This window comes from Rhynchophorus ferrugineus, unplaced genomic scaffold (assembly GCF_030347505.1).
Source record: "Rhynchophorus ferrugineus isolate W39M unplaced genomic scaffold, kcgeb_rfMv2 rfM3, whole genome shotgun sequence".
Lineage (NCBI taxonomy): Eukaryota > Metazoa > Arthropoda > Insecta > Coleoptera > Curculionidae > Rhynchophorus > Rhynchophorus ferrugineus.
In genome coordinates, this window is record NW_027472582.1 from 70,121,236 (window position 1) to 70,626,904 (window position 505,669).

Below are 505,669 nucleotides of genomic sequence, written 5' to 3' on the forward strand. Positions count from 1 at the left end.
CATGACATCCTGCTATATCTGAGGCTGAATTTCTGCAATTTCGTGAGGAATATTGTCTTTAAGATATTGGATCGTTTGGAGCTTATTCACATAGACTTTTGATTTTAAAAAACCCTATAAGAAAAAGTCTGGTGCTGTTAAATCCGGAGCTCTCTGGACATGCTAAATCACCACTTCGCGAAATTAGTCTTCGCAGAAAAACGTCATTCAATAATTGAATTGTTGAACGAGCTGTGTGTGCTGTGGCCCCGTCTTGCTGAAACCACATGTCCTCTAGTCGTTGCACCGAAATTTGTCGAATCATGTCTTGGCACCGTTCAGCAGTAACAGTAACTGTACCACCATGTTATTTTCAACAAAATTGGGATCAATGATGTTTCCATCATCAATACCACACCATACAGTTGTTTTTAGTGGATGAAATGAGGTTTCATGAAGTAACTGAGGATTCAGTGTTCCCCAAAACCGACTGTTCTGTTTATTGATGTAGTCACTGGGAAGAAAATGGGCTTCTTCGCTCATTTATCATTCATTTAGACGTTAATTAGATCAATTTAGACGAGAAATCTTCACTTTCACCAGCCAGCCTTAGAATTGCATTAATTGATTGTTGATCAAGATCTCTCGGTAGCAATTTTTGTCAACCAAGTCTCCAAATTGAGGTTTCTGGAGACTCTGCAACACTATCGCGCACCAGAGCCACATTTTCAGCGTTACGAGACGTTCATTGTCTTCCAGAACGAGACCTGTACCGTCGAAAATTCGCATGTAAACGACAAACTGTGGTTTTGTGAGGCACTGAACGATTAGAATATTTTTGACGCAATTTCCGCTGAGTGGCAATAATAGAACGATTATATAATAAATATTGTCACTATTTCTGTTCGTTCTTGTGGCGTATATTTATCCATAATAAAATTTAGACGTCTACACAACATAATTGTTAAACCGAAACTGAACTGAACGTCACATTACCAAGATGGCACGCAATCAAAATGGTAGCGGGACTTTTGCCACACCTGTTACTAAGCATATCTAATTGATGGTATATTTTTTAATTTTTCAGAATTAAATATTCACTTAATAAGTATATCTATATTTAAGCTTTGTTTTTTTTTGTTTCAGATTTTCCGCCATCTAAATCATGGTGGATTTAGGAGGTTATGTAATTATTCTGGTGGAAACCAAAGACAAAAAAATTAAGCTGTACGGTATGTATCTTTATTTTATTAATTATTTATGTTTGGTATTATTATAGTATTTACTAGTACTTACATTATGTCTTGGGTAGATACACCAAAATCATTAGTAAAACGAAGTTACAAATGCTTTTTTAAGGTTGTGGTTTCTGTTCTGTTCTTTATAGTCTGTACTTATACTGTGTTATGTCTTATTAGTTTTTACTGTTTACTGTTAGTACTATTTTGATTCTTTGGTCTATTTGTATATTCAGTATTTTTTTGGTTTTCTTTGTTTGGCACTCTCACACATTTATGTTATTTCGGTTTTCTTTCTTACGTCCTTGGCCCCTTCCTTCCTCTTATCTTCCCTTTTTTCTTCTCTTTACTTTCTCGATCCCTTTCCCCCTTTCATTTTTTTCTCCGCTCCCCACTCCAACTTCCAGCCATACCCGTTGAAAATTAATGTCTTATCTATAAGCATTGCTTGGTGACTATCGATTTCTCCATGAGGAGTCTACCAAGGGATAATTCTGGCTCCAGCAATATCAGCACCCAATTCAATCAATATAAAATTGAGAAATATACTGAACACCTTTTCATCTTCTCGGACGGTTCCAAGAGCAATGACTACGTGAGCGAGCATTTACATCGGTGATGTCGGAAGGACACTTCAGGCTCCCCGTTTAATCGAGTATATTGACGGCTGAACTGTTTACCATGTATAGCGTTCTGATCTCAATACAGGATGTGCAAGATAAACGGTTAGTTATCGTATCCGATTCAATGAGCTCCTTAAAATGCCTCCAACCATATGTACCTCTACAACCGCTAGGAGTACTTATCCGTGAACTAACCTCTAAATTGTTAAGGAGCGGCAAAACTATCATCTTTATGGGATTCCCTTCTCACTCTGGGATCATTGAAAATGAAAGAGCCGATTACTTAGCCAAGAAGAGCACTACTCTACTAGCATCTTTGGACATCTAGACCAACTCAGATGGGATCTAACAGAAAAAAAAAAACAAGCTTTGGGAGGAAAAAGGAGCCAGAGCCTTAACACCACTAACATCAGCATGCGCAGCTAAAGCCAATTTTCGCGCCTCAGAATTGGTCATTGCAAACTGACCCATGAGTTTCTCATTAAGGGAAGAAGTCCACCATTGTGCATCGAATGTGGTACCTTACTGTCTAACAAACACATACTAACCCAATGCCGTAGATACAACTCGCAAAGACGGTTGGACGAGAGTCGATGGACCAGTGTCTTAGGCTGGAGAACCTGGACAAGCTGCTTATTTTTTTAACCGTAACAGGACTGCTACTAGAAATATAATAGTGTGCTTTTATGTAATATCATGCATGTTCGTTTACATCTTTTTGTATCTTGTATCCTTATCACTGACATGGGTTGTGCGACCATTGTACTGTAGCATTCATATATTCATGCATTTGTATGCTTTTACCTATTTTACTTGTTATCTTGCAATATGTATTCTTTATTCTTATACATTTAACTCCAGATTTTATATTCCGACCATGTATTTATATTATTCTTTGCATTCTATACTTATAATAACATTGTATACTTTAACTGATATAAATGTGTTTTATATTGTATATCTGTAAACAGACCCTGAATAGTCCAGGAGACTGATGGGACTATAATATAAAAATAAATAAATATTAGCACTGCTTACCTTCCTTGTCCTTGAATTACTAATAATTAAAAAATGTATGACCAAACTGCAAGGGCTGACAACTAATATATTATTAATTATATTGCTTAAAATATTTTTGAAACTATATTATTTCTGTCATTAGGCGTCATATTATTTCGTTGTAATGTAAATCTATTTCTCAACATGTGAAGATGTCGATGATAATGCTATAATTTAACTGATGAAAAATGTTAATGAAAGCCATCGAGTGGCGTTAAAAATACACACGCTATAATGATAATAACATATGAGCATTTGCTTAAACATTCTGGTAATGGTTTCGATACAGATAAGGAAAAAAGTTTTGATCATCCAAAAACGACCCAAAAGGAGAATTTGAAAGTTCAAAGCGGTGAAATTCACCATGTTAAATTGCTATGATTGTATTTTATGGACTCGAGTTACATATTGAAAGGAAAATGGTTGTTATATGATCAGAATAGCGAAAATTTGATTTTGTAACATAATAATGTTTGTCTATGAGGTTAATGAAAAATTCTACTTGAGCTGTTGTATTCAGCAGACATTACCCCTTCTTATTATTACATATCTGTTTAAGTAGCACATTTTGAAGAGTGAATTTTATGGTGATATGTAGAAAAAAATGAAGATTTTAAGCAATTTCAGTTACCGTTGTGATGTAAAATGCAAATGCTGACAAAATCTTGGAAGAAGTAGTGGTGAATGATGACCAATAATTTTAAAAATAATAATGTATGCAATTCTAGGGAGTAAATTGTTAAATGTACTATAAAATAACTTCGTAGTTCTTTATTTTATTGGTTAAAAGGTCACCCTGTACAGATTAAAGTATTAAAATCATGAGAAAATTAAGAGAAACATCTGGATAATATAAAAATCAATTTATTACTATTTTATCGACTAATTTTATCTTTCATATTCCTTTCTTTTCCAGGATCTCCTGCTGATAACGATAATCTTGAAGTTGGAGACGAAATATTAGAAGTTAATGGTAAAACTCTAGAAGACGCTACACATACCGAAGTTATTAATCATATTCATCAGGTACGTTTTAGCAAATATGCATCAATTAATATATTTCATTAGGGTTACAAATTGAAAACCACCGTTTCGTAATGACGACCGCGAATTGTAACAGTTCAATAGAATAGTCCCCGGCTTGACACATAGATGGTGCTACTAGAATTAAATCCATATGTTTTTAGTTAGCCCTAACCCTCAAAAGATGCGTGTATAAATTTGACATATGTCGGATCATTAGTTTGTGAATTATAGCATTTTGAGTGAAGCACCTTTTGCTATTGTGAGAAAAAATGGATAAAAAAGAATTTCGCGTGTTGATAAAATATTGCTTTTTGAAGGAAAAAATACAGTTGAAGCAAAAACTTGGCTTGATGCCGAGTTTCCACACGCTGCCCCAGAAAAATCAACCATCAAGGATTGGTATGCTAAATTTAGACGTGGTGAAATGAGCACCGAAGACGGTGAACGCAGTGGATGCTCAAAAGAAGTTGTTACTGACGAAAACATCCACAAAATGATTATGAATGAACTCATCATTTTACTCCGAAGTCCAATCGACAGTCATCCGAGAGGACTGCGCACGATGAACTCGCTCCAAAGGGTGGGAAAACGCAACAGTCGACTGGCAAGGTTATGGCGTCTATATTTTGGGATGCGCAAGGAATAATTTTCATTGAACCAATAAATTTCTACCTTGAAAAAGGAAGGACCATCAACAGCGACTATTACATAGCGTTATTGGACCGTTTGAAGGACGAAATCGCCGAAAAACAGGCGCATTTGAAGAAAAAGAAAGTACAGCTTCATCTAGACAATGCGCCGTGTCACAAGTCAGTGAAAATGATGGCAAAAATCCATCCATCCACCGTATTCTCCAGATCTGGCCACCAGCGACTATTTTCTGTTCTCACATCTCAAGAGAATGCTCGCTGGGAAGAAATTTTCGTCGAATGAAGAGGTGATTTCCGAAACTGAGGCCCATTTTGAAGCAAAGGACAAATCGTACTACAAAAATGGTATAGAAAAGTTGCAGGGTCTCTATAATCAGTGTATCACCCTTGAAGGAAATTATGTTGAATAAAAAAAACTAATTTTGCCAAAAAATTTATTTTACTATGGTAGGCCGGGGACTTTTCAGTTGACTTGTTACATGTCAAGTCAAAGCATTTGTCAAAATTTCCTCTTAATTTATATTCTTAATATAACTAGTCAATTTTAATTTTTGTTCCACATATTCTTTTTTATTTTTATATTTAACTTTAGATTTTTTTGATATAATATTCTTATGAATTATGATGACTTCTAATAAAGCTGTTTTTATTTTTTTTAGTTTATAAATAAATTCTACTGGAATATTATTTTATAGTATATACAAAGTCTTTTTGCACATACGTCATCAAGATATTTAATGTATTGCCTGTCGCAAATTGTAAATTCGTTTTAGAATCAGACAATATTTTCCTTCTCATTTTATTCTAGTTAAAAAGAGTCAGAACGCTGATTAGTTCGAAAACGTAAACGAATGAGTCTGTCAAAGTCGTCCAGTTGTCAGACGTATGCAAAATTCTTGAAAGCAATAGCGATAAGAGGTTATAACTCTAACCTATAAATTGTTGTTACTGTATAATTAACTGTATTTGTTAGATGTACTGTAATGTTAAAATGAATTATATTTGGTAAATCAAAGCCCAACTGAACTAAAACTCAGAGTTGATGCGGCAACATTGCGACGATACAAATTTAGATGACGTATGTACAAAATAACTTTGAATAGGCTGTATATGCGATAATTCACGTAAATCCTTTTCGACAATAAAGCCCGCAGTAAAATAGTGCTTTCATTTTTATTCCTGCAATTTATAAGCTGTTTTTATAAGATTTGTTATCGAATAAATCAATATTGGTGTTTTTGTTGCAGTGTATTAGATCTAGAACAATATGTCTTCGAGTCAAAAGAAGAAGTGGAGCACGATTAGGTCTGTATTTGTTGTATATATATGTTGTTGTTATTTAGATATTGCGATACTTAAAATTAGCAGATATGATTTAGATTTTTTGCGAGCACCAGAATTCCGTAATTGTTTTATCAGCCCCTTTAAATGTTCTTTGATATGACTAGTAAAATTGACTTAAGAGTTACTGCCAAACCAGATACGGTAGTTATACCTTATTTTATTTTCACCACATTCACAGGCAATAGAGATAAGATGAAATTCACTCTGGTTCTAATTCTGTTTTTAACTAATGTTACCATCGTCAAAAGGAAATTTTAGTAACTGGTGGATATAATGATGAAAAAATAAATTTGACCAGAAATATAAGATTTGACGAAAGAAAAGTCTTGGAAATACTTTTGTCGTCGAATTTCTGACCAGGAACTCAACAAATACCATCTAACTGTCATTGTATTCACGTAACACGGTTCCCGTTTTACAATGGGGGCTCACTAAAAAACATTTGGACTTAATTCTAGTAGCGCCATCTATGTGTCAGGCCGGGGAATTTTTATTTGACCTGTTAGACGCAAAAATCACGGATGAGCCGGCCTCTTATTAGTCCGGTCTCCTGCCCCTTTTCCCTAATTAGTTTTGGTAAGGTGACTCTATTGATTGGGTCGAATGCGTAAACACATCGCCGCCGCGAACCGGCCTACGTCACTCGCTTTTCGTCGGAGGAAACGCCGACAGCTCGCCGCGACTCGGGCCAGTTCGCCAACGTCCGACCGCCAGCGACTCAGCGAGAGGCAAACGGAAAACAAAGGCGTACACGCTCCGCGCTCGCAGTTTTGCGGGTCATACGTACGTCGCGTCGCGAACCGTAAACAGGCGCGCTCTCGCGGCAGTGCTCGAACATCCGATCCGACCCCGCGTTTCCGAGGCGAATTTGGACGACGTCGTGGCAGGATTTTTCGGCGACGACGACGACGGTGGTGGTGGTGGAGGGTTTCCTGCGACGGTGATCTCCCGTTCGTCCGCGGTGTCGCCGATGGTTTCCCTGGTGTCGTTCTTGATGTGATGGTGATTGTGTCTCGACCGTGCGGATTACGTGCCGCTGCCTCCCAGTCGGATGTAACTGTTCCCTATACTCCATTTAGACGTGCATCGGTGTTGGTTAGGTTCGTTCTTCGCCTGAAACTGGACTGGCAGGTTTGTAGCTTTTGTCGTTCGGAGCGTTCGTAGAAAAATCCACGCGTGTGTGTGAGTGAGTGCGTCCGAACATCTGGGTGAGGTTTTAAATGTCCGTATAGCGCTCTCCCGACTTGACCCAGAATTCAAATTACCGACGGTGGGGCCGAGAGCGGCGACCGTCCGTCATGAAAGTCGGAATTACACCGTAGAATTTTCTCGTTTTTAATTGTTCGACTGCTGTTTGTCGCGAGATGTTGGGAGAATAGCGTGGTAGACGTGCTTTTGTTTGTTTCCACGATGATTCCAATCGGTCACGTGTTTTAGTCCCAGCTCTTCTTTTTTTTATAATAAAAACTGTTGTTTTTATTCGAAAGTCTAAAATACGATGAGAATTAGCGTTTTATATAATTAACTAAATGCTTGAGAAAGATTGGGGCATGGCAGTTTTGAAGCACTTCTGAAGAAGCTTTCTAGACCCTTTGGTAGCAGATCAGCCAAGTTTCCAATTCATATTCTTTCACATTGGTACCAAGGACGTTTTTGATGGTCTTTTGGACCACCAGAAAGATATTGTTCTTCACGAGCAGCTCGAATCGCCTAGCTACCATTTGACAAAACCGTTAATTCGGCTGATGTTGTGACGATAGCATGGCAGACGTGTTTTTGTTGTTTTTATGATGATTCCAATTGGTCACGTGTTTTAGTTCCAGCTCCAGCCAGTTTTTATAGTAACATCTGAATTAAATGAAATCATTGTGCAATCTTGAACTAAGTTAACCAGTTCGTGATGTCATAACACTAGAACCCAAGGGAACAGAGGACTGATTGATATCCCATGAAGGGATAGATATCAGATCTTCTAAAGAAGCTCTCTATTGGAACGGATCAGTGCAATTCCCATTTAAGATTCTTTCCTGTTAATGCTAAGAAAACTGATGCCGTGTGAAGTGTTTGGTGGGCGTGGAAAAGAATTGTGCTTCGCGAACTGCTATAGTCACCACTTAACAAAGCCTTTAATTCTGCTAATGCTGCAGTAAAGTTGAAAGAGTTAAAATTATTTAGTAGGGAAGGGAATAAGGAATCCATCACTGTTGAAGTTACTTGGTGTAATTCATAAAGTAATATGTGGAACGCTGGTTAGCCGCACTGTCCTTGCGCTCATTGCCCGATATACCAACATGAGGAGGAATCTACAGTAAACTTGTCCTGATCCCATTCAGATAGAGGGTACGGATGATTGACAGTAAGTCGGTGACCAGGGGATGGTTGAACTTTTGTTCCAGGAAATATTCGGGAATATTTTGGGAGTCGGCCAGGATTAGCCATTCTTTGAAGGATTGTGTTGTGATGTAGGATAAAGCTTTGAATATCGCGAAGGGTTCAGCATAAAATACTCGAACTATCTTCGGTCATATGGATCGATCTTACTTGTTTTATAATATTACTTGCGAATAGTAAACTATGAATTGTCAACTATGACGTAAACAGCAACGTGAATATCGGTAACGCGAATATTAAACTAAATTTATTGTGAATAAAATCAGCACGTCTTGGTTCTCCCTATTCATGGTGGCTATATCACACCTACTCCATATAGCCAGTTATAAGAGAAAATCTTTGGAAAATCACTTGACATGGCGTTTGTTCTAGAAATATCAGTTTTCAGATTCTCAGACCTATTGAATAGCATAAAAAATTTCATAAAAACGAACATTGTGACATGATAATTTCATATATAGGAAGATTAAACTGTTACTGGATAGGTACTTTTGCACTATTGTAAGTAGACACTCTTCTCATAGGTTACAAAATCAGTGAAAAACGACATAAAAACATTTAAACTGAAGGACTTAAGTTACCAAACACTGTCTCTTCCAATTTTAAAATGTTTTGTTCTACACAATTTGATTGAGCAGAAAAAAGCCAAGTGGATTTTAACTTTGCTGGTACAATTTGTGGAAACCCTCCATGACCTTTTTGTATAAATGTATCTGAATTTCAGTGATGCATCTTTGAATTTCTTCTTCACTACGAGAATTGTGAGACTGCTGTAATTGACCTTTGACTTCAAATAATTTTCTAAAAAGGAACTCACTACAAAGAAACATCTCATAGGGTGATTAAATTTTTTCATGAACTGTATCACCATTTTATCGAAAGATTTGTCCATATCAATCACATTCAAGTTAGGTAAAAGGTACATAATTATTATGTTGCTTTATGGAGAACTCTAATTTTCGTGACCCAAAATTTGTACCAAACAGTGGCACGATATTGATACCTTTGCTTTTCGACAGATCACATGTGGGTTTTCTAAACCGCAAATGTGTTAATTTCTATGATTAGCGATGCCATTAAGATGAAAATAAGCTTCAGTAATTAGATTGATTTTGCTAGAACTTTCATTATATTAGAAATGTTGTTCAAAACACTTCGTTGTCAACCATACAACCACAATAAAAGAACACGAATTAAAATGTTCATACATTTTGGTACACCTGTCACAAATTTGTTATATTGAATCAAACGAATTGAATTATTTATAATTTTATTTCATGTATACATTATGAATATTACTAATTCTTGTTAGAATTTAACTGTTACCTGTTATTGTAAAATTCGAAAATGATGATGAAATATAAATATACCAATAGCAGGATATTAGATGAAATATTTATTGAGGTTTTCTATCAAACCTTCGCTAATTTTCTCAGAAATATTATTCACACTGTCATCCTTCTATGAATCTATCGTGCTATAAAATGGTGCTAATATTAGAATTTCTATAGGTAATTCTCTTATTGATAGTTATATTGTGTTAGTTGTGTTGATATGTCAGAGATGTGATTGATTTTAACTTTTGAATCATTTATTTCAGTGATATCTGTATGGCTGTTAGCTTTTTAAATATTGTGACAGAAATGTACTTTATAACCGAATATGTACATACTTTATACCAGCATTGTTACATATATTAACTGTACCGTAATCTAATGGTGTCATGTCTGGATAAGTGAGCATTATGCATTTTACATTATTTAAATTTCAACGATGGTTATCCGAGCAATTTTTATACGCTGGAGTTGTTTTATATAGTTGATTTTAAATATATTGTTAGGTAATCTAGATCCGATTTGTATTGATTTTTTAAAGGACTGATGGTTGTGCCACTTATAATTATCAAAAAATTCTCTTTCAAAGCTTGAAATGTCTTAATGAGTCTCCATAGAGTGACTGTGATATACGAAACACTTCAACGACCTATTTAATTGCTCCTAAATAAACTTCGGAATAGTTTCTTCTGTTGGTGAAATAAGATAGCTTTCGTTTATTGGGATTCTTTACCTTGGAAGAAAATCACAATTATCAGAACATAATAATATGCTGTTATACAAGCAAGTGTTGAAACCTACATGGAAACTAATATAAACACAATACAAGTTGTCCAGAACAAAGTCCTGCGAAGTATTGTAGAGGCACCCAGATACTACTGAACTGATTACTTACACCGAGACCTTCAGATGTCGACTGTCACTTAGGAAATCAAGAGTATTGCATGGAGATATGAGGATATTCTCATGTCACTGTCGAAGTAATTCAACTCTTGGATAACATTAGCAGGTCACACAATCAATTTGATCTTGTGTAGTGTGGTAAAGTGTATTTAATAGAATACCAGCAGGGTTAATACATAAACATTATTACATCAGAGACTAAGATAGGGCCGATGTGTTAGTTGTGTTGATATGTCAAAGATGTGATTGATTTTAACTTTTGAATCATTTATTTCAGTGATATCTGTATGGCTGTTAGCTTTTTAAATATTGTGACAGAAATATACTTTATAACCGAATATGTACATACTTTATACCAGCATTGTTACATATATTAACTGTACCGTAATCTAATGGTGTCATGTCTGGATAAGTGAGCATTATGCATTTTACATTATTTAAATTTCAACGATGGTTATCCGAGCAATTTTTATACGCTGGAGTTGTTTTATATAGTTGATTTTAAATATATTGTTAGGTAATCTAGATCCGATTTGTATTGATTTTTTAAAGGACTGATGGTTGTGCCACTTATAATTATCAAAAAATTCTCGTTCAAAGCTTGAAATGTCTTAATGGGTCTCCATAGAGTGACTGTGATATACAAAACACTTCAACAACCTATTTAATTGCTCCTGAATAAACTTCTGAATAGTTTCTTCTGTTGGTGAAATAAGATAGCTTTCGTTTATTGGGATTCTTTACCTTGGAAGAAAATCACAATTATCAGAACATAATAATATGCTGTTATACAAGCAAGTGTTGAAACCTACATGGAAACTAATATAAACACAATACAAGTTGTCCAGAACAAAGTCCTGGGAAGTATTGTAGAGGCACCCAGATACTACTGAACTGATTACTTACACCGAGATCTTCAGATGTCGACTGTCACTTAGGAAATCAAGAGTATTGCATGGAGATATGAGGATATTACCATGTCACTGTCGAAGTAATTCAACTCTTGGATAACATTAGCAGGTCACACAATCAATTTGATCTTGTGTAGTGTGGTAAAGTGTATTTAATAGAATACCAGCAGGGTTAATACATAAACATTATTACATCAGAGACTAAGATAGGGCCGATGTGTTAGTTGTGTTGATATGTCAAAGATGTGATTGATTTTAACTTTCGAATCATTTATTTCAGTGATATCTGTATGGCTGTTAGCTTTTTAAATATCGTGACAGAAATATACTTTATAACCGAATATGTACATACTTTATACCAGCATTGTTACATATATTAACTGTACCGTAATCTAATGGTGTCATGTCTGGATAAGTGAGCATTATGCATTTTACATTATTTAAATTTCAACGATGGTTATCCGAGCAATTTTTATACGCTGGAGTTGTTTTATACAGTTGATTTTAAATATATTGTTAGGTAATCTAGATCCGATTTGTATTGATTTTTTAAAGGATTGATGGTTGTGCCACTTATAATTATCAAAAAATTCTGTTTCAAAGCTTGAAATGTCTTAATGAGTCTCCATAGAGTGACTGTGATATACAAAACACTTCAACAACCTATTTAATTGCTCCTAAATAAACTTCGGAATAGTTTCTTCTGTTGGTGAAATAAGATAGCTTTCGTTTATTGGGATTCTTTACCTTGGAAGAAAATCACAATTATCAGAACATAATAATATGCTGTTATACAAGCAAGTGTTGAAACCTACATGGAAACTAATATAAACACAATACAAGTTGTCCAGAACAAAGTCCTGCGAAGTATTGTAGAGGCACCCAGATACTACTGAACTGATTACTTACACCGATACCTTCAGATGTCGACTGTCACTTAGGAAATCAAGAGTATTGCATGGAGATATGAGGATATTCTCATGTCACTGTCGAAGTAATACAACTCTTGGATAACATTAGCAGGTCACACAATCAATTTGATCTTGTGTAGTGTGGTAAAGTGTATTTAATAGAATACCAGCAGGGTTAATACATAAACATCAGAGACTAAGATAGGGCCGATGTGTCCTCCTAGATATATACCTAGTTTTAAGTTGTTATAAAGACACATTATAGGTTAGTCGGTAACGACTAGTAACAATGTAATAAATAAATTAAAAAAGTTTCCGTTTATTGTTAAAGTTTTAGGCCTTTTTTAGTTGGATTAAAAAAGACGTCATATATTTTTTAAATATTTAATAATTGGTATTCGGCTATTGATTGTCGTTTTTGACGTATGGCTTACGGTATATTGATTATGCGAGACAGGCTTCATTAACGGATAATTACGAATTGTTTAAAATACAAATCACACCCGAATTGTTTTTATTATATTTATTATTTATGACTGTTTTTTATTACGTTTGGATTATAATCTAAATTTGGTGCTATATCCACTTTCGGCGATTTTATCTATGAATGCAACAGGCATATTAAATAGATTTGTTGGTAATAATGTGATTTGCACAATATTATATTAACATTGTCTCAAGATGCATCAGTAATTTTATTTCCTTCGAAACAAAAAGTTTGTTTCTTGTGTTCTTGTCTTCTTGTTTTTGTAGTTCAACAAAAATTGTTATATGTTGTTTGAATTTTGTTATGTATTCTACAGGAAGTGAATTTTCGTTGTCGTTCAGGACTTATACCAAAGTTGTGTAAAGTGGCCTTAAGAGTAGTGTAGATTACTATCTATATTTTATTAACATTTATCATCAACATTACTGTATTTACGGTCTCAGGAGTGTGGAATAGCAGTGAATAGAAATCAAATTTACCTTATTAACAGTCTTCAAAAAAGGAGGAGGTTATATGTCCGGCTATATATATATTTTAATCTATCTTCGCCGATTTCTCAGTCTTTTTTTATTCGAAAAAATGCACATACCGAGATGGTCCTATTGGAACCAAGTCAGGATCTGATGGGTAAAGGGGGGAAATCGAGAGAAAACATGAATGTGACGGAAAAACGGAAGTAGTTTGCTTTTTAAGCACTAACCATTTCAAATGAAAACGCAGGCAACTGCTTCCATGGTGTACTGGTTAGAGCGAAAGAACACGCCGGTTTGGTGGCGCAGTGGTAAAGGCGATAGGACGGTCCTCCTACTGTTGCGATAACCGCGGGTTCGAATCCTGCTGGGACATGGTCGTAAATTTATGTTTGTGCTTGTCCTAGGCAAGAGTGTAAAATCCGAGAAGGAAAATGATCCTAGTCACGCCGGTAACCAGGCTGGGTAAGACCGGATGTCTTCTGGGATCATTTCTAAGTTGGTCACTCGCCAGTCAGTAGGCTTAATGCTGAGGACAGTGGTTCGGAGCCCACGTTAAACTGTAGGTCCAGTCCAGATATTGATATAAAAAAAATTACGAACAAATACCAAATACCTGTAGTAGATAGGTTACATAAGGTTTTGTTTATTTTAATTTAGTCATTACAGCGATTATTTCGTACATATTTTATTTTAAAATGTTTTTTTTTTGTGTTAAAAATCCTAGTTTGATTATATTTTACTTATTAGTGACTTCCTTATTTATTTTTTGGAGTCGGTTCAATTTTTGTGTTAAAAATATTTTATATTCAGTGTGGCTTGTCTATAATTCTTTATGGTTTTCGATATTATCTTTGAAATTGTTTGTTTATATTTATCTTAAATAAATACATAAAACTGCCATGGGTGTTAGTTGCTATGAATAGCGATGTAACAGTTGTTCATATTCTTGTGGCGATACTGCCTTCTTGCCTTTTTTAACGGTTTATTTTATTAACGGTATTGTCCTCCATTTTCGCTCAACTATAAAAATTGTTATTATAAATTAGAAATCTGTGTTACAATAATAATAAACAATTATAAAGCAAATAAAGATTTAATTTCGTAGGCTTTTGGAGAATTGTTTCGCAATATCCACTATCCAGATGGCGTTGCAATCGCCTTTCGAGTCATTTTATTGGTTAATTTCATCCTTATGGAGAGTATGATTATTTTGGCCACCATTTTCTCTGTGCATGACATATAGAATAGCATGTTTGTCTTTTATGCGGATTTCTGTTATTAAAATATATGCAAGCACCTAAAAATATTCCATTCGCTCTATAATCCCATATTTATTTCTTTTTTCTCCTTTTCGGGTTTGTCATTATTTTGATTTTCCGGTTTTGTTTGTCACTGGACGCTAATTGTGTGGACATCCCACTAAATCAGTTGAAAATAACTTTGAATATAAACCAAAAAATCTCCAGGTTTCGATGGAATATCGATTACCCAGTTAAAAAAGCTCCCGCATAAGCAGCTCGCAGAACTGGCAAACATCATTAACTCCATCATGAGACTGCAACACTTCCCGGCGTCTTGGAAATACGCACATATAGCGGTTATACCCAAGAAAGGAGCAAAATCATCTCCATCTGATTACAGGCCTATCAGCCTTCTCAGCACCATTTCGAAGCTTGCCGAGAGGGCAATACTCTACGCTCTCAACTCTTTCACAAAGGAAAACAACATCATTCCAGATGAACAATTCGGCTTTCGCGCTCACCACTCATCCGTCCATCAAGCTTCCCGTCTGGCTGCACACATCCATCATGCTCTTGACCAACGTAAAAAGCTTGGAGCAGTTCTTCTGGACCTAACCAAAGCCTTCGACAAGGTCTGGCACGACGGATTGTTCGCAAAGTGCGTGCGGTTAGGCCTCCCAGAAGACCTAACCGCTCTCATCAAGTCCTATCTCTCGGACAGATCTTTCCAGGTCAAGATCAGGGCGTCACTTTCCAGTCGTAAACAAATCGATGCTGGCGTACCTCAAGGTTCCCCGCTGGCCCCAGTCTTATTTAATCTATTTATTTCAGATATGCCGAGAAAAGAGCATATTGACGTCGCCTTTTACGCTGACTACACTGCTTTCTTCACGGCCGCCAGGTTCGAAGTTACAATTCATGAACGTTTACAGAAGCAGCTCGATCATGCGGTCAAGTGGTTCAAATTCTGGAGGTTGCAAATCAACCCCCTGAAAACCCAGGCCATCATTTTCCACAAGAAGCGTTACGCACTGCGCGTCTCGCAACTTAAGATCGACACCGCAATAATTCCATGGCTGGATAACGTCACGTACCTAGGTCTTCACTTCGACCGGCGGTTCGGTTGGCATTCCCAAATCCAGAAAGCAATCCAAAAAGGTTCGGGGATAGCAAACCTGCTATCTTCTCTGATCTGCCCTTCTAGCAGACTTCCCATCTCCATCAAATGCTTATTTTACAAGATGTTAATTCGGTCCGTACTCCTCTACGGATCTAATGTCTACTTCAAGTTTGTTACACCCAACCAGGTCAAACGGCTTCAAGTTTTCCAAAATAAGCTCCTCAGGAGAATATTAAACGCTCAGAAATAATCAAATTCATAGGGAAACTGACACTCCAGAAATCAAGCACTTCATATCTCCATCATTCCACAAACAACAACTCAGCTCAAGTTCTTCTGAAAACGCGCTTGTTCGCGAGCTGGTCGACATGCTGGGAGCTTAGCACCGCGTCACCGCTAAGCTCTCCCCCTTTTCCAGGCTGAAACGACTTCATCTGTCGCTACAGTCATAACTTTTGCCCCCATACAACAGTACCCAGTTGTGTGTTAACTCAGGTTCGCGAATCAATAGAATCGCCGGGCCCTCGTGCCCAATAACGGCTGCCCGATCAGCGGGTGCCATATCCCCAAATTTAATGCAGTAGCAGTAGTGATCCATAGGGGTCAACTGTGAGGCGGTTTCGGTTTAGTGTATTGGTAAGCCCAGAGGCAGTCCCACATAACCCGGTCCAACTTGTCACTTCAGGGCAAGTCTCCGCGACCAGGTATGCGTCATGCATTCCACCGCCTGGTCTTTAGGCCAGAACAAAAAAAAATAACTTTGAATATACATTTTTTCACTCAGTATACCCAAAATGCATTGTCATGGCTATTAAACAGCAACCTTCACTCCTATAACTGTAACCGACATGATTTAGACAAAAATAAAACACAAATAATTTGGGAAACCCTAATATCCTTGACTGATGTTCAATCTGGTCAAGTCTACAATATTGCGTCGAACTGTACAGTTTGACGGTTTTTTAGCAGTAACAGTCGCAGGGGAATTGTAAAATTGCATTTATTTTGTCCGTTTACATAAACATATAATTATCTTTATCAAAAATAATTGAAATTTTGACTAACCTCTATATTCACCAGATATTATTCCTTCTGGTTACGATTTATTTTGGCGAAGACTGCGTAAACTGTATATTCTTAATTACATAAATTTGTGATTAAAACATGTATAAATAATGTGTATAAATTAATATCAATTAATTACTCTATAATATAATTATAATAAAGATACTATGTAATAATATAATTATAATTATAATAATATATAGAAAGTCGCAATTAAAGAGACATAATATAGTGATGTCATTATTTGGGAGGCTTATATCTATACTCAACGATCGAAATATGGTAACATTGACATTTTAGGAAATATTTACAAGTTAATTATTAATATATGTTAAAAAATTCATACATTTCTTCTAAATAGAATTATTTTTGAATAATTTTACTCAATATAACAGCGAAATGTTATCTATATATGTCATATGGGTTTGTATTTTTTTGGGTTGTAATAAATAGTTATATTTCTTCAACAATGTTCACATTATCATACTGAAAGATAGGTTATTAGAAGTATACAGTTACATGTGTTTCTCTTTCTTTTACATCTTTATTAGTTTCTCTAAAATTTATTATTATAATATTAGAATATTTTCTTGGCTTGAGATCAGCATATCTCCTACCTGTTTTGTGTGGTTCTCTTGGCATTTTTTTGATAAATGTGCAAGGAAATTAGCCTTGAATGGTTAAGAGATATGCTTTATAAGAGATATCCTGAGGTTTTTAAATGAACATTAATTATGCTTGCTTCTTTATTCTATATTTGTTCGCTGGTTTTGTTTATTTTATGTACAGTTTGTGTTATTTAGGTTTGCTACTGCTATTGCCCTGTTATATAATTGGGGTTGTCTTTTATATTTCGGGATTTGATATCAAAAACAATTGTTGGCTTATGATAATTGTTTGGGTGCAACAGTCGCTTTTCCAAAATTCGAAAAACGTTGTTAGCGTAATTTATTTTTGATATCCAGGAAAGAAAGTCATAGGTACTAAATTAAGTATTGATTAGACGAAACTGATATTTTTAGTACTGCTTAAACTTAAGTAAATAGTAACACTTACACACTTTACATGTTCCTGTGGTTTAGTTCACTAAAACTAAAACGTTCTGATTTCTTGCGTGTTGTCCAGTACCTCTATTGCTTCCAGGTCGCTGTGATTTAATGACCTCATTTCATGTTTTAAGGCGAAATATTCGTAGATCTTCGTAGATGTATTTGATTTAGAGGCCATTGTACAGTTCTTCGTTGGCATCTTTCGGCTGACCAGTACAGTTTTTTCATATTAAGTCTGATCTGCTCTGCTTTGTATATAACGAGATGTTATCGAAATAATGTTAACAATTTATTAAATATACCTCATTAAAACTCCAGTTTAGTGAATACTCGTTATTCATTTGTTTTGTCGTGTAAATGTTGCTGAGTGAATCAGTTATTATCTGTGACATTAAATAATTCCGATTAAAAAATGAACGTACTATATTTAAAGCGTATGAATCACGATAATACGCGCTCTTAAACTATAATAGCTGCAATAGCTGAGATTAAATTATAGTATCCATTGTTCCTTCCATGTAAATCATGATAAAATGCGATAATGAATTTAATGCCGACCGCTGATCGATTATGGAGGAAGTAATGTCAATTGTATCAACGAAACGACCAAACGTTTAATAGTTTTGAGTTTAATAACATAAAATTTCCACAATACGGAGACAATAAAGCGATTTGCCATTGTCTACGACCGATTAGTCACATAACCATTTAACTAAGCGGCAACACAGCAGGCCATGTATCGGTGACAAAATCTCGATACTTCAAAACAATCGAATCCGCCATTCGTTGGCCGAATCACCAGCGTTGGATTGCCTCTCGAATCCTATGGGTGATATATGTGTGTGGCATGTTCGAATTACGCTATACTTACCGTGGAAACAAATGAGCACGTTCACTTTCACCATTATCAACATACCCGAGATATTTCGAAATTAGCTCGGTATTTCTTCCGCAAAAGCCATTTCACGCATTTACATTTAAATATTGCACGGAATTCGGTTCGGATTCCGCGTTTGAATTATTCCATTTCTCCACATCATGGAATTTAGAAATTTTTATAAATTTATGATGTGTGGAAAAAGCATCGACGTTTTTTAAATTGCGTTTTGTTGAAGGAATTTTCTATGATCTATAGCTTCGTAGCTGTAACGTAAAAGCGATAAAATAGTATATTGAATACTAGCTTATTGTGGAATCTAGGTGTAAAATATGAAGAAAATCCATAATTTCCAAGTAATAATAGAAATAAATTTGAATATACTGATTGCATGTAATATAAATAAAGTAAGTTACTTACTTATTTACTTGTTTTGTTCTGAGAGATGTCATTTGAAGACATGCGTTATATTTACGAATTGCACAAAGAAAATGGATAAGGACATAATTCGAGTGTTCATGGTACGGCTCAATAGGGGAGCTTAACCGCCAGTACAGCATTTATTTTTCTAAATGTTCGTTTTTTTATTTTAAACCACGACACCAAATACAGGGCAGCTGATTTCCTATTACTATTTTATTTTATTCTATTTACAATTTTATGATTTGATTAGTCAATAACTTCTTCGTCGTCTTCTATATAGTTCAGGACGAGTTTGACTATATTTTCTAAGAGCTTCTCTATGTACTATCTATCTCTATGATGATTTTATAAGGTATATCTTCTGGCAAGTTCTCTAGGTTATTTAATGTGATTTTGATAATATTTTGATAATTATTTCTAACTATACCTGACTTAATGTATTACTTTAGTTGCTTATGTTACTATTTTGATTAGAAAACTAATGATAATTTTGTTAACTATCTTCTGTGTCACTCTATTCTTATTATAATATTTGAATGTAAAAGAATTTTCTGTAACCTTCTGTTAATTTTTGTTTGTAAGACGTATCTCTGTCTGCCGTATCTCAGCTGTAGAAAAAGTACAAGTGGCAGTTAATAAGATCTACAAATAAACTAGAGACTGGAAAATAGCAGAGCAGAGCAGATCAAACTGAAAATGAAGCAATTGCACTGGTTAATCAGAACTATTCTCAACTTGGTCGAAAATCATCAAGCCAATTTGGACCTATGGGGTACAAATATGAGGTTGCACCAAAACATCAAACCATTTAATAATCAAACGCACCAAAAACAAAGTTCTACGATTAATTACTAATGATTATTGCTAAGTAACTAACGAAGAGCTGCAAGATGACCTCGAAATCCAACGTATTTACCAAGTTATCCAAAATGTCTCATTAAATCATGAAATAAGGTTAATAAATCACAGCATCGTGAAAGCTATAGAGCTACTGGACAACACGCAGGAAATCAGAAGATTGAAGCGAACCAAACTACACGAACTTGCCTAGTCTATAAGAGTTACTGTTCACTTTAGCTTAAGTAGTTTAGTTTTATTTCAATTTTCGAAACTACATACTGGTGTATTAGAACAATAATAATAAATTAATCTGTAAATTAAGTTTGTACTTGGCATATAACAGGTCAATTGAAAACTCCCCGGCCTGACACACAGATGGCGCTACTCGAATTAAATCCATATGTTTTTTTAGTTAGCCCTAACCCTCAAAAGATGCGTGTATAAATTTGACAGCTGCCATTAGTTTGAGCTTTTTGAGTGAAACAACTTTTGTTATTGTGAAAAAAAAATGGATAAAAGGGAATTTCGCGTGTTGATAAAATATTGCTTTTTGAAGGGAAAAATACAGTTGAAGCAAAAACTTGGCTTGATGCCGAGTTTCTGGATACTGCCTCAGGAAAATCAATCATCAAGGATTGGTATGCTATGTTTAGACGTGGTGAAATGACCACCGAAGACGGTGAACACAGTGGACGCCCAAAACAGGTTGTTACCGATGAAAACGTTTAAAAAATCCATAAAATGATTTTGAATGACCGTAAATTGAAATTGAATGAAGTAGCAGACACTCTAAAGATATAAACTGAACGTGTACATCTATCATTCACGAATATCTGGATATGAGAAAACTCTGTGCAAAAGTGGGTACCGCGCGAGCTCACTTTTAACCAAAAACAACGACGAGTTGATGATTCGGAGCAGTGTTTGAAGATGATCAAGCGTAATTAAACCGAGTTTTTGCATCTATATGTGACAATGGATGAAACATGGCTCCAAAACATTTTCAACCGTCCATTTCACTCCGAAGTCCAATTGACAGTCATCCGAGTGGACTGCACACGATGAACCCGCTCCAAAGCGTGGGAAAACACAACAGTCGGCTGGCAAGTTTATGGCGTCTGAATTTTGGGATGCGCATGGAATAATTTTCACTGACTACCTTGAAAAAGGAAGGACCATCAACAGCGACTTTTACATAGTGTTATTCGACCGTTTGAAGGATGAAATCGCCGAGAAACGGCCGCATTTGAAGAAAAAGAAAGTGATGCTTCACCAAGACAATGCACCGTGTCAAAATTCCATGAATTGGGCTTCGAATTGCTTCTTCATCCACCGTAATCTCCAGATCTGCCCTCCAACGATTATTTCCTGTTCTCAGACTTCAAAAGAATGCTCACTGGGAAGAAATTTTCGTCGAATGAAGAGGTGATCGACGAATCTGACCGTGTATCACCCTTGAAGGGAATTATGTTGAATAAAAGAACTAATTTTGCCAAAAAATATGTTTTACTATGGTAGGCCGGGGACTTTCAATTGACCTGTTATAATGTAAGATGTAATTAATTTTAAAAAAAATTGAAAACAGTAATGTAAACATCCCCAATTCGTAGGGGATGTGTCTGGTGGATACTGCAAATGCCTATGCAAATTAGTTTGGATATTATAACATATGATCAAGTAGTATGATATTGCATAATAATTTTTTGCATTCTTACTTCTATTCTGTATTCAATTGTTTTATTTTTCTAGTGTTCGTTTTGAACCTCTTACCTCGTTTTTTTCGAATTATTTATCACATATATATGTCATTTCGTTGATTGTTCGAATACAGAGTAATAGCAATATTACCGAGAAGGTCGATTCTCGGTAAAGAAAGACCATCATCATCTCTTCAGAAGTCCAACCTCTCGAGTCAAGGCTAACCGGATCAAAAGGCGTCGCATTGTTGCCACGTGTGGGAATTATCGTAAGGTCCGCGTATTGTCCCGCGCAGCTCGGCTCTGCCATTGATGTGACGACGTAGATTTTTAATTCTTCGATAAAGAACGCGATCGAAACTCTTTAATTGCAACGGCCGAAAAAATCTAGCCTTAAATTCGTCTAGTTTTCGGGTTTGCGGCGACAAATTCTGACGATTAAGTCACCTATTAGAAAGTATTCGAGAGGTTTTTGCCGTTTCTGACGTTGATTTTTTTTGTGTGTAAAATGCACCGTGAAATCGTAAAGTTAATAATGATTTAAATACGAAAACATTAAGTAATTGTTTGATTTTAATATGTTTTCTGTAGCACGAGGTGGGTAATTTGATGGTTAATCTTTTAAGTATTTTATTTAATGTTTAACGTTGACAGATAACGTTATAATTGAAGATTCTGTGTAGTTGTGTGAAAATGTTTAATGTAATATCGATATTTATTATAACATCAAGATGATTCAGCTTTAGAAGTAAAATATTTTCATAAAAAATGTTGATAAACATGAGGAAAGAGAAAAATAGATTTGTGGTTGTAAAAATTACTTTGTTTTTCAGTATACTACAATTTCCTAATAGCCCTTCAGTTCCAAAGATCCTCCAGAAGGTTATAAGTCACTTGCACTAAAACATCAAACCAACTAATAAACCAAAGTATCCAAAACAAAGTTCTACGATTAATTACCAATGCTTATCGCTACGTAACCAACGAAGAGTTGCACCATGACCTCGAAATCAAATGGATCTACGAGGTGATCCAAGATTTCTACTTAAAATATGAAATAACATTGCTAAATTACAGCAACGTGGAAGCAACACAGTTACTGGACAACGCGCAGGAAATCAGAAGATTGAAGCGAACGAAACGACACGAAATTGTTTAGTCTATAAGTTCATTTTTAACTTTAGCTTAAGTAGTTCAGTTTTATTTTAATTTGCGAAATATATAATGATGTATTGATCCCGTACTCGCCTTGCTTATGTATTAATGAATGTACAAGAGGATAGTAGTCATAAATTAATTTGTAAATTAAGATTGTACTAAGCATATCTATATGTAAGATATAATTAATAATAAAAAATTAAACAACTCCTATCAACACATCCTTTGTTAATATTTAGAAACTAATACTCTTCGGGGGTGAATAATTGGTCCATATCAGCTTCTAGCTTCTTATTACGATTCAAGATTTTGAACCGAAGTTTCATCCAGCTTATTAATGAAGTGACGAAACAATAGTCAAATATTTTAGATAACATTCAAATTGTTTTATGTAATGTGAGATATACAAAATATTTTGATTCCATTATTCCCCGCATATATAATTTTGAATCTAATATTTCATTTCTCGTAATTCTCAGACGTACTGAATTCCTGTCGTTTAAACGATATTTCAAAACCGTTTTTACGACGATTTCTAGTTTTGTAGTGTTGGATCGTCTTCAAAGCTCTTTTAAAATAATCGGTCTATTTATAATTATTATTTAGCTAACACATTTAATCATTTATTAAGAATCTCTATAGTTTTTAAGATTATTTCGTAATTTAGAAATTAATTTAGTACTATTGTTCTGTTGTACTTGTATCAGTACGGGATGTCCTAGTACGGAATAAATACATCAGCCTGTAGTTCCCAATTCAAAATTAATTTAGACTACCTAAGCTAAAGTGAACAGTAACACTTATACACTAAACAAGTTCGTGTGATTTGGTTCGCTTCAATCTTCTGGTTTCCTGCACGTTATGCAGTAATTGTATTGCTTCCACGTTGCTGCGATTCAGTAACTTTTTTCATGTTTTAAGGCGAAATCTTGGATTACTTTGTAAATCAATTTGTTACATTTATAAAGTCAGTTCAATGTAGCAATGACATGGGAAACGTCGCAATGTTGCCGCAGCTACTCTGAGTTTTAGTACATTTAGACTCTGACATATAACAAAACTTTAATATAAATAAAATAATTAAAAACATATTTTATTAAATAGAATTTCTTTTAACATTATAATACATCTGATACTAATAATAATACAGCCACAATAATTTATAGGTTAGAGTTGTTTAATTGTATTTACATTGAACTTTTTTCACACAAGTATAGGTAGACTTCTAGGCGCGTTTTTTATACAGTGATATATACAGTGTTTTATATGCAGTGTCCCCCAAAGTATTAATCCACCTAATTAGCAATTTTATATCTGAGTAATGTATTTTAGTTTCATTAGAGAGCATATTTATGTTTTATGCTTAGTTCTTGTTTCTTTCGATGTGATGTATCCTGTAATGTCATTATGGTATTACTATATTTCCCTTTAGTTTGTCCTGTTACTATCTGTATACATCTTTTTGATAAAACTACATTTAACCACTGCATTCTCCTGAATGCATTTGCCATATCTGCAAAACAGTTAGTGTTATTTCTGTTCTCATACATGTTAACCAAACCTTCATGTATATTCTGAACAATAACACACATGCTCATAAAGCTTTCACACTATATATTACAATTCCCTACAACTAAAGTATATTAATTGTATACTGACCTTTAGTGGTTTCCTCGTTCATCACCCTGTCTTGGTAATCGTCAGCATTGAATCATAAACCAACATTTATAAGGTATTATTCAATCACTGTCACTTTCAGAAATACTAATCAAGTTAATAACTAAGCTGTTCATTTCCAATCCATCAAAAACTTGTTCAATATTCTACCATTGTCATTTTCTTCTTCAATGTGTCTGATCGAGCTCACACAAACCGAATGTAAAATCTGATTTTCAAACTACTGCAAAAACAAGTTATGGTTCATTTCTTCATGGTAGTCACCCTTGGACTTAGAGAAACACTAATTCTGCACCGGATATAAAACTATTCATGTTTCCAGCATGGAGAACTATTTGTCTGCGATGAATAAATGTTATGACTAACAAAACCTAATCGATAGTTATTCCAACATTTACCTTTTTTCCATCAACTTTTTTTTGCCTTTACACTATATTTATTATCATCTTTCCATGAGCTGTACTGAAATGTTGTACTGCACTTTCAATGTACTGAAAACTGAATCTGAAATTCTGAAATATTCATGTCTCATTTAACTAGATAAATTGATATATTTCTTCCTTGATTTTGTTATATGTTTTTAAAAACCTTCATGGGTTATCTTTACACCACTTAAATCCTATATTATCCAACAATGTATGAGCGGATGTTCTATATCTCTCAAATAGCTGTATACCTTTTGGATTTTTATGGATACTTTCCAGACTAACAATTTTCTCTGAAATAATTGTATTAAATTATGTTTCGATTGAAAAAATTACTTACTATTTTATACATTTCGTACATTTGATCTCTGAAACACCAAGCTGATCTTGATTCGTCACCTGTTTCGCATAAACACGGTTTAATTTTGGCGAATTTAAGATTATATTGTTTTTTATTTTTTGAGATATTTCAGTGATCCGTACTAATATTCAGTGCAGCTGCAACGCGCAAAAAATATTCTCAATAAAAACCGCGGCTATTTCAAATTTACTAAAACAAAGGGTTAAAACAATATTAGCCGGTTATATAATTATAATATTTTGAAGAATTTTCATTTGGCAAACGGACAACTTTTGCAGGCTCATTCCTTTACATATTCGAACTTCTCTACCAGCATTCTATCTCTTTTTAAATAGAATAAAATGACAAGGATGATATTGTCTGACTGTAAAACGAATGCACAACTTTAGACAGACACATATTGACATTCGTGTCACTGCTATTTTGAATTGACTATATATTTTCAAATATATTGGTTTTTTATTTTTATCAGTCGTTGAATGAAATGGCGATTTTTTATTTTTTAAAATAATGGATCAGATAACTATTAATTTGGAAATATTATATCGAAAAATAATTAATTTGGCTTTTAGTTGACTTTTGCATCATTATGATGTACCTATTCACCATTTCATTGCTGGTTCATGATTTTTGAACAGTATAGTGCTGTTGTTCAAAAATCATGCTTCAGTCTCCATATTTGCAAAACATGTCCTCATGTTATTTATTTACGTGTAAGAATTAAAAAGTTAGCTTCAATAATTATATTTCATAATAAGACACCGTTTTTGTCAATTATGTATGGATTTATGTTCTTCCCGTCTAGTTACAGTCTAGTCTACCGTGATTAAAATCGTGCCGCATGTTTCCACGTTAGTAAACTACAGATAATCCGTTAGTTTCTCCTGTAGTGCTGATGGCTAGTGGTAAATCAAGATTCTTTTTTGAAAATATGCGCGCTGTACTGTCTCGAATTAGTCTAGTTTTCGAAAACGCGTTGACTAGAATAATAGTTCTTAATTATTAATATTATCTTTCAGTGTTTGATATATTAGATAGTTTACTAGAATATCAATAGCAGCCGTTAAAAGGGTTTTGGAGTGATATAGCTTTTATTTAATGAAAACTTGTATATAATAAATAAAACAGAGCTGGTAAACTTTTTCTTAATTACTTTTAATAGTTCCACAATTTGCCCGGAGGGCAATAAGTATTGTTATTTTTATATATACTATATACTCCTCTATAAAATACTATTTTAATTAATTAGTCTTATTCTAAAGTCTATATATGTCCAATAATCAGATCAAATGGTGTTAAACGTTTTAGTCTACGCACTTCACTGTCACTTCGCATATTTAGCTGATTAGCGAGTACATGGAGATGCACTGATACTCTTTCGAAGTACTTCACACAAACACGTTGAATTACACCTGTTATTGGTTCTAGATGAATATCGCGTTGTATCACTTCATTTGAAATAGAGTACGGAGCATCGGCAATGGTACTCAACACTTTATTTTGTAACCTTTGTATGAAGGTTAGACTTGCTAGCAGTTCCCTATAATTGGATTCCATCTGACCAAATAGGCTTAAGTATAGATTTATACAATAATATCTTGTTTTCCACATTTGTATTTGATTTAAGTGTTTTTATAGGTTAATTGATGCTATGCCTGAAGGTTAATTATATAATTACAAGAGACTAACATATTCCTGCATCAAAGGACAACACTTTCTTTCTGTTCTTCCTTGTTATTTTCTTTTTATTTTTCTTTATATAATATTTTTCTGTTTTTTTTGGTTTTGTTGAAAATTTAATTCTGGTTTATTCTAATTTTCAAATATAACTTTGAATCGAAAGCTTGTCAGATTTACTTTTTGAATTCTTCATAGCCACTCCTCCTGATCGATAGAATTGATTCTACTAACTAAATCTAATATGGTGCTAGTTATACATTAGTTGGTAGTACATTATTTATAGAATATATTAATAGTTTTAGCATATCAATCTAAAAAATTCAGATCTTTATCTCATAACATTTTGTTAATAGAGAATTTTTTTCTGTTCTTCCAGCTTTGTTTCACAGCTAACAACGTCTGAGAAATATTATAGGTTGGATAAGACACTCTATTTCTTTAATATATTCCCACATTTCTATATACCTACGGAAAATGTTCACAAATTAACATTATATTTGAATATAACTCTGTCATATATAAACTATATTTCAATTTGTTTGCTCTTTATTTTTATAAATTTTATCTTAATTTTTTAAATTTTGAGAAAGTTCTGCGTCTAGTTCTTTTTTGTACAACATGCTTTGTTATTTGTGAACTCCACTGAACTCACAACTTTGATATATCGATTGGCCTGATCCAATATATATATATATATATACAATATATATATATATATATATATATATATATATATATATATATATATACAATATATATATATATATATATATATATATATATATATATATACAATATATATATATATATATATATATATATATATATATATATATATATATATATATACAATATATATATATATATATATATATATATATATATATATATATATATATATATATACAATATATATATATATATATATATATATATATATATATATATATACAATATATATATATATATATATATATATATATATATATATATATATATATATATACTATAATATCCAATATACTATAATACGCTTTATTATTTTTAGTGTTGAGAACTATCGACTGTTTAGTAATTGACTACTTTTTACTGTCGACTGTTTCAGTCGTACTTTTAGTTACTATTTTTGGTTCTACTAGTTTCATTCGACTGATTTTTAACCTTCTGGCTCTGTCGTCCTAGTCCGCGACCTTTACAAAAATGTACCCGATTATATATATATATATATATATATATATATATATATATATATATATATATATATATATATATATATATATATATATAGTTTTATGATTTTTTTGGTATTTTGCTTGTAAATAACAACATATTGTATATTAATATTATAGGCATTTTGGTACGATATATTTCAAGATTGTTAATGTAAAATATTAAAATTGGGAGGATAAATCGTAAAATATTTTGACTGTTTTTATAGCAATAATAGGTAATATTTCGAGTATTTTCGATCTCTCTCGATTTTTGTTAAAAAATATTTCCGTTCAGTAATAAATAAAGCATTTATATCATTTCATTCAGATCATGTTTAATTATGTCATGGTTTTTTTTCTATGATTACTGCCCTAAGCAATTATCTCCGTCCTTTCCTTTCTCACAATTTATACAGGAAAAGATTCGTACATCTTCGTCTGACAATACGAATTGAAAGAAAAAACAGTGGAACCCTGCATCTGATTGAAAATAGTAATTACCATTTTCAGTCGCTAGTTTTTTGACTATGGACTGTTTCGACTGTTTCAGTCGATACTTCCCAAGGCTAATTATTTTGTGTTAAACTTTCCTACTATAAAAGAGCCAATACTAACTGAGATTTTATATAATATTTAATGGGTTTCGATTATACTGAAAAAGTTTGCTAGTTGTTTACATGACACGCTTCATAAATCCAATGAGAAGGTACTTAGAACACCAGCCAGACATTCGATTACGGAAAAAATCGTCGTTTTAGTCTGTTTTGTTAAACCAGGTGTATTCTGTTTTGATCGATGACCTTTCCTCTTTCTTTTTTGGGTATATCTATTGTTTTCTCGTTGTTAAATTTGTACAGGTGCATAGGAATTTAATTATATTTTAGGTTCTGTCATATTTTATCAGTTACTTAAAGATATATGGCGTACAAAATAAGTTTTGAGATTTTTTTAATTAACTTATTGTGTACAAATATTATGATACTCATTTATACATTTATACATACAAATTTTCTTTATATATATATATATATATATATATATATATATCTGCTTTTGACGTACACTTTTCTGCTTTCCTTTATTTCTGTTTTTTTTCTGTATTTATTCGTATTTCTACCAGATTAATCGTTCTAATCAGACTATCTTAAATAATTCAAGCATAAATAACACATATTTGCATTATTGCCTTTGTTAATACAATTTTCAAATAAGTTGTATTTTGAATCTACGTTTTGGTACTTTCTTATTCGATGTTCTACTTATACATACATAACAGGACAATTGAAAACTCCCCGGCCTGAATAACATAGATGGCGCTACTAGAATTAAATCCATATGTTTTTTAGTTAGCCCTAACCCTCAAAAGATGGGTGTATAAATGTGACAGCTCTTAGATCAGTAGTTTGTGAATTATAGTATTTTGAGTGAAGCAACTTTTGTTATTGTGAAAAAATGGATAAAAAGGAATTTCGCGTGTTGATAAAATATTGCTCTTTGAAGGGGAAAAATATAGTTGAAGAAAAAACTTGGATTGATGCCGAGTTTCCGGACACTGCCCCAGGAAAATCAACCATCAACCAACAGTATTGAATTTAAAGGAACTATTTTATCGTTTATAAGCTTCTCTTTCACTCGTCTTATCATAATTATCATAATAAAAGTATTCTACATCAGTTTTAAGTTTGTATTACATTCCAAATAAATGATGTTTTTTCTCTGTTTCTGAATACATATTTTTTAGTGTTTTGTTTCGATTTTGAGAAGCCTTTGTGACATAATTTTTTCACTAGAAAAATAGTTTGCTATGCAAAGAAACGTGCTAATCGTTTGGTGCAGGGTGGGGCATTAGATGGATGCATAAGAGTATTATTTTCTCATCCACCAAAGCAAACAACACTTTATTATTATCACATATAATTTAGTTCTTAGTCTTTTTGGTCGTGTGCTGTCCGAAGTTGAAGACGCAGATTCGTGTGTTTCAAAAGAATCTGTGGAGAAACACATGTTATCATTTTCAGTTCAGTATAATAATCATCCGATCTGACATGGTATTAAAGAACAAACCTTCCAGTACGTATGTAAGAAAAAAAAAGAACAGACTGTCATCAAAGCATATAATTAAAGCTTCCAATAATTCGATAATTAATCAAAACACAGTACTTATTGCAATTTTATTATATTTATATTTTATTATTTATTATAATTTTATTTACAACCTATTGCAATTCTTGCAATAAATAGCGAATACAACACACAAAAAAGGAATAAACTCAACAGCGCATTGTTTATCTTGCTCGTTGTCGACTTATGATTGACATTCTCTCGGTGTGAACCTATATTAAACTCAAAACCGAATACAAAAAAACACTCGAATACGCGTTATGCTTGTCTTCACTCCGTTTTGATACTTTTCATCATTCGTAAACATCTCGGCTCGTTCACGGTTTACTACGACCGTTTACAATGGGCACGTATTAATAACATTTGAAAAAACCCATTAAACGTTAAAAAATAAAATCGTAAACATGTTCCGGTAAGAGCCCACGTCAAGTATTAATAAGGATGGAGCTGTCGGGGTTTATGACTGCGGCTTTAGCGCACCCTCAAAATCTAATAAAACACCCACTACTGTGTATACTGATAAAAAACGAAGTGAGAATTCGGGAACTTGAATGAGTGTGCTTATTATTACTGAGTGGTGATTATTGAATTATTTAATACGCCCTGTCGTTTTTTTGATGACGTTGTTTATGCGACGGTGCGTTGGAGTTGGAGTAATTAATCCTAGTAATTTTTTAAATTTGTTACTGCATTGTTACTAGTCGTTTTCGATTAGTTAACAAGAAGTAGATATTTATCTAGAAGAACTCAGTGATCGTTAATTAATATCTTCCTTCATCTATTAAATACCTCTACTATTTTTCTGTTAAATACGTTGGACTGCACTACAAGATCAAATGGGTTAATTCTTTTGAATATGTGTCTGTTTTAAAGCCCGAGGTTAATGGATGATTTTCTCATGCTAAATAGTGTTAAAGGTACAGGTCTAAGAATATAGAACTTTTTCTTCAATCTTAATTGACTTTTTCAATGAATAATTATTTTGGAAACCAAACTGATGTGCAGCTATTAGTTTCCAGATACTATTTTAACATTTTTAACAGGAGTTTTTCAAATATCTTTACTATTTTACTAGTTTTAATGGGAATTTTGTATTAATAAGTTGATGAGTTTTTAATGCCCTTTCTAGGTAAATTTCCTGTGAACTTTCTGGTTGTTAATTATAAATAAATTGAATGTTTTTTAAATCCTTGACTGACGTGGAGGTTCAATGACATCTCTCATTTAGTTGATTTCCAGTGCTGTTGTCAGTTCATTTCAAGTGATATAATTATGCTTATTCCTGGAGAAGACCTGGAGAATTAAATATTTTCAAAAGACATTAGTTATATTACAAGAACCTTCTTTAAAATAAGTGATTTATTCGATAATTAAATAAACTTAATTAAAAAATCGTTTATAAATAATAACAATTTAATTTGGTATTATCTCTGCATATTTAAAAAATATGTGTTAGTTTTCTGGGAATGTTCTAGAAGATCGATATCTGTATTTCTTTTATTTCAGGGTAATTTCTATTTTAGTTATTATTATTGTTCTTTTAGTCATTTTATATAATTTAAATTGTTTAATCCTTTAAATATTGCTTCTGTTTGCTTTACGACTACAGTAACGTTATAATCATTATCAAAAAATACGTTGTTGATATTGGATATTTTTGAATTAATGTATTTTAATGAGTTTTTGATAGTCATGGATGTTTGTTTGACATTTTGATTCACTCATTATTTTTCTGTGCCACGTAATCTTGAAGGTAAGGTTGATAAAAAGGAAGATATCAAACTAAATCCATTGCGTTACAATTAACATTTTAAGAAACGTGGTGAATGCGCCGTGATTTCTGAAAAACAAGGTCCGTTAGAAAAATATCAGATAAAAAAGTGTTTCTCAAAGACGTGAGTCTACTTCGCCATACTGTCAATGCGGAGAACTTGTCGCCATGGTAATTCAGGCTGCGATAAAATGATTTATTTTGAAAGCAAACATAAAATTAATTTTTTGGAGAGTTAATTTAATTCATTATTCGAATTTTATAAATTATTTTTACATACTCTATTTAATATAAAATATAAATTAAACTTAATTAAATTGTGAAATTTGTTTGATTGTGTTTCCAAAAGAAATCGTAATCCTAATTAGATCGTTAAAAAATTAATTGCATGTCTGTGGAATGTAGGGTATGATGTAATATCGTGGCTATTCAGTGCAAACTACATATTAATATAGTTCTGAGGTAAATTAGGTAACTGGGAATCAATATCTTAGCAACTAATAAGGTCTCAATGCTGTAAAATGGCCATGGCCCTCTTTGATGAATGCGTTCTTCAATTAACTAAATTGTTGTATTGATGTTCTATCATTATATATGTGTGCACTATAATGTGTCTAATTAAATCTAGTATATTGTGACATATCAGTGAGCATACCAATTACACATATACACGGACATATATTAGGTTATGTAATGGCAAAGTAGGAATTTTAGTTTTGTGCAAACTGTAAAACTATGTTTTTTTAACAGTTAGTAGGAATTAGATTTAATTTAGGTTATAACACAACAACATTTTAAACATTTTTTAACATTTTTCAATTTATTTACATTTTCAAGTTGAGATTATATGTTATTGTCTTGACTTCTTTCCTCAAGATTCATTCGTTTATTGACCACAGACAAACTCAAAAGAAATAATAACCACATGGGGAAATGCCTGGATCATATCGTGGATACATCTGGTGCCTTCAATGAATAAATATTTTGTTAAAATGTCGCGTTTTAACATCAGGTCATGGGATACCAAAGTAATTTTATTTTCCAGTATAAATTAAGCTAGAAATGAACATTGTAGCATGCATTATTTTTTTCTGGTAAACGTTCAAAATTTATAATACTATAATTCATAATTTAAAAATTAATTCATATATTTAATTTTCCTATATTGGTAGTAAACAATTTACTACTTACTAAAAGATTTAAACAGAATAATAACAAATTTGATATAAGGTTTGTTTCCTTTTTTTACACTTTTTTTAAAAATAAATTTGGTTGCATTTAAAAGTTTTTTCAAATGTTGATATTTTGAATACCGAACGAGTGTTTCCCAAATACTTGAATAACCCAACGAAATTTTCTAGGTGTTTGTGAGTACATTAAAATTGCTTCAAAAAAAATTCAGTTCAAATACGAATATTATATTTACAATCAATATAAATTATTATTAATTTGCAATGTGTATATTAATAATAATGTTAATACAAAATTAAAAAACTCAAAAAATTGGAAAGAGCAGAAAAGCGGTTAATAAAATTGCATTGAAAACAATCGAAGCAAAATTATTTGAAATAAAAGAAAGAATGGTATGGTAGTGTAGATTGTCAGCGTCTACACGAAAGCAATAAACATCATCAGCATGCTCCTTATTGACATCCGAGGGATTTTTATTATGATATGTTTACATTTACGTTATTTCTACTTGTTAACAATTTAATGGCTCCCTCAAGTGCAATAGTACGCACACATTATCAACAAATAAAATGTAATACGAGTCGACTGACATGCTTACATCGACGATGGAAGGCTTCGAGATGAACTAAAGACAACCATAATGTCTAAACAGGTATTTTTAAGTTGTAATTTAATATTCTTTAATATTAAACAAGAATTGGTATATGTTGATAACTTTTGACATTTTCAGATTTTATTCTATTTTTTTAGTTTAATTTTACTATTTGTTGTTGCCAAAGATAGGTTATAATAGTTGCATCAACTTATAAAAAAGTCTTTCAGTCTCCATTAAACTGAAACCCTTTCACTGTCGATGGCTGTAAAATAGGTTGATGATTGAATAAACAACTAGTATTATACTAACAGGTCAATTGAAAAGTCCCCAGCCTGACACATCGATGGCGCTACTAGAATTAATATATTTTCTATCTAGCCCTAACCCTCGGATCATTACTTTGTGAATTATAGAATTTTCAGTCAAGCAACTTTTGTTATTGTGAAAAAAATGGATAAAAAGCAATTTCGTATGTTGATAAAATATTGCTATTTGAAGGGAAAAATACAGTTCAAGCAAAAACTTGGCTTGATGCCGAGTTTTCGGATACTGCTTCAGGAAAATCAACCATCAAGGATTGGTATGTTAAGTTTAGACGTAGTGAAATGAGCACCGAAGACGGTCAACGCAGTGGTTGTTACCGACGAAAACATTAAAAAAATCCACAAAATGATTTTGAATGACCGTGAATTGAAATTGAATGAAATAGCAGACACTCTAAAGATATCAACTGAACGTATACATCATATAATTCACGAATATTTGGGTATGAGAAAGCTCTGTGCAAAGTGGGTGCCGCGCGAGCTCACTTTTGACCAAATACAACGACAAGTTGATGATTCAGAGCAGTGTTTGAAGGTGATCAAGCGTAATAAACTCAAGTTTTTGCGTCGATATGTGACATAAATCCATGATTTGGCTTTGAATTGTTTCCTTATCCACCGTATTCTCTGGATCTGGCCCCCAGTGATTATTTCCTGTTCTCAGATCTCAAAAGAATGCTCGCTGGGAAGAAATTTTCGTCGAATGAAGAGGAGATCGCCGAAACTGAGGCCTATTTTGAAGCAAAGGACAAATTGTACTACAAAAATTGTATCGAAAAATCGGAGGGTCGCTATAATCAGTGTTTAACCCTTGAAGGGAATTATGTTGAATAAAAAAAAACTAATTTTGCCAAAAAAAATGTGTTTTACTATGGCCGGGGACTTTTCAATTGGCCTGTTATAAGATATTAAATCGAATGAAATAATTATTGTTGAAATTTTAATAGCAACAGCAACACCATCGGATATGAAATAGTTAAAATTCTCAGTGTACTTCGCAGACTTACCAGCTTCTGATTATTATTACTGATTAGTCTGAATTTTACGTCGAATGTATTCATCAATACCTTACTCAACATTAGTAACGCTATCATAATCAATTTTTTTTAACCAAAAAGTTTTTAAAACCCCCTAAAAATGTTAATCGTGAACATGTTTAATGTTCCATTTTCAAAACTCAATTACTTTACTAAATATCCTGGGGTTGGACGAATCAATTCTTAGTGAATCCATTGCCGAAATCCACTGCATCAACTTCACTTAATTCGATTGGCCTAATTTATCCTGAAATAATGAACTGAATCCTTTCAGAATATTTTCAGCAGGATTCCAATCCGATTTGCCTTAATGCTCTCGAATCCTATTAGAGTTTTATAAAACGTTCTTTCCGCTGCTTGTAGGGCAGTGGAAAATAGGACCATTCGAAAAAGTAACTAGTTTTAATCCGTAGCCTAAGAATAATCTTTAAGACGGTTTATATAAATGTTGAAATTACTTGGTATAAAATAGGGCCTCTCGGAGAAATAACTAGTTTTAATCCACAAAGAATGAGAATGTAGTGTAAGATGATTTATATAAATGTTGAATCTGTTGTAATGAATTACAACTACCAAAAAAGTTTATTAGTGTTAGAAATGTGTGCTCCTTTTTTTAACCGACTTCGAAAAACGAGGAGTGTTCAAAGGAGGTTGTGTATGTTCGCTGATTTCTCCGTCAATTGTGGGCCGATTTTCAATATTCCTTTTTTATTCGAAAGATTGCACTTCCGACGTGGTCCTATTGGAACCAAGTCAGGATCTATAGTTTTTATCTAAAATAATCAGATAATTGGGTGTAATGTTATTGCTGAGCTGATGTGACGGAAAATTGGAAGTCGTTCAGTGCAAAAGCCATTCAGTTTGCTTTTAAATTTAAAAATTAAAATTTTTTAAATTTTAAATATATAGCATATAAGACCTAGTAGAAAGATTTTGACAATTGCTTTTATGGTGTAGTGGTTAAAGCGTTTAGCTCCAAAACGGAGCTCGCGGGTTCGATTCCCCATTTTTGTTGTTCTATTTTATTTAAAACATTTGTCAATTCACCTAGGCTAGGTAGCAGACCCCAGGGCCTGAAGCGCTTCTTATTTTCAATCATTGTTTCTTTATTCCTATTTTTCCTCATACGATCTGCACCTTGACTTGGCCTACCCATTGTAATATTAAATAAAATAACGGCGTAATTTATTGAGCAAATATCTAACACTAAAAAGAGAAGAAACAAAAAAATTGAACCGACTTCAAAAAATAAATAAGGAACTCACTAAAATTAAAATATAATCAAATTTAGATTTTTAACACAAAAAAAAACCTCTTAAAAGAAAATATGTACATAAAAATCGTTGTAATAACTAAATAAAAATAAACAAAAATCTTATTTAACCTATCCACTACACGTAGTTTATATTCTACTATATATACACAATTTAGCTTAATACTTACCTTAACCTAATTATTTATTTACAATGATATTTTAACTACTACTAACTGATCACTGTCAAGTGGATTCCGAGTCCAAATCTAATTTGTGGTCCGGCACCAACATAAAAATGATCAGTTACAACAGAACAGTAGTAATAAATTAATTTGTAAATTAAGTTTGTACTAAGCATATCTTATGTAAGATATAATTAATAAAAAAGTAGCCGGCTTGGTGGCGCAGTGGTAAAGGCGATGGGACGGTCCTCCTACTGTTGCGATTGCCGCGATTTCGAATCCTGCTGGGGCATGGTCGTAAGTTTATGTTTGTGATTGTTTAAAATTTGTGAATGTTCTAGACAAGAGTGTAAAATCCGACAAGGAAAATGATCCCATTCACGCCAGTAACCAGGCTGGGTAAGACCGGATGGTAAGGAGGATTTTTAGGATGATTTTTAAAGTTGATCACTCGCCAGTCGTTAAGCTTAATGCTGAGGACCGTGGTTCGGAGTCCACGTTAAACTTTAGGTCCAGTCCAGATAAACCCATAGTTGGTAAAAGGATACTTCAAAATATGTATAAAAAAAGAATAATTAATAAACATATACACTACACTGGGTACAATTTATTGAAAGGGCTATTGTGTGTTGAGGAGCTATTTGCTAAATGTTACTGAAGAGGAAATAACAGAGGATTTCTTATACCGAATTGTTATTAGATAAAAATTGAATATATTGTGGTAATCCTAAATTAAAATATATTGAGTGTGTAAAATCGTCTGTATTAAAGCAAGTTAAGAATAATAGAAAAAATTATAGATGTAGAATCGATTATTCAGCATATTTAATATTAATAAGAAACTAGGATCACAGCTTTATCGTAATTCTTTCATTTAGGAGCATCAATCTTTAACGCAACTAATATTTGATTGATTTTGATAAAATTTTAAGAAACACTGATAGAGCCTAGGAAAATTGCATGCATAAACTTAGCTAAATACAAATATTATGAATAGTTGTGTTACATTTAAGCTTATATGTTATTATTCTGGGTTATTATTATAGCAAACATTATTTATAAATAATATATGTTTAAAATAAAATCCCTTTTATAGCGATATATTTATAAAATGAATTGAAACAGCTGTGTGCTGGGCTTGGTTGTAAACAGAGGGTAAACGTTTTCCTTTTTTTCTTTTTTATGGGCGCGCTGGTATAAATGTCTTGCTTGATAACCTTCGCATCGTCTATGAGAAATATTGTACAGGATATTTTTCTAGTCAGAGTTTATAGTGTGCAGTATTCTTTAATCTTAATAAATCATTTCTTTTATCGCAGTTGCGTAGCAGGAGAATATCTAAAATATAATATGTTTGAACAAAAATAATCCGTTATTATTTCAAGTAATATTTGGAGAGTGGAGATTTTGTTGATTTAATTTTGAGGTACATGTTATTTTGACACTACCCTGCTTGATATTCACGGGTATGTTAATGTCAAATATTTGCTATAAATAATGTATAGTTTTAACCATATATAGAGTTGAATTAATAGAAAAGTAGTTTTTAAAATGTAATTGCTTGGGAGTAAAACTATTTTTTGGATAGAGGTGTTTTTCAGCTTTTAGAAGTTATAAAAAAACATAGGTATTAGGAATAAATGAAAATCAAAACGCGCTAAAATATTATAATAATGTATCTTTTATGCCTCTTGCAAACGGTGACCGATGATATGTGGGAAAATGACGATACATAAGACAGGATGGCGGTTTAGACGTGTTAAACAGATCCAAATCTAAATAGACCAAAAATGGAATTGTTCGAATTATAAAGTAATTAATTGATGGTAAAAATAGCAGTTAAATAAAGCAATAATTAGTAAAATAAGTAATAATTAGTAAAATAAGTAATAATTAGTAAAATAAGTAATAATTAGTAAAATAATATTAGATATAGTGTTATAGATAGATGAGATGTAGTGTATTAAAAAAAGATATAGACACACTAATTGCCAGTTATGTTGACAAACATCGATGTTAAATCTGTATTATTCAGTTAATAGGCTTTTATATAACATTATTATAGCGTGTACAACTGCTATGAGAAATATAATTTTTATTAAAGAAATTCTTTTATGATTACATGATAAAATGAGTTTGTTTGGGTAGTTTTGGAATGTGTAAAATGTTTCAGTGATAAAAGAACTATCTTAAAAGATACAAGCAAACTACCACTTTCGATGATGTGGTAAAATCAATAGAACTGGAGGTGAAAATGCGAAATATCAATGTAAATAACCGTTAAAAATCCTAGCCTATCTGCTAAACTCGATGGTTTTGATATTTCTCACCACAAAATAACACTTTTTCATTTAGTATTATTGAGTTTGACATTTTTGAAAACTTATGGTAATGCTGCTCCGTCATATCCCAATTGTCGGTTATAGTTTCAACTATTTAAAGGTGGTTATTTTTGAGGTCACTGACAAAGAACAGCCAGGAGGGTCAAAAAAGTTCGAAGGCAATGAATTGCAAGACTTATTTCATCTTTCAGGCAATTTAACATGTCGAAAGAACGATGTTTTTTTTGTGGCTATTCACGCATCGTCCCATTTTTTGGTATTTTCCTAACAAACGAAGCGTTAGTCAGATAATTCACGACTCATAGATGGGAACAAGTAGTAATTTGAAGGAGCAAAGTCTGGAGAATATGGCGGATGGGGCCAACACTTCCCATTTTAATATTTCCAAGTATGCTTCAACAAGCAATTATCTCCGTCCTTTCCTCTCTCATAATTTATACAGGAAAGGATTCGTACATCTTTGGCATTGACATCCTACAGTAATTACTATTTTCAGTCGCTAGTTTTTTGACTATCGACTGTTTCGACCGTTTTGCGACTATCGACTGTTTTCAGTAAAGCTACTCGGTACAAATTCAAGTATTTTCAATGCATTGAAAAACATGTATAACATATACTGGAAAGTGAAGCTTCAACATGAAGTTAGTTACAAATGTACTCGATGATCCTCTAATTACTATATAGGCCTGATAAATTGGGCAAAACATAATTCTGAAAAATAAAATTTTATTAAATAACACAGAAGTAATTTTAAAAACTTGGGATTAAAATCACATCAAGAAATATTTCGTAGCATCGAACATAATCGGTGATGATTACGCGGATAATGAATAACGACGGATATTCGACTGGTAAAAAGCATGTACACGTATGATGACGATGGTAACCCAGATTTGTTGTTGTTGGTTGCGGCAGAAATATTCCCGCAAGACGGCTCCTTTACGATGCTGCGTCATGCTCTCGGAGCCTCGACTTTGAGTTCGGTGACCGCTACTAAGCAAATGGATCTTGAACTGATTACGAACATGGCAGACATGTAGGTATGCTCCATTTATCTTTAGGGAAAATGTCGTGTGATGCCGTGTCTAACACGAGCTAATGGAATTGCCTCAAGACCAGCTCGCACTAAAATTTGAGTTGATCATAGCAATTATTGTTTTATTATGAATGGTGACATTTTATTCACGTATATTGAGTTTATAATTTTTTAAATTATTACTCTTAATTGTTCAACAAATGTCGCAGTGGTCAATAAGCATTTCTTATGATTATATTGTTTACATGACCTGTAGAAAATCAGTTCAATAAATGATATCCTGTCACAATAATGTTTATCTTTTGAGTTTATTTGAAGGACATCGATTGCTATCTGAAGCATATCCGTTTTAACACCACTCACATATAATTTGAAGCATGCTATAAGTTCAAATGGGCTTTATAATTGACTGAGGAATCAATCTCTTTGATCTTAGTTTCAATTGGATGTATGATATTGAGTCTGATCTGTTCAGCTCTTTATTTGCGTGGTGCTGAAGAAGTTTTAATCAAATACATGTTTTATAACTAAAAGTCCTTTTCCCTCGAAGCGTTCGTTAAAATACAATGACGAAATAATTGATGTGTTATTTTTGTTTCAGCTGTGGACCTCGACTTGTGTTCGGACAACGTTCAAGATGCTTTTGTTATTGCCGTGGAGCAGCAGGCCCGCGAGAGGCTGGAGCGTCTATCGGCGCTCCGCAAGATTACCCCTATCGATATGACAAAGTTATCTCAACAGGTGAGGCTCATATATTTATTCTTATAAAATTGTTATATTCATTGATTAAGAATCAGTACGAATAGCTACTACCTTTATTGAGTTAGTAACATTGAGCAAGTTAATAAGCTTATAAAAGATATGTTAGTTTGGTGTTTTAACTTTATCTTATTTATCTTTATATATAACTCTATACTATAAAAGAACTTACATATATATATATATATATATATATATATATATATACTCTTAAAGGATTGGTCTGTTTATGTGTGTTCGAGAATGGTTTAGATCCACAGATCCACAACCGGGCCCGGTAGGTGGCGCTATGATGGTTTCTCGATAAGATTTTTTTTGAAACGTTTTAAAAAAATTTCTGTTATAAAAACATATCGCAATAAAATTGCTAATTGGACAGTCAGTGTTAGAATAGGCCAGCAATATCTGTTCGGTTCGGTAGTTTCAATATGAAGTTTGACTTAAAGTGAATTACCTTATTTTTTCACTATTTTTCGGAAGAGGATAGAATTATTGACCGACCACTCGTATTTATTTATAATGACGATACGTTCTCTCACATAACGTTGTGCCTGATTCGTCGTCTTTTTGATAAGCCTTGCTGTTTTTGGATTACAGTAGTATATCAAGATTAAATCAAGGCCCAATGTGCGTTTTGTTCATTATTATTCAATTTTGCAAATTATCAAATTTTCTTAAGGTCTTCTCATGCTGATTGTCTTCTATGCCCTATTAAAATAATTAAAGTCAATCTTCATCGATCTGAATAAGTGAATCAGCAAGGGCTATGCCTGAAAATGTTTGAAGATGACAGAAATTGACAGAAAAGCTGAATGTTGAAGAACGAGCTATGGGAAAATCGCCAGTGAAACTCTGCATTAAAATATGAAAGGGAAGATCACTTCTGCATCGAATAGTAACGAGTGATAAAAATTGATTTATTTTGAAAATCCGATGCGAAAAAATCGTGATTATCACCTGAAACTTGGACCAGGTTGGTGTCGTATATCCGATCGCTAGCGATAATAAATGGTCAATTTGAACTTTACATACAAGAAGTCAACAATTGGGTTGATTCTTGAATATCTTCAATATAGTTAATTTCTCCAACGTGGAATTCATAGGCTGCCTGGAAGATCGGATAGAGTCGTAATTAGCGATAGACAATAACCTGAATAAAATGTATTGTACTACATCTCCGCAAAGAGCTTTAAATGTACAACTTATTTACAAGTTCTTGAAATAATTCCAGATTTCTTCAGTTCTCTTGGCATTGTCTCATCTCTTTGTCAAATATATAGCCTATTATTGATTGTTCATTACTAGTTTTTTACTTGCGTTGCATTTTTATATATTTTCTTAAGATCAGCGAATGTATTTGTGACTAACATGTTATGCAGAACGCAATAACTAAGCATTCTTTTAAGTTTTTATTCCTACGCGACCGTCCCGGTGGTGCACTCTTTCGAATCACTACAGAGTATAAAACAAAGTCGCCTTTTCTGTCCCTATATCCCTATGTGCGCTTAAATCTTTAAAACTACGCAACGGATTTTGATGCGGTTTTTTTTCAATAGATAGAGTGATTCAAGAGGAAGGTTTATATGTATAATACATGCATAATATACTAAGGCAACATTGCTAATTTTAGAGGTTTCTAACGTGATGTGTAAATTAACCTATTTTTTAGGCTTATTTAGCAATTAGCAAAAACGCTGCCTAACCCTACGAGTTAGATCAAATTAATGTACTACAGTATTGTACACCATAAAAAGGTCTACAAAAAAGTCCGCGATGGTATATGTTTATCTTTTAGGGATAACCCACATTAACCATTTTTATTGGTTACTTTTTACGTGAGAATGTGGCTTATTTACGAAGCTATTTTAAGCAATACGGCATTAATCCTTATCGAATTAAGTACCTTAAATACAGTGTGCAATTAATATAGATCAATATGGTTTCTTACAGCATGTAAATTAAACAAATATTTTCGGAGATATTACAAATTTAAAATTTGCGTTTAAAAATGTGTAATGTAATAAAAATTGTATGAATTTAGATATTCCAAAGATAGCAGGAAATCTTCATAGTAAGTATAGGGGAAGAGGAATTGTTTTACTCCAAATTTAATGCGTGCAGGCCAAGGGCAGTAATGAATGAACCAAAAATACTGGATCGATTTTAATCATGTTTTCATTGAGTGACATAGGCATATATATTTTATGCCCGTGCAAAGTCGGAGCGGGCCGCTATGTTTTTATATACAACGTTCATATTTTTTCTGTAGTGTATTTAATTTAGTATCAGCATTGCACCCGTGCGAAGCCGGGGCGGGTCGCTAGTAAAAAATAATTTTGAAAATCGGCCTACAATTGACGGAGAAATCGGCGAACATACATTAAAAGAATATATATACAGCCGAACATAGAACCTGCTTCTTTTTCTAAGTGTGTTAAAAAACATTGTACCGATTTTTAACTATAAAGCTTCAAGTGAAAAAAAAGTCCATTAAAACTCGTTGATAATCATGATAGATAATAGTGGTGTGGGGTTAATTAATGATTAATTTCAATCAATAATGAGAATATTTGCCTGTTAATCAATGCCTAACGTCTGTTGACCAAAACAACTGTAATGTTTTTTCATCGTCTTCTGGTTTACCCTCTCTTTCTCTCTTACTTCGAAACCCCAAAAACAAGGAAACGTTCAGTTCTCATTTCAACTACGAAGTTAGTTTAATCGTTCGGAGTGAAAGTTGAAAAAATCCAGCGTCAAGACGATTAAATTTCAAAGTTATCGCCACTCGAAACCAAGTGGCGACGAGAGGCCTGGGATACCGTCGGCGCTTTAAACCCGACGGACAAGAAACACACCGCGGCTGGATTAGGCCATCAGGTTAATGATCAGAAACGCCATTCTTGTTTCCGTAATATTAAGATATAATTAACGGTTATTCACGTCGGGTTAATTGTTTAACAAATTTAATTATCGTTCTACTTTGGATTTTTACAATTATGCTATTATTTTTAAGGTCACCTTCTGATATTTTACCGAGGAACACAATGAATCATTCGTTTAATTGCCTTGATCGAAAAATGTCTATCCGAAATATATTAATGGTTTTAGCTTGGTATTATCATTTTAAATTTATTTATACTCTTTTAATACAGATTTTTTTATTTGCTTAACAATATATTATATATTAATTTAGTAATGTTATTATGGTGAATGCGAAGGCACATTCTAACTAGCACGTTGGGAATTATCGACTGAAGACTGTCGAAATAGTTGATTCGCCGCTTGTCGATAGTAAAAAAGTACTAGGTGCGTCGGAAAGTAATTACCGGTTTTTTAGGCAGCAGAAATTATGGATTCCATCCCAAAAAAACTGTTTGTTTTTTGAGCAAAACCGTTCCTCCAGCAATTCTTCGAAATTGGCCAAGTACAGGTCTTCAAACGTATCTCCCATTGATGTGAAAAGTTGATAGTCGGACGGATATATCCTATCCAAGTGCTTTCAACGTTTCCTTGGCCGGTTTTGCTTGAGGAAACCGCGCGTTATCATGCTGTAAATCACTTTACCGTGTCCGTTCTGGACATTTTTCGATCAATGCTTGGTTCAAATTGATCATTTTTTGTCGGTAACGATCACCATTAACCGTTTCACTAGATTTCAATGGTTCGTAATACACCACGCCACTCTGGATCCACCAAACATAAAGCGTTGTCTTGCGACCAACACGATTTGGCCTTGATGTGGCACCCATCTTCCCATCTTTTGGATTTTCCCCAATGCTCGTATTCGGTCGCTGATTGTTTTTTGGGCCACATTTAATACTTCTGCCAATTGATTTCGAGTTTGGGTTGTAGTTTCGAATTTTCAAACTCTTTCGGTTTACCATAACGTTCCTTGTTTTGCATATCGAAATCACCACTTTTGAATTTTCGAAACTACATCTGACACGTTTTTAAGTAACGAATCTTAACATTTTCAAAGAAGTATAAATCTATGATGGTGTTACTTTCGCAAAATATAACAAGTATAACTTTGAAGCTTTATCTCAACAGAATAAAATGACACGTGTCAAATCCTAACATTGCATACCTAAGTCTAGTGACATCTGTCGCTAATAACTTTCCGGTATACCAGGTAGTCGACTGAAAATAATAATCACCATCTCTGTCAAATGTATGCTTCCATTGTATTTACATTCGTGCTAACAGGCGAAGATGTACGAATTCCTTCTTTGAGAGAGAAAAGGACGGAGATAACTGTTTGGATCTATATGCCTTAGAGATTTATTAGTTCATTTTAAATAGTTTTATATGGTCCCCAATATGTTTTCCCGTATCTTAATATGTACTAAGTAACAATGATATACTGGATTCTATTATATTCCAAAGATCAGTTTCATTTTATATACTGCCAAATTATTTTTACATTTTATATATTTGAAAATAAATAAAAGTCCATAAATAAGAGACCAAATGGTTGCCAAGATCATATAAATACAGTCAAAATATTTTATTATTTATCAATCAAAATTTTGTTCATTTTACCCTATTACATTAATAAATAATTCTAAAAATTAGAGCTTCCAATTGCCGCTATCTCAATGTACATTGTTTTTTGCAATCATATTACAAACAAAACATATAATCATATATGTGCATTTTCAAGGTTAAGGCTAAGATGGCAAAATCAGAACGTTAAAAACTAGTCAGTATAAAACTACCAACGACTGAAAAAGCTAAATGAACTAGTTAGAATAAAAGTAGACGACTGAAAGTCAATTGCTAAATAGTCGATAGTTCCCAACGCTAATTTTAACTACAAATAAAAATTACTTATACATTTGACAGTTTACATACACATTGTTTCATTGCCAGCCCAACTATTATAAAAACTAAATGTAAAACTGTTTATATAGGTCAATATTGATCGTAAATTCGAAAAACAATTGCTAGAAATTGTTCTTAATTTAAAAGTTATTGTCCATGACTTATGGTTTAAGTTACTATTTTTTATGGTGGAAAAACATGAAGCCTGGCGAGAAACGTGATATGTTTTTCATTATATGTTAATTATAAGAACAACAAAACAGGGAATTATGTCATGTTGAACTATTAGGAAATGTGTAAATTTTTATATTTAGTTGGCTTTACCGTAAGTAAATTGTATTTCCTGTATAACATTCTGTACAGATACATCTATCAACAATTAAAGCCATTACTATATTTTATATAAGCTTTTGTCATATTTCTGTATAATAATTTCTAAAGCAATCCAATGTTTGATGTATCCTCAGCTAATGACGTATTTTGAATAGTATTATGGCTTTTAAATTGAGTTTGAGGTTAGGATATAGCATTGATTCTGTCCAAGATATGTAACCTTAACCTACTAGTAATAGGTAAGAAACCGCAACGATATATTACTTCATCCTTCATCAGTGGGTGTATTTTTCTAGTGTGCAGTAAGATTCAATATTCCTGATGTGTTACTTCCTTATATAGATATCGTTGAAGTTTTCCACAAGGATAATGGTGTAAAAATAGATTCAGATATTTAATACAGTAGGCCAGTTACTTACTTTATAGATATTTTCATTGTAAAATAATAGAATAAAATATATGGAGCGTATGGTTTTTACATATTTTTTCTTGGACTTTGAATTGTATTTGAAATAAAAGGGATTTCAATTTTAGTGATCAGTAGCATCTTGAACAGACTTGAACATCTTACAAAGCAGAATAGCAAGCTTTAGTTTATGAATGTAGATAACAAAAGCTTGTTGCTTAACTAGGGCCTAACTAGTTTCTTTACAAGGGAGGTGTTATATAACACGGACCTGACTATCCGGTCACCTAAATGATGAACGAGTGGGATGAGTTGGTCTGATTTCTAATAATCTCTCAGTGTCAGTATCTCTTGGAATAGCCGTGCAATAATCAATCACCTCTTTTTTCTATAAAATAAAACAATTGTTTATGTAAAATACCCTTTCTTAAAATATAACTTATATTATACAAGCGTTCAATTAAATAAGATCATGACAATTCATTCATTAGTTTGTCAAGATTTATTTTTCGGCTAGTATAGATTTTTTTTGCTATTCGTTGGAGGTTCAAGATAGCATTTTTACAAGAAAATAAACATGGAACGGGAAATGTTGTGGTAACCTGTTCTCAGTGCCAACATTGATACTAGTGTTGGGAACTATCGACTGAAATCGACTATCGACTGTTTAGTAATTGACTACTTTTTACTATCGACTGTTTCAGTCGCTATTTTTGGTTTGACTGATTTTGTTACTATTTACTATCGACTGTTTCAGTCGTGCACTTTTAGTTACAATATTTGGTTCTACTAGTTTCATTCGACTGATTTTTAAAGTTCTGGCTCTGTCGTCCTTGTCGCGATTTCCATTCCATAGAAAAATTCCTTTTTTCCTTTCCTTTTTACAAATCCACGGGACACTCAAATATAATAATAATTCTACATCGTTTAAAATGAAATTATTAATTGCACGTTAATAGTATTCAGTATATTTTTTTCTTTTCTTTTTTAAAGTTAGTATTTGAAGGAATATGTACATCTCCGTTTCGCTTATTCTACCGTTGCAAAATATAAGCACATATAAAATTAACTGGTCCTTCCCTCACTCGCAATTTATACAGCAAAGGGTTTCGTATACCTTCGTCTGACACCATGAATTGAACAATACAGACGAACCGCTAGTTTTTTAACTATCAACTGTTTCGACCGTTTTGCGACTATCGACTGTTTTGACTGTTTTCAATCGATAATTCCCAACGCTAATTGATACCTATGTTAAAAAAATCTTTTCAATGAGCTTGTCTCGTAGTTATTCGAAATTATATCATTACAGCTGACAAAGTACTGTTATTAAAACCAAACACATGCCAATAACTTCTGTATTTGTTGACAAGGCTTACGAATAATGCCGGCAGTAAACTGTTTGGTTTGGATTTGCGTGACAGATTTATTACTTAACTAATCGAGAAGGGATTCTGAAGACCTTATAATTTAGGTACTTTTTTTACGATGTAGTTGACAAGTAAAGGGATTCAGCGATGGTGAAATGCGTAATAAATATGTTGGGTAGTTATGACGTTAACTGTTTAATTTTGCTGTATGATTTATTGATGAAAACCGCGTGAACTGTTGATGTGTTTATTTAAGAGATGAACCAAATCAGTATCTGTTTAGGGAAAGTGGGAGAAGTCGAGGGAAACGCTCAAATTTCAAAGACATATTAACATAGTACAAATAGCCATTAAATATGAAAAATACAATTATTCACTGCGTCCTATTTAATGCAAATCATCAGTCATTACACGAATGCGTGTCTGAGCTTAATAGAGTTTGCTTTTTTCGTATTCTCGATGAGATGGTAACTAAAATCTCCTTATAATGTATAATATCCGCTAACGAATGAATACATTTACGTCTAATATTATATTCTTATTCAAAAATTGCCCTGGAACGGAAGCGGATACTGTTTTGCTTCTCGCTATTCCTGCTTTTTTTCTCCATTTAGTTTGCGTTTTAATTACCATGAAAACGATAATATCAGTTATAACAATCATTTGTTTATATAATGGATGGTTTTTAAATATGTCTATGATTACATGTTATATAATACATCAGTTATTGTTAATTGACGTCGGTTATTAATATTCCTTGTATTTTTAAATGAAATAACTATATATTGTTCTTATATATGTCATTAGGCATGGTATATAATTTTCAAGAATTTTTATTAATATAGCTCTCAAAAATGGCATATTCTTATTTTCAGCTGCTTAATTCAATAATCATCATAAAGAGTAAAAATTAGCTGCAAATTATATTTTTTCTATGTTCTTCATTCACAGTTTTCGGTGGGAGATTTGTTATTAGATATTGGCATGCCTGTTAACTCACGAAATACAAATTATTATTTCTGGTGATAATAATGAATTTCATTTTCTTTCAGTTTCTTTTGGTACAGAATATGTTGTTTTGGAGTTATTACATTTGTGTTAAAATTGCGTGAAAATCAATTTGATGCCTTTTTAAGACTACCGAATGATATTATTGGAAACATACGTAGAATATCATGGGTTCCATGTATATATTTCAACTCATGTTTCAACGAGAATGACTGCAATGTAAAAAACGATAAATAGCTTTAGGTGTGACTATGGCAAAAGTCTAGGAACCATATAATAGGTCAACTGAAAAGTCTTTTTTTGGCAAAATTTTTTTTTTATTCAACATAATCCCCTTCAAGGGTGATATACTGATTATAGCGACCCTCCAACTTTTCGATACCATTTTTGTAGTACGATTTGTCCTTTGCTTCAAAATAGGCCTCATCACCTCTTCATTCGACGAAAATTTCTTCCCAGCGGGCATTCTTTTGAGATCTGAGAACAGGAAAGAGTCGCTGGGGGGCCAGATCTGGAGAATACGGTGGATGAGGAAGCAATTCTAAGCCTAATTCATGGATTTTTGCCATCGTTTTCACTGACTTGTGACACGGTGCATTGTCTTGGTGAAGCAGCATTCTTGCGGCCTTTTTTCGGCGATTTCGTCCTTCAAACGGTCCAATAACGCTATGTAATAGTCGCTGTTGATGGTCCTTCCTTTTTCAAGGTAGTCAGTGAAAATGATTCCATGCGCATCCCAAAATACAGACGCCATAAACATGCCAGTCGACTGTAGCATTTTCCCACGCTTTGGAGCGGGTTCATCGTGTGCAGTCCACTCGTGTGACTGTCGATTGGACTTCGGAGTGAAATTATGGAGCCATGTTTTCATCCATTGTCACATATCGACGCAAAACTCGGGTTTATTATGCTTGATCATCTTCAAACACTGCTCCGAATCATCAACTCGTCGTTGTTTTTGGTCAAAACTGAGCTCGCGCGGCACCCACTTTGCACACACTTTTTAGTTGATATCTTTAGAGTGTCTGCTATTTCATTCGGTTTCAATTTACAATCATTCAAAATCATTCTGTGGATTTTTTAAATGTTTTCTTCGGTAACAACCTCTTTTGGGCGTCCACTGCATTCACTGTCTTCGGTGCTAATTTTACCACGTCTAAACTTAACATACCAATCCTTAATGGTTGATTTCCCAGGGGCAGTGTCCAAAAACTCGACATCAAGCCAAGTTTTTGTTTCAACTGTATTTTTCCCTTCAAAAAGCAATATTTTATTAACACGCGAAAATCCTTTTTATCAATTTTTTAACAACAAAAGTTGCTTCACTCAAAATGCTATAATTCACAAACTAATGATCCGACAGCTGTCAAATTCATATAGGCATCTTTTGAGGGTTAGGGCTAACTAAAAAAATATAAGAATTTAATTCTAGTAGCGCCATCTGTGTGTCAAGCCGGGGACTTTTCAGTTGACCTGTTAGATGACAAATAAAATCAAACTGAAAAGAACAGTGAACTCCTTGGATGTTAAGTTAGTTAAGGAAGTTAGTAAAATATTTAAAAAAAGAAAATGAGGACACTGTCGATGATAAAGAATTCAACCAGTTTTCAGCATCCTGGGGCCTTGATGTAGAAGAAAAATATACATTGATTGCATGGGTTAAAGCAATAGGAGTTTTTTTTTGGTAGATCACTTTTTTGTTTCGTTACAGGAGAAGGTTTCATGATACAGTAACGAAATCTTCTGCAGAATGATGTTAGGGTCTCTTAGAAGATGTGAGTTATGTTCCACCAGTTGATTGGTAAATGGACGTTTAAAAAAATTTCGTTGTAATATTCATTTTTCACAATTCAGAATTAAGCATTATGGAGGAGGTAATTCAGTCTTTGACTTACTTTCGACTTATCCATGAAGCCGAATATGTTGTGTGGGTTGATTATGTCCTAGAACTATAACACATCCCAGAAAACGATATTAATGCCTCTTCCATTTCTAAATCAATCCTATCACCATAAATTGTTCAAATTGGTAAATCAAGATACTTTAAAGTAGCTGATCTAAATAAAGTTATTGTTCACATGTTGACATGAAGTTTTATCTGACATGAAGACATTATCGTAAGCTTCAATTCTTCAAAAAGCAAACAATAGGTTTGAGTGATATTTTTCTTTTAGTAGATAGTGATGAATATTCTCATTCTTTTATCGAGTATATTTACCAAAATATTACTAGAGTTTATTTACACCATTTGTTAGAAATTCTTTATGATTAAGTACCACTGCTGATATAATTATGTATATAAGTAACACCATTTGTTATTTGTTAATTTAAATTAACCATTTCTTCTGATTTAACTACCTTAAATTTATAAAAAAAATTGTTTTAAAATATTTAAAAATTGTCACGAACTGAAATAAAATGTTCTGTTGACTTTTATTATATGCATTGGTGTTTGGAGAACGGGTTTTAGCCTTTATTTGGTTAAGTAGTCCTGATTACGGTGGTATATTTGCATTTTTTCTTTATGTAATTAGCACTTGAATAAGAGGCTATACCATACTAATGATAAAAATTAGCCAGAAACCTAAAAACCTCATTTAAAGAGAAGTTTAATAATTAAAAGATCTAATATTTAAAAAATATTTTTTAATGTCTCATAATAACTTAGTTTAGGAAATACATATTGATGTATTAATTCCGTTTTCGCCTTGTTTGTAATCTAAGATGTAATTAATAAAAAAATTTAACTTAGTTATAATTTTATATATCATAGTACGCACATTTACTTTTATGTTTTTGATTTAGTTTGATTTTATCATTCACTGCAGGTTATGTTTGTGGTTATACGGAAAATATTGTATTTTATATAACAGGTCAATTGAAAAGTCTCCGGCCTACCATAGTACAACACATTTTTTTGACAAAATTAGTTTGTTTTTATTCAAAATAACTTTTCAGTACTCCTTTGCTTCAAAATAGGCCTCAGTTTCGGCGATCACCTCTTCATTCGACGAAAATTTCTTCCCAGCGAGTATTCTTTTGAGATCTGGAGAATATGCTTGATGAGGAAGCAATTCGAAGCCCAATTCATGGATTTTTTTCATCGTTTTCACTGACTTGTAACACGGTGCGTTGTCTTGGTGAAGCAGCACTTTCTTTTTCTTCAAATGCGGCCGATTTTCGGCGATTTCGTCCTTCAAATGGTCCAATAACGCTATGTAATAGTCGCAGTTGATGGCCCCTCCTTTGTCAAGGTACTCAATGAAAATTATTCCATGCGCATAGCAAACGCTTTGGTGCGGGTTCATCGTGTGCAGTCTACTCGGATGACTGTCGATTGGACTTCGGAGTGAAATGATGGGGCCATGTTTCACCCATTGTTACATATCGACGCAAAAACTCGGGTTTATTACGCTTAATCATCTTCAAGCACTGCTCCGAATCATCAACTCGTCATTGTTTTTGGTCAAAAGTGAGCTACACGCTCGACACCCACTTTGCACAGAGCTTTCTCATATCCAAATATTCCTAAATGTTATGATGTACACGTTCAGATGATATCTTTAGAGTGTCTGCTATTTCATTCAATTTCAATTTACAGTCATTCAAAATCATTTAAGATACCCAAGATCATTTAAGATAAGACACCAAATCATTAAGGCTATTTGGTGCCATTTAAGTACATGCTATTATTATGTCACATTTTTTGCGCAGTATAGTATGTCTGTTAAGTATGTTTCGTCTAATGCGTGTTTTTAATTGACCATTTGTTGTTGCAGCTAAATCAACAATCAGTAGCGACTTCAGAGGATTTAAACGGATTCATAAACAACTCACCGATCTACGTAACTTCTTTGACGGCTACAGAAAGTTCAAACAACAACCCCACAGGAAGCAGGTATGTTTTAGTGGTGATTAAAATGCATTTGGGTCACGGCGGACTTGTCCACGAACGTTTTAATTAGACGTATTACTAGGGGCTTCCCATAAATGTTCGATTTTATGCAAACAACACGGTCCCGGGACCGTCCCTAAGGTTATGTAACGAATAAAAGTCATAAACGGTGCTTTTCCTATTGAAGATAGTGGAATTCTTGAAGTTTGCCTATTTTTAAGGCTAGACCCCAGAATGTTTATTATATACAATATTTTAAAATATCACATAAGAGGTCTCCAGTCTCATAACTTGTTTTTATTTATCAACATAACAGGTCAATGAAAACTCCCCGGCTTGACTCGTAAATGGCGCTACTAAAATTAAATCCATATGTTTTTTTAGTTAGCCCTAACCCTCAAACGATGCGTGTATAAATTTGACAGCTGTCGGATCATTAATTTGTGAATTATAGCATTTTGAGTGAAGCGACTTTTATTATTGTGAAAAAAGGAAGGAATTTTGCGTGTTGATAAAATATTGCTTTTTGAAGGGAAAAAATACAATTTAAGCAAAAACTTGGCTTCATGCCGAGTTTCCGGACACTGCCCCAGGAGAATCAACCATCAAGGATTGATATAGATGATGCTAAGTTTAGACGTGGTAAAGTGAGCACCGAAGACGGTGAACGCAGTGGACGCCCAAAAGAGTTTGTTACCGACGAAAACATTTAAAAAATCCACAAAATGATTTTGAAGGACCGTAAATTGAAATTGTATGAAATAGCAGACACTCTAAAGATATCAATTGATCGTGTACATCATATCATTCACGAATATTTGGGTATGAGAAAGCTCTGTGCAAAGTGGGTGCAGCGCGAGCTGATTTTTGACCAAAAACAACGACGAGTTGATGATTCGGAGCAGTGTTTGAAGATGATCAAGTGTAATAAACCTGAGTTTTGCGTCGATATGTGACAATAGATGAAACATGGCTCCATTATTTCACTCGGAAGTCCAATCGACAGTCGGATGGAAGGTTATGGCGTCTGTATTTTGGGATGCGCATGGAATAATTTTCAATAACTACCTTGGAAAACGGAAGGACCATCAACATCGACTATTACATAGAGTTATTGGACCGTTTAAAGGACGAAATCGCCGAAAGACGGACGCATTTTAAGAAAAAGAAAGTGCTGCTTCATCAAGACAATGCACCGTGTCGTAAGTCAGTGAAAACGATGGCAAAAATCGATGAATTAGGCTTCGAATTGCTTCCTCATCCACCGTATGCTCCAGATGTGGCCCCCAGCGACTATTTCCTGTTCTTAGATCTTAAAAGAATGCTCGCAGGGAAGAAATTTTCGTCGAATGAAGAGGTGATCTCTGAAACTGAGGCCTATTTTGAATAGAAATGTTGGAGAGTCGCTATAATCAATGTATCACCCTTGAAGGGAATTATATTGAATAAAAAAAAACTAATTTTGCCAAAAAAATGTGTTTTATTATGGTAGGCCGAGGACTTTTCAATTGACATGTTATGTTATTCTCCTTTAAGTGTGCATTCGTTCCAACACTCCGATTTGTTTATTTGTAGTTTTGGATCGCTTTCTTCCACTTCAATAAGGTTACTATCTTTTTGAATTAGATGTCCTCGCTAAAATTATTACACTATTTAAAATGAGACAGAATACTTTTTGATGCGTCAGAACATGTAATCGAATGAGTCTATGAAATTCGATTTAGGTTGGTACTGGTCGACCCTGTCTCTGTTATTTTTATTATATTACAGCTTTTCACGGCCATTTTGTTGATTTTTTTTACCTTTTCTGGTAAACCAAGTGCTCCTTATTATCAGTGTTTGTAGGATTTCATTTAAGTTCAGTATCTTAGTCAATGATAGTTTCATTAATTGTTATGGAACCTCCATAATGTTTTCCAAGTCACTACTTCAATTCAACAGCTTTTTTCTAACCAAAAACAGTGTCTACATAATATATGAATTTTTAATGTTCTATCTAGAAATTGTATAAGCATCTTTTCAACGTTTTTTCATGGTTATGTAAAAATCTAAAGCATTACGCTGGAGACTTGTTGAATGACTTTTTTTGGCAAATTTAGTCCGATGAAAACAGAGCTATTAGCTCTGTTTTCATCGGACAGCTATCATGTATTTTGTAGCTATCTATGTATATACCTCCACGTTTTAATTATTTCAGAATTACTAGTGTCTATATAAAAGCTTCAAATCAACATCATGATATAAGTTCTCCCATTTTGCGATGCAAAGATGGCGCCGTCATCTAGTTGCCCGTTCAAATATAGTAATACATTTCGAATATATCCAGGCCTTAACCAACTGCATCATGACAGTATTTCAGAATGCTTTTGAGAATTTTAGAATTCGTTCTATTTTTTTTCTACTTTTCATGTTTTATCATCCGCCAATTAGCCTCTATCTTCATCTTCTGATATATCTATCCGGCGTCAAAACCAACTAAAATTGTTTCTTCTATTAGTAACGTATCTATTTGTTAATTTTTATTTCAATATATTTTCAGTCTTTCCATGTCGTTTCTAGTTAATGAAATAACTGCCATTTTAACTTGTCAGGTGATTTAAATGTCTATTCCTCTTTTACTCTCACTATTATAAATCTATACCGGTGTTTAGATATTACATCATCTTAAGTCCCTTCCCATTTTCATCCAATGCTGTTGTAAATGCGAACAAATCGGTCTCTCCGATCACTATATAAGTAACCATACATTTTTGATGTAGAAAATTTAACATAGCGAGTTTGATATTCCACTTTCGGTTTACAGTTAGTTGTAATCTTTTTAGAAACTAAATTCATTGCTTACTCTTTTAAGATCATTATTATGACATTTTTATAATTAAGGAGGTATGTTTAAATATGGCCTAGGGATTAATTTTAAAGGATTTACAACATATGGTGTTAGTGTGTATTAAATCGTATCGGTTTCATTTCTAACCAACTTCTTGTTGAAGATTTATTTTTCAGTTTGTATCATTGCGCGAAAAACGGGCGAAATGCTAGGAAAAGCATGACAGTATCGACCACATGTTGCAAAAAATGCGAAGTGCTATCACACCCTCTGTATTCTCCAGACCTTGCTCCTTCTGATTTATATTTGCTCCATCATATGAGCAACCCGTCTGAGCAATTCTTATGGAAATTGAGGATTGCCTCAAAAGATACATACATCTTTCGAGATGGAATCCGTAAATTGCCTGACAGAAGGGAAAAAGTAGCAGCTATCGATGGACAATACCACATACTTCACTGATTTAAAAAATCCTTTAAAATTAATTTATAGGCCTAATAAATTGTAAGTAACTAGGCCATTAGGACGTAGTTGTGTCGAATGTAGTCGTAGCGAAATTATGCAAACTATGGCTTGTTTTGTGTATTAGATCGCGAGGCGGCGCTTTAACCAGCACCACATCGGTCGTGGCTGTGCACCGGGGTGCCGCAGTGAAGCAACCATCCCGACATTCTCCGCCACTGGCCAACGACGTACGTGCGCAAACTGATATTCCTGCGTTGCTACAAAACCATTCTAGCGCACAGCCAAGGTATTTTTCTCCACCAAATGATTTTTGCTTTAATTTTTCGGAATTATTTTTTAAAAATTATGGAGCTTGACAGTGTCGAATTGTAGGAGATTACGAGCATGTGTGTAGAAGAAGCTATTGATGGTGTAAAACCTATTCAGTCAATAAGTTACTACACAAGTTCAGTATTATTATAGTAGTATTAGGTATGCATAAAAATAATCCATGATAGTAGAATGAAGAAGATAGAAGTAATGAAGATAGTACCTTTTAATTCCATTCAATTAATGAAGCTAATCAGCTGATCACTTCGATATAATTATATACCTGATTGACGACAAGTAAATTTAGATATGCTACACTTTTTATCAACATAGGTACCCATATCTTGTTCTTTCAATATCATCTTTCCACGTTAAAAAATCTTCAATCCCGCCAAATTTCAACGTTTCGCACAATTTTCCCATTCAGGATACATCTACTCAAAGTTTTTTTAACATTCGACGACATTCTGACGTCGCAAATTTAGATGACATATGTACAAAATAACTTGGAATGGACTGTAAAATATAATAAATTAACTATATAATTTAGTTCAATTTGCAAAATGAAAATAAATAATAGAGTAGATATTAACCCGGATGAAATGTTCCCAAATGTTTCTTCAGTGGTTTGACAATATTCACAACTGAATACCTTATACAAAAACAAATAACAATATACAAAACAGTATAAACAGTATATTCGAATCAATGGCTTCTTAGCCCTACTTATAAAATGAAGAATTTATTACTAAATTTGAATAATATAACAGTATAAGTAAAATAATGATAAACAGAATAATACACAATAAGGAAACTAAATAATATAAAGATGCACATTGGCTCAACTCAGAGTAGCCACTACTGGTTTTGATACGTTCTTCAGAATTGAATTAAAATGTCCATCTTTCAGTTTTTCTTGCTTCTCTTCTTTGTGGTATCTGTTATTATATTTCATTGTTAAACCCTATCGGGTTTTAATTAATTTAATTACTTAATTTTTTATTCAGATCCTTTTATGGTATATATTACAACAAAGTGAATATACCAGGACTGGGAAGTAATTTCGAGGGATCTGCAATAATTCACACTGATGTATTTTATACAGAATGCTTTTATAATTCGCTTGAGATCAAAGCCTTGTTATTAGTCTCATTTTTATATCATTTTAATCATTTTAATGGCCTAAAGTAAATAAAATAATTTATCTGTTTAAATTACCGAAAAATACTGTTGAAGGTGACTGATTATTGCACTGATAAAAATGTGTTAGTATGGACTTCTGCTGTGTACGTCTTCTTACTGATTATTGTGGTCTTATCTGAATCTTTAGATATTTTTAAAACTGTGTTCATTTAGGTCTTAATTGAATATTTTCATCTTTATAATGATAGGGGAGAGAAACAAGTAGAATGTATAATGCCTACAAATGTTTACAGAGCTTATATAGCTTACACAGAAGAACATGATCTTAATCTTATTTATAACATTTCGTTTCTATCTGACAATTGTTAGGATACTTCTCAATAGTTTTTACAATGTTGAGTAATCACTGAAATTTACAGTGCCTTTTTGTAATCTATCAGTGATTTTCAGTAATATTTCAAGTAATCATGTTTCATTTTAAAATAAAGCTCCAGTCCCCGAAAAAATGTTGTTTAATCTTCTCTTCGTACATCGATTGAAATTAATCTGGATTATGTCCCTTGAGAGCGACGATGCACACTCCGAGTTAAGATAGGAATAATCTAGATAAACCCTTTATTCAGTTGTGGTTTTGACGGTGCATACGCGCTTAAATTAAGCTGATTTCGAAGCTTTTGTTATGGTTTTATTCGTTATTACAGTCGAACAAGCGCCGTTATTATGCCATAAAGAATATCTAAAGACATTAATGGTGAGATTTATCTTAAAAAAGAACGAGTGCTGTTCAATAAGTTCTACGAAAAAAACGGAGGACAAAATAATTATTTATACACAGGGTGTTTCAAAATTTACGAAAAGTTAATAATTTTTACACTAAATCATAAAATATATGGAATAGAGGGAGAATGGAACAAGCACATTGAGCAAATGGCTGAAACAGAGATTTTCCATGATCCTATTGCATAGCTGAATTCCATTTTGTAGTCTTGAAGATGCACCTCCAATACAGGGGTGATTGTGGACCTATTGGCTCACCAGATATCGGTGACTGATTTTATGGCATGTGAGACAGCGTCTTGTTGAAACCACATATCGCTCAGATTAATATAATAAAATTTAGACTGAAAGAACTCATCTGAATCAAACAGCAACCGCAAGTGAACATGCAACAAATTCAGTGATTTACGGAGCCATTTTTGTGGGTTTAGCATCAACAATGAATCCAGTATAACTGTTCAATTACTCTCTTTATCACTGACAAAATTCACAAATTGTGACCAAAATCTTTCATTGTTTTTGAAAGATTAAATACCCTCAACCAGTCAGCTTTCAACCGTAATATTTGAGTGTAACAACAAATCTTGCTTAAACTTTGGAGCATTGTTTTTCAGCCACGGATTTCTTAAGGTAGAAACAAAAGCATTTTTATGGTAATTTTTATTTTAATATAGACTTTGGTCCTTTGATTTAAAATTACTTATTAAAAAAATAAGAAATTATGATAAGATCAATCGTGTAATTGGACATGGATTAGTTTTTCACACATCTAATATAGATAGATATATTGACCATATCGAATATTTATTGTTTTTGATTTGGTTTTGAGTTTGTGATTTGTTCTATTATTATTAGCACCATTATCAGACATAAAGCACAGTAATAGCTTCTTAGAGGTGAATACAAAACTGTGAATATGAAATGTTAATTTGTATGAAATTGTAAGGTGTGCATCCCAGGGTCAGAAATAAGCAATAAATCCAATTTAATAATCGATTTTAACACCGTTTTTTTATTACTATTCTTCTATTTACACCAGGGTTTATAGTATGTTTTACTTTTTTCTTGACTTGTCGTTTTTAAGACATACTTTAATGTAAACTAATACTCATCTATGGCCTTAACAAGTTGCATCTTAAAAACAAGACTCCCTGGTAATTATTTTCGTATTCCTTCGATTTGTAAACCTTCACCTTTTTTTGGGAAACGTTGAAATTTGTCCTTTTAGAACTCGTCTTTGTTTCTTCATGCTATCCTAAGAACTGTTATCACCGAAATTGCATGGATTCTCAATCATTTCAAGTGATTAGAAGGTTCTTATAATTTAATAGTGCTTAAATGGATTAAAGAATTTAAGATCCATGGGTTCGAGTAACTGACAGGGCCCGTGAATAAAAAAAATCAGGAAGCCACATTTTCTGCTGTAATTAGTGTTGCCGAACAATATGTTACATTGTTTAAGATAAGGTACTGATATTGACTTTGTTTCATAGGAAAGGTGACGAAAGTCCTCCGCAGACTCTGGACGTCCGAAGTTTGGGTGATCGTCGATCTTCATCGCCATTCCAGAACGGCCGCACAGAGTTGCTAATTGGTGAAGACAATAACAAATTAAAAACCACCGCAGTGGTGGAAAATAATAACAACAAGCTTAATATTGAAAACGAACAGAGGTAAGTTATATAAATGTTTGATATGATACTCTAGGACTATTTTTTTATATATTTATTGAGGATTTCTTTTGATTTTGTATTAATTAACCGGTCTTGTCGTCATGATTATTTACCTATTTTGATAGTTATCGGCTTAATATACATTGTGAGTTCAAATCGAGATCAATATATGTTTTCATTAAGATTTAACCGGATGATGATTAGTTAATAGCTGTTGGGAAATTTTATGATGATCTAGATTTCAGCGTCCATATAGTACGTTTTTTATTAATTACATATAACATTACATATAATTAGTACAATCCTGTTGTTTTATTGAATAATTAAAGGGTTGCTTTAACTTTTACTATTATAAGTTGGTTAGTAATATATATTGTGTATTACCGCAAAATTATGTCGATATAATAGGTCAATTGAAAAGTCCCCGGTCTGACACACAGATGGCGCTACTAAAATTAAATTCATATGTTTTTAGTTAGCCCTAACCCTCAAAAGATGCGTGTATAAATTTGACAGTTGTCGGATCATTATTTTGTGAATTATAGCATTTTGAGTGAAGCAACTTTTGTTATTGTGAAAAAAATGATAAAAAGGAATTTGGCGTGTTGATAAAATATTGCTTGTTGATGGGAAAAATACAGTTGAAGCAAAAACTTGGCTTGTTGACGAGTTTCCGGACACTGTCCCAGCAAAATTAACCATCAAGGATTGGTATGCTAAGTTATACGTGGTGAAATGAGCACCGAAATGTATGCAGTGGGCGCCCAAAAGGGGTTGTTACAAATGACCGTAAATTGAAATTGAATGAAATAGCAGACACTCTAAAGATATCAATTGAACGTGTACATCATATCATTCACGACTATTTGGGTATGAGAAAGCTCTGTGCAAAGTGGGTGCCGCGCGCGTTTTTGCATCGATATGTGTTAATGGCTCCATCATTTCACTCCGAAGTCTGTTGATTAAGTCATCCGAGTGGACTGCACACAATGAACCCGCTCCAAAGCGTGGGAAAACGCAACAGTCGGCTGGCAAGGTTATGGCGTCTGTATTTTGGGATGCGCATGGAATAATTTTCATTGACTATCTTGAAAAAGGAAGGACCATTAACAGCGACTATTACATAGCGTTATTGGACCGTTTGAGGGACGAAATCGCCGAAAAACGGCCGCATTTGAAGAAAAAGAAAGTGCTGCTTCATCAAGACAATGCATCGTGTCACAAGTCGGTGAAAATGATGTCAAAAATCCATGAATTAGGCTTCGAATCGCTTCCTCATCCATCGTATTCTCCAGATCTGGCCCCCAGCGACTATTTCCTGTTCTCAAATCTCAAAAGAATGCTCGCTGGGAAGACATGTTCGTCAAATGAAAAGGTGATTGCCGAAACTGAGACCTATTTCGAATCAAGGACAAATCGTACTACAAAAATGGTATCGAAAAGTTGGAGGGTCGCTATAATCAGTGTATCACACTTGAAGGGAATTATGTTGGTAAAAAAAATAATTTTGCCAAAAAAAAAAATGTGTTTTACTATGGTAGGCCGGGGACTTTTCAATTGATCTGTTAGTAGTGATTTTAATAACGTAAAATACAAAGTTATGTAAAAAAATACTACCATTATAAATTTCGATGGAAAGTCCTCAGAACTACGATCGTTAAATCAGATGAAAAATGTTCGGCGCGTTGTTTAAAATTGTAAACACGCCACACCTAGCCATTGAAATAAACTATTGTTCCTTCGGCCGTACGTATAAATACGTATGAAAGAGGCTCGATTCTGGTGAAACACACGCAAATGCCCAAGTAGAAATCATTTCAACTAACTAGACGGCCGCGATATTACAAAGCCGCATTGTCCCACCTACAATCGGCATATTATTGCTGATATTACAGCTGCAAATTCAACTTATGTAATTTTACACGGGCCAAAATGCAATACATTGAGTTTTGGCCCGCGTTTTGTCCCCGATTTGCGTTTATCTCATTTGGTGTTAATTATTATTGTCAGTTGTTCTAAATATTCCTTCAATCAAAATTAATCATCATTTGTACAAAGGTTTTTAATGAAAGTTACTTTACGGTATTGATAACAGATTTCACTAGTCATAAGTAGCGTTGGGAACTATCGACCGAAAATAGTCGAAACAGTCGCAAAACAGCCGAAACAATCAATACTCAAAAAACTAGCGACTGAAAATAGTAATTACTATTTTCAGTCAAATGTATGGTTCGACTGTTTTGTTCAATTCGTGATGTCAGACGAAGATGTAGGAACTCTTTCCTGTATAAATTGTGAGTATGGAAGGGAATAATGCCTCATAAGTGTTTTATGGTATTTTAATATGTTAATTGCTTTTTCAAATAATATATTATAATAAATATAGACAATACAATAGAACTTAAACAAAACCTAAAAACTAAAGATGTACAATAACCATAAATACTAAATTAAAATTAAACATATACCTGATCATAGAAAAAAAATCATGGTATAATTAAAAATGATCGCACAACTACTAGAGCTTTTTTAAATAAAGTAAATGCTTTATTTATTGTTGAACGGAAATATTTTTTAACAAAAATCAACAAAACAGTCAAAAGTATATTACTATATATCATTCAGAATTTTAATCTTTTTACTCTATTACTTTAACAATCTTCAAAAAATATCGTTCCAAAATGCTGCTATATTTATATATAATATAATGTTATTTACAAGAAAAGCACCAAAAAAATCATAAAACTATATAGATTACCTATAAATCTATGTAAGCATAAATTGGGTACATTTTTGTCGAGGGCGCGACTAGGACGACAGAGCCAGAACGTTAAAAATCGGTCGAATGAAACTAGCAGAACCAAAAATAGTAACTAAAAGAACACGAATAAAACAGTGGATAGTAAACAGTAACAAAATCAGTCAGACCGAAAATAACGACTGAAACAGTCGATAGTAAAAAGTAGTCAATTACTAAACAGTCGATAGTTTCCAATACTAGTCATAAGTATACAATGGTATTATTTGATACATATAATATTTTATTCTACTAAGTTACGTTCAGCCAAAACAACAGCGTTGAAGATAACTTTTTTTAACCGACTGCGAAAAAGGAGGAGGTTCTATGTTCTATAAAACAAGTGCGTAATTTATTAAGTAAATATCTAACACTAAAAAGAGAAAAATAAAATATTTCTAACAAAAAATTGAACAGATTTAAAAAGAAATAAGAAGCTCACTAAAAATTAAAAAATTATAAGTTAGATTAAAAAAAATATATATATACATAATAATCGTTGTAATAACTAAATAAAAATAAACAAAAACCTTATTTAATCTATCTACTACACGTATTTATATTCACGTATACTCCGCTGTATTCACACAATTTAGCTTAATACCTACCTAAACCTATTTATCTATTTACAATATTATTTTGATTACTACCAACTCATCAGTTTGAAGTCGGTACCGAGCACAAAAAATACAAAAATAATAATATAATTTTATGACATATACAAAAAATTAAATTACCAACAAAACAAATCTAGATTAATATAAGTGTTTCCTTCGAAATAATTGTACTAAATTATGTTTGTATTGAAAAACTACTCACTGTTTTTATATATTTCACATATATAATCTGATAGAGCTAACATCAAGCTGATTTCTATTATATTTTTCATGTTTTGAGATATTTTAGTGACCGTGTACATACTAATATTCAGTGAAACACGTTAAAGAATTTTTCAATAAAAATCGCAGCACATTAATATTTAACAGTAAAAATATTTACCTCCCTCTAACGAATTTAAAATTTATCAAAATAAGCAAAGCATTAAAATAACGTTTGCCGGTTTATAACCTCTTATCACTATTGTTTTAAAGAATTTTTAATGTTAATAGACTTTTTAACTAGAATAAAATGAGAAGGAAAATATTGTCTGATTCTAAAACGAATTTATAAATTGCGGCAGGCATTATATTAAACATCTTGATGACGTTTGTACAAAAAAACTTTGGATAAACTATTCATTAGTATGAAAATGAGACACATGGAATTCTCGCTAAATTCATTGTCATGTAGCCATATTTCTTGTTGAAAACCCATCATTTATTTATCTAGTTACCATTGTAGACAACTTCTTGATGTCTGATTGTTGTTAACTGAATGCCCTGTAGTGATACCTGTTATTATTTCCATTACTGTTTTGCTTTTCTGCAGGATATTACAATACCATGCTCTGACACTTACAGAGGCACTTCAAGTAATTTGTTCGGTACTTTCTGTTAAACATATAGAGAAAGTTTCTTGAGTCTTCTATCGTTTCACTATCTGGTTAAAGCACCACTTTACTATACACTGAATATTAAGCTTAACCTGCTTTTCAGTTCATTAAGAATCATTGATTTTTCCTGCATAATTACTAATTTTAGTTAGTTCGGAAAACTGGTTCTTAAAAATATATAAAACTCGTTCCACATTAATTAACAAATGATTAAACCACATTTGATTTTTAATAAATAAATACATACCTGTAAAATGTGTATGTACTGTATTTATTATGTAGTGATAACAGTGATGGTATAGCGATGGATGAATGAACAATATTTTCGATTTGTGGTATATCATCTATGTAAAATAGGTAAATAATTAACTCCAATACACTTGCAGTTGTACTAGGATGCCTATTTTCATTATATATTGATTGTGCTAATAATATTATTTCTCATCATGACATATATCTATAGTCAATATTAATTCATTGATGATTACTGTTTTTTTAAAATTTGGTACCAATAATTTCTTAAAAATATATGTGGACCATACATATGATAAACTAAAATAAAGATCTGAAATACAACTTATGGTTAAGTATTAAAAATCAACACGGTGGATAGTTCAAGAGTATAGAAATTATAGGTACTACCATGTCAAATTTTGAAGATTATATTGTACCGTTAAGAAAAATTTCACTATTAAGTATCGAGGCCCACATATACAGTGAAGACAGGATTCGAAATAAGCTGATGTCTTGCTGGTTAGTGTTGATGTTTTCTAATTATACGCCGACCATTTTAAATTAAAATCATAATAGCTATAATAAGTTATCCTATAAATATGTAAAGCTACATTTCCATTTTGTCATATATTCTTGCCTGCCGAGGATTTATTTTATTGTTATGTAAATTTGAAACTATTTTAACTATATTAATATAAGAAGTTATTTTTTACATATCATGTACATAATCATTATTATTACAAATACTTATTGCCCATAGGGTATATTGAAATATCTGAAAAGAAGTTGTTAAAAGATTAATCTTATTGAAAGTAAAATTAATGATGTAATTAACAACTAAAATTTTGATACTGCCTTTTTTTGTTACCTTCCACTTTTTGGAATATAATATTTGATTCCCTTGGTCCTTGCAATAATAAATCTTCCTTTCTATTCATGTGCCTAGTATAAAAGTGGCTCGGTATGGTTCAAGAGAGGGTTTAACATTCTCCAGGGCCCACTAGACAGGCGCCTTTCAAGCTAGACGTGGTTGGCGCACAATTCTTTCTCAAATGACGCCTGGGTAGAAATTATGTTTTTAATAATCAACGTAGCACATACAATTTCACAATTTGCACAAGAAGTTTCAAATCTTATCAATTGTCAGTCAATCAAAAAAAGTCTTGAAGTGAAGGACCAGGTCAGGTTTTTTTTTCATATAAATTTGGTCGCATTTAATTTCTGTAGATTATCAGTCTTGGCAACTAGATCAGGTCACTTTTTCTCCATCCGTTTTTGTAAATGCTGATAATATAAAAAAATTTGATATAATCATATCTGAAATTATTTCGTAACTCTTAAAATAATAACATAATTCTTAAATATAAAGTATACTACTTTAGATGGATAAATAACAAGTAATATTATATAAATGGAGAAATATTCAATAAAATAACAATAATATTCTTCAACATAATCGAATTTTTTAGATTATTATAAATTCCATTTCAAATATCCTTCAATAAATCAGTCAAGTCATATCTTTTTGGTTCATATTAATCATCAAGGATGGATAGATACATGGGATATATTTTTATTAATTGCATTTTACATTAGATATGCTTAGTACAATCTTAATTTCTGCGTTGTCCAGTAGTTGTATTGCTTCCATCTTGTAACCATATTTCATGTTTTAAGCCGAAATCTAGGATCACTTCGTATATCCATTTGATTCCGAGATCATCGTGCAGCTCTTCATTGGTTACGCACTGATAATTAATCGTAGAAGAACCCTATATTTGCAACCCATAGGTTCAAATTTGCTTTACGATTGACTGCTAAACCAATCTTTTTGATTTTGAAGTAAGTTATGAATATGATTTGTATATAACCAGTACAGTTGCTGAACTTACTCGGCAGGCTTAATGCCGAGGACCGTGGTTCGGAGCCCACGTTAAACAGTAGGTCCAGTCCAGATAAACCGTCGTTGGTAAAAAGCAGACTTTAGAAGATATTTAAAAATACACATCGTTCAGTTTGTATAGTCTACATCGGTAAACATTTTTTTTTCTTTTTGATGAAAATCAGTTCTTCACTGTGATAACTTTTAAGTCCTAAAATTCTTTAAAAACCTACAATTTCATGCTTTTGCCGATAATGCCGATGAAATGACGAATGAAACCACGATTTATTCTTGTTGTTTTGTACGAACTACAGACAAGAATTAGAATTAACATATTTATCGTAATATTCAAAGTTTTTTAAACATTTTTCGTATGACCCCTTTTTTATGAAAATAATTTCTTTACTGTGAAAACCTGAGAACTAAATTATCTTTTGTAAAACCTACAATTTCATACTTTTACCATATAATATTTGTCTGTTTTAGTCATTTGATAATACTGATGAAATGGTGAATGAGATCACCGATTTATTCAGTATATTTTGTAGGAACTACAGACAAGATTTATAATCATTTGTCGTAATATCGAAACTATTTTTTTAGAAAAAATAGATGTTTACTTTTCTAGACTTGCTAATATTATTATTTTGTTTCTTTTTGCTCATTTAAGCATATTTATAAAATGGTGAATGAGCTCACTATATAAATATAGTAGCAAGTATCACTAAAATTAAATAGTGACGTCGTAAAACTAGTAAAAACTAAACTTGCTTTAAAAATAGTGGGATCATATTTGTTCACCAACTATGTGAATTGCGTAAATTATTAAATATTTACTCGAATTTTAACATTTATGTTCGGTTATCGACTGACGATATAATCACTCCCTAATTTACCTGCAACGCCGTATTATTTTACATCCCCAAGTCCTCCGTCGACACATTTAGAAAATCGATAACTACGTACTTCGTACACGTTGAAAAAAGCGGAAATACGAAGACCTAAAAGAAACGTTTACCCATAAAGACATTGTAATTTATGACGGTCGATGATAACAAGACGTGAAGATTGTTTTATGGGCGTTTATTTATTACTTACCCGTTCATTGTCAGCATTGCTGGTTGGAATTATCGCGGAATTTGCAAAGGTTGCATCGATTAATATTCGAGATCTGGAATAGACGTCTAAATCGTTCGTCTCAGACTATAAACATATGTTTGATTATCGTATATTTGTCAACACATGCAAAGGTACGTTTTATTCTAAGATAATCTACAAAAACGTACTGAATTTATTGGTTTTATTTTCTACTCCATCGTAATTTTGACAATAATATTTAGGTTAGCATATAAAAAAAGTTTCATTAAATAGAACTGTAGATATTATTCATTATCATTGTGTACAATGACTAATACAGTGTGCATTCATATTTTTAAGATATAGTAATAGTAATAGCCAGACCTCAACATAACTGAAGCGTTGAGGGTAGTTTTAGAGCAAGGAATGAGAAGTAGAGTTTCTTCTCCAAAATCAATGAAATAATTAGAGGATGTTTTGGTGCAAGAATGGGACGACATTCTGGTGGAAACTATTCAAACATTTTACAAATCAATTCTGCGTAGAATTGCATTGCATTGCATTTCTATATGTCTGGTGTTCATATTATTTTGTCTCTATTATCTATTATCTCCTGTAGGTGCAAGTGTATTACTACATCTACTTCAAATATTTATTTAACAATGGTACCAATATTTAGAATGTCGATCAGCCAAATTTGCTCAACACAAAGAACAATTTCAAACCAAAACGCTCAACAAAATTCTAACCTCCAATAAAGAAATGTACAACAGCGCCCTCAAAGATACTCTGCATCATACATAGTAATAATAACGCATCACACAGTCTTGGAATACTGAAGGACGAACAAAATAAACATCCATTCAAACAAGATTTTTTTAGCATTAGTATAAGTATTTGATGATGATTCAATAAGTGATTTCCTGTATAAACTCATAAACTAGTATTATACTTAATTTAATTGCTATACTGCGAACTATTCTATGTCTATTAATCAGGTCCAATGGTAGTAAACATTTTAACCCACGCACTTCACCGGCATCGCTCACATTTTATTCTTTGGCGAGTGAATTCGGGTATACTGACACTCTTTCGGAGTACTTCAGAGTGGCATTGTGGGTCACATTCGTTATAACCTCAAAAGTGTTTGAGAAACTGTATATAAAGAGGCTCGATTGTATAAGAAGAAAGAAAGATTATTCCAGAACACCAATTTGGGTTTAGCAATAAGCATGGAACAATTGAACAAGTGCAGATACTTGTTAACCAAATAAATATGTACTTAAACGTCAAAATATATTGTTCAGCTTCGTTCCTAGACATATCTTAGCTCTTTAATAAAGTATGCCATACGAGATTGCAGGTTAAATTAAAGAAACTTCTGCCTCATCTGGATTATGAGCTACTAAAATCTTACCTCACAGATAGGCATACCGAATTACATGCAATATATTATTGGGTCCAGTACTATATTTTCTGTACACAGCTGATCTACCTATAGGAAAAATAACCACTGTGGCAACATACGCAGACGACACGGTAGTCTTAGTCTCTCATAAAGTTCCACCCTCAATTAACCTACAAACACACATAAATCAAATACAAATGTGGCTGAACAGTAGCAGATGCTAAATATCTTGGTATGCACCTAGATCGACACCTAACTTGGTAGCAGCACATTCTCGCCAAATGGAAACAACTAGGACTTAAACTCTACCAAATGTATTGGCTTATCGGTTGTAAATCCAAGTTATCATTCGATAACAAGACATTATTGTATAAATCTATACTCAAGACTATTTGGTCATATGGAAGTCAGATACAATATCCATCATACAACGGTTTCAAAATAAAGTGTTGAGTGCCATTGTCGATGCTCCGTACTATGTTTCAAATGAAGTGATACAACGCGATATTCCTCTAGAACCAATAACGAGTGTAATTGAACGTGATTGTGTGAAGTACTTCGAAAGAGTGTCAGCTAATCAGCTAGATATGCGAAGTGACAGTGAAGTGCGTAGACTAAAACGTCTAACACCATCCGATCTGATTATTGGACATATATAGACTTTAGAATAAGCTTTAAAGTAAGACTAAATAATTAAAATAGTAATAGGTCAATTGAAAAGTCCCCGGTCTGACACATAGATGGCGATACTAGAATTAAATCTATATGTTTTTTAGTTAGCCCTAACCTTCAAAATATTCCTGTCGGATCATTAGTTTGTGAATTTTAGCATTTAAAAAAAATGTGTTTTACTATGGTAGGCCGAGGACCTTTCAATTGACTTGTTATGTTGTATAGGATATCACTTATTGAAGTTATTTTCTACATGTCTTTTTTCACAAATTGACAATTTGATTGACCAATATGTGAACTCGCTCTATTGTTGTTCCATGTTTGTTGCGGAAACTAAATTAATATTCTGGAATAATATTTATTTCTTCTGTGATTAGTTTAAATCTATTGATGTATACAGTCTCAAAAATTTCAAATATCACAGGTAACAGGCTTAGGAGGACGATAGGACGATAGGAGGAGACGTCTCCTGATTTTTTTCGTGGTTTGAATATCATAACGATTGGAACCACTTTCCAAGTTCTAGGGTAGTAATTTGGACATAACATTATTAACTTGAAACATTTTTCTGAGAGTTCTTGTAAGATTCTTCCAGTTATTAGATCAAATCCGGGACATTTTTAAGCATTCACTTCATTCATTATTGTTCGTTTTACTTCTTTAACAGTAAATTTTAAAAAGGCATTTTTTTCCTACGCCAAATAATATTCTTTCTCTGGATATTCTAAGATTTTTAGACAATTAGTCAGAGAATATTGGTAGACGCCATCGAACGGAAATGTAATTGAAAAAAAAATGCTATTGTCAGTTGCAAAAGTTGCATTCGATCGATGCTGTCGTCGATATCGTGACATTTCAACTCGCCGCGGTACGTGTGTCGAAGTTTAATAACGAAAGCGACAGCGTATGACTAACTCTAACAATGTACGGACACTTTTATACGGCCATCATTGTGTGCAGATAAGCATACACACGCACACATACACAGGAAGACGATTGGGCTTGGTAAGAATGCCGAATGAAGCTCGTCATATTCTTTTCGTTTTTAAATTTGTACATTATAATTTCAAATCCGAACAATACCGTGGCTCATGTTGGGCGTTCACGATTTTTAGGCAACCAGTACTGATTAATCTTAGGCTTCTCAGTGCTCGGTTATATACCATTTGATGAGATTCATTAAGAGGCAACGATTTTTCGTAGCATCGATGTTTAATCTCTTATACGAAGGTGAAGCTACAATTCTTGTGAAAAGAACAATTTAATCTATTATAAAAACAAATATTTATGATATTTTTTGAATGTATTAATATATTTTTACTAGCCGTTGACGACTAACTGACAATGTGTCTCTATAGTGACACATTGTTGGTATATCTGGTATATCACCACACAACTACACAAGATCACGCGGTTTGGTCTAGGGATGGCGAAAAAATATCGATATTTTTGGTTGATATTTTTTGACCGATATATCGACATATCGATATTTTATTTTAAAAAATGAAATACATTTCTTAAACATCATAAAAAACCACTTAATTATTATTTATAAACTGTTTAAATTATTATTTAATTTTAAAAGTTTTTGTGTACTTAATTGTAAGGGTTTATTATATATATATTTGCAGAAAATATCGATTTTTTTTTCTCCGGTATATCGATATTTTTCAATGTTTCAGTTGGAATAGAAATTTCAGTCACTACTCGCAGAACAACCCTATAACTGTATTACATAGGTTCATATAGGTTTTGGTATTTGCTTGTGTAACAGCAGAAGCCATACATTTTTTTGTATTCCAATTCGAATTATTTTCTTTTCGTTTTCATGAAGATTAACTTAAGTATTGTTACTGTATGGGGATATAATGTTAATCATATTTATTGGTATATTAACAATTTGGTTGTAGGTGAATTCTATATGCACAGATTTACTTTTGTTGGCACTTCCCTATGCCTGGGTCCTGGTACCTGGGTTTTTTATATTATTTTATATTATATATATATATATATATATATATATATATATATATATATATATATATATATATATTATATTATACCCATCAATTATTATTACAACTACATGGTGCTTAGGTAAATATCGTAAATCGTCATTAAAAACACTGTTGATATACAGAAATTGTTGTCTTTAAACTTGCTTTGAACGTTATACAAATTCATTTAGCCATCACTTGTTTTGGCCAATAGCACATAACATGGCATGCAGACAATACATCTTTAAAAGAACAAAAATAGACTATAAACAATATAACAACAATAGGGTTTGTTATAAATATTTTATTTTTTTCTTTTTAATGTTAGATATTTACTCAATAAATTGCTCAGTTATTTTATTAAGTATCACAATGGGCAGGTGTAAGTGAAAGTAAAAGTAAAAGTGCAGCCCGTACGAGGAAAAATAGGAATAAAGGAACAATGATTGAAAATAAGGAACGATTCAGGCCCTGGGGTCCGCTATCTAGCGTATGTGATTTGACAAATGTTCTAACCGAACTAGAACAACAAAAAGTCGTTGAACATTGTACGTTCCTTTGAAATTTGCGGCTTTCCCTCGATTTCCCCGGATTCCACCATTAGATCTTGAACTTAGCACCAATGAGACCACCTCGGACCTGCAGTCTTTCGAAAATTCGAAAAATTTTTTTTCAAAATCGGTCCATAAGTGACGGAGAGATAGACATAGAACCTCCTTTTTTGATGTCAGTTAAAAATAGCGATTGTATTGATACAATAAAGAACAATGAATATTTCTGACAGCAAAAATTAGTTATTTTAATAAAAAAATCGATATCTTTAATTATATTTTACCATTAAAACTTGGATCAATTTAATTCTAATAATCGATTCTAATAAAGTAAGGATTACAATAAAAGAAAAATTGATTAAAGGCAAGTTAATTTAATCGTAAATTAATTGGTTTTTGCTACGTGCATTTTTTAAATGTTCGATATTATATTATAATGGTTGTATAATGTTTTAATTCTTGGAAATCTTACTAATTTTTATTTTATGTTCATATTAAAATACGTAGTTTATGTTCGATGAGGTCGAGATTACCACGTAAACTGATATAAGCTATTAGTCCTGTTATATTAGTAGAAAAAATATCAAAATGCCAAATTAAAGGTCAGCACTTAACACCTATAACAGAGATTTTTGATTTGTATAGTTTCGTGGGTTAGAAAGAGAGGAGAGGGTTAGTTACGCCTGTATAAAATCATTTAAATGACTTCATGGAATCTAATATCTGATGAGTAAAATCTGGCTCTCAAGACATTTTGCGAAAGATTTAGATTTTATATCTTTTATTGTTATATATTGTTAAACACATCAGTGTCTGCTTGAAAATCATTACCCATTATATCAGTTGATAACAGGTCAATTGAAGTCTCCGGCCTGACACATAGATGGCGCTACTAGAATTAAATCTATATGTTTTTTAGTTAGCCCTAACCCTCAAAAGATGCGTGTATAAATTTGGCACCTGTCGGTTTATTAGTTTGTGATTTGTAGCATTTTGAGTGAAGTAACTTTTGTTTTTGTGAAACAAATTAATAAAAAGGAATTTCGTGTTGATTAAATATTGCTTTTTTATGGGAAAAAATACAGTTCAAAATTTGGCTTGATGCCGAGTTTCCGGACACTGCCTCAGGAAAAGCAACCATCAAGGATTGGTATGCTAAGTTTAGACATGGTGAAATGAGCACCGCAGATGGTGAACGGGTGGACGTCCAAAAGAGGTTGGAGTGTCGCTATAATCAGTTTATTACCCTTGAAGGGAATTATGTTGAATAAAAAAACTAATTTTACCAAAAAAACGTGTTTTACTATGGTAGACCGGGGACTTTTCAATTGACCTGTTAATTACGCATCTATAAAATTATTTAAATGACTTCTAATGGAATCTAATTTTTGCTGTGCCAAATCTGGTGCTCAGGGTAATTTGCGAAATATTTATATGAAATTGTTAAACACATCAGCTTTTTCTTGAGAATCATTACCCAGTTAATATTCCGGGCTTCAGAATGGACTACTTTATAATTCCTAATCCATAATATCCGTGACACAGTAAGGGACACATTGAAGGACTTATATCGAAATCATATGAGAATCTTAACATCATTAAGCGCCTATCAAATAGGAAACTAGATTTGGATAATCAGGTCCAAACATTTTGATTTTCATAATTCTTTTTAGTAACTTTCTACTTTATTATCTTGGCGGTTACCTCCAAATCTACTGTTAATCGGAGTGACTGTCTTGATTTTTATGGCCACTGTTAGAGAATTTATATTATGGTCAACTATGTCTTTGATATAATGGTGTAATAACCATATGAATTAGTTTTAAAGGATTTTTTAAAATAAATTTGAAGCTTTCTTGTGAAAAATCGGTACAATGTATTTTATTTAAAGTATTGTTCATCGACAGTCGCTATTTTCCCCCATCTTTCAAGCAATTTATGGATTCCATCTCGAAAGAACGATGTATCTTTTGGGACTATTCACGAATCGATCTATTTTTGGTACCTTCTTGGTCTTCTTGATAGTTTTGGTATATTAAGAACTGAAACGCTGCTTAGACAGGTCATGGCTCATGTGAAGTAGTAACCAGAAGGAGCAAGGTCCGGAGAATACGGCGGGTAGGGTAGCACTTCCCATTTTAATGTTTCCAAGTATTTTTTCACCGATTTTGCAACATGTAGTCGAGCGTTGTCATACTGAAGAATAACACTGTTGTGTACTTGCCCGTATTCCGGCAGTACACGTACTTTCGCACAGTACCCAGCTCAACTCAATAGTAGTAGATTGCAATATATTGATGGTTTCATCGAGTTACCTCTTCACATCTTTTTGGCTGTCCAGAACGCTGTTTGTCTTTGGCGTCAAAATTACTACATTATTTTCCTTCCGCCTTCTTCTTTAAATTGAAGTAAAAAGTAGAACTCGCAGATGTCATTTACTTGGTACAAACTCAGACATTTTCAGTGGGTGAGACTTCAACATGAAGTTGGTTACACTAACACCATGTATTTTAAATCCTTTAAAATTAAAATTAATTATAGGCTGTACATATAATGCTTTTAAGAAAATATCTATCGAACTATTCTTGGAATATAACAACCATAATGGACTGCAAAAAATAATTACAGGAACATTTTCAATACCATTATCAAAAAACCTGCAATCAACATTGATATCATCGCCTATTATTTTCCCAAACCTGTGAATATTTACTGTGTCTAAATATAGTTTTTAGGGCATATCTAGGAAGATAATAAACTATTAAGTGCCATCATCCTAGCTGTAGTTTCTACTTTTATGGAAACAGATTTTAATTGTGCATAATGTTTTATTGAATGGTTAATAATGACCTTTCAATATTAGCGACGTCTAGTTTAACTACATTTAAAACGTTTAGTAATTTTTAAAATAATTTCGAACCTAACTTAAGTACATAATAATCCAGGCGAGTGGCATTAATATGGGACATATCAAAGTAATATATTCACATTTAAACTAACGCTAATTACGCGACAGTGATTTGTTGTTAATTGGTTGCTAAATTAACGAGCAAAATATACAAATTAAAGATGATTAAATTCGTTCATTATTTTGTCTCTGTTTATCATTATTTTGTAACGATTTCCTTAGATAATTTATAAAATATATCAGATATAAATCATTATGTTGGTCGTTAATGTTTTTTTTTGTAAGGCTCTGAATCGTCTTTGAGGAAACAGAAAAGATTGAGAATAATAAAGGTAATTCTATATCCGCCCATTTTTTTTTCCTACAGGTAGGTATTTCGGTGATTTTCGTAAATTGCCGGGTAGGTAGTGACGGAATAACGACAAAGATTAATATTTTTTGTTGTACATGTATATATTTTGTGTTTATATCGCGTAAATAGTTATAAAATTATAATTGGTTGTCAATAATTTTAAAATGTTTTATGTTTGCAATAAGCCGAATTGTCCTCCTACTGTTGCGATAGCCGCGGGTTCGAATCCTGCTAGGACATGACAGTAAATTTATGTTTGTGATTGTCCTAGGCAAGAGTGTAAAATCCAACAACGAAAATGATCCCAGTCACGCCAGTAACCTGGCTGGGTAAAACCGGATGTCTTTTGGGATGATTTCTAAAGTTGGTCACTCGCCAGTCGGTAGGCTTAATGCTGAGAACTGTGGTTCGGAACCCACGTTAAACTTTAGACCCAATCCAGATAAACCCATAGTTGGTAAAAGGGTTGGTAATACGTATGCGACACATTATTTAATATATTTTGTTCTTCATTTCATTATCTTGGATGAATACAGTGCCCTTTATGGTACTCCTGCTTTAATTTCTTTCTCTCTGAGGTGTAATTGTTTTAGAGTTCAGTTTATTAGCTCGATGAGATTTTCTGAAGCTGGTGAATGAGCCCCTCATATCAAATTATTAATATAACAATTATAGATTGAGATTAGTACCCTATTGGCATAGTGTAATTGAACTTTTTTTAAATTAAATTTTGTTTCAGATCTATTATATTTTAGTCTATTATAGCAACAAAACGTTATAATTGTATAATAATTCTTTGTTAATTAAATAGTTGCATAATATTATAAATGAATCATACAATTTCAAAACTGCACTGACTTATTATGTATTATTCTATAAGAGACTTTTTCTGAAAACAGTACTTCAAATTCTGCTGTATCATTTATTTTTGTTCCATCCAATTGTGGCGTAGATTTCATTAAAACCCGTTTTTTCGAATGTATTTTTGCTTAATATTTCTTATTCAAACTTAATGAAAGAAAATTTAAGTACACGTACACGTATTACTGATACTACCCCAAAACATTAATTAATTATAGATGATTAATATTCTTGTGCATTGCTGGTTCAGTTTCTTTGGATTTTAAAACTAACTAGAAAAACCCATAAATCCTTTCTTGACTTCATGATTCCTAGAAGAATGTGAGACTGATGCTAGATGAATTTGGGATTGTAATTAAGGTTGAAGAATATAAAACTGATAGTGGTAACTATTATATATTTATATACTCTTATTAATTAAAGCGCTTTAGTGTGATATCCTTCTTCAAGTCTTTGGGGTTGTCTTCACTTCCATTTTAATTACGATGGAGTTCTAAACTGTCGATTTATTTAAATAAAAGTCGCTCGCAGTGCGGTTTCGCAAAATCCCTTCGACAACTAGCACAAAAAAGGCGACTTTTGAGCCGTCCCTGCAAAAGATACGCTCCAGCAACCAGGGGAATTGTAAAAATGCTTCTTCTTACCTTTACCTGACCACGTAGACCAAACAAATACCCTACCTGAGCCAGAAGAATGCCCTCAGAAATTTTCTGTCCCGCTGGAAGCAAGTATCGAGTCCGCCGACCAGTCGCCGCTATCGCTCGTCGTAACGCAACCATCAAAACTGCCTTCCTTTGTACCTGTCCGTTACACCCACTTGTTCTCAGTTCTCAAAAGAACCGTGGTTCGGCCCAAGTCAGTTTTGTTGGGTACTAAGAGAATGCGTGTTAAGAAGACTTTAATACTTGTGGAATGCCGTCGGTTATATTTTGGTGCGGTGAGGTTTTTTTAACGGATATTTTCGCGTCTTACGCCCAGTGATAACGATTGTGCGAACTATTGAGTTTATCGATACTAAATCAGGAATAGGAGACGGCACGTTGCAGGACTTTAAAGATGGTGCTCGAAGTTTCCTTTGGCAGCAAGATGAAAATCTTGAAATATTATTGGTAACCGTTTTTCGTATATGACATTCACACATACAAGAACCGTTTTCATTTTAATGTTGATCCTGATTTCATCTACTATAGTTAATTGGTACATATTTGTACAAAAATTATGTTAATTATGCAGCATCGCTTTTAGACTAAAATATATTAATACATATAAATTATGCTCAAATAATAGTATATATCTTTTTTGGTTTGATATAATCAGGTGTATGTATTTTTTATTTCAAATATTTTTTATGTTTGAACAATTGGATCTATTAATAACCGTCAGAATTCTTTTTAAATGGTTCTTAATATTTGTTTGTTTTATACGTTGTAGTAACAATGGTTAGTTATTACTTTATTACTTTGGTGGAAGTTTAGAAATTCTACTATAATTAATTGATCAATGATTAAATCTGATCTACTATAATTAATTGGTCCTTACTTATGTTTATATAAAAAGATATAAAAATTATGTCAATAATATAGCATGGCTTTTAGACCAAAATTTATTAAAACATAAATTATGCTCTAATAATAGTATATATCTTTTTTGGTTTGATACAATCAGGTGTATGTATTTTTTATTTCAAATATTTTTTATTTTTGAACAGGTGGATCTATTAATAACCGTCAAAAGAATTCTTTTTAAATGGTTCTTAATATTTGTTTGTTTTATACGTTATAATAACAATGCTTACTTATTACTTTATTACTTTGGTGGAAGTTTAGAAATTCTACTCTAATTAATTGATCAATGATTAAATCTGATCTACTATAATTAATTGGTCCTTACTTATGTTTATATAAAAACATATAAAAATGATATCAATAATATAGCATGGCTTTTAGACCAAAATTTATTAAAACATAAATTATGCTCAAATAATAGTATATATCTTTTTTGGTTTGATACAATCAGGTGTATGTATTTTTTATTTCAAATATTTTTTATTTTTGAACAGGTGGATCTATTAATAACCGTCAAAAGAATTCTTTTTAAATGGTTCTTAATATTTGTTTGTTTTATACGTTATAATAACAATGGTTACTTATTACTTTATTACTTTGGTGGAAGTTTAGAAATTCTACTATAATTAATTGATCAATGATTAAATCTGATCTACTATAATTAATTGGTCCTTACTTATGTTTATATAAAAACATATAAAAATTATGTCAATAATATAGCATGACTTTTAGACCAAAATTTATTAAAACATAAATTCTGCTCAAATAATAGTATATATCTTTTTTGGTTTGATACAATCATGTGTATGTATTTTTTATTTCAAATGTTATTTATGTTTGGACAGGTGGATCTATTAATAACCGTCAAAAGAATTCTTTTTAAATGGTTCTTAATATTTGTTTGTTTTATACGTTGTAGTAACAATGGTTACTTATTACTTTATTACTTTGGTGGAAGTTTAGAAATTCTACTATAATTAATTGATCAATGATTAAATCTGATCTACTATAATCGATTGGTCCTTATTTATGTTTATATAAAAACATGTAAAAATTATGTCAATAATATACCATGGCTTTTAGACCAAAATTTATTAATACAAATAAATTGTATATATCGTTTTTGGTTTGATACACTCAGGTGTATGTATTTTTTATTAACATATTGGTTTATTAATAACAGCCAAAATAATTATTTTTATTAGTTCTTAATATTGGTTTATTTTAAAAGTAAAACAAAAACATTGCTAACCATTAAAACAGTGGTTATTAAAACATGAAGATTGATTTAAAAACAAATGTATAACTGGAAATGTATAACTTAAAAATGTTTAGTAAACTTTGCTAGAAAAATTCTAATGTATGTATATTTGATATAATAATAATGTTAGTGATGTTATATGAGGTTTCCAACAATTTTTCAAAAAACAACAAATAACAATGTTTCTACGATTATTTATCGTTGATTTTTTATATATTATCAATGTAATAGATACTTGGTAATTGTATTATATTTTATTATTATGATACAAGTCTGTGTATTTATCCTTTTATTCCAAATGTTTGTTTTTAAACGTACGTATTATTAACATCGTTCAGAATTTATCTGAAATGCTTTGAATATTTATTTATTTTGAAAGTTTTTAGTTGTTAATTAGAATAGCTAACATTGTTTATCTGGTAAAACAGTCGTGGGCTGCTGGACTAATATTGCAGGACATTAAAAATAGTACCCTAAATTTCAAACTATTTAAATTAAAAATGTTATAAAATTTATGAAAACTGATTTTGGTTAGAGCTGTATTTATTTATTTTTGTATACATGTATGTATTTCAATTAACAATTATATTGATACTATACTATGACTTTTAGAGCATACATAATTGGTGTTTAAGAATTATAATATTTATAAATTATACCTTGATCTAATTTCATATATTTGAATTTTTTAAAACATACCAGGACAGTGATTATAGAAATATAAAAATATTGTTTTTAGCTGTTTTTAAGTATTACATCATTTTATATATATATATATATATTCATTAGTATTGGATTGAAATTATTGTTCATTTAAAGTAACTTCTTTATTCGTTTAAAAAGTTGTAATATTTTCTTATAGGTTTTATAGTTTTTTATTTGGTATAATTGTAATTTTTACATAACTTATTTATACTATTACTAAATGTATAGTTATTCTAATTTTAGTTAAAATTTAAATTTATTTAATATTTTTATATGTAAGATTATTTATTAATTTTGAGTGATCTTTTTATAAATATGAATCTTTATTTTATGGATCATTAGGTAGATTGTTATTTTCCAAAATACCTTTTATTGATATTAACTTATATTTTGTTGAAAACCCTTCAATCATTCGGCTTTTGATATATTTTTGCTCTTATAACCGTTTTTCTTCTAATGCTCTACACATACAAGAATCTCATAATGATTTCTTGCTATTTTCGAGCTTTTTCTAGACAACAGGTTATTTTGTGTCAGCTGTATCCAAATAACCACTTCTGGAATGTTACATATACGTTGGACAAATTAAACGAAAAGGAATATATCCGTCTAATTTGTTTATAATTTTACATCTTTGGAACTAAAAGAAATATGTTGTTTACTGTTCAGCAAAATGATATATTATTTAACAAAAAACAAAGACTATACATAGGATAAATTAGCAATTCTAGTTCTAGTATGACATAATTTGATGTCCTATTCTATATATATCATTTATTATAAAAATTTAGGGCAATGTGTTATTTTATTTATTATATTATTGATGTCATTTTATGTATTACATCAATATGCATTAGCTTATTTTTTATTTAATGATTTAATTTCTTGATGATTTCTTGAACATTTAGCAAAACTAATACAATTTGTTCTACTTAACTACATCGATTCAGAATAAAATAAGAATGCCATCGTTCAACTTGTTCTTATGGGATGAAATATGGTGGGAATTGTAAACACTGAATGCCCTCTGTCCTCGCCAACTTGCTAGAGTTTTTATTATTTACGATTCAACAATCTTCAGGTGATCTTAGGTACCTGTATCGTAGACAGGAACACCTGAAATATTTTTTCTAAGACCATTGTTTGATCCTTTTGTGACAGAATGGTCTTGGGTTTCGTAGCTCGATTTTCTCAGGGTTTTCGGGGAAGAGCACCCCTCGATATGGAATACCTGCACGATTCCCAATAGAACACGAAACGGTACCTTCGTTTTCGATACGATTTTATCCGATTTTCTATTGTGTTGTCTCGTTTTGGCTGCCGACCATTAGAACCGAATTAACGTTTGTATTTTTTCTCAAATTACATATCTGAATATTTTCGTTCTTTACGTGAAACTATTTGTGTTAGGATTGTTTTGTCCCAGTAGAGGGTACTATTAATATATAATGTGGTGGTGGATACAGAATATTTTTTAGGCTGTTAAACCTTTGTATTCGAATTTATTTTCCCTATTTGAGAAACAATCTTATGCTATTTATGGTTTAAACGTTATTTTTTATACATTTATCACGATTCCTTCTAACAAACATGATTTCAACAAATAAGGCTCATTATTTAAAAAATATGGTATTTTAGAGGATGTAATTTTGTTTGATAATGTTAGCTTAACAATAATATAATATTAATCATCTAATAATATTTTATTTATTCGAATTTGTAATTCAAAACAATTTCGTTTTTCGTCCTATCTTTGAACGTTTTTGATAGATTATATTGTATATTACGATTAATCAATTTCAATCAAATCATTTAATACGATATATCATATTTTTCAGGCTTACTCTCTTTATGTGTCTCTAGACACAGAATTATAAAAATAATTAATTTGGATCTTTATATTCCATCCAGCTTATTGAATAGTTGCTTCGGTTAATAATTATTGAAGAAAGTTTGATAAATAAAGTAAAATATTTATACTCTTTTAGTTTCATTATATCTTAGATGATACGAGGCTGTAATATTTAAATGAGTACTTAAATTAATAACTATTTGATTATTTACTTTTTGCTTAAGATACCTACGAGAGTGTTCAATAATTTTATTGCATTCAAGTGAACAAATGTGTAGAGTTGTAAAAATTACTTCATTGTTCAATATAATTTCTGTCATCTTCAATGCTTTTATTTCAGAGATACTGTGGTTTGTTTGTTTTGTAGATACAGCAACTATTACGTCTTCTTTTAATGAAAACTATTTTCTACGAAAGGATTTTTTGAGATATAAAAAGAGTCAGAAATAATCTGGAATAAATCCAGCTAATATGCTAAATATTGAAATAATTGGTACTTTAAACTTCCTGAGTTTAGAGAAGGTTTTCTAGCTATCTTGATGGCAAATCATTTTTTTTGTCTATAGTTTTCTTGTAAATTTGTAAATACTTTCTTTTTTCCGAATTTTCTTTCAAATGTATGAGTGACTTATGAAAGATGAAGCATTAAATTACTTAGTTCTACTATTGAGGGCCAGATGGCGCTCCTAAAACTTTCCGAGCAACCTAGTATATCAACAATTTAGTATGAAATTATTGATAATTGACAATTTTGACCGTAACGTAGTGATGTAGAATTTTTTAAATAAAATTTTGTTTCTTTTAAGTGGTCATCTTTGAAGCTGAAAAATATATTTATACAATATAGTGATAAAATATAAAGTTTTGGTGAGCTTGCCCTCTATTTATCGTCTAATGCCATATAGCAAATTATACCATCTAACAGATAAACTCCTCAAACTTATTTTATGGTTTCAGTGTTTACATTTCTTACCTATCCGTTTGTTTCTTTTTTTATGTTGTCTAAATTCATTTATATCCTATTATTATTATAATATATTACTCATTATAATACAAACTAGTATTATGAATAATTATTGTAAATTTCTATCTCCATTGCTATGAGTCTGAAGCGATTACCATATTAAAATGGCATTGTTGTTAATGAACGTATTGTTGATCCTACGAATATAGTTATTGAAGACTCGATCGTGTAAGAATTTTGGTCATTACTATACGACGTATTATTAAAATCTGCTACGATGAATGATAGGCTTATGGGTATTCCCCAAAAATCTTATGAAGGACGAAATATTTTGGCTATTTTTAAGTTATTACATAAGTATGTTTCAGTGTTATTCACATTACTATAATGTTAGTCATTTATGAAAATACATATACCCGGTGACTGGACTGTTTATATTGTGTGAATTTCCAATAGAGTTACAATAACGTATCTAGAATTTGTGTTAATTTGTAAATCAATATTTGAATGTTATTTGATCTTTCAAATGTTTTTTTTTTGCATTTGTTGTTTTTAAAATTGTGACCTTGTTACTTCAGACATATATTGAATTGAAATCGTCAGTAATCGACGTCCAATTCTTTCAATTCCGTTGTATACTTTATAATTCAGGTTTGGTGAGTTCTCGCAAGCATTTTTCATTCTATAGGTCTACTTATTTACTATTACACTACTTTAATTTATTTTATAATGAAGAGGACGTTGTTTTAGTTGCCATTTGCAATGCTAAGACAAGAAGTGTTTTAATAAATATGAGTCTATTTTCTCTGGATGATGGAATAACAGAAGTTTCAGATATGTTTAATGTTCTCGAACTCGAATTTATTACAGACCTGAAAACAATAAAGGTTTGTTGATGCATGTCTCATTACATGATGTTTTTCAGTAGTGAATATTATTATTTAAGTAGTGTATATTAAAATAATAGAACTCAAAATAAATTCTTTAGAAAATTATACAATTTAGTAACTAACTATAGTTTTTTCTTTTATTTATCAACCACAAAACATAAAAGGATTTTTTTATATTTTAATTTCATTTAAATCGAGTATATAGTTACATTTGGCAAATCAGAAAAAAAAGAAAAAAGAGATTGCTTTTGCTCTTTCTGTAATGTTCTAAATCTATAATTATGCATCAAAACTAAACTAAAAAACCTTGCTAGGAAGATATTCAATATATTCATTTGAGTGAAATGATAACATATTGAAACTGTTGAGGGTTTCAGTCTTGATTGCAACTGCAGTAAACCCATAAATTGCAAGCATTGCTTAACATGACGCATGAATACTCATGCTTCCAATTTTTTCGTTTTGTTTTAAATTGAAATTGATGATTCTGAAGAGAAGTAGATACTGACGGTACTATAATCACTAACTTCACTCTAAAAGAGTATAAAAATTGTTAGGTAGTTTGAATGGGTGTAGAAGGAACAGTAAAAAAGATCTGACTACATAACTGCTTTGCACAACACATTTAAGATTAAAATTTAATAACTATGCCCTTTTGTTTTATTTTTTAGCTATTATGAATAAAAAATATATCAGTTTAAAGAATTTATGAATAATAATGTGTTATTTGTGATGATAGAAAGCTGCATGAAAGTATATTAACAAATCCAACTGTCATATATTTAATTGTTTCAATATTTCAGCATATTTTTGTTTTTGTAAGTAAGTGCAATGTACTATATATATATATATATATATATATATATATATATATATATATATATATATATATGTATATATATATAAATAATAAAAAATGTATATAAGTGAAGGCAATATTGACAAATTACAAACATATTAAGGTGTATTAAATATAGCCTGTAAATTAATTGATTTACAAAATGATAATGATTTACAACAGATAATGTTACTGTATATTAAGTCGCATTGGGTAACATATCTTTGTATCTTTATGTTTAAGCCTCTTTTACAGGCTTTACTTCTCAGTATATGTCATTTGTGTCATTTGGTCGAAGTGTGAACAAGAAACGTTTTCAGTGCGTTGGATATATCTATATTTGTACCGAGTAAATCCAATTTGCGGGAAGTGTTACTTTTGTACTTTAATTTGAAGACAGTTGAAGGTTATTGAATGTTGCGTGGATTTGAACGAGGATGAAACTATCGATGGAGATTACTTTTCACTACAATTGATGCATTTAGGCCGAGTACTGCGCGAAAAACGATCGGAATACGAGCAAAGACAACGTCAATGTTATTTTTCAGCATGACAATGTTTAACCACAACCGCTGAAAACTTACTACGGGATATACATAGCTCACCTGCTGTATTCTCCAGACCTTGCTCCTTCTGATTATTACTTGTTCTGACATATGAGTCGTGGCCTATCTAAGCAGCGTACCATTTCTTACGAAAATACCAAAAAATCCGTATATTGCCAGAAAGATGATAATTCTGTATACTTTGAATAAAATACGTTGTACCAGTTTTTCACAACAAAGCTTTAAACAACCCTTTAAAATTAACTTATAGGTTTAATACTTGTCATTTTTGAGATTCTTTTTGTAAAATTATACTACGATATCTTATTGAATAGACCAATATATAAGAGTATCTATTTATTTCAAATACAATTTTCTTCTTCAACTTCTATATTTTCTCACAGTTACTATTAAAAATGTCATATTAATAAGTGTATGGGTACATTACTACACCTAATTCAATTTTATCTCTGCATGTTCGATATTTAACGTGACTGTCGGAAATAGAGTTGGCCAATTCACATGCGTCCTGATGTCAATTAACTGTGTCTGCGACGATATTGTGTAAAACGAGCGATACGGTTAAATACCTTTCGACCTAAAACCAGAATATTTCATTGTTGGTATAACGTTGTTTTTTCTGTCCTCGATGGTTTTCGGTATAGCAGTTATTAAAATGTTAATGGAACCGTTCAAATATGCCGATAATTAAGCGCGAGAATACGTACAACTTCTCCAGGTATGTCGAAAAAAAAGTGATATGTAACGGAAGTCGGGAGGAGTTTTTTTTTAATTGGCATTATTCGACTCTTAATACCGTGAATATTAACGAGCGGGTATATCTCATTTGCATTGCTATTTTTTTAACGCCGTATAAGAGATATGACGCAGAATATCAATGGGGCCAACGTTTTGATGTATGACGGTGTTTTAATTATGAATAATATATTTTCGATTGGGACCGCTAGGTGTGAGAAGGGTTTCTTTTTAATATATAATTAACCTTTTACTGCTCATCAGTCAGATGGGGAAGAACAGGTCAATTGAAAGGTCCCCGGCCTACCATAGTAAAATACAGCAAAATTTGTTTTTTTTTTATTCAGCATAATTCTCTTCAAGGGTGATACACTGATTATAGCGACCCTCCAACTTTTCGATACCATTTTGGTAGTACGATTTGTCCTTTGCTTCAAAATAGGCCTCAGTTTCGGCGATCACCTCTTCATTCGGCGAAAATTTCTTCCCAGCGAGCATTCTTTTGAGATCTGAGAACTGGAAATAGTCGCTGGGAGCCAGATCTGGAGAATACGGTGGATGAAGAAGGAACTCGAAGCCCAATTCATGGATTTTTGCTATCGTTTTCACTGACTTGCATGATGTGACACGATGCATTGTCTTGGAGAAGCAACATTTTCTTTTTCTTCAAATGCGGCCGTTTTTCGGCGATTTAGTCCTTCAAACGGTCCAATAATGTTATATAATTATCGCTGTTAATGGTCTTTCCTTTTTCAATGTAGTCAATGAAAATTATTCCATGCGCATCCCAAAATACAGACGCCATAAACTTGCCAGCGGCCTGTCGCGTTTTCCCACGCTTTGGAGCATCGTCTGCAGTCCACTCGAATGATTATCGATTGGATTTCGGAGTGTAATGATGTCACACAGAGTGATTGTCACATATCGACGCAAAACTCGGGTTTATTACGCTTGATCATCTTCAAACACTGCTCCGAATCATCAACTCGTTGTTTTCGGTCAAGTGAGCTTGCGCGGCACCCACTTTGCACAAGTTCAGTTGATACCTTCAGAGTGTCTGCTATTTCATTAAATTTCAATTTACGGTCATTCAAAATCATTTTGTGTTTTTTTAAAAATGTTTTCGTCGGTAACAGCTTTTTTGATCGTCCATTGCGTTCACCGTCTTCGCTGATCATTTCACCACCTCTAAACTTAGCATCTCAATCCTTGATGATTGATTTTCCTGGGGCAGTGTCCGGAAACTCGGCATGAAGCCAAGTTTTTGCTTCAACCGTATTTTCCCCTTCAAAAAGCAATATTTTATAAAATTTAATAAAATTTGGCTCTATACGTATTGTATGAATTTGCATTAAAACTTTTCATATAGTATAATCACATTTACCTTCAATATAATAATACGAGGGTCAGTATTTATATTTCGGAAATAGGAAAAAAAAAACAAATAGTTCAGCGGCGAATATATTTTTAATGTTTTTCAAAGTACACGTCACGATGATTGATACACTTTTACAAACGCTTAAACCAATTATCGAAGCATTTAGATTTTTATCGAAACTCGTCAGGCAGCGAACTACGACCACGATTGAATTCACTAAACCAGCGATACAGGGTGGTTTTTGATGGAGCTTCATCGCCAAGAGTCAAATTAAGTTGATTGATGCACTCTTGTTGTGATAATCCACGTCGGAAATCATAAAAATTAACGATTCAGTTCCAGTTTTTGCCGAGACAAAACTTTCAACTAAATATAAAATAAACAAATAGCGTCCGTGCGTCAAAATGTTCTGAGTACGTATATCGTCAAAAATGTCAAACTTTACGATGGAACCGTCAGATGGACTCACATGACAACAGTGTTGCCAATTCCCGAAATATAAATAGTGACCCTCGTAGGTAACAGGTAAACACAATGCTAAATCACACACACATCCTTAATCTAGCTGTTTCTTGGCTAACTTAGGCTGTTTCTACCAAGAAAAACGACTTTTGGTTTTTTATTTTCGCACAAACACAAAAATTTTTTTTTTTTGAGACTAGATATACATTATAATGAAATAATAGTGATTATAAGTAAGTCACAAAGATGCTGAAGGTACTAAAACATAGAAGCAAACAATCGCGTTATTGAAATGAGTCAAGCAAATGCCTTTGTAGTGCATTTTGAAGTAGCCAAAGTGGTCTCAGTGCCCACATTGGTTGGGCCACACAAAATATTTCCTCGGTTTCGCTTATTTAAGTTGTTTAACTCTGTATAATATGTTACTCTATGATCTTGGTTGCATCCAAATATCATCAAACATCCCCCCTGGTCAGTACAATCGCCAGATCTCAACACAATTGAAGCGCGTTATGAGGAATAGATTTCTATCTCCAATATCACTGGAGCAATTGCCTATTTTGGTGCAAGAATGAGACAACATTCCGAAATTGCAAACTATACAGACATTCTACGAATACATTCCGTAAAGAATTGCAATACTAAAAACAACAAGAACTGTTTTAAAAGGAAATGGATCTCAATACCTTATTGATAAATAAATATTGTGTGAATGTCAGGTTTGTGATAGTGTGTGATATTTATGATATAATCATAGTTCTTTATAATTATTATATTGAAGTTTCCGTGGATTTTTTATTGTATTCTTGTGACTGTATATTTTAACTCTTTGCCACCCAAAAAAAAGAAAGGAAACTGTTTAATGTAAAACGAATTCATCGGTGGCTTATATTTAGATTTCGATTTCTAACAATACCAAGACCGATATCAATATTCGTGATCCAACTGCGGATTAACATAATTTGAATATATTGCAAGAAATCCTTGCAGGAAGGACACGCGAAGCATACCGATCGCTTCAATTACTACACAATCAGATCATTTCAAAATTATCCGCGATCTTGACTGATATTGTTGGCGAATAAGAACAAACGTCTCGTTATTTTTGCGGGAATCCTTGTTGTTTTCGCCGTTTTCCGTCCGATGATTATCTACAGATCTTATTAGTTAATTTTTTTAAGAGTACGCCTAAGGGCAATGAACGCGAAATCCGATGTTGATTTTAGATAACTTTACATCTACAAGGAACGTATAACAATGTTTAATTGAGAGATAACTGAGATTGTTTAATCTTCTTAACTATTTGTTTAACTAGTTCTTTGAATTTTTTAGAAACACCAAGTGTTGCACATTGAAACTGTTCCATAATTGTTTCGATAAAATAGGCGTTGCCAAATTGTCATGATTTTCTTCTGATTCCTGCCTTTCTTGAGACTTCACACATCGATTAATATCAATAATAAGTTAAAATTAAGAATATATTATAGAATCATATATATTTTTGAAATTGTTTCATTTTAAGTTCTTCGATTTTTTTAGATAGATAATTTCTATTACATTGTAGACTATCTTACAGTTTGTCTTTACAAAATACTTTATAGGATGATCAGAATAACAGTGACACCTGTTATTCTGATCAATTGTTGAATATTTGTTAGTAAATCGAAACTGATGTGTTGGTATTAGATTTTTTTTCTCTATAAGTTTTCTTCCATATTATATAATTATTTTTTACACAAACAAAATATACCCAATGTATATATATATCGACTATCGAGTGTTTCGACTGTTTTCAGTCGATTGTTCTCAACACTACTTTTAACGTAACAATACCCTCCTCAAACACTTAACTTACTATAACATGTTAAAATATAATGAATAAAATATGACCTGTTAAGTAAACCGTTTAATATAATTTTCGCAATTTAAATATATGCTGCCTATATACGTAATTGTCAAATGATATTATTATGCAAGTTTTTTCGAACATGTTATAGTTTTTTTATATATAAGTCTTGACCTTCATTGGTTATAGTAAACAATATAATATTTATATTGCAATGCAATAATGCAATTATGAATAAAGGTTGAAAATTAACATTGCTAATTAATAGGATTATATAGTGGGATGGGAATTTCCATCGATTATCTGTCTCTGTCCTTCTCAAGTACGAAATAATAGTTTGAATATCTAATACCAACATATATAGACTAGGAATGAAATCAATAGGTGTTGGAAGCAATTTGGGTTCAATTGCTCCAGAATATGATGCAAGGAGGCTGAACTTGTTATAGTATGTTCCTCTGACTTGCAGTGTGCAATTTACCCTTTCATAAGTATTCACCCGAAGAAACAAACAACAAAAATACGTTTTAGTTTTATATAACAAATAAAACTGTCTCATTTCTTAATATGAAAAATACTTATTTTTAAATTAGCACTGGGAACTATCGACTGTTTAGTAATTGACTACTTTTTAACTATCGACTGTTTCTGTTTTAACTGTCGACTACTTCAGGTTAGGTTAAATTTAATTTCGGCCATTTGAACTCAGTTTCATTTGAAAATAATGTGCTGATTTTACGGTTATATCTAAATATACAGTTTTATCTTTTATTTTTAATATGATTGAAAATAACAGTGTATATTAATATAGCAGCATTTAGGAACAATCGAAGCGTGAATTTGATTGAAATAGTAATTACTATTTTGAGTAGACTACTAGTACTTGACTAGTAGTAGACTTGGCTTACGACTAGTTCGACTGTTTTGCGACTATTGACTGTTTTTACTTGATAGTTTCCGACGCTACTTTAAATGTATTATTCTTTTGTCCATGTGTATGTAATTGAACTTCTCCTAAATGATTGGACCGATTTTGATGAAATTTTTTATGTATTTTTATGTGGATTCGAGAGTGATTTAAATTTACTAACGGACCCGGTAGGTGGTGCTATGATAGGGTTTCAGGATTTTCGAGAATCATTTAAATATTTTCTGATTCGAAACAAAATCACTAACGTATTTGTTATTATGATCAACTTATAGTATGTTTTTATTGTCAAAATAAATTATTCAATCCGAATACCGAAAAACCCCCGATGGGTCCGCCAGTAGGATATATATTGTAAATTAGAAAAAGACTTGTGATTTTAACTTGGCGCCAGACAAATATCACTTATAATTTCGGGGCAATAAACAGACAGGGTAATTTTATACCCACCCCGTCTACTTTCTCCGTTTTGGCGGTCTCTGGTTCTCATAACTCGATCGATGAACTGATCGCACTGTCCCAGCTACTTGAACAGGTCGAGTAACACGAGTTACGAAAACAGAACGACCCTCCTTCTGTTCCCTTTCTTCGTCTCGTTATTTTTCGTTATCTTTTTGGGGATTTGTTCCGCGCGCTACGTGACCGCCGACCGTTTGTTTGGTCAACTCCGAGCGTCGACAATACCGGTAGGTTAGGTCTAGACGTGGAATTTTAAGTGGACCCATGTCATGAAGATTAGATATTGTACGGTTTAGGCACCTAAATTGACTGACTAAAGTACCTGTTCCGTTTGATATTACATAAAGAATTTCAAAAATGAACGCTTCCAAATTTGTCCATGTCGAGATAATGTAATATGTCGTGTATCATCTTTTCAAGTAAATATATAAGATGTGTCGACACAAATATGTGTCGATTTCTGTAATAGATTTGAATTTTGTGCAGAGAAGTCACATCACATTAGACAAAACGCAGAGCAGATCATACTGAAAATCAAATAACTATACTGGTTAGTCAAAATACACTCTCAATTTGATTTAAGATTAAAGAGATTAATTTATATAATATTTATTTTTTAACTTTTTATAATATCGAATAAAATGTATGGTTATGAGTTGGCACTTTTTCCTTGCAAGTGTTTTGCTGACTAAAACATCAAACCTAGACTAGTAATCTAACATTGCCAGACCAAAATTCTTCGATTAATTGCCATGCTTCTCGCTCCAACGAACCAACGAAAAACTGCATCATGACCTCGAAATTAAATGTATCTACGAAGTTATCTAAGATCGAAGCGAACCAAACCATGCGAACTTGTATAGTGCATAGTGTTACTCTAAACTTTAACTTACCAACTTATTAAGATTATACTATGCATATCTAATATAATATAATATGCAATACAAAACTGTTGCTACATTACTTGGGTTCGTTGTTTGATTCAACTGCCAGGTATTTCAGTATAGCAATAATATCGCATGAAGACTTCGTTCAGCTTGAGTTTTTAATTTAGTTTTTTCATACACTGTTACTTTCTGTTGAACATATTTATGAAATTTTGTGAACAATAACTAAAGTTAACTGTGAGACTGTGAGAGCAGGCCAAACGCATCTTTATATTAATAGGTCAATTGGAAAGTCCCCGGCCTGACGCATAGATGACGCTACTAGAATTAAATCCATTTGTTTAGTTAGCCCTAACCGTCAAAAGATGCTTGTGTAAGTTTGAAATCTGTCGGATCATTACTTTGTGAATTATAGTATTTTGGGTGAAGCAACTTTTGTTATTGTAAAAAAAATTATAAAAAGGAATTTCGCGTGTTGATAGAATATTGATTTTTGAAGGAAAAAACACAGTTGAAGCAAAAGCTTAGCTTGATGCCTAGTTTCCGGACACTGCCTCAGAAAACTCAACCATTAAGGATTGGTATGCTAAGTTTAGACGTGGTGAAATGAGCACCGAAAACGGTGAACGCAGTGGACGCCCAAAAGAGGTTGTTACTACCGACGAAAACATTTAAAAAACCGACAAAATGATTTTGAATGACCGTAAATTGAAACTGAATGAAATAGCAGACACTCTAAAGATATCAGCTGAACGTGTACATCATATCATTCACGAATATTTGGGTATAAAAAAGCTCTGTGTGAAGTGGGTGCCGCGCGAGCTCACTTTTGTCCAAAAACAACGACGAGTTGATGATTCGGAGCACTGTTTGAAGATGACCAAGCGTAATAAATCCGAGTTTTTGCTGGCTCATTATGGCTCCATCATTTCACTCCGAAGTCCACTCGACAGTCATTCGACTGGACTGCACACGATGAACACACTCCAAAGCGTGGAAAAACACAACAGTCTGCTGGCAAGGTTATGGGGTCTGTAATTTGGGATGTACATGGAATAATTTTCATTGACTACTTCGGTTTTGATTTAATTCTAGTAGCGCCATCTATATTTCATGCCGGGAACTTTTCGATTGACCTGTTATCTGTAAGTTTATTACATATAATCGCATGTTTCCATTGATAGTTTGGTATCGTTGTGTATCCGTATCTGATCAGGAACATCTGTTTGCAGGTCTCGAAGACGATCGGGGAGCAGCATTGTGGTCCTCGACTCGGAACTGCAGGATCCCATCAAGAAACCGCTGGACGACCTTCTGGACGGCAATAGCATAGACATGGTTACCATGGTGCCTCCGGGAAGCGACGGACCTCCGCACCGGGAGATGGCGGTTGACGTTCCGGACAGTTTCGTGGCCAGGAACAAGACGCCGCCGAGGTATCCTCCTCCAAAACCGACCATCACGGTAAGTCTCGCCCTTCGATGATTCAGACGATCGATTGTTCTTAGTTTACTGCCAGGCTTATAAATTAATTTTAAAGGATTTGCAACAGTAAAGGAGTTGCAACAGCAATAGCAAAGTTAGGTTTGACATACAAGAAAATTCTAATCTAAATAAAATAATTTAACAAAAGTTTTATCAAATATATTTATATTAACATTGAATAGTCTATAGAAACATTAAAATGCGAATTGCTACCCCACCTTCCATATTCTCTAATCCTCTCTATATTCTCTCTCCTCTAACACTAATTTATAGGCTTACTATTTAACAGAACAATATCTGATCTATATATAGTGCTACGTTGTTTGATAAGTTCTTAAATTCGTAATTGTAAATCCTTTTTTTTGTATACTATAACTTGTCACTGTAGTGATTCTTTGGAAGACCTGCAAAGTTTATTTGATGGAATTGGTTTTCCACATAATAATTAGGTTTGCGAAAAACCAAAAGTTAGAGAGAGCTAAACCTAACGGATAAGCTGGATATCGTAATTAGTGATAAAAATAAGTGGATTTAGTGATGGACTCTGATTTTGACAGAGAAAAAAGTTAAAATAATCATAGCTTCAACCGTGTTCATGAATTTTTGTTTATAATTGGTTCAAAATTAGAATCTAACATCATTTGATTTGATTTGATTCTTTAATGATAAAATTGGATATTGAAGTAATTGTAGCAACCTCTTTCATTCACAATATTAATTTCTAAAATGTCCCTAATATCACAGTATGTTGTATGGCGATCTTGTTCCATTTGTAATAATTTTTTTGCACAGAATGAACATTTTCCGGCACGACCTCTACATTTCCTCAAAAACTTTTGTCACGGAAACACAGTAAGCAAGCGAATTTTCTTCAAATTTCTTTTGCAATAATACAACGTTGATGGTAAGGGGGATTATGTGTTAGAAGGGAGACGAATTTGATTAGACTACATATTGTTTAGACTTACTAATAATCTGGAGTAGACTCGGAATCTCTAAAGTGTCAAAATAAATAAATCACTATCGAAAAGTGGTTTATATATCTATTGAAAGCTGTTTTTTAATAAGCTGATTTCTGTCCCGTAGTTCCTTATTTTCGTCTGAGATTATGATAGTGAACCCAAGATTGCTTCATAGTAAGGAAACGAAGTACATACTTTAGTCTGTATAGTGATCTTGTTTCAGTAAAAAGTGAGGTCAGTAAAAATGTCAGCCAAAATATTGCTCACACTCTCTAACAAATGCCTATGGTTTCTAATAAACTTCTCTAAATAACAGGAATTGAATAAAACTTATTGGACAACTTATTATATGTTACCAGTCTACTGTTTCCTCAACTGTCTACTGTCTTGGATCTCTTATCTTTGCGTTGTCGATTATTTAACATCTTTTGTTCAGCAATTTGCATTTTTTTCACATATATTTTATTTTCCATCGATATTTTACATTCATGTTCATTAATTATCAACAGAATTCTGTGATGTACTGAATATTAAACGTACGAGCTTTGTTTAAAATAGTACCTTTTGTTTTTTAAACATTATTGCTCCCGTGGGAATTTAAAAAAACTTGATTTACCCATTCTAATGCCGGTAATAAAAACATCGTACTGACAACGAATGATTCGCGGTGAATGTGCAACTTTAAAAAGTCACACGCCGGTTGTGTGACCGACGTCCATGTATCCGTCGTACCCACCGGTACAAACCGAAAACCAGTCATTTTCTTTCATTGGTGTAATTGATCCCGCCACGGGACTTCATACGACGGTTTCCCATTGGGAATGGGTAATTGAACGTCTAGTATTATACAGGGTAAAAAAAAACGAACATAATAACACCCTCTTTGTTTTGTTTTCTTCGTATCTTCAAAGAAACGTAAAAAGTTCTTAATAAACAGATTTGTTTTCATCGCAGCATCAAATGGTGATCACTTTCATCATTATTCAGTGAATAGACTGCGTACCTATTTCCATTTTGTCAAAAAATTAACTATAAACTACAAACACATTGTTTACAATGAATAGTTAATTTTTATTTTTCAAGCCTTGGCCATTCCAAAAGGACAGTTTTTTTCTTTCAACTAAACCATTCATCGAACCATATTTTAATTTATTCGAAATCAGCTCTCCAGGTTTCAACAGTTCATAATATAAGACGGCAGCACGGTCCCACCAGATACAGAACATGCTCTTGCAATCAAGGAATTTTTCAAATAAATCCATTTTTCATCACTCACTGCCATTCGATGTAAAAATGACTTTCTCTCATACTTTTCACTGACGATGATTTCACTGACGATCTCTCTATCAACTAACGAAGATTTTCAACGGCTTTTTTTCTTTTGATGAAAGAGAAATATTAATGAGTGCGGCAAATGCACTTTTTCCGACAGAAAATTCCACATTTTCAAAAATTATAAATCTATAACGCTGTTATTTTGGTGGAACGAATGCCAATAAAATAAAATGACACAACACTGCATATATTTGAAGATTATTGTAAATTTAATTCCTTATTCTGAACACATCAAAATGTTTTACTTCGACTTTTCCATTTTTCTGGCAGCATTTACATTTCATATCAAAAATTCTAGCCGATCTATACCAACCTGCGATTATTAGAAGTTTTTAATTTACGAAGTGCTGGAAGTGAAATAAACTAAATTACATCTGCTTCAGATCCTCACAGTGCTAGTAAATATAGACATTAAGAAATTTAGTATATCAACGGGTTGTAGCAAAGTCATTTTGCTTTTTTTGCTTCAATCGCAAATTTGCAACTCTTTGTGAAGCTTCTCTGGGAGAAGAGAATCTTTTTTTTGACATTATTGTCGTACATAATCCACTATTCATTACCCGTAAACATTCATTTTGTTTCGGCAATGATTCACAAATGCAAACCCAACTCATTACGTTTTTCAATGAACTTTCAATGGATCTTCTTGAATCTTCATTTTCAAACAGCAATCTCCTTTCAGATGATCCATAGTATGGCATCATTGAATACTAGAAGTATTACTAGAGGTTGTAAACTATTATTTTAAAGCCATTTATTAGGAGACATCAGAATTAGCTTTTATCTTAAGCTTATATTTAACAACATATTTGGTATTGATGGTTTAATGATCCTCAAACTGTACTGATTTTCTGTCTATAGTACTAATATTTGAATGTTCATTAAATAGTGTAATTAAAAAACCCAATCTGTTAATCATATATTTTTAAAGAAGTTTAATCAAGATTTGATGACATTTACTAAAATATATTACTGATACTATAATTAGTGTTAAAGTTGTAAAAATATTATTTAGTGGTACAGTACACCAGTTAGATACTATTTCAAGAATCATAATAAAAAATATTTCGCATTATACCTTGCATATATCGCTTGTTCCTGTTCAGTCTCTTTTCCAGGAGGTGATGAGATAAGGGACTCGACAGCCTCTTGAAATCCCGAGGACTCCTTCAAGTATTCTTCATCTATGAGACACCAACTTGTAACAAGATTTATTACTATCTCGAAAATTAAATATTCCAACACACCGGAAACATTGACGCAGATTTAAATTGCAAATAAAATGCTTTTTTCTCTCAATTCGATATTTAATTAAATATAACAAAAAAAAACAAAACGATGTTATTTCTCTTAATTTGTAATATATAATATTTATGAACGGTTAAAAATTAAAACAAAAAGAAGCAAGTAAAGGGAGATTCTAGTACTCATTTCATCTCAATAAACAAAACAGCATCGAGCTGTGCTAGAGGCAGCTGAAACTCTCGAGAAACAAAAGAAAAGGATTTCCTGGGTCAATATTAGAACAGGGATTGCTTAAGATATCATTGAACCAGAGGAATAAGCGAAAAAAAATACAGCAGATGTTCTTTAAAAATGTATACGCATTATTCATTTTTTATTTCTACGATATAATTTCACAGGCGTCATGGTTTCAATTTCATTTGTTTATTAGAATACGAGATTAAAGCACATATTGAATGTTAACATGATATTAGTAACAATGAGTGAAAGGGGGTTGGGGAAAAAGTAATATCGGTTATTCCTAATATGTAGCTTTATCTGTAATACCTAACCGATGAAGCCATACTCTAGGGCGATTAAAAGTTAAATGTCCATGTATCCTTCTAGACATAAGGTTAGCGTCATTTGTTTACTCAGTCAAAGTTTTACTTGGTTTGGATCTAACAACATGTTCAGTACAAGTCAGATGATTATTTCCTAGTCTTAATTCAAACGTAGCATGAATGTTTAATTAAAAATCATCAATAAACAAGTACTATTGATATTTTATAGCTTATAGTGAACTTAATTTCGAGTTGTTGAATCCATGTCGATATTTGTAGAAAGTAATCAAGTTTCTGATTGAAAATAATGCGCAAAGTAGCAAAATAACGGTATTACTGTAGCAATTAATGTTTGTTTATATTTTAGCCTTCAGTAAATGGTTCGGCCACACCTCTCCACAATCATCTGACTCCAGCACAAGCGACGCCCCAGGTGCCTCCGAAACCAGTGCCGCCACCTCGGGATCATCTGAAGATCGAGGCCGATGGACGGTTGGTAAACAAAGCTCCAGCGCCACAGTTACCTGCCCGAATAGCAAACAACAACAACAACATCAACGCCTTGTCCTATTCGGCCAACTCCACCGGAAACAAGACGTCGGTGGTCATGGAACCGACGAGGGAACAGTTGGACAGCATCAAGAAATATCAGGTAAAGATAGTGATATATTTGTTCTTGGTACCTGTTCGAAGAGCAAGCTCAGGCCAGAATGTTAAAACAAACTAATGGTACTAAAAGGAGACAAACAGTAAACTTGCTAACACCATTAAAATACTGACTATATGCGTAAAAGCAATGTAATAAATTTTATTCAAATACTAATTTCTAAAGCTGATGTTATAATGAGTAATGTATGACATAAAAAATAGTTAACATTCTAGTAATAATGATATTAAAAGTTTTTTTCCAAGATTAAAATTTATATAAGCTCATATTCATATGAAATTTTAACACTATTTCAATAGAAAATTTGTTAGTATATATATATTTTGAGCTGAAAAAGATGAAAATCCTCGTTAAATTTGCATTAGAATTTATAATTTTTATATAAGATGACGTAAATGGAAATCCATTCATTTTTAACAGTAGACTGCTCCTTATATATGAAGAAACACCCTAATTTCTACTATCCTGATTATTTCAAGCGAAAAATGACAGCAAAAAATATAAGAATTGTAAATAAAATTTCTTACATCTCGAATAAGCATAAAGCTTTCGAAATATTCAAAGTTTTTTTATACATACTTCATCAAGATGTTTAATGTATTGCCTGCCGAAATTTGTAAATTCGTTTTAGAATCAGATAATATTTTCCTTCTCATTTTATTCTAGTTAGAAAGAGACACAATGCTGTCTGATTAGTTCGAACACGCAAACAAATGAGTCTGTCAAAATCATCCGGTTGTCAAACGTATGCAAAATTCTTAAAAGCAATAGTGATAAAAGGTTACGACTTAGTTACGGTAAAATAAATTATATTTGATAACATTTTTGTTCAATTATTTTATTTAGATCAGAATTTTGTTGTATGTCAAAACCAAACTGAACTAAAACTCAGAGTTGATGCGGACGTATGTACAAAATAACTTTGAATAGACTATATATGTATTTTGAGGTAAAAGACATGAACAGAAAGAATTCCACTCGTTTTTCAAAAATAAGCTCTTCGTTGTATATTTTAAAAACTAAATATTGTACCCACACTACTGTGCTATCATTAGATTTATTTTAAAATTCCTTATAGTACCAGTAATTGTCCCTTTTGTGATCAATTTGTGAAAATTAATACAAATAAAACAGGAAAAATGGAAGCCATTCCGCGGATATTAAAATTAATTAAGCATATTATGTTAGACAATATTTAAAAAATCTATAATAGAGTTTGAAATTGACTACTATTATTTATTAAATTTATTTAAATAGAAAATTGATTGATTAATTAATATTATTTACTGGTATTAAAATATTTAAGTTAATTACAATAACAATGAAAAAATTTATTGTACAATTTTGTTAAAAAAACAGTTATAATTCTGTAAAATACGTAACTTCCCCATCCAAGTATCAAACTAACACATTTAGGTATGAATTAAAAATTGCACAATAAGTTGCTTCCATATGAGAAATAATTTTAAAAGCATTAAAGAAGCAGAGAGTTATTAGTAGAGACAGTGTAATAGATTAATTATAAAAATAAATGGGTAAAACCATTACATTTACCCTTTTTTAATTTAATAGTTTTTTATCCTCGAAATGTATTGTCTTTTTTAATATAAATTAGTAAAAAGTCATATTTTGATAACAGGTGGTAAAGTTGGATCTTAAGGTAACATAAAAAAGCAAATTAGCTTCGTAAATATATATTAATATTCTATAACTTTTACAAAATTAATATATGTATGTTTTTTTTTCGAAAAACTGGTAGATCGATTAAATATCTAGGTAAACCGTTTCTTTTATTTTTTAAATTTATTTACTTTATGGTGAATGCGCCGTATATATTCAAGATATTTTAAATGTCTTTTTTTTATATATATTTATGCTCAAATCTCCGAATGACTCAGTTAAATACGGAAGTCCCGAAAAGGAATAATAACCAGTACCGTAACCTAAAGCCTATGTTGCTTGCTAACCAGCAAATATAACCAGTTTGTCTAGCTTTGGTACTATTTCGTATTCTATGTAAGCTGAAGGGGGATTTCAAGCAGATATGTGCGAACGTTCTCATCGTTACCGTATCGTGGTAGTACTACAGTTTGTATTGTCTCGTTTATTTTTTTATGCAATTAAAATCTGTGAGAAAATCGTTTCCAATTAATTTAAGTTTTCAGGGAAGCGTCGAAGAATGATGGTTACATTCAATTAACAGCTAACTGATGATCTATTTCATCATAATTAATATCTTGTTAATTGGTTATTGTCATGGAGGTTTTACTTGATACTGTTATTATTAGTGCAATATTTATCATCAGCTCACTTACCACATCTTCCAGTACGACATAAACACACCGTTTTTTTAACCGACTTCGAAAACGCAGGAGGTTCTATGTTCGACTGTATATATTTTCGCCGATTTCTCCGTCATTTGTGGGCCGATTTTCAAAATTATTTTTTTATTCGAAAGAGTGCACTTCTGAGGTGATTCCATTCGAACCAAATCAGGATCTGTTGGGGGAACGAGAGAAATCGAGGGAAACACTTAAATTTCAAGCATGTACAAAGTTTCCACATACTTTTTATCCAAAATAATCAGATATTTGTGTATAATGTTATTGTTGAGCGCTGATGTGACGGAAAATCAGAAGTCGTTCAATGCAAAAGCCACTCAGTTTGCCATAACTAAGCCATATAAAACCTCCCAAACTGAGGTCGTGGGTTCGAATTCCGGCGGCGACAATAACTTTTTGTTGTTTAATTAAAACATTTGTCAAATCACCTAGGCAAGATAGCGGACCCCGGGGCCTGAAACGTTTCTTATTTTCAATCATTGTTTATTCCTATTTTTCATCATACGGGCACAAAGCTGGATATAATCATATTCTATTGCAATTTAACAAAACTAATTTTAGTAAATTTGTCAGTATATTCCATTTGTCTAAATGATAGTTACGTTGTGTGAAGAAATACTTTTTTGAAAAAATAATAGATGTAATTATAATAAGTATTAATACTTCTTAGGACGATCTATCATGAAAATTAACGACTATTCTCATAAATATGTGTATTAGAACCTTTTTTTCCTCCCTTTCCTCTATTAGCATAAAACAGATATTATTCAATTATGATAATACCGAAAGATCAAGCGCCTTCAAAAAATTTGCGTGGGCTAGGGATGAAATTTAATTTCCGATTAGTCGTTAAGTAGTTAAAATTCAAAGAAAAGCGAAATAAGCATTAGATTTCCCTGCAGATAATGCTGAATTATGTCCCGCCACCTTTATTCTTATTCGTGGACTGTGTAAAGTCTTGCAATAGGTTTGGTTTGGTAATGTGTTAATAAATTGTCACAGGAAAATGAATGCTTCAATAGTGCTTATAACTTGTGAAAATTTATTTCTAAAGTCGCTATTAGGTTTGTTAAAGATGTAGAAAAGATTAGAGAATTTCAAGCTTTTCAATCAATATGTATTAAAAATAAATTAGACTATTTATTAAGCAAAAGTTAAGAATAAATACTTGTAAACTATACAATTTAATGTGGTTTGATTTGCTTCAGTCTTCTGATTTCCTGCAAGTTCTATCTATTTGATAGATAATCTATTTGATTTCGAGGACATCGTGTAGTTGTTCATAAGAATTGATAATTATTCGAAGAACCTTGTTTTGACTGGCTTACTACTAGTAGTAGTTGTTTCTTTAATGCTACTCCATATTTGAACCCCATAAGATGCAAGATGCTGTGTCTGCAAGTTCAGTTCCCCTTGTGCCTTTTTCTACAGCTCTATGTAGATATGTTTCTTTGGCTACAATTACTGTGTCGTCGACAAATGTTCCATGGAACTTTTATAGACCAGATACAGGAATGGTCCCAAAACACTACCCTGACGAACTGATTTGGAAATAAAATCAATCGGCTCTATATTTGTTTAACAATGAAGCTGGTCGAGTAATCATGGTGAAAATTGTTTTGCTTAATATATATATAGGTGAGATTTATAGCAATTCAAACATTCTTTAGGACTTAAGAAAAACATTTTGTAGTAAATAAAATGTTAAATACTTTTACTTTCTCACCAGGGAAGGACATCCGTCAATTCTTCGGTGATGTCCCAAAAACTCGTCATGATTCAAAGCAAATCGCTTCGCATATATTAAATAACTTTCGCAAAAGTTAAATTCAGTCGAAATTCTATTTGTATTCATATTCGGTGCGAAACTCAATACATATGTGTCTTGCAAAATCCAGTCCAGTTAGGTTATTGACTTCACTATAGATCTGGTTTATTATTAAGACTAATTTTAAGAAAATTATTATATTTGGAGTAACTTTAATCCGTTGGATTGATAAGTGACATATTTAAAATGTTTTACCAAAAGAATCCTATTAAGTAATGTTATAAGAATAATAAATAATTAGTGTTTTATGGCACTTTTTATTTATTTTTGTTTATTTTTGAATTGATTGGATATACAATATTTAATGGTTTAAAAAAGCTATTGTTTATAGTTACAAAATAAATTGATAGATGATATTAATTTTCCTTTATTTCGAAATTTTGTCATCTTTGTGTCAACAAGAAAATCGAACAATCTTTTGGTATATTCGAGACATTGTTGTTTATAACAATTTTCTACGATATAATATCTAGAACTTATAAACAATTTACCTTTTTAAGGTTTCTGACCAGAGTTCTGGTACGTGGTGATAAGGCAAAACAGTTATTTAGGATCGTTAAGACTGTGAATATGCTTAAACTGTGGTATTTCCAAACTAGGGTTCCTTGAAAAAACTTTGAAACTATAAAAATTTAGCAAATTTCATTTGCTAATTTTTTTCAAAATTCATTTCAAGATGTTATTTGGATTGCTAAATTATGGATCCTTAAAGCAAATAAGGTATTTGGGGGCTTTGAAACGATGGAAATTTGGCAAATTAGGCCTATGTTCGAATCACCTAGTTTACCTCATAAGAGTTAATTTCAAAGGTCTTAATAAAAATCCAAGTTATAACAGTTGAATTTTTGATGTTTCGCTAATCAGTCGCCCTTGATTTTCATGACTGAAATTATGGATTTTGAAAAAAGGGAATTGTGAATTTTTAGGAAACTTCATCTAGATGATGAATTTAAGATAAATTTCAAAATAAAATATATGCCATCATCATAAAAAAAAGGGTTTCCTAGACATTGATTTACGATTCTTCCAGTTTGCATATTTTTTATAACAAATACATGACAATTCGATGAAAAACTTACTTCCTTTTTTTGTTTTCGAGTTACAAGCCTCAAAACGTTTTTTAACATTTTTTTACCATAAACATTGTTAGGATCTTGTGAGTTTAAATTATATTGATACTAACGTTAAACTATATGTAAATATTTTATGATCTTGGTCTAAAAATGTTTTTATGACAATCATAAAATACTGTGACAGAATATGTTGATATAGCTCCATCTATACCATAAATCACTTATTTTTACTTCAAGGTCTACTGGACCAAACCATTTTCGAACAGTTGTTTGTTATATATAATCAAAAATATTTTAACAAGTTATATAACATCCAGTGCCTTCACGATTTTGTCTGTGTTTAGTATTCAATTATTAAGTTGTTTTTAGCTAAATTATTTGCAACAGGTCGTTGCAATGTTTGTATTCCACTTTATACTGACGATATTGAGGGTCAGTATAAGTTTTGTTTGTATTCAACATTTGTGAGTAAGAATAAATCGACCTGAAATATATTTCTTTTGTATTATAATTGAAATATACTATAAATAGATGAACGAAGAATATGAATATTTTTATTAATTTAAAAATATTTTCTGTTTGTCTTTTCAAATACAATAATGAAGAAGCAACGTTTAGGATGTTCGTGGCTTTTTCACAATTTTCCACGCGTTTTATTACTGTTGTAATATGTTTTGTTCATCATTGCATTATTTATAAATAAATTTCATGAAAATTAATTATTTGTCTGAATTTATTCTGAATAATGATTTGGACATGGACTGTTGAGTTTTTTGAGCATATCTCTTATGCGAACCATACTTTTTTGATGCAATACCGGCTTCATTAGAGTTCGAATTTGTAAAGCAGAACTCCAAAACTGGATGAAGGAAATAGCAGACATTTATTTTAATCACAATATATTTTAGTAGTGATTTAAATTACATTGTATAGCTGTTAAGATAAGAAATGTGAAATTTAGAGAATCAGGGAAGAAGAAATTAGATAGCATTTTTCTAAGGTTTATGAACAGTGTACAGTAATACTATGAATTAATTAAATTTGCTTACAAAGTAGACTTGGATCAAATAAACAAAATATAAAATTATCAACGACACCCTAATGATCTAATGACAAGGAAAATACAATGCATTATTATATAAGAGTATAGGTAAATAAATTATTGTTTTGTAAAAAACAATGATGTATTGACTGAGATTTCTTTCAGCTTAAACATACTATAATCTATTCATTTTATGCTAGTAAATGTACAATATCTTAGTCGAAAGCTCGAGGTAGTCAATTCTTTAATGGGGTTTGTGGATCAAGAGTAGCTTTCATATATAGAGGTGGCTTTTTCGTTTGGTTTAAACTATATTGACTGTATTTGATCTTAACAATTTTGGTCTTTTTATAGCATGTGCATATGGTTCTTGGAGTTCTTGTTAATTGTTCAAATATGTAAATTAATTTAAATATGGCGTTATAATGGATTTATAAAAAATAGAAAGGCATATAGAAATTGTTTTTATTATTTCGTTTTATTCAATATTTTTTAAATAAAAAATGTTTTATTTAAATTTTTACCATTGTGATTTAACCGGAACCTATGTACATGCTTGTATATATATTTTCAACATTAAATCTAATAATCACGATAAAAATAAACTGTAAATAAAAATTCTGTTTTAAAATTAAATGGAGCTCAATATGCTCATGCGCCAAATCCGGCGATAGTTGTGAAGTAACGTATCCTCGGAATAATAGCCAATCCTGTCAACCGGTCTTCTTTTCTTGATGAATGTGTTGACTGAATTTAAAAGAAAATGCACCAGTTATTGCACCATTATACATGCACATTGGGTTATAAACACCCCGTATAGTATGTGTCATCACATACAAACACAAACCCACTTCTATCGAACCTACTTTGTAAATATGGACAGGTGGGAGTAATGCTTGTACTGCTACCTGCGTATACGTTACTAATCAAATAAAATAGCGGGGAAAGTATATCCGTCTTTTTTTCGCGCATCGCGACGGACGTCCTCTCTCAGTCGCCCGCTGCGCTCAGCGTCATTTAATTTAAATAGTTGATTCGTAATTTCGGTGCGTGAAATGGCTCTCTACCTGTCCTCCTGTGATCCGCGCTGGTTCCCGTGTGTTGTGATTGTTCGCGACTGAACCCATATCTCTCGTCGGCAGGTGCTTTGAACTTTGATTGATCCGCAGTGAATTTTTTAACGGGCGTCAGTTCGGATGCTGTTATGCAGTTATGTTGGTGGACCCCCGCAAGCGATACAACATATTCTACAACAACAACTATTACTACAATCAGGTTCGTGGCTTAAAAATTCTTGATCATTTTACGTGTCAATCGGTGTGATCGTCGCTACCGAAAACAACTTTCAAGGTTTGTTTATTCTCGGGTGTTGAAATTTAACATATCCATTAGTTACAGTTAGATTTTTAAATAACATCACACATGACTATTTAATTTATTTCATATATTTCAGTATAAAGTTAATATCTGGTTTCATACATTTGTGGATAATGCCTACAAAATGTATCTATGTTAGTTTACCGTTCATAACAAATTTTATTAATTTCAAACAGCAACACATTTTCCGATGAGAGAAAAGTACCATCGAAGAGGTTTGATAAGCTTTTATGGTGCTTAAGCGTAAGAAAAATTAACCATTTTTATCAGAAAACTTAATTTAAATGCAGAAAACCATCACTTCGTCTCAAAAACATGAAAATAGTTCGCACAATAGTTTTTGGTAAAGTTAATTTGAACATAACATATTGTTTCCTAGCGTATTTATTGTGAACCGTTTCCAATTCCTTGTTCTTCAGCTAATTTTAACAACCATGAATGATTCGTAATTAACTTGGCTTCTATATTTCTTTGTTTTTGTTTTTGAATCATCATTTCATAAATTTTGAATCTTCTAATGAAATTTTTTTATCATTTTTACTCTCAATCAGTTCCATAATGCCCAAACACTGGTCTATAACTTTTTGACTGACAATTTATGATTTTACTAGTAGTTTTTTATAATGTTTTAGTAAATATTATCATAATTTTCGCTCAGGATAATTAAGCAGCTTTGATTCTGACTAATCATTAATATGATCATTAACATTTCATTATATAGAATAATTGAGTTATAAAAGAATGTTTTCCTGACAAAGTTCTAAAATTCGTGTGGTTTGGTTAGCTTCATTCTTTTGATTTCTTTTTGACTCTTTGTTCACTGGCAATATAGTCTTCGACATTGCTGTGATTTGGTTATATTCTTTCATGTCTTAAGGCGAAATATCGGAAACTTTGTTGGTTACGTAGTGATAAACCTAATAATTCGCAGAATAAACTTTGGTAAAGCTAATTTGAATGTAATATATTGTTTCCTAGTGTATTTTTAACATTATATGAACATTCGGCATTTGTAAGTTCAGATTCAGACCGGCATTAAAGCTGTTCAAACTAAATTAAAAGAACTTCTCATATCAGTTTCAGACAATAGTTTAACTAATATACACCTGAGTCCAAAAAGAAAATTGTCACCTGAGTCACTGAGTAGTTGAAGCTGTTGAATATCGTCAAGAGCCATACAAAAATGTTATAAAAATCATCGAAAAGTTATATGTTAGAAGCTATGGAATGAATGTGTTAATTTTGCAAGATAAACAGTTTATTAAATTTGGTCGATGTGCACAAAAAAAAGTAAATATTTAGAGGTAAAAGCTGTCAAACTTTTTCAAATGGATTTCCGAAATTTTCGCAATTTCTTCTTATGAACAAAGAATTTGTTTACTTTAGAAAATATCCTATTTTATAAAGTGATTTCCTTATTTAATTTAAACTATTATAAAATTATTGGGTTGTAATAAAACAATTCTTTATCGATATCAGTTTTATACTATACTGAGCGCATAATATTTAAGGGTAGGTCAATTTTATAATATATTACATAATATATTTGCATTATTAGATAATGCATAGCATCAGTCTGCTTCCACAAGATTTTGGCTATTCGTCCTTGATGAAATCAACTCATGTTATTATCAAAGATAATTAAGTTTATGTGTTTCTATAGCTGTTGCAATTCAGTTTAATCTTACAAAATTAAAAGAACACATAATTCAGGAAGATCATGCATACAAGAGATGTGTTAATATTTCATATCATTTTAACTACTAGTTTACAAATTACAATGGTTTTATTGAATCAGCTTTGATTATTTTCAAAAAGTTGTTGTTTTTCCATGAGAATAAATTACCCTTGAAGCCAAACAATGACTTGATAAGCGTTATGGAGCTCTTGCTTAAGAAAAACTAACCAGTTTTAGAAATGAGCTGAATTTAGACGCCTAAAGCCAGTCAGTTGTTCTTAAAAACAGTTTACTGTAATAGCTTGCAAAATAGCTTTCGGTAAAGATGATTGAGATTTAATTGCTGATTCACATCGAATCAGAAACTACTATTCAGAACGCCATTTAAAGTTGCTCAAACTAAAAAAAAAGAACTTCTAAAATCAGTTTGCGACAATAGTTCCACTTAGTCCAAAGTTATACGAAAATGTTATAAATAAAAAGCATTGAAAAGTTATAGGAGCTTGTCAAACTGTACAACCTTTTTTTGTTTTGAATGCCTTTTACAATTTTCCTTGATGTGTATTTATTTTGCAAAACATTTGTTCACTTCAGAAAGCCACCTATTTTTGTAAAGTGATTTCCTTATCTCATTCTGCATTGCATCAGTGTGTTTTCACAAAATTTTGGCATTTCATCTTTGACGAGTGCTTAAATAGAGTCAGTCATCTAGTCACCATCAAAAATCGTATTAAGTTCATATGTTTCCCTTCAGTCTTTTCTTTGCGTTTCTAAAGTTAAGTTAAATTTAGATACCACAAATAGCATTTGCGCCTCATATATGTATATTATCAACGTATTATGTATCCTATCAACATTGTAGAGATCAGGATCATTATTACAAGCTAGTAACTAAAAGAAATAAATTATTTGAGATCTAATTATTTCATTTGTTTCTTATAATAAATAAAATCTTATAAAAACCACTCAATTATGGGGAAATGTAAATGATATATTTATAAAGAATTGATATTAGATAGTCTTTTATACATTTGTTCAGTATCATTCACAAAATCTTTAATATAATATTATACGTTAGTTAAAAAATTTTGGTTTTTCCTGTTAATATTATTATTGGGTGCATCATATTTTATTACCAGTCTATACACATTTCTGCATAATAATTACTTTTAATAGCATCAACGACCTTCATATATATATATATATATATATATATATATATATATATATATATATATATATATATATATATATATATATATATATATTATACAGTTACAGTAGCAATTAGTAATTACAGTTAAACAATCAAACTAGATGAATCTGAACTAGATGACAATAAGGCGCTTTTATGGTTTGGAATGGTTTGAAAATGATTGAACACTGTACAAATCTCATTATAGAAGTTCCGTTTTGCTCTTCATTTTCTTCTATTTTAATTTGTTCCAAATAACGTTAACGAGATCGCTGGGTAATAGTTTAATAAAAACGTTAATTGATGTCCTGTTATATATGTCAAGTTGCTCAAGACTTATCAATGATTATTACATATTTACTTCGTAGCTTTAGTTTAGTAATAGTATACGATTTTAATACCAAGTGTTAGTTCTGATTTTTATTCGTGGTAATAAATCAAGTTAAGGAGTTATCAACAGTGTCTTTATTTTATTGACAATAAAAAAAATCTTATCACAGCGTATAATGTTTGCTTAAAACGATTCTTATTTACTCAAATACATCTATTTCTTTACGTTGTTTAAGGAAGAAACGTGTAAGGTGTATCCATCTCAAACATCAGTTTAGAAATTCCTTATCAAAGCTCTAGAGGGTATTTGATTTTAAACGTTCTGTTTTTAATTAAAACTAGTTATTGTTTACTATCACGAATTATATTTTGTGTAACCACCTGCCATCTTTTAGCAACAGATGGTTCGCGAGTTGAAATCTTCGACCCCTTTTTGGTCTACATCTTAAGACAGAAGGTTTGTAGGTAGGTTATGTGCTATTGATTGGATTAAATAATGAAATGAAGGATCTGCTTGACTAATAATGTGTATGAGACAAAAAAAATATAGTAAACCGTTTCTAATTCCTCCTTCTTCGTAATTCGTAATTACCTTGGCTTCTATACTTCTTTGTTTTTATTTTTGTATTATAGTATCATTTATAAGTATTATTTCACCATTTTTGAATCTTCTAATAAAATGGTTTTATCATTTTTGTTCTTAATTAGTTCCATAATGTTCAAACACTGGTCTATAACTTTTAGGCTAAAAATTTATGATTTTACTAGTTCTTTTATATAATGTTTTAGTGAATATTATCATAATTTTCGCTCAGGATAACTAAGCTGCTCTGATTCTGACTGATCATTAATATGATCAAACATTTTATTATGTAGAATCATTAAATTGTAAAATAATGTTTTCGTGACAAAGTTCTACAATTCGTGTGGTTTGGTTAGCTTCATTCTTTTGATTTCTTTTTGACTCTTTGTTCACTGGAAATATAGGCTTCGACATTGCTGTGATTTGGTTATCTTCTTTCATGTTTTAAGTCGAAATCTTAGAAAACTTTGTTGGTTGCGTAATGGTAAACATTCGTAATTAATCGAAGAACGTTTTGTGGCAAGATTGGATTACTAGTCGATTAGATACTTTGGTGACACTGTTTTTTTATCTAACATGATATGGGCATTGACTGACTGGCCGTATTATTGTATAATTTTACTCAAACTATATTATATTATTTATATCGAGAAATAGTCAGTCAATATTGTACATTTAAATAGTATGGTACATAACAAATAGGGGGCGTGTGATATTAATAGCATTATTTATCATCATGTATTGTTTATCTTTAACTGTGGTTATTCTTGTTGTTAGAAATATTGGGACCTTGAGTAAGTTATTGTTCTGTTTTCCAATAGATAGCGTTAATAGTACTGTAGTATAATAGATAAGCAAATAAGCAAGCTTGAAATTCAATATCTGTTATTTTCCTCAGTAAATTCGCAGAAAGAATAGAAGGTAATTCTAAAATTGGCATGATAAGAAGTTGTTTGTTTGTTTGTTTGTTATATTTTAGAGTCTATTTTTTACTAACTAGGGTTTATCTGCTTGCTGCTCTGGGTTTGGAAATACGGTCCTTAATATTAAACCTACAAAACTGGCTGGTCACTAACCAACTAGGATACCATTCAGGAAGACATTCTGTCTTATGTATTTTGTAGATTTTACGTTTTTCTTTATTGACTATCATAAATATAAAAATAAAATAACCATCAATACATAATTAAACCATTTCCTTCTATTACTTTTCGCAGCTTGTTTTTAAATAGAAATAAAGCACTTGCCGGCTTGGTTGGCGCAGTAGTAAAGGCGACAGCACGGTCCTTCTACTGTTGTGATAGTCGCGGGTTCGAATCCTACTGAGACATGGTCGTAAATTTATGTTTGTGATTGTCCTTAGGCAATGCTGGAAAATCTGACAGGGAAAATGATCCCAGTCACGCCAGTAACAAGGATTACCCATCCTACCGAACCGGATATTTTCTGGAATGACTTCTAAGTTCAACTCAGCCAGTCGGTAGGCTTAATGCCGCCCACGTTAAGAACTAAAGCATTATTTTTTTCAAAAACAAGGAGACATTATTCAAGATCTTAAATATGTTTATTTTCATGTATTTATCGAAAAAATTATTGAATTCTGTCATAATAACGACTATTTCAAACACTCCACTTTTTATGTCATTGTAATCACGTGAGTTTATGTTTAGCATGACTATTAACGCTACTTTGAGAAAAAACAACAACAAGTTGCCTCATATTTAGTGGCACTAATACCACACTTGATATTTTGACTGTGGGATAAACTCGATATTCAGAAAGGTCGTTCTTGTATAACCATAAATTTTGCCGTATCATTCGAGTGGTTAGAGTGGAACATCATATGTAAAGTGACTGTAAAAAGTGATACGGATCTTTTCTCTCAAGTCGGTCATTATATGGTTCTTCACAATATCCTGTTATTGTGTTTACACTTTCAATTAATTTTAATGTAACGAGAGTTGATGTTTTAGAGAATATTTTTGTATCATTGTTGTCTGAGCTTGGAAAAAATATTTTGTTGTGTAACTAATTATCATATTAGCTGTAGTAATTAAATCGTTAAATATTTTATTTGTTTTTTGCTATTTTAAGAGTAATTTAATAAGCGAGAGAATACTATTTTATTTTGACATTCGTCGCCTTCAATGTAATGATATATATGCGTTTTTTTGAAGCATCGACATTGCAGTTCTTGACTTAGGCGATTTTTTATAACGGAATATTCTGGAAATATTAGTCTATTTTAATATCTTGGTATGGGATGTGACGTTATTGCATCAGGTTTGCATAGTCCCAATATTTTACTGGTGCAGTTGATCTTGGATAACTTTCGCTACTTTACTGGTGTTATGGGTGTTATGATTACGAATAAAGTCATGATACCATTGTTTTACAGTGACAAAAGAAAAAGCTCTAATCAGAAGTAGAAATAAGTTGGTCAATGCAATATGCTCTAAGAAAGTTTATTAGCCAAGGGAGGCCCACACCGCTAACAAAGCGACATATTCATGAGAACAAAGTACTGAAAATGATAGTAGTAGTAAGTACTACGACCTGCTAAATACCCAGTGAAATTGTTACTGCAGATATTGAAAATATTAAATGACGTAATGACGTTGCAAAAAATACCAACGATATCGAGTAACAATCGCAATGTCATCCTGTTGCTTAGGTACATGTTGCAGAACTTTTTTTGCCTTATTTACCAGCTGAAAGGGTTTCCTTGCTAATATTAACTCAATTTATAAGAGAGCATTGCCCGTGAAGGAGCTTTATTTGATGTATTGAAACCTTATCGTATGGGAACCTTAGGCGGCTTGGAGAACCGCTTTTGGGGGGATAGTCTTCGGGGTTACCGGATTGGGAACTCCTCTGACAGGGATCTGATGTGTGAATTTTTGGAGAGAGCTGAGGTTACATGGAATCTCTTGTATAAGGAGAAAACGAATCGTCTTATTTCTGTTGTGTCAGTTTCCTGATGAATTTGGGTATTTCTGCATTTACAGAACGAGAACTGATGAAGAAAGCTCTGTCATCTGCGTATTGGGCGGTTTCATCATCTTTCTTCATTGGGGGCTGGGGCTAATGGGCAACCTTAGGAGACTCCTGCTTTGATTGATTTAGGATTGGAGAGTGTATTACCGATCTTTACTTGAGAGGACCTCTCCAATAAAATAGAACGCAGTAAAATTATCAGGTCTTCGGGTAAACCTGCTTCGATCGCTTTGTGTATTAGGCCATCGTGCCAACTTTCTCGAACGCTTTTGTTAGGTGTAAAAAGACCGCGCAGAGCTTGTGTCTTTTCTTCACGGCGAAGTGAATTTCTGCTGCCAATCTAGTGGCCTGATGTGCACATGAATGTTTGGCTCTGAACCCGTATTGTTCGTCTGGTATGATGTGGTTCTGCTCAATGAACCAGTTGCGTGCAAAAAGGATCGCACTTTCATCTATCTTGGACATTGAACTAAGCAGGCTGGTGGGCCTGTAGTCTGAAGGCGAAGAATCTGTTCATTTTTTCGAAATCATGACTATGTATGCATATTTCCTAATTTTTGGGAAGTGTTGCAGAGCTGCTTGTGGGGAGCTTTTTGAGTTGGAATACTGAAATTTCATCATATCCAGGTGTCTTTTTTGATTTAAGATTGCTGATGATCTTTATAGCACTTTTGGCGAGACTAGATACTATTTTCCTTAGATTTTTGGCCTCTCTGATAACTTTTTCGTTCTGAATTCCATTTGGTTTTCGAACGATTCGGCCAGGAGCTCGGCTTTTTCGCTGTCCGAGACTGCGAAATTACCTGACTCTTCAGATTTCAGGCGGTAATGTCTTTTTTGACTTTTTAAGATTATCCATTATTTGGCGGCAATGCTATATTGTAATTGCCTTGCGGAGGTGTGATTGTGACAGTTGTCTGTTTGTGAGCATTTCGAATGTCATTTGTAAACTTGTGATAATTGCTGTTGCAGCTTGAATGGGAAGTGCAGCTATACTTAGCGTACTCTACTCTAGATGTAGCGTCTTCTTATTTCCACTTGTCCGAAATGAGAAAATGTGTCGATGATTAGGATCGCTACCATTGCCATGTTGCAAGAAAAATTGAAAAGCGTTATGGAATATTAAAGGAAATATTTTAATTAATATATATTGTACCAATTTTCATCAACAAATAACTTTTTAAGTAAAAAAATGACCAGACTAAATGCCAGCAACTATTAGTTAACTAATTAGGCAACTAATAATAAATAAATAAAATATTCTTGAGGTGTTCTTGTTTTCTTTCTAAGAACGCATCATTTTTTTAAATATTCCATAGACATTTAATATATAGCATACTAATTACTTGCAATATTAGCATGACCTTCTGCATAAGTTACGTGTTATGAAGTACGCATTATGTGTTATATTTAGTTTTAAATGATCCCTATTATAAATAACTATTATTTATAGTCAGAAAATCAAATTTGAGTTGGAATTATTGAGACAATTAAATTTAGAGAATATTCTTTTCACATAATACAATATTCTTTTCACCTAATTTTAACAAAAATATGTGTATACTTGTCATAAGGCTTTGTTAATTTAAATTATCATTTGTATACTTTCTTTAATGCCAAGTCTGTTATTATAATTATTAGTTAATATTCTGTTTTACAATTATATTGTGTTGTAGCTGTTTATTGTATATCGTTCTGATTTAATTTCTACTACAAGTTCTATGAATTTATCAGATGATGGGAGAGGAAAGAGTATAGACTAGTAGTTATATTTAATTTGTATATTTTATTATGTATTGTACGGCATATATGACATGAATCGTGAAGACCAAAGACAAAACTTATGCAAAGTAGGGTGCAAGCAAATAGTATATAGAGAACAAATCGCCCTGTATAAGTATTTCTTACAAATTCATGTTACATTGCCACTTTTGTTATTGTTTCAGTTGAATGTTGTATTACAAAAAGCCGCATAAAACACATTTATTAAAAAGCCTCGCACACAATAAAATACACGCAAAATAATAAAATTCTTTGCACTATTCTAATTCATCAGATAATGGGAGAGAAAACAGTACAAACTAGTAGATATTTCATATGTTATATTTAATGTTGATATTATCTTTAAGAAAAATCCCCATGGGCGCGATAGTACAGTAACTCAAGAGATCCTGAGGGTGTTATACAGTGTATATATAATGTAAGTCATGAAAGCCAGAGACAGAGGCTCTAAAACAAAACCTAGTCTGGAGTCTAACACTACAAGAGATGTTCTGAGATACGTGCAAAGTATGGTGCAAGCGATAGAGAGAACAAATCGCTCTATATAGGGATTTCTTACAAATTCATGTTACCTTGCCACTTTTGTTGTTATTTCAGTTGAATATAGGGTGGGTCATATATATATATATATATATATATATATATATATATATATATATATATATATATATATATATATATATATATATATAGGGTGCCGTTACCATTGACGCAATTTCCGCTGAGTGGCAATAATTGAACGATTATTTTCAATAAATATTGTCATAAATATTGTCGTAATAAAATTTGGACGTCTATTCAACAGAATGGTTAAAGCGAAACTGAGCTAAATGTCACATAATCAAGATGGCGCGAGATCAAAATGGTAGCGGTACTTTTGCCCCCCTTAGTGTCAAATCAAAATGTATGTAATATATTACAAATAGCTACATAATAACATATTTAGTAATAAACATTGCAGAGATGTTAGGAGCTTTATTTAAAATAATAAAATTCTTTGCACTAGTCCAAGCTTAAAATGATTAGTATTAACAATAATATATCATAAAACCGCGAAGAATAAGAAAACTAACTTACTCGGATTAATTCTATTAGAACTGATCAGTCTAGATTGTCGTAGAAAAAAAAACAATTAGTATTCTTTAATCGATTCACCTGAATACTGTTCAGAACAATCGCAACAGACGCAGTGAAAATCAAGGCCATCACGTATTTGTTTACTTGTTTCTATTCTCGCCCGAACTCTGCATAAGTCCCAGTTAAGTGATTAACGATCGTATCTCTTTCTAGGAACAGATCCGTAAACGGAAAGAAGAAGAGGAACGCATAGCCGCCCAGAATGAGTTCCTCCACCGGTCCCTGCGAGGGTCTCTCAAGCTGCAGGCGCTCGAGAGCAAACCTCAGGGCGCTATCAATGATGCCTACGAGGACGAGGCTTCGGAGACGCGGTCCGAGGCTCCGGTCGAAGAAAAAGAACGTGTCCATTTAGCATACGGTAAGGTTTAGTTTTGAAGTTTATCCATTATTTATTAAAATATATTTTGGGCCCACTTTCATCTCTCTGGATAAAAATTGGGTCCATCACCGAGATTATAAATCAAAATCAGACGCGTTGTCGTTCGACCTTCGTAGAGTAAAGACGTGTTTGGAGCGACGGTCAGTGTAATAAATTTGAAAGTGTACTACCTGTGCCACAAATGCGATTTTAAAAAATAAGTAAAAACCGTGACGACAATAACAGTGTTAAAACTGCGCGTTAAATGTTTAGTGAAAATGTGTTTAAAACGATGGTCACTGCAATAAAGTAACAAAGGTAAAATTTTGGGGGCTGTTAAGGGTCGGAGGTGCATCATCTGTACCACAAATGCGGCGTTATAACGGTTCTGAAACAAATACCGGTACTGAAATTTTTGTAAAAACGTGAATTAAACTATTCATTAAATAAAAATGATTAATAGAGAGAACCAGAGACTAAATGAGATGGAAACACAATCCTCAACGTCAGGTGAAGCTTATCTGGCACAACAGAATCAAATCTTTTGTCAAGAAAACCATAAGAGAACGCAAAATGAGCAAGCTCTCTATAATGCGTATATTAACGAAAAAACAGCCCGACGGAATCTGGAAATTGCACTAACAAATATGCAAAAACAATTAGATGCACTACAACTCCTAATAAAAAACCAAAACACATACAATCCAACTAGCATTCCCGTAGTGAACCAGTGCACTGAAAACAAATTGCCTGTAAACTATGAAACAGACGAGGAAGAATTGCAAAAAGAAGTAGGCTGGATAACAGTTAAAAGAAATAAGAAACGAAAAGCAAACTACACACCTGAAGCTTCACCACAACAACCAAAAACCATTAAAGCACAAGAATTGAATAAAGAAATAAAAGTGCCGAGACCACCTCCAATTATAGTAAGTAATGTCACAGACTTTGACTTGCTATATGAAACAATGAAAACAAATAATATACTATTTAGAGCAACAACATTAAACAATGGACAAATCAAATTAAACGCCGAATGTCGTAAAACTTTTACGAAAATTGCTGAGTGCTTGGAATTCCTAAAATTACAATGGCACTCGTATGAAGATAAGCAAACCAGAGACATTAAAGTAATGGCAAGAGGGCTTCCACCGACAGCTAAAACTACTAAAATAGTGGAAGAGTTAATAAAAAATGGACTTAAATGTACTGACGTCACAAATATCCTGAAAAAAGAACGAAATAAAAATAACAATGGAGAAATAGTTGTCCAGAAGAAGCCTTTACCACTGTTTATGTTATCATTCCAACATAACACGGACATAAAAGCAATTTATGAAATTAAACAAATTCTAGGAGTCGAAGTAAAAATAGAACCTCTTAGAAAGGCAAATCTTGTGCCACAGTGCAAGAGATGCCAATTACATGGACACACACAAAAATTCTGTAAAAGGGAACCAAGGTGTGTAAAATGCTCAGGAAAACACATCACGGGAGAATGCAAAAAACCCAAAGGAACAAAAGCGAAATGTGCGAATTGCAATGAAGCGCATCCAGCAAGCTACAGAGGATGCGTAGTTGCGAAAACATTCCAAGAGAGAAGAAATAAAATCAGTCAGGCTAAAGAGCAAAAAACAGTGACTCAAAATAAACAACCAAAAATGTACAACGAAATCAACGATGAAATGACCTATGCTCAAAGCATAAACCAAACCGCTCAAAAAGAAACAAAAAAAGAAGACGTTACAACCAACGAACTGCTATTGAAACTTATAGCAAAGCTGGACAACCAGGAAAAGATTATTGAATCGTTTTCTGAAAGATTACTTAAACTCGAAAACAATAGGGCGGTGGCCTCAAGAACTAAAAATGGCAAGTAAAGACATCCGCATCGCAATTTGGAATGCTAATGGGATTCAGAAACATCACGCTGACCTACAAGTATTCCTAGAATTGCAAAAAATAGATATTTGCTTAATATCTGAAACCCATTTGACAAAGGAATCCTTTATTAAATTTAGAGGATATTACTTTTACCACACCATTCATCCAGCTAACACAGCAAGAGGAGGAAGTGCAATAATAATAAAAAATAATATATGCCATCATCAAGAACCCGGACTCAGTTTAGCAGAAAATCAGGTAACGGCAGTAACTGTTATATCTAGCAAATACAGGGTTACATTAGCTTCCATATATAGCCCTCCAAGATACAACCAAAAAAAAGAAAATTACTTGAATGTTCTAAACAACCTAGGAGAAAAATTTATAATCGGTGGTGATTTCAATGCTAAAAATACAAGATGGGGATCTAGAATGACGACAACTAAAGGTAATGAATTACATAAAGCAGCTGCTGAGCTAGGGTGCAGTTACATGTCGACAGGAAAACCAACTTATTGGCCTACCGATCCAGAGAAAACTCCAGACCTGTTAGACTTCTTTATAGCTAGAAACATAACCACTAACTACATGGAAGTTGAAGAAAATTTTGACTTAAGTTCAGATCACTCACCTGTGATTTTGACGCTGAGTGAAAACATTATAAGAAAACAACAAAATCCAACATTAACCAACAAGAGGACAGACTGGGAAGGATTTGTTGAAGAAATAAACAATCGAATTCAACTAAATGTTCCCCTTAAGACAGAAGACCAATTAAATTATGAAACCGAAAAATTCGTTGCAGACATCCAACAGGCTGCTTGGAATAACACTCCAGAAATTAAAACTTCAACCAAAGGAATAAATTACCCGAAAGAAATCAAGGAAATGGTAGCTGAAAAACGAAAACTACGGAAAAAATGGCAGCAAAATAGAACACCTGAAAATAAGAATATCTTAAACAACATAACACAAAGGTTGAAGAGGGAAATTTTGGAAATTAAAAACAATTCCATAAATAACTATCTACGAAATTTAACAGATGACAAGAACACAGACTACTCGCTCTGGAAAGCCACTAAATACCTAAAACGATCCTGTCTACATAGTCCTCCGATAAGAAACATGCATGGAAGTTGGGCACGCAGCAACCTGGAGAAAGCAGAAGCATTCGCTGACCATTTAGAGAAAACTTTCAAACCAAACGAAAGTGAAATTGAACATACTTTACCGGACATAGACGGCGAAAATTCGACAATTCAATTAACAACTCCGAAAGAAGTCACCAACGTTATTAAAACTAACATCAAGCCAAATAAATCACCAGGCTATGATTTAATAACAGGGCAATTGCTGCACAATCTGCCAAGAAAGGGTATTATAAAGCTCACTAACTTAATCAATGCAGCATTTCGACTGAAATATGTCCCAGACGTTTGGAAAATGGCTGAAATAATAATGGTTCCAAAACCTGGAAAATCACCAAATGATATAAAAGCTTATCGACCTATCTCACTGTTACCGATGATAGCTAAGGTATTTGAAAAGCTCCTCTTGAAAAGATTAAAACCAATTATAGAGAGAAAAAACCTAATACCAACACACCAGTTTGGGTTTATTACCAAACATTCAACGATTGATCAAGTGCATAGAATAACAGATGTTATTGAAAAAGCCTATGAAGATAATAAAGTATGCTCAGCTGTATTCTTAGATGTAGCACAAGCTTTCGACAAGGTATGGCACAAAGGCCTCGTCCATAAGCTACAGAAAATATTACCGAAGCAACACACCGAACTATTAAAATCTTACATCACAGCCAGAATGTTTAGAGTGAAACAAGAGGAAGCTTACTCTACAATAAAAGAAGCTAAAGCAGGTGTACCACAAGGAAGTGTACTGGGGCCAATTCTGTACCTACTTTATACATGTGATATACCACAAATCGAAAACATTACAATGGCTACATTTGCTGATGATACTGCTATTCTTGCTGTCGGAAACAATAGCGAAGAAGCAACCCGAAAACTACAACAGGCTACTGACGCTATAAATAAATGGACCCAAATCTGGAAAATACAAATTAACCAAAACAAATCTGTGCATGTTCAATTCACCTATAAACAGGCCGCGCTTACACCATTGACCATAAACCACACTGTCATACCATACAGCAATAATGCTAAGTATCTCGGAATGACACTTGATGCAAAACTACGGTGGAAGGAACATGTCAAAAAGAAAAGAAAAGAACTTGAGTTAAAATATAGAAAAATGTATTGGCTAATTGGAAGAAAATCTCAATTAACTATACATAATAAATTACTTCTATATAAACAAATATTAAAACCTATATGGACATACGGAATACAATTATGGGGATGTTCCGCAAAAAGCAACATAAATCTAATACAAGTTTTCCAGAACAAAGTCCTAAGAAGCATCGTAGGTGCACCCAGATATTACCGGACCATTTATTTACATCGAGATCTTCAGATACCGACTGTCAATCAAGAAATTAAAAGAATTGCAAAGAGACATGAGGAGAGACTTCACTCTCATGTTAATTTCGAAGTATTACAACTCTTGGACAACACCAAAACCGGACGCAGACTCAAAAGGACCAAACCATTTGAACTTGTGTAGTGTGTTGTAGTGTAGTGCAGTGAGGTGCATTAGAAAAAACTCAAAGTGTTAAAACAATTATTATTATGTTAGAGACTATGTAGGACTGATGAGTCCTATTAGATATATACCTAGATTTAAGCTATTATAAGGACAAATTGTAGGTTAGTCGGCAACGACTAGTAACAATGTATATAATTATAAAAAAAAAAAAAAAAAAAAAAAAAATCAGACGCTAAAGAGTTTCGTGAACTTACCTTTTCGTCTAGGAAGCAAATACGCGTTAAGAAATCCACCAACAAAATGTTAGCGTCAGTTTCTTTGAAGTCTTTAATATCTGTATTTGAATATCTTTAGAGTGTTAAAGGAGTGAGATTGGTCCCGAAAACTTATATGTTATTCGGTTTAGAAAAGATCATATTCCTTCAAAATAACAGATTTGCTTTCACAGATCAAAAAATTGTTACAGGCCTTCGGAAAAGTACGGCGTCTTTTTGCGAATTTTGCTTAAGATATCTTTAAACTTGCACAAAAAATACATAATTTAAATTTATATTTCGCACAATATAATACGAAATGTAATATCTGACAAATTACAACCTGTTGCCACCTCCACTGCACACAATGTCAACTAATTTGTGATCATTTGTATAATTTCTGTTCTATATTCCATTACAGATGAATGAAATTTCCTTTAAAATAGGGAATTTTACCTAGAGATGACAACTATGTGCATTGCTGAAATGTTCTTAAAACTAGACATGATTCACAAGGAAATCTACAGTTTTTTTGTAAGAAATTACAATTATTTAAATTTGTAGCCCCTTACACACCATAAGAAAGAAACATCTCTTCTTGCCTTTAATACTAACAGTCTTGACTATAGTTATACAATATAATAAAACATCCAATGCACGTCATCAAAACGGTTTGTGATCTCTAATTATTATAACTAATTGTAGATTTAGAGAGTTTTGTAGATATTTGACAGCAAGATCTACCAGCACAAGAATCGAATTTTAATAAACTGATTCGGTTACATGTTCCTACGCATTAGACAGTAAATAAATAAAAATAAATAAATTTAAAATACTGTGATTTTTTGGCAATATATTCGACGTAATCTATGACGTGTGATGGCTGTTTTATTGGAACGACTAAATAACTGATTTATTTGATAATTCCAAAACGAAAGAGAAGAACGATCACTGTTCAAAGCAGACAGTGGTAACAATGGCAAAACTTTAAAATACTTTTTAAAACATCAGTGGCTAAATATAGTTTCAACAGATATTTAAAGAATCTTTACTGACCTTGACTGTTTTTTAGTACCATTCTTATTCATTGAGTATATAAAAAGCATTTATAATGTCATTTGTGCAGAAAGAGAAGAATTTTATTAGGTTTAAACTGTAAAAACAACAAATAGTTCAGTTATATGGCATATATACACGACAGGTGCACTCTATGACAGATGTGAGAAAATATGTGACATATTATAACATATTATTCTAGGTGATTTAATAATTTTAACGTTCCTTAAAAAATCAGCATTTTTTCTTATGATTTGAAACATGTTAGAAGTACAATTTATGATACGATATAATAAGTATATCCGAAAGTAAATATTAAGAAAGCAAAGAGAGTACATTAAAAAGAGGGCCTACACCACCTGTTGTTAAACATTATATTACATATGAATGATATGAAAGGAAAGTTGTAAAATTAAAGTGAATATATCAAGAGAAGAAAGGAGAGTAACTTAGAAAATGATTTTCTTCGTCCATTTTTTAAAAGCATAGATAGAATAGTCATAAAATTACCTATTTGTCGCATAAAACTGATACAATTTTAGTTTTTAAAAATGAAAATTAAATTGACAGAAAAAAATGACATATGTATGACAGAAAAGACATGATATAGAAGTGATAAAACTAAATTTTGTCAAAATTATAGTAAATATTAAGAAAAATATCAAATTAACTGCTAAAAACGATTTTGCCTGGTGTATTTAAATTTAAAAGAAATACTACACAGAAGTCATAAAATGACATGCATAGGACAGAATATGTATGAAATAAAAGTGATAAATTTATACTCTATGATAAATTATATTCTAATGAAAGTATTAGGGAAACTATTAAAAAACTTAAACTAGACGATTTTACCTGATATATGTATTAATAGTAAATGAAATATGACAGAAGTCATAAATTGACATACATCTGACAGAATACATACGATATAAAACTGATAAAACTCTATTTCGGTAAAATAAAAGCAAATACTAATTAAACTAACGAATTAATTTAAAAAGTACAATTTTACTTGATCTGTTTACTGAAACACACATTTTTCCCGTTCGACAGGTCGTTTTTATTTCTGTTGAAATATTTCCAACAAGCTGTTAACCGGAGCTCCATTGAATTGTTAATGCAACAGAGAAGAAGTTGATTACTCGGGCGGCATTTATCAGCGGAAAATCGTCAAACTTCGTATATTGCCAGCAACTTTGACAGCTTAGGGACACGATACGAATTTATAGCTCACTCATAAATTAGGGTGGATCCGCCTCGTTAATATTATTCAATTAAATTGCCAACCGATTTAATTGACTGCTAGTTATTTGCTAAAGTCGATGTTTTGTTTATGAGTCGCGATTTAAATAACAAACAACAATATCGTTTAATGAATGTTTAAACAAAAATGTTTTGAAAACGCCCTGGGGTGACGGTCAAGAATGTTATACAGGTGACATTCAGTTGAAATTATACTTGTATCGGGCCGTTCAATAAGTTTTTTCGTTAGATAAGAAATGCACGATTTTATGGTTCAAATGTTTTGGAATATATGGCATTTAGTCTCTAGTACACTATTTTGAACCTTCAAGAAAACTCCAAAAGTGCCCCTAGTTATGGGTACATATCAGAGTCAGAAATCAGAGGAACCTAAATATGGCGAGTAGGGTGAACGTTGCTTGATAAAAGTTAGATTAAAAGCTTACAATAATAATATTGTTTTTTATTTTTTTATAACATCTTTATTAGATACGCTTAGTACAATCTTAATTTATAATTAATTTATTACTACTTTTCCTATGTACTTGGATTAATTAACAAGCAAGACGAGTGCGAGAAAATACATCAGTATGTATTCCTCAATTATAAAATTATAATTATTTATTAATTATTAACTTATAGCTATAGTTTACACTAATAGTACACACTAAATGTTCACACAAGTTCGTATGGTTTTGTTCGTTTCAATCTCCTGACAACCTGCGCGCTGTACAGCAGTTGTATTGCTTCCACGTTAGTATGATTTAGTAATCTTCTTTCGTGTTTCAAGGCGAAATCCTGCACAACTTCGCAAATCCATTTGATTTCCATAGCGATAGGCATTGGTAATCAATCGAAGAACCTTGTTTTGACAGCGCTGTATGACTAACTGATTTGAATTTTTAGTGCAAAACCATATTTGCACCCCATAGGTCCTAATTGGCTTTATAATTGTATTATAGACCAACCTCTTTGATTTTAGATCAAGTTGAGAGTATCTTTCGACTAACCAGTATAGTTATTTTATTTTGGTTCTAATGTGTTTTGCTTTTTGTCTAACGTGATGCTACAATAATAATATGAGTTTATGGCTTTGATATTTTGAAAGTTTTGAAAGTGATCGACGAACAAACATTGTGTTTTGAATGAATTTTGATACTAAATCCTGATGGTAGTCCATAATCTAATCAATAGGGACAAAACTGTGCCCAAGTCGCTAAAATTATCCATTGTGTTGGTAATTCTGATAATGCTAAATTCAGTATACGAGGGGAACTATTTATATTTCCGGAATTCGCAACACTGTCCATCTGACGGTTCCATCGTAAAATTTGACACTTTTTGACGCTATTTGTTTATTTTATATCTAGTTGAATGTTTCGTCTCGGCAAAAAAAAGAACTGAATCGTGAACATTTTCTTGCGATGATTTTTTACGATTTTCGACGTGGATTATCACAACAAGAGTGCATCAATCAACTTAATTTGACTTTTGGCGATGAAGCTCCATGAAAAACCACCGTGTATCGCTGGTTTAGTGAATTCAATCGTGGTCGTAGTTCGCTGTCTGACGAGTTTCGTGAAGATCGTCCAAAATCGGCTGTTGTGCCAGAAAACATCGATGCTGCTTGCGAAATGAGTAAGCAAGATCGTCATGTCACCTATTGTGAGATCGAGGCATCCCTAAACATTAGTTCCACCAGCATATATGCGATTTTACATGAACACTTAGCTGTGCGAAAGTTATGTTCGCGTTGGATTTCACACAATTTGACAATCGCTGAAAAAAAAGGATCGTGTCAATTGGTGCAAAGAAATGCTTAAGATATTCAATCTCGGTGCTTCGAAAGACGTTTATAAAACCGTGACAGGTGACGAATCATGGATATATTTGTGTGAGCCTGAAGGTAAGAAGGCAGGTATGGGTGTTTCAAGATGAACGAAATCCAACACAAATTTTTCGCGTACGAAGCACTGCAAGAAAATGGTGACCTGTTTCTTCGGGAAAACTAGTCATATTGCAACAGTGTCTCTCTCTAGAGGATTGTAGAACAGTAAACTCTGATTGGTACACAACCATTTGTTTGTCAGAAGTCTTCGGTGAAATAAAGAAAACAAACAAGAGACGCTAGATTGTTCTTCATCATGACGATGTGAGCTCTCACACATCGGCTCAAACAAGAGACTATTTGAGCACTCAGAACATCGAATTGATGGATCATCCATCGTACAGCCCTAATTTGGTACCCAATGACTTCTTTTTGTTCCCATCAGTGAAGAATAAACTGTGTGGGCAACAACTTTCAACGCCCGAAGAAGCGTACAAAAATCATGTTTTGAAGACACCTCATTCGGAATGGAATAAATGCTTTGAAAATTGGTTTAAGCGTATGCAAAAGTGTATCGATCATGGTGGCTAGTACTTTGAAAAATAATAAAAATATATTCGCAACTATTTGTTTTTTTTTCCTGTTCCCGAAATATAAATAATGAGCCTCGTAAGGTTTTTAAACAATTTGAGTGTTTATCAAGCCTCTCTTGCTACCCTTAGAAATCTTATTTCCACCTTAATTGTTCCTGTTCAGATTCAGTGTTTAAGATAACATATATTGATCTCTAACCTTTAGACTTAAGGATCCAGTAGTTCTTTTAAACCCACCATGCTCTTGGTGAGAGCTGTCTCTTTTACATATTCATATGCACAAATGGACTTCTAGAACGGTTTCAGTATATGTACAGCATAAATTAGGATACATATTGTAAATCCCTTAAAATGAATTCATAAGTTTTTGTAATATTCTATCCCAACTTTCTGAACTCTAATTTGGCGTGACTCTTTTGAGGGCTAGACTCATTCTGAACATTTTTAACCCTACTAGTATGGTTATTCAATATAAATTCGTTCTGTCCAGATAAAATGTCAAAAATAAATGTCGCCCCCAAGACTGGACATGAAGTATATGTTTCCCAGAAACGAATCATCAAATAGTGACTGCGGAAAGTTACACCGACCATTTGATTAAAAAGAATGAGGAAATTGAAGACAAAGAACGTTCTGGTAGACCGAAAAAGTTTAAAGATGCGAAACTGTAAGATTAATTGGGTGAAGACCTAACCCAAACTCAAAACCAATTAGCAGAAGCGTTAAATGTGGTCCATGAATGATTAGCGACCGATTACGAGCAACAGGGAAAATACAAAAGCTGGGAAGATTGTGACACCCATCAATTGAATGACGGGCATATGGAAAATCGAAAAATCGTCCGTGAAATGCTGCTTCAAAGGTATAATCGGAAGTCATTTCTGAATCGAATAGTGATGAGTGATGAAAAGTTTAGAAAGAGTTAACCAAAAAATCATGGTTATCACATGTCGAAGCCGGCTGATCGACTCCAAGGCCAAATCGTTTTGGTCGCAAGACAATGCTCCGTGTTTGGTAGGACCTGCCTGGCTACACGATAACACGCCGTATCATAAAGCAAAACCAATCAAGGAAGCGTTAAAAGCACTTGGATGGGACATATTATCGCAGCTGCCGTACTATACAGACCTTGCCTCGTCCGACTATCAGCTATTCGCATTAATGGGACACGCGCTTGCAGAACAGCACTTCGCCAATTTCGAAGCAGTTAGAAAATGTCTCGGTGAAAGCTTTTGGTCAAAGGATAAACAGTTTTTTCGGGATGGCATCCATAAATTGCCTGAAAGATGGGCAAGATATATAGAATCAATCATTGTCAGTCAATCAAAACTAGTATTGATCTTCTGATATACCTGGTATACCCCTAATTACGTTCATAACTACGGTACATCATATTAAATATGAACGAGGCGACTTGATAGCATCGCATATGCATTTCATTGTTTCCTCATGAATATATTTATTGGCGTATCGAATCTTTTCAACGTCCGGAACGTATGGCGGAAAAATCCAAACAGAAATCAAAAGCTACTCGAAGGTATACCGCGCATATCGCGCCGCGGTGCACATAGCGAATATGACTCGGTGTCTCGTTTAGACTCGCTACTTATTTATTCCACAGAAATATTCCGAGGCGTTCGGAATGCACGGTGGCCAAGACGTATAGAAATTGTAGGTTACATTAGATATTCTCCACGCGCCTCCATATATAGACAGGCGGTGAATATTCATAATCGTTATCCTGTCCGATTTACGCCAATAAAAACACATTTTTACCCTTTCGCTTTTCAATTATTTCTCGGAATGCGCACAGTCATCTTTCTGACTTGGTTATCCATATTCATTTGATCTTTTTCAAATATCCGATGCTCTTTGTTATTTTTTTTTGTACAATTAGGTGTCATGGGAATAAGCACCAAGTTGTCTTTATTATTTTAAAACGTTACAAAGTATCAAATTTTCGCATTAGACCATAACACGTTTAAGATGATGTCAAGTGACGACAGACAGATAAATCATAGCAACAGATAAAACTAATAAAAGTAATAATATAGAAGCAGATAAAGAGTTAAATATATTATTACCAGTTGTAACCGATGAACTTACAACTTGTCTCTAAAGTGACTCAACACTAGGTACTTATTTAGAAAGACCCATTGACCCTTACTTATTATCTAATAATATAAAAGTTAGTAACACTTTTCGATGTTTTTACCATTTAGTACATTTTATTTCATTACTCTGTGTCAGCATCTTAGTTCAGTATGGTGTTAACATGGGGGTGGGGCCTCCTTTCTTGTTGTGAATCTCTTAATTTCTTCTATCAAAGTCGGGTAAGTAAGGTCTCGGTATGAGTAATTGTTTCGATAGTATCTGAGTACGTTCACAATAATTCTCAGGAATTTATTATGTTGATGTTATTTCTCGCAGAACATCGCCATAACTGATTTCCATACGTTCATATAAGTTTGTATAGTTTGTATCTGCTTGTACAGCAGTAACTTATTATGTATTTTTTTATTAATTACATCTTACATTAGATATGCTTAGTACAATCTTAATTTACAAATTAATTTATTACTACTGTTGTACTTGCATTAATTAAATAAAACAAGCAAGCGCGTTGTTCCAGCTTCCACGTGCTGTGATTTAGCAACCTTAGTTCATGTTTACAGCCAAGTCTAGAATCACTTACACGTATACCTATTTGATTCCGAGGACATCGTGCAGCTCTTCGTTGGTTACGTAGCGATAAGCATCGGTAATGAATTGGTTTGATGTTTTAGTACAACTCCATATTTGCACTCCATAGGTCCAAATTAGCTTTATGATTGACCGATAAACCGATCTCTCTATTTTTAGGTCAAGTTGAGAGTAATTTCCGACTGACCAGTGCAGTTGCTCGATTTTGAGTCTGATCTGCTCTGCTTTTTTTACCATGGATAATTTCCGATCCGATTTTATCCGATTTATTGGATAAAGAGGTATCTAGCTGATTTTACTTGAGGAATGGGACATCCATCAAGTTATATAATTCAGTTGTCTAGTTTATTCTTCGCTATTGTCTCTATTACCAAGTATCGCAGATGTATGATATAAAGTATGATCAGCAAACATTTTCTACTTGTGGTCGCATATATAGAGAAGGTAACCAACAACCTGTTGAGAATGAACAAAGATTGAAAGAAAATTAAAAATTTAAAGACAAAACTTTTTTATTTTCAATTTCTTCGATTCTTTTGTAAGACGTGTTGATTATAAATAGAGATAAAATTAATGTATAACATATAACAAACTGTCCTGATTCGGACATGTCTTTAATATGTTATTATATATATATATATATATATATATATATATATATATATATATATATGTTTTTGAAAAATATCGATATGTTTTTAGATATCGATATTTTTCTCGGTGCCCGACACCCCTACTTGAACCATGTTTTAAATGTTTTTATTTGTTTTTCCTAGTATATAGAATTTTGCTCTAATTTTATATAAAGAGTAAATAGTATATTTTTTAAGTAAGCAAAAAAAGACTTAGATAAGGAAAACAAATTACTGTAAGCAGAAATGATGCCAAACTTGTATTTTTTAAATATGTTGTAGATCGCCGAGATATATTTTCGTTGTTACGTTTATAAGTAATTTGGAAGGTACTGCACCACCTGCTGCGTTTGTCCCATTATATCCCCGTCTTTCATTCGTGTTATCGTTGCTTTTTAATGGAAGCTACCCCTCGTAAAATTATGTTGATTTAGACGGAACCATAGAGCAATAAATCCATTTTAAATCAATTTAGATTCCTAGGTTTTGTTTATTTTTACTGTTACTGTCTTTTTTAACGCAGTCTCTAACATAGTGACCGGTAATAGTGGTTCAACAAAGAGACTGAGCGGTGAAAATGACAACTAAGTGTATTTTATATTATTTCAAAGATATTTTAACTTATTACTTGGAGTTAAGGAAATGTAATGCGTTCGTTATTATGTTCTGTGTTTCACTGACGTAACTGTGTGTTTTAATTGCAGCTTACGGTGACTTGGTGGCTGCGGTGCAACGGCTGCAGCTTCAGTTGAAGAAGACGTCGGCCGGATCGGGAATCTCCGGTTTGGAAGGTCGGATAGCCGCCATTCAGTCCCTGCTATTGTCTCCGCAGTTCGGCAGGGCGCTGGCCATCCACAACAAGATCCAGGCCGTGCGATCGAAAACTGCTGCTAGGCCTCAGCCCATCGCTCAGAACGCTCTCAGAGATGCGCAGGACGCCTTGGGGAGCTCGCAGAGCGCCTACGCAGTAGAGTTGGCTACATTGCTGACTGGTATGTATACTGTTTGTTACTATACTGTTTGTTATTTTTGTTTCTTTTTTGTAATTATTTCTGCTCCAATTTTCAATTGAAAAGTCCCGGGTTAGTATAGTAAAACACATTTTTTTGGCAAAATTATTATTTTTTTATTCAACATAATTCCCTTCAAGGGTGATACCCTGATTATAGCGACCCTCCAACTATTCGATAGCATTTTTGTCCTTTGCTTCAAAATAGGCCTCAGTTTCGTCGATCACCCATTCATTCGATAAAAATGTCTTCCCAGCGAGCATTCTTTTGAGATCTGAGAACAGGAAATAGTCGCTGGGGGCCAGATCTGGAGAATGCGGTCGATTAGGAAGCAATTCGAAGCCCAATTCATGGATTTTTGACACGGTGCATTGTCTTGGTGAAGCAGCACTTTATTTTTCTTCAAATGCGGCCGTTTTTCGGCGATTTCGTCCAAACGGTCTAATAATGCCATGTAATCATCAAGGTAGTCAATAAAAATTATTACATGCGCGTTTTTGCTTCAACTGTATTTTTTCCCTTCAAAAAGCAATATTTTACTAACACGCGAAATTCTTTTTTATGCATTTTTTTTTCACAATAACAAAAGTTGCTTCACTTAAAATGCTATAATTCACAAACTAATAATTCCACAGCTACAAAATTCATACACGCATCTTTTGATGGTTAAGGCTAACTAAAAAACATATGGATTTAATTCTAGTAGCGCCATCTCTGTGTCATGCCGGGGACTTTTCAATTGACCTGTTATAGGACGATAGGAGGAGACGTCTTTTTTCCGGGTTTAAGAATCATAATGAGTTAAGCCACTTTCTAAGTGCTGCGAAAGCAATTAACTCTTAACATGGCATTCAATATAAATCTTATTAACTTGATGTACTTTTCTGAGAGCTCCTTATTCCTTATTAATGTTCTTATAACTAGACACAAAAGTTTTAAACGTATTGTCTCCAAAATTAAAAACAATTAACAACATAATTTGATTTTAGTTATATCGTATAGTATTGTTTAAAAGAAAACGTGCTCGCTGTAGTTATTATTGAATAAGTGTCATAAATTGTCGTATATATTAAATGCGTTTTAAGGATCGTTAGCGAGACATTTTTATTACGATATCATCATGAAATGACTTTAAAATATCTATTCATACCTTTTTTTTATTGCTTATTAGTACGATGCAAATCTATCAACTGTCTTTTTATGGAAAAGTGTCGTAATACCAACGGTCTGAAAGGTTAAAATAAAAATACGATCCTACGTGCATAACTCACCTATCATATTGCTATTATGGTCGTATTAGATGTGTGAAAAAGTAATCCACATTTTTAACGTTTGACTAAAACTTATTAGGTTCCTCCACAAAAACATTCATTGGTATATTCACCATTATAAGGGATACGTTTTAAATTATTATTGTGCATTACTGTGGCAACATATGCAGACGATACAGCAATCTTAGCATCCCATGAAGATCCAGTCACAGCATCAATAAACCTACAAACCCACCTGGAGCAAATACAATTATGGTTGAAGACATGGCGTATTAAAGCCAATGAATCAAAATCCACGCATATAACGTTTACCCTGCGTAGAAGAACATGTCCACTAGTAAATATCAATCATCGTCAACTCCCCCAAGCAGAGCATGTTAAATATCTTAGTATGCATTTAGATCGACGCCTAACCTGGAAGAAGCACATACTCTCTAAACGGAAACAACTAGGACGAAAATTATATCAAATGTATTGGCTCATTGGGCGCAAATCCAAGTTATCATTAGATAACAAGGTATTGCTGTATGAGTCTATACTCAAGCCCATTTGGACATATGGAATTCAACTATGGGGTACCGCTAGCAAATCTAATATATCCATCATTCAACGGTTCCAAAATAAGGTGTTGCGTGCCATTGTTGATGCTCCGTACTATATTTCAAATAAAGTGATACAACGCGATATTCCTCTAGAACCTATAACGAGTGTAATCCAACGTGTTTGTGTGAAGTACTTCGAAAGAGTGTCAGTGCATCCCAATGTACTCGCTAATCAGCTAAATATGCGACGTGATAGTAAAGTGCGTAGACTAAAACGTTTAACACCACCTGATCTGATTACTGGACATATGTAAAGTTTAGAATAAGCATTAGAATAAGACTAATTAATTAAGATAATATTTTATACAGAAGATTGCTTAATGAAGTGATTTTCTACATGCCATGTATATATAATAGACATAAGAAATACTTATTGCCAATAGGGCAGATTGTGGACTCACGAAGAGTAATAAAAAAAAATTATTGTGCATTATTATAGATTATCTAGTCGTCAGCTTCATAAGCTTCTTATGGTTGCTATAAAACGACAAGTAAATATATAATAAGTAATAACTATTCAATTAGCAAAACTTAGATTTAACTGTTGAATTAATTTATTAATAAAATAGAAAACACAAGAATAATTATACTTGAAAACAAATTCAATTTCAGGAAAATGTCGTTTTGATGTGGTTCAGTTTTTAGACTTCTAATTAGAGTTAAGATACATTTAGACTATATGGTGGGTACGGATACATATACGACACTGTTGTCAATTAAATAACATATAGTTTAAAGACACCAGACTGATCTTTATTAATGATGCGCCTTGTTAAAGAAGTTGTATGCGTCTTGGTTTGATCCAGGCAGATCCATGACTAGTTGATTTGAATTTTTAGCGCAACCCCATAGGTCCCAAATTGGCTTTATAGTTGTATTATAGATCAACCTCTTTGATTTTAGATCAAGTTGAGAGTATCTTCCGACTAACCAGTATAGTTGTTTTATTTTGGTTCTAATGTGTTTTGCTTTTTGTCTAACGTGATGTTTCCAATTCAATCTACCGTCAAAATGGATTCCAAGGTATTTAGCTGATTCTGCTTGAGGAATCGGGAATCCATTGAGTGATATAATTAAGTTTTTGTTATATCGCCGCAATGCAAAATGAACGTGGACAGATTTGGAGCTATTAAGTTGAATTTTACAATCTTTCGTCAGAGATATATCTTTTGCCCTAATAATTGTGTCGTCAGCAAAGGTTCCAAGTAGTCTTTCTTTTGTTGTTGGAATGTCAGCAGTGTAGAACAGATACAAGAGAGGTCCTCAGGCGCTACGTTGTGGAACTCCAGCCAAAATGGTTTTAAATGTCGAGAACGCCATTTCGTGCGATACTCTAAATTTTCTTCCGAAAAGATATGACTCCAGCAATTGACAATAGTTCCGCGGTAACAATTTGCTCATCTTACAGATTAATCCCAAATGCCAAACTCGATCAAAAGCTTGTGAGACATCCAGGAATAGTGCAGGGCAGTATTTCTTTTCCTCAAACGCTTTTTCAATAGCCGCAGTTACTCTGTGCACTTGATCGATTGTTGAATGGTGATTTCGAAAACCAAACTGGAAATCTGGTATTATTATAAAATGTTTAATACGTTTAAATACTAGTTTCCCAAATAGCTTGGATATTGCAAGTAGTAGCGGAATAGGCCTGTAAGATTCGACTTGTTCTGCAGGTTTGCACGTTTTTTAAACTCATGAAAACCTAATATCTGAAAAAATGTAAACATTGTTCTTGTTATTAACGTAAAAACAGCGTAAACTTAAATTTAGAAAGGTTATGTTAAGTTTTTGAAAGATAAATATGTCCTTTGATGATAGAAATTCAACAACTTGGATTCCTTCTTGGTTGGATCTAATATTAACGTCGTTATCTTTTTCAGGATATGAATTCGAAGCTCTGATGGTGGCGCATGATGGAGTCGCTTCCACCCTACCGCCGGATTCGACTTCCCCGCCTCCTCAGGTGGAATTGGGACCTTCTCCGATTCCGAACAGCCGATATAGCAATGAGGACAACATAAAAATCATTAGAATAGAGAAAACGACTGAACCTTTAGGTGCCACAGTGAGAAATGAGGGTGACGCCGTTGTTATCGGTAATTATCATTCATGATTAGTAACAAATGACAGTTTGTTAGTTAAGCGAGTGTTTCTGATCGTCATATTTATTCATTGGGTTAGATATTTTTAAAAACGTATTATCCATGGCGATTCTACGATCTGTCCAGTTAGTTGTAACAGGTCAATTGAAAAGTCCCCGGTCGGCCATAGTAAAACACGTTTTCTTGGAAAAATTAAATTTTGTTATTCAACATAATTCTCTTCAAAGGTGATGCACAGATTATAGCAACGCTCCAACTTTTCGATACCATTTTTGTCCGATCACCTTTTCATTTGACGAAAATTTCTTCCCAGCGAGCATTGTTTTGAAATCTGAGAACAGGAAATAGTCGCTGGGGACCAGATCTGGAGAATACGGTAGATGAGGAAGCCCAATTCATGGATTTCTGCCATCGTTTTCACTGACTTGTGACACGGTACATTGTCTTGGGGAAGCAGCACGTTCTTTTCTTCAAATGCTGCCGTTTTTCGGCGATTTCGTCCTTCAAACTGACCATTAACGCTATGTAATAGTCGCTGGTGATGGTCCTTTCTTTTTCAAGGTAGTCAATGAAAATTATTCTATGCGCATCCCAAAGTACAGACGCCATAACCTTGCCAGCCGACTGTTGCATTTTCCCACGCTTTGGAGCGGATTCATCGTGTGCAGTCCACTTGGATGACTGTCGATTGGACTTTGGAGTGAAATGATGGAGCCATGTTTCATCCATTGTCACATATCGACACAAAAACTCGGGTTTATTACGCTTGATCATTTTCAAACACTGCTTTGAATCATCAACAGGATGTTTTTGGTCCAAAGTGAGCTCGCGCGGCACTGAATTTACACAGAGCTTCCTCATACCCAAATATTCGTGAATGATATGATGTACACGTTCAGTTGATATCTTTAGAGTGTCTTCTATTTCATTCAATTTCAATTTATGGTCAATCAAAATCATTTTGTGGATTTTTTAAATGTTTTTTTTGGGCGTCCACTGCGTTAACCGTCTTCGGTGCTCATTTCACCACGTCTAAACTTAGCATACCAATCCTTGATGGTTGATTTTCCTGAGGCAGTGTCCGAAAACTCGGCATCAAGTCAAGTTTTTGCTTCAACTGTATTTTATCCCTTCAAAAAGCAATATTTTATCAACACGCGAAATTCCTTTTTATCCTTTTTTTTTCACAATAACAATAGTTGCTTCACTCAAAATCCTATAATTCGCAAACTAATGATCCAACAGCTGTCAAATTTATACACGCGTCTTTTGAGGGTTATGGCTAACTAAAAAACACATGGATTTAATTCTAGTAGCGTAGCGTCATCTATGCGTCAGGCCGGGGTCATTTCAATTGACCTATTAGCTTCTTATGATTCTGTTGTATAAAAGAAACATAGAAAATTACTCCAGTAAATTATATTCTGGACGAACTGTAGTCTCTTCAAAATAACAGTGAACTAACGTCATCACAATGTCGAATGTGTTGCCTATCCCACATTGTAAATTCGTTTTAGAATCAGGCACTATTTTTCCTTCTCATTTTATTTTATTAAAAAGAGTTGTCTAATGCGTCCGAACATGTAACCGAATCAGCCTGTTAGATTCGCCCGATTGTCACATCTTCAAAACCATCTGTAGAATTATTTGAAACACTAGTGATAGCAAGTCGTAAACTAGCAAACGTTGCTTTAGCGCTCTGCTTGTTTTGTTATATTTCGAGTAGCTGCTTAATATTTGTGATTACCGTGATTGAAAATGCCGAAATCTATTAATAACGCCTAAAATAAAATAAAACAACTACAAGCTATTGTGACTGTATAACTAACTGTTTTAAGTCCTTCAATAATATATGTGTTAAATAATTTATTTCAATTAGAATGTTGCTATATGTCAAACTTAAAATGAAATAAAACTCAAAGTTGGTGCGGCAACATTGCCAAGTTTTCACGTAATAAATTTAGATGACGTGAGTTTGCTGTTTTATTAAAGGGTCTATATAACCTCAATTTTATTGTAGAGTTTATATACACTTTTACTATACACTATTCAGTAATTGGCGAGTGTAGAGGATACTAGTATATATTGTATTGGGTAATTACACCGGCGAAAGGTTTTACAAGAGCCTGCTCATAGGGACGCTTGACATGCTCATTAAAATTCGATTTTGCTATGTTGCCAGTTCTTGTAAATTATTTCCTTGGATTTACAACTGAATCCAAATATCTCTTTAATATCCGAATTTATAGTCCAAATGTGAATAACTTTTTATAAAAATATTCATTTTTAAAATAGTTTTTTTATAGAAACAAACGAAAAAAACACATGTACGATAATAATGGTACAATCTTGAATGCTACAAGAACAAACAACGCTATAATACTTACCAACGTATCTAAAATAAGTAAATAAAAACAATACAAATGGTATATCCAAATCAATAAGTTTCTAATTAATAAACTCAGGCAATATAACCATATATGTGAAATAACAATAAACTGAAAAGAAAATACTTTACAACTAATCAATTTAAATAGTAGCTTCATATCAGTTATAAACAAGCCAGTGATACTAGATTTTTTTGCCAGTTTCAATACCTAAACATAAATGACAGCATTTCACTGAGTATTCTAACTCGTTTGGATTGCTAGTAACTGGCAACATCGCAAAATGATGCGAAAAGTGCCGAAGTTACCCGAGTACCAACAATACATCACTGAAAGTAACTACTTCTAAAGATATATCGTTAATTGCTTCATTAGACTTACTTAGTAGTCAGTTGCTTTAGTACTTTATTTTAGAATCCCCGAAGAAGAATTGCAGTAAATCATAATTAAAATTTTTTATCGACAAAAATTTCAACCTCTTATTTTTTAATTTTAACCAAATCTAACTCTTTCACTGTATGGACCCAATTATTGACTGCCGGTTGCATAAATGTTGACTTGTTATTCTTCAGGAAATTCATTAATTCAAATACTTTTATTGCTTTTATCTAGATTTTATCTTGGTTTTTATGTTATTGCATCCATCTGTCTGTGATACAGCCATTTTTTCGGTTTAACAAGTTAGCGACACAATGACATAATGATCCAATAATTGTGAACCAATGTTCAAGAGGTTTAAAATTTGAAGTTTAGTTAATTCTTGATATCACCGCCTCTATTGACCGGTATTTCTAAGTTAGAATTTCTTCCAATACTGAATTGGCCTTAACCTGATTAATAATTAATATCTAATGCCATTATTTTTCATAGGCCGAGTTGTCAGAGGGGGCGCTGCCGAGAAAAGCGGCCTTTTGCACGAGGGAGATGAAATCTTGGAAGTAAATGGCATTGAAATGCGCGGCAAAAGCGTAAATGCAGTCTGTGATATTCTCAAGGATATGGAGGGATCCTTGACGATTCTTATTATTCCAGCGTCTCAGTCAAGGTATTATAAACGACTTTTCATGATTCTGAATTGATTTATATCCAAAAAAAACGGAAAAGATAATTTATCGTAATTTAGTATCAATTACAGGACTCATATGTCGCGGGATATGGTTCTTCACGTAAGAGCCTTATTTGATTATGACCCGGAGGACGATATGTACATACCATGTCGAGAGCTCGGCATCAGTTTCAGAAAAGGAGACGTCTTACATGTCATCAGTCAAGAAGACACCAACTGGTAAGTGTACCAAAGCAATCTAGTTATTTCTTCAATTTTTATAATGAATATCACTTTATTCATAAGCTCAAAACACTTCAACAGATGTTTTTCTACATGATATTGTTGAATACAACAATAAAATACAATTTGACATTCATTTAACTAATTAAAAATGCCTATTTTTGTTTCTATTCAATATTCACATTGTTAGGAACTCGTAGCGCCCTCTAATCTGTTTGTCACTACTAAAATCAATTTATGAAATCTTTAGGTGGCAAGCATACAGAGAAGGAGAAGAGGATCAAACGTTAGCGGGTCTTATTCCGTCACTGTCATTTCAGCACCAAAGAGAAAGCGTGCGCTTAGCAACCGAAGAGCGTATGACGAAACCAAGTAAAAAGTCGTCTACGTTACTGTGCGGCACTACGTCCAAGAAAAAAAAGAAGAAAGGAGCTTATGACGAAGGTATGTTTTGATGTAGTAATAATCAACTAGCGCTCAGCAGGCATCTTCATTAGTATGTAAACATTTAATGAACATTTTTTCTGATTCCATTCTGCATTCATATTATTTTTTATGAAATAACAATACAAACTTCGGGAGATTTGCGGAAATTATAACAGAGCTGGCAACTCTGTATACAGTTTTTATTATCTGTAACTTCAGATTTTAATGCCGAATCGTTCTAAATTGACAGCACATTTAACATAATAAGTACAATTTTAACAGGGAGTATCAGTACACCCCTTTTGTTTACAGTATTAAAAACGTCAAACATATTGAAAAAAATAATTTTTGTAACTCGATAACTTTAAAAGCCTTAAATAAAATTAAGAACAAATTGTTACATAATCTAAATATAACTAAAAGTCAAATGTCAGAATTTGACATTCTGTCATTGTTCTAAATTGACAGCACCTTTGTGATAATAAACCTTTCTTAATAACAGAAATTTTAGGTTCTACTTGAATAATGGTATACATTTTTATGTATGCAAATGAGAACCTCAAATTCAGTTTTAATTAGATAATCCAAAATTGAAGATTATTAAAAAATGTCAAAATATTCGAGCTGTCCAAACAAGATAAAACATAATTATATAAACATGAAGGTATGATTCTAACATATTTGTTTATATTAGGAGGTTATCCGATGTATTCAAATGACGATTATGATACCGAAGAAATATTGACGTACGAAGAAGTCTCTTTATATTATCCAAGGGCGGATAAAAAGCGACCTATAGTACTAATTGGCCCTCCTGATATAGGCCGGCATGAATTAAGAAAGAGGCTAATGGAGAACTCCGAACGTTTCGCAGCAGCTATACCTCGTAAGTCAATTCAAAATCGCCACCCACCATTCAATACTAAAACAGCCATTTTTTTAGATACGTCAAGACCCAGAAAAGAGAGCGAGGTCGATGGGCAGGACTATCACTTCATCAGCAGGGGTCAGTTTGAGGCTGACATTTTATCGAGGAAGTTCGTGGAACACGGGGAATACGAAAAGGCTTACTACGGAACGTCCCTGGATGCCATACGGTCGGTTGTTATATCCGGAAAGATCTGCGTTCTTAATCTTCATCCGCAAAGTCTGAAAATACTGAGAACGTCAGATCTAAAACCGTACGTAGTGTTTGTGGCGCCACCCAATCTAGAAAACTTAAAAATAAAGAAGGATAGACTAGGAGAATCTTATAAAGTAAGTAGTTATTTTTTAATGAACATACATTTAGCGAGGAAAGGCATACAACTAATAATAATTTCCAAAATAAAATAACCTTACCGTAAATAATACGTTTCACTTACTAATACTATAATTTGACATTTAAATATTTGACACATTTGAAAATAAATGAGTGAAAATAAATAGCAAGGGAAAAATTATCGTACATATATAATCTTAAATTTATTACATTATTTTTACTTTTAAACGCCCCACAACACAAACTGAATTAAATTAGAATGGTAATTATTACCATAAACAGCAATAGAGAGAAAACTCAACAGGGGTTTGTGGAGAAAAGTTTCGCTGCGTCCAATTTCTAGATGGGGTTATAATCGCCCATTTAGGTAATTTGATTAGTCAATTTAAATCTCAATAATTCTATTCTAATTCTAATTCTGTCTATAATTAGTCAATTATAGACACTTGCAAAGAAAATAATTGATGTGAAGACATTTGATTGGTTCTTTAATAAAATTTGCCATGCAGGTGAGGCACGGGAGATCCTGATGTCACGTTTCATCGACAGTTTAATTTCGGAAAAAAAAATGTTTAATAACATTTAATAAATCACTTCACTGCATATCACAATTGCATTTAAAACAAAATATATGTAAAATTCCTCTGACATTACTGACATGGCAAAATCTATGAATCAAATAAAACAAATAGCTTAGAAACCTACATACCTTTGTGCCTCCATCATAGGCATCTGTAAGAAAAATATTTTACTGTGAAGACATTTGATTGGCTCATTAGTAATGCTTGGCACGTATCGCCAGATCAGATCTTATTAATCAGATCCTGTCGCAGCTTATAGCGTAGTGATTAAAGCAAGTAATAATTAAACGTAGCGACATCTAGATGTTGGACGTCGCGAAATATTTTCCCAAAATTTCATATAAAATTAAATCTCTATTTCTCTATGATTAAATTAGATTTAATATGGACATAGGTAACAGTTACCATGACAACGTAACTATTATAATTTAAAGCCACCTTGAAACTACTAGAATATAACATAAAAAACAACTATGTATGTTAAATCAAATGATCTAAATATAATGATATTTCAGGATTATACATATTTTTAGCAAAAAAATAGGCAAACAACTATTAATAGTGGCATACGTAGAATTTTTAATACAATCCAGTGTAGTTCAGTAATATTTTGGTATAGTTTTATTAATATATTTTGCATTTATTTTAGGAAGAAGATTTAGTGGATATTATTGATAAAGCCCGAGAGATGGAGAACAAATATGGACATTTCTTCGATATGATTATAATTAACAACGACACGGAAAGGGCGTACCACGACTTACTTTGCGAAATCAACAGTTTGGAGAGGGAACCCCAGTGGGTGCCCGCCGTTTGGGTGAAGTCTACGTAGGAATCGGAACCGGATTAGAGTTGTGGTACCAATTTTGTGCGGCAAGTACACCGTGATCGGAGTCACGCCAAACGGTTAGTCAAGCATTCTCGAAACAGTTTACAAAAATACCAGCTACATGATTTTTTTGTTAAAATATTTCTAGTCGCATATGTTAGTATGGTATGGAACTTGCGGAGCAGTTAATAAATGTGGTGCTAGTCTACGAACCCTATCGAAATTCGGAAAAACAGCCTCATGGTGTTCAAGAAGGAATTTCTATTATTACATTAAAGTTATATTTGTCCAGTGTAACGGAACAAAACTAACACTCTTGTTTCCATTCGTTACTGTTCAAATTGTTAGAAGCTGAACGTCACTTCACGTTTCTTTTAGAAGCACAACGGTAATCAGAAATCAGGGATGTCCAATATCATATACCTACAGCTAATTGATATTTTTTACGAATTTACCCAAATATCAGTGAAAGTGAGTCGAGTGAGATACTTAATGTCTTGTTTTCCCAACTACTCATCATCTTGCAATAAATACTTCCTTCACGATTTCCCTCCTTTTCCGATCTAATGCATCAATACAAATTCGATGAAGCAAATTGACTGGCAATTATATAAATCTGTAACGAAGCCCTGTTGCAATTTTGAGAATTTTTTATACTTAAATTAATCTATTCGTTAGATGGGTGTTTTAGATTCGTTCTATTTTTGCTGAAACCAAGAATTAGAGACAGAATAGTCAGCAATAAATAATAATCGACAACATATAATTAGAAATAGACTTATGGATTTTAGATAACATTCAAATTTCGAGAAATAAGTGGAATTTTGCGCCATTTTCCTCAAATGTCCATTGAATCGATGATGATTTCTCCCTAACCACTTAATTCTTATACTAATTATAAACACATTGTACTACTACATTTAAATTGTTTGATAAACTGTGAACGATGCAATAAACATTTCCTTTGCGTGAAACCCCATGGGTTTGGGGACATGGAGGACGAGTTTACAGGCTCTTCTTTTTAGATAAACTTCTAGTAATAATTACATGCTCACCGAAACAAAAAATAACCTAGATTCCAATCTAATATCATATTAGAAGAAAACCTTGAATCAAAATTATTAGTTTGTGTTATTTTGTGATTAGAATATAAGAGTTACTGCCTTCTCTCAGTAGGCTAGAATAAGATTCTGTATTTGTTATACTAATAATAAAGAAATCCAAGGGGGCAGTCACTCTTATTGCTGAGATGGTTCCAAAAATCCCACGAGCTGTTTTTGAGCCACCTCACCTTTGTACAATATTACTTTACACAGTCTCTTATTTAACATTAATCGTTACGTTACTCGAAGTATATTTGCGTAGCAATTTTTTATTTAACAGTTTAGATTTTTAGATACAGTTTTATAGCCGTTTCTTAAGGTTCTTTGAACGAGTCGAATTGATACAGAAAATGTCTCGTCAAGCAATAACTATAATTTTCTGCATCAATCCCACCGGAAGATTTCACATATATATGTATTTTTAAAACTGAAGTCATATTATATTGTTTATTTATTTATAATTTTAATTGTATATAAGATATATCAAATATGTATATAATGTATAACACAGACCCTATGGAGTTTGATATTTCATGTAAAAATTGTTTTAATATATAAATAGGTCTAGATTGTGACTTCAGGTTCCTTTTTATTTAAAATATTTTTATTATATATTGTATTGCATTAAAGAATAATTGTTTTAGAATTTCAGAAATAAACATTTCACATTAGGTGCTTTTGATTTATTTCTCTCTTATTTGACCCTCAACAACTATTTGTATTTATCGATATTTATTGATGTTTTATCATCACATCTTCATTTAAATTATTTAATACATATAATATCGTAATATTTCTAATAATACTAGGACAACTGAGTTTTTGTTTCTTACTTGACATTAAGAAATGTTTAACTCACCAGTTATATTTTTCCCATATAACATACATTATTTTTATTACATTTATAATTAAGAATAATATAATCTATTATATCAAACAATTATAAATTGACATTTTAATATTTAAAAAATAATAAATTTGACATTTGTCTTGAAAACCTTGACACTTATGTTGGCACCCCTATGAGAAATAGATATTTTCACTCTTCAAATATTGAAAATTTGATTAGGTGCTATAAAAATAATTGATACACTACAAACAATGAATGCACGATTTATAAACGATGGACAATACATAGCAAAATTCGATTGAAATTGTTTCCAAAAAAAAAACCAACAGAGTCAAACACATTAAAGAATTTTATTTAAACAATTGTTTTAGAGAGTCAGCTCACTTTGTTTTTATATCATAATATCATTATTTTACCTTCTATAATTTGTACATAAATTGGAGATTTCTCTGAACTGGAAATTAATTTTATAACGCGGCATGGTATCATTTAACATTTTACTTAAAATTTCAGAGATCAAGCTCCACAGTTAGAAGTGTTCCCTAGAGAAATTCTAATAGATTTTTGAAGAAAGTATGAATGGTTGAGTGACATTGATGGTCTGAATACATGTACATAAATCTTACTCCAATTAGATTAAATCTAAGAAGCGTTAAATGACAGAAATTTCTGAATAAATTAACATCGACATCTCACATTGCACAAGATTTACTTTCCAATAAGTTGGAGGAACATCAAAGCCTGTATATTTAAAAATGAAATAATACTTTAATCCAGTGCTTTTTCATATACTATAATTTAAGTTAAATATGTGCCTAGCTCCACTATGTTGTTTTATAAATAATCTAACTTTATTATATTTTTTACAAGTTTACTTCAGTGATATAATATCTAAACATTTCTGATTGACAAACTCTATACTTCTATTAGGCTATAGTACCTTGAAAACTGAGCTTCATCACTGGAAAGTCCGAAGTTTTTTCAGCTGAATAAAAACACACACTTAATCTATAATGTGGTGTTAAACACTAACCAATCAATGAGTCATTTTAATTGATGAGCTTGTGTTAATTTTCTGATAATATCATTCTGAAGTGTCTTAATTGAAGTTCTAGTGTGTGATAAATATGCATCTGGAGCCATTGTCTCAACTTATGAAACAAACTTTTTTTTGGTTTCTTGATTATTTCTCAAAAGAGTTATTAAATTATGAACAAAATAACACCACAGTTTTTTTAATAATATTTATTAAAATAAAATATAACAAATACCTACAACTTGAGTTGCCATTAATTTTCAAAAAAATATCACTGATTCCGAATGCCGCAAATTGACAAAAAAGTATTCTGGTTCTTCAAGTTTACCACCGGTATAAAATTGTAGACTAAGGTCGTGCTGTCGACGAAGCTCTCCATCATGCTCAAGAGACTGTTTGGTTCTGTTACTTTAAGCACCGAATAAAATATCTTCAAATTATAGACGGGCGTGGAATCGTTCTCGTGGCCCTGTTTCAGTTTTTCAATGGAATAAGTTAACGCCTCCGAGAATATGTTGTCTTCGAACGTCTGAGATTTATCGGCTGATTCTACTCGGCAAACAATGGCAGCCACGTTGTTATCGTAATTCACCCGTCTGTATAAGGAAATCGAGTAATTATCGATACATTTTCCCCGTTCTTCATCTGTAATTTAAACAATATATGTATAACATTGCCCTAAACTCACTTCATCAAATATACATACATTCAAATTGATTGTTATGACGATGAGCCCAGACTTGCCATTCAATGGCTGCAGATCTGGGCAGACCGGTGACAACAACATACTCGACGATGGCATTTTTCGTTTTCGCTTCCCAATACTTTCTCGCTGGTTCGATATAACTATGATGAGTAACATAACAAATACCCTGCAAAATTCAAAGAGGATCATCAAAAATAAAACCATATTATCTTCAGAATATTTACCTGTACTACATCCCTTAGATTAACATTATTATCAATAGCATTTAACAGCCTTCCAACATGTCGAACGACTAGTTTACACTGAGCTTTGATACCTTCAGTTACCAACTGCATGTTTCCTGGAACTAAAGCTATCTGACCGGCAAGATGAATAAATTCGCCAATTTTAACTGCTTGGCTGTAAGGACCGATGTTGCATGGGGCCCAATGCGAGATACTCTGCACATGCATCGTGTGTCTGTATATAAGTAACGTAAATATAAACCGAGATTATTTTAAAATCACTCACCTATCTATGTCTGCGTCACCAGAAATATCAGATACATTCTTCCACGATAAAGCTTCGATCTGTACAGGATATCCTATAGGCACTTGAACACATGCTCTTGTAGGGGGATTAACATGATTAAAAGCTTTAATATATTTCTCGTTCAACTCAACATATTGGGACATATCACTTATATACATTATGATGGAACAGACGTCTTTCAAAGTGTGGTCGTGTCTTTCCAGTACGCCTAAAATAACGCATATCATTAAGATATGGATGTTGATTTTTGTTTCATGATGTTGGTTAGCATCCTTCTTCACCAACGAATGATACTAGAAATAACCAAAAAAAAATCAAATAAAATACTAAGTAACACCTTCCCTTCTATTGAACAATGTTTACCTCGACATACTTAAAGTTTTAAGATAAATTTTATAAATAAACTACATAATATCCCCTAGGATGGCCAACATCTAGAGGTGGATTTCCCATTCCCTTAAAGGCTTAATCGTGGAAAATATGATGATGCGAACATGAAATGAAACCCTATCTGTACTATGGTTTGTACAGTAAACCATGTTTTTACTGTTCAATATTTCTTACCTCATAAAATTGGTAAGGAAAAGCTCACTTTATATGTTTCAGTAAATGCTGAGTTGAGAACAATTTGAATCTAGGGCGGCCTTGGACAACATATTCACGGAATATTTCGAGGCACATTTCGTTTAGTTAATAACACATCATTTGTTAATTTTCTAATGACGTAATTGCCTAAACCAAACTTAATAGTTCCAACCTTCAAATGAAACGAAGAAGTAATCCAGCGATCAATTCAAAAGTTTAGTGAAACATCTTTATGTGTCATTGTCAGAACAACGCACAGCGTCACCAGTCAATAAAAACATCGATGGCCAATGTGAACGAATTGCTTTGCACCCCTCCGTATCATCCAGATCTGGTCACCAGCGACTACTAGCCAAAGATGAAACGCCTATTTCAAAAGCAAAGACAAATTCTTTCACGAAAAAGCGATAAAAATATAGAGGAGCGCCGAACTCAAAGCATTCATCGCTGAAGCAAAGTATCTTGATGAACACAAAAAGCTTTGAATTTGTGAACCATCTGGAACTATGCAATAGACAAGCCCAATCAGCTCCTGACTAACCTTGATTCCAAGATACAAGACCAAAGCGGTTTCCCAGATAACCTCAATAAGAGATTGCGGAATTTGATATCGTCGTGAATCCGAAAACAAGGAGCTAACTTGCACGGCTGCAGATTATAAACCAATCGGTTTATATGTCCAAGATTGCTGAAAGAACAATTCGTCATCAGTTTAATAAATCCACTCAGACTAATGAAAATTGATTAATTAATTAAGAAACTATATCTAGGTCTTTCTAGACGTCATACAAGTTTTTGATAAAGTTTAGAATGAAAACCTAATGATAATAGAAAAAACCCAATTCCGTCGGGACAAATACTTTAATATTTTGATAGAGCGTTAATTCGTGATAGTACCATTCACAAAATTCCTCCCAAACTTTCAGCTCACTAGCAAACCAAATAGTCTTCAACTATATCAGCAAAGAAATAAACTGCTGATACTGTAACTGTTGGCAAACGTCAACTGCTATTAGTCAATTAACGTATCTTCAATTATTGCCAATAGTTCACCTGTTGGTTTCAAGTCACGAGAAAGCCTGTCCTTGGCATAGTTTTGATTCTAATCAATTATTCAATGATGTCAAAGTATCTTAGCTGCACAATATATGTTCACATTTAGGAAAAGTATAATATAAAAAATGAACAAGGCTGCAACTTTTTATTGTTGTCTGAAGCGATTTAAATTTTTTTTTTCTTTATAAAGCTGAGACATTATGTTCATTTATAGTTTTCAAGATTTTTATTGGATACACTAGCTAGTGTAATGCATACCTACACTTTATTTTACTGATTGCTTCTTCCAAGGCATCTCCAGGATTACTAGATTCACCTTGGATTCCGCCAATCCACAGCCAACCTTCCTTACTGATTCCAAAATTGGGTTGTTGCATTAAAATTGACTTAACATTAATTTCAGGTACTTCACTATCAGCTGATAGATCATTTTCTTCAAAATCTGAAATAGTTTTAAAATTTGGCTGGTGAAACGGAATCGGTATTAATTTAGAGTAGAATACTAACCTTGTTCTTCATTATTTAATTCTAGGGAATCTTCGTTATCATTGGAAATATATTCAAAGCTATTTTTTAAGGGCAGGCCTTCTAATCTACTCTCTAGATCTAAAGCTGGGAGTTTAAATTCTAAAGATAACTTGTTGAACTTTAGGTAACCCACTGGTGCTATGGGATCATCCTGGTGCATTATTATTTCAAATTCATCACTACAAGTAAAGTAATTACCTTTCAGTGTGATTTAATTTAATGAGATTTATTGTTAATTACACTACAATCCGGCTTTTGAACAAAGGACAATCTAAAGTTAGTGTTTCATATTCTCCTCCTTCTCCACAAACATTTAATCCATATTTTTCATGCATGGCTAACAAATGAGGTTGCAACAGACTCAAACTACGGCCCAAGTGTTTTTTCGGTTCTAAACCCAGAGCAGCAACTTTAATTACAATTGCATCCACTTCACATTTGATTATATCATCAAGCAAATCTTCTTGGTTTCGTTGCCACAAATAGGCCAATGGAGTTACATTTAATCGCAGGCATCTACAATTATTAATACAACAATATGTACTTTATATTTATATTATTATTCTATATATTTTTGAGTAGTCCTATTGTTTTGGTCTTAGTATTACTCAATTTCAAAACTTACACATTTTCCACCCTGACTCTCTGATAATCACTTAAAATCGCTCCAACAGATACACCCTCAAAATCAATTTCATTCTTTATTTCTAACAATAAATTGTATAGATCTTCAACTTCATCATTTTCACATGGATCATAAGTTCTACCTTTCTCTTGGGAAAGACCATACGTAAATTTCTTGTAAATTGGCAAATCAATAGCTTGGGCAATTAAATCTATAGCCTCATGACCTTAGGTAAGTGAATAATAAAGTTAGTAAATACATGATAATTGATAGAAATATGTAATTAATATAAAAAATTTTATATAAACTACTTACCTACACTTTGGTACATGTAACTATCTATTTCTGACTTATTGTAAGGAACTAAATTTGCTAAAGCTACTATATCATGACCTGCAGCTATGCACTGCATCATATTAAATGTGCTATCTTTACCACCACTGACTAAAGCAACAACTCTCATTTTGAAACTAGTATTTTATCTTCCTATTCTTCTAGATTTAATAATATAAACTAAAAACAAATGTTCAATGTTAATCATATAACAATTATACATTTTGATATAAATAATGCTAAATCCTAAGTAAACATTATGTAGTGTAATGATTAATAAATATAGTAAATATTAATAGTTAATTAACTAAATATCGTTTCTAGTATGTTAATATTAAACTGCAATGAAAATTGACAAGTCTAATATATAAGCATATTATATTTGTATATTTATTAAGCTATTATATAAAAATGTTAATAATAACAATTAAAATATTGATAAATAACAATTTGCAATAATTCTAATACTTACAATATACAACTGCAAATTTTGCTTTTCTGTTTTATATTACATAATTTGTTATTGTGAAATACTTAAACCTAAAATGCAAAAGACACAATTAATGTCGGTATATGCTGATTAGAGCTTGACAAACTAATTGCTATGTTTTATATATGTAATATTAGACATAATATCAGATAAAGTGTTTCTATCACCAGAGACTAATAAAATGTTATTTTAAGATTATCTTCCCAGTATTTTTTGGTTGATATGCTATATGATAATGTAAATTCAATAAATTATAGAATATATATATATATATATATATATATATATATATATATATATATATATATATATATATATATATATTCCGTATGTAAATAATATAGTTAAAAAAATTACTTTTATTGGAAACACACTGAAAAACAATCAATACGTTAATACAGTAAACATCAATGACAATTAATGAGAGAGTAATACCTTAAGTTATAATTAACGCCTAAGTCCTTAAACATAATAAATCTGCTGTTTTGCCCTTCAGATAAAGAACTTAATATGGGCAAATCATTAGCAAACGATAACGATTGCAATTTGGCAGAGTATCAACCGATATTAAAAAAAAAGTAACTTACCTAAAATATCAGTAATAAATATAACTATGTTTAATTAAAAAAACTACTTAGTTAAAGGTTTCTTGCTAAATTTGGATATCGACATGTTGACAAAAGGTCAAACGCGAATTTGAGGTTAGATACTCGTTTGATAACTGACAGGCGCTTTTTAAGCTACGTTCCAATTTTCCATCTTATTATTTGAGATAATTAATGATGTCAATACTTTGAAATTAAAATATTTTACTTGCTTCCTGTAAAGAGATTCGATAGATTATTCTTAGTCTAGTGGATGTTAAACAAAATGAGTCTATAAAACTAGTTATTGTTAAGAAAATGTTATTTTATTTAAAAATGGTGATTAAAAAACACTTTTGTTATTTTTTAACGAAATTGTTATCTTTATAAATACAGTTTTAATGGTAATTAAAATTAGATTATTTCGGATTATTGTTTGAGTTTTTAAGTAGCTAATTAGTCATACTTTAGAATTGGAAAATTAATTAGATTAGAAACTGAGTGATCAGTAATAATATTTATCCACATTTTGATTGATAATGATTGATATTTCCTCAGTATTTTTTGAACTGACATTAGAAAATGTACTTGCATTTTTGCCTGTATTTTGGACTTAAAGGTTGAATAAAAGTTTTCTAGTACTATATTTTTCGCGTTTAATATAATGTTATGGAGAAGTTGAATGGAGCTATCAAATCAATTGTGTAACTTTTAGTCAGTTATATCCATTATATATATTTTTACATATGAGACACATATATCTATTTTGTATAAGCGTTTTAAAAAGTTATAGAAGCTACAAACATTTTTATACAATTTTTTTCATCAAATCGTCAATGCTGACTATGAATTTATCTAACACTATGATCGCGATTTGAGTCCTTATTAATGAGTAAAATATTAATATATATGCATCTGATGAATTCATTGAGCAGTAGAGTAGCTCTAGATAAATTAATTTCAAAATAACCATTAAACTAATAATATAAGGGATAATATTGCGTAAATTTATAACTCTATGAAGTTAACGAAATGCCTTTTTACTAAGTAAAAGAAATTATAACCAAACTAAACTGGAATGTCATTCTTTCACCAAAATCCAACAAGAGTCTAATTCACGAATGATAAGGTGTGCTCACATAAAGGATATCAAATTATACTTTTGGCTTCTACTTTCTGGAATATTGGAAATTTGGAATGCGGCATAAAACCCAAATATTCTAGATTTTTTGTTGTTTTGACTCGATTGAGTAGAAAACAACGTACCGTCATTTGAAAAGGAAGACAATATGATTTATTTTATATAATATATAAATGTAACGTTGCCAAATCATGCGGAAATTTGGAAGATTACGATCTAGAAATAGTCACTACTCAAAATCAGTACCCATCGTAGTTCAAAGTCGCTGTTAATTTATATTTGCATTGAGATACGAAAAAGAAATAAAGGTTATGAAATCTTTGTCATCTTTCTTGTGTATTTCTTGACAGTCACTAGTTTTTTATATATGAGTATTTTAAACGACTATTACAAAATGTAAAACTGACGTAATAAGTGTTAAAGCATGGATAAATGAGGTCAAAATACAGGATGTTTGTTGTTATATAAGCTACGTCTTAGTTTACGGATACCTACTCTACTTTAAAGAAAAAATATTTTGTTATCTATATAGTCACGAATGTATACGTACATATTCTACATACAGGCTTAATGCATATCAGTTTGAATTGCATTTGTTATTATTATTGAATGAATTGAGAGAGGGGTTTCCTTGTTCTTTTTCATATCGAACAGATTCAACAGATGCGAGATCTATGAAGGGAGATTTTAAGTTAATTTATGATTTCGATAATATATATTATACTCTTCAAGTATACGAATAATTTACAGTTGTAGTTTTACATCCTTTAGTAATATATGCATCAGATGTACTGTAAAGTATGGTGGAACAGACGTCTTTCAAAGTGTGGTCATGTCTTTCCAGTACGCCTAAAATAACGCATATCATTAAGATATGGATGTTGATTTTTGTTTCATGATGTTGGTTCACCTTCACCAACGAATGATACTAGAAATAACCAAAAAAAAAATCAAATAAAATACTAAGCAACGCCTTCCCTTCTATCGAACAATGTTACAAAGATAAATTAAATAATCCAATTTTGTATTTTTAACAGTTTAATTATTTTATTTATATTAGAATTTTGTTGTATGTTAAGCCAAAATGAACTAAAACTCGATAGATGATGCGGCAACATTGCGACGTTTTGACGTCATCAATTCAAACGACGTGAGTTCACTGTTATTTTGAATAGACTATACAACTTTGGTTTGTTATTGTAATATTAATATTATTGATAAATAATTATATATTGTATAATTTTATAAGATAATTGAAATAAAAGGTTCTTTATATTGGATTTCTTATATTATAGGACACGAAAAATGTACCAAAAAAATTAACTTGAGTCTCAACATAAATACTAGATTTATTCTATTTATATTATATTCTTCTCATAGAGAGAAGAAACCTAATACCAACAAACCAGTTTGGGTTTATTAACAAGCATTCAACAATTGATCAGGTCCACAGAATAACAGATGCTATTGAAAAAGCCTACGAAAGTAAAAAGGTATGCTCAGCTATATTCTTAGATGTAGCACAAACCTTTGTTGAGGTTTGGCATGAAGGCCTTATTCATAAACTACAGAAAATCTTACCAAAACAACATTACAACCAAAATGTTTAGAATCAAACAAGAACAAAATTACTCTACAATAAAAGAAGCTAAAGCAGGTGTACCACGAGGAAGTATGCTCTGGGACCAATGCTTTATCTTATCATAAATGCCAAATGGATGCTTAGAATGCTTTTATCATAAAGACAAATTGTAGGTTAGTCGGAAACGATTAGTAACAATGTAATAATTAAATAATTAAAAATTATATTCTTCAAATGTACGTACAATTTTCAAGAATTGGCAACTTTGCAAATTCAAATCGTTGTGCGCATGCGGGGAATCTCCAGAACTAGACTCCTGTTTCTCTTATTGCTGTCATATTTATGCTATTATAACACAATTTGTGAATAAAAAAGAACTCGCAACACGGTATCTTTTTCTTCTCGACTTGATATTTACCTTACACACCCCCTTTTCATAATGCAAGGGGATTAATTAAGGACGATTCGTTCGTTATGCATTCACGAACGACCTCATGCAATATTGAAATCAATTTTGGAACAAAAATTCTGCAACCTCCCCCCACCTCCCAGGGCTACTACGAGTACCCACAGGACGTCCGACGTCTATCAAATATTGAAAGAAAAATCCCGTCGCGGAATGCACGGTTGCGGGCCCCTTTCGTTCTCCCTTTTTAAAAGGGAAACGCTTTCGAAAGTCCCCGACGCGGAGTCCTCCACGCAAACTCGCTCTGTCCGTCGGACCGTTTCCCTCTTCGGGGCTCGCCGTTTCGATAGACGGGCTAAAATTTTAGATTTAACCTCAACTAGTCCGTGTGATATCTCTGTCAGGGGTTGTTGGCCGCCTGCGACCGGAGGAGCTGACGTCGTTTCCCGAGACGCGAGTTTCATAAATATGTAGGTGATGTCCGGAACTTTTGGTTTCTCCTCGTAATTGTTGGTGCGGTCGAAGAGAAACGGTTTTGTTATTTCGACGGGTAAATACAATTAGTACACTTTATTTAGGGTTTAAGTTGAGTGCAGGTCGCTTCATAGTTTGTACGATTGTTCTGAATGCATCGTAGTAGTCTTAGAGTTGGTAACGTAGTGCTTCAGTGTAGTTGTTTAGGTTTTCGTGTCTATAAACTTTTTTTTCTTACTTGTATATATATATATATATATATATATATATATATATATCTATATATATATATATATATATATATATATATATATATATCTATATATATATATATATATATATATATATATATATATATATCTATATATATATATATATATATATATATATATATATATATATATATATATATTCAAATATATTTTTGTATATATGCACTTTTTATTATTAAAAGTATTTTTAAAAAATATTTTGTGAATTAATCATTTTATGAGGTTATGTCTAATATTTGAATGTTGATTAGGTTTTTGTTTTCTATGGTAACTATTCTAAATCATAACATGCGCTTTATGTACAGGTACGTCGAATAATGTTATTAAATAAGTACATATAATATTATGGATTTTAAGTAACATTTTATGTGAGTTATAATATTTTATTTTTATGTGATTCCTTAAAATAAATATGAAATATTGTTTTGCTCGCTTTATTTGCCTTGTCCATTTTTATGATATATTTTATTATTGTTATATATTAAACTATAGTAAATATTTATACATGTAGGGATGGAGATTTTTTAAATAAAATTTTTTGTTTTTAAAAGTGTAGGCTTGTCGAATGGACAAATAATGTAAAGAGAAAGAATAGCGAGAGGATTTTTCTCAAATTAAGTCAGAAGAAGAAGACCAAAGGATTGCGCGTGGTTGTAAATTGGTCTACAGAGTTTTCACCTCTAATAATATTTGCTGAAGTGTCGATAGTACTTTTGTCACTTTCAGTTATTCAAAATACAATGTTTCTACTAAAATGCATATGGTATATAGAATAAGATAGACTAGGGATACTTCAGTTGATAACTTGTAAGAATCTTATATGCTTATTTTTGCCTTATGAATGTCTTACATGTTTGACTGAGAACAAATACTTTTGGGTGTTGATTTGTGGCGATTCTTCCCCTCATAATTATTGGTCTATTTCAAAAGATAAAATGAAGGTTTTATTTTAAGTGAAGTTTTTTTAATATATTTTCTGGAATTAAGTTTGAAGATGACCATTAAATAATTATGCGCGGTTTTAAACAGATCTAGGGAGCTGTCATTTCTAACAATATTATCTGGAATTGTCGACTGTATCTTCTTTTGCCAATACCAATCCAATTTTAGCGGTTCAGAATTTTCAATGAATTGAAGAAGCTTAATATAATTTTTGATTTTTTATAATATTTAAATGAAGAAATATGTTGCGGTAAATCTGCAAATGAAGTATATTATATATGTGACTTAGTTTTAAAGGATTATATATCATTATCGTCATTGTAAGATTTTTATATACTTCTCAATTAGTGCGGGTACAAATTATTGACTTGTGTACGTGCTTTTGACGAAAAACATAATTTTACACATTGATTTGTGAAGATTTTCATCTTTACAAAGAAGAATAGTAATTTTGATCAACAACTGTTTTTTGTTTATTGTGAATTTTTCAGTATAAACTTGTCTTTAAATAATTTTTAATATTTTAATTCATTAACGTAAACACATTCGTTTAAAATTCCTTTTGAATTAAATAACAAATTAATCTTAGCAACTTAATTAAAGTTAGAGTGTTTATTTAAAATTAAACTTATATAATATATAAGTATTATAATATAAGTTCAATAGTGATGAATACTTTCATTAGTGTTTCGAAAAAACAAACTGGGTTTACAATTATAATTCAAAGTCGCTTATTTGCTATTATTGCTGGCCAAAATATTCTCAGGTCATTTGGTACACTCTGTAATACATATCGTCGTTTAAAACGGTCCAATTTTTTAACTCCTAACGAGACTAGAAGGACTGGTGAGCCAGGTTATGAGTTACTAATTGAATATAATAATATTCAGAAGAAGAAATATCTGGGGAATATTGCACAGTCATTTTATTATGTTTCTGCTTCCAAAACCGCCGGTTTTCTGAGACATCAGTTCCTACAGCGATCTCCTATCATGTTTTTTTATCGGTTTTCTGTTGGATAATGTTTTTTTTTGCTTTCATCGTAAAATCATCATTTTTAAAGCTTGATTCCTATCTGCTGAAGCTATATAAAGCTATATAAGTATGTGGGTATTATAAAAGAGCCTCCATTGTTGATTTATTTATATTGAAACATACTGTTTTCTAAAAGTGACGAGAACTTGACTCGATAAACAGATATTCTTATTTGAGGACGACTTTATACCCATATCATGATATCAATGCTTTGTTTATTTCGACTACTACTCACCACTAAAGCTGGCTATAAAAAATGGTGGAAGCAAGGTTGTATATCTTTTACTTTTATATATCGGCTTCAACATTAATGAGCGCATAAACTCTGTTTCACTACCCCGAGTACTGTTACGATTTATTGTGGATACAAAAAGAAACAAAGCTAGAGCTGGCAAATCGTTTTCATGTTGCTCTAGAATTTGCTGAATTACTTTCATTCCCAAATAGTTCGTTCGTTTAAAAAGGCCCGCAGCTATTTTAAGAGTCGCGAATGGAGATTTCCACTTTACACGGGGGACTCTTAAAATGGAATTAAAAATAATCAGATTTTTTTGTCATACGGGAATTGTTTTTAAAATTATTTTAACTGATATAGTTGAAAATAGTGGTAATTGTTCTTTTAATTGCGATGGATTTAAATTTATTTGTAGGCTATTAATGGGATTATTCACTTTTAATATTATATTTTTGTTATTACGATTTAACTATACCATGGAGTTGCTGTTTTAGCGTCCGATTCAGGTTTTTTTTTAAAAGGCAAATATAAACAAATAATGGTAAATATAAGGTTAATATAAACGTTTTTTTAAAAGACATGGTTAACAGAAGAAAGAAAATTATTATTCATTCAGGCAACGTACTCTTGTACATAACTCAAATCCCGCGAAAATCCAGCGAATTATAGTACGAACTATTGCAATATCTGCTCTATTCACCAGATTTAGTCTCCTATTTTGTTTTCTGCGTGAACTATTCTATATTATAATATGTACTTTATGTAAAGGTACGTCGAATATTGTCATCAAATAAATTATTATTTAATTATTACATTGTTACTAGTCGTTTCCGCCTAACCTACAATTCGTCTTTATGATAACTTAAAACTAGGTATATAACTAGGAGGAAACATCGGGCCTATCTCAGTCTCTGTTGAAATAAAGTTTATACATGTCACTGCTGATTTTTTAAATATATGCACCTCACTACACAACACTACACAAGATGGTTTGATTCTTTTGAGTGTGTGTCCTGTTCTGGTGGTATCCAAAAGCTGCAATATTCAATATTCTTATGAGAATGGAGTCTTTCCCCGTGTCCCCTTGCAATTCTCTTGATTTCTTGACTGAGTGTGGGTATCTGAAGGTCTCGATGTATGTAATCAGTTTTATAGTATTTGGGTGCACCCATAATACCTCTCAGGACTTTGTTCTGAAAAATTTGTATTCTATTTATATTACTCTTTGCAAAACATCTCCATAATTGAACTCCGTATGTCCATATAGGTTTCAGTATTTGCTTATATAATAGCAATTTATTATGTACTGACAATTGTGTTTTTGTTCCAATTAGCCAGTACATTTTCCTATATTTCAATTCCAGTTCTTAACTTTTCTTCTTTATCCAGCGAAGTTTTGCATCGAGATTCATTCCGAGATATTTACCGTTGTTGCTATATGGAATGATAGTATTATTTAATATTACAGGTGCTTGTACGGTCTGTGCACATGTACAGATTTACTTTCATTAATTTTTATTTTCCAAGCTTGTGTCCAATTATTTATATTGTCACTTGCCTGTTGTAATTTTCGTGAGGTTTCTTCACTATTGTCTCCGACAGCTATAATCGCAGTATCATCAGCAAATGTAAAGTAGATAAATCATTTGTCTCAGTACACTTTCTTGTGGTACACCTGCTTTAGCTTCTTTTATTGTAGAGTAAGCTTATGGTAGTAATCCAACGCACCCAAAACAAAGTTCTACGATTAATTACCAATGTTTATCGCTTTGCAACCAACAAAGAGCTACACGATAACCTCGAAATCAAATAGATATATGAAGTGATCCAAGATTTGGTCTTAAAATATGAAATAAGATAGCTAAATCACACCAACGTGGATGCAATACGAAAAACCAAAGTGAACCAAACCACATGAATTTGTCTGGTGTATAAGTGTATTCTCAAATTCAGCTTAAGTAGTTTAGTTTAATTTTAATTTGCGAAATACATACTTAAATATTAATCCCATATTCATATTGCTTGAGTATTGATGCAAGTACAATAGAACAGTAGTAGTAATTTAAGATTGTGGGAAGCATAGTATATGGAATAATTAATCAAAAATAGATACTTATTGTGTTATGTCAGGTATTAAATAGTATTAAAAATCTTTCTACATATCCGGTGATGTTTAAACAAACTGTTATAAAGTGTTAATCATATTTTATAATTTCAGTCCAGTAAAGAAGCATTTGATTATACTTTTGAACTACTTAAAGTAAAGTTATTGTTATACCTGTCAAATACAGTACATTTACAGCCTCCCAAATACCTGTGCAGCTCATATTATATAACAGCAATGTATTTATTATATAATTAAAGTAATTATAGGTATATTAATGGTATACAGAATTAACTAAATAACTCTCATGAAATATGAAACGTTACGCTAGATTTGGCTCAGGTACGATCAATATCATAACAATGGACCAGGTGTACATCGTTATTTTACGTTCGTCCGTGAGATGCACGTTGCAGGAATAGAAAAATATTTGGATCTTATATTTATTTTTATTTTGTTGGCAGGATGCCATTCATTGGACCGATAAGGTTGATATGATTCTCTTATTGATCTCCATTGCTTAACACTTAACGAAGAAATTTTATTGAAGAACCAAACCGGATTTATTATTGTGTTTGAAGTTTTAGAAGTTCTTGCTTAGATGGTTTCACAGTGTCAGCCATGATTTGTTTCATTCCTAGCTAATAAAACAACAATTTTTAAACATAATTCAACTTTATTTATTGAAGTCTTTGTAGGATAATTTGTTCTTGATTCCAAAATAAGTTTAACTTCGACAATCACTTCTTAGTTTGACCCAAACCCTTTTTCTTTTAGTATTCTTTTAAGGAATGCAATTAGTAAGTACCGTATCAGAGGTTAGGAGTACTAGCTTAGGCTAGACTATGGGGGAGTGAACAAGATGTAATAATATGTCAGTTGAAATGTTCCCGGCCTGACACATAGATGGCGCTACTAGAATTAAATCCATATGATTTTTGGTTAGCCCTAACCCTCAAAAGATGTTGTGAAAAAAATGGATAACAGAATTTCGCGTGTTGATAAAATATTGCTTTTTGAAGGGAAAAATACAGTTGAAGCAAAAACTTGGCTTGATGCCGAGTTTCCGGACACTGCCCCTGGAAAATCAACCATCAATGATTGGTATGCTAAGTTTAGACGTGGTGAAATGAGCACCGAAGACGGTGAACGCAGTGGACGCCCAAAAGAGGTTGTTACCGACGAAAACAATAAAAAATCCACAAAATGACTTTTAATGACCGTGAATTGAAATTGAATGCAATAGCACACACTCTAAAGATATAGCGCTATTGGACCGTTTGAAAGAAGAAATCACCGAAGAACGGCCTCATTTGAAGGAAAAGAAAGTGCTGCTTCACCAAGAGAATGCATCGAGTCACATGTGAGTAAAAACGATGGCAAACATCCACGACTTGGGTTTTAAATAGCTTCCTCATCCACCGTATTCTCCAGATCTGGCCTCCAGCGACTATTTCCCGTCCTCGGATCTCAAAAGAATGCTAGCTGGGAAGAAATTTTTGTCGAGTGAAGAGGTGATCGTCGAAACTGAGGCCTATTTTGAAGCAAAGGACACATCGTACTACAAAAATGGTATCGAAAAGTTGGAGGGTCGCTATAATCAGTGTATCACCTTTGAAGGAAATTAACAACTATTTGATCGAGGTTTTGACTCAAAAATGGTCAGGTCAGGTGACCAAATAAGAGCTCATCATTGGGAACTAAAACAAATGAAAAATTCAGAAAATTGACGTGAGTAAAAAATATAAAAAAACGGTAAAATTGTTTATATACATCTGAATATTTCACAAGGATGGATAGGTAATATTTTTTTTTATAAAACCATTCGTTTCAACATTGACCCGCCGACGGAAAATGCGTTACATTTTATATTTCGTGACAATATGAGCTTATTATATGGCTTTTTAAATAGCGCAGAAAACACGACTTATTGAAGAATTACAATTATGTCGTTTTTGTATTAATCAGTGTTAGCTTTATAAACATATTTTCCTAGAAAATGTTTTTTTTATATATATTATTTGATATACGAGGGTTATATGGTAAGTAATCGACGATGGATAGTTTTGGTTATTTTTTAAGAGTTATATCTAATATATAAAAATTAATGTTTGCTTGTTTGCCCTCTATGCTCCTGGCAAAAATTCGATTTCAATCTACCATAACTACCATCCTTGTTAAAGCACTCATCAATTAAGTCATTACTGTCTTTTTTTCGGAAAAATACTACATAATTTTCAAGAAAATGGATTTTTATGTATTAGGAAAAGTATTTACCATTTGGTTTTATTCATCTTGTCTATATTTTAAACAATTTATGGATGACATCCCAAAAGAAACAGTTTATCCTTTGACCAAAATCGTTTAGCTTAAATTCTTCGAAAAAGCGCTGCTCTGCAAGAAGTGTCACATTCTTGCAGAGCATTGATGCGAAAAGTTGATGGTCGGATCATTCAAGTGCTTTCAACGCTTCCTTGGCCAGTTTTGCTGTATGAAACGGTGCGTTGTCGTGGTGTAAAATCCTCTACCGGGTCTACGAGCTCATTCTGGACGATTTTCGATCGATACATGGTTTAAATTGATATTTTGTTGTTGGTAGCGATCACTATTAACTGTTTCACCAGGTATCAACAGTTGGTAATATAGCACGCCACTCTGGTCCCACAAAATACAGAGCATTGTCTTGCTACTAAAACGATTTGGCTTTGGAGTCGATCAGCCGCCTTTGCCAGGTGATAACCATGATTTTTAGTTCTTAAGGTTTTCAAAATTAATCAACTTTTCATCGTCCACCACTATTCCATGCAGAATTGACTTCTCATCATACTTTTGAAGTGCCGGTAATACACGTTTTCAGACACGAAATTTATATTTTCAAGGAGGAATAAATCTATGACGGTGTTACTTACTATAAAGCTTTTGAGGATTCTGGGAGAAAAAATAAAATAGTGACTGTTTTGTACTATATTAAAACTGAAATGGTCATAAACATAATGTCGATAACAACCATAACACAATGAATAGACACTCTGTTATTATAGTTAACTTATTATTTATGATAAGAATTTCTGAAATATTTAAAATGACCGTAAAAGCGCATTTCACGCTCATCAGTTAGCCGATACAGCAAAATAAAACAGAACAAATCGTCGCCGCTTGTTTTCCATTATACGTAGTCCGTTGTAATTTGTACGGTTGCGAAGTTTGTTGCATTATAGTTTCATTTTTGGTTCCATGCAAATATAACTCCGCGTTTTGCGGACGTAAATTCTCCAGCTTTTCATCAATAAATTGCTACTTTTCCAGTGGGAATTTACAGAACCGTTTAAAACTTTTCTTTTCTGGTGCCGCCCGCCATTATTTCGATTTTCTAGTCGGCCCGGAACTTTCCTCACTCGGTCAAAGAAGTGCGGCTTTCTTCTTTGATTTGTGAATGTGCCTCCTTTCTTATTCTCGTAAATATTTGCTTTATATTTCCGAGTTTTTTTTTTAAATTTGTTGGTATCTCAACGAGTATTAACATCATCGTTTCAATTCAGTTATAGCTTTTACTATTATAATTGTCTATATCTTATAGCTTTATAACCAAGACGTGTAATGATATATATTCCCTTTGCTTTAAATACTTCAGATGTCCTATGGGAGTGTACTCAGACAGGTATTGTATTTGATTTACATTGCGAATTTTTCAGTTAATCAGGACATACTGCCTGCGATTTGCACTGACGATACTGCCATTCTCTCAGTGCATTCAAACCCAAAAATGTCCAAAGATGAACATGCAAAATACCTGAACATTCACTTGGATCGCAGAAATATATCTATAACAAGTGTAAACAACTTGAAAAAAATACAGAGGGAGCAAAATGGTGGTATACAAAATCATCATCAAGTTTAATAATCTGAACAAGTGTCGTTCAATTATAGGGTACAACAAGCTACAGCAACATTAAAAGATTAGAAAGATTGTAGGAGTTGTACATAGATAGTGGCTTATTGCTTTGAGATAGATTGCCATGGCGTAGAATCGAGAATAAATAAGTCAAATAGTAGTGCAAGGGTTAAAAAGGCAACAAGCATATTTTTACTAACATACTGTTAGACTTCCTCATTGCTTGAAATCCTTAGTATAATGATAGTTAATATATATTTTAAAATAAACTATATATTACATTACATTGAATGTAATCGCTGATTCTCATTAGCAACAGACTGACTCAAGAAAATATACACAAAAATATATAAAAATATACTAAGGATTTTATATATATTCCCATACAATATAAGAAAATTTCACGTAGTTATTAAAAGGCCTTATATAACACCGCTCATAATATAACTAGATATGATTGTCACTTTCTTTGGACAAAAACTTATAATATTTTAAATGATTGGAAAAGTCATTTTGATTGTACTTTATTTATTAAACACATTTCTATCAAATTATGTTCCTAAAAATAGATAAATACTAGTGCAAAAGAAGGAAAAGGCAACAGACAATATTTTTACTAACATAAAATATGAAATATTGTTAGACTTCCTCATTGCTTGAAATCCTTAGTATAATGATAGTTAATATATATTTTAAAATAAACTATATATTACATTACATTGAATGTAATCGCTGATTCTCATTAGCAATAGACTGACTCAAGGAAATATACATAAAAATATATAAAAATATACTAAGGATTTTATATATATTCCCATACGATATAAGAAAATTTCACGTAGTTATTAAAAGGCCTTATATAACACCGCTCATAATATAACTAAATATGATTGTCACTTTCTTTGGACAAAAATTTATAATATCTTAAATGATTGAAAAAGTCATTTTGATTGTAGTTTATTTATTAGATACATCCCTATCGACTTACGTTGCTAAAAATAGCCAAATAATAGTGTTAAAGATAAAAAAGGCAATAGACAATGCTTTTACTATCATATTTTTTCATTTTAATATTAACTAAATCTGAATCTAGTCGGAATAACATATGAGTTAGTCACAACACCTAATAAAACAGAATAGATAATAAAATATAAAGAGCTTAAATATATTTTCATTAGCGATATATATCGGTAAATTTGATGACAAAGAACATCCTGGAGGACTAAAAAGTTCGAAGACAACGAATTGAAAGCTTTATTAGACGGAAAGCTAGCTCAAACTTTCAAAAAACTTTTAAAGAGCTTCTCTTTGATGAATAAATGATTTCCAAACGTTTATATGTGATGACAAAAGTCAAAAATTAATTTTGAAACTGTTTCAACAGGTCGAATGGGAAATATTGCCATACCCGCCGTTTTCACCATACATAGTGCCTTTTGATTACCACTCGTTCAGAGCAGAGAAACGCAGCATACCTTGGATGTCAATTGCTTCGACAGGTTGAAGAAGTGTGAAAATGTATCATTGATTGAATCTCTTGCAAACCAACATAGTTCTTTGGACATAGTGTTACGTAAATAAGCGATCATATAATGTAAAGCGATCAAATTATGAGAATACACGCTAGCACTCATATTCTTTAAAAATATCCATGAGATAACCCATATCCTCCGCAATAATATATTTAACGGAGTTATATCTTCTAGTGAAAATAAATACAATTCGACCGTCAACCTAAATTCACGTAGTTTTCATTAATAATTTCGAACTTCCCTCGCCCTGGGGAGATTTACTCCACGAAACTGTTAAACAGTTTTTTCCCTTCCTTGTTCTTCCGACTTTTTTCTATTATAAAGGTTTTATAGGTTATGCTGCAAGTTTAATAAACCGGATAAGGGCCAACCAAAGTTTCTAATAATGCAAAAAGTTCGGCCTATTTTATTTCCAAAAGTTTTTTATTTCGTCAGCTTTATTCAAAATTTAGTATTACATTTTTATATAATACTGTATAACTATTGTTAGTTTACTTTCAATTTGTATTTTTATACAATTAATAGTTTTTCAATGTTCAAAATCTTATTTACTCTGTTAAAAAAGTTAATGAATAAAATATGCATAAATAATATGCTCTCTCATTCTCAATATATAATACAATATGAAGGTACATTAACGACTGAACTTAACTTAATGACTATTAGACCTGTTCATTTCGAAAAACTTACCAAACCGTCTTTGAAATCGCTAGTATACAGTATATTTACGAATGTCTTTTATACCTTTATTTGTAATTTGTATTCATTCTGTGATAACAATATACAATCAATGGTAAAACTGTCCATTGTGCTGGAAGAAAGGAGAATCAGGAAGTTTTCATTCTAACTGAGTGTGACATAGTTTGATTGTGTTAATAAAATTAGCAGTATTTCCAAAAATAATAGTTGCTAATGATAGTTGGAAAATAAATCTGACTGAGAATTTAAAAAAATTCCCAATGTTGTTTAAAATACTTATACACAAACAATAAACTATATATTAGTTAATGAATGAATGAATATAATCTTTAATTCTCATTAACAACAGGCTGACCCAGAAAAAAATATTAATATATACTAAGGACACTATATAATTTCCTATACTATCTTATATACGAAAATTTTGCTTTGACTTGACTGAAAATATAAAACATAATATTTTTTTTTGATAGCACTCATAATATAACTAGACATGATTGTCACGTTCTTTAGATAAACCAATAATTTTGATTGTATTTCTTAAAAATTATGCATACAGTAGTGTATGTCATTTTATTTACTTTGTTTAAATAATGTTAAATTTGTTAGATTTTTATTAACAGTTTAGAAATTATAAGTGTCACTATTGGATCAGTTTGATATTTTAAACAGGAAACAGCTAACGTTAGAAACGTATCGATGACTAAGATACTAAGATACTGTGACTCAATTATAAGTGAAATTTTGGCTTTGCCTATCTAAAAGTGATCATTAAGACTTAGAATATTATCTTATATAATTTGTAAGACCACGATCATTTAAAATAATATCTCCTTCTTTGACAAATCTGCAGTCTATTTGTATTTTTAATTTATTATTAATTTTTTTAACAATATATTTTAAAGTCTCGTTTGACCAGAAATCATCCCAGAAGACATCCGGTCTTACCCAGCCTGGTTACTGGCGTGACTTTCCTAGAACATTCACAAATTTTTAACAATCACAAACATAAATTTACGACCATACCCCGGCAGGTTTCCAACCCGCGGCTATCGCAACAGTAGGAGGACCGTCTCATCGCCTTTACCACTGCGCCACCAAGCCGGCTTATAATTAATTTTAGTAGTTCAACTGCTTATCCAATAACCAATAAACGATGTTCAGTGTCATCATGTATATTTAGCTATAAGGTGAGGCAAAAGTCTCGCCACCATTTTGGTATATATCGATTTGATTAATATTGTTTTTTGATAGATCTTGATAAATATTGTCAGTATTTCTGCTCGTTCTTGTATCGTATATTTATTCAAAATAAAATTTGGGCGTCTACACAACACAATGGTTAAAGCAAAACTGAACGTCACCTAGGTAGTGGAACTTTTGCCGCACCTGTTACTTAGTAAGTGAATTTGGGGGATATTTCGCTGAATTACTTCATTAGACATAGTACAGAAATACATTGAACACTTTATTTTGAGACCTGTGTAATGTCCCATAATTTAATTCTCCATGAAGACATATTTGATTTATATAGTACTATTTATTAGAATTAATAATTTGAAATAGTATTTGAAATTTGTTGAGTACAATATAAACTTTTTTCTCTTAATGTTTTATTCCTTAGGGGAATATTCATTAAAACTTAACAAGCAAAGAAAAAGTCCAAACTAACAAGCAGTTCTTTGTTCGTTTTATTTCGGCTTTTATATGAGAGGTCATTTTCGCTATAGCTATTCATTCTATAGGCTCGATACAATGAATAATCATTAAGGAAGACAAAACACGATTGTATCGCAGCCCAATACACCATGCCTTTCAGAAATCGATAGAACTATTTTAAATTCGAATTTCATTAGATTTATTAGTTAAAATAACATCTGGTAAGTCGGTAGGAAATTATCCGGACTCTTTTTGTTCGCGGACTCTTTTCATCTTTCACATTTCAATCGATAGCACTGAATATTTCAAATGGTTCTCTATACGTTCTTTCTGGTAGAGCTTGGGAGAGAGTTTCAGGCATTATTCATGCCATTATCAGGCATTATGGACGGATTCCAGTTAAAACTTTCTCTGTGCTCTCAATAATGTCTGATCACAATTGAATTGCTTTCGTCGAGGATAACATAATATGGTTAGTGGGTTTTTTGGTTTTATTTTTGATTTATTAATTGATATTTGCACTATGTGATCAGTTTGTATTAGATTATGTACGTAGTTTTTTTCGTTTTTAGCCCAAACTAACCATTAGTTTTATATTTAATATCTTTTTTTGCTTATCTTTATATTATTTTGCATAATAGTCAATATAATACAATTCACTTTTTGTTTTATGTTAAATAATTCCTTGTACTGCAATTCTTTATTTTAAAATTAAGATCTTACAGTAGATATGCTTAGTACAATCTTATTTTATAAATTTGTATTTACAAGAATACACAAGCAAGGCTAGTACGTGACAAATACAAAAGTATATATTTCTCACAACTCCAATCGCTCCAATCTTATGATATCCTGTATTTTCTCTAGAAGCTGTATTGCTTCCACATTGCTGTGATTTACTAATCTTAACATATTTCACGTTTTAAAGTGAAATCTTGGATAACTTCATAAATCCATTTGATTTTCAGGTCATCATGTAGGCTTTAGTTGATTATCTAGCGATAAGCAGTGGAGAATCGTCGGAGAATGTCGGAGTTGGTCGGAGAATTTTGTTTGGGCAGCGCTGAATTACTGTAGTACTGTTTATTTTGTTGCTGAGTTTTATTTTATATGTTTCCATGTAATGTTTCAAATAAAAAGTATTACTATTGATTAAAAAATGATTGCTAACATGCATGCATGATAAAATGTGCTATAAATTTAACAATAAATAATGTAGTCAAATAATTTTCTGAAAAATGATGTATATACTGTGATCAGTTCTTTTTCATCTGTTAATTGCTATATTTTCTTTAAGTCACCAAGTTTTGTGGCTTTCCTTTTTCTTTATGCTAATTCGATTACTATGACCTGATTTCTTTAAAAAAGTGGAATTGAAAAATGAAAACATCATTTTGTTAGGTTTGATATTTGTGTTTTTAATATTTTGTTTTATTTTTTGGTTGTCTTTGTTGTTAAAATTAACATGCGTAATATCTATATTAGTATCGTATCAGTACTAAACTATAATGGAAAGTTAATTGTCTTGTTATTGGATAAGATTGTTTTGAAAAAGAAAATTATAAAGCCTTATTTCCGAAGAGACATTTATTATGACTGTTATTATATTATTTACAGTATGAAAATGTTCTTGAAACTGTTAACCGATGTTATGGAGAGATTGACTATATTAGTATCGTATTATCGAGATCTATATTAGTATCGTATCAGTACTAAACTATAATGGAAAGTTAATTGTCTTGTTATTGGATAAGATTGTTTTGAAAAAGAAAATTATAAAGTCTTTGTGGCTGAAGAGACATTTATTATGACTGTTATTATATTATTTACAGTATGAAAATGTTCTTGAAACTGTTAGCCGATGTTATGGAGAGATTGACTATATTAGTATCGTATTATCGAGATCTATATTAGTATCGTATCAGTACTAAACTATAATGGAAAGTTAATTGTCTTGTTATTGGATAAGATTGCTTTGAAAAAGAAAATTATAAAGTCTTTGTGGCCGAAGAGACATTTATTATGACTGTTATTATATTATTTGCTGTATGAAAATGTTCTTGAAACTGTTAACCGATGTTATGGAGAGATTGACTATATTAGTATCGTATTATCGAGATCTATATTAGTATCGCATCAGTACTAAACTATAATGGAAAGTTAATTGTCTTGTTATTGGATAAGATTGCTTTGAAAAAGAAAATTATAAAGTCTTTGTGGCCGAAGAGACACTTATTATGACTGTTATTATATTATTTGCTGTATGAAAATGTTCTTGAAACTGTTAACCGATGTTATGGAGAGATTGACTATATTAGTATCGTATTATCGAGATCTATATTAGTATCGCATCAGTACTAAACTATAATGGAAAGTTAATTGTCTTGTTATTGGATAAGATTGCTTTGAAAAAGAAAATTATAAAGTCTTTGTGGCCGAAGAGACACTTATTATGACTGTTATTATATTATTTGCTGTATGAAAATGTTCTTGAAACTGTTAACCGATGTTATGGAGAGATTGACTATATTAGTATCGTATTATCGAGATCTATATTAGTATCGCATCAGTACTAAACTATAATGGAAAGTTAATTGTCTTGTTATTGGATAAGATTGTTTAAAAAAAAATTATAAAGTCTTTATGGCCAAAGAGACACTTATTATGACTGTTATTATATTATTTGCAGTATGAAAATGTTCTTGAAACTGTTAATCGATGTTATGGAGAGATTGACTATATTAGTATCGTATTATCGAGATCTATATTAGTATCGCATCAGTACTAAACTATAATGGAAAGTTAATTGTCTTGTTATTGGATAAGATTGCTTTGAAAAAGAAAATTATAAAGTCTTTGTGGCCGAAGAGACACTTATTATGACTGTTATTATATTATTTGCTGTATGAAAATGTTCTTGAAACTGTTAACCGATGTTATGGAGAGATTGACTATATTAGTATCGTATTATCGAGATCTATATTAGTATCGCATCAGTACTAAACTATAATGGAAAGTTAATTGTCTTGTTATTGGATAAGATTGCTTTGAAAAAGAAAATTATAAAGTCTTTGTGGCCGAAGAGACACTTATTATGACTGTTATTATATTATTTGCTGTATGAAAATGTTCTTGAAACTGTTAACCGATGTTATGGAGAGATTGACTATATTAGTATCGTATTATCGAGATCTATATTAGTATCGCATCAGTACTAAACTATAATGGAAAGTTAATTGTCTTGTTATTGGATAAGATTGTTTAAAAAAAAATTATAAAGTCTTTATGGCCAAAGAGACACTTATTATGACTGTTATTATATTATTTGCTGTATGAAAATGTTCTTGAAACTGTTAACCGATGTTATGGAGAGATTGACTATATTAGTATCGTATTATCGAGATCTATATTAGTATCGTATCAGTACTAAACTATAATGGAAAGTTAATTGTCTTGTTATTGGATAAGATTGCTTTGAAAAAGAAAATTATAAAGTCTTTGTGGCCGAAGAGACACTTATTATGACTGTTATTATATTATTTGCTGTATGAAAATGTTCTTGAAACTGTTAACCGATGTTATGGAGAGATTGACTATATTAGTATCGTATTATCGAGATCTATATTAGTATCGCATCAGTACTAAACTATAATGGAAAGTTAATTGTCTTGTTATTGGATAAGATTGTTTAAAAAAAAATTATAAAGTCTTTATGGCCAAAGAGACACTTATTATGACTGTTATTATATTATTTGCAGTATGAAAATGTTCTTGAAACTGTTAATCGATGTTATGGAGAGATTGACTATATTAGTATCGTATTATCGAGATCTATATTAGTATCGCATCAGTACTAAACTATAATGGAAAGTTAATTGTCTTGTTATTGGATAAGATTGTTTAAAAAAAAATTATAAAGTCTTTATGGCCAAAGAGACACTTATTATGACTGTTATTATATTATTTGCTGTATGAAAATGTTCTTGAAACTGTTAACCGATGTTATGGAGAGATTGACTATATTAGTATTGTATTATCGAGATCTATATTAGTATCGCATCAGTACTAAACTATAATGGAAAGTTAATTGTCTTGTTATTGGATAAGATTGTTTAAAAAAAAATTATAAAGTCTTTATGGCCAAAGAGACACTTATTATGACTGTTATTATATTATTTGCAGTATGAAAATGTTCTTGAAACTGTTAATCGATGTTATGGAGAGATTGACTATATTAGTATCGTATTATCGAGATCTATATTAGTATCGCATCAGTACTAAACTATAATGGAAAGTTAATTGTCTTGTTATTGGATAAGATTGTTTAAAAAAAAATTATAAAGTCTTTATGGCCAAAGAGACACTTATTATGACTGTTATTATATTATTTGCAGTATGAAAATGTTCTTGAAACTGTTAACCGATGTTATGGAGAGATTGACTATATTAGTATCGTATTATCGAGATCTATATTAGTATCGTATCAGTACTAAACTATAATGGAAAGTTAATTGTCTTGTTATTGGATAAGATTGTTTAAAAAAAAATTATAAAGTCTTTATGGCCGAAGAGACACTTATTATGACTGTTATTATATTATTTGCAGTATGAAAATGTTCTTGAAACTGTTAACCGATGTTATGGAGAGATTGACTATATTAGTATCGTATTATCGAGATCTATATTAGTATCGTATCAGTACTAAACTATAATGGAAAGTTAATTGTCTTGTTATTGGATAAGATTGTTTAAAAAAAATTATAAAGTCTTTATGGCTGAAGAGACATTTATTATGACTGTTATTATATTATTTACAGTATGAAAATGTTCTTGAAACTGTTAGCCGCTGTTATGGAGATATTGACTATATTAGTATCGTATTATCGAGATCTATATTAGTATCGTATCAGTACTAAACTATAATGGAAAGTTAATTGTCTTGTTATTGGATAAGATTGTTTTGAAAAAGAAAATTATAAAGTCTTTGTGGCTGAAGAGACATTTATTATGACTGTTATTATATTATTTACAGTATGAAAATGTTCTTGAAACTGTTAGCCGATGTTATGGAGAGATTGACTATATTAGTATCGTATTATCGAGATCTATATTAGTATCGTATCAGTACTAAACTATAATGGAAAGTTAATTGTCTTGTTATTGGATAAGATTGTTTTGAAAAAGAAAATTATAAAGTCTTTATGGCTGAAGAGACATTTATTATGACTGTTATTATATTATTTACAGTATGATGATGTTCTTGAAACTGCGAATCGATGTTATGTAGAGAGTGACTGAATAAAGCATTATACTTGAGCAAGACAACAATCTTTTAATATGACATTAATGGATTTAAAATATAGACTTATTTTTTAATAGATTTAATCAAATATTAGTTTGACGTGAGTGGAAATTTATTGATAAAGATAATTACGCGCTTGGTAGTGTTCCAATAACGAGATATTTAGTACTATCACATTCTATTACTGGGAGTTGCACATTGTTCCAGAGTGGGAGACTTTACAAATGCTAAATGGCCGCAACATTTTGCATTTGTAGCTTTCCAATGAGTCGGCGGTTCTTGTAAATTAATGCATTCCGTGGTTAGCGAGGCGTGTTCGAATAAAATGATTGATGTGTTCCGTTGTGGTGTTTCTTTGTTTACGAAAATGAAGGAATCGAAGGTGGCGGTTGACATCCGATGCTATTTTTCTCCTTCGCGTTTATTTGAAAGTTTGATATAAAATAATGCTTTTATAATAATTTATAAACGATGCTTGCTATTTATTTTAATTATTATGTTGGGTCTACAAATTAGTTTAAAGGATTTCTTTTTAATTTGAAGTTTTATTGTTAAAAATCGGTACAATATATTTTATTCAAAGTTTTATCCAACGATGGCTGCTACTTTTTGCAATCTTTCAGACAATTTACGGATTCTATATCGGAAGAACGTGTGTATTTTTCGAGGGTATCTACAAATCGACTCATTTTTGGAATCTTTATAAGAGGTGAAGCTCAAACAGGCCTGCTCAGACAGATCATGATTCATATATCGGAACAAGGTGGTAGGTGTAGTATTCCGATCGTTTTTGTACCAATTGTATCAACTGTAGTCGATAGCGATTTCCATTGATGATTTTATTGGGTTTTAGGGGCTCATAATTTACAACACCAAGTGTGTAGTTGTAGTTGTAGTTGTAGTTGTAAGTATTTGTATCTTTTGGTTTCAATACATTACGGCTCAAAATATCCAAGCATTTGGATCATTCTAATATTCTTCAAGAGATTGGAAATGGTTTCTTGTATTAGTCCAATTCTTGTATTGACAATTATGCATGTTCTTCTTACGCTTTACATGGATTATCATCTAACAATTTCTTCAAATCTTCGTCATCAATTTTTTTCGGCTCTCCAATCGTTTTTTTGTCTTCGGTTTCAAAATTAACATTTTCGACGTTTTAGAAACTAGTATTTTTGGAAATAGCCGGAGCTTATCAGTGAAATTTGTACATGAAATTAGTTACAAATGTACCCGATACGATTTAATACCATCTTTTCTAAAACCCTTAAAATACATACTTTTTAAGAAGTTTCAAACATCTTTGAAAATTACTATGACTAAATATAATTTGTCAGTAATAGTAGCTCTTGAATTTAATGTATATGTGATTAATTTGAAATTCGATATCGATGATGACTTTTTAAAATATCGATACGTAGGTTTCGATATTTTTTAAAAGTATTAATACAACGGAGACTGTAAAGTATCGATACTTCTTTTTAACTATATAGATATATTTTTCCAACAGTTGTAATTACGATGGTGAGAGTTTGCACTTTTAAGTGCTTAATTCTAAAGGTCGTTGAGGAGAGACATTTTAACGTGAATATTCAGTAATCTACGTTTCTTTAAAAATCCATCGACATTTTTTCGACAGAATAAAATCGTACGAATCATTTCACCGAACTACACAACATACATTTTTTTACAAGTCTGCACAGATATACACCACTTTTTCCAACATTATTCTTCTTATTTGTCCAAGACCCAATAATATAAATATCTTCTTGAAAAATAGCAGACAAGGATATAAAAGCATTTTGTAATATTAGAGATATTTTAATGGTTAAATAGATTTCAAATCAATTTCAAAAAACAAAAACCGATATTGTTATTGGAATCTTAACCACTATCCGTTCAAATTCTCGTTATTTTAAATTATATTGGTTTCCTACATTTTTCTGTATTTATTGGTATTTATTACAGATATTGCAGACTTTGAATTCTATTTGTCTATCTCAACGTGGTTATTGGAAACTCTGTTTCTGTTGTTAAAATATATATTGTTATAAAATACATGATAAATTCTAAGTCAGAAATTAAAAACCTTCAAAAACCAAGTAGTTCTAAGCCTTTTCAAAATATAGAATACATCTATCTATAATATAGTTTGCCAAATAGACAAAACAGGACTACATAACGAGTATAAAAATATGGAAGAAATAGAAGTTTCAGTAGAAAATTTGAACAGATGAAATATGACACTAATAGAGTAATGGTGATAATGAATAAAAGCAAAATGAAGGTTATGGTGATGAGAAAGACAAAAGTAACAAATATCTAAATTCGGAATATAAAAATAGAACAGGAATGAAAGCTTCTAAATAGCAATTTCATTAACAAAACGAAAATATTAAGCAAAACTAAGTAAAGCATTTTATGGACGAACTCTAACATTCTGTTGCGACAAATTGGTATTGTTAAAGATAGAGATAAAAGTAAGATTTACACAACAATAGAAATGTCGGCTTGGTTGGCGCAGTGGTAAAGATGACAGGACGATCCTCTTGCTGTTGAATCCTGCTGGGGAATGGTCTCAATTTTATGTTTGTGTTTGTTGAACATTTGTGATTGTCGTGAATGTTGAGATGGATGTCTTCTAGGACCTGTCGGTCGGCTTAATGCCGAAAACTGTAGTTCGGAGTCCATAAACCCTAGTTGGTAAAAGGAGACTCTAAAATATATTTAAAAAACAACATGAATCTGGAATAAATGTAAAAGAAAAGAGAGAAAAAATGCTGACTGAAGCAGGAAGATTAAGTTTAGACAGAAAAAAAATAGAAGGAATTTATTCATGGTGTGAGGGCTTATAATGCAGATTAAAAATAACATATCTACACCACTATGTGATAGAAAAGTTGTGTTTCTAAATCTAAAAAGAAAATAGATGCACTTATTTTGGAAACATTATTCAGTGTTTCCTAATATTCTTTAACAGTAAAATCGTAAATTTCTGTGTCATAGGTTTGAGATTATAGAATTCCAATAGCACACTGTCATATTACCTATATCGAAATAACATTCAGAACAAATCTAAAACAATAGATAACCCATCCTATATATTATCGAAATGTTAAAAACAACATATTACAGTGTTTATTTTCCAGTTTAAGATGATATTTTGTACCGGCCTGCTAACATAACGTTGTCCTACATACGGTGGGGCTGTTATTTTAATGATTTTCTGAAAACCGTTGCAGGTTTCGCTTAGTCAAGCCCCGCCATAAACTTACTATAAACGAAGATATATGCCGCCGTTCTATCTCGCTGTGTCTGGAAACACAGCATCATAAAGACACTGTTACAGTGTAAAATTACACAAATTTACACGGGCATAAAATTCGGAGGGTTATGCTTCAAAATATCGTGAAGCCAGAGGGGAAAGACACGATTTCTTAATCAAAGGGACTTGTTGATTTATGGACGACCTTTGGCAATTCCTCTGCAGTTTAGTGGTTCTCTTTACGACGTCATGTTTGGTAAACCTTAAAAGGTTGAGAGCTCATAAAAGTGATGAAGACAGATAATCTTCAACATATCTCTAGTGGTGAACCAAAAAAGTACTTCGAGAGAGTGTCAGTGCGTTCCAATATATTCGCTAATCAGCTAAATATGTGACGTGATAGAGAAGTGGGTAGACTAAAACGTTTAACAACATCTGATCTGATTATTGGGCATATATAGATATAACATAAACATAAGAAATATGTATTGCCTATTGGGCAGATTGTGGAACCACTGAGAGCAATAAAAAAAGGTTTGGTAGGATTGACTTACCTTTTTTTTTAAATAAGATATTGAGATTTTTTCCAAGACAGTTTCCAATAGAGTCTTGTTCTATTCTTGCACCAAAATTTCCACCAAGCTTCAATGATTTTGGAGATGGGAATCTACTTCTCATTTTCTACTCTAAAATTCCACGTACCGGTTAAGTTATCTTGAGGTCTGGGGATTGCGCTGGCCACAGAAGATGACTGATCATATTCTGATATTCCTCAAATAAAATCAAACCAAATCCTTTTTAATCGGCTTCAAAAAAGGAGTAGGTTTTATATTCGGCTGTATATATATATATATATATATATATATATATATATATTTGAAATGTATGTTCGCAGATTTCTCCGTCAATTGTAGGCCGATTTTCAAAATTTTTTTATTCGAAAGAGTGCACTTCCGAAGTGGTCTCATTGGAACCAAGTCAGGAGCAGCTGGGGGAAGGGGCGAGATCGACGGAAAATCTCAAATTTCAAAGGCATGTACTAATTTTTCAGATATTTTTTTATATATAATATCAGATATTTGTGCGTAATGTTACTGTTGAGCTGATGTGACGGAAAATCGGAGTCGTTCAGTGCAAAAGTGATTCAGCTTGCTTTTTAAGCCGTAACTATAGCATATAAGACCTCGTACCAAACAATATCTCGTCGTCGGTCGTTCTTTGACACTGATATCAAAATTACCACATATAAGTCGTTGAAACCGAAATCAACTATTGAATGTCGAAAATGCAGTTGCAAAAATATTGTTATTTTACGAATTGTCAAGGAGATCATATTTAACAGTTAGGTTAGGTTAGGTTCTTTTTTACATTAATACTATATCTGCCAATATTGTACTTATATTGGCAGATATGATAATTTTCTAAATAACACTTTAAGTTTACAAGAAAATAAAAGCTTATTCATACACCCTATATGAAATGCGGTACTATTATGGATATGCAAATGTCATTCCTCCTATTCTATGTTGACAACATTTCTCAAGACACAGTCTCAAGTCGATAAATACAACAGCATTAGTTTTTATACTTATTCTCGCAAATATTTTAATTTCTAAAGAACACGCCATGCATTGTTCGCCCGATGAATAAATTATTCATCCATTAGTCCAGATAAATTTAAAAAGTACCTCTTCGCATCATGTAAATGAGACTCTTATTTTCCAGACAGTTTTGTAATTGCTAAATACTTTTAATTAAACTTCGCCGGTTCTTCGCTAAGTGAATTGCTCAGCATTTTAAGTAGCTTCGGATAGCCTTTTTGGATCCATGTATTAAATGCATTTCTTCGTTATACTGTTTATTTCAACAACATATAACAATATATTGTCAATTAAGGCTAATATTGTTTTTAGTGTTTTATATCAAATAACAAGAAATCATCTATATATATTCATTCACATAGGTTGTTGGATTTTTTGTTAGTTGAAAGAATACGTAACTCGTGAATGTTAAAAACTACGCGTGAATAATTTTCGTGTCATTGTTTCTATTGTTAAAAGTTTGAGGGGAAATAACGAATTCTAGAACTGTTTTAGGGATTGGGAAAAGTGCATAATATCTCACTGGAACAATGTCGAAAAATATAACACCTAACACAGATCGGTTGAAAAGTCCCTGGCCTATCACCTAGATGGCGACAGTTTTACTGCATTCACCACTTTTTCAGTACTAACCTTCAAAAGAAAGCTGTTAAAATGTCATAATATTTCACTCACAAGTTTGTGAGTTATTGTGCGAAGAGTGACACTACTTTTGTTATTTTCAAAACGATGGATCAGAAACAATTTAGTGTTTTAATTTTACACCGCTTTTTGATAGAAAAATACCGTTCAGTCGTAGCAATGGCTTGAAAAGTATAAGGACAAAATCGTTTTGAATGATGGAAAAGTGAAGTCGCGTGAGTTAGCTAACGTCGTAAAGATATCGAAAGAAAGTGTTGGTTTTATATTGCTTGAGCATTTTACTATAAGAAAGCTCTGTTTAAAGTAAGTGCCGCTTTTGCTCACTGTTAACTATAAACAAGAACGTGCTGATGATTCTGAGCAGTGTTTGGTCATATTTAAAAGTAGCAAACCGTATTTTTTTGCATCGATACGTGTCAATGGATCCATCACTTTACTCCAAAATCAAAATTATCGTCATCTGAGTGGATAATAACTGGCGACAGGACTATTTTGAGGCAAAAGATAAATCCTTCTACAAAAGTGGTAATGAAATATTCGGCGCTGTAATGGCTATTGTGTGACTCTTGATGGAGATTAAGTTGATGAGACTTGCTAAAACCTTTTTGAAATCGTGTGCGAATGTCGGAACAAAATCATGAATACGAAATAATTTGAGGAAACTCCTTAGTTCATTTTATTCGATCCTGAGGAGACGAAGTCGTTCGCGAATTTGCGACAGAATAAATATTAACTCAATTTGAAATCGACACCACTAACAAGGTTTTAATAATGCATATGACCTATTTTGAGTTCTGGCCTGTAATATTTAACGCCGCCATAACCGACTCGATCCTTCAGTGTTTTTAAAGTGAACTAATTTCAGTTAATTATGTTACAAATAATAATTTTGGTATTAAGATTCATTGGTAAATACGTAATTTGAATATAAGATTCGTACTTCTTACTGTTCTTTTTCTTTAACATAATTTTAAGATATTGCTTTTTATTAACGAATTTGTTATTTAGAGGAAAGTACAAAATGAGGGGTCTTCCACGTCTTACTTTTATTTCCATGTCCTGGATTCCAGTGCATCGATTTCTATCAGAGAATTAAATGCTTTTTTTTAATCTATTTTTACATCCTTAGTTTGATATTGACAATATATATATATATATATTTATATATATATATATATATATATATATATATATCTTATTAATAATAAACATTGAATTTAAGTGGTATATAAAATAGTTACAATAAACAGACACCTTATTTAATTTATCTACTACAGGTGTTTTATATTCTGCTACATACACACAATTTAGCTTAATACCTACGTAAACCTATTTATTTATTTACAATATTATTCTAACTACTACCAATTGATTAGTTTGAAGTCGGTGCCGAGCCCAAATAATACAATAATTATAATATAATTTTGTAACATATACAAAAAAATAATTTACTAACCACAGAAAACTAAATTAATATAACTGGGTATGGCACCGACTTCGAAGTAGTCACTTGTAAATAGATAAATAGGTTTAGGTAGGTATTAAGCTAAATTGTGTGTATATAGTAGAATTTAAAATTCGCGTAGTAGATAAGTTTTTGTTTATTTTTATTTTGTTATTACAAGGATTATTATGTACATATTTTATTTTAAAAGGTTTTTTTAGTGAGTTCCTTGTTTATTTTTTGAAATCGGTCCAAGCTTTTTGTTAAAAATATTGTATTATTATATTATCTGCAAAAGCTCCTATGGATATTTCTTTTTTTACAAATTTTTATACCCTATAGATTGTCCTGTTTTGTCAATTTAACATTCCTTCCTTATTTTATCTACTAACACCTTCAATATATTTCTATTAATAGATATTTGTGTTCGTAACATTTCTTTATGGACAGTTGAAACCAACTAAAATGGAAAAATCGATAGTGCCTATTGAAATATTGCAGTATTGTAATGCCCTCGAACTGGCAAAACAAGACAGACTTTATCCAGCTGGACAGTTCGATACCGCCGGTCTCTGGGGAAAGAATTCGGTATTGTTTAACTCAAAGTGTCGCCCGCTAATTTAGAGGTCTGAAATTGTTTTTAACACCCCATCGACGATAAATTACTTTCATTGTATATTGATTTCGAATTAAATCTGTTTTTATTTATCTTTACTTTAATTGTATCTTACAAGTTAATTAAAATAATATGATTATTATTTGATTATATAATATGATTTAAAGATTAATTATTATTTTAAATTATAATATATAATAATGGATAGACATAATATATTATTTCTGGTTGATATAGTTTTGAAAACCACTGTGCACAGTGCGATGGTGGTGTAATGGTTAGCATAGTTGCCTTCCAAGCAGTTGATCCGGGTTCGATTCCCGGCCATCGCAGAATTTTTTTAAAATTTATTTAAGTAAAATATGAAAGCACTCCTAGTATATTACTGAAACAGGTTTTATTTCATTTTGATATTGAATTAAACTAGCTAATTATTTAACCAAACTTATCACTCTTAATGCTTCAAGCCATGTGCAGTTTTGTCTGTATGTTTAACACTGTATATTTTTAAAAATAATAGTTATACTAACCTGTACTCAAAAATATTTTGTAGTGAGAATCTTCAATCAGAAATAACAATTATTTCCCATCGTTATTCGTTCAAAAACTTTGATAATATATTCTATATAGATGTATGTATATTCCTACATAGTTTGACACAGCCGAGCAGAAATCTTAGCGTCGCATTCTTTTATTTTCAAACATAAGCCTGCTATTTTCTACACTTTTCAGCTAAAATATGGAACACCGCATATGAAATATCTGTTCGTATATATCTGTTTTGTTCCGCCATATAAAAGGTGAAACCTTAATGTGAATGATAGCATATTTTCGAAAAAAGGCGAAATAAACTCCCTTTTCAATAAAATTGAAAAGTTCTTGATGTTATATAGTATGAAGATTAAAGTTTATGCAATTAAAGCATATGTATATGTTCAAATATGTAGTTTCCTAATTTTTGCTTTTATTCAGCTCGCCAGTACAATTTATTAAATTTTATAGTTTAGATATTTATCTATTGTTAGTCAATTTTATGTGTTATTTTTGATATTCTATGTATTGTTTAATCAATCGTCAATTGATTTTCCCTTTATCCCCCCCCCTTCCCCCCAACAGACCCTAACTCGTTTCCAATAGGAGTACCTCGGAAATGTACTTTTTCGAATAAAGAAAGAATTTTGAAAATCGGTCCATAATTGACGGAGAAATTGGCGAACATATATTAAACAAATAATATACAGCCGAACATAGAACCTCCTACTTTTTCGAAGCCGGTTAAAAAGTAGCCAATTACTAAACAGTCGATAGTTGTTTTCAGTCATATAGTTCTCAGCGCTACTTTTAATGTAAGTCAAATAATAATATCGAGTATCTCATCAAAACGACTATATCTATCGAATAACCTCGTACGCCCTACTAACTAAAACGGACGATACAAAAAAGTATGGATCTGGTCCAGCAACCGTAAATTTGCTGAATATTAAAACGGCGAGCTCTTTTATTTTTCAGAATTATTACGCAATCTACGGACGATTGTAGAGGAGCGTTCCATCGGCGAAGAAATGTTCAGATAGGTATCAGTTATATTTTATACATTGCTGATCTTTCTCTTTTTCCTCTTGGGCAGAGGGGATGCTAAAAAGGACGAGGCCGATACGATTCCCAAAGGCATAAGTAGAGAAAATAACTTCTGTTATCCGGCACAAAATGCCAGATGAAAATAACGATGAAAGAGATTCAGAAAAAAACCTTTTAAAAAACTTATTAAACCTCACGTTTCTATATAAATTCCGATGCCGGGCATATTCCAGTTTATACGCTGGGGCAGCAAGAAACGCAAATTAAACATTACTGCACACACGGAGTCTGTACGGGAATGTACCTTCATTTGGCACGTATCTATTGTGTTCATAAGGCAGTAATTTAGATTTTGTAGTGTAAATTATTCTTTTTATACTTTTAATACTTTGTTATTTATTTGATGAAATTGTCTAAAATGAAATTGATAAAACATTGTTAGTAAAAAGAAATATCTAAAGGTACTACTGCCGGCTTGGTTGGCGTAACGGTGAAGCCGACTGGACGGTCTATAGTTATTCCAACGTTTACCTTTTTCTATCAACTTTTGTTGTCTTTAAACAATATTTATTATCATCTTGCCATAAGCGACCCAATGTAGCATTCTGAAATATTTATGTCCCATTTAAATATATAATTTGATATAATAATTCTTCTTTGATTTTGTTATGTTTTTAAAAATTGAATTCTTTTAAAAGCGATCTCTGGAAGTTCTATTAAACCCCTTCGTGGATTATCTTTACCCAATTTAAATCCTATATTACCCAACAGCGTATGAAGGGATGCTCTACATCCCTTAAATAGCTATATATCTTTTGGCTTGTTATGGATACTTTCCAGACTAACAATGTTCTCTGAAATAATTATATTAAATTATATTTCGATTGAAAAAAATTACTTACTGTCCTTATACATTTCGTCTATGTGCATGTGTTTTGCATAAACACTTTGTTTCTTTTTGTGAATTTAAGGTTACATTGTTTTTCATTTTCTGAGATATTTCAGTGATCCGTACTAATATTCAGTGCAGTTGCAACGCGCAAAAAATATATTCAATGAAAACTGTGGCTATTTCAAATTTGTTAAAACAAAGCGTTAAAACAACGTTTGCCGGTTTATAACCTGTAATTATAATATTTTAAAGAAGTTTGTAGTCGTTTAACAAACGGACAACTTTTGCTGGCTCTTTCGGTTACATGTTCGAAATTCTCTAACAGCATTCTATCTCTTTTTAAATAGAATAAAATGAGAAGGAAAATATTGTCAGACTGTAAAACGAATGTAGAACATATATATATATAACAATTTAACGGTTTTAATGATTCGTTCCATAATTTTCACAATAGCATTGTAAAAATAATGATAACTTGTCTCAATACATTTTTGCGTTGAACAAGCAAGTAAAATATAAACAGAGACAGACTTTTAGCTATGCTCTATGCTGCTCTGCTTTCAGAATGAGGTAATAGAAAGATAGACAATTTAATACATATTATTTAAATTGATAGCACTAAAGAAATATGAAAAAGGGAAAAAAGCGCTATACACAATTTTAATTATATTTGCCAGGAGATATCTTATGTATTCAATTAAATTGCAGCCTTTCTTATATTCACATTTAATTATTATTTATTTATATATTTATATTTCATTATTTTTCATTTATATTCATTACATACTTATATTTTAACTTTGTGATATTTTATAATATTTGCATTTATACATAATTTTATTTGAATAAATTATTTTGAAAAATTACATTTGGGTTTTATTTCAAATTTAATTGGTCAGTAGAATGTGACCTCAGAGGCTGGTCACGTGATGCGTATAAAGGCCTCGACCAATGAAATGTTTTCCTAATAAAATATCTTCTTTACAGTTTCCCGTAATGGTAATTTAAACTAACTAATGAAATTCAGCGAAATGACGTTCTCAGCGACTTCCTGCTGAGACCACGCCAAACAATTTAGATTATTTGTATTAAGTTAATACTCTATATATATGACTCTAAGCTGTACATGTTGTATTTTGCGAAAGAAACACCGTCATAGATTTATACCTCTTTGAAAATGTCAAGCTTCGTGCCTGAAAACTTAGTTAGTTTTCTTATTTAATCTTTTAAATAAGTTTGATTTAATAAGTAATTTAATTATACCAACATTATATAAAACATAACACAATGAATATAGCGAAATCAACGTACTTTTGGCACTAAAATGAGATTTTACTTAGAAATACATAAAAAAATCTAAATGTATGAATTAAATTCTTCATGAGAATTGGAAACTTTCATAGATCTGTGGTATTCCAGTTTGGAGTCCCGTATTACAAACACAGATCAGATCCCTCGAGACTTTCCAAAAGTTGTTTTTCAACCCTAAGAATATTCATAGAGATTTAACTACCCCATTAATGTAGGATGAAATAAAGAAGGTCAAGCATGACGTGAAGCTTTAATATTATATGAATAGAAATGCCCTTTTAGTTACTGGACCTTACTGAATACTTAAGATAACGAACACAAATGGGTATAGATAGTATATGTTAAAACATGATTGAAAGTTAGTATAGCTTGAAGTTATTATAGTTAACTATTTAATAGTTTAATAGTTGTAATAGTTAACAAGAATTAACTTTTGAAATTTGATATTAATCTATATGTTATTTGCCCTCAGTGGCTGTTAGTTCAGCTTCATCTTGTCATTCATCAGTGCTTGTGCGTCAGCGTCACCATAAATTACATCTAGTATAATTACATGCCTAATTTTTCATGCAAGATTCGTTAACTTACAGTCAGCAAAACGTTAAGCTTTTAAACGCTTTGTGAAATTATGCGACTAGAGCTTTTCTGCATAGTATTATTGAACACAACACTACATTTTCCAGGTTTTGGCCGATTTCTGAATGAAACTTGGTTGTTAATTGTATTAGATGATTGAAAATTCTTAACCAAACAGCCTATATTAAACTTAATTTAATAATAGAAATAAGTTATTTATCACCTTCGCTACCGGAGATCTTCCCATATGGCCGATAATATTCTGTCAGGGATTAATTATTTTTAGTTGTTATGCGACAAAGTTGTATGTTGTCTGTTTACTAAAAGCAGTTCATTATTTGAACATTAGTGTTTTCTTTTGATTTTTCTAAATTGTAGTTTTATTAGTTGTTCAATAAATTCGCTTATAAAAACACTTTTACACTTTTAAAAATCAATAAATTTTTCATCATAATTTCGTCAACTATGATACCCCTATTCTAACAATTCTTTAGGCGGGAGATGCTGTTAGTTAATCAAGATAATAAGGGTCTATTAGAGTTCATGGATCGAAGGATATACATCCTTCTGCTAGTAATCTTGACAAAATCATTCAACGTTTTTTTTTTCATCTCATTTACCATTAGGAAATTGCGAAGAGGATTAATTCCATACTAAGTTCCAGTCACGTGCTAAAATGTATCAAAGAGCCAATCAAATGTCTTCACAGAAAAATGTTTTCCCTGCAGGTGCCTATAATGGAGATTTAAATATGACCAATCAAATAACTTGAATGACCAATTTAACCCCATCTGGATATTAGGCAAAGCAAAACTTTTCTTCGGAGACCCCTTTTGAGTTGTCTCTCTATTACTTTATGTGTCCAACACACTTTTTCATGTCGTTGTCAGTACAGTGACATGGATATCAGTTACATGAGTTTTTTTATTCTTTAAAATATATTTTAAAGTCTCCGTTTACCAACTAGGGGTTTATCTGGACTGAACCTACAGTTTAACGTGGGCTTCGAACCACGGTCCTCAGCATTAAGCCTACCGACTGGCGAGTGGCTAACTTTAGAAATCATCCCTGAAGACATCCGGTCTTACCCAGCCTGGTTACTGGCGTGGCTGGGATCATTTCCCTTGTCGGATTCTACACTCTTGACAAGTACAATCACAAATTTTAATCAGTCACAAACATACATTTATGTCCATACCCCAACGGTCATCACGCAGTCCTATCGTCTTTACCACTGCGCCACCAAGCCGGCCTCGTTATTGTTTTGATGCAGTTCGTGATTCAGCTGATTTATAAAGATCTGATAGAGTTTCTAGAGATAATATTGTTGGATTGTTTTCTGTATCCGATGACTGTAGCACTCCATTCGCGGTTGTGTTACCTTTTTCAATTTAGCAGAACACACAAATAATGCTTTTCAGGAAATACAGCGTAGACGTACATATATTAATTACGGCGACGGGGTTGTCGTCAGATAAAAGCGAGTATTATTAATTGGAAAGCGGAAAGTGGTATGTTTATTATGCAGCATCGATTTTGTAATTTAATGCTTGCGAGTCGGATCAAATTGTTTGACGTTGGGAGGAAATAGGATGAGGATAAATAAATTCTCTCCTTTTTTCCTTTCTATATTTGCAAATTACCGATACTTTTGTTGTTTTATTTATAGTCCAAGAGCGCATAAATACCCGAAATTATTATTATTACAGTTTGGTCTACTTCTCAACCAATATGCTGCCTGTATGTACCGCAGGACTCGAATATTTTCAGGTCGCTTATATTAAAAATATATCATAAATTATCAAATTTAAATCGAAATTTAAATGAGGAATATTCTCCGGAATGCTAAGTAAATATTTTACCAAAATATGAACATTTCTAAGATCATAAGAGCAAAATTATCGCTGCCTATTAGCTTAAGGGACATTCTATTCTAGAAATGTGACTAATAGGATATTTTTGATATTTTAAATACTTTAAATCTAAGAATATGTCCCTAAGAAATTATTTTCAGAGATATTTAAGTTGTTTAAGCGACGTAGCATTTAAAAACGAAATTTTAAATGCGTTTCTCTCGAACTATTCTCTCACCGAAGTTACCGATATAAAGAGCTGATATAATTTCTAGAGACAATATTGTTGGATTGTTTTCGGTATCCGATGACTGTAGGATTCCATTCGCGGTTGTGTTACCTTTTTCAATTTAGCAGAACACACAAATAATGCTTTTCAGGAAATACAGCGTAGACGTACATATATTAATTACGGCGACGGGGTTGTCGTCAGATAAAAGCGAGTATTATTAATTGGAAAGCGGAAAGTGGTATGTTTATTATGCAGCATCGATTTTGTAATTTAATGCTTGCGAGTCGGATCAAATTGTTTGGCGTTGGGAGCAAATAGGATGAGGATAAATAAATTCTCTCCTTTTTTCCTTTCTATATTTGCAAATTACCGATACTTTTGATGGTTTATTTATAGTCCAAGGTCGCATAAACACCTGCAATTATTATTACTACAGTTTGGTCTACTTCTCAACCAATATGCTGCCTGTATGTACCGCAGGACTTTTAAATGAGGAAATTTAAATGAGGAATATTCTCCGGAATGCTAAGTAAATATTTTACCAAAATATGAACATTTTTAATATCATAAGAGCAAAATTATCGCTGCCTATTAGCTTAAGGGGCATTCTATTCTAGAAATGTGACTAACAGGATATTTTTCATATTTTAAAAACTTACTCATCTAAGAATATGTCCCTAAGAAATTATTTTCAGAGATATCTAAGCTGTTTAAGTGACCCAGCATTTAAAAACGAAATTGTAATTGCTTTTCTCTCGAACTATTCTCTCTCTAAGTTACCGATACTTTTCATATTTTATGAATAGTTCAAGCTCGTGTAAGAGCCTAACAGACTGGAATTTTTTTAACGTCAAATTTTAATTAATTATCAACGATATACTTAATTTAATTATTCAAATTATCTCGCCATAACATAATAATATTTATAATAGTAAAATCAAATTCTATTTCAGCATCATAAAAACAATCCCATATTTTCTTTTGTGGACACATTTTGTTTTTGTTTACCAGGATTCGCCATCGACGAAAATAACTCATGTAGGGATGTTTTGTGTCAGTCACGCAACCTGGAACTGAGTGCATGAATTTTTTAATTATATTTATCGATTCAGCTTCATGGTTTAGTTTACTTATACGAATAGGAATAATTTTATAATACTCTACCGTATAGAGGTATCTTATCATGTAATTAACACTATTGTAGTAATTTTATTTTACTTGCTATGATTAACTAGTTGTTTAATAAGTCCTATGATTTGAAGTATATTATCAGGCCTATCAATTACTTTTAAAGGATCTGCCTCATCGTGTACATTTGTAACTTCATATTGAAGCTTCACTAACAGGCTTCACTTTTCACAATGTGTTATTTCGTCGAAATTTGAAAAAAGTATTTCCAATGCGTTGAATATATCTGATTTTATTCCAAGGAAATCGTCTTTGCGAGTCGTTTAACTTTTTTATTTGAACTTGAAGAAGAAAAAATCGACTAAAGGTCATCGAGTAATGTGTGAAGCTTTTGGGAGCCATGCTCCATCCATTTCAATATTTTGCATTAATTTTTTTTATTACTCTTCGTGAGTCCACAATCTGCCCTATTGGCAATAAGTATTTCTTCTGTCTATATTATATATACATGGCATGTAGAAAATCACTTCATTAAGCAATCTTCTGTATAAAATATTATCTTAATTAATTAGTTTTATTCTAAAGCTTATTCATATAATACATATATCCAGTCCATTTCAATATGTAAATATTGATTTTGGCGTTTTAAAAGTGGTGATTTGGATACTGTCACAAGAAAAAGTGCGTTGTGAGCAGTCAAAAAATTTCATTCTTATAATAATATGATATAATGGGTGTAAAACGAAAGAAGAATATGCAGAATTGTTAGGAGTAGCACAAGAAACGATAATATCTGATACTAATATATGAAACGATAATATATACGACAAAGTCTGAAAGGTTTTTTGTATCATATTGTTACTGATGATGAAAATTGGATCCATTACGATACTCCAAAACAAAAATAGTAATGTAGACTACCCGGTGATGCATCAAAATCAACGGCCAAACCGAATGTCCTTGACCTCACGCTAATGCTCTGTATTTGGTGGCACCAGCTTTGTGTGGTATACTATGAGCTGCTAAAACCTAATTCAACCATCAATGGAGATCGCTGTTGACTTGAAAAGCGACCGAAATACGAGCAAAGACACAACAATATTATTCTTCATCAGGGAAACGTTCGCCCATATGTGACGAAACTAGTGAAAACATATTTCGAAACATTAAAATGAGAAGTGCTACCCCACCCGTCGTATTGTGCAGACTTTGCTCCCTCTGATGATTACTTGTTCCGATATATGTGTAGTGGCCTGTCTGAATAGCGCTTTATTTTTTACAAGGATACCAAAGAACGGGTTAATTCGTAGTAAATATACATCATTGTTTGGAAATGGAATCCGTAAATTGGAAGGTGGGAAAAAGTACCGGTTGGCGATGGACAATACTTAAAAAAATTAATACAAAAAATCGTTTAAAACTCATTTATAGGCCTAATATAAATATGTTTTATTAGTCAAAATAATCTCGTTACACTGTAATACAATAGCATCTATTATCTATAAAACTTCTGCTATCCCTTTGTTCGGTGAAACACTTTTCCACGAACGGTTATTTGAGATGTGAGAAGAGCCAGAAATCGGGAGAAGCTAAATCTGGTAGATGTTGTAGAGACACTGCTCAAAAATGATAATATATCGGGACAAAAATATATTCCTATGTATTTTGGTTTGAGGAAATAAAAAAGTTTTGGAGATACAAGTGGTATTTCATGTTTTCTGTAACCTACATTTTCAGTTTTTGGAACACGTTTTTCGATATTTCCATACCTAGTAACTGCTAAAATACAAATAGTTTAGCTATTTATAGTTTATAAACCCTGATACTAAATGTTGATCGTAATTGATTTCTAATTTCTTGCTTTGGAGTATTTTGAGTAGCATAATCTACTTTTGGTAGAATCAGTCTACAATTTTTGTTACTTTTGTTGTAAAATTACGCTTTTATCATAGAAAGGAAATTTGACGCCTCTTGTGAAGACTGCCTATTGGCATTATCTTGGTGTGAAAGTAGGGGAATTGATCAAGTTCAAGTGATATGGTTTGACGCGCGTCTATAAACTCTATAGATATGTTTTGTTTGTCGTCTTGTGTGCTATTGGATCATTCAGATTAAGTTCACTAGATCTTATATTATCCCAAATTTTTATGTTGGAACTATAAAATAAAAACAGTAATAAAGTAGAGGAACTTAACAAACCTTAAGCATACTGTGACCCTTAATTTCAAAAGCACAGATGATCAGTTGCGTAGATTGAATTAAACAGACTTGAATGATCTCATTTTAGATTTTGATTTATTACTGGAAAAGGCAGAACTTTCAGAATTATTGAAGTAGATTCTTCTGATGAATAATATTAAGTATCTTAAGAGAGAGAAAGTAGTCTCCCGTGAGCTATCAAATGTTTTTTTGCTAGATCCATATTTTAAGACAATTTTTACACTTATTTTTTTATTGGTAATGTAATTCATAGTTTAATTGAGTATCATTTATATGTACTATATGATGATTTCTTGCCATTTTGCGACAACACTAAATATATCGGAATGAATCTTGATGCAAAACTTCGCTGGAAGGAACATATAAAGAAAAAAATGAAAAAAACAAGAAAATGTATTGACTCACTAGAAGAAAATCATAATTATCAGCACATAATAAATTGCTATTATATAAGTAAGTACTGAAACCTACATGGACATACGGAGTTCAATTATGGGGATGTCCTGCAAAGAGTAACATAAATAATATACAAAATTTTCAGAACGAAGTCCTGAGTAGTATTGGGGGCGCACTCAAATACTAGAGGACTGACTACCTGCATCGAGACCTTCAAATACCCACAGTCAGTCAAGAAATCAAGAGAATTGCAAAGGGGCATGAAGAAAGACTCCATTCTCATGAGAATATTGAAGTATTGCAACTGTTGGATACCATCAGAGCAGGACACAGGGTCAAAGATTCAAACCATCTGATCTTGTGTAGTGTTGTGCAGTGAGATGCATATAATAAAATATACAGCAATGACATGTATAAACATTATTTCACCAGAGACTGAGATAGGGCCGATGTGTCCTCCTAGTTATGTATCTAGATTTAAGTTATCATAAAGACAAATTGTAGGTTAGTTGGAAAAGACTAGTAACGATGCAATAATTAAATAATAAAAAAATTACCATTTTTTGTACTCCTATTTGCAGTACAAAAGACATCGAGTAATCTCCGTTTTTTTTATCGAACCCAGCTACGTATAAGACAAGTTAATTTTAATGAGAAACCTTTTTTTAGGTTAACTTCCTTTATCTAAGCCGCTGGAAAGATATATTTGCCACTTCACTCACAGAAATTGGAAAATAGTTAGGGCGTATAAATGTGAGGGCTTAGACGGGGTTAATTCGTTTAAAACGCATTGGATTAAGACGGATTTGAAGCGGTCATTTTATCTCAAGTTTCTTCCGACTGTTTGAAAACGGAGACGTTTTGACAACGTTCCATTTAAACTAACCAACTTAATAGAATACGTCCGTTACTTTAATTGCAGTTTATTTTGATAAAGTTAATAGGTTTTTATTGGTAACATAAGTAATATCAGCTGAACGAAAATAATAATTCATTTTTTAAAATAACTTATTTCCCTTATATATAATCTATAATATATAATATCTTTTTTTAAAAATATATTTTCTCCCAAGTATATTTCTTCTAAGTCTCCTTTTACTAACCATGGGTTTATCTGGACTGGGCCTAAAGTTTAACGTGGGCTCCGAACCACGGTCCTCAGCATTAGGCCTATATCATCCCAGAAGACATCCAGTCTTACCCAGCCTGGTTACTGGCGTGACTGGGATCATTTTCCTTGTAGGATTTTATACTCTATTTATACGTACATTTACGACCATGTCCCAGCAGGATTCGAACAAGCCGCTAATCCAACAGTAGAAGGACCGTCCCATCGCCTTTACCACTGCGCCATCAAGCCGGCTATAATATCTTTTTGTTTTATTATTTTGAGAACATATTCCTTATTATAATTCTAATAATTCCTTTAATTTAAAGAATAGGTCATACACATGTCATTCATATTCTTTAATATAATAAAACAATATAGACGTAGTTGTTAAGTGCGGTATAAGATATTGCATTCTGAACTTTCTAAAAAAACAGTATAGTCAATCCAAAGTTGCTGTGAACATACGTCATCAAAATGTTTGATATATTGCCTGCCGGAATTCGCAGTTCGTGTTTTGTTCAGAATAAGGCAATACTTTCCTTCTCTTTTATTCTAGTTAAAAAGAGAAAATGCTGTCTGATAATTTCGACCATGTAACCGAATCAGCCTGTCAAAGTCTTCCGGTTGTCAAACATATGCAAAATGATATGAGGTTATAACTCTAACTTATAGTCTATTCAAAGTTATTTTGTACACACGTCATCAACTCTCAGTTTTAGTTCAGTTGGACTTTGATATACAACAAAATTCTAATCTAAATAAAATAATTAAACAAAAATGTTATCAAATATAATTTATTTTAACATTGTAGTACATCTAAAAAATCAGTTAATTATACAGTCACAATAGTTTATACATTAGAGTTATAACCTCCCGTCACTATTGCTTTCAAGAATATTGCATACGTCTGACAACCGCACGACTTTGACAGGCTCATTTGTTTACGTGTTCGTACAAATCAGACAGCATTGTGTTTCTTTTTAACTAGAATAAAATGAGAAGGAAAATATTCTGATTGTGAAACGAATTTACTAATTGCGGTAGGCAATACGTTAAACATCTTGATGACGTATGTACATAAAAACTTTAAATAGACTATGTAAACTAATGTGTCTGTATAATTAACTTTATAATTACTATAATGCTAAAATAAATTATATTTGATAAAATTTTTGTTTCATTATTTTATTTAGGTTAGAATTTTGTTATAGGTCAAAGACAAAATAAACTAGAACTCAGAATTGATGCGGCAACATTGCACTGTTTTCACGTCATAAATTGATGATGATAACATACATGACATATGTTCACAGCAACTTAGTATAGACTATAAATGTTTATTTACAGTATATATGGAACTTCATAGAACAAATTTTGATTATAATTTGATCATGAAAACTTAGGAAAAAGATTAAAACACTGTTCTCTTCTTTTGTTCGCTTCAGATAATATGCCATAGAACTGGAGTTAACCAATGAAAGGCATTCCCAATATTAGCATCTAGCAAACAAGTAATAGGTTCAAAGTAGTAACATCCTGATATAATCGGTACAGATGTCTCGAGAAATCCACTGTTTTGATTTTTCTTTAATTGAACCTTTCTGGGGTTTTATTGAGTAAAAACTTAAGAATTAGTTAGCATACGAAAATCGCCTTCTTTCATTTTTGTTAAAATTCGAGAGCATGTCTGCTATCAATGGTCGTCAAACATAAACTAAATAATGCAGCTTGTTAAAAATTTCACTCTTTTATTAATAACAGATGGTAGTGGTGAATCATAGTTATGCTTTTAAAGTTACAACATGGGAAATTTAAAAACAATCAGTGATTAATCAAACTGTTCTAGTATATTTAGCGCTATTATTTATATTGGTCTCTTGTAAATAAAAGTGCAAAGGTTTAGAAAATAGGTAATAAAGAATATCATTTTGAATTGTTGTTTTATTAAATAATTGATGCAATATGGTCATAAATGTTCGAGTTGTTTGATATTCTCCAACGGAATGTCCTATAATAGCTAACTACAGTTGCTTGTAATCACAAATGAAATTGTGCTGTTCTATTAGACAAACATTAGGCGTTGCTATGTACCTAAATTATAATTTTAAAAGGTTATTTTCAATTTTCTCTCAGTATATATTAGTTACATTCCATTAGAGCTATTTAACCTTTTATATTTCCTAAAAATTTACCAAAAAGCACTATTAGTTAATAGTTAAAAAACGCTGAATATTCATTCTGTATTTACATGGATTTGTATTAGAATTTTTTGGTTTTACTCTACTAAAGAAAACCACATAAAAATGAATGTATATATATATATATATATATATATATAAATATTTTATATATAAAATATTTTATTCCAGTAACCAGGCTGGGTAAGGCCGGATAGCTAGTCGGTAGGCGAGGAGGTCCTCCAGTTTCGAGCCCACGGTAAAGAACAGGTCTAGTTCAGATAAACCATCGTTAGTAAAAAGGAGACTTTAAAATATGTAAAAAAAATTAAAATACTCTATGATGTTATATACGATTTTCTAAACTTTTCATCATATTATCATATTAAATCGCGCTACAGAAAAACGTAGTATATATTTATATACAACAATATTAATTAGTAAATGCATGACTATACGTAATATCAGATCAATAAATATAATTACAAAAAACGTGCATAAAATTGGTGGTTGCGTGACTGTTGTCGGTTAATTATTTTGATGGATGCTAAATCCCTTCGCAAATAAAAACAAACTCTGTGTCTACATGAAATCCAGATGGGGTTGTTTCGTATTTGTCCGAGTCTTATTTTATTTACCATTTTTATACCGATTTCGTACTGAAAAAGTGTTCGAATACATTGGTATTAAGTACATTTTTAAATGCTATTGTTTGCTTACCTATGCCGCCATCTTTTGGTTATTAAGTGAATTAACCTATTTGTTTATACAAAAATCGAGTAGCGATGTCAATGTCTTATCTCAGACTAAACTTATTTTTATTTCCGTATCTTTTTTTTTCTTAAGAAATAAAAAAAGTTAATGACAGTTGTCGTTTATTATCCATCAGTGTTTTATTTTAAATCTCTTTCTCCTGTTTTTAAAGTAAAATGTTACTAAACACTGTAATATATTATAAAACTAGCGACCCGCCCCGGCTTCGCACGGGTGCAATGCTGATACTAAATTAAATACACTACAGAAAAAATATGAACGTTGTATATAAAAACATAGCGGCCCGCTCCGACTTTGCACGGGCATAAAATATATATGCCTATGTCACTCAATGAAAACATGATTAAAATCGATCCAGTATTTTTGGTTCATTCATTACTGCCCTTGGCCTGCACGCATTAAATTTGGAGTAAAACTATTCCTCTTCCCCTATACTTACTATGAAGATTTCCTGCTATCTTTGGAATATTTAAATTCATACAATTTTTATTACATTACACATTTTTAAACGCAAATTTTAAATTTGTAATATCTCCGAAAATATTTGTTTAATTTACATGCTGTAAGGAACCATATTGATCTATATTAATTGCACACTGTATTTAAGGTACTTAATTCGATAAGGATTAATGCCGTATTGCTTAAAATAGCTTCGTAAATAAGCCATTTTCTCACGTAAAAAGTAAACAATAAAAATGGTTAATGTGGGTTATCCCTAAAAGATAAGCATATACCATCGCGGACTTTTTTGTAGACCTTTTTATGGTGTACAATACTGTAGTACATTAATTTGATCTAACTCGTAGGGTTAGGCAGCGTTTTTGCTAATTGCTAAATAAGCTTAAAAAAATAGGTTAATTTACGACATCACGTTAGAAACCTCTAAAATTAGCAATGTTGCCTTAGTATATTATGCATGTATTATACATATAAACCTTCCTCTTGAATCACTCTATCTATTGAAAAAAACCGCATCAAAATCCGTTGCGTAGTTTTAAAGATTTAAGCGCACATAGGGATATAGGGACAGAAAAGGCGACTTTGTTTTATACTATGTAGTGATTATAATTGTATAATAATTGAAAGGAATTGAAATCATTAGAGGAATTTTTTTGGTTAGCTTTAATTTTATGTGAAGCACATATTTAGCTGTGAAGACATTTGATTGATTCACCTGACTAAACCTTGGCGTCACATTTTGTTGACCAATAAAATTTAAATAAAAAACTGAACTTAATTTCTAAAACAAATTTAATAAAAACATAAAAAGTATTTAGGAATATGCAAGATAATGTTATAATATAAAAATAAATATATCTAAGAAATAACTGCATTTGTACATTTCTTATACGTACGTACATATTTTTGTTTACTTATGTTAGAAACAAACTTCTCGTCAATTTTCTATAAAATTCTAATACTATGTGTTTCATATGAAGCTATATTGTACACTTTATCATTATTTGTAATGTTTTGTCCTGAAAACCGTTATTTATTGTATAGTGAAATTTTGTTGATGAATTAATTAGTGTTGGGAACTATCGACTGAAAACAGTCGATAGTCGCAAAACAGTCGAAACAGTCGATAGCCAAAAAACTAGCGACTGAAAATAGTAATTACTATTTTTCAGTCAAATACACGGTTCGACTGTTTTTTTCAATTCGTGATGTCACACGAAGATGTACGAATCCTTTCCTGTATAAATTATGAGAGGGGAAAGGAGGGAGATAATTACTTGGAGCACTTAATTTTATATGTACTTATATTTTCCAACGGTAGTATAAACGAGACGGAGATGTACCTTCACGTACTAACTTTAAAACAGAAAAGGAAAAAAATAATTACTGAATATTATTATAATAATTATACATAACATGTAATTTATGATTTAATTTTAAATGAAGTAGAATTACTTTTATATTTGAATGTTCTGTGGGTCTGTAAAAAGGAATGGAATTTTTCTAACGAATGGAATAATACTCCACAAATGTTTTAAATAATGTACTATAATAAATATAGACAATACAATGGAACTTGAACAAAACCTAAAATCTGAAGATGTATAATAACCATAATGTAATGAAGTAAGTAGGACCGAAAATAGTAATTAAAAGTACGACTGAGAGAGTGGATAGTAAATAGTAACAAGATCAGCCGGACCGAAAATAGCGACTGAAACAGTCGATAGTAAAAAGTAGTCAATTACTAACCAGTCGATAGTTCCCAACACTAAAATAAACCAATAAAATGGATCGAAAAGGCGTTTAGTGCCATCCGGAGAGTTTACGTCGCGAAACAATCCTCCACGGATTATTCACATGCGTAATGTTGATTGATAATAGTATATTATTAAGATAATGGTACATTTAAAACCACTTGCGTTATATTTGAAACATAATAGGTCCTAGCATAAACAACTTCATTTATAAAATCATACATGTAAAAAAAAGTAAACTTAATTACTAGATGATATTCTCCCATGTTCTTTTGCCGGCTTTTTGTCGCTCTACTTTCGCTATAAGGCACACGTGAAAGCCTTATTGATTTTACCTAATATAAGGAAATGAAGAACAAGGTTGGGTTTGGAAAACAAATAAAAGGGCATAAGGAATACTTTTCGTATGTCAGCGTTCAGCCAATAGGGTTTTATGTCCACAAAGACTGACAGCAAGGTTTTTCAGACTTTCTCATTGTTTATTCCTTCGGAACAAATATAAAGAGAGAGCAATACATTTTTTATAAAGCTATCCCAAATAAAATTTAAAAATTAAAAATGACCCAAGCCATTTTCAACTTATGTACTATTAAAAGCGGGTCCAATAACATTTCAACTAAAAGTTCTCTATATTCTTTATCTAATTCAAACTTATATAAACTGACCACATTTTTTTGATAGGGGGGGGGATTTAAGTAACATTTTAATAGATCTAAAAACTTTTTGAGTATAATTAAACATTCAAGTTTAAAAGTTGAACGTTTTAAATTAATTATTACTTTAGTTTTTCATAATTTTTCATTAGCATATATAATATCTAGTGTATCAGCACAATGAATTAAACCCTTCATAGGCAGCAGAGTGGCGCAGTGGAAGCGTGCTGGGCCCATAACCCAGAGGTCCGTGGATCGAAACCACGCTCTGCTAAAGTTTTTTTTAAAATGTGGAACGATCCCATGGAGTTTTTCTCTTCATATTTTTGATAAATATGTTATTTTTATATATGTTCATTAAAGTTTACTTAAATCTTTGTTATTTTAGAATACCATGCACTTGAATGCAGACGTCAAAATTGATTAAAGAATGATTTTAGGTTTAATCAATTTCATCTGACGTTAACTAATATTTTTTTATATTATTTAGGTGTTTCGTTATTAAATGAACCAAATTATATCTAGAAATATTGAAAATCGAATATTTAAAGCGTTTAAAATTTAAATTTAAAATTTTGTATTCATTTTTCAAGTAAAAATGTTATTTATAATATTATAAAAATTACAATATTTTTACAACAGTTTATATCCATACAGTCACTCATTTACAGCGTCATTATATTTGTGTTTGACAGACATTGACAGCAGCCAGCTCCTCGAATGTTCTATTTTTGCGAATTTTATAGTCCAACGCGACGTTGCCAGTTCTTCTATATTATCTTGAACTCACAAACTAACCTAAAATTTTCCTTAAAACTAAACTTTTATGCGTTGTACCTGCGGAATGTAATAGATTTTCTTGCTGAATATCAAGAGTCAATAAGTCTAATATTTCCAAATTCCAACTCCCTAAATTATCTTGTATTTCATCTAGTAAAACATCCATTAGAATTTTAACTGCAATAAAATTTCTTATCTGATTTAAAAATATAGTCTGTTCATCAAATATAATGTGTAATCAAATATAATTTTTTTAACATTATAGTATATCTAAAAACTGCAGTTAATTATACAGCCACAATATTTTATAGGTTAGAGTTATAACTTCTCATCACTATTGATTTCAAGAATTTTGCAAGTTTTTGAAAGTTGCCCAAGTTATTTTCATGCCCTACTTTTGTTTTAATGTATTGTGATTCATATTTTCTTCTAACAGGTCAATTGAAAAGTCCCCGGCCTGACACATGGATGGCGCTACTAGAATTAAATCTATATGTTTTTTTAGTTAGTCCAAACGCTCAAAAGATGCGTGTATAAATTTGACAGGTGTCGGATCATTAGTTTGTGAATTATATAACTTTGAGTGAAGCAGCTTTTGTTATTGTGAAAAAAATGGATAAAAAGGAATTTCGCGTGTTGATAAAATATTGCTTTGTGAAGGAAAAAATACAGTTGAAGTAAAAGTTTCCCGACACTGCCCCAAGAAAATCAACCATCAAGGATTGGTATGCTAAGTTTAGACGTGGTGAAGTTAGTACCGACGACGGTGAACGCAGTGGGCGCCCAAAAGGGGTTATTGCCGACGAATACATTAAAAGAAAACACAAAATGATTTTGAATAACCGTAAATTGAAATTAATTTGAATTGAATTGAAATAGTACTCTAAAGATATCAACTGAATGTGTACATCATATAATTCACGAATATTTGGGTATGAGAAAGCTCTGTGCAGAGTGGGTGCCGCGCGAGCTCCCATTTGACCAAAAACAATGAAAAGTTGATGATACGGGGCAGTGTTTGAAGATGGTCAATCGTAATAAACCTGAGTTTTTGCGTCGATATGTGACAATGGATGAAACATGGATCCGTTATTTCACTCGGAAGTCCAATCGACACTCATCCGAGTGAACTGCATACGATGAAAGCTTGGAAAAACGCAACAGTCGGCTGGCAAGGTTATGGCGCCTGAATTTTGGGATGTACATGGAATAATTTTAATTGACTACCTTGAAAAAGGAAGGACCTTCAACAGCGATTATTACATAGCGTTATTGGATCGTTTGAAGATAAAGAAAGTGCTGCTTCACCAAGACAATGCATCGTGTCAAAAATCCATGAATTAGGCTTCGAATTGCTTCCTCATCCACCGTATTCTCCAGATCTGGCCCCCAGCGACTATTTTCTCTTCTCAGTTCTCAAAAGAATGCTCGTTGGGAAGAAATTTTCCTCGAATAAAGAGGTGATCAGCGTAACTGAGGCCTATTTTGACGCAAAGGACAAATCGTATTACAAAAATGGTATCGAAAAGTTGGAGGGTCACTACAATCAGTGTATCGCCCTTGAAGGGAATTATGTTGAATAGAAAAATTAATTTTGCCAAAAAAATGTGTTTTACTCTGGTAGGCCGGGGACTTTTCAATTAATCTGTTATTTTGTGTCAATTTTATACCAATAATATCCTATAATAATACCAATAATATGGTTTTAATATTATGGAATGATTCTATATGATCAACGAGCTATAATATTGATGAAGTATTCTCAGATAAAGGAATAGTCACATTTATGTGAATAATTACTTTTGCAGTGTCGATTATACTTAAAACAACAGAAGTTAATTGGATTCTACTTCTTGTTCTTACATTTCTAAATCACTTCACACACAAAAATTCACAAAATCAGACGGAAACGGCCGAAGTTTTCGAATATCGGCTAGGATCATCTAGAATTAGCCACTACTATATCCTAGCAAATTTAAGCTATATATATATTTTGGGAAACTTTTTGTTATGAAACGTGCTTTATTTTGTACTATGCTTTCAAAGGTGACCAGGAAAATTGTTTCCTTAAGATTTTAAACTAGAGATCCCCTTATAAAAGTCATCCCTTTCATTACCCATTTTAAATGCCGTCTCCGATTGTTTACTATTGTCACAACATGATACCAAATTAATTTAAATTAGTTCATCTCTTGTCAAAAACGTATTAGTATGCAAATACAAAGAGGAAGCCCGAATAAGGGTCCACAAATTCCTCATTATAGGATTTATCTGTTCTAAAAGGGTCTTAATGGTCTAAAAGCTTTGGTATTGTTGTTCGGCTAGAGATAATTCCCCATTTGGATAATCCGTGGGAAATTAATAAGCGGTAATATATACGAAGGAATTATTAAATATTCTGGTTGAAGGGATTGAAATTGCATAAAGTATTAGTAGGGATTAGTATTTAAATATACATTCTGTTTATTCATTTTATTTGTTAATGTGCATGTTGTGTAACAACTTTTGTATTAGGATATGAGATTTGATTGAGTCCTGAGACCTTATGGTTTCCAATGTTAAATTTTAAAGTTTATATATTATATAGATATTGTTCATGCAATTAAGAATTATATTTACAATTTTCGAACATTTTTATTTTCCCTAAAGTTACTAAGAAAAAAAAAAGGATATAAGTACGAAGAAAATGGGTGGTAAAAAAGTAACATCTAAGTCGTCTAACTAAGATCAGAAATGTATTAGATATTAATTAAGATAATAATTATCTATATTCTGGTTGAAGGGATTGAAATTGCATAAGGGATTAGTAGGGATTAGTATTTAAATATACATCTTGTTTATTCATTTGATTTGTTAATGTGCATATTGTGTAACAACTTTTGTATTAGGACATGAGATTTGATTGACTCCTGAGGCCTTATGGTTTCCAATGTTAAATTCTAAAGTTTATATATTATATAGATATTGTTCATGCAATTAAGATTTATATTTACAATTTTCGAACATTATTATTTTCCCTAAAGTTACTAAGAAAAAAAAGATATAAGTACGAAGAAAATGGGTGGTAAAGAAGTAACATCTAAGTCGTCTAACTAAGATCAGAAATGTATTAGATATTAATTAAGATAATAATTGTCTGTATATTAAAATATATATATGCAAACTAACTTATAATCGACACTCAATAATTTTTTAAATGGTATTTAATCTAATTTCCATTAATCAATCAATAATCAACAAAGTGTTGATAAGTTTAAATTACTACAGCACTGAACAAAGCGTTCTATAAAAATATCGTAATACATAATAAATGTTGGTATATGAAAATAACAATGAACACAATTATGCAATTTCGTTTTTACAATATAGAAATGCACATTAAAGGAATATATTTACAAAAAATTAAATTAACTATAGATTATGTAAACTTAGGTATATAAAGTAAATAATCCAAATAATTGATACAAAGTTCACACAATATAATGTCATATAGTCAAATATCTTAAAACAATAATCATTAAAAACCTTAATATTGTTAATGCTTTAAAATGTTTACAAAAGTACTGTTAATAATACATAACTTCCTTTATTTGACATATGTGTACTCTGTATGTAATATAGTTAATTTCATTTGATCTACTGTATATTATCATTACTTCATTTATATATTCATACTGCCTTTAATCCTTCTATATTACGTCTCACCCAAAATATATTCAAATATATATAAATATATTTCAAAAACAAGTACTTAGAAGAACGTAAATTTTTATATAAAATTACATCTTGATTTTTTATTCCACTCTTCGATCTCATTCTTGAAGATAGCTCATCTTTAGTGTTCCTTTTTTGACTTCCGTTTTTCTACTGCTTTCTACTTTCTCATGTCCCATGTGGGAGCTAATAATTAATCAAAAAATGAATAATTAAAACTCTATGAAGCTATTTTATAATTGTTGGTATTCCTTGCAACATTCATTTCAACTTTTGATATACAAATTAATGTATTTATTAGCTGTAATATTCAGTTAGTGCTTTGTTAAGACATGCATTTATTAAAGAAACTTGAAATGAATTAATGAAGTTAATACCATTAAAATTTACAGAAAATCTTAATACCCTTTAGAAATACCTCTAGTTCAATAATACACTATGTACTATATCAATTACTATACAATACTAGCTGACCCGACAGACTTCGTCCTGTCAAAAAGATTTGTAATGTGGCAGTTTTTGTGCCTACGTATTTTAAAAAATTCTCCTGAACAGAACCATCACCCTGGTGATAGGGCGTTGTGAATAAAAAATAATTAAATAAAACATATATAAGGATTGAAAAGTAAGTAATCGCTTTATTGTTAATCATGTGAATCATAATTATTATTATTATTATCATTATATTGCTTTGTGGTATACGATGTTTTTTGTTTGATTACCTGGCGCATAGATAAACAAATCTGATGGTTTTCCAACACGGGAACAGGCAACATACAATTGACCATGTGAGAAACATGGGTTTTCTAGATTAATACCACAAACACTTAATGATTGCCCCTGGGACTTGTTTATAGTCATAGCAAAAGCAAGCCGTCAACATGTCTATAGGAAATTTGCCATTACCAATGTCAATGAGTTGTTTAGAGAATATGTTTCCAGATTGGTCATTTTGCAACTCGACACGCATATTCTTGCTTAAATGAAGTACTTTGACATGTTTCCACAAATTGGAGGACTTTAGACATGCATTGAGTTCATCAGCTGGCGTTGATCGTGGAATCACTGGCAATGTTTGACGAAAATCTCCTGCTAATAAAATCATTGCACAACCAAATCGGTTATTATTGCTACGTAGATCTTTTAAGGTTCTGTCTAAAGCCTCCAAAGATTTTTTATGTGCCATCGTGCATTCATCCCAAACAATCAATTTACATTGCTGCAAAACCTTTGCCATTGCAGAGTTCTTCGAAACGTTGGAGGTTGGAGTTTCATTGCTTTGCATATTTAATGGCAATTTTAGTGCTGAATGGGCTGTTCGACCACCTTCAAGCAAAGTTGCTGCGATTCCCGACGAAGCGAGTGCAAGTGCAATTTTATTTTGTGAGCGAATTGTTGCTAATATTAATGAAATAAAAAAAGTTTTTCCTGTACCACCAGGTGCATCTAAGAAATAAATCCCTCCAGTTTCATCATTCGTTACTTTCATAAGAGTTTCAAATACATACTTCTGTTGTTCATTTAACAGTGGAAGATTTGTTTGAATTTATTCTTTCAAAGCGTTGAGATCATACAGTCTTTCTCGATGCAACTCTTGGTTAAAAGCGTCATGCATTGGACGATTGGGCGCGGTCAGGCCTAATTGAATTAATAGTTTGTTTGACATTATCAAGCACATGTCCTCAATTGAAATCAATGCTTCATTGTAAATTTCTTCACTGATTTGTATATTTGGATTTCCCATTCTATTCCGTATTTGATACAAAATATCATCACACATATAATCTTTGTACTTCATCCACAAATCAATTGGGTTTGATGGGAAGCATGTAGATATGATTATAGAAAACAATGTTCGTATTTGATGAGTGTGTGATGATATTACAGCATCATTGAGAGTTTGATCCCAATGAGCGTCATTTTCAAGCAATTGCAAACGTTGACAGGCTTCTCTGTAGGATCCACACAATTCACCATCAACAGTTCGTAACTGTTGGAATGATGTTGGGCCACGTACATTGACTAATAGCAGTCGTAAATAAAAACATTCATCATTGCTTGGATGTACTGAATAAATCCGGCCAATCGCATCGGTGGAATATACATCTGTATATCCTGGAACTGGTTTTCCTTGTTTCCGTCGTATAAATCTCCTTGAGGATTGATTCCAGGTATAATATTTTGGCATTTCAGAATATAGCAATGTTTGTGCGAAATCATCGTTTTGGCATGTCTCAAAAAAACTGGTTAATGTAGTAGATGGTGGCTGAGCAGCTCTTTGTACTGCGTTCTGTGCTGTAAAATACACTCTTTGTCCATTTTCTAAATGCACAGCTAAGTGAACAACAGAAGGGTGTCTCTCATGAATAGGAAAAGAAAATATTCGCCAAACTGCTTCATTACTACTGACATAGCGACCCATTTGGTATTGGGTAACTTCATCATTAGAATTCTCTGCACCAATTCCAATCACAGCCATATCACTCCCTTTGGTTACATATTTGCAAATGTATTTAATCGATTTCACTGAATGGCAAGATTCAACGTTGATGTGTGCTTTGAATGTCTTTGATAAAATGGGTGAATATGGAACAATCCAACGATTATCTATTTCAATATCTTGTTGATTTAATTTGACAATTGTTGATTTTCCATTGTCTGCTGTCGATCTGCGACGATACAATGGATAACCGTCATTACCAGTAATTGTTTCCGATATTAATGTCCGTGGATATCGTTTTGAACATTTACCATCCATCATACACGGTGAATTTTGATTAAGAGTTCCATAGGGACCATGTATCATGTTTTTGATAACTACCTCATGCAATCCAGGATCTACTTGTACATTAGGGATTTCAGCTGATATCACTGCATCAACTTCATTTGGCCTTATCTTTTCAACCAACCAAACCAAAATGTGTGCATGTGGCAATCCTCGTTTCTGCCACTCCACAGAATACATCCAGCAGCGTGTCTCACCAAACACATTATGTTTTACGATGAAATTCATTAAAGATTTCAACTTTTGTCTAAAGACTCTGGCTGTAATATCATGACGATCAATGGACGATTTCCCAGGTAATAACTCCTGCTTAATTTGTATCCATTGCGGATTGCATGTAAATGTGATGAACAAATCTGCTGTACCATAATGACGAACATACGACATGGCATCTTGAGCATATTCGTGCATATGCCGAGGGCTTCCGATGTATGTTGCTGGAAGAATAGTCATCCGACCGACATTCTGTGCATTTCCATCAGTATTAATCGCATCTCGAAGGTGAATATACTCTTCAGATCGGAGTTTGGTTTGATTCAACCTGATGAATGTTAATCTCTCCGTTTCAATTTTAACATACATGTCATCAACATATTTGTGATATAATCGCCGACATTTCAATATGTGATTATCTGCATTTTCCCGAATCATTAGGCGGTATGAATAATAGTTCATTGAACTGACTTTTTTGTTGGTTTCAGAACCTGTAAACAGATTTTGTTTTAATAACATTCAAATATAAAATTAAAATACATAATATAGTGACTGAGATATTATCGCCATAGCTAAACTAATATTTTAGTTACCTGTAATGGGATTTATCATTTTTATTGATAAATCGTAGCCATCTTCACCTTGCCAAAATATAATGGGATATTGCAGTGCATCATATGAGCGGTGTGTTTCCTTTATAGGTTGTAATTGAAAATTCCGACGATGTAAAAAATATCACGGGATTCCAAGTTTTCTCCAACTACAACGATAGCAACTTCATCAATAGTTGGTGCATTAAAACGTCTTGTATGTTGACCTGCAGGTGTTTTATCAGCTCTGATTACAATTTTGTGATTATCGGATGGCATCAGATCCAGGGCAGTTTTAAACAATATAATCAATTGATTGTGTTGATGAAATAAAGTTTGTAATTGTTCTACAATAGACCTTTTTACTAAATTGTTATGTGCACAACGCAGATCAATTTCTTGTGGTGAATTGCCCATAAAATAAATTTGCAGGAATTTGTTGTCGCTATCTGACACTGGTAACAGTGAACCTGCTCTGTGATATATTTGCCCTTGTATCTGTAAATAAAAAAAATATTATGGTGTGGTATAAATTAATGGATTGTCAATGATCAAACTTAAATAATATTTGATCTTAAAAAGTATATATTTAGTTTTAACTAATATCTATCAAATATAAAATATAATAAAAGTGTCACTGAAACTGAATCACCATATAATATGATGACTAAGTGATATATTTCGTAATGATTAAGAAATTGAAGATTAGTAACACATCTTAACTTTGGTGACAGAAAATTTTGTTCGCTAAAATAATTATGAGTAACTGCTATAATACATACCTTGAAAGTTGGCATAAAATTTTCCCGAACTGCATTTGTTGCCCCAAATGAAGTCATTTGAAAGCAATTGTTATATTGTTGAATATGTGTCAAAAAGTGTATAGAATCTGTTCCTATTCCTGAAACCAATGAGTACAATGGTTCTGGTGGTGGATCCAATTGTATCAATTTCACTTTACCATTTGCGCAACACAATCCATTGGCTTCGTTTTTGTATTTTAATGCCTTACAGTGTGAGCAAACCAAGTTCATAGAACCAATAACAACACATTGGTAGTTACTGTAGTCAATTGACACATCGTAACTGAAAGCAGCTGGATTCAAACTTGCGCGATTATTAGTTGAATGTCGCGCTCGCGCTTCACGCGTTTGTGATATCCGAATTCTTTCACGTTCATTTCCGTCGTCACGTTCTTGTGCAGTACGATTAGATCGGTAATTAGCTTGGTTTATAGCATTTCTGGTTCTTCTACCTAAACTGCTTCGTCTTATAGGAGGCATATCAAATATAAATTATTTTTTCACTAATCACGAACTAAACAAACACTAACTAACTAAACACTCTGCACAAAACACGATATACGAATTTGTTTCGTGTATCACTTGACAATTCATCTGTCATCTGTCAAAAGTCATCTGTAACAGACAACTTTTTTTTTTTAAATTTGATATGACTTGAACTCAAATCCTTTTAATCCGTACGAATTGTTTTATTTATTTAAAATTTTTTATTTGTTTAAAATTTAATTCAAATTTTAAATAAATAAAACAATTCGTACGGCTTAAAAGGATTTGAGTTCAAGTCATATCAAATTTAAAAAAAAAAGTTGTCTGTTACAGATGACTTTTGACAGATGACAGATGAATTGTCAACTGATACACGAAACAAATTCAAACAAAAAGGGCTATTTTTAGGGTTTTTCCAGCAATAATTCTAATTTTTCTCGCCGTAAAAACCATCCCTGAACTTCAACGAACATTTTAAAAAAAGATTTGGCCAAATTGGTCTAGGCGTTGTTGAGTTATGCGCTTAGGAACATATTTTGCGATTCATTTTTATATATAAGATTATAGCCCTGTCGTGTTTTTATTCCACAGGCTTCCGATAAAGTGGACTCATTAACACGTTAATTGAAAAGTCCCCGGCCTACCATCGTCAAACATATTTTTTTGGCAAAATTAGTTGTTTTTTACTCAACATAATTCCCTTCAAGGGTGATACACTGATTGTAACAACTCTCCAACTTTTCGATACCATTTTTGTAGTACGATTTGTCCTTTCTCTTTCTTCAAATGCGGCCGTTTTTCGGTGATTTCGTCCCTCAAACAGTCCAATAAAGTTATGTAATAGTCGCTGTTGATGGTCCTTTTTTTTTCAAGGTAGTCAATGAATATTGTTCCATGCGCATCCCAAAATACAGACGCCATAACTTTGTCAGCCGACTCTTGCGTTTTCCCGCGCTTTGGAGGACTTTTTTGAAGTTTAGGGCTAACTAAAAAATTGCTCGTCCACATTTTGCGGTACAACGTTGCCAGATTTTTATTTTAAAAATTACGTATCTTATTATTTCACCTACAACAGAAACGACGAATAACCTACTAAGTAGGAATGCTTTTTTATTGTAGTATATTTTTGATGTCGTCCTATATGTATCCCAGTATAAATAAGATCCGTGGTAAACAGAACTAATTGGCGTTGTTCCGTCTATATCGTCCGGGACCTTTCAAAAACAAAGCCGGCTTCATTTCCTCTAAAGGCATCATTGTTGAGGGTCATTTCGGTGCTGTCTGCAGCTCCACCATATAGCTCGAGGGTAGTTTTAACAGCATCAGCCTTGGCTATATATTTCTCGCAAAAATACCGTTATGCACAAAAAAAATCAAAACGAATACAATATAGTGAATCATAATATTGTTCTTTATGTAAATATTTATATATTAATTTGCATTTTGGGTTTAAAATGTTAGTCAAATAATCGTGTCATAAGTCAATTATCAGGAATTTTGTATCAATAATTTTTGTTTTTGTGACATGCAATAAATTTAAAAAGTTCGTTTTAATGAATTATACATGCTAACAATATATAAGGCATTATTGTTCTTTTTTTAAATTACATTTGTATTCGGAACTGTTGAAAAAGAACTTAGCAGGTGCTGGAATCTATAAGGAATCAAAGGAAGACACATGAGATAATTTTCTTTTGGTTTGGTGTTATCTCATGATATGAAAAAATACTAAAAGACAGGGATTTAGTTAGAATTCATTTCTCCACCACAAAAATAACTACCTTGGCAACATACGCAGACGAAAGAGCAATCTTAGCATCTCATGAAGCTCCAATGACAGCATCAATAAACCTACAAACCCACCTGGAGCAAATACAATTATGGTTGAAGACATGGCGCATTAAAGTCAATGAAACAAAATCCATTCATGTAACCTTTACTCTGCGTAGAACATGTCCTCCAGTGAATATCAATCATCGTCAACTCCCTCAAGCAGAGCATGTTAAATATCTTGATATGCACTTAGATCGACGCCTAAACGGAAACAACTAGGACTAAAATTATGTCAAATGTATTGGCTCATCGGGCGCAAATCCAAGTTATCATTAGATAACAAGGTATTGCTGTATGAGTCTATACTAAAGCCCATTTGTGCATATGGAATCCAACTCTGGGGTACTGCTAGCAAATCTAATATATCCATCATTCAACGATTCCAAAATAAGGTGTTGCTTGCCATTGTTGATGCTCCGTACTATATTTCAAATAAAGTGATACAACGCGATATTCCTCTAGAACCTATAACGAGTGTAATTCAACGTGTTTGTGTGAAGTACTTCGAAACAGTGTCAGTGCATTCCAATGTACTCGTTAATCAGCTAGCTAAATATGCGACGTGATAGTGAAGTACGTCGACTAAAACGTTTAACACCACTTGATCTGATTACTGGACATTTATAGACTTTAGAATAAGAGTAATTAATTAAAATAATATTTTATGCAGGAGATCGCTTAAGGAAGTGATTTTCTACATGCCATATATATATATATATATATATATATATATATATATATATATATATATATATATATATATATATATATATATATATATATATATATATATATATAATATAGACATTAGAAATTAGATATTGCATCAGAATTAAAATTATTATTGAAAAACTGGATATCATTATTATTTTAGTATTATTACGATTATATTTACATTATTATAAATAGTGAATTATTACCATAACTTCTTAGAACGAACTTGTGGTATACATTATTTCGAATTTGCTTCACCTATTTTCTTCCCGTGAATTTCTAGAACTTTTAGCTATACGCTTGCTTGACATATACTTTACTATACTGCATAGACATATACTATTTGATCAATTAAAAGAAAAACTGGAGTGGAAGTAATAATAAACTTATGGTAAGTTATCATGATACTGTTAATATGTAAGACGCTTTTATGGTTGATTTAGAAGACCTAGTAATAGCAAGTTGAACCTGAAAAAGAAAGAGTGCCTCAAAACAAATGAAATTTTTTGAAAATAAAACAGTTGAAGCTCAAACTGAATGAAACAGGAAATCGCTGTTGGTTATTTAGAGATCAGCATTTAAAGAAAAGCTAACCAGGGTAAGGTGATTTTATGACAACTGCTCATACTCAGAATTGGTGTACTCCTATTATCTCATTTACGACTTTTAAATAACAGGTTTTTTATGAAATTTTTTTATATATTAACTATACCTGATAAAAAATTCTTTATTATATTAGGTTTTCTGTGGGTGAATTAAGAATTTTGTTATCTAGATTAATTAATCAAACTAATCATGATAAACCCTAATGGATGGCTTTGTTGGTCAAAAGTCATTAGACGTAGTATTTATATCTAGGATGTTTACTAAACATTGTTGGTTTGCTTAATTTATATTGAATGTATTATACCCAAATTCAAATTATATTAATCGTTTAATATTTTACTAACAATAATTAGATACGTTGAATCTTGATAGTTTATTTATTGACTAATACCATAATTTGTGTGAAATAGAATATTTTCCTATTTATATAATTGTTAAGTTATATTGAGATATAAATGTAAGTCATATAAATGAAAAACTTAAGTAAACAATATGGGTTACAATATAAAAAGTGAAGTGAGTATATAAACAACATGATAGATTAGATTAATGGTTATCCCATCCGAACTACTGTGACCAACTTTACGACGAAAGTCTTGTGGAGGTTTCATGTAGGTTTAAATGCATTCAAGGAGAAACATATTGCATAAGATGTGGTGCATTCAGGGTGATCATTATAGTCAGGGCTGATTCTAAGTACCGTTGATTTAAACAAACTATTTGCAAACGAGCCGGTATCGCATTTTATGGGCGTAATTAATTTTGGTGGAGTCCCCAGTGAGACATGTTTAATGGAAACTAAGACTTAAATGGCTATAGGATAATCGAAAATGGTCAATTGTGAACAATGACGTTAACTCTATGGGAGATTTGACCAGATTGAGTAATTAACGAGTTCTTGCGCTGAGCATATTTTTTACAAGATGAAGGGGTTTGTGCAATTGTGATATCGATATTCTGACGTAGGGAATCTATGCTAAAAGAATTTAAGTTAAAGTGGAAGATCGAGAGATTAGAGGGAAAGACAAAGAAAGAAGTATAGACAAGATATAATTAAAGTTAAATGAGTTAGTTATGATTAGCCAGCATTTTTTGAAAATAGTTGAAGCGCTCTGAACAAACAACTCGTTAATATTGTTGCTATGACTATTCGTTGATTTGGAATCATTTTTAGAGATAAGGGTGTTATTTCAAGTACTAGCAATTTTTTATAGATTTAATTATTTTGTTAAGTATAGTAGTGTTGTTAGTGCCTCGGTGGGTCCAAAATACCACATTGTTTAAGTAAACTAAAAAATAATGTTTTCTATCGCTACATAAACCAACATTTACTTACTTACTTATTTTGATCTTTCTTTTTTTTGTAAAGCAAGGCGGTACACTTGTGAAGTAAGATCGATCTTTTTGGTTCTAAAAAAAATATTATTTTTAAAAACATTTTCTTTTCATTACTCCTAATTTTGTTGACTCGAAAGCGATTTTTAAGAAACATGTATTAAATACTTAAGGTCTTAAAACATGGTTGACTATTCATATTTAATACATAATTGTTCAAAAAAATATTGGAGTTCCAAGAGATTGTTTTAGACTTTTAGAAATAATGTACAATCATTAAAAATCATAAATAAAACATAAGAAAAGTTTTTTTTATGAATTAATTTCTGTATGGAAATCATGTCTTGAGCTGCTTCAATTAACTTTGTGTCTCAAATATCATATTTTACACAGTTCCAATTCGCTGCTACCAAATCAAGTGTATACAGGAGCAGCGGTTATTGAAAATCCCTTTGAATAAAATATATGTTGTCCTGCAATAGTCTTGGACATCTCACAAGCTCGATCCGGTATGACGTTTAGGACTAATTTAACAAATAATAAAAACTAGCCATATTCCGTATCCAGCTTAAATTGGAAACATCACGTTCGACAAAGAGCATATCAATCAGATTCAAAATCAATTGACACTGGGTAGTTGTAAGATATTCTGAATATCACTTGAATGGTAATCCAACGATTGCAAAACAGAGGTCTTGAGTTAACTATCAATGCTTATCTGTACGAAACAAACGAAGAACTGCACGATGACCTTGAAATCATATGTATTTATGAAGTTATCCAAAATTTCACCTTAAAACATGAAATTATCTGGATTTGACCTACAGTTTAAAGTGGGCTATGAACCACGGTCCGGACTTACCCAGCCTGGTTACTGGCGTGACTGGGATATTTTACTTGTCGGATTTTGCACTTTTGCCTAGGACAATCACGCATATTAAACAATGTCTCAGCAGGATTCGAACTCGCGACTATTGCAACAGTAGATGGACCGTCCTGTCGCCTTTACCACTGCGCCCACCAAGCCGGCTAAAAAAAGTTATCGAATATCGGTCAGCCTTTTAATTTTACACCATTCGTATGGCAGCATATTTGTCTACTTTTAGCGATTCTTTTTTCAATGACTTGTCATAGTAAAAGTCGTAAAACATGAACAGGAAAAATGCTGGTTGATGTCAGGCTTATCTCAACAAATAAATAATGTTTCCGTTTCTTTTATAACATTGTACAACATAAAACATATATTTTATGTCTCACATATTCTCAGAAACTGAGTATACCTATATATTTCTGTAAATAAAATGTAAAGAATTTTTTTATTTCGAGTTTGCATGCAATCTTCCTTTTACCGTAATACGTAAAACCATAAACTTTTCCCATTTCTAGTTGAAAATTGAATATTTCTGGTTAAAGTTAGTACGTAGCAAATGGTTTCCACATATGTGACCACTTTGTGTTCGACGCGAAAAAAGAACTATAGCAACTGTGGCAATGTTATTGCCAATATATCGACATATTTTATATATTACATATATATTTTTGATACGAAAATAGTTTAAGTGCGTGGCAGATAAATCTAGGTAATATCGGAACCGAGGAAGTGTTCGACGAAGATTAAGTTGAAACGTTACGGGATTTTCGAATTCAAACCGACAGATAAATCTCTGCAAATACGTCGGATATTACGCTAATTGAAGATCGATGTATCGTCCTTATTGACATTGCTGTTTCTAGCGACTTAATAGTCATTTAAAACGGATAAAAGAGGAAAGGTGACGGAAAATATTACGAGTTAGCAATGAAGTCAAGAGGGTTTTTCAGTCCTAGTGTAGTAAAACTTAGACGTATTTTATTGATACATAAACAATTTTATTTAGTTATTTTTATTTATTAATATATTATTACTAGTAGTTGTCCACTAATTTACAATATGTCTCTACGGTGACTTAAAATTAGTTATTTATTCAGAAATACCCTTTGGTCTTTACTTAGTTTTTAACAAAAATTAGAAGCACTTTTCAGTGTTTGTACTATTTAATGTACTTCACTATATAGCTACGCAAGATCTCATGGTTTGGTTCTCTGGGTTCTATGTCCTAGTTCAGTGTTGTCCAAGACTTTCAGCACTCCGATGATAACATGAGAATGGAATCATTTTTCAAATTTTGTTGTGAATCTTTAAATTTCCTTTATGGCTGTTGAAATCTGATATTCTTATAGTATCTGAGTCCTTCTACAATAGTTCTTAATATATTAGTCGTAAATATTCGTATTATGTTGCTATTACTTCTCGCAGGACATCCTGATAGCTGCACTTCATAGGGCCATATATATTTTAGTATCTGCAGCAATTTATTATGAATAGATAATTTAGATTTTCTTCCAAATAAATAATTTGTTTGTTGTTGAATTCAATATACACTGATTAACGTTGATTTTTATTCTGCATGTCTGGGTCCACTTATTTATAATACTACTTACATGCTGCAATTTTATTGTTCAGTTCTTCGATGTTGTCTCCAGTAGCAAGTATCGCAGCATTATCAGCAAATGTGGTACATAGTAATTATAGCATTTTCTGTTTGTTGTTTTTGATATGTACATTTTCTATAGTAGGCAAAGAACAGAACCCAAAAGACAGCCTTGTGGTGCACTTGCTTTTGTTTCTTTCATTGTTGAGTAAGCGTCTTAAATTAACTTCCTGGCTGAGATGTATTAGATCATTAAAAGTTCAACTCTTTCTTCGATAACATTTTATGTAGTCGAGTTTATAGGTCTCTGTGGTCGAGTATGTGTGTGATTATATCTACCTGGTCAATTTTTGAATGTTTGCTCATAAGACCAAATTGACAGTACATATGTATTGCATTTTTTCCATTATTTGTTTTAACATATATATATATATATATATATATATATATATATATATATATATAATATAATATATATAATATATAATATATAATATAATATAATATACATAGTAAAAAATAATAGAAATGTATATCAACGAAATGCTGACATATCTTTTAACAGAAAACCAAATATAACTTTTGTTAAATTTTTCGTTTTTACATTACATCGAATTTGAATATTGCTGTTGTAAATTGTTTTCAACAATCAATTCCAAATTGTTCGCCGGCAAAAGCAGACGCATTATTTTAGTTGAAATGGAAATGCTCTTTTTTCGTGTATGCTATAACGTTTTGTTAGTTTCCCGATATAGGTCGATTTTCCATTTAACTGATTGGTATAAATTGCAGTTAGATCTAGCTATAATTCGCGGGATATATACATGAAAATATATGTATTGAATAACATACATTTTGATAATATCTATCTATATATATAGAGCTTATGTACGTGCGTAGATATTGTAAAAATACATTGCGTATTGTTCGTGTTTCCTAAACACAGTTTAATATTAATTATTTATGATATTAACAGATGAAGTAATAAATAAAGGTCAAATAGAGGGTATAGATAGGCCAAACAGACGCCGTTTGATGTTAAGAGACTGATTAAAACTGAGGTAATGGTGACGAACCATAAGTAACAAATACCCATCAAGCAAAACCAAAATGGAAGTGCTCAAATAAATATAGAGTACAACCTTAACATTCGGTCGTGAGACATGGATATCATCAGAAAGAGATACTAGTAAGATACCAACCATAGAAAAAAATTCTAGAACAGTGAGGGGTGTAACAAAAAAGACAGGGGAGAGAGAAGTAAAAAATACGAAATAAGAAAATGGTTCAATATTGAACCAGAGGAAGGGTGTTCATCCTCATGAAAATCGAAAATGCAAAATATGACAAATATGATTCTGAAATTTTCATTTTCATGCCGAAATATCTTTTGATTGTGTAAACGAACGACGCTACGTTTATATCTACATATTTCTATGGAGTGTTACCTTTTCAACGGGCTATAATTTGGCGCAATTAAATAAATATTACCTGAGATACGTCACTATAGTCATTTGTAAAGAAACATTGAAATAATTTTTGCCACCATCATATATTAATTAAATTTTTATTTATTATTAATTGACTGTGACATCAGGTGGTTCCGTTGGAACCAAATCAGAATTTGTCGGGGGGAAGGGGAAAAATCGAGGGAAACTCTCAAATTTCAAAAGTACTTCAGATATTTGGGTATAATGTTGTTGCTGAGCTGATGTGGCGGAAAAAGGGAAGTCTGCAGCAGACAACTGCTTCTGTGATGTAATGTAAAGCGTTTTGCTCCCAAACTAAGGCTGCAGGTTCGATTCCGGACGGGGACAATAACTCTTTGTGGTTTTTTGTTAGAACATTTGTCTAATCACCTAGGTTAGATAACGGACACCGGGTCCTGAAGCGTTCCTTATTTTTAATCGTTGTTCTTTTATCCCAATTTTTCCTCATACGGGCCGCATCTTTACTTGGCCTACTTTTTACTACTGTAATGTATTGAGTAAATATTTAACACTAAAAGTAGAAAAATAGAATATTTTTAACAAAAAAATTGAACCGACTTCACAAAATAAATAAGGAACATTTCAAAATAAAATATATACATAATAATCGTTGTAATAACTAAATAAAAATAAACAAAAACCTTATTTAACCTATCTATTACACGTATTTTATATACACAAAATTTAGCTTAATTCCTACTTAAACCTATTTATCTATTTACAATATTATTTTAAGTACTACTAATTAATCACTTTGAAGTTATTGCCAGGCCCAAAAACAAAATAATAATAATATACAAATATAATAATATAATTTTGTGACAAAATTGACAAAAATGTAATTACCAACCAAAGAAATCTAAATTAATATAAGTGTTTGGGTTAACTAATTAGATAATAGTTAGTAAATTAGATAATAAAAATATACTTACTGATTAGAATATTGAAACATACGTAGAAATATTAATATGATTAAATTTATTGGTAAAGTGAATTAAATAAAATTAAAATGTTTGTGGAATTTTGTATACTTATATCTATTATTATAATATGAAACATATTTTAAATGTATAGTATTTGGAATGATAAATATCATTTTACGAAATATTTCGAGAAACCGAAAATGAATTATTATAAACGACTGCAAAGCCCAGATTAGTGTCAAATCAAGTGAAGCTGAGTAGCTGATGGGATTGTCAGGGATTAGTGTCCATTATGACATTCAACCACCCAGTAAGGTTATTTATTCAGTCAGTTATTTATGTGCAATGTTACGTTGGTAAAACGATTACAAAAGGTCAAGTTGTATGTTTCAAAATTATTACTCATTAAATATTATTAATCGTTATCATTAAATACTACAACCGTAAACTTATTTACCAAATTAATTCAAAATATTTGTGAAAATCATTAATATAAAAATTCCATGAGGTCTAAAGACATCTACAATTGTTATAATGTTTAAAATACGTTATCTTCAGATTCTTTGATAATACTGAGTTGAGATGGATTTAGTCCCTAAAATACTTATGAGCAAACAAAAATAATTAAAATTGTGTATTGATAAAATAATGGCGTTTGATGTACTTAGAAATTATTCAAATTAGATTGATTTGATAAGTATTACGGGAAAATCGATTACTACTAATTGGTATGAGGGCTAACAAGGCGCTGAAGAGCACATCAGTCCGTCGAAAAAGTTTTAGGCTAAATAACAGGTCAATTGAAAAGTCCCCGGCCTACTATAGTAAAACATATTTATTTTTTATTCAACATAATTTCCTTCAAGGCTGATACAGTGACTATAGCGATCCTCCAAGTTATCTGGTGTACTCGAAACCATTTTTGTAGTACGATTTGTTCTTTGTTTCAAAATAGGCCTTAGATTCGTCGATCACCTATTCATTCGACGAAAATTTCTTCCCAGCGAGCATTCTTTTGAGATCTGAGAACAGGAAATAGTCACTGGGGGCCAGATCTGGAGAATATGGCGGATGAGAAAGCAATTCAAAGCCCAGTTCATGGATTTTTGACACGGTGCATTGTCTTGGTGAAGCAGTACTTTCTTTTTCTTCAAATACGGCCGTTATTCGGCGATTTCGTCCTTCAAACGGCCCAATAATGCTATGTAATAGTCGCTGTTGATGGTCCTTCCTTTTTCATGCTAATCAATGAAAATTATTCCATGCGCATCCCAAAATACAGACGCCATAACCTTGCCGGTCGACTATTGCATTTTGCCACGCTTTGGAGCGGGTTCATCGTGTGCAGTATACTCGGATGACTGTCGAAAAGAAATGACTAAGCCATGTTTTATCCATTGCCACATATTGACGCAAAAACTTGGTTTTATTATGCTTGATTATCTTCAAACACTGCTCCGAAATCATCAACTCGTTGTTTTTTGATCAGAAGTAAGCTCGCGCGGCACCCACTTTGCACTGAGCTCTCTAATACCCAAATATTCGTGAATTATATGATGTACATATTCAGTTGGTATCTTTAGAGTGTCTGCTATTTCATTCAGTTTCAATTTACAATCATTCAAAATCATTTTATGGATTTTTTAAATGTTTTCGTCGGTAACAACCTCTTATGGGCGTCCACTGCATTCACCGTCTTCGGTACTCATTTCACCACGTCTCAACTTAGCATACCAATCCTTGAATTCTTTAATTCTAGTAGCGCCATCTATGTCTCAGGACGGGGACTTTTCAATTGACTACATTGTTACATTTGACTTGTACATGATTGTTTTAAAGAAGAAATAACCAATATTATTATCATTTTATGTTATATTCGATCTTACCCAGCCTGGTTACCGGCGTGACTCGGATCATATTCCTTTTAGGATTATGGATAATTACAATTATAGACAATCCAAACATATATTTACAACAATACTTTGCAGGATTCGGACTCTCATGTTTAATCAGTCTCATTTATCAAAATCATTCATTGCGTTCTAAATCTCTAGTTTTTATGGTAAAATTGCATGAAGTTATATTTAAACCGAATACTTTCCAACCGATGCTTATCTATATAAATAAATACAGTCATTATATAAGATACAGCCAATCACATAGCTTACCTATGACCAACTCCGCAATGCTTCGTGACTGAGCCAATAACTTGATTTTCAAGACCGATTTCCTTAATTAAAAGCAAGTGGGTCGATCTTACTTTATCTGGGCAACAAATGCACAACTCTAATTAAAATCTGTTGTATGGAAATGGCACTTAATTTCCCGTTCTTGCCGACTCGTTCATTTCTTAGGAAAAAACGTGTTTCTATCTAGGGACATAATAATCTTTATGCTATATTTATTTTCGTAATTTTATTATTACTTTAGTATATAATATCAAGTGTTCAGAACATCTTTTTACATGTGTATGTACCTGTAAGTACGTGTGGCGAAAGTTTTTCCTTTGATGAAATATGAGCATACTTCTATATATAATTAAAAAAGATAGTAATTGAAGAACATATTTATTTTTTAATTTATTTTCATCAGTGGTAGCGATACCAACAGAATTTTTGCAGCAAAATTAACATTTTGTGAAAAGTGAAATTTTTATAATACGCATTACTTGATTAAAAATATACCTACAGTCAGTAAAGTTATTTTGTACATATGTCATCGAAATTTGTGATGTTAAAACGTCGCAATATTACCATATCAACTATGAGTTTTAGTTCAGTTTGGCTTTGACGTACAACAAAATTATAATTTAAATAAAATATAGAAAACAAATACACTGTTATCGAATATAATTTATTTTAACTTATAATATATCTAATGCATATTTTATCGAATGGCTTAAAACTACTATTAAGTACACATTTATAACAGTTTGTAAGTTAGGGCTGTGTTTGATTATATTTATGTTGAACTTTATTCCATACCACCTATGGGTTAGGTTTCTAGACGTGTTTGTAGTTGTATCCCCTGGGGGCCTAATCCACCTAATTAACAATTGTATATCTGTAAGTAGTAGTATATTTAATTTTCATTAGAAAGCATATTTACATTTTATGCTTTGTTCTTGTGTCCTTCGGCACAGTGTTTCCTTGTAAAGATATTTTGATATCACTGTATTTTTTTCCTTCGTTTGTTGTATTAATACCCGTATACGTATTTCTTGATACAACTAGATTTAATCACTGCATTATAATCAATGCACTTGCCATATCTGCAAAACAGATACTATTTTTTCTCTCCTGGTCCATTTTAACTAAAGGCTCATGTATATTCTGAACAATTACACTTATATCTTTGCACATAAACCTTTTTTACTCTACAATAAGATTTCCTACAGTTATCATATATTAATTAAATACTATATTACCTTTACTTGTTTCCATTCTCATCGCCCTTTCTTAGAAATTGGCAGAAGCGTTTCATTCAAGTGAATAACTAAACTGTTAATTTCCAATCTATCTAACATTTGATCACAATTCCATCGTACGTCAATTTCTTCTTCAACGTGTCTTAACTATTTTATCCAAACCGAAGGTGTTATTAAGCATTCCTCTTTCCAGCACGACGTCAATTGTTACTCCAACGTTTACCTTTATCCATCAACTATTGTTTATAACACTATTTTTAATGTCATCTTCCCATGAGTGACCGTTGGATATATTGGTCCCATTTCGAAATATCTATGTCTCATCAAAATACATAAATTGAAATAATAAGATTACCTTCATTTTATTATATGATTTTAAAAATTTTATTCTATTAAAAGCAATATCCGGACGTGCCATTTGATCTCTTCCATACGTTTCAGACTAACAGTTTCCTTTGAAATAATTGTATTAAGCTATGTTTGTGTTGAAAAATTACTCACTGTTTTTATGTATTTCATATATTTAATCTCTGATAGAGCTAAGATCAAGTTGATCTTGATTTGTCACCCGCTTTTTCAATTAAAGTAATAATAAGCAACTATCCGATATTTATCAAAACAAGCAATATATAATTATATAACAAAGCATTAAAATAACGTTTGCCGATTTATAACCTCTTATCACTATTGTTTTGAACAAATTTGCATACGTTCTCTTTTTAACTAGAATAAGAAAATAAGAAGAAAAATATTGTCTGATTCTCATATCAATTTACAATCTTGAAGACGAATGTACAAAAAGCTTTGGATAGACTATACCTACATATATTACTATATAATAAATCTCTTTACTGTCAGAAGTTTAAATTAAAGAAAATTAAAGAGAATTGTGATTTTAAACCTTTCCAATGGATGCAAAGCAGAAACTTAGAAAACACACGTCAAGATCAAAAAGAGAAACAATGAGAGCAAAAATGAAATAAAAGACATTTTATTTAATTTCAGTTTATTGGTAGTGGTTTAGCAAAAATATTATTTTTCCCATCAAATAAATGAATGTATTTTAACTTAAAAACCCTTTAGTACTGTAAAAAACAATATAGTATCATTGAGACGAAAGCTATTTGATATTGATTATTTGGTTTCATTGAAAAGGGAATATAATATAGAATATATGCATTTTTATTATTATTCACTTCGTTCGGTTTATATAATCAAAATATTATTGTTCAATAACTATTAAAATAATTATATAAATCGTATATAGATAAAGCACATTTATATTTGTATTTTCTGAATATTTGAAAGGATTCTAAATAAGTACTTGGTTTTTTGTATGTGTGTGGGTGGGGGTGTTTAGACATATTGTAAAATATCAGAGTGTGATTTGTAAACGATGATATGTATGTAGAATCTAGTGTTGTCAGAATAAACAGAATATTAATATTATGTTTTAGTTTGTTTTCAATTATTTTAAAATTTATAATAAATACATAAAATGTTTTTTTAAATTTGTATAAAGAGTAACATTAACTGTAAATTACTACAAAATAATAATTCTTTCAATGTAAATTAACATAATAATGGTTAGCAGGTTTTTATATTACGATTTTGCGTGTTTGTTTCCATTTTACAATGAATCAAATTTCCATTAAGTAAAATTTGATATTTATCAATTTTCTTTGTTGCTAGATCTATTTTTTGTTTTATTGCTTTTTTGTAATTTAATGTCAAATTTTATTGTATGTCTACTATAATGGAAATTATAAAAAATTAGCAAGCTATATAATTATATTGAACAAGAGGCGTTGAGGTGAAAAATATTTCTCCCTCAGATGCATTAGTAGATTATCAGACGTCTATTACTAATGAGAATACCGCTAGATGTCGACGCAACTGATTGCTAATTGCCACTGGAGCTAATATTGGTGCAGTTACGTATAATGCCGTTTGGGTATTATATTAATTTTATAGATAGAAAAATATCCACTATAAATTGATAAAGCATCAGTATCATCAATATAATAAGATACCACTAATAAGAATAATTAATAATAATTAATCTATCTTGAAACTTAACAACGCCTTATATATTTACAGAATATAACAATACGAAATTGAGACGGAACTTCGATAAACTATTTGTAACATTTAATATTTATAGCAAGTCATAGAAATGATTAAAATAAATTAACAAGTTCGAACTGAATATTGAATATCTTGAAAATTCAGTGCGTGTATAATGTAGAAAGTGAAAAACTATTTCTGGTATTGTAAATAGTGAATGAAATGAGTTTTTCTTCAAGTAAACGATTTTGTTTTAGGAGAATAATACATAAATATATTTATAACCATTCTAGTTGATTTATATAAGACGTTTAAGACAAAGCAACCATGCAGCAATGATTCCAATTAATTTATATGCCTGGGTGACCGTGTTTTGAACTAATTTAGATATGAAAATAATTCTCAGAAAAAAAAACACAACCAAATATATAGGCAACAATAATAACAATAACAAATTGATGGATATATTTTTTCTTTTAACGATATACTATAATAGTTTTTATTACCAATTTCAGCGAAACGCTGAATAAATGTGTTCTCTTTTGTTTCCAGTTTTAGTTAAAGAAATCGATGAGTCGAGTTTTGGAGTATATTATGTTAAAAGAAACATAAAAGACGCATGAAATAGCATTGAAGGACTTTTTTATAAATGAAAATCTTTAAAAATCGTTTTTGTTTTGTTGCTTATAATAGGTGTTTGCATGTATTTCGATCAGGAATATGTACTAGTGAAAATATGAAGATTCAATATAAACATTTGTTAAATAAACTTACCTAACTGTTAAATTCTAAGACTTTGATATTTCTTCAAATAAAATAATAGTGTTCTGCTTAGAATTATTGGGTTATTTAGTACATATAGACGCTAATACTATATGAGTTGACTGAGGATGTTATTTCGAACCGTTTCAACATTTTGGTTTCACTATCAGGTAAAGGAGAGTTTTCGGTGGCATATTGTGACTGGATATGAGTTATATGCTATTACGAGCTGTTAAAACTGCCAAATCAACATCTTTCTTTCGACGCGGTATCGCCGTGTTGACAGGAAAATAGGAAAAACTTATATAAGATTATGACAGATATTTTGATTGCAGCAATACTTCTCAATAAATGTATTTTTAAAACAAAAAAATGACTAAAGCACATTCAGGATCTAATAAGATGAGACAAATATATTCTTCTCATTTCTGCAATGTTATTAGAGTCCTATAAAGAAAGCCACAGTCTTATTATCTAAACTAATATACAAGAAGATTAGAAATACGAGAACAGAATTCTTCCAAATAATTTTAATGATTGAATATATTTAGTGAAATTTCTTTGCATATTATTGTTAATTGTCATTTGGGCCAAACATAAATTAGTAGAGGCCACGAGGAGTGACAATTATAATAAATGTATTGCGCCTGTTGTTTTGGTAAATCATGAAAAAACACACAGTTAAGGTGACAGGTATTTCCACTGTATAATTCTGTTAATTTAAATGATTTAAATGAAAGTTATTTTTGTTTTTATGAAACTAGAAAACGATTGACGTATTTTAATGTTGTTTATTGCTGTAATTACCGCTGTAACTGACTGTGACACGTTTATAGATGGCTTTCATGGCCCATATTAAACTTTTTCGACGATCTGGAGAAAGTTCCGGTTCTTTTTATGGTCTCGCTCCTGACCTTTTCGGAAAAAAGGGTAAATCCGAAGGGGGTTCGGCTGTCCGCCAACGCATTCAATCAATTCCCACTTGAACCATCGAATAAAGGCCAACAAACACAATACATCAATCATAATTACCTTTCCCACCATTCATCTGTTAATCCCCGTTATGCTTTTTGAAACTATATTTAACATAAAGGACTGGAAGTATGGATGTTGCGAATTAATTTTGAGGGTTTTTTTTTAGAAAAATTCGAAATGTTAGCATATAAAATGTGTACGTCTTCTAATCGCTATTCCATCTGATATTTCTGTACATTTATTGAAATAGTGTTCAGCGGTATGTTTGGTAAATACTTTTGTTAGGGTAGTACATGTAATTTAAGAGTTTCCATGTAGGTTATTTCAATGTAACAGACGAGAAAGCTTTTTCATTGCAATATAACCTTCTACAATATTTGTTTATATGACTTTTTTAAATCTAAACATAACAATAGCAATCACTAACACTCTAATTTAATCATTTAGTAAAAGTGGGATTTTCAAGTAATTTCTTCAGCATCAAATCTCAAACAAATAGTTACTTTGAATAGCGTATGTCTATTTTATTATAAATCAATGTAAAAACAGAGTGGCCTACAATCAAGGCTCATGTTTCTACATGAATAAAAGATATTGGTGAGATATTTCCTTTTATGGTGTACAAAAAAGTTATGAGTTTTTTACTGCAACTTTGTTGCCTCTTTCAGAAAAATTGGTATAATGTATTTTATTATATTGTCATACGAATTTCGCTTTTAAAAAATTCCTCCTTATTTGGTGCTCTTCAAGAATTGATCCACTTTTTGGGTCTCTCGTACGAGATGAAGTGTTACTGAGTCTAGTTAAGTCATTGATATAAAATAGCAATCGAAAGCTGTAGTGTCTCTTGAATACAGGTGATGGAGTCCAGGATGTCAGAGAGATAAATTAGTACATTTGTTAAATATGTTTATAAAATTCTTATATTTGTTTCCCAAAATACTGTCTTTATAATATTTGAATTTTTATAGCTATATAACGGTATCTTGGGTTATCTGGCAGGTCTGCTGCTGCCGCTGTCTGGCATCTAGTTTATTTGGAAAGGAAAAAATCTTTATAAGTGGCTATTGGTTTCAAGAGAAGGTGAAAAATAGATACACTACAGTTTCAGAGTGGGTGTGATATAACACGTCAATTGTTCCCGGCCTACCATAGCACATTTTTTTGGCAAAATAATTTTTTTTTATTCAACATAATTCCCTTTAGGGGTGATACACTAATTATAGCGACCCTCCAACTTTTCTCAGTTTCGGCAATCACCTCTTCATTCGATGAAAATTTCTTCCCAGTGAACATTCTTTTGAGATCTAAGAACAAAAAATAGTCGCTGGGGGCCAGATCTAGAGAATATGGTGGATGAGGAAGCAATTCGAAGTCCAATGCATGGTTTTTTAACACGATTCTTTGTCTTGGTGAAGCAGCATGTTCATTTTCTTCAAAATGCGGCAGATTTTCGGCGATTTCCTCATTCAAATGGTCCAATAATGCTATGTAATAGTCTCTGTTGATGGTCCTTCCTTTTTCAAGATATTCCATGAAAAATTTTCCATGCGCATCCCAAAACATTCACGCCATAACCTTGCCAGCCCACTGTTGTGTTTTCCCACGCTTTGGAGCGGGTTTATCGTGTGCAGTCCACTCGGATGACTGTCGATTGGTCTTCGGATTGAAATGATGGGGCCATGTTTCATCCATTGTCATATATCGATACAAAAACTTGGGTTTATTTTACTTGATCATCTTCAAACATTGCTCCGAATGATCAACATGTCGTTGTTTTTGCTCAAAAGTGAGCTCGCGCTGCACCCACTTTGCACAGAGCTTTCTCATATGCAAATATTCGTGAATAGTAAAATATACACGTTCAGTTTGTATCTCTAGAGTGTCTGCTATTATTTTTTCCCCTTCAAAAAGCAATATTTTATCAACACGCGAAATTCCTATTTATCTATTTTTTTCACTATAATAAAAGTTGCTTGACAGCCGTCAAATTTATACAGGCGCCTTTTGAGGGTTAGGACTAACTAAACAACATATGGATTTAATTCTAGTGGTGCCATCTATGGGTTAGGCCGGGTACTTTTCAAGTGACCTGTAACATTGTGGTCGAATGCCGATTAGAGGGTGATCACTAGTTAATATTTTTAGGTTTTTCATCGATGGTCGTGAGATATCTTTTTAAAATAATGTCGCAATATTTGGTTTAAATAAATTCGTCTTCACTCTATAAAAAAGGACGAGTTTTTTCCCAGACCCAAAATATTTAACTTTATAAATTGACGAATAATATGAACATTAATGTATGTAAATGTTATCATTAATTAATTCAACGACTAGATACTGACGAGGGCTCAATTTAAATAATGGTAATCTGAATAATTCTAAAAAAAGAATCTTCCTTTCCTCTCATCTGTATTGCATGGTAAATTAGACGGAAAATGGAATCCTTTATTATCGCTAAAAAGCCCATTAAATTTTGGCACGCACATTCTATTTATTACCTGCCTCTCCTAATTTTGCCGTTGTGAAATCAAACGGATTTAATAAATGACTTCCAACTTTTGCGTATCGAGCTAGACCCGGTTCAGTAAATTTTACCTTTTTGTTCAGTTTCCTTTCGATTGAACCAAAAATTGTCAGAGGTTACTCTGCCTATCCAAATGGAAATATATCAATGTTTTACTAAAGAGATTTATGACATCATTTAATTGTATACTCTAACAGTGTTGATGCTGTTAGGATGAGGCTTTTTGTTGTCTATTTTTTTTTGACGTTTTTGACAATATTTGACGTTTCATGCTAGACGCGATTAATTAATCTATATTAATCAACATTTTAACTATTGGCAGTTTAACTTAACTTATTTTAAATTTATTACTCTACTAATCTTCTATCTATAGACTATCCAAAATTATTTTGTTCATACGTCTTCTAAATTTGTGACGTCAAAACGTCGCAATGTTGCCGTATCAACTAAGTTTTAGTCCAGTTCGGCTTTGACATATAACAAAATTCTAATCTAAATAAAATGATTAAACAAAGATACTGTTATCAAAGGCTTACAGTTAAATAGACCTATAAGAAAACCTACAATTATTTATACAGTTATAACAATTTGTAGGTTAGGGTTGTGTTTGATAATATTTACATTTGACTATTTTCCATACCACTTATGAGTTTGGCGCGTTAATAGTTATATCCCCTGGAGGCTTGATCCACCTAATTAACAATATATATATATATATATATATATATATATATATATATATATATAACACCCACAACTACATAACCACCTATATAATAGTAATAATCCAAGTAACATATTTTACGTTCATTAGAGAGCCTATTTACCTTACCTTATCGAGCTTAGTTTTTGTGTTCTTCGGTATAGAGTTTCCTTGTAAATACCTTTTGCTACCATTGGATTTCTTCTTACTTTGTTCTGCTAGTACCTGTATTCATCTTTCTTGATAAAACTAGATTGGTTGCATTCTGCTTAAAGCATTTGCTATATTTGCAAAATAGTTACTATTATTTCTCTTTTGACATATTTTAACCAAATGCTCATTTATATTCTGGACAACTACACACTACTACACATATCTGTGTACCTAAATATTTTTCATTCTACAATAAGAATTTCTACAGTTATCATATATTAATTGTATACTCACCTTGACTTGCTTCCATTCTCATCACCCTGTCTTATAAATTGACAGCATTGAATCATATCATATTCAGAAAGTTTTTCTCTTTCCATTCCTCTTTCCAGCACGAAGTACAATATATTTGCAATGAATTATTAAAAAATTTGATGACTAATAAAACCTAATTAATTGTTGATCATCATTTATCTTTTTCCATCAGTTTTTGCTGTTATTTTTGTTATCATCTTGGCACGAGTGACCATTTTTCGGACTAACAGTTTCCCGTGAAATAATTGTATTAAGTTATGTTGGTATTGAAAAACTACTCACTGTTTTTATACGTTTCATGTAGCAGTAAAAATGCTTAACTCTCTAACGTATTTTGCTGGCAAGAGGGGGCCTTCGTTATCTTGTTCCTGTTCGAAGTAACTTATTTGAGATGCATTCAGTTCTTGACTCTGACTATTTGGCTTTGGCATATTAAATCAGATAATATCAGATATTAATCAGAGTAATCATAAATATTAAATAGTAGTTAAAAATTTATCAAAATAAGCGCGAAAACAGTGTTGCCTGATTATACTCCCTAATTATTATCATTAAAGTTTTAAATATTCTTGCAGATATATAGCAATTCATCAGGCACTGTTTGGTCTCTTTTTAGCTAGTTTTATGGTGGTATCTTAACTTTATTATTATTAAAATCTTAAAAAATTATCTTAAATATTAATCTAATTAAATATGATTGCTTCATCATTTATATACGAGATAAGCAACAATATGGGCTAAAATTATGACGAATTTATGAAACTCCGATCCCAGAGTGTATTAGCAATTTTATTCGTTCTTTTGCTATATTTAGGGCTTTTGTTGGGCAGTAACCTTTTATGTTTGCATCGAGAAGTATCGGAGTTTTAAAGTAGCATGATTTATTTTTACCAGTGGAGTAAAAAGTTTCACGCTGACAAGGATTAACGAGGTCGTTGTGAAGAGGAACTATAAATCGATCCATGCATTGTAAAAGCCGGACTGTATATTGGAGGGTATACGTTAGACAGGATTGAATTTCGTTAAAAATTGTTTGATAAGCTTAGTCAATTTCTTCTTCGATAATCCGTATATGAATCGGCTTAGTGAAAATTGCCTCCCTTTTTGAATAAAATGGAAGCGCTTGGACGCGTGCAATTTTGTATAATATGCGCTTCATATAAATGAATTCCACTAAAATGAAATACGCCCAAATTAGAAATAGCCATTAGAAGGATGACAAATATATTAGGCTCCGGCCGATGTAGGAATGTTCGTCGGGTCGGTCGGTCGGAATGAATGGCTGTCGACGCGATTGCTTGTCTGAACACTCACTACTATTTTTGGAAGGAATTGGCACGAGAACTAAAAACACTGGTTGAATGAAACTTGTTTATTTTAACTTATGATTGATACATGTGGTCGACGGGAGAATTGACAGGATATTAGGAAGTGGTACGGTTACAAGGAAATGGAGAAAAGAAAAGATATCGAGATGTCGTCGTGATGGTCTTTTATATCCCGGAACTGCATGGTACCAATCCATAGGCATTGCCAACCTTTGAACGTGTTGTAGCTGAATGCGTGGTGGCCTAAAGGGTCGTGGCGGTTGCCACACCGATGTGCTATCAGCACCATCTCTTATGTAAATACGGTAGATTATTCTTCGTTTCTGTTGTACGTATGTTAAAGCACCCACAGAGCCTAATTGAAATCAAAATCTGGTAGCACCGTGTCGCAAGTGCCGAGAGGAAACTTTGAATTGGAAGACATCTCCCTAAATTGTACATTTGAAACGATATTTAAACGTAATGTAAGTGTGTTAAAACATTATTAAACGAAGTTATTTTATTTTAAGCAGTGTTATTTGATATTTTGTGTTACTTTTGTAATATCCGAAATTCGGAATATTAACTATTAAATTGTTATGGAAAGTCTGGATAAAAAACGATTAAGAATTGTGTGATCAAGTAAAGTTATATTTTATATAGATAGAATAAAAAAATTATAAAAAGGTAATACCTTAATATCATAAAAACCTGACATAAACAAACATTTCATACCAACAAAGTTCGAGAATAACCAAAATCGTCTGTACTCTTTGTTTAGATATTTAGATTTTTGAAATCAATTTTTGATTCAATTTGTTCATAATAAAAAAGTAAAGACAGATCATACATACTTATTTTTGATGCTTTGAAGTTATGATTCTGAAAACAATCGTAGTTATGATACCTTGTTATAATAATTTGTTGAGTGGTGTATTATTTGTATCCATATTTGTTATTTATTTATTTATAATGTCTTATTTTTTATAGTAGTATATTAATTTTTGTTGAATTTCTGATTTTTTATTGCTTAATGAGTAAAGTTAAATGTGTGTCACTGAAGCCAGAAGCTTAATATTGCTACAAGTAGAATGGTAAACCAGTATCTATTTCCACTGTGCACCATAGACCGACGGAAGAAGCGATAAGATTAAAGAGAAACATTTGATCATTACTTAAAGAATATTTTCAGAGGAAGGTGATCGAAAAATCCGCTAGGTTGACATACATATAAAGTGGGAATAATATTTATATTTTAAATAAAACAAATACCTGAAAATATGTAAATTTTACTGATATTTGTTCATTATAGTTCAGAGTACAAGATATCGAAACCATTCCTACGGCTACTAGTATTATTTGAAAGATTATTCTATTGCAGGAATGTAAAGAGAATGGACTTTAAATGAAACCTGCGGCACGTCGTTTCCCAGAAACGTTTGACATGGCTTTGGATGAACAACAAAAGCTTCTGAACTCAGGTAAGCCATAAATATATATAGTTTTACACAATATACCATAATAATGGACTTGTATAACTTTAAAAAACTATTTAATAATACTAAAATATTTATTTTTATGTCTTTGTTAGGATCTAATATAATATTATCTTGGATTATCCAAAATGTATAATAGTTTTAGACTTTGGGTCCGGATATCCTGAAACATTCATATCGTCTTGTGGTTATTGACCGTTTTCCAAGCAAGTAAAACTTCGAGATAGTTTGGGTTTTGAAGTAATGTTAACATATCTTTAGTATGAAGGTATTTGTGAAATGTTTAGCGTTGGAATAGTCAAATGCTTGATTTACTACGTGTGTTACTTATTCGATTATAAGATCGACTTGTATTACTTATATAATACAATATATTATGTAAAAATAAGACATTTTTAAATCTATTTGACATGCTGTTTTGCGTCACTCGCTTGTTTAGGTTAGTATCGGATAATCTATATCAACATCAACTTTCTGTGAGTGCAAGAGGCTGAAAAATTGGTTGTAGATGCAATTATTTTTAATGGTTTTACGATATTTATTTTTGATAGAAAATTGCAAGAGGCAATATGTCGTTAACTACGAAATAAAATAAAATTTATGATTATAAGCAATTGTTATCAATAAAAGTCATTTAAAATTTAATACCACACTTGCTATTAATTTTATAATAAACTTATACAAGTTTGGAACTTGTGTTGCGAATTTACTTATCAGTCTTACGTCAGTAATATGTACAGAGCTTCATTTTCACCATTGTCTATACATTTTTATCATAAGCATTTTATAATACTTATATTAATTATATCTGCTTGAGAGTTTTTGTTTTGTACTTGTAAAAATATAAGATGAGGATGAGAATTATGAACATGTGTTGGTGAAAATTAGAAAAGGGTTTGTTATGAAACTTTTGACCGAATAATAGTCTCATGGACAATAGAAGTTTGAGTTTGAGCATTCGATTCGAGCATTTCTTTAAAATTTTTCGTTATAGAAGCAGAAACGTGATTAAATTTAAGCTCTGTAACATAACAATGTTCGATCATATGATAGAAAAACGTGGAAATATAAATTTTTATTGTAATCTGACAATATTGCTACTTCTGATTACAAATTGTTTCGAATGATGATTCATCACTTGTCTGAGTAGCACTTCATATCATATGAAGCTAAAAATTACTTATCATTTAACATTACCACTAAATATGAACTTGAATCATTGTCACTCTTAATATATAACAGATTTTTTCAGCGTAAGGTTTGAAAGCTGTTCATTAATATACGTGATGTGTGTCTAATTTCGTGATGTCTGAAAACAGATGGCTCCAGAATAGTTTACAAAGATATTTTGTAATATACTATTTCAACAGAATGTGAAATTTTGAGATGAGAAACCACTTGTTAGTATTCATTTTGTTCTTTCTGTTGTTGGAGATTATGGCGTAAAACATAATCGATGTAAATAGTGGCTGAAAAAATTGATAGATTGCGAGGCGAGACATGAAATATGTTACATCATAACAAAGCCTAGTTTAATTTTTTCTACCACATAACTGTTCTCACTATTATTGTTTTTAACTCTCCATGCTGTCTTTACCGCAACTTGCTTCACTTTATTTGAATGAATAAAAAATTAATATAAATTTGAATGATAATTTACGATTAACTTATTATAATGTGGCTTCCAATGAAATGTTTTAAACAATATGTTCATTTTCAACATAAAAACAAATAACTTGTCTGTATATATAGTAGTAGAAGTCTAGTATTGTGGTTTATTCGATGTAATTGTTTTTCAGTATGCTGCAGCAATATCTAGGTTGTTCTCCTTTATCCTAACATTCCTTCTACTTACACTTTCTTGTTATATCTGAATTCTGATATTAATATCTATATGGATATTTTTTTGTTTTGTTTTTGAGATGGTACACTCGTTTGATTTGAAATGTTGAATTCTTGAAATGTTTGAATTGTTTTAATCTTACCCTGGCGATAATTCGTTTTCATTCACCTTTTGACCTCTACGATTGATGCTTCTAATTGGCATATTAGTGACTTTTCTATCATTATTTTATCGTTATTTCTTCAGATATTTCTTCATTTCATGGCATAAAAAATTCTCCACATTTATCAAAAATATATTCTCTCTTCCTTTTTCTGCCATTTTCTATGTTATTTGTTGTGCCTTTCTTCAACCATCCCGCCAACTCCGATGAGTATCTTTTATTCTCCTCGTCTTTATGACAGACATATAAGAGCTATAAAAAGAGTCATCCAAAGTTTTATATAAACCAACAATAAATAATTACGGATAAAATAGTTTTGTGAAACGAACCGTACACATATTTAACTACACCATTCACTCTTAATCATTACAATTTCCAATTTTACGGTCATATATCATAGAGAATGTCTTTGGCGGCAATTAACACGAAGTTTAGAAACATATGAAACGATGGATAATCATCCGAAAACAATTCATTTTACGTGCTTGATTATAGTTTTCGTCCTATTTATATCACGAGTTTGCTTTTCGTATACGAATTCACGACTTAAACTATCTATTATCGATTGCTTAATTTGACTGGTTTCAAACAACAATACCTCTTAGAATCCATAGTTAAGTTTGCTGAATTGCTATAAGGAGATATAGTTATTGTTTGCGATGGAAAGTTCGGTATAGTTGTTGAGAAAACAAACGCCGCCGATGGTCAAACATAATGAATATTTTGAAACAAAGTTTTATTTTATAAATCAACGTGGCTCATTATCAGTACACTAAGGATGTCTTGATTACTTGGTGTTAATGTGGTGTAAACTTACCATGGGTTAGCATAGCACAAACATAAATAAGTTGTTCTAGTATTATAATAGCATTTTTATTTTTATGTACCCTTTATACTATAAAACAAGTTTAAAACATAATAACAATCAATTACATCAAAACAGCATATGAACAGGGTTGTAATTTTCTGAACTCTATATCTCTAAACAAAAGTTTATTATTATTTACTTCTGCATACATTAGAAAGCACTTCATATACTTGAAATATTCATAAATGTAGACACTCTCGATATAGTAATGGATTGAAATATTTACAGTTTGTCTTGTTTTATGTCATATGCTTTTAAGATAATTATGTATTATATAATTATGTAGGATTATTTTTACTACACATTTACTAAACTACATCGACTAAACACTATCTTCTTTAAAAGTTTTGTATTGTATTGGCTCCCTGAAAAAAAAGAGCTTGTTTTTTACTTCTTTTGTCAACTCATCGGCCCTAACTCAGTCTCTGGTGAAATAATGTTTATATATGTCACTTTTGAATTTTTTTAATATATGCACCTCACTACACAACACTACACAGGATTGGATGGTTTGATTCTTTTGAGTCGGTGTCCTGTTCTGGTGGTATCCAAAAGTTGCAATATTTCAATATTAGTATGAGAATGGAGTCTTTCCTCATGCCCCCTTGCAATTCTCTTGATTTCTTGACTGACTATGGGTATCTGAAGGTCTCGATGTATGTAATCAGTCCTATAATATTTGGGTGCACCCACAATACCTCTCAGGACTTTGTTCTGAAAAAATTGTATTTTATTAATGTTACTCTTTGCAGAACGTCCCCATAATTGAACTCCGTATGTCCATATAGGTTTAAATATTTGCTTATATAGCAATTTATTATGTACTGATAATTGTGATTTTCTTCCAATTAGCCAGTACATTTTCCTATATTTTAATTCCAGTTCCTTTCTTTTTTCTTTATATGTTCTTTCCAATGAAGTTTTGCATCGAGATTCATTCCGAGATATTTAGCGTTGTTGCTGGAATATAGTGTGTAATATATGGAATTATAGTGTTATTTAATGTTATTGGTGCTTGTACGGTCTGTTTATAGATGAACTGCACATGTATAGATTTATTTTCATTAATTATTATTTTCCAAGCTTATGTCCAACTATTTATATTGTCACTTGCCTGTTGTAATTTTCGTAAGGCTTCTTCACAATTGTTCCCGACAGCTATAATCGCAGTATGATCAGCAAATGTAGCCATCGTGATATTTCCGATTTGTGGTATATCACAAGTGTAAAGTAGATAAAGCATTGGTCCCAGTACACTTCCTTGTGGTACACCTGCTTTAGCTTCTTTTATTGTAGAGTAAGCTTCTTTTCGCTTGACTCTAAACATTCTGGTTGTAATGTATGATTTTAATAGTTCGGTGTGTAGTTTTAGTAGCATTTTCTGTAGTTTATGAACAAATCCTTCATGCCAAACCTTATCGAAGGCTTGTGCTACATCTAAGAATATAGCTGAGCATACTTTTTGACTTTCGTAGGCTTTTTCAATAACATCTGTTATTCTGTCGATCTGGTCAATTGCTGAGTGTTTGTTAATAAACCCAAACTGATGTGTTGGTATTAGGTTTTTTCTCTCTATGATCGGTTTTATTCTTTTCAACAGGAGTTTTTCAAAAACCTTAGATATTACTGGCAGCACTGATACAGGTCTATAGGATTTTATTTCGTTGGGTGACTTCCCAGGTTTTGGGATCAGTCTTTATACATAAAGACTTGCTAATTAAATAATTCCTAATGTTTATATACACATATTTTTCGTATAAACTCAAAATACAAAAGGGCGGCTTAGCTTATGTAACTAAAACACACAAAAAAATCGGCGTATATTATAATAAATTCAGTATATATACAATCTGGAACAAGTTGATTCATTAATTTGCGCTGCTTGTTAAAATATGTATGAGATGGTAGACGCTAAATTAAAAACCCAACGGTATCTTTTTCTTCTTTACGTAAATTAATTTGCATACAAATAGTTCAGCTTATTTAGTTAGTTTATCTTCTAAAAATTATAAATAGAATTTAAGTAAGTTTCGGGATAGATAAAAATATAGATATATGGCAAACTATTAAAATACAAATTTGTATGTAATACATAATATTTTTTATAGATTTTATCACCGATATTTGTTTTTCGGTTTCGTCATAATGGCCAAATACCGTTAGATATTTCTACAGTTCGGTCGAGTGATATTTGTAGAGTCTTTCTCCTGTTTCTCAATAAGAAACGCATGTTCCATTTCCAGCGAATCAGGATTCCCAACGGGCTAAAATCGAGACATACTACGTATGATTTCAGGTGTTTATCCACTCCCCTTATCTCGAGTACTTACTTGATTAGAACTAATTTTGAGCTTAATTTTTTCATCTTGTAAAAAAAATTCTAAAAAGTGTAAAAAAGTAAATATGTTTTAAATTATTCCTACATACATTAACAACAAATAATTAAATATTTTAATATATTTTAATCAAAGTAAAAAAAATTCATTAGAAGAAACCAATAAAAATTTACTATGTTTATAACATTTTCGATTTTTTAAATAAATAATATCAAAAAGACAAAATTTTGTTAGAGTTTTACGTTGATGCTATAAAAGAATGTCTAGAGAAGGCTAATATCAAATTTTAACTAAATCGGCTTAAGTGAAACTTAAGATATCATGTCCACCATCTCGAAAAAAGTAGTAGGGCATATTTTCATAAAAAGTTAAATTTTGATAATATGAAGAATCGCTTTTTCAGATATCTGGGCTAGGATAGGTATTATTAATATAAAGTTCTTTTCTATGAAAGTACATAAACCCTGGGAAATCTTTTAGATTCTTGTAGATATATCGGTAGATTCGTTTTGACATTTTTGTCGAAAAGATTGCCATTACATTATTTTTGCAAGGGTAATTATTGCTCAATATTAAAATTATTAGGTCAGTTTATAAATAAAATCGAAGAAGCTACATATATTTCTAGCCAATCTAACGTAAACTATGACGTAAAACATTTCATAAAAATAAGTAAAAATATATGTTATAGTTTGTGAATATCATTAACGAATAGTTTACATATCATATAAAAAAACAACGAAAGAATATTTACGTTGCTATAAACCATTAACACAATTTGACAGGTTTTCTCCCCTGATTTTAGATTACCAAGAGCTTGATTTCTTCGTATAAATTTAATAATTATATTTTGAATTAAAGCATGTTATATATATATCTACTGATCACGTTGTATGATAACGAAGCTTTACCATTTTAGTCAAATTAACGTCGTTTCACACGATGAGTTCTGACATTTTATCTAAATCGGTGATTTTAAAGTCTTAAAAGCGTTTGAAAGAGAATTTTAGATTATTTTGCAGCCTACATAATTGGTGTCCCATTTCATTCAAGAGAATTCTTTATTGACGGGTATAAACGAGGGTATTATACTTTAAAAAATCTTCAGAATACAGATAACGGAGACGTTTTGCTGCGAAAAAGGCACGCCATTATATATTCGCTGTGAATTTTTTTGTTATCTCGCTCTATATAATGGAAATAAACAATGCTACAATGGTACCGTTTTTTAAAATTGTTTATTTTAATTTAGGATAAATTAATGTATCAGGATAGGGAGTGATGGTCTTTTTGTTTAAAAAAAAATAATTAAAAATAAGTCTTTTTTTACCAACGATGGTTTATCTGGACTGGACATACTACTTAATGTATGTTTCGAGCCACCATCCTGTGCATCTAACCTACCGACTGGCCAGTAATCAAGTAGAGACCATCCCAGAAGATGGATATCTAGTCCCACCCAGCCTGATTACTAGCGTAACTGGGATTATTATTCCTTGTTGGATTTTCCACTGTTGCCTATAAAGACGTTTATAATTACAATCACAAACATAAAATACATCCATACCCCAGCAGGATTCGCGCCCAAGATTATCGCTGCTCCACGAATCCGGCAAAATATTGTTATATTACACTTTTGGTCACTGCTCAAACAGCCTAATTCTTGCATAGTAAATGTTTTATATGGAAAAATTTAATGAATAATCTTTCTTTTTTGCTTTTACAGTTCTTCTTACAATAAATATTAAGGCATTTAATTTATTTTTAATGTTTACGTATTATTATGTTGTTACGTATGTAACGTACGGTTAGGTTACGTAAAATATGTTGTATAAATATATATTAAAGCCTCAAAGCTGTTAAAGAAAGCTTTAAAAAATTAGGGAAACTTCGATTTGATTTGACAGTGAATATGGACGTTATTGAAGAAAAGCTTGCCAAAAACTTTGGTGTAGCTCAACAAGTGATTTTAAATGATCGTTTTTCTTACAAAGGAGCTAGAAATTGAGTTGATTTTTAGATTGTTATGATGTCTAAAAGATGGGGAAAATTGGAAATGATAAAGTTAACGATATGGAGTATTTTGAATAAATTAATTTGAATACCATTAGAAAGGCAAAGTTATTTTTCATCAATTCAACAATTTCATTTCAATAAATAAGGAGACTTACTTATTGAAATTTTTTGATATTCTTAAAAATAGTGATTTGGGACACTACATAAATGCAATAATTGTAATAATTGTCTAATAATTTTAAAACCGCAATAAATGTTGTGTTTTGACATAGTATGTTTTTGTATGCTTTTACTTTTTCTTGGAAAAACATCACAATGGAAAAACAACAGAAAAAACTTTTTTCTTAAAGTGTTTCACGGTTCTTAAAAAACCAATTGCTGTTGTTGTATCTCACAGTCGAACTTTTCCAATTATAGTTGTTTTAATTGCAATACCTGTTATCTCTGAGGGTCCTTCAAATGAAAGTTGGAGGGACATTTGACATAGTTGTAATTGAGGTCCAAGTATTCTCATTAAATTTTACCATCACCACTTTTCAATTAATACAGTTTTCTTTCCATTAAATATTTTTGTTAGATGAACACACTTATATTGAATTTTCCAAGCATGTTTATTTATTATAGCCTGATATTTTGCTAGTTATTCAATATATTTATCTATTTTCTTCTCTATCTAATCAAATGGTAATTGATATACGTTTGCTAGATTAGATGAAGTCTAATTTAAGAATAAAACTATACAGAACAATTTTATTTGTACTAATTTGCGTTTTCTATTATTTTTCTATAGGAGGGAGATCGCAGCTTTCTGTAACGATAGTGGAGGTAGGAAATACTCCTTCTCCAAGCCCCATGAGTGATAGAAGCAGCCAAAATTTACTGCAAACCCCTCTGGAATCAGGTTCGTTAGTATAATTTAATTTTGGTATATTCACAGTATCAGCATAAGTTTAACTTACGGTTTGTTAACCGATGAATGGGAAAATCGAAGGTTATGTTAATGAGAGAAGACTAGAATGAGAGGAAATCTCAAATATTAATAAAAATATTCTTAAAATTAAGTTTTTAAAATAATTGTCTTGTATATATAATATTTTTCTTTGTAATCTGGCTTAATATTATAATGACATATAAGGTTTGCTTTTTATATTTCAGGATATTGCTAGCTTACTATTTCATACAAGTGAGTGTATTCATACACATCTTAAAAACGTATTCAATTTTCTCGCAAACCACAATTTAGTCACTGTAGAGCCACTTTCCTTAACCTTATATATGATAATTTGATATTTTTTTATTGATAGTATTTCAACCTGCAATCATATTTAGGCTACCTAGAATAACTTAAAAAATAATTATTTTCTCTAAAAATTGAACTTGTATTTTCGAACATTTTTATAGGCTGCTAAGTAAATTAATTTAACAATGTTAATAAGCAATTAACAATAAGCTTAACTAGTTTTTGGACCATCAACCATCATCAAAAGTTATGTCAGTTGATGCCTCGTTGATTTGCCTTGTTTTTGGTCCATATTAATGCCTTATGTGAACACATTTTGAAACATTGAGATATTAATATTGATGGTACTACAGGTACTAACATTTATTACTAAAAATTGTTTGATCATTTTGCCTTTAATTTCGATCACCCCAAGTAAAGATTGAATGAATATTTTTGTATCGATATACGTGGAGAAAATTTTGTAAAACAAAGAACTCACTACAACAGGAAACCTTCACATAACATAGACATTTTATATAGCAAAGTTGTTCAATAAGGTCCTGAAAGGTGGATACAATATTAATTGTAAAAAGACCTTTAAACATCTCAATTATTACCTTTTTGTTTGATGAAAATTAGTTTTCATGAGACAATTTTATAGAGAGAGTCGATAAGAGTCATAAATGAGAGTGAATAAATGGACTTTTAAAATAATTCACTAGGTTCAGCTTTGATTCTTCAAGTTTTTTTTGTACCTTCTGTTAGCAGATAAACAAAATCAAATTGATACGGATGGTTAAAATAATATTCTATTTTTATTTTAGCATTTCGGATATATCTACACTGTTATAATCTTAATATGAATTGAAAAATCGGTTCCATGTTACTTCGAAGGGTTGTTTTGATTCAGAAGGACACAATTTTGTTTCCACAAGTTTAAAATTTTTTATAAAAAATATAAACAGTGCTCAATTTTCCTCTGTTAATGTGTACATGTAAGTGAATGAATGAAGAATTCATTAAGAAAATAAAAGTAAATTTTGATTTTTTCGTCAAAAATAACAACTTTAACTATTTATAATGCATTAGAAAATAATGTAGTACATACAATACATACAAAACATTTAGTTTTATAACATATAATGTTTTAATTAAGACCTTTATGTCGGAATATATTTAATATGCATGTTCTAGTCTCATTCACGTAAAGCGACATAGTTGATTGTAAAATCAATAAACATCAAACGACTATCTGTTATCTTATCTATAAGGAAAAACAAGACAAAAAATATATAAAGCGAGGCAGAGAGGTCAAAGACTTTTTTTACATATAACATCGTAAAATGATTTTTTTAATAAAAAATTAAGATATGCATTAGTTATTTATGTTATTTCGGTTTAGGATCACCCCAAATTTATTTTTTATACAATAAATCTCACTAAAGGACTAAAGGAAAGCTACTTTGTATGTTTATATATAAAAAGTAAGGTAATTTAAATTCTACAGGGTGGGGCTATAGAGTTTATCGCTTTTTTATGCCTGTCGAAATTGACTTGGCACTTGTGATAGAAAACTCATTGCATCCTAAGGGAGTGTTTGTTTAGTGTAGGTTTTAGAGTTATGGTGACAAAATTACTACTAATGCAGTATCTTTTAGATACATATGAACTGATTTTTTGTTATAGTTGTTATATGGTTTAGATATCGCCCGATTTGGGTTAAAAAAATTTGATTTGACACTATTTCTAGTTATTTAAATAATTAAGATTATTACTAATTAAGTACATTTGGCTATTTTCTGTATCTCTTATTCGAGGTGTTGTTGCCATTAACGATTCTCCTCTATATATATGCTGTACATGGATTATGATTTTATAAAATGATTGGCAAGCTTTGAAAGAAGTAATATATGGTGAGTACGACGAGTGGTATTAGGACGTTCTCTTTGTCCATATATATTTTTACGGGTTTTCAAGATATGATTATATATTCCTATGTTACATAACTGTTCATATTTTTTACTTCTATAATAATTTTATAGCTATTTCCAATCATGTGCTTTCATACAGTTCCATTTCCCCGATTCTACTGTACTGCCTTCGTCAAGTTAATAATTCTTAAGATTGCGAAGCCACTTTGACAATTTCAAGCACTTATTTGAGTAAAAATACTTAAAAACTACAAAGTTACAATCAATTGTAAATGGCTAAAAAGCAATAGTTAGATATTAAGTCGTAACTGAATACAAATGTTATGTATATGTATTTTTTACACAAGACTTACAAGTTTAAAAAATTACAAAACTACAAAATAGTGCAGGAAACTTTTAGAAACTGTTCATTTCATATTATTTCATTTGTCGCTTTTACAGAAACTAATAATTTCCATTTCTAGATGCAATCGTTGCATTTTACCTGTATAATTTATATAGAGTTTTACATACCATGTAGTTATAGTTTCGTGAAAGTCACTTTTTAAACTTAAGTACTTCAGAAATAGTATTTTAAAATCATATTCATTGATGTATTCTTGTCGTTTACTATAGTATTACTGAAAGTTGTTGCTCTTTTTAGTTGTTAAAAGTTTTTAAGGGTCTTAATATAAGTTATAAAGTTGGTTCTTAATAGACTGACGTAGTTCAAAACCTATGTTCAAACTAACAAATTGGCAACTACTTTTGCGGAGTTTAATAGTTTGTATAAGAAACCATATTTTAAAATAATTTTTCGGTTGTTTATTACTTGGCTGGCTAGGATTATCGTCTTGTTTTGCTAATTTAACATAAGCATGTGTTAAATTTTGTGGGGATATTTCAATACTTTTATATATTTATTATAGCTATTGGGATTGTTGATTTAAAATATTGTGGCAGAAAGTATAAAATCGTTGCCAACAACACTTAAGCAGTATAATAACTCTAGATATATTATCTTTTATTGCGCTGTGTTTGGAAAAATGTAAATTAATCCTTGATATGGTAGTCTCATCTCTGTGGATGAGACTGGGTGCCTATCATCATGAAGTTTGATTAAAACAAGGTTCTCAAGGCTGATATAGGTTCTGTAATGGATTCAAGTTAGCTCTAGTTTTTGGAAGTTTGAAATAATTTTGTTAGTAGACAGTTCAAGGGGCCTAATAATACATTTTTTGTTGTACCAACTTGAATTGACCTAACTATTGATGTAAAATTTTCAAATGGCTGAATATAAACATTTGTCAAAAAGTCTTAGTTTATTCAAGAAAAAATTCATTTACCTTTAATTTCATTTCATTAAAACAACATACATGTTGAATGATATTGAGTAAAATTATCATTGTGGCACGAGTTAGTGTTCACTTGTTCGAAAAATCACTGTACTGAAATATCAGGAAGATTATATTAAATAATGAAGAGCATTTAAAATCATAATATTAAATATTTAGTAGATATTGGGATAAATAAATATTATAATGTATTCTATTGAGCCCCTCGTATTAAAAATAATATACGTATTTTAAAAAGTGTTGTACTCTTTACGAATACGAATATTTTTCCCGCTAAATTATGATGTTTAATAAGCAGATTCCAGCAGGACGTGCTTGATATCAATCGCGATTGTTTACCAAACAAAGCTGACTTTGTCTGCCGTAATTTTCATAATAAGGCCTGGAAGTTATTTGCAAGTTCAAAGCTCGTGCTAAGGTGAATCTGGTATGCCAGGCTCGAAGATATCCGACTGGATTTGGGACTTTGACATGGAAGAACGATTGCGAAATCTCTAAAATTAAAAACTGATTTAATTATCATGTATAAATAAGATGCAATATAAATTCGTATAACTATATTTTTTATTGATTAAATACAATAATACGTTTTTCAATTTTTTTTCTTTTGTTTTTGTTAAAGCTAACATATCGATAAGTATCCGGTCTGAATTTGATGAGTTAAATTGCACTATATTTAAAACAAAATAAAAAAATATTTCTTGCGTTAAGTGAGTCATACAGCAGCCGATATGTACCGCGATACTACAAATACAGTTATATATAGGTTCAAAATTTGAAGTTATTTCAGTGCATACTAAAAAATCCACAAAATAGTTTTGGAACATTATAAAATGTTGTTATGTGTTTACAAATTTATACTTTTCTTTTATACTTCGTTTCTTTTATAATATTATTATTATTATACTACCTTTACCTAACCTAGTACCCTGTACATTCACTGGTTTTATACAATCAGTGTCTTCTGTTCCTGTGTGAATTCCTTCCACAAAATAGTAGTGAATGTTTGGACAAACAATCGTATCGACAGCCACACATTCCTACAATTGGTGACCCCGACGTGATCGAAGTGCCTAACAGATAAACCATCTCAATATAAGCCACTCGACAGGTGCTCGACACGTGCATGAAAGGATAGCACGCGGAACGGAACCCATCATCACATGGTCGACGTTATAGACCAAGATAGACGACGTCCTGCTACACCTTCGATAGCAGCTGATCCCTTAAAACTCCTAACTAAAGTTGGGATCTGTAGGCCACCACGCATTTACCTATCTCAAGTCCAAAAGTTGGCAATGCTGGTGGATTGGTACCATGCGATTCCCAGCTATAAAAAACCACCACGATGACGTCTCGCTCTCTTTTTCTATTCTCCACCCCCTTGTAATAGTACCAGTTCCACAGTGCTACCGTACTTCCTTTACCCAACCTAATATCCTGTCTATTCTCCCGTCGACCACATATATCATTTAATATCAAAATAAACAAGTTTTATTCAAGCAGTGTTTTCAGTTCCCACGCGCATTCCTTCTACAAAATAGTAGTGAGTGTTTGGACAAACAATCGCATCGTCAGCCACACATTCCGACCGACCAGACGAACATTCCTACAAAGAAAGAAATTAATTAAAAAGATTTTTTAGCTGAAGACTTATATGAGGTGGGGCAAAAGTCCCGCTACTGTTTTCATTACGCGCCATCTTGGTTATGTGGCGTTCAGCTCAGTTTCGTTTTAACCATTGTGTTGTGTAGGTGTCCAATTTTTATTGTAGATTAATATACGCCACAAGAATGAACTAATTTTAATTTATAGTTATGTTTTTTCAGAACAATAGATCAATACAGCGTGTACCCAAATACAATAGGACTGATTATCTACATCGAGACATTCAGATACCCACAATCAGTCAAGAAATTAAGAGAATTGCAAGGGGGCATGCTAGGGCATGAGGAAAGACTCCATTCTCATGAGAATATTGAAATATTGCAGCTTTTGGATACCACCAGAACGGGACACAGAATAAAACAATCAAACCATCTGATCTTGTGTAGAGTTGAGTAATAGGGTGCATATAATAAAAATAAAGCAGTGAGATGTATAAACATTATTTTACCAGAGACTGAGATAAGGCCGATGGGTCCTCCTAGTTATATATCTAGATTTAAGTTACCATAAAGACAAATTGTAGGTTAGACGGAAACGACTAGTAACAATATATTAATTAAATAATAAAAAAATAGTTAGGTTTAGTGTTAATTTTAATTTTTTAATGAAGATTTAGGAACACTGGTTGAAAAACTGCTTACTATATTAAAAGATATTTGGTACTAGATTATTCGTGAAAATATTACGACAATCCCAAACGTCAAAATTACTGGATATTAACTTATATCATTAATTACTACCGTTAAACATATATTTATGTCTTTGATTAAAGCCTAAATTCTGTTATAATTCTGTATGAGGCAATGTGTTTCCATAAACTTCGAGTTCTATTAACAATTGCGTTTAATTTTAAATTTTGTTAATGAAAAAGGCCGTTCCGCTTCTCTATATGATTTCCCTAGAGTTCAATGAGAGTAGCGATACTCCAGAGATCCTTTCACATTAAATACCTTGAGTGATTCCCAGAGACTAGCCAAATGTTTTATTAGCGAGATCGCATCTATATTTAAAATAAGCACGTCAAATATAGGCTGATAAGTCTTAACGTTCTCTGCTAACATTAAGGGGTTATACTTAAAAATTAAATGTTTTTCTTGAATACTACATAATGAAATTCAGTGTATAAATGTATGTTTGGGGAAAAAGTTATTTTGTTTTTCGCTAATAGATGGCTTTAAATTGGTGTATCTTTAACAAAACTTTTTCAGTGAAACCATACAATTGACCGCTTGAAATATCAAAATTAAATAAACTTGAAATAGTAAAATTATTTGACAAATAATATATAAAAAACCCTTTTTATCGGAATAATAAATCCGGGAAAGGATTTACCTTAAGCTTTTCAGGTTGATTTAACCAATTTCCTTAATAGATCCGAACCAATGATCAAATAAGAGAAAAAGAACAGGATAATTGGTATCTAATTTACCTTTCGCTTCAGGCGAATTTCCCCGCAGTTTGGCCACTCACCTCACTTCCCTTCAATGATTTAATTTATTTAACTGGTCCCTAGATATTTTCCCATTAATTAATTTAATTATTATTTGTTTAACAGTTTGTTTTTGGGTCAATGTTAATTCGCTGGTGGGGGGTATGCAAAAGTAATACATATACATAAATTATTTTTGACATTTAAATACTTGCTATTGGAGATATTCTACAATAATAAATATTTTCATTCTTAGAATTTTTTAATTATTTATATAACAGGTCAATTAAAAAGTACCCGGCCTATTATTGTAAAACATATTTTTTTGGCAAAATTAGTTTTTTTATTCAACATAATTCCCTCCCAGGGTAATGCACTGATTATAGCGACCCTCCAACTTTTCGTTTAAATTTTCTCCTTTTGCTCCAAAATAATTACCTCTTCATTCGACTAAAATGTCTTCCTAGCGAGCATTTTCTTGAGATTTGAGAACAGGAAATGGTCGCTGGGGGCTAGATCTGAAGAATACGGTGGATGAGGAAGCAATTCGAAGCCCAGTTCATAGATTTTTGCCATCATTTTCACTGACTTGTGACACAGTGCATTGCCTTGGTGAAGCAGCATTTTCTTCTTCTTCAAATGCAGCCGTTTTTCGGCAATTTCGTCCTTCAAACAGTCCAATAACGCTACGCAATAGTCGCTGTTGATGTTCCTTTCTTTTTCAAGGTAGTCACTGAAAATTATTCCATGCGCATCCCAAAATACATCCTCCATAACCTTGCCAGCCGACTGTTACGTTTTCCCACGCTTTGGAGCGGGTTTATCGTATGCAGTTCTCTTGGACGATTGGACTTCGGACTGAAATGATGGAGCCATCCAGTTATCCTTAAACACTGCTCTGAATCATCAACTCATCGTTGGTTTTGGTCAAAAGTGAGCTCGCGCGGCCCTCTCGTACCCAAATATTCTTGAATGATACGATGTACACGCCACGCATGTTAGGTTGATATCTTTACAGAGTCTGCTATTTCATTCAATTTCAATTTACGGTAATTCAAAATTATTTTGTGGATTTTTTTAATGATTTCGTCAGTAACAAACTTTTTTGGAAATCCACTGCGTTCACCACCTTCGATGCTTATTATATGATGGTTGTTGGATTATCATATGATGATGGTTGCTTTTTCTGGGGCATTGCCCGGAAACTCGGCATCAAGCCAAGTTTTTGCTTCAACTGTATTTTTTCCTTCAAAAAGCAATATTCTATCAACACGCGAAGTTCCTTTTTATAATTTTTTTTCACAATAACAAAAGTTGCTTCACTCAAACTGCTATAATTCACAAACTAATGATCCGACAGCTGTCAAATTTATGAACGAATTTTTTTATTGTTAGGGCTAACTAAAAAATATATGGATTTTATTCTAGTAGCTCTATCTATGTGTCAGGTCGGGAATATACAGGCTACTTTCTTACGCAAATCATAAATATAAATAGCGAATCATATATGCATATGAACCTAACGCTGGTTCGAGATTTTTTTAAAATATATGTTCTCAGTTCTATATTATATTTTATTTAATAAAGCTTTCGTGTTTTAGTTCCACCAGCTGGAGCATGCTGCCAAGGCCTTAACCCGGCCTCTCTCCTCTTGGAGAGTCCCCCGAAATGGGGAGACGCCGCACGATACGCGTCCAAACAGCATCGAAAGATCGCCGGTAGGGCCACCTTCCAAGGTCAAGTCTACAACTTCCTAGAGAGACCGGATAACTGGAAATGCTTTTTTTATCATATCATTGTGTAAGTACCCAGTTTAGAATATTCGTTTATAGGACTAGTGTTGTGATACAAGAAAATATAAAGTTTTGATTTATAAAATGTATTATCAAAAAAAAGTGTTAATAAATAATGGGAGAGTTGTCTTTTATATTTCGGTATTAAAGATTGTAGGACTTATGTTGTGATACAAGAAAATATAAAGTTTTGATTTAAATGATGTATTATCGCAAAAAAATGTTAAGAGCTAATGCAATGGTTCTATTTTATATTTCGGGTTTAAAGATTTTAATACTTTGGTTGTGATACAAGGAAATATAAATTTTTAATTTATGAGTTGTATTATCACAAAAAAAGTTTTAATAGCTAGTGGGAGGGTTGTCTTTTATAATTTGGTGTTAAATATTTTGAGGCTTCTATTGTGATAAAAGGAAAGATAAAGTTTTGATTTATAAGTTGTATTACTGTAAAAAAGTGTTAATAGCTAGTGGGAGAGTTGTCTTTTATATTTCGGGATTAAAGATAATTTCAAAAATGTTTTTATATAGTTTATTTTTACGGACTTTCGGCTTTCGGTAATTATCTTTACAGGTTGAGCAATATTGCTTTCGAACATTATTTTTACATGCGGGATTAAAAATTAGTAATCGAATAGATTATTGTACTTAGATGTTTTAAGTTACAATGTCCTAGCGGAGGATCTGTTTTTGGCCCTATTTTTTGATCACAAAAATATATTTTATTAGGATACTATTAAAAAGCGCCAATATATAATTTTTATTATTGTTTATAGTAATACATATAATATACATATATATATATATATATATATATATATATATATATATATATATATATATATATATGAAATATATATATATATATATATATATATATATATATATATATATATATATATATATATATATATATATATATATATATATATATATAGAATATATATATATATATATATATATATATGATATGAAATATATATATGGAAATATATATATATATATATATATATATATATATATATGAAAATTTCCACATGCTATATATATAGCATGTGGAAATTTTCAACCTTTCATTTAAAAATTTATTTTAATAAGCCATCAGAAAACATTCGCCCTTGATAATTGATATTATATAAAAGGAGAATAAGTGACCAGATAGCAGCACTTTATTATAATCCTGAATATAAAAGCCAATGCTAGCTAATCAGGTAAGTACTGTTATGTTATATATATAATATTACCAGCATATTCTGATGTTATTACAGTAACAATAAGCTCAAAACATTATTATAATTAATTGTCCTTACTCCTTGTACATTCTTGGTTCATTATTGGACCAACAGATTCTGAATTGCTGAATTATAAAGGCTTTCGATGATATTGTTTTGCAATTATAATTTAACATTAAGTGTGTTTTATAACATAAAATATTATATTTTCGATATCGAATTAGTGTTTTATCGTGACATGCTGCAATCTTACTTATCTTAAGCCTTTAAGCACTCTGTTTATACGTGTGTTATGATAGGGTATCGTAATATATATTTTTTAGTTTTATCTTACGTTTAAGCATTATTCCATATCAGTTCTTCATTTATTGAGAATATTTTAAAAATACGACCGATATACGAGACTGATAATAATTATTTCCTAACCCTAACAAAATTTTTCAAAGACGTTTTTTGTGTGGCATTAAATTTCAGCTGACGTAACTAGCACTATATTTATAACATTTTCGAGTAAATATTTAAGGGTTGAGATAGTTCGAACGTCATTCCACGTTTCTGATCGTCGTCATACCCGAAAATATCTGAACTTTTATCGACTGTAAACCTTGCATTTTGATTACGTCGTTAAAAATATGTTGACGTCAATGTGGCACCCCCGAATTTTATTATTTAATCGGTTTAATATCGAAATGTCACTGGGCAATATCGGTACAAAATTGAATCATAAAACTAACTTGGGTTTATGACTTGATTATCTGATATTAGTTTATAGGTCAGTTTATGCTGTATTTTAATTTTTCATGCCTTTTCCATATTGTATTGATTTTTTAGTTGTTAGTATCCTAAATAGTTTATAACACTAATTGGTGTTAATTTGACTTACACCCCTAAAGAAAGAAAGTTTCGAAAAGTATAAAATAATTTATGCTTTTGCAGATTATTTTCAAGTGAAATAAACATTGTTTCACAAGATATTTATAAAGGTTTAAAGAATACATGATAGAAGAAAAGTGAAAAAAAATTAAAATCTGAAACTCTACATGCTGATGAAGTGGCTGACGACTTTCTTAGTAATCTGGAACCGAAAAAAGAAAATTCTTAATTCATAAAATATTACGACAGACAGTTAAAAAAATTGACTATATTTATTCAAAGTGGCAAATATTTAAATTTTGTTATAGAGGAATATGTAGAGATTACTCACACCAATTATCAAGTAAATTGATTCAGTAGAACTTAAGTTATCATATCAGCGGCCTCGGAAGAAGTGGTTATAAGAAAAATTCCTTTAAAGTTTCGTTTTTAGATGCCGCGTCACTGAAGCAGTTATATCTCCGACAATAATTTAAATATTTAAAAATCCTCATAAGTATATATTTTTAAAGAGCTTTGCTTTTAAGATATATATTTTATCAATTTTCTGGACTAGCATATCCCTACGATTTAAACGTTAAAGTTTAATATCTTCTTACATTTATATGCTTTAATAAATTATCAAACAAAAAATATATATTTTTTTTAAATATAGTTAGAAATAATTTAGATATTGATCAAATTAATCTGGTTCATAAAAACATTAAATCAAATATAGAAAAAGTAAGAATTATTTTTCCGAAGACGATAAAAGTCATTTTTATTTATATAATGCAGTTCTTTATACTCCATAAAAGATTAATATGCAGCATACGTGATAAATGGGATAAAAACTCATCATATAATCGAACGATAGGGCCATTTTTCATTTTTATCGCCTGAACTGCTTCTAGTGTGTATAATATAAGAACTTATCGGTTTCAATTTTTCATTATATAAATTTATAAATTTAAATTACTATATAGTATAGAGTGAGTCTCCCTAATACAGACTTTTAAGGGCTAAAAACGCAAATGCTCTACCTAAAAATTTTATTACTATTATAATAAAATATGAATATTTATAATTTTTGAGAACTTTATTGTTAAGGTATCCTTCAGTCTATCTTATGCATTTCAAACAAAATCTATCAATTACTGTCTTTAAAATACATGGAGATGCAGAATTTAAAATAAAAATACATTTTTAGTTGAAAGACAGAGCAAACATTTCAAGGAATTATGATAATCATTTTCTAGTTAAGCATTGTTTTAAGATTCCATATTCATTGTTTCACTTGATTGTATATTGCCTTCGTTCGTTTATTACTAATTTTTAATATACGATGTTTATGATGGCCTTTAATTGTATCTAAATAATTATTGTAAGGATACGTTAGGTTTCCTAAGTTATTTATTATTATCGGGATTTACTAAAATAAGTGTATTATTATGGAATTATAACTATATGGTTTTAAAATAAATGTGGTAGGCGATGTAGTATATTTCTGTCTTTCTTTGATTATTTTATAATTTATGAGTTGAAAGATAGTTTCTGACGGCTATATAATATAGTAAGAACAATAGAAAATAATTATCAAGAAAGGTATATCATATACATGTAAGTTATGATCAGATCAAAATCATGTTTTACTTTTTTGATAGAAAATTTCGTAGATATTCATATTTAATTGGTATCAATTTGTAATTATATATAGTAAGAACATGTCAACAAGTGTGATTTTTTTTAACACAATATCAAAGAAAAATATATTAGCGTAAATTTCTTGACTGTTTTATGTGACACTTCCACTTAAAATTGGAAGGCTATGTAAACCTTTTTTGAAATATTTCCAAGAATAATTTCCTATACCATCTCCATGCAGGTGTCACATGTGAGATGGACATCTTTTTTTGAAATCAGCTCATTAATTTTGTAAATGTTAATAAGTTATTAAAAATAAAAATACGCATTAAATACTACTTACATTAAATACTAAATACTAAGTAAGAAAATAACCACATTATGTTTTAAACTAAGAATAATTATATTATAAATAAAGTTACTACGTTTTTGTTTAACTAAGATTATTTATGCAGATATTTATACTATTAGTTACAAGAATAAGAAACCTTTTATAAAGTAAATTCGTGTTACTGTGTTTAAAACAAAATGTAGACAAAATCCTATTATCAAAAACGCCTGGAAAAAGGTTTAAAATTTTGATTTCAAATGCTGCGGTTTAGATACCCGCGTAAAACAAGTATATCTCCAAAATAATTTACATCTTGTAAAATACTCTTGAGAGCACATTCCTGAAAGGGAAACATTCCTGTAAAGAAAATTAGATTTTTCTTATAATTTCTAGACCAAAGTTCTTCAATTATATCTTCGAAATACAAAGAACTGTGGAACAGAATTTCAGTCAAAAAAAGCGCAATAGTTGACGGAATTAAATTAAGATGGCTGCATTGAGAGTAGTATCTCAAGAATGAATCAACGAGAATAAGACCAACGAAAAATAATATAAAGTTTATGCGAGGAGGTAGATTAGCGCTGCCAGTTTTACGTTTGAAAATATTTGCGTTTTATGAGCTTGGCTTCCTAGCTCGACAGATATTAAGTTAGAATATCGAGTTGGGTTTCTCTGGGAAAAATAAACTTTAGTTTAATGCAAGGGAACATTAATGAATAATCAGTTCAAAAAACTGTGATGGGAGTCTCTATATTCATTCATAGTTTTTTCAGAACAGGTTGCTTTGCTTTTTGCTATTTTATAATAAAAATGGACTAACGTTTCATAACATATTCAGAGTGATTACAACTTTATGTATATTTGTTAAATTAGGATTTGTTTTTTCATTTGTTAAATAGTTGGTTTTCATAGAAAGCTAAAATTGCAATTTATTGTTTTATTTGTAGTATTATTTTCTTACCAAAGAACAAATATTTATGTTTTGGTGGTTGAATTTGAGAAACCATAGCCCGAATCTATAGGTTGATAACACAATAAATCAGGCTTATAAACTAAAACTAATAGCAGGTAATAACTTTTATAGCTGATAGATTAAAGATAGCTCCAAGGTGTTAACATAATTTGCTGTAGTATAACGACTTCTCGAATGATCTTTATGATATAAGTTAGTATAGCTCTATTCCTTTCACGTCTAATAAATTAAGATTATATTAATAGCTCAAAGTTATGTTACTACGGCATTATTCAGACTTGTAATTTGGTATTTACCATAACTTTATTAATAATTATATTTTATTAAATATACATTAACTTTGCAGAAATTTAAAAAATGTAATAAAACTACTGATACCGCATAAAAATTATAATAGTTTTATTATTTTGATATATGAATAAATATAGTTTTCATTAAAAGGCATCGAAAAAGAGATATTTATCAAAATGGAGGTACTAAAGTGTACGTCATCGCTATTAACCCAAAGAGCAGTGTCTGAAGGAGACAATGTCACACTCAAGAGGCGAATGAAATGAGCGGAAATGTGAACATTAAGAAATATCTCCGGCTATATCATCAACGAGGACAAAGAAAATGCCATAGATATACAGCAGCATAAGACATCCAGATGTTAGAGTAGTAATATAAGAACTACGAGATGAAAAATTTAAACATTTTATTATATTATTATAAAAACTTTTATTTTGAAAATATATTTGGAACTATATAACATAAACACGTCTATTAATACTGTTCCTAATTGAAAAATATGAATGTATTGGTGATATAAATAATTTTAATATACGACATAATATACCAGCTTTACCATATTATACAATATTGTAATGTGCTTCCGTAAGTACATTCTATAACTTGGGCTTTGAATACTTTTGAATGAATGATAAGTGGTATAAATGGTGTTATCAAGAATTATTTCATGTACATGTAAATTGTGATAAGATTAAAATCAGGTTTTAAATTTTAATCAGGAAATCAGGAATAATCAGGTTTTTATTGGAAAGTTTTGATATATTACATGCAATTAATTGGTATTAAATTCTATTATAGTTATTTTAATATAGGAAAGAAATATTTTAAACAAGTTTTCATGACATTAGCTGTTAAGTCACAAAAATATTTCCTAAATTTGAGATAATTTTTCATATTTTTGAATAACATATTTTTAAAGGATTATGTAATATCAAATAATGACCCTCGAACAAAGGAAATTCTATATAATTATATGATATTTTTAAAAATTATAACGGTTTGGCATTATAATATATCAGTTTTATCGGATTTGAATGGATTGCATTTCTGTAAATGTATTGTATAAATGTATGTATTACCAATACATTATATACCATATAAAATATACTTTTTGAATTTTATCATCAATCATATCATTCATATCATATTCGAATAATATTATCAAGGAAGGTATATCATATACATATAAATTATGACTAAATCAAAATCACATTTTAAATGTATTCATTGGAAAGTGTAGATATATGCCTTGAAATTAAATGGTGTTAATGTTTAATCGAACTTATGGTAAAGTTGATTTAACATTTTCATGATCTTTTCTTCATGTCGATGAAGGACATATTAAAGGCTTATGACTGTCATGAAAAGTAATCGAAATTCTTTGTCACAGTGATTGTGATACACACAAAACTGCAATTTTGTGTCGTCTTTCATAAGTTTTATAATAATAATTGAGATTCCCATATTATAAGTCATAAATCCTATTTTGCACCAAGGAAATCAAATTGTTTAATAATTTTGTTCGAAATACATGTTTTGTAACATTTTCTTGTACATATGTTTTAATTGTACGTATTGTTGTCTCGTTTTATTGTTATATTATAACGAAATTAATCAGATTCGATTTCACATTTCTCAATTTGGAGCCTATTCACAGTAATAACAAATAAAAGTTAGCCAATCTGAACGCCAGCATTAACAACAATAAAAAACAGGTAACTGTAATATATTCGTTCGGCCACGACGGGTTAGTACGTGTCAGCACGGCGAGATGGCGATACGAGAACAAACCTTAAATCGATTCCCGATGAAAAAAACAATTACCACCAACGACGCCATCACGTTAGCGGTGCTGCGCGATTCGCGGCCAACTTTGACGCCGTCCAACAGTTGGTTTCAGACCGTCGCGTGACCGCAACGGGACCTTATTTCGCGCGCTTTTTTGTTTTCAAAAGTTCGCCGATTCCAGTTGCATTTCGATTTTAAATAATTCATCACGCCTTAACCACGTCGCCGTAATAATCGATGTTCGTTTGTTATTACGTGAAGTGTTCTCTGTACGCGATCCTCGCTTGTTTTTTTCCCAATGCTCCTAAGCTACTCCGAATAATTATTTCGATGTTTTGTATGTTTTAATATATCACTCTATTCCTGTTTGGTAGCTTGATAATAAAGTGGCTATCATACTTCAAGGAATTATGAAAATCCCTTTCTAGTTGACCTCTGATGATCTGATATTTATTGTAACAACAGTGTTTATAGAGTAATAATATATAATAAAAATAGCTATATCATTACATAATGTTCCATATATTAATACATTGTTTCAATAGGTTATATATTGTTTTAAATTGGTATGTTATTAATTCTTGTTTTTATATTTTGATTTATCAAAGTTCCCATTTCTGTTTTATTTTATAAAAATAGATTTAATAAAAGTGTCTTTCATAGTACAAGTAATTATGATAATTATTTTCTCTTTGAGATTTGTTCATCATGTTCATGTATTAAAACAATAGGATCTATACTGTAGCAATAGCATCTTTATTACAAAAAGTTCCATATAATAATACGTTGTTTCAATAGGTGATATATTGTTTTAAATTGGTATATTAATAATTTTGGTTTTGGTATATCAGTTCAAATTCATAGTTCAAGCAATTATGATAATAAATTTCTAGTTGAGTTTTGTATACCAGATTTACTAAGATAATAGGGTTTATACTGTAATAAAATATAAATAGCTAAATTATTACAAATGCTGTTTTATGCTGATCTATTATTATTTTTTAAATATGAGAGAGTCTTTTATTTTATCTATATAATTACTTTAAGTAGTAGTTCTTTATTATTATTGGGTTGTCTTAAAAGATACGTACTATTAACGAATTATATGACTGGTTTTGCAATACATTTTAAAATATATTTTATAACTTACTATTTGAATGTTACTTTTAGTGTGAGTGCCAGCTAAATATCATAAATTATGGTCCTATTAAAATCACATTTTAAATTGGTTTATCGAATAGATATTTTTTGTAATTAAATCGTACTATTTTTAGTCATATTTACTGTGAAATATAATAACACTATAAAACATAAAACGAAAATAACAATATAAAATGCAAAGTATGCTTAACCTGAATTTTACTCATGTTATAACAATCAAATATAATGCGCTTATATATTAGCCCTAATATCGTATTTCTTTTAATAATCAAGTTATCATAACTTAATGTTATATTTTCGGTATTTATTATAAGCATAGGAGATATTTTAAAACATTAACTATATCTTGATACAAACTATATTCTATTTGAAATTCATTTTCAACTATTTGTTCTACAAATCGACAAATACCACCTGGCACTACGTTCATTTATATAAATACAAACAAACGCTTTTGTTTTTACTATTGTGATTAATTTTTGTTAAGGTTATCGTTTGTTAGCATGTTATTTACTATAGATGGATTTTAAGTTGAAGTTTTGGTAATGCATTTAATAAGTTTAATTATAGAGGATCATTATTATAACTCAGGTAATTTAATTTTATACTGTGTTAGTTATTTCTTATTTTAATAATATATAACATATTCACTGAAAAATTCCTGATATAGCTAATTATATACATGATTTTTTTGAATTATGTTGATATAATTATTTTTTGTCGATATTTTGGGGCTTATTTGCTTGCACCATTCACGCTAAATCTTTCATAGAGTTTAGATACGTAACAATTTCATATTAAGAGTAAATAAAGAAAAATCAGTAAAAAAATTACAATTTGGAAGGTTTTAGTTGATGTTATATATCGAATTTCATTTTTTTTGCAGAATTTTTGATAATTATCATTAACTGATATTAAATATTTGCAATATGACTAAATATAATGTAAAATATGAACACACTTTTCGGAACTGTTAGACATATTCAGAAAAGTTTACTTGCCCCTCTGGTCGAACATCAAAAGCTTTCGGTGAGATTATCTAAATTGGAAATGAATTCGAGCTATCGACAACGAATGGAATGGATTTTCTATTTACGGCACAGCCACAGATTGAATATTGTACACTTTATTATGTTGAAGGGCTAGAAGGGAGCTGCAAAAGAGGTAATGTTAGCTTTAGATTAAATTTTAGGTCATATAAAATTGAGTGGATATATAACGTTTTTTAAAATAATATAAAATAAACAGATCAATAACTACGGGAATTAGACAAAAGGAATGCTAATACGTATGTATATACATTATTTAAATTGTATGTATTATTATTTTTCAAATCATTTCTCTTATTTATATGTGAAACAGTATTATTTATTAAAATAAAGTGGTGCCAAAATACTATTGCTATAAAAAGTAAATTTTATTCTCAGAGCTTTAAAAGGAATATAATTAGACAAGTGTCCTATGTATTACGATGCATACGTTGAATTTATAAATGACATAACAAATATTATAAAAATGCATATATAGTGACGACATATATAAATGTTATAGTTTTAACATAGTTGATCAACAATCTAAAGTTGTAGATCTGAAATTGAACCGAAAACAGTGAACTGGCTCTGATTGATATGCTATTCATATTTTAAAGAAGATTTATATATAAGGTTGAATATGTTGAATAATTGGACTGAATTGCTTCTTCCAGCATGTGCATATATTGAGACATTTTAATATAACAACTACCTGCATTAGCAATACCCAAAGGCCTGTAAAAGATGAAATTAAAAAAAAAATTACGTTTCCCTTAATTAAATTTTACATTGGATATACTTAGTGCGATCTTAATTTACAATTTAGTTTCTTACTACAATTCTATAGTACTTACATTAATACACGAGTTAGGCGAGTACGGGATTAATACATCAGCATCAATACATCATCATGTACTTCCCAATTTTTTTTCAAGAAATGGAAAATGGCCTATTTTGGTTTTGTAGTTTAAAATTAGTTATTATTATAATTAGTTAATTTAAAATTAGTTATGGTTATCATAGTTCAAGGAATTATGATAATTATTTTCTAGTTTAATTTTGTTGATCGAATTTATTAATACAAATCGTGTTTATATTCTAATAGCTATATTATTACAAAATATTCCGTATATTAATATACTCTTGGATGAAACATTATATTTTAATTAATGAATGGAAAACCTTGAAAAACAATTTGAAAGAAAATATTCTAAAGATGTTAAAGAGATATGAATTATTTATCATATAACATATAGAAGAAAAAGTTGTAGATAGTTAAATGTGTTATAGAGAGATCAAAGGCATAGTATGTGGAACTGTAAAGGTTTTGCATACCAGGGAACCATACCTAACTTGCCATATCTAAACTAAAAAGACTTTAGAATATGCTGCGAAATGCAGAAATTTACATTCGCATCGCAGATGTGTTTTCATATAAGCGTGTATTTTATAGAAAAATTAAATTTAAAATGCCAGAAAAAAATGCTTTTATATATTAGGTATGATACTTTAATATAAAGAATTTTTAATTAGAAATAGCTTTATGTTGCAAGGTTAATAATTTTATTATTTTTTTGTTAATAGATGCATTAATTAGTAGAGAGGTTTAATATTTTAGGAAGGAGATCCATATATAGTTCGTCCAATAAAACGGTGAACTCACGTTATGTAAGTTTATGGTCAAAACGTCACAATGTTAACGCATCAATTTTCAATTTTACTTAATTTTGGCTTAACAAAATTCTAAATAAAAAAAATATCTAAATAAAATGTTATTGAATATAATTTATATTAATATTATACTACATCTATTACATATATTATTTCGTTCTTATTTGAGGTAATTGATTGCAGACGCATTCTCTTTCTGAGTCTGACTAAATAGTGGCTTCGGCATTTTAAATCAGGCTAATAATAAGCAATTATTTTAAATTTATTAAAATATGCAGTGCTAAAATTACATTTGCCAGTTTATAAACTTTAATTACTACCTCTAATGTTTCGAACGTTTGTGAACGTTTGACAACTCTACGAATTTTGTAAGATGATTCTGTAGATTTGTATATCATTTCCACTAGAATAACCTTTCTGACATCCTTATGAGGTAGTCTTTGGATTTATGCATATTGTTTATGCAATGTTGATTTTAATAAGTTACCTTTTACCGAATAGCTAGATATTAATAGGTCTTAAACAAGTCCTAATATTAACAGTGAAGTTTGATTATTTTGTTATATTTTGTGTGTTAAAGCATCACATTACTTGAAATAAAACGGAATATTAAACTTAATTGTAAAACAGTTTCTCTATAGATTTTGGCACAATTTTTTGTTTATGATGCCCGCTTTCTTTCATGATATTGTATATGTGGCATTAAATACATGGTTCTATTTAACGAGACATATAATGTATTTTCTAATTTTGTCATTTCGCATTGCCGTACAAAACTTCTTCGAAAAGAGCGGAAGAAATCGATATCAACATGCGGCGCTTTTGCTCTAATGGAACTCAACTCGCAGCACATAAAGCAACAAATGCAGTTTTTTGCATTGTTTCTCTTTCAGGGCCATTTGCGATTTTTTGAAATTACAGTTCATAATGAATTAAAACGTGACGTGTAACGAATTGTAGACATTCTCTTGCTTTTATGTAATTCTCTATGCCAGCATTTAAATGATAAAACGTTATATATTTAGCACAGTTTTACGTTTCCTAGAATTATTTAACAGAAACCAATTCGATGGTTTGTGCGATCAATTTAATTATTTACGTTGGACAAGAATTGGATTTGAAAATGCGTCGGTTTCTATTAATTAGTTCCAGCATATAAAACACAATGACCATCTGTTGATATAATGGAAATATTTAATATTTTATACATATTCTACGTCATTACATAATAGGCAGAACCACATTTTCATTTGTATTCAGCTTTATATTAGCTGAATGCTTTCAATAATTGTTGCTAAGTGGGAAAATTCATATTAATTTTCGAAATATATAAAAATATGAAACCAATTTTAGATAACAAAGAACACAACTGGTAAGTTTGCGCTGATTGAAAAGTTGTTGCTATGGGAGGTTCCACGAAATATTGTAGTTTTCTATGTTTGTGAGATAGTCAAGACACCAAAAATCACTATGAAGTTAAGGATTGGCCATCAAGAAGTGACTTTGCTTGTGGCGAATTAAACGTTAAATATGAATCTCTTAGTCCACAAGAAAATTTGGATCTTCTGCACTTACATAGGAAACTTGGTTTCATGTGACATTTTCTTAAGGCTGTGGGTAGAAATGGTAAAGGATTTTTCTATCCACAAATAAGAAAACTTGGATGAAAATCTTACCGTGAAAGAGTTAGCTGCTTGGTTTTGGTTAAGGAAATAATTAATGAAATTTTAGGCAATCTTACAGCTGAAAATTCCGAGTTCTTAGTGAATGGTTTGTTACAAAAATTTAAAACGATTATGTGCAAAATATTTTAAAAAATTCATTTCTTGTATTCAATTTTCTATTTTTGTAACCCCCAATCTTGGATGCTAGATGGAATGCTAAAATCTTAGCAGATTACAGTTGGTTTGTAATGAAAGATAATTCTACTGTTCACAAGAGGAAAAGTTAATATTTCGTAAATCTCTATTGACCACCAAACCTGAGATATTCTGATTCATTGTCTATCTGTAAATATATATTACTATTTTTATAAAATTAATAATACAAATAAACAAATATGATTTAAAATTTCCATACTGTCTATTTATTTATGGTAATTTAGTTTTGTCTGATGCATGGTCGAGTTTATTCAATGTTTTTCGTACACATTAACACTTCTATAATTTAAGTCGGCTGTTTATATTGGTCTACCATCACGATTCAATGGAGAAAAATTGTTTTTTCTCGAATTTTGACATCCTTGTTTTCACCTCTCATAATATTGAGATGGTTTAAAATAACTCAGCAAGCTCATCCTTTCCAAACAGGTTTTCTACCGTCAATCCTTTTGCTCTTTTTGTGCCTAAATATATAGATTTAAGAGTGGCATAATCAGGATACTTCTTACTTAATAATGAAGCGTGTTCTACACCAAATCCTGCTTTTTTTGAACATATGTTTGCATGGCTAGAGCTCAAATAATATGTACTGTTTATATTTCATTGTAAAGTGAATTTTGAAAGAAAGATCAGTACAAGGTAATTTAATACTACGTAGTCTTTCGTAAATTTCTTAAAACATATTTGGACTGATGCATTAGAAAAAAGTGATAACCGTAACAATGTTAAAAATGGTGTGTTTTGAAGAAGGGTTTTTTTGATAGAAAAGATGATATTACAATGAAAATTAAATGCATACTATCTGTATTATTTTTTTTTGTTCAACTAAATTCAATTTAATCAGGTTAGAAATCAAATTAGAAACCTCATGTTGTTTAAAATTGTTATATCATTGATATATTTTTACAACCTTTACTGGAGGAGTTGAGTATTGTCCATTTTACGAACTAATGCGCTAAAATATAACCAAACCTAAGTACTTTTCATTGATTTACTGTTCAAATATTGTGCAATGCTTATTTTAGGTAAGTTAAAAGGTTAGCGGAAGCATCCAGGGCCATTACTTATCTAACTTAGGGTTTGGCGATTAATACAATTTATGTTTCTGTTTCTTTTCTATTTAATGGCCGTTTTAGGAACTATAACTTTAATTTTAATCACAGTTCGGGTCCTTTTAGAAGACGTCCATTATTTTTACGATCTAATAATCGTTTGGTACACATAGAGAGAAAGTAACAAAGTAAATATATGTAGCGGTAGCGAGAGCCCACCATTTAAAGCTTAAACATTAAATATTTCTGACCGAATTTTTATAGGGGCATTAAAAAGAAGACATTAAAGTGTGCGGCCTCAGCCTCCGTTCAGTTGTAAAAAAGTTACGGTTTAACTTTTTAGCTTAAAAAAAAAGATGATTAGGGTGAAAACGATTATTTTTTAAAAATATACTTCCAGCTTACAATATATTAAAAATAATTTAACCTTAGAATTCATATCTAAATAATTCTGTATATGGTACGTGCTTGAAAAAAGACATTTATATTATTAATTAACGTAAGACATTTTTCTACACTTAATGATTCCTTTGTTTTACACTTTAATTTCATAATTGAATGGTTCACTTAGTTGTACTTAAAATGATGTCAGATCGGACTGAATTCTTGATGAAAATGAATCTAGCGTAGAACATGATGATAGATTGGTAAGCTATAACATTGTATCAATCTTCAGCGACTTGTTTTCGATGAATGAAACACAGAGAGTATCATTATAGCGTAACAATTATTAGATATTATTGCAACAAAAGTAAAATATCTGTTTTCAAGTTGTTTAATAGTTAATTAATTGCACGGGTTTGGTTGTGAAACAAAATATATTCTTAGGTAACAAATTCATATCATATCAAAAATGTTAATATAAAAGGTATGTTATTCCTGTGGAAATTGATTTTTCTTCTCTGTAAACTGTATCTTTTTTAAAGACATTTTGCCTTTAGTTAATCCATATTGTTATAATAGTAATTCTTGTCTATTATTTTACCAAGGAATAGTACAAGATTATATTGTTCTTTTGGTGCTCTAAAAAATTACATCTTCTTGGCTCATTTTTCAGAACAATAATCTGCTTCGAAGTTGAACGAATGGGTTAGCATCATTGCTAGGCCTTTTGTTTAGATTTAGATGATATATTGAAACCTATAATAAAGACGCCTAAAACAATTTTAATACTTCAATAGTGCCAATATCATTTTTGTTCCATTATTCGCCAACGTTACGCCCAAAACACTTCTAAATATCTAAATTAAATTTAAATTTATCATGAAATTCTTTGTTGACGTACAGAAGTTATTATTCAACTTAAACGACCATGAAATAAATTAATTTGAAAACTAATAACATTATAATAACAAACTACACTAATTTTTTTGTAAAATTTGACATATAAAAGAATGTAACTTTGCGACAAAATTTCTGCACACACTATATATTTTTATTGCAACTCTGAATAAAATAAATTTGGAGCCTTTAGATTCTATTATATTTGCTTATGAAGAAGGCTGTAATCTCAGACCTCAGACGAAGGGTTATGCTACATCTAAAAATATAGCTGAACATACTTTTTTACCTTTATGTTTTTTTTCAATTACATCTGTTATTCTATGCACCTGGTCAATTGTTGAATGTTTTTTAATAAACCTAAATTGTTTTGTAGGTATTAGGTTTTACTCTTTTTATAATAAATGTAACACATGTCGTCTTCTGCATTATGCTAGGTATTTAAGGAGAAATAAAGTGCTACAGAAACCACCTTTAGGCCAAAAACTTTAGAAAGAACGCTTATAATTTGCCAAAGAACATACCCATAGAAAAAATGGTCATATAACATTTTCGATTAAAAACTCAGTCTGGATGGTTCAAAAAATATTAGATGATTTACAGGAAGTCACAAGTCACAAGAAGAGTGGACGAAGTGTTATAGGTTGGACTGTTTTGTTTTGAATAAAAAGGATAAAGGATTCATTTCTAGGTATACTAAAACTGATCCACAAACAGTTGACGAAATGTGGAAGACAAATTGCAGGTCAGAGTCAACGTTTCAGCAAGACAATACTGCTGTTAGTACTGCCAAACTCGGTAGAGACTATTTTCCAGAATGCAATATTCAAATTTTAAAGTAGTCAGCGTACTTCCATGATTTGAATATTATTGAAGATTATTAGGGTAAGCTAGCTTACTGTATACTTAAATGGTAAACACTTTAACATCGTTGAACAACTCAAAAAATGTATCCAAGATGAATTGAAAAATTTATATCAAGATTGTGTTAAAAGCCTATTTGAGATTCTACCGAAGAGGATGATTCAATATACGAAAAATAGAGAAACATTCATTATAGAACGAATATTTTTGAATATTGCTCAATTATTGTATTAATTTTTCGTAATAGTACTATTGTTTAGTCGTGTCATTTGAGCGGTATTATTTTACGCCGAAGCTATAAATAGTAAGCAACCGTCTTTAATCCAAGTATCTAAAAGTAAACAATTTATTTTTATTAAGAGTTATGTTGAAAAATGTGTTGTGTGCTAAAGTTCTGTCGCTCTATTTTAAAATTACCCAGTCTTTCCTTTTTGTGGAACCTTCCTTTGCAAGTTTGCATATTAAATTATGGCGTGCGATCTATGGAGGCTTCGCCTCGATAAACGAACTGCAGCTTTAATATTCAACAGAACGCGGCACGCATAAAACCATTTAAACACCTTTTGGTGGCTGATTAACATGAAATCGATCGCGGGCTTATTTTTCTGACATTCGAGGCCTACATTTCTCGTCGCTCGACTTTAATGCAATTTTCTCGGAAGTCTCGTGGTAAAAGGTTTTCGTGAAGCACACGACTAATAACGGCTTCGAAAAAATATCGATCTGACGCCACTACTGTTACCTAAACAGGTTGCGATATTAGCGTAATTTATCATTTTCGATGACCCGTTTGTGATGGAAGACGTGGAAAAATAAATGCTTGCTTTTCGATAGTTTCGGATTCCTTCGAAATAGACGCAGGCTTACATTAGCATAATTAGTGGTTTCTTTTAGATCGACTCTATTCATTCAATGAATATTTAATTTAATTAAGAAAATTTGACTAAACATCGACTATAAATAACCTGCAAGGTCATATTATCATCAACGGTAACCTCAATGGGAATAGAAGTACAGCTCAGCAGAATCTATATGACGCTAGTCATGTCCATCAATCTTCTAGTGTCGAATTAGTAGTAATTTTTAAAAAACAACAACAATGAATTGGTATTATTTTAGCACGTTTAAAAAAATCCAACCATTTTCCATCCTAACATATTTTATGTACGAAGTATCACCGTTACATTAAGTTATATATTGATATAATTAACACAAGACATAAATAACATTGATACCAACACAAAGAACTTAAAGTATGAGGTATGAGTATGAGTATAAGGTTTTGATGCTTATGGCCAAGAAGACATCCAGCAAAAATGTTGGAAGACAATGAGGACTTGAGATGGCAGGGAAAGCTAGCTCAAACTTACAAACAACTTACAGAACCTAGACAGCTTAGTTAGTAGGTTAATGTACGATTTCCAGATGTTTATAAGTGATGAGAGAGATCCGAATGAAAATTGTTATTTTACTGCACAACAATTCTACCTTACGAGCTCAAATTCATGCTTTTTCGAACCATTTCGAACCAGACAATAATGAATAATTTCCTATGCGCGAACAATTCCTAGAAATATATTATGGGTTAGTTCAGGAAAGCGATCCATATCAACACCGAAGGGGAATATTCATGGCCATCTTTATGTAGTGGGGTCAGCAAGGTGTAGTATATTATGAACTGCTAGGACAAACTTAAAGTGTTACTGCCGATGTTTATCGATGTCAACTGAACAAAATGAATGAAGTATTGTTGCAAAAAAAGTTCAGCAATAAGGACTGACAGACGTATAGCAAGCAGCTCCAATTTTATTGTTTGCAAAGAAGTTCTGCCGCCTCATCAGTATAGCTACCAGATATAGTACCTCCTGATTAGCACTTTTTCTGATCGATGATTGCATCGCTGCCAAATCAACATCGTTCGTTGGACATATTATTGCTATGTTAGCCGAAAGTAAGGAAAAATTATTAGAAAATGCGAGAAAATATTGTTATTGTTATATACTGTACCAAATATTGTTACTGATATATACTATATCAATTCTTCTCACTAAATACTTTTTATAGTGAAAAAAAAAAAAAAAAAATATATATATATATATATATATATATATATATATAGATATGTTATACAGATATGTTACCAGAAAGACGGGAAAAAGTATTAGAAAAAGCGAGAAAATATTGTTACTGTTACGTACTATGTCAATTCTTCTTACTAAATACTTCTTGAAAGTGAAAAAATGGCTAGAATACATGCAAGCATCTGATTACATTTCTTTTTCTGATATGTTCACCAATATCCGCGATGATACTTCAGCAGGTTGCAGTATGTTTGCTATTTGTATTTGCCTTTTATCGTTTATTCTTAAATCAATAACCCTCCGTTTTCAAGTTGCTCTAGACGACTCAAGCGTTGCCCGTATATCAAAACGTTTCCTCTTGTAACTTTACGATAGTTGTTTACGATTAAACGTTGTAACTGATGTTGTTTTTTAGTATTTCTTTTAGTTTTTAGTGGGAAAATTTCCATATTCAATATATAAGGTAAAACGTAAAAAAGGACGGGTACGTCAGAATACGAATTGGTGCTTTTATTGTTCCACATTTTTTGCGATGCGAGTCAGGTATCCGTGTTTTTTAATCCGACACACGCGTCTTACCCTACCGTCGCTGCGGCAATAAAAAATTATATAAATGTTTTATTATTTGTACCGGTGATATGCAGCATATATTTTTTCCTGTTTTCTTCTCTGTTTCCTGCTAGCATCCGGCCATCAAGTACCGCAAAATATAACTTTAATTGAGAACCACAAAATATCTCTCTCTTAAAGGTAGACAAATATTGTTCGTGTAACCCACCAGAGGGCGTGCGCTATATTTACTTCAGGAGGAAAATAAAAAATAGAATTTTAATACAAAGAATTATTTAGATACAAGTTAAGACAACGTGGCAAAAGTCCCGCTATCATTTTAATTGCCTATTACTTTGCTCAAAGACAAGATAAGTAAAGTTTTGTCTTCATAAGAAGTTTATTTGGTTTTTAGATTTTTTTCGTTATGCTTGAAAAATTATATCGGCTAAATGGTGACCGCGATTCGCTATGTAAGTTTCGGCTCTTTTAAAGGCATTTTTCGTGACATTTGACAACAGCTGAGGCTGAATTTCTTCAATTTCGAGACGAATATTTGATGTGAAGTTGTTGAATCGTTTGGGGCTTATTCACATAAACTTTTGATTAAAAAAAAACCATAAGAAAATGTCTGGTACTGATAAATCCGGAGATCTGACTGGCCGTGCTAAATAGCCACTTTGCGAAATTAGTCTTCGTAGAAAAACGTCATTCAGTAATTGAATTATTGAACGACCTATGTGTGCTATGGCCCCATCTTGCTGAAACCACATGTCCTCTAGTCCTTGCTCTTCTATTTCAGGTACAAGAAAATTTCGAATCATGTCTTGGTACCGTTCAGCAGTGATAGAAACCGCAACACCTTGGTAATTTTCAAAAAAAAAAAAACAGGGACCAATGATGTTTCCAGCGTGAATGCCACAATATACAGTTATTTTTAGTTGATGCAATGATATTTTATGATTTAATTGAAGAATCTGTGTTCCAAAAACTGACAATTCTGTTTATTAACTTGGCCAGTGAGAAGAAAATAGGCTTTACTATCAACTTAGACAAAAAATCTTCAATTTCGCCCCAGAGAGCCTTAGGATTGCATTTCTATACTCAACTGGTTAATCAGGATATCTCGGTAGCAATTATTGTACTTTTTGTAACTTGAACCACGTTTCCGAATTGATGTTTTTGGAGACCTTGCAACACTATCGCGCACCAGAGCCGCATTTTCAGCGTTACGAGACATCCGTTGTTTTCCAGAACTAGGCCTGTCCGTTCCCAAACCTTTCAATTTACTTCCTTTGAAAATATATTATATTTGTACCCGTAATTCTATTTGAAGATTCTAATATGGACTGAACAAGTGCTGATTCCAATATTTAACTTAATAAGTTGAGGGAAATCACCGGTAAATATACAAATATTATGTATGTTCATTCAATTGTCGACGTATATTATAAGGACAGACTTACTGTTAAAATTACAATTAGGTATTGCATCTTGGTTAAGCAATGATTCTTCACTTTAGAGTCCATAATCTGGCGGTCTGAAATGCAAAGAATAAACCTTACTCTTCGGAAACTTGATGTAGAAGATCATGAGAGATTTACCTAAGTTTATCATTATTTACATTTAAAAATCGTGTCTGCGCTAGAGCAGATATCCTTGGAACAAAATTGATTTTATTTAAACCTTCCTGGAAAGCAACACTTTTCTCAGATGTTGGCATTTAAATAAATAATATTTACCTCAAAGGCTACAAAAATAACGAATTTATAAAACTATAAAATATAAATAATTAAATACAAATAACAAATTATAAATTACAAATTTACTTATAATATTACTTATAACATAATTATACACAAAATAGGAAACCATTAAATATAATCTAAGGTGTTTTATAAAATTTCCAATCAAAAGAAAGGAAAAAGTCCGTTATAGCCGGCCATTTAGTGATTCGGACGCGTAAAACATATCGACGCGTGTGGCCGTTTAAGTTCCCACCCTATATTTATATGTTTTGTGTATCAGGTTCCGCAAAATATAATCTTAATTGAGGACCAATATTTATGCTAAACTGGGATCGTCAAACAATGTACATAAACATAAACAGAGCTGCGGAACTTCGGCATCAACTCGATCATTGGGTAGATATAATATTATTACACCTGCTGAAAATACATAACCGGAATTTTGGACCAGTTATGTATATAACAAATAAATTTACTGCTCCAATTAATTAAAAATTAATTAAATTTTCAATTAGTAATGTCTTTAAACCCAAATTAATATATTGTCAATTCAAAACAGTAGTGTGTGACTCACGTGAGGTGTCAAAACGTCGCAGTTTTGCTGCAGGAACTCTGAGTTTTAGTACATTTTGGCTATGAAATATAACAAAATTCTAATCTAAATTATATAATGAAACAAAACTGTTATGTATTATGATTTATTTTAACATTATAGTACAACAAATACATTTATTATCGAAATACTTAAAACTACAATTATTTATACAGCAACAATAATTTATAAGTTACTAGCGACCCACCCCGGCTTCTCACGGGTGCAATGCTGATACTAAATTAAATACACTACAGAAAAAATATGAACGTTGTATATAAAAACATAGCGGCCCGCTCCGACTTTGCACGGGCATAAAATATATATGCCTATGTCACTCAATGAAAACATGATTAAAATCGATCCAGTATTTTTGGTTCATTCATTACTGCCCTTGGCCTGCACGCATTAAATTTGGAGTGAAACAATTCCTCTTCCCCTATACTTACTATGAAGATTTCCTGCTATCTTTGGAATATCTAAATTCATACAATTTTTATTACATTACACATTTTTAAACGCAAATTTTAAATTTGTAATATCTCCGAAAATATTTGTTTAATTTACATGCTGTAAGGAACCATATTGATCTATATTAATTGCACACTGTATTTAAGGTACTTAATTCGATAAGGATTAATACCGTATTGCTTAAAATAGCTTCGTAAATAAGTCATTTTCTCACGTAAAAAGTAAACAATAAAAATGGTTAATGTGGGTTATCCCTAAAAGATAAACATATACCATCGCGGACTTTTTTGTAGACCTTTTTATGGTGTACAATACTGTAGTACATTAATTTGATCTAACTCGTAGGGTTAGGCAGCGTTTTTGCTAATTGCTAAATAAGCCTAAAAAAATAGGTCAATTTACGACATCACGTTAGAAACCTCTAAAATTAGCAATGTTGCCTTAGTATATTATGCATGTATTATACATATAAACCTTCCTCTTGAATCACTCTATCTATTGAAAAAAACGGCATCAAAATCCGTTGCGTAGTTTTAAAGATTTAAGCGCACATAGGGATATAGGGACAGAAAAGGCGACTTTGTTTTATATTATGTAGTGATAGTTGATTTATTATATATACATTTAACTTTTTTCTTCATTAGTACTAGTAGAGTTCTAGGTCCGTTTTGTTATGTAGTGGTATCCTCCAAAAGGTTAATCCGCTTAATTAACAATTGTATATCTGAGTAATGTATTTTACTTTCATTAGAGGGCATATTTACGTTTTACTCTTAGTTTTTGTTTCCTTCGATGCAATGTTTCCTTGTAAGGTCATTATACCATAATTCTCCTTAGTTTGTCCTGTTACTAGCTGTATACATCTTTCGATGATAAAACTCCATTAAAATCACTGCATTCTCCTTAATGCATTTGCCATATCTGCCAAATAATTCGTATTATTTCTCTCCTCGTACATTTTAAATAAACGTTCATGTATATTCTGAGCAATAATACACATGTTCATAAAGCTTTCACACTCTATAATACAATTTTCTACAGTCTAGTATATTAATTGTCTACTAACCTTTAGTTGTTTCCTCCTTCATCACCCTGTCTTGGTAATTGTCAGCTTTGAATCATAAACCAACATTCATAAAATTTTATTGAATCATATTTACTTTCAGTAACACTAATCAAGTGAACAACTAAGCTGTTTGTTTTAAATTTAACAAAAACAAGATACTTCCATTTGTCAACAAACATTCAATGTGTCCCGTCGAGGTCATCCAAACAGAAGGTGTTTTTTTCCACAATGCCAGTTTGCATAGATCCAAACAGTTTTGGTTTGAATATCCTCCTCGCCCTGAATATCTTTTATAATATCATTATAAAGTTATTATTAGGGTATTTTTTTATTAAGAATTTTCACCTATGTCACAAAATTAGTACCGATGTGAAAGAACGAGCATATTTAGAGTATACAACGGCTATTACATGTGTATTTAATAGGGGCTGAATAATTATGTACTACTACGATTAGAAAATCTGGAAGAGGTATTGATAATGAATATAAAGTTTTGGTTTTAGGTCTGATTTTAATTTTCTTTAAACTTTCATTAGCTGTGAAATCAAATTCATTAACAACTATTTTCAAGAGTGGATGAAAGGTTGAAATAAAAATGCATTATTATATTCAAGAAGGATTACTCTAAAATGGAAGAAATCGATTAGTTATTTCTTGTAAATAGAGATCAGAATAGACCGTCCCATTGCGAATTGTAAACATTGCAATATCTCCCATATTACCCTGGTTTGAGGCCATGTGATTATATTAATTTCTTCTAAAACAAACTAAAGCATAAATGATTCCTCGGCTTGTTAAAATAATAGTATATTATTTTTCAACCAAAACATAAATAATAATAAAAACGATACAAATATACCCTTCCTTACTATGTAACTTTTTTATCAAATAGTTGTATCTTTTATAGCGCGTACAAATTTTTCATCCCTAACATCACGTTTTGACGACGTTGTTATCCATAATTCCATCCAATTGCAATAGAAACAGAACATTTTATAGGAGCTTGGGGAATTCTTCCCTGCAAACCGATTGATATTAAATGAGTATCGTCATGATACCTCGCGTGCAGCGTGCTTTGAATAGTAACAAAAACGTGAAAAGACAAAATTAACGACAATAAACTAATTGGAATTTCTTGTATCGAACAATCAACAATTTTCATGGTTGATTTATAAGAAATTAGCGGTGTAATGTATTAGTAAACGTACATATTCGAGATTAAATCATTTGAATTATTGATTTGGTAATATATTACAATAAGTTTCTATTAATTTTTCAAATAAATTTATTCATATATTACATATATTAGCTGATTACAGTCCACTTTGCTGAGTACACGATAAAAGTTGATTGTGGAATCTAAGTATAGAATATGAACAAAATCTTTAATTTTAAAACAATAATATAGATTAACTATGTCATAATTTTTTTCACAGAGATGTACCATTTTAAAATTTTGATAAATTAAAGTACTATAAATATATAAAGACAGTATAGAAATTTTAAATCATATATTTATATATTTATTTTATTAATTTTATAAAAAATATCTGTTTACAAATAGGCAATGAATCAAAATAGCTCAGGTTTTTTTGGTGTGGTGAATAGAAAAATTGAGCCATATATTCTGAAATAAAATGACGAAATATTAACTTCTTCTCGTCTGAACTGTTGAATTCCCTTTCATTACAAACCGGCAGTAATCTGTTAATATTTTAACATTCCGTCTTCCTTGATAACGCTCTTCCTTCTGTTTTATATCCTGGTGAAAGCGTTCACCTTAGTTCATTCTGACTGACGAACTCCAAGATTAGGGGGGGGATCGAAATATAATTGCATGAATTATTTAAAAAAATTATGAATTACTATTTTTATCTATATTCTTGACAAAACGTTTCCTTAAACCAAGTTTTATATGTAAGGGCGGAAGAATTACATTTGCTTGTGGAATAAGACAAGATAAAATTGTAATATAAATAAGATTCATATTTAAAGTTTGATTTATCACAAACCAAGTCAGTTCTTCTTGGCTAATATTTAACTTCACAGTGGTTTTTGGTGTCTCTACTGTCCCACAAACAGAGAAAACAACAATGTTTCGTGATACTTCCCTGTAGCCCACGCAATATAACAACAACTCCAGTTTTATTCTTTGTATTTGATTATGTCTATAATTAGTTTCATGTTTTCATGTGTTTCTTTTAAAATCACTGAATATGCAATAGGATACCGACTGCCATATAGCTTTTAAGCGTAAATATAATTCACATTATTACCTAAGGACGTTTGAATTGTTAGATTGACTGGGTGAATTGTTGTGTGACTTGTTAGACAATCATTTCATTAGATAATGTTTTTAACAACGGAATAAATAATTCAAAACATGTAATATTATTTATGTTAGAGAGTTTGTGTCACAAAGTGTTATTTTAAAATTCGAGTGTAATGGTTCTATGTAATATACACGAGATAAGGTGTTGATCCACTATTTGCTTATAAAATACCTTCAGTTCTTCATGGAATTGAATCGTAGAATATCTCAGTAGCTTCCAATGGAATGTTGTCATTCTTATACCAAATATCTATGAGATCCTGTGTGTGTTCCCATTATTTTTCCCATGTTATCATTAGGTCTATTATGAAATTCATATCAAATTTAGTTATATATTTAAAATTTATCGATACACAACATTCTTCGTTCGTTTTTCTGGTGGAAGAATGATTAGATCCTCAAGTGAACTGACTCGGGAACAACTCTGCCCTGGAGCTTGAGAAGCAACAGTCATTGCGATATAAAATCAAGAGTACTTATTGTCAAAAAGATTGTTCAATTTATGCGCACAGTGTTCGTCTGAAGTTTGGTACTATTATATATTTTGAATGAGTCCAAACTATGTAATAGCATTATACTGTCGACCTTTAGTTAAATATGTCTATATGAGTTTTATATTTTCTAGCAATTATAAACAGCATTCCAGCAGTATTCTTCTTTTTCCAAAGTAATGTGTCAATTAGTATACAACAATGGACAGTATAAAACAAGAAATACGTAACCCAAAAAACAAAACAACCCAAACAGAGGCGAGTCAACAAAAGAAATCCTCATTTGTTTACGTGGGGACTATTTATTTAAGGGTATACAAATACGTTCTACTTACTGTTTATGTGACCCCTGAATATGGAAGTAGGTAGTTTTCCCTATAATACTGACTATTTTTCTATTCGAAGCAAAGTACTTAGCTCTAATTAAAATTTATATATAAAGTGGATTTTTTTTAGAAGAAAAGTGAGTTGTTGAATTGTATTAAATGGTTACATGATAATCACCTGATTATTACTTATATTTAGAAAGTACATTTTTACACGTATTAACACACACATCACGGTAATTCACACTTATTGTACTTTACATCAGTTATCGAAATCTAAAACAAAGGAACGTACAATTCTACATATATGTTAAACTTTTTCTCAGTTTGTGTAAGTAGAACAAAGCTACTCAAATAATACCCAGAAGAAGTAATACATAATTAATTGAGAGGTACTATTATTTGTTATTTGAATTTGTTTGGCTTTACACCCTTACTAGTTTACATTCCAAGTAATATTCGGCATGCTAATTACGTTGTCGATTGCCAAATTGCATTATACCTTATAGTTTCCGAGATATAGGCTACCGAAATTTTACACATTAGGCTCATTTTTTAATATAGGCCAAAATTTCTTTCCAAATCACATTCCAAATAATATTCGGCATGCTAATTATGTTGTCGATTGCCAAATTGCATTATCTCTTATAGTTTCCGAGATATAGGCTATCGAAATTTTACACTTTAGGTTCTTTTTTTAATATAGGCCAAAATTTCGTAATATTCGGCTTGGCAATTATCGTTGTTGAATTATATTAAATGTTAATGAATTATAATAAATGAATTATAATAAAATTTTTACACGAATTAACACATACTCACGGTAATTCACATTCGTTGTAATTTACATTAATTATCGAGATCTAAAACAAAGCAACGTACAATTCTACATATGTATTAAACTTTCTCTCAGTTTATGTATGTAGAAGAAAGCTACTCATATAATACTCAGAAGAAGAAATAATTAATTAATTCATGGTTATTATTATTGTTTAGTAATTTTTTTTTGTTTTCAACTCATTCATTCTGTTTGAGAAGATTTTATATAACAATATATTTCGAAATGTATATTAACATTTTAAAATAGATAAAGGTTGTTGACTATAGAAAAAACTTGTAAAACTTGAACCTCCCACATAGTAAAAATATTGTTATTTAGTAACACCGTCTATTAAAAATAATGTATATATATATATATATATATATATATATATATATATATATATATATATATATACGTATATATACGTATTTTTAAAATGTAATTTCATTCGTTTATATAACGTATTATATATTCATGCAGGAAGTTCTTTAATATGGACTTTTTTAAGGGAAAATAAACATAGTGCTACATTCTAATTAAAATATACATAATAGATACGGTGAGGGTTTTCTTAAAGAATTCCTTTTAGAAAATACCTCGTTGTTCTTGTTAAATTGTTCACGTTTTTCATACGACAGATATTCGCAGTCGCTTGCTTTATTATTTAAAAATATATCTAGCATTTTCATTGAAAAATGGAAAATAAAAGTGAAAATTACGAAATAATTCTATGCAAAACATTTATGTATTTCATATCTAATTGGAATTTTTTGAATTAATTTATATTAACATTGTAATGCTAGTTGATAAAAGGTGGCTAGTTTTATTACAATGGAATTTCTTTAAAATATACCACCTTGTTTTGGTTAAATTGTTGGAATTTTTGATAAAATACTTGGAGTTACGTTCCTTGTGATGTTACAAAAGAAATTTTTTAAATCAAAAATAATTATCATGCTAATAAGTTGAATTAATTTTAAAGTGTTATTTCTGTTGGGTACCACTGTTTTTTTTTATATAAAATTGATTATGATTGATAATGATTTGCTGTCTTATAAATATTTAAAAAAATACTAAAACTGATTGCTTAACTGGACATTATTAGTTAGCAAACATTTTCAGATATATCTACTAATCAATGACTTTTAATTACAGCTTGTGAATCTCCCAAGATATGCTAGAATATCTCCTGAGCTTACTTGTGGAACTTTATTTAATTCTGCCCGAGCTGTTGATAGTTTGAGTGAGATTCTATTATTATCTTTTATGCAAAAAGTTTGTTTCATGTACGATTTCATACAAATCATGTGGATATATTGAACTTTTTCTAGCTATCTATAAGCTTGAGTTGGATTCTGTAGTAATTTTTCTCAGTTGCAATTATATGATTTAGTTAAGTTTTAACGAATTAATATCAAACAAAAATATTAACAAATACAACATAATTTTATACAAATACAGTTCATTTTTAAGATTTTCACTCAAGATGTAAAAGCTACATAACTAATTTGATATATTATTATATGATTAAAAGTGTATAATATAGTCATATACAACATGTGTTAGAGGCGTACTGTATTCAGTCGCCATTATATTCCCATGGTAATACCTATTCAAGTATGCAAATTTTAAACAATGTATCATCATTGACCTAATGGTTGTTTTAATCATATAATTTGTAGATTGCTATATTGTGCAAATGGGCGATTGAAATTCAACTATTGTGTTTTCGAGAGATTTGCATTTTTACCCTATAAATTATTAGTGGCTTAACAGGAATAATGAAATAGAGGATACTACAAACATACCCAACATTTGTATGGAATAGAAAATATAGCTTTCTTTAATTGTAACGTTTTATGTATATTTGTTTAGATAGGGTTATGTTTGAAGCTCCTAATCGTGGAAATGTATTCTACGATTTCACTGGCATAGATACACAAGAATGGCATCATAAACAATTTAGATAAATGTGAATTTATAGATTCACGTGTGGTTATCTTACTAAGTTTATTTTTGAATCAATTGAGCTTCGTAAGCTTATAATTCTGTAGATCTGTAGGGATTTTTGTGATTAATATTTGAGCGTCTTGTTATTGGATAACCAGTTGGCTTAGTATCTCCAATTGAGCCAGTCCTCCTCAATTTATCAATTGCTCTTTTCACAGTCGACGCTAATATTTTTGAAATTATTTTGTTATTTTCAAAATGTCGTCCTACAATGAAAAGAAGTCGTTTTTCACGTAGTGCTCCATTTTTATTAGTCCTAAATCCACAGTCAGGGCACAGGCGACGGCAAATTCTAATCTTGCGTAAATTTTGGAACATCTGTTACATTATATTTTGAATTTCAGAAATTAACTTAACAGACCTTTTCACTTATGTAGAGTTTTATTAAAAAGATCAAAAATAGGTATTAAATATTTTATTAGTAGTAGCTGTTGACATACTATATGTTTGTTACAAAGGCCTTTTTGTTTTGTCAAAATGATTTTATCGGTGCATTTTTGTATATCAGTTATCAATTCTTTATTACTGTATTTATGTATTAACACTGCTGTTTTTTTTTATTAAGTGCATATAACTAAACTACACTACACTTTATCATCTCATTTTTTGATCTCATTTTTTGAGCTTGTGTTCCATTCGGGTATTATGTAAAAGTTGTATTACTTCGATAATGACATGAGAATGGCGTCTCCCCCATGTCTATTTTCAACTGTCTTTATTTCCTGGATGATGGAGGGTATCTGAAGGTATCGGTGTAAATAATCGATCTCGAAGTATCTGGGTACATCTACAAAACTTCTTAGGATTATATTCTGGAAAACTATTTATAATATCGCCATAATAGAATTTCGTATGTCCATATAAGATTTAATACTTTTTTATGTACTTATAATTGTGGTTTTGTTCGAATTAGCCACTACATTTTCCTATAGTTGAGGCCAATTAATGATAATATAGATGAAGATATGAACGATGAGGATTGAAGTTACGAGTGACTCGTTTGCTGTTTTTTTTTAGTTTTTAAGTTTTTAACCAAGCTTTACATTGGGTTAAAGGAAAAGAAGTATCATACACATATATTTTAATTCTCCGTCAATTATGTTGGAGCACACTGCCAAATAGCAAGTCAATTAATATAACAAAACTGAACTGAAAAACAATTATCATTGTTGAAACAATTCTTTAATTTGTTATAAATATATGTATAGGTTTATTATAAAAATCACTTAAATTGCGTTCGTTAATGTAAACATTTCGATAATAATAACCACACTAGGTTTGAATTAGTTTACATTAACGAGCGTCTGCTGTATTTCCATTTTGCAATCAACAGATGGTCATATGTAAATTATATAATTATTACCCTAGTTTACGAATTCATATTCATTTTTGGACCTCAGCACAAGAGAACTATTCTTAATGTTATTTGAGGTCCTGAACTCAGATTATCAATCCGTATGTCAAGATTGGTTCTAGTTTTCCAGTACGCGCCTGGTGACAGCGCTGCGCTCTAATCGTGCTTTGGATCCTGTGTAAATGTAGATACAAAGTTTCAAAATTGATTCAAAGTGGCTTTGTTACGTTTGTGGATGTTATGTACTCGGTAGAAATGGGAAAATCATACAGAAAATTTGCAGCAGTACTTTGGTTTTGCTATAGTAAAGACTCAAAAGCCATGGGTATTGAAATTGTGTTGTAATGCGTGCAAAACAAAGCAGTACATGTGGTCACTTGGTGAATATATACACTTTTAATTTTTTCTGGCAACGTCATGGAGAATACAGAAAAATCATGTAGACGATTATCACATTTAATCGATAAATGTCGTTGGTATAAGTGTAAAAAGCACAGAATATGTGCCGAAACAAGTTTCATGTTCGAGCAGTGTTATATTGCCTAAATAATAGTGCAGAAAATGTCTTAAGAACTTCGTCTTCATCACGGAGGAGACATGAAAGCAATTTCGTTTATTAAGGAATATTAACATTAACACAACTTATAAAAGCATTTAATTTATTAAAGAATATTTTTCGGACTTGATATTCGAAAATTAATATCTGACGCAAAGTTGGCAAAATCTTTAACGTCTTCTTATATAAACAGTGAAATAACGAATTTCGTGTATATTTCAAAAACTAGAACCAATTTAAAAGAACGGGCTGCTGATTTGGATTCATGATAAACAGCTTGTGGCTGCTCATGTCCAAAACCTGTAAACTTGTGTTATCTTTAGTATTAGGTACATGACGAAACTTAATTTCTAGTTACCCTTTGACCCCACAACTCCGACACCATGTCCGCCCACGTGCTATACAACCAGTCGTCGCAAGAATGCCGCTGATCGCGTCACAACACCCCCGCCGCCACCACCACAGCGTTATTCGGTCGCCAATTGAACGCTGCTACCCGTCGCATCGCCAATGTTGTCTTTGGTGATGGTACCCAGAGTAATGAATCGCTCCGAGCAAGAAAACTTGTACCGCACGTCGAGGCGCCTCAGTCTGGTTCCGATGGAACTGGATCGGTCGCACGGCAACCTACTGGACGCCGGCGAGTTCGGTGGTGATCGGAGGGCGTCCTTCTTGAGGGGGACGAAATCGAAGAGCGACGACGGACAGCACAGTGTAGGTCATTCCCTTTATTTCGCACCATTCAAATCGTTTTTATACGACTGAGGAAGGTTTATAACATGAAAGATCGCGTGAAACGGTCAAGATTCAATTGCTATTTTTAAAAATCTCTGTAATAATGTTTTTATGTTCAAGGGACATGAGTTAATACCGTTAAATACTGAAAAATAATACAAGGTATTTAATTTTAAAGGATATCCAATAAAACAGTCAGTGTGTGTTGATACCACAACATCGCAATGTTGCCGAATCAAATTAAAGTTGACACGGACATAATAAAATACGAATTTAATTAAGATAATAAATAACGTTATAAAGTATAATTTATATATATATATATATATATATATATATATAGCAGTTTTTTTTAAATAAAATACCAAAAGTAATGATGGTAGAAAATGCACTTGGTAATTATAATGCTTATGGTCAGTATATATTGAGTAATGCAATAGCATTAAATTGATACCAATAGCAATTATATACAATGTTATTTTATGCAGAAGAAAGTTAAAATCATTGATTTTAACAATTAAGTTAGGTTGATTCACTTTATAATGATGAAATACATGCAAGCACCTGTTACATGGAAACCCTTACCTGAGACAGGGCACTGTTCCGATCTGCATTTCATACTGAATATAGTCTCAAAATATTAAGCATCCTTCCGACATCCCAACTGTATTCCGCCAACACCGGAAAAACTAGTGACTAGTGATGGATAATATTTTCAATAAAATATACAAAGATATAACTCTATTGTGTTCCCAATAAATTAGACCGAATTATACACAATAACAAATTCTGATTAAGGTATATAAATTGTAACGATTTAAATTAAATACTATCATGGAAAACAAGAAATCAATTAATCATATGATTATCAGAATTGATTACAAACGTAACGTTACTAATATCATCGTGTATTTTATGATTTGGAACTAAACCTTCCCGGCTATGTTAAACGATATAATCCGGTACAGCGCCGACTTCTATATTTTACTAATTGTTGTCCCTATTCGCTATAATTATTTTGAAATGCGATGAACGAATTGACGTTTAAATGAAACTGAGTGCGGCTTCATGCGGTTGCCGATGGCGTTACATTTCCATGGATAATTAACGATCAATTTGTCAATATCTACTTCGAAAATCCCATCCGGCATCAGTCGATTCATTTGTTTCTATTTGGAGCTACTAGATTACAGTTACGATGATGCTTTTACATTTTGCTAAAATTGAATGCGTCAGCATATCGTGTGATAAAGTCTGAGTTTAAAATATAGGTGGTACTCTCGATAATAACAATTAATCGTTAGTTCTTCAGATAATATAGTCTATATATATTTTAACTCATTATGAAACCAAATTAGGACTAATATCTGAATATATATCAACAATTTTTTTTATTTAATTATTATATTATTACTAGTCGTTTCCGTCTAACCTACAGTTTGTCTTTATGGTAACTTAAATCTAGGTATATAACTAGGAGGACCCATCGGCCCTATCTCAGCCTCTGGTGAAATAATCTTTATACATGTCACTGCTGTATTTTTTCATTAAATGCACCCCATTACGCGACACTACACAAGATCAGATGGTTTTATTCTTTTGCGTCTATGTCCTGTTCTGGTGGTATCCAAAAGCTGCAATATTTCAATATTCTCATGAGAATGGAGTCTTTCCTCATGCCCTCTTGCAATTATCTTGATTTCTTGACTGACTGTATGTATCTGAAGGTCTCGATGTAGATAATCAATCCTATAGTATTTTGGTGCACACACAATACCTCTCAGGACTTAGGATCTGAAAAATTTGTATTTTATTTACGTTACTCTTTCCAGAACATCCCAATAATTGAACTCCGTATGTCCATATAGGTTTCAGTATTTGCTTATTTAATAGCAATTTATTATGTACTGATAATTACGATTTTCTTCCAATTAGCCAGTACATTTTTCTATATTCCAATTCCAGTTTTATTCTTTTCTTCTTTATTTGTGCCTTCCAGCGAAGTTTTGCATCTAAATTCATTCCGAGATATTTAGCGTTGTTGCTATATGGAATGATAGTATTATTTAATGTTATTGGTGCTTGTACGGTCTGTTTATAAGTGAACTGCACATGTATAGATTTACTTTCATTAATTCTTATTTTATGAGCTTGCATCCAATTATTTATATTGTCACTTGCCTGTTTGTATTGTATCCGACAGCTAAAACCGCAGTATCATCAGCAAATGTAGCCATCGTAACATTCTCAATTTGTGGTATATCACAAGTCTACAGTCGATAAAGCATTGGTCCCAGTACACTTCGTTTACGAAGTACACTTCGTTAAAGCAGGTGTACCACTCTAAACATTCTGGTTTTAATGTATGATTTTAATAGTTCGGTGTGTTGTTTTGGTAGCATTTTCTGGAGTTTATGAACAAGGCCTTCATGCCAAACCTTATCGAAGGCTTGTGCTACATCAAAGAATATAGCTGAGAATACTTTTTTTGCTTTCGTAGGATTTTTCAATAACATCTGTTATTCGGTGGACCTGGTCAATTGTTAAGTGCTTGTTAATAAACCCAAACTGGCGTGTTGGTGTTAGGTTTTTTTTCTATATCCAAAATAAAATAAAACGGCCGATGCAGGCCATCAAAATTTATGACGTCACCACATCGAATATTGCTGTATTAAATTTCACATCTGGTTTACAACGTCTGCCGGTTTATAAACTTTAATTATTATTAGCAATGTTTTCATGAATTTTTGAGATATTCGGCAACATGGTTCATCAACCACCGACCCTAAATAGAGGTTTATATACTGATTGGGTTACATGTACCGATGCATCAGACAGAATTTTATTTCTTTTTTACTAGAATAAAATGAGAACGAAAAAACTCCACCGGATTTAAAAAAAATTTTACGTTTTTAAAAAAAAGTAATTGGCAATATGTTCGACGTCATTCACGACATTATATTTTGAACTAAGGTAGTTTAAATATTAGTGAAAATAATGAAAGTATAGCAAAATTGGTGTAACCAATAATATATTTATCATCAATTTAATACCATGGGATATAATAAGTTGGCAAAAAAGCATTGTAATATTATGACATTTTCATATTTTTTAAAGAAAATTTATTTATATTGATTTGAAATACTGATGAATTATATATTGGCCGATTCGATTGATGCTCTTTTGCCATTTTTATGAGAAAACAATAATTCTATCGCTATAGAAATTGATTGAAGTTGACTTTTCACCATTACGAGAGATTGGCAGGTATTAAAACACTTCGCACGTCGCACGGAGAAGAGCCCGAAATATACTGAAGTTGTATCAAAACTTGAAAACAATACTATATTGTTTAATTTTAGCCGTTTTATTTCAATAATCTACTTTATTCGCAGTCTAATTGTACTAAAAATCAATTTCGAAGAGTTTATCATTCCCTTTTTGTTTCAAGAATTGTTCGGTTTCGTTTCCTTTCAGTAATGGTTCACAAATGAAAGTAGCTTCATAGTATTTGAGACGAAAAAGCTAAATTTTGTGTAGTCAGAAAAAGCGTCATCACAAACAGATTTTGATCGCTTTTGATCAAGGCCCCACATACTCTGAAAACATTCACTCTTATGAAATTAAATTGGTGCAAGAATTGAAAAGGATGCTGGTTGGTAAAATAGACAATTGAGAGCCTTTTATTGGTAAACAACATTAACCAATATATTTGTTTTTGGATAGTGCTCATTTTCATTTTAATGGGCACGCAAACAAGCAGGCTATTACATTTTTCTCACTTAATTTAAGTGACACCCAAATATCGACCTGCTTCTCGTATCCTATGTTATATAAATGGTTGAAAACTATTTTATGGCTTATGTCTGTTTCATGGAGATAGCTTGAGATAGAATATGTCAGTCCTCTCTGATATATTCACCAACTTTTTTGGAACTGAAACGGTCAAATTAGTTTTGAAGTGCTACAGTTTGTATAGGTACTCACAGCCTGAATTTTTCATTATTTGAAGTAATGAAACTATATGACGTATAGTTTCATTACTTGAATTTGAATATATATATATATATATATATATATATATATATTCAAAAAGTATACAAAACTCTAATAAAGTCGATGTACTAGCTTTTTTAGGAATTGGTGTCCATCGTCTTTTTCTAGTTTAGTTTTTAGTAAAAAGCTATTAAAGTTTTATGCGTGATGAGGCCTAGCCTGACGAGGAGAATTTCTAAAGGAAACATATTCCCCGACTAACTTCAAACTTTGATTACATATACTAGACAGATGGTACCAAACTAAATCCCATTGGATGGACCTGTGCTCATGAATAAATTGATGTTTGTTAAAAAAAAAGTAGATGTAAAACCCCTCAGCCGATGTATTTTTTATATGGTATTGAACGTTTATCGAGCATTGTTTAGCAACGTAAAACCGAACAAAAGTTCAGCAAGATAAATATTAAGTTCTGTTAATTGATCTACTTTATATTTGGCGAAGGCCACGCTGGAATAACAGGAAATTGTTTTCATTCTCCCTTTTATAATAATAATGAGCGACGGGGGAAATAGGTTTTTTTTTGGTGAGAGAAACCTTTTATGTTTTGTTTTCGTTATGCTGGTATTTAAATATCGAACCATTTGTCATAGCGAACATATTCTAGAAAATGATTCGCTGTAAACGTGTTCGCTTTCTACTAGCTCGGCTACAAATTAAATTTTAGTAATTATTTTTAAAATTGTTTTGTATTTGTTTCTTTTACCTGTTAACTTGGTGGTAGCGTATTCGTGTTTTTGTTTGTATTGAAACCTTTTACAGGATATTCCTGACTTCTTACTAGACTAGACATGACTAGAGACTAATATTCAATTATATTCTTTTTTGAATAGTTTTAGATTTTTTCTGATATTCTTTTTGAGACCCAACCTTTTTGACTGTGTATGGGTAAATCGAAATTATCATCTAGTAGCAGGTCAATTGAAAAGTCCCTGGCTTGACACATAGGTGGCGCTACTAGAATTAAATCCATATGTTTTTTAGTTAGCCTTAACCTTCAAAAGATGGTTCAAAAGACAGTTAGTGTGAATTATAGCATTTTGAGTGAAGCAACTTCTGTTATTTTGAAAAAAATAGATAAAAAGGAATTTCGCGTGTTGAAAAAATATTGCTTTTCGAAGGGAAAAATACCGTTGAGGCAACAATTTGTCTTGATATCGAGTTTCTGGACTCTTCTCCAGCAACATTAATTACCAAGGATCGGTATGCTAAGTTTAGACGTGGTGAAATGAGTACCGAAGATGGTGAATGCACCACAAAATCCACAAAATGATTTTGAATGACCGTAAATTGAAATTGAGTAAAATAGGAGACCCTCTAAAGATATCAACTGAACCTGTACATCATATCATTCTCGAATATTTTAGTATGAGAAAGCTCTGTGCAAAGTGGGTGCCGCGCGAGCTCACTTTTGACCAAAAACAACAATGAGTTGATGATTCGGAGCAATGTTTGAAGATGATAAAGCGTAATAAACCCTAGTTTTTGCATCGATAGGTGATAATGGATGAAATATGGCTCCATCATTTCACTCCAAAGTCCAATCGACAGTCATTCGAGTGGACTGCACGGGATGAACGCGCTTCAGAGAGTGGGAAAATGCAACAATAGCGTTATTGGACCGTTTGAAAGACGAAATCGCCGAAAAACGACCGCATTTGAAGAAAAAGAACGTGCTGCTTCACCAAGACAATGCACCGTGTCACAAGTCAGTGAAAACGATGGCAAAAATCCATGAATTGGGCATCAAATTGCTTTCTCATCCACCGTATTCCACCAGCGACTATTCCCTGTTTTCAGATCTCACAAAAATGCTCGCTGGAAAGAACTTTTTGTTGAATAAAAGGTGATCGCCCAAACTGAGGACTATTTTGAAGCAAAGTACTAAGCTGGTAAGCAAAGCATCGTACTACAAAAATGGTATCGAATAGTTGGAGGGTTGCTATAAACAGTGTATCACTCTTGAAGAGAATTTTGTTGAATAAAAAAAACTAATTTTACCAAAAAATGTGTTTTAATATGGTAGACCGGGGATTTTTTAATTGACCTGTTAATATGACAATGTTCGGCAGCAATATGCTCAGTAGGATCTTCATGATTGAGTCGAAATATCGATAAACATTAATCCAACCAGTGATTGAGAAGATCATTTGAATGCTACGATACTGTCACCCAAATCATAATGAGACCTGTTCCATTTTTGGCTTTAAGGGCTTTCCATGCATAAACTCCAATGTCTGTAGGACGCAATGTAAACTCTGATTCATCGCACCATATCACATTCATCCAATCACCCAATTTATAGTCTTTACAATCGTTGTACTACTTCTTAACGTTGATTTCCTTTATAAAGGATTTTGTAATCGCTTCCATCCATGAATGTTAGCATTTTGTTGCTAAGTGGTTAGGTCCAATGACGCATTTAAGATGGACTCTAACATGGATACTTCTGAGAAGTTATCTACAGTTAAAAAGACCACCTAACCAATACAGTGAGCATTTCTTACAGTAAAAATATTTCGATCCTCTTTGTAAAATCTAAGTACTTTTTCAGCTTTTAAATCTGTGTGTTGTCTGAAAGTTCTTCGAGAGTTGGAGCTGAGTTTTCGTTCAATGATTCTTGCAATTCCTTGTTTTCGAACTTTGATCCTCCATACCTTTCTTTGTTGTTGGCAAAACATCACTACTATATGTAGATTAAACCCAACCCATAATTCGTCCATGACATAGCAGCGTCGATATAAATTTCTAAAAGTTTTAGTTGGGATTCGAAAACACATTATTAAAAATTGGAAAGCAAAAAAAATGAATGTCGAAAACGCAATTTTGATCGTACCTTGGCATTAAGTCCATGGATCTAATATAGTGACCATTTCTCTTATGTGCATATGATATTCAATGACTATGCTTCAACCCATTGAAAAGCTCGTAGTTTAAATGCACAGAAAAAACTGAAAATAAACATTCTCTCCAAAAACCCGCTAAATATTAAAAACAACTATCTAAAATAGTTCTTCCATACATTTTCTAGAAATATAAACATCGTTGCAAAACACTGTATGCGTTGCTGTAACGAATTTAAATTAATTCAAATTAATTCTTACTGCAAATAAATGAACAACGTATAAGTTATTATCACGAACGTTTCTAATTAACAACTAATTAAGCATGAAAATGAAACAGGGTTTATGTACAATAAAAATTACGTCAGTTGAAATTTTATGTACGCTATTTTCTAGTATAGTAAATTTCCTGGAAACTTTTATTTCCACTTAATTTATGTTATAACACTTATCATACGGAACTTTTTCGTTCTCGGTAAAACTGTAAAAGTTGATATTTGAATAAAATTTCCTAAGTATTATTTTAATCAATATAGTTTAGTATTGATTTCTTGGAAGTTTCGTAGCTGTTAAATTCTAATGTTCTGGGACACAGAGTGATTTCGTTGGTCAATATTTTAGGTGATGTGGCGTATGTTAAAGCTTTCCAGCATTTTGAAAACAATAACAATTATTTAATATTGTCACAAAATCCATGTCCTCTCTAGAGACATCTTTAACAATACTCCAAAGAAAGTCGTCAAATCTGTGGCCAAACTGTTTTCATTTTCCAATCTAAAGATACAACATTGGTAATAAATTAGGCAAATATCGTGAAAATGCCAAAATAGCACATACAAATCATATTTGTTTGAATGCAAATAATTTCTTAATATTAATATGATTAATATTGATAATTTTATTAGGCTTATGTCACACTAATATCAAAAATCTCTAAGTTATACAATTTGTATGACGCATTAAACCTTCCTATTGACTTGTTACTAATTTTCAGTTGCCGAAAGTACGTTTCACAAGTTCTTCAACAGTCGAAACATACTTTAGTTGAAGAATGTGGATAAAAAAATAAAGATTATATGAATACTAAATGATTCATTAAGAAATATTTATAGGAATTAATCTAACTACATAATTTGTATAGATTTAACATATAGGAAGAAATTATGAATTATTAACAGTAAATTGGTAAATATTTCAAACTGTCCATAAATTTTAAGCTATTCAACCATTAGTATAATAAAATATGTAACTACCATAACATTTTATTCCTTGAACCTTTCATAAATTATTTAAATTATTTACTTTATACAACTAAGTTTCTAAAAGTCAATAGTTCATTTAATGATTGTAAATACATTTCTTTAATTGACATTTCTAAGTTGAATAAAATTAAAGTAAATAATATTATGTATTATATATATTTCTGATCTTATATTGCAAATGTTGTCAAAACAAGTTACATGTTTTTAATATTTTCAATTATGACAGAAGCTTGACTAAGTCAATAAACTATGGTCTAATTTCAACCACCGAGTTATCACTAGTTCATGTACTTAATACAATGAAACAAAAAATTGTGGCTGAAGGTGACTTGTCAAAAAGGGGTTTATTATTGAGTGATGCATAACTCAATATTTAAGAATGTATAGACATGGTTAATTGGCGATCTTGGATTATCTGATTTTTCATTATCAAGTGATATATAGTACGAAGCCGCTAGTTGACCATAAAAATGCAGATTTTCTTTATCAAAGATTATATATTCAGTAAATTCATAAGATATCGAACAACCACGCTACTAATTACAGAAGCGAAAAAGAAAATTAATCCGTGGCAGATTGTTTCTTCGTGACGACCTAATAAATTCATAACAGAGTCGGAATTTTTAAGTAAAACTTCCGGCATATTTTATCATATTTTATTCGGAAAATGCGTCTCGTTATGCGTGCCGCATTTCATATGGATCCGACGTTTTGCTACAGACAGACTTATTAAAGAATTAAAAATGTATGCCGCTACCCCCGGCACGCGATTCATGCCGTAAAGATTTTTTTTTACGAAATGCGCTCGGCATATCGAGAGAGGCAATTTCTACGTTCGAAAATGACAAGGTCAGTAGAGTGAGAAAATGGACGATGACATTTTTATTATCGCGTCCGTGTCCTTTGTTCCTCCATCGAATATAATATTGCTTAGACAAAGAAACTATAGTCAATTCAAAATAGCAGTGAACCCACGTGATCTGTCAAAACGTCGCAATTTTGACTTTGACTTAGAACAAAATTCTAAACTAAATAAAATAATGTAACAAAACTGGTATGTATTATAATTTACCTTAACATTATAGTACATCTAATGCTTATACTATTGAAGAGTTTAATACTATAATTAATAGTAGAGCCACAATAATTTATAAGTTAGGTTGTTTTATTACATTTACATTGAACTTTTTTCAACGCTAGTATAGATAGGCGCGTTTTTTCTATGTAGTGGTATCCCCCGAAGGCCTACACCACTTAATTAACAATTGTATATCTGAGTAATATATTTTAATTTCATTAGAGAGCAAAGGTAAATCCCTTTATGGTTACTTCTTGTTCCCTTCGATGCAATGTTTCCTTTTAAAGACATTTTGATGTTATTGTATTTCTCCTCAGTCTGTTCTGTTAGTACATGTATACATCTTTCTTGGTATAACTTCATTTAATCACTGCATTATCCTTAATACATATACCATATCTACCAAACAGTTAGTATTATTTCTCTCTTCATCCATTTTAACTAAACATTCATGTTTATTCTGAAGAATAACACACATGGTCATAAAGCTTTTACACATTATAATACAATATCCTACAGTTAAATTATATTAATTATATATTGACTTTTAGTTGATTCCTCTTTCGTCACCCTGTCTTGGTAATTGTCAGCATTGAGTCATAGACCAACATAATGTTTTATTCAATCACTGTCACTTTTAGAAACACTATTCAAATGAATGACTAAGCTGATCAAAAACTCATCCAAATCGAAGGTGTTATTTTCGATGATGCTTCTTTCCATAAATCCAAATAGTTCTGGTTTCAATATCTCCTTCGACCTGAATGTCTATTATAATAATTCTTTGCAATACCCCATATCAACTCAATTGGATTTAATATACAGTGATAGAGACGAAGATGTAATACTCTGTGGCCATAACGTTCAACAATCTGATCTACCATGTATCTTTTCTCAAGTTTATTTCTAAAAAAGTAAATTGCATAAAATGCAATTAAACATTTCATTTATATTTATCGAGTAACAATTTGAAATAGTTCATTCTTTAACTTGGTTTGTTCAAAACTTATTTTATGTACTTTAAGCTATTCCTTAATTGTAGCCTTTGTTGATGCCTCTATTGGCACCTTCTCCACCAGTGTACTATGATATGGTGCATGTTCTTTTAAAACTGATTTTCAAACCAATGCAAGAACAAGTTATGGTTCATTTCTCCATGGTAGTCACCCTTGGACTTATAGGAAAATACTAACTCTGCACCAGGAATTAAACCATTCCTATTTCCAGCATGAAGAACTGTCTGTAATGAATTATTAATAAATGTTATTACTAACAAAACCTAATTGCTATTAATTCCAATGTTTACCATCCATCAACTTTTGTATACACTATATTTATTATCATCTTGTCATACCATTCTAAAATATCCAAGTCTCATCTAAATATAAAATTTGATATAATAATTCTTCCTTCATTTTGTTGTATGTTTTTAAAAATTGTATTCTTTTAAAAGCAATCTCTGCAAGTTCTGTTAGACCCCTTTGTCGGTTATCTTTACACCACTTAAAACCTATATTACCCACTTATTGACTAGTTTTATGAATATTCATTATCATTAAAAATATTTTGAATTGCTGTGTATTACTTTAAAAGTATAAATTAGACTTCTTAAATAAAGAAGTATATTTCAGATTTAATTAAAATATAGACATTTTATAGAATGAGATATATATAATTTTTGAACGAAATGTTGTTTATTCTATAATTATACAACTTTCATGTTTCTATAACACAATCTGAATGTTTATCGAAACCCTACATTATTTTTAACAAAACTTAAAGTATAATGGCATCGAAACAACTCTCTGTTAGCATAAACCTTCTTCAGTCTCTCCCTAATTGCACCACGACCCCCGAAACACAACCACCGCGTCCCTCTTAGATCCAGACGCGAAGCCCAAAATACTCTGCATATTTTAAGGTGAACTATAACGGGCGACGTAATATAATCAATATCTGTTCCTACTTGTTCAGACATTCGGTGACGATTTGGTTCTGAGCGTTCTTAAGAGTCCATTCAACAACGTGGCTAGGCCGGAGACAAGGGACACTAATTGCAGCGAGGATTTACAGCGGAGCCATGACGAGACGCCGTTTGAGGAAGATGCGGGGTAATTGCTCATTACGTCATGGTTTACTATTGATATAACATTGCGTTTCAATCAACGGGCGTCTGTGATATCAAATTAATCACAAGTACTGATTGGTATGGATCTATTTTTATATTAAAAAATTCGGTATTAAATATATTTACTTTCCATATAAAAAAAATTTGGAAAAAATATTTAGGAAAAAGTAATTTCTATTTTTCATTGAAAATTATGGGTAGTTTATGAAGATGAGAGCACTAATGTCAGTTGTTGTCACACTAATGCTGATTTTGATGTTGAAGGTGAGGCTGGCCAATTGTTAGAAAAGTCCATACAATAAAACAGCCAATGCACAAATCTAATAATAAATATAAATAAATCTAAATTTATGTTGTTGCATTAAATCAGACATTTGGTTTATTTTGACTGTGACATTATAAAATGTTAATGTAAATAAAACAATGAAACAAAAATAATGTTATCAGATATAATTTGTTTTAACCTTATAGTACGTCCAATGATTATATTATCGAAGAACTTTTTCACCCCAACTATGAGGTAAAGTTATAGGCGTGTTTTTTTAATGTAGTGGTATGTCTTGGAGGCCCAACTTTTTATAAGACATGATATATAAGAAGAAGGTCGATATGTGAAAATTTATATAAAATTAAACGACAAAAATCAGTTTTCATTAGTGTTTTGGTTCAGATTAATTATTCGCAAAAGCCAACATATTGCTTTTAACTTGATTAATTTTCTAATAAGGGCTCTCGATAGTTGATGGGGCTTAACGGTTATGTTGCTGGAGCCCTATATTTGGAGACTGGAGGAACCATCATTAAATTGTATTATCAAAATTTGTGCACAGTATGTGCTACGATTCGTGTGAACGAGATTGTTCTGTGGAATCATACTTTTCGTTAAAGGAATATACTTCAAAGAAGTATACCGTTAAATTATATGTGTACTTTGTCATAATGAAAAATTTACAGGAAAAATGTTGTGGTGAACAAGAGGGACCAAAATAATTCAATGACTTGTGAAAATGCGGCCTTTTCAAACTCAGTTTGGCAAATTTTCTTTTTTTGACAATGAAGTCAATGAAGAGGTTAAATGCTTCCTCAGTGGATAGGCGGTTATTTATTGGCTCCACGACATAAAGCTATAGAACAATTCTTCTTCATTCGAACGATGTGATTTTATATGAGAATAGACAATTTTATCTCTTTGTAAAATTAATGGGAAGTGACCTTATTGTTTAAAATTCTTAAGCATTATAAATACAGAAAGTGTAATATTAGTTTAATTTTATCTGAAGTAATCTATATTGTATGATAATACAGTAGCTATGAAAAATAATAAAGCCTCATTGATAAATAAATTGGTCAACAATTTGGAACAATTCCATGCAACATTTTTTATATGTGTCTTCAGTCGACATATGCCGACAATTTAGATATTTCTCCATCCTTTTACTATTTATTTTTATCCTCGTCTAATATTGTGTCATAAAAACAATTGTTTCTCATGACTAACTATATTTTTTCTCCTAGCAGATTATAATAATTAATTTCACGATAATAACTTGACACAATTATTGATTTATGGATAAAATAATGCAAATTTTAATTAATTTAATGATATATCCGAATATAAACATGAACAATCCTGATTTTCCTATATCAAAGTTTCATATCTATTAAAATATTCATATGCATACGCGCGCATATATCTTGAAACAAATCTATTATTTGCGACAACATCAACAATTCAGAATGTCGTGTGTTTCCACCGTGATTTACTATTGAGCACCTTGAGCAAGAAAAGGGAATACGAATTTACAAAGCAACGCCTAGATGGGTTATAGCGTATTCGGGGCAACAAAGCCAGGCACAACACAAACAAAACTGTTATCTGCAACTAACCGACAGAAATAATGCCAGCCAGGAACAGTCATTGAGCCAGAAAAATGAATCATATCGAAATAATAACGACAAAGTGTGCTACGAAATAGTTATGTAAGAATTTTTTCGACTGTTGTTTAGAATAAATAAATAAATAATATATATATATATATATATATATATATATATATATATATATATATAAAGAATTTGATATAAATAGAATAGATACCTTATTTTACATTGAATTCACACATATTAACCTATATTTTTGTTGAGACGCAAGTAAAGGGGATTTCATGTATTTTTTGTCGCCGATATTATAAAAACCTTAACATGAAGAACTTTTTATAAATATCTTTCATTTCAAAATAATTTTGAAAAGGAAACAGAAGATATGAAACCATATGTAATTATTTATCAATATATAAATACTACAATAACTGTAATAATAACGAACCGAAGTTCAATATGCAAAAATATTAGTAAGAAATGAAATTGAAATCGATATGCACTAAGTCAGTGTGTAGAATATATTCAATACATTCATGGTTATATTGATGTAAAATTTCATCCAAATCCGGAAAATTTGACCGCATTCATGGACAGATGCTTCAACACTTGTGACGCTCACTTTGATGTTTCGTACCTGTGGCCTTCAATGAACGATGTGCAAGAGCAAGCAGGAACCACTTTTAGCGGCCTTTATTTATATTACTTTTTACTATTCTTGTTACTTATTAATAAATTATAATTACACAGCAGTTACTTTGGTCATTTTACGATTAGTTTTTGGCTTAAACAATAGTTATAATTTCTATTGGTAGTTATAACCATAAAACTATTATCTATAATATACAGTAGTTTAAGAATTATGAGAAAGATACAAATAAATAATGGAATAAAATCACTAAAATAATAAATGAAGTAAACAGAATGGAATTAAATTAAAAAGAGAAAACTGGAATACTACCTTCACAAACTCGTCATTTGATGAAACTTTCATTGGGTATCACAAAACATTAAAATCGATAGAATAAAAAAGGTACTCAGACAAGTTATAACATTCCTTGGACATAACATATTATATCTGGCAAATACTGCCCGAACTCTTGCTGGGTGTCAGCAAGGGTATCACATCTCACATAAAGTAGACGTGACAATTCAGCGTGTTAATTTCTAAACGTTATTTAATTTTCCCATAAAATATAAATGACTCACAATAGAAAACTCTATTAAAAATATCAAATTACTTAAGACGATTTATATATTTTGCGGAATCTGTAAACTATTTAATAATCAATTCTAGTTTGTAAACTTCCTTAAATTATATATGTTTTATGCTTGTCTTTTGTCCAATATAGGTCATATAAGAAGTATCTAATATATTTCCTGATAATTCAAATAACATACATATTCAAATGTGGGTACTTAATTTATAATGGATATAAATTATATTGTGAAATAATTCAAATGATAATTTCACCAGTTCCCCCCAGGATATAGCATGGCGAAATAAGCACCTTAGATGAGAAAAGCAAATGCGAATCTATAACGTGACGAGTAGGTGGTTCATAACGTATACGGGGCAAACATAGCTAGACAAAACACAAACAAAACTGCCGCTCGCTATCTGTTGAATATTTTCAGAAATGAAATACCAGCCAAGATCTGGCGGCGAAAGTGAGAAATGAAATTACGCTTAAGACGTTTTATATATTTTGCGGAATCTGTAAGCTATCTAATAACCAATTCTAGGTTGTAAATTTCGTTAAATTGTATGTGTTTTATGTTTGTCTTTTGTCCAACATAGATCATATAAGAAGTATCTAACATATTTGCTCTTAATTCAAATAACATACATATTCAAATATAGGTACTTATTTTATAATGGATATAAATTATATTGTCGTGAAATAATTCAAACGATAATGTCACCAGTCCCCTAGACGAGAGAAGCAACTGCGAATCTATAACGCGAAGAGTATACGGTTCATAACGTATACGGGGCAAACATAGCTAGACAAAACACAAACAAAACTGCCGCTCGCTATCTGTTGAAAATTCGCAGAAATGAAATACCAGCCAAGATCTGGCGTCGAAAGCGAGAAATGAATGGGATTATAAAAAATGTTTCAATATTTGTTTGAACTTACTGTGTTTTACTTTAGAGGCTATCTGAGTATTGTTATGTTTATATATATATATATATATATATATATATATATAAATATATATATATATAGTTGGTAAGAATGTATATGATAAAAGTTTGAAAAAAAAATCATACGTGAAGATTATTTGAGTGTATTGCTGAACAGTATAACCTCTCGCGGTTCTCTGGCTGTATATAATAAATCAATGTTAATACGTATATCATTCCATAATCTACACTAAAATGAAAAAAATTTAGTTAAAAAGGCAAAACAAATTATAACTATTAAAATGCTACTTTGAAGTTATTTTCTTTTAATATTATCTATTGGTACCAGTTCACTGAAATTATATACTGCAATAGTTAATTTATCTATCGATTTTCATGATTTTTTGGCTACCTTTGTTTAATTTTTTGTCATACGAGTATTTGTATTTTTAGAAAGTACTTTAATAGTTCATTTACGTTAGTGTTAACTCTTTCAAAGTAGTCGTCGATTTGATCTAAGCACTGAAGGCGACACACTGTCGTGATTATTTTTTGACAGCAGATAAATATTACACGGGCCCATGTCTGACCAATACGGAGGGTGGGACGGGATTAGAGTATTGTTTTTGTCAAAATTTGTTACAAACTCGCATACCATTCGCTTTTATTTTGAAACTTTTTCATATAATTTTGAATAATCTTGGCGGTAATTTAAATGGTGAAAACCACAAGAAATCAAATTTAAAGGATATGGTCTAGAATGTTTTATTATTTATTATAGCAATCTAGTAAACTAACAGTAATGAGTTATTTGTTGTTCTCTCAATTTGCTACGGTTTTAAAATTAGGAAGTATTTATTATACGATAGACACCTTGGGCTTAACAGCAGTATCACTGTTTCTAATGTGCCCTGGGTTTTACTTACAACTTCAACGAAATAGATGAAATGGTTTTGTTCTTTTTATTCTTCGGACTACGTCAACATAATTTAGGAGCTGGAGAACCTCAACGTTGATTTGTTGGTTGCTGATGGTTTGGTCCTCCATAACGTTACCGACAGTTTCTATCTTCACGTCCTTATTGCAGATTGTCATTACGAATGTACCAGGAGCATCAACAATATCTCGTACAACTTTTTTTGCAATTTTAACACCATAAGTTCACACTGGCTTCAGAACTTGTTGATAAAGTTTATTTTATACTGATAATCCAATGATCAGTATAATCTTTTGTGTTTTGGCTTGAGTACTTCAATTGTTTTCTTAACATGTGGCTTCCACCTGAGTTGAACATCAAGGCTCTGGCCAAGATACGTGGCTGTATCTCCATGCAGGGCTATTTACTGATTTACTTATACTAGCTTGTATTTGATTCTTCTTTTTTTGGTGAAATCAACAAATTTTGAAAATAGGAAAAAGTTGCGTTTATGTTGAATATTAATTGCAGTTCATAGTTCCCGACATGTTTTAATTGCTGAAGACTTTTATTGTTAAGGTTATGATGTGAAAAACTATAGAACTAACAAAAGAGAAGAATATGAAAATATATATCCGACTATAATTTTGAAAACTTTATAAATACCAACTCAACAAAATATTTATATATCTCAAAATTATTTTGCGAAATTAGAATAACAAAAAAATGTTTTAATAGGAATATTATCATTTTATTCCCCAAAACTAGGCCTTCAGCCGTGTTAATTAAGTTCTATAAATATTTATTTTAATTTATTTATGCATATATATAATATATTTCAATTCCATAAATTTAGTATTGAGATCAGGAACGGATATGCAGTTCCCGCGTCCATTTAATCCTCTCTAATAAATATTGAATAAACTGTGAGCGCTTTCGTACCAACGCCAATGTTTTGTTTCATACGTCATACGTGAAACAGGAATATAAATATAATATGATGACATGACGGTTGATTTTATAACGCGAACACTAAAGCGGAGAAAGTATTAATGGTTTTGTTCTGTGGTCGTTTTTCTCTGTGACTTCGTTGGGTGTTTATGTGTGTTGACATCAAAAGAGCATAATGGAATAATATTTATTCTAATTTGTTATTCTTCGCTGACTTTTACGTGATGAAGAAGCTTAATGTCATGTCGAAATTATTTAAAATTGTAAGGGTCGTTGGTGTAATTATATATCAAAATTTACTTCCTTTGTTTTGTTAATTGAGATTTTCATAAAGAACCTTTATGTATTTTTTAATTGTTAACAGTTGGTAAATGTATTCATTAAATTATGTGTAGGGATAATTTTAATCCCATGTAAATTAAATATATTTTTAATGAAATAATGTTAAAGAGATTTAACGTTTTAAATAAATCAAAAGATCAAGAGATCAATAGAAACCAATAAATGATATAGCAACTACTTACACGTTCTAAGCGTGCCAGATCTTGTTGTCGAGATGGTCGGGTGACAGTTCTGAAAACATATTCGAGCAACCAATTGTCAATAATTAAAAATATGCACGAATATATAACAAGGATCAATCAAACCTATGGATCTAAAGTCAGGTACTATTGATAACGGTATTGACAGTTAATATACCGACAACTGAAAATAGGGGTAATTAATTATGCTTATGGATCATAGTGCTGATAAATAATATTATCGATAGCTATATGTATATATATTTTTATATATATATTTTTTATATTTTATATATATATATATATATATATATATATATTTATATATATATATTTGATAAAATATTGCTTTTTGAAGGGAAAAAATACACTTGAAGCAAAAATTTGGCAGGAAAATCAACCATCAAGGATTGGTATGCTAAGTTTAGACGTGGTGAAATGAGCACCGAAAACGGTGAATGCATTGGATGCCCAAAAGTGGTTGTTACCGAAAACATTCAAAAATACACAAAATAATTTTGAATAACCGTAAATTGAATGAAATAGCAGACACTCTAAAGATATCAACTGAACGTGTACGTCATATCATTCACGAATATTTGGGTATGAGAATGCTCTGTGCAAAGTGGGTGCCGCGCAAGCTCACTTTTGACCAAAAGCAACGACGAGTTGATGATTCGGAGCAGTGTTTGAAGATGATCAAGCGTAATAAAACCTAATTTTTGCGTCGATATATGACAATGGATGAAACATGGCTCCACCATTTCACTATGAAGTTCAATGGAGAGTCATTTGAGTGGGCTACACACGATGAACCCGCCCCAAAACGTGGGAAAACGCAACAGTCGGCTGGCAAGGTTAGGGCGTCTGTATTTTGGGATGCCCAAGAATAATTTTCATTGACTACCTTGAAAAAGGAAGGACCATCAACAGCGACTATTACATAAAGTTGTTGGACGTTTGAAGCACGAAATCGCCAAAAAAACAGCTATACTTGAAAAAAAAATGTGATGCTTCACCAAGACATTGCAGCGTGTCACAAGTCAATAAAAACGATGGCAAAAATCTATGAATTGGGCTTCGAATTGCTTCCTCATCCAGCGTATTCTCCAGATCTGGCCCCCAGCGATTATTTCCTGTCTTTAAATCTCAAAAGAATGCTCGCTGGGTAGAAATTTTCGTCGAATGAAGAGGTGATGACCGAAAAAAATGTGTTTTACTATGGTAGACCCGGGACTTTTCAAATGACCTGATAAAAAACATTGACAAACAATCGTAATAGATAAGAAACAGTAACTATAGCTGATAGCACTGATTAACTATGCTAGTATAAAGTGTAACATGTGCACACGGTTTGAAACGTAATTAAAAAGATAATGCGTACGTACCAGCTTATGTCCTAATATTAACAATAATGGACGTGCAATGAAATTAAGCCATTAGGGATAGTAGGCCTCGCTAAGATTCAGCTACAATCAAAAATAATAAATAAGCAATACTCTTGCCATCGTTCATTCGGTTCTTCAGCTCCAGCTATGATGAACGTGCTATGCGTATAAGGGAAAAACCCAACGACCTCACACCATTCTTAATTTGCCGTAATTTAAGAATTATGTGAAAGATACCAAGATACGAATAAATAATAAAACAGAGGAGAACAAAATAAATAACTATAAAAGAATAAATAAATAAATAAGAAATCATATAAATAAAAAGTAGGAATTAAAAAGAGAAAACTGAAACACTCTGTGAATAAATTCAGCATTTGATGAAACTGAGGTTGGGCGGCACAAACCACAGTGAAAATTATGAAAACATAAGAAAAAGGTAGTGATTGTGAGCGACACGACTTCACAAATGAAATCTTATGAAGTTCTAATGTCCCTCGGAGATGTTAAGATATCACATCTCGTAAATGCAGCCCAAGAAGAAACATAAAATACGTTGCAATTCATAGTAATTATTTCTGTTGCTAAATATTAGCAAAGATGATAAATTCAGTTAAATTCAATTAAAAACAAGCGGAAAACCTGCCTAGTTCCTTTACATTATCACTCAAACTGTTTTTAAAAAACATAAATGACCCAAAATTAAAAGGTCTAAAATATCGAATTACAGATGAAATTTCGAGTCTATAGAACGGTCTATATAAGTCTATATATATTCGGAACGATTTATGTTTTGCTTAAATGGTACATGGTTTATCTGTGTTTTAAGAAAAAATAACCTTGTAATTGCTTTGATTTGATTCAGTTGACATTTACAGTGGGCGGCTATCCGTCAGTTGTCAATGATCTTTTCATTAATTTCCAAGCCTTATTACTTTGTAATGCGAACTTTATCATGAAGAATATTAGAATAGCTATGCATGTTTATAAAAACCTCACAAAATCTACTACTATGTTAAAAATCAGTGGAGATCCTCTTTGGAGAATACTATCTCTGGTCTCAAATTTGAACGAATTTGACGAATTCTTCGGCACTCGCACGTAATAATAGAGCCGTCGTAAGATGCTGTTGATGAAGTTTAATAATGTTTAGAGGTACATGTTTAAAAGCTGCCCAAAATGAGAGGCAATTGAAACCAGAGCAAAAATCAATCAAAACTATAATCACATGCTTTACAAATTCAATACGTTTTTTCATAAACTGGTAGAGTACGAAAATCTTATCTATGTAATTGAGTGTTTCAACATCTGATTTTTATGATGTTCAAAACTCGGTTGATTAAGAAAAACCTCGAATGTTCTTTCATCGCAATTTCCTCTAAAGTTTTGTACTAATTAAATATAATGAAAATGGAAATGTAATAATTTAACAATAAATAAAATACCTAAAATTGCTCTGAATTGAAATGATTCAGAGTAAAACGATATGTGACCTAAAATAAGTCGTTATAGAAGCACGTCAGAACGATATCAACAAAATGCGTTACGAATTGAACTATAATATAACCAGATATGAAATGCATATGAAATTTATGGCACGACATAAAATTTATTTGGACCAATTAATATGTAAGCTTTACAGTTTTAGGCGAAATTTGATTTCGATATTTGAGAAATCCGGTAATAAAACTCCATTAAAGTTTTCCAGTCGTGTCATAACTTGGAATTCGGAAACAGAGTATAATAAAATTTCTGTTGGATACTATTACTTCCGGTAAAGCGGATCAATTTTGACGAATATTCTGACAATTAAATTTGTAACATTTGGAAATTAGTTAATTATGGATTGTATACTTATTTCGAAACTGTTAAATTACTTCAATTTAGAGAACTTGGGTCAATTTAAAGTGAATGAAATGAAATTAACAGAGATAATGTTGAGATTATTTAATTTTCCAGTTTTATTGGATTTTTGTAACAAAGGAATAGTTGGGGTTTTTTTATATATTTTTTATTTGTATCCATAATCTACTAGGATCATAAAAACTATAAAAAAATATACAAACAGTTTTATAATCTTCGTTCCAGTAATTTTAATATTATTAAGAAATAATAGAGTTAATTTTAATATTTATTATGCTATCCTTTGCTGCAATAAATCTTCGGGGCATGCTCTCAATTCATATTTTCTCATCATCCTGGAGTTATGAAGCCATTCTCTGATTTCAATTAACTGCTGTTTCCCACAGGTTTTATATGGCATTCATGTCTGCTGAGTTCCATGGCCATGGCAAAAGAATATTTTTTATTTCTCCAAATATGCGTTAACACTTCTGGCTTTGTAGCGCGATGTCGAATGCCTAAAAATGCAGTTGTCATCGTTAGGGAACCATTCATTGATCTGCGGTAATAACCGAGGTTCTAATATTCGCTTGTGTTGGTCTGGTTTCATTCCTTCTACAATGTACAAGCATCCTCTGCCTTTAGCTGAGGCAACAGACCACAACATGACACTAACCAAGTGTTCTATGTGTCTAACCTTCTTTACAAGGCAGTTGGTGTGGAATTGTTCACCAGGGCGTCGTCTTACAAAATAACTTTTGTCAATCAAATTTTAAAAGTATTTTTATGAAGTATATTTATCTGCTTAACTGATTCCATCGTTAGGAAATCATTCATTGATCTGCGATAATAACTGAGGTTCTAGTATTCGCTTTTATTGGTATGGTTTCATTCCTTCTGTTTATTAGTAAACTGTCAAATTTGATGGTTAGTACATTTATCTGGTTTATTTTTGTTTAATTTTCTTGAAGAAAGAAATTTGTTGATTCCAACTACTATTGAACATAATCCCATAATAATTGTATAAAGTTATTTTGTGGAACAATGTTAAAAAAATAACATATATATATATATATATATATATATATATATATATATATATAGAATCAACTATCTTTTGATAAACTAAATATATTTAAAAAACTTGGTTTACTTATCTGGTAGTTGAAACTGCAAGATGACGGTTCCAGTAAAATTACAACTTGCCGAGTTGGAATTACTGTTTAATTTAATTTTAATCTCCACACACCTAGTTCAGAACGAACGGTTGGAGGTACCGATAGAAATTGTTTTGTGCTAACATTTCCCGAACTACAAAAACTTTTATGTAAATACAGGTGAGGTATAGTTATTGATCTTTCAGTTTGATCAAAAGGAGGAGATACATATATATTCTCGACATGTTATACCCCAACCCTTCCTAGGGAACTTATTGTAATGGAATAAATGCCTCCTGTTTTACATTTCCGTTGTAATGTCAAGTTATAGCGATGAAACGTCAAAAAGTGCTTGAAGAGTTTAGAATAGTGATAATTTTTCTTTTTATATCATATAACAACATTATATATCCGAATATTCACAATAATTTTTTGAATTCATCATCAAAATTCTATTTATTGGAACTATGTGGCATCAATCCAAACTAGTATTCATTTACGCTTCTGTAAAAATGCAGTAAATACTGTTATCAGTAAAAAATGACCACTATGTCGACTTGTTATTTGTGGTAGCTCCATTTTTCGATATGACTGTTCATTCAATGATATAGGGAATCAAACAAGATGTAATATATAGGATTGTTTTTATTATTTAATGTAATATATAGGACTGTTCTTATTGTTTAGTGGCCCATATGCCATTCATGCAATTACATTTATTAATATTTTAAAACAATTAATAAAAATGAATGTTGCAAAACGTAACTCAAAATAAAATCAAACTTAACTTATGTTGCTTAAATTTACTAACATTTATTAAGTAACTTATAACATTATAAATTAAACAAAGCAAAATTAACAGACATAGTATGTTTCACACATTTTAATATTTCGAATAATAACAGCACCAGTTTATAAACTTTTTTTAAATATATTTTAAAGCCTGCTTTTACCAACTAGGGGTTTATCTGGACTGAACCTACAGTTTAACGTGGGCTCCGAACCACGTCCTTCGGCATTAAGCCTACCTACTGTCGAGTTACCAACTTAGAAATCATCCCAGAAGACATCCGGTCTTACTCAGCCTGGTTACTGGCATGACTGGGATCATTTTCCTTGTCGGACATTGACAAAAAATGTGATAAGCAAATACACATTCACGACCATGCCCCAGCAGGATTCCAACCCGCGACTATCGCAACAGTACAAGCTGGCTTCATTAACATTGTTTGTGTTTACACCACCTATGAGCTTTAAATGAACCTTGTATGTCTGGATTCTTTTCTTGTAACTATGTTTATATATAACTTTTTTATATATTTATATATAACTATTTTACTCACTACAAATAGAATACTCGAAACATACATTTCTTATATATTCTTAATAAATGTACACGTTTAAATGAACTAGCATCAATCACCATCATAAACTACATCTTGTTTTTTTTTCCTCTGAAATCTGTTCATTCTTAGAATACGATTCAGAGGGATGTGGCACATAATGGTGTTTACAAACAAAAGTTAGATCGAATGTTTTTGATTAACGTTTATTAAGTATTAGTGGAAAGGGACAAAATTAGAAGTTTCGTATAAGTTTATCTTAAAGTAAAGGTTACAATAATGGCAGCAGATTTTTGTTTGGATACGTGTCTCATAATAAAGTCTTTCCAATAAAACAGCCAAATGCACTTCATCAAAATTTATAATGCAACGTTGTCGCACCAAATTTAAGTTTTCTTTTATCTTGACTTTGATAAAATACTAATGTAAAAATATAATAAAACAAAAAGAACGTTATAAAATGTAATTTATTTTTAACTTATAGTACATCTAAGGCCTATGAATAGAAGGACTTAAACTACAGTTAATTAAACGGCCACAATAGTTTGTAGGTTAGAGTTGTTTTATTGTATTTACTATAATATATGACAACGGTGGAGACCAACACCAACACTGACAATAAAATGAAATGAAATTTGGCAATATGTTCGACGGAGTTGATGACCTGAAATGCTGTTTTGTTGAAATAATTATAAGTACATAAATAAACTGTCCAGGGTCTTTTTTATTTAGGTATTTTGGTACTAACTTCATTGTTTCGACATAAATAGGGCTGATGCCCAGGATTTCTACTGATTAATTATTCTGAATTAATAAATAGTTACATAATTAATTGTATAACAAAATGGAGAAACTTTATTATAAAAAACCAACAATTTTTTTATACTAATTACAGTTTTCCTAATATTTGTATTACTATAGTTATTAGATAACATTCAAGTGTTAACGATGCTAGTAGTTTAACAAATGAATAAGTAAACTTACGCAATGCGTCTAATATCGAATATCCCTGAGATATTATTTCTGTTCATAATTTAATTATACCTTTTCCATATTCCAGCGTTGACGGCCTATCGATTAAACATTAACCATTCCCCAAAAGAAATAAAACGGTTCAATCTCATTCGAAGGTCTTTCTCTCTCTCTTTCCAGTTAACGATGTAAAGGTGGCGACAAAATACAGCCAACTATCAGGACAATGCGTTTTAATATCGGCTTACTATTGGTAATGTTCGCCATAAAATGGATACATTGTAGTAATGCTAACCGACAAAATCGTTAAACGCGGATGTTTTATTAATTTCGACTATTCCTACAACTGTAGGGCTATTATTTTGGGTTCGTGTCATCACAGTTGAATTATTTACAATCCATTATCATTATAATTTGGTATTATTTCATCAATCATTAATTAATTAAGGGGGTGTTCTGGTAATGAGGCATGTACTAGGTGTATCTGTAATTCCTTTCCAATATTTCGTTAAAGAAACCGCGTTATTTACAAATGATAGTTAAAATGTATTTATTCAAAATATTGGTATTATGATTCTACATTATTATTATTATTTAGTTAATTATATTTTTATTATTATTTAGTTAATACATTGTTACTAGTCGTTTCCGTTTAACCTACAATTTGTCTTTATTCTAACTTAAATCTAGGTATATAACTAGGAGGTGAAATAATGTTTATACATGTAACTGCTGAATTTTTTAATATATGTACCTCACTGCACAACACTACACAAGATCAGATGGTTTGATTCATTTGAGTCTGTGTCCTGTTAGGATGGTATTTAAAAGTTGCAATATTTCAATATTCGTATGAGAATGGAGTCTTTCCTCATGCCCCCTTGCAATTCTCTTGAATTCTTGACTGACTGTGGGTATCTGAAGGTCTCGATGTATTTTATTAATGTTACTTTTTGCAGAACATCCTCATAATTGAACTCCGTATGTCCATATAGGTTACAATATTTGCTTATATTATACCAATTAATTATGTACTCATAATTGTGACTTTCTTCCAATTAGCCAGTACATTTTCCCATATTTCAATTCCAGTTCCTTCCAGCGAAGTTTTGCATCGAGATTCATTCCGAGATATTTAGCGTTGTTGCTATATGGAATGATAGTGTTATTTAATGTTATTGGTGCTTGTACGGTCTGTTTAAAGGTGAACTGCAAATATACAGATTTGCTTTCATGAACTCTTATTTTGCAAGCCTGTGTTCATTTATTTATATTGTCACTTGCCTGTTGTAATTTTCGTGAGGTTTCTTCACTATTGTCTCAGACAGCTATATGATTGTGTGATTTTACACCTTTTACACATTGTGCAAGAGCTGCTCTGTAAACACGTGTCCCATCTATACTAAAAGATACTAGTCGAATGGATTCTGGTCAGGAGAATACGGCGGGTTCTATAAAACTTCCCATCCAAGTGGTTTCGACACTTATTTGACTGCTTTTTGTGCATGAGAGGGTACATTGTCATGATGCAAAATCACTTTTCTGTCAATTGTTTTTGATTTTATGTTAGATCTGCATCAAAAAACAGTTTTCCGCATTTCCCTCCACTCAAACTTACCAGGAAGTTCTTTGTCTTGAATGTTGAAATCACCATATCTGTATTGTCTCGAAAGCCACGTTTCCCTTGTTCTGATATTACATACACTCCGTAAATCTATGCAAGCAAACGATGACTATCCGCGGTTGTTTTTCTCAAAAAGGAAACAATAAACCAATAATCCCATCTTATAACAATATATGCTTACCGCTAGGGAAATCTGAAAAAGTCAGTCATTAAAAAATGAACTAAAGATCATACTAATTATTTTATTTTACATGTATAATTTTTATATTTACTAATATTTATATGCTTGCTATTATATTGGTTTTGCAGGTAGGGGAAGAACTAATTTCGGTTTTTCTTAGTACGTTCATTGCATATTTCTAGTAATATATATTCAGTGTTACCATCTAAAGTGAATCATTTTCTTCATGACTTGGTTTTTTTTGACTTTATGAAAGGAAAAAGCGCACAGCTGGCTAGAAATTGAAAATTGTGTGGTAGTTGTGATGATGAATGCCTGTATTAAAGTTTTTTGGTTGTTTTTCGTATCGAAATTCACTGAAAATATGAAAATATCAGTTCCACAACTACATAATTATGTTTATTTTTTTCGGAAATTGAATATATATTAATATTTTCTTACTGTTTTTGAGATATGTTGAAGAACATTGTCCTGCTAAAAAATTGTTGTAACCTATCTAAGTAATTTAGTAAATATTTGCTTCAAGTGCATCAGATATAATCGGCAACTATATGGTTTCGTTTTCAAGATAATTCATTCCCTTCTAACAAGTTCATTGAAATTACACATTCTTATGCCTGACGTTGCAAAATATATACAAAATTATTTTCTTTTTTTTTGAATTTAAAGTAACGGGTCATAAATCAATGATTTAGTTTTAATTTATAAGGGAGCAAATATCCTTGCTTGCTTACTGTTCCATATTCTTTTAGTTTCTTTTCTTTTAGTTGGGTATTGTTTTAACATAGCTAGGTAGTGCTTTAAGCCTTTTTTTTAAATTTATTTTGGTAAAAGATTAAACGCATTTTTGGGTTATTTTAAGTATAACAATAAAAAGCAATTCTGTTCAATATATGGTAGGCACTCCAGAAAAGTATAAATTTAAATAAAAAAAAGATTTAATTAGAACTTGAGATATTATATTGACTAAGATGTTGAAGTAATTAAAATTTTCGATTTATGGGAAAAGGTCGGGATTTAAATTAATGGCAATTTAAGATATTTCATTCGTCTTCCTTACATTTTGTTAATTGCTAGTTTGTGCTAGTTATGGTTGTATAAATACTGGCGATGGTTCTCATTATGGTTACTTAAATACATTTTTAAAATTTACAAAAATTTCACAGTTCACTTCCTAAAATATTAACGAAAATATGAACCGTTTCGATAATGAAAGATTGATGTATGATCATTAATATCTTTGACGATTCTATGTACTAAAATGAATTAAGAACTGTTTTAATAGAAGTTCCTTAGCTTGGAGAGCAAATTTCCTTGCTTGCTTACTGTTCCGTATTCTTTTAGTTGTATAAACACTGGCGATGTTTCTCATGGTTCTTCACGATTTATATCATCGACATAGAAATCCCCCTTTTTATAATTGACCTCTGTCTCTAAAGTGCCTAATCCTAATGGGTATATAAGTTAAATATTATCGAAATATATAAGAAATATTATTACAGTTAATAACAAGTTATTTCGTCAAATGTGATTCCTTAATAAATTAATAATAACCATAAAATAATAAAACAATAGGTACTAAATTTTATTCGTTTCCCATATACCGTACTGAAATTAACATATTAATATCTTATTGTATCATATATTTTACACACGACGGCATATTAATTGGCCAATGCAGACCCTGATAATGATCGTTTAATTAATTAATCCTTATCAATTAATTAACATCTAATCTTAACTTGATAACCCTTGACTCATGTGTAATTTTAGGTCCAAACGTTTTAGATAAGATAATTAAATTTACTTTGTAGGGACTGTGGATGTTGGTCGGTGGTTACTGTATATTAATAAAATTAATATATATATATATATATATATATATATATATATATATATATATATATATATATATATATGTATATATATATATATATATGTATATATATATATAAATATGTGTGTGTAATTAAAGAAAATATTTAACAGGATTTAACATATTTATTAAACGTTGGTTAAAAATTTGTTTGTTTGTGGTTGAAAAATATCGGCTCATAACAGTTGAAACAGTCGACTGAAAATAGTAACTAATTACTGTTTCGATCAAATGAGCGTTTTGGTTGTTTTTCATTTCATGATAACAGATGGAGATATTATAATATTTTTTAGCGCTTTGACGGATATTGTCATTTTTCGACTATACAATAGTACAGTGATGATATAAGGGGGACGGGGACAGACAGATGGTCTAAAATTATAAATGCAATTAAAAAATGGACGAAAATTCAAGACTACAAACGCAACCATAACGAAGTACAGACTCTATCCAGAAAGCACACATTAGCACCTATACCGAAGTGGTAATGGTTATTTGGCCAGTGATACTTAACTTAGCATAGGCTAGATCCTATGGAGAAAATCAATTTCTCGCAGAAATCCGAAGACTTATTTCAATGTTTTTTTCAATATTTTCAATACAACACTTCTTCAATTAATTCAATACTTTCTTCAATGTTTTCTTCAATGGTTTCAATACAATACTTTTTGTTGTCGATGCAAGTTCTTTCTTCATTACCGACGTTGATGGAAATTCTGTCGTTGTTGTTGCACGTTCTGTTTATCGCTGAAGCTCCTCACTCAGGTTCTTGGTGGTGGTGGACAAGGGTGGTCCAAGAAAGCCCGATTGTAGCCCGGTTCGTCAAGAATATCGGGGTGGGAAACACTCTTCTAGCTAGGAACTTCTTACGCTGATAAAACATGCGCGTTTCGGACTCAAAGAATTCTCGAAAATCCACGATTTCGGGTCTTCTTGATATTTATGGTTATGGGCGCCACAAGGAGTCATCTACCAGGTTTAACATCTGACACCTTTTGTTTTTCGTTTAGCCTCGGTACGTGAACCCTCGTTATCCGAAACATTCGACAACGAGCCGATGGGAATCATCTTTATTGAACACATATGTTCTGTTTAACTTGGTATATAATGTGAATGTTATGTTTTGTATCAGGTCACAATTCCTTTCACATATCATAAATATTAGGAACTTCAGTTAAATGGTCTAATAAATTAGAGCCTCTAACAATAGAACCGAAAGAATTTTACAATCAACGTAACTTAAATTTTACATGACGGCCCCAACTATTAATAATAAATTTTCGTCGCAACATTTTCTGTATTTTCTCCTGTTAAGGTATTTCTAAAATTGTACAGTCATACATAGCTCTAATCTGAGTGAGCCACGGAGAGTTGTTCAGTATGTGGAATTCTGAGACAAGGGCATGGTGACAAAACTCACAGTGAGTTGGCTGGCTCAAAGTCATCAAGTGCGAGAAACGACAGTGACCCAATCTCAGCAGATTCAGAGCTACGCCATGATGACAAAGGGAGGAGAAAAGAATCAGCTTTAACCTTCAAAGGGCCTGTTGTGGTTAGCCTGCTGGGCCCAACGACGTTGCACCTTGTTCTTGGCTAAGCAAGAAACGAGTGATATACATTCCCGCATTCATTTTGAGATAGGAAACGCCGGATATAATTGTTTAATACTCTGTGTTGTATAGTATTGTAATATTTGAAAAGTAATTTTTGAATAAAATAATGATTTTTTATCTATATATTCAAAGATTATTTTTCGTTGAAACGTTGAAATTAAGGAAATTTTAAGACCCAGTAGTCATCAAGATAACATAAATGCACTGGAAATTATTTTACTGTTTAGTAAAGAAATTATTATATTTTGTAGCTCCTAAATTAGTTTCTAATGTACGTTGTTATATACAATCATATTTATATTTACATATAAGCATAAAATCGATACTTTATTTTCAAGGTCGCGGTTAGGACCGCAAAGCCAGAATATTAAAAACCAGTCGCAGAACGTATCGTAAAGTAGCGACTGAAATAGTCGATAGTAAAAAGTAGTCAATTACTAAACAGTCGATAGTTCCCAACGTTCGTAAATAGGTAAATACTTACGTACAAGAACATGTTGGGCCATAAGTAGCAATTTTTCAGAAATCTGATCAGAAGTAGTTCATGGAAGTCATCAGATTGTCAATACATTTATCAAAAAGAATCAATAATAAGATATAATAATGTTAATGTTAATCTTATTTTTACGGAATTTCTAAATAAAACTGAAGATTCCCGAAATATTTGGTATTTTTAAATAATGTACTAAACGGAAATGAATAATGTGCTAAACTCTTATGCTTTTTAGACATATTATTACAGTTACGAAGAAAATACTTATTCTAAACACCTGCTATCGATTGATGATGATAATTAATCTCTAATGAATCCATTAATAATTTCCTGTTTTATTTCCGTATAGGTTTTTCATAAATAACGAGTACTATAATCAAAAACATGCCATCAATTATATTTTTTCAATTAACAAGAATACCAAAAATTATGTTTTACTAGGAATTTTCCAAATAGTAACGTAGTAAAAATATTCCGTGACTAGGGTATATAAAAATAGATCCAATTCAACCACTACACGGCGTTATATCAATAGTCATCCGTTTGTTAGGCCTGGATTTAATACCGAATAAATTTAAATAAAGGTACAAACATTCGGGCGTCAGCGAAGAGGAGGAGTGCTCAGAGCATCTGCCGTTTTTACAACGGTTCAAAAATCAAAGGAAACTCACGGAAACGATATATAAAAAATCACCGACGCCAGTCAAGGTATTATACATGATACGAGTAGATATAATGCGCTAAAAATAAATACATACATTTTTTATAGCCGATATTGTTCAATCAATATCGGCCAGACGAGAAATTTTTTAAAATTCCAGTAAATAACTGACCAAATTCGATAAATTAAAAGTTATTGTTAATTTAAACGCATGTATAAGGTCTATAACTTTGTTTCTGTTGCTATTGTTTTTTTTTTCAATTCGAACCTTTAAGAAAATGGGGTTTTAGGATTTCCAATTCCACAATAAGATCAATTAGTCGTTTCCAATGCCCTTTTGGCAGTTGAGTCTCTAGTTCTAAGACATTCTCTTTCCGTACTCTTTAGATGGTAGAGTAACTTTTCTGGAGCTCCCATCCTTTGCATCAACAACTTACCCTATAGTAAACATACTTGATCAACCCCTTCTTTCCAATTTCTATATATAAATTCTAGGATAATATATAAATTTCCTTCATAGCTGAAATTATTCGCAATATGGGACTGGATATATTCGAATGTCTACTAAATCACAGTTCTTTGATGGTCCAATAATTGTAACATAAATACATTTCAAGCACTTACAGCTGTAGGTAAGATACATTCGCTTGGATGGATACTCCGCCATAATGGAATAAAGAGGCAATAGGAATAGTTGGCACTCAGCCAAAGACGTTATTACAACTGATCAACATTAGCCACACATAATACCCCATAGAAGCCATGCATTCTTACGCTGAATTTAAAATAAGTAATATGATTCTCAGGACAGCAACAAGTTGTTGCTAGGAAAACAGGATTCGTTGTATTCTATTGTCACATCCAACTAGGATCTTGTAAATTTATTCAGATACATCTGCTGAAATGAGATCCCTCACATCATCACTTTGTTGTTTGATTTGTTATTGCTTGTTTTGATATAATAATTCTATCTATATCTTCAATATATATATTTAATTAATTACTCGTATATTTGCTGATGTATGTTCATACTCATATACAATTACAAGCAAATTTTCTGACAACTGAAGAAAATAAATGTTACCAATTGAAGCAAGTGATGAGGATTATTTCATATATATCATTCATATAACTCCCAAGATGGTTTTTGTATTCGACTTAGTATTATTATTCTTCAAGCGTTGAAAGCCCCTTAGGATTGATTATATACTTTTTCAGTCATAAAAGTCTCACCGTAAATATGTCAGATTATTCGATGTACCAAATACTCTTTAGATTTCTTCATACGGCAGTATAAAATTAAAACCTGCTGCAAGAGTATCATGATTTGAGTCATACGCTGATATTTTCAATGAAAAGAAGCACTGTACTGGAGGATCAAGTATGATATGTATCATTTATATATTTCGGTGATTGATTAGAAGTAAAGCTGCATTTGAAATCAGAAACAAAGTTGTGCATCTTATTATAATTATATTGTCAATTTGTATTGTTAAAATATTTGTTTTGTTAAAAAAAATTACTATTAATCTAGAAATTTTTAATCAGTTATATTCTGTGTAAAAATATCCGATGTTTTTACTTTAAAGTCTAGGTAAGAGATAAAGATCTAGACGAAGAGATATTACAGAGGTTTTTTCAACAATATGGTAGAATTTTGTTGAATTAGATGTTGTTGGATATACAATGGCGGATAATATTATGAAGTGACGATCGATTTTTCTTGTTCAAGATGAAGGAAAATATTGACAAAATTAAACATGTAATACCTGAGAACATTCACACAAGTCTTAAAATGAAAGAGGTTGACATATTTATTGTTCGAAGTCCTTGTGTAACTTTTTCTTGTGTTGAAAACATAGTTTTAGAACATAGTTCAGAACCTATATATTATTCTATTGATTTTGTTAAGTCTTATTTTGTATTCTTTTTCAATATAGGATACCTTTTACACAGAATATTAGGTACGGTATTTAATTTTAAAGGATATTTTTAGAAGTTTATTTTATATCAAATAAAATAATTTTCATTTATTTTTTAACAATATTATTATCTCAAATATCAGGAAGGTAGCTTCAATCTATCTTAATAATATAGCTTCATCATGTCATAAGACATTTATAGTGATTAGGGAGTATTGATATCTATTAAAATATATCAACTTTTAAGAGTTTGAATTCTAACTTTGGTTTCATCTAAAAAATGCCTCAGACAGACTATCTATCTTCTCTATTAAAGTTCCTACTTTTATATTAGTAATGATTATAGAAAATTAAATGTGTATTAATATTGTGATTATTTTTTATTGAATAATAATTAATGTACATTGACTTGAATTTATGTATAATAGCAGTAAGGAGTCTCTATGTTGAAAAATCGTCTTTTGGTTTGATTATGGCAAGGCTGTCTATGTCTGGCCGGCCTTTACGAGTAATTTCCGTGTAGATGTTGAGATATTTTGCATGATTCTATAATGAAAGATTCCATTTCTAAGAACTTGTTTCACTTAAGCCAGCATGATTGTGCTCTTGAGCAGAATACAAGAAAATTATAAAAAATCGCAATATTTTAAGATTATGGTGTTGATAGGTATCTTACAATATGATCAACATCAATTTCATCAAATCATTAACCTATTTTAATAAAATGGCTTCATCATATCATGAAACATTTATAGTGATTCGGTTAAATCTAATATTAGTTCCACCCAAAAGAACCTCAGACAGACTCTCTATCTTCACTATCAAAGTTCCCACCTTTTTATTAGTAATGACATATAGAATTTTTATTCAACAGCAATCGATTTACATTAAATTGAATTTATGTTGAACAAAAATGACAACAGTTATGGGTGTCCACGTTGAAAAATAGTATTTGAATGCTACTATGGTAAGGCTGTCTATGTCTGAGCTGACTGTAGATGTCGACGGATTCTTCAAGATTCCACAATGACAATAAGCATTTACAACAATTTGTTTCACTTAACTCGGCATGATCACAAGAACAGAGGAAAAGAAAATGATAAAACATTCCAATGCTTTAAGATTATGTTGTTAACATATGTCTAATGTAACAATATGAGGTTTTATTTTACATTAGCGGAATGGTGGCAGATATTTTTGCTTATTGTAAGAGTTAAGTATATACTTTAACGCCATATCGATCATATTAACAAAAAAACTTTTTAACGATTAGTAACGGATTAATCCTTTAAAATTAAATACCGTGTTATAAAATAATTAAAATCGATAAATCGAAAATTGTGTCTGTTATTGAACCGTCGTCGATTATTTTCGTAGCGAAAAGTGAAACAAAACCGAGAACACGTCTATCATCCGAAGAAAAAACCGCTAGATTCGGCCGACCTCGCGGACGATGAAGAGGAAGACATCGTGGGCGGCGTCGACGGTGTGCCTCGCGGTGTTCCCGATCCCTATTATCCCATTTACCTCCCCATCGACCAAGCGTTCAAATCCAAATACGTGTTTCACCACAAGAAGGGCAAGACGCTGCAAGAAAAAACGTACGTTTTCCTGGAACATCCGATCGGATGGCTTTGTTTTATCTACCATTTTATTGTGTAAGTATATTTTATCTAATGCATGCAGTTATGACGTTTCTTTTGTTTCGTATTTTTTGATTATTTGTGGTTCACATTTCATTCTTTTACACTTACTATCTATATTACAATAATGGATTATTAGGGACAAATAATAGGAACTGATACGTAGAATAGTGAGTTAGCCATTATTTAGATAAAGTAATTACATTTAGTGTCACCAGTGAACCTGCTCGAGGCCGGGACAACTCTAATTATAAAACCAAATATGAAATATTTACAACAAGACGAGATCAAAAAAGAAGAAATAGAAGCTACGATAGTTAGCACTGAAAAGAACGGCGCTGAAATAATCATTGCAGCTATATACTATCCGTCAAGATACAAAATAACACAAGAAAAATACACAGATTTATTGTTAAAATTAGGCCCAAGATTTATTATTGGATGGGATTTCAATATTAAAATCACAGCCTTCAGTAAAGGGGTTCACGAATAATAACACCTGGAGTATGAAATTAATTATTCGTAGTAATTAATATTACAAAATTTAACAATCATTCAGGGCGTGAACCTACTGGACTTTTACATTTCGACAGGCACCTCATTAAATCAAATACAAATCTAGAGCTTGTGCGAGCTATCATCTGATCACACTCCAGTATTTTATAACACTAGACGCGACAATTGTGAAAAAAAAAGCTTAATCTTCCTAAAAAATTTAGTAATTGGAGTACGTTTAGACTTATAATGCAGAAACAAATTATCCTTTTTAAATTAGGGAACTGATAAGAGGAAGACCAAAAGCTAGTCAAAAGATTTTTTGCCCAGAACCAGGAACGCTTTAATTAAAACAATGTTTAACAGTGCTAGTAACCAGACAAATCGAAAGATTAAAGAATTAAGTGAATAAAGCCCGGAAGCAGACAAGACCTGCTCTACAACACAATAAATTTCGCAGCCACTTTATATTTTATACTACCAATACTTACACCTCTAAATTATTTTACTGGTAAGAGGGGACCCCTCACTATCTCGCTGATTAGAAATGCAATAAGATTCTGAGTAACTGTTCACAAATATTAAGTAGGTATTTGAAAGTTATCGAAACAAGGAAAGCACCAAAATAACGCTTGCGGTTTATGACATTCAGACTTGAGTGTTTAAAGTTTTTTACGTTTAAAAACAGACGGATTTTATAGACCGTTTAGGTTTTAAGTTCGAACGCATCAGGCAGTATTGTATTTCCTTTAACTAGAATAAAATTGAACGGAAATTTATCTAATTTTAAGACAAATTTACCTTTAACATCGTAATGATGGGGTTTCATTGTTATTTTGAATAAATATTTAGCATACTGCAGCATATTAAATTAGATTGAGTTAATGCTTGAACTAAGGAAGTATAACACACTTTACCAATAGTATAAAAACAAAAGCATTCTATTAGATTGAATAATATTTATACTTGTCAATACCTTACAATTATTGTAAAACTATAGTTAAAATAATATCTTCTATTACTGCATCATTAGGTCTTTATACTCCCATATGTCTTCTGAGTTGATAAATGTCCACAAATATTGAATGGTTATTAAACACCTATATATTCAATGTTTTATGTCAAGTTTTAACAAAACATTTCATAATCTATATGAATGTGAACAATATTTCCAAATATGTAATAATTCAAGGCATGAATGACATTATCAAATATATATATATATATATATATATATATATATATATATATATATATATATGATAAATGACAAACCGATATATTTTATATACCAGTGAATTGTAAAAAATCCCGATCCATTCTTCGGATATATCAGTGATATACCATAAACCCCATTTAAGGTTTTGACTAGGTTAATCTTTTTTATATTAAATGGAATTTGGTTGTCAGTTTATTTTGAAATAAAAATATAACCGCTGGCAAGTTTGATATGAACGTTGATATGAACTGAATTAATATAAAGGATATTTTTTGAGGGAAGTTTTTAACATTTTAATTTCAAAGAAACTGTATATATAAATATATAAATCGGTATTTTAAACATATTATCTAGGAAGAGATATATAAAAAGCTTAATAGATCGTTGAACGGACACTATCAATTTAATTATTACTTCCTCATAGACAAAACTAAAGAGCTTTTAAAGAACTATATAAATATATAAATGAGTTAATGAAAATATGCAACAATTAAAATGAAAGTAACTGCATAATATACATAGATGGAAAACATAGGACAACTAAAAGAAATTATGGATTATTAATAGTTAGTGTTTAATTTCTTGATTCATGTCATAAAATATCTGACTACTTTTTATCGTTTGAGCTTTGTATCAATTTTTATGATTACTAACTTTTTAGACCCAAATTACGAAAAATCAGTAGTTAATAACAATAGATATTCCTTTAATATATATTTCTGTATAGTAATATTTAATAAATCCCCTCATTGTGTTTGTTATTATTTTGATATATCAAGTATATGACAAGATAAATATCAATTTCAAAATTGTTTTGAAAATCTTAATTTATCATTACTTTGTTGATAAAAAACTTAATAGAAATTAAATTAAATTAAATGACATTTGAAAAGGATTAGCGAATGTTAATTCTTGAGATATTTTGCATGTATTTTAATTAGCGTTGGAAACTGTCCACTGAAAACAGTCGAAACAGCCGATAGTCGCAAAACAGTCGAAACGATCGATAGTCAAAAAACTAAGTAATTACTATTTTCAGTCAAATGCACGGTTCGACTGTTTTTTTCTATTCGTGAGGTCAGACGAAAATGTACGCAGACTTTCTTGTACAAATTGTGAGAGAGGAAAGAAAAGAAAAGAAAGAAAGAGAGAGGACATAAATGCTTGGAGCAGTTAATTTTATTTGTGCTTATATTCTCCAACGGTAGTATAAGCGAGACGGAGATGTACATATTCCTTCATATACTAACTTTAAAAAAGAAAACGAAAATAACTACCAAAAACTATTAACATGCAATGAATAATTTCATTTTAAAGGAAGTAGAATTACTGTTATATTCGAATGTTCTGTGGACTTGTAAAAAGAATGGAATTTTCTATGGAATGGATTAATACCCCACAAATGTTTTATCGTATTATAATATGTTAACTACTATTTTTAAATAATATACTATAGTAAATATAGACAATACAATAGAACTTACACAAAACCTAAAAAGTAAAGATTTATAATGACTATAAATACTAAATAAAAACAGAAAAAAAATTAATCCATGATTAAATTCAAATGATGCAGAGCTTTTTTCATCAAATCGAGAGAGTAATCGAAATATTACCTATTATTGCCATAAAAACAGTTAAAAGTATTTTTTATATATACTTTTTACTATTTATCATTCCCAATTTTAATCTTTTTACTCTATTACATTAACAGTCTTTAAAATTATCGTTCCAAAATGCTGCTATATTAATATACAACATATTGTAATTTACAAGCAAATTACCAAAAAAATCATAAAACTATATATATTACATATAAATCAATGTAAACATAAGTTGGGTACATATTTGTTAAGGTCGCGGCTAGGACGACAAAGCCAGAATTTAGAAAATCAGTTGAATGAAACTAGTAGAACCAAAAACAGTAACTAAAAGACTGAAACAGCCGATAATAAATAGTTATAAAATCAGTCGGACCTAAAGTAGGGACCGAAAATAGTCGACCGAAATAGTTACTGGTAAAAAGAAGTAAAATCGGTCGAACCAAAAATAACGACTGAAACAGTCGATAGTAAAAAGTAGTCAATTATTATACAGTCGATAGTTCCCAACGCTAATTTCTTCCCAATATTATATCTGTTATTAATATTAATATACAACATATTGTTATTTACAAGCAAATACCAAAAAAAAAATAAAACTATATATATTACATATAAATCTACGTAAGCATAAGTTGGGTACATTTTTGTTAAGGTCGCGGCTAGGACGACAGAGCCATAATTTTGAAAATCAGTTGGGTGAATCTAGTAGAACCAAAAATAGTAACTAAAAGACTGAAACAGTCAATAGTATGTAATTATAAAATCAGTGGGACCTAAAATAGCCACTGAAAACAGTCGACCGAAACAGTCACTGGTAAAAAGAAGTAAAATCGATATCGATCAACAGTAAAATGTAGTCAATTACTATACAGTCGATAGTTCTCAACGCTAATTTGTTCCCAATATTGTTCCCAATATCTGTTATTATATTGAAAATAGTGTGGAAACAAGTTTTAGTAACATATCAATTTTAAATTATTCCCTTTTACACTGTTACTAGAGAAACATGTTTAAGTTAATAAATTAAGGTTGAATTTCGACCACAGGACTATCACTGGTAGATTAAGTAGCTAGATAATAGATAAAAGCTCATATAACCGAACCAGTCAGTTGGTTAATATTTACACGTTTATCTAAAATGGACATGACCTGTAAAATGTTCGTCAGTCTTAAAAAACATATCTCGTTTAAAGCGTCCCTGAATTTTACTTTGCCCGCTTGGCCCTTTTCAAAGATTGCGTCGCTTTAAACCCCGAATAAAGGACGCGATAAAATGAACCCTTGTCTGACACATCGTCGAATTTATATATTTTTTACTCGACATCGTCCTCAGCTCATCACCTGTTCGAGCTTGCTCGCTCGCCCTGGTGTTATCGTTGTCTTTTAATATCAGGTGCTTGAAAAACTAATCCGTGTCTTCGAAATTTTATTTGGTTGGAATGAATTTGCAAACTTTAAATTTTTTATTTGTAAATATCCTTGTTTTGCGGTCTTTTTGACCGGCTTCAAAAAAGGAGGAGGTTCTAGGTTCGACTGTATATTTATTTTTTATGTATGTTCACCGATTTCTCCGTCAATTATGGACCGATTTCCAAAATTCTTTTTTTATTCGAAAGAGTTCATTTCCGAGGTGATTCCAAATCAGTAGCTAATGGTGAAGTCCGGGGAAACCGAAGGAAAATCTGAAATTTCAAAGGCACGTACAAAGTTATCACATTTTTTTATCCAAGATAATCAGATACTGTATATAATGTTATTGCGGAACGGATGTGACGGAAGGCCGGAAGCCGTTCAATGCAAAATCACATGAGGTGCTGTAGAAATATTGCTGGCAACTGCCTCTAAGGTGTAGTTGTTAAAGCGTTTAGCACACGCGCAAAAATGGCAATCCGACCAGAAGTCTTACCCAACCTGGTTACTGGTGTGACTGGGATCATTTTCCTCGTCGGATTTTACACTCTTGTCTAGGACAATCACAAATATTAAACAATCAGAAACCCATGTCCCAGCAGGATTCGAACCCGCGGCTATCGCAACAGTAAGAGGATCGTCCTGTTACCTTTACCAGTGCGCCACCAAGCCGGCTTATTATCGGATTATTAATGTATGTAATACCACTGGTTGATGGAGATCTTGTGAATTTTTAATTGTTAGGTACTTACGTGTATTTAGATTAGTGATATATATATTGATGAAAATGCGAAGTATCAATTAAAAAAAACTGTTAAATTCTTTACTAATTTAATATTTTAACTATTGATTTATATAATTTATGTTATAAGATATATTTAACATATCATTAAGTTATAGCTCTATTTAAAGGGTCTCTAAATACGGTTTTCAAGTAACTCTATTTTAGGAAAACCAGGTAAATTAAATTAACTAATAATAGCTATATTGGAATAAGATTCCCAAATAGCTTATGTTAAGTCATGTTTTTGTTTCTGTATAATATTTCTGATTATTACCATATGGTAATTAGATATATGCTATAATATTAATCAAAGTATAACCCCGATGTAAAACCTCCTAACAGTTGGGAAAAAAGCATTCTTTCAGGATTTCGTTTATACCTAGCAAAAATTGTAATTTGAAGCTGACGGATTATTTATCATGTTGACGGCCGAACTTTCATAAAAGTTTTTATGTTTAATATATTGATATTTTTTTGGGGGGCGACGTGTTTTTCTGCTACTGAGTTATTCAAGTTGGCGAGAGAATTTTAAATTTAAAAACTTTTATAATTTACTTGTTATTTGTTCCTAAGTTTGTGCAGATATAGTTATTCTTGGGGTTGTCTAATGCTTTAAATTATTGTCTTTATTTCTTTCCGCCAATGTTAATACCTCACAAGGAAGTAATGAAGTAAAATTTTTGTTTTGTTTCTTTTTATATATTTTAAAGGCTCCTTTTACCAACTAGGGGTTTATCTGGACTGGGCCTAAAGTTTAACGTGGGCTCCGAACTACGGTACTCAGCATTAAGTCAACCGACTGGCGAGTGACCAACTTAGAAATCAACCCAGAGGATTTTACACTCTTGCCTAGAATATTCACCAGTTTTAAATCTATCACAAACATAAATTTACGACAATGTCGCAGCAGGATTCAAATCCGCGACTACAGCAACAGTAGGTGGACCGTCCTGTCGCCTTTACCACTGCGCCAACCAAGGCGACGTTTAATTTTTTGTTATAAATTAAAATTCATTTCTCGAAAAAAATATCTTTTGAATTTAACGTTTATATATTGCTCGCTGTTCAGATTAATGTGTATAATCTTCATTTGTGCGCCATATTTGCCTATTAGTTATGTAAAAAGATAATATTAAAGTAGAAATCAAACAAATATTGCTCTAAAAGTTGATACTTGAGTGACGATAATAGATGACTTTAAAGCCACATATATGTAACAGTGTAAATGTCAAGCTCATAACTTATATATAGTAGATATAAAGGCGGCATAATTTTCTTACACAGTCAGAAGTTGCACTGTATTAAATGAAGATTTCATACGGTCACTTCTTCATAGTTTATTTTTATCTTTTATGGAAATTTCGATGTTAAGACGAATCTAACTTGATTGATCTAAGATATTCATAGATCTACAGTATACTGTAATGTGGTTGTTAACGATGGTTCAATCAGCAAAGTGCAAAAGCCTAGTTAGTATTCAATGTATGAAATGTACGTTAAGTCTGTCTGTGAAGAAACAATATGAAAAGCCGAAGTTATTTTTCCCAAGATAGTTTCCGAATTTATAAAACATATTACGATGATCAAAATATACTGAGATATAAAATTCCGTTGTTATACTTTGCAAACTTCGCGCTGATATGTCAATAAATTATGTTATATGAGTGTTAAGTGTCATTTGAGCATGTTTCAATATTGCTGTTGCTTGGTGCTACCCATACTTGAAGACCATACGTCCGGATTGGCTTGATAATAGCTTTATATTTTATTATTTTGAGCTCATTGCTTAAGTGGCACTCTCAATCTGTTGACCAAAGCACAATAGGGAGTTTGTTGTCGTGTTGTTTAAGCTTGGTCGAGATGTGCCGCTGTCAAGTTAATGTAATTTTCATCTAAACGTAAATGAAAACATCTCACAAGAATGACATGCAATTATTTTGCAAGTTTTAATAGAAACTACTTACTGCGGCATCTTACATGACGTCATTCAGAACAGATTGTAAAATTCGCCTTGATATAAAATACAATACACCGAAGTTATGATAAAAAACATATCAAAGGTCCGCTAGCTAATATTAAAATATACTATATGAAACCTATCGATTATATATTATAGAAAATACATATAAGAGGGACTTCAAAGATTTATCTTTGCCATATTGAACAGGGTTTAGAAAATCCTTGATAATATATATCTTGAGAGAATGGTCTGGTTATTTATTAGCTTATATATATATATATATATATATATTGATATAAAATATTAAGATCGACCTGAAAATATTATCGTCCGAAAATAAAGTGACTCCTTTTAATTTATTAATATTGTATAACGAAAAATAGCGATTGTTCCAATATTCTACAATAATATTTTGGTAAAAAATTAGGTTTTTATTTGTTAAGTAGTTTAAGTTTAACTTTATTTCGAAATAATTTTGAAAAATACATGGTTTTTATGAATGTGTCCTCTATTGTAATGACATAACATGATAGGGTATTGATAACGTGTCTAATATACATTATTTGCATCATAGAGTACACTGTTGGCGGATGAGTGAGTAAACAATTACGATAAGTTAGTCTTCAATTAATTAGTGATAGGTTACATATAACATTAAGATTGATATAAAATTGATTTATGGTTATAAACAATAACAATTTATTGGAGTTACTTATTATTTATTGCAACAAATATTTTGTTATCTTTCCTGTGGAACATCATTCGACGTTTCTATTGGATAGTTTGACACTAAAATATAAAATAAGGAGACGAAGAAAGCCATATCCCATATGTAACATAAGGACAAAGGTTTGCGTCTGAATCATCAGATGGCGCGCTACCCAGGAAATTAAAGCTAATTAATTAAATATTAGCCTGAAATAAATATTTGATTATTTTTAATAAATATGAAATATTGTTCGTTATTCTAATTTAATAACATAATTTTAAGTGGGAATATGTGTACTTCTTAAATGATGTGTAAGTGATCTTAAATATAATGTATGTAAAGCGTTCGCTCAGTACTATTGAACATTTTTACATTTTAATGTTTAATATATAATGAACATTTTATTAATAACCAATAATATGTAATTATTATTTTTGTTATTTCAATATCCTGGTGATGAGGTTCAGACAATTAATTATGACGAAAAATTATTAGGAATTGTTGTTAAATTAATTGTTGTACCTAAATTTGGCAATTAATAAGAATTCAAATTTATAGCATCGTTAACTAAATAATTAGAATATATTCTTTGTACCGTTAAATAACATTTAGGTCACCTAACATGATAACAATAGCAGAATAACATAAATATACGTAATAATTCTCGTGTGCAATATTATATGGTAATCGATTGATTCAAGAGAATCTGCGGAGAAACATATTTTATAATCTTCACTTTTCAATCCCCTTAATCTACTTCCTTTGAAATAATTATTATATACGTAATAATTTATAAATTTTTTGTAAATTACTAGGTAGCCTGAAGAAATAACATTTTTAGTCTTGATAGAATAAGGTGAAAGATTTGTGATTATAAACATATTATGTGTTTTACTTAAATTATCAATATAGATTTTAATAAAAGACTTACTATTTAAATCAAGCTGTAAGAGAGACTTTCTTAAGTTTATCATTGTTTATTTTCAAAAACCATTCGTCACTAGAGCAAAATTCTTTGGAGAAGAATATATTTGAAACTTCATACCTTGGAAAATACTATTTTTATTTTAGTTTTGCATTTAAATAGATCATTTAAAAATAAAGTGAATGTCATAGCAACAAATTATAATTATATACAAAAGAAAAAAAAGGCATATATAACATAAGATATTCTGCAAAATTTAGCCTAGTTTGTATAAAGGAAACTATAAATTACAACAAACAATAATCAGATTGAAAGAAAAGTAATTTGTCAGTTGTTCTTATTTTTATCTCCGTCTAGTGACTTATATTAGTGACGATTAGCCATTAAATTCCCATTTCATATTTCTATATTTTGTGTTTAAATATTATTAATTGTTTTTTAATACTTTTGACTAGTAAATTATGAGCTAATATATTGATTTTACTATATATAAGAAATAAGAAAAAAAAATGCTAAAATTAAACTTAAAATAAAATTATTAATTGTTCTTGAAATAGATATTCGCAACGTCAATAAAACCAAATGTAAAATTAACTCAAACATGCTTTAACGAAGGACCTTAACATGGGGGTTTTTAAGGGTAAAGACGGGTTATTACCCACACCCCCGGAGCTCATTTAAAAATAATTATTAACTCCCGAGGCTCCTTTTATCCTACCTTTTTAATGCACTGAGTAAATGGATGGATAAAATAAATATGGATATAGGGCTACGATCTGACCTCAGGTACATTGAATAATCTCTCCCGACCAACAAATGTCCATATCGTACTTTTTGCTCCACTAACCGACGTAAACTAAAGAGTACTTTAAATATACTTTCGCCCGAAACTACCCTGAAAGTCCTAATAGGGTTTGACCAAAGTTAAATGGGATCAACTAAATGGTCTCTAGATGAGTTTATGTTCGGAATATTATTATGGATTATACGTACGGTTTTTGAAAGTTAATTTTAAGTTCTAAGAAGATATATAGGATCTCTTAGAATTTCTTCTCGTTTTTTATTTATTGATAAAGATGGAAGAAGTTATTTGGTGACAAATCAATTGAATTATATAAGTTTTTAATTAAGAAGCATTTTGTCACTCTATAAAATTCAAATAAGACTGTAACTGTCAGATTATCAATAAATATTTTCATTCATTATAAATTTCCTGTTTTTCTTATGTTTTCGCTAAATAATTTGGCTAATATCATTACATTTTTTATATTAATCTCTTAGAAATTCAACAATCTGACCAGGGGTAATAATTATTATCATATGATTTCTGTTATATAATATAACTATACTGACATGTAGAATGTCGCTTCACTAAGTTATCTACTGTACAATTTGTAATCTAAATATTATTCTAGATATTATTCTAACTCGTTTTAAAGTCTATCCTAACATATTCTAAAGACTATTCTAACTTATTCTAGAGAGTATTCAATCTCACTGTATGTGTCTATTAATGAGTTCGTATTGTGGTTTGCGTGTGAGCCTACATTGTGATCGCGTACATTCAACTGTTTGGCGAATGCATTCGGATACACTAATAGTCAGTCTTTCAGAGTACTTCGCACTAACACTTCGAAGCATACTCGTTATGGGTTATAAGGGATATCGCGCTGAACAGTCTGTTGGACACGTAATATAAGACATCGACGATGACTCGCAATATTTTATTCTGGAACCTCTAGAGGATGGCTTTGTTATATTTGCTAATGGTATCCCATAGTTCGCTACCATAGGTCCAAATGGGCCTAAGTATTGACATGCAGCAAATGTACATATTGATATACAGCAAAACCTTCTTATCTAATGATAATTTAGATTTACGCCCTATCAGCCAATATATTTGGTTTATTTTGACGTTTATTTTGCGAAAATGTGCAACAGTAGACTTACCCGAAGGCTAAAGGCACAAAAATCCTTTGAACTAATATAACGCACTTTAAAATATTGTATAGAGAATTACTAAATCTTTAGCTACCTAAACATTACTAGATTACGTTATTAGATATTAGTTACATTTAATAACTAGTCGTAATATGTGTACCATATGCTTTTAAATAAAAATATATAATTTTGCTTAAAACACTCAAAACTTAGATATTACAAAAACTAGTCAAAGCAATATAATTATAACATAAAATTTCTATAGTGGTAGTTGTTTTTTTTATTTATTTTTTTATTTAATTTTACTTATTTAGTTCTACAGCTAGCAATATATTGTTTAGTTAGTGTTGTCAACTTTGACCAGATCATTGTCTTTTTTGAAAATTAAAATATTATGAAAACTGGGTATTAGAGATAAGTAGATAGTTATCAAATAAATTACTGTGAAATACAGGACTGCTGTTATTTCAATAAGAATGTGTAAATAAAATAAAGGGATAAAACAATTTTTTTTAATATAATTTAGAATCCATATGAGAATACACCTTTGGATTGGTTGTGGAAGGGAGTTTCAGAGAGATAGTTATCACACCAGGACTGTTTTTTGTCCATAACTTTATCCTAAATTTGCATCATGTTGTAGATTATTTCAATCGGGACTGTGTTTTGAAGTTCGTCCTAACATATTATATATAACAAGAACACCTAATAACACTATTACTACTACTACTAGTACTACTACTACGGCCACTACTATTACTACTACTACAGCTACTACTATTACTACTACTACGGATATTACTACTACTAATACTACTACAGCTACAACTACTACTGCTACTATTATTATGAGGGTCATTATTTATATTTCGGGAATTGGCAACACTGTTGTCAAGGGAGTCCATCTGACGGTTCCATTGTAGAGTTTGACATTTTTGAGGATATACGTAATCAGAATATTTTGTCGCGCGGACGCTATTTGTTTATTTTATATTTAGTTGAAAGTTTCGTCTCGTCAAAAAATGAAACTGAATCGTGAACATGTTCGTGCGATGATTTGTTACGATTTTCGAAGTGGATTATCACAACAAGAGTGCATCAATCAACTTAATTTGACTTTTGGCGATGAAGCTCCATCAAAAACCACCGTGTATCGCTGGTTTAGTGAATTTAATTGTGGTCATAGTTCGCTGTCCGACGAGTTTAGTGAAGATTGTCCAAGATCGGCTGTTGCACCAAAAAACATCGATGCTGTGCGCGAAATTATTAAGTAAGATCGTCATGTCACCTATTGTGAGATTGAGCTATCCTTAAGTATTATTTCCACCAGCATATATGCGATTTTACATCAACACTTAGCTGTGCGAAAGTTATGTTTGCGTTGGATCCCACATAATTTGACAAATCGATCAAAAAAAGGCTCGTGTCGATTGGTACAAAGAAATGCTTAAGAAATGCAATCGCCGTGCTTCGAAAGACGTTTATAAAATCGTGAAAGGTGACGAATCGTGGATATATTCGTATGAGCCCAAATGTAAGCAGCAGTCGACTATATGGTTGTACCAAGTTGAGCCAAATCCAACAAAAGTTGTTCGCGCACGAAACACTTCAAATAAAATGGTTGAGTGTTTCTTCGGGAAAACTGGTCATATTGCAACAATGTCTCTAAAGGATCATAGAACAGTAAATTATGATTGGTACACAACCATTTGTTTGCCAAAAGTCTTCGGTGAAATAAGGAAAACAAACAAGAGACGCCGGATTGTTCTTCATCATGACAATACGAGCTCTCAGACGTCGGCTCATACAAGAGACCATTTGAGCACTCAAAACATCGAATTGATGGATCATCCGCCGTAAAGCCTTAATTTGGCACCCAATAACATTTTTTGTTCCCTTCCGTGAAGAATAAACTGCGTGATTAACGATTTTCATCGCCCGAAGAAGCTATTGAAGCGTTCAAAAGTCATATTTTGAAGATACCTCATTCGGATAGGAATAAATGCTTTGAAAATTGGTTTAAGAGTATGCAAAAGTGTATCGCTCATCGTGGCATGTACTTTGCAAAAAACGATATAAATATATTCGCAGCTTAAGTATTTTTTTCCTATTCCTGAAATATAAATAGTGACCCTCGTACTACTACTGCTACTACCACTATATCAAGCTAAATTTCAAACCTATATAGTTTCATTGAGGTTTTAAGTCAACATGTAGCTCAGCCCGTCATTCATTTATGCAGGATTTCGGTTTCGGTTTTTTAGGCTATTTGTAATAGTAATTGCTATCATATAGTAATTTGCTGAACAGTGGAAGAGATTTATTTATTGTTTAATGACCCTTGCAGGTGTAGATGGTTACAAAAAATTTGAACGACTTACGGAATATTGTTTTTCTCTTCTAAAAAATCCAATCAGATATGACCGAAAATAATGACTGAAATAAACAGCTACTTGCTTCCGATAAGATGAAATATGACGCGAGTAACGAACTACGTTTCGAATCACTTTTATTTTTGCTATTCGTTAAATTAAATGGTACCCCTTGGGCCACAAATCTAAGCTTTCCGAAGGAGGAGTGCGCCTGCAAAGGCCCTGCCGTTAAAGTAGTTTTATCTAACTTGACGGGCCGTGCGTTGTTCCGAATTCCCTTCGGATAGATTGAAACTTTGAACGAAGTCGCATTTCAAGACGTAGTGCTTCGGCTCTGATGGGTGGCATTTTAAAGTTCCACAACGCTTTAAATGGCCTCTCGGAACATTCTTTATGTATACGGTGACGACGAATTTTATTTAAATATAACGCCAAGATAAGAAATGTATTATTTAGTATTGTTGGTGCATAGTTAGAGACGTAGTAGATATAATTAATTTACGTGTCTTGCATAAATAATACTACCGCGATCAAGAAATAATAAGATTATAATTTTTAAATCAAAGTCACAGTCACAGTCTTGATCACAGTAGGATTACTTATGCCGGACACATCAATTATATTTACCACGTGTGAAAAGAAATGAAAAATTCAAGAAAATTGACCATATCTTGTCCATCTTTCAGGTAATTTATGGATACCATCCAAAAAATAATCATTTGTCCATCGAGCCATTTTCTAACCTCTTCGAAACTGGAAGAAGTGTTCATCGAAGTTTTTCATCAGTCAGTTGCCAATCGTTTCTTGAGCCTCATTTAACGCTATTGCCAATGCTATTTGGTTTTGGTTTGGGTTTTCATCCAATAACTCTTGCAGTTTCGCATCAACAAACTTTTGCGGCCTACCACTTTGTCGAAACCACGCCAAACATTTTTTTAAGATTAAAGCATGCTTATCGCAAGTTTTTACCAGAAAACGATGCAGCGGCTTTTTTCTTTTTAATAATTTTTTTTACTATTTGTGATTCCACTGTGATATATATAGATAATGATCTAAGTATTTCTTATGTTTATATTATATTTTAATAAATAAGAAAAGGAATGTGTGCGAAAGTACACGTTTTCATGAACGAAACCTGATATTTTCAAAACAGTATATAGCTATGACGACGTTACTTTCGTAAAACAAAACATACATAGATTTGAAGTTGGATATTAGTAGAGTAAAATGACATATGTCTAAAATTATAATATAGCATACTTAATACTAGCGACATCTGCTAGAAAAACCGGCAATAACATTGCGATATATCTAGTATTGTTTCCATTGAAACATAATATTTGTATTGTATATATCTATTGTAGATCTATAAATTCGTTTTAAAGGTTTTTTATTTGAAGCTACACAAATCAACCCCTGTTTTGGTATCTTCATAAGAAGTGTAGCGTTTCCTATTTTAATGTTTTCAAGTATGTTTTGACCGGTTCTACTACTGAGGAATTAAATTGTTTTATCTTTGTACGTGTCATATTTCAAACTGTACTCGGTTCAAAAACATCAGCTGTAGTCTATAGCGATTTCTATTGATGACTTCATGGAGTAGTGCTTTCAGATTCTCGCCCTCAAATTTATATGAGAGTTTAGAATGTCTGTTCTTCACTCTTCGTCTCTCTTCGTCTTCGGTGTCTAAATCACCTATCAGCTTCAGCTATCTTTTTCTTAAATTTTAGTAAGAAAGTAAAGCTTCCCTCAAATTCACTTTACTTCTCCTTCGAGAAGGTGAGATTTGTGGCACAATTAAACTTAACGAATATCAAAAATAAAAACTATTCTATCCGTAATTGGTCATATCTAATCAGGGGTTTCAGAAAATAAAAACAACATTTTCTGGATCATCGCAATTTTTGTAACCATCTACAACAACAATGATCATTCAATTGTAAATAAATCTCTTGCAAACATATTTTGCACTCGTGAAAATAAAATTGAACATATAATTCATAACCTTTCGCTCTATTCCATATTAAGAAAAAATTAACACTAAATATCATTTAAATAGTTAAGATTTGTTTCGGTTCTTAATGCAATATTGAGAAGATTTTGTGGGGAAATTTCATCAAAAAATCAGCAGGAAAAATTCAGCAATCAAAGTTTTCCTTTCCAGTTCGGGGAATTTGACTTGAATTGTTGGGGAATTGATACATTGACAGTGAGTGGTAACCCTACATATATTATTGGACAAATTACTTAGATCGGAAAAATAAATATATTTTTATAAAATAATTAATAAAATCGTATATATCTGGTATATTTTTATGATTTCCTATAAAGTATTAAACCTGTTTACTGTTCACAGTTTATATACTCACAGGCTTTCTCGTCCAAGTGAGTGGCAGGTGAGTCCAAGATACAGAGTTCCACGAATTACCTATCGCATACCTGAGAATTGAAAATATTTGATGAATATAGCTCGTAGGTTCACGAAATATTTACATTTTTCTTAGCAATCAGTGAATTCAAGTGCAAATTGTTATTTTTTCTACTATTTTTATATTTAAAACTATCAAATAAAATCAGTCATTGAAAATTAATTAACTATATAGATGAATCAAGAAAACAAACTATAGATACTATTGGGTGTTGATAAAATCTTTTTACTAATTTAAAGCACTTTTATGTTTTAATTATATATATAAATGATTATATTACTGAAATTATTTAGCTCAATATGCAATAAATATGGATTTATCTGTCTATTTCTATTATTATATAATATTGGAATATAAATGACATTTCAACACCACTTGTTTTAACTGCAAGTCATTTTGTTTAATACGTTTGATTATTTCGCTATTTTGATTCAAATATTCTGTATAAATACGTATGTTTGTGTAATATATACGGGCGTATTCTATTCATGTTTTTAATAGAAATGAGTCCGTATGCATATATGTTGTTTTTAATTGATGTTTGTTATTTTGGGAGCTATGTAGTTTTATTGCTTTTAATCTACAGAAAATTATGTACGTAAATATATATCTATATATATATATATATATATATATATATATAATATTTTGGTTTATTATTTATAAAAGGATAGATTATCACTATTTGTTATATAGTCTGAAGTAGAAAAATTGTTTAGTCATATTATTTGTGGCGGTGAAATATATATAGGTATTAAGTCTTTGAGCAATCATTGATTTATGGCCAAAACCTATCTAATGAAACCATATCTGATGGATACTGTGGGTAATGCCTAACAAAGACCTTCAAGTAGAAACTAGGAACTAGTAACTGTTCTCAACATGAAGAAATAGCAATAAAACTAGCTAAATTATAACAGAATAACTAATTTACATATATCATAGATTAACTTAACTTAGTTGACTTTCGTTTAAATCTACGTAAATCATAAAACATCTTATTTACAAAAATGTAAGAGACATGTGGCAATGCTTTATCCTATAAATGTCAACGTTTAGTTACTTCAAATTCAAACAATTCCAATATGTACTTGAATAAATTTAAAGCAAACATACTACATTATTACTTGATAAAGATCAGATTCTATCTAAAGGTGACCTGAATATACAGCCCCAGTACCAATTAGATTTATCTTCTAACAACATATTGATTATATAGAAATTTTATAGTTTTCTGATATTTCATACGAATAACAAAAATTTTATATGAGATGCCATAAAAACAATTTAAGATTATAGGGCATGGTGGAATTGTTAACTATAGTGTGATATATATATATATATATATATATATATATATATATATATATATGTATATATATATATATATATATATATATATACATATCATATTATATATATATATATCATATTATATATATATATATATATATATATATATATATATATGTATATATATATATATATATACATTTATCATGTTATATATATATATATATATATATATATATATATTTATCATGTAATGTGGCATATTATGTAGAGCAATCGTTTATAGATTATCTACCAAGAAGTCAAGGGACTTCCAAACTGCTTCTGGGACTTATCACAGCCAACTTATCTAAACAAAGCCGAGCAGGTTGATTCGATATTGGCCGGCAGTAGCTTTTATGGTGGCATTATGGAGAATAATTTATTTTCTTAATATCTGAAATCTCTGGCGGCATTGTGTCGAAAGGTTAAAGGTGAAAAACCAATTTCCATTTTGGACTTTTTATTTGTCAATAAAGTACGGGTCACTTAGACATTAACTTTTTATCTGTAATAAAAATATATTTAAAAATTTACGATTCCTTAATTACATTCTATATATAATACATTTTTAGTTTCCCTTGAATTTTGGTTATCATGAAATATTAAACAAACAATATTAGGATTTTGCTGAGATGATGGCTTCTGAAAGAACCGATGTTTTGGATTATTTTCAGTAATATCATATCTTTAAAATACCAGATATTTTTCCTCAGCTTTTGCCGCAAGAACCAAAAAGGAAAACTAATTGAGAAATATTATAGAAGGTGAAAGAATAGAAGATAACTATTTGTAGTAAGTGGTTTGTGGCCAAGACTTTTACGTAAGTTAATTTTAAAAAAGTCCTGTTACTCTTGAATCCCTTCCAATTCTGTCGGTCATTCCATACACGTCAAAGAAACCTATAAGAACTTATAAGAAAGAAACTTATAAGAAATTGGTTGTTTTTTGCATATTAAATTAAATATGGAGACCATGGTTGGCATTTTGATGAGTTGTTCGAATAACAAACTCGGTTTACTAAATTCCATTGCTTTTTGAAAGTACTGACTGAGTTAATCGGACTAAAAAGAGTTGACCAACGAGGCAGCTTGAAGTGGTAATGGTGAAAAGAATATCTTCCAACAAATGTTGTTAGTTCCATAGAAAATTTTTTACTACCACTGCAGATAAAGTTGAACTATGAAACTGTTGAACCTTAACTATGAAAAAATCGTTAAAAGAATGCTAAAAGAATTTCAAGCTTTAAGTTGCCTAGTGAGCCTAGAAGTATATTTTTTGCATTTCCATATCGCCTACTTTACTGAAAATATTTAATATGTGAGTGAAGAGGAAGGTTCAACGAATTCATTAGGACATCAAAGAGACGAAGAAAAGATACAAAGGAAAATGGAGCATGCCTACGATATCAAGCTATTATTGAAGGGTCTAGAAAGAGATTTAAAATTCTTCTGACAAGTGAAAATGTGACAAAAAAGGTTTTATTGCATGTTAGTAAACGTATATTATATCAAAAATACGTCTAATTAGTGGTTTGTTACTAAAATGATATGTTTTAAGTCTGCTTTATTTTATTTTATTGTAATAACTGGTTTAACATATTTATCCAAATCGTCAAGAAACGTAGTGTAGCAAAAAAAAACATAAATATTACGTTACAAAACCTAAAAGCTCTTTTATTGAAAACCTGTGTGATTAATTAATATAAGATCATTGTATGATATTTATATGCTATACAGAGCATCACAAACTAGTTTACGTAACCGACTTTTTCACCAGTATATAACCACATGACTTGTTCAAAGTATAGTCCTAATTTCGGACTCAATGGTTTAAATAATATCATTTTAAATCCCGAAATATAAAAGACAACCTTTGCGCGTTGATAATTAAATTGATATTTACTTCGTGCTATTCTGTGTTGAAAGGTTTACAAAATAAAACGACTTCTCATCACCCTTCACTGACCTTTGAACCATGATTTCACAGATGATTTTTCGATCTTTTATTTGCCTGTCATTTAATTGGTGGGTCACCAATTCTCCCATCTTTGCACATTCGCTATTGCCCGTAATCGCTCGCTAATCATTTCTTGGACCATACATAACATTTCTGCCATTTGTCTTTGATTATGAGTTGGGTCTTCTACTAATTTGATTTCATTTCGAATCACGAAATATAAAAGATAATCTTTGTGCGTTGACAATTAAATTGATATTGACTTCAAGCTATTCAGTATTGAAGGGTTTATAAAATAAATCCACTTTTCATCACCCTTCATTAATCTTTGAACCATCATTTCACAGATGATTCTTCTTCTATTTTTCATTTGCCTGTCATTCAATTGATGTGGCATTCATCTTCCCATCTTCGGATCATTTCTTGGACCACATATAGCGCTTCTGCCATTTATTTTCGATTTTGAGTTGAGTCTTCGTCTATTTTGATTTCATTGTTAATCCCGAAATAAAAAAGACAACCTTTGTGCGTTGATAATTAAATTGATATTGACTTCGAGCTATTCTGTGTTGAACTATTCTTCAGCTAGTCGTCTGTTATTGTGAGAGCAAAGAGTTTTTGAACAGTGTTAGTATGTTGTTTATCTTAACGATTTTCTCTTTCGGTAAATTGATTATATATTTCATGAATGCTTGTATTCAGCTCCAAACTTATTATAATTATACCAGTGTGGAGGTAATCCATCAATGAAACTTAAATTTTATCCCAGAGAAACCCAGCACTTGCTCGGTTTTCTTTTGGTCATTCTTGAAATATCTCTTGAATGCAGTTTTTAATATGATCTATGAAAATTGGTGAATATAAATACATAGATATTTTCAACTACCTACTAGCTAATTACAATTTTCTTGGAAGTCACTGAGAATTATAAATCTAAGAGAGTAACCCATAAAAGAAATAGGTTGATTGTAATTGAACGTTCCGTCCTTCTCGATCTCTGGCCAGGAACAAAAACACGTCGTTATTCAGAAATCGCGTGACTCGACCGCGAAACTAGAACTGTTATATATTAATGCCATCAATTAAAAAAAAGCCTTCAAAATATTTAACATAAGAAATATACACATTCGCTTAGATTTCAGTACGTAGCGTGTCCGGGCCCGATTTTAAGAGGTGATTAGAATTTTAATTCCCCTAGATTCGTGATTCGTGCACGGGCCAATCTCGAACTCCCCGTTGGAAATATGGAATCGGCGATTGCTGTCCGGTATTTATGGTGATTAGGATAGCCGTATCGCCACCTAAATTGGGCGGTTTTAAGAGTATATATTGGCGTACTTCACGTGGCACCACTAACTTACTCGTGCGACCTTAAACTTTCGCGTGGGTACGTGGGCGAAGGCCGATTCGAGACAGGTGCAGGATAATTGTGACCCCCTGGTAATTGTTTTCGATTTTTGCTCGAGATATACTTGGAGTGGATATTTTTCATTAATGCATGTCTTTATAAATAAGATAATGTAGATAGGAACTTTAAAGAAGAATAATTGAGGTTGTTATTTATATGATTGTTGAAAGAGATTAGAATATATCAGGTGTACCGGAAAGTCATTACTGTATATCATGGAAACTACATAATTTTCAAGAAAACAAAAAAATAATCAAAGTATTGGCAATTTTATTTTATACATCTTGTCCATATACAAGTCCGTGTCCCATTGATGCGAAAAGTTGATAATCGGACGGGGTAATGTTTGTAAAGTACTGCGGATGTTATAATAAATCCCATCCAAGTGCTTTCAACGCTTCCTTGACTGGTTTTGCTTTATAAGACTGCGCGTGATCCTGCTGTAAAATTACTTTACCGTGTCTTGTCCATTCTGGACATTTTTCGATCAATGCAGTGTTAAAATTTTTTATTCGTGTCGATAGCTATTACTATTAACTGTTTCACCAGGTTTCAACAGTTCGTAATATACCACGCCACTTTGGTCCCACCAAACAAAGACCATTGTCTTAAGACCAAATCGATTTGGTCTTGGATTCGATCTTCTTCGTCTTCGCCAGGTGATTTAGCAGTCGATTGTTTGATTTTCCATATGCCTGTCATTCATTTGATGTGGCATCCATCTTCCCGTCTTTTATAATTTCGTCCTGTCTCGTAATGGGTCGCTAATCATTTCTTGGGCCACATTTAACGCTTCGGAATTTCTTTTTGATTTTGGTTTGTGTCTTTATCCAGTAACTAATTGTATAGCTTTGAAGCGTGATGTAAGTAGAGTAAAATGACATATGTGGCCTTAAGGCTTAAGCCTAGCGACATCTGTTAGAAAAAGAGATAATGGCCTTACAGCACATCTCGTAAACTCAATTAATTTATATTAATATAATTAAGGAAGAATATTAACGAAAATATAGTAAGCAAATAAATAAGTAAAATTAAAAACTTATTATCTTATAACACGTTGACGTAATAAATAGTTGATAGTAAAAAATTATCTAGATACCATTTATACTTGCTTTTTATTTTATTTTATCCTGTTTATTTTATTTTCTTACTCCTCATGAACTTAATAAACTAATCAACACTTTGATAGAATTCATATGATTTATGAAATGCCCGAAGCATGATAAATGCTGTTGAGTGTGACATTTTTTTAATATTAGTTCTGTGGAAACAATTTTTTAATATATTCTGCACCATGATAATCTGTCTCAAAACAATAAGCTACTGTGTTCAACTTCTAAACGGTTTGAAATGGTTTTGGTTTGAAATTGTATAGTTTTTGCATTATAATGCATTTGCGAATCTATAGAAGCCACAGTAATATAATTCCTTACATTTGTAAGAATCAGATTAACACATGAGTAACTGTTGAGTGTTGTAGAGAAGGTCCGCGATCGCTGATAAGGCCTATTGCTAAGTTAATTAACTTGACAGACAAGCTGATGCCTTAGCAAGCGACAGACCTCAAAGTATACTCAGAGGCAACTCGTGGTTATACATTATAAAACTTCAAAATTTTTAACACTGACAAGGCTTAATACTACCGGATCATTACTTTCTGAGATCGATACAAATATTGAAAAAATCGAATTGATAACTCTAAAATTAAATTTAATTGAACACGCTATATTTATATTGTCACAAAAATAGAGTTTATTAAGATCAAATCTAAATTTTGGAATTCTATCACATTTATGAAATTGGTATTATAGTTTTACGGGAATTTTGATTAAATTTTTAAGAACCTCTCAATTTTAAGTCGAAACATTTGTTATGCCTAATTTTAGCATTTATGATACTCCGTTTCTGATAGTGTCATATTTCGATACAATGAATAGGATTAAATTTACAGAAATTGATTATTATGATTTTTCCATATACTTGTGCAATCTAGTGTGAATACCGAGAAGAACATAAATCAAACTATTATGATTGTTCTCATTGAAAATCGATACAGTTTACAGGTGCGTTTTTGTAAATTTTAACAACCTCTAAAATCTAGTTTCAGATTGAGTGTCTCAACTAATATAATATAATATGTGAATGCTGATCGAACTATTGACTAACGATATATATCTTTTAATTAACATATTTGAGCTGTGCATAATTCCAGTTTTTATGATACTCCATTTCTAAAAACAGAATTAACCTTACCGATGCATTTTGTTTGTGTTAATAGTGTTAGATTTTAGTGAAAAATTTATTACATACATATGTACAATATACGCATCTCAATATATCAATATATTTATTAAATATAAGGTTGTAAGGGGTTTTGAGAGATTTTTTTAATTTTAAGTTATTAATGTGGTAAGGCTATATTTTGATTAATTGTATTCATTAGAAAAATTAATTTTTTTATGATCTTTAGTGAATTGCAGATTATACTGCCATTGCGAGGCCATGTAGTAACGCGATAATTTATATTTTCTTGATTATTCTTTTATTTTTTGTGTTTTTATAACAGTGTTATGTCATACTAAACCTTTTATATGAATATTAACCTTAATTTTGTTTTGTTTCAGGTTTATGCTGGTTTTAGTGTGTCTAATATTTAGTGTCCTCTCCACAATCGATGCCTATTCCAGTTTTGCCAATGAAACGCTTTTTTGGATGGTAAGTTGTACCAATATATTACTAATCTACGTATATAGTAAGTTCTGTTACATTGAAAACGAATTTTTACAATTATATAATGTTATTCGATAAATGAAAAAGACTGCTAATTAATAGTACGCCAATAAGATTCACGAAATATGTTATAAATATATGTTATATATGAAATATTTGATAGTAGACACTATTCTATAAATACATTAATCTTTATTATTTATTTTTAGAACATGCTATTTTGTAAACTTCTCCATATCTAGATATTGCTCCTTGGAATTATTGCTTGTTACAATTAATTTTAGTGTTATAATAATGAGAATATAGGACTTTGAAGAGCACAGAGGAGATGACGAGAAAGAGTGTAACCAAGCCATTGAAAATATTTACGAATTAAGCAGCATTTATTTCAATGAATGCATTATTGAATATACATAAAATCTTTAAAATTTAGTTCGCTATTTTTATACGTTGTATAATAAAATTTCGTTTGCAGATATGCTTATTCCGCCGTCTTTCATAGTAACTCCGTTCATATTTCATACCGCTCGCCTGTTTATTTCGCTTTATTTCTATTAAGTAAATATAGCGAACGAATGTAAAGTGATTCTCCAAGGAGACCTTTATCGTAATATCTTCAAGAAATATCAAATAACTCCAGTAAAATAGCATTATCTGTACAGTTGCATTAAATTCTCTTGTACATTTAGATAAAGATGGAGGTTCATCTTCACAGATGACGCTGGATGATTTCTTTATAACGATAACGTTAAACATACAGAACTATTTGAACTTTATGTTTTAAAACGTAGATTAATTTTTAATAACATTTTGACGTAAATAGTTGATAGTAAAAAACTATCTAGATTGTAATTATATTACAGACAACATCTGTGCATCTAGCTTCAATATTTTTGTTAAAAGTTATGAAACAAATATAACGGAAGCTTTCGATGCAACAATTTCAATATTGGAGAAAAAAACCCTTCTCTGGAATAGAATCAAAATATATAAAGAATATTGAAGCCTGATTAAGAACATTTAATCACCTGAAATACCAAGTCGACAATATATTATTAAATATGTAAAAGATACCTTTTAATATTGGTTTCGTTGAATAATAATCTGGTTTGATGTGTTAAGAAATTGGAAAATAGATTAGGGAGTGGATTGAAACAGTAGTGAACTTTAATCAATATCAAGGCATATTATTAGATAAACATTTTCTTGATGATTTCACAGTCACCTCTTCCACTTCTACAACATTTTTATAACCTTTTATCGATCTGAAGTATATTTTTTTAGGGTCACAGTATCAATAGCGTTAAACTTTTATATATAAGGGTCAATTTATTACAAGTTTGGTCTGGTTCCATAATATAAGAAGCAACCCTCTATATATTTACCTTTATAATGTTAAAAATAGGAAATGTTTTAATGGTTGACGGACTGTTATACGAAAACATTTAACAACGTAAAGTTCCAACGTCGACATCAAGTGCCATTTTATTGTGTAGGTCGTATTAAGGATAATGGTTCTACTTTAACGCACAGTTGAAGGTGCAGGTCCTATACAATAATTCTCGTCTTCCCTTTCGGTTCTTGCGTGCCTTGCTAATGCAATGTTTAGAAGGTTATCCAGCCTGAATATCAGCAAATTTATATTTTTGATACGTTCATATTACGCGATAATAGAAATATATTTAGAAAATATATCAGAATATTGGCTCAAAGTGAACGTTAATATTTATATTATTCAATAAACGAAACGTATTATTTTCTAATTAAATTTTACTAATTAATATTGCAGTTTATCACTACAATTAGTATTTTTAAGTAGAACTTTCTATAATTAATTTTTATAGTCAATTAGATATATATGGTGTACAAATAGATTTTGAAATTATTTAGTTAATTTAATCGTTGTCTCTATTTTAAAAAGTAAAACGGTCATGTAACGTAGGTTTGAACAAGTAAATGCCTAATGGAGTAATATCTATTGAATAGGATGGGAGGGTTCAACATTTTCCTTTAATTTTCTGTGTCTTTCGTTTTCATGCTTGTTTTAGAGTTGGCAACTATAAAGTGAAAATATTAGAAACAGTCGAACAGTTCTAGATAGTAAAGAAACTAGCTACTGAAAATATTAATTACTAGTTTAGTCAAGATCTTTTAGTACAGGTCACTTTACTTCAGAGAAATATTAATTCGATAAATGACAGTGTTATAAAAGCATTAGAATAATTATCTCAACCATATTTAATCGTATTTTAATATCGGGAAAGTAACAATGACATAAAATAATAAAAGTTATTGGTTTATTTCTATTCCATTTCAATATGTGTTTCTTTTTTTAAACCATAACTAAGACGGAGATGTACATACTTATTCTCTTTATATCTTTGGAAAAGAAAAAGAAATATATAATTTATTAACTTCATAATAACAGTTTCATTTTGAATGATTATTTGTGTATTTTATATATTTGACGTGATTGAAAAGAGTAGTAATGAGTAGTGAATCCACTTTCTCGAGTTACTATTTATCGTTAATAAGGAATATTTTATTATTAAGAATATTATCATTCCTTGAAATTTGAATGAAAGAAATTTTAACATTTAAAAGGCCTGAACTAACATCGAGAGAAAAGTCAATCAAAAAAATAACCAATAGTTGCCAAGATAATATAAATGCAGTCAAATGAATTTTTTTGCATTTTTTACTTTTATACAAACTAAAATATTGCTATTTTATTGTAAAATATATTGTTATTTATAATTATAGTTCTACTATACTGCAAACTAAACATAAAACCAAATATATTACATATAAACCTATTTAGGTATAAATTCCCCTCATTATATTCAAGGTAGGGACTATATAGGATGGCAAAGACAGGGCGTTAAAAATTAGTCGAATGAAACTAATAGGTACGAAACTAGTAGCTGAAGATGCACGACTGATGCAGTAGATAGTAAAAAGTGGTCAAAATCAGTCGAACCGAATATCGCGACTGATATTAGTTGAGTGAAACAGTCGATAGTCAATTTCTGTCGATACCTTTCAACGCTAATTTCTTCCTATAATGACACGAAGAATAATCCTCAAGAGTAATTATAAAATATAGATTATTTTCGATTAATTATCACAACTTTTTACAGATTGTGTTAGAGCTATTTTTGCTCTTAAAATTGCTTTAATTTTTATTATAATTAACATTGTAACTTCTAACATTTTTGTACCAAATTACTTGGTTGTTATTATAAAAAAAAATAATTTTTTCACGGTCTCCATTTTGTTAAAAAAGAACAATTTCTATTTTGTGTCTGGTAGGGGCTATAATAGCTTCCTTGTAAATTAGCAGTCTTTTTTAATTTTGCCTTAAATGACCAGAAGGGTTACTTATAAACGTGTCAACCAACGCAGATTTTTATTTCCCAATTACCAGCGTATTTAACTTTTTTTCTAAAAATATTTATCTTTGATTTTCCAGAACATGAGATATGAATTTTGTGATTTTTTCATCGTCAATTTATTTATTAACGTCCATTTTTATTCAAGTCACTCCTCCTTAGATTTTTCAAAATTATATTATGTGACTAGGGATGTATCATATCAGGTATCATTAAGATTACACGATATCACGATATCTTAGCCAAATATATTTTAATTCTACATTTATTTCCATTTGTTGTTAAATTTGATGGGTTGTGAAATTAGTTTACACTATTTTCAATATAAAATATTTAAAACCATAAATAATATTGGCAAAAGTACTTCTATATTTATTAAAAAAATAATTAAGGTCAACAATATAAATCTCCCAGGAATATAGTCAAATTGGATTTCTATTCCATTAAGTTCTTGTTACTATATTATCACTCTATTCAACAATAGAATGTTATTTGACGATGATGATGATACTCTATTTAGAGCGAAGTGTTTCTGTTGGAATACTGTTTTCGACGAAGACAGAGGAAGCATATAAGATGACTAATGCTCCACCATAGCAACATATCACTCACAATAACTTCAAGGATTAGTACTCAAGTAGACATCTTATGATTGATATAACATAGTTTTTACGCCCCCTATTGGTGGACCAAAAAACAAATGTTTTTCTATAAAGTATTACATTCTAGTGATTGTGAAACATCACGTGATAGTTAGGACGTATTAGGCATAAATTTACGCATAATACCCAAAAACTGTTGACTTATTGCACGAATATCGTGTTAGAAATGAATTCAGGCAAATAAAATCACGCTAAAGCAAAGTACTTTATCTTGCTGGCCGAAAATATCATGATTTAATATTATTTGAATATTACACGTTATTTGTGTCAATCTATTCGTCCCAAAACTGTTGGTTTTCCTATTAAGATAATGCTGCATTCGCCTGACTTGGTTCTGTCTCTGAAACTTCTTTGAAATCGGTGTAGAATATCGTTTTGAATAGATTGAGGGAATTTAATAATTATTTGGAATACTGTGAAAATGTTGATATAAATTCGTTGTGTACCGAAGTAAATTTGGAAAATTAATGACCTGTTTTTGTTTTTCCTTGAACGTGTCTTTTTTTTAATTTCATTTATGTATTTTTTTTCGAAAGGGATTTTTTTAAAATATAACTGAAATGTTACAAACTGCTATTGCCCAAATTGCCCATTGCAATACCAACAAAACAATCAAGTACAAGCTAGTATACTAGTAAATCAACCAGTACTTCCAAATGGAAACACTAATCTATATATACATATTTGGACCTTGGATATTAACCTTAGTTGGAACTCATATGTTAAAAAAAAATGAAGGTTTCAAATAGCACTATACAAAAATATTCAGCTCTGTCAGTCTACAATAAGCTTTTGCTATACTCAAAAGTCTTGAAACCACTGTAGCGTTATAGTGTTCAACTATGGAGTTCAACAGATAGAGCAATGGAAATATAATAAAAATATTCTATGATACATTTGTAACAACAATCTGCATAATGATCTGAAGGTAGAAACTGTCAGTAGATAACGTTATAGAAATTTGATAAGAACTATGTCCAAGGAAAATAACAGAATCTCCATCAGCACATCAACGTTGACACTCTCCATCTCCTAGATAATAATGGTTTAGTCAGAAGATTAAAGAAAGTGAAACAATTCAAAGTGACATAGATATTAAGCCAAAAGTGTGTATCGTAGAATAAGTACATTTTAATTTTAAAATAAAACCGTAGCTGCCTCGGTTGCTGTTCCTACTGTTGCAATAGTCACGGGTTCGAATCCTGCTGGGATATAGGGATATAGATGTAGAGTTACACCAGTAACCACGCTGGGTAAGACTGGATGTCTTCTGGTATAGTCTAACTGCGGACCGTGGTTCGGATCCCATATTAAATAATAAGTCGAGTCCAGATAAACCCTCGTTGGTTGAAAGGAATCTTTAAAGTATATATAGAAAACCGTGGCAAATTAAGATAAAAATAAATTAGAGTTATTTTACTAGAATATTATTTTATTATTTTAATATTTTACTAGATATTGATTATTTACTTTAATTAGGTAACTTATTAAATAAATTTCGGTAGGTATCAGAAGAGGTTATTGATTAATCCGAGATTGAAATTCCTTTGTCCCTTAATTAGATTACAAATCTAAATAACTGAAAAGGAATACGTCTCCCTATAGATAAATTGCTTTTTCCTTTCGGGCAACAACGTGTTCGCGAAATTTACGGGGAAAACGTTTTAGGATTTCCCTTTTCTTTTCGACGGGCGAACGTTTGCTGCGAAGAGCGCGCTTTTTTGTTACACCGACCATTTGAAAGGGTACCGCTGTACGGGGCCCACAATTAAACCCTTTATACAGTTGCCCCGCGATTCTTATTAATCGATCTCCCTCTCTGTTCTTTTGCAGGAAATATGTTTGGTGGTATTTTTCGGGGCGGAGTACCTGGTCCGATTATGGTCAGCAGGATGCCGATCGAAATACATGGGCTTTTGGGGACGGTTGAGGTTTATTAGGAAACCAATATGTATTATAGGTAAGTTTTGATGTAGGTTGGAGGTTGGCAGGAAAGTAATTTCGAGTTAGGAAAAATTGCCGAAGAAGCTTTCCTGCCAGTCTACAATCTAATAGAGCTTTACAGTTCAGTTTTTTAAAACGAACTTGTTCATATACTCCAGGTGTACCGAAAGTCATTACCGATTTTTCTAACAGATGTCGCTAGATTTAAGTATATAATGTTATGATATGACACATATGTCATTTTATTCCATTGATATCAATCTTTAAAGCTATGTGTTAATCATAGAGTAATATATAGAGTGTTAACTTAATACTAATAATTTCAGAATAGTTTTGCGTGGTCTTAGCAGGAAGGCGCTGAGAACGTCATTTCCCTGAATTTCATTGGTTACTTTAAATTACCATTACAGATACCTGTATTGAAAATATTTTATTAGGAGAATTTCATTGGGCGACGATTTCATATGCATCGTGTGACTAACCTATGACGTAACATTTTACTGACCATTTAAATTTCAAATAAAACCAAAATATAATTTTTCAAAACCATTTATTAATAAGATTCCGTTAAATACAAATATTATACAATATCAAAAAGCTAAAATGTAAGTATATAATGAAATATAAATATATAAATAAATAATAATTAAATATGGATATAAAAATTTATGAAATCTAATTGAAAACATATCTCCCGGCAAATATAATCAAAATTCTTTACAGCTCTTTTTCCCTATTTCATATTTCTTTAGTACTATCAATTAAAATAAGTTGTATTAAGGTTTCTATCTTTTTGTTCCCTCATACTGAAAGTAGAGCAGCACAGCTGAAAATCTATGTCTGTTAATATTTTACTTACTTGTTCAACACAAAAATCTATCGAGAGAAGATATAATTATTTCTATAATGTTATTGTGAAAATTATGGAATGGATAATTAAAAGAGTTCAATCAATTTACGTCATAATGGAGAAAACATACTAAATAATACTTAGCGACAAAAAATTAAATTGTTTGATATATATCAAAATTATTGATCTTATTTTGTAAAAATCTAGCTTAAACATTTGTTATTAACTAATAACAGTAGGCATGGTAATCTCTTGTCTATAAAATTAAGCTGATTTTGTTGGTCTGCAAATTGTGTTATATTATTTTGTATTAATGTTTTTATTAACATCCTTGTTGAAAAGGCCAATGACCTTGATCAATATATATTTGTATCAAGTAAATGAACCCCTTCAAAGTAATTAGGTTTTCAATTTATGATACTTTACAAACAACTTTTTAAAAGGTAGTAAAATCTTTTCATGTATTATAATCACATTTACCTTCAATATCATTTTGTCATCGTCTCGTCTGGACATATTTTGTGTTTAAACTGTGTGTAATATTTTCATAATTTCTTCTGTTGTATTCCTGTAGATAATAATATATATGAACACTAATGCTTTATATAAATAATTGTATTCGTACCAGGTAAAAGCAATGTTAAGTCATTTAAGGATAAAAATACATTATAATGAAAGAATACTGATTATATTTAAGAAACAAAAATGCTAATTGTATTTTATTTCAGACACACAAAAATGGCGTCGTAAACAAACTGCATTCGTAGGCCAATTCAAATGAACCAATCAAAAAAGTGGTTCCAGAGCCATTTCCTCGGTTTCCACTATTTAAGTAAAACCTCTATATATACTCTATGGTGTTAATATTTCGCTAGAATATGTGTCCAACGGTGTATCATAATAGGCCTCTTTTTTCATTTTGGGTTCGAACATTCAAAAATGGTGATTTCGATGAATAAGACAAAGTACGTTCCGGTTTATCTTAAAAGTTTGAAGTTGCGAAACTGCAAGAGTCATTGGATGAAGGCCAAATCAAAACTCAAAAATATTTGGTAGTAGGGTTAAATATGGTCCAAGAAACGATTAGTGATCAGTTATAGTAATGAGAAAAAGATGGGAAGATGGGTGCCGCAAAAATTGATTGGAATGCGAATACAAAAAACGAAAAGTCGATCAATATGAACCATGATTTGATCAAAAAATGTCCAGAATGGGTCCAAATATATGAAATGATTTTACCGGTAAAGCAAACTTTAAAAGCACTTGGATGGGACATATTATCGTACCCCCAATTTCCTCATATTTTTGAACGTATTTTTTAATAAAAAAAAAGTATTAATGAGCTTCCGGTACACTTGCTAAGTGGAACAGTTCAAATTTAGGAACATAATCGATATATTAAATGTTACAATACAACTGATCTTACATAATTGGCATTAAATTATTGTTATTTCTAATTTTTTGTTTCAGATTTAATTGTAGTAGTAGCATCAATTGTAGTGTTAACCTTGGGATCAAACGGACAGGTGTTTGCAACTTCAGCAATAAGAGGAATTCGATTTCTTCAAATTCTGCGAATGCTTCATGTAGATAGGCAAGGTGGGACATGGCGGTTGCTTGGTTCAGTTGTTTTTATACATCGACAGGTTAGTAGTCACGACATTTATATATTAAATATTTTAACTCTTGTGGCAAATGCTTAATTTCAATTATAGATTCGAAAATCTATATTGCAGGTTAAAAATTACTTACATTTTAAAAGTAAAAAATCTTAAAATTAACTGTTAATCTAATGTTGGTTATTGTTGGCAGACTTAAATATTAATATTGTTTTTGAAACATAGCATATTGCAGAAAAACATATATTCACAGACAAACTAAATTTGGCCACATATATTAGGAAAATATTAGTCTTATCAATTTGTTTTAGAGGTTTTTTAAGTTTGAATCTTTTGAAAAATCGTCACAATCTATTTTAGTCAAGTTCATTGATAGCAAATATTTTTTCCCCTCTTTCACAAGTTTTGTGGATTCGATTTATGGAATAAAGCCTATGCAGGAATCAGCCAATTTTTTTCGATAGGTCACAACTCATATGTCGGGATAAGTAGTAATAAGAAGGAGCAAGGATTGGAGAAAATTGCGGGTACCATAGTATCATAGTAAAACACATTTTCTTGGCAAAATTAAATTTTTTATTCAACATAATTCCCTTCAAGGGTTATACATTGATTATAGCGACCCTCCAACTTTTCGATATCATTTTTGTAGTACGATTTGTCCTTTGCTTCAAAATAGGCCTCAGTTTCGGCGATTACCTCTTCATTCTTTTGAGATCTGAGAACAGGAAATAGTCACTGGGGGCCAGATCTGGAAAATAGGGTGGATGAGGAAGCAATTCGAAATACAATTCATGAATTTTTGCCATCGTTTTTACTGACTTGTTACATGGTGATATTATACTTGATAATCGGCGATTTTGTCTTTCAAACGATCGCTAATAACGCTATGTAATAGTCGCTGTTGATGGTCCTTCCTTTTTCAAGGTAGTCAATGAAAATTATTCGCGTATCCCAAAATACAGATATGACAACCTGGCCAGCCGGGTGTTGCGTTTTCCCATGCTTTAGAGCGGGTTCATCGTGTGCAGCCCACTCGGATGACTGTCGATTGAACTTCGGAGTGAAATGATGGAGCTATTTCTCATCCACTGTCACATGTCGATACGAAAACTCGGGTTAATTAGGCTTGATCATCTTCAAACGCTGCTCCGAATCATCAACTTGTCGTTGTTTTTGATCAAAAGTGAGCTCGCGCGGCACCCACTTTACACAGAGCTTTCTCATACCCAAATATTTGTGAATGATATGATGTACACCTTCAGTTGATATATTTAGAGTGTCTCCTGTTTCATTCAATTTCAATTTACGGTTATTCAAAATCATTTTGTGGATTTGTGTTTTGTTATGTTTGTGTTATGTTTTCGTAGGAGGTAACAACCTCTTTTGGACGTCCACTGCGTTCACCATCTTCGGTGCTGATTTCACCACGTCTAAGTTTAGCCTACCAATCCTTGGTGGTTGATTTTCATGTAGCAGTCTCTATATACTCGGTGAAATGTCAGAAACTCGGAACACTGTGTCAGGCCGGGAACTTTGCAATTAACCTGTTATCATTTTAATGTTTCCAAGTATGTTTTCACCGGTCCTGCAACGTGTGGTCCAGCATAATATACCGAAGAATAACACTATTGTGTCTTTGCTTCCATTCCCCAAACGCACTAGTTGTAGTCGATATTGATCTCCTTTGATGGTTTTTTCGAGTAACGGCGTTAAATCCTTATCTTATCAATTCTAGAGAACAGTTTTTGTCTTTGGTGTCAAGATCACCACTTGTAAATCCTTGAAACCAGAATTCACTTGTTAAAGTCGATGTAGTATGATTGCCATAAGCTTTACACATCATTCTATAACCTTCCTTCCCCTTTTTCAAGAAGTAAAACTTCCCGAAAATGCGATGTGTTTGGTACACATTCAGATATTTTCAACTCACTTAAAACTTTTTTTGTTCACATTTTGACGAAGTGATACTGAATATTGAATTTTCTGTACAGTACAAAAACCTAACAAATCTAAATAACCAAGATATTATATTACTCTCGGTAATATTTTTTTATACCCTAAATGAGCTCTTTCATAGCGTTGTTTATATATTAACTTATTTAACGATATTTCTTTGTGTACATTTAAATATAACATAATGTAATTCTTGTAGTTATATTGAATGGTGAAAACCTCACGGAAAAAGTTTATTTGAATTTTGTTGTATAAAGAATTAATGCAAAATTATGTATAATCTTCTGGAAAATTTCTGTGTGATTAATGATACCAGAGAAGCAAGACATAATAGATGTTAATATACGCATAACCCTGTGTCAAAAAAAGGGGGAATAATGAACATGGTTTATGTCCTAATTCCCAGACTTTTACATATAAAATATGCTGTTTCATTTGAATGACAGGAAAGCAGTACTAAATAGAATTTTTAATAAGCTAATTTTGCTAAAATCCGTTTTAGTGAAATGCTAATATAAGCGGAAACCGCATGTAATACACCATAATAACATTATGATTTGTTAATTTATTTCAAATGTATCGATGGTTATCAATCAACTATTGTACCTCGAAATTTTCTTTATTATTTTATCAGCCATGGAATAATAACCTCGCATATTTTTTTGGCCTACAGTTGACTATATTTTATAAATAACACCTTTAATACAAGGAATTGTCGTCCCCAGGGATCGCCCTGTAGTCGAAATTCGATCACAATTTAAGTTAATTATCTTTCTGTCATAACAGACTAAATATTAACTAAATACTAAATACTAAAGAAGATACCTCAAAAATGAACTGAAGTTAAGGAATACCTTAACTTCTTAAAACTATATATATAAATTTAAATAAAGTATATAAAGTAAATAACTAAAATAATTGATAAAAGGTTCAAAGAATATACTGTCATGTAGTTAAACATCTTAAAATTTATCAGGGGTTAAAAATATTTACCAAATCACTGTGTCCCAGTTGTTCTATCTGGCAAAATTATGTAAAATTATGTTCATTTATATTATTTTTATCTTTTATACATATTTTTCAGCGAAAATCTTGTCTTAAAAATTATTTTCTATCGCTTTCATTAATCTACTACTTTCTACTTTGCCTTGTATCCCATATAAGGACTAATAACTGACCAACAAATGAGAAATTAAAACGTTAGTTTTAACTCTTGATGCACGAACTAATGTATTTATTACTTAGAATATTTAGTTATTATTTTGTTATAATATGCTTTTACTAATGAAACCTTAAAATGGATTATAAGTTAAAACCAATAAAATTTACAGAAAAATCTTTAAACATTTTACAGCTACCTCTAATACAATGATATTCTGTGTCTCCAGAATATATTCAATTTCTAAAAGTTCTTAAACAAGAAAAATTTTATCAGTTCATCAGATATCCAATTAAAAGAAATTCTTAAAAATAAAAATGGATTGATTGATGGTCATATTATGAATTTGAAAAAGCTGCTTTCGAAAATCTAAATACCTAGTAAACAGAGCACATAAGATTCTTGTTAGTCTGGAATATTGTTAATATATATGAGGATGAAATTTTGTTTTATTAATTTTTTTTATTTATTTTATTTATATATTTTAAAGTCCCCTTTTAGCAACTATGGGTTTATCTGGATTGGATTTACATTTTAACGTGTGCTCCGAACCACGGTCCTCAGCATTAAGTCTACCGATTGGCGAGTGAACAACTTTAGAAATCATCCCAGAAGACATCCGGTATTACCCAGCCTGAATACTGGCGTGACTGGGATCATTTTCCATGTCGGATTTTACACTTTTGCCTAGAACATTTACAAATTTGAAACAATTAGAATCATAAATTTACGAGCATGCCCCAGCAGGATTCGAACCCGCGGCTATCGCAACAGTAGGAGGACTGTCCCATCGCGTTTACCACTGCGCCACCAGGATGAAGTTGTCGTATATATATTTCGTATTTTTCTCCATTAATTTGTTCTTACAAATAATATAAAATGTTACTTTTAATGATCATACTTTTATTGAAAAACAAACCCTAAAATGTTTGTTTATATTAAATTTAAACAGCATTGGAAATTAAATTTCAAGATTGTTTCTTAAATTTTTGCCTTTGATATGCAAATTGTTTATTACGTTATCTTCCTAACCATTATCCACTTTTAATCGTTACTTATTTCTAAGTATATTATTTTTTAGTAGCAATTGTAATAGTAAAAGTAAAATTCAACATCCTGTAACATTAGTGGCGCTCTAAATTATTATTAAAAACAATTTGCTTTTGACCAATAAAAGTTATATTCGTTGCCATAACTTGAATAAATAATGAATATACATTATTTATTACAGGTTCATTTTGTGTTTCGTAATATTTTTTATGCAGTTCTCTGGTCTATACTATTATGTTAAATATATAGCGCACATTATTGTAATAATAAAGCAATTTTGATTAAACTAGAACACCATAATATAGCTCCATAAATTTTAAATGTAGTTTTTATTGAAAATATAGAACATTTATTAGGCAATGTAAAATTGACCATTTTCCTAGTTATTTTAGTAATAGGCACTATAGACAAAAAACGATTATCGATCTATTTAATTTGTTAGCATTGTATTATACCGCTTTATTGGCTGTTTAGAATATTCTGAAATAATAATGAATATTCCTCTTTATAAGGTTGAATATCAACATTTTTTCATTCAAAATTCAGTATGTTGATTTCGTTAGTTATTGTGTACAAGTTTCATTTTAATCTATTATATATTTTTCAAATATTTTTAATATGTTTGTATATTCATATATAAACAACAAAAAACAAAATACTAAATATCAATAAAATAAGTTGATCAGTCACCGGTCGGTAGGCTTAATGCCGAGGACCGTGGTTCGGAGCCCACGCTAAACTGTAGGTCCAGTCCAGATTAACCCTCGTTGGTAAAAACTCCTTTTTACCTTTACTTTAAAATATTTAAAAGTAACTCAAATATGCAAAAAATTATTTTTGTCAGTTAAATGTAGATATAGCGTGTCAGTTGTTATTTTATTTGTGATCAACAACGTTTTTAATGAAAGCTTTACAGGCTTTTATTCGGATGTAACGGTCAAATTCTTTATACAAACAAGCATATGTGTTATTGGTTATATATTTTTTCAAATATTTACCTTCAAAATTGATGTATCGATATTATTAATAAATATTTTATAGAAATATTAGTATAATTGACTATAGAGTGGTCTACAGCATCGTTTATAACAAACGTTACGTAATTATACGTTAATATAATTCAGTAATATCGTTAGTTGGTTGTATTAGTGAGTTATTAAGGTACTGATGACGAAGCTATTATTCCTGAGGAACCGTATATTATATTTTTCCATAGAAATGCTTTTATGGGTAATTTTACTCTATGCTCTTTCACTTATGCCACACACATCTATTGGCCTTGACATACCGCAAGAATAATTTAGGAACCAAGTACTAAGACCTTTTTTTGTTTAAAGGTTATAATTTCAAGGAAATAGAACAATAGGATCATTATTTACCCGATAATTTTCTGGAAAAAAAATGGTACAATTTATAAAAATGAAGAAGTAAATGATTTCCTATATCCCAGGTCTGTAAAATTTGTTTCTAAAATAGTTTGCTGAAGAAGTCTTTATTTTTCGTATATAATAAAACCGATAATGAGTCCCTTTTGTCTTAGGACGAAGGGTTTCTTTAAATTTTAACAAATATTACTTTATTTACAAACCATCAACGATAAATATTGTTTCATTAGTACGTTCCTGGAGCATCCAGCAGTAGTTTAACATAATTCAGGCTCTCCGTTTTTAATATTATCTGTTTTGGTCTCTTAAATGTCTTAGTAAAATAATTCACTTGAGTCTTCATTGATATTTTACAAACTTTTTGGAAGATAATTGAGGTGGGAATGAAGAAAATGTACTTTTAAACTCATTAGGAAACCTACATCTTGAAATCCTTTTAGCATTATTTTGAAAATTTGTTTATGGAGATCTTTTTATATAAATTGTTCTTTTTGAAGATCTGTTATAGTGGTGATGAATTTTGTATTAGCTATAAGCCGTCTAATATCTGATATAACCTTTCACCTTTGCTTCTTAGAGGTCTGGAAATATTAAAACTATGTAAATGAATCAATATCCATCCTTGAAAAGAGATTTTATAAGTTGCTTCATCAACGCAATACTTTAGGTGCAGCAATGGTAACAGAATTTATATTAACTACCAATATTTTTGGAAGCCGTCCTTTTCACCAATTTTAAGGTCCTTACGTGGCAAACTCTTTTTGGTACAGTGATTTGCTCGGTCTCTGGTACCTCTCGGACACAAAAAGCGAGCAATACGCTCTATTTTAAATTCTCCGCATACCAAGCAACTAGACTCTTCATATTTTGATTTGAAAATAATGTATTTCGGTCGGTTTTTTGTGCGCCGAATAACCTACGGGAAAAGAAGCATAAAAAATGTCATTTTGAAGCAGATGCTTCCATAAAACCTTCAATATTGTTACAATTTTTAATGTCCTGTAATTATTCCCGTATTATTTTCGTTTTCAGCATAGCAAAATATATAGAAATCAATTAAAAATACTCAAACAACTTTTTATTTCAGACCTATGTTATACAAACCCATCAACTGGTATTTTAATTTACCATAAATCAATATTTAAAAGGGGATTAAATCAGTCAAAAGAAAAACAAAACAAGAATCTAGTTAATTGCCCATTATAAAATTAAACCACCGATGCGGCATTACCGAGAATTTGTAATCGCGAAAATAGGGAAGCTCATTATTAAAACCTCCAGGTTCTTGGTAAAGTTACCTGACAGTTTCTGAAATAATTTAATGGTGTCCGTCAACATAAGATTGGCAAATATTTTCCTGCGAACTAGGATTACTTTAATTGCGATTTATGATTGCAGGGTTAGTTATTTTGACGTAATTATTTTGAACATTTTCAATAAAATATTTATAACAAAAAAATTGAGCATTGATTTGATTGGTTTAGATAGCTAAATGGTGTGTATATCGTAGAATATAAAATACATGTGGTAGATAGGTTAAATAAGTTTTTTCTTTATTTTTATTTAGTTATTACAACAATTATTATGTACATACGTTATTTTAGAAGGTTTTTTTATGTTTAAAGTCTAATATTCGATTATTTTTTACTTTTTAGTGAGTTCTTTAATTATTTTTTGAAGTCGGTTCAATTTTTTGCTTAAAATATTGTATTTTTCTCTTTTTAGTAATATGTAGTTTATATCGTATATGTTTATATATGTATGTTTAATTTGATTGACGACATACTTAAAATCCAGAACATAGCTGCTATCTCTTTCTCTGAGAACGTCTGGAGTATAGTAACAATATTTCTATTTCTCTACATCTTCTTGGAGACATGTCTTTACTGAGTCGAGCCATTAATAAAATGTAAATTCGTAAACATAACTGACTGAATTACCTTTTAATTATTTTAGACAGAAAAGTTAGTTAAAGAAATTATTATATATAGTACACAACAATACTGCAAAGCGCGTGTTTTGACGGACAATAACTGAACGAGAAGAAACGTCATACAATTGACAAACGACGCGCGTATACTATGTTGCTACTTCACAAAAACAATAATTATGACACCACTATCTATTTAAGATAACAACTACTATAAATATGCAAACATATGCAAACTATAAATTACATAAATACGAGTACTGTCCCTAATAATTTGGCCACCTATTGTAGGTAAGTAACAATACCTAGATATTTTGTCTTCGATCCATATAGATTAGACAATGAAATGGGATAATAATTAGACGTTTTAGACCGTCAAACTCGTCAAATTATGGACACGGTTGATAAACAGTCATCTTAAGGACCAGAAATTGATGAGAAAGTCCACACTATTATATAACCCTAGTTTTAACTGGATTAAAAATGCATTAGATGCTCTATCCCGTAGACAAGTACGACGATGAAAATGGAAACTACGTACTATAAAATTGTAGAACTAACTTATCTAACTAATAAAATTGTCCATGAAAAATCGAAGCAAACAATCCTGCGAAAAAGTACAACAGCGAAAACATAACCTACGAAAAGAAATGTATAAATCGAATAAAGAGCTCCAACTAGTGTGACTTTTTCTTTATCCCATTTATACAGAAACATTCGACGTAATCCCGTCTGCAGTTCTTTTCTTTATTTACTTAACAGAACGATCTCTGTTTCTGTTTTATTCAGGTAATCTCTAGTAGGGACGCCCGGCCCGCTTCACTCTCTTACTACACACACTCCGGCGCAGGAAACGGAAACACGTCCGTAGGTTTTCGAAAAATAAAACGCCACTTTTGTGAACAACTCCATTTTGAAACTGTTTACGTATTCGTTCGGTCATACAATATTCAGCTCATTTCCTACGCTGAGAAAGTAATAGAGGCTCACATCGATTAACAGTAAAAATACAGAGAAATGAATACAATCAAATCAAATAATTACTACCACAAATATCAGGCCTATAAACTAACCTTAAACGATTTACAATAGATCGTCTCACTGTGTATTTAATCGCATCGGATACATTTGTAACTAACTTCATGTTGAAGCCTCTTTGATAGGTATTACTTTTCAGTATATGTCATTTCGTCGAAATATGAACAACATATCTTTTTACTGCTTTGAAAATATCTGAATTTGGTCCCAATAAATCGCATATGCGGGAAGTATTTTTTTATTAATTCAGTCATGCAATATTAAGCTCATTTCCTACGCTGAGAAAATAATAGAGGCTCACATCGATTAACAGTAAAAATACATAGAAATGAACGCAATCAAATGAAATAATTAATACCACAAATATCAGGCCTATAAACCAAACTGAAAACGATTTACAATAGATAGTCCTACTGTGTATTTAATCGCATGGGATACATTCGTAACTAACTTCATGCTGAAGCCTCATTGATAGGTATTACTTTTCAGTATATGTCATTTCGTCGAAATATGAACAACATATCTTTTTACTGCTTTGAAAATATCTGAATTTGGTCCCAATAAATCGCATATGCGGGAAGTATTTTTTTATTAATTCAGTCATGCAATATTAAGCTCATTTCCTACGCTGAGAAAATAATAGAGGCTCACATCGATTAACAGTAAAAATACATAGAAATGAACGCAATCAAATGAAATAATTAATACCACAAATATCAGGCCTATAAACCAAACTGAAAACGATTTACAATAGATAGTCCTACTGTGTATTTAATCGCATGGGATACATTCGTAACTAACTTCATGCTGAAGCCTCATTGATAGGTATTACATTTCAATATATGCCATTTCGTCGAAATATGAACAACTTATATTTTTAGTGCTTAGAAAATATCTTAATTTGTTCCCAATAAAAATGGCATATGCGGGAAGTATTTTTTTATTAATTCAGTCATGCAATATTAAGCTCATGTCCTACGCTGAGAAAATAATAGAGGCTCACATCGATTAACAGTAAAAATACAGAAAAATGAATACAATAAAATCAAATAATTAATATCACAAATATCAGGCCTATAAACTAACCTTAAAAGATTTACAATAGATCGTCTCACTGTGTATTCAATCGCATCGTATACATTTGTAACTAACTTCATGCTGAAGCCTCTTTGATAGGTATTACTTTTCAGTATATGTCATTTCGTCGAAATATGAACAACATATCTTTTTAGTGCGTAGAAAATATTTTAATTTGTTCCCAATAAATCGCATATGCGGGAAGTATTTTTTTATTAATTCAGTCATACAATATTAAGCTCATTTCCTACGCTGAGAAAATAATAGAGGCTCACATAGATTAACAGTAACAATACAGAGAAATGAATACAATCAAATCAAATAATTAATACCACAAATATCAGGCCTATAACTAACCTTAAACGATTTACAATAGATCGTCTCATTGTGTATTTAATCGCATCGTATACATTTGTAACTAACTTCATGCTGAAGCCTCTTTGATAGGTATTACTTTTCAGTATATGTCATTTCGTCAAAATATGAACAACATATCTTTTTAGTGCGTAGAAAATATTTTAATTTGTTCCCAATAAATCGCATATGCTGGAAGTATTTTTTTATTAATTCAGTCATACAATATTAAGCTCATTTCCTACGCTGAGAAAATAATAGAGGCTCACATCGATTAACAGTAAAAATACAGAGAAATGAATACAATCAAAACAAATAATTAATACCACAAATATCAGGCCTATAAATTAACCTTAAACGATTTACAATAGATCGTCTCACTGTGTATTTAATCGCATCGGATACATTTGTAACTAACTTCATGCTGAAGCCTCTTTGATAGGTATTACTTTTCAGTATATGTCATTTCGTCGAAATATGAACAACATATCTTTTTAGTGCTTTGAAAATATCTGAATTTGGTCCCAATAAATCGCATATGCGGGAAGTATTTTTTTATTTATTCAGTCATACAATATTTAGCACATTTGCTACGCTGAGAAAATAATAGAGGCTCACATCGATTAACAGTAAAAATACAGAGAAATGAATACAATCAAATCAAATAATTAATACCACAAATATCAGGCCTATAAACCAAACTGAAAATGATTTACAATAGATAGTTGTACTGTATATTTAATCGCATCGGATACATTTGTAACTAACTTCATGCTGAAGCCTCTTTGATAGGTATTACTTTTCAGTATATGTCATTTCGTCGAAATATGAACAACATATCTTTTTAGTACGTAGAAAATATTTTAATTTGTTCCCAATAAATCGCATATGCGGGAAGTATTTTTTTATTTATTCAATCATACAATATTTAGCACATTTGCTACGCTGAGAAAATAATAGAGGCTCACATCGATTAACAGTAAAAATACAGACAAATGAATACAATCAAAACAAATAATTAATACCACAAATATCAGGCCTATAAACTAACCTTAAACGATTTACAATAGATCGTCTCACTGTGTATTTAATCGCATAGGATACATTTGTAACTAACTTCATGCTGAAGCCTCTTTGATAGGTATTACTTTTCAGTATATGTCATTTCGTCGAAATATGAACAACATATCTTTTTAGTGCGTAGAAAATATTTTAATTTGTTCCCAATAAATCGCATATGCGGGAAGTATTTTTTTATTAATTCAGTCATACAATATTAAGCTCATTTCCTACGCTGAGAAAATAATAGAGGCTCACATCGATTAACAGTAAAAATACAGAGAAATGAATACAATCAAAACAAATAATTAATACCACAAATATCAGGCCTATAAACTAACCTTAAACGATTTACAATAGATTGTCTCACTGTGTATTTAATCGCATAGGATACATTTGTAACTAACTTCATGCTGAAGCCTCATTGATAGGTATTACATTTCAATATATGCCATTTCGTCGAAATATGAACAACATATATTTTTAGTGCTTAGAAATTATCTTAATTTGTTCCCAATAAAAATGGCATATGCGGGAATTATTTTTTTATTAATTCAGTCATGCAATATTAAGCTCATTTCCTACGCTGAGAAAATAATAGAGGCTCACATCGATTAACAGTAAAAATACAGAGAAATGAATACAATCAAATCAAATAATTAATACCACAAATATCAGGCCTATAAATTAACCTTAAACAATTTACAATAGATCGTCTCACTGTGTATTTAATCGCATCGGATACATTTGTAACTAACTTCATGCTGAAGCCTCTTTGATAGGTATTACTTTTCAGTATATGTTATTTCGTCGAAATATGAACAACATATCTTTTTAGTGCGTAGAAAATATTTTAATTTGTTCCCAATAAATCGCATATGCGGGAAGTATTTTTTTATTAATTCAGTCACACATTACGATATATGAGTCGTGACTCGTCTGAGCAACGTTTCATTTCTTTTTTAATCCGTAAATTGCCTGAAAGACGGGAAAGGTTAACGGCTATAAATTAGCAATATTTTGAAAGACAGTACCGATTCTTCACAACAAAGCTTCAAACTAAAAAAAGTTTTAAAACTAATTTGTAGGCCTAATATTTAAATTATTTATCAGAAAGCAAAAGCTGAACTATAGTATTTGATCTAGCGGGTTGTCTCGAATCTTAAATATATAGCAATCAATTTACCCTGTCAAGTAAATTGACGAAATCAATATTTACCTATTCTTTATCATTGTGTATTACATTGGTATCAATAAGAATTTTTTATGAACGTACCGCATATTTGTTCGTAAAGAGAATGCTGTATGAACTTAACTAACAAAATTAATGTAAATAATGTTCATAAAATACAGTTTTTTGAGAGTGCCATCGAAAATATGTCTGTAAATACTTTTAAATGGTTCCTAATTTATTGGACATAAGGATATAACGTTATACCAGAGATTAGTGGAAGGTTTAATACCTAGTTTATAAAAAGCAGAGTTTAAAATATAGCGTTTCAAAACATTGTTGATCTCAATCGATGTAAAATAAATGATTTTAGGAAATAATCAAAAGCTGAATGTTCAAAGAAAGAAACAAAGTTCTTTCAGAGTTTTGAATTATCTTGTTAAAAAAGAGTCAGTTATAACGTCTTATCATTTATCGATTCAACTGAAGTACAACATGTGGCAACAGTCCCGTTACCATTTTGATTGCCTATAACTTTGTTCAAAGAAAAGATAAGTAAATTTTTTAGACATTTTTCATGATATCCTGCAACATGTGAAGCTGAATTTATTCAATTTCACGACGAATATTGTCTTTAAGAGGTTGAATAGTTTGGGGCTTGTTCACACAAATGTTTGCTTTTTAAAAACCCCATAATAAAAAGTCTGGCGTTGCTAAATCCTGAGATCTGGCTGGCTATGCTAAATCGCCACATCGCGGAATTAGCCTTAGTGGAAAAACATCATTCAATATTTGAATTGTTGAACGAGCTGTATGTGCTGTGGCCCCATCTTGTTGAAACCACATGTCATCTAGTCCTTGCTCTTCTATTTCAGGCATAAGGAACTTTCGAATCATGTCTTGGTACCGTTCAGCAGTAACAGAAACTGCAAAACCTTGGTCAATTTCCAAAAAAGGGACCAATGATGCTTCCGGCATGAATACCACACTATACAGTTGTTTTTAGTGGATACAATGATGTTTCATAAATTAATTGAGGATGCTGTGTTTCCCAAAACCGACTGTTCTGTTTATTGACGTGGTCACCGAGAAGAAAATTGGCTTCATCGCTCATTATCAATTTAGACGAAAAATCTTCAATTTCACCAGACAACTTTAGGAGTGTAGCACTTGAGGATTAGGACATTTTTGACGCAATTTCCCCTGAGTGACAATAATGGAACGACTATTTTCAGAAAATATTGTGACCATTTCTGCTTGTTCTTGTGATATCTATCCATAATAAAATTTGGACGTCCACACAATACAATGGTTAAAGCGAAACTGCGCTAAACATCGCATAACCAAGGTGGTAGGCAATCAAAATGCTAGCGGTATTTTTGTCCCATTTGCTATAAGGAGTTGTATATATTTTATATTGTCTATTACAAGCAAACTTACATTTAAGAAATAGTTCTTAGCATTAACATGATTACATGATGATTAACATGAATAGTAGAGCTTTTTTGAAATGAAATATTTCGATTTTATTACAGGTAAATCGCCTTTTCTGTTACAGGAACTAATTACAACGCTCTATATTGGATTCCTGGGCCTTATATTTAGCAGTTACTTTGTATATTTGGCTGAGAAGGACGCCGTGGGTTCCGACGGGAAGAATACTGGCGATTTCTCTAGTTACGCGGACGCTCTGTGGTGGGGAGTGATAACGGTGACGACAATCGGATATGGTGACACGGTTCCCCGGACCTGGATGGGAAAAATAGTGGCTTCCTGTTTTAGTGTATTTGCCATATCCTTTTTTGCTCTTCCAGCAGTAAGTACACACATACACACACACACACACACACACATATGTATATATATATATATATATATATATATATATATATATATATATATATATATATATATATATGTATATATATGCTTGTATATTTTAATATGTTTACTTATATCGGACATTTGTGGCTTTAAATAAGTGCATTTAACACTGACTATTATTTAGGCGATTGCATATATAGTATCTTCAAAGATTTTTAGTAATGCGTCATGGATATTTGTGACGTCGAAACATTGCAATGTTGCCGCATCAACTCTGAGTTCAGTTTTAGTTTCAGCTGATTTTGTTCAGTTTGGCCATACAAGAATTCTAATCTAAATAAAATAATTAAACAAAGATGTTATCAAATAAAATTTACTATAACATTATAGTACATCTAATACATATATTATCGAAGGACTTGAGAAACGTATTTTACTCTCATTCGATAGCATATTTACCTTTTTGTGCGTAGTTCTTGTTTCCTTCGATGGTGTGTTTGTGTTTCTTCTGCTACTATTTGTGTACACCATTCTTCATAAAATTAATCACTGAATTTTGTCTAATACATTTACCATATCTAAAAAACAGTTAGTATTCATCTCTCCTCATACGTTCTAACCTAATGCTCATGTTTAATTTTCAATAATTACAATCATATCTGTTCAGACAAAATTTTCACGCCCTACAACACCATTTTCAACATTTATATTAAATTAATTATGCGCATACCTTTAGTTGCTTCCACTGTCATCAGTCTGTCTCAGGAATTTCCAGCATTTCACAGTATCATCACATATCGTGAGAGTTTCCTTCAGACACTTTCACTTTCCGACTTACTGTCCAATTCAGTTACTAACCTGTTAATATCTAATCTGTCTAAAACATGTTCACGATTCAACCATTTATCAATTAATTCCTCTGTATGTCTTATCGAGTTCATCCAAACCGAAGGTGTTATGGTTGACAATGCTTCCTTTTACATATCCAAATGATTTTTTATGGAATATCCTTCTCGACCAGAAATATATCTGCAATTAATTATTAATAAATATAATGACCAACAAAGCAACAACAATTATTATTTAATATCATTAATAATTATCTCTCTAACGGAAATTATAGGCGAAATAGGGGCCTCCATTATCTCGTTCCTTTTCGAGATATTTTATTAAAGCCGCTATCAATTTGTGACCCTGACTATCAATTGTTTTCAGCATTTTCAAACGAAATAATATTGTATATTATGTAGCCATTTTAAATTTATCAAAACAACCAAAGGGCTAAAATAACGTTTGTCGATTTTTAATATATAGTAATATAAACTAATATTTTGAAGAATTTTGCGTACGTCTGACAAACGGCCGTTATCCGTTTGTCGTCATCAGACGTGTTAAGGGGTTTTAACTCTCAGGTATAAATTATTGTGGCTGTATAATTAACTGTAGTTTTTAGATATACTATAATATTAAAATAAATTATATTTGATAACAATTTTCTTCAATTATTTTATTTAGATTAGAATTTTCTTGTATGTCAAAGCCCAACTGAACTGAGTTGATGCGGCAACATTGCAATGTTTCGACGTCACAAATATCCATTACGCATTTCTAAAAAAACTTTGAGTAGATTATATGTTGATCAGCGATATTTACGGCGTCAATATGCTAATTGATATTGTAAACTGTTAGAAACTTAACCTAACAGTTATATTCTATAGATTTGACATTTATATACATTAAATAATAACTTTTCGGTTAAAATTATTGGATTATCCAGTGTACAGAAATGTTAAAAATTCTCAATGTTCATTACTTTCAAGCCGAAGCCTGTTGAATGCTTTCAGAAGTTTGTGGTGATGCTGAGAAATTTCATTGTTAAATATTAACCACGTCCTAATCACCCAGTCGAAGAATGCACTTTTCCGCGCTCATTATTGGTATTATTGCCTTAATATCACCCATATTTATTTTTATTACAATATACAATTGTATCCATCGCTTTTCCATCAAAGTACGCCATAATCCACTGGTCAAAAACTGTATAAAATATCGCCCAAATACTATAATACAAAAACGGTGACCGCAAGCAATAAATATATATCAATTCAAATGCTGGTAAGTAGAGACCCCTCGGCACGCAACCAGTAAATTTACTTTAGCTCGCTAAATGATGCCATCAAGACAAAAGCTGATCGATACTACGATAGAGTTTATTATAAATATAGAATGAGACATCTTGAGAGGGGTCTAGCTTGCGGAAATAGGCAGTTCTCGTTGATAGTTTGTAATTGAATCTTTGAGATTGATTCCATGGGACGTGTTGCTTTATTATCGCTTTATAAACGATCTTGTGTTGCATTAATATATTAAAGAGCCACACTACAATATTTACCTTAGAGGGTCTACTCGTCTTCTTTTTCTATTAAAAACTTCAAGTACACTGAAGAAATTGCTTTTAAAACGTTATGACAATTGAATTATTCGTTGGCATCTGCATATTATTTTGGATATCTTCTGTTAAAGCGATAGAATAAACTTAGATACTGAAAAAATAATCATTTTATATTTTTGTTGGTACTTTTTTTCAGAATATAATAATTGTAATATTATAGTATTAAATAATTACTGATTATTTATTTAGGACAATTACTAGCATTTGCTACAATTACAACAATTAACTAATTTTTATACGTTCATCCGTTCTATTTCCTTATAGTTAAAAGCATTAACGAGACACATGAATGTTTTCCAGCTAAATGCGTCCATTTATTCTCTATCTAGGGTATTTTAGGCTCAGGATTCGCCCTAAAAGTACAACAAAAGCAACGACAAAAACATTTCAACAGGCAAATCCCAGCAGCAGCCATGTTAATTCAATGTCTCTGGCGATGTTACGCAGCGGATAAGAGCTTTAACTCGACAGCTACCTGGCAAGTTTACCTGAAAGATCCCAATGCAAATCAACAAGTACGTACTCAATTTACTCATTCCTAGCTTTTTCCTTAGATTTAGATTTAAAAAAATAAATATAAACTATTTTTTTATTTCTTTTCGTTTCTTTTAAATTTGTTATCAATTGTTTATTAAAATAATCGACAGTATTTCCATATCTTCTGATATAGAGCTGTAGTGCTGTACTGTCCATTATTGGGGATACATTTACAGTGATTTTTTTCTAATATGTATAAATATTTTGGTATTTTGACAAATATTGTTGTACTGTCTTTTTAAAGGAATCTGACTTTAAATTTGCAGAAATTGACCTTTAACTTGCTATAAACTACTGTTGAGAGATACAGTAGTCTATTTTTAAGAGCTATAATAATCAGTTCAAGCTTCTCTTCTTAAATTATGCTTATAACATTGCTTATAAAGTCGTTGTATAAAATATGTGTGTATTTTAAATTAAATTTCAACTGATTTTTACTGATTCGGTAGAAATTCACCACTTTCAAATTAACTTGGTGGTAGAAGATGTATTGTTCCTGCAGAAATAACTGTTATAAACAATCAATGGCAGACAAGGGTAAATTTTTATGGTGATCTAAAATTAGTTTTATATTATAGAAGTTCTTATATTCTATCAAGTCCAATCTCCTTTTGTAATATTACTATAAATGTGTTCTTGCAATCAGAATACCAATTTGTAATTCAAAGCTAAGAACTGGTTAGTAGATTTGAACTAAGAAATCTGACGATAATTTTTTATTTATTCAGAAAACTATAGTGAACAAAATATGAGAAATACATAAAAATGTATTCAATCAATAAATGACAATTGTTTATGACAAATTATATGTTTAAGGCATCAAACCCCACAGGAAGTAGCAACACCGGAGGTGGTCCAAATTATAACATGCCACTGTCAAAGGTAAGCAGCATCTCTTAAACGCTATGATAAGCCAAATAACTACTTTTAATACTTGAATAATAATATAAAAGAAATTATAATTATAAAAGTAATTTGTTAAATTAAATATTAAAATTTTATTGTATAATAGAAATGTTGAATATCAAATTATAATTAATAGGGAACGCCGGAAGGGTATTTAGATAAACTTATCTTATTAGAAACTTCGAGATTGTTATCCTTATTAGGATATAAGACATGAGGTTTGTTATGCACCGTATATGCGAAACTTCTTCTAAGTTCTAAGCTGTGAAACTTGTTAGCTTATTTGGTAAAGTACGTTAGATGCACATAAGGTTTGGAAAATTTTTGGTTTACGTTTTATACATTATTGGCGTAATACTTATGTGATAAAAATGGCTTCATAAATATTATATGGTTACTTTTTATTGGTTGGTTATTGGTATAATATAATTTTCTTTGAACGTTTGAAAGCGATTACTTTTTTGATATTTTCATTCTTTATTTCTTGAAAGAATTTAGAGAGGTTTTTTTTATCTGTTAATCGTAATGACTGGGACTAACAGCACTATCTGTTCTAGCAAAAAAGATAACTAAAACAAAAAGTGTAGTATGCTTGAACTCTATCTATATACCAGGTGTATAGGAAAGTTATTACCGATTTTTCTAACAGATGTCGTTAGGCATTGCAAATATGACTAGGAATGAGAATGCAATGTTATGATTTGACAAATATGTCATTTTGTTCGACTGACATCAAGCTTCAAAGCTCTACATATTATATTTTGCGAAAGTAACACCGTCATGGAGTTATACCTCTTTGAAAATGTCAAATTTCGTGTCTAGAAATGTGCATTCGCGGCATTCATTACTTTTCTTCTTTTGTCAAAAGAAAAAAGTCACTGAAAGTCATCGTTTGCTGGAAGAAATTTAAGGTGAGTGTGCTCTAACCTTAAAAACATGTGAGACGTGGTTTCGAAAATTCAAAAGTGGATACTTCGACGTGCAAGACAACGTTTTGCTAGACCGAAAAAGTTTGAAAACGCGAAACTGTAAGACTTTTTGGTTGAAGAACCAGCTCAAAATCAAAAATAATTGGCAGAAGCGTTAAATGTGACCTAATAAACGATTAGCGTCCGATTATGGAAATGGCCAAAATGCAAAAGATGGGAAGATAGGTGCCACATCAATTGAATGACAGGCAAATGAAAAATCGAAAAATAATCTGTAAGTTCTGCTTCAGAGGTATGATTGGAAGTCATTTCTGCATCGAATAGTGAGGGGTCATCAAAGTAAATTTGTTTTTAAAATGACACCGTGTATTACGAACTGTTGAAACTTGATGAAACAGTTAATAGTCATCGCTACCGATAAAATATATAATATAAAATATATATAATAAAATAATTCAAACCATGTATTGATCAAAAAGGGTCCAAAACGGGCCCGGAGACACGGTAGAGTGATTTTAAAACACGGTGAGGCGCCGTCTCATAAAGCAAAACCAGATAGAGAAGCATTGAAAGCACCCGCGGTACTATCCAGACCTTGTCCCGTACAAATATCAACTTTTCGTATTAATGGAACACGGACACGCGCTTTTAGAGCAGCACTTCGTCATTTTCGTTTTTTTTTTTGGAATGGCATCCATAGATTGCCTGAAAGATGGACAATATGTATAGAGTCAAATGGCCAATACTTAATTAAAGCTTAAGACTTAAAGACCAAATTATTCTCTGATTATAAACAATAGTTTCTAATCATTAAAATCCTTTAAAATTATGTACCACATTCAATATTGATTATAATATGAAATTTGATACTGAAATATGAAATATGTAGTAGATATTAATTGATTAAATAAATAATTTAAACACAATCTCAATATAATCAAAATAAGACTAAATTAATTGTATGTATAAAATCGATATTGAAGGCTTTTAATTATTTACGAAGATTTTTTTTTTCAGTCAGCAAAAACTCCTTTTGTTTCGTATAAAGAATTATAATTATGTATCAGCTTTAACAGCGCTTTTTAATATATGCCACCCATGATTACTAACCCCCTTTAATTGTCCCGTTCTTCCACTGTTTGGTCTTATAATGCATCGCAATCCGCACCAGTATGAGTCGCTATGTTAACGTGGCATGGCTTAGTTGGTTTCGTAACGATATACATATTTAACAAACATTTTGCCCGCAATCTATATGTAAAATACGACATAAATCTAGTTAAAGGGGACATAATGAATAAAATGTGAACCACATACTGATTCCTTATCGTGAACAGTAGATGGGAGTTTAGAAGAATATTTATTGTTATATCACAATAGTTATTTTGTTATATTTTAATTTAAATTATGAAATCTTATATTTACTTTATTTTATTTGCAATAGCTGTTTTTAGAATGTATAGTGTTTTTTTAGGACAATATAACTTTTAGTGGTGCTAAAGGTTATTTGACAGGTGATAGAGGCCGTCATAATTTGCATAATTATCAAAAATTGTCGTAACTTGTTAACAAAATGCACCTTCTGCTGATCTCAGTTCCTATAACGACAAATAGACGACAAGATGGTGGATAAGATTTTGATGAAACGTAGTAAAAAAAAGGTTTTTCTAACGGTGAAGATGTAATTTTCAAATAGAACTGTATCTGGAACTGGAACTGGATAGATAAATAAGTTGACGATTTTTGTTGTCTATTTGTTCTTGATCTTTAATCCAACAATGGGTCCTTTTGGCATTTTTATATCGTTATTTTGAAAAGAAAAGCGTTTGATTTGAAAGAAAGCACTTGTCTTCCCTTTTGTTCAGTTTTTGTTATGATATGATACTCCATTTTTGGTACTTCGGCCAATATACTGATCCATTTTTGAAATATTTTTCTGCGAATTATTGTTTTGTTTTTAGTAGTAAATATAATATTTTCTTGAAATTATTTAATAAACTATTTAATATGTTGTTTAATTTTTAACTTTCTTAGATTTGTTCTCAATAACTTTAAATATTTTTATTATTAAACATTTTTTTAAAAACTTAAACAGTATTTAACGGATTATTTTCAGGCTTTCAACCAATTTCAACCTTCATCGTATAATATATGTTCAAGATGTTTCTTAATATATTTTATGATCAAGAAATAATTCCTAAAATTCTATGATAAATAGTAGATAAAGTGGTTTACCTTGGTACGCTTAAAAATTTGGAAACATTATAGTTTTAGTTAAACTAAAGATATTGCAATATACTTCAAATCTTCTGAGATGACCTCCAAGTTGATCACTCGCCGGTTGACAGGCGTAATGCCGAGGACCGTGGTTCAGAGCTCACGTAGTTGGTAAAAGGGAAACTCCAAAATCTGACAAAATAAATAAATCTTTGGAAGAAATAATTTATCCAAAAATCTACAACAAAGCAGGCTTATTGTAACGTCACTGAAACAAAATCCCTTTGCTTAATTGCACCTCATATTATCGTTATTTTAAATAAAATTGCGGAAAAGTCATTTTCCACTACTGCTCATAAGATCAAGTAGACGTATTTTTGTTTTGTTTTTATGGCCCGATTAGAAAGCGATTCCCTTCTTCAGTGAATCTAAAAGGACGAATTTTTTTCTGTAAGAAATGATCCTAAATATTTGTAGAAATGATTCCAGAGGTTCTTTGGACAAGACAATCATTACACTCGCCAAACGTCTTTCTTATCGAACTAGGATGGGATGAACTTGAGGGAAAAGTGAAGAATTAACTTCCATTGGGTTAGCACAAATGTAGTTACACTTAACAAATTAATGGAAAACGCTAGTTTCTGAATACTTACATACATTTTACATACATATTACATTTGAGTGTAATATATCACAACTAATCTGTTTTATTGTTTTTATTACCTTATTGTTTCCCATCTTTCGAACGGTAGTGTAATTGTGAGATTCGCATGTCTTCCCATCTTTGATGCCATTTTATTACTTTTACATTAATTATCTTAAAATATGTGTCACTCTGACAATACAATATCGATATCTGCTGAATTTCCTTTCGATGACAAATGACGAAAATATACCCGATTTTCTTACAGAACGATAAATAATTCGAATGAAACATCGATCGATTAAAGAAACATTACTGTCATTCAGTCGTAGCGCAAACTGCCTGTATAAGTGCCGACGCATTTATCAACATCCCCTTTCAGTAAAACCAACCGGGGAATACTGTTTTTTTGGGTGTTTTGTATCACGTGATGTTTTATGACATATACTAAGAACATTACCGACGCGTTATTCTTCGATTTTACTTCGTCCAACCAGCATTCAAAACTGGAAAAAGAATAGACTTCTTTAGCTTTAGCTCATACAAGGTTTTATGTGTTTTTACCGTTATATTTGAATAGTTGTATAAGAATTATATTCGGTGCCTTTTTCAGCATCTGAATTCAACCTCAGCCAATATAAAATCTCCATATTGTTTTTAACATAATGCAACATGGATAATGTAACATGTATTCGAACGCTAATATATTGCAGAACCACATGTTCGGTTTTCCTTTCCAAGTCGTCATTTTTCTTCAAAATATTGATACAAAAACATACAATCCTTACGGACCTTCCGTTAAGATTTCTTTTGGTTCTTCCTGATTGCTAATGCTTCCCTCTCTCATCTTTTTACAACTCAATGAAAGTTACGAAATCAATAACAATTAACCAATGCCTACAGGTAATGCTCGATGAATTTTAGTAGCATATTTGAACTGAAAGAATGCAGATTTTCCATAAAAATAAAATATTCTTAATATTATTTCATACATGAAATTTTCTTAAATTATGTGAAGTTTTTATTATCAATTAAATCATTTTTATTGTCTTCAAACATCTTCCTATGTCATCGAAAATATTACTCTAATTTTTTATTTTTAACTTAAATATTCTTAATAATCTTTCGCTTATTTATTCTTAATTTATTGGTTTTCAATTAATATATTTTTCAATAAATCATTTAAAAATGAGCTCGAATTAAGTATGACTTTTGTTTATCGTTATTATTCAGTAATAAGATGAAAATCAATGAACTTGTTCTTATGAAACATGTACAAGGAAGACAAATTTTATTTCTATTAACGCGTTATTTCAAAAAATTTTCATTCCTTTAGTGAAACTTTCAGTAACGATTTAAAAATTAGGGCATCCAATTTTCTTGTTATAAATCTAAGAGACGTACTGTGGTCAATTTAACATGATTTGAAATACATTTTTGGATACTTTTCCAATCATTTTGAATCAAATCGTCGAGGTTTGCGTGTATATCGTATTTGATATCCAATGCGTGTTTTATCAACAATTATGGCTCTTTCCAGAGTTGTAATATCGGCATTTTATAAAATATCGATCTACAGTCGATCTATCGATAATTAATGCGTATTTTATTTTTATAATCGTAATATAATAAATATATGACAAAATTCTTATGATATGATGTCAGCAGCGTTGCCAGCTTGTGAGGAATTCCTCAATCCGCGGGGAATCTCATGTTTATTGAGTATTGCAATTATACGGAAAATGTGTTATGTAAGTGTAAAATCGATAGTCCCCTGCAAATATTTTAATCGCTTTCTTCAGAAATTCGACACATTTTATAGGTTTAGACGAAATATAAATTGGATTAGCAGCTAGAGATTATAGTGAAATTAAAAAAAAATGAATATTTATAAAACGACGAATTTTATTGACGTCAGAAATTACCGAGCAATTTGAGTTCAGCCATCCTTTATTTTCTTTTATACCTTGTCTGAATTGACCGGAAGCTGAACAGCTACAAAATAAATCACAGGTACCAGTTCTGATCTATATCCAGTTCTTTATAAATCTACGACAGAACAAAAATTAGACGACGAGATACAAGTTCAAGCAATGTTGGATTTTGATCGACATTGATTGATTAAGCATCATGAAGATAACATTGATGGTGAATTTTACTGGAGTAAAATATTTCGCCTTCAAAACACTTAAATTTACTATTGATAGTAGCACTTTACTACTGCTACGCCGTATTCTAACATATCGATCAAATGAAATTGTATATTGTCCTTAAAAATTAGAAAAACTAAAGGCAATAAGGGACAGGTTAAGGAATTAGGCGCCGGTGTCAAGTTCAACCCACCAAACAAAATGTTTGTAAGAAAAATATGGAAAAAAATGTAACGTTACAATTTATAACATTACATTTTATTCCATATTATGAACATATTAAAAAATAAATATTATTTGAACGGTTGGCATTTGTTACATTTCTTGAAATAATTTTGTGAGCAATTTCTGGGGAATCAGCGAATATCCTTTTAAATTTTGATAAGTTGGCATTGACAACTCTAACCGTCAGCATTATAAGACCATAACAGTATCCCACGCAATCGGCTAGTTTTAGATTTAGAGCCAGTGTCGGTGTCTTGGTGTTAAGTACTCCATACGTTGGGTCAGTCCCTGATATTGCAGGTTGCCAAGAAGGCTTCAGTTCTTAAGCGACGGAAATCGAGGAACCGCATGGAGGCGGTGGCGGCTACCTCTTCCAACACCACGCCCAGTACACCACAGGGTGATACGCCTGGAGGAGCCAGCCAGGCCGTCGCTCTTCCTGGTAACGAACCTTCTCGGTGTGCCTCGGATTCGGATGTTGTCTTCTACATGGATGAACAACACAGAACAGGTAAGATTATTCCTTAATTTTTCTCAATTAGTTTAAACATTAAGAAATTTATTACTGCATATATCTATCGATGTCAATACCAAAAAGACTAGGAATAACGTTTAACAGGCGCAAAGTCAACCTTTTGCATGATAATGCTTGATCACACGGTACGAGAATTGTAAAATATATATTATTGCATCTCGAACAAGAAATTTTCACTAGACATTGCTCCTTCTGATGGATACTTATTCTGATAGATGCAACATGTTTTGACTGGTACACGGTTTCGAAATGCTGAAGAAATAAGAAAATAGATCACGGCATTATTTTGTGACCTGAAGGATGAGAGAAAGTCAGAAAGATACATTGAACATATCTATTTTAAAAATGATTAGAATATATACAAGCGCCTAATGTAACAATGCAGCAGCAAAAAACAATCCAATACATAAAGAACATTATCAACAATAATAATAGTAACAAAGGATTTTATTTTGTACACAGGTAGTAATTGCTACAATAATAACAGTCAAATGAAAAGTCCACGGTCTGACACATAGATGGCACTACTAGAATTAAATTCATATGTTTTTTAGTTAGCCCTAACGCTCAAAATACCATAATGACTTTACAAGGATACATTGCATCGAAAGAAACAAGAACTAAGCGTAAAACATAAATATGATCCCTAATGAAAGTAAAATACATTACTCAGATATACAATTGTTAATTAAGTGGATTAGGCCTTCGTGGGATACCACTACATACAAAAACGCGTTTAGAACCCTACCAATACTAGTGTGGAAAAAAGCTCAATGTATATATAATAAAACAACTCTAACCTATACATTATTGTATTTGTAAAAATAAGTGTAGTTTTAAGTCCTTCGATAATAAATGCATTTGATGTAATCTAATGTTAAAATAAATTACATTTAATAGAATTTTTGTTCAATTATTATATTTATATTAAAATTTTGTTATACGTTACAGCCTAAATGTACTGACACTCGTGTCACTGCTATTTTAAATTGACTATAAATACTTTATCATTCCCACGACCATTACCGTTATCCAAAAATAATATTAGTCAAGTATTCAAAGGCCAAACTGTCGTCTAACATAATTCCAACTCTTACGCTAACAAGTTCTCGACAAAAAGTCGACTCTATGCACCAAAATAAAGTTTTTCTCCAAATGAATTCTAATTTACTCAGGGAAAGTTTAAATGAACGAAATTTAAATGAGTAATATTCCAGTGGAGACGGTGAACGTCAGTTGATAATTACGTTTAATCGAATAAAACCGTAATTGTTAGTGATGGTCGAGGGAGTTCTTCTTTGAATTTACTTTAGTTCGTCTATTAATGAGGACCCTCCACCTTTTTCACGAAGAGATAGACTCTTGAATTTATTAATGAGTAGAGCGTCTTATAGTTTGGGATGGTAGACTTTTTACCTATTTTGTCATTGTCAAAGTATTTTAATTTTTCGTTAAAAATGTCTCTCAAATTAGATTTTTACATTGTTAGTTGTTTGTTGTTGGCATATCAAATTTGTTTACTAATTAAAATCACGTTAGATTTGTAGATATTTGTTGAAGCAATGTTTTGTTTCTAGGCCAATTACGATTATATTGATTTTGTAGAGTTTTCAGTACAGTGCCCATTGGTCAGTTTTACAAATGAAATTGCAAACAGCAAAACAGCAAAGCAAAGTTGCCCGGGTAATTTGTATGTTCGGTATTAATTGCAAATATCAACAACATATTTTTCGTAGTAGTCGAAGTCCACAAATAAGCTTAATTATTAATTAATTATTCTAAACTGTATTTTAATTAAAAGAGAATTTGTTACTGTACTAGTATATAAATTATAAGTTAAACTAATAGCAGTTTTGATATTTTGGTTTCAAACAAAAGAGAAACAGTCCTCTATTGGACATACGTGTATGATACTCGCTGAAACGTCATAATACATATATTAAATTTTCTGCATTCCGACATTCACTGATGCTATTTCCCTGATGCTATATCACTTTTATTATATTTTTATGTTTGCAAATCTAATTTTATTTCCATACAGTGAATATATAAAAAAATATGTTTTTGTGGTTTGTGGGGAACATTATATTGTAAAAGAGTTAACTGTAATAATTACTAGACCGTTCAATAAAAAAGCGATTTTGGGTCTTATGATTTTATGGATTACAATTGTTAACTTAAAATCCGTGATATTATGGGTACATAGTGAGAAATGAAATGGAGCTAAATCTAGTAGACGTGGTAAATATTACTTGGATATTGTAGAAGAAATGTTTACAGTTTCATCATTAATCTATATCTAGCAATCGGAGAGAGCATGTAAGGAATTTTGCAATCTGATTTTCTGGACTGTCGCATCTTAATCGAGTGATGATAAAGGAACAAAAAGTGTTGAAACTAATGATGCCATTTTTTGTCGAAAACTTTTAGCAATCTATTGGTTTAAATATAGTTATTATTTCCCTTTCTAGCGACTACTTTTTTATCTTTTATAGTATTTAAAATTTTCGTTAATTTTTTAATTGTTTGTTTATTTTATTGTTAACTTAAAATTTGTCTTTCTGTTAACTTAAATTTATGTACATCTTTAGGAGAAACCATCGGTCCTATCTTAGGCTTTGGTATAACGATGTTAATGGCTGCTGATTTTCTGTTAAATTTGCCTCCTTGAACTCCATTACATAAAATCAAATGATGTGAAGTCTGTATCCTGTTCTGTTGTTATTCAGGAATTATAATACTTCGATATTAACATGAGAATGAAAATTTTCCTCATGTCTTCTTCTATCATATAGAGAAAAAACCTAATACCAATACACCAGTTTGGGTTTATTAACAAGGATTCAACCATTGAGCAGGTCCACAGAATAAGTGATGTTATTAAAAGAGCCTAAGAAAGTAAAAAAAAATTCTCAGCCTTATTCTTAGATAGCATAAGCCTTCGATAAGGTTTGGCATGAAGGACTTGTTCATAAAGTACAGAAAATGTTACCAAAACAACACACCGAACAACTGAAATCGTACATTACAGCCAGCTTGGAAAATAACAATTAATGAAAGTAAATCTGTGCATATGGAGTTTACCTACAATCAGACCGTACAAGCACCAATAATACTACCATTCCATATAACAACAATGTTAAATATCTCGGGAATGAATCTTGATGCAAAACTTCGATGGAAGGAACATATAAAGAAGAATAGGAATTAACTGAAACCTATAAAGACATACGGAGTTCAATTATGTTCTGCGAAGAGTGACATAAACTATGTCAAATTTTTCAGAACAAAATCCTGAGAAGTATTGTGGGCGCACCCAAATACTATAGGAGTGACTACTTACATCGAGACCTTCAGATACCCACAGCCAGCCAAGAAATCAAGAGAATTGCAAGGGGGCATGAGGAAAAACTCCATTCTCATGAGAATATTGAAGTATTGCAAGTTTTGGATACCACCAGAGCAGGACACAGACTCTAAAGAAGCAAACCATCTGATCTTGTGTAGTGTTGTGTAGTGAGGTGCATATAACAAAAGATATAACAGTGACATGTATAAACATTATTTCACCAGACACTGAGATAGCGCTGATATCGGTCCTTCTGGTTATATACCTAGATTAAAGTTACCATAAAGACAAATTGTAGGTTAGTCGGAAGCGACTAGTAAAAATGTAATAATTAAATAATAATAATACCTCCTTGTGATTTTCTTGATTTCGTTAGGTGATATCTGAAGTTTCGGTGTAAGTATCTTTGTGTAACTAAGTCTTTGTTCTGGAAAACTTTTATTGTATTTATATTATTTTTCGCGGCACAATCCTATACCTGTATTCCTTATGTCAATAATCTTTCCAGTGAAGTTGGCACCAATATTCATTACGAGATACTTGGCGTTGTTGCTATACGGAAAGAATATTTTTTATTGAACATTGCTGTTACTCAATTACAAGTTTCCGTCAAACCGGCTATAATAATGTCTAAAAGATTTATAAACGTGTTCTAATAAACCCTGATTATTTGATACTTTTTCCGGTGCGATCTGACATATTTACGACTGTTCTTGTTACATGATATTGTGAAGTGTTAGATAAATAAAGTTATTTTGATGCGGATTAATTAATTTTCTTGAAACTTTTTACGGTGTCGTACTTAATTTAATACTAGCTGAATATTGATTAATTCTTTTGTGTTAAAATGATTTCAGAGTTAATACATATTTTCGTCAATATATTCGTATATATAACGTTTAATGTACATGTTCAATATGCACATCTTAATCAATAAAAAAATTATATATTCAAAATAATTAGGCATAATGGAGGAATTAATAATAATTAATTTTAATTTATTGGAGGAATAAACTAAAAATGTAAGTCAAATAACTTTTTTAGACATTTTATATGAAATAATAGTATAACTAATGTAAATCAGTTTAAAAATTTGATGGCCTACATTTCTTAAGATGTGTAATGTTAATAAAAGACTGATATATCTGCGGATTGTGTCCATATGGCTCTCTTTTGCTCTTATCTATCAAGTTCATTGGGTAAGCGACGAAAATTTTGCTGACGACATAACATTTAATTAGCAAACTAATAAAATATGTTATGTTAAAACGTTATTATTTAAAAGAACGCTAAAGCGTTAAAAAACTTATGTAATATGTAACCGAATCGTTGCAATTTAAAGATATCAATATCGAAATTCTAAAAATTAGTAATATTGATAGGAAACCGACGAGCTTTCAAAAACATATTTTTGAATGTCTTGTTCAAATGATTTTTTTTTCCTCTCTTTAATAGAACAAATTGTGTTTATTTAAAGTTAATAAACCTATACCTAGACAAGAAATAAAATCAATAGATAAATCCAGGAGGTTGGAAACAAAACTATAATATTTTTTCATGAACAATTACATTTTAAATATTCTCATTATAATGAGGAATGTTAAATCATGAGACTGAAAGTGACCATAGATTAGGTTCATGAAATCGTAATATTTTAAAGTACAATATGGAGGTTTTGATCTTGTTTCTCCATCTACAACCCTAGGTCAGAAATAAGATTAAAAAATTTGCTTGATTCAATTGGTGTAGTTTATAATAACTTGCAATACATTTTCTCATAAGCGAAATGTACCAATCTGAAAATTACTGCACATTTTGATTACGCTTTTTTGAATTACTATTTTCAGTATGGAAGAGTAGATGGAGAATTCTATTTTAAAGAGATTATCTCTTGGTCATTGGTTATAAATTAAGTTTTTCACTTGTAGATATTTAATATAATTGATACGTGGATTGCTACTTATATTTTAGAGCCTTGATCTGGCACCAAATGACTTTTTTGTTCCCGCATGTCATAGTATTACAACGATTGATTCAAGCTCTATTGATCTCATCCAAAACTCTATTGATCATCATGGAGCATACCAATAAAGCCATTTTCATGAATAAATTAGTGCCTTTCCATTATTGAGCTCAAAATGTAAACAATAACCCTCTTATCTGATATTTGTCGCCAAACAGCGATCTCTCTTATGAACATAATAATAAATGTTATGATAAATTTGTCAAACTGTTGACTATTAGTCTCGTTCTAATTCAAAAAGATTTTATTGAAAGATAGTTTGACTTTAGACGATTTCTTTAATCAAATCCTGATGATGTGCTATAAATCCTTTACAGGGACTCCCAACCGTGTTCGCAGAGGCGAGCGAGAAAGTAACAGGGGCGCCGTATTTATGAGCCAGACGAGTACGGTCACGGAGGCACCATCCGACGAGATCGACGATATCGATACCGAACTCCCAAGAGTCACCCAGTAAGTTTCCAAGTAGAATTAAGACCATTTAGCGGTATTAATTATTGAGCATGCAGCCGAAACTAATTGAATTTTCTTGACGATATTAATATTTGGCCTATTAGTGGCAAATCCAGATGCATGGAGCGAACAATACGTTGGCCGGGTTTGTCTTTCGTTATACCGGGTGTACTGGATGTCGCTATGCTTTAGTATGCAATCTTATGATTTGACTCATAACCGGTCAATTGAAAAGTCCCTGGCCTATCATAGTAAAACACTTTTAATATGCAAAATAAGTTTCTTTGTTTAAAAATAGGCCTCAGTTTCGCCGATCACCTCTTCGTTCAACAGAAATGTCTACCCAGCGAGCATTTTTGAGATCTGAGAAAAGGAAATAGTCTCTGGGGCCAGATCTGGAGAATACGGTGGATGAGGAAGCAATTCGAAGACCAGATCATGGATTCTTGCTATCGTTTTCACTGACTTGTGACACGGTGCATTGTATTGGTGAAGCAGCACTTTCTTTTTCTTCATATGCGGTCGCTTTTCGGCGATTTCCTCCAATAACGATATGTAATAGTCGCTGTTGATGGTCCTTCCTTTTTCAAGGTAGTCAAAAACAACAAAAAGTAACAAAAACTATTCCATGCGCATCCCAAAATACAGACGCCATAACCTTGCCAGCCGGCTGTTGCGTTTTCCCTCGCTTTGGAGCGGGTTTATCGTGTGCAGTCCACTCGGATGACTATCGACTGGATTTCGGAGTGAAATGATGGAGCCATGTTTCATCCATTGTCACATATCGACGCAAAAACTCGGGTATATTACGCTTGATCATCTTCAAACATTGCTCCCAATCATGAACTCGTCCTTGTTTTTGGTCAAAAGCGAGCTTGCGCGGCGCCCACTTTACACAGAGCTTTCTCATACTCAAATATTCGTAAACGATATGATGTACACATTCAGTTGATATCTTTAGAGTGTCTGCTATTTCATTCAATTCCAATTTACGGTCATTCAAAATCATTTTGTGGATTTTTTAAATGTTTTCGTCGGTAACAAACTCTTTTGGGCGTCCACTGCGTTCATCGTCTTCGATGCTCATGTCACCACGTCTGAACTTAGCATACCAATCCTTGATGGTTGATTTTCCTGGGGCAGTGTTCGGAAACTCGGCATCAAACCAAGTTTTTGCTTCAACTGCAAATTGCTTTTTATCCATTTTTTCACAGTAACAAAAGTTGCTTCACTCAAAATGCTATAAATGCTTTAATTCACAACATAGTGATCCAACAGCTGTGAAATTTATACACGCACATTTTGAGGATTAGGGCTAACAAGTAGCGCCATCTATGTGTTAGGCCGGGGATTTTTTTATTGACCTGTTATATAAAAAGCCGCAACCTATTTGACAACACAATATATCTCGTGGCAAATAAAATCAAAATTGGCTATAGCGTCTTTTCCCTTTTTATATTCCTCTAATGCTCTCAATTCAAATAAGAGTTGGTAAAGTTCCTGGACATGGTGTTGAATGCAATGCTACAAGATACTGCAGATCCAAATGACCATGGATGAAAATGGTTATCCACTGCTGAAGCAATAAACCAAATCGGCCATGCTACATGAGCTTTTATATCTCTAAGTTATGTGAGTTCAATGAGGAAGGGACGATAAAATCCGTCTCTTTCAAATTCTTCTTGCACCAATCTTTGTATGGTCCTGTATGGCTCCGAGATATGACAGTGTCTATGTCTCCTGTAACAGTTTCACATTTATAAACTTGAGTTCTTTCAACTGCCATGTTCACGATGCTTATAGTTCGTGTCAAAATGAAGGCCACTTCTTTAAGGTCCAACAATCGATACACCATTTCGAATCAAATTCAGAGAAATTCGAATTGATCTTTTCGATGACACGAATCATGCAACATGTCCGAATAAATATGCATCAAGATCATGCAGAGCGATCTTAAACATAGGAAACTCATATGGTCCGATGCCAGAGCAGTTACTAGGTTCTACAACACCAACAGCAGCCTATTAGTTGAGATGGAGAGAGTGAAAATATGGTTAATTCTGAAAATGATGCTGTATTGGTGCTGAATCTTGATTGCTGATGAACCACCATCCATAAAAATCATCGCAATATATGAATTTCGTGATTTCAAGAACAACATTCATGAGTGTTTGATTGGTCATTGTAAATATACCAATATTGTTGAGGTGATTATAATAATACCGAACAAAATCATAAGCGAATAATGGATTTTATTAAAACTGTGAATTAATTTTAAGGGTTTGAAGTGTCCACAAGATGAATTCACAGTCTTTGTATAACATTTTTCTGACGATTCGTTTCCTTATCGAAAACTATACACAGGATGTTAATTATTTATAGGTTAACGGATGCTCACAAAAACGCCATACGTGCCATTAGGAAAATCAAATACTTTGTGGCACGTCGAAAGTTCCAACAGGCTAGGAAACCGTATGACGTCAGAGACGTGATCGAGCAATACAGCCAGGGGCATCTGAACATGATGGTCAGAATAAAAGTAAGTTTAATTCTGTTAAATGGATAATTAATTTTTCTCAGTGTTCCGACCAATATGCAGCGTATTTTAGTATAGTTTATTAATTACAATTTTAATTTATTAATTAGTTTATTACTACTGTTTTGTTGTATTTGCATTAATACACAGTACAGTATTTAGCTGATCCTGCTTGAGGAATCGTGCATCCCTCAGGTGAAATATCATCAATTTCATGAGCGTTTTTTGGATTGATGTTGTTTTCAATTTCTGTCACAACTTTTACTGGAGAAATCATATTTACAGCTACATCCGGCTGATAAGTATGGTATATATCTATCGCAGATTCCACATCATTGGGTTCCAATACGCTGGCTAAATTTTCTGCGACTAATTCAGCTTTTTCATCGTTGCGTCGAACCCATTCATTTTGCTTCATTCATTCAACAGGCTTCCTTGTTCTTATTTTTCAAAATTGTCGTACGTAATGTTAGCAATACTGGAGTGTGATCAGACGATAGTTCGCACAAGCTCTAAATTTGTATTTGATTTTATGAGATGCACTTCGATTATTGAAGAACTAAAAGTATATTTTTGTTTGTTTCGCCCTAAAATACATACATTTTGAATGTTTTATCTTTTATCTGAGACATCAAAAAATTTAGCACTTTTTCTATATGTATATCATGGAAGGTTAAAGTATGTATCATATATTTATAAATTATAACTTCTAATGTTTAGTATGGATTCTATATAAGTTTCAGTCTTTTCTATCTTTATCTCAGAGAAAAGTTATGAAATATCAGTAGTATATAATTTTACATCTTACATGAAATTTTATTTTTTAATGGAGATCTTTTAATTACACCAACGTTACTTATTTATCGGGTAGAAAATGTTTCTTATACGAGTGTACTCTTTCCTAATTATATTTCCGCGATATAAAACGTGGCTTTTAAGAGAGTAGCCTGAATATCGTTACCTTTCAATTACGCGGAGTTCGTATATTGCCTCGTAAAAGTCGAATGATTACGTCTCCTCGTTCAATTCAATATGATGTCGTCCCTTATTATTACTTTACTACAGTATTTGCAGCATGCCGCGTTCAGGAACATGAAGATTGGATCCGGAGCTTCACATTCGTAGCACTTATTAAATTAGGTGTACAATATATCTTTTGTCATATTTTAACACCTTTATTATGATTCTATATCCCAGCAGTCTTCGATTTTGTGAAATATATCTATTCATGTTACACCTATATATAATTGTAAATTATTTAGTATTTTTATTTATTTATAACCATTCGTCAGTTACTGTTTGTTATAACTCAACTCAGCATTCCTCCGACTTGTAGATGAACAGTTTTTGAAGGATGATTTGTTGACTGGCTCCATTTTAGCCTTCCTTTCTTTCCCTGGGGCATCACTAGGAGCCAAATCTGGAAGTTACGATATTCAAAAATATACCAAAGTAATTCAATTTAATCGACGTTTTAATGACTTAGATAATTATTGAGTGGTCTCCTATATATTTCTTTCTTATTACTGAGACATATCGAAAATTTTTCCAGCAAATGGCTTAATTCATCAACAAATTGCTCTTAAACGTCGATATGAAAGTAAGTTTCCTCCAACTGACACTTCGATAATCCTTTCCATCTATTTTGTTTACAAAAAGTGTTAACTGAGGGTAGATCTGGATACCATACCAGGAGGTAAAACAACTTTCTTCTGATTGATTCCTATACTTAATTGATCCATTAAAAACAACATACTATATGCAATTGATAATTTTATCTTCCTCAAGGTGTTTGATGAATAATATTTTATGCAACCTGTCTTTTGAGTTTTTGGTTTTCTTGGGCTGACTCGGCAGGCCATTTAACTGATGGCCTTCTTAAAACAGATACGTGATCTGGATACCATACCAGGTGGTAAAACAACTTTCTTCTGTATATACAGTTGTTGATTTTTATTGATTCCTATACTAAATTGATCCATTAAAAACAACATACTAGTTGCAATTGATAATTTTATCTTTCTCAAGGTGTTTGATGAATTATATTTTATGCAAGCTGTCTTTTGAGTTTTTGGTTTTCTTGGGCTGACTCGCTGGCCATTTAACTGATGATCTTCTTAATACAGATACATTATAGTGTTTCCATGTTTAATATATTATTTAATCTCATCCAAACAGCGTAAGTACTCAACGCGTTATTTTGAATGATCAGTATGATCAATTGGATCGTGCTCACATTTGCTCAGATCAACATAAAACTAGACAAAAACTTCCGGTAAGTGTAAGATGATGATAGCGGTCTTACAGATATTGCTTTATATTCAGCATATCAGTCAATATTAGTTTTATATAGCTATACAATAAAAAACAACGTATAATCAACATACGAGTTTAGTTTAATTATTGTATTGAAAATAGTAACAGTTACATTACTATAGTTATTGTTGCAAGTTATTTATTGTTTAAATATTAGTACTCTCTAGGACAGTGTGGACTGTCTATATACAAAAGGTGAAATTTTTGAGGGATATGCAAAATTGGCAAAGATAAACTCTCAAACGTTTCATTGTAACTGTTTTCTTTATAATTTCTAAATTTGATGTAGTAAAATTTCGACAGGTGGCATGACATGGCAAAATGAGTTCTGAATACTTATAATATTTGCCGAAGCTACAGCTTGAACTGCGATGCTTTTACCTGAATGCTAGTAAATTATCTTAAAGAATGCTTTAGGTACCTTGGGAGTTGTTAATTTGCCTTATTTTCTTCATAAATAAATTGATCACAGTTAATTGAGTTAATGCAATATATATGACATATATATTATATACATATGATATAGCATGAAATATATGATATGGGTATATGATACATGTATATGATAAATGTATATGATATATATTTATTCAAATATTACATTCGGTTTTAGTTTCGAGCTTTAACATATATACATGTATACAAACCCACAATTGTTTTAGACACTTTTACAATACCGACAATATATTCCATTTTCATTACATCATAGTAGGCCTAAATTTAACTGTCATCGTCCTGATTAAAACGGATTCACTTAATTATATAAATGGAAACGTTCGGGTCTTTCTACGGGATTTGCATCAAAATCAGGACAATAACGTTTATTACAAAATAAGGGGCGCTTCATCCTGTGGCCGACTGGCTTTGCTCTGTGACAATACGGTTTTTTTTTGGTTGGGAATCGGATAGTATTTTTACGTTAAACAATAGGGTTATTTAGCGCAACTTCATGAATTCGTAACGAAATATTACATGATGAATGTAAAGCAGTGAATCTAAATTAATTAGGTCTATATTGGTCTATACTTATTATATTAGCAGTGATATATGTTGGTTCAAATGAGAGGTATAGAAATTGTTCAATAAAAAATTAGATAGATTTGACATATCTCTACATAAATTAATAGTGTGCCATTTGCTATTGTTGAGCTATTGAGTGTGTTCAGATGCCAATCGGCTTCAACATTTAAGGTATGCTAATTTTAGTGTCAGCGCAAAAGGCTAGAAGGGCCAAAAGAATTGGTCTACTATGAATTCTAAGACATATTGGACGAAAACACGGCTTAAAATCCTATACGGCTTTCATAAAGCTTAACAGTTGGTAAATTCAATGTTTCTGGGCATTTACATATGATGAGGGAGATAAAAAAAAAGAGGGGAAATATCTGCGAAAGGAATTGATTGAAAATAGCAACTCGAACAGCTTCAACATTATGGTTTCTTGGTTACAAAATAAGCATTTTCAGTGGCGTATTCCGATTGGCTATGACAAGTGAATGTACTATACAATATCAGGCTCAAAGAGTCATAGGTTAGTCCAGGAGTACCATCCACATCGATACTGAAGCAACAAATTCGTGGCCTTTAAATATTACTGTGAAGATGTTGGGTTCGGCAAGGTGTGGAACTTTGTCAAAACTGAAAGAAACTATTACTGCAGATGTCCATCGGCGTTAATTAAACCATTAACTTGGAAAAGTATTTTGACAACAAACTTACGAATTTAAAATATATTTTTTGTTGTTTTCTGCGATTAATTTCTATGTAATACTCACAAATTAATTGATATGCCACGTAGTAAATATTTTATGCGTAACTAAAAAAACCCAGCTGATTTTGCCTATAGCTCAGTATGATATTAATTTTTAGTAGTATAAAGTGGTAATATTACAGTAGACATAGATATGTCTAGTAAACACATTGTTCTAATTAGAGTATTATTTTGACTTGGTGTATTATGAAATATATGAAAATAAATAAAATATGTGTGTCACTGCAAAGCCAGTGAAAATGAAAATATTCTGAAGCGCGAGACGTATTATTGCACATGAGAGATGTACTCATTTTCGAAGTTAAAACCGCAAATTTGCAATTATTATTGCCCCTAAGTTTTGTTAATAGTCATAATGAACGCAAGATGTAATATAACCTGAAGTCCTTTGATTTTGATCTCCACATCTGTCGAAATTTATCGATAAAATATTATTCAAGAGAATAAGTTTAATAATCAAGCAAATTAACGAAATTTCGGATCAGTTTGGAGTCCCACAAATACATTAAAAAATCGACCAGGTCCATAGAATAACAGATATCATGGAGCGTTCTTTGGAAGAAAAATAAATGTGCTTTGCAGTTTTCCTAGACATAGTACATGCCTTCGATAAAGTTTGATACCAGCGACTGATATATAATTTGAACAAAATTCTGCTGAAGCAATATATAGAGATATTAAGCTCACAGCTCATAGCTCATTCTGAATTAAAAAATACAAGCGAGAGTGCCTCAGGGCAGCGTATTAGGGACCTATCATCTATATATTTTAAAGTCGTACCAATTTTCGAAGTAATTACCATAGCTACATTTACGGATTATGCAGCACTGTTAGTAGTGGACAAAAACCAGGATACATCTATAACGGGGTACAGGCAGCATCGATAAACTAATCGACTGGACCAAACAATGGAGAACAAAATTAAATGAGCTTAGATCTGTTCCCATTAATTTTATCAACAAAAAACTGAACAATCCACAGGTCTTGAAATCAAATGATTCTGTGGTACCATATGTAAATAGCACTAAATATTTAGGCATGTTTCAAAGTAAGATGGAATGAGAAAAAAGGACAAAATTAAATAAAAACAGTTACATTGACTTCTTGGAAGAAAATTCAAAATTGCCGATTCACAATAAGTTAGTGATGTACAATCAGGTGTTCAAAGCGATATGGCTATATAATATAGAACTGTGGGACAGCGATGTAAAGATATTTTCAGTATTTCAGAATAAAGTAAAACGTAACGCAGTGGCACCTTGTTGTATATGCAATGAAGATTTACATGGTAACCAAGATATTCCTAGAGCCAGGGATTACATTAAAAAGTTTCTGGGAAACAGGAAGCCAGGCTATACAATCATGAAAACCTAGAAGCGCCTAAACTACTTCATGGACGACACTCTGTTCGCTGAAGAGGACTAAAACCTGGAAACTCGTGTGACGAAGTGCGCATGTGAACGCTGGATAGACTATAGTGTGTAAATTCTAATAATAATTGTTATCAGTAATTTAATGGTTGGTCTAGAAGACCACTTTTAATGATAAATACATTTAAAAAATATCTGTCGGAATAAGAGATATTGTATTGAAAAATTAATTCTATATTATGAATGTTAATTACTCAGAAGTTACAGCTGCATTTATCCTACCAGTTCATTAATTTACTCTTGCTGTTGTTAACCCTCTTTTCCTAAGACTTCTGCAGGGTCTTTCTACAGGTCCGTCATGTTCTTTATCGTTTAATAGTTATAGTTCTCTTTCTTTCTTATAAACTACAGTAATGAAATGCCAAAAAATAAAATCAATTCATATTTGCATACTTGAAAACATAAAAATATATTAATATTTGTAGAATTCATTAATTACTCTTTATACTATTATTACTTAAAAATATGACATTTTTGAAAACAAATCAGCGAAAACAAATAGTAATGTAAGAAAATAGAGATTAAAAAAGTCGTACATAAATACTCATTCAGTCAGTTACAATTCGATTTTTAATTCCATTAAATCCTTTTTAATCTTTCAAATCCTTTTAAATACTTACCTTTTATGGTTCTTAGGTACGGCAATCATTTTTAATCTTTTTGTTCTTTCAGATTATTTCTATCTGAATAATGCCGAGTTAAAATTTCAAGTCAGTCGACTAGTTTCCAATTTTTCAAGCTGAATTTATATATAATCTTTATAAATGAATTTTTGTATTTCAACAAATATTAATCATTCACAAAAATGTAATTGAGGATGTAGTTATAAATTTTTATTTAATTACGAAAGTAATTATATTGAAATTTTGAAAGAAATGTTATCTAAAAACATGCATGAAACAATGTTGAGTCAGTCAATTGATGATTTTCATATAATAGCTGAAGTTTTATATATAATTAAAATTGTCCTACTCAGTAGTAGTAGTTCCCCAATATTTAAATGAAGTCCTACCGTCTTAGAAGTCTTTCAGTTTTTTTCAGTTTAGAAGTTTGCGAATACATTGAATGAGAATCGTGGGGAAGCTGCTTAATTTATTAGTTATCAGAACCATATTATTTGTGTAGGAGATAAAAAATGTGGACAACATTTTGACTACAAATTTTATATTATAGTATTATATACAACAATTTAAAAATAAAGGTATTCTTAAGATGTTTGTTAATATTTATTAGCATAATTTATTATATGTATAAATGCTTTGTCGGTCGCAATATATATTTTATGGACCTTTGTTAATAAATTGCCTTTTATTTTATTGTCCTGCAAAGACACATGGGTGGAATTATAAAAATCGATTCATATTTTGTCTATATATATATATATATATATATATATATATATATATATATATATATATATATAATGACAATGAATAAGAATCTTATAGGTTATTTATATGCTGATACTATTACGATTTTAAGGAACTTCAAAGAAGATTGGATCAAACACTGGGTAAGCCAGGTAGTTATTTGGCTGGCATTGACAGAGTGGGGAATGTTAAACCGATGACCGTTGGAGCACGTTTATACAGAGTGGAGCAGCAGGTAAGTAATCTCAATTTAATGCATAAAACATCTAAGGCACGTAATCTTACATAAAAATTCCCTTTGGTGGATATTGAAATATTTTCTAAATTTGTATTCGGTCATCTTAACTATATTATTATACCCATTGAGTATATCTTAAAATGAACATTAGAATAGAGATATTACGAAAAGCACATATTATGAAATTATCTAGTTCATATACAACGTGGTGCAAAACTCTACCATTTTGATTGCCTATAACTTTGCTAAAACAAAAGATAAGTAAGTTTAGTTTCCATAAAAAGTTTATTTGGTCCTTACATATTTCTTCTGTTATGATTGAAAAATTATATCGGCGAAATGGTGACCGCGATTCGCGATGAAACTTTCGGTTCTTTTTAAGGCATTTTTCATGACATCCTGCAACATCTGAGTCTGAATTTCTTCAATTTCTTGACGAATATTGTTTCTAAGATTTTGAATCATTTTGATCACCTTTGATTTTAAGAAACCCCATAAGAAAAAGTTTGGTGCTGTTAAATCCCTAGATCTGTTCGAAGAATTAATCAAGAGTTTTAAAAGTGATATTTGTATTTATGTTTCAGCTATCTACGATGGATAAAAAGCTGGACGTATTGACCCAGACATTGAACACCATGATACAAAAACAACTGGCTATTAAACTATCCGATAATGAAACATAATCCTAATGGACGGAAAGAAGATATCCGAAGGAGCGGAAAGTATAATAATGTTATATAAAGTGAACTCAAGGAATTCTAGACACATAATATTATATTATAAATATGATACCGTAATTTTCAACTATTCGCAAAAAAAATGGTTGTTTCCACAAAGGTACTAAATTATATTATAACGTGAAATGCGGTAGACGCGATTTACCCGCAATCTAATTAAAATTAGGCCTGTAGACGAACTTTGTAGACTACGCAGATATTTCATCATCACCCAATATTTAAATTCGTAGATTTATTAGCTATTCTCATTCAAATCCAATCAAAATATTAAATAGTACTAGCTTACTTTATTTTACTTTGTATACTATTAGATATTACAAAAATCTTCAGTATTAGATTATAATTCTTAGTAAGAACGATTTTCTCTTTTAAACCATATCATTAAATTATATGTAATTAATATCAAAGACTAAGATTAGGGCCTTTCATTAAAATAATATAAATATTAATCTGGAACATTTATATGACTTAGTTCATATATAGTCCAAGTTTTATTCATCTCGCTAATCGAATGGCTCGAGGTAATTGTCATTACATTTAGTTTAAGAATTTCTTGATTTGCACAGAGGTCAGTCGGCAGGACAGTCCTCCTACGGTCGTAATAATCGAGTGTTCGAATCTTGTTGGGGTATGGTTGTAAATTTATATTTGTGATGTTCACGATTCTTTTTGTCCATACGGTAAGAGTATAACGAACATCCGATAAGTCTTCTGAGATGATCTCTAAGTCGGTAAACTTGATGCAGAGGACCGTGGTTCGGAGCCCATGTTAAGCAGCAGGTTCAGTTCAGATAATCTTTAGTTAGTAAAAAGAGACTCTTAAATCAAGGATTTCATCCCAACGTTTTTCACTTTTCACGTTATTTTGTATCTTGAAATTATTTCTTACAAAGTAAATTAAACACAATAAAGTTATAAAATAAAGATATTTAACAAAACTCAGTAAGAAATACAAGTAAATAACGAAGGAACCACAAATACAATATGTTATACCTTCGATTTTAGTCACATGACTTATGCAAGAAGGTTATAAGCAATAGATAGAGTAATACAACTTTTTTTCTTTTTATATACAAATTCTTGCAGTTTTATGCTAGTAATAAATAATTATTGATATTGTGATATGATTTTGGGAATTCTAAAAATTACTTAGACTATTTGTTGATTACCTTGAGCCATTTCACTACCTGTTTTTTCATATGAAAATAACTGTAAGGACTTTTCTAAATATTTCTTTAATTGAAATGATATAATTGTAACAATTTCTAACATGACAATACTGGTCATATATATATTTGTGGCTGTTTCTTTACAGACATAAATTTTGACACCAGGTATGTCAAATTGTTTATATTTAGTGTCCTTTAATAACTAAAACATAGTTTAAATTTAATTTTTTATTACTTCTAATTGATAAGACTATACAATTCCTCATAATAACAATTTTTTTGTGGTAATTATCGCTTTTCAAAATATATTCATTCATTTAAAAATTTAATTGTGTATTCAACATCTCATATCTCAACAGGCATGCTTGTATTATGCATCTTTGATCCCGCAGTATTTTGAATTGCAGTATTCGATCTCGTTTTGTCTGGAATTTCAGAATTTCGGTATTGTTAACAGAACATATTTGAACTTGTTCGGTCCAGTTTCTTATTGTCCATTCTATCTCTTGCCCACTCTCCTGCGAATATTTTTTTCTATTTATATAGAATTAATATATATATATATATATATATATATATATATATATATATATATATATATATATATATATATTTATTTATTTATTTATCAATCAATTTGTTTATTTGTTTAGTTTATATACAGTCTAGGAAAATTGAGACTTTCTTCTTCAAAAGTACCTTTAATAATTTCATTATTCTATGGACCTGGACGAAAATGTAGTGTTTTTCCCTCAATCCAAATTGATAGTTCAGGATTAATTTATTCTGTTTTATTGTTTTGCTCATTGGCTTGAGTGATATTGTCTCAAAAAGTTGTTCATGTAATATTCATATAAACGTTATGCTGTACAAAGTTAATTAAGAGTTAATTAAATTAATATTAAAAATTAAACTAAACTGACCAAATTACACAACCAGCAAGTTGTCAGAACAGCTTTTAACTTGGGATTTGTCTGATTTAATTCTTACATTTTCCATGCTGGAATATAGCTGCGGTTCACTGTGCTTTACAATGGGTATAACTCTTCTGGCCTAACACTTTTTATTCTTCTACGGTCTTGATCTACGTATACTTGAGTTGGTCATATATTATTCCCAGTCGACTATATAGCTGAAGCATAATTTCGTGAAATTCTATGTTTTCTTCATAATTCTAGTCCTATTTGTATCAGTTAGTTGCCAATGAGAAACCAAGACGTTCTTATCTTGAAGATTTAATATTATATTTTGGTGATTTCAGGTTCTAATATTTTTCTGAGTATGGTGGTTTTTGACTCTTAACAGACAGGAGTTTAACATCATATTAAATGATTTTGAATTAATTCTTATTCTGCTAATCATCCTAGAACTAGAAAATAGGTTGGATAAGATAAAATGATTTTTTGGGAAGGTTTTTTTAGTGAGTGTTCCACTTTTTATCTTATTATAACATTTGTTGAAAGTTTACGCATTTTGCCATAACATAATCACTCAAAAAATATACAAAAATCAACATTGAAAACCTAATTTTTTAAATTTAGTAAGAAAATTATATGAAGCATTGTGTAGTATTATCAGGAGACCATAACAATTTATCAAGTGATCATTCCACATATTTTAGTTATAATAATAAAATAAAATGACAATCTATCTAAAAAGAAATAACAATGATAAAGCTAATTTAAAACTAATTATAGTAATAGTATAGTAGTTAATTCCATTTTAATAGTAGATATTCTTAGAACAAACATCATTTTGTAAGCTTAACATATTTACAGTAGGTTTCAATTGAAATTACAATTTGGTAAATAGTTTTAAGTACATATTGTAAGACCACACGCGTATAAAGTTCTTGTATATAATAACGCTAGGTTTTTTTCATAATAATTTTAAGCATCATATATAAATAACAATTTATTAAGACATAAAACAGAATATAAATGAAAAATTATAGGGTTCAGCTTAAATAATGAAACACTAAATATCGTATCGATTTTTAGAATATCGAACATTTATCTATTTTAGGAAAATCTATCTTTTCTCGATTTTATTGTGACACATAGACGATTCGGCGTGATTGGTCAGCGGTATGTGATGATCTTTCAATACTAGATGTCGTTTTTATGAAGCCGCTTGACCTATCACGTCCGAGACGAGGTTTCTTTGTCTAAAGTAAATTTTGTAGAGTGCCTACATATCTGTGATTTTGTCTATTTACTTATTGTATATAAAGCAATTATATATTATACAATATATTGAATTATACACCCGAATTCATTGTAAACTTAATAATAGTTATTCTTAAACTGATTCAGAAAATGAAAATTAACAATAGGACCAACAAGAAATTTAAAAAAAAATGAGATAGAACAGACGGGAGTAGTTTTTCTTAGTTATCTTTTAATCATTATGAACTCCTTGGTATTGGTTTTGGAAATCTATCATAAAATGTGTTATTTTTCTTGGGAATATGTTCATTTAACGGCCTAGATCAAGAATATTCACACTGCTAGTTCATTATTTTATTTCCTTTATATTATTTTAATTCGAATATATCGATCTTAGTCGATCCATATGATCGATCTCTATTTTTGAGATAAATAAAATAAAAGAACAATATTAACGCATTATTAATCACTTTTACATGTTTAGATAAATACCAGGACATGGCTAAATAAATAATTTAGATACAAATTGAAATATAAATATCAGTACTTTCAACTTAATTAATTTTAATATATTTTGCTGCAAAATAAAGTATATATAGGGCTTCATAAAAATTCAACTATTTAATAATACTATTTAAAATAATGGTAGCAGGATTATGTATAATATTTCAGGGTTTTTTACGTTAGAATATAACCTTTGCATCAACATATCCTTAGATACTTAAACGAATATCTTTGATCATTCATATTTAAACTAAAACTATTGTGATTGGCATTTATTCTGATATTTATCTAGAAATTTTAATTGTGACTTCTTATCACAATTAAATCCTAAAAAACTTAAACAACTTAAAGCAAAATATAGCAGAAAACAAAATGGATCTGAAGTTGGAATAAAACAGAGTTCAAATTTGTTTTTTGCAGATTTTTTAGATCAGACAGATCATTTTTGATGTTTAATTATTACTCATATTTAGATGTATTAAATTGGTCTTTATTATTAATACTGTTCAGTGAGAGTGATTCCGCTCTATTGCAGGTGTTTTCGGTTTCAGTTTTTATGAAGTAGCATCATTTCTTATACTTCTTCTTTCCTTGAATATATATGATTAGGTAAGCTCGTGATTTAAGCAAAAATCCATCCTAGCTCTCTAGAATCCTTTTCTACTTCTACTGTTATCTGCTATGGTATATCAGAGACAAGTTTAAGGTACCTTAAAACTGCTATAGTAATAAATCAAAAAAGTTAGGGGTAACACATAGCTGTTAAGTTAAAAATTAAGCTGAAAACTTGAATTTATAGTGATTTTAAAAGCTACAAGATTGTTAAACAGTACGTTATGAATCATAGTTTGGTCAAATCTTGTTAAAAATGTTTGGGAAACAACTATAACTATTCTCTCCATCACTGTTAACTTGATTATATATTGTGCAAATGAACAATGCTGTTATGTATCCCAGGCTGTTAATGAACATATATTCCCAAACATTATTTAATACAACTTATTTCTTAGAATATTGAACAAACTTAATTGGGAATATATTTCAAACGGTATAAACACTATTTTAATTATATTTTCAAGTCGAAACTAGAAACAGTTAATGAGTCATAATTGAGTGTTGAATATTAATCGGCTTGACAGGGTTAGACAACAATAAATCGGGCACAATAGACAACTCAAGCGGAACATACAACAGGGTGTATAGAATCAACACAAAAGAAAACTCTACAGTTCGGACAATTCGGTGATTCGGAGCCAGTGGGCTTGCGAAATATCTGTCATTCAAACAACAAACTATTTTCTATAGCAATAAGTATCATATTGCCTATAAATTTAGTCAGTACAATTGTATAAAATAATATTGAGAAAAAAAAGTCCAAAAAATATCTGTTTTCGTTCGAATATTATCACTGTTACGTAATTCAATCGTTGATATATGTCAAACACATTAAATCCTATATATTTACATATCAGGTCTTTTCCAGAAGTATCACCTTAAATACGCAAGCAACGATGTAATGTTTCATCTGAGCTTCTTTCGGCTTTTTTTCGAACGCTTTCGTGTCAAAACCGTACATATAGTCAATTATTTTCTTGTAAACTAATCCACTTCATACATTTCATGGCATAGAAACATGTACGTTAATAAAAATAATAGTAATAAACGATAGATCGATGATAGTGGCATGACAAAGACATATAGTGGTTTGATGCATATCTAAAAGGGTTGTAAAATACTGAAAAATATTTTATATTGCTTCACTTTTATTCTCTCACAGTTGTTTTTTAATTGTGAATATATATATGTAGACTAGTAGACAGTTTTCTAGGCCTATTTTCGAATTGGTTCTTAGATTGATAAGTTTTCTATCGATTTCCACCGTAGATGCCTCTCTAAACTGAAAATTGAGTATTCACTGATCAAAAATCGTAACCCTTCAGTTTTTTGTGAGGGTTATTTTTATACTTGGTCAAAGAGCTAATATAGATTAATGTAAACTTGTTATATTAAGTACAATTTTATAATGTATCTATGTGTTCGTGTTTGTTTAACATAATAGATGGAGGAAAATTTTTCATTGATTTTTCAGAACTTTTCTAGTATTTTGTCATTATAAATCCTACTTGTTTCTTTCAATTTTCACCATAGAAGGGGCCATATCTTTATCTGGAAGTTGAATCTAAGATGTGTTTTGGGGAATTTAGACAAGAGGTGATTGCGAATTTGTAATAATTAAACAAGCTTCATGCTACATAGAGAAAACATAATCTCGTTTGTTATGTATTAGTTTAATTTTTCTATTATCTTAATTCTTAGTTATTTATGAATTTTATTTTCCAATAAATGATGAAACAATTTTATTATCTACAAGAGATTATTTTTATTTAAGCGCGATTTTCTAGCTGGAAAAAGGAAATTCAAGGAGTTGTATATGGTTAATATAATAATTATATATTTTAATTAAAATAATATGACATTATAGACCATAATTAAAGACCTTTCCTTTCTCTATTATGTGTACAAACAATTTTGTTTTTCTATTTCACATATTTTTTGTTAAAAATTGATGAAATATTGTATTTAAATCATCTGTATTATAAATTTATATACTACTCTTTATTACGTATACTGAATAGACCTTTTAATTGTTTTAGTTTAAAATAAATACTCATTTGTATGAGCTGCATATGTTTACTTATATGGATCGGATCTAAAACAGTATAAAAATTTTAGTTTTATTTCAGCCTTTCAGAATTTTTCGATGAATTTCTTCATTTCTATTTATTTTGTGGACTCATACAGATGTGGAAAAAGATTTTATACCTTAACACTTAGTACAATTGTTGACCTTTTTCTATGACTTCGAATAATTATTGTATATACATAGTTAAGTTATTTATCAACTTGTTTTACCAATGTTTACGCATGCTCATGCAATAACCATAATTTTATCTAGTTTTAGACGTAATAATATCATATATTATGAACTGTAGTCTTAAAAACAAATTAAAGGAATATTAATTTATCTTAAACATAGATTCTTTAAACTCTTTACTGTGAATGCTTTTTAAAAGTTAATAAAAACACAAATAAAACTACAAATTTGTTTCGTTTTATTTCATGAATCATATTATTAAATGCATAAAAAATCCATATATTGTTACTTTTGTATAATTGTTGGTTGAACATCTGTGATCTTAGAGATAGTTAATTTAGTGAAATCGCTGTAATGCTCCAGAGACATCACATTCAATTATGGCCATCATCGGCGACCATGTGACTTGATGATATTTCTTGATGATATTCAACAATCAACAAACTAAAAATCGCCACAGAATTAAAAACATATTCGGTAATATACTATAATAACCTTTTCAGGTTTTAGGACCTCAATAGTCTATAAACATCGCTTGAAGCAAATTCTGTATGCTCTATTTGGAAACCTTTGAATAAATGAAGAAATGTTTATTGAAAACTATCAATCTATTAATCAAGTAAATAAGCTAGTTAAACTAGTGTAAATTGGAAAAATGGGAATAATTGAGTGACTCAAAAGAATTTTACTTACTTTAGATACTTTCAAAATTTAAACATCATAAGATTATATTCGAAATCGAAAAAGCGCTAATTTAGAATTTAAGATCTTTATTTTGACTCAGTGCTCTACCACTATTTATATTAATATTCATGAAACAATTAAAACTGAAGCATAAAAACTATTTCTATACATAATAGGTCAATTGAAAAGTCCCAGGTCTCACACATAGATGGCGCTACTAGAATTAAATCCACATGTTTTTTAGTTAGCCTAACCCTCAAAAGGTGCGTGTATAAATTTAACAGCTCTTGGATCATTAGTTTGTGTATTATAGCATTTTGAGTGAAGCGACTTGGCTTGATGTGGAGTTTCTGGACACGGCCCCAGGATAATCAACCATCAAGGATTGGTATGCTAAATTTAGACGTGGTGAAATGAGCACCGAAAACGGCCCACTCCGCCCAAAAAAGGTTGTTACCGACGAAAATTTTTAAAAATCAACAAAATGATTTTGCATGACAGTAAATTGATATTGAACGAAATAGCAGACAACCTAAAGATATCAAATGAACGTGTACATTATATAATTCACGAATATTTGGGTATGGGAAAGCTCTGTGCAAAGTGGGTGCCGCGTGAGCGACTATTACATAGCATTAATGGACCGTTTGAAGGACGAAATCGTCGACAAACGGCCGCATTTGAAGAAAAAGAAATCGCTACTTTACCAAGGCAATGCACCATGTCACAAGTCAGTGAAAACGATGGCAAGGATCCATGAATTGGGCTTCGAATTGCTTTCTCATCCAACGTATTCTCCAGACCTGGCCTCCAGCGACTATTTCCTGTTGTAAGATCTCAAAAGAATGCTCGCTAGGAAGACATTTTCGTCGAATGAAGAGGTGATCCCCGAAACTGTGGCCTATTTTGAAGCAAAAGACAATTCGTACTACAAAAATGGTATCGAAAAGTTGGAGGGTAGCTATAATCAGTGTATTACCCTTGAAAGGAATTATGTTGAATAAAAAAAACTAATTTTGCCAAAAAATGTTATTTTAGTTTAGTTCTAGAAAAGTAGATGTGACTACAAAATTATATGTAATATTGTAATACCTTGAATTTAAAAAATCATGTACGATTTTTCCTAATTGAAATTAAAGCAATAACTTTTAAATTGAGTGTCAAAAATATTAAAATTTAAATGCATCTTTCAACTAGGTGTTATCAATATGCTAATAATATTTTAGATTTATTTCGCTATAAAAGGCGTATGCTATGAAAAAACCTGAATGGTGAATAAAACGCGTTAATTGAAACCATTAAAATTCAAGCTAATTAATTTATATAAAAGGAAACGATACTTTATGCAATTTTACGGTTGTTAGGCACACTCGGAGATTATATCGTTTTCAAACGCTTGTATTTCCGAGCGCTACCGTAATATTACTTTCACTGAAGTAATATTGTTTCTTGTTAATTATTATGTTTTTTGGCTGTTAAATATTCCTGAGATGTTTGTTTTGTTTCCTAAATAGATTCGCAATTTTAAATATAAATATTTTTATCATTTTTTTTAGGTATTCTTTTTAAATTTTTGTTCCTATTATTCTTGTGCTTTTGAATCTTTTTCCGTTTATGTGGTGTACTCTACCTGTGGAAACGTTCTCTGAAGTTCGATAATAATTTGACGGAGGGTCTCCAATGCAACAACATTGACATATTTATTATGGTTTTATCTCAATATATATGAGATAATGAAATCTAGCTTCCCCTGCATTAACAATTTAGCATTTAACAATATATGTTAATTATTATTTTATTTGTATATTCACTATTTTCAGTCATTGATAATTATTCACCATTTTCAAGCACTAAAGAGTCCTCATAAAATCTACTAGTATCAGCTAAGCCATCATAAGAAGGTGTATATAGTACGTCAACTAAATTTAGCTAACTTTAGCTTAGAAGAGCTATTGAGAAAGCTTTGATATGAGCATATTTTAAATCTACTTATGTTAACAGAAGTTTCAAAATTAATTGATAGGCTTGTTGAATATGTTATAATTAAATAAATACAAAAATACAAGCATGCCCAGGAAATCATAATCATTGGCCAAGTTAATTGTTTTCAGTGTCAAATCTAATGACCTAAAAAATTTTTAAATAACTCGCAGCCTCTAGCAAATTTCTTCATATTGAATGTATAATCAAAAAACACAAAAAAGTTACAAGATTTCCAAACAATTGCAGTATATTGGCTGATTCCGATTGAAGCGCAAACTTTTCATTCTTTGGTTTTATCATTTCTGAATATATGTCTTTAGAATAAAAAAAACAAATACCAGATGATTCAGATACAATGTCAGATCCTAACAGTATCATTTAATAGCAAGTGCTGATGATCAAATATCTGGGATCATTAAACAGAACAAGAATATCATACATGGCTCAATTAATAAGCGGAATTTCCGAAGATTTCTTTGGAAAAAAGAAAGGTTGCATGAAACCAGAGGTTGGACATCGTAAAATTAAAGAGGCATATATTAAAAGAGATTTTATTAAATAAACAATAAAATTTAACTTATACGGTACTGTAAATAGCTAAAAGTAAAGACTAGATTAGACAGAATGCTAACTAAACTATTTAATTAATAACAATAAATATACACATAACATATCCATTGGATAAAAAAAAAAACAAATTTAACGTGTTATTGTAACCATTAGCACCAATGTTATTTGACCCTGTCAAATATCCCTAGTTTCGTACGGCATTCGATTGATTAATTAATAGACCACATCTTTGGTTAAATTGTTAAATAATGTACAATAATTAGAAGATTCATTCTCCGTTTGTTCGATTCTAAAAAACACGTACTAATAAATGCTGCATTTGGTAATAAATAATTTCGTTTTATATCCACAGAAAAAAATTATTTAAAAAATGCTACTTTTAATTAAATTTCACTTGTAATTAACAAATATTTCGATGGTATCTAATGACATTTTAAGTACAGAAAGTCGCCAAACTATGATCTTTGAATTCAGATGATAACTATTGCAGCACAACAATGAAAATCCGATTATTAAAAAAAATTACTTCAACTAGGTCAACCAATTTTCAATCTGATTAATTTTAGTGAATAATATGTTTTATATAAAAATACCATTATAATGTGCATACTGAGTTAGGACCATACATTATTCAGATACAATGTCAGATCTTGACAGTATCATTTTAGAGCAAGTTCTGATGGTCAAGTATTCAGGATCATTAAATAGAACAAGAATATCATACATGGCTCAAATAATAAGTGGACTTTCCGAAGATTTCTTTGGAAAAGAAAGTTGCATGAAACCAGAGGTTGGACAGTGTAAAATTAAAGAGGCAGATATTAAAAGAGATTTTATTAAATAAACAATAAAATTTAACTTATACGGTACTGTAAATAGCTAAAAGTAAAGACTAGATTAGACAGAATGCTAACTAAACTATTTAATTAATAACAACAAATATACACATAACATATCCATTGGATAAAAAAAAACAAATTTAACGTGTTATTGTAACCATTAGCACCAATGTTATTTGACCCTGTCAAATATCCCTAGTTTCGTACGGCATTCGATTGATTAATTAATAGACCACATCTTTGGTTAAATTGTTAAATAATGTACAATAGTTAGAAGATTCATTCTCCGTTTGTTCGATTCTAAAAAACACGTACTAATAAATGCTGCATTTTGGTAATAAATAATTTCGATTTATATCCACAGAAAAAAATAATTAAAAAAATGCTATTTTTAATTAAATTTCACTTGTAATTGTCAAAGATTTCGATGGCATCTAATAGTATTTTAGTACAGCAAGTCACCAAACTATGATCTTTGAATTCTTATGATAGCTACCGCAGCACAACAATGGGGATCTGATTAACAAAATTACAGTTAAAAAAATCTTTTTTCAACTAGGTCAAACAATTCTCAATCTGATTGATTGATTCTGATTGATTCTGAGTGTAATATGTTTTATATTAAAATACCATTAAAATATGGATACTGAGTTAGGACCATACATATATAACTGACGCGAAGAAGCCAGTTTTGTTTGATTTCTTAAAAAGAGCTATTATAAATTATAAAGTATATTATTATTTAAGTGTTAAAGTAATAGCCTTGCATATAAGCTGCAATACATCGGCAGTGATATTGCGAGAATGACAAAAAAATATATTTGGATGGATAGTTTACTAGTAGTTATTTCAAGATCCATAAGGATTAGAGAATATAAATTAAAAATAACAACGTGGTAGTTTGATTCTAAATAAATATATTGAATCTTTGACTTGTTGAAGGACCGGGCGTAGTTTCTAGAAAAATGATTATAGCTGTGTAGTCTTCTAATATTCCAATGACACTTGTTCGTCGGATTTCCAAAATTCATTTCTGATCGAGCTACAACATGCCTAAAATGTTGTAATATGAGCTATGTTAGATTACATGAGCTAAGAAGAAGTATTTAATAACTATTTTCTAAACAGAAAACTAATTTAAAAAATATAATAATAATGTTTCAAAACTTAGTACACCGATTTCATCGAAATTTTCGTACTTTTGAAAATGCAACTCGTAAGTGATTAAACCATTGTAAAGTTATTCTCTATTAATATTTGTGATACAAAGCTTTTAATAATAAAATACTATAATAGGCAAAAATTAGTTCATCTACCACAAACTCATTAAAAATTTGATATTATTTTTTTAAAATCTTTCATTTAATTACTAGCTACGATTATCTACTAAAAAAGTAATCAGTCAAATGTGTATTTAGTTATCTAAATTACCATAAGAAGACTTATTAGATCTCTCACTGAATTAAATGCCACCAGTTGAATTTTATGAATCTTTAAATAACATTTTATAAAATCCTTGTTTCATCTCTGGTCGATTATTTAGAACATATGATGACAATTTATATGTTATATAAGAAAATATATTTCCTTTGGTACAGCTCGTGAATTTAGTTTTCATATATTATGAATTACAAATTACAATGACTTATTGTGATCAAATAAATCACACATTCAGAATTTGCTGTGCAATGTAATATTTCTAAAAGAAAGAACAATAATTATACTATTTTTCATCATGTTTGGTGACTAGCTGTCTCTAAATTCATTTTCCTCTTTATATATAGATGCAATTGAGGCACAGCCTTATTAAAATGTATTTCACGTTAGGATGATACACGATATTCGTCATGGTTCGAAATGATTATCAGATTGTAGATCAATTCTTATCAAAAATATACACGGATGCTTTTAATACGACTTATAAAACGATTTTTATAAAAACTACTCTATCGTCATATACAGCGATGAGCTTCATGATACAAAATACTGGTCAATTGTCTGAATCACGTCTCCTCCAATAGATCAGGACGGGCCCGCTAGATCTCCCGATTTCACTGATATACTGTCCATGCTATCTGATGGCATCTCCACCACATCTGACGGTTGTAGTTCCCTCTGTTCGTTCTCCTGCAACTCGCGAACGTTTCCGGGAAGATAATCCTTCCACGATCTGAACAAATATCTGGTGAATTTCCTCAGCTGTCTGAACTTGCAGTACGTGGCTCCTTCAGCCGACTCCAACTGTTGAGTTTGTATCAGAAACCCCTTCTCTTTGAACGTCTGTTCCAATTTTTCTCTTTGCAATGACTTTCTCGATTTCCGTTTTTTGTTTCGTATTGCCGTGTTGCTGTTTGCAACCTCGTGTTGTATGGCCGCCAGGCTGGATCCAGGTAGCTGAGGGGTGAGCAAGAAATCGGACGTCGAGTTTCCTCCGGTAATGTCTAGGGGTGGTACTGGGTAGATTTTCTCTCCGCTTGCTTGTAGAAACGCCCCTGTACTGGATCCCTGGGTGCTGGTGATTTGTTGTTGTAGGGTTTCCCTAGGGAAGAATTCGTAGCCTCTCATGCTTTTATCGCCAGTTCCACTATAGTACCTGAGAAAATCAGAAAAAATCTTAGTTATCTGTTACTGTAACCAAGTATATTCAATTTTTATTAATATTACTGTATCTGGAAAGTGCGAATTCATTTTGATCGATGGATTTTGAAGTACCTTTCGTCGAAGTTGATAAATTATTGGGGTGAGGTCTTACTTTTGCTATATATGAAGCATCGAGTTTGACATTTTGTAACCAATTATTTCGATTTAATTAACACATAATGAGTCATTTTACATTAATAATGAAGAGTTGGAAGTTTAAAGCGAATAGAGCATCATAGGATATTGCTATTAAAAGCAATTAAAGACTAGAGATGATGAAAATGGATGAGAACGATGCTTTGAAAAAAGTTTTAAACTATTTACTTGAGTTTATAAGAACACTGACTCATAACACAAATTTCCTTAGTTAGTTTTATATGAACAATGCATTAAAGCATCTCGGATTTTTTAAATTTTTGTTGTATTTTCAGTTATATACGTCATGTAACCTGGTCAACTATGATAATACAGAGAGAGGAATATTTTCAGTTTTCACACATCCATCAATATATGACACTACACCTTCAGTAACCATTTTTAGTCCACTTATGAAAGTAATTACCATTAATTTCACAATCTGAAAAAATGTTTATATTCCATCAAAAGTAATATATTTCTTCCACAAATGTTCTAATTTTTTGTATAATTTTTAATAACAGGATAGATCTCAGTTCTAACTATCACTTTTTCCTTTGAGCTAAATTTTGTTTTCTTATTTACTGCTGCATTCATGTGTCATTTATTATTCCGATGAAGTAAAAAAAACTTTATTAGCCAAGCAATGATATTCAATTGTATTTGTTTGTTCCTTTTTAATTTTGTGTTTATAACATAAAATTATATTATTATTTTTGTATTCTTTGCGGGCTCACCACCGACTTTAAACTGATTTTTATTTAGTTTTTACAATGATTAGTAGGTATATATTTTATTTTAAAATGTTTTTTTTGTGTTAAAAGTCTCTTTAATTATTTTTTACATTTTAGTGATTACCTTATTTATTTTTTGGAATCGGTTCAATATTTTTTTGTAAAAATATTTTATTTTTCTCTCTTTAGTGTTAGATATTTACTCAATAAATTACGCAATGATTTTATTAAATATTACAATAGATAGCCCAAGTAACAGTATAGCCCGTATGAGGAAAAATAGTAATAAAGAAACAATGATTGAAAATGAGGAATGTTTCAGGTACTGGGTCCTCTACCTAACATAGCCTAGGTGATTTGACAAATTTTCCAACCAAGCAAGAAAAGAGAAAGTTGGTGCTCTATTGGGAATCAAATCCGCAACCTTCTCGGTGGGCTTCTAACATTCTAACTATAACATAGAAGCCATTGTCTACCATGTTTCTACGACTTCTCATGTGATATGGTTAGTGTTTAAAAACCAAACTGAATGGCTTTTACACTGAATTACTTCCGATTTTTGGTCACATCAGTTCAGCAATTACTTTATACCCAAATATCTGATTATACGTCTATTGTATTGTACGTCCCTTCGAAATTCGAGGTTTTCCCTCGATTTCTCCCCTTCCCTCCATCTGATCCTAACTTGGTTTCAATGGGACCACCTCGGAAGGAATAAAAAAAGAATTTTGAAAATCGTTCCATAATTGACGGACAAATCGACGAACATACATTAAGAAAAATATACAGCCGAACATAGAAGCTCCTCCTTTTTCTTTCATATCATTGTGAAAACACAAAATTTCTCTTTTAACGCTACTGTACTGGGTAAAATAATAACGTTTGTTTATACAAACCACTGCTCTGTATGAGACCAGAAATATTAATAAAAAGGAACAAACAAATGATTATCCTCACCTAAAGTTCCCTCCTGAGTCAACAGACAACATTTTCTTCTCTTGCAAACTGGGTTTCGCGCCACCAGTGAATTTAAACTTGCAGATGCTGACTTCTGTAGCAGGATTGCTGCTATTCTCAGTGGGTATGGGTGGTATGAAGATGGCCGATCTCTTTCGTTTCGCTGGTGTTTTCTCGCTATTGGAGGCCGAACTAGCGTTTCTCTTGGGTTTATTGTCGTGGTGGCTAGAGTCAGACTCGTGTGCCTTGGTAAGTTTCGGCACGATCTTCCTCAATTGCTCGGTGGGATCCGTTTTATTGTCTCCATTGCCAGGTGGGGGTCTGGGACTGTGGCTTGGCAGCGAGTAGTTCATGTTACCGGCAAGACGCTGATACATCATTAGTTGCTGTTGCAGCGCCAGAGGATGGATAAAAACACCAGCATTGGGCCAATAGACATACCTAAAATAAATTGGAATTATTTGATTAAAACTTGTACAGAAAAATACATTGTATAGAAAAAACGCTGGTAGAAATCCTTTCCTCGATATTATAGTCACGTTAATTCAATATATTTTGCAATTTTAATAAAACCTGTTATACTCTTATGCAAAATAAAACTTAAAAGATAATTTTTCTTACGATATTTCTTGTAAAAACTAATATCTATTCCTAAAGAATTCGAAATTCAAAATCAGTTTCATCGTATTTATAGAATGTTGTCGTTAACAGGCTACAAATAATGCGTGTATTAAATTTATTGTAGAAAATCTCAATGTAGCATTGTTTATATTTGTAATGTCACAATTTAAATACCAATTACGTAATATCTAATCGCAAAAAATACTCAACACTATCTTTTACAGCTCGAAGAGAAGCATTTATAGAAATTATAATTTTATATGTGTGACCCACCACAAGTAAAACAGAATAATGCGATTAAAGACATTTCAATTTGCAACATTAGATTTTATCATTTTGATTATTACCTTTTTATATCATTTTTTAATATTCTGAGTAATATTATGAATTAATGTATAACTGATGGGCGAAAAATGATTAACACTTAGCTTTTTCCAATTTTGTATGATGGGTTTGATGGTATTGAGTGATAACATTAAAATTAGGGACATAAACCAATTGATTTTTCTTATTTTTAAAGGCATAACAAATTTTACGTTGAAATATTCAAAAAAATTACACATGAATATGGTTTTATAAAATAAAAGTCATACGTATTCACCAGATATTGCCTCCTTTGATTATTACTTACTCTATTGAATACCAATGGGCATTATTTATAACATTACGGCTTCTTATTATACAATCAAAAATGTGAAGAATATAGTACATAGCTTTGAACAACATCATATGATTTATAATAAAAATCAAACAACAAACAAAATTATAATCAATTGGTTTACCATAAAAAATATATGCTAAATATATGTTCGAAAATCTGCAGAAAATGTATTAAAATATTATTTGATATATGAACATATATTTTAGAAGCAAAACTAGATGATGTGAATAGTATCGAACCAGAAAAAAGTAGAAGAGTCATTAACAAAACTCCATTGATTGAAGTTAAGTTGACATTTTAAAAATTCTTTATATATTTTAGAATCCACCTTTTATCAGCATTGGTTCCTTGAGGTAAAAAAGAGGAACATATTGAGTCTTAAAATTCACTGACATGCATGTATAAAAACATTTTCATCAATGGGTGAACACTAGAATAAAGTGGTTCCTGCTTGTTAATGTAACTTTAAAATGTAGTGTGTTGAATGAGAAAAATGTGAAAGCCTAAAATACTATACTTGTTATCAATAATAACAACTTCATTGTAATCAATATTTTACTAAATATTTAATACTTTTGTTATCAGCGGATGATCCTTAATTAGCAACTGTAAAAACAAACACTACTCACCCTCCGGGACCATTTTGTCCCTCCGGTGTATTTGGCGTGTCTGGACTGGAAGTAGAAAGACTATCAGGCGTGGACGGGAATCGTAGTTCATTCCTGACGCTCAGAGATGGTGACGGCGTTTCGGTGACGATTTCGATATCATCATCGGATTGGGGTTCCGATTTAACGTCGTTGGGGTTCGCCGATTTCTCATTGGTTCCCGTAAATCTAATTCTAAGATGATTTAAGTCGCGGATACATAAATTAAGAGGTTCGTTCTGATCTTCTTTCGGTTCATTCTGAAACAATAATTCATATTAAATAACAGTAATTCAAATAGACATTATTGAGACAATATAATATATCAAAAATGTTCATAGTAATATTAGTATATAGAGATATTGGCGATAAACCAAATAAAAATAATATAACCTCTGGCAAGATAGCTGGCAAGGATAAAAATGGTAAATATCGGTTGTATGTTGACCATTCCTGGCGCTTAGTTATATAAAACTTGCATAAATAGGCCACTAAAAAGACATAATATGTTGCCATCATATGTAAAATTTCAGCAGACTTCCAAATCGGTGAATCAGAAACATAATGGGCCAGTTTTTATAAAATTAATAAAAATTCAAGGTTGTTAATTGGAGCCTTTGACGCACATTATATTATATTGGCCAAAATTTAAATTACTATTTTTTCATTAATTTTATTAGATTTCTTGTAACAGTTGTATACAGATGGTTAAAATTTTTAAGACTGTTATACTTCAACAGATCATTGGTACTCAATTAGCTGGGGCATTGACTGACATACTTTAAGCATGACTTTATACTTAAATCGTCATCGCGAAGAGGAATAGTAGTCGAAATATAGAGTTAACTGACAAAGACAGCCGCTATCAATGAACTGGAGTTTTGGGGTATAGAATGAGGAGCAGATCTTCAACATTATTGAAGCAATCGACGGATAATCTGGTAAAAATAGAAAAAAAACTTTTTAAAGCAAATGATTAGCTCATCACATTACTAATAAATAAATATAGTTTATGTTATTTGTGATCTGTTTGTCATGTTAATTTTTTCATTCACGGTAGATAGGCACAAAATATAACCATGAGTACTCAATGAGTACCATATAATATATGTAAAAGTAATCCCTTAAAAAAATCAATTTATTGATTCCAGTTTAAATAGACTATGTTACAGTGATCTGGATCAATAGATTTTAAGAAAATTAACATGAATAAATGTACTATAACGGATAAAATCAGATCAGGACGGAAATAACACGTAAAAAATAGAATTCGGATAAATTAGAGAAAAAGAAACCAAACTCACCACGTTTTTTTTATTTTCCTGAGTCAGTCTTTTTTCAAGTAAACTACTAATAATTTTATTTTGAACATCGCTTCTATTAATAACGTCAGCATCTTTCTCATTGACTGGCATCTTTTTTGAAGGCGTGTTGCTATCTTTTTCCAAGTAACTGCTAGCGTTTGGTGTTCCGGGAAATATCGTTCCGTAATTCTTGTAAATCAAGTGGCAAATGTCCGCCTTCTTTGGCTTCCGTCCTCTCCTCGGTTTGGAATTGTCCAACGTTATTTCTCCCATATAGGGTAGGTCCTGGTACTTCACCACTCGGGAAGCGTTGGTCTGTGGAGGAGCCGCCTGACTTTTTTTCACGGCTCCATTATGGATTTCCGTTATTTTCTGGAGCCAGTTCTTCACCGATTCATTGGGATTCTCCTCGGGTATACCGGCAAAATCTGGAATGGACAGGAATTCGATTTTCTTTTCGGGAGCGACGCCCTTGGATGAAGACGACGAGTCATGGGATTCTACCTCGACCTTTTCGATGTCGTCTTCCAAGTTGATGTGATTGAATTTAGCCGTAGGGCATGACCTGAAAATAGAAAGATATGTGTTGAATTGTAGCTAGTAAGTTAGACTAGTTAGTGTCACTTTTAATGATTATGATTGCTTCTTTTAGTTTAGGAATATTAAAATTGGTCTTAAAAACGAGTAAAAATTCTCGTTTATATTACAGTAAAATTGAGCTGATAGTATCATTGGGATCGTCCTCACTTTTGAATTTACAAAAGTAGTTACAAAAATTAGATCGAAGTTATTAAAAGTCTCTTAGGCATCAACTATTATTTTTTGAATACATACAGTGGATGAACAAAATGATATGAACTGGCATATATACCAAAAAGAAAGGCAGAAAGGGGTACCGATAGCAAATTATTTTAATTTTACATTATTTACCTCATAATATTGTAAGTTTTCACAACTTAACTTAACTTAAGTTAGTTGTAGGCATTATTCTTTCAATATCACAGTTATTAAGTGTTTTTAGGTGATATTGCACAGTAATGTAAGTAGAATTTCTAAAATTGTAAAACACTTTTCAATCTGATGGTCCTTCAATATCGCATTATGTGTTAAAACATCGTGGTGTGTTTCTATTTATGGAGTTTCTCTCTACACCTTCTTTAAGTAAAAGTAACTGTATTTTAGTTTCATATTTTTTAATTTTTTTTCTTTTCGTTTTTTTTCCTTTAGTATCTAGTTTATTTTAGATTAGTTCAAATGCACTATTGATTTTATTAATTACTTGTGGATGAATTAATTGTTTTTAAAATGAACATCAAATTTATAATAATTAATTATTTTCGAAAATGTTAACCGATAAGCAGTGGGTAATGTACGCACTATAACTATACTACAACTCATATTACAATGAGTAATATATATGAGAAACTATAAGTAGTATTGCCTGTAGATGACTGAATAAAAATTATTAACAATATTAAGTGAGCATACTGAAATACATTATAAATAAGTGCTAGTATTTAAAAACTGCTTATAAATTAGCAAAATGCTTATAAATTAGCAAACTGGTAATAAGCATAAAGCATAAGCATATATCATAAATAGGTACGCACTATTTCAGTTACAGCCTTGGGTTTATATATATAATGTTAAAATTGACGAAGTTTTAACGTTCAGCTGTGTGTGAACTCAAAAATGGTCAGATATTTATTGTTATGTTACTAAAATAATTATTAGCTACAGAATCGAAGGTCATGATTATGGTCTATTAGACGAATCGTTCTTATATTTGAATAAAAATAATAGTATCGTTGAATGTCAAATCAGATTGAACAAACCCCGTTAAATTAAATTTTTACGAAGTTTGCTTGTAATTATATTCTAATTGTTATGTTTAATAAAAATACTTTACTTACTCCGTATCGACATCTGCAGCTTTGACTATGTTCTCTGGTAATAAGATGGATTGACTTTTGGTGTACGTCATCTTCTGAGTTTTGGATTGTTCAGAATAAGATACTGCCTCTTCAGTTTCTTCCGATTGCATTGTAAATACTTCTGTAAAGTTAAATATAAACGATAAATTATCGACAGATTGAATTTAAGATCAAATAGAAACTATATTAATAATCACTCATCCAAATTCAAGTAAATTAAACTTAAAAATAAGTTACCATCTTGAAAATTGAAATTTAGATTTTAATATCGTTCAAAGATTGACAACATTTAAACCATTTTTACAATCTGTGAAATATTTTTCGTGGCATTTTCCAGAACAGACAATATTTCTTTTCAATTTTCACTAACGTTTGTGGCTTTATGACCTCTATAGACTTAAAGGATATAAACGCAGAGGGGATTTTATTTTCGGACAGAAAGGCAGTTAAATAAAATATATGATAAAGTATTGTAAACTTTTTGTCAAAAATGTTTAAAAATTCACATTAATTCACTTTAATTCACTGTAAATTATTTCTAACCGCGAATTTTTATTCATATTTTTAACAAAATTTTGTTATGCCTAAATAAACATGAGTACAAAAATAGTTTTGCAATGAAACCCAAATAACAACAGGCTAAAATGTATATTCCTGGGCTTCTTATTTTATAGCTAGGTAAATTTAATTTTGAGTCTTCTTTTCTATAAATATTGTTCAATCTCCTTCATTATCGCTCTTATTTACTTGTTATTTATGTTTATTGATAGATAGTTATCAAAAAGCATTCAAATATCAGTAATAAATTGTATACGAAAGTGTAGTAATAAAAAATAGTTTTGGGTTTTAATATGTAGAAATAAAATGTTTAACACATAATGTTCTTACTGAGAGACGAACGATATTTTTTTTGCTTTCATTTACATATATAGATTCAGTTACTGGAACCATATGGGAAATGTTTTTATCTATAAAATTTATTAATATATTAAATATATTATTTTATATCTGATTCAATATTTATAGCTCTATATTAGTTTATACAGTTTAGACATGAAGAACGTACATCTTATGAAAAGATTTATGGCAGCTGTGCTATATCAGAAGAAGCATGATGAGCATTTTTGAAAACCCAAGAAAATTGATAGTATATTTAAACTAGTTTTTGTCATTTAAATAATAATGTCATGTAAAATAATTTGTTTACTTCAATTTGCTTCTCAATCATCAGGTTTAGTGATATCCATATAGATATTTCATTAAATAAATCAGTAGAAGATCTGGGAGAACATTTTGGTTCAGAATATAATTTTATTTCTATTATTCTGAAGTGTCAATAGCGATAGTATCAAATTCGGGTATAAATATTTGTACAAGTTGATCATGAATGAACATTGAAGTCCCACTAAATAGTATAGAAATAATGTATGGACGTTAGGCGTACAATATTCTGATTATTACTAATTATTGACTGCTGAATGACATTTTTTATTTACTTTAATCTTCGTTAATCTATAGATTCTCTTCTTGGAACTATATGGGTAATATTTTTATATATAATTAATTATTTATAACTCTATATTAATTTACAGAGCTAAGGCATGGAGAATGTATATTTTATGAGATTTATGGCAACTATGTTGTGTCAGAAGAACCGCGATGAGAATTCTTGAAAACCGAAGTATATTGATGGTGAAAACGTGTAATACACACTTCATAATTATCCATGTCGAAGGAACCATCTAATTATAGAAAATCATTGGTAGTTGGTCATAAAGTATAATAAACATTTGTTTGAAATTGATTGATTGATTATATTAATTGAAAGGGTAATGTTGTTGAATGCCGTACGAAATGAAGATGGGAAACATACAATTATGCTTTCCAGACACAGAACACTTATGAGTAGCTTGACCATGCGCCAACTCTCTTCCCTGTGTGGAGTCATCAGGGTGTACCTATCATAGAAGATTAGGAGAACAGATTCAACAACATTAGATTGTAGTATGACAATACTCTACCACCTATAGAACCTGTGAAATCATATTTATAAATACCTAGCCCTAATCTAGCTCCTATGTTCATCAGACATTGCCCCTTTTTTTATTACTTCTTCCGATTTACTGTGGTTGAGTAACAGTTTCTTTTTACGAAAATACCTCAAAACAAGATGACTTTTAGAAAATGTCAGAGGGTTCCAGGATGTTTTTATAAATTCCCAAAATGATGATGAAAAACTAGTAGCTAGCGATGGAAAGTAGCGAAAACTTATTCATCGCCTAATATGGTAAGATAATAGTTATGCATTAAGAAGTTCTAACAACTTTTAGGATAATGTTGTACACTAACTGCGGTTTATTTCTTGTATTACAGTATTAGATTTTGTTTAATGTATTAATTAATTTTGTTATTTATTATAAGTGTTATCATAATGGCATGTAAAATCAGTTTGTTGACTTAAAATTCCCCGGTATACCTATATTTAAATATATATTCATTGAATAAGTCAGTATAAGACCTGAGAGAACAATTTTCTTCAGAGTGTAATTTTATTTCTGTTATTTTGAACCATTAATAGAAGTATATTTAATTTTATATTATGAGTGTTATATTAATATCATGTAAGAACTTTGTTGACTGAAATTTGCATCTCAATCATCAGGTTTAGTTATATTTATATAAATATTTCATTGAATAAATCAGTACAAGATCAGAGAGAACATTTTAGTTCAGAATGGGATTTTATTTCTATTATTTTGAAGCATCGATAGCGATAGTAGTAAATTCGTGTATAAATATTTGTACAAATTCATGAATGAACATTAAAATCCCACTAGACAGTGTAGAAATAATATATCGACGTTAGTCACAGTTAGTTCAACAACACTACTTACTTTCCGGCATAATTCGAATCGGATTGCGATTATCACAGACGAATATCGGATCCCGTCAACGACATATACCGTGCGATACGCGACGCATGTCGTTCCCTGACGATCAACGAAGGGACAGAAGAGGTTCTAGATGGGATTCGTCGACGATAAAGCGGCAAAAACTCACTAAAAACTCGAAATGCCCGCACCTACTGGCCGTAGAAGGCCGATATTGGCGTCGCGATCGGTTATTTCGGGCGTCGGGACGTTCTCCCGCCGCCTCGCGGTTTATTCTCGATTTGGTTCGTCGTGAAACCCGAGATTGAACCTTATTCGGCACTAGATGAACGTTTCCGAGTTATTATTAACCCGTACGGGCGTTCTTAGGTTGCCGCTTCTTGATTTTAAATAGCAGTGGTGGCGTTTGCCGAATATTTTTAGTAGTCGGCTGCTTTATTCGTGATATTCTCCTCAATGTTGACCGTCTAGGAAATACGGATGGGCGTCTTATACCATACAAGGCTTTTGATATCATAGACCAACATTTTTAGGTCAAACAAATACCATTTAATTCGAAAAACTAGAATACAATATAAGTATTATAGAAATCCAATAAATTAACACCAATAAATAATTTGTTTTTATCCTAATTTGCTAGGGTTTTAAAATTACAAAGTACTTATCTACGGTAGATGCTTTGGGCTTAGCATCTTTGTCACTGTCTTTAATGTTCATTCAGTTTTACTAAACAATTCACTGAACTGTATCAAATAGTTTAACTTCTTTTAGTCTTGTGACTAAGCCATCATTATCTAGAAGCTGTACAGATGGAGCCGTCCTTCATTTATTTGGTAGCGTTATCAACACTATCTACCTTCGGGTCCTTATGCAGATTCCCTTAACGAATATACCATGGAATAACAACCATACCTCGTGGTACCTTGTCTTGGGATCTTTGTAAAATTAATAGCTTAATATATAATGCCAGCGTTATCAACCAGTACAGTTTTTTGTACTTCAGCCTGATGTTCTTAACTGATTGATTTTTTCTTAACATGTGACTTCTTCCTGAGTTTAACGTCAAGAGTCATACCAATATATCTGGCTGTATTTGCATACGGGACGACTTGTTGATTCAAATAAATTGGTATGTGGTTGATTCCTTAATTGGTGAAATGAATATACTGGTTGTAACTTTCCGTGTGATTTTGCCAAATATAGATTTACAATTAAAATTATACCACTAACATATTATATATAACTCAAATTATCTCATGAACTAAAACTGACTCTCCTTTTTAAAATAGTGTTTAATTAAATCGAATACCCATTAAGTTTTAATATCCAACAAAGTTTTAATAACTTTAAATTAGTACACCACTATTATAAAAACTGTCGTGAGTAAGATTATTTTCAAATATGTGACAACTCCAGAATATGTATGATTTTTATTTACATTTATGTTATAGTCATAAACATGGAATACTAAATTAATTTAAACCTTTTTGTATATTAATTAAAACAATAACGAATGCAACAAGAATTATATTGAAGTAATATATTTATAACCATTAAATAAACCACTGAGTTCTCCAAAATTAAGTCTGTACAGTAAATACTAAAATAATTGATATATATTTTATTTTATATCTTAACTTATTTTTCATAGTTACAGTAATTTCTATAGTTAGCCACGATATTTAAATAAATACATCGTAATAAACAATTCCATGTTTTAAAAACCATATGTGGCCAAACCTTATAGTGCTGCAAAATCGTATCTGTACTTCTATAACAGCAGTTTGTATTAAATAATTAGTTTGAAGGAAACAATTTCAATTTATAACCATGTCCAATGATGATATGTTAGTTGAAATACGAAATGTCAATGTAAATAACTATTAAAATAATTAAACTAACTGTCATATTTAATGATATTCACTATTTTTGTTGCTTGATATGAAGAAATGTGCTGTCGCAGCCTATTAAACACTTTTAGAAACTTATGATGGTGCTGCTCCATTATATCCTACTTGATGGTTTTGGTTTAATCGATATAAAAGTGGTGATTTTAGTGTTAATAACAAAGATTGACCTAAAGAGATGAAAACCCACCCCAAAATCTCAAAGAATTTGCAAATAGCTTAACAGTCGGTGAATCAAGTGTTTCCAGACGTTTACATGCGTTGGGTAAGGTTCAAAAATAAGGAAAATGGTTACAACATGAATTAACTGAAAATTACATTTCGAAAAAAGTTCATGGCTTATTTGCCTGACCAGGACAATGAGACCAATTATGAAAATCCAAAGCACCAAAAATTATTAAAGTTAGTTAAAGTAATAGTGTATTACTAGCTGCTAAAATCGCATGAAACTGTTACTGTAAATATTTACCGATATCAATTGAAGAAAATGAGGAACGTATTGCTACAAAAAAGACCAACAATAACATTATCAACATGACTGGTGCAAATAAGCACTACTATTCACGAGAGCTTATATATGTATTCTCATTTAACTTGTCGAAATCACCATCAACACCCGAATTGTCATTGATTGGCACACAATTATATTAATGACAATATATTCCATCGTTATTTACTATTACTATTCCCTACGTTTTTTTTTGCAACATGGCAAAATGGCTTCGTGTCGAAAGAATGAATGATGAATATGTTGGTTTGGCATCGATTTCTTCTTCAGCACTTATTCAGAACTTCGTATATATACTATGACTTTTTTTGAAGATTGAAGATGATTTTTTTGTAATAGAAACAAGCCCCATATTTTGGATATTAAATTAAGGCTTATTTATTACTCCATTATATGTCTACTAGAACTTTGAAAGCAAAAAAAACACAGGTCAAGAACAATATGTATGAAAAAATTACAATATTACTCTTATACCAACACCTGTAACAGAACAATTAAATTAATTGTATATGACTGAGGTAAAGATAGAAAAATAGTAAAATATATTAGATAATATTATACCATCTTGTATCATATCAAAGATATTGTAATACATTTATAAATAATCAAATAAAATTGAAACTAATTAACATGACCCTGCATTTATGTTTACACTTACTAGGAGGTAAAACTAAAATATTTCCAGTCCGAAATGAATGATTCATAACACCTTTAAATAGAAAAGAGGACCCATTTAAAAAGTACAGGAACGACTAGTATTTACAATATGTGGCAATTCACTTTTGTTTTAAATATCGCTTATTTTTGGTTTTCACTTAGGGAATGGCGCAAAAATTCCTCTCTCTCTCTCTCTCTCTCAGGCTCAGTATGTACCGCAGTAAAAATAAAGTTAGCTAATATTAGCGCCGTGAGCATCAGGCCATCCAAAATTCTGTTGAAAAACATTAGATAACCAACCCTCTTTATGTGTTTCTCGGTTTATTTTTGTCGATTCCGCAAATTGTTTTATGAGGAATTTATAATTTTAAAATGCATAAAAATATGTTTATATATATATATATATATATATATATATATATATATATAAACTACATGAAATAACAATTAAATTAATTAAATTTGCATATAGAAAATCTTAATCGCAAATTTTAATACGAGTATAACATAAATATACAAAACATACTATACGAGGGTCATTCAGTAAGTTTTGATACATCCAAGAAATGATGCTCGTAATTGTCGAAATTCTATGCATGATAACTTGAGCAATGCAAAAATTATACACAGGGGGCAGACAAAGTAATATGAATACTATGTAATATAGTACATCCTGTTGCATCATTATTCATGGAAATGATATCATACTCAAAACATGGTAAAACATTATCGGTGAAAAATAATAATGGACAAAACTCAAAGTTTCCGCACACAGCCCCAGGAAAATCAACCATCCAGGATTGGTATGCTAAGTTCAGGCGTGGTGAAATGAGCACCGAAGACGGTGAACGCAGTGGAAGCCCAAAAGAGGTTGTTACCGACGAAAACATTTTAAAACATCCACAAAATGATTTTGAATGACCGTAGATTGAAATTTAATGATATCAACTGAACGTGTACGTCATATTATTTACGAATATTTGGGTAAGAGAAAGTTTTGTGCAAAGTGGGTGCCGCGAGAGCTCACTTTTGACCAAAAACAACGATGATTCGGAGCAGTGTTTGAAGAAGATCAAGCGTAATAAACCCGAGTTTTTGCATCGATATGTGACAATAGACGAAACATGGCTTCATCATTTCACTCCGAAGTCCAGTCGACAATCATCCGAGTAGACTGCACATGATGAACCCGCTCGAAAGCGTGGTAAAACGCAACAGTTGACCGGCAAGGTTATGGCGTCTGTATTTTGGGATGTGTATGGAATAATTTTCATTGGCTACCTTAGAAAAGGAAGGACCATCAACAGCGACTATTACATAGCGTTATTGAAATTAAACGGCCGCATTTGAAGAAAAAGAAAGTGCTGCTTCACCAAGACAATGCATCGTGTCACAAGTCACTATTATCAGTGTATCACCCTTGAAGATAATTACGTTGAATAAAAAAAACTAATTTTGCAAAAAAATGTGTTTTACTTTGGTAGACCTGAGCCTTTTCAATTGACCTGTGATGACATTTTTGGAAACAACTTAGTTAAGTACATAAAAGCCGATCTTATTGTATTTATAATGACGATATTCATCGAGATCTGAGTTCAAATCATCAAATAACGTTCAGAATAGTTCTAATATGCTCAGGTTACTCTTTTCACATTGTTATCAATCAAGTTACTTAAATTATAAATAAAATAACATCATCCGGAACACAACTATTTAAAAAAATATTATTTTATGGGAAAGTTTAACCTTGTCGTCATTAACTTTAACAGGCGACAAATGCTCGACGAAAAGTCTTTTTGATATAGACGGCACGAACAATATCACACCCACAAAACTTAATGATTATTAAAAACGGACAAGCGTATAAAAATTCTGTTCCTTCGTAGGTTTTAGAATGGCGATAAAAAGTTGCAAAACACCAATCTGTCTCAGCCCGAGGACATCTATTAAACTGTGAACGCTAATACCGTATTAAATAGGAATATTAATATATCCCTTAAAAGGACATTTAAAATATTTCATCGAACGACCTCAAAGTGGTTTCTCTTAATATAGGTGTGACATAAAAATAGCTAATTTCGAACGGACATTATTCATATGGACATCTGTTTATTATTTGTTTAAATAAGCTTGTAGGTTTATATACGATGATAATTGTAGTTCTTTTAGGAATTTATCCAAGATCGGAGGTGAAGGAGTACTCACCAGGTATGTCGGTAATTAATTTCCGTTTTACTTTTCGCTAAATACGCTATTTTCGATGAATAGTTAAAATGTATTTATTCAAAAATTGATCATTGGATTCATCGAGCCATTATTTAACTTCTTCGAAATTGGCAATGTATTTCTGTACGATGTTCCAATGGAGTCAAGTCTGGTGAGCAGGGTGAATGCGATAAAACCTCCCTTCCAAGTGATTTCAACACTTTTTGGACTTATTGTACGAGTTGGCGCATTGGCATGCTGCAAAATAACCTTATTACGTCATTTAGGTCATTTCCCGTTAGGAAATAGTGAAGAAGATGAACATGAAGGCATGATTTAAACACATTTACATTTTTTATAAGGGGGGTTGTATTACTAGGAGCGGTGATATTGCTATTTGACTCTATGCCTTCAATTCTAGATGTTCCTATACGAACAAACAAAATCTTACGTTGTACCATAGTATATATTTCAGGTTTTTTGGTAAAACATTAAAAAAAGAAATTGATCGTAATTTTTATTTGTATCCAATTATGAGTAGGAAGTTAAAATCGATGAGTTAAGACCGATTTTATGAAGTTAAGGCAATATCTCATACCCCAGACTTCAACATAGTTTTTTGATTATAACGTTAGTAGGTTTTTAAAAGCTATCTGTTTATTTTATTCCGCGATATTACCATGTCGATAATTGTTAGTCAGATGTTATAAAAAAGTACATTTAAAGCCTATTAATTGAATAGTATACAGTAGTAAAAAGTAAATAGGATTTTGAAAAGGGAAAGACTCAAAGTTTGTATTCAGTATAAGAAAACAAAAGGACATAACTCTAATAGGTACTATCGTATTGATAGCGCTAAAGATATATAAAAAAGCGAAACGACGCAAGACAACAATTTGAATATATATAATATATATATATATATATATATATATATATATATATATATATATATATATAATATATTCATATATATTATTATTTTTATATTTTATAGATATGTTTATTTTTAAGGATATATTTAGTTTTATATTCTTATTGAATTTTATTTAATATTTTTTTCCCTGAAATAAAATTGTTTTTTATTTAAATTTCATTGGTCAAAAAAGAAACGAATCAAATGCCTGCCCAGAGAAATGGTTTGCTTACAAATGCTTGTAATGGAAATAATGTAAACAATGTTGTAATGTAAACTAACTAAGTAAGTTTCTGGAATAGGCCACTATAACCCCATCTTGATATTGGACATAGCGAAAATGTTCACCGGAGATCTCTTTTGAGTTTTCTTTATTACTCTATGGTGATAACCATGATTTTTCTCACTTGGCATTTTCTAAATAATTCCATGTTTCGTTATCTGTTACTATTCAATGAAAAAATGAGTTTCTTTCATATGTTCGAAGCAGAATTTCACTAAAGAATTTTAGATATTTTAATTACCTGTCATTCAATTCACATGGTATCCATCTTCCCAGACTTTGGATCCTTCCATTGTTTTCATGCAACGGCACCTCAAATAATTTCAGTTCCAAATGAACTTATCAGTTCCTTTCGCTATTATATAGAATTTAATATTTTTTTCTGTGATATGAACTGAATATTTATCAGAGACCCCTTGTATATTTTATGGCATGGAAAATGTGACCTTAATCTTAACACTTTATAATATTAATAAAAATTTAAATTAGTTCTCCTTTTAATTTTAGTATTCTTGTGTCTGTCAACGTACTTATATACTTACAGCTTTCACAACTCTATAGATACCATATAATATAAAGCCCTGTTACAGAAAATTGAATTCTAAGAAGGTTTTCTTGTTAATGCAATATTTATTGCGCGATTATTCAGCTAATTAGTTGATAATTAAAATATATTTTCATATGAGATTTAATTGAATTTGATTGTGTACACTTTTTATACGGTCCAAATAATTCGTCGAGTTTCTAAATACGATGAATGAATTGGAATGTTTTATTAGCAACATTCTCTTTCCGATAGTTAAAATGTTTAATGGTATTGGACTGTTTTATGGTTACTATCAAAGAACTGATGTAATTCAAGGAAATTTAATTGTTGCATATATAAATTATCTTGTTGTTTTTCTTTTATTAGAAAGGTCTTCTCTCTAAATGCAACCTTTTGGTATAAGATAATACAAATAATTTACACAAACAAAAGATGCGATCATGTGGATTTGCAACCAAAAATCTTTGATAACAATTTTTAAAAAAAATTAACAAAAAAATTGAACCGACTTCAAAATATAAAAAAGGAACTCACTGAAATGTAAAAAATAATCAAACTTAGACTTTTAACATAAGAAAAAAGGTTTTAAAATAAAATGTTTGCGTAATAGTCGTTGTAATAACTAAATAAAAATCAGTTTGAAGTCGGTACTGTGTCCAAATGGTTATGTTAAATTAGATATGTTTTGTCCCTTTTTAATTTTATATTTATGACATACAATTATATTATTATTTTTGTATTGATTGAGCCCTCAGAGAATAAAAAAAGAATTTTGAAACTCGGACTATAATCGACGGAGAAATCGGCGAACATACATTTTAAAAAAATATACAGCCGAACATAGAACCTCCTCCTTTTTCGAAGTTGGTTAAAAATTCATGAGTATCTATATGGACATCTTATAATAGAAAATATCTATCCATCCTCCGCATTCGCCAGACGTTGTTACTTCCGACCACGACTTGTTCCAGTCAATGATTTATAGTCTAATATATTGTAACAATTTAAAAAATAAAGACATTAAATTTTTTAATATGATTTGTACATTATGTAGTACTGTCCTCTATACTGCTGAAATTGATTCGCATCTATTTTACCAGCATCAATAGTGGTAATCAACCAACAAATATAAAGTAAAGAAAAAATTGTAGGGAAAGAATAAGGAGCCAGCGATTTAATTTTTAAAAATGGTATTGCCGTTTCATGGAGTCTCCACATGTAACTATCTCTCAATAAACTGATTTTAGGGCATATTTTAAAACACAATATCTAGCTCAGATGAGAGATCAAGAGATTAAGTTAAAGCCATTTACATATATGAATATATTGGCCAAAACACTGCAAATTGGTAATTTTTTTAAATGCAGTTCTGTGAAAATATTTGCCCTCATTACAAATATTCAGTGTGCATATCAGCATTCAGCTTGTTACAAATATATATTTTCGTTTTCATTGAAGATAACAAAATAGCAATTCTGCGTTTAGATGTTCTGCATATCATTATAAACTAAGCAATTAATACATTATGAAATTAGATATCATTCGTATTATTATAGTAGTACAAGTAAAAAGTTCTTAGAGATTTTTCTGCCTATTTTGATATATATCTTGTAACATAAATTGGGTTACATTCTATATTAAATCAATCAAATATTCAATAAATTTAATCAGTATTATTTAACTACAAATAATCTTAGTTAAATTATTGTCGGCTTGGTTGGCTCAGTGGTAAAGGCGAGTCCTACTGTTGCGATAGTCGCGGGTTCGAATCCTGTTGGGACATGGTCGTAAACTTATATTTGTGATTGTCCTAGGCAAGAGCTCATAATCCGACAAGGAAAATGATCACAGTCACGCCAGTAACTAGGCTGGGTAAGACCGGATGTCTTCTGGGATGATTTCTAAATTATTCATTCTCCAGTCGGCAGGCTTAATGCCGAGGACCATGGTCGAGATAAATCTTCGTTGGTAAAAAGGAAACAGTAAAATATTTTTAAAAAATAAATAAATTATTATCATAACAACATATCAGTTTATAAAAAAATAAAACGAATATAAAAGATTGGCAAACATGCACTATTGATTATAACAACAATAACAACTATACAGTAATAATAATGTTGTTTTCTTGCTTCAATATTATGACAACAGTTTAGTGGGCGTTAGTTTTTATAATAGATATCAGCCAGCTGTTAAATAGCTCGCATCATTCAATAAATCACACTTTAAGAGGACAAATTATAACATTGTTTTTATCAAGTAAATATTTTAATTTGCCGAAATATGTTTTATGTGCCTAAACATTTCATATTTTCTCATTTGATGTCAGTTAATGGAGTTAACTGTTATAAATAAATCTATTGACTAGATATAACTAAAAATGTACTGTATAGATTTTGAAACAAATATCTTCATTTAACAGAAACAATTTATATATACGATATGAGTTCGATGCCAATAGATTTTTGAATGGGATATTATTAGATAGGGTTTCCTTTGATCTTAATCTAATCATTTATCATAATTTAGCTAAAGATTTTATTGTATATGTTTTAGTCATAAAAGATTTTCCTCTTGTACTTTGTCGAGGGCACAACAAATGCATATATTTTTCGCTACGATGGATATTTTGCTTGACTATCGACTTTAAACAATAAAACCATTCCCGATGATCACTACTCGGATGTACAGGTACTATTTTTTATATTCTCCGTAGTCGTACCTTTTACTATATTTAAGAAATAAAATGGTTTTTGTAATAACTATAAATTATTAGATGATTAATGTTAACTTAGAAGCTTAGCAAACAGTGGGAACAGAAATCAAATAAATTAACTTAATATCTACCTTAAGAAATAACAGTTTGGCAATACCCTCTTAAAGAAACGACCACTGGGATGTACATGGTTATCCTATCTGGATAGTTTCTACCCAAAATGTCCACGGTATACCCTGTATGGAATGGTTTCCCCAGTATTTCTGCTTCCAAATTCAAACACTCGACGAATAAGAAACTGCAATCCACTGCAAGAAACACGTCGAACTTTCATGGTAAAAAAATGCTGAAAATCTACATAATACAGGTGTTTCAAAGCATGGATATTTCTTACTTGTAGTAGTTTATGGTTAGGAGTTTTTTAACACCTTCAATCTATCTTTTGCTTCCTTACAGTTTCGGCTGTAATACTTATTCAACCGGTCTCCTTATTTTATATTATCGAAAGAAAAGGCGTCTTGTTGAACGACGATATAAAATGACACTGAGGGTTTTTATCTATTACAAACCAAACCAAACCGTATCTATTTTGAGTTATTGGTGAACTCTAAAGGTTATATATCTGAAGTAAGAATAGAGAAGAAAATGTATGATAACGTTAGGCTAATACTTGAAAGATATTGAGAGATTATTGCTTCACATTAAACAAACACTTTAACTGTTAAGCTGAATTCGTATTTGTAAGAAAATAAGAAAACAATAAGAAAAGAAACTATTTTTATGTTAGATGTTGAACGGTGTTTAAAATATCATTCCTAACAGTCTGGTAATTATACTGTCGTATTTAAACTGCGTGTAAATGAAATACCGACAAACACCTACGTATTCCACGCTATTAAACATATTTGTTAAATAAACAGCCCATAGAAACTTTAGATTTCTCTTTGCATGTCATTACTCGAAAATTAATAACCACATAGTCAACGCTTCGGGCGTATATTGTATGTACTATTATCGCTGTATTATTGAAAATTGCCAACGACAAAACGGAATTTGCTATAAGACAGGTCGACGAGATAATAATAACAGCGTTCTTCGTAGTTTAACAGCAATTCTTGTAATGAAATATTAATTTTACAGTTTCAGGTTCTTGGTATTCAAGTATTACAATCAAAACAACGTATCCGCGTATTCTTCTAATTAATTTACAAAATATTGAGTTGAATTAATACATTTGTTAATACCAGTATTTCCTCAACATTATCATGGTTATAAAAGATTACCATCTTTTATACTCTTGTTTTCCTGTACTCTTTTAGTTCTAAATTCAACGACTTTATTATTATTTCTATTAGTGTTATATTATTCACTGAAAAGTCTATTCACTCTATTAATTATATCTTGCTCTTTCTTCTTTACTCCGTTGTTTACTAGTCTTTACCGACTAACCTACAATATATCATTACAATAACTAAAATCTAGATATATATCTGGAAGTTGAAGCAAAAACTTGGCATAATGCCGAGTTTCCGGACACTGCCCCATGAAAATCAACTATCAAGGATTGGTATGCTAAGTTTAGACCTGGTGAAATGAGTACCGAAGACGATGAACGCAATGGAAGCCCAAAAGAGGTTGTTACCGATAAAAGAAAATTTAAAAAATCCACAAAATGATTTTGAATGACCGTAAATTGAAACTGAGTGAAATAGCAGACACTCTAAAGATATCAATTGAACGTGTTCATCATATCATTGACGAATATTAGGTTATGAGAAAGCTCTGTGCAAAGTGGGTGCCGCGCTAGCTCACTTTTGACCAAAATCAACGACGAATTGATGATTCGGAGCAGTGTTTGAAGATGATCAAGCGTAACGAACTCGAGTTTTTGCATCGGTATGTGCCAGTGGATTAAACATGGCTCCATCATTTCACTCTGAAGTTCAATCGACAGTCATCGAGTGGACTGCATACGATAAACCCGCTCCAAAGCGTGGGAAAAAACACAACGGTCGGCTGACAAGGTTATGACGTCTGTATTTTGGGATGCGTATGGAATAATTTTCATTGATTACCTTGAAAAAGAAAGGATCATCAACAGCGACTATTATATAGCATTATTGGACCGATGGAGGGATCAGGAAATCGCCGAAAAACGGCCGCATTTGAAGAAAACGAAAGTGCTGGTTCACCAAGACAATGCACCGTGTCACAAGTCAGTGAAAACGATGGCAAAAATCAATGACTTGGGCTTCGAATTACTTCCTCATCCAGCGTATTCCCCATATCTGGCCTCAGCGACTATTTCTTGTTCTCAGATTTCAAAAGAATGCTCGCTGGGAAGAAATTTTCGATAAGTATTTTTATGCACATATTTACTTCTGAGTTCGAGTCCAATTATTTATATTGTCACTTGCCTGTTGTAATTTTTGCGCCAGTTCAGCAGCTGTAACCGTCGTGATATTTTCAATTTGTGATATATCACATGTGTAGGGTAGGAAAAGAATTGGTTCCAATACACTTCTTTGTGGTACACCTCCTTTAACTTCATTTATTGTAGAAAAGACCTCCTTTTGTTTTAATTGTATTTGCAGAATAAAAATAGAGTTGAAAAATGTTGGTCTAATCATCCCTCTTCTAACGACATGCTAAAGAAATGTTATTATTTGATATAAATGGATTAATTCAACATTTATTGAGCCGACTTGATGGCACAGTGGCAAAGGCAACAGGACCGTCCTCCTACTATTGCGATAGCCGCGGGTTCAAATCCTGCTGGGGCATGTTCGTAAATTTATGTTTGTGATCGTTTAATATTTGTGATTGTCCCAGGCAAAATCCAACAAGGTAAATGATCCCAGTCACGCCAGTAACCAGGCTGGGTAAGACCGGATTTCTCCTGAGTAGGTCCAGTCCAGATAAACCCATAATTGGTAAAAGGATACTTTAAAATATGTAAAAAAAATATTTATTGAATAACAATTGGAAGAATAATCCGACAAAGGCTCATATATTCTTTTAATTATGTTTATAATTTAATATTTTTAATATTTATTATTTTTAATTTTAATATTTCACCACTTAACAAAAAGTTGAACGGAAATAGTTGTATGATTTAGATTAATATGTATTTATTCTGTAATAGTTAAAGATGAAAATTTGCATATTCGTAACTTTATTTAGTGAATTTAACAAGGTATAGATATTTATTTTAAGAGCATTTTAGAACTATTTGTGATTGCTGTTTTCAAAACACGAGTTTGGTTCTAATTATTAAATCTCAAATATGTCATTAAATATATAAAGAATAATCTCAATAGTATGACACTAATCTTTTACAATTGACGATGGTTTTGTCCGGATATTGGGACTGTTAAACTGACATATAACGTCAGAAAATATGAGCATCGTTTCTGATATGTGAAAAATCTCTCTATGGATGGAAATATGCCATATAGCACTCTGCACTAAGTAACTGAAACTAGTAACTTGAAACTAACTCTGAACTGAACTAGTAACTTATAGAAGCAGTATATCGAAGTTTATGTCGAAATTCAATTTGTCATAAATAAAGCAAAACAATTAAATCATTAATCATTATTTTTCGTAACATAATCCTGACTTTACATCCGCTGGATTTTTTAATTTTTGTCAGAAAGAAAAAAAGTTTAGGCAACTTTTTTAACATCTCAAATGACATGATTACACATGTATCATTACTTTTATGAAAATATTCCAAAAAAACCCGTCATCCTCGTGAATACTATACATTGTTTTTAAATTCTCACTGTAATTGTTGCATAAATAAGAATTGAAAACTGTATAATGTTCTTAACTAATACTAAAACATATATCATTAACAATTAATTAAAAATTCAACTATTTAACAATTTTTGTGACTTGAGTCATCTATTTACATAAATGAATAGATAAACGGATTGGTTTTACGTCTTTTTTTTAACAACATTTCAGGGAAAGACCACAATAGTATTTTGGTAACGATTTACATTCTTCTTAAGGCATAAGAATTGGTAACGTCGATGACTAATATCCATAAATTTTAAAACCAGAACTAAAACATCCTGTTTCATCGAAAACAATATCGTTCTACGTGAAATATATGAATCACTGATGGTTAGAATACTTCTAAGAGATAAATTTATATTATCATATAATAAGTAATGTTTCTCTAGAAAAATTTATGGGAAAATATTAAAACTAGACTATTATTAAAATTATATGACGATATTAAATCATATTTTTAAATATTTGGAATTGCAGATATAAAATTAACTAGATTAACTAAAAATAAATTCCAATAATTTGGTAAATTTTTTATTGCTAGTTTTTCTAACATAATAAAAAACAACATAATGTAAAAATATTCATAACTATTTTAGAGTGCTATTTAAATTGATTGCTAAATTCTAGACCCTTCTGTTTTTGCAAATGTATTAGATATAAGTACAAATACATTTAAAATTTCTTTAAAAAGGAAATAAGGATTAAAATATTGAATAAACCACTTACATCTTCAACTGTATTTTTTTTTTCAATTTATTAATCGATGCTAGTTACTGATTGTATAATTATTTACATGTACTGAAAGTTGTTATTTATCATTGTGGTTTTGTTTTCATTATTTAATTACAATAGGAAAAACCAAAGAACTGTGTCTATTCGTAGATAAATTTATGTAAAATAACTTATATCTTTCCTATATGTGTGTGAACATGGGTTAGACCACTTATTACATTATGTTAGTTTATGAAGAGGCTAAAGCAATTTATTGTTAAATTCAATAACTAGAATGGAATAGGTTAATATCCAAAATTACAACTGCCACTACCAAAATATTCTATATATAACAATCTGGTATTTTGTTACAGAGATTTAATTGATTAAACATAGGCCTATATTGTAATACAATAAAAATTATTATCTGTTAATTACTTATATTTCCAAAATCATTAATTATTTAGCAAATTTAGTCGTTTGAGCTATCTATTTACATAGTTGAATACTATCTCTAGTGCATAGATACCAGATAACACTATCATTCTGAATGCAAATTAAAGTATAAATATGTGGCACCCAAAAAAAACCATTATGAAATTAATGATTGACTAAAAAGAACTGATTTTGTTGGTGATAAATCAAAATAAATTGTTTAAATATGAAACCCTTATTCGTCAAGAAAATGTGATTCTTCCACCCTAGTGTCGCGAAAAGGGTAAAAACTTTTACCAGGATATAAGACACGTAGAAGAGTGCTACCAAGAAAGATGGGATGCTAAAAGGTTAGCAGATACTGCTGGTTTGCAATGACAAAAAATTTTACTGTTCACAAGAGGAAACAAGAGGAAAAAATACGGTTTATTCCTTCCATTGACCATTTAAACGTGAACTATTTTGATGCATTGTCTATTTGTAAATATATGTTACTATTTTTTAATAAAATTAATAATATAAATATACCAAAATGATTTAAAATGTTCATACCGTCTTTATTTATTTATAGTAATTTAATTTGTCATAAATTTAAAATGGTAGGTATTAGAAAAAATCCGTTTAAGTTTATTATTTAGCAATGTAACTCAGGATAACTTTGTACAAGATAATATCAATTTCTCTTTATGTTACATCATACATTCGATATGCTTATTATAGTATTAAATTTCAAAGTTATTAGTTACTATTATTGTGTTATACTTGCACACAAGCAAGGGAATGCGGAATAAATACATTAGTATATATTTCCAAAATTAAAATTAAATTAGAAAACTTAAGAGCAAAATTTTTGCTTCTGATTTCTTGCACGTTGCCCACTGGTATTGCTTCCACCTTGTTGAATAGTTCTGTCACTTACATAACTATAAGTAGTGTTGGAAATTATCGACTGAAATCGACTATCGACTGTTTAGTAATTGACCACTTTTTACTATCGACTGTTTCAATCGCTATTTTCGGTCCGACTGATTTTGTTACTATTTACTATCGTCTGTTTACTGTTTCAATCGTGTACTTTTAGTTACTATTTTTGGTTCTACTAGTTTCATTCAACTGATTTTTAACGTTCTGGCTATGTCGCCCTAGCCGCGATCTTGACAAAAAAGTAACCAATTTATGTTTACATAGATTCAAATGTAATATATATAGTTTGATTTTTTTAGTAGTTTGCTTGTAAATAACAATATATTATATGTTAATATAGCAGCGTTTTGGAACGATATTTTTCAAGATTGTTAATGTAATAGGGTAAAAATTGTAAATTGTAAATGACAAATAGTAAAATACTTTTGACTGTTTTTATGGCAACAGTAGGTAATAATTGCATTACTCTCTCGATATTTGTTAAAAAATATTTCCTTTCAATAATAAATAAAGCATTAATTTTATTTAAAAAATCTCTAGTAGTTATGGTATATTATTTGAAAATAGCAGTTAACATATTAAAATACGACAAAACTGGAACATTTGGAAAATATAAGCATATATAAAATTAACTGCTCCAAGCAATTATCTCCGTCCTTTCCTCTCTCACAATTTATACAGGAAAGGGTTCGTACATCTTCGTCTGACATCACGAATTGAGCTAAACGGACGAAAGGTACATTTAACTGAAAATAGTAATTACTATTCTCAATGGATAGTTTTTTTACTATTTTTTCGACTGTTTTGTGACTATCGACTGGTTCGAATGTTTTCAGTCGATAGTTACCAACGCTAACTATAAGCATTGTCAATTAATTGAAGAGCATTGTTTTGGCAGCACTGGATTACTACGTTGAATACCCATAAACCCAAATAGGCTTCTTAATTCTTCATAAAAAGTCAAAATTTTGATCAAGTCAAGTTGGGAGTACTTTCCAACTAACCAATATAGTTCCTTTATTTTGAGACTGATGTGGTCTGCTATTTGTCTGACTAATATAATGTACTGGTTAACCGCTTCGCCAGAAAATCCATATTAAAAAAATACATTTATGAGGTGTCTTCATAAAAATCAAAGAAACTGTGTATGCAATTACATAAAATAACATAAACAATTAACGAAAGTTTTCTAAACAGATGCTGGACAAATAGTAAATCCTAAATACCTTTTATATATTTACTGATTGCTAAATTTATAATTGTATTGAACAAAAAACCTCTCAGCTTGTATTACCCCAACAATATATGAAAACATTTTGTTTCTCTTAGTTTTAAATTAGTTTAAATCACGAAATATTTATTTAAAATTATTAACATCTTATTGTTATGGCGAAATTAGAGTTCGTATTTATTTATAACAAATTTTATTAAAATAGTATCTATTTACTTATAAATATATAATAAGGTATAATCCTTCTTGTGATTAGATTAACTGGTCGGGTAGTAAACTATTGCGATCGAAAAATAGTAGGACTTTCTATGGAACGTGACTCATTAATGACAAAATTTCTCACAGTTTTCGAAAGAGTTGTTCAACTGGATTTCTTTCATTTTCTTTAAAAAGACTCTGTTATACAATGGAATAGAGTAGCCAGAAATCCGATGCAGCTCAATTAGGTGATGTTATTCAGTTGCAATGATATCCGTTTAATTTTTTATCAAAATATCAGGAATAGCCAATACGGTGTAGTTACAGCAGTGTATAAACATTGTGGTGCATATTCAATAAAACTAAGTGTTTTATCGATATTTACATTAGTTTTAGTTTTAGTTAGTGTTTACATCGCTTTCTTCTACTTCTAACTTTTCTTCTTATAATTAAGTATTCCTTTTTACTATATAAGTATAATTCTGTTCGCAACCGTTTATAAGATATATATTGATATTTGAATATTTGAACTTTTTATATGGAAATAATTTTTGTATCTGAAGTTAACTCAGTAAATATATAGAGCCATAGTATGTACAAAAAATAAGAATAAAATACTACTCTCTTAATATTGTCAAATAATTTTAGTTACATACAAGAATAATTAATTGGAATTATTTCTTTGAACTTCAATATGTTTCATTTAATTTGCTTCATATATTTAATAAATATATTGGATTAAGGAATTTATTAATATATATTCATGGAATTGTATTTCTTGGAATTTACAATTGCAATAGAAATTATCATTAGGAACAAGAGCATTAAAAGAAACAGACACTTTTAAGTAGATTATGTTTACTAACATTGATATATTATAATTTCAATAAATGAATGAGATCATTTTACATTAATTTGTTAGAAAACATCGTTTTTTAACCAGACAATTTGTTGTCATCTAGCTGAGCTGTTATTTTGATGTCTAATTTGTATAAATATACTTGGAATATTTTATAAATAAATATTGCAGTCGTTTACATACCTTGGTGTTTTTAAAATGTAATCCATCGTAAACATGATATCAAGTCATTTTGAATACTAAAATATGCACAATCATCACAAAATTACACGCTTTTCCACCGTAAACACCATCAAACTTAACGTCATGATCACTATTCTTAATTAAAACGTGAAATTTCGTCCGATTATCGCGAAAGTGTCGGTTTACAAATCACCAAATACCATTCCGACAAACCAAATTTCGTCTTTACATTCGCGATACGGATTCATTAAGGGGCCGTTTTAAGAGAAACATCTTTTTCCGAAAAGAGACAGTAAAAAACAAGAGCGCGGCCCCGCATGTATGCTTCAATTTACTGTATTAATCACGTAAATAGATTGAGAATGTGTAGGATTTCATTCAGGGCGGGCTATAGAAGACCGCCAGTCAATTGACCCAAACACCGGGCGTATTATTTTCTTCCAAATATATTTTTTAATTGATTTGTTTCTTATTGTTAATTGGCTAATTACTCCAATATTAGACAACGGACTCTAGTGGAAGAACTGCACGGAGATCACAACTTGACTATGTTGGGTACTCCATGTAATATGTATACCCGAGCGTGATAGCAATCGTTAGTCTGCCGACTCTGTGCGTTCGGGTATAATCGTAATTGAACTTCGGGCATAATCGTGTACTCATGCCCGATTTTTTTACAATATGGTCGCCATTTACGATGCAAAATCCAAGAGAATATACATAAAAAATCATCGTGGTCCGGAGATTCGGCTACTTTCGGAACTATCTGTATATTCGTCGGCACAATCTACTCACCGCAAGCCGAAATGATAAAGATTAAACGTTGGGCCTTTATTTGTTTAAATATTAAAGCATTCGATATGGGGCTTTTTATAAAGTTGTATTTTGACGTTTGATTTAAATCCAATGGCGATCGTTCAGCGATTATTTCCGATGGCAAATTCCGATTTTACCCGAACGCACATGGTCTACAGTTTAACAAATACTGAGCGTGATTAAATTCACGTAAATGTTCTGAAGCGTTTAGTATTTTACTTAAAATGAAACAGTAAAATTTAGTAAAATGAAACAATGCCAGGGAGTAACAGGAATAGCACTGCTAGTAAGGAAGATGATGATTTTATTGTTTTATTGAACAGGGATAGTGATCTAAGAAGCACATCAAAAATGGAGTTAGAATTAGTTAGCTTCATAGATAATTTAGATGATTTTTCAGATATCTTTATTGTCATAAATTATCTGCATTTTTATGTTCATCGTCTATTCGTCATTATCTTATTATTTTTTGTGGTGGAAGTTGATTTTCATTTTCAAAAACTGGCGTTTATTTAATATGTGTAATATGTGGGGTGAGGTTTTACTTTTGAGCGTCTAAATTTTGCATCATTTACAATTAATAGTAGTCTACTATGGATTGACAAGACGGTTTATTATTCTAAAAGTATTCCAGGTATTCCAAATTCACAATTCACCCATCAAAAACAATCTTAACAGTTTTAAGACAATAAAATATTTTACATTTTCAACTTATCTACATTTCTATTTGATTCCTACTTTGATTCATATATTTCTGATGTGCCTATTTGAAATGTTATAGATTTGAACAGAACAAAGTGAGTTCACAAAGCCGGTATTAGAAATTGTAAATTAGGACGACAATGACACGAAAAAAAACCGTGAAAAAATAATTATTCGATCGCAAAATACCGCATAATTGAACAATCAAAGCATTCAACCATCTTCATCTCCACATAGAACCAGACTAGTTGATCGGTGCCCTATTTCCTCCATGTAGTATTTCTTTGTTGCAGATTTTCATAGTCGTAGATTATGATTTTATCTATGCATTAAATATATGCAGTAAAACAGAAGACCAAATCGGTGGACAATATATGTAGGTATGCGGTATTATTTGTGCAGCATCCGAAAAGGAAATATAATGAGAAATAATTGACAAAATACATCAGTGGCTATCGGAATATTGCTATACGCTACAAACCCTTTTAAGTCAATGGATAATTAGTTGTAAACATGACAATAAAACCATTAATATTAAATTATCAATGAATATTTTACGGGCAAATATGGTATTGATTCAAAATTTTACAATTTTACTTGTTACATAACAGACTTTTTAAAATATTATAAAACTGATCTATAAGACCAACTGTTAGATTAATTGTAAAATTTTGAATTAGTTCTTTTTCACTATAGTTCATCCAGAAACGGGCCGCAGTTATATTGGTTTTAATTTATATCTCTTTAACTTGTGCACTGTTAAAACAATATCATCCTGATAATCATTACAATAAAGTAGCATTTGAATGATATTTCTCATCTCGTATAAAAACATTAAAATTGAGTGCTCAAAGTTTTTTATTAATGGAGTAGTTAATTTTACATAGCTTTCAGCTTAGCACTTAAAATGAATTCACATTAAAAATTTCGATTATATTAGCACCAAAAGTTATTGAATAAATCATTTTATAAGGCAATAAATACTGCACAGAGTGTACAAAACGACTTTGGTTAGATGGTCTTTTGTATTTTACAGAGTTTATCAGTATTAGTTATATTAGGTAATGCGAGTACAATATTTTTTAAATATATTTATTTGTAGTTTATAGTTTAATAGATTTTATAAATATTGTTAAAATTTATTAATAAGACTAAGGCAAGACCATAAAAGACATGTTCTTTTACAAGTTGTTTTCTGTTTTTAACACAATGCATATATATATATATATATATATATATATATATATATATATATATATATATATATAAATTAGTAATAATTCTCTTAATAATCTTCTGATCTAATAATAATCTTGAAGCTATAAAGAGTGTATTCAATAATACGGTGAACTTCTAACATGACAATTGATCAATACAACAATCAATTGATGACGTCAAAAAGTTGCAATGTTGCTACATCAACTCTGAGTTTTAGTTTTTCATACAATAAAATTCTAATCCAAATAAAATTATTAAACAGTAATACTATTATCAAATATAATTTATATTTACATTATGGTATACCTAATACATTACCCGCTTTTCTTTACTCCTTCTGATGGTGAATATATAACTTATTCCTAGATCTCCCGCCCGTTCAGCTTCTGTAACCAAAAGTACAAAGCGACAAACCAAGACCAAGAAGATGATAGATAAAACCTAAAATATAAAACTATGGATACTACTATTATCATATCGAATAAGTTTGACGTCTTTTATCATCGCCATTACAGTCTGTTCTCCAATGTTTAAACTGTGTTATCGTATTTTTTAATGAGAGATCTTCAATCTGTAAGTGTAGCTCCCAATTACCTATATGAATCTGTTGTTTAGACTGGGGATGTGGCATCTCTTGGTCCTCGTGTACTTCTATTGTAGTTAGCAACAATAACATCTTTGATCATCTGATATTTGATGATAGATAGGGTTTTGTCGAAAAGTCGTCAGAACCCAACTAGGATGAAAATAGTTCTCCAGCCAATATATAAATATATATGCAATATAATATACATATATAAAAAATCATATTACATATATATATATATATATATATATATATATATATATATATATATAAATATTTTGAAAAAAATTGATACGCCTATGGATTAAAAAAGTTGCGTGGATTCGTCAGTTAGCACGTGGGTGGACCAGTAGAGTGCTTCTATCTCACAGGCCCCATCCCCTCTCCCCGCAAACCATTCCATTACCGATATCCATGGGTTCCTCGTCAGTATCGTTGCAAACACTCTGGTTGTCTTTCACACCTCGGCGCTGTCTTACGAGCTGCTAGACGTACGGAGCCTGGTAGCCACTTCTGACGGCCGGATCTCGATAGGACGTCTTTAATTTAAATATATTCACAATAAAAAAAAGCGTTAAAATGTCGAGTCAATTAACGAGAAATGTTCAGGTTCACTAGCTGGACGATATTTTCGCAGCTGTTTCGTTGATTTATGTTAATGTAATGTCATCATTATCTGGTCGTATGTGTTAATAATATTTATGAGTTTATATTCTTTCAGAAACTAAATATCCTGTTTTTAAAGTATTAATTAAAATCTAGGTTGAAATATTAATCTGTAAATTAAAGTAGAAAAACCGTCCATCATATTTTAATATTTTATCTATAGGAAATTAATTTGTGTTGAAGAATTAATGAATAACTATGGTCAGAGAAAGAAGTGGTGCCTAGTTTTGTATCTATCACATTTTAACAGTTGCTTCTTCTTCTTCTAAGGTCTTCTGTAAATAAGATCTTCTATAAGGTCTTGGTGTACTTGGTGCACTCAAGAAACGTTTTTGTTGTTATAATTGTTTAACCAAATACCGTACGAAGATATTAAAAGTATTATTATTATTAAAATAAAATATTCTTAATGATTTTTGAAGCTTTTTTTCTGAACTTGAATATGTTACGTAGGACTTTTAATGACTATGTTCATTTATAAATAAACCTGCAGTAGTATTTAATTATGTTGTTAATACTAGTAAAAAACAATATACATAGATCTACTTAAATATTTTAATTTTGAAGCAAATTCTAGTTAAAGCTATAGTACAACATTATAGTAATGCTTCTTTTAAATTACCTAAGTTATTGAAAATAAATGAAGTGATAATAATAAGTACACCCATAATGCCTGTAAATAAAGGCTCATCTTACTGACCAATCTTCATATTGCTGCTAATTTCCAAATTATTTGAAAAAAATGACTTAAAAACTGAAGCTACTTATACGAAATAACAATATAATTCCAGTATATCAATTCAGTTTCAGATAGAAACGCTCACGTATAGAAAAAATTCCTAGAATTATAGACAAAATTGAAAAGTAAAAATCATGAGAGTAAAGAACAAATCATTCTGCATTCTGTTTGCTCTTTTAATAACTCACTTAACCCAAATAATATTCAAGAGTCGAACATTAATACAATAAAATGTTTATTATGTATAAATGTGTAATACTTATACATACATATGCAAAATATATATACCTAAAATTTATATTTGCATTGTACAATGTTTAGGACATTATATGTGATGTTACGCTGGAGAGTTCATGTAAAATAAGGGAAAGTACTACAAAGGACGGATAAAATAAGATAAATATCTAACATATTCACGAAACCTATTAATTAATGAATAGTTGAGTCACCGTTTGTTTGTAAAAGGACTGTTATTGTTCTCGGAATGGTGCCTAAACATTTACCAACCGAATGTTGACCTATTCTTATAAAACGTCCTGATTGGAGATGGAAATCTACTCAATATCTGTTCTAAAACTCCTCATAACGATTACGCGGGCTAAAAAAGATGTTTGACAATATGAACTTTTTTGGGCGCATTCTTATCTTGCAATATGACTGTGTTTTACAGCAGTCTGCTAATCACAGTAAGGACATTATCGTTGATAATGTTGAAATATTCATTCGTAATAATTCGGCCAGTGATATGAGTTTGAGGATCAACTAAATACCTTGATGTTGTCACCCTAATCATAACGGAACTTTCCGCATGTTTGTCTGTAGAACTTCGAAATTGCGAACATTTTTAGTTTTTTTATTTATAGCCATTTAGGATTGCAAAATATTAAAATTCATTCTTCTAAAATAATTGATTTAATATGGAAAACAAAGAACAAACGAATTACCTAAAAATTCTTGAAGACTGAAAGTAGATATGCCAAAAGGAAACTTATCACGTATAATTAATCAGTTTTAGTAATCAGTGAATTGCAAGTATAGTAAAATATTTGTACAAAACACAGTGTAACAAAAGCTTGAAAATCACATATACGGACTGTTATATTCCATACGCTATACTCAGCAGATACTACCTCTTAAGACTGTAATAAACCCTTACAATTAACTAACAAAATACCCTAAACCTTTGTAATTAAGTAACTATATAGGCGGTTTATTAAAAATAATTAAAGCCGGCTTGTAAAGGCGTCAGGAACGTCCACCTACTGTTGCAATAGTCGAAGTCTGCAAAATCCGAAAAATAAAATGATCCCAGTCACGCCAGTAACCAGGCTGGGTAAGACCGGATGTAATTTCGGATGATTTCAAAATGGGTCACTTGCCATTCGGTAGGCTTAATGGCGAGGACCGTAGTTCGGAGCCCACGTTAAACTGTAGGTCCAGTAAAAATAGTTCTTTATACATATGCTCCAATATATTTGAATGTTTGCTTTATTATTATTGTAAACCAATAATCAATATTTATGATTGATAGCAAAAACCGAATTCAGACTTATTAACAAAAGATTACCAAAACAATTTCAAATCAGATATGTACCATAAAATCGGCTCAATCCATCCATTACCATCCCAAAACACTCAGCCTAATATCTGTAGATCATTTATCTACGAACAGATTATAGAGAAAAATAAAGGGGCCGAAACCAAATACTCATTCATAAGATGTTAATCCACACGAAACACCCAGTAAATGCGAAGCTTCATGACGCGAGCCTTAAAAATATGTTTCCTTCGGCCGGCGTATCAGATCGTGGGCTATCGTTTTGGTTAAACGTTTTTAAGAATGTTAATAAAGACACGCCTAATATTTTTTAAGGACACGCTGAAGCAGAAGTATGATTGATGCTCGGATCTTACGAATCATTCACCAAAAAAAATATGTCCGTTCTAATTATCTATTAAATGTCTATTAATTTAATTGAAAATTCCTTTTTTAGTATATATATATATATATATATATATATATATATATATATATATATATATATATATATATATATATATATATATTAAAGTCTCCTTTTACCAACTATCCCAACAGTAGGAGGACCGTCCCATCGCCTTAGCGGTGCTTAAACTGCCCAGTTGGAAAGAATCAAATGTCCAATATAATCAATGTAATTATTATGTAGATGTACATGTAAAATGACCTTCAATAAGTTATCTCCTGTATAAAAATCCCTAATTTTAAATATTATTCTTAAACATAACAGGTCAATTGAAAAGTCCCCGGCCTACCATAGCAAAACACATTTTTTGGCAAAATTAGTTATTTTTATTCAATATAATTCCCGTCAAGGGTGACACACTGATTATAGCGACCCTCCGACTATTCGATACCATTTTTGTAGTACGATTTGTCCCTTGCTTCAAAATAGGCCTCAGTGTCGGCGGTCACCTCTTCATTGGACGAAAATGTCTTCCCAGCGAGCATTGTTTTGAAATCTGAGAACAGGAAATAGTCGCTGGGGGTCAGATCTGGAGAATACGGTGGATGAGGAAACAATTCGAAGCCCAACTGCCATCATTGCCAGAAGCCCAATGTTTTTACTGACTTGTGACACGGTGCATTTTCTTGGTGAAGCAGCACTTTCTTTTTATCCAATAACAGTTAAATGTCCAATAAATTGTTTAATCGAGGGAAAACCTCAAATTTCAAAGGCGCGTACAACGTTTTGAAATTTTTTTTATCTAAAATAATCAGATATTGGTGTATAATGATATTGCTGAACTGATGTGACGAAAAATTGGAAGTAGTTCAGTGTAAAAGTCGGTCAGTTTGCTTTTTAAGCTATAACCATATCATATGAGACGTCGTAGAAACGTTGTAGGAAACTGTTTCTATGGTGTAATGGTTAGAATGTTACACGTGGATGATTCAATTCCTAACAGACCAGCAGTTTGTTGGAACATATATCAAATCACCTAGGTAGGGGACCCCAGGGCCTGAAACGTTTCTTATTTTACCTTAGTTAACACTAAAAGTTAAAAATAATTAAACTTTATTTAAAATATCTACTATACGTATTTTATATGCTACAGTATACACACAACTTAACTTAATGCCTACCTAAACCTATTTAACTATTTATCTATTTTAAGTACTACCAACTGATCACCATGAAGTCGACGCCGATAACTGTAGTAGTTAAAAGGTAGTTAAGTAAAGGTAGTTAGTAAAATTAGGTGCACTGTGATACAATCGTTGGTTTCATTTCTTAACTAAAAACCATAACATTTTACATATATTTTGATTATTCATAATTTGAAGGAAAATTCATATTTGGGATAACCTCAATCTCCTTATGTAGATTGAAGTTATTTTATTTACGATCAATATTTGGTTTCACAGGACAAAAAACTGTGTTACTCTCACGCTGTATGTTAATGGGCATCATTATATGCCTACATTGTATATTAATATTGTCCAGAAAACAAATATGTACAAAAATGCGATGTTGTTCAATAATTAATAATTTCACTGATATGTTCTCTATCTTGTCTGTTATTATTAATCATCAGTCATACAGTTATATTCAATTGAAATGGTTTCACATAAATAATTTCAAGTTGTATATTTTTCAATAAAACGAGAAGCATTTAAAATGTACAAGAAATTCCGTGTAAATTTTAGAACATTTCACAATGGATGGTTGAACGATTTCGACAAAAACTTAAACTCCAAATATGACAGCAGAGTTCACAACGCTTTTCACCAAGCCAACATTCATAAGAGCGCTGAGATTGTGAAACCCTTTGTAACGGACACCAACCATAAGCTGCGAAAAAAGGGGTGCAAATACATAAAAATCAGGTAGGTATTTGATGATTGGAAAAATGTAGTATGAATCAATGAATCATCGTTTACATCATTTCCTACAAGTTGTTGTGTTTATGTATGGAGTACCCCGAAGGAAGATTATAATTCTATTTAGCATAGGGGAGGTTACGTAACGGATTGGCCGGTAATATCATTGTATTCATCCAATAATCTCATTCTCGATACTGGCCGGATTACTTCGAGTGTATAGACCGATATCCTCAATGATTCATTTCTTACTATGACTGGCATATTGGTGTCAAGAACTGCCACATTACAGAATAATAATGCGCTCACATACACAGCAAAAAAGTTTAAAAGTTTTAAAGTTTAAGTTAGAGTTGAGAAGCCCCAGAAGATCGTCCAGAATTTTCTCTCGCCAGACCTAAACTTAACTGAACCGTTAGTTGGGGACTAGAAGCAAAGAGTGAGAGTAGCAATGAGTAGATTTCCATCTCTAACATCAATGAACCAATGGCAGTTCAAAAGGTTATTAATAAATCAATATGTCAGCACTTCATATTGTTTTGTCCATCGGCTATGTATGTAACTGATATAAGATAATTAAAATTGTAGTTAATGAAATCAAGGGTTTAATTTAGCTCTGTGACGTTTTAGTGTACAAGAGACTGTTTAACTTTTTTCTTTACTAAATTAAAACATATAATATAATTGATCAAATAAAAAACATAGTCAGTTATAATAAAATTATTTTAATCTTTGACAAATTGTTATTTACGATATTATTATTTCTTTATCATACAACTATCTACATTAAGCTAATTTATTATAAATTTTATAAGGGTTATTAAAATTCTTCCATGTTTCAGTTTTTGATATACTATTTATATTTACAAGAATTAGATCTTCCTACGTTACATCTTATCAATAGTTTTCCCATATCATTATATTTTAATAGGAACAATATGTGCAATAAAGTATAATGGTTGGTTGAGGTTCTTCGACGATTACGGTTGCTTAGATTTTCAAAAAAAAATTAGATAAATTAAGGCCAATTTCAGGTAATCTGTGCCTTGATAAGAATCAAAGTACCTCAGTCACATCAAACTCAGTTCCTAATTATCTAATTATGATTCTGTATGCAGCTCAGGATAATAACCAAATGGCAAAAACAAACTGACTGATGTTTTGAGATTATAATTAAGATTTTATCTGTAGAATTTCATAATATTTCAAAGTAAATCTACTGAAAATGTTGCCAAATTATTAAAAATGAAAGCTTAAGAAACGCAACATATTTGATGACAAATATTCGGGGAAATAAAACGAACCTGTGTAGATTATCAATATTGTATGATTGGTGGTTTACTTATCTATAATGTATTTTTAGTTAATACTCACTCAGTTGTCTGGAAAAAGTATGGGATGAAGTTCTGTGGAACAAAGATAAATTTTCGATTGATGCTGTTATCTGTTTCATCCCAATGGTATCTATACTTAAGCTTAAGCCAGTTTATTTCAAAGTTTAAGATACCATTTTGTGTTTTGATTTCTGCTGACTCTATCAGGTGGAAGCTGGAGATGTGGAGGTCTATATAATGTTGCAATACGTTTTCTGACATATAGTTGCGATTGCCCTGGAGGATCAAATGAATTCAAAGACGATTAACTTCAAGATTTGTTGGACGAAAACCCTTCTGAAACGGTTAAAGTACTTTGCGACAAATTAGAAATTGGTGTTTGATCAATTAACTGTTTGCAGGTCATTACATGTGTTTTGAAATTATTATTAAGATTTTATCTGCAGAATTTCATAATATTTCAAAATAAATCTACTGAAAATGTTTCCAAATTATTAAAAATGAAAACTTAAGAAACGCAACATATTTGATGACAAATATTCGGAGAAATAAACGAACCTGTGTAAATTATAAAAATTGTATGATTGGTCGTTTACTTATCTATAATATATTTTTAGTTAATACTCACTCAGTAATCTGGAAAAAGTATGGGATGAAGTTATGTGGAACGAAGATTAATTTTCGATTCTGCTGTTCTCTGTTTCATCCCAATGGTATCTGTACTTAAGCTTAAACCAGTTTATTTCAAAGTTTAAGATACCATTTTGTGTTTTGATTTCTGCTGACTCTATCAGGTGGAAGCTGGAGATGTGGAGGTCTATATAATGTTGCAATACGTTTTCTGACATATAGTTGCGATTGCCCTGGAGGATCAAATGAATTCAAAGACCATTAACTTCAAGATTTATTGGACGAAAACCCTTCTGAAACGGTTAAAGTACTTTGCGACAAATTAGAAATTGGTGTTTGATCAATTAACTGTTTGCAGGTCATTACATGTGTTTTGAAATTATTATTAAGATTTTCTCTGCAGAATTTCATAATATTTCAATATAAATCTACTGAAAATGTTTCCAAATTATTAAAAATTAAAACTTAAGAAACGCAACATATTTGATGACAAATATTCGGGGAAATAAAACGAACCTGTGTAGATTATAAAAATTGTATAATTGGTCGTTTACTTATCTATAATAGATTTTTAGTTAATACTCACTCAGTAGTCTGGAAAAAGTATGGGATGAAGTTCTGTGGAACGAAGATCAATTTTCGATTGATGCTGTTCTCTGTTTCATCCCAATGGTATCTGTACTTAAGCTTAAGCCAGTTTATTTCAAAGTTTAAGATACCATTTTGTGTTTTGATTTCTGTTGACTCTATCAGGTGGAAGCTGGAGATGTGGATTTCTATATAATGTTGCAATACATTTTCTGACATATGGTTACGATTGCCCTGGAGGATTTTTCACCACCTGTTGACATTATATATAGAAATAACTTACTTTCATAACTGAAGCTGCATTTTACCGACGAATTTTCGTTTTTCTAATTTAAAATCCTTTTAGTCGTTCATAAACTTCGACTCAGATCACAATCAACTTTCCAGCCAATTGTTTTTGAGTTTGCGTTGAGACTTTATCCAATAACTCCCGCAACTCTATATCTTCAAGCGTTTTTTTCCTACCAGAAACATTCTTTGTCATATTTCAAATGAAATTACCTTATTCGGATAATCCAAACTGTAATATTGTCTGACTGTAAAACGAAAATACAGCTTTAGATAGACACATATTGACACTTGTGTCACTGCTATTATATTTATATATATATATATATATATATATATATATATATATATATATATATAAATATAATATTATATAATATAATAATATAATATATATAAATATATATATATATATATAAAAAATATATATAAATATATATAAATAAAATATATAAATAAATATATAAATAAATATATAAATAAATATATATAATATATATAAATATATAAAAATATATATATATATATATATATATATATATATATATATATATATATATATATATATATATATATATATATATATATATATAATAAAGATTATATAAAAAAAATAATAAAGATTTTAAAAAATTCTTGGCATTAGTCGAAAACAAATACCTCACTTACTATCCGTTTATTTACAGACCTGCAACATTTCTATAAAAACCTTGATAACACGCCAAGTGAAGAAAATATCTCAATTTGTCGTTTTCGCACGTTATGCTGTACGTGCCGCGTTTTCCAACGAATAGACAAGGTATCGCATTTCTAATTCAACACCTCCGGATTTATTGGAGTTATTAACTCGACTGTAGAAATCAATAATTTATACGTATAAAGATTAAAAGACAGTCGTCGGGCAGCTTCGGTGGAAAAAAGTGAATCCTACGACATTTCTACATATAAGGCCTATCTCTAAAACATATAAATAATTGCAATTTCAGAACTGGTTTCACATCGGCCCACATCGAATAATTGTTTGCTTTTTGTAATATGTAAAAGTTGTTTGGAAAAAATCAATCCCGCGTAGGTAGAATACTTGGTTAGGTAGTTGTTTCCACGCCACATTATATCAACTGGATTAAAAATCACTACTTAGATACGGTCAATTAAAATGGCTTTGTGCGATTGGATGTCCCGTAAAAATGGTTTTGTTTTGAATTGAGATAAAGATCGGTTGAGAAATTTTCCACTTAGTTTTTGATATAAATATTTTGTCATTAATTAAGCTTTGTTTATAAACAACATGACAATTTTCACAGGTTCGTTAATATAAAAATCTGTCATATTTGTGGCCTGAACTGGTATGCATAGTTAAATGGTTAAATATAGGATTCAAAGAACTCTCAGACTCTTATATATATATATATATATATATATATATATATATATATATATATATATATATTTATATATATATATATATATATAAACACAAGTCAATTGAAAAGTCCCCGGCCTGATACATAGATGGCGCTACTAGAATTAAACCCATGTGTTTTTCAGTTAGGCCTAACCCTCAAGAGATGTGTGTAAAAATTTGACAGCTGTCGGATCATTAGTTTGTGAATTATACCATTTTGAGTGAAGCAACTTTTGTTATTGTGAAAAAAATTGATAAAAAGGAATTTCGCGTGTTGATAAAATATTGGTTTTTGTAGGGAAAAAATACAGTTGAAGCAAAAACTTGGCTTGATGCCGAGTTTCCGGACACTGTCCCAGGAAAACCAACCATCAAGGATTCGTATGCTAAGTTTAGACGTGGTGATATGAGTACCGAAGATATTGAACGCAGTGGATGCCCAAAAGAAGTTGCTACCGACGAAAACATTTAAAAAATCCAAAAAATGATTTTGATTGACCGTAAATTGAAATTGAATGAAAGAGCAGATACTCCAAGGATATCAACTGAACGTTTACGTCATATGATTCATGAATATTTAAGTATAAGAAAGCTCTGTGCAAAGTGGGTGCCGCGCAAGCTCATTTTTGACCAAAAACAACGACGAGTTGATGATTCGGAGCAATGTTTGAAGATGACCAAACGTAATAACCCCGAATCTTTCATCGATATGTGACAATGGATAAAATATGACTCCATCATTTCACTCCGAAGTCCAATCGACAGACAGACAGACGAGTTGACTGTACACGATGAACCCGCTCCAAAGCGTGGGAAAGTGCAACAGTCGGCTGGCAATTTTATGGCGTTTGTATTTTGGGATGCACGTGGAAGAATTTTCATTGACTATATTGAAAAAGGAAGGACCATCAACAGCGTCTATGACATAGCGTTATTGGGCCGTTTGAAGGACGAGATAATCGAAAAACTGCGGCATTTGAAGAAAAAGAATGTGCTGCATCGCCAAAACAACGTACAGTGTCACAAGTCAGTGAAAACTATGGCAAAAATCCATGAATTCGGGTTCGAATTTCTCCATCGTCCACCGTATTCTCCAGATCTGACCCCCAGCGACTATTTCCTGTGCTCAGATCTCAAAAGAATGCTCGCTGGGAATACATTTTTGTCGAATGAAGAGGTGATCGCCGAAACCTATATATGAGCCTAATTTCAAGCAAAGGACAAATCGTACTACAAAAATGGTATCGAAAAGTTGCAGGGTCGCTATAATCAGTGTATTACCCTTAAAGGGAATTATGTTGAATAAAAAAAACTAATTTTGCGAAAAAAATGTGTTTTAATATGGTAGGCCGAGGACCAATTCAATTGATCTGTTATTTTTTACAGTTTTGTAAGTCACTCTCATAACTAATAGTACCATCAACAAATCACATAATCTGCTTAATTTCAACTTGAAATTTATATCAGATATTTCTCAATTTCAATATCAATTTCAGATTTGTTGGCGACAAACATAAACCAACTTATTTCCTTTCAACATTCATGTATATTAGTTGTAATTTTTTCATTTACAATAATATCTGGCAAAAATATCATAAAAATGGCTCAGGCGTTCAATTCTGATGAAAAAAATAAATTGTGATGTATTACCGACATTAATTTTCGTAAAATGTTATGAACTAATTGCAATAAGATAAGTAAACTTTGTGAGAAATCCTAGCTATGTTAGTGAAATATCCGATATTTGTTAACATTTTATTTTAGTTTGCGCTCTTAATAAGAATATTTCAGCTTCTAACTGTTGAAATACGATTATTTCGCTTTCAAAAGGACGTCTCACTATCGATTTAACTGTTAAACGTACGCGCGGAACGAGTTTAAGAGCGATAAAATACCTGCAACTAAGTAGGCACGTAGGATATTCGAAACGAGATGCCTATTATTGCCATTAACTTCTAATTCGATACATGACAAGTGAACAGGTGTCGATCATTAATTAAATTTATACGTAATTTATTATTCCGTAGATCGACGTGGTGTTGGAAGGGTCAGTTTCCTTATTTGTCCAAAGACTTAATCGTCAATAATATTCCGCGTGTTGTTGCATAAAATGTCAATGATTTAAAATGAATTTATTAATTTGTTATTTTTGTTTCAATAATTCATATTTAATACAATCGATCTTTTTCTCTTTCTTAGTCAACACTGGCGTTTTGTTTAAGATTTTTTTTGGAAGAAGTAGGTTTTCAAGATGCTATGGGTTGTTTATCTTTATGGCTGAGCTAAAAGGTCAATTGAAAAGTCTCCGGCCTACCATAGTAAATCACATTTTTAGGCAAAATTTGTTTTTTTATTCAACATAATTCCCTTCAAAAGTGATACACCGATTATAGCGGCCCTCGAACTTTTTGATACCGTTGTCGTAATACGATTTGTCCTTTGCTTCAAAATAGGCCCCAGTTTCGGAGATCACCTCTTCATTCGACAAAAATTTCTTCTCAGCGTGCATTCTTTTGAGATCTGAGGCTAGCGGCCTGATCTGGAGAATACGGTAGATGAGGGAGAAATTCGAAGCCCAATTCATGGATTTTTGCCATCGTTTTCACTGAGTTGTGACATGGTGGATTGTCTTGGTGAAGCAGCACTTTCTTTATCTTCAAATGCTGTCGTTATTCAGCGATTTTGTCCGTTAAACTGTCCAATAACGCCATGAAATAGTCGCTGTTGATGGTGCTTCCTTTTTCAAGGTAGTCAATGAAAATTATTCCATGCGCATTCCAAATTACAGACGCCATAACCTCGGATGACTGTCGACTGGACTTCGGAGTAAAATGATAAAGCCATGTTTTTTTCCTTCAAACAGAAACATTTTATCAACACGCAAAATTCCTTTTTATCCAAAAGTTGCTTCACTCTAAAAATGCTATAATTCACAAACTAATAATCCGACAGCTGTCAAATTTATACACGCATCTTCTGAGGATTAGGGCTAACTAAAAAACATATGGGTTTAATTCTACTAGCGCCATCTATGTATCAGACAGGGGACTTTTCAATTGACCTATTATATTTCATGTATATTTTTGGATATCAGCTTTGTCATTGAAAATTGGGTTTTCGGGTACTTTTTCATTAATATTTTAAATTTACGCCCTGGTTTTAAAGTCAACCCTACATATTAAATTGATGTTAAATTTTTACTTTCTTATGTCACCTAACATTATTCAATTACTGCAAACAAACATTTAGTACTTTTAGAAACCTTAGAACTGTACAATCAACAGAATTCTGTTATTCTATGACCGTGACTTCATCAAATCATGAACTACCTCACTACGTCAAATCCAATTTGCCTAATACCCTTTCGAATAGGCCGTGGGGTACGGACCCGTTATCCGTATATAAATCCACGTATAAATAATAAAAGAAAAGCAACGCAGCAAAATCCTGAAAAAGTGTGTGGGCGTACATAGAGGTCAATGATTCAAACAACCAGGTGCACCCATTCCATACACTTGTTCTTATTGCTTTATTAATATACATACTCGAAATTTATACGCGTCCATATTTAGGTATGTTCCGGACTGCGATGGGTGACGCTAATTAGAATCGAAATTTATTTAAATAAATGTTCGAAATCGAATTATTCAAATTTGTCTGCCCAGGTCTTAGATAGACAGATAAACAGATTGAAATATTGGGTTTGATTTAATTACACTCACGTCAATAAATTTTATATCAAACTGTGTAGTTCGTTGGTAAAGTAAGATGCAATGGCTATCAGAAATTGTTATTAATGAAATATTTCATATTTTATTAAAACAGCTTAATTAAAAAGACTACCCATGAAATTTTATAACCCGTAAGTCCTTTTAAGAACAGTTTTTTTATACAATATTAGTTTTCTAACGACTAAATGTGACGTCGCGTGACTTTTTTTATTAAACATTTAAATAATTCCATTTTTCAATCGCCGCTTTTGCCTGATTGAGCTCTAAGGCACTTTTGATTGTGTTATAAACTCAAGCAACCACTTCGAGAACATCATTTTAAGTCGAATGGTGAGACTACAACAGAAGTGAAGTATTTTCCAAGGCAGAATACCACAAGAATCTTGATAGGACCAACGCTACTATGAATACCTGTTAAATAATTCTGGTCAATGAAAATTACGGGCATTGAAAAAAAAAATTATAATGTAATTTAACATATGTTTTTGTTTTTTTTTATCCTAAACACTATACTTCGTGGTTTGACACCTTGTATTAAAGATAATAAATTATAGCACTTTTTCGATACATATAGTCATGAGAGTTTATGCCTTTTTGATATTTTCACATGTTTCGCTATCATTTTCGTTCAAATGAATTCAATCTTGAAGAATTGCAAGGAATTTTACAATAAATCGAATGATAATTTATTGATTTTTTGCACATTAATATATAAGATACAAAAGGAAAAAAATGTGGATTTTTGTTGGTTTCGTATGCCTTAAAAACTCAACATTTTATTGTAATTTTTTATCTTTATTGGGATAAGAATTTTTGATAACTTTTACACATTTGTATATATCATGAGAACTTGCTATTTCTCCATATTTTGCTATTTATTGCTCCATATTTGTTCAAATGACTTCAAGTTAATAAGAATTAAAATGATTGTAAGGAATATTGGGTTTTATATAACAATTAGTTTCTATGATATAAGAAAAAAAAAACAATAAATTTCTTTTTACATCCTGTGGCTTTGATGCTAAAATTGTAATGCAGTTTGACATGGATTTTCGTCCTTCCTTTCGATTCCTTCCAACTCAAGATATATTTTGCGAGGCAAGATTAAATAAATTAAGAAAAATCAATGATCGATTTGTGTTTTAGTTCAAAACCCTGTTCAAAGTTGTTACTAGAGGACTGATAACTTATACCGAGACTTTCAGATACCGACTGTAACACAAGATATCAAGAGAATCCCAAGGAGACAAAAGAAGAGGCTCAATTCTCATGTCAATATCGAAATATTACAACTCTAAAATATATAGTATTACAAAATAACACATAGTTACTTTCGCAAAATATAACATGCATAACTTTCAATCTGGAACTAGTTACTGAACTGCTGTTAATACTCCATGGTATTTACGAAATAATGATCTCTATTTTGTGATTTACACATAATTCCACATAATTCCACATAGGATTCCACATAATTTACTATACCACCATTCGATTCGGTATAAAATTCTTTATAAATTCTGTGAGTTATATTAACCTGAGATTATCCGAACAGGAATGGGAACAAAAATATTGAAAATGGCAAAAAATCGCAAATTTTCCGAACATTTAGATGGAAAAAGTGCGATATTTTTCAACCTCTCGAATTAAGATAAAACTCTCAAAATATATGTATTTTGAGTTGTAAGAAAGGAAAATCCATGTTAAATTGCTTTAGAGTTGACAGTTTCAATGATATTTAACAAAAATACACTTTTTATAATATATCTTAAAAACTAAGGATTGTATAGAATTTGCTATACCACCATTCGATTCGGCATAAAATTCTTTATAAATTCTGTGATTTTTATTAACCTGAGATTATCGCAACAGAAATGGGAACAAAAATATTGAAAATGGCAAAAAATCGCTAATTTTCCGAACATTTAGATGGAAAAAGTGCGATATTTTTCAACCTCTCGGATTAAGATAAAACCCTCAAAATATATGTATTTTGAGTTGTAAGAAAGGAAAATCCATGTTAAATTGCTTTAGAGTTGACAGTTTCAATGATATTTAACAAAAATACACTTTTTATAATATATCTTAAAAACTAAGGATTGTATAGGATTTGCTATACCACCATTCGATTCGGTATAAAATTCTTTATAAATTCTGTGATTTTTATAAACCTGAGATTATCGCAACAGAAATGGGAACAAAAATATTGAAAATGGCAAAAAATCGCTAATTTTCCGAACATTTAGATGGAAAAAGTGCGATATTTTTCAACCTCTCGGATTAAGATAAAACTCTCAAAATATATGTATTTTGAGTTGTAAGAAAGGAAAATCCATGTTAAATTGCGATTTTTTGCCATTTTCAATATTTTTGTTCCCATTTCTGTTGCGATAATCTCAGGTTAATAAAAATCACAGAATTTATAAAGAATTTTATGCCGAATCGAATGGTAGTATAGTAAATTCTATACAATCCTTAGTTTTTAAGATATATTATAAAAAGTGTATTTTTGTTAAATATCATTGAAACTGTCAACTCTAAAGCAATTTAACATGGATTTTCCTTTCTTACAACTCAAAATACATATATTTTGAGGGTTTTATCTTAATCCGAGAGGTTGAAAAATATCGCACTTTTTCCATCTAAATGTTCGGAAAATTTGCGATTTTTTGCCATTTTCAATATTTTTGTTCCCATTTCTGTTGCGATAATCTCAGGTCAATAAAAATCACAGAATTTATAAATAATTTTATGCCGAATCGAATGGTGGTATAGTAAATTCTATACAATCCTTAGTTTTTAAGATATATTATAAAAAGTGTATTTTTGTTAAATATCATTGAAACTGTCAACTCTAAAGCAATTTAACATGGATTTTCCTTTCTTACAACTCAAAATACATATATTTTGAGGGTTTTATCTTAATCCGAGAGGTTGAAAAATATCGCACTTTTTCCATCTAAATGTTCGGAAAATTTGCGATTTTTTGCCATTTTGAATATTTTTGTTCCCATTTCTGTTGCGATAATCTCAGGTTAATAAAAATCACAGAATTTATAAAGAATTTTATGCCGAATCGAGTGGTGGTATAGTAAATTCTATACAATCCTTAGTTTTTAAGATATATTATAAAAAGTGTATTTTTGTTAAATATCGTTGAAACTGTCAACTCTAAAGCAATTTAACATGGATTTTCCTTTCTTATAACTCAAAATACATATATTTTGAGGGTTTTATCTTAATCCGAGAGATTGAAAAATATCGCACTTTTTCCATCCAAATGTTCGGAAAATTTGCGATTTTTTGCCATTTTCAATATTTTTGTTCCCATTCCTGTTCGGATAATCTCAGGTTAATATAACTCACAGAATTTATAAAGAATTTTACGCCGAATCGAATGGTGGTATAGTAAATTCTGTACAATCCTTAGTTTTTAAGATATATTATAAAAAGTGTATTTTTGTTAAATATTATTGAAACTGTCAACTCTAAAGCAATTTAACATGGATTTTCCTTTCTTACAACTCAAAATACATATATTTTGAGAGTTTTATCTTAATCCGAGAGGTTGAAAAATATCGCACTTTTTCCATCTAAATGTTCGAAAAATTAGCGATTTTTTGCCATTTTCAATATTTTTGTTCCCATTTCTGTTGCGATAATCTCAGGTTAATAAAAATCACAGAATTTATAAAGAATTTTATGCCGAATCGAATGGTAGTATAGTAAATTCTATACAATCCTTAGTTTTTAAGATATATTATAAAAAGTGTATTTTTGTTAAATATCATTGAAACTGTCAACTCTAAAGCAATTTAACATGGATTTTCCTTTCTTACAACTCAAAATACATATATTTTGAGAGTTTTATCTTAATCCGAGAGGTTGAAAAATATCGCACTTTTTCCATCTAAATGTTCGGAAAATTAGCGATTTTTTGCCATTTTCAATATTTTTGTTCCCATTTCTGTTGCGATAATCTCAGGTTAATAAAAATCACAGAATTTATAAAGAATTTTATGCCGAATCGAATGGTGGTATAGTAAATTCTATACAATCCTTAGTTTTTAAGATATATTATAAAAAGTGTATTTTTGTTAAATATCATTGAAACTGTCAACTCTAAAGCAATTTAACATGGATTTTCCTTTCTTACAACTCGAAATACATATATTTTGAGGGTTTTATCTTAATCCGAGAGGTTGAAAAATATCGCACTTTTTCCATCTAAATGTTCGGAAAATTTGCGATTTTTTGCCATTTTCAATATTTTTGTTCCCATTTCTGTTGCGATAATCTCAGGTTAATAAAAATCACAGAATTTATAAAGAATTTTATGCCGAATCGAATGGTGGTATAGTAAATTCTATACAATCCTTAGTTTTTAAGATATATTATAAAAAGTGTATTTTTGTTAAATATCATTGAAACTGTCAACTCTAAAGCAATTTAACATGGATTTTCCTTTCTTACAACTCAAAATACATATATTTTGAGGGTTTTATCTTAATCCGAGAGGTTGAAAAATATCGCACTTTTTCCATCTAAATGTTCGGAAAATTAGCGATTTTTTGCCATTTTCAATATTTTTGTTCCCATTTCTGTTGCGATAATCTCAGGTTAATAAAAATCACAGAATTTATAAAGAATTTTATGCCGAATCGAATGGTAGTATAGTAAATTCTATACAATCCTTAGTTTTTAAGATATATTATAAAAAGTGTATTTTTGTTAAATATCATTGAAACTGTCAACTCTAAAGCAATTTAACATGGATTTTCCTTTCTTACAACTCAAAATACATATATTTTGAGGGTTTTATCTTAATCCGAGAGGTTGAAAAATATCGCACTTTTTCCATCTAAATGTTCGGAAAATTTGCGATTTTTTGCCATTTTCAATATTTTTGTTCCCATTTCTGTTGCGATAATCTCAGGTTAATAAAAATCACAGAATTTATAAATAATTTTATGCCGAATCGAATGGTGGTATAGTAAATTCTATACAATCCTTAGTTTTTAAGATATATTATAAAAAGTGTATTTTTGTTAAATATCATTGAAACTGTCAACTCTAAAGCAATTTAACATGGATTTTCCTTTCTTACAACTCAAAATACATATATTTTGAGAGTTTTATCTTAATCCGAGAGGTTGAAAAATATCGCACTTTTTCCATCTAAATGTTCGGAAAATTAGCGATTTTTTGCCATTTTCAATATTTTTGTTCCCATTTCTGTTGCGATAATCTCAGGTTAATAAAAATCACAGAATTTATAAAGAATTTTATGCCGAATCGAATGGTAGTATAGTAAATTCTATACAATCCTTAGTTTTTAAGATATATTATAAAAAGTGTATTTTTGTTAAATATCATTGAAACTGTCAACTCTAAAGCAATTTAACATGGATTTTCCTTTCTTACAACTCAAAATACATATATTTTGAGGGTTTTATCTTAATCCGAGAGGTTGAAAAATATCGCACTTTTTCCATCTAAATGTTCGGAAAATTTGCGATTTTTTGCCATTTTCAATATTTTTGTTCCCATTTCTGTTGCGATAATCTCAGGTTAATAAAAATCACAGAATTTATAAATAATTTTATGCCGAATCGAATGGTGGTATAGTAAATTCTATACAATCCTTAGTTTTTAAGATATATTATAAAAAGTGTATTTTTGTTAAATATCATTGAAACTGTCAACTCTAAAGCAATTTAACATGGATTTTCCTTTCTTACAACTCAAAATACATATATTTTGAGAGTTTTATCTTAATCCGAGAGGTTGAAAAATATCGCACTTTTTCCATCTAAATGTTCGGAAAATTAGCGATTTTTTGCCATTTTCAATATTTTTGTTCCCATTTCTGTTGCGATAATCTCAGGTTAATAAAAATCACAGAATTTATAAAGAATTTTATGCCGAATCGAATGGTAGTATAGTAAATTCTATACAATCCTTAGTTTTTAAGATATATTATAAAAAGTGTATTTTTGTTAAATATCATTGAAACTGTCAACTCTAAAGCAATTTAACATGGATTTTCCTTTCTTACAACTCAAAATACATATATTTTGAGAGTTTTATCTTAATCCGAGAGGTTGAAAAATATCGCACTTTTTCCATCTAAATGTTCGGAAAATTAGCGATTTTTTGCCATTTTCAATATTTTTGTTCCCATTTCTGTTGCGATAATCTCAGGTTAATAAAAATCACAGAATTTATAAAGAATTTTATGCCGAATCGAATGGTGGTATAGTAAATTCTATACAATAATTAGTTTTTAAGATATATTATAAAAAGTGTATTTTTGTTAAATATCATTGAAACTGTCAACTCTAAAGCAATTTAACATGGATTTTCCTTTCTTACAACTCGAAACACATATATTTTGAGAGTTTTATCTTAATCCGAGAGGTTGAAAAATATCGCACTTTTTCCATCTTCATCGTTCGGAAAATTTGCGATTTTTTGCCATTTTCAATATTTTTGTTCCCATTCCTGTTCGGATAATCTCAGGTTAATATAACTCACAGAATTTATAAAGAATTTTACGCCGAATCGAATGGTGGTATAGTAAATTCTATACAATCCTTAGTTTTTAAGATATATTATAAAAAGTGTATTTTTGTTAAATATCATTGAAACTGTCAACTCTAAAGCAATTTAACATGGATTTTCCTTTCTTACAACTCAAAATACATATATTTTGAGGGTTTTATCTTAATCCGAGAGGTTGAAAAATATCGCACTTTTTCCATCCAAATGTTCGGAAAATTTGCGATTTTTTGCCATTTTCAATATTTTTGTTCCCATTCCTGTTCGGATAATCTCAGGTTAATATAACTCACAGAATTTATAAAGAATTTTACGCCGAATCGAATGGTGGTATAGTAAATTCTGTACAATCCTTAGTTTTTAAGATATATTATAAAAAGTGTATTTTTGTTAAATATTATTGAAACTGTCAACTCTAAAGCAATTTAACATGGATTTTCCTTTCTTACAACTCAAAATACATATATTTTGAGAGTTTTATCTTAATCCGAGAGGTTGAAAAATATCGCACTTTTTCCATCTAAATGTTCGGAAAATTTGCGATTTTTTGCCATTTTCAATATTTTTGTTCCCATTCCTGTTCGGATAATCTCAGGTTAATATAACTCACAGAATTTATAAAGAATTTTACGCCGAATCGAATGGTGGTATAGTAAATTCTGTACAATCCTTAGTTTTTAAGATATATTATAAAAAGTGTATTTTTGTTAAATATCATTGAAACTGTCAACTCTAAAGCAATTTAACATGGATTTTCCTTTCTTACAACTCAAAATACATATATTTTGAGAGTTTTATCTTAATCCGAGAGGTTGAAAAATATCGCACTTTTTCCATCTAAATGTTCGGAAAATTAGCGATTTTTTGCCATTTTCAATATTTTTGTTCCCATTTCTGTTGCGATAATCTCAGGTTAATAAAAATCACAGAATTTATAAAGAATTTTATGCCGAATCGAATGGTAGTATAGTAAATTCTATACAATCCTTAGTTTTTAAGATATATTATAAAAAGTGTATTTTTTTAAATATCATTGAAACTGTCAACTCTAAAGCAATTTAACATGGATTTTCCTTTCTTACAACTCAAAATACATATATTTTGAGAGTTTTATCTTAATCCGAGAGGTTGAAAAATATCGCACTTTTTCCATCTAAATGTTCGGAAAATTAGCGATTTTTTGCCATTTTCAATATTTTTGTTCCCATTTCTGTTGCGATAATCTCAGGTTAATAAAAATCACAGAATTTATAGAGAATTTTATGCCGAATCGAATGGTAGTATAGTAAATTCTATACAATCCTTAGTTTTTAAGATATATTATAAAAAGTGTATTTTTGTTAAATATCATTGAAACTGTCAACTCTAAAGCAATTTAACATGGATTTTCCTTTCTTACAACTCAAAATACATATATTTTGAGAGTTTTATCTTAATCCGAGAGGTTGAAAAATATCGCACTTTTTCCATCTAAATGTTCGGAAAATTAGCGATTTTTTGCCATTTTCAATATTTTTGTTCCCATTTCTGTTGCGATAATCTCAGGTTAATAAAAATCACAGAATTTATAAAGAATTTTATGCCGAATCGAATGGTGGTATAGTAAATTCTATACAATAATTAGTTTTTAAGATATATTATAAAAAGTGTATTTTTGTTAAATATCATTGAAACTGTCAACTCTAAAGCAATTTAACATGGATTTTCCTTTCTTACAACTCGAAACACATATATTTTGAGAGTTTTATCTTAATCCGAGAGGTTGAAAAATATCGCACTTTTTCCATCTAAACGTTCGGAAAATTTGCGATTTTTTGCCATTTTCAATATTTTTGTTCCCATTCCTGTTCGGATAATCTCAGGTTAATATAACTCACAGAATTTATAAAGAATTTTACGCCGAATCGAATGGTGGTATAGTAAATTCTATACAATCCTTAGTTTTTAAGATATATTATAAAAAGTGTATTTTTGTTAAATATTATTGAAACTGTCAACTCTAAAGCAATTTAACATGGATTTTCCTTTCTTACAACTCAAAATACATATATTTTGAGGGTTTTATCTTAATCCGAGAGGTTGAAAAATATCGCACTTTTTCCATCTAAATGTTCGGAAAATTTGCGATTTTTTGCCATTTTCAATATTTTTGTTCCCATTTCTGTTGCGATAATCTCAGGTTAATAAAAATCACAGAATTTATAAAGAATTTTATGCCGAATCGAATGGTAGTATAGTAAATTCTATACAATCCTTAGTTTTTAAGATATATTATAAAAAGTGTATTTTTGTTAAATATCATTGAAACTGTCAACTCTAAAGCAATTTAACATGGATTTTCCTTTCTTACAACTCAAAATACATATATTTTGAGAGTTTTATCTTAATCCGAGAGGTTGAAAAATATCGCACTTTTTCCATCTAAATGTTCGGAAAATTAGCGATTTTTTGCCATTTTCAATATTTTTGTTCCCATTTCTGTTGCGATAATCTCAGGTTAATAAAAATCACAGAATTTATAAAGAATTTTATGCCGAATCGAATGGTAGTATAGTAAATTCTATACAATCCTTAGTTTTTAAGATATATTATAAAAAGTGTATTTTTGTTAAATATCATTGAAACTGTCAGCTCTAAAGCAATTTAACATGGATTTTCCTTTCTTACAACTCAAAATACATATATTTTGAGAGTTTTATCTTAATCCGAGAGGTTGAAAAATATCGCACTTTTTCCATCTAAATGTTCGGAAAATTAGCGATTTTTTGGAATTTTCAATATTTTTGTTTCCATTTCTGTTGCGATAATCTCAGGTTAATAAAAATCACAGAATTTATAGAGAATTTTATGCCGAATCGAATGGTAGTATAGTAAATTCTATACAATCCTTAGTTTTAAGATATATTATAAAAAGTGTATTTTTGTTAAATATCATTGAAACTGTCAACTCTAAAGCAATTTAACATGGATTTTCCTTTCTTACAACTCAAAATACATATATTTTGAGAGTTTTAGCTTAATCCGAGAGGTTGAAAAATAACGCACTTTTTCCATCTAAATGTTCGGAAAATTAGCGATTTTTTGCCATTTTCAATATTTTTGTTCCCATTTCTGTTGCGATAATCTCAGGTTAATAAAAATCACAGAATTTATAAAGAATTTTATGCCGAATCGAATGGTAGTATAGTAAATTCTATACAATCCTTAGTTTTTAAGATATATTATAAAAAGTGTATTTTTGTTAAATATCATTGAAACTGTCAACTCTAAAGCAATTTAACATGGATTTTCCTTTCTTACAACTCAAAATACATATATTTTGAGAGTTTTATCTTAATCCGAGAGGTTGAAAAATATCGCACTTTTTCCATCTAAATGTTCGGAAAATTAGCGATTTTTTGCCATTTTCAATATTTTTGTTCCCATTTCTGTTGCGATAATCTCAGGTTAATAAAAATCACAGAATTTATAGAGAATTTTATGCCGAATCGAATGGTAGTATAGTAAATTCTATACAATCCTTAGTTTTTAAGATATATTATAAAAAGTGTATTTTTGTTAAATATCATTGAAACTGTCAACTCTAAAGCAATTTAACATGGATTTTCCTTTCTTACAACTCAAAATACATATATTTTGAGAGTTTTATCTTAATCCGAGAGGTTGAAAAATATCGCACTTTTTCCATCTAAATGTTCGGAAAATTTGCGATTTTTTGCCATTTTCAATATTTTTGTTCCCATTCCTGTTCGGATAATCTCAGGTTAATATAACTCACAGAATTTATAAAGAATTTTATGCCGAATCGAATGGTGGTATAGTAAATTCTATACAATCCTTAGTTTTTAAGATATATTATAAAAAGTGTATTTTTGTTAAATATCATTGAAACTGTCAACTCTAAAGCAATTTAACATGGATTTTCCTTTCTTACAACTCAAAATACATATATTTTGAGGGTTTTATCTTAATCCGAGAGGTTGAAAAATATCGCACTTTTTCCATCTAAATGTTCGGAAAATTAGCGATTTTTTGCCATTTTCAATATTTTTGTTCCCATTTCTGTTGCGATAATCTCAGGTTAATAAAAATCACAGAATTTATAAAGAATTTTATGCCGAATCGAATGGTAGTATAGTAAATTCTATACAATCCTTAGTTTTTAAGATATATTATAAAAAGTGTATTTTTGTTAAATATCATTGAAACTGTCAACTCTAAAGCAATTTAACATGGATTTTCCTTTCTTACAACTCAAAATACATATATTTTGAGGGTTTTATCTTAATCCGAGAGGTTGAAAAATATCGCACTTTTTCCATCTAAATGTTCGGAAAATTAGCGATTTTTTGCCATTTTCAATATTTTTGTTCCCATTTCTGTTGCGATAATCTCAGGTTAATAAAAATCACAGAATTTATAGAGAATTTTATGCCGAATCGAATGGTAGTATAGTAAATTCTATACAATCCTTAGTTTTTAAGATATATTATAAAAAGTGTATTTTTGTTAAATATCATTGAAACTGTCAACTCTAAAGCAATTTAACATGGATTTTCCTTTCTTACAACTCAAAATACATATATTTTGAGGGTTTTATCTTAATCCGAGAGGTTGAAAAATATCGCACTTTTTCCATCTAAATGTTCGGAAAATTTGCGATTTTTTGCCATTTTCAATATTTTTGTTCCCATTCCTGTTCGGATAATCTCAGGTTAATATAACTCACAGAATTGATAAAGAATTTTATGCCGAATCGAATGGTAGTATAGTAAATTCTATACAATCCTTAGTTTTTAAGATATATTATAAAAAGTGTATTTTTGTTAAATATCATTGAAACTGTCAACTCTAAAGCAATTTAACATGGATTTTCCTTTCTTACAACTCAAAATACATATATTTTGAGAGTTTTATCTTAATCCGAGAGGTTGAAAAATATCGCACTTTTTCCATCTAAATGTTCGGAAAATTTGCGATTTTTTGCCATTTTCAATATTTTTGTTCCCATTCCTGTTCGGATAATCTCAGGTTAATATAACTCACAGAATTGATAAAGAATTTTATGCCGAATCGAATGGTAGTATAGTAAATTCTATACAATCCTTAGTTTTTAAGATATATTATAAAAAGTGTATTTTTGTTAAATATCATTGAAACTGTCAACTCTAAAGCAATTTAACATGGATTTTCCTTTCTTACAACTCAAAATACATATATTTTGAGGGTTTTATCTTAATCCGAGAGGTTGAAAAATATCGCACTTTTTCCATCTAAATGTTCGGAAAATTTGCGATTTTTTGCCATTTTCAATATTTTTGTTCCCATTTCTGTTGCGATAATCTCAGGTTAATAAAAATCACAGAATTTATAAAGAATTTTATGCCGAATCGAATGGTGGTATAGTAAATTCTATACAATCCTTAGTTTTTAAGATATATTATAAAAAGTGTATTTTTGTTAAATATCATTGAAACTGTCAACTCTAAAGCAATTTAACATGGATTTTCCTTTCTTACAACTCAAAATACATATATTTTGAGGGTTTTATCTTAATCCGAGAGGTTGAAAAATATCGCACTTTTTCCATCTAAATGTTCGGAAAATTTGCGATTTTTTGCCATTTTCAATATTTTTGTTCCCATTTCTGTTGCGATAATCTCAGGTTAATAAAAATCACAGAATTTATAAAGAATTTTATGCCGAATCGAATGGTGGTATAGTAAATTCTATACAATCCTTAGTTTTTAAGATATATTATAAAAAGTGTATTTTTGTTAAATATCATTGAAATTGTCAACTCTAAAGCAATTTAACATGGATTTTCCTTTCTTACAACTCAAAATACATATATTTTGAGGGTTTTATCTTAATCCGAGAGGTTGAAAAATATCGCACTTTTTCCATCTAAATGTTCGGAAAATTAGCGATTTTTTGCCATTTTCAATATTTTTGTTCCCATTCCTGTTCGGATAATCTCAGGTTAATATAACTCACAGAATTTATAAAGAATTTTACGCCGAATCGAATGGTGGTATAGTAAATTCTATACAATCCTTAGTTTTTAAGATATATTATAAAAAGTGTATTTTTGTTAAATATTATTGAAACTGTCAACTCTAAAGCAATTTAACATGGATTTTCCTTTCTTACAACTCAAAATACATATATTTTGAGGGTTTTATCTTAATCCGAGAGGTTGAAAAATATCGCACTTTTTCCATCTAAATGTTCGGAAAGTTAGCGATTTTTTGCCATTTTCAATATTTTTGTTCCCATTTCTGTTGCGATAATCTCAGGTTAATAAAAATCACAGAATTTATAAAGAATTTTATGCCGAATCGAATGGTGGTATAGTAAATTCTATACAATCCTTAGTTTTTAAGATATATTATAAAAAGTGTATTTTTGTTAAATATCATTGAAACTGTCAACTCTAAAGCAATTTAACATGGATTTTCCTTTCTTACAACTCAAAATACATATATTTTGAATGTTTTATCTTAATCCGAGAGGTTGAAAAATATCGCACTTTTTCCATCTAAATGTTCGGAAAATTTGCGATTTTTTGCCATTTTCAATATTTTTGTTCCCATTCCTGTTCGGATAATCTCAGGTTAATATAACTCACAGAATTTATAAAGAATTTTACGCCGAATCGAATGGTGGTATAGTAAATTCTATACAATCCTTAGTTTTTAAGATATATTATAAAAAGTGTATTTTTGTTAAATATTATTGAAACTGTCAACTCTAAAGCAATTTAACATGGATTTTCCTTTCTTACAACTCAAAATACATATTTTTTGAGAGTTTTATCTTAATCCGAGAGGTTGAAAAATATCGCACTTTTTCTATCTAAATGTTCGGAAAATTAGCGATTTTTTGCCATTTTCAATATTTTTGTTCCCATTTCTGTTGCGATAATCTCAGGTTAATAAAAATCACAGAATTTATAAAGAATTTTATGCCGAATCGAATGGTGGTATAGTAAATTCTATACAATCCTTAGTTTTTAAGATATATTATAAAAAGTGTATTTTTGTTAAATATCATTGAAACTGTCAACTCTAAAGCAATTTAACATGGATTTTCCTTTCTTACAACTCAAAATACATATATTTTGAGAGTTTTATCTTAATCCGAGAGGTTGAAAAATATTGCACTTTTTCCATCTAAATGTTCGGAAAATTAGCGATTTTTTGCCATTTTCAATATTTTTGTTCCCATTTCTGTTGCGATAATCTCAGGTTAATAAAAATCACAGAATTTATAAAGAATTTTATGCCGAATCGAATGGTAGTATAGTAAATTCTATACAATCCTTTGTTTTTAAGATATATTATAAAAAGTGTATTTTTGTTAAATATCATTGAAACTGTCAACTCTAAAGCAACTTAACATGGATTTTCCTTTCTTACAACTCAAAATACATATATTTTGAGGGTTTTATCTTAATCCGAGAGGTTGAAAAATGTCGCACTTTTTCCATCTAAATGTTCGGAAAATTTGCGATTTTTTGCCATTTTCAATATTTTTGTTCCCATTCCTGTTCGGATAATCTCAGGTTAATATAACTCACAGAATTTATAGTCAATTTTACGCCGAATCGAATGGTGGTATAGTAAATTCTATACAATACTTAGTTTTTAAGATATATTATAAAAAGTGTATTTTTGTTAAATATCATTGAAACTGTCAACTCTAAAGCAATTTAACATGGATTTTCCTTTCTTACAACTCAAAATACATATATTTTGAGAGTTTTATCTTAATCCGAGAGGTTGAAAAATATCGCACTTTTTCTATCTAAATGGTCGGAAAATTAACGATTTTTTGCCATTTTCAATATTTTTGTTCCCATTTCTGTTGCGATAATCTCAGGTTAATAAAAATCACAGAATTTATAGAGAATTTTATGCCGAATCGAATGGTAGTATAGTAAATTCTATACAATCCTTAGTTTTTAAGATAAATTATAAAAAGTGTATTTTTGTTAAATATCATTGAAACTGTCAACTCTAAAGCAATTTAACATGGATTTTCCTTTCTTACAACTCAAAATACCTATATTTTGAGAGTTTTAGCTTAATCCAAGAGGTTGAAAAATAACGCACTTTTTCCATCTAAATGTTCGGAAAATTAGCGATTTTTTGCCATTTTCAATATTTTTGTTCCCATTTCTGTTGCGATAATCTCAGGTTAATAAAAATCACAGAATTTATAAAGAATTTTATGCCGAATCGAATGGTAGTATAGTAAATTCTATACAATCCTTAGTTTTTAAGATATATTATAAAAAGTGTATTTTTGTTAAATATCATTGAAACTGTCAACTCTAAAGCAATTTAACATGGATTTTCCTTTCTTACAACTCGAAATACATATATTTTGAGAGTTTTATCTTAATCCGAGAGGTTGAAAAATATCGCACTTTTTCCATCTAAATGTTCGGAAAATTTGCGATTTTTTGCCATTTTCAATATTTTTGTTCCCATTTCTGTTGCGATAATCTCAGGTTAATAAAAATCACAGAATTTATAAAGAATTTTATGCCGAATCGAATAGTGGTATAGTAAATTCTATACAATCCTTAGTTTTTAAGATATATTATAAAAAGTGTATTTTTGTTAAATATCATTGAAACTGTCAACTCTAAAGCAATTTAACATGGATTTTCCTTTCTTACAACTCAAAATACATATATTTTGAGGGTTTTATCTTAATTCGAGAGGTTGAAAAATATCGCACTTTTTCCATCTAAATGTTCGGAAAATTTGCGATTTTTTGCCATTTTCAATATTTTTGTTCCCATTCCTGTTCGGATAATCTCAGGTTAATATAACTCACAGAATTTATAAAGAATTTTACGCCGAATCGAATGGTGGTATAGTAAATTCTATACAATCCTTAGTTTTTAAGATATATTATAAAAAGTGTATTTTTGTTAAATATTATTGAAACTGTCAACTCTAAAGCAATTTAACATGGATTTTCCTTTCTTACAACTCAAAATACATATATTTTGAGGGCTTTATCTTAATCCGAGAGGTTGAGAAATATCGCACTTTTTCCATCTAAATGTTCGGAAAATTAGCGATTTTTTGCCATTTTCAATATTTTTGTTCCCATTTCTGTTGCGATAATCTCAGGTTAATAAAAATCACAGAATTTATAAAGAATTTTATGCCGAATCGAATGGTGGTATTGTAAATTCTATACAATCCTTAGTTTTTAAGATATATTATAAAAAGTGTATTTTTGTTAAATATCATTGAAACTGTCAACTCTAAAGCAATTTAACATGGATTTTCCTTTCTTACAACTCAAAATACATATATTTTGAGAGTTTTATCTTAATCCGAGAGGTTGAAAAATATCGCACTTTTTCCATCTAAATGTTCGGAAAATTAGCGATTTTTTGCCATTTTCAATATTTTTGTTCCCATTTCTGTTGCGATAATCTCAGGTTAATAAAAATCACAGAATTTATAAAGAATTTTATGCCGAATCGAATGGTAGTATAGTAAATTCTATACAATCCTTAGTTTTTAAGATATATTATAAAAAGTGTATTTTTGTTAAATATCATTGAAACTGTCAACTCTAAAGCAATTTAACATGGATTTTCCTTTCTTACAACTCAAAATACATATATTTTGAGGGTTTTATCTTAATCCGAGAGGTTGAAAAATATCGCACTTTTTCCATCTAAATGTTCGGAAAATTTGCGATTTTTTGCCATTTTCAATATTTTTGTTCCCATTTCTGTTGCGATAATCTCAGGTTAATAAAAATCACAGAATTTATAAAGAATTTTATGCCGAATCGAATGGTGGTATAGTAAATTCTATACAATCCTTAGTTTTTAAGATATATTATAAAAAGTGTATTTTTGTTAAATATCATTGAAACTGTCAACTCTAAAGCAATTTAACATGGATTTTCCTTTCTTACAACTCAAAATACATATATTTTGAGGGTTTTATCTTAATCCGAGAGGTTGAAAAATATCGCACTTTTTCCATCTAAATGTTCGGAAAATTTGCGATTTTTTGCCATTTTCAATATTTTTGTTCCCATTTCTGTTGCGATAATCTCAGGTTAATAAAAATCACAGAATTTATAAAGAATTTTATGCCGAATCGAATGGTGGTATAGTAAATTCTATACAATCCTTAGTTTTTAAGATATATTATAAAAAGTGTATTTTTGTTAAATATCATTGAAACTGTCAACTCTAAAGCAATTTAACATGGATTTTCCTTTCTTACAACTCAAAATACATATATTTTGAGGGTTTTATCTTAATCCGAGAGGTTGAAAAATATCGCACTTTTTCCATCTAAATGTTCGGAAAATTAGCGATTTTTTGCCATTTTCAATATTTTTGTTCCCATTCCTGTTCGGATAATCTCAGGTTAATATAACTCACAGAATTTATAAAGAATTTTACGCCGAATCGAATGGTGGTATAGTAAATTCTATACAATCCTTAGTTTTTAAGATATATTATAAAAAGTGTATTTTTGTTAAATATTATTGAAACTGTCAACTCTAAAGCAATTTAACATGGATTTTCCTTTCTTACAACTCAAAATACATATATTTTGAGGGTTTTATCTTAATCCGAGAGGTTGAAAAATATCGCACTTTTTCCATCTAAATGTTCGGAAAATTTGCGATTTTTTGCCATTTTCAATATTTTTGTTCCCATTCCTGTTCGGATAATCTCAGGTTAATATAACTCACAGAATTTATAAAGAATTTTACGCCGAATCGAATGGTGGTATAGTAAATTCTATACAATCCTTAGTTTTTAAGATATATTATAAAAAGTGTATTTTTGTTAAATATTATTGAAACTGTCAACTCTAAAGCAATTTAACATGGATTTTCCTTTCTTACAACTCAAAATACATATTTTTTGAGAGTTTTATCTTAATCCGAGAGGTTGAAAAATATCGCACTTTTTCTATCTAAATGTTCGGAAAATTAGCGATTTTTTGCCATTTTCAATATTTTTGTTCCCATTTCTGTTGCGATAATCTCAGGTTAATAAAAATCACAGAATTTATAAAGAATTTTATGCCGAATCGAATGGTGGTATAGTAAATTCTATACAATCCTTAGTTTTTAAGATATATTATAAAAAGTGTATTTTTGTTAAATATCATTGAAACTGTCAACTCTAAAGCAATTTAACATGGATTTTCCTTTCTTACAACTCAAAATACATATATTTTGAGAGTTTTATCTTAATCCGAGAGGTTGAAAAATATTGCACTTTTTCCATCTAAATGTTCGGAAAATTAGCGATTTTTTGCCATTTTCAATATTTTTGTTCCCATTTCTGTTGCGATAATCTCAGGTTAATAAAAATCACAGAATTTATAAAGAATTTTATGCCGAATCGAATGGTAGTATAGTAAATTCTATACAATCCTTAGTTTTTAAGATATATTATAAAAAGTGTATTTTTGTTAAATATCATTGAAACTGTCAACTCTAAAGCAACTTAACATGGATTTTCCTTTCTTACAACTCAAAATACATATATTTTGAGGGTTTTATCTTAATCCGAGAGGTTGAAAAATGTCGCACTTTTTCCATCTAAATGTTCGGAAAATTTGCGATTTTTTGCCATTTTCAATATTTTTGTTCCCATTCCTGTTCGGATAATCTCAGGTTAATATAACTCACAGAATTTATAGTGAATTTTACGCCGAATCGAATGGTGGTATAGTAAATTCTATACAATACTTAGTTTTTAAGATATATTATAAAAAGTGTATTTTTGTTAAATATCATTGAAACTGTCAACTCTAAAGCAATTTAACATGGATTTCCCTTTCTTACAACTCGAAATACATATATTTTGAGGGTTTTATCTTAATCCGAGAGGTTGAAAAATATCGCACTTTTTCCATCTAAATGTTCGGAAAATTAGCGATTTTTTGCCATTTTCAATATTTTTGTTCCCATTTCTGTTGCGATAATCTCAGGTTAATAAAAATCACAGAATTTATAAAGAATTTTATGCCGAATCGAATGGTGGTATAGTAAATTCTATACAATCCTTAGTTTTTAAGATATATTATAAAAAGTGTATTTTTGTTAAATATTATTGAAACTGTCAACTCTAAAGCAATTTAACATGGATTTTCCTTTCTTACAACTCAAAATACATATATTTTGAGGGTTTTATCTTAATCCGAGAGGTTGAAAAATATCGCACTTTTTCCATCTAAATGTTCGGAAAGTTAGCGATTTTTTGCCATTTTCAATATTTTTGTTCCCATTTCTGTTGCGATAATCTCAGGTTAATAAAAATCACAGAATTTATAAAGAATTTTATGCCGAATCGAATGGTGGTATAGTAAATTCTATACAATCCTTAGTTTTTAAGATATATTATAAAAAGTGTATTTTTGTTAAATATCATTGAAACTGTCAACTCTAAAGCAATTTAACATGGATTTTCCTTTCTTACAACTCAAAATACATATATTTTGAATGTTTTATCTTAATCCGAGAGGTTGAAAAATATCGCACTTTTTCCATCTAAATGTTCGGAAAATTTGCGATTTTTTGCCATTTTCAATATTTTTGTTCCCATTCCTGTTCGGATAATCTCAGGTTAATATAACTCACAGAATTTATAAAGAATTTTACGCCGAATCGAATGGTGGTATAGTAAATTCTATACAATCCTTAGTTTTTAAGATATATTATAAAAAGTGTATTTTTGTTAAATATCATTGAAACTGTCAACTCTAAAGCAATTTAACATGGATTTTCCTTTCTTACAACTCAAAATACATATATTTTGAGGGTTTTATCTTAATCCGAGAGGTTGAAAAATATCGCACTTTTTCCATCTAAATGTTCGGAAAATTTGCGATTTTTTGCCATTTTCAATATTTTTGTTCCCATTTCTGTTGCGATAATCTCAGGTTAATAAAAATCACAGAATTTATAAAGAATTTTATGCCGAATCGAATGGTAGTATAGTAAATTCTATACAATCCTTAGTTTTTAAGATATATTATAAAAAGTGTATTTTTGTTAAATATCATTGAAACTGTCAACTCTAAAGCAATTTAACATGGATTTTCCTTTCTTACAACTCAAAATACATATATTTTGAGGGTTTTATCTTAATCCGAGAGGTTGAAAAATATCGCACTTTTTCCATCTAAATGTTCGGAAAATTTGCGATTTTTTGCCATTTTCAATATTTTTGTTCCCATTTCTGTTGCGATAATCTCAGGTTAATAAAAATCACAGAATTTATAAAGAATTTTATGCCGAATCGAATGGTGGTATAGTAAATTCTATACAATCCTTAGTTTTTAAGATATATTATAAAAAGTGTATTTTTGTTAAATATCATTGAAACAGTCAACTCTAAAGCAACTTAACATGGATTTTCCTTTCTTACAACTCAAAATACATATATTTTGAGGGTTTTATCTTAATCCGAGAGGTTGAAAAATATCGCACTTTTTCCATCTAAATGTTCGGAAAATTTGCGATTTTTTGCCATTTTCAATATTTTTGTTCCCATTCCTGTTCGGATAATCTCAGGTTAATATAACTCACAGAATTTATAATGAATTTTACGCCGAATCGAATGGTGGTATAGTAAATTCTATACAATACTTAGTTTTTAAGATATATTATAAAAAGTGTATTTTTGTTAAATATCATTGAAACTGTCAACTCTAAAGCAATTTAACATGGATTTCCCTTTCTTACAACTCGAAATACATATATTTTGAGGGTTTTATCTTAATCCGAGAGGTTGAAAAATATCGCACTTTTTCCATCTAAATGTTCGGAAAATTTGCGATTTTTTGCCATTTCCAATATTTTTGTTCCCATTCCTGTTCGGATAATCTCAGGTTAATATAACTCACAGAATTTATAAAGAATTTTACGCCGAATCGAATGGTGGTATAGTAAATTCTGTACAATCCTTAGTTTTTAAGATATATTATAAAAAGTGTATTTTTGTTAAATATCATTGAAACTGTCAACTCTAAAGCAATTTAACATGGATTTTCCTTTCTTACAACTCAAAATACATATATTTTGAGGGTTTTATCTTAATCCGAGAGGTTGAAAAATATCGCACTTTTTCCATCTAAATGTTCGGAAAATTAGCGATTTTTTGCCATTTTCAATATTTTTGTTCCCATTTCTGTTGCGATAATCTCAGGTTAATAAAAATCACAGAATTTATAAAGAATTTTATGCCGAATCGAATGGTGGTATAGTAAATTCTATACAATCCTTAGTTTTTAAGATATATTATAAAAAGTGTATTTTTGTTAAATATCATTGAAACTGTCAACTCTAAAGCAATTTAACATGGATTTTCCTTTCTTACAACTCAAAATACATATATTTTGAGGGTTTTATCTTAATCCGAGAGGTTGAAAAATATCGCACTTTTTCCATCTAAATGTTCGGAAAATTAGCGATTTTTTGCCATTTTCAATATTTTTGTTCCCATTTCTGTTGCGATAATCTCAGGTTAATAAAAATCACAGAATTTATAAAGAATTTTATGCCGAATCGAATGGTGGTATAGTATATTCTATACAATCCTTAGTTTTTAAGATATATTATAAAAAGTGTATTTTTGTTAAATATCATTGAAACTGTCAACTCTAAAGCAATTTAACATGGATTTTCCTTTCTTACATCTCAAAATACATATATTTTGAAGGTTTTATCTTAATCCGAGAGGTTGAAAAATATCGCACTTTTTCCATCTAAATGTTCGGAAAATTTGCGATTTTTTGCCATTTTCAATATTTTTGTTCCCATTCCTGTTCGGATAATCTCAGGTTAATATAACTCACAGAATTTATAAAGAATTTTACGCCGAATCGAATGGTGGTATAGTAAATTCTATACAATACTTAGTTTTTAAGACATATTATAAAAAGTGTATTTTTGTTAAATATCATTGAAACTGTCAACTCTAAAGCAATTTAACATGGATTTTCCTTTCTTACAACTCAAAATACATATATTTTGAGAGTTTTATCTTAATCCGAGAGGTTGAAAAATATCGCACTTTTTCCATCTAAATGTTCGGAAAATTTGCGATTTTTTGCCATTTTCAATATTTTTGTTCCCATTTCTGTTGCGATAATCTCAGGTTAATAAAAATCACAGAATTTATAAAGAATTTTATGCCGAATCGAATGGTGGTATAGTAAATTCTATACAATCCTTAGTTTTTAAGATATATTATAAAAAGTGTATTTTTGTTAAATATCATTGAAACTGTCAACTCTAAAGCAATTTAACATGGATTTTCCTTTCTTACAACTCAAAATACATATATTTTGAGGGTTTTATCTTAATCCGAGAGGTTGAAAAATATCGCACTTTTTCCATTTAAATGTTCGGAAAATTTGCGATTTTTTGCCATTTTCAATATTTTTGTTCCCATTCCTGTTCGGATAATCTCAGGTTAATATAACTCACAGAATTTATAAAGAATTTTACGCCGAATCGAATGGTGGTATAGTAAATTCTATACAATCCTTAGTTTTTAAGATATATTATAAAAAGTGTATTTTTGTTAAATATTATTGAAACTGTCAACTCTAAAGCAATTTAACATGGATTTTCCTTTCTTACAACTCAAAATACATATATTTTGAGGGTTTTATCTTAATCCGAGAGGTTGAAAAATATCGCACTTTTTCCATTTAAATGTTCGGAAAATTTGCGATTTTTTGCCATTTTCAATATTTTTGTTCCCATTCCTGTTCGGATAATCTCAGGTTAAAAAAAATCACAGAATTTATAAAGAATTTTATGCCGAATCGAATGGTATTATAGTAAATTCTATACAATCCTTAGTTTTTAAGATATATTATAAAAAGTGTATTTTTGTTAAATATCATTGAAACTGTCAACTCTAAAGCAATTTAACATGGATTTTCCTTTCTTACAACTCAAAATACATATATTTTGAGGGTTTTATCTTAATCCGAGAGGTTGAAAAATATCGCACTTTTTCCATCTAAATGTTCGGAAAATTAGCGATTTTTTGCCATTTTCAATATTTTTGTTCCCATTTCTGTTGCGATAATCTCAGGTTAATAAAAATCACAGAATTTATAAAGAATTTTATGCCGAATCGAATGGTGGTATAGTAAATTCTATACAATCCTTAGTTTTTAAGATATATTATAAAAAGTGTATTTTTGTTAAATATCATTGAAACTGTCAACTCTAAAGCAATTTAACATGGATTTTCCTTTCTTACAACTCAAAATACATATATTTTGAGGGTTTTATCTTAATCCGAGAGGTTGAAAAATATCGCACTTTTTCCATCTAAATGTTCGGAAAATTTGCGATTTTTTGCCATTTTCAATATTTTTGTTCCCATTCCTGTTCGGATAATCTCAGGTTAATATAACTCACAGAATTGATAAAGAATTTTATGCCGAATCGAATGGTAGTATAGTAAATTCTATACAATCCTTAGTTTTTAAGATATATTATAAAAAGTGTATTTTTGTTAAATATCATTGAAACTGTCAACTCTAAAGCAATTTAACATGGATTTTCCTTTCTTACAACTCAAAATACATATATTTTGAGGGTTTTATCTTAATCCGAGAGGTTGAAAAATATCGCACTTTTTCCATCTAAATGTTCGGAAAATTTGCGATTTTTTGCCATTTTCAATATTTTTGTTCCCATTCCTGTTCGGATAATCTCAGGTTAATATAACTCACAGAATTGATAAAGAATTTTATGCCGAATCGAATGGTAGTATAGTAAATTCTATACAATCCTTAGTTTTTAAGATATATTATAAAAAGTGTATTTTTGTTAAATATCATTGAAACTGTCAACTCTAAAGCAATTTAACATGGATTTTCCTTTCTTACAACTCAAAATACATATATTTTGAGAGTTTTATCTTAATCCGAGAGGTTGAAAAATATCGCACTTTTTCCATTTAAATGTTCGGAAAATTTGCGATTTTTTGCCATTTTCAATATTTTTGTTCCCATTCCTGTTCGGATAATCTCAGGTTAATATAACTCACAGAATTGATAAAGAATTTTATGCCGAATCGAATGGTAGTATAGTAAATTCTATACAATCCTTAGTTTTTAAGATATATTATAAAAAGTGTATTTTTGTTAAATATCATTGAAACTGTCAACTCTAAAGCAATTTAACATGGATTTTCCTTTCTTACAACTCAAAATACATATATTTTGAGGGTTTTATCTTAATCCGAGAGGTTGAAAAATATCGCACTTTTTCCATCTAAATGTTCGGAAAATTAGCGATTTTTTGCCGTTTTCAATATTTTTGTTCCCATTTCTGTTGCGATAATCTCAGGTTAATAAAAATCACAGAATTTATAAAGAATTTTATGCCGAATCGAATGGTGGTATAGTAAATTCTATACAATCCTTAGTTTTTAAGATATATTATAAAAAGTGTATTTTTGTTAAATATCATTGAAACTGTCAACTCTAAAGCAATTTAACATGGATTTTCCTTTCTTACAACTCAAAATACATATATTTTGAGGGTTTTATCTTAATCCGAGAGGTTGAAAAATATCGCACTTTTTCCATCTAAATGTTCGGAAAATTAGCGATTTTTTGCATTTTCAATATTTTTATTCCCATTTCTGTTGCGATAATCTCAGGTTAATAAAAATCACAGAATTTATAAAGAATTTTATGCCGAATCGAATGGTGGTATAGTAAATTCTATACAATCCTTAGTTTTTAAGATATATTATAAAAAGTGTATTTTTGTTAAATATCATTGAAACTGTCAACTCTAAAGCAATTTAACATGGATTTTCCTTTCTTACAACTCAAAATACATATATTTTGAGGGTTTTATCTTAATCCGAGAGGTTGAAAAATATCGCACTTTTTCCATCTAAATGTTCGGAAAATTTGCGATTTTTTGCCATTTTCAATATTTTTGTTCCCATTTCTGTTGCGATAATCTCAGGTTAATAAAAATCACAGAATTTATAAAGAATTTTATGCCGAATCGAATGGTGGTATAGTAAATTCTATACAATCCTTAGTTTTTAAGATATATTATAAAAAGTGTATTTTTGTTAAATATCATTGAAACTGTCAACTCTAAAGCAATTTAACATGGATTTTCCTTTCTTACAACTCAAAATACATATATTTTGAGGGTTTTATCTTAATCCGAGAGGTTGAAAAATATCGCACTTTTTCCATCTAAATGTTCGGAAAATTTGCGATTTTTTGCCATTTTCAATATTTTTGTTCCCATTCCTGTTCGGATAATCTCAGGTTAATATAACTCACAGAATTTATAAAGAATTTTACGCCGAATCGAATGGTGGTATAGTAAATTCTATACAATCCTTAGTTTTTAAGATATATTATAAAAAGTGTATTTTTGTTAAATATCATTGAAACTGTCAACTCTAAAGCAATTTAACATGGATTTTCCTTTCTTACAACTCAAAATACATATATTTTGAGGGTTTTATCTTAATCCGAGAGGTTGAAAAATATCGCACTTTTTCCATCTAAATGTTCGGAAAATTAACGATTTTGTGCCATTTTCAATATTTTTGTTCCCATTTCTGTTGCGATAATCTCAGGTTAATAAAAATCACAGAATTTATAAAGAATTTTATGTCGAATCGAATGGTAGTATAGTAAATTCTATACAATCCTTAGTTTTTAAGATATATTATAGAAAGTGTATTTTTGTTAAATATCATTGAAACTGTCAACTCTAAAGCAATTTAACATGGATTTTCCTTTCTTACAACTCAAAATACATATATTTTGAGAGTTTTATCTTAATCCGAGAGGTTGAAAAATATCGCACTTTTTCCATCTAAATGTTCGGAAAATTAGCGATTTTTTGCCATTTTCAATATTTTTGTTCCCATTTCTGTTGCGAAAATCTCAGGTTAATAAAAATCACAGAATTTATAAAGAATTTTATGCCGAATCGAATGGTAGTATAGTAAATTCTATACAATCCTTAGTTTTTAAGATATATTATAAAAAGTGTATTTTTGTTAAATATCATTGAAACTGTCAACTCTAAAGCAATTTAACATGGATTTTCCTTTCTTACAACTCAAAATACATATATTTTGAGAGTTTTGTCTTAATCCGAGAGGTTGAAAAATATCGCACTTTTTCCATCTAAATGTTCGGAAAATTAGCGATTTTTTGCCATTTTCAATATTTTTGTTCCCATTTCTGTTCGGATAATCTCAGGTTAATATAACTCACAGAATTTATAAAGAATTTTATGCCGAATCGAATGGTGGTATAGTAAATTCTATACAATCCTTAGTTTTTAAGATATATTATAGAAAGTGTATTTTTGTTAAATATCATTGAAACTGTCAACTCTAAAGCAATTTAACATGGATTTTCCTTTCTTACAACTCAAAATACATATATTTTGAGGGTTTTATCCTAATCCGAGAGGTTGAAAAATATCGCACTTTTTCCATCTAAATGTTCGGAAAATTAGCGATTTTTTGCCATTTTCAATATTTTTGTTCCCATTTCTGTTGCGATAATCTCAGGTTAATAAATATCACAGAATTTATAAAGAATTTTATGCCGAATCGAATGGTGGTATAGTAAATTCTATACAATCCTTAGTTTTTAAGATATATTATAGAAAGTGTATTTTTGTTAAATATCATTGAAACTGTCAACTCTAAAGCAATTTAACATGGATTTTCCTTTCTTACAACTCAAAATACATATATTTTGAGGGTTTTATCTTAATCCGAGAGGTTGAAAAATATCGCACTTTTTCCATCTAAATGTTCGGAAAATTTGCGATTTTTTGCCATTTTCAATATTTTTGTTCCCATTCATGTTCGGATAATCTCAGGTTAATATAACTCACAGAATTTATAAAGAATTTTACGCCGAATCGAATGGTGGTATAGTAAATTCTATACAATCCTTAGTTTTTAAGATATATTATAAAAAGTGTATTTTTGTTAAATATCATTGAAACTGTCAACTCTAAAGCAATTTAACATGGATTTTCCTTTCTTACAACTCAAAATACATATATTTTGAGAGTTTTATCTTAATCCGAGAGGTTGAAAAATATCGCACTTTTTCCATCTAAATGTTCGGAAAATTAGCGATTTTTTGCCATTTTCAATATTTTTGTTCCCATTTCTGTTGCGAAAATCTCAGGTTAATAAAAATCACAGAATTTATAAAGAATTTTATGCCGAATCGAATGGTAGTATAGTAAATTCTATACAATCCTTAGTTTTTAAGATATATTATAAAAAGTGTATTTTTGTTAAATATCATTGAAACTGTCAACTCTAAAGCAATTTAACATGGATTTTCCTTTCTTACAACTCAAAATACATATATTTTGAGAGTTTTGTCTTAATCCGAGAGGTTGAAAAATATCGCACTTTTTCCATCTAAATGTTCGGAAAATTAGCGATTTTTTGCCATTTTCAATATTTTTGTTCCCATTTCTGTTCGGATAATCTCAGGTTAATATAACTCACAGAATTTATAAAGAATTTTATGCCGAATCGAATGGTGGTATAGTAAATTCTATACAATCCTTAGTTTTTAAGATATATTATAGAAAGTGTATTTTTGTTAAATATCATTGAAACTGTCAACTCTAAAGCAATTTAACATGGATTTTCCTTTCTTACAACTCAAAATACATATATTTTGAGGGTTTTATCCTAATCCGAGAGGTTGAAAAATATCGCACTTTTTCCATCTAAATGTTCGGAAAATTAGCGATTTTTTGCCATTTTCAATATTTTTGTTCCCATTTCTGTTGCGATAATCTCAGGTTAATAAATATCACAGAATTTATAAAGAATTTTATGCCGAATCGAATGGTGGTATAGTAAATTCTATACAATCCTTAGTTTTTAAGATATATTATAGAAAGTGTATTTTTGTTAAATATCATTGAAACTGTCAACTCTAAAGCAATTTAACATGGATTTTCCTTTCTTACAACTCAAAATACATATATTTTGAGGGTTTTATCTTAATCCGAGAGGTTGAAAAATATCGCACTTTTTCCATCTAAATGTTCGGAAAATTTGCGATTTTTTGCCATTTTCAATATTTTTGTTCCCATTCATGTTCGGATAATCTCAGGTTAATATAACTCACAGAATTTATAAAGAATTTTACGCCGAATCGAATGGTGGTATAGTAAATTCTATACAATCCTTAGTTTTTAAGATATATTATAAAAAGTGTATTTTTGTTAAATATCATTGAAACTGTCAACTCTAAAGCAATTTAACATGGATTTTCCTTTCTTACAACTCAAAATACATATATTTTGAGAGTTTTATCTTAATCCGAGAGTTTGAAAAATATCGCACTTTTTCCATCTAAATGTTCGGAAAATTAGCGATTTTTTGCCATTTTCAATATTTTTGTTCCCATTTCTGTTGCGATAATCTCAGGTTAATAAAAATCACAGAATTTATAAAGAATTTTATGCCGAATCGAATGGTGGTATAGTAAATTCTATACAATCCTTAGTTTTTAAGATATATTATAGAAAGTGTATTTTTGTTAAATATCATTGAAACTGTCAACTCTAAAGTAATTTAACATGGATTTTCCTTTCTTACAACTCAAAATACATATATTTTGAGGGTTTTATCTTAATCCGAGAGGTTGAAAAATATCGCACTTTTTCCATCTAAATGTTCGGAAAATTTGCGATTTTTTGCCATTTTCAATATTTTTGTTCCCATTCCTGTTCGGATAATCTCAGGTTAATATAACTCACAGAATTTATAAAGAATTTTACGCCGAATCGAATGGTGGTATAGTAAATTCTATACAATCCTTAGTTTTTAAGATATATTATAGAAAGTGTATTTTTGTTAAATATCATTGAAACTGTCAACTCTAAAGTAATTTAACATGGATTTTCCTTTCTTACAACTCAAAATACATATATTTTGAGGGTTTTATCTTAAACCGAGAGGTTGAAAAATATCGCACTTTTTCCATCTAAATGTTCGGAAAATTTGCGATTTTTTGCCATTTTCAATATTTTTGTTCCCATTCCTGTTCGGATAATCTCAGGTTAATATAACTCACAGAATTTATAAAGAATTTTACGCCGAATCGAATGGTGGTATAGTAAATTCTATACAATCCTTAGTTTTTAAGATATATTATAAAAAGTGTATTTTTGTTAAATATCATTGAAACTGTCAACTCTAAAGCAATTTAACATGGATTTTCCTTTCTTACAACTCAAAATACATATATTTTGAGAGTTTTATCTTAATCCGAGAGGTTGAAAAATATCGCACTTTTTCCATCTAAATGTTCGGAAAATTAGCGATTTTTTGCCATTTTCAATATTTTTGTTCCCATTTCTGTTCGGATAATCTCAGGTTAATATAACTCACAGAATTTATAAAGAATTTTATGCCGAATCGAATGGTGGTATAGTAAATTCTATACAATCCTTAGTTTTTAAGATATATTATAGAAAGTGTATTTTTGTTAAATATCATTGAAACTGTCAACTCTAAAGCAATTTAATATGGATTTTCCTTTCTTACAACTCAAAATACATATATTTTGAGGGTTTCATCTTAATCCGAGAGGTTGAAAAATATCGCACTTTTTCCATCTAAATGTTCGGAAAATTTGCGATTTTTTGCCATTTTCAATATTTTTGTTCCCATTCCTGTTCGGATAATCTCAGGTTAATATAACTCACAGAATTTATAAAGAATTTTACGCCGAATCGAATGGTGGTATAGTAAATTCTATACAATCCTTAGTTTTTAAGATATATTATAGAAAGTGTATTTTTGTTAAATATCATTGAAACTGTCAACTCTAAAGCAATTTAACATGGATTTTCCTTTCTTACAACTCAAAATATATATATTTTGAGGGTTTTATCTTAATCCGAGAGGTTGAAAAATATCGCACTTTTTCCATCTAAATGTTCGGAAAATTTGCGATTTTTTGCCATTTTCAATATTTTTGTTCCCATTCCTGTTCGGATAATCTCTGGTTAATATAACTCACAGAATTTATAAAGAATTTTACGCCGAATCGAATGGTGGTATAGTAAATTCTATACAATACTTAGTTTTTAAGATATATTATAAAAAGTGTATTTTTGTTAAATATTATAGAAACTGTCAACTCTAAAGCAATTTAACATGGATTTTCCTTTCTTACAACTCAAAATACATATATTTTGAGGGTTTTATCTTAATCCGAGAGGTTGAAAAATATCGCACTTTTTCCATCTAAATGTTCGGAAAATTAGCGATTTTTTGCCATTTTCAATATTTTTGTTCCCATTTCTGTTGCGATAATCTCAGGTTAATAAAAATCACAGAATTTATAAAGAATTTTATGCCGAATCGAATGGTGGTATAGTAAATTCTATACAATCCTTAGTTTTTAAGATATATTATAGAAAGTGTATTTTTGTTAAATATCATTGAAACTGTCAACTCTAAAGTAATTTAACATGGATTTTCCTTTCTTACAACTCAAAATACATATATATTGAGGGTTTTATCTTAATCCGAGAGGGTGAAAAATATCGCACTTTTTCCATCTAAATGTTCGGAAAATTTGCGATTTTTTGCCATTTTCAATATTTTTGTTCCCATTCCTGTTCGGATAATCTCAGGTTAATATAACTCACAGAATTTATAAAGAATTTTACGCCGAATCGAATGGTGGTATAGTAAATTCTATACAATCCTTAGTTTTTAAGATATATTATAAAAAGTGTATTTCTGTTAAATATCATTGAAACTGTCAACTCTAAAGCAATTTAACATGGATTTTCCTTTCTTACAACTCAAAATACATATATTTTGAGAGTTTTATCTTAATCCGAGAGGTTGAAAAATATCGCACTTTTTCCATCTAAATGTTCGGAAAATTATCGATTTTTTGCCATTTTCAATATTTTTGTTCCCATTCCTGTTCGGATAATCTCAGGTTAATATAACTCACAGAATTTATAAAGAATTTTACGCCGAATCGAATGGTGGTATAGTAAATTCTATACAATACTTAGTTTTTAAGATATATTATAAAAAGTGTATTTTTGTTAAATATTATTGAAACTGTCAACTCTAAAGCAATTTAACATGGATTTTCCTTTCTTACAACTCAAAATACATATATTTTGAGGGTTTTATCTTAATCCGAGAGGTTGAAAAATATCGCACTTTTTCCATCTAAATGTTCGGAAAATAAGCGATTTTTTGCCATTTTCAATATTTTTGTTCCCATTTCTGTTGCGATAATCTCAGGTTAATAAAAATCACAGAATTTATAAAGAATTTTATGCCGAATCGAATGGTGGTATAGTAAATTCTATACAATCCTTAGTTTTTAAGATATATTATAGAAAGTGTATTTTTGTTAAATATCATTGAAACTGTCAACTCTAAAGTAATTTAACATGGATTTTCCTTTCTTACAACTCAAAATACATATATTTTGAGGGTTTTATCTTAATCCGAGAGGTTGAAAAATATCGCACTTTTTCCATCTAAATGTTCGGAAAATTTGCGATTTTTTGCCATTTTCAATATTTTTGTTCCCATTCCTGTTAGGATAATCTCAGGTTAATATAACTCACAGAATTTATAAAGAATTTTACGCCGAATCGAATGGTGGTATAGTAAATTCTATACAATCCTTAGTTTTTAAGATATATTATAAAAAGTGTATTTTTGTTAAATATCATTGAAACTGTCAACTCTAAAGCAATTTAACATGGATTTTCCTTTCTTACAACTCAAAATACATATATTTTGAGAGTTTTATCTTAATCCGAGAGGTTGAAAAATATCGCACTTTTTCCATCTAAATGTTCGGAAAATTAGCGATTTTTTGCCATTTTCAATATTTTTGTTCCCATTTCTGTTGCGATAATCTCAGGTTAATAAAAATCACAGAATTTATAAAGAATTTTATGCCGAATCGAATGGTGGTATAGTAAATTCTATACAATCCTTAGTTTTTAAGATATATTATAAAAAGTGTATTTTTGTTAAATATCATTGAAACTGTCAACTCTAAAGCAATTTAACATGGATTTTCCTTTCTTACAACTCAAAATACATATATTTTGAATGTTTTATCTTAATCCGAGAGGTTGAAAAATATCGCACTTTTTCCATCTAAATGTTCGGAAAATTTGCGATTTTTTGCCATTTTCAATATTTTTGTTCCCATTCCTGTTCGGATAATCTCAGGTTAATATAACTCACAGAATTTATAAAGAATTTTACGCCGAATCGAATGGTGGTATAGTAAATTCTATACAATCCTTAGTTTTTAAGATATATTATAAAAAGTGTATTTTTGTTAAATATTATTGAAACTGTCAACTCTAAAGCAATTTAACATGGATTTTCCTTTCTTACAACTCAAAATACATATATTTTGAGAGTTTTATCTTAATCCGAGAGGTTGAAAAATATCGCACTTTTTCCATCTAAATGTTCGGAAAATTAGCGATTTTTTGCATTTTCAATATTTTTGTTCCCATTTCTGTTGCGATAATCTCAGGTTAATAAAAATTACAGAATTTATAAAGAATTTTATGCCGAATCGAATGGTGGTATAGTAAATTCTATACAATCCTTAGTTTTTAAGATATATTATAAAAAGTGTATTTTTGTTAAATATCATTGAAACTGTCAACTCTAAAGCAATTTAACATGGATTTTCCTTTCTTACAACTCAAAATACATATATTTTGAGAGTTTTATCTTAATCCGAGAGGTTGAAAAATATCGCACTTTTTCCATCTAAATGTTCGGAAAATTAGCGATTTTTTGCCATTTTCAATATTTTTGTTCCCATTCCTGTTCGGATAATCTCAGGTTAATATAACTCACAGAATTTATAAAGAATTTTACGCCGAATCGAATGGTGGTATAGTAAATTCTATACAATACTTAGTTTTTAAGATATATTATAAAAAGTGTATTTTTGTTAAATATTATTGAAACTGTCAACTCTAAAGCAATTTAACATGGATTTTCCTTTCTTACAACTCAAAATACATATATTTTGAGGGTTTTATCTTAATCCGAGAGGTTGAAAAATATCGCACTTTTTCCATCTAAATGTTCGGAAAATTAGCGATTTTTTGCCATTTTCAATATTTTTGTTCCCATTTCTGTTGCGATAATCTCAGGTTAATAAAAATCACAGAATTTATAAAGAATTTTATGCCGAATCCAATGGTGGTATAGTAAATTCTATACAATCCTTAGTTTTTAAGATATATTATAGAAAGTGTATTTTTGTTAAATATCATTGAAACTGTCAACTCTAAAGTAATTTAACATGGATTTTCCTTTCTTACAACTCAAAATACATATATTTTGAGGGTTTTATCTTAATCCGAGACGTTGAAAAATATCGCACTTTTTCCATCTAAATGTTCGGAAAATTTGCGATTTTTTGCCATTTTCAATATTTTTGTTCCCATTCCTGTTCGGATAATCTCAGGTTAATATAACTCACAGAATTTATAAAGAATTTTACGCCGAATCGAATGGTGGTATAGTAAATTCTATACAATCCTTAGTTTTTAAGATATATTATAAAAAGTGTATTTTTGTTAAATATTATTGAAACTGTCAACTCTAAAGCAATTTAACATGGATTTTCCTTTCTTACAACTCAAAATACATATATTTTGAGAGTTTTATCTTAATCCGAGAGGTTGAAAAATATCGCACTTTTTCCATCTAAATGTTCGGAAAATTAGCGATTTTTTGCCATTTTCAATATTTTTGTTCCCATTTCTGTTCGGATAATCTCAGGTTAATATAACTCACAGAATTTATAAAGAATTTTATGCCGAATCGAATGGTGGTATAGTAAATTCTATACAATCCTTAGTTTTTAAGATATATTATAGAAAGTGTATTTTTGTTAAATATCATTGAAACTGTCAACTCTAAAGCAATTTAATATGGATTTTCCTTTCTTACAACTCAAAATACATATATTTTGAGGGTTTTATCTTAATCCGAGAGGTTGAAAAATATCGCACTTTTTCCATCTAAATGTTCGGAAAATTAGCGATTTTTTGCCATTTTCAATATTTTTGTTCCCATTTCTGTTGCGATAATCTCAGGTTAATAAAAATCACAGAATTTATAAAGAATTTTATGCCGAATCGAATGGTGGTATAGTAAATTCTATACAATCCTTAGTTTTTAAGATATATTATAGATAGTGTATTTTTGTTAAATATCATTGAAACTGTCAACTCTAAAGCAATTTAACATGGATTTTCCTTTCTTACAACTCAAAATATATATATTTTGAGGGTTTTATCTTAATCCGAGAGGTTGAAAAATATCGCACTTTTTCCATCTAAATGTTCGGAAAATTAGCGATTTTTTGCCATTTTCAATATTTTTGTTCCCATTCCTGTTCGGATAATCTCAGGTTAATATAACTCACAGAATTTATAAAGAATTTTACGCCGAATCGAATGGTGGTATAGTAAATTCTATACAATACTTAGTTTTTAAGACATATTATAAAAAGTGTATTTTTGTTAAATATCATTGAAACTGTCAACTCTAAAGCAATTTAACATGGATTTTCCTTTCTTACAACTCAAAATACATATATTTTGAGAGTTTTATCTTAATCCGAGAGGTTGAAAAATATCGCACTTTTTCCATCTAAATGTTCGGAAAATTTGCGATTTTTTGCCATTTTCAATATTTTTGTTCCCATTTCTGTTGCGATAATCTCAGGTTAATAAAAATCACAGAATATATAAAGAATTTTATGCCGAATCGAATGGTGGTATAGTAAATTCTATACAATCCTTAGTTTTTAAGATATATTATAGAAAGTGTATTTTTGTTAAATATCATTGAAACTGTCAACTCTAAAGTAATTTAACATGGATTTTCCTTTCTTACAACTCAAAATACATATATTTTGAGGGTTTTATCTTAATCCGAGAGGTTGAAAAATATCGCACTTTTTCCATCTAAATGTTCGGAGAATTTGCGATTTTTTGCCATTTTCAATATTTTTGTTCCCATTCCTGTTCGGATAATCTCAGGTTAGTATAACTCACAGAATTTATAAAGAATTTTACGCCGAATCGAATGGTGGTATAGTAAATTCTATACAATCCTTAGTTTTTAAGATATATTATAGAAAGTGTATTTTTGTTAAATATCATTGAAACTGTCAACTCTAAAGTAATTTAACATGGATTTTCCTTTCTTACAACTCAAAATACATATATTTTGAGGGTTTTATCTTAAACCGAGAGGTTGAAAAATATCGCACTTTTTCCATCTAAATGTTCGGAAAATTTGCGATTTTTTGCCATTTTCAATATTTTTGTTCCCATTCCTGTTCGGATAATCTCAGGTTAATATAACTCACAGAATTTATAAAGAATTTTACGCCGAATCGAATGGTGGTATAGTAAATTCTATACAATCCTTAGTTTTTAAGATATATTATAAAAAGTGTATTTTTGTTAAATATCATTGAAACTGTCAACTCTAAAGCAATTTAACATGGATTTTCCTTTCTTACAACTCAAAATACATATATTTTGAGAGTTTTATCTTAATCCGAGAGGTTGAAAAATATCGCACTTTTTCCATCTAAATGTTCGGAAAATTAGCGATTTTTTGCCATTTTCAATATTTTTGTTCCCATTCCTGTTCGGATAATCTCAGGTTAATATAACTCACAGAATTTATAAAGAATTTTACGCCGAATCGAATGGTGGTATAGTAAATTCTATACAATCCTTAGTTTTTAAGATATATTATAAAAAGTGTATTTTTGTTAAATATTATTGAAACTGTCAACTCTAAAGCAATTTAACATGGATTTTCCTTTCTTACAACTCAAAATACATATATTTTGAGAGTTTTATCTTAATCCGAGAGGTTGAAAAATATCGCACTTTTTCCATCTAAATGTTCGGAAAATTAGCGATTTTTTGCCATTTTCAATATTTTTGTTCCCGTTTCTGTTGCGATAATCTCAGGTTAATAAAAATCACAGAATTTATAAAGAATTTTATGTCGAATCGAATGGTAGTATAGTAAATTCTATACAATCCTTAGTTTTTAAGATATATTATAAAAAGTGTATTTTTGTTAAATATCATTGAAACTGTCAACTCTAAAGCAATTTAACATGGATTTTCCTTTCTTACAACTCAAAATACATATATTTTGAGAGTTTTATCTTAATCCGAGAGGTTGAAAAATATCGCACTTTTTCCATCTAAATGTTCGGAAAATTAGCGATTTTTTGCCATTTTCAATATTTTTGTTCCCATTTCTGTTGCGAAAATCTCAGGTTAATAAAAATCACAGAATTTATAAAGAATTTTATGCCGAATCGAATGGTGGTATAGCAAATTCTATACAATCCTTAGTTTTTAAGATATATTATAGAAAGTGTATTTTTGTTAAATATCATTGAAACTGTCAACTCTAAAGCAATTTAACATGGATTTTCCTTTCTTACAACTCAAAATACATATATTTTGAGGGTTTTATCCTAATCCGAGAGGTTGAAAAATATCGCACTTTTTCCATCTAAATGTTCGGAAAATTAGCGATTTTTTGCCATTTTCAATATTCTTGTTCCCATTTCTGTTGCGATAATCTCAGGTTAATAAAAATCACAGAATTTATAAAGAATTTTATGCCGAATCGAATGGTGGTATAGTAAATTCTATACAATCCTTAGTTTTTAAGATATATTATAGAAAGTGTATTTTTGTTAAATATCATTGAAACTGTCAACTCTAAAGCAATTTAACATGGATTTTCCTTTCTTACAACTCAAAATACATATATTTTGAGGGTTTTATCTTAATCCGAGAGGTTGAAAAATATCGCACTTTTTCCATCTAAATGTTCGGAAAATTTGCGATTTTTTGCCATTTTCAATATTTTTGTTCCCATTCCTGTTCGGATAATCTCAGGTTAATATAACTCACAGAATTTATAAAGAATTTTACGCCGAATCGAATGGTGGTATAGTAAATTCTATACAATCCTTAGTTTTTAAGATATATTATAAAAAGTGTATTTTTGTTAAATATTATTGAAACTGTCAACTCTAAAGCAATTTAACATGGATTTTCCTTTCTTACAACTCAAAATACATATATTTTGAGAGTTTTATCTTAATCCGAGAGGTTGAAAAATATCGCACTTTTTCCATCTAAATGTTCGGAAAATTAGCGATTTTTTGCCATTTTCAATATTTTTGTTCCCATTTCTGTTGCGATAATCTCAAGTTAATAAAAATCACAGAATTTATAAAGAATTTTATGCCGAATCGAATGGTGGTATAGTAAATTCTATACAATCCTTAGTTTTTAAGATATATTATAAAAAGTGTATTTTTGTTGAATATCATTGAAACTGTCAACTTTAAAGCAATTTAACATGGATTTTCCTTTCTTACAACTCAAAATACATATATTTTGAGAGTTTTATCTTAATCCGAGAGGTTGAAAAATATCGCACTTTTTCCATCTAAATGTTCGGAAAATTAGCGATTTTTTGCCATTTTCAATATTTTTGTTCCCATTTCTGTTCGGATAATCTCAGGTTAATATAACTCACAGAATTTATAAAGAATTTTATGCCGAATCGAATGGTGGTATAGTAAATTCTATACAATCCTTAGTTTTTAAGATATATTATAGAAAGTGTATTTTTGTTAAATATCATTGAAACTGTCAAGTCTAAAGCAATTTAACATGGATTTTCCTTTCTTACAACTCAAAATACATATATTTTGAGGGTTTTATCCTAATCCGAGAGGTTGAAAAATATCGCACTTTTTCCATCTAAATGTTCGGAAAATTAGCGATTTTTTGCCATTTTCAATATTCTTGTTCCCATTTCTGTTGCGATATTCTCAGGTTAATAAAAATCACAGAATTTATAAAGAATTTTATGCCGAATCGAATGGTGGTATAGTAAATTCTATACAATCCTTAGTTTTTAAGATATATTATAGAAAGTGTATTTTTGTTAAATATCATTGAAACTGTCAACTCTAAAGCAATTTAACATGGATTTTCCTTTCTTACAACTCAAAATACATATATTTTGAGGGTTTTATCTTAATCCGAGAGGTTGAAAAATATCGCACTTTTTCCATCTAAATGTTCGGAAAATTAGCGATTTTTTGCCATTTTCAATATTTTTGTTCCCATTCCTGTTCGGATAATCTCAGGTTAATATAACTCACAGAATTTATAAAGAATTTTACGCCGAATCGAATGGTGGTATAGTAAATTCTATACAATCCTTAGTTTTTAAGATATATTATAAAAAGTGTATTTTTGTTAAATATTATTGAAACTGTCAACTCTAAAGCAATTTAACATGGATTTTCCTTTCTTACAACTCAAAATACATATATTTTGAGAGTTTTATCTTAATCCGAGAGGTTGAAAAATATCGCACTTTTTCCATCTAAATGTTCGGAAAATTAGCGATTTTTTGCCATTTTCAATATTTTTGTTCCCATTTCTGTTGCGATAATCTCAAGTTAATAAAAATCACAGAATTTATAAAGAATTTTATGCCGAATCGAATGGTGGTATAGTAAATTCTATACAATCCTTAGTTTTTAAGATATATTATAAAAAGTGTATTTTTGTTGAATATCATTGAAACTGTCAACTTTAAAGCAATTTAACATGGATTTTCCTTTCTTACAACTCAAAATACATATATTTTGAGAGTTTTATCTTAATCCGAGAGGTTGAAAAATATCGCACTTTTTCCATCTAAATGTTCGGAAAATTAGCGATTTTTGCCATTTTCAATATTTTTGTTCCCATTTCTGTTCGGATAATCTCAGGTTAATATAACTCACAGAATTTATAAAGAATTTTATGCCGAATCGAATGGTGGTATAGTAAATTCTATACAATCCTTAGTTTTTAAGATATATTATAGAAAGTGTATTTTTGTTAAATATCATTGAAACTGTCAAGTCTAAAGCAATTTAATATGGATTTTCCTTTCTTACATCTCAAAATACATATATTTTGAGGGTTTTATCTTAATCCGAGAGGTTGAAAAATATCGCACTTTTTCCATCTAAATGTTCGGAAAATTAGCGATTTTTTGCCATTTTCAATATTTTTGTTCCCATTTCTGTTGCGATAATCTCAGGTTAATAAAAATCACAGAATTTATAAAGAATTTTATGCCGAATCGAATGGTGGTATAGCAAATTCTATACAATCCTTAGTTTTTAAGATATATTATAGATAGTGTATTTTTGTTAAATATCATTGAAACTGTCAACTCTAAAGCAATTTAACATGGATTTTCCTTTATTACAACTCAAAATATATATATTTTGAGGGTTTTATCTTAATCCGAGAGGTTGAAAAATATCGCACTTTTTCCATCTAAATGTTCGGAAAATTTGCGATTTTTTGCCATTTTCAATATTTTTGTTCCCATTCCTGTTCGGATAATCTCAGGTTAATATAACTCACAGAATTTATAAAGAATTTTATGCCGAATCGAATGGTGGTATAGTAAATTCTATACAATCCTTAGTTTTTAAGATATATTATAGAAAGTGTATTTTTGTTAAATATCATTGAAACTGTCAACTCTAAAGTAATTTAACATGGATTTTCCTTTCTTACAACTCAAAATACATATATTTTGAGGGTTTTATCTTAATCCGAGAGGTTGAAAAATATCGCACTTTTTCCATCTAAATGTTCGGAAAATTTGCGATTTTTTGCCATTTTCAATATTTTTGTTCCCATTCCTGTTCGGATAATCTCAGGTTAATATAACTCACAGAATTTATAAAGAATTTTACGCCGAATCGAATGGTGGTATAGTAAATTCTATACAATCCTTAGTTTTTAAGATATATTATAAAAAGTGTATTTTTGTTAAATATCATTGAAACTGTCAACTCTAAAGCAATTTAACATGGATTTTCCTTTCTTACAACTCAAAATACATATATTTTGAGAGTTTTATCTTAATCCGAGAGGTTGAAAAATATCGCACTTTTTCCATCTAAATGTTCGGAAAATTAGCGATTTTTTGCCATTTTCAATATTTTTGTTCCCATTCCTGTTCGGATAATCTCAGGTTAATATAACTCACAGAATTTATAAAGAATTTTACGCCGAATCGAATGGTGGTATAGTAAATTCTATACAATACTTAGTTTTTAAGATATATTATAAAAAGTGTATTTTTGTTAAATATTATTGAAACTGTCAACTCTAAAGCAATTTAACATGGATTTTCCTTTCTTACAACTCAAAATACATATATTTTGAGGGTTTTATCTTAATCCGAGAGGTTGAAAAATATCGCACTTTTTCCATCTAAATGTTCGGAAAATTAGCGATTTTTTGCCATTTTCAATATTTTTGTTCCCATTTCTGTTGCGATAATCTCAGGTTAATAAAAATCACAGAATTTATAAAGAATTTTATGCCGAATCGAATGGTGGTATAGCAAATTCTATACAATCCTTAGTTTTTAAGATATATTATAGATAGTGTATTTTTGTTAAATATCATTGAAACTGTCAACTCTAAAGCAATTTAACATGGATTTTCCTTTCTTACAACTCAAAATACATATATTTTAAGGGTTTTATCTTAATCCGAGAGGTTGAAAAATATCGCACTTTTTCCATCTAAATGTTCGGAAAATTTGCGATTTTTTGCCATTTTCAATATTTTTGTTCCCATTCCTGTTCGGATAATCTCAGGTTAATATAACTCACAGAATTTATAAAGAATTTTACGCCGAATCGAATGGTGGTATAGTAAATTCTATACAATCCTTAGTTTTTAAGATATATTATAAAAAGTGTATTTTTGTTAAATATCATTGAAACTGTCAACTCTAAAGCAATTTAACATGGATTTTCCTTTCTTACAACTCAAAATACATATATTTTGAGAGTTTTATCTTAATCCGAGAGTTTGAAAAATATCGCACTTTTTCCATCTAAATGTTCGGAAAATTAGCGATTTTTTGCCATTTTCAATATTTTTGTTCCCATTTCTGTTGCGATAATCTCAGGTTAATAAAAATCACAGAATTTATAAAGAATTTTATGCCGAATCGAATGGTGGTATAGTAAATTCTATACAATCCTTAGTTTTTAAGATATATTATAAAAAGTGTATTTTTGTTAAATATCATTGAAACTGTCAACTCTAAAGCAATTTAACATGGATTTTCCTTTCTTACAACTCAAAATACATATATTTTGAGGGTTTTATCTTAATCCGAGGGGTTGAAAAATATCGCACTTTTTCCATCTAAATGTTCGGAAAATTTGCGATTTTTTGCCATTTTCAATATTTTTGTTCCCATCCCTGTTCGGATAATCTCAGGTTAATATAACTCACAGAATTTATAAAGAATTTTACGCCGAATCGAATGGTGGTATAGTAAATTCTATACAATCCTTAGTTTTTAAGATATATTATAAAAAGTGTATTTTTGTTAAATATTATTGAAACTGTCAACTCTAAAGCAATTTAACATGGATTTTCCTTTCTTACAACTCAAAATACATATATGTTGAGAGTTTTATCTTAATCCGAGAGGTTGAAAAATATCGCACTTTTTCCATCTAAATGTTCGGAAAATTAGCGATTTTTTGCCATTTTCAATATTTTTGTTCCCATTTCTGTTGCGATAATCTCAGGTTAATAAAAATCACAGAATTTATAAAGAATTTTATGTCGAATCGAATGGTAGTATAGTAAATTCTATACAATCATTAGTTTTTAAGATATATTATAAAAAGTGTATTTTTGTTAAATATCATTGAAACTGTCAACTCTAAAGCAATTTAACATGGATTTTCCTTTCTTACAACTCAAAATACATATATTTTGAGAGTTTTATCTTAATCCGAGAGGTTGAAAAATATCGCACTTTTTCCATCTAAATGTTCGGAAAATTAGCGATTTTTTGCCATTTTCAATATTTTTGTTCCCATTTCTGTTGCGATAATCTCAGGTTAATAAAAATCACAGAATTTATAAAGAATTTTATGCCGAATCGAATGGTGGTATAGTAAATTCTATACAATCCTTAGTTTTTAAGATATATTATAGAAAGTGTATTTTTGTTAAATATCATTGAAACTGTCAACTCTAAAGCAATTTAACATGGATTTTCCTTTCTTACAACTCAAAATACATATATTTTGAGGGTTTTATCTTAATCCGAGAGGTTGAAAAATATCGCACTTTTTCCATCTAAATGTTCGGAAAATTTGCGATTTTTTGCCATTTTCAATATTTTTGTTCCCATTCCTGTTCGGATAATCTCAGGTTAATATAACTCACAGAATTTATAAAGAATTTTACGCCGAATCGAATGGTGGTATAGTAAATTCTATACAATCCTTAGTTTTTAAGATATATTATAAAAAGTGTATTTTTGTTAAATATTATTGAAACTGTCAACTCTAAAGCAATTTAACATGGATTTTCCTTTCTTACAACTCAAAATACATATATTTTGAGAGTTTTATCTTAATCCGAGAGGTTGAAAAATATCGCACTTTTTCCATCTAAATGTTCGGAAAATTAGCGATTTTTTGCCATTTTCAATATTTTTGTTCCCATTTCTGTTGCGATAATCTCAGGTTAATAAAAATCACAGAATTTATAAAGAATTTTATGCCGAATCGAATGGTGGTATAGTAAATTCTATACAATCCTTAGTTTTTAAGATATATTATAAAAAGTGTATTTTTGTTAAATATCATTGAAACTGTCAACTCTAAAGCAATTTAACATGGATTTTCCTTTCTTACGACTCAAAATACATATATTTTGAGGGTTTTATCTTAATCCGAGAGGTTGAAAAATATCGCACTTTTTCCATCTAAATGTTCGGAAAATTTGCGATTTTTTGCCATTTTCAATATTTTTGTTCCCATTCCTGTTCGGATAATCTCAGGTTAATATAACTCACAGAATTTATAAAGAATTTTATGCCGAATCGAATGGTGGTATAGTAAATTCTATACAATCCTTAGTTTTTAAGATATATTATAAAAAGTGTATTTTTGTTAAATATCATTGAAACTGTCAACTCTAAAGCAATTTAACATGGATTTTCCTTTCTTACAGCTCAAAATACATATATTTTGAGGGTTTTATCTTAATCCGAGAGGTTGAAAAATATCGCACTTTTTCCATCTAAATGTTCGGAAAATTAGCGATTTTTTGCCATTTTCAATGTTTTTGTTCCCATTTCTGTTCGGATAATCTCAGGTTAATATAACTCACAGAATTTATAAATAATTTTATGCCGAATCGAATGGTGGTATAGTAAATTCTATACAATCCTTAGTTTTTAAGATATATTATAGAAAGTGTATTTTTGTTAAATATCATTGAAACTGTCAACTCTAAAGCAATTTAACATGGATTTTCCTTTCTTACAACTCAAAATACATATATTTTGAGGGTTTTATCCTAATCCGAGAGGTTGAAAATATCGCACTTTTTCCATCTAAATGTTCGGAAAATTAGCGATTTTTTGCCATTTTCAATGTTTTTGTTCTCATTTCTGTTCGGATAATCTCAGGTTAATATAACTCACAGAATTTATAAAGAATTTTACGCCGAATCGAATGGTGGTATAGTAAATTCTATACAATCCTTAGTTTTTAAGATATATTATATAAAGTGTATTTTTGTTAAATATCATTGAAACTGTCAACTCTAAAGCAATTTAACATGGATTTTCCTTTCTTACAACTCAAAATACATATATTTTGAGAGTTTTATCTTAATCCGAGAGGTTGAAAAATATCGCACTTTTTCCATCTAAATGTTCGGAAAATTTGCGATTTTTTGCCATTTTCAATATTTTTGTTCCCATTTCTGTTGCGATAATCTCAGGTTAATAAAAATCACAGAATTTATAAAGAATTTTATGCCGAATCGAATGGTGGTATAGTAAATTCTATACAATCCTTAGTTTTTAAGATATATTATAAAAAGTGTATTTTTGTTAAATATCATTGAAACTGTCAACTCTAAAGCAATTTAACATGGATTTTCCTTTCTTACAACTCAAAATACATATATTTTGAGGGTTTTATCTTAATCCGAGAGGTTGAAAAATATCGCACTTTTTCCATCTAAATGTTCGGAAAATTTGCGATTTTTTGCCATTTTCAATATTTTTGTTCCCATTCCTGTTCGGATAATCTCAGGTTAATATAACTCACAGAATTTATAAAGAATTTTATGCCGAATCGAATGGTGGTATAGTAAATTCTATACAATCCTTAGTTTTTAAGATATATTATATAAAGTGTATTTTTGTTAAATATCATTGAAACTGTCAACTCTAAAGCAATTTAACATGGATTTTCCTTTCTTACAACTCAAAATACATATATTTTGAGACTTTTATCTTAATCCGAGAGGTTGAAAAATATCGCACTTTTTCCATCTAAATGTTCGGAAAATTAGCGATTTTTTGCCATTTTCAATATTTTTGTTCCCATTTCTGTTGCGATAATCCCAGGTTAATAAAAATCACAGAATTTATAAAGAATTTTATGCCGAATCGAATGGTGGTATAGTAAATTCTATACAATCCTTAGTTTTTAAGATATATTATAAAAAGTGTATTTTTGTTAAATATCATTGAAACTGTCAACTCTAAAGCAATTAAACATGGATTTTCCTTTCTTACAACTCAAAATACATATATTTTGAGAGTTTTATCTTAATCCGAGAGGTTGAAAAATATCGCACTTTTTCCATCTAAATGTTCGGAAAATTAGCGATTTTTTGCCATTTTCAATATTTTTGTTCCCATTTCTGTTGCGATAATCTCAGGTTAATAAAAATCACAGAATTTATAAAGAATTTTATGCCGAATCGAATGGTAGTATAGTAAATTCTATACAATCCTTAGTTTTTAAGATATATTATAAAAAGTGTATTTTTGTTAAATATCATTGAAACTGTCAACTCTAAAGCAATTTAACATGGATTTTCCTTTCTTACAACTCAAAATACATATATTTTGAGGGTTTTATCTTAATCCGAGAGGTTGAAAAATATCGCACTTTTTCCATCTAAATGTTCGGAAAATTAGCGATTTTTTGCCATTTTCAATATTTTTGTTCCCATTTCTGTTGCGATAATCTCAGGTTAATAAAAATCACAGAATTTATAAAGAATTTTATGCCGAATCGAATGGTAGTATAGTAAATTCTATACAATCCTTAGTTTTTAAGATATATTATAAAAAGTGTATTTTTGTTAAATATCATTGAAACTGTCAACTCTAAAGCAATTTAACATGGATTTTCCTTTCTTACAACTCAAAATACATATATTTTGAGGGTTTTATCTTAATCCGAGAGGTTGAAAAATATCGCACTTTTTCGATCTAAATGTTCGGAAAATTAGCGATTTTTTGCCATTTTCAATATTTTTGTTCCCATTTCTGTTGCGATAATCTCAGGTTAATAAAAATCACAGAATTTATAAAGAATTTTATGCCGAATCGAATGGTAGTATAGTAATTTCTATACAATCCTTAGTTTTTAAGATATATTATAAAAAGTGTATTTTTGTTAAATATCATTGAAACTGTCAACTCTAAAGCAATTTAACATGGATTTTCCTTTCTTACAACTCAAAATACATATATTTTGAGAGTTTTATCTTAATCCGAGAGGTTGAAAAATATCGCACTTTTTCCATCTAAATGTTCGGAAAATTAGCGATTTTTTGCCATTTTCAATATTTTTGTTCCCATTCCTGTTCGGATAATCTCAGGTTAATATAACTCACAGAGTTTATAAAGAATTTTATGCCGAATCGAATGGTGGGATAGTAAATTCTATACAATCCTTAGTTTTTAAGATATATTATAAAAAGTATATTTTTGTTAAATATCATTGAAACTGTCAACTCTAAAGCAATTAAACATGGATTTTCCTTTCTTACAACTCAAAATACATATATTTTGAGAGTTTTATCTTAATCCGAGAGGTTGAAAAATATCGCACTTTTTCCATCTAAATGTTCGGAAAATTAGCGATTTTTTGCCATTTTCAATATTTTTGTTCCCATTTCTGTTGCGATAATCTCAGGTTAATAAAAATCATAGAATTTATAAAGAATTTTATGCCGAATCGAATGGTAGTATAGTAAATTCTATACAATCCTTAGTTTTTAAGATATATTATAAAAAGTGTATTTTTGTTAAATATCATTGAAACTGTCAACTCTAAAGCAATTTAACATGGATTTTCCTTTCTTACAACTCGAAATACATATATTTTGAGAGTTTTATCTTAATCCGAGAGGTTGAAAAATATCGCACTTTTTCCATCTAAATGTTCGGAAAATTAGCGATTTTTTGCCATTTTCAATGTTTTTGTTCCCATTTCTGTTCGGATAATCTCAGGTTAATATAACTCACAGAATTTATAAAGAATTTTACGCCGAATCGAATGGTGGTATAGTAAATTCTATACAATCCTTAGTTTTTAAGATATATTATAAAAAGTGTATTTTTGTTAAATATCATTGAAACTGTCAACTCTAAAGCAATTTAACATGGATTTTCCTTTCTTACAACTCAAAATACATATATTTTGAGGGTTTTATCTTAATCCGAGAGGTTGAAAAATATCGCACTTTTTCCATCTAAATGTTCGGAAAATTAGCGATTTTTTGCCATTTTCAATATTTTTGTTCCCATTTCTGTTGCGATAATCTCAGGTTAATAAAAATCACAGAATTTATAAAGAATTTTATGCCGAATCGAATGGTAGTATAGTAAATTCTATACAATCCTTAGTTTTTAAGATATATTATAAAAAGTGTATTTTTGTTAAATATCATTGAAACTGTCAACTCTAAAGCAATTTAACATGGATTTTCCTTTCTTACAACTCAAAATACATATATTTTGAGAGTTTTATCTTAATCCGAGAGGTTGAAAAATATCGCACTTTTTCCATCTAAATGTTCGGAAAATTAGCGATTTTTTGCCATTTTCAATATTTTTGTTCCCATTCCTGTTCGGATAATCTCAGGTTAATATAACTCACAGAATTTATAAAGAATTTTACGCCGAATCGAATGGTGGTATAGTAAATTCTATACAATCCTTAGTTTTTAAGATATATTATAAAAAGTGTATTTTTGTTAAATATCATTGAAACTGTCAACTCTAAAGCAATTTAACATGGATTTTCCTTTCTTACAACTCAAAATACATATATTTTGAGGGTTTTATCTTAATCCGAGAGGTTGAAAAATATCGCACTTTTTCCATCTAAATGTTCGGAAAATTTGCGATTTTTTGCCATTTTCAATATTTTTGTTCCCATTCCTGTTCGGATAATCTCAGGTTAATATAACTCACAGAATTTATAAAGAATTTTACGCCGAATCGAATGGTGGTATAGTAAATTCTATACAATCCTTAGTTTTTAAGATATATTATAAAAAGTGTATTTTTGTTAAATATCATTGAAACTGTCAACTCTAAAGCAATTTAACATGGATTTTCCTTTCTTACAACTCAAAATACATATATTTTGAGGGTTTTATCTTAATCCGAGAGGTTGAAAAATATCGCACTTTTTCCATCTAAATGTTCGGAAAATTTGCGATTTTTTGCCATTTTCAATATTTTTGTTCCCATTCCTGTTCGGATAATCTCAGGTTAATATAACTCACAGAATTTATAAAGAATTTTATGCCGAATCGAATGGTGGTATAGTAAATTCTATACAATCCTTAGTTTTTAAGATATATTATAAAAAGTGTATTTTTGTTAAATATCATTGAAACTGTCAACTCTAAAGCAATTTAACATGGATTTTCCTTTCTTACAACTCGAAATACATATATTTTGAGAGTTTTATCTTAATCCGAGAGGTTGAAAAATATCGCACTTTTTCCATCTAAATGTTCGGAAAATTTGCGATTTTTTGCCATTTTCAATATTTTTGTTCCCATTTCTGTTGCGATAATCTCAGGTTAATAAAAATCACAGAATTTATAAAGAATTTTATGCCGAATCGAATGGTAGTATAGTAAATTCTATACAATACTTAGTTTTTAAGACATATTATAAAAAGTGTATTTTTGTTAAATATCATTGAAACTGTCAACTCTAAAGCTATTTAACATGGATTTTCCTCTCTTACAACTCGAAATACATATATTTTGAGAGTTTTATCTTAATCGGAGAGGTTGAAAAATATCGCACTTTTTCCTCTAAATGTTCGGAAAATTTGCGATTTTTTGCCATTTTCAATATTTTTGTTCCCATTTCTGTTGCGATAATCTCAGGTTAATAAAAATCACAGAATTTATAAAGAATTTTATGCCGAATCGAATGGTGGTATAGTAAATTCTATACAATACTTAGTTTTTAAGACATATTATAAAAAGTGTATTTTTGTTAAATATCATTGAAACTGTCAACTCTAAAGCAATTTAACATGGATTTTCCTTTCTTACAACTCGAAATACATATATTTTGAGAGTTTTATCTTAATCCGAGAGGTTGAAAAATATCGCACTTTTTCCTCTAAATGTTCGGAAAATTTGCGATTTTTTGCCATTTTCAATATTTTTGTTCCCATTTCTGTTGCGATAATCTCAGGTTAATAAAAATCACAGAATTTATAAAGAATTTTATGCCGAATCGAATGGTGGTATAGTAAATTCTATACAATCCTTAGTTTTTAAGATATATTATAAAAAGTGTATTTTTGTTAAATATCATTGAAACTGTCAACTCTAAAGCAATTTAACATGGATTTTCCTTTCTTACAACTCAAAATACATATATTTTGAGGGTTTTATCTTAATCCGAGAGGTTGAAAAATATCGCACTTTTTCCATCTAAATGTTCGGAAAATTAGCGATTTTTTGCCATTTTCAATATTTTTGTTCCCATTTCTGTTGCGATAATCTCAGGTTAATAAAAATCACAGAATTTATAAAGAATTTTATGCCGAATCGAATGGTAGTATAGTAAATTCTATACAATCCTTAGTTTTTAAGATATATTATAAAAAGTGTATTTTTGTTAAATATCATTGAAACTGTCAACTCTAAAGCAATTTAACATGGATTTTCCTTTCTTACAACTCGAAATACATATATTTTGAGAGTTTTATCTTAATCCGAGAGGTTGAAAAATATCGCACTTTTTCCATCTAAATGTTCGGAAAATTAGCGATTTTTTGCCATTTTCAATGTTTTTGTTCCCATTTCTGTTCGGATAATCTCAGGTTAATATAACTCACAGAATTTATAAAGAATTTTACGCCGAATCGAATGGTGGTATAGTAAATTCTATACAATACTTAGTTTTTAAGACATATTATAAAAAGTGTATTTTTGTTAAATATCATTGAAACTGTCAACTCTAAAGCAATTTAACATGGATTTTCCTTTCTTACAACTCAAAATACATATATTTTGAGGGTTTTATCTTAATCCGAGAGGTTGAAAAATATCGCACTTTTTCCATCTAAATGTTCGGAAAATTTGCGATTTTTTGCCATTTTCAATATTTTTGTTCCCATTCCTGTTCGGATAATCTCAGGTTAATATAACTCACAGAATTTATAAATAATTTTATGCCGAATCGAATGGCGGTATAGTAAATTCTATACAATCCTTAGTTTTTAAGATATATTATAAAAAGTGTATTTTTGTTAAATATCATTGAAACTGTCAACTCTAAAGCAATTTAACATGGATTTTCCTTTCTTACAACTCAAAATACATATATTTTGAGGGTTTTATCTTAATCCGAGAGGTTGAAAAATATCGCACTTTTTCCATCTAAATGTTCGGAAAATTTGCGATTTTTTGCCATTTTCAATATTTTTGTTCCCATTCCTGTTCGGATAATCTCAGGTTAATATAACTCACAGAATTTATAAAGAATTTTACGCCGAATCGAATGGTGGTATAGTAAATTCTATACAATACTTAGTTTTTAAGATATATTATAAAAAGTGTATTTTTGTTAAATATTATTGAAACTGTCAACTCTAAAGCAATTTAACATGGATTTTCCTTTCTTACAACTCAAAATATATATATTTTGAGGGTTTTATCTTAATCCGAGAGGTTGAAAAATATCGCACTTTTTCCATCTAAATGTTCGGAAAATTAGCGATTTTTTGCCATTTTCAATATTTTTGTTCCCATTCCTGTTCGGATAATCTCAGGTTAATATAACTCACAGAATTTATAAAGAATTTTACGCCGAATCGAATGGTGGTATAGTAAATTCTATACAATACTTAGTTTTTAAGATATATTATAAAAAGTGTATTTTTGTTAAATATCATTGAAACTGTCAACTCTAAAGCAATTAAACATGGATTTTCCTTCCTTACAACTCAAAATACATATATTTTGAGAGTTTTATCTTAATCCGAGAGGTTGAAAAATATCGCACTTTTTCCATCTAAATGTTCGGAAAATTAGCGATTTTTTGCCATTTTCAATATTTTTGTTCCCATTCCTGTTCGGATAATCTCAGGTTAATATAACTCACAGAGTTTATAAAGAATTTTATGCCGAATCGAATGGTGGTATAGTAAATTCTATACAATCCTTAGTTTTTAAGATATATTATAAAAAGTGTATTTTTGTTAAATATCATTGAAACTGTCAACTCTAAAGCAATTAAACATGGATTTTCCTTCCTTACAACTCAAAATACATATATTTTGAGAGTTTTATCTTAATCCGAGAGGTTGAAAAATATCGCACTTTTTCCATCTAAATGTTCGGAAAATTAGCGATTTTTTGCCATTTTCAATATTTTTGTTCCCATTTCTGTTGCGATAATCTCAGGTTAATAAAAATCACAGAATTTATAAAGAATTTTATGCCGAATCGAATGGTGGTATAGTAAATTCTATACAATCCTTAGTTTTTAAGATATATTATAAAAAGTGTATTTTTGTTAAATATCATTGAAACTGTCAACTCTAAAGCAATTTAACATGGATTTTCCTTTCTTACAACTCAAAATACATATATTTTGAGGGTTTTATCTTAATCCGAGAGGTTGAAAAATATCGCACTTTTTCCATCTAAATGTTCGGAAAATTAGCGATTTTTTGCCATTTTCAATATTTTTGTTCCCATTTCTGTTGCGATAATCTCAGGTTAATAAAAATCACAGAATTTATAAAGAATTTTATGCCGAATCGAATGGTAGTATAGTAAATTCTATACAATCCTTAGTTTTTAAGATATATTATAAAAAGTGTATTTTTGTTAAATATCATTGAAACTGTCAACTCTAAAGCAATTTAACATGGATTTTCCTTTCTTACAACTCAAAATACATATATTTTGAGGGTTTTATCTTAATCCGAGAGGTTGAAAAATATCGCACTTTTTCCATCTAAATGTTCGGAAAATTAGCGATTTTTTGCCATTTTCAATATTTTTGTTCCCATTTCTGTTGCGATAATCTCAGGTTAATAAAAATCACAGAATTTATAAAGAATTTTATGCCGAATCGAATGGTAGTATAGTAAATTCTATACAATCCTTAGTTTTTAAGATATATTATAAAAAGTGTATTTTTGTTAAATATCATTGAAACTGTCAACTCTAAAGCAATTTAACATGGATTTTCCTTTCTTACAACTCAAAATACATATATTTTGAGAGTTTTATCTTAATCCGAGAGGTTGAAAAATATCGCACTTTTTCCATCTAAATGTTCGGAAAATTAGCGATTTTTTGCCATTTTCAATATTTTTGTTCCCATTTCTGTTGCGATAATCTCAGGTTAATAAAAATCACAGAATTTATAAAGAATTTTATGCCGAATCGAATGGTAGTATAGTAAATTCTATACAATCCTTAGTTTTTAAGATATATTATAAAAAGTGTATTTTTGTTAAATATCATTGAAACTGTCAACTCTAAAGCAATTTAACATGGATTTTCCTTTCTTACAACTCAAAATACATATATTTTGAGGGTTTTATCTTAATCCGAGAGGTTGAAAAATATCGCACTTTTTCCATCTAAATGTTCGGAAAATTTGCGATTTTTTGCCATTTTCAATATTTTTGTTCCCATTCCTGTTCGGATAATCTCAGGTTAATATAACTCACAGAATTTATAAAGAATTTTACGCCGAATCGAATGGTGGTATAGTAAATTCTATACAATCCTTAGTTTTTAAGATATATTATAAAAAGTGTATTTTTGTTAAATATCATTGAAACTGTCAACTCTAAAGCAATTTAACATAGATTTTCCTTTCTTACAACTCAAAATACATATATTTTGAGAGTTTTATCTTAATCCGAGAGGTTGAAAAATATCGCACTTTTTCCATCTAAATGTTCGGAAAATTAGCGATTTTTTGCCATTTTCAATATTTTTGTTCCCATTCCTGTTCGGATAATCTCAGGTTAATATAACTCACAGAGTTTATAAAGAATTTTATGCCGAATCGAATGGTGGTATAGTAAATTCTATAGAATCCTTAGTTTTTAAGATATATTACAAAAAGTGTATTTTTGTTAAATATCATTGAAACTGTCAACTCTAAAGCAATTAAACATGGATTTTCCTTCCTTACAACTCAAAATACATATATTTTGAGAGTTTTATCTTAATCCGAGAGGTTGAAAAATATCGCACTTTTTCCATCTAAATGTTCGGAAAATTAGCGATTTTTTGCCATTTTCAATATTTTTGTTCCCATTTCTGTTGCGATAATCTCAGGTTAATAAAAATCACAGAATTTATAAAGAATTTTATGCCGAATCGAATGGTGGTATAGTAAATTCTATACAATCCTTAGTTTTTAAGATATATTATAAAAAGTGTATTTTTGTTAAATATCATTGAAACTGTCAACTCTAAAGCAATTTAACATGGATTTTCCTTTCTTACAACTCGAAATACATATATTTTGAGAGTTTTATCTTAATCCGAGAGGTTGAAAAATATCGCACTTTTTCCATCTAAATGTTCGGAAAATTTGCGATTTTTTGCCATTTTCAATATTTTTGTTCCCATTTCTGTTGCGATAATCTCATGTTAATAAAAATCACAGAATTTATAAAGAATTTTATGCCGAATCGAATGGTGGTATAGTAAATTCTATACAATACTTAGTTTTTAAGATATATTATAAAAAGTGTATTTTTGTTAAATATTATTGAAACTGTAAACTCTAAAGCAATTTAACATGGATTTTCCTTTCTTACAACTCAAAATATATATATTTTGAGGGTTTTATCTTAATCCGAGAGGTTGAAAAATATCGCACTTTTTCCATCTAAATGTTCGGAAAATTAGCGATTTTTTGCCATTTTCAATATTTTTGTTCCCATTTCTGTTGCGATAATCTCAGGTTAATAAAAATCACAGAATTTATAAAGAATTTTATGCCGAATCGAATGGTGGTATAGTAAATCCTATACAATCCTTAGTTTTTAAGATATATTATAAAAAGTGTATTTTTGTTAAATATCAATGAAACTGTCAACTCTAAAGCAATTTAACATAGATTTTCCTTTCTTACAACTCAAAATACATATATTTTGAGAGTTTTATCTTAATCCGAGAGGTTGAAAAATATCGCACTTTTTCCATCTAAATGTTCGGAAAATTTGCGATTTTTTGCCATTTTCAATATTTTTGTTCCCATTTCTGTTGCGATAATCTCAGGTTAATAAAAATCACAGAATTTATAAAGAATTTTATGCCGAATCGAATGGTAGTATAGTAAATTCTATACAATACTTAGTTTTTAAGACATATTATAAAAAGTGTATTTTTGTTAAATATCATTGAAACTGTCAACTCTAAAGCAATTTAACATGGATTTTCCTTTCTTACAACTCGAAATACATATATTTTGAGAGTTTTATCTTAATCCGAGAGGTTGAAAAATATCGCACTTTTTCCTCTAAATGTTCGGAAAATTTGCGATTTTTTGCCATTTTCAATATTTTTGTTCCCATTTCTGTTGCGATAATCTCAGGTTAATAAAAATCACAGAATTTATAAAGAATTTTATGCCGAATCGAATGGTGGTATAGTAAATTCTATACAATACTTAGTTTTTAAGACATATTATAAAAAGTGTATTTTTGTTAAATATCATTGAAACTGTCAACTCTAAAGCAATTTAACATGGATTTTCCTTTCTTACAACTCGAAATACATATATTTTGAGAGATTTATCTTAATCCGAGAGGTTGAAAAATATCGCACTTTTTCCTCTAAATGTTCGGAAAATTTGCGATTTTTTGCCATTTTCAATATTTTTGTTCCCATTTCTGTTGCGATAATCTCAGGTTAATAAAAATCACAGAATTTATAAAGAATTTTATGCCGAATCGAATGGTGGTATAGTAAATTCTATACAATCCTTAGTTTTTAAGATATATTATAAAAAGTGTATTTTTGTTAAATATCATTGAAACTGTCAACTCTAAAGCAATTAAACATGGATTTTCCTTTCTTACAACTCAAAATACATATATTTTGAGAGTTTTATCTTAATCCGAGAGGTTGAAAAATATCGCACTTTTTCCATCTAAATGTTCGGAAAATTAGTGATTTTTTGCCATTTTCAATATTTTTGTTCCCATTTCTGTTGCGATAATCTCAGGTTAATAAAAATCACAGAATTTATAAAGAATTTTATGCCGAATCGAATGGTGGTATAGTAAATTCTATACAATCCTTAGTTTTTAAGATATATTATAAAAAGTGTATTTTTGTTAAATATCATTGAAACTGTCAACTCTAAAGCAATTTAACATGGATTTTCCTTTCTTACAACTCGAAATACATATATTTTGAGAGTTTTATCTTAATCCGAGAGGTTGAAAAATATCGCACTTTTTCCATCTAAATGTTCGGAAAATTTGCGATTTTTTGCCATTTTCAATATTTTTGTTCCCATTTCTGTTGCGATAATCTCATGTTAATAAAAATCACAGAATTTATAAAGAATTTTATGCCAAATCGAATGGTGGTATAGTAAATTCTATACAATATTTAGTTTTTAAGATATATTATAAAAAGTGTATTTTTGTTAAATATTATTGAAACTGTAAACTCTAAAGCAATTTAACATGGATTTTCCTTTCTTACAACTCAAAATATATATATTTTGAGGGTTTTATCTTAATCCGAGAGGTTGAAAAATATCGCACTTTTTCCATCTAAATGTTCGGAAAATTAGCGATTTTTTGCCATTTTCAATATTTTTGTTCCCATTTCTGTTGCGATAATCTCAGGTTAATAAAAATCACAGAATTTATAAAGAATTTTATGCCGAATCGAATGGTGGTATAGTAAATCCTATACAATCCTTAGTTTTTAAGATATATTATAAAAAGTGTATTTTTGTTAAATATCATTGAAACTGTCAACTCTAAAGCAATTTAACATAGATTTTCCTTTCTTACAACTCAAAATACATATATTTTGAGAGTTTTATCTTAATCCGAGAGGTTGAAAAATATCGCACTTTTTCCATCTAAATGTTCGGAAAATTTGCGATTTTTTGCCATTTTCAATATTTTTGTTCCCATTTCTGTTGCGATAATCTCAGGTTAATAAAAATCACAGAATTTATAAAGAATTTTATGCCGAATCGAATGGTAGTATAGTAAATTCTATACAATACTTAGTTTTTAAGACATATTATAAAAAGTGTATTTTTGTTAAATATCATTGAAACTGTCAACTCTAAAGCAATTTAACATGGATTTTCCTTTCTTACAACTCGAAATACATATATTTTGAGAGTTTTATCTTAATCCGAGAGGTTGAAAAATATCGCACTTTTTCCTCTAAATGTTCGGAAAATTTGCGATTTTTTGCCATTTTCAATATTTTTGTTCCCATTTCTGTTGCGATAATCTCAGGTTAATAAAAATCACAGAATTTATAAAGAATTTTATGCCGAATCGAATGGTGGTATAGTAAATTCTATACAATACTTAGTTTTTAAGACATATTATAAAAAGTGTATTTTTGTTAAATATCATTGAAACTGTCAACTCTAAAGCAATTTAACATGGATTTTCCTTTCTTACAACTCGAAATACATATATTTTGAGAGATTTATCTTAATCCGAGAGGTTGAAAAATATCGCACTTTTTCCTCTAAATGTTCGGAAAATTTGCGATTTTTTGCCATTTTCAATATTTTTGTTCCCATTTCTGTTGCGATAATCTCAGGTTAATAAAAATCACAGAATTTATAAAGAATTTTATGCCGAATCGAATGGTGGTATAGTAAATTCTATACAATCCTTAGTTTTTAAGATATATTATAAAAAGTGTATTTTTGTTAAATATCATTGAAACTGTCAACTCTAAAGCAATTAAACATGGATTTTCCTTTCTTACAACTCAAAATACATATATTTTGAGAGTTTTATCTTAATCCGAGAGGTTGAAAAATATCGCACTTTTTCCATCTAAATGTTCGGAAAATTAGCGATTTTTTGCCATTTTCAATATTTTTGTTCCCATTTCTGTTGCGATAATCTCAGGTTAATAAAAATCACAGAATTTATAAAGAATTTTATGCCGAATCGAATGGTAGTATAGTAAATTCTATACAATCCTTAGTTTTTAAGATATATTATAAAAAGTGTATTTTTGTTAAATATCATTGAAACTGTCAACTCTAAAGCAATTTAACATGGATTTTCCTTTCTTACAACTCAAAATACATATATTTTGAGGGTTTTATCTTAATCCGAGAGGTTGAAAAATATCGCACTTTTTCCATTTAATGTTCGGAAAATTAGCGATTTTTTGCCATTTTCAATGTTTTTGTTCCCATTTCTGTTCGGATAATCTCAGGTTAATATAACTCACAGAATTTATAAAGAATTTTACGCCGAATCGAATGGTGGTATAGTAAATTCTATACAATCCTTAGTTTTTAAGATATATTATAAAAAGTGTATTTTTGTTAAATATCATTGAAACTGTCAACTCTAAAGCAATTAAACATGGATTTTCCTTCCTTACAACTCAAAATACATATATTTTGAGAGTTTTATCTTAATCCGAGAGGTTGAAAAATATCGCACTTTTTCCATCTAAATGTTCGGAAAATTAGCGATTTTTTGCCATTTTCAATATTTTTGTTCCCATTTCTGTTGCGATAATCTCAGGTTAATAAAAATCACAGAATTTATAAAGAATTTTATGCCGAATCGAATGGTGGTATAGTAAATTCTATACAATCCTTAGTTTTTAAGATATATTATAAAAAGTGTATTTTTGTTAAATATCATTGAAACTGTCAACTCTAAAGCAATTTAACATGGATTTTCCTTTCTTACAACTCAAAATACATATATTTTGAGGGTTTTATCTTAATCCGAGAGGTTGAAAAATATCGCACTTTTTCCATTAAATGTTCGGAAAATTAGCGATTTTTTGCCATTTTCAATATTTTTGTTCCCATTCCTGTTCGGATAATCTCAGGTTAATATAACTCACAGAGTTTATAAAGAATTTTATGCCGAATCGAATGGTGGTATAGTAAATTCTATACAATCCTTAGTTTTTAAGATATATTATAAAAAGTGTATTTTTGTTAAATATCATTGAAACTGTCAACTCTAAAGCAATTAAACATGGATTTTCCTTCCTTACAACTCAAAATACATATATTTTGAGAGTTTTATCTTAATCCGATAGGTTGAAAATTATCGCACTTTTTCCATCTAAATGTTCGGAAAATTAGCGATTTTTTGCCATTTTCAATATTTTTGTTCCCATTTCTGTTGCGATAATCTCAGGTTAACAAAAATCATAGAATTTATAAAGAATTTTATGCCGAATCGAATGGTAGTATAGTAAATTCTATACAATCCTTAGTTTTTAAGATATATTATAAAAAGTGTATTTTTGTTAAATATCATTGAAACTGTCAACTCTAAAGCAATTTAACATGGATTTTCCTTTCTTACAACTCGAAATACATATATTTTGAGAGTTTTATCTTAATCCGAGAGGTTGAAAAATATCGCACTTTTTCCATCTAAATGTTCGGAAAATTAGCGATTTTTTGCCATTTTCAATGTTTTTGTTCCCATTTCTGTTCGGATAATCTCAGGTTAATATAACTCACAGAATTTATAAAGAATTTTATGCCGAATCGAATGGTGGTATAGTAAATTCTATACAATACTTAGTTTTTAAGACATATTATAAAAAGTGTATTTTTGTTAAATATCATTGAAACTGTCAACTCTAAAGCAATTTAACATGGATTTTCCTTTCTTACAACTCGAAATACATATATTTTGAGAGTTTTATCTTAATCCGAGAGGTTGAAAAATATCGCACTTTTTCCATCTAAATGTTCGGAAAATTTGCGATTTTTTGCCATTTTCAATATTTTTGTTCCCATTTCTGTTGCGATAATCTCAGGTTAATAAAAATCACAGAATTTATAAAGAATTCTATGCCGAATCGAATGGTGGTATAGTAAATTCTATACAATACTTAGTTTTTAAGACATATTATAAAAAGTGTATTTTTGTTAAATATCATTGAAACTGTCAACTCTAAAGCAATTTAACATGGATTTTCCTTTCTTACAACTCGAAATACATATATTTTGAGAGATTTATCTTAATCCGAGAGGTTGAAAAATATCGCACTTTTTCCATCTAAATGTTCGGAAAATTTGCGATTTTTTGCCATTTTCAATATTTTTGTTCCCATTTCTGTTGCGATAATCTCAGGTTAATAAAAATCACAGAATTTATAAAGAATTTTATGCCGAATCGAATGGTGGTATAGTAAATTCTATATAATCCTTAGTTTTTAAGATATATTATAAAAAGTGTATTTTTGTTAAATATCATTGAAACTGTCAACTCTAAAGCAATTAAACATGGATTTTCCTTTCTTACAACTCAAAATACATATATTTTGAGAGTTTTATCTTAATCCGAGAGGTTGAAAAATATCGCACTTTTTCCATCTAAATGTTCGGAAAATTAGCGATTTTTTGCCATTTTCAATATTTTTGTTCCCATTTCTGTTGCGATAATCTCAGGTTAATAAAAATCACAGAATTTATAAAGAATTTTATGCCGAATCGAATGGTAGTATAGTAAATTCTATACAATCCTTAGTTTTTAAGATATATTATAAAAAGTGTATTTTTGTTAAATATCATTGAAACTGTCAACTCTAAAGCAATTTAACATGGATTTTCCTTTCTTACAACTCAAAATACATATATTTTGAGGGTTTTATCTTAATCCGAGAGGTTGAAAAATATCGCACTTTTTCCATCTAAATGTTCGGAAAATTAGCGATTTTTTGCCATTTTCAATGTTTTTGTTCCCATTTCTGTTCGGATAATCTCAGGTTAATATAACTCACAGAATTTATAAAGAATTTTACGCCGAATCGAATGGTGGTATAGTAAATTCTATACAATCCTTAGTTTTTAAGATATATTATAAAAAGTGTATTTTTGTTAAATATCATTGAAACTGTCAACTCTAAAGCAATTTAACATGGATTTTCCTTTCTTACAACTCAAAATACATATATTTTGAGGGTTTTATCTTAATCCGAGAGGTTGAAAAATATCGCACTTTTTCGATCTAAATGTTCGGAAAATTAGCGATTTTTTGCCATTTTCAATATTTTTGTTCCCATTTCTGTTGCGATAATCTCAGGTTAATAAAAATCACAGAATTTATAAAGAATTTTATGCCGAATCGAATGGTAGTATAGTAAATTCTATACAATCCTTAGTTTTTAAGATATATTATAAGAAGTGTATTTTTGTTAAATATCATTGAAACTGTCAACTCTAAAGCAATTTAACATGGATTTTCCTTTCTTACAACTCAAAATACATATATTTTGAGAGTTTTATCTTAATCCGAGAGGTTGAAAAATATCGCACTTTTTCCATCTAAATGTTCGGAAAATTAGCGATTTTTTGCCATTTTCAATATTTTTGTTCCCATTCCTGTTCGGATAATCTCAGGTTAATATAACTCACAGAGTTTATAAAGAATTTTATGCCGAATCGAATGGTGGTATAGTAAATTCTATACAATCCTTAGTTTTTAAGATATATTATAAAAAGTGTATTTTTGTTAAATATCATTGAAACTGTCAACTCTAAAGCAATTTAACATGGATTTTCCTTTCTTACAACTCAAAACACATATATTTTGAGGGTTTTATCTTAATCCGAGAGGTTGAAAAATATCGCACTTTTTCCATCTAAATGTTCGGAAAATTTGCGATTTTTTGCCATTTTCAATATTTTTGTTCCCATTCCTGTTCGGATAATCTCAGGTTAATATAACTCACAGAATTTATAAATAATTTTATGCCGAATCGAATGGTGGTATGGTAAATTCTATACAATCCTTAGTTTTTAAGATATATTATAAAAAGTGTATTTTTGTTAAATATCATTGAAACTGTCAACTCTAAAGCAATTTAACATGGATTTTCCTTTCTTACAACTCAAAATACATATATTTTGAGGGTTTTATCTTAATCCGAGAGGTTGAAAAATATCGCACTTTTTCCATCTAAATGTTCGGAAAATTTGCGATTTTTTGCCATTTTCAATATTTTTGTTCCCATTCCTGTTCGGATAATCTCAGGTTAATAAAAATCACAGAATTTATAAAGAATTTTATGCCGAATCGAATGGTGGTATAGTAAATTCTATACAATCCTTAGTTTTTAAGATATATTATAAAAAGTGTATTTTTGTTAAATATTATTGAAACTGTCAACTCTAAAGCAATTTAACATGGATTTTCCTTTCTTACAACTCAAAATATATATATTTTGAGGGTTTTATCTTAATCCGAGAGGTTGAAAAATATCGCACTTTTTCCATCTAAATGTTCGGAAAATTAGCGATTTTTTGCCATTTTCAATATTTTTGTTCCCATTTCTGTTCGGATAATCTCAGGTTAATATAACTCACAGAATTTATAAAGAATTTTACGCCGAATCGAATGGTGGTATAGTAAATTCTATACAATCCTTAGTTTTTAAGATATATTATAAAAAGTGTATTTTTGTTAAATATCATTGAAACTGTCAACTCTAAAGCAATTTAACATAGATTTTCCTTTCTTACAACTCAAAATACATATATTTTGAGAGTTTTATCTTAATCCGAGAGGTTGAAAAATATCGCACTTTTTCCATCTAAATGTTCGGAAAATTAGCGATTTTTTGCCATTTTCAATATTTTTGTTCCCATTCCTGTTCGGATAATCTCAGGTTAATATAACTCACAGAGTTTATAAAGAATTTTATGCCGAATCGAATGGTAGTATAGTAAATTCTATACAATCCTTAGTTTTTAAGATATATTATAAAAAGTGTATTTTTGTTAAATATCATTGAAACTGTCAACTCTAAAGCAATTTAACATGGATTTTCCTTTCTTACAACTCAAAACACATATATTTTGAGGGTTTTATCTTAATCCGAGAGGTTGAAAAATATCGCACTTTTTCCATCTAAATGTTCGGAAAATTTGCGATTTTTTGCCATTTTCAATATTTTTGTTCCCATTCCTGTTCGGATAATCTCAGGTTAATATAACTCACAGAATTTATAAATAATTTTATGCCGAATCGAATGGTGGTATAGTAAATTCTATACAATCCTTAGTTTTTAAGATATATTATAAAAAGTGTATTTTTGTTAAATATCATTGAAACTGTCAACTCTAAAGCAATTTAACATGGATTTTCCTTTCTTACAACTCAAAATACATATATTTTGAGGGTTTTATCTTAATCCGAGAGGTTGAAAAATATCGCACTTTTTCCATCTAAATGTTCGGAAAATTTGCGATTTTTTGCCATTTTCAATATTTTTGTTCCCATTCCTGTTCGGATAATCTCAGGTTAATAAAAATCACAGAATTTATAAAGAATTTTATGCCGAATCGAATGGTGGTATAGTAAATTCTATACAATCCTTAGTTTTTAAGATATATTATAAAAAGTGTATTTTTGTTAAATATTATTGAAACTGTCAACTCTAAAGCAATTTAACATGGATTTTCCTTTCTTACAACTCAAAATATATATATTTTGAGGGTTTTATCTTAATCCGAGAGGTTGAAAAATATCGCACTTTTTCCATCTAAATGTTCGGAAAATTAGCGATTTTTTGCCATTTTCAATGTTTTTGTTCCCATTTCTGTTCGGATAATCTCAGGTTAATATAACTCACAGAATTTATAAAGAATTTTACGCCGAATCGAATGGTGGTATAGTAAATTCTATACAATACTTAGTTTTTAAGACATATTATAAAAAGTGTATTTTTGTTAAATATCATTGAAACTGTCAACTCTAAAGCAATTTAACATGGATTTTCCTTTCTTACAACTCAAAATACATATATTTTGAGGGTTTTATCTTAATCCGAGAGGTTGAAAAATATCGCACTTTTTCCATCTAAATGTTCGGAAAATTTGCGATTTTTTGCCATTTTCAATATTTTTGTTCCCATTCCTGTTCGGATAATCTCAGGTTAATATAACTCACAGAATTTATAAATAATTTTATGCCGAATCGAATGGTGGTATAGTAAATTCTATACAATCCTTAGTTTTTAAGATATATTATAAAAAGTGTATTTTTGTTAAATATCATTGAAACTGTCAACTCTAAAGCAATTTAACATGGATTTTCCTTTCTTACAACTCAAAATACATATATTTTGAGGGTTTTATCTTAATCCGAGAGGTTGAAAAATATCGCACTTTTTCCATCTAAATGTTCGGAAAATTTGCGATTTTTTGCCATTTTCAATATTTTTGTTCCCATTCCTGTTCGGATAATCTCAGGTTAATATAACTCACAGAATTTATAAAGAATTTTACGCCGAATCGTATGGTGGTATAGTAAATTCTATACAATACTTAGTTTTTAAGACATATTATAAAAAGTGTATTTTTGTTAAATATCATTGAAACTGTCAACTCTAAAGCAATTTAACATGGATTTTCCTTTCTTACAACTCAAAACACATATATTTTGAGGGTTTTATCTTAATCCGAGAGGTTGAAAAATATCGCACTTTTTCCATCTAAATGTTCGGAAAATTTGCGATTTTTTGCCATTTTCAATATTTTTGTTCCCATTCCTGTTCGGATAATCTCAGGTTAATATAACTCACAGAATTTATAAATAATTTTATGCCGAATCGAATGGTGGTATAGTAAATTCTATACAATCCTTAGTTTTTAAGATATATTATAAAAAGTGTATTTTTGTTAAATATCATTGAAACTGTCAACTCTAAAGCAATTTAACATGGATTTTCCTTTCTTACAACTCAAAATACATATATTTTGAGGGTTTTATCTTAATCCGAGAGGTTGAAAAATATCGCACTTTTTCCATCTAAATGTTCGGAAAATTTGCGATTTTTTGCCATTTTCAATATTTTTGTTCCCATTCCTGTTCGGATAATCTCAGGTTAATAAAAATCACAGAATTTATAAAGAATTTTATGCCGAATCGAATGGTGGTATAGTAAATTCTATACAATCCTTAGTTTTTAAGATATATTATAAAAAGTGTATTTTTGTTAAATATTATTGAAACTGTCAACTCTAAAGCAATTTAACATGGATTTTCCTTTCTTACAACTCAAAATATATATATTTTGAGGGTTTTATCTTAATCCGAGAGGTTGAAAAATATCGCACTTTTTCCATCTAAATGTTCGGAAAATTAGCGATTTTTTGCCATTTTCAATATTTTTGTTCCCATTTCTGTTCGGATAATCTCAGGTTAATATAACTCACAGAATTTATAAAGAATTTTACGCCGAATCGAATGGTGGTATAGTAAATTCTATACAATCCTTAGTTTTTAAGATATATTATAAAAAGTGTATTTTTGTTAAATATCATTGAAACTGTCAACTCTAAAGCAATTTAACATAGATTTTCCTTTCTTACAACTCAAAATACATATATTTTGAGAGTTTTATCTTAATCCGAGAGGTTGAAAAATATCGCACTTTTTCCATCTAAATGTTCGGAAAATTAGCGATTTTTTGCCATTTTCAATGTTTTTGTTCCCATTTCTGTTCGGATAATCTCAGGTTAATATAACTCACAGAATTTATAAAGAATTTTACGCCGAATCGAATGGTGGTATAGTAAATTCTATACAATCCTTAGTTTTTAAGATATATTATAAAAAGTGTATTTTTGTTAAATATCATTGAAACTGTCAACTCTAAAGCAATTTAACATGGATTTTCCTTTCTTACAACTCAAAATACATATATTTTGAGGGTTTTATCTTAATCCGAGAGGTTGAAAAATATCGCACTTTTTCCATCTAAATGTTCGGAAAATTTGCGATTTTTTGCCATTTTCAATATTTTTGTTCCCATTCCTGTTCGGATAATCTCAGGTTAATATAACTCACAGAATTTATAAATAATTTTATGCCGAATCGAATGGTGGTATAGTAAATTCTATACAATCCTTAGTTTTTAAGATATATTATAAAAAGTGTATTTTTGTTAAATATCATTGAAACTGTCAACTCTAAAGCAATTTAACATGGATTTTCCTTTCTTACAACTCAAAATACATATATTTTGAGGGTTTTATCTTAATCCGAGAGGTTGAAAAATATCGCACTTTTTCCATCTAAATGTTCGGAAAATTTGCGATTTTTTGCCATTTTCAATATTTTTGTTCCCATTCCTGTTCGGATAATCTCAGGTTAATAAAAATCACAGAATTTATAAAGAATTTTATGCCGAATCGAATGGTGGTATAGTAAATTCTATACAATACTTAGTTTTTAAGATATATTATAAAAAGTGTATTTTTGTTAAATATTATTGAAACTGTCAACTCTAAAGCAATTTAACATGGATTTTCCTTTCTTACAACTCAAAATACATATATTTTGAGAGTTTTATCTTAATCCGAGAGGTTGAAAATTATCGCACTTTTTCCATCTAAATGTTCGGAAAATTAGCGATTTTTTGCCATTTTCAATATTTTTGTTCCCATTTCTGTTGCGATAATCTCAGGTTAATAAAAATCATAGAATTTATAAAGAATTTTATGCCGAATCGAATGGTAGTATAGTAAATTCTATACAATCCTTAGTTTTTAAGATATATTATAAAAAGTGTATTTTTGTTAAATATCATTGAAACTGTCAACTCTAAAGCAATTTAACATGGATTTTCCTTTCTTACAACTCGAAATACATATATTTTGAGAGTTTTATCTTAATCCGAGAGGTTGAAAAATATCGCACTTTTTCCATCTAAATGTTCGGAAAATTAGCGATTTTTTGCCATTTTCAATGTTTTTGTTCCCATTTCTGTTCGGATAATCTCAGGTTAATATAACTCACAGAATTTATAAAGAATTTTACGCCGAATCGAATGGTGGTATAGTAAATTCTATACAATCCTTAGTTTTTAAGATATATTATAAAAAGTGTATTTTTGTTAAATATCATTGAAACTGTCAACTCTAAAGCAATTAAACATGGATTTTCCTTTCTTACAACTCAAAATACATATATTTTGAGAGTTTTATCTTAATCCGAGAGGTTGAAAATTATCGCACTTTTTCCATCTAAATGTTCGGAAAATTAGCGATTTTTTGCCATTTTCAATATTTTTGTTCCCATTTCTGTTGCGATAATCTCAGGTTAATAAAAATCATAGAATTTATAAAGAATTTTATGCCGAATCGAATGGTAGTATAGTAAATTCTATACAATCCTTAGTTTTTAAGATATATTATAAAAAGTGTATTTTTGTTAAATATCATTGAAACTGTCAACTCTAAAGCAATTTAACATGGATTTTCCTTTCTTACAACTCGAAATACATATATTTTGAGAGTTTTATCTTAATCCGAGAGGTTGAAAAATATCGCACTTTTTCCATCTAAATGTTCGGAAAATTAGCGATTTTTTGCCATTTTCAATGTTTTTGTTCCCATTTCTGTTCGGATAATCTCAGGTTAATATAACTCACAGAATTTATAAAGAATTTTACGCCGAATCGAATGGTGGTATAGTAAATTCTATACAATCCTTAGTTTTTAAGATATATTATAAAAAGTGTATTTTTGTTAAATATCAATGAAACTGTCAACTCTAAAGCAATTTAACATAGATTTTCCTTTCTTACAACTCAAAATACATATATTTTGAGAGTTTTATCTTAATCCGAGAGGTTGAAAAATATCGCACTTTTTCCATCTAAATGTTCGGAAAATTAGCGATTTTTTGTCATTTTTCAATATTTTTGTTCCCATTCCTGTTCGGATAATCTCAGGTT

At 30.7% G+C, this 505,669-nt stretch overlaps 6 protein-coding genes and 1 non-coding gene across 22 annotated transcripts; 4 read left to right on the forward strand and 3 right to left on the reverse strand.

Annotated features, from left to right (window-relative positions):
• Positions 1 to 1,122: 1,122 nt before the first annotated feature.
• sdt (MAGUK p55 family member stardust) lies at positions 1,123 to 141,675 on the forward strand. 11 transcript variants are annotated; one of them, XR_013005004.1, is made up of 19 exons: positions 1,123 to 1,211; positions 3,816 to 3,925; positions 5,823 to 5,880; positions 40,608 to 40,747; positions 52,486 to 52,604; positions 56,018 to 56,179; positions 59,616 to 59,795; positions 92,595 to 92,826; positions 97,299 to 97,583; positions 115,116 to 115,320; positions 128,848 to 129,135; positions 132,907 to 133,122; positions 136,386 to 136,560; positions 136,639 to 136,800; positions 137,054 to 137,247; positions 137,924 to 138,115; positions 138,173 to 138,486; positions 139,721 to 139,977; positions 140,049 to 141,675. XR_013005004.1 is itself a non-coding variant. In XM_076399578.1 (18 exons), the coding sequence occupies exons 1-18, from the start codon at positions 1,145 to 1,147 to the stop codon at positions 139,901 to 139,903; spliced, it is 3,282 nt and encodes a 1,093-aa protein (XP_076255693.1). In that variant the 5' UTR covers positions 1,123 to 1,144; the 3' UTR covers positions 139,904 to 141,675. The 11 variants fall into 11 exon arrangements, 8 of the variants coding, with proteins under 8 accessions (XP_076255693.1, XP_076255694.1, XP_076255695.1 ...); XR_013005005.1 differs by having other exon boundaries at positions 136,651 to 136,800; XM_076399578.1 differs by having other exon boundaries at positions 139,721 to 141,675.
• Positions 141,676 to 143,085: 1,410 nt separating this feature from the next.
• Positions 143,086 to 148,464, reverse strand: LOC143193898 (uncharacterized). Of its 2 annotated transcripts, none has more exons than XM_076400331.1 (11): positions 148,331 to 148,464; positions 147,726 to 147,793; positions 147,236 to 147,433; positions 146,921 to 147,146; positions 146,536 to 146,811; positions 146,275 to 146,474; positions 146,030 to 146,209; positions 144,106 to 144,334; positions 143,820 to 144,054; positions 143,596 to 143,761; positions 143,086 to 143,534 (listed from the first exon to the last, which is right to left on the reverse strand). In XM_076400331.1, the coding sequence occupies exons 3-11, from the start codon at positions 147,381 to 147,383 to the stop codon at positions 143,161 to 143,163; spliced, it is 2,034 nt and encodes a 677-aa protein (XP_076256446.1). In that variant the 5' UTR covers positions 147,384 to 147,433; positions 147,726 to 147,793; positions 148,331 to 148,464; the 3' UTR covers positions 143,086 to 143,160. The 2 variants fall into 2 exon arrangements, with proteins under 2 accessions (XP_076256446.1, XP_076256447.1); XM_076400332.1 differs by lacking the exon at positions 148,331 to 148,464 and adding an exon at positions 148,179 to 148,288 and having other exon boundaries at positions 143,089 to 143,534.
• Positions 148,465 to 151,891: 3,427 nt separating this feature from the next.
• LOC143193413 (uncharacterized) lies at positions 151,892 to 243,378 on the forward strand. Its single transcript, XM_076399625.1, has 4 exons — positions 151,892 to 152,006; positions 226,648 to 226,747; positions 234,779 to 234,889; positions 243,174 to 243,378. Exons 2-4 carry the CDS (start codon positions 226,672 to 226,674, stop codon positions 243,374 to 243,376), a joined length of 390 nt encoding a protein of 129 aa, XP_076255740.1. The 5' UTR covers positions 151,892 to 152,006; positions 226,648 to 226,671; the 3' UTR covers positions 243,377 to 243,378.
• TRNAG-UCC (transfer RNA glycine (anticodon UCC)) lies at positions 177,431 to 177,502 on the forward strand. The gene has a single exon. It is a non-coding gene; the product is annotated as a tRNA-Gly (tRNA).
• Positions 200,236 to 202,476, reverse strand: LOC143193173 (uncharacterized). Its single transcript, XM_076399190.1, has 2 exons — positions 202,373 to 202,476; positions 200,236 to 202,270 (listed from the first exon to the last, which is right to left on the reverse strand). The coding sequence occupies exons 1-2, from the start codon at positions 202,389 to 202,391 to the stop codon at positions 200,328 to 200,330; spliced, it is 1,962 nt and encodes a 653-aa protein (XP_076255305.1). The 5' UTR covers positions 202,392 to 202,476; the 3' UTR covers positions 200,236 to 200,327.
• A 30,826-nt stretch (positions 243,379 to 274,204) lies between the features above and the next one.
• On the forward strand, positions 274,205 to 381,675 carry LOC143193395 (potassium voltage-gated channel subfamily KQT member 1). 2 transcript variants are annotated; one of them, XM_076399591.1, is made up of 15 exons: positions 274,205 to 274,529; positions 285,764 to 285,900; positions 305,388 to 305,511; positions 308,764 to 309,044; positions 332,201 to 332,291; positions 338,194 to 338,320; positions 340,625 to 340,800; positions 354,511 to 354,768; positions 357,558 to 357,743; positions 358,582 to 358,647; positions 365,121 to 365,346; positions 371,060 to 371,195; positions 373,578 to 373,734; positions 380,731 to 380,853; positions 381,441 to 381,675. In XM_076399591.1, exons 1-15 carry the CDS (start codon positions 274,326 to 274,328, stop codon positions 381,537 to 381,539), a joined length of 2,391 nt encoding a protein of 796 aa, XP_076255706.1. In that variant the 5' UTR covers positions 274,205 to 274,325; the 3' UTR covers positions 381,540 to 381,675. The 2 variants fall into 2 exon arrangements, with proteins under 2 accessions (XP_076255706.1, XP_076255707.1); XM_076399592.1 differs by having other exon boundaries at positions 365,136 to 365,346.
• A 9,838-nt stretch (positions 381,676 to 391,513) lies between these two features.
• Positions 391,514 to 423,331, reverse strand: LOC143193899 (uncharacterized). 4 transcript variants are annotated; one of them, XM_076400335.1, is made up of 6 exons: positions 422,994 to 423,331; positions 401,998 to 402,139; positions 400,085 to 400,649; positions 398,763 to 399,040; positions 396,852 to 397,292; positions 391,514 to 394,978 (listed from the first exon to the last, which is right to left on the reverse strand). In XM_076400335.1, the coding sequence occupies exons 2-6, from the start codon at positions 402,126 to 402,128 to the stop codon at positions 394,408 to 394,410; spliced, it is 1,986 nt and encodes a 661-aa protein (XP_076256450.1). In that variant the 5' UTR covers positions 402,129 to 402,139; positions 422,994 to 423,331; the 3' UTR covers positions 391,514 to 394,407. The 4 variants fall into 4 exon arrangements, with proteins under 4 accessions (XP_076256450.1, XP_076256451.1, XP_076256448.1 ...); XM_076400336.1 differs by having other exon boundaries at positions 400,088 to 400,649; positions 422,994 to 423,326; XM_076400333.1 differs by lacking the exon at positions 422,994 to 423,331 and adding an exon at positions 404,913 to 405,119.
• Between the last annotated feature and the right edge of the window lie 82,338 nt (positions 423,332 to 505,669).

Excerpts from the sequence above, each read along its gene's own strand:
- sdt (XM_076399578.1), top strand. The coding sequence starts at position 1,145 with ATGGTGGATTTAGGAGGTTATGTAATTATTCTGGTGGAAACCAAAGAC. Across the intron at positions 56,180-59,615 it reads CATTCTAGCGCACAGCCAAG|GAAAGGTGACGAAAGTCCTC; the intron begins GTATTTTTCTCC and ends TTTGTTTCATAG. Across the intron at positions 136,561-136,638 it reads ATTCCAGCGTCTCAGTCAAG|TATCAATTACAGGACTCATA; the intron begins GTATTATAAACG and ends ATCGTAATTTAG.
- LOC143193898 (XM_076400331.1), bottom strand. The coding sequence starts at position 147,383 with ATGAGAGTTGTTGCTTTAGTCAGTGGTGGTAAAGATAGCACATTTAAT. Across the intron at positions 146,475-146,535 it reads TTCAAAAGCCGGATTGTAGT|TGATGAATTTGAAATAATAA; the intron begins GTAATTAACAAT and ends CTTTACTTGTAG. Across the intron at positions 143,762-143,819 it reads ATCTAAGGGATGTAGTACAG|GGTATTTGTTATGTTACTCA; the intron begins GTAAATATTCTG and ends TGAATTTTGCAG.
- LOC143193413 (XM_076399625.1), top strand. The coding sequence starts at position 226,672 with ATGAAACCTGCGGCACGTCGTTTCCCAGAAACGTTTGACATGGCTTTG. Across the intron at positions 226,748-234,778 it reads ACAAAAGCTTCTGAACTCAG|GAGGGAGATCGCAGCTTTCT; the intron begins GTAAGCCATAAA and ends ATTTTTCTATAG. Across the intron at positions 234,890-243,173 it reads GCAAACCCCTCTGGAATCAG|TTCCACCAGCTGGAGCATGC; the intron begins GTTCGTTAGTAT and ends TTCGTGTTTTAG.
- LOC143193395 (XM_076399591.1), top strand. The coding sequence starts at position 274,326 with ATGTTGTCTTTGGTGATGGTACCCAGAGTAATGAATCGCTCCGAGCAA. Across the intron at positions 365,347-371,059 it reads GGATGAACAACACAGAACAG|GGACTCCCAACCGTGTTCGC; the intron begins GTAAGATTATTC and ends AATCCTTTACAG. Across the intron at positions 380,854-381,440 it reads TATACAGAGTGGAGCAGCAG|CTATCTACGATGGATAAAAA; the intron begins GTAAGTAATCTC and ends TTTATGTTTCAG.
- LOC143193899 (XM_076400333.1), bottom strand. Across the intron at positions 400,650-401,997 it reads GCTGCAGATGTCGATACGGA|GTCATGCCCTACGGCTAAAT; the intron begins GTAAGTAAAGTA and ends TTCTATTTTCAG. Across the intron at positions 394,979-396,851 it reads GACTCAGGAGGGAACTTTAG|GTACTATAGTGGAACTGGCG; the intron begins GTGAGGATAATC and ends TGATTTTCTCAG.